Here is a 576716-nt window from a genome sequence, read left to right as displayed (position 1 = left end):
TTGCCTAGTTTAAAGCCAATGTGGTGGCCATCGTTCAATGGTACAAAATTGATACACTATGGACATACAACAAAAGGTAATTGTGGGTCTATAGTCATCAGAAGTTGTGAAAAGCCAGCCACCAGCCTATTCCTAGCTCGACAGAAGTCCTCAATGATGAAGAATACTTCTCAGGTATTAAAAATTCCCATCAGATTTCTTTCGATGCCGCCCTTGTCATCATGTGGGACTCCTTACACCAAGGAGAGTATTATTGCATCCCTTGATGGAAAAACGGATGCCCCACTGTTATGTAGGGTGTGTAAGGGTAATCTGACAAGGATACCTGAAAAGCAGTGCGTGTGGAAAATTAAAGTGATGGTGAGAAAACTAAAATTGGAGAGTATAGAGATAGAACAATTTATTAAGTATCTCTCATGCTTCCAAGGCTAAAAATCAGTGTGGAAATATAGTAGTTTTCAACAAATAGCTACTATCTAATTTCAAAGGTCGACATGTTTCAGCGGTAAGAGGACTTGGTGTCCGCTGCCTTCTTCAGGACCAATACGTCGCTACTGCATAATGTGAATAATCAAATAGTCACCCAAGTGAATAAATTCCATAAATGCCACTATGGACAACCACAACCATATTCCATAATGGTCTACTGATTTAGAGCAAGAGGCCACGTGGGATTCTGCGCACTGCAGATAAAATGAGCGGCAAGCAATCCATAAAAACCACCTGGAGAGTTGTAGTATCCTCTTAGGAAACAGAATAAAAATAGAGAAGCAAAGAAAAGAGGAACTATAAAAGGAGAAGAATTTTAAACTAAAGGACAGGACAACTGGCCCAACACTTAAGCACACTGGTGGTGTAGGAAGCTGGCTCTGTTTATACTATACCAAGGTGAGGTATAGGGTGCGCAGGGTCCAGTGGAACCAAAGGGTAGGCAGAGGTAAAAGTTGGTAATGCCTTACTCTCTATTTGTGGTAGTGTGGGTGAGCAGTAAGGCTTTATCAGAGGGTAGTATTAAGCATTTATTGTACACACTAAGACAAGAAATGTCACACACTCAGACCAATTTGCTTGTGTAAAAATATTATATAGTTAGATTTTAATAGAACCAAGTCATGCCTGGTACAGGTAAGTATAATAATACTCAGGGCCGGACTGGGAACCAAAACCGGCCCTAGCAAAGTGCTCGGCCAGCCCCCTCCCACCCCCCCAGGGGGGGTTGGGGGTGTGACCGCGCTCTTTGCCTGGGCCGGTTTTTGGGCGATTTTGTTACAGGGACGTTTTGCTTATGCTGCAAAAACGGCCATGTAACAAAAACGGCCCCCAGGGGCCCAAAACCGGCCCCCACACTTGCAGCGCACCGGGGGATTGCCGTTTGCCCGCAGCGGCCAGTCCGGGCCTGATAATACTTTGCAATATTTAAGCAGTGAAATACAAGTTGAATGCACTTTAAATGCAGTTGGTTGGTTTATAAGTCAGCCGTCAAAATTACTTTTCAGTTACTTTGTAGATTACACTGTACGTTACTTCTTGGAATACTTTTTAAGTAACTTTTGCTACTCCGTGTATGGGTGAGCAAATCTTGTGCTCACTGGAGACAAAGTCTGGTTTGGGAAGGCAGGGCAGGTCCTCTGGATTCTTGGGAGCTGCTGGCTGCAGGACACACTGGGTTTTGGGGGACGGGTGTGTGTGTGTGGAGGTGGTTTTCCCTGGTCACAGTGCCCCTGGTACCTTTTACAAGGGACTTGCATGGCCATAGAGTTGCCAATTGGGTTCTGTAACAGATTAGGTAAATAACATAGGCCCTGGGTACCTGGCTGGCAGGAACCCAGGACACACTCAGTCAAAGTACATCAACATAAGGCAAAGGGGGGGGGGACAACCATACTAAAAAGGGGCACTTTCCCACAGGTGGATGTACACATGATCTGAAAATGTAATTGTTCACAGGGCAAGAGTCAATTTCTGATGTGGATTGAACGATTACTCCTTGCAATTTAGTCATGGATGGAAGCAGTGTGTGAAAAACACAATAACACTCAGGCAGACATATATATAACTACATCTGAAGAGGATTTCCTGATGATAATGGGCATAACAAGCCTATATACGAGTATTGATCATGCAGAAGAAATGAGCGCTGTGGAGTTCTTCCTAAAAAGCAGAGCTTTTAAATATAGCAACACAACAGGATGCTGATGTGACTTATTGATTTTTGTCTTGTTAACAACATTGAACAGGATAGCATTTCAGGTAAATACATGGGAAGGCCATGAGCACCTGCTTTCCCCTCATCTTTTCGTGGGCTTGTGGGAGAAACAGGCGGCTTGGTTGGAACCAATAAACCCTGGCCCGACAAAGTGACAATGTGGGGAAGATACAATGAGGATCTCTTTTTAATTTTTAAAGGAAACATAACAGCACAGGAGTATATAGCTAAATTGAATGCTAATACACACAATCTATATTTCACCAGCTGTATAAGCCCACAAGAGTTCATCTTCATGGACATAAGGGTTTTATACAGGAACATAGAATTTGTACAGCACTACACAGGCAACAAACCACAGGAAATTCTCTCCTGCATGCACTTAGCAACCAGACACTAAAATTCAAGTGGAGTATACCCCATGGGAAACTCTTGTGCATAAAACAAAATTGTACAAGGGGAACTGAGTTTAACCTAGCAGTCAATGACACAGCTAAAAGCTTTAGATCCAGAGGGTACCCCAAGAAAAATTCTAGAATTGGCCAAATCAAAGGTTTATTTCATCAAGAGAGAGGAGCTACTACATGATGACCAGAAGGAGGATGAGTTCTCCAAAATAAGATTAATTACTGATCTATCTGAACTCTCACGCAGCCACAGTTGTAGGGCTGGGAGGTGGCAGGGGTGCTGACAGTTGGAGATTGCTATCGAGATGGGGTGCTGCTCCCGTTAGAGGACTTCCTGGAATATCATGACTTACCGCAGGGACAGTTCTTGAATTACTATAAGATACGGGGCGCTGGAAGAGCTGTGGGGCGGAGGCACGACAGAACCAGCCACTCATGCGGCCTTCAGACAATGGTGACTTTGGGCTCGGCGGTACACCTAGTAAAATGGCTCTACCTAGCTATAATGGAAATGACTCACCGGCCTTTGCCTCGAGTACAATAGAGATGGGAGGGCACCCTAAATAGGCAACTGACTGTGAAGGAGTGGAAGAAGGTCCTAGAATGCCCAAAAAGGTGAATGCAGCCTTTAAGCTCCTGCAATTTAACATTCTCCATAGAACATACCTTACCCCACACAGGCTGAATGTAGTGTATAGTAGGGATGATCAGGCCTGCGCCAGAAGCTTTTTAGTCGATGCCAATTTTGATCATATGATATGATCATACCCTGGGCTTACAGAGTACTGGACTAGGATAGTAGACACTGTCAATAGGGTCTTAGGGCTTAATTTGGTGTGCTCCCCAGAGGTATGCCTTCTGGCTTGTTCCCGATACCCAAATCCAAAAGAATGGGTCATAGGTTTATAGACCTGGCTTTCCTCTTGGCTAAGAGATGGATAGCCCTTCAGAGGAAGGCAAAGCTGAATCCCTTTGTTATAGATTGGGAAAAGGATGCTTCCTGTTGGGCCAGAGCAGAGGAGAAGGCCTTGAAGGCCTTGATCAGAGAGGATAAGATTATGAAGAGGCGCAAGGCTTTGGCTGAGTCCTAGGCTGATATACTGAGAGGTTGGGGCACACCTAAGACACCAGATCAAGAGTACCAAATGAGCACGGCTGACTCTGAGGGGCCAGGAGAAGCGCATAACCACTAATCACTTGATGACTATCACAGAACTTGTGCATGACTTTGGGCCCCGGGTAACAGGTTAGGTTTGCCCCCTATATCTAGCCGCTATGTGGATATCTCCTCGTATATGCAGTGGCTGGTCACTGCCCCTGTTTGTTTGGGACTCGCTTGGCGTTCCCCTCTTCTTCCCCCCTCCCTCTGGAGGCCCCCAACCCCATAGTAGCGCTAAGCACATTCTCTTTGATACCAGTATTGATAGAAGACCCTTGGTAGTTGTACAGTTGTTAATTGTGCCCCGAGTTTGTGGATGCACTGAGTACGTTTTCCTTTCCTTTTTGCCTTTCCTTTTCTCTTATATATAGTTTTTTAGTTGCTGTATGGGAGTTAAGTATGCACTCTGGATATCTGTATCTGTAATAGATGGTGTTGATAACAAACCCAACCACTCCGTGGTGCGCACTTTGCCATAGCTAGGGTTTAATGTATCACTACCATAGAGCTCGAAGAGATGGTCTCACTGAAGAAACTAATTATGGACTCACTGATGTAGAGAAATAATATCTTAACTCAGTGGTATATTAATGCTGTGAAATGGAGAGGGCTGTCAGTGAATGCTTTAAAGATGATACTCTTGCTATGGAGGTGAGACTATATTGAATGGGTTAATGTTATTTTTACAAATGCAAATAAAACAGATAATAAAAAAAAATACTGATCTATCTGAAAACACATATATCTCTAGAATCCTGTGGAAAAACTGGTACATTCTGATGTCTGATAACATCCTAAGTCCAGCCATATCTAGTCACCCACTTGAGACGTACAGAAGAAGCACTACACTTAATGATTTTCTGGTGCACAACTGACTATATGGTGTACTATCTGATGTCCATGTGAGAAATAATATATATGCAGCACAATACACCACAAAAAAGATGCATCCTAGAGCATATGTGCGCGGTCACCAATAAGGATGCCACATACTCTGTAGCAAGGTTCTATAAGGAACCCCATAATAACAACAGAGACCTCATTTGCTATTTCTGTCTAGGAAGGGTGCCCTCGAGATAACGGGAGCGGAAACCAAATTATGAAATTAAGAACATTCGAGTCAAAATACATTATTATTGATTTGCAAACGGAGATACCTAGAGGTCTCAATAGTGATAAGGAACTGGCAACCACCACCTTGGTGATGAAATACCCTAGCACCATACACACACCCACTAAACAGCCAGGAACTTTGAGGAATGCATTTCACATTGGAATATAATTGATAGCCCATCCAGGGCGTAATCTATTTGTCGGTAGAGGATGTGATACATACAGAGATTAGTCAGTCAATTTTAAGTTCAGTTTATTATGATATTTCAGACTTTTTCCATATAACTGACGTTAATCATGACATATGCGGTTAGCCTATCCGAGACGGAATTATAATTCTGTGGATCTGTCATATTTGTTATTCATGTGATGTAATGAAGATGCAAGATTCATAAACAAATGGCATTGGATTATTTGACATTTAGGTATCTCTCTATATAGTGAGATTCAGGTGTGTATATTTGTGCATAACCGAGAGTGTTAAAGCTTGCCGTCATTCATAAATACAATGTAAGCAGGAGAAAATGGTCCATTTAATATTGCAGCAAAAAACGATATACAAGGCACAGAAATGTTATAGTCCTCTTATGTTGATTTGCAATTCTCCAATGAAAGTAAGTTGAAGAAAGTAAATCATGGCCACTTCACAAAGACACAAACATTGAGAAAGGCATGTAGCTGAAACGCGTTTGTTTGTTGGATTCTAATAAAATTTGATACATTTTTGGACCTTGCGAATGCCCCTTGTATTTTTCTGACGTTGTTACTAAATGCCATGAGCCAACTCTGACGACCACAGGTACTCATCCTGAAGTTCGCTGGTACTTATGGAATAAGTGTGATTATATATATATATATATATATATATATATATATATATATATATATATTGTAATCCAAAGTGCCCTGAAGCGTTTAGAAGGTCACACAACAGCGTCTCGCTATGCAGCTCCTAAATGCAGCCTGCCTTTTCTGCTTACATAATTTGTAGTTGCCAACGCGTTTCGAGGAACAACCTCTTCTTCTCGGGCTGCCAGTGATGAAAGCAATTGAGCCTCGCACTCTTTTTTTCTTAACAGCTTTATTTAATTTACGTCCCTGCCCCCAGTGGGCGTGTGCTCAATGGAAGTCTCTGGTGTATGCTGGGATACATAGTTCATTAGTGCGAGCATTAATGTTCTTATTTAAGTAAATTCAATTTTTCATTACTCATTTCATGGCACATTTCAATCCTATAGTAGGTTAGAAGCATTTTCGGCAGACGTTCTCAGCATATTCAGGCGCTGTGCTAATGCAGTTTAGATTAGTGCCAAACCACAGCCTCACCCTTCTGGTATTCGGACTAAGCCTCCAGTTTTCGCGGTGATGGTGCTCCTTCTCACGGCCAGGCTGCCGTGTCAATGTTTTGTAATCCAAAGTGCCCTGAAGCGTTTAGAAGGTCACACAACAGCGTCTCGCTATGCAGCTCCTAAATGCAGCCTGCCTTTTCTGCTTACATAATTTGTAGTTGCCAACGCGTTTCGAGGAACAACCTCTTCTTCTCGGGCTGCCAGTGATGAAAGCAATTGAGCCTCGCACTCTTTTTTTCTTAACAGCTTTATTTAATTTACGTCCCTGCCCCCAGTGGGCGTGTGCTCAATGGAAGTCTCTGGTGTATGCTGGGATACATAGTTCATTAGTGCGAGCATTAATGTTCTTATTTAAGTAAATTCAATTTTTCATTACTCATTTCATGGCACATTTCAATCCTATAGTAGGTTAGAAGCATTTTCGGCAGACGTTCTCAGCATATTCAGGCGCGCTGTGCTAATGCAGTTTAGATTAGTGCCAAACCACAGCCTCACCCTTCTGGTATTCGGACTAAGCCTCCAGTTTTCGCGGTGATGGTGCTCCTTCTCACGGCCAGGCTGCCGTGTCAATGTTTTGTAATCCAAAGTGCCCTGAAGTGTTTAGAAGGTCACACAACAGCGTCTCGCTATGCAGCTCCTAAATGCAGCCTGCCTTTTCTGCTTACATAATTTGTAGTTGCCAACGCGTTTCGAGGAACAACCTCTTCTTCTCGGGCTGCCAGTGATGAAAGCAATTGAGCCTCGCACTCTTTTTTTCTTAACAGCTTTATTTAATTTACGTCCCTGCCCCCAGTGGGCGTGTGCTCAATGGAAGTCTCTGGTGTATGCTGGGATACATAGTTCATTAGTGCGAGCATTAATGTTCTTATTTAAGTAAATTCAATTTTTCATTACTCATTTCATGGCACATTTCAATCCTATAGTAGGTTAGAAGCATTTTCGGCAGACGTTCTCAGCATATTCAGGCGCTGTGCTAATGCAGTTTAGATTAGTGCCAAACCACAGCCTCACCCTTCTGGTATTCGGACTAAGCCTCCAGTTTTCGCGGTGATGGTGCTCCTTCTCACGGCCAGGCTGCCGTGTCAATGTTTTGTAATCCAAAGTGCCCTGAAGCGTTTAGAAGGTCACACAACAGCGTCTCGCTATGCAGCTCCTAAATGCAGCCTGCCTTTTCTGCTTACATAATTTGTAGTTGCCAACGCGTTTCGAGGAACAACCTCTTCTTCTCGGGCTGCCAGTGATGAAAGCAATTGAGCCTCGCACTCTTTTTTTCTTAACAGCTTTATTTAATTTACGTCCCTGCCCCCAGTGGGCGTGTGCTCAATGGAAGTCTCTGGTGTATGCTGGGATACATAGTTCATTAGTGCGAGCATTAATGTTCTTATTTAAGTAAATTCAATTTTTCATTACTCATTTCATGGCACATTTCAATCCTATAGTAGGTTAGAAGCATTTTCGGCAGACGTTCTCAGCATATTCAGGCGCTGTGCTAATGCAGTTTAGATTAGTGCCAAACCACAGCCTCACCCTTCTGGTATTCGGACTAAGCCTCCAGTTTTCGCGGTGATGGTGCTCCTTCTCACGGCCAGGCTGCCGTGTCAATGTTTTGTAATCCAAAGTGCCCTGAAGCGTTTAGAAGGTCACACAACAGCGTCTCGCTATGCAGCTCCTAAATGCAGCCTGCCTTTTCTGCTTACATAATTTGTAGTTGCCAACGCGTTTCGAGGAACAACCTCTTCTTCTCGGGCTGCCAGTGATGAAAGCAATTGAGCCTCGCACTCTTTTTTTCTTAACAGCTTTATTTAATTTACGTCCCTGCCCCCAGTGGGCGTGTGCTCAATGGAAGTCTCTGGTGTATGCTGGGATACATAGTTCATTAGTGCGAGCATTAATGTTCTTATTTAAGTAAATTCAATTTTTCATTACTCATTTCATGGCACATTTCAATCCTATAGTAGGTTAGAAGCATTTTCGGCAGACGTTCTCAGCATATTCAGGCGCTGTGCTAATGCAGTTTAGATTAGTGCCAAACCACAGCCTCACCCTTCTGGTATTCGGACTAAGCCTCCAGTTTTCGCGGTGATGGTGCTCCTTCTCACGGCCAGGCTGCCGTGTCAATGTTTTGTAATCCAAAGTGCCCTGAAGCGTTTAGAAGGTCACACAACAGCGTCTCGCTATGCAGCTCCTAAATGCAGCCTGCCTTTTCTGCTTACATAATTTGTAGTTGCCAACGCGTTTCGAGGAACAACCTCTTCTTCTCGGGCTGCCAGTGATGAAAGCAATTGAGCCTCGCACTCTTTTTTTCTTAACAGCTTTATTTAATTTACGTCCCTGCCCCCAGTGGGCGTGTGCTCAATGGAAGTCTCTGGTGTATGCTGGGATACATAGTTCATTAGTGCGAGCATTAATGTTCTTATTTAAGTAAATTCAATTTTTCATTACTCATTTCATGGCACATTTCAATCCTATAGTAGGTTAGAAGCATTTTCGGCAGACGTTCTCAGCATATTCAGGCGCTGTGCTAATCATACATCTCCTCCGTTCTGGATTCAATATGACAGGACACAGCGGGGCTTTGTATGACCGGTTTCGGCGGCTTGCCTTTTTCAAATGCTTATCAGTCCAAACAACATTTTCCCATGTTTTTATCTTCTTATTAGGCTCCTCCTTACCAAGTGGTGGATGGCCCTCCCACACCTCGTGCCTTCCACTTGCGAATAGCAGTGGACTACCAGTCCCATAATGCCGCAAGGTGATGCCTTGGTGCGGTGAGTTTGGGAAATGATGCAAATTAAAATGGTCTTCGTGCCCCTTACTTTCTTCCACCAACCTCTATTTTTCGAACAGTCCTTAGAGGCGCAATTCGAGTGACAGCGTCTCTCACCCTTTTACAGGTTCGTTGTTTCACGGTCATCCAGTGACTTCTTAGAGGGTGCGATGGAGGGCCAGGAAAATACTCCGCTACCACGGCTACAATCAGAAAACTTCCCATATATATATTCACTGAAAAAACCATAGGTTTCACACCAGTTATAGTTAGCTGGACATTTTACTCATACAAAGCCATTGAAATTCCCCCGTTATAGTTAGTTGGTACTCACTATAACTCACGCGCCCGCAATCCACTGCTGATGATGTCACATATTACATCATTCATGACATGGTCAGTGACATCACTGATGACATCTCAAATGACATCACTGATGACATCATCCATGTGACAATCAAATACACCTCATCACACACTAGTATAATCTTTCATCACTCACTGTAAAATAGAAAGTGTCATATTTGAAACCATTGACACACCAATAGAAATTTCTAAACACCCACTCAGTTATTCATAGAACTATGCACACATCTAATCACTTACCTATAGATTCAGTGTTATATGCAGTGAATAATCAACAGAACACTATCAAATATACGTATACGCCTATTTCAACATTACACACCAGCACACATTGTATTCACTTATAAAGACATCCTTCTGACTTATTCAAACAATTGATTATACTTATATTTACTCACCTACACACTTATACAAACACCACTTCATCTATTTATATAGATAGTTACTCACACTTAGTGTGTTATAAAATCACTATTACAAGTATACAGTTATCCATATAGTGACTCATACAATCACTACGTCTTAGGCACACTTAATTAGATATAACTGTCACATACACTGCCTTTTTTCAAGTTTAATGGAGATGTACCATTGAGAGAAATATTTCATCACCACCACACCCATAAACATATACACTCACTGAAACAACTGTTATAACATGTAGTCTTAACCTCATATACCTACTGAATGAACTATTCACACATTTTTGGGCAATCACCCCCCCCCCCACCAAACCACATAGACATTCATTTACCCATACAAATACTCAGTTAAGAAACCAATAACAAATATAGTCTTTAACATAGCAATTAAGACAAAGCAATAAAGACTTTCACAGAGTTTAGTAACTACACATTATATATAGTGAGACTCTACAAATTAGTCAAGGAAACAATCAATGACACTGTTACTAAATCCACCATCCACACATTTATATTTATATATCCACTCATTCTTCAATGCAAAGTAGTGTATTTATAATACATATTTAAATATCAAAGCAAACCACATTCACTGGATGATGTCATCAGTGATGTCATCAGTGATGTCATTTGAGATGTCATCAGTGATGTCATCAGTGATGTCACTGACCATGTCATGAATGATGTAATATGTGACATCATCAGCAGTGGATTGCGGGCGCGCGAGTTATAGTGAGTACAACTAACTATAACGGGGGAATTTCAATGGTTTTGTCTGAGTAAAATGTCCAGCTAACTATAACTGGTGTGAAACCTACGGTTTTTTCAGTGAATTTCAAAGGTTTTTTAAAGGCTAATTCCTAACTATAATTAACAAACTACATAGAAGGGGGTCTGAGGGCTGGTTTTCCGACTCTTACTAGATGCATGCCCCTAACAATAACCTGATTCAACACAAGAAAATATCTAGGAGTCTCAAAGTGAAATCAAATCACAAGAACCTGTTGTCGTGACAAACAAGAGAAAAAGGTGGCAGCTACATTGACCAATAGCCCCACGTGATATAATGACACCACATTCACGTGAAGCACATACTCTAGGTGAGAATTTTCCATCAGTTGTCTACCTGTTCCGCCACTTTTACATCATTTGGGTTCTCCTTACCCAGGAGTCAGTGCAGTGTGAAGGCAGATTTAACAAAATATCTGCTGAGCAGATATTTTGTTAAATCTGCCTTCACACTTTTCGCTTTTAGAGTTAGGGGGCTGAGAGATAACATTAAAGTCTTTCTTCTACTCAGTCTCATCTAATTTTATATTCTCACTAATCACTTTTTTGCGCTGCTTTTTCAGTTGTCCTATTACACTCTTTCCGACCACCAGATAAGAACGGTGGGTCTTCTTACCTTTATTCCATTTTGTGTGACTGCGATTGCACTGACTCCTGGGTAAGAAAATAAGAATGCCCTGAAGAAGTTCTGTTGTACAGAACGAAACGCGTCGGCTGGCTGTGGTACATAAACTTAAGGAAAATAAAAGCATTTGAATATACACCAAGATTCAGCGCTTCAATAAGGACTCTAAGTGATATGATTTGATTGGACTTGTTGTGCAAGTGGTGCTTTGCCAAACTTTGGAATATTCTCTACTACTCTCTACTACTCACTCTCTACTACTCCACTACTCTCTAATACTCACTTTCTACTACTCATTCTCTACTACTCTCTCTCTACTACTCACTCCCTACTACTCACTATCTACTACTCTCTACTACTCACTCTCTACTACTCTCTACTACTCACTCTCTACTACTACTCTCTCTCTACTACTCACTCTTAACTACTTACTCTCTACTACTCTCTACTACTCATTCTATACTTCTTACTCTCTACTACTCTCTACTACTCACTATCTACTACTCTCTCTCTACTACTCACTCTCTACTACTCTCTACTGTTCACTCTCTACTACTCTCTCTCTACTACTCTCTACTACTCACTCTACTACTCACTCTCTACTATTCTCTCTCTCTGCTACTCACTCTACTACTCCCTCTCTACTACTCACTCTCTACTACTCACTCTCTACTACTCACTCTCTACTACTCACTCTTTACTACTCTCTACTACTCACTCTCTACTGCTCTCTACTACTCACTCTACTACTTACTCTCTACTACTCACTCTCTACTACTCACTCTCTACTACTCACTCTACTATTCACTCTACTACTCTCTACTACTCACTCTCTACTCTCTATTACTCACTCTCTACTCTCTACCTCCTTCTCTCTACTTCTCTCTCTACTAGTCTCTACCTCTCTACCTCTCTACCTCTACACCTCTACCTCTCTACCTCTCTCTACACGCACACATATACACATATATATATGCATATGCATTTATATATATGCATGTGTATATATGCATATATACATACATATATAAACATATAATCTGCATATCTATATAAATACAAATATAAATGCATGCATACATATACATATATGCATACATATGCATGTTATTTACATGAAAGTTTGAAAAACACTAATAAAAGCAAATCTAAAAAGCCACCTCATTACAAACAGAATGGCTTTAACTTAAACGAGGGCGAGATCTATTGCATTTTCAATGCTTGTTTACTTTGGTTCCATCAAGAAGGCATTCAGATGTGTCATACATTTGCGATACATTCTGAATGTTAGCACTCTAGTTGCTCATTAGATCACTGTAGTAAAGCTACTGCTCACCAGGGAAGTCTGCTGCTGGTATTCAAAGTGCATGTTTCAGTCTGCATGTCAGAAATGTTTTAATGAAATAGAAGAGGATTTGAGAAGTCAAAATGTGCCCTAATTTTTCTTTCTTCAGCACTAATCATAATTTCTATGGCAAAATGAACCCCCTCATTTTGTTCCTTTGCAAATTAAATGTTTTAAGTGTTACCACTTTATTCCAATCAAGATGACTTCAGGTGTGCCATACTTGTGTCAAAAGTAAGACTGTTAGTGCTCTAGTTGTTCTTTAGAACACTCTGGGACATTCTGTCATTGGGCTATACTTGGGCTACATCTGGGGGATATTTGTGCTACATTTGGCCTCTTTTGTCTCTGGTGGCCATCTTGGGAGACTTATTTGTTATGAAGTTTCCTAATTTCCTCATTTACTACAGTCTCCTCTGTAGGAAATACTTTCAGTTTTCAATTTGATTCCATCAAGAAGGCATTCAGATGTGACACACATTTGCCATAAATTCAGAATGTTAGCACGCTAGGTGCTTATTAGATCACTGTAGTAAAGCTACTGCTCACCAGGGAAGTCTGCTGCTGGTATTGAAAGTGCATGTTTCAGTCTGCATGTCAGAATTGTTTAATGAAATAGAAGAGGATTTGAGAAGTCACTCAAAATGTGCCCTAATTTGTCTTTCTGAAGCACTAATCATACTTTCTATGGCAAAATGAACCCCTCATTTTGTTCCTTTTTAAATTAAATGTTTTCAGACTTACCACTTCATTCCAATCAATCAAGATGGCTTCTGGTGTATATACATAATCACACTTATTCCACCAGTACCAGCGAACTTCAGGATGAGTGCCTGTGGTCGTGAGAGTTGGCTCATGGCATTTAGTAACAACGTCAGAAAAATACCAGGGGCATTCACAAGGTCCAAAGATGTATCCAATTGTATTATATGTATATATATATATATATATATACACTTGCAACTTGCCTCGTCGCAGGGGGAGCACTCTCAAGCTGGTGCCACCAACGGGACCAAGGCAGTGTCCCGTATATTATTCACACAAAGTTCAGATATATATATATTCCAGCACGAAACAACTTCATCAAGTTGCACAAATGGTCAGCACGCTGGTTTCCGATTTACCAAAATTCTTTATTGCAAACCCCCCCTCACCCAGGCAAAAAAATTATATATATATATATATATATATATATATATATATATATATATATATATATATATATATATATATATATATTACCTACTGGCGGTCGCCAGTAGGTATATATAGTTAGGATTTTTTTCCTATGGGATTTTTGAAAATTCTATGTCGAATAACTTTGGCGTTTGAGGACGGAATTGGCTGAAATTTTCAGGAAAATGGAACATTTTGTTTCTGAGCAGCCACTGAAAATTTGGGGGGGTTCCATCAAGGGGGGGGCCAAGAAAAAAGGGGGGTCCCAAAACGCGTTTTTCCCATGCAATTGTCCATAGGGCGGTTGGACTCACTTTTAGCTCGAACGGCTGAATGGATTCCCACGAAACTTGGCAAAATTGTAGATATTGTTTGTCCGATGTGCCTTTGCTAGGTCTCAATATATGTGGTCCAGTGGATTTTGATAAATTAATGTTCAAAAAAATATATATATCTGTAACAGCGCTCCGGTTAGCGCCCCGGTTCGCGTACCTGACGCGTAACGGAACTTCGCGAAGCTGATTGGCTCTCCGGTGTCTGTCAACATTCTAAACGGTCCGGAGCGGCCGCCATCTTGTCTCTCGGTAGGATCGAGAGACAAGAGGTGAAGAAAAACGAAGGGGGAAATTAATGAAAGGGGGCAAGGTAGACTCTTCCTGACCCCCTAGGATTGATGAGGGGGCTATTAAAGGGTCCCGCGGGGCAAAAAATAAAAAAATAAAAATTTCCGTTTTTTCGCGGTAGAGGCGCTACCCGGTACGCGTACCGGGTAGCTAACCGGTAGCGTAACGGGAGTCCGCCATCTTGTGTTTCGGTCGAATTTAATCACAAGATGGAGGAAAAACAATGTGAGAAATGGGTATAAGGGGGCACGGGAGACGTATCCTGACCCCCTAGGTTTTCTGAGGGTGGCTGAGGAGGCCCATATATGCGAAAAAAAAACACATTTTTTTTCGAATTTTCGCGCGGTTAGCGTCCGGTTCGCGTACCGGGTAGCGTTCCGGATAGCGTAACAAGGGGAAAACCAAGGGAAACAGTAAAATAATATATTTAGAGTGCTTTGAGGTAGGGTAGCTCTCAATAGAGCTGTTGTGTTGTGTGGGTGATGAAAGTACCAACGTGTAGGTACCAATGAAGAGTCTAAAATTCAATGTACACCGCCTCCTCTGTAGATGTCTTGCATGTTCTAATATGGAATCCATAACATAGTCTGTCAGGAAAGCAGAAACAGATCCTTTGAGCACTCCCTGAGCACATAGTAATATTAAAATGTTGAATCTTTAACCATTAGTCTGACTTTTTTAAATAATTACTCTACTATTATATCTTATATTTGGAAAAAAAAATAATGTCTCAAACAATTTTTAATTTATAAATAACATTTTATTTATGTTAAATTTAAAAATTGTTGGAAATTTCGAGTAAAAGTTCATCTGGAATTTCTTCATCTTTATTTTCATGAATTGTCTCTTTTTTATCAAAATTGTCCATGAATTCTAAAAGTTGTTTGTCCACAGCCTCATTATAAAAATCATCTATGTCCTGTTGAATTTCTGATTGAAGTTTGGCTTTCTGAGCTTCTTTATCCATAATTGCTGTTAAGGTAGCATAAAAAGAGAGAGAGAAATAGAGTTTAAGTTAGAAACTTCTACATTTTTATTTTTTAATTAACGTGTACAACATAGTTCTGAGTTTTTAACAGTGAATTTATGTTTGAACAGTGTATGGTACAAGGCAGGAAGTAGAAATATAAAGTACAGCATGTGATGGACTCTAACTCAAACCATGACTACAACAGAGAAGCCTAAGTCAATCCATAACTATAACTGAGGAACAGTAAATAACTAACAGAAAACGTTTTAATAAAAATAACTTTAGGTGCACAACATATTTCCCCTTAGAAACTCTAACTCAAACCATGTCTAACTCAAACCATGACTACAACAGAGAAGCCTAAGTCAATCTATAACTATAACTGAGGGACAGTAAATAACTAACAGAATACGTTTTTATAAAATTAACTTTAGGTGCACAACATATCTCCTCATAGAAACTATTAACTCACCTTTACAAAAGTGTCTAAGGTTTTGCCAGGAAATGCTCTTTAAATGTGCCTCAGGGAGTTCCAGTCAAAATGGCTGTCATTCCCTCTTATTTTTCATATATATTCATGTACCAAACCAATCAAATGACAGCACATAAAAATACAACTTGAAAGTTATGTTATCATTGGTTGAAAATGTCAACTCTTTCCAATGTGTTTTTGTCATGTAATTTACCTAAGGATATTTAGACAGGGCTAGAACCTGAATGGCTCGATGGAATTCATTCAAATTTGGGGAAATGGTAGGGACTGGTATGCATTAGGAACTATTTCAAATTTGGTGAAAGTGTCTGCAGTGCTTTCTTTGTAAATTAACTTCCCACCTTTTTTTTAACTGCGTTTGCCGTTGCGCGCCCTGGTTCGCGGACCGGGAAGCTAACCGATAGCGTAACGGGAGTCCGCCATCTTGTGTTTCGGATGAATTTAGACACAAGATGGAGGATAAAGAATGTTGGGAAAGGGTATAAGGGGGCACGGGATACGTATCCTGACCCCCTAGGTTTACTAAGGGTGGCTAAGGAGGCTCATATATGTTGAAAAAGAAATTTTTTTTTTATTTTTCGCAAGGTTAGCTGCCGGTACGCGAACCGGATAGCGAACCGGGAAGCGAACAAAAGTGAAAATTAGTGAAAAAAGGTACATTTGAAATTTTTAAAGAGTAATCATAGTTAAGGTAGCTCTGAAAAGAGCTTTTGGGTTCTGTGTAAGTTCTAGGTACCTATAAGTAGGTACCAATACATAGTCTTAAATTCAGGATGAAAATTCTGTTCCCCTCATCTGAGAAGTGAACTCCATCTCCTCTGTAGATATCTTGCATGTAGTAACGCAAGTTATTGTTGTAGATGGAGCCCATTCCATGGTCTCTCATGTAAGCTGAAACAGACTTATTTACATGCTTCCTCGATTTCTCAATTTGTGGACAAAATTGGTTGGACCACCTCCATTTCTGTCTTTGGCATATATTTGAATATACCAAGGCAGTTTGAGGAAAAAGTGCCATCAATTGCTCAAAGGTGTCCTTTAAAAGCATTTCCAGACCTACCCCAGTCAAAGTGCCCAAGCCATTTCCTCCACAGTGCACAATTAACAGGTCAGGGTTTGGCAAATGCAAAAAGGTTTTCACCAATGGTATCAATTGGTGACATCTTAATCCTCTGTGGCCAATCCAGTTGATTTCCACATTTTGTAAATTGAGGTTGTGTAAATTTCTGTTATCAGCATACCTTTGAGCCCAGTGGATGTAACTATGTCCAACAATCCAGACAGAAAACATGGTGAGAGGAGGTTCTGCTGCAGTCAGATGAAGTGTGGGAATGAAATGGCAGTTGAAACAGTAGGAGTTTGTAATGAAAAAAACTGTGGAGTTTCAGTGCTAATGATTCAGTAGCAGTGATTGGTGGATTTTGATTGCTGAAAACAGAAAGTTAGGGTGCATGGATGAGTTCTTTGAAAGATGTAATTTGAGTGGTCAAGAAAAAATCATTTTATGAAAGATTGCACTGGATATGTAGGTGTACTGAGAGTTCAGAGTTCAATTGAAACATTGTTGTGTGAACTTGTAAACATGAGAGGTCTTTCAGGAGGTGGTTGCTATGGAAAAAAGGCAGAAAGGGCAGAGGGGGGAAAAGTGTTGATTTGAAAAAAGTGAGGGAAGAGTTTTGATTGGGTGACATGAGAGATATGTGTGATGAATTACAGCATTTCTGTGCCTTTGTTGGTTGCAGCCTCTGGAGTGCATACCCTTTGCTCTGCTAAAGAAAAATTGGTGTGTGTCTGAGACTGTTTTGAAACTCAAAAAGTATTTGCTAAGGTGAGAAAAGATTCATTTAGTTTAGATAGAGAATAGTATGCTTTAGGGAGAAAATTATGAAGAAAGTTGTGTATTTAAAATGTTGCTTTGTGTCAAGTGTTTTACAAATAGATTTTGTTTCTTTGAGTTTCATAGCCATGTTAAAAGTGACGCAAAAGTGGTGCAAGGGCCTTAAAAAAACGCTTTGATGTGTGTTAGGGCATTTTAAGTCACTTCTCCATGAATCTGGGTGAATAATTTGCTTACTTAATGTGTTTAAAAACGTTTCTTGAAGTCAATTAGGTTTCTTGATATGTGCTGCTAGAGTCGCTTTGATGTGTGTTAGGGCATTTTAAGTCACTTCCCCATGAATCTGGGTGAATAATTTGCTTACTTAATGTGTTTAAAAACGTTTCTTGAAGTCAATTAGGTTTCTTGATATGTGCTGCTAGAGTTTCATAGCCAGCATGGGGCATATTTAGAAGGACTTTGAGCCACTTTCACGTTATTTTCCTCATGTTAAAGGTGACGCTAAAGTGATGAAAGGGCCTTGTAAATACACTCTCATGTTTGAGCCATTTTCATGTTATTTTCCCTATGTTAAAAGTGACGCAAAAGTGGTGCAAGGGCCTTGTAAAATATGCCCTCATGTGTGTTAGGGCATTTTAAGTCACTTCACCATGAATCTGGGTGAATAATTTGCTTACTTGATGTGTTTAAGAACGTTTCTTGAAATCATTTAGGTTTCTTGATATGTACTGCTAGAGTTTCATAGCCTGCTTGGGGCATATTTACAAGGCCTTTGAGTCACTTTCACGTCATTTTCCCCATGTTAATAGTGACGCAAAAGTGGTGCAAGGGCCTAGTAAATACGCCCCCATGTCTGTTAGGGCATTTTAAGTCACTTCACCATGAATCTGGGTGAATAATTTGGTTACTTGATGTGTTTAAGAACGTTTCTTGAAATCATTTAGGTTACTTGATATGTACTGATAGAGTTTCATAGTCAGCATGGGCTATATTTACAAGGCCTTTGAGCCACGTTCATGTTATTTTCCCCATGATAAAAGTGACTTTAAAGGTGGTGCAAGGTCCTTGTAAATACGCCCTCATGAGTGCTTTGCAAATTTAAGTCATTTCCCCATGGTGCAAGGTCCTTGTAAATACGCCCCCATGTGTGCTTGGCAAATTTAAGTACTGACAGGGTGTGCTTGTACATAGGAGCTGTGTTGTGTTTTCAAATTATGACCAGAAAATCGATTTAAAAAAAAAATGCTTTTTACATTTATGAGAAGGTCAAAATGGTGTCTGCTTCTTTAAATAAATATTTCACTTTCCACCATGAATATGGGAGAATAATTTGCTTGTTTGCCGGTTTAAAAACACGTTTCTTGAAGTCATTAAGGTTTCACAATATGTTCTGCAAGAGTTTCATAGTCAACATGGGGGCAAATTTACAAAGCTTATGAGCTACATTCACGTCATTTTCCCCATGTTAAAAGTGACTTTAAAGGTGGTGCAAGGTCCTTGTAAATACGCCCTCATGAGTGCTTTGCAAATTTAAGTCATTTCCCCGTGGTGCAAGGTCCTTGTAAAAACGCCCCCATGTGTGCTTGGCAAATTTAAGTACTGACAGGATGTGCTTGTACATAGGAGCTGTGTTGTGTTTTCAAATTATGATCAGAAAATCGTTTTTTAAAAAAAAGAAATCCTTTTTACATTTATGAGAAGGACAAAAAGGTGTCTGCTTCTTTAAATGAATATTTCACTTCCCACCATGAATATGGGAAAATAATTTGCTTGTTTGTCGGTTTAAAAACTCGTTTCTTGAAGTCATTTAGGTTTCACAATATGTTCTGCAAGAGTTTCATAGTCAACATGGGGGCAAATTTCCAAAGCTTATGAGCTACATTCACGTCATTTTCCCCATGTTAAAAGGGACTTTAAAGGTGGTGCAAGGTCCTTGTAAATAAGCCCTCATGAGTGCTTGGTAAATTTAAGTCATTTCTCCGTGGTGCAAGGCTCTTGTAAATACGCCCGCATGTGTGCTTGGCAAATTTAAGTACTGACAGGGTGTACTTGTACATAGGAGTTGTGCTGTGTTTTCAAACTATGACATGAAAATGGTTCATAAAGAAAAGGAATGCTTTTTATATTTATGACAATGACAAAAAGGTGTCTGCTTCTTTAAATAAATATATCACTTCTCACCATCAATCTGGGAGAATAATTTGCTTGTTTGTCGGTTAAAAAATCGTTACTTTAAGACATTTAGGTTTCACAATATGTAATGCTAGAGTTTCATAGTCACTATGATGATAATGATATACATTTAGAACTGTGTAGGAGCCATGGAGAAACTGAGGCTTCTGTAAGTGTCAAGGGAGGTGAGTAATGTACATTGCTCTGTTGCATACAGTCCTCATCTTCTGCGTACTCTTGGATATGCTAGACTACATCTGTACAATGAGATACCTAAGCTGAGGAAATACAGGTGATGTGATTGTGAAATGAGCAAAAATATTTGCACGTTTTTCAATTATATCACCTGTGTTTCCTAACATTACGAATCACATTGTGCAGATGAGGTTTAGGCCTGTCCAGGGAGACAGAGGAGGTCTGGCCTTTGTTCAAGAGTGCAGTGGACATGACTCACTTCGTTGGTAGGCCTGCACATGTATTATCTCCTCTGTACTCTTCAACAAGCCTAAATTTCATCTGCAACCCTGAGTAGGCCTCACCTCAAACAAACTTCTGGATAGGCCACACCTTATCGGCATCCTGAACCAACCATTTAAAATGTTAGGGGCAGATTTATGATGGCCGTGCGCCTCTTTTGCGCCGCCGTTGCGTCACTTTTGTGACGCAGCAGCGGTGCAAAAGATGCACCATGTTGCAAGATAGGCCTCACTTCATCTGCAACAAGATACCGTCAGTTTAAAATGTATACATTTAGGACTGTGTAGGGGGCATGGAGAAGCTGAGGCTTCTGTAAGTGTCAAAGTTGTTGCATACAGTGCTCACCTTCTGCGTACTCTTTGATATGCTAGACTACATCTGCACAATGAGATACCTAAGCAAAGGAAACACAGGTGATGTGATTGTGAAATGAGCAAAAAAATGTGCACGTTTTTCAATTACATCACCTGTGTTTCCTAACATTACGAATCACATTGTGCAGATGAGGTTTAGGCCTGTCCAGGGAGACAGAGGAGGTCTGGCCTTTGTTCAAGAGTACAGTGGACATGACTCACTTCATTGGTAGGCCTGCACATGTATTATCTCCTCTGTACTCTTCAACAAGCCTAAATTTAATCTGCAACCCTGAGCAGGCCTCACCTCAAACAAACCTCTGGATAGGCCACACCTTATCGGCATCCTGAACCAATCATTTAAAATGTTAGGGGCAGATTTATGATGGCCGTGCGCCTCTTTTGCGCCGCCGTTGCGTCACTTTTGTGACGCAGCAGCAGCGCAAAAGATGCGCTATGTTGCGACATATTTACAACTTGATGCATCTAGGCAGATGTGTCACGCTGTAAAGTCCTGCGCCACATGAAACCTGCGTCAGGTTTCATGTGGGCGTTTTGTTGCAGGGTGGGCGTTCACTTGCATGAAAGCTCTGTAAAACTAACACAGTGAAATTTACAAGATTTCACTGAGTCAGCTTTATGGCATTGCTGAATTAAATCCTTACGCCTGTTTGAAACAGGCATAAGGAGTGATGCACCATGCAATGTGTGGCTTGCCCCTGTGCATTGCAGTAGTCATGTCGCGCTTGCGACGTGATTCCTGCAATGCGCCGCTTTTGCGGCACAGATGCGTGACGCATCTGTGCTCTTTTTGCCCCATGGTGCTCCGCATTGTAAATGCGGCACACCATGGGTGGCAGAGCAGCGGCGCACGTTAACTGGTGCATCCCTGGGGATGCGCCAGTTAACATAAATCTGCCCCTTTACATTTAAGTATGAGCAGGGGACACAGAGTCGGTGAGGCTTATCCAAGGTTAAGAAGAGATGAGTCCTGTTCACTGAAAACTTGGACATAGGCCTCACCTCCTCAGCATCACTGGACATGGCTAAATAATATCTGCAAAATGTTACTCTTGTTAAACAATTTTACTATTATAGTCTCTGAGATTTGTCTCTTACTCTGCAACATCTCATTGTTGTTCTCTTCCTTTAAAGATAACGACAACATCAACCATGAGTGATAATGAGCAATCTGTTGATCTCGATCTTATCATTGAACTTGTCATTGAAACGTCAGTGGAAGTAGATCCCTTGGATGATTTATATACTGTGGATGATGAAGAATATGATGAGGATGCTGATTTGTCAGATTTGTATGACATAGGTTGGGCAGCTGACCTGCTCGAGCCTATTGAACTGTAAAGACTTTTAAAAATAAAATGAAGTTACTGGAAATAAAAAGTAACCATGTTAACCGTTTTATTTAAAATTAAATACAACTTCAAAAACAGCTTGTGTGAAGTGTCTTTAATAAAATAGTGAAATATGCTAATAAAATTAGTTCAGATTCACATATAAAAGAGCACAGGTCAAATGTAGAAGCATTCCATTTCTTTGCTACTATTTCTGAGTTTTAAATTTGTCAATGCACTAAAAATTATTGTATGTAGAATTGACAACTAGTGTGTTAATTTTTTGACGACTGTTATTGATTTACTGTTTAGTAATAGTGGTTAATAACATTTTTTATTATATTTTACCACAGATTCAACTGCAGATCATTTCAAAATTAAAACATGCCTTCGAGGCAAAGGAGGAGAAAGGCTACAAAACGTCAAACACAGCAGCTTACTACATGCTTGCAGCAGTCCTCTACAATAAAAACTCGTCAAGTCACCAAAAAAGCTCCGGGTAAGACAACGAAATCTTTCCTAAGAAACATTTCCAGAAAAAAAAGTATCACTACAGAACATGTTTTAGTCCAGAAGAAGAGAGTCAATTTAAACAGGAAGGAAAGGCCCCTTAATAAAGTTAGTGGTAGAGCAGGAGAAAACTCTGTGAGTGCCAGTAGAAGGCACAATCAATTTAGGGACATTCGTACACGAATGTTCCGCAACAGGATAATTGTAAATTTAATGAAAAATGTCAAGAAAGGTCAACAAAAACTGGCTTTTTATAAGAAAAAATAAATGTTGAGAAAATTATTGATCAGGCTTTGGAAATGAAGCGAAAGTTATTTATTTTGGTAATCAATAGAATTAGGAAACTAAACAAGGCAATTTATGAATTCAAAACAAATAGTAGATGGAAGAGAATAGTTAATCGTACAAATTTTTGTGAAGTATTTTCAGGAGAATGGATGCATAGTTCAAGTTGTGAGGCATTTTTCAATGAGTAGAGTTACTTCCAGGACAATGATTTGGTGCATGCAGTTGACACCAGTGGTCGAGCATATGAGGTGAAAGACGGTTGTCCAGTTGAAAAAGAAAAACTTGTGTCAACAGAGGCAGAAGAGGTGTTAGGTGATGAAGTTTTAGGGTCCAGTGTACACCTGGAAGTGTAGTAGTATTTGCAGTGTGCGACAGGATTCCATCAATTTGCTTTGTGATTTTGTACGGACATTTAATAAGAAAAGTTTAAAACAGAAAATGAAGTTGTTGCAGGAATTAGATCCATGCAGAGTGAGAGAAGTGACAGGTTTACATGGTCATTCACTGGCTTGTCTTTCCAGGAGAGTATGCCAGAGTGTTTTTCATCATTTCAGGATGCTAGCAGTCCATCATAATAAAGTGAGGAAATTAGTGAGAATGTTGTATTTTGCTAAGAGCCCAGCAATTAAGCTTAAACAATTAAGCAGTGCTCTTTTGCATGGTTCTGAAGTAGATGTGAAGAATATTTGTGAAGAAATTGAGTTTTGTTACTTTGCAAGTAAAAAGGAGAATGTTGAAATTGACCCAGAAGAAGAAGGTAATGTGGAAGAGAGTGTACAGATTTCCAGTACAGATAATTTTCAGAAGGAAATTGCCACGTTTCAGGTGAAATCAAGTGAGAGGCCTAATTTCACTTGTGTGTGTTGTCGACGCACTTATTATAAGAATCAGAATAAGTTAGTGGATTTATATGCAAAAAGTGAAAGGGAAAATAATAGTGAATGGAAGGATTTCGCAACATACTTGATGGTAGAAAATTGTTTTGATTTGGGATCGGATCAACGTGTGTGTACTTATTGTTGTAACAAATTAAATGAAAACCGGATGCCTGCTAGAGCGGTTCATAATAATCTGGAATTGGTTGACATTCCTTCTGAATTGAAGGATTTAAATACTTATGAATCTATTTTGATTCAAAGTGTCCATCCCTTTCAGGCGGATGTATGTCATTACATCGCATTCTGATACCACGCATACCATTACAACGCGGGTATTACAACGTGATGACAATGACATCGCATGCCATTACATCGCATACTTTTACCACGAGTATGCTTTTACCACGCATGCCATTACAACGCAAAGGCATGCGTGGTAAAGCTATACTTATGGTAAAAGTATGCAAGGTAAGTTACATCTCTATCCCTACACCTACACAACAAACTACTCCCACCCTTACACTACCCTAACCCCAAAACACTACTACAGTACTACACTACCCACACTACTCCCACCCTTACACTACCCTAAACCCTAAAACACTACTACGCTACCCACACTACTCCCACCCCTACACTACCCTAAACCCTAAAACACTACTACGCTACCCACACTACTCCCACCCCTACACTACCCTAAACCCTAAAACACTACTACGCTATCCACACTACTCCCACTCCTACACTACCCTAAACCCTAAAACACTACTACGCTACCCACACTACTCCCACCCTTACACTACCCTAAATCCTAAAACACTACTACGCTACCCACACTAATCCCACCCCTACACTACCCTAAACCCTAAAACACTACTCCGCTACCCACACTACTCCCACCCCTACACTACCCTAAACCCTAAAACACTACGCTACCCACACTACTCCCACCCTTACACTACCCTAAATCCTAAAACACTACTACGCTATCCACACTAATCCCACCCCTACACTACCCTAAACCCTAAAACACTACTCCGCTACCCACACTACTCCCACCCCTACCCTAAACCCTAAAACACTACTACGCTACCCACACTACTCCCACCCCTACACTACCCTAAACCCTAAAACACTACTACGCTACCCACACTACTCCCACCCCTACACTACCCTAAACCCTAAAACACTACTACGCTACCCACACTACTCCCACCCCTACACTACCCTAAACCCTAAAACACTACTACGCTACCCACACTACTCCCACCCCTACACTACCCTAAACCCTAAAACACTACTACGCTACCCACACTACTCCCACTCCTACACTACCCTAAACCCTAAAACACTACTACGCTACCCACACTACTCCCACCCTTACACTACCCTAAACCCTAAAACACTACTACGCTACCCACACTACTCCCACCCCTACACTACCCTAAACCCTAAAACACTACTACGCTACCCACACTACTCCCACCCCTACACTACCCTAAACCCTAAAACACTACTACTCTACCCACACTACTCCCACCCTTACACTACCCTAAACCCTAAAACACTACTACGCTACCCACACTACTCCCACCCTTACACTACCCTAAACCCTAAAATACTACTACGCTACCCACACTACTCCCACCATTACACTACCCTAAACCCTAAAACACTACTACGCTACCCACACTACTCCCACCCTTACACTACCCTAAACCCTAAAACACTACTACGCTACCCACACTACTCCCACCCTTACACTAGCCTAAACCCTAAAACACTACTACGCTACCCACACTACTCCCACCCCTACACTACCCTAAACCCTAATACACTACAATAAACATACACTACAACACTACACTACCCTAAAACCTAAATCACTACACTACATAAACACTACACTACCCTCCCTAATACACTACACTAAATAAACACAACACCACAACACACACTAAAACGTTTTAAAAAAACACAAACAAACATTATCACAGCTTTACAGGTAAATCGCAACTCTTGAAAATGATAACCAACTTGCAGAAATTGGTGGAGATATGATTCCACATATTTTAAAATTGATGTTATAGTATTTGCACGCCGTAGAGCTGGTATTGCATCTTCCAATTAGCAAGCGGAAGTCCCGCTGCCCTTGTAATTAGAGCCTCCATTCTGTTTCGGGGCCACATTTTGACAACCGAAATAAAGTGCCTTTTTTATTCACACTATTTTACCCAATTTCGAGTGTTTTAGATGCCGCCGCCGCCGCAATTACACATTACATTGTATGCGTTGTAAAAGCGCATGCGATGTAATGGTATATACGATGTAATGGTATGCGTGGTTTTACCACGCGTTGTAACATCACATGCGTTATAATACATGCGATGTAAAAGCAACGCGTGGTAAAACCCGCGTTGTAATGGTTGTTCCCCCTTTCAGGCTATTGTACGAATGGAGCCAAAGACAGGGAAATTGCCTCCATCAGATTTACAGAGAGGATTAAAGGGAAGAGTTGTTTATTTGCCTCTAGATTTGAAGAAAAACATTAATACAATTGGAGTAGAGAAAGTGGAAGAGGAACCTCTGGTTATCTTAGTTAATGGGGTTCCGACAAAGAGTAAGAAAATCTGGCAAGATTTAGTGGATGTTAGGAAAGTCAAAAAGGCAACATTGTATTTGATGAAAAACAATAAGTACTACAAGAATGTATGTGTTGCAGAAGAGGAAGTAAGTGAAGAAGAGGACAGCGATTTGTGTGCTGGACAAATTGAGAAAGTAGAAGCCTCTAAAAATGAAGAAATATATGAACATTATAGTGTTCATCCTTTGCATTCCAAGGAAGTCATGGGGAATGCTTTTGAGTTGTTTCAAATGAAACAAGCCAAAGGGAGTCCCATTAGTGTTTGGGAGGAAAGTTTGGAAGCTCGGTGTTTCCCACAGCTATTTCCAACAGGTCAAGGAGGAAGATATGATGAGCGACCTGATCAAATTCCTGCTTCTGAATACCGGACTTTACGATTGTATGCAGAAGATCCTAGGTTTCGTCAATGCATTCCCTATTTGTTTTATCTACTGTTTGAAAGTGATCTGTCTGGACTGTCATATGCAGTGAACCACATCTTGAAAAGTGGTGTACAGATGCAAAATATCTCGGCAAGGGACTTTATGGATAAAGTCAATGTGCAAGACAGTATTTTGGATTCTCACCTGATTAATCTCATGGCATGTCAGCGTGGTACTAATGAGTACTGGTACCGTCGTCATGGTGATTTAAAATGTATGCTGAGGAACTTAGGAACTCCCACATGGTTCCTCACTCTCAGCTGTGCCGAGTATGGCTGGGAAGACTTACTTGAATTTCTACGAGAGGTAAATGGAAACATTGAAAATATTGAATTCAAGACACCCGGAGAACTGTGCTCTTTGGATCCAGTGAATGTATGCTGGTACTTCAATCATAGATTTGAAGCTATGATGTCTTTCATCATGAACAAGAAAAATCCACCTCTTGGAGAGGTGTTGGATTTCTTCTGGAGAAAGGAGTATCAAGCAAGAGGTGCTCCTCATATACATATGCTGCTATGGATCAAAGATTCACCCAAATTTGGAACAGATCCGGATGACTTAGTGATGAGTTTCATAGAACAGTATTCTACATGTGCTGTTCCAAAGACAAAGGAAGACAAAAGCCTAAGAGAACAAGTTTTACGCTTTCAAAGCCATCGTTGTGGAAAGTACTGTCGTCGTAAATTCAGAAACAAGGACAAGTTCTACACAAAATGTCGTTTCAGCTTTCCACGACCGGTGATTTCTAAAGGAAGAGTGAACAGTTTGATGTCTTCGCTGCGACATAATGTGACGAGGAAATCATCCAAAAATACATACAATTTGAAAAGAAACGAAGAGTCCAAGTACATCAACGACTACAACCCAGTGATTTTGTCCATGTGGAATGCTAACATGGATATACAGTTTGTGGCTGATAACTGTATGGCTGTGGCTCGGTATGTGACATCTTACAACACAAAAAAAGAAAAGACAGAATTGAAGGATATGTGGGAGGACATTTCCCATGAAAAGAGCCTCAGTAAGAAGTTGTACAGTTTCAGTCTGAAGATGTTGTCGCATCGAGAAATCGGAGCTTACGAATGTTCTGACCGGTTATCTTCAGCAAGTCTCTATGCCAAATCTAGGAGTATCATTTGGGCGAGTCTTGCTACAACGCGTAATCGAGTTCTGAAACCTGTACGGGAAATTGAGTATTTGGCGGAAAAGGAGCCAAACAGTACAGATATTTTGAAGACCAACATGTTGGATACATATTATCCAAATAGAAGCAGTCATCTCGAGAATGTTTGTCTGTATGAGGTTCTACAAAATTACATATTCAAGAGGAACATCAAAGAAGATATTGATAAAGGAGTGTATGCTGTAATTGGAAGTGAGGGATGTCTGGTCAAGCAAAGAAAATGCCAATTGGTAAATCATCGAAAATTGAGTGGCGAATCTCCTGAAAGAAAAGAGTTTTTCTATTTAGCTCTTTTGCAACTTTTCAAGCCTTGGCGTGCAGAAGAGGAACTGCTTGGAGATTTCCTCTGTTACGAAGACTCTTTCAATGCAGCCAAGGAGACCATAGAATGTCCTGTTTTTCCAAAATATCTAGAAATGTTGAATGCGGAAATCGAGCAGGAAGCAACAATTGCAGCCGAGATTGCTAGAGACAGTTCTCAGGACAGTCAGAGTTCTGTTTCATTGAGTCCGGATCCACTAGGAGGACCAGTTATCGAAAATGAAGCTGCCACTGCCATGATTGAAGTGGAAAGAGCCATGGCACATGCTCAGGAGGATGCGGTTAACTTAGAAGATTTGGAAAGACAACTCAACGTTGAGCAGAGGAAAATATATGACGAAGTTACCAACCAAATTGATCATGGATTAAGTCATGAGAAGAAAGAGTGCTCATGTACGTCGTTGAAGCCTGTCCGACTGTACGTGAATGGAGAAGCAGGAACTGGAAAAAGTTTCCTCATTAAAGCAATTTCATGTTATTTGCAGAAAAGGACTGAGTCATCGCTGTCTTGTGTTGTCACCGCTCCAACTGGACTGGCAGCACATAACATTAAAGGTATTACTTTGCATCGTCTACTGATGCTGCCAGTGGAGCATGATAACAAATTACAATACCACAAGTTATCTGGAGATGCTTGTTGTGAAGTTTCAAGAGTCTTGAGAAAAATGAAACTTCTTATCATTGACGAAGTAAGCATGGTTTCCAATGTCATGCTTGCCTTTGTGCATTTGAGAATGCAAGAAGTTCTTAAAACAGAGTATGATGTGTTATTTGGTGGCAAACACATCATTGTTTTCGGTGATCTTCTGCAGCTGACACCAGTGAAAGGACAACCAGTGTTTAAACTACTTACACATGAAGATACCAGGAAGTGTCTAGGGAGCATTGGCAACGTTAATATATGGTTAAACTTCAATTATGCTGAACTGCGTGAAAATATGCGTCAAGCGAAGGATGAAGATTATAAGAATATTCTACAAGATGTTAGAATCGAAAAAGTGACCGAGCATGGGAAAGAAGCTTTACATGCACGATTACTGTCAAATTTGTATCCAGAAGAAGACGTTCTGCCAGAGAATATTTTTCGGAAAATTACTGAGAAGAAATCTGGAATATGTTTGATGCCAACTCTTGCAGAATGTGCCATCTTCAACAACAAAATGTTGAATTTAGAAAACCAAGAGATTGTGAAACTGGAAGCTATTGACAGAATAAAGCATATGGGAGCAACAAATATTTTCTCTGAGAATTTGAAATCTAAATTGGATTCATTAGAGAAGACTATATCTAAAACTGCTGGTTTTGAAAAGACTCTGAATGTGTGCTTAAATTGCCGTATCATTTTGAGAAGGAATTTACATGTTGAAAGAGGTCTGGTAAATGGATCAATGGGTAATGTTGTTGATTTTGAGAAATACAGAAATAGAGATGGAATTGAATTTTTAAAAATTTAATTTGATGGCATTGAGGAAGTACAGCTAATTGGTCGTTGCTCTGCTAGGTTTTTGCTTGTAAAAGACTTATATGTTCGCCGTAAGCAGTTTCCTGTGTGCTTGGCATATGCGGTGACAATCCATAAATCGCAAGGTTTAAGTGTAGACAGTGCATTGGTGAAAATTGGCAGTTCTGTGTTCAAGGAGGGTATGGCATATGTGGAATTGTCATGAGTCAGAACTTTATCGGGATTGTACTTGATTGAGTGTGATGTCACAAACATTTGTGCGGATCTAGATTGTGTTAAGGAATACAATAGGTTAAGAAGAGAGTATGCGCCACATTTGCCTCAATATCCTTGTGATCGTGGGCGGTCAGCGGACTGGTAAAGCAGGCGAGGAGGCCGGATATAGTGGGCGATAGCGATTTATTAGGGTTTGTTTATACAAGGTTTATACGGAGACAGTAGGAGAGTCCGGTCCAAATCACGGGAAGAGGTGTCCGTCTTCTTCTTTCTTGTCTGGGCGGGATGAGGGTCCAAGGAAATGCTGGGTCTTTGGTGTAGCTGCCTCGTTGGGGTCGGAGAACACCTCGGAGGACAAACAAGAGACAAGAGGGAGCCGTTAGCTGTGCTTGGATTCGAGATCCTGTACCTTCACCGTTAACCCGGGAGTGTGAGGATACGAAGGGGAAGTGAGGGCGGTACGGGTATGGATCAGGGAAAGGAAAGAAATAGAAGTGCACAGGGATGTGGGGAGAGGGGTGCTCTTTGTACAGTGTGAAGTGCGTATTTACAACCTGTGTAGTGCTTACTTGTGACGTGCCTAGGATAGCGGGAACAATTTACACTGGGAGGGCTTTATAACTATTTACACGGGCACCTAGCGTGCTCAAGGGAGTAACTGGTACTCACGCGCTCCGCCGTAACTCTCCTCCGAGTTACGGCCGCTCTCCAGCCTCCTCCGTGGGACTCCACCACTCTTCGGACCACTCCTCGCGTTCTCCGTTCCCGTCTTCTCCGTCCGTCACCGGTCCAGCCGAATTCTCCTGCCACAATCCTTCGACAACGCTCGTGTCTTCTCTTCCGGCTTTTCTGTATCCGACAGTCGGTGGAGAGGCGGGCCTTCCGGGGTCACGGTGTATCCCTTCCGGTTCTTCGACGCCTCTGATTGGTTCCTGTACAGGAGAGAGGGGCGGGATGCCTGTCGTCAGGGACGCTGTTGTTGGGGGCTCTACGCGTCTACCTGAACGGGCTATGGTGTGAGGCGGTAATAGGGGAGCTAGATAGTCTCGGTTATGGGGATCTCGGGTCTCGAGATCACAATCCTTTGTTTGAGAAACGTGTGGTAGGCCAGAAACGAAGAAATGTGACCAATAGTAGGGAGGTTGTACCAAAAAGACGAAAAGTCGATGAACCCGAAATTATAAGCAGAAAGAAAATGGATTCTGTTGAAGATGTTGTTGGTTTTCAATTTGAAAATAGTTCTGGTGTCAACTGCTATGCTAATGTAGTGGTTAATGTTGTCTTTTCTCTAGAAACTTTAAAAGAACAGATTGTGATCAATTCGGATCAAAGTTTTTGCTGTTTATTGAATTCTGTGTTAGAGAAATGTAGCACTGATAGAACAAAAATAGAAAGTGTGTCTGAAATTCGAAATCTGTTAGACAAATGTTCAGGTCAAACGCAATTCTCTCAAAATATTCAGCAAGATTGTCAGGAGTTTTTAATGTATATGCTTGATGTATTGCAAGATGAAGGTGTAGATGTAGATCATCTGTTTGGCCTTTCTTATCTATGGCGATTCAGAAAAGGGGGTGGTGATGAACAGAGTGTCTGAATTAAGCAGACCACTCTTACCCAGTCCAAAGATCAGGGCTTGATCCATCACCGTTATTTAGCTCACTGCCACATCCCAGCTCAGAACCTGGCTATATGCAAATTAGTCTGTCCCTGGCCCAGTGCATCATGGGAACAGGGCAGACCAAACTACCAAGCCAATTCTTCACCAGAAAGGATACAAGCTTCCGGGGACCGGTTTCTGGCATTTCAGCCTCATCGGCCCGGCTTGCTTGAATCCTGATGGAGCAGTGAGCAAGGGACTCATGTCTGAGTATACCCTGCCACACCTATAGTGGCCAAAAACAATTCAGAAAAGGGGGTGGTGATGAACAGAGTGTCTGAATTAAGCAGACCACTCTTACCCAGTCCAAAGATCAGGGCTTGATCCATCACCGTTATTTAGCTCACTGCCCCATCCCAGCTCAGAACCTGGCTATATGCAAATTAGTCTGTCCCTGGCCCAGTGCATCATGGGAACAGGGCAGACCAAACTACCAAGCCAATTCTTCACCAGAAAGGATACAAGCTTCCGGGGACCGGTTTCTGGCATTTCAGCCTCGTCGGCCCGGCTTGCTTGAATCCTGATGGAGCAGTGAGCAAGGGACTCATGTCTGAGTATACCCTGCCACACCTGTAGTGGCCAAAAACGATTCAGAAAAGGGGGTGGTGATGAACAGAGTGTCTGAATTAAGCAGACCACTCTTACCCAGTCCAAAGATCAGGGCTTGATCCATCACCGTTATTTAGCTCACTGCCCCATCCCAGCTCAGAACCTGGCTATATGCAAATTAGTCTGTCCCTGGCCCAGTGCATCATGGGAACAGGGCAGACCAAGCTACCAAGCCAATTCTTCACCAGAAAGGATACAAGCTTCCGGGGACCGGTTTCTGGCATTTCAGCCTCGTCGGCCCGGCTTGCTTGAATCCTGATGGAGCAGTGAGCAAGGGACTCATGTCTGAGTATACCCTGCCACACCTATAGTGGCCAAAAACGATTCAAAAAAGGGTGTGGTGATGAACAGAGTGTCTGAATTAAGCAGACCACTCTTACCCAGTCCAAAGATCAGGGCTTGATCCATCACCGTTATTTAGCTCACTGCCCCATCCCAGCTCAGAACCTGGCTATATGCAAATTAGTCTGTCCCTGGCCCAGTGCATCATGGGAGGAGTTCTGATTTCTGATTGGTTATGTTTTATGGGTTTTTTAAACACAATCATTTTGATTGTGTTTTTTTCCCCCACTGTTATATGATGAATACCTTCAACTCACTGTTTTTAGTGAAATTTGATATATTCTGAGAACAGCAAAAATAAACCATTTAACATGTATAATTAATTCTGTACTTTGTATAGTGAATTTTAATTTGTACTCATCTTGTCTCATGCTCACTCATCTTTTACTACTTTCTATCAATCCTCTTTACATACTCACATTGCCTTTTGTTTTATTCTCTTTCACCCTTGTTCTCTAATTAAAATTATCTTTCAACCTTTGTTTCTCTATTCCAACTCTGCTTTTTTCTTTTCTCCCGTGCACCATTTTCCAGCTTTTAGACCTTCTGCTTCGCTTGTCTTTTCCATCTTTCCTCCCTTTGTTTTCTAAATTAAATATTTTTGGGTTCTCCTTTTTTGGTGCAATCAGTTAGTATAACTTACCCTCACTCATTTATCTTTCTTTGTTGCCTCAATCAGTCTGTATCTGACACTCTTTCCTTCACTTCCTCTGTCTCCTCTCTCCCTCACTCTCTTTTCCTTATTCACCCTTTCCTTATATAGTTTACCTTACTCACTTTCTTTTAGTAGCTTACACAACTTCAATTTAGTTTTCTCTTCTATCCTTCTTTTCTGTCACTGAAAGTATCTTCCTTTTTTTTCTCTTAGTAATTTACTCAATTACAATTTATTTTTGTCTCTGACTGTCTATCATTGTTTCTTTCTCTTTTTTTTCTGCATGTTTATCTCTAACTTTATTTCTTTGTAAAATTGGATGATTTTCAATCTTTTCCCTTGTCTTTTCTAATTTTTAAATACATGTTTTAATATTTTTCAAATTTTTGTTCTTTCTTTCACAGATTGAAAGTATAAAAATAACAAGTGACTAAGTTAACGACAATTATAAGGTAAGTGTTTTGTACTCTTTTCGTTACATTTCTATCACATTTAACTTCTATTAGTTCCACTGCTTCATTTCTTTAACCCTCAGTTTCCTGTCTTTGCTACTTCCCTCATTCCTTTTTCTATTACTTACTTACTCTACTCCTTCCACTCCTTTTCTCAGTCCCTCTGTTCTCATAGTTCCTCACTCCTGTTCACTCACTCCGTCTCCATTACTCTCACTCTCACTGTCTCTGACTCATCACTCTTTCACTACTTGTTCATTATGCTTTCTCCCTGTAGTTCAAGCACACTATGTTATTTACATTTCTTTGCTGTTCCAATTATTCCTTTTCTGTCACTTCTTCTTTTCTGCTTTCTGTTTTTTCTCTCTGTTATTCCACATGTTTTAACCTTAGTCACTGTCATACATCTTGTTTTATTCCTATTTACTTTCGCTCACTGTTTTCTTAACACTTTCCCTCAGGGTTGTTCTTTTAGTCCGGTTCTATCCCTACCTCTCATTCCACATCGTTTACTGTTTTTCTTCTTAATTTGAACATTCACTCACATTCTCTAAGAAACTCTTGTTTATTATTCTTCTACTCTCCTTTTTTTCTTTCACTTCCTTATCTATTTAGTTTTTCTCAATTATACCCTCTTACATCTTTTCTTTGGTAAATAGATCTATTAAACAGTATCTCTGTGTTACTCCCTCTAGCTGTCTTTCTTTTAACATTACTCTCTGTTTCCTTCCCTTATACTCACTCTTCTTTTTATTTTTTTATTTTTTTTTCTGTTTCGCTTCCGGTTCGCGTACCGGGGCGCGAACCGGGAAGCGAATCAAAAGAAATAGAGGTTGCCAGAGTGCTAAACATTCTAGCAATTTTTTATAAATGGGAGGTAGTTCTGAAAAGAACTTTTTTTATTGTTTTTGTTGTTTTATATATTTTTTTTATTTTTCTGAACATTTTTTTACTTTTTTTGTATTTTTTGAACGGTTTTATATTTTTTTTGTTTTTTTGGGGGGGAAACGAAAATCATTCATTATAAAGGGCTCAACAGGAGCAACAACAAAAAAAGATAATTTACTTTCTGGGGCATTTTGGACATTTATGATTTTCAATAGCTCTGTTGATTAAAGTTATGCTACTCTCCCTATAGCAAATTAATTTGCCGCAAAAAATGCAGACTTGCTTCACGACCCCGAACTTCAACTGAATGTTTGGGACCGTCTCCCTCGCCTCTGGTCCCGTCACTGCCTGTTCAGTTGATGTACTGGCCACAGGAGGGGGGTTTTCCTGCAGGTCACGTACCTGCGCAGCACTATAATTTATAGGGTGCCACCTCTCCATGTGCCGATGCATGGTGTAATTGCCAAAGCTGTACTTTTTGTCAGTCCCTCTGGACAGAGTTTTGCCACAGATGAGACATGTGACATAGCGGGCATTTACTTTTTTTTGGCCCCGGGGAAATGTATAGAATTGCCAGATGTAGCTATTCTTCACATGGGACCTCCTTGGCTCTTCGGGCAAAAACTGTCTCGTCCCTTGCTCCTCTTCCTCTTCTTCCTCTTCTTCCTCCTCTTGATTAAGGATGACCTGAGGAGGTGGTCCTTCCTTCCTAGGAGGTGGTGGTGGTGGTGGTGGTGGGGGTGCACCAGCTGCAGCTACTAATGAAGCCATTTCTTATCAATCAAAATAGGTCTTCCTCTCACAAAGTTGAAAGTCAGAGTGAGAAAAAAGGTGGGGGCTTTCATAATTTGGGAACAAAAATGTTCTAAACCAATGAAAAGTGTTATTTTTAGGTCACATGACCTAGCCTTACATCATTAGGAAACCAAAAGTGAAATTAACCAATGAAAAGTTTTATTAACAAGTCACATGATCTGTTACGCTTACGTTACGCGCTGCGCGCCGCGCCCCGGATCGCTTCCGGGGTGCTGCGCTTCGCGCCTCGGTTCGCGCTCCGGAGCACTTCCGGGTGCGCTAACGCGGCGTGTCATAAGACGCATTACGCGACAACGCGATACGTCGCGCTTACGCGACGCGTCACGATGTTGTTTTCTAATGCGGCAGTTGCGCAAACGGAACGTTTACCGGTTCGCGGACCGGGTCGCGGCACCAAATTGAGCTAACGGGAAGCTACCCGATGCGCGGACAGGCAGCGAAACAAAAAAATTTTTTTTTAAAAAATATATACATAAAAAATTTGTATTAAAAACATATAAAATATATTTTTCGATTTAAAGAAGAATACATTTTAAAGCTTTTTATATTTGCTATTAAAAAACCATTGAAATTCACTGAAAAAACCATAGGTTATAGACCATATATAGTTAGGAATTAGCATTTACAAAACCTTGAAAATTCACTGAAAAAACCATAGGTTATACACCATATATAGTTAGGATTTAGCATTTACAAAACCTTATTTTACTCACACAAAACCATTGAAATTCGCATATATAGTTAGTTGCACTAACTATATATCGCGCACCCGCAATCCACTGCTGATCATGTCACATATTACATCATTCATGACATGGTCAGTGACATCACTGATGACATCACTGATGACATCTCAAATGACATCACTGATGACATCTCAAATGACATTATCCAGTGACTGTATGTTTCTGTAAAGTTAAAATATGTCTTACATATTGAAGAATGAGTGGATTTATAAGTGTCTGGATGAAGGATTTAGTAGGTGCATGACTGACTGTATGAATGAGTGATTAAATGTGTCTCACTGAGTGCATGGGTTAGTGACTAAACTGTCTTAATTTGTGCATCATTATATCTGTTGTTCTGTAAACTGCTGCATGTGTTGATCAGTAGCTATATGAGTAACTATATGGGTTATTGATTGGTTGCCCATGTATGTGTATGGGAGACTGAGTGTGTGTGTGGGTGTCTGGGAGGTGTATGACTCTGTGCATAGATGTGTGAACAGTTGATTCACTAGATGTATGGGTTCAAAAGTGCATGTGGAAACAGCTGTATGGGCGGTTGACTGTGTGCATGAGTGTATTGGTGAGTGAATGGATATCTCAGTGCTACATGTCAAAGTAAGTACATATGTAAAACACAGTACATGTGAGAGTTGACATATATAAATAACTGTGCATAAGAGCCAGTGAATGTGTGAGTGGCTGTATGGATCATTGTGAACTTGTATCCGGGATTGTATAAGAGAGTAAATATGTGTTAGTATATGTTTGAATAAGTAAGGTGTGTATAACTGTATAGTTGAGAAAATGGAGGTGTGATTGATTCTTTGCATGACTGACTAGGTGTGTGTGTAACTTCATGGATGAGTGACAGTCTGTGAGTGTCTGTTTACACTGAGTGTATCTAAGGTTATATTAGAGTCTGAAGAGGTTCATCGTATTATCACATGAATGATGTCATCAGTGATGTGATCAGTAATGTCAAATGAGATGTCATCAGTGATGTCATCAGTGATGTCATTTGAGATGTCATCAGTGATGTCATCAGTGATGTAATTTGAGATGTCATCAGTGATGTCATCAGTGATGTCACTGACCATGTCATGAATGATGTAATATGTGACATGATCAGCAGTGGATTGCGGGTGCGCGATATATAGTTAGTGCAACTAACTATATATGCGAATTTCAATGGTTTTGTGTGAGTAAAATAAGGTTTTGTAAATGCTAATTCCTAACGATATATGGTGTACAACCTATGTTTTTTTAGTGAATATATATATATATATATATATATATATATATATATATATATATATATATATATACTAAAACTACTTCTTGCAAGAGAGCTGGGGCCACACAGGAGGAAACCTTTAGGAAGCACTTTATTCATCACGGCGAATGCATTTCGGCTTCTCATCAGCCTTCCTCAGCGCCCAAGTGTCCAGGAGGCTTATCAGCAAGCTGTTGGTAAGTCCTGCCTCCTTTTAGTAGTTGGTCCGCTCACCTGTGTTGGCTCACATTTATTAAGGTGAACTACAAGACCCAGAATCCTTTGTTGTGGATCCTTGTCGGTGGTGCGCAGGGGTAAAATTCATGCCAAGTGGTTGTGCGGGGGGGTGCAGGGAAAAGTGCGTGCAAATAAAACCAAGATTTTTCCTGCTTGTAATTTCTTGTACAAAGCGTCTCCTCTGGTCCCCCAACCGCTTTAGACCCAGAGTCCAGGATTCCTTGTAGCGGGGGCAGCAGTGGCAGTGCACACCGCCCTGCATGAGGTTAATAACCTCACTACCGTGTTATCTTGTCCTGAAATGCGCGACGGGCCCAGACCATCCAACCTCTTGGAAAACAATATATATTTGGTGAAGTTTATTGACATTGTAGGAGGAGAATTTCCAATGGGAAATGTTACAGATCATGTTCCACTCATTGTGTGTAGTTGGACTTGCCACTAAATATCATGGAATGTACAATGACTATAATGTGACAAAATGTAGGTTAAAAAGGGTTATGATGCTGGAGATTTAACACTCTAGTGTTATGTGGGCCAATGAAAACAAGGAAGGACTGGATGAATAAGTAATGGCTGCCATGATAGAAATACAGGCCCAGTTGAAGGTGTTTAGTCGAAACGCGTCAGCCGCATTATTTTTTTTGTTCTCTTTTCACACTCCTGTATGATGGTTGTTGGAGGCTTGCAATAAATCATACAATTATTTTGCACCATCAAGTGCCATGGATTTCTCTGTGTAAGTGTGCTGTTGTATCATGAGCTGAGGAAGAGACTGAGTGGAAGGACATGTGTGTATGTATATATATATAATGAGGAGTGCGTGTTTGCGCCTGGTGTATCTGATGACGCTAGTCAGAACGCCCCTCGCTATCTCGACGTATTGGGTAGAATGGAAAGCAGTATTGTACTGCACAAAGGGACACTGGCAATTTTCTGAAGCCATCGTTAGCCACTTATGACTTGGTAAGCATTCATGACTGTCTAGCGCATCTGCTGACTAATATCAGGACATTATTATGTGTTCACGCGGAGATCACTGCACCTCAAGTGTGTGTGATGTACTGGTAGCTACATAATTATGCGGATCCCGAATACGCACTGAGGGGCACATTGAAAGAGACACTGATTCGGAGTGGCCTAATGGGAAGACTGCTGAGTTAAAGCCATGATTTATGGTGGAAATCCTTGTTAAGTTGAACAGTGGGAAAATAATTACCTTGAGATATTACATCTTGAATCATGAGGCACAGGCCATTACAACTCGGTTGGTTTCATAAATATGCGTTTTTGTGGCTACATGGAACCAAACTCTATCTCGGTAATGTGACAGTCCTCTTTTTATGGCTACTCCACTCCTCCAATGAATAGAAAGTGCTGGTTTTAAATCGCTGTGCCAGTCTCTTCTTTTGCACCCTACATTGAGGAAGGCATACAAGCCAAAACGCGTCTGTAAGGTGCAATTCAATAAATAGAGTGGTACTAACTAACGCTTGAGTCTTGTGGTGTGACAATGAATTTCTTTGCGGTAAGCCCGAGCAGTGTCTGAGCCCGTCTTGTATGGGAAACGGGTTTTGGAGAGAATATATATATGTATATATTACCTACTGGCGATCGCCAGTAGGTAGTTATAGTTAGGACTTATTTTCCATAGGAAATCCGCAACATTCTATTCCCAATAACTTTGGCGCCGTTAGACGAATCTTTGCGAAATTCTTAAAACTCGTGGGGCGCTCCGGTCTGCTCCGATCCTGAAAGTTTCACGGTGATTCGTCAAGCGGGGGCCGGGAAAAAAAAGGGGGGGTCCCAAAACGCATTTTTCCAATGCAATTTCCCATAGGACCTTTAGCCACAGCTACAGCCCGAACTGCTGAACGGAATTACACCAAATTCGGCAAAGATGTAGTCCTCGGTTCAGACTTGTGCCTTTTGCTTAAACGGTGTCAATCTGTTCAGTAGTTCCTGAGAAAATTACAGTTAAAAACATATAAATATATCTATGGGCACGGAGGATCCGCGGACTATGAGCGCACCATGAGTGTATCATAAGCGCACCCTTCGATCACGCGCTGAATGCTAATTGGCTGTCAAGGGGTTGTCAACATTCGAAACCAGGAACTGTTGGTAACCATTTTGTGCCTCGGTAGAAGCGAGGCTGAAGAAGTCAGTGGAATATGTGTGGAAAACGTAGGAAGGGGGCAGGGTAGAAACACTTTAACCCTCTAGACCTGCTTAGGGGTCCCAGAAGGACCCCCAGGGCCCACAAAGACCCGGCAGGTGCGTGTAGGGTGTGCGGACTCTGCCATAAATAAAATAAAACTGAGCTTTTTTATAATTAGCCCCCGGGGGGGCTAAATACCGGGGGCAAAATTATAAAATTTTATGGGGGGCCCAGAGGGGACCCCCAGCCCCGGGGATTGCCACCCCCCGGGGCTAAAAAAGAAAAATGGTGGGGGGAGGGGTCCAAGTTCCCCAAAGCTGTGTGGACCACCACCCCCAGGGCTTTATGTATTGTGGTAGGGGGACTGCGTGGCCCCCCTCCTGGAGCACTCGAGGGTCCGTCACCCCCCGGGGCTAAAAAAAAAAATGGTTGGGCGGGCTGCAAGGTCTCCTCTTGTGGGAGGGCCAGCACCTGCAGTGTCCCGGGGTGTCCATCCCATCCCATAGCAAGGAAATCCGTTCTCTCTTTCAAAATCTAAATCAGATTGCTTTTTCACATGGGGAGTTGCATGTTAGTAGCTCCCCATGTGGAAAAGCAATGCCGGCTCCCAAACGCGTAGAAGGCGCTGGAGTCGTGCACCCTACAGATTATGAGTCATGCATCCAGCGCATGCACACCAGAGGGCAGCACTGAGCGCTGCGCTGGGTGCGCAACTTCTAATTTTACCGTAAAAAAATAGCCCCTATCAGTAATTTCTAATATCCCCGGGGACCTTATCCCCCATATCTTATAAAAAATGTTGCGGACCGTGGAAGGAGCCACAATGCCCCCACGGTCCCGCTGGCTCCCTGCGTCTTTCGGGAGCCGGCATTGCTTTTACACATGGGGAGATGCTAACTTGCATGTGGAAAAGCAATCTGGTTTGGATTTTGAAAGTGAGAACAGATTTATCTGCTCTGTCTTTCAAAATCCAAACCAAGGGGCATCTTATCAAGCAGGGCGATAAACATTATAGCCGTTTTAATGGGCTTGATAATATGGCCTTGTGAATTCCAATAGAAACCCATGTTCTGGTGTGAACATGGGGTTCTATTGGAAAGTGGTGCAAGGGTGTTGTAAATCTGGTTTGGATTTTGAAAGAGAGAGCAGGGTGCATCTGTAGGGTAAGTGCAGATTAGTGTAGGGGTAACAATTAGTATTCTAAGTCCATGGGGTGCATCTGTAGGGTAAGTGCAGGTTAGTGTAGGGGTAACAATTACTATTGCAAATCCAGGGGTTACATCTGTGGGGTATTTGCTGGATAGCGTATGAGTAACAATTACTATGAAAAAGAAAGGAGTTAAAGGAGAAGGAGTCATGCACTTTCATGGTTAACCTGGACGAACAGAAAGTGACGAGAGATGATTTCTGACGTGTTTTGCCTTGAGAGCCTGGTTAATCATTAAATGGGGTCGGGCAGATAAGTGCGTACTTATTCTGCAAGAAGCCTTACGGGGTCTTGCGAAAACAAGTCATCCTCAATAATCTGCATCACACTACACTTGTTATGCAAATGTTGCACATGTTCTTTTTAACTTTGCAAGTGAAGTAAGGAGTGGCAGACAGTGGTGAAACGTAAGTCATGTGATTGATCGCTAATGCAGCGATAATGTTAACTCCGTGACTGATAATTTTCCTGTTAATTTTTTAAAGATTGTTGATTATACTTCACCTCGTAAGCTTTATTTAATCAAACACGCGTGTGTTTTATTCCAAAGCGTTCTTTTAAACTACCTTTTTTTATTGTTATTATTTATTGTAAGCAACAATTGCCTCCCCCCGGCGTGTACTTGCAAGGTCATCTGATTTACTCGTATGTTAAAAACAGAAACTTTCTACACCTTTTATTCATTGGTTGTGAAGCATTGTAAGAAGACGTATTACCGACCAATCCCTTTCCTTGCGCAGATTTTCAAAAACATTTGATTGGCTGTTGTGTGGTTAACTCTCCCTTCCTGATCCTAATGTTGATTGGCTTGTTTTTTCTATGTGACGTTACGATACCCTCACCATGTACGTAGCCCATTTTATGGCACACTTTATTTTACAATGCGTTTCAAAAACTAGTTGTGGTAGGGTGTTTTTAACTTAAACTGTGTACTCTGCCTAAGAGTTTGTTGACTGTAAAGGTATTTAAAAATATTATTCTATTTTCTATTCTATCATAATTGTGCTGACTTTTCTCCTTTAGCGTGGAGTACTTTGTCCTTTCATTATATGTATAATTCTTAAAACCATCCTTGAAAGAAAAATGCACAAGTTTTAAAAATATTTTTATTGAGTCTTTTATATTCATCACATGGGTGAAATGCAAAATCTTTTTTTTCTTTCATTGGTATCACGCGTTGGACCACATTATTTTTATTTTATCATAAGCACTCAATCCTTATGTTTACATTATATAAGTGTTGCCCCATCATCTTTATTTTAATGTTAGGGCTTTTTTATACTTTCAGATAAAGTAGAAAAGAAGTGCTACGACAAACACTACTTCATCTTTCTTTTTTTATGTACACTTCATGTCATTATTACATTTTACAATCATATTTAAAAATTGAAAGCATTATTGATTAATATTTGAAGACACAATTATATATATATATATATTTTATAAAAAGTGCTTGCGAAGATAATCCTCCTGTTCTTCACGAGTGAAAATTGGTAAAAGTACTACTCAATATAAATACTTTTAACCCATTTTCACTCTAGAAGATAGAGTGTACTCCTTTATTCCAAAGTATTTCTTTTTTGCGTTGGTAGTTTATTTATTCTACATTTTTTAATCATTAAGAAATACTTGCGTACTAAAAAAAATATTATATAATTATTCTTTCAAATTCTCTGTTGAAAGTCATCCAACTCCACTTGAAGAATCATAAAGTTGAATGTAAATTAAAATATGCATTAACAATATGATCCTTCTGTGGAAATGAAAGATAAACTAAAGATGATACCATCGCTCCTAATCATTACCTTGCACGTAGTAATTCCTTAATTAACCTATATTTCTTGTAATGGTTCTATTGTCAACTCGTTATTATATTCCATTTAAACTTAAACATACTACATTCTATAATCATTTAAATATTTTTGCTTTCTTTTTAAAAAATAACAAACATATACCCATTCACATAATTTACCTCTCTTCGATTTTCTTTTCTTCCTCCGTCGAAATTCATCCAACTCCTCTGGAGGGGACATAATGTTTTATGCATTTTTATGTATACATTAACAATATGTTCCCTCTGAGGAAATGAAAGATATTCTCAAGATGCTTCCGCAGCCCCGAATCATTACCTTGCTCATAGTTTCTTCGCCCGTATTGATTCTCTGAAACAAAACTAATCATCCCACGGGCGTGGTTTATATACTTTTCGGTTACTTAATACTCTATGGGATCAATTTATTGCTCCTCCCACTTATAACTCACGTTTTTCAGTTGACAGGTTTTCTCATTTCCACTGTTTTAGTACGTCACGTGTTTATGTAAATATGCCTCTTTCCATACTTTTTAACTTTCGTATAATTTCTAAAATGCTTTATTTAAACTCATTTTTCTTATTAAAGCATTTCTATATTTTAATACGAGTATTAACATTCATTCCCCCTTTTTTCCGACTTATTATTGTAGTAACTTCCCTTTTTCTAAACTTTTTTTTATTATTCTTCATTACCCTAAACCCCTATTTTCCCTGCATCCCGTGCCAGAGATACTCTCTATTAAACTTCGAGTATTCTAATTTATATCCGGGTATTAATTTATTTAATTCCATTACTTTTAATACATTTATTTATCTAATATTTTTAATCTTTCTTTATACACTGCCTGGATACTGTTATTTGTCTAGAATCACACTGTGAATTAGTGTCCATTTGGGAAAATTGAGAGAGAATGATTTGGTTGGTTGATGTGTTTGCAGACACATAAGTACATGTACTGTTGCAGTGAGTTAGGGTTTAGGGCATGTAGTGCTTGAAACTCCTATGCACTATGCATGTAGTAGTCTAACGAACTTCACATTTGTGTTTCAGGCCTACAATTCCCCAGTTAGTATCCTTACGCTCCAGCAAACACTCTGTGACTGCTTTTGCAATCCCCTAGTGACTCTTTCAGTAGCATGCAGTAATCCTGTCAGTGAAGTCAAAGGGATACTGTTCTTTGTCTAGAATCACACTGTGAGTCAGTGTTCATTTGGGAAAATTGAGAGAGAATGATTTGGTTGGTTGATGTGTTTGTAGTCACATAAGTACATGTACTCTTGCAGTAAGCCAGGCTTTAGGGCAAGCAGTGCTTCAAATTCCTATGCATTATGCATGTAGTGGTGTAACCACTTTCACATTTGAGCTTCAGGCCTACAATTCCCCAGCCACTATCCATATACTCCAGCAAACACAGTGTGACTGCTGTTGCAATCCCATAGTGACTCTTTAAGTACCATGTAGTAATTCATTCACTAAAGTAAAAGTCAACCAATTAAGATTTCACCCAGTGTCTTTCCTTATATTACTGTAATCATTCAGTCAGTAACATGTACTCATGCAGTGAGCCAGGCTTTAGGGAATGGAGTGCTTCAAAGTGCTATGCATTATGCATGTAGTGGTGTAATGACCTTCACATTTGAGCTTCAGGACTACAATTCCCCACTCACTATCCATACCAGGGGTCTCCAACAGTAGCTCGGGAGCTGCTGGTAGCTCACCAGCACCCTGAAAGTAGCTCTCAGAGGTGAAGCCAAACCAAGCTAATCTCAGATATTCTGTGTATATTAAAGAAGGCAGACCGTTTTGCATGTGCGACCCCTCAACAAAATTTAAAAAAAAGAAAATATGAAAACATTTTAAAAATATAAAAAAATATATATATATTACATTTTTTTTAAATATATTAAAAATGTGTAATGTAATCTAAAAAATAAGATATCTAAAAATAATTAGATTAAAAAAAGTTAGTAAATCAATATCAAAGAAATAAATATAACAATTGATTCATTTAAAAATTGTCATTGAAAAAATCTTTCAAAATCACTGAAAAAAACATAGGTTTCAGGCAGGTTATATTAAGGAATTATCTTTTAAAAAACCTTAAAAATTTAGTGAAAAAACCATAGGTTTCAGGCAGCTTATAGTTAGGAATGATCATTTAAAAAACCTTAGAAATTCACTGAAAAAAACATAGGTTTCAGGGGTGTTATAGTTAGCTGGACATTTCACTCATACAAAACCATTGAAATTCCACCGTTATAGTTAGTTCAGCTAACTATAACTCGCGCGCCAGCAATGCACTGCTGATGACGTCACATATTACATCACTCATGACATGGTCAGTGACATCACTCATGACATCACTGATGACATTTCAAATGACATCACTGATGACATTACTAATGACATCATCCTTGTGATAGAGTGGCAGACCTCCTCTCACCCTAATATAACCTTTGATACACACACTCAAATATAGAAACTAAGATTTTCCAAACAATGGACATACCAATACCACTTTCAACACACCTATTTAGTAATTCAAAGATCTACACACACATCCACTCATTCACCAACAGTCCTATACAGACACTCATACATGTACTCATTCATCATATGTACTCATACACCTAAACATCCTGTTACACAGACACTCATCCATAGAGTTCATCACAGACATAGTCACACATGTAAACAAAGTATCAAACATCCATTAAATTGCATATACAGTTATACACACGCCACCACACTTACTGGTACAGAAACTTACACATACTTATTCTCTTAAGCAATCATTTATAGAAACACAGACTAATTTTTACAGGAACTCTACCAATCTCTCACTCTCACATATACTCACTTATATACACCAAAACTCACATATACTAGTTTAAAACATATGTAGTTACTCAGTCACATTCTCTGAGCCAGTCATTCACTCACGAACACACCCATACACACATTCATCCACCTATGCAGTCCTGCATACATACTGTCTCAACACACACAAACAGTGACATACTCATTCATGCATCTATGCACTAAGTAATACCCCCCACTGAACCATACAGACACTCAGACACTCATACTGATACTCGAAAACCCAACTAATAACCTATATAGACACTCATGTAGCTACTCACCAACCCATGCAGCCACTTATACACAAAGTGAGAGACTGATACAGATATTTACATATTTAAACATTACTCACTAACCCATGTATTCACTAAGATACACTTAATCAGTCAGCTATACAATCAATTTTACAAAAACAAAATCATCCATTTAGACACTTATATACCCACTTATTCTTCCATCGACCTTGAGATATACATATATAAAACATATTTAAATTTCAGAAAAACACACATTCACTTGATGATGTCATCAGTGATGTAATTTGAGATGCCATCAGTGATGTCATGAGTGATGTCACTGACCATGTAATATGTGACGTCATCAGCAGTGCATTGGGGGTGCGCGAGTTATAGTTAGCTGAACTAACTAAACGGTGGAATTTCTTTTTTTTTTAAACTCTTTTTATTATGTATAAAAAATAAACAAACAAGGCAATAAAAGCAGTACAGCTGGATATGTGTTCTAGGGGGAGGGAACGTGCGTTACAGTTAATACAAATCATCAGTGCAAGGGGGAGGAGCAGGGGGGAAATCAGAGTCATAATACATTGTAGCATAAACAACATTAGGAATGTCGGGTCAGGGGGAAAGAGGAACATCTGTAATATCAGCGAGGGGAGGTGTGCATATATCCCCCCGGTAGGAGTTCCATTGGCCCCAGAGTTTGCCCCACTTCTTTGATCTGCCGCGTGCCACATACACCGTCTTCTCTCTAAACATACACCAGTCCATGTTCTCCTTCCATGCCAGGACCGTGGGCGGTCTCTGGAAACCCCATAACTGCGCAATGTCTCTCTTGGCCACCATATTCCCAAGGGTCGCCCACTGAGTCTGCGCCACATCATAATCAGTCGGTTCCCAAACATTCAACAGACAACGCCTAGCTTCAGGCAACAGCGCAACACCCGTGACCTACACCATCACAGCATGCACTCGATTCCAAAATACTACCACTTCCGGGCACTCCCAAATTATATGGAGGAAAGTACCAATTAAACCGCAGCCACGCTTACACAACCCATCCACAGAATAACCCATACGAATCAGGCGGGGGCCGGTCACGTAAACCCGATGCAGGATCTTAAGTTGTACGAGTCGGAGACGGGCCGGAATCGCGACCTCCTTAGGTGAGGATATCGCCGATTGCCAGTCCTCGTCATCTAACTCTAGACCGTCACTGGTCCAGACCTCTCTGAGTTGTGCCAGCAGGTCAACTCGTTCGTTAATCAATTTCTTATATATCAGAGAAATAGTGCTGTCGGGAACGTGTCCGTCCAGCACCCGATCCTCGAGCGGGGACGATTCCGGGATAACAGTACCTTCAGGAAAAACCGAACGCAACGCGTGGCGAATCTACACATAGCGGAAGAATTTCTTGTCACTCAGCTCATATTCTACCTTCAACTCCTCAAAAGTCTTAATCCTACCCTTGGCCCAGAGATCACTCACCCTGGAAATACCGATCATATCCCACTTTTCAAAACCTTTCGTCTTCCATAGGCTGCCCAGTCTTTCAGACGCATAGAGGGAGTCGCCCGGGTCAGTCGATCCCTCCACCCCATTGCCGCAGTTGCACAATGCCACACTCGCACCGCTATCTTAGTGGGTCCCGAAAGTTTCCCTCCATCCGATTTGGAATACAACGCCATTTTATAGTCTCCACCCGGTAGCAACCACTTATCCATCTCGAACGCAGGATTTAACGCAGGACCATACATTCCATGGTTGATCGCTCCCAGCTGAGAGGCCCAATAGTATCGCCTAATATCCGGAAGTGCGATACCGCCATCATACCAGGGGAGCGTCAATTTGGCGAGGGCAATCCGCGAACGCCCATCCCATATCAACCGCCTCTGCAAACTCTCCACCTCCCGGAAATAGCTCGCCGGGATGACATCAAACGTGTTCTGAAGCGCGTATAAAAACCGCGGCAAGGACATCATTTTCAAAAGAGCTGCGCGCCCGAGATGGGACAATGGCAGTCTGCGCCAGGCCACAACGTCAGATTATAACCGTTGGAGCGGAGAAAGCAGATTACGATCATAACGGACCCCGGGGTCCAATGTGATAAAGATCCCCAAATATTTAAATCCCATCTGTGTCACCTGTATGGGGCAGCCGCGCGGCAAAGAGGGAGTGTCGCCCGAAAGTACGTAGACGCAAGACTTGGTCCAATTAATCACAAAGCCTGAGTTCCTCCCGAACGAGTTCAATACATCAAACAGTACAATGAACGACTTTCGAGGCGACGTGAGATACAACAAGATGTCGTCTGCATAGAGTGATATTCGATCCTCAAAGTCAGGGATCCACTGAATACCCCTCATCGATGGCTCCCACCTCAGCCATGCAGCCAGGGGTTCCAAGGCAAGGGAAAAAAGAAGCGGGGACAACGGACACCCCTACCGCGTGCCCCTCCCAAGAACAAAAGACGGAGAAACCCGACCATTCATCACAATCTGAGCCAACGGATCCACATACAGAAGCTTCACCCAGCCAATGAAACCAGGACCAAAACTAAACTTTGCAAGGGCAGCCCAGAGATACGGCCATTCCACTGTACCAAAGGCCATCGTAGCATCCAAGGAAGCCAAGATGGCCGGTTCACGCAGTGACGCTGCTCTCGCGAGAACGCCATGTAAGCGCCGCAAATTCGATGCTGTATTACGATGTGGAATGAAACCAGATTGATCCGGATGGATCAGGTCACTGATAACTGTTATCAAGCGGTTTGCCAGCAATTTTGCGAGGATCTTGGGCTCCGCATTTAGAAGCGAAATAGGCCTATAAGAGGCACAGCGATCCCGCGGCTTCCCTTCCTTGTGAATCACCACAATGGTCGCAAGTCGCTGATCATGGGGGAGGGAGCCGATGTATCGCGATTCCAGGAACATATCACGAAGATACGGTGCCATTTTGTCAGGATGCAGCTGGTAAAGCTCGATGGGGAGACAAACAAATCTCCTGAGGCGGAAAGCCGGGAGCGCTGTAGAATTGTTGAAATTGCTTTTTAAATCTGTGAATTATTGTGTTTTTAACTTACTTGCACTGAAGCCAGGCTTTGAACCTCTAAACCCCCGAACAGCCGATTTTGACGCTGTCACGGGGAATCCTTCCTCTCGGCCGCCATCCCCAGCGAGGGACTTAGCCCCGCCCACTTCACTGGCCACGCCCCCTTCCCCCAGGCTAAAAGGGCGCGCTGAGTGCTAGCGCTGCCACACAAACAAATCTCCTGAGGCGGAAAGCCGGGAGCGCTGTAGAATTGTTGAAATTGCTTTTTAAATCTGTGAATTATTGTGTTTTTAACTTACTTGCATTGAAGCCAGGCTTTGAACCTCTAAACCCCCGAACAGCCGATTTTGATTCTGTCACGGGGAATCCTTCCTCTCGGCCGCCATCCCCAGCGAGGGACTTAGCCCCGCCCACTTCGCTGGCCACGCCCCCTCCCCCCAGGCTAAAAGGGCGCGCTGAGTGCTAGCGCTGCCACACAAACAAATCTCCTGAGGCGGAAAGCCGGGAGCGCTGTAGAATTGTTGAAATTGCTTTTTAAATCTGTGAATTATTGTGTTTTTAACTTACTTGCACTGAAGCCAGGCTTTGAACCTCTAAACCCCCGAACAGCCGATTTTGACGCTGTCACGGGGGATCCTTCCTCTCGGCCGCCATCTCCAGCGAGGGACTTAGCCCCGCCCACTTCGCTGGCCACACCCCCCCTTTTCTTCCCCCACTGCCCTTAATGCCTCTATAAAATCATGTGCTTTGGCCGGAAGCGCAGCGGGCGGGCGCAGCGGGCGGGCGCAGCGGGCGGGCGCGACGATTGCGCGCCGAAGGCGCGCCTAAGGCAAGCCCGTCTGCGCCCGTCCGCGACCGACCGGGGCTAGGGGCTCGTCACTCTGCCCAATTCATCACTTACACTTCTTCCCAACTCCGTTCTCTTCATGGCCCGTGGCCTCTGCCCGCCTCTACTTGTACCACCATATCTTCACTAGATCTATCCCCTGTTTCTTCGCTTCCCCGCCCTCTCGTTCCCCTCACTCCCCTCCAGTTTCCCAGAGAGGAAGCCAGCTCAGGCGCTCCTAGGACCCTCTCGGCCTACTATCTTAATACCCGCTCAGCAGTGGCCCATTCACACGAATTGTCGGTACTGTTGGATCTTCACGCTCCTGATCTTCTTTTCCTAACCGAGACTTGGTTTAGTGATGATTCTCTCCCCACCCTATTGGCCACTCTCCCCGCTCCTTACTATGCGTTACGAGCAGACCGTTCCACCGGCGGGACCGGGGGCGGCGTGGCGGTTATTACCCGAACCGACCTCCCTTTCCAACTTCTATCCTTGCCAGATATCGCCACGACAGAGTACCTTGTCATTAGAACTACATCGACCACTCCCCCTCTTACCTGCTTTCTCACTTACCGACCTCCTCAGTCACCTTTACTTTTCCTCTCCGATTTTCAAGAGATACTTGCCACACTCACGGTTAATAACTCTTTCATTTTATTATTGGGAGACTTTAACTTCTGGCCTTCAGATCCAGCGGAATGTCCATCTTCTAAACAGTTCTCAGATACCCTTCAATCTCTTAATTTTGTGCCGCACGTTCATTTTCCCACCCATGTCAAAGGACACATCTTAGATCAGATCTGGTCCCTGAACTGCCCGGTAGGCTCCCTGTCCATCTTTCCCTGCACCTGGTCTGACCATCACTTGATTTCGTTTACCCTCCCCATCAACTCTACTGTTAGGCCCCCGCACCCAAAGAATGTTTGGGTCCGCTCATGGAGCCGAGTGGACCCGGAGAATTTATCCGCATTATTAACCTCTTCCTATCCTACCCTACAAGGTCTATCCACTCTTTCCCAGGCCTCTGCTATCGAACACTGGCTCCTCTCAGGCTGTGATTCCATTGCCCCGCTGAAGCGGGTGACATCAAAGCGTGAGAAGGATGCCAACTTGTGGTTCAGCGATGATCTTAAAACCACCAAACTGGCGGTGCGCCGAGCCGAGCCGAGCGTGCCTGGAGGAGGAAATATTGCCCCATACTTAAATATGAGTTTACCGCTCTCCTGGCCCAATATAAAAAGGCCATCTTGGTGGCAAAAACGACCTATTTCTCCTCTAAAATTCTCACAGCTGAGAATCGGCCGAGGGAATTCTTCTCGATAGTCCACAACTTGGCATTCTCTGACAGGACATCTCTTAAGCCCTCCCCCTCCCAGGACCTCTGTCACTCCCTAAATAATTTTTTTATTGAGAAGATTGCAACTATTAAAGCCAACATTCCCTTACCCTCCCCGATTTTCGTTTACCCGCAGTGTCCCCCACCTAAGGGACAACTTGATGCCCTTCCCCTTTTCACTAAGGAATTTTTGACCTCGAATATTCCTTTGGTCAAATCCGGCTCCCCACTGGATATTTGCCCCGCCCACATTCTTCGCCATATTTACACAACTTGTCCAGACCCCCCTCTTCATTTCCTTCACAGTTCTCTTTCCCAGGGAGTTGTACCCAACTCACTGAAGGCAGCTGTTATCGTCCCCATTTTAAAGAAGCCTGGCGCAGACCCCTCGGTCCCCGCCAATTACCGCCCCATCTCTCTCCTACCATTTCTGGCTAAGGTGCTCGAACGCCATGTCACCAAGTCTTTGAGCACGTTTGTGGAGGAGTATGGGGTTCTGGCTCCCCGCCAGGCCGGCTTCCGCCCCGCACACTCTACGGAGTCCGTAGTTCTCTCGGTCCTTGACAACCTCAGGGAGGGAACGGATACCAACCAGGCCCAAGCTTTAGTACTCCTCGATCTCTCAGCCGCCTTTGACACGGTTGATCATGCCATCTTACTCTCCCGTGTCGGGGCGGCGGGGATCGGAGGTACCGCCCTGGTATGGTTGTCCTCCTTCCTGAGGGACCGCACCCAGGCGGTTCGCCTGGGTGATTTTTCTGCGGACTTCCGGAAAGTTCAGTGCGGGGTCCCCCAAGGCTCTTCCCTCTCACCCCTTCTGTTTAACCTTTACATCGCCCCCCTTATTTTTTCGTTACAGCAAATGGAGGTCAGCGTGTACAATTATGCGGATGACCTCCAACTTGTTTTCAACCTGTCTTCTTCCTCTGCTTCCATTTCAAACTTTCAGTCCATTATGATTTTTATCCGGGACTGGATGAATTACAACCACCTGAAACTTAACCCAGATAAGACCGAGTTGGTGTTGACGGGTGGTTGCTCCAGTCCCTGGTCTTCTCTTTTTTGGCCCCCTTCCCTAGGTTCTCCCCCGGCCCCTTCTACCTCAGTCAAAACTTTAGGTATTAAACTCAATTCCCAGCTCACTCTTCACTCCCAGGTTAGTTCTGTGGTGTCCTCTTCCTTTTTGTCACTACGCACCATCCGCAAGGTATTCCCGTTTTTTCTCTTTTGATGCCTTGAAACTGATCATCCTGGCGATGGTCATTTCCCGCCTGGATTAGACAACGCCCTGTATGCAGGTATTCCTGCATATTGTCTAAAACGCTTGCAGCTGATCCAGAACCAGGCGGCACGGTTGGTGTTCAATCTCCCAAAATCTCATCACGTAACACCCCTTCTCAAATCCTTGCACTGGCTCCCTGTCCGTGAACGCGTCCAGTTTAAGCTCGCTTCTATCACCTTTCAAGCACGACTGGGCGCGACTCCGGCTTTCATCACTTCTGAGATCGTTCCGTATGTACCAACTAGGGATCTACGATCATCCTCACAATCTTTGTTAGTAGTCCCCCGTTTCCGGAGGAAGAAATGGGGAGGATCAAAGTTCGCGACCCTTGCCCCAGCCATGTGGAATTCCTTGCCTTTAGAGCTTAGATCTCTAACTCATTACCCTCAATTCCGGAAGAAACTCAAAGCCCACTTATTCGCTAAGTCTTTTAATTAGGTTGGTTCTTGTTTTTGCTCTCTTTTTGTTATTTTCTGTTCCCCCTCTGGGGATTTGTTTGCTGCAGCGCCATGAAACCGCTGGTGAAAGTGCGCTTTTATAAATATTTTAAACTCAAACTCAAACTCAAACTCATTAGGGCCCATAGCTTTTCCCGAACGGACAGAACGAATAACGAGTGCCACCTCATCAACCGAAAGTGCTGCGTCCATCAGGTCCCTATCTGAATCCGACAGGCAAGGCAACGCAATATCTCGTAACAGCAGATGAGAATCTTCCTCCAGTCTATCGGAGACTGGGGAATACACATTTCGAAAATGTTCAGCAAAACACTCAACAATCTCAACAGGGTCAGTCACTCGCAGGCCATCAGCTCTCTCAATCACAGGAACCACACGACTCGCCCTCTCCTTTCTGTCTAACCAAGCAATCAGTTTCCCAGCCTTGTCTCCTACGTCATATAGCCGTCCCTACTGCTCTCTACTCATGACTCTTGCAGCGTCCATATCCAATGCTCTATAATCAAGTTGTATGAGACTGAGGACATGAACCCTATCATGAGTAATACCCAATTCCAAATTCCCTTCCAACTCAGCTATTTCGATCTCGAGGCGGACCACCGCCTCATTTTTGCTTTTCTTGGCACCAGCGATTAACGATAGCGCCTGCCCACGGATGACCGTCTTGAAAGCCTCCCACAGTGAAACAGAAGAGGACACAGATCCCTCATTCTCAGCAAAATACAGATCCAGAGACTTAACCAACTCTGCCCGGGTTTTGGGGTTGCGAAGATACCAAGGATTAATCGGGGCCACTCGACCCTCAGCCCCTATCCTCATGTCTATCGGAAGCCACAATGGGGAGTGATCTGAGATACCTCGAGCCAGGTGTCTAACTTCCCTAACTGACGAGGCCTGTGCTGCCGGTATCAAGACATAGGCAAGTCTAGAGAGACTACCATGAGCACCAGAGTGGAAGGTGTATTGCGCCTGTCCCGGATGCAGTAGCCTCCAGCAATCTAGCAGTCCCAGCGTCTCCAGAAAGCCACTCAGCCAAGCTTGTGTAGCGGTCCTCCCTGCCAGAGACGACAGAATTGAAATCTCCACCCATCACCAGGACGCCATCTGGAAGTCCCAGAACTACTCTCCCCTAATCAGCGAAAGTCGTAGTCTGCAGACCAGGAGGGACGTATACAGAAAGCAATGAAACAGTCTTCCCCTCCCACCTACCAGTGAGAGCAGCATAGCGCCCCCTGTCATCGAGGATTATGTCATCTACCTCCAGGGGGAGGGAGTTCTTAACTAGAATACCCGCCCCTCTAGAACCAGTGGAGAATCCGGAGTGTGCAGCAAGACGATATCCTCGCCGATTCATAGCATGGCAAGTGTTTCCGACCAGGTGTGTCTCTTGCAGTAACACTACATCAGGGGAGAGGCGTCTCAGTAGTTGCAACACTACCCCACGTTTTATCCTATCCCCCAACCCGTTAACATTCCAACACAGTAACTTCAACCCCCTAGCCCCCATCCCAGGAGTGAATGCGGAACCCACCCCACAGCGAACACAACACCCAGATCCATAAGTAAAACAATACGTTGCCTTGAGAAAAAATAAAACATACCCAACCCCCCCTGCCCCCAATAAACCCGATACAACCCCCCCACCCTGCACCCCTGCGTTAGACTCAAAAGCCACCCCAACTTGCAGTGTGCCTGTCACCCTAACATTAACTAGTCTACAAAAAGAAACCCGGAGGAGGAAATAGTCCCACTCCCCCGCCACCCCTGGGTCTCCCACCACAAGTAACGTAAGTGTATAAGTCATCGAACCACAGCTGCAAGTTATGTACAATGTCCGGAAACCAGGAACCACTGCTCATTCTTGCTCCGACGGGCCACCTTCAGCTCCTCCAGAATGTTCAGAGCGATCACGCTGCGCAGGCAATGTATCAAGCCAGTCACTCGCTCTCTCAGGGTGGTCAAAGAAAAACGTCCGATCCTCGTATTCAACACGCAGCCGAGTTAGGAAGAGCATCGCGTATTTCATACCCATGTCCCTCAGTCGTCGCTTCACCCCCTGGAACTCCATCCTTTGCCTCTGAAGTCTGGGTAGAAGCTCACTGTAGTGTTTTCGAACTTCGTGTGGCCGCCCACCCGCTATGCCTGCAGGATAGCGTCTCTATCTCTGAAGTTGAAAATTCCGGCGATGATAGGCCGAGGAGGGGCACCCTGCTTCAGCTTCCCACCGGGCACTCTATGTGCACGTTCCACCGCAAAGAAGTTGCTCAGGCCTTTGGGGGCGAGATGATTTAGGATGAGGTCCTCGACAAGGAGGTCTGCAGCTGGTTCTTCCGATTTTTCAGGGACCCCAATAATACGTATATTATTGCGTCTGGCCCGACTTTCAAAATCCTCCAGCCGACGAGCAAAGAGATCATTGGAGGATCGTAGATTGCGAACCTCCGTCTGTAAATCGGACACATCAGTCGTAAGGCTGGAGGTCTTCAAATCTAGGGATTTGACCTTTTCGTTAGTCTTTGATAAATCCACCCTGATCAAATTGATGTCGATTGCCACAGTGTCAAGCTTTAGGGCCAGAGCCTCGTATTATTGTCCAATGGAGGTCTTCATACTGGCAATGGCGCCCATGACATCCTGTAGAGTCAAATCATCCGACTCGGCTAAGCCGTCACCTGCCTCCACGAGAGTCCTACTCGCACCACCGGGGGACCCTTTAGGATGGGTATAGCGATCCATAACATTCGATTGAATAGTACCCCCGGTGAACGGTCTTGGTCTTTCGCCTCTCGCCATCGGGTTTGCCCGCCATAGTAGGTGTTGCACCCCAGAGGGGCCTTTGAGACCTGGTAAAAATGGCTCCAAACGATTCACCCAACGAAATCTCCAAAAGCGAATTTCAGCAGGATATCACCACAACCATAAACACTCTGCCGTTGGCACACGATAAAGTTGCGGGGCCCGGCTGCACCCCGGGGCTAGAGTGGTCCTGAGATAGGAGGAGGCTGAGAGACCAAAAACGAAACCGAAAGTCATCTCCAAGGTTGTGAACAGAGCCACGCAGGCCGTTGTTGTTCAACTACTGCCTGGGCACCATAATGACTCGAGCCCGGGGTAGCTCCATGGAGCGGGCCACAAAAGTTCAAATTATCGTAGTTGCGGTTCCCGGAGTCCAACTCGATTTCTGAAAGTAGCTATTATATCAGCTGGGTTGCGTCTTCAATAACCCGTCTTCGTAATCAGGATAGAGATCAGGATAGATGCGGGAGGTGGTGAGGGTCCCGGGAGCCCTGTGCTCACGCGGCCATCTCGGATGCGCGCGAAGCTCCTCCCCCCAACGGTGGAATTTCAATGGTTTTGTACGAGCGAAATGTCCAGCTAACTATAACACCCCTGAAACCTATGTTTTTTCAGTGAATATATATATATATATATATATATATAGACATTTGAGGTGTCGCTAGTGTTGAGAGTGCTCTAACAGGAGCTGCTTTCCACCTAAACTTGAGAACTACCCAGAGTTCTCTCCTTCTTTTTTGCATTTCTTTTTTGCATATATATATAAATGAATGTTTAAGGAAGGAGCATGACCCACACGCTGCCGCCGGACCCACCACGGGAATCACTCGACTAACACGACGGCAGCGCTGGAAGGGATTTGGTCGGGGATGACTCCTCTACCAATCGTTCGTAGACAGTGGCACGATAATGAAGCAGTTCCACATTGAGCTCTATGCTTTCACAGGGAATCCTGCCTGATTTCCACTTGGAATATATGCTGTTACCCCATCGTCAATGCACAAAGGTGCTGAACAGTTTACTTCACTGACAGCGGCAAGAGGTATTTCCAGTACTTACCCTCATGACAAGGTGCATTTTGGGAACTGTATGCCTATATTGGTCAGGTGACTAGGAACGTTATATATTTGTAGTCACAGACACTTTGTCGACACTCCCACCCGTGAGCAAGGCCGGATGTGCCGAAACTAGTTGGGGACAATGGATTGATGGTGCTACAAGCTTGATTAAAATGCTTTCTGGATACTGAAAAGGGCCTCTTTTGTGTTGCTTCGTTGTACGGGATTGCCGGGCTTCTCCGTGCCCGGTGCAAGAGGCCGCCCTGCATGGTCGGGGGCTCCCCATTCGGAGGTGGTTTTGTGAATATATATATATATATATATAAACATATTTTTATACTTTAAAGAAACACACATTCATTGGATGATGTCATCAGTAATGTCATTTGAGATGTCATCATTGATGTCACTGAGTATGTCATGAGTGATGTAATATGTGATGACATCAGCAGTGCATTGCGGGGGTGCGAGTTATAGTTAGATCTACTAACTATAACAGCCGAATTTCTATGGTTTTGCATTAGTGAAATCTCCAACTTACTATAACGTCCCTGAAACCTATGTTTTTTTTCTGCGAATATATATATGTACATGTACATGAATGGTTTCATAATTTGTTTTATAATGAGATCCTGGCGGACAGCTAAAAGGTGATTCTCACTAGAAATATTGCAGTGCAAATCTTCTCCCCATGGAGTTTGTCAGAGGCAGTAACTAACAACAATATAATTCCTTACAAAAGTAATCTTTGACATTTCATGTAACAAAATACCTATCTGTAGGCTTTAATACAGGGAAATGTCAATCTACCCATAAATGCCTATTGTCTTTAACATATGCTTTTCACACTCAATATGGAAGGCCTACAGCCTTTATCATAATCGTTCTCTATAAACAATCAGACCTATGCCGTTTATCATTGGTTTGCCACCAAAACCATGTCAGACCTACTCAGTTGATTCATAAGCCTTCCCACAAAGCAACCATCAGGAATACCATTATAGAATTACAAATATGTACAAAATACAATTGTCAAAACACTATAAAATCCCTACTAATAGAGCCTAATAAGGATTACCATGTTGCAAACAGTGTACCCCTATGGTTTGTTCAGGTGAGTCACCAATACCAAAACCCTTGCCTATTACAGTATTCTGTAAATCCATGTAACACCATTTCTGTGTTTAGAATAGTGTAATAAGAATCTACCTTTAAAAGCCTACTGCCTTTAAGATAAGGATTTTTACAATAAATAAATAAATGAAGCATACTTGCTGTGTCATAACTTTTCATTATAAAGAGATCAAAGCTAAGGAATCTGACATACCGTTTCCAGGTGAACCGATTAGGCTAGTGACAATGGCTTGACACTATTTACAACTGACTATGGAAGTTCGTATAAACTTGCAACCATCAGACATACATTTATACATTTATAAAACTACAAATATATACACAATTACAGTTGGCTAAACAATATACAATGCAACCCTGCTCAGTAGGCCCTAACCAGACTTATCACAGTGAGATTCTACTCAGAGTGTTTGCCAGAGTGGGTAACGAATACCAAAAGTCTTACCTATATAGTAATCTGTAAGATTACATGTAACCAAACACCTTTTCACAGTCTGTAACATAATGTGATAACAATCCATTGTTAGGGGCCTATTGGCTTTACCATTTGCTTTTCACAATACGTGATCCAGGTCTACTGCCTTTGTACTAACTCGTCATAATTAACAGCCAGACCTATGGCATACATTTTCCTGCACACCAATCAAGCCTTTAGCTATTAACATTGGCATGTCACCATAGCCAATTCAGGCCTACTGTACTGTAAGCTTCCCACAAAGCAATCAGTAGGCATGCAGTCAATAAAACTGCAAATATATATACAAAACAACAGTTTTCAAAGCAAAATACCATCACTCCTAATAGGGTTTATCAAAGATTCTCACAGTGCAAAACTTCTATCCTTGTGGTTTGTCAGAGGAGATAACCAACACAAACCTCCTTGCCTACTAACGAAAAGTGGGGTTCCCTGCAAAAATTGCATCTATAGACTTTAATTCAAAGTAACAACATTCCACTCTTAAATGCTTATTGACTTCAACATATTCATTCCACAATCAATATATTAGGCCTATTGCCTTTATTTTAACATTTTATCATAAACAATTGGGCATACAGCCTTTATCATTGTTAGCATAACCAACTCAAACTCATTGCATTGTGCAAGTTTTCCACATGGCAATCGTTTGGCACACAGTCATAAAAGTACAAATGTATACAAATGTATATTTGGAAAAGCAAACTACGATCTCTCCTAAGAGCCCAGCATGGACTATTGTAGTGCATATCTTCCGTCATCACAGTTTGAGTGGATCACCAACACAAACTTTTGCCTACTAAGGTAGTCTGTGAAATACCTACCTACACTCTTCAGTCTATTGGTGTTAACACTTTTAAGTTCATGACTGTCCTCCTCTCAACTACACTGCTGCCAGAAAAAAGCAAACTCCATACATTATCTAGTAATTTAATACAGTTTAATAGCCTTATAATGCTGTGTGTACCTGAAAGTTCCAGCTTAGGCAGCTGGATAAATAACCAAAATAATCACAGCTATGTGGGGGGGGCAAGTACTTTTCTGTGGAAGCACACAACTTCTGCCCAATCAAAACATGTGCACCCGGCTCCTATCATGTGGGTGGAGCCAAAGCTCTTCTGGCTATGAGTGTAACATTATTGTCTGGCGACAACTGCTCTGTCAAGCCAGATCATAAAAACAGGGCACTTCTAGTTGCGGTTCCCGGAGTCCAACTCGATTTCTGAAAGTAGCTATTATATCAGCTGGGTTGCGTCTTCAATAACCCGTCTTCGTAATCAGGATAGAGATCAGGATAGATGCGGGAGGTGGTGAGGGTCCCGGGAGCCCTGTGCTCACGCGGCCATCTCGGATGCGCGCGAAGCTCCTCCCCCCAACGGTGGAATTTCAATGGTTTTGTACGAGCGAAATGTCCAGCTAACTATAACACCCCTGAAACCTATGTTTTTTCAGTGAATATATATATATATATATATATATATAGACATTTGAGGTGTCGCTAGTGTTGAGAGTGCTCTAACAGGAGCTGCTTTCCACCTAAACTTGAGAACTACCCAGAGTTCTCTCCTTCTTTTTTGCATTTCTTTTTTGCATATATATATAAATGAATGTTTAAGGAAGGAGCATGACCCACACGCTGCCGCCGGACCCACCACGGGAATCACTCGACTAACACGACGGCAGCGCTGGAAGGGATTTGGTCGGGGATGACTCCTCTACCAATCGTTCGTAGACAGTGGCACGATAATGAAGCAGTTCCACATTGAGCTCTATGCTTTCACAGGGAATCCTGCCTGATTTCCACTTGGAATATATGCTGTTACCCCATCGTCAATGCACAAAGGTGCTGAACAGTTTACTTCACTGACAGCGGCAAGAGGTATTTCCAGTACTTACCCTCATGACAAGGTGCATTTTGGGAACTGTATGCCTATATCGGTCAGGTGACTAGGAACGTTATATATTTGTAGTCACAGACACTTTGTCGACACTCCCACCCGTGAGCAAGGCCGGATGTGCCGAAACTAGTTGGGGACAATGGATTGATGGTGCTACAAGCTTGATTAAAATGCTTTCTGGATACTGAAAAGGGCCTCTTTTGTGTTGCTTCGTTGTACGGGATTGCCGGGCTTCTCCGTGCCCGGTGCAAGAGGCCGCCCTGCATGGTCGGGGGCTCCCCATTCGGAGGTGGTTTTGTGAATATATATATATATATATATAAACATATTTTTATACTTTAAAGAAACACACATTCATTGGATGATGTCATCAGTAATGTCATTTGAGATGTCATCATTGATGTCACTGAGTATGTCATGAGTGATGTAATATGTGATGACATCAGCAGTGCATTGCGGGGGTGCGAGTTATAGTTAGATCTACTAACTATAACAGCCGAATTTCTATGGTTTTGCATTAGTGAAATCTCCAACTTACTATAACGTCCCTGAAACCTATGTTTTTTTTCTGCGAATATATATATGTACATGTACATGAATGGTTTCATAATTTGTTTTATAATGAGATCCTGGCGGACAGCTAAAAGGTGATTCTCACTAGAAATATTGCAGTGCAAATCTTCTCCCCATGGAGTTTGTCAGAGGCAGTAACTAACAACAATATAATTCCTTACAAAAGTAATCTTTGACATTTCATGTAACAAAATACCTATCTGTAGGCTTTAATACAGGGAAATGTCAATCTACCCATAAATGCCTATTGTCTTTAACATATGCTTTTCACACTCAATATGGAAGGCCTACAGCCTTTATCATAATCGTTCTCTATAAACAATCAGACCTATGCCGTTTATCATTGGTTTGCCACCAAAACCATGTCAGACCTACTCAGTTGATTCATAAGCCTTCCCACAAAGCAACCATCAGGAATACCATTATAGAATTACAAATATGTACAAAATACAATTGTCAAAACACTATAAAATCCCTACTAATAGAGCCTAATAAGGATTACCATGTTGCAAACAGTGTACCCCTATGGTTTGTTCAGGTGAGTCACCAATACCAAAACCCTTGCCTATTACAGTATTCTGTAAATCCATGTAACACCATTTCTGTGTTTAGAATAGTGTAATAAGAATCTACCTTTAAAAGCCTACTGCCTTTAAGATAAGGATTTTTACAATAAATAAATAAATGAAGCATACTTGCTGTGTCATAACTTTTCATTATAAAGAGATCAAAGCTAAGGAATCTGACATACCGTTTCCAGGTGAACCGATTAGGCTAGTGACAATGGCTTGACACTATTTACAACTGACTATGGAAGTTCGTATAAACTTGCAACCATCAGACATACATTTATACATTTATAAAACTACAAATATATACACAATTACAGTTGGCTAAACAATATACAATGCAACCCTGCTCAGTAGGCCCTAACCAGACTTATCACAGTGAGATTCTACTCAGAGTGTTTGCCAGAGTGGGTAACGAATACCAAAAGTCTTACCTATATAGTAATCTGTAAGATTACATGTAACCAAACACCTTTTCACAGTCTGTAACATAATGTGATAACAATCCATTGTTAGGGGCCTATTGGCTTTACCATTTGCTTTTCACAATACGTGATCCAGGTCTACTGCCTTTGTACTAACTCGTCATAATTAACAGCCAGACCTATGGCATACATTTTCCTGCACACCAATCAAGCCTTTAGCTATTAACATTGGCATGTCACCATAGCCAATTCAGGCCTACTGTACTGTAAGCTTCCCACAAAGCAATCAGTAGGCATGCAGTCAATAAAACTGCAAATATATATACAAAACAACAGTTTTCAAAGCAAAATACCATCACTCCTAATAGGGTTTATCAAAGATTCTCACAGTGCAAAACTTCTATCCTTGTGGTTTGTCAGAGGAGATAACCAACACAAACCTCCTTGCCTACTAACGAAAAGTGGGGTTCCCTGCAAAAATTGCATCTATAGACTTTAATTCAAAGTAACAACATTCCACTCTTAAATGCTTATTGACTTCAACATATTCATTCCACAATCAATATATTAGGCCTATTGCCTTTATTTTAACATTTTATCATAAACAATTGGGCATACAGCCTTTATCATTGTTAGCATAACCAACTCAAACTCATTGCATTGTGCAAGTTTTCCACATGGCAATCGTTTGGCACACAGTCATAAAAGTACAAATGTATACAAATGTATATTTGGAAAAGCAAACTACGATCTCTCCTAAGAGCCCAGCATGGACTATTGTAGTGCATATCTTCCGTCATCACAGTTTGAGTGGATCACCAACACAAACTTTTGCCTACTAAGGTAGTCTGTGAAATACCTACCTACACTCTTCAGTCTATTGGTGTTAACACTTTTAAGTTCATGACTGTCCTCCTCTCAACTACACTGCTGCCAGAAAAAAGCAAACTCCATACATTATCTAGTAATTTAATACAGTTTAATAGCCTTATAATGCTGTGTGTACCTGAAAGTTCCAGCTTAGGCAGCTGGATAAATAACCAAAATAATCACAGCTATGTGGGGGGGGCAAGTACTTTTCTGTGGAAGCACACAACTTCTGCCCAATCAAAACATGTGCACCCGGCTCCTATCATGTGGGTGGAGCCAAAGCTCTTCTGGCTATGAGTGTAACATTATTGTCTGGCGACAACTGCTCTGTCAAGCCAGATCATAAAAACAGGGCACTTCTAGGCCACACTTTGTACAGAAAAAGCTTTTTCAAAGTGCTCTGCTCCTACCTGTGCTCAATATCAATACAGTAAGGATTGTATTTAGCTCAAGAAAAGGGGTCTTGCTCAGCACAAGTGGACTTTCAGAAAGAGAGTTAGCATTTTAGGCACTTGTACCAATTATAGTGAGTACTACCCTGCCCAAAACTGCCAGGGAGAGCTTTGATAACAGCTAACTGATGTCCTAGTGAAGGGTCATGGAGCGGTGTAATTGTTTGCTCAGCAACCCACACAATTCATCTATGTATCTAAGTAAGTAAGTTTGGGTTTTATATAGCGTTCGATTGCCGAGGCGTCTTGGCGCTGAAGAAAACACAGGAGAGAGGTGGACCCCAAAAAGGTAGGAACAACTGCTAGACTGGAAAGAGGCAGGTTTTTTGTGAGCCCCTTTATTTAGACCGAACCGATTGTTTATAATATCTATAGGCAGCTTATTCCAGAGTTTGGGAGTTAGGGTAGTAGAGGCATCTGCCAACCCATCTAACCTTCCTCCATATTGGGACTTTAACCAGCAACTGATTGGCAGACCTTAATGGACACCTTGGAGAATACCATTGGAATAGATTGTGGCACACCATTGGACCGCCTCTGTACAAGGTCTTATGGACCAGGTATAGAGCCTTGAATTCAATGCACTGCTTCATAGGGAGCCAATGAAGATTCCTAATGGCCCCTAAGATGCGACTGAATTCAGGAATGCTGAGTAAGGTTCGGACTGCGGTGATTCTGCAGAGATTGTAGCTTAGTTAACTGCTGTTTATCAAACCCTAAATAGAGGGCGTTGCAGTAGTCAATAAGAGATATCACATATGCCCCCGTTGGCCACCAAGCGGAATTCCAAATTGGAGGGCCATTGACCAATCTACATTACTTCAGTCTTCTGAGTATTTAGTTTCAGATAGTTGGTGTGCATCCATTGTATGATATGATCAAGACAACTGTGAAACCTAGCCGACGGCACGTCATCCATTGAAGATATGGAGACTATAATTTGAGTGTCGTCGGGGTATGACACAAGTGAGAAACCAAATTTCTCTAACTAGTTTGGCCAATGAGGTCACATATATGTTAGAAAGTGTGGGTGAGGCATGTCCAAGATGGCGGCGTGACCGGTCGCAGATCTACGAGGCTCCCCGCCCGATCCCGCCTAAACGCACCTAATTACACAGCCTGATCTCCCTGCGACACGGGACATTATTGCGGAGGACGGCGGAACACGGAGACGATCCCACAGCTTTGATCATCTGGCTCGCGGGCTGCTTGGGAGGCTCTGGTAGCTGGGGGCACCTGATCCGAGTGTTGGAGGCTGCGGCCACGAGACTGCAGTCGGCCGTGGGCCTGTTCGCTGCCCCTACCTCCCCAAGTGATGAACTGACCTGAGCGCCTGGGAGCTTGCCGAGGACAGCTCACGCCGATATCGCCGTAGCTGAGGTCCGGACTGGCGCCCACTCCTGCTGCCTCGACCCGGCCGGTGCCGAGGCGCTGCCCGGCCGGGAGTCACGAAAATCGAGGTCCCGGCTTGGGGCCTTCTACATTCCCGGTCCCTGACTCTGGCGATACCCTGCAAGCCCACCCGCACAGTGCTGGAGCACAGTCCACCCTTCCGGCGCTGCATTGTCCCCGTGAGCTGCGCATTGGACGCACGAGAGAGGTGAGGAGAACCCGGGGGGCATGATCGAGCCCCCGGCGTGAGGGCCGACCAGAGGCCTGAGGGTCGGTCCGCACTACCTGCAGTTGGCCGTGTGCTTGCCTGCTGCCCCTGTCTCCCCCGACGATAAGATAGACTTGGTGCCCGGGAGTTTGACGAGGGGAGCCCACGCCGAGATGCAGCCCGGCCGGGAGTCACGAAAATCGAGGTCCCGGCTTGGGGCCTTCTACTCTCCTGGTCCCGGACTCTGGCGATACCCTGTTGGCACACCCGCACAGTGCTGGAGCACAGTCCACCCTTCCGGCGCTGCGGTGTCCCCGTGAGCTGTCCATTGGACGCACGAGAGAGGTGAGGGGAACCCGGGGGGCATGATCGAGCTCCCGGCATGAGGGCCGACCAGAGGCCTGAGGGCCGGTTCGCACTACCTGCAGTTGGCCGTGTGCTTGCCTGCTGCCCCTATCTCCCTCGACGATACGATAGACTAGGTGCCCGGGAGTTTGACGAGGGGAGCCCACGCCGACGTCGCCGACGCTGCGGCCCGGACCTGCGCCCACTCCTGTTGCCGCGGTCCGGCCGGGAGTCGCGAAAATCGAGACCCCGGCTCGGGGCCTTTTGCACTACTGGTCACGGTCTTTGGAGTCACCCAGTTAGCACACCCACACAATGCTGGAGCACAGTCTACCCCTCCGGCGCTGCAACGTCTCCGTGAGCCGCACATCAGACGTGCACGTGAGGTGAGGAGAACAGAGGAGAGGGCCACGGCGAGAGCTCGGGGGGCATGATCGGGCTCCTGGCGAGAGGGCCGACCAGGGGCCTAAAGGTCTGGTCACACTACTACCTGTGCTACCGATCGACGAGATCTGGGAGGCCCATTGCTATCTTGGACTGGGGGTCGCCCACACACCTGTCTGGCTACTACTGCCTTGCTGCCTCGTTGCTGACTGCCACCTACAGCACTCGGGGGGCACACTCGAGCCGCCGGTGGGGAGCTACCCGGAGGGACTCGCGGGCCGCACTACACTCACGCCCGAGACGCGGGTCTACAAACGCGCTTGGGGACCATTGGGTGCCCGGGCTCTGCTGCCCCTGCTCAGTGACGGTTATCACCGAGCTGGTCTTGACCTGCCAACGCCAGCCTCGTGGACACCGGAATACCCGCAGGAGAGCTGGACCGGGGACAGCACGACTCCTTTGGCCCCACCACCCCGATCACCGGCGCCCATCCCCGGCCCCTGACGTTCATTGCTCGTCAGTCTAGGGGGATCGCCTCGACATGGCGGGGCTGCGAGGGAAAAAAGGGAACCAGACACTTCCCAAACTGATGGCCAGGACCCAGCCCAAGCCCAGCAAAGACCCACCTTCCCCGGCGTCCACGAAAACCCCGATAGTGCAGGAGGAAGATCAGATGCCCATCACCAGATCCTTCCTTGAGACGCTATTTAACTCCCTCAGGGAAGACTTCAAGACCTTGAAGCAGGAAGTGGCGGGCGAGGTCCGGGAGCTTCGGCGAGACGTGGAAGACCTTGGGGAACGGGTAGTTGCCGTGGAGGACGCAGACCAAACCAGAAGCAACGAAATCGAACTACTTCAACAAGAGGTCCTGCGACTCACTGACCAGCAGCTGGATCTTCAGGCTCACGCAGAGGATCTTGAAAACCGTTCCCGTCGCAACAACATATGGGTTCGGGGGGTCCCTCAGAAAACGGAGGGGACTGACGTCACGGGGTACTTGCAAGACTTATTCAGAAACATTCTGGGGGAGCCGGCGGACTTTGTCATCCGTATCGCCAGAGCACACAGGGTTGGGCTGCCCCGGCGCGCTACTGCCCCGCCACCGTATATCGTAGCTTTCCTTCCTGATTTCCCGTTAAAGGAGCGAATTCTCCGGGAGGCCCGGCGGGCACAGCCCCTTCAATTTCGAGGTCACTCCATAGCCCTATATCAAGATCTGTCGGCCATCACTCTGCAGAAACTAAAGGACTTCAAGAGAGCGACGGACTACCTGCGACAACAAGAAGTCCCCTACTCCTGGGGGCACCCGTTCCGACTAATATTCAAATGGAATGGTAAGCTGCACCAACTGCGATCGCTTAAAGACACTTGCGCCCTCTTGGGTCTTGACCAGGACGATGATGAACCCACGGTGAAAGCATCGCAGGGGTCGTCCGGAGGGGGATGGCACCTGGTGGGTCGCAGGCGGTCCCCCCCGCACCGCTTGAAACCAGACGCCTCTACCATCTCACAGGAACTAGCTACGGCGATAGCGGAGGTGGCCAAGGATACCTCTCCCCCTGAATGATTTGTCCTTTCGTTCAGGAGACCATCCGGAGCACATACCTTTCCCGTGAGGTGGGGGGGACTCGGTGGGGAGCCGACATGGCCGCCGTTGGATATGACCCATGTACGAAACTTTACCACGGTCCTGAGGGAACTGACAGGACTGGGACTATACCTTCTCTTGTAGGGAATGGGCGAGGGGAGTGGGGATGGGTCTGGGAGGGGGACCGCAGTTGGGGCGTGGGGTTGGTCCTTTGGGGTGGGGGGGTGAGTTGAAGGCACGGGGAGGGTTTGTTTCGGGGGGGTCTGCGGGAGGGAGGGGGGAGTTCGGATTGGGCTTGGGGCGGTGGGTGGGACCCAGTGTGCCGGGGATCTGTTCGGGACTACTTTGCTCATCGCTTTATTGTGGGCCACACCCGGCAACACGGCCTCGCTCACATCAGGATCTTTGTGCTCTCCCACCATGGAGTCTAGTTTGAGGGTACTCACCCTTAATGTCAAGGGCCTAAACAACCCTATCAAACGCAGGGCCGTGATCTCCTATCTAGAAAACTCTGGGGCCGACATATGCTTATTGCAAGAAACACACCTCTTAACTAAAGATTGGCATAGGATGCGCTCGCGCGCTTTCCCTCATCAGTTCTTCTCCTCGCTGCCGACAAAGAAAGCGGGGGTGGCTATCCTGGTCTCTAGAGGCTTCCGTGGCAGTGTGGGAGACAGGGTAGGGGAGATTAAGGGCAGATTACTGGCACACACCTTCCTGGTTGGGGGTCAGCGCTTCACCATTGCTTCATTATACGCACCAAATTCCGGCCAGGAATCCTTCTTGAAATAGGCAGCCTCCGAGTCTCTGCAGCCCCTTAACTCGCCTCTGTTGATCGGGGGGACCTTAACCTGGTGATGGACTCACATATGGACAGATCTGGCCACCGATATGGGGACACGGGTGCCATAACGCCCGCTGGTAGAGCCTGGCTACAGGACGAGGGTTTGGTGGACTTATAGAGGTCCTTTCACCCCACCGCAACTCATTACACATTCTACTCCCATGTTCACCACACTTACGCCCGACTGGACCACTTCCTGGGCTCCTCTGAACTGCTCCCTATCCTTAAAGATATAACCATCACACCGGCGGCGCTTTCTAACCACGACGCTGTGGAGCTTACCCTACAGGTCCCTAGGTCCACCCGCCCGCCGGGCTCATGGCGGCTGCGCGAGACCCTATTACACCGACCGGAGGTCACCACACAGTTGCACGCACGCCTCACCGATTACATAGCCACTAACGACATCCCTAGCACTCCTGTGACTGCCCTGTGGGGGGCCTTGAAAGTTGTGGCCAGGGGCGAACTCATAGCCATCGCGGCAGCAGAGGCCAAAGATCGCAAGGAAAAGAGGGCCGAGCTCACAGCTCGGGTCTCCGAACTCGAGAGGGTCCACAGCTGTACTGGTGCCCCACGTGTTTGGAGACAATTGAAGTCCGCCAGGGCCCAGCTGGCCAGCCTGGATACTGACCGGGCCGAGTTCGCCGCCCTGCGCCTCCGCCACTCTTACTACATCGGGGGTAATAAAACGGGCCGTTTGCTTGCCAGCGCCCTTAGAGCGAAAACCCAGCGATCCCAGATCTCAACTTTAACTGACGACTCCGGTCGGGACATCTCCGACGAGCCCCACATTGCGAAAGCATTCAGAGCATTTTATGCCACTCTTTATAGGGCAGACTCTGTCTCGCCGGACGAGGTTGGTGACTACCTCGAGACTGCGAAGATCACGACGGAGCTCTCCCAAGCTAACGCGGACTCCCTGGATGCCCCTATCCGCCTGGACGAAGTCCTAGCTGCCATCTCCCGCTTACGCCATCTTAAATCCCCGGAACCGGATGGCTTTTCGTCCGGGTTCTATAAAAACTTTCGCCACTTACTAGCCCCAGTACTCACCCGACTCTTCAATTCTTTTGAGGGGCCGAGCTCCATTCCCCCAGACATGCTAGCGGCGGAGATCGTTGTACTGCCTAAACCGGGCAAGAAACCTACGAGCTGCTCCGCGTTTCGCCCCATATCCCTGCTTAACCTCGATCTGAAGATTTTCACTGGGATCTTAGCCGCGCGCTTGGGACCTTGCCTGCCAGGCATTCTGGAGCCGGACCAATCCGGCTTTGTCCCCAATCGCCAATGCAGCGAGAACACTAAACGCATTCTACACCTCATTGATAAAGCCCACTACCAGAACTCGGACTCCGTATTATTGGCCATAGACGCGGAGAAAGCGTTTGACACGTGTGGACTGGTCCTACCTACAACAAGTCCTGCGGCGCTATCGGGTGGGAGACCGCTTCTAGGCCTGGATTGCGAGCTGTTACCACCGCCCACAGGCCCGTGTCTGCATCGGAGGTCTACGCTCTGACCCCTTTGAGATTCAGCGAGGCATGCGGCAGGGGTGCCCCCTTTCACCCCTCCTATTTGCCCTCTACATAGAACCTCTAGCGCAAAAAATCCGTGATAACCCTACCATACACGGAATGACCTTTGGCCGGAAGCCCCACACCATAGGTTTATACGCAGATGACATCATTGCTGCCCTAGAGGGTCCGGACTGCTCTGTCCCCGCCTTTCTGATGGAATTGGATGCCTTTGGAGCCGTTTCTGGCTTCAAAATCAATAGAGGGAAGTCCCTCATACTACCATTAGGCAGGAACGCCCAGGCGCGCGCTACTCGGCCCGCGCACAGTGGGGGGCTTTGGTCAACAACGCAGCTTCCCTACCTAGGCGTCACCCTCACGACTGCCACGCTGGCCCTCAACTACACGACTTTGCCCTCTCGGATTCGATCCAACCTCGCACGCTGGGCCAAACAACCCCTTTCCCTACTGGGCCGCATCGCAGCTATTAAGATGACGACCCTGCCTAAAATCCTATACCTTTTTCAGACACTCCCAGTATTTCCCCCTGCAGGCACCATTCGGGCTCTGCAGTCCGATATCCAACACTTCATCTGGGGGGGTAAACGGGCGCGCATACACAAACACCTGGCATACAGAAGCCCAGATGAGGGAGGTTTGGGCATCCCCAATCTCTTGCAGTACTTTCAGGCGGCGCAGCTCCGCTATCTGGTGGAGTGGTTTAGGCCCGAATACGAAAAGCGCTGGCTGTTCCAGGACAGAGCCATGGCAGGTACTTCTCTTTGGAAAGTCCCATTTCTTCTCAGACAACACCGGCCACGCTACCTTCTGAAGTCCCCCATTACCCGTACTGTCCTGCAGGTCTGGAACACGGTGGTGGTCAAGAGGGGACTCACTACTTTTCCGTCACCTTTAACGCCAGTCCTGGATAACCCGGAGTTCCCGCCAGGCAACATCCCTGGGGCCTTTCCCCAATGGCGTACTATCAGTAACTTCTCGACCGATCATCTTTTCGACCTGGACGGCTTTCTCACCCTCACGGACATTACTCGGGGCTATGATGTTGTTTCCCTCCACTTATTTCAATATTTTTAGCTCCGTCACTGGCTAACCCACGCGCCGGCCGCACCCTTGGTCGGCAGACCCGTGGCTGGTGACGAAAGACACTGAAAAACACCTCATATCAGACCTCTACAAGATGCTCACTCCGTCCTCCCCCCAGGGCAAGTCGGCGGGCCAAAGGAGATGGGAGGAGGAACTGGGGAGGGCTCTGTCACCTCAGGAATGGCGATCTGTATACTATAGAGCTGCCCACACCACACACAACACAGCCTCTAGGGAGGCGGCGACGAAGCTGGCCATATACTGGCATCTCACGCCGGCCCGGCTCCACAAGGGTAACCCTGCGCATAGCGCGCTATGCTGGAGGGGATGCGGGGAACGGGGCACCTTGACGCACCTTCTCTGGGATTGTCGTGAGGTTCAGGACTACTGGAAATCTGTCTTAGATGAGATTGACTCCGCATTCGACACAGAAATCCCCAGGTTCCCAGCATACACCCTCCTGGGCCTACCCAACGCAATCACCTTTCCCCTAAAGTCCCAGAAGGGCCGTCAGATGGGGGTCGCTATACAAGCCGCCACACAACACATCCTGTCCCTGGGGGGCTCCACCACCAGGCCCTCCCATACAGGTTGGCTACATAAAATCTGGTTTGTCCTGGGTATGGAGCGCATCCACGCTACACTCACACATTCCACGGCTGCTCATCAGAAAATGTGGCTTCCGCTGCTTTCCCTTTTGTCTAAAGAATTCAATGAGATCACGTGCCCAAAGTAACTACGCATTCTGCGACTCACTGAGACTGTGAAGGTCCCTGCACACTCACCTGACTGATGACACTGTTCTGCACAGGCCTATGACACTACACGTCCCTTTGAATTGGCACACTGGGCGGGGTGGGAAGGGGAGTTGGGGGGAGGGGAGGGGGCTACCGTTGGGGGGTTTTCTTACCATAACTTCCTTTTCAGGCCGATCGGAATGTTTCAATTCCCTGCACTGTATAACGGACTCACTGCATGCAGGCAATCGCACAAAAGACTGCTGCACACCGCATAACTCCTTGCCTGCTTGCTGCACATGCCTGATGCGTACCTTATGCACTGTTTTGTATATTGTTGCTATTGAAACCAATAAAACAAATTTGAAATTAAAAAGTGTGGGTGAGAGCGCCAATTGTTGTGGGACTCCACAAGGGAGATGAAATATGTCCGACTTGAGGTTATCCCTGCAAACCTTGAGTTTGTCAAGAATGATGTAAGAAGACCCAGTGCATTGTCCTTATGTGCAAATATACACTATTGTACTATATTTATATACAAAGTGTGTTTAGACTTCAGTAACATGCGAGGTACATTTAAATGAATTAATAGTAAACAATATTTCTTTCACTAAGAGTTCACACATGTATTAGGTTGATTAATAAACTTATGTAGACATATTCATTTCATATTCCCATTTAAAAATGATTATTTGCTTTATGATGATTTATAATACTGTAACATGCATGCATTTGGATTCCTAAGTTAACTTAGCTTGACATTAGGCCCTTTATGAAATAGTTTGCTTTAATTTTACAAATTATGCAGTTTTCTCTTCATTACAGGTGCGATATCGTGCTTCTAGTTAGTTAGAGAAAGACATATTTTTATATAGTAGACTGCTGATAGTGAGGCCTGAGAGAAAAAGTTGACAACTAACATAGAAGGATGATCGTGAGAGAAGGCCTCCTGTTCACAGTGCACCGGGAGGATGCAACACTCAGGGTCAACAGATTTGTATCTAATTGATTAAACTTAGGAGGTATGTTGACTCCCCTCAAATGTTGTTCTGGAATTTGCTCCCATTGTTGGGAATGAGAGATGGATGTTCTGGAACCTGCCAGTTTTATTTGTAATTGATGTTTCATAGTTAGGCAGGATTCAGCCTGACTTTGAGAGGGTGTAGATCTCTCTGCTGGTCTTTTCTTTGAGTGTAAATCTTTATGCTAAACACGCCTTAATTTTTCCTTTACAATTCTACTGAAGATCGACCATGCGGACACCTTCTATGCTTCCCATTTAGAAATCATTTTTAGCTGCTCCGTCCTAGCTTATGTTTAGGCTAGAAAATGAACGTTTCTTTATGGAACACCTCATTGTTTCAGTCTGTTTCCTCTGCATAGTGGCTGTGACTATTTTGTATCTCATTTTATTACGACACAACTTACTAGACGGTTTTGGTTTTCAGACTGTATTGTAATATCTTCTAAATCTATTTCTACATTGCATATATATTGGTAGGATTCATTTTTAAAAATACTCATTCATGGTTGAGATACTTCATTGTGGCGTTGCATTGGTTTCACAGAGATAGAAATGTATTACTGATGCTAGCTCCCTCATAACACTTCAAGACTAACAAAGGTCCATACAACCAATGGGGGGATTTGTTTGATGATTTCACTATGAGATTGAGGTTCAGATATCCACGCTCCATCAGGTGGTAGCAGAGGATGGTAAGACCTTGAAAGTGAAGGGTAAGGAGCTAGGATAATGTTTTGATACATTCTGGAGTTGTCTAAGCCCAGTCCAAGCCCTTAAAGTCCATGACCCAGTTTGGAGGATCAGCGATATTCCATGGGTTCAGAAGGAGTTGCAGTATCTGAGGAGAGTGAGTATTATTAGGGTCGCGGATTGCAATTGTGCTTGCCAAGCTTGCGGTGTTGTGTTGAAATTGTATGTCACAGAGTGATGAAGTTTTAAGTTGTTGTGTATTGGTAGAAACACTTAAATGTTGAGCAGTTTAAGCTATCAGGCTCATCACAGTCCAATATCTCAGGATAGATACGAAGTTATTGTGGTGTCATTTGTCTGCTAAGTTTTGTGGTGTCGGTTGTGAGATACCATTGACTGCGAAATTGAGACACCGCCCTACAACTTTGTTGTGAGAGTACTAATAGTGATTGGTGCTGGTGGATCCTGTTGGGCAAAGAGGAAAATGCATTATGCATGGTGATTTCCTGCTAGCCAAAATTTAATCTGTGTGTGAGTGGGTTAGAAAGTGTTAATGACTTGACTAGACAGGGCGCGCTACTTAGTATCGCAGCGCCAAACAGAGACCACGCTTGAGACGCAATATCGTGTTGGCTAGAGCAGCACTTTTAAAAATACCCGTTTTGTATTTTATTAGCATTTTGGTTATTTCCCCCTGGTTTTAACTTTGGCCAATTTGAGTTCCACTTACCTGCACGATAAAACTGAAATAAAGCACCGCACTTTGCGGGTCCTTTTCCACCCCCTTTTCACCGGCGGCCATCTTAGGGGAAGTACGGGACGCTCGGCGGTGCCATCTTTGTTGACGCGCTAGTGCCTCACTCACAGGTATTTAGGGCGGGCAAATCAAGGGATCTGCCTTGACTAGACAGGGCGCGCTACTTAGTATCGCAGCGCCAAACAGAGACCACGCTTGAGACGCAATATCGTGTTGGCTAGAGCAGCACTTTTAAAAATACCCGTTTTGTATTTTATTAGCATTTTGGTTATTTCCCCCTGGTTTTAACTTTGGCCAATTTGAGTTCCACTTACCTGCACGATAAAACTGAAATAAAGCATCGCACTTTGCGGGTCCTTTTCCACCCCCTTTTCACCGGCGGCCATCTTAGGGGAAGTACGGGACGCTCGGCGGCGCCATCTTTGTTGACGCGCTAGTGCCTCACTCACAGGTATTTAGGGCGGGCAAATCAAGGGATCTGCCTTGACTAGACAGGGCGCGCTACTTAGTATCGCAGCGCCAAACAGAGACCACGCTTGAGACACAATATCGTGTTGGCTAGAGCAGCACTTTTAAAAATACCCGTTTTGTATTTTATTAGCATTTTGGTTATTTCCCCCTGGTTTTAACTTTGGCCAATTTGAGTTCCACTTACCTGCACGATAAAACTGAAATAAAGCACCGCACTTTGCGGGTCCTTTTCCACCCCCTTTTCACCGGCGGCCATCTTAGGGGAAGTACGGGACGCTCGGCGGCGCCATCTTTGTTGACGCGCTAGTGCCTCACTCACAGGTATTTAGGGCGGCCATGCTGACGCGCAGCGTTCACGCGCTGCGTGAGCACGCCGGAGTCACGCCAGAGTCCAGCCCGTCTGCGCCCGTCCGCGCACGATCGGGCGCGGGGGCACGGATTTCTGGTCGGCGGAGCATTTTTTCCTCGGAAGAATTGCATCAATTAGATAAGGGGGGACAGTCTCTAGACCCAGCCATTATAGCCTTACTGGACGCTATGTCCATTTTAAAACCAAGTACAGTGATACCAGATACTCAGTTACGCTCTTTAAAGTTGACCTGCCTAAATACACGGTCTTTACATAGACACAACTTGGAGATTTTCACCCTACTCCAAGATGAAGATATCGATGTCCTTACCCTCTCGGAGACCTGGCTCGGAGATAGCTCATTACCAGACATCATAGCAGCTGTCCCGAGTGAGTATGATATAGTATGGCACAATCGTGCTGATAATGCCCGAGGGGGGGGAGTAGCGATTATATTTAAGAAATTTTTAATCGTAACTAAAATACTGGCAGAAACTCTGGATTCAGCTGACACACTTGCAGTAAAGATTATGTTTGATAATCTGTGTCTAGTGATCTTTACAGTGTATCGTCCACCTAATTCAAACCCAGGTTTTAATGACCTGTTTATGGCTACTATATCGGACTTTTGTTCTCGATATAAAAATATAGTAGTAACCGGAGATTTTAATTTTCACTGGGATAAGGAAGTAAAGGAACCAGCAGCCCGCTTCCTGGAAACCACCATGTCCTCATTGGGTTTTCGACAGTTGGTAGAAACCCCCACACATATAAAAGGACATATCCTTGACCTTATTTGGACGCTAGATCCTAAAGTAGCACTTCTGAGGGTTTCACCCTGCATTTGGTCGGATCATCACTTAATCTACTGTGACGTACCCATTAATGCAAAGCCGATGCAATTGCCACCTAAAATGAGGAAGGTCCGTCAATGGAAGAAAGTTGACTTACAAACTTTGTCTTTCAAAATTGGTTTACCCAATCGCCCCTAATACTGACCTCGATCAGGAGTATAGGGACATTACTGGCAATCTGACCAGAGCAATTGATCAGATTGCACCAGAAAAGCAGCAAAGGGTAAAAGGAGTTGGAAAGGGAGCTCCGTGGTTTACATCTGACCTTAGGGAGCACACAAAGAAGCTCCGGAATGCAGAAAGAAACTGGCGGAGGAAAAAAGATGAGGAAAGTCGAGAGCAATACAAAACTTTGCTCAATATCCATAAAAAGCTCATCCTGGACACGAAAGCTAAATACTATGAAAATCGCATAAAGCAAGCTGAAAATGTCCAGAAGGAAACCTTTAAAATATTAACTGAACTGAGCAAAAAACCTGAAAATATGGAAGTAGCAATTAGCTGCGACACTTTCCAAAGCTACTTTCTAGAGAAGGTAGAAACTATCTTACAGGACATTGGGAATGGTACCGTGACTGAATCCATCAAGACACAGGCCGCCCAGACTCCCGCAGAAACCCATATTTAAAATTTTCCACGGATGGATGCGTTGAGTCTTGAGCAACTTATGAGTAAAGTTAAATCTGGCTCCCCGGCGGACCCCTGCCCCCTAGTGTATTTCGTTTAGCACGCCCTACCCTGGAAGATCACATCCTTTCCCTCCTGAACAATTCTTTAGATACAGGACGGCTACCAGTTAGCTTCAAGGAAGCTCGAGTGAAGCCGCTAGTGAAGAAATCAGGAGCAAACCCTAAGATTCTGAAAAATTATAGGCCTATCTCTCAACTCCCGTTCCTGTCAAAAATCCTTGAGCAACATGTGCTGAAGTCCCTGGCCTCGTTCCTGGAGTTACACCACTCTCTCCATGATCTGCAGGCGGGGTTTCGTGCACATCACAGCACCGAGTTGGTGATGCTCTCGGTGCTGGACGAGCTCAGAGGGATGGCTGACAGCAAGAAACCGAGCGCCCTGATACTTTTAGATCTATCGGCGGCGTTCGATACTGTCAGCCATACCCTGCTCTTGGATAGACTGGCTAATTTCGGGATTCGAGATGTGGCCTTTAGGTGGTTGGAATCTTTCCTAGTAGGGAGAACACAGAGGATTCAGCTGGGGGATAAGGTATCGGAGGTGGGAAATCTGACATGCGGGGTCCCCCAAGGCTCCGCATTGTCCCCACTCTTATTCAACCTATACCTGCAACCACTGATAAGCTCCTTGGCAAAGATGGGATGTCGCGAGTTTAACTACGCTGACGACACCCAACTATTATTGAGCATAGAGAACACAGCGCGGGCGCAGACTTATGCGCAGGATGTTCTAAGATTTACAGTGAGCTGGATGACTATGAACCTTTTGAAGATTAACCCTGAAAAAACAGAGGTTCTAGTTATATCATCTACATGTTCCCCATGGAGTGACTTGTACTGGCCTCAGGAACTAGGCCCAACTCCTAAACCAGTGGATAAGGTGAAAAGCTTGGGCATTAAGATTGACAGTGAACTGTCAATGTGTAGTCAGATTTCCTCCATAGTAGGGACCTGCAATGGTCTAATTAGACAATTGCGTAAATTAGTCCCTCTTCTATCCCAGTCCATGCTTCTTACTGTAGTCTCTGCCACGATAATTTCAAGGCTGGACTACGGAAATGCCCTTTATTTGGGCCTTCCAAAAATCCTGATCAGTAGATTGCAGGTGGTCCTAAATGACGCTGCACGTCTCATTTTTAAGCTTCCAAGAAGATCTCATGCTTCTCCACTGTTGCAGAGCCTCCATTGGTTACCTATTGGGCAAAGGTCTGTTTTCAAAAGTCTATGTATAGCCCATAAGGCAATCTACGGTCAGGCACCCGTTTACGTAAAGGAACGGTTGGAGGTATATAAACCGGAACGAAGACTAAGGTCCTCAGACGCACAGTTGTTGGTGTGCCCCCGGTTCAGGTTGGCCCCAAAGGTGGGAGATCCTTTTCTGCTTTGATACCAAAAATTTGGAACAAACTACCTGAGACCCTCCGTAAAGAAGGTAACCTCCTTCGCTTCAGAAAAATCCTAAAAACAATTTTGTTTAGGGATGCGCTGAGCTCAGTTTAAACATTATGTTGCTCTCCTCCTTTTGATAATGATGTAGTTGTTGCCCTTCGGTCATAAGCGCCTTGAGACCTGCCGGTGAGTTGGCGCTATAAAAGCCGGAATTAACAATAACAATAACAATAACAATTAATCCTGACTAATTCCAGTGTGTTTGAATACTTTACATTTCTTATTGGAGCAGACAAAGGTTTGTTTATTGTGCTTGCTTAAGTGTTGTAAGAGGTTACTTTCATGAAAATTTGCAAACGAGGAAGAACCACTGCAAAGAACGAGGATTGCGTCATCATACACCGTGCGAGGATTGAATAGTTGTTGTTGTAGGTGGCACGCTGCTATTGGTTGTTACATCATTGAGAGTCATGCTGCAATAGGCTAGGGCAGAAAGTGCTGTGTTGAAATTGGTTACCAGTGTCAGATAATAGTTAACTGGATAGGTACGGATTGCCGCTTCTCTGAAATAATAATACTTGTTCTTTGACTGTTAAAATCGTTATAAAAACAAAATGTTTCAGAGCTATTAGAGATATTATCAGAGGAGATGTGATGGTCCCCATTTGAGAAGATGAAAAAGTGCCCACGGAAGGCAATGCATGTCAATATATAGCTTTAAATGTGGGGCTGCACACATGCATTTGGTTTAATCAGTGGCATAAGATCTCAGAGAATGAAGGTGCATTGAAATTCCCTCGATATGATACATTTAATTTGAGAATTATTGATAATTTGAAAAGAGCATTGTATGAGATGAATCCACATCCGAGACCCGCACAATATGAAACACTCAATGCTTGGGAGTGTGCTGCCTGTGTGTCCAAATACCCCAGTTTCAAATGTGATAACTGTTCCTGTCATCAATGGTCCGCAATTCCTATGTATAACCCAGAGGCATCTAGAGGAATAACACATTCCTTGACAATACCTACTGGAGTCAATGCATATACCTGCTTTAGTCCCGAATAAGACAGCCCCACTGTAAAATGCCCCTGCGTCTTTGACACTGTGCATATTGGGACTCACTCTTCTAGAGTAGCCTGCCCGATATCTTGAAATTCTCCTATGTTCATTTTGAACTCACCACAGGGCATTTCAAGCAATAGCCCTAGAGGGGGAATAACTTTGAATACTCCCGGATCGCAAAATGATCTCAGTTCACAGGAAACAGATGATCTGGTCAGATTCTTTATTTAGCCCCTGGGAGGTTGTGAAATTTTGAGAGGGGGGAATCCAACTCCCAGAGAAAGAGAGACCTGTAAATGTGGTCAGGTTAAGGTTGGAATTAGAATAATTGATTTCAGGCAATCTTGATTTTCCCCACATAGACACCTATCAAGAGAATAAACTTGTGTATATTTGTAAAGACATTACACAACGTGCAGGTCAAGACCATAACAAACTTTCATAGCTAGCATGAGTGTATGTCATAGACCTTAACAAGACCAAGGGCCTAATTATGAGTTTGGCCATCCTTTGGACCGCCAATCTCACGGTGGAAGTGCGGTGGTGGTCAGACCACAATAGGACTACTGCAACCACCAGGGATCCGCATCCCTGGCGGTGGCGCGGAGGTCAGAGGCTCCGATATGCTTGGTGGTGCCACTGCAGCACCGCCAAGCATATCTGGAGTTTCCTCACCACCACAGTTTTCATTGCGTTGAGGCCGCCATTAGTACTGTGGGAGCATGGTGCAGGCGTGGCGGCACGCTCCCTCACCGCCAAATTCACAATCAAGCCCTATGTCCTTACAGGAGAGTTATCATGTGTGTTTTGATGATTAAGCCATAATGAATATGAGAGTATCAGAGATGATATTACAAATCAAATAAATTATTATTGTATTGGAAATGGAGTGATTTTGACAAGTGGGAAGGTAGATGGACCAAAATGAAAGAGCAAAAGAGATCAAAGGTAGTGCCTACTACAGGGAAAAAGGGAGAACCACCACCTAGTCCCCCTAATGGAGAGGGAACGCAGAGTTCTCCATTGAGAGAAGTGCCAGGTGAAGATTATCTACATGTGTCTTGGAGCAGGAGTTATCTTTCCTCATTTACAAAGGATTTACAAAAACTAAGAGGAACCCTGTTCAGTGGTACACCCAGATAGAAAGCTTTTTCCAAATTTCATAGGTGTTATTGGTTGATTTGCATACCTTTTTCAACATTGTGGTGCTAAATGATTTATGGGCTGAATGTAAAGTGGCTTTTCAGTGTCAGGGAAAAGAGCCTCACCTGAATCTGATATCTCATGCACCATCAGCAGAGGTGATAAAAATGTATCAACAGGTGATTACGTTTCTGAAAGGAAAGGTGCCTGAGAAAGATATTGATTGGGTAAAGACTGATCTGACCACACAGGAATCTAAAGAGACAGTGCATGATTATTATGAGAGACTGTTGCAAGTGTTAAAATAACACTTAGGGTAGAGGGGTTGGCCTAACGGCTAAGGCACTCGACCTCGGACCTGGGGATCTGGGTTCGAGTCTCGGTAACGACGCCAAAAACCTCCTGTGATTCTGGGCAAATCACTTAATCTCCCCGTGCCTAAATGTAACGTAACTGGTGCTATGTAAAGCGCTCTGATACCTGATTCGGTTCGGGTCTAGTTCGAGCTATATAAAACTCTGCAAAAAAACCCACAGCGGAATGGAGCACCCGGTTGGAAAGGTATGGGAGGTTTTGTGCCCAGGTTTGTGATGGGATTGAAACCTGAGGTTAGTATGATGATTCAGCAGCATTTGATTTGTTGGCAGAACAAGTCTATTGATGAAATATTGATGTATGCTGGATATTGCTGTGAGCTCTGGGCATGGATCAGTTTTAGATCAGGTGGCCATGTGTTGGCCACCCCATTTTTACACAGTTAACTTTTTAGGTCTCGCTTAGGCAGCACAAGACATGCTGTATTCCATTTGTTACTTTGTGTGCCCTTCTAAAAGGTTGGCTTCCATTTGGTTAATATGTCTTCTTTCCCCTCTTTTTTGGTATCTTGCTCACTCCCATGGAGCACAGCGCTATTTCTAGTAAGCTTTCACTTTTGACCATTTCAGTTTGTTTCAGTGCACTATTTTTTTAGTTGCTTTGTGGCCCTAACCTGAGTTCTCTTATTTTCAGTCGCTCCATTCTCCTGTTTATTGCCACATTTGCTGGGACAAATGTGATTCTGTTCCTGTTTACCGTCACATTTACCACATTTGACACGAGCGCTTGAGTTTGAGTCACTCTGTTCCTGGTTATTGTTACATTCGCTGTGACAAACGCCGCTTTGAGCACCGTTTCTGATTATCATCACATTTGCCAATTGTTTTTACATTATGTGTTTAGAGGGGACTTTCTGCACATTTGGTGGTCCTGCCTGGGTTTCACACTATTTTGGAAGGAGGTCTTCAGTGACATTAAAGAGGTGGTGGGTTTCCCTGTTCCTTCCTCCCCGTTGGTCACGATTTTGGGCATTAAACCCAGCACTCTGAAATCCATGACAAAGGCAGACTGGCACCTGATTCTCCATTTGTTGGGAGCGTCTAGACAGCCTATTGCCTTATATTGGAAGAAACCACATCCTCCCCCCATTGCCACTTGGTTTCTTCGGTTGTGGGATGGTTTAGCCTTAGAATTGCTTACAGCCCGCATTACCACGCAGACATACAATTTGATCACATCTGGCAGCCACTTATACACTATTTCACCAAGTCTAGACACTCGTGATTGGTTCCCCCCTGACTAGGAGCTCTGCAGCTGTTTGAAGACTCCCTGGAGCCTTTCTCTAGGGGTCAGAAGACGGAATCCCAAGAACGACTCACCTGAAACTACATACATGCCTTCTTACCCCCAAATTCACTTTGGTCCCCATCCTGGGCCCTAGATCCCTAAAGCACGTCCATCCTTTGCCCCCCCCCCCCTTGAGGGAAGTTCTTTCTGGTTGTTTCTCTTCCTTTTTTTTTAGGTCTCGCGCCTGCGATGCATATGGCGAAGCCATATGCCATTGCGCAGGCGCGATACTATTGTTGCCTGGTCTGCTTCCCAGGAGACAGGAGACTGTCACGCGCACGCTCAGAAAAGCGATCGGAGCCGGCCGCGCACGCGCGTTCCCAATCTCCTGTCTCTCTGGGAAGCACACAAGCAAGGCCAGCAAGCCCCGCCAAGGCATCACGAGCACGTCCCACGTGGGCGCCTACCACGAGGACAACCGCAGCAGCAGGGCAAGTGTATATGTGATGGTGACCTCAGTGGACGCTCGCCGTCTCCGGCAGCTGCTGCGCGTGGGGCCGGACGGCGGGCGCTGCTCCTGGACTGCCGGCCCTCGCTGGACTTCCTGTGCTCCAGCGCCGTGTTTTTATCATTTGCTTTCTGTTTGTTTATTTTATGGATTATTATATTTTAGTCTGCTTTCTTATTATTTTTCTGAAGCCTGTACAGCGTCGCACTGTCGATCGGAATAAAAACTGCGCACTCTAAATGTTAAACAGAATAGATTCTGTTTCCCTCTTTCAGTGAGCCCCTCACCTTCATGATGAGGGAGGCTTAGAATGTCAGTTGCGAGCGGAATGCGTCACGCGTAGCAACAAGCAGCCCCAATACACATCACAGACTGATCCCATCACCTCTCTGTGATTTCCAAGCCCAGAGTCCTTGCAGCTGCGGACGGCGCCCGGGCCTCATTTACAATCCCTTCACTTGCAAATCAGCTTCCATTTCCTCTGCGCTTCCCTCGAACACCTCCGATTGCTGACTCCCTCCCACCTGAGGCGGGATCTGTGCCGCTCACACAACTCACAGAATATACAATCTCTGCACGTTTTATATTACTGTATTACAGGTCTTCAAAAGCAGAAAATACACCCGATGGCGCGGAATGTATTTCGGGGGCCATACAGCAGGCTGCAACAAAGAGAATGCATTTTTATCGAAAACAACTGGAGTTTTCCATTTTGTATCTGTTCATGAACCATGGTCCCACTACAAGAATCGACAAGCATTGGTAAAGCCAATAGGTCTGACTTTAACGTGCCAACACATGTAAACATCGCGTTCACTAAAGCAGTTTACATGTGTTACATTCACAAATACTTTTAATAACATTTAACAAAGCCCGACACTGCACAAATTCAGAAAGGATCTCAAGACCTGGTTCTTCAGATGACCTACGGAGCTGCTCTTACCCCCCAAAGCCATTGCCCATCAGTGGCAAGTCAGAATATTTGTTTTCTAATATAAAATGTATACATTTGCCTTTTCAGGCTAATTAAGAACAAAATCACTTGTTTTGCTTAGCGGTCAAATCTATGCCAAGTGTTCTTTCTTTCTTCGACATGGATCAAGACATATTAGTTTCAGGCTAATTGTGTATTTTGTAGAAAAGGCTTATATTTTGAGTGAGAAACATTTAAGATTGTTATATATTTGGGATTGGCACTGAGTAGAAGCGATTCTCTTGATTGCATTATTTCAGCATTTTATACGAGAGTGAGAACAAACAATCACACTGAACCATAAAGTAATCAAAACCTTAAAAATCTGTTATTCACCATGTGATTTTTGAAGCAGTGTTCTTATCTGTAATTTAAATACTTTTTAGTGTACTGAAATGAATAGAATATCTGCACTTTCAGGGCAGAAACACAAACTTAAAAAATTGGTTTAGTGTCTAGTTTGAGCTTTGAGGCCCAGATTTTGGAACATGACTTCACAGGACTTTGGTTTTGGCACCGATGGGTAAAGCTCAGATTTTTAGTTTACCGGGGAATCTGAAAGGTCTCAACGGCTGACCCACCAAGATAAGTTCAAAGTCACTTTGGCTTTCGTAAAAAAGTCCTGTGCTTGCAATGAATCACAGAAAGACTTGAGAACATAAAATGCAGAAAAAACAAAAAATGATAGAAATCGCTTGGGAAAGCTCACATTCAAGCATCACAAACATTTTAAGTGCAATTTGCCATTTCATCTGACTAATGCTTCACCTTCTCATCAGTTAGAGAATATAATTCTACATTCTGTACAATTTTCTACTTTTCTAATATTTTTTTTTTCCCAATGCAAAAAGCGGAGAACAGGACATGTGAGTAAACAAACTCCAGATAGGTACTAATGAGTAGATGAGAGGCTCTTCTCGTGGGAAGAATGCAAACCAACCTTGAAAAGATACAATAATCTACACTAAAAAGGCTGACTTCACTAATTTTGCAATTCTTGAGGGGCTGTGCCAGCTTCAGAGTAAGGCTATGTTTACTTGAAGAGTTAATATAAATGTGCAGTGAATACCATTGAAATTGCATGACAATGCATTAAAAACAGATGTAAGTGTGCAATGATGCAAAGGCTTTAGTGGGCTTTAAGCCGGTATGAAACACACTTTCAATTGTTAATATATAAACAGCCAGGCATGTAGCATTTAATCAGCCAAAGGATCAAAGCATGTTGTTGTCAAAACTCATGGCACCGAAAGAAACAAATTATCAGGCCAATTTGACTCCCAAAAAGTGATTGGTGTCTACCTGAATCAGTTATCTCTTGTAGCTGAAAACTCCCACATTAGCCTTGTTTGACATCAAAAGTTTTGTCACTTAGAAACTGAGGATAAGTGGCACCGAAGCATCATTGGCTGCAATAACCAATCATTTGATTTCCTTAAGGCAAAAAAGCGTAAGCACTCAGCATCCCCCATCCAGCCCTCCCCCTTTATGTTTTACCCTTCAGATATCATCCACCCTATGTCAGCAGACTATATGCAAGTCCACTTATGCAAAAGTTTCGATAAGGATGTGAGGGCTCGCCTAATATCAGAATGCCCCCGTCCTGATCTGGCTCATAAGGTGGCGCTCACCCCGGACATAGATTCCTCCATGATCACCTTCCTGAAAAAGTACAAGAAGGACCCAAAGAAAGGGATTGACCGTGCCCTTCGGGCATGCCAGGATAAAGTACTAGACCTTAGCCAAAATTCTTGAGTTAGCCCTTGAGGCACAAGAGACGGGGGCAGCGATTAACCCCGAAGTCCTGGCTGGAGGGGTGCAAAGAGCCATATGTATGCTGGGTAATGTTAACCGCGCCTTGGCTTCCGAACGGCGCACGTCTGTCTTGCTTAGAATTGATCCTCAGTTGGTGTAGCTGGCCTCGTTGGTACTAGGGCCCCTGGCGGAAGGGCAACTTTTTGGCAAAAGTTTGTGAAGGACATCGCCAAATTTGTGAGCACCTTCGCTTCCCTGAATAAGTCACAGTCCTCCCTTAAGAGAGTGTTCCATCAGGTCTCTGGTAGGGCCGACCATGGCAGAGGACGCTCGACCGGCCGCTACGCCAACCCAAGTCCTCAGAGAGGCTTTGCACCCAGACGCAGAGGTTACACCCAGGAGCCCGAGCAGGCCGGCTTCTACCCCTCCAGGTCTCGAGGCTACAGGGGTCGCTTCAACAGAGGTGTTAACCGTGGATACAAAAACTTTGACTCCCAGTCTTCTGGTAAGTCCTGTGTGCCTGTCGATCCCCCTAGGGAGCAGGTTGTTGCATTTTATTGTCAATTGGACAAGTCTCACCAGAGGTGTGTGGATCCTTCAGACTGTTCAGGATTATCAGATAGAACTTCTGGATTTCCCTTGTCAGGTGTGTGCACGGCGCTGGTATACTTTTTACCTGTTGTATTTTATCTCTTTGTGTGGATGCGATCTGCGGGATAGCGATTTAGGCTTCCCTTTTTAAATTCACTCGGCAGTGCTTAAAACAGTGTAACTGGCTCACCTGATGTAAGGGGCATTACCGGGGGCTGTTCTCGTCCTATCTCCTTCCCGCCCGGTCCGACGCGGTGACTATCACCGCTGCGCGGAGGGCGAGGAAGGTAGAGACAGCACTTCCGGTGCGCGGGGGGCCGGGTAGCGGTCTAGTGTTCCTCTGACCTAGAGGCGGAGTCAGATAAAAGCAGGATGCTCTCTCGACCGTGCAGCGGACGCACTGGAGGCACGCCAAAGGCAAGCCCGTCTGCGCCCGTCCGCGGCCGTTCGGGAACCGGAGCCAGAACCCCTGGACAAATTGTAGCTATAACACAGTGGACCAGGGAACAGTTCCAGACACTTAGGCCTAACACCCCTGACCTATGCTGTCATAGCATGAAGGTGGAGGAGGATGTGTGCTGTAAAAATTGTCATTACACGCTCTCTGTGGTGGAGCAAGGAAAGCTGTAGGAAAATAGGCTGGCGTGTGGGCTACTGAATGCTAGATCTGTGCGGAAGCATAAGCTGGACGTTTTTGACCTCCTTACTGATAAAAAACTGGACCTCGTATTCCTCACGGAAACATGGCTGGATGCTGATGCGGAGCCAGACATGGTTGAGGCACTCCCTGCGGGGTACTTGATGGTCAGGCTGGACCGGGCCTCGGGTAAAGGGGGGGGAATTGCAATTGTTTTAAACAGCCGCTATGCTGTCAATTGGAACAGCTACCTGTAGCGGACAGCGAGACGGGTGCCTTTACTATTAGGATAAACCCGGGCACTACGGTAAAAGGACTCCTGGTCTATAGACCTCCAGGTCCCTACACCCAATTTATGGATAGTCTGGTGGAAGGTATTACGGAGGGTGCCCTTCAAAGGGATACATTTTTGTTGTTAGGAGATCTTAACATACATTTAGAGAACTCACTTGACAGAGGGGTGGCAGGCTTCTGTCAGGAATTGAAGTCACTTCAGCTTAACCTACAAGCTAGGGTCCCCACTCATCAGCAGGGCCATTTACTTGACCCCATATTCGCTGATTGGGGGGAAGTGGAAGTAAACTCTCCTATCCCCATCCCCTGGTCGGACCCCTTCTTCGAGCCCTTTGTGATGAGAACTCCTGAAGTTAGAGTTCAGGAACAGCCTCTATTAAATTACCCCAGTCGCAATTGGGCCAAATTCTCCCAGGCCAAGTTCAATGTTACACTGGCTAATGGAGGGAGGCCAGGAGGTATGGATGTAGAATCCGTGTGTAGGAATTTGGACAGATGCATCATAGATGCCTTGGATAGTACAGCCCCGCTATGTCTGAGTAACCGGAGGGGGCGTTTACAGAAATCGGCTCCATGGTACAACGATGATCTACATCACGCAAAGGCCGAATGTAAACATCTTGAGAGGCAGTGGAGGGTGGCCTTTCTGAACCAGGCAAAACTGGAATACATAGTTAAGCGAAGGGCCTACCATGGTCTGATTAGAAGGACAAAGGCAGCTTATTACCCAGGGAGAATTGGGGAGGCGGAAAATTCCAATAAGGAACTGTTTAATATCTATAGGGAAAACTCCGCTGCCAACTCTTCTACCATGCCCATGGAAAGCTCAGTGGAATCCTGCAATCGCATTGCGGGATTCTTTTCGGAGAAAGTGGCCACGATCTACTCCTCCTTTTCGGGGGAAATAATAAGGGGATCTGAGTTTGTGGAGGTGGAGCGGGAGGATGGGGGACTGGACACACTGGAGAACTTCACAACCCCCCCCCAAGGCACTACGACAGATCTGCAGCTCGATAAAGTCTGGATCCCCGAGGGATCCCGCTTCACCGAAACTGCTTACAGATAGCCTTGAGATCTTGGAGCCCTTTATTAGGTATCTGCTAGATGTATCCTTTAGGACACATATGGTGCCTGAAGGATGGAAGGAGGCGATAGTGTTACCCCTCTAGAAAAAGCCCAATATTAGCTATGAGAAAATGGAGAACCTCCGCCCTATCTCGCTGCTACCCTATATGGCCAAAGTGGCAGAGAAGGTCGTGAATTCCCAACTTATGACCCATGTGGAGGAAGTTAATCGGCTCCATTCTACGCAATTTGGGTTCAGACCCCGCCACTCTACGGAGTCAGCATTATTAATGGCTGTCGAGACCATCAGACAGGGGGCGGATGAGAGTCAGATCATGGCCCTTATCCTCTTAGACCTGAGTGCAGCTTTCGACACTGTTGCACATTTCAACTTGCTACAGTGTCTGAATAAGGGTGGGATCTCTGGGGCAGAGTTGAAATGGATTCAGTCTTTCCTGACCAATCGGGGTTTCCAGGTTAGGCAGGGTGATCACTATTCTAGAGTGATCAACCTGGATCAGGGCGTTCCGCAGGGTTTGGCCCTAAGCCCGACTCTATTTAATCTTTATGTCTCTCCTGTAGCTGCTATAGTTGAGGGCTACGGCATGCGCATTGTGTCCTATGCTGATGACACAATACAAATAATAGTGGAGGGTCAAAGGGTATGCAATTCCCAAGAGACGACTATGTGATGGAAGGAGTGATACTAGTTCACTAGACAGGGTACATCATTCATAGTTATTGAAAAATACCCATCAGTAGCTCTTCCTGGGCGCCCTTTTCATCATGTGGGTTCCTTCTAACCATGAAGGATAGGAAAAAAGTTTAGTCATGAATGACAACATGGGAACCAGTGATGGTATATCTGGGTCGCAGGGGGCTACTGAAAAGCAGTGCGAGGAAAAGTGAAATAGTGCAAAGGTGCAAGGTAGTGATATTTAAAATTAGATGGCTCTGAGGAAAGTACTTATTTATTGGAGACCTCAGAGTCTCTAAGACTTAAAAAGAGCGAAATTGGTAGTTTTAACTAATAGCTACCAACAGGTTGGTCGACATGTTTCAGCAGGAATTACGGATCACACTGGTATCCACTGCATTCTTCAGGACCTGTGTCGCTACTGCTAATGTTGTGTAAAGAAAATATGAAAAAAGGAAAAGGTATCACCTGGGTATTAGTGAAGGATCATTCTCCCAGCTGTGAAGTCCGAAGGAGAACAAACATAGTCGAAAACAAGCGAAAAACATATAATTAGTATATCTACGGTATCCAAAACGTTTACATGGTATACCATATCTATAAAGAGAATTTATGAAGCAATCCTCTTGGTAGTGCTTTAATTACTACATATAACTACAATACCTACATATGATATGTAGTAGGACTCCCACTTACCATATTGTGCAGGAGAGTACTGCCTCACCTCACCTGGCAAACAGCTCAGGTAATTGAAGCACCGCTCTAGTGGAAAGAAAGAGACATACAGAGACACGTCAGCGAGCAGCTGACTTCACACTTAATCACAACTTGTACTGGTGGTAATAGTAGGTCAAAAAAGCCAAAAAGCCCTGGCTTAGGCTTTGGCCGCAGTTGAACAAATGGCAAGGATCAGACCCTTGATGGCCTGAAAATGTGTTTAATGACAATTAAGACAGTGCAAAGACCAAGCATATCTGTTCCCAAAAAAATGAGGTAAGAGGTTCGCCTGCGCCTCATTTTGTAATTTCTCATGCATGTATCACTAAGTCATTAGAGAACTGCCACTAGTAGACATCGTGACAGGGTCCCTGCTTGTGAGGCTGTATTTTAATTTTAGCATGAACACTCCAGCAATTGTACTAAAGCGCATTTAGTTAGTAATACCATCGTCTGGGCGGTATCTAGTCAAAGTGTAAACACATAAATACATAAACAGAGCGCCGGTACAGAACACCCGCAATGACGCTTTTCAAACACTGCTCGCGTGTGGGTTTTAACCAGCAGCCCAGCGCGAGGGAGCAGACAAACATTGCTCGCGTGTGGGTTTTAACCAGCAGCCCAGCGCGAGGGAGCAGACAAATAATGCCCACACCAATCTATTGGATGCCCCTGCTTTAAACATATATATACATGTCTATGTTTCCGGTGCTTAAATAAATTAATAAACATGTGAGCTTTCATAACCTCTAATCTACTTGGGAGCGTCCATCCTCTCATTAGGACTACATATCCCAGAATCCTTGGTGGTCATGTGATGACATTTGACACGCCCAATTGAGGAAGTAAAACTGCAGTGTTTGTCTCCGCGCGTTACCTCCCCTTACAGCCAGAGGGACGCTGGAAGTACCGACGGACAGGTGAGAGACTCGCTCTTCTTGCCTGTCTGTCAGCATTCCTTGTAGCAGGATGCCACTGTGCGCGCTCGCCACTAGTGTGCGCGCTGTTTATCCATCGAGCGCTGCTGCCTTTGTAGAGATTAAACCTACAGCGCGGTAAGAGCTAATTGACTCGAGCGCTGCTGCCTTTGTGAAATTCAAACCCACAGCGCGGCAATAGACATCTGTTTTAAGGCGCACTAGGGCTCTACATCGTTTATGGGCATTATTTGTCTGCTCCCTCGCGCTGGGCTGCTGGTTAAAACCCACACGCGAGCAATGTTTGTCTGCTCCCTCGCGCTGGGCTGCTGGTTAAAACCCACACGCGAGCAGTGTTTGAAAAGCGTCATTGCGGGTGTTCTGTACCGGCGCTCTGTTTATGTATTTATGTGTTTACACTTTGACTAGATACCGCCCAGACGATGGTATTACTAACTAAATGCGCTTTAGTACAATTGCTGGAGTGTTCATGCTAAAATTAAAATACAGCCTCACAAGCAGGGACCCTGTCACGATGTCTACTAGTGGCAGTTCTCTAATGACTTAGTGATACATGCATGAGAAATTACAAAATGAGGCGCAGGCGAACCTCTTACCTCATTTTTTTGGGAACAGATATGCTTGGTCTTTGCACTGTCTTAATTGTCATTAAACACATTTTCAGGCCATCAAGGGTCTGATCCTTGCCATTTGTTCAACTGCGGCCAAAGCCTAAGCCAGGGCTTTTTGGCTTTTTTGACCTACTATTACCACCAGTACAAGTTGTGATTAAGTGTGAAGTCAGCTGCTCGCTGACGTGTCTCTGTATGTCTCTTTCTTTCCACTAGAGCGGTGCTTCAATTACCTGAGCTGTTTGCCAGGTGAGGTGAGGCAGTACTCTCCTGCACAATATGGTAAGTGGGAGTCCTACTACATATCATATGTAGGTATTGTAGTTATATGTAGTAATTAAAGCACTACCAAGAGGATTGCTTCATAAATTCTCTTTATAGATATGGTATACCATGTAAACGTTTTGGATACCGTAGATATACTAATTATATGTTTTTCGCTTATTTTCGACTATGTTTGTTCTCCTTCGGACTTCACAGCTGGGAGAATGATCCTTCACTAATACCCAGGTGATACCTTTTCCTTTTTTCATATTTTCTTTACACAACATTAGCAGTAGCGACACAGGTCCTGAAGAATGCAGTGGATACCAGTGTGATCCGTAATTCCTGCTGAAACATGTCGACCAACCTGTTGGTAGCTATTAGTTAAAACTACCAATTTCGCTCTTTTTAAGTCTTAGAGACTCTGAGGTCTCCAATAAATAAGTACTTTCCTCAGAGCCATCTAATTTTAAATATCACTACCTTGCACCTTTGCACTATTTCACTTTTCCTCGCACTGCTTTTCAGTAGCCCCCTGCGACCCAGATATACCATCACTGGTTCCCATGTTGTCATTCATGACTAAACTTTTTTCCTATCCTTCATGGTTAGAAGGAACCCACATGATGAAAAGGGCGCCCAGGAAGAGCAACTGATGGGTATTTTTCAATAACTATGAATGATGTACCCTGTCTAGTGAACTAGTATCACTCCTTCCATCACATAGTCGTCTCTTGGGAATTGCATACCCATTGACCCTCCACTATTATTTGTATTGTGTCTAGTTACTTTCGGGGAGTGTAGTGCTGAGTGGTCATTAAATATTTATCCCTGAGACCCAAACCCATTCTGATTTGTTTGATGCTATGCTGATGACACCCAGCTGGTCATCTCCCTGTCGCGTTCAACTGGTCTTGCTGCACCCAACTTCAGAGCGTGATTGCAGGAGCTTGCCTCTTGGATGTTTACCAACTGCCTGAGGCTGAATGGGAGCAAGACAGAGGTGCTCGTGGTGGTGGGGTGCCCGTCTGTGTGGTCTTCTGCATGGTGGCCCTCCTGCTTGGGACCAGTCCCAGCGCCTTGCCAACAAGCTAAGAATCTGGTCGTTTGGTTCGATTAGGACTTAACATTTGCGCCACAGATTAGTCTGGTGGTGGGGGTGTGCTTCGGGGTCCTGAAAGCTCTGCGGAAGGTGCTGGACCTTCTCCCGACGGATGCTAGATGGACGCTGGTGCACGCCCAGGTCACCTCACGAATGGACTATGGCAACCTCCTATATTTGGGTGCTACGGTTAGGAGCCTAGACCATCTGCAGGTGCTACAGAATGCCGCAGCCCGGTTGGTTCTGAGGCTCCCTAGAAGATCTGCCTCGAAGGACGCGCTGCAGGCACTGCACTGGCTCCCGGTCAGGAGAATAATTGAGTTTAAGGCCCTGTGCATGGTGCATGTGCCACCGTATTATGAGAGGCAAAGCACCAGGACCTCTACAGAGCCTTATTACACAGTATAGACCGGCTCGGCCACTGAGATCCACAGGTACTGGCCTGTTAAAGATCCCGAAAATTAAAAAATCCCGTATGGGGGGCAGGTCCTTCGGTTCCTTGCTGCAAAGAGCTGGAATAAACTCCCACTGGAGCTGCGCCTGGAACCATCTGAGGTGAGGTTCAGGGGAAAGCTCAAGACACATCTATTTGTGCAATAGTTAGGGCACCGTTGAGCATATTGGGGGCCTACTGTTTCCACTCACCACAGCGCGGGGACACGCCGGTGTGCGTAACCAGGCGCTTTATAAACTTCCCTATTATTATTAGGTGACTCCTCCTCGTCCTCTCCTTTTTTCCCTTCAAGAACAGATTTTTATAGACTCCGAACTGCAGGAGCTTTTGGCCAAACGGGCTACTGCCGTATGACCCTTCATCCCCGGAGGATTTTGCAGCAACGTCTTTTTGGTTCAAAAGAAGGGAGGAGGTCAGCGACTAGTCTTAAATCTAAGAGATTTCAACCCTTATGTAGTCTACAGGCATTTCAAGATTGAGGGTATCCATCTTCTGAGAGATCTCCTGCTGGAGAGGGACTGGATGTTCTGGCTGGACCTGAAGGATGCTTATTTCATGGTTTGCCAGTTTGCCCCTCACATCAAAAATTCTTGCAGTTTCAATGGTAAAGGGCAATGGTACCGCTATCGCACTCTGCCCTTCGGCCTGTCATCAGCCCCGTGGGTTTTCACCAAACTCCTGAAATCGGTGGTTTGCCACCTTAGGGAAATGGGAGTGTGCCTTATTGTTTACCTAGACGATATGTTACTCCTGGCGCAAGATCAGATTCTTCTCCTCACTCACTTGGAGTGGACGATGTCCCTATTACAGGATCTGGGCTTCGTCATAAACCTCAAGAAGTCAATGATAGTCCTGAGTCAGCAGATAGAATTCCTGGGCTTTCTAATAAATTCAGTCTCTGCCCAACTTCTCCTGCCTTTGAGCAAGATCAGGTCTATCAGAAGGGAAATCAAGTCCACTCTGGCCAAACAGATGATTTCTTTGAGAGTTCTGGCGAGAATTGTGAGCCTGTTGCCTTCCTCCATCCAAGCCATTTTTCCAGGCCCCCTGCATTTCCAGGCCCTTAAGCGCCTCAAGATTTATTACATTCAGAAGAAATTCCATTACGACCATCTCATTCCCTTGTCCCCAGACGCTCGAGAGGAGCTTTGTTGGTGGGTGAAACACATGACAGCCTGGAACGGTCGAGCAATCTTTGGCACAGCCCCAGATGTGATTGTCGAGTCCAATGCCAGCCGATGGGGCTGGGGCGCTCGATGTGGAGACTTTGCCACAGGCGTACGTTGGTCCGCAGTCGAGTTAAAGTTGCACATCAACTGCCTCGAACTGTTAGCAGGCTCATTTGAAATCAGGTCAATATCTCCTCTGAAGAGCTATTGTTGCATCCTCCTCTGGATGGACAATGTGTCAGCGGTGAGATATATCAATCGCCTAGGGGGAACGAAGTCCTGTATGCTGGTCAACATAGTGAAGGAATTTTGGCACTTCTGCCTGGATCACAAGATCACTGTCCTAGCCGAATGCCTACCGGGTAAGCTCAATCACGTAGCGGATTGGAACTCCAGCTTCCTCAGCGATTGTAGGCTTCATCCCACTCTGTTTGCGGAGATCATGAGTATGCGAGGCCCCTGCAAGATAAATCTATTTGCCTCTCGCCTCAATGTTCAGCTCCTTTTGTTCTTCAGTTGGAGACCGGACCCGATGGCGATGGGGACGGACGCGTTTCTTCACCATTGGGGGCCGCAGAGGAACTATGTGTTTCCTCCGTTTGCCTTGATACCGAGAGTGGTGGATACCTTTGTCCATCTACAATGTTGGTGACACCTTTGTGGAAGACTCAGTCGTGGTATCCCACACTATTGGAGTTGTCTGTGGATCTTCCGTTTCAACTTCCGATATTCCTGACGCTTCTCCAGGACCCAGTGGGGGCTTGTCACCCGCTGGTCCTGCAGAACCAACTACCTCTGATGGTGTGAACACTCTCAGGAGACATAAGAGCATTACAAGCCTTTCACAGGCAGCTGCCAGCTTCATACAACAAGCTTGGGCTCCACCACCCGGAAGCGATATTTAGCTTCCTGGAAGAGATGGGTGGGTTGGTGCCTACAACGGCAGGTGGATCCCGTGGGATCAGATGTAACTGAGATTTTGAACTTTCAGAGTGTGCGGAATCAGGCCTTGCCTACAGGTCGGTTAACAACTTCAGGTCCGTAATCTCAGAAGGCCACGATCATATTGACGGTAAACCTGTGGGGATGCATCCCCTGGTATGCAAGTTGCTTAAAGGTGTCAGGGTGGCTAATCCCCCTCGTCCCAGATATTCAACCCTATGGGATGTTTCTAAGGTCCTCTCCTTACTTGATTCTTGGCCGAATAATACAGATCTTTCCTTGAAACAGTTATCTGCCAAGCTCACCATGTTGCTATGTTTAATCTCCTGTCGCAGAGTGTCTGATGTACGAGCTTTGGATCTAGCAGGCAGAATGTTTTCTCCACAAGGTGTTTCTTTTATAATCATGAGACAGACAAAAACAATGTCACGTTCGGTGGAGTATCCTTCTTTCCCTCATAATAATAAATGATGTGTTTTGCAATGTTTGAAATGTTATGAGGAACGCACTCTTGCTCATAGGTCTGATTTGTTGGGTCACTTGTTAATCAATCAATCAATCATTGCATTTATATCGCGCACTACTCACCCGGAGGGTCTCAAGGCGCTTCGGGAGGGGGGGTCCGCTACTGCTCGAACAGCCAGGTCTTGAGCTGCTTCCTGAAGGCGAGGTGGTCTTGGGTCAGTGGAGGTGGGTCGGGAGGGAGTTCCAAGTCTTGGCGGCCAGGTGGGAGAAGGATCTTCCTCCTGTTGTGGCTCTTCGGATGCGGGGGACGGTGGCGAGCGCCTGGTTGGTCGATCGGTGGTGGCGTGTGGGAGCGTAGAAGTTGAGGCGGCTGTTGAGGTAGCTCGGGCCTTGGTCGTGTAGGGCTTTGTGTGCGTGGGTGAGGAGACGGAAGGTGATTCTCTTGTTGATGGGGAGCCAGTGCAGGTCTCTCAGATGTCCGGAGATGTGGCTGCGTCGGGGGAGGTCGAGGATGAGTCTGGCTGAGGCGTTCTGGATCCGCTGGAGTCTCTTCTGGAGTTTGGCGGTGGTTCCGGCGTAGAGGGCGTTGCCGTAGTCCAGGCGGCTGGTGACGAGGGCCTGGGTGACCGTCTTCCTGGTCTCGGTGGGGATCCACCGGAAGATCTTGCGTAGTATGCGCAGGATGTTGAAACAGGACGAGGAGACGGCGTTAATAGCAATTCAAAAGCCTTTCAAACCGGTCTCTGCTGCCACCTTAGCTAGGTGGGTCAGATGGGTAATGTCGGAAGCAGGTATTGATATTTAAGTGTATGGTGCCTATTCTGCGAGAGGAGCTATGGCCTCTAACGCTTACATGTTGGGATCTCGTTTGAGGATATCCTGAAAGCAGCTGACTGGTCTACAGATTCTATGTTTAAAGTGTTTTATTACAAGCCTATATCTCATGTTTCTTCTGTTGTTATTGATAAGCTTTGAACCAGCATAATCAGAAGCCTCCGGTCCTGCTATAGAATACAAACTTTTCCAGATAATGCGACAAGAATTTTAGATTCTATTAAGGACACGGAGGCGAGGATTATCCTACCCGTTGGAACAGTTATATCAACTGATAAGTTGTTTGATGGTTATGTTCATGACTGTATTAAATGCCCACCCTATGAGAATCAAGTTTGTGGGTCCCCCTTTTTTCAACCTTGTTTCTATTTTTAGGAAATTATTCTAACAGGAACTGAATGGCTACTCCGGATAGAGATGGATCACCCCCGTGTGAGAAGCAGTTGACCTCAGGACGCATGGATTATATTCTCCGTTGAGAATGAAAAAGAACTGTATGCCTCTTCGTTGAGAGTTGGGACTTTGTTTTTGGTTCGTACTTTTGGACTGATTTACGCAAAGAGAGAGGAAGCCAGGATGGTGCCTTTCTATTTTGTATACTTTGAGATGTTGCCATTGGCTGTAGTAAGGAGGAGTGGTTTAAAGCCTCATGGGATATGATGTTTTTTCATTGTGTAGTTTTACTTTTATTGGCTGTGTTGGCGGTCAGTAAAGAAATTGAAATAGCACAATCCTCGCCTCTGTGTCTGTCACGGGGCTACTGGACAGGAGCCAGACTTTAATACCTCTTCGTTTCCGCCCCGTGGACAGGATTCCTGCGGCCCCTTTAATGTGGCCTGGACTTTCCCAGAGGAGGACTCGTCAGCCGTGCCGTCACCGGCTTCTCGCCAACCAGAGAGCGAGGCAGAGGTAAAAGCCTGCCTCCAGGAAGACGACGGCGCGAAAGCCGGGCGAGGACTGAGGGAGGAGACGCCGAGCAGTTGTGAGAAGTTTGAGCGCCACATCGGGAATCCAGAAGACGGACAGCCCAGCGGAGAAAGAACGCCAGGAGGCCAACGTTTCCACGAGCCGCCCCGCCGCACTTCTGGAGAAGTGTGGCTAGACAAGGTACGGGGCCGGCTCAAGGGCTATTTGTCTCACGGGCGGATACGGGGGAGGGGAGGACTGAGGGAGGTTACGAGATTGACTTTCGTACTGTCTATCACCCCCGAGCACACGCAGCCTTTTCTTTCACGTCTAAGGGTCAATAAGTGTAGAAAGTCACAATTTGAGAGCAAAAGAATTGGGGAAATGGGTTTTAAGCACAATTGCACCTATCCTATGTACTGCCTTGTTCGTTCTTTTTTATGGTGCCGCGGATCGGAGATTCTATTCCCCTAAATCTCCTAGAACAAAGAATTGTTCCGACATACAATTTTTAGCAATACTGATCCAGTACACAAACCATTCTTTTGTAAACATGTACAGTAGTAATCAAAGTACATGAATCACAATGGAAAAACATTCAGTAGCAGAATCTTGGATGTTTTTAGAAGTTCAATCTTTATTTGGTTCTTCACAAATGTAGCCAACGCGTTTCGTCCTCCACAGCCTTCTTCAGGGCTAAACAACTGCTAGTATGAGTAAATAAATGCAACATTGCATATAGAGATTAAGGATTGTGGGATTTTACGATTATAGGGCGAGACAATTTAGGACGATCAAGATGGCGCCGATATAACGTAGGAAATGCTCGGCTTAAAAGCAAAGACATACACATACAATTGCAGGTGTATGCAATTGCACAATTAACGAACGTATAAAAGCGGCACTGTTCTTCGTTGTTTACACGCTACAACGGAAAACGCCACGCGATGGAGCCGGCTTAAACTACTTTTTCAAGTAAGTGATATGCTGCTAGAATGATTTCGTGATTCAAATGGGATAGATGTTCTTTTGACAGGAACATCGTTTTTATACTCTTAGTTTAATTTTGACTTCAGTTCATGTAACTTTGGGCACCTGGCAAAGGTTAACATGGCTAGCTTTAAAATATGGGATATCATTTTAGCCACTGCCCATAGCTATAAAAAGGGTTTGTGACTTCTTAATATGGCTGCCAAATGTATAGAGAGAAATACTATAATGGGGCAGAGCATGGAAGAGTGCTTTCTGGAGAGGACTTTGAGAGTTAAAACAATTGTAACAAACGATTTTTGTCTACCGATATGGCTCAAATAGTCGAAAACTAGAATGAGGAAGGAGATGAGAGAAATCTTGAGCTACCCATGTTTAACAGCTCGCAATATATTAAAAAGCATTTCCCTCAATTTTTGCATAGCCCTGTTTTAAAGAAAGTCTAAGCACTTTGGCTTAAAATAATAACATTTGTTACTTCAAATTTGAGTGTTAACTAGCTTTGACACCTGTGGTAGATAAAAATTTATTGATCAGCTTATAGTGATAGCATTCCTTTGCGCCATTTTATTTCCATTTAGATTTCTGCCACATTGGGCTATCTGACCCGAATGACCCTGTTTGTGAAATTGAAGTGCCTGTCACTTAAAAAGAGAAGGTATGCTTATATCTTTCATGTTACCATAACAACGCAATCGTTTTTTATGATATGTCAAAAAAATATTAAGGATTTCCTTTTCCTTTTTAGAAATGTAAAAAAAAACTGTCTCTTGACTGGATGGAAGAATATATTTATATTCAGTCCTAAGAAGAGTTCATTCTATTTGGAAGCCCACTTTTAGGCTTCATCTATTAATTGAGATTTAAAACTATGCAGGTACAGAATTGATCAGTTTATATCATCACAATATTTAAAACCCACCATGAAATGTTTTAGACAACAAGGTTGTTAGGCCCACAACTGGTTGTTTCTCTCTAGTCTAATTTTGACACTCCGGTCTAAAGTCGCCTAATAAGACAAGAAAGTAGCAGAATTTAGTAAAATAAGACACTAAAGGACTCATCGTGACGTAGATGTTTTTCTTTAAATATGTAAATTTTGAAACAAATGTATTGTAGAAATGGCATGTAATTAGATGTGTATAGGAGAACTGTCTAGAGCCCAATATTTGGACTCTCTGTTTTTCTTTTTAATAGGTCGAAATGTAATGTAATGTGTTTTAAATTGTAAAATAGTGTATACATTGTACATATAATAATTTTTGTGTATATATATATATATATATATATTATTTGTAGCCCTGAAGAAGTCCGTGGAGGACGAAACGCGTTGGCTACATTTGTGAAGAACCAAATAAAGATTGAACTTCTAAAAACATCCAAGATTCTGCTACTGAATGTTTTTCCATTGTGATTCATGAACTTTGATTACTACTGTACATGTTTACAAAATAATGGTTTGTGTGCTGGATCAGTATTGCTAAAAACTGTAGAAAGTCACAACTGGTATTAGACCCCGGTGAATCCCTCACTCCCGCTCCCCTCTCAATACGTTCCCCAGAATTGCCAGTAATCACCGGTCTTTTGTTTCTCTTTCCTTTACATGCCGGGAATAACCCTGCTGTACCCTGGAATCGTTCCCCGGAGCTTCCACACTTACAACGAGGACCTCGGGCTGCTGTGAAAAGACCGACTTAAAGAAATGTTTTCTCTCAAGAAGAGTCCCATTTCCGTTATGTTCCTTGGTTGTTTCTCCAGAGTCTAGGAGTATCTTTAGTTATGTGAATGGCATGTTGGATGGCTATCGATTAAACGAAGTACTAACTCCATATAATTTGCGTGCTGACTCCTTTAGAAGCCAACCCACACCTGCATGCCTGACAGTGTCCTTAATAGAATCTAAACTTTTTGTTGCGATAGCTGGAAAATTTTGTATTCCGAAGTCTTAAATTAAAACAATAGTTCCCACCTGCCAACAGGTGGTGCTGCCTGATTCAGTGATGTCTTTACACCACTCTAGAAGTGATAGAGCAGAACCGCATATAGGCACCAACCCTGGGCGCTGACGTCAGTTCCTTTCCTTCGACACAGGTCGGACGCTCCGCTGCTAACGTGTCAGTCTTCTGACTTTTCCAAATATCAAGGCAATGTGCCAGAGAAGTATCTCGCTCCCTCCACCCCCCAAATGATGAGATTCAAGCTTTGCTGTAACTGCAGGGAGCAGATGTTGGTCATGGACACTCACAACGCGTCTAGGGTGTCGGGGATCCAACCACAACTCAGCCATTTTAGAAGTGCTTCCTGGTGCATCGAAGGCGATCAAAGAGAAGGAAGCAGAGTTATACGCAGCTGAGCTCAAGAAGAGGCCTTGTACCAAGCCACGGTCTGGTTTCACTCACGTCCTTCCTATTCTGCCGAGTGGATCTAAGCACATCCCCAAAAAAGGGCTCAAGTTTGTGTGTGGCACACTCTCTCCTGCAATTTGCCTAGGTTGATCCGCATCTGAGGGGGATGGAAGAAAAACAATACAGAAACTCACTTTGGCGCACAGGGGTGGCACCTGCACGAGGCTCTTCTCTGTCACTCCCAGGCAGTGCAAGACTCCCAAAGGAGTCAGGGGAAGGGAGGCAGAAGCTATTGCTTCAAGACCTGCAGATCAAGCCTAGGAATATTCTAAAGGTCAGTAGTGTAGAGTTAGATATGAGTATTCACCAGAAAAGGTTTTATCAAAGGTAAGTACCTTGTTCTTCTTGAGCTACGTCTGCTACAGAGCAAGAGTAAGGACTTGCCTATGCTCCCTAGTGTCCTGCAACAAGGAAGATCAATTTTTAAAGCTATGTCAAGGGCATAAAGACCAGTGCCACAGGATACTTGATATAGTCAGTCTCATGCTGTACCTTCAATGTTATTCATTGCTACAGAACACATGGTTTGTTAACTTTGTGTTCACAGCAGATGCAGAAGGTAGCTGGAGCCATGCAGGGACCAATTGGAAATGTGACTGTCTTGATTGGTGTGTACTGACAGCAGCAATTTGGGAAGACGTAGAAGTACTGTAATAGTATTTCCTAGATGAATATGAAAAAAGAGCACCAGCCATAATCCTTGAGGGCAGGCTCATGTTGATAGTTAGTTTGAATCCTTATTTGATGGTGCAGACTCTGACAGCAGATAGTCTATACTACAATGCCATTTATGCTTTTATGTTTTAAGATTCAAATTAAGAGTGCAGAGCAAAATAATTCTAAATATGCCCTTTGATGGGGAACACCTCTTTGAACCCAATGGTCACAAGATACTGAAATATATTTAAAAACAAGAACACAACGGCAAGAGAAATAAGTCATACAGCAGACCACAAAGCAGAATACAACATATCCCCTGATATCATGGCAGTGTCCCCGGGGTGTACAATATCTCACATCTGATGTTTTGAGGAAAAATAGAGGCAAGATCCCCAAATGTTTGAGCCCCAACCTTAAAGTGACACATCATGTGTGCCACTTGACAATGTCACGCTTGTGGGTACACCACAGGTTCTTGCCAGAACACCAGGAACAAAGTGTCTGGAACTAGTGGTATATATATTTTATGTAAAGACCACAAACCAAAGTACTCAGCAAAACATTGAAATTCTATACCTCCACTCGTGTATAGAAAAGTGGCCCACAGAGTAGGTAGCATATCATAAAAGGGGAATTCAAAGTGTCCACTGTGTCTTAACAGAACAGACGACACCCTGCGAGCGAAACTGGCACTGCAGACGAGACGAGCCAGCTGATGCCATTCTACTACCAGAGATTGGCGACTTCTTGGAATCAGTCGACATTAGGGATGAACAAGTTTACATCCCAAAGCACAAGAAGCATCGCAAGTACCACTTCAGAGTGGCAGAGATTACGGGTCGATTGTTTTATTTTTCAGAATAAAAGCCACACCAAGAGCATTCAGGAAACGGTGGTCAATAGTGGCACCACATCTGAATCTAGAAGCCATACATGATCAGACCTGAACAATTGGTTGGCGAGTGGGAGTTATTTTGAGCAAAGGCAGGGAGCTTGAACCAGCAGATTCCACTAAGGTACCTGATTGACTCCACGGTCACATTTTAAAAGGTAGCCCTATTTCTACCTATTTCACCCTCCCCCCGCAACCACCCCGCCCACACTACTACCTCCACCTTCAAGAGTTGGTAATAAAGAATTCTAGATCTGAAAACCACACTCAACGTCCTGGCGACATCTGAAATAGTGGAATCCTTGTAAATAGAATAATCTTTTGCTAGATGTCTTATCTCTGACGTCTTGCATTCATCTTATGCATGTCTACATAAGAGACCCATCCAGGGGTGACTGACTCGTTGAGAGCGTCAGTGTCTGGGGACTGTCATAATCTAGTGGTTGTATTTCACAACACAGTGAGGTATCTGCAGTGGTGAAATAAACAAACCCCGTGTGGGCAGACATGGGTGCACCTGGCCTTTAGCTGACCTCCAGCAGCTAATTAATGTGCTAGAGTTGGAAGCCTCTCAATCAGAGATCAGAAAAAGGTTTTCAAACAGTTGCAGGGGACACCAAAGCAACGGTCTTCTTCAAAAACAGGATGGCAGAAGATCAGCTCTTACAAAGGCAGCATAGAAGATTTGGCAATGGCATTAATGAAGGTCAAATGTACTGCTTACCCGGCGGCATGAACATCATTGATGAATTGAAAAGAACTTGTGCATGAAAACTACACCTTCAGGAACTCGTTATCAACATGTGCTTATTGTGGCTATCCTCGTACCTATTTGCAACACAAGAGAACTGAAAAATTCCAAAGCCCACATGCAGTTGCCTATGTGACACTGAAGGCAACTGTAACTTAGTGGTATTTACGCTTCACGCATGGTGTATTATCGGCACACAAAGCTAGAAATGTGCCAGAATTGCTGCACACTGGCAACCCAGGCGTAAGAAATGACTCAGTGGCTGCAATACAAATTCCCCAACATCACAGGACACTTTGGCAAACTCAGCTACAATATGGAAGTTGTTATACTGCAACTTGGAGTAGCTCGGAGACAAAAACGTAGACAGCAAATGAACAAGAATGTATTTTCGCCCAACGCATATCCCTCATTAACCTCAGGGAGGAGTAGGTCACACAGTTTTACAGAGTGAGGAGGGAGTACATCATGGAATTGCTGGAGAAGATAGGGCCAAGCCTCCAGACAGCAACTACAAGGACCCATGCCATTCCAGCACATTAAATTGATGGCGGTGCTACACATGTTGGCATCAGGATCCTTCCAAACCACAGTGGCCAGATTGGCAGGCATCTCACTGGGAGCATGTTCTGCTTTTTTCCCATTTTTGTTGGATGCCACTATAAAACTCACACCTCAGTCTTCTCAAAAAGTACCCAAAAACAAAAGGATACCAAACAAAACCTCTACACCATTGCTGGATTCCCCAATTTGCTCGGTGCCTTTGTTTGCACATGTGCAATTTGTGCCCCATGCAGCAACATTGCACTTGTCCTGAAATCGCAAGCACAGCTATTCCATCAATGTGCAGGCGATAGTGGACCATCAGGGAATGTTCATTAATGTTCTGGCAAAATTCCCAGGAAGTGCACATGATGCGTACATCTTCCGCCACAGTACCATCAATGAGCTGTTTCAGAATGGCACATATGGGGATGGCCTACTCATTGGTAAGGAGGCACAAATATACTTAATACTAACTAAGAAGTTTTAACATTTGCCATAGGAGCTACCTCTGTCTTTGTATCTGGATCACGTGTCATGTGCACAACATGTAGGTCAATGATGTCCCATTGTGTCATTCCCTCACTAATCCCGTAATGGAAGTAGGAAAAATCCCACAGAAAGAAGTATTGTGTCCTCTCACAGTGTCTGAGTTGGCACTACCACATTTTATGCAATGTCAAACAAATCAAACCACAAATCATGTGGTCTACAATTAAAATCAACGTGAATAGAAAGGATACTTCTTAGCTAAGTATGACATGTGTGTATGTGCAATGGTGTGTCAAGTCTAGATTATTAGTGAAACGTCCACTAAAATAGTGGATGTGGAACACATCTTGTGTTCCTAAGCTAATGTGTCACACATGGGAGCTAATCTGTAGGCTGACCAAAGTATCAGGAGCAAAAATGGAAAAACTACTCCTAAATTCCATGTATGTCATGCAGTGAAAGTGTAGCATAAAATATTGGGGAAATGTCAAATCTAGGTACATTTGTGATACCAAAAGCACAAAGTGCACATATTTGTCAGGTATTCCAACATTCTAGGGGCAAACATACAGATAAGCCACATTGACAGATTTTAATAATGTGATGGAAGAACAATTTAGTGCCTTAAGTTGCCTACATTTCCTGCATCGCAATCCAGCAATGTCAAACTGACACATTCAATAAATAGGTTGTGAAAGATGTCATACGCTAAGAAATAAGCAAGGTGAAAGGCAACCAAGGTATCAGTGTTCTCATGATCCAAATCTGAACCCTCTCATGCTAAATTAATGATGTCAGAATAAAGGCATACAAGTACAGAATCACCTACAAGGCAAAACAACAGACATACATGTGAATACAGAAATTGTTGTGTTCTGATCTGTAGTATAAAGTAACAATATCTATATCATGTTGTCACATATGAAAAAAGGTCTCGATTGTGATACGTATCTGTCAATCTAAGTTTAGTAAAACAACTTGCCATACACGAGCCATTAGCTAATGCATAAATACATTAAATTTGAATATCCATGTCACATACTAAGCAAATAGCCATGCTAAAATAAGTTAACAAACTAATGGCTGTGCAAATGTCATGTAGGCAATCAAGGAAATCATAGGTGTTATAAGGGTAAATGTATGTGTGTGTGAAACATGATGGCACTGTCACTACCTACATAAAGCTAAATGTATGCCAGATAATCTAATCATACGTTTGATTCTTTGAATACATATTGAATGCAAATCTCATATAGCTGTTAATAGCACTATAAAGTACTTATAGTATTCTACTGCCTAAACATGAAACTTAGCATGTTGATGTGTTGTATGTTTAACAACATGGACATTATGTGCAATGAAACATATAAGTTGAACATTCCTGTGTAAACGAATGGTCAACAGTACCTATGTCATATCTGTTAAAAGTGAAAGAATTGTGCATGGATTTGCCTGTATACAGAGCACACATAGTTAGTTATGTCTAAGTAACAATGTACTAATTCATTGACTGTTGGTATATTCCATTTTTCAGCTGACCAAGGATCTGGTTTGCAGCCATGGCTCATAAATTAAAACTGCACTACAGGCTAGAATGGCAGGCTTAAACATGTTTTAAAGTTCTACTTTAATGGGTGGCACAACTGGCGCCGCATGCCACCAGTAGCAATACATTTATAGCCCTTGTGTACATGCAGTGGTGCCTTACTAGGGACCTACAAGTAAATTAAATGCAGCAATCTAGTGTAGGCTAATTTGATCATATTTAAGGGATAGAATACATGCACTTTAGCACTGGTTAGCAGTGGTAGGCTGCACAGATTCCTAATACCAGCAAACCTAATTCAGCAAAGCAGAGGGGTGTTAGACTTTGCATCTTTGGCGTGGTTTCCCCTGAATTTTTGCCTCTACCTCCGGTACTTTTGATACTGTGCTGGATTTGTTTTTGCTCGCTTAGATGTTTTGGGCACTTTGCCACTGTGTCACAGTGCACGTGTCAAGAAATGTAGTCCAAACTGTATGATGAGGTCCAAATAGGTTTTTGCTCCCTGTGTAAATTGTTGTTACAATTGGTTCCCCCTGATTGGCATATTTGATTTACTGGTAAGCCCCTAGTAAAGTGTCCTGAGTGTGCCAGGGCCTGTAAATCAAATGCTACTAGTGGGCCTGCAGCACTGATTGTGCCACCCACATAAGTAGCCCTGAAATGGTATCTCAGACCTGACACTGCAGTGTCTGTGTGCAGTTTGTTAACTACCGTGTCGAATTGGCAAGTGCACCCACCTGCCAGGCTCTAACCTTTTTTTCTTACATGAAAGGCACCCCTATGGTAGGCCCAAGGTAGTCCTATGGGCAGGGTGCTGTCCATGTGAAAGGTAGGGCATATACTGGTGTGTGTGACATGTCCCGATAGTGAAATACTGCCAATTTTGATTTTTACTATTGAAAGGCTATCTGCCCCATAGGATAGAATGGGAAATACTTTATAACATTGTACAAGTATAACTTCCCATTGGGACAAGATAGAGAAATAAAGTTTAGACTCTCTGAACTCAGAATTTAATAACACATCTTTTAGTAAAGATGGTTTTAAATTGTGTGTTTGAAATGCCACTTTTAGAAAGTAGGCCGTTTCTTTTTTAACCATTCTGTTTGCCTCTACCTGTTTGTGTATTGACTGTCTGGTTTTGGAGTGACAGGGGCTGGGTCTGTGCATTCACTGTAGGCAGCCACTGGGAGAGTTGAGGTGTGCCTGGCCCTTCCTGGATGACTCAAGAGCTGAGTTGAATAGACCTTGGCTGAATTTAGAGTAGTGGGAGGAGATTTCTTGCACCTGAATAGGGCCTGTCTCCCTTGCACAATGCTGTCTCCACCCCCTGTGGTCATACTGCACCAGTGAGGACAGAACTGGTTTGGACTGGGCTCAGAGACCCCTGCACAAAGAGAACAAAGACAATTCAGAGTAAAAATGTTAGACCTAAAACCCCAGTACTTTAGATCTTTTCTGGACTCAAGAGGAACATTTGCCAAGATGAAGAGCTAAAGAGCTGTGAGGAGCAGTACTGCCCCTTTGCTGTGCGCTGTGGCCGCAATTGCTGTTTCTGCCAAGCAGAGGACAAAGACTGGAACTTTTCTTCAAACCTGCTTAAAGAAGATCTCCAAGGGCCTGTGTGTGCCAGCCTCCTGTTCTAAAGTCTCAGGGACACAAAGACTTCACCCTCAGCTCCCCTGAACTCTGCTGCTGTAGCGTTCTGGCCTGCCAGGAGGTACCTGTTCCAGTTCTGGTCCTCTGGAGGTTGTTCCTGCTTTTGGGAGCTGAAAGAAACCTAAAGAACTGAAGAAATTGATGCATTGCTCTTCTTGCAGCTGTTTTTCTGACACAGCACCGCTGTGCGTTAAGAATTTTCATACATCGCCGTGCTGCTGCAGAACCGACTCAGCACCTGTCGCCACTTCAAAAACCAATGCATTGAGGGATCGTGGCTGAAGAAACCGACGCAGCAATCTCAGGCCCGGTTAGTACCTGGATGTGGGACTGCCTGGGATTATCACATGCTGTGGGCTTTTAATCTTACAATGAGTATGTGTTGTCCCATATTGTGTAGGTAGCTAATGCTTCTGTGCCTCTCCCTTCTTTGTCTACTTTCTGGCAGTTGATCCTCGCTGCTGTTTGCTGCTGCACTTATGGCCAGTGGGCCTGGTCCTACTGCTCAGTGGTCGGGTTGTCCCTGGTCCCTCACCTGCATCTGATGGTGTGGCGGATTTGGGTTTTGGGGTCTGAATAGAATGACATTGTGGAACATGGATTCCTGTCTTTCTTGGCGTAATGCTGTCCTTTGCAGTTCTTTGCAGTTGTGTCCCCGATGCAGTGTGGGTGAATTCATTGTTCCCAGTATGGCTTCCCTGAGGGCGGTCAATTCTAAGGTTGCTTTGCCTGCATGCCCTGATAAAGTTGGGGGTGGACACTGCTGTTACGAGTATTTATTTCCATTCCCAATTTTGCTTTTCGTATGCGACCTTTTCTAAGCATGCTATACGTCCTTGCTGTAGGATTCCACTCCTTGGCTGCGTTGATGGTCCAGGGGTAGTACTTCTCCTATATGGGCACTGCTGGATCTGCGGGTACAGCTCTTGTCTGCCACTTATTTTGATTCTTGGGGGTGGCTACCTCTGTGTCTGGGTCTTATGTGGTGGTTTGGCGCAGATGTGGTTGTGATCTTGGTAGGGAAAATCAGCCTTGAATGGGTTGTTGTTGAACTTCCATTTCACTGGGGTGTGGTTATTTGGTCCCCCCTTGGAGGATTTAGTTTAGTCATCTGCGGAGGATCATTGGCTTCTGACCCTGGTGGGGTTGGTCCGGCCTGGTTTCTTTACGTTCTTTGAGGTATTTTGGACCTGTTCGCCAGGGTACTTCTCACCTGCCCTTTCGTGGCAGGAGCATGGCTGGCCCTTTCGTGGCAGGAGCATGGCTGGGGTGCTTTTTCTACTGCCATTACCCAGTTCCGTTCCACTTATTCCCCCGCTGTCTCCACACCGAAGTTTTTTGAGTTACGCCTTGTCCTCAGGTCAGGGTGATAGGATAGGCCCTTTTGGAGGAGGTTCGCCGTCTCTTGGTCATGGGGGTCTTTGTTCCTGTGACTCCTTCGCAGACAGGTTTTGGTGTGTGTTTGTTTCTCTTTCTGGTTGTGGTGCATACGGGCGATCTCAGGCCTGTGTTGGTGCTAATGTGACTGTCTCGGTTCATTCCCCATGTCACATTCAAGATGGTATCTCGGGTAATCCGTCTACCTTTGATCAATCAGGGGGTTTTCTGGCATCCTTGTGTCTGCTGGGTGCTTATCTCCATATCCCAGTCCTTCTAGCTTTCTGGCATTTTTGGCACTTTTGTGTCCTATGTCGCCATTGCCAGCTCTTGTTGTTACCTTTTGGTCTTTGTTCCATATAAATCCCTGGGATTTTCCATAGGTGTTGGCCCCCCTGGTTTGTGTCCTGCATGGTCAGCGGTTTGAGTTATTTCCGTGTTAGGATGTTCTCTTGGTTTCTGCTACTTCTTTTCCTATGGAAGTGGGCCGTGTCCAGTTGGTTTGCCGGGTGCTAGGGGCCCGGCAGTTTTTGGTGCATCAGAATTTATCTTTCCTCATCCCGACTCAGGATCTGTCTCACATGTGATCCCGGTTCATGTCTCTTTTGAGGTGGGTGTTACTGCCCCCTTCCCGAATGTTCGCTCTAGTGTCTTGTATTCGTTGTTTTTTGTATATGTGTTTTCCCCTGTGAGCAGTTGGTTGTGGGTGCATGGGCTTCTGTCTGCTGCTCTGATGGTACTTCCTTGGGCCCGCCTGCATATGTACCCTGTGTTCATACATATTCTGTCACACTAGAGTCTGTGTGGTCTGTATTTTCTCCTGGGGGTTCCTGTCACTCCGCGGTTTGGGATGGTGCTGGGGTGGTGATTGGATGAGATGTTTCTGTCCCTCGGCAGCTGTTTCGGGTGGTTCTTACCCATGTTGTGTCACCCAATGCCAGTCTGTTGGGCTGGGGTGCTCCATGGGGGATTTTTTGTGTGCTAGGTCAGTGATTCAGTATTCTGGCGGCTTGCTCTTCCTCGTTCAGGTGGCTGATGTAGGTTCCCTTGGGTGTATTGCTGTTTGCTCTGCTCCTTGCTGGTTAGAGTGTGCAGGTCCAGTCAGACAACCTGGTTATCCTGCGTTACTTGCTTCATCAGGTAGGGTGCAGGGCGATGTCCCTCAGTTGTCCCAGTCGTGTTCTTTGCTCCTTGGCAGAGATGGATTTTCGGGGGTCTCTCTCTGCCTTTTTTCTGGCCTGAAGGGTGGATGTGCTGGCGGTCTGTCTTGATGGGGTGTTCCCTGCCATGGGATCCTTGACTTGACTTGGGAGGTGTTCCTGTGTTTGTGACGATGGTTTGGGTCTCCGGGGGTGAACTTGTTTGCCTACCCGGAGTTTGCCCCCGCCTTCCTTGTTTTTTTTACGGTTCGGCCTTGCCTAGAGGCTGGGTTTGTGGATATGATGTCCTTCCGTTGGCCTTGGGATCTTCTGTGTGACTTTAACCCTGCTCTCCTGATTCTGGCTGTATCGCGGATAATCGGGGTGGTCGAGGCTTTGGTGTTCTTGTGATTCCGGGGTGGAGGCAACACCCTTAGTTTTGCCCTGTTGGTGGATTTGGCGGTTCGCCCGTGTTGGGCGCTCCATTGTCATCCTTATCCGTTGTTGGTCCCCTGATTCTGTTCCTAGTACCCAGTCTATGCTTCTTTGTGCACGATTCTTGGGCAGCGGAGTCTGTTAGTTGGGGTTGTTCCCTGATGGTGGCAGGGCTGCTTCCGCTTTCTAGGCATCATTCTACTGTGCGTGCTTATGCCATGCTCTGGTTCTACTTTTCTTCTGGGTGTCAGCGGAAGGGGTTCCTTTTTGTAGAGGTGGATACTGTCTGTGTTCTGGTTTTCTTGTCGGTTGGCTTTGGCCTTGGTTGTCACATTATAGGCTCTGGGCTCAATGGCTGCTCTACAGGCTTTTCATTGTCCTCTTTTTTGTTGATGTTTGTTGGCCTCTCTGGCCTTGGGGTGACCGGGCCTGTGTGTATACCACTTCGGGTGATCTCCCGTTGGTTCTACCAGCGTCGCAGGTGTGTCTGTTTGGGCCTCTGGATTCTGTGATCTTGCACTTTTTGACCCTGTAGTGGCCATTGCCTTGGGCAGGCGCATTGGTGGTTTGGCTTCCTTCTTGAGGTCAGCCCCATTTTTTTGTGTTTTCTGGATGATAGGGTGGTGTTGAGTACGCACCCTTATTTTGTCCCTGAGGTGGCTTCTTTTTATCTTTTTTTGGCTGTTCGGCGGTGTTGGTCCTGCCTGTTTCCTTCCGCCTCGTTCTGAGGGGGAGTCTCTATTACCTCTTGGATGTGTGGCGGGCTTCATTGATGTACTTGTCCCGCACTGGACCGTTCTGTTGTGGTGCCAGTCTTTTTGTCTCCTTTGGTCAGGGATGGCTGGGTTTGCATCCCTCCGCTTCTACCCTTGTGTAGTACGAGGCTGGAGGCCATTCTGGTGGATTATGAGTCCCTCGATATGGTGGAGTCCTAAGTTCGGGTTCGTTCTACCCATTCGGTGTCGGTGTCTTTGGCCACTTTTAAGGGTGTTTCCATAGTGGACAGTTGTTTGGCTGCTACGTGGGCTCCCCTCTTGCCTTTGTGGTGCGTTATGGGCTTGAGATAGAGGTTAGTGCCTCTGTTTCTTTTGCTTCTTCAGCGCTGAGTGCTGTTGCCCCTTGATTCTTGTTTCTGTGATTCTGTTGTGTGTGTATTACACATGCTTTTGCAATCTCTTTTCTGGTTTGCTTGTCTTATTTTCCTTGAAACCGTTCCTTGCTTTGGTATCTGCTCATGTGTTCATTACTGTGACGTGGAAGAGGGATGAGAAGGTAATGCCCCGGTTACTTACCAGCAATTTTCATTAGTCTGAGTCCTAGTGTTTCTCGCCACAGTATAGTTTGCCATCCCTCCCAGCCCTGGTGTGGGGGCTTCATGTTTTTCTGTGGCTTTTTGTTGCAGGTTTTCCTAAGAGGTGGTCACTACTTTTATATGATTGGTGATTAGAGGAGGTGGCCATCTTGGAGGGATGGGAGGCTACTATGCTAGCTTTTGCTTGGAGTTTCTGTGGGAGGCTGATGCTCATGTGTAAATTACTGTAGCGAGGAAGACTAGGACTCGGAGTAATGAAGATTACCGGTGAGTAACCGGGACATTCCTAGTGAGAGCGTGAGGTGGTGTGAGACTCGGAAAGCAACAGAGGCTTTGAAGACCGCTGTCAAAGTCCAGGAATGTAGCATGTGTGTGCTGGGGTATCAAGGAACAGGTGGCATCGGAAGGAGAGGTTGGAAGCATGCATGAGGATAATATGTTTTGGATGTTGGAGATAAGGAGCTGGGTTTGAATGTTGGCTTGCACGGTGCCCAGGAACAAATCTTAAGACCCAGATTATTTTGCTGTTGTTGTTGAAGAGGGAGATGTGTGCTCTGTGGTTGCCGTGGGCATTACGAGTGAATAGAATGTGTGTAGGTCACAACTTTGAATGTAAGTGTGAGTTATGCATGTTCGATGTAGTGATTTGAATGGGTGGCAGTTGGATGGGTCAGTGGAGACTATTGAAATCTATTCCTTGTTGCTCTCTATGTTTGAACTTAAAGTATAACTCCAACACTCACCTGCATGGAGTGCTATTCTTTTCAACTCATTGGCAATCTGTGTACGCCTATTTGTTTGCTTTCAGACATCATGTCTGTATGAGAGAGAGAGAGAGAGCGAGAGATACTCAATCTGTGTGCATGGTTACCTGAATGACTGGAGGCCTCTCTCTGTACATATCCTGACCTGTATGTGTATGAATGTCTGTAGATGTGGAAACTGGCTATCAATGCTCTTTTATTTAGTGCTTAATGTTAACTATTTGTGTTGTAGATGGAGTGGGCCTTTCCATGTGGAGTGGAGGTGCAGAGAGGTGTTGGAAGAGCAATGCTAAGGAATGGGAGTGGCAGAGCGAGAAGGGGACCCATTATTTTTTCACAGGCCCACAAAAAAAGAACGTTGACACCCTAACCTATATATAGGATAAAGTATTTCCTACCTTACAGTGTAAGGCTATTGCAAATCTCGGATGAGTTCCATAATTATATAGAGTAATGAAACCAAAGGTCAAGTTCCTTTATAAGGTCTCCGAGATTACTTGGAATAACCTTTTAATGTTTGGCAGAGGATATTTTATTCCTTTTAGTACATGAACACACCATCACTCTTGCCACAAACCGCTTACATTCTGTGTGTCTTGCTCTTTCATAGCATAGATATACTGTGGTTGCAGACATGACGATTAAAAGAAAATGTGTAGTGCAAAATTAAAAACACCAAAAAATAGTAATTTGTTGCAAAACTTTATCAGTTTTATGTAAGGAAGATTTAAATAAAATGCAGTGCATCAATTAATCTTAAGCACCTTTTCATGTTATGCCACAGGAATGTGAAGGGTGGTTCTCAGAATGCTGTGAGCAGGGTGGAGTGTTATGGGGAGCCACGGATAAGCCACCTGAGTAAATCTTGGAAGACTACTTGCTGCGTTAGTGCAATCTGTGCTGTTGCTCAGCCCACATAGAAACATGGAGAGAGATTATACCTTTCCTGTAATTACCATAATGTATGCAGAAAAAATAAACATGCTGCCATAAATAGCTCTTGTGTGACCTACCTTTCACCTTGTGTGTTGGTGGTTCTGGGATTGAGATATCACAACTCAACTGCTACAAATAAATACAGTTGAGCATCTACACCATTTAATATACATGTGAATAGGAATGTCACTACTCTATCTTTATGTTTAAATTTGTTTTATTGTTCCTCTAATATTCAGCAAAAATCTTTTTTTTTCGACTCGGCTACAACATTCGGCCTTGCCGATCGTGGTGCAACATTTTACACAAAGAATGAAGAAAGATGATACATGAAAACCCCAGCTCCCAGCCCTCCCTCCCCTCCCCCCCCCCCCCTGCTGTCCTATTTCTGAATCTCCTCTAGTAATACTAGTTGACTCCTGGGTCTCCATGTATGACCGCTTGGTGGGAATCTCTGGTTAGTCTTAAGAGTCTAAGATACCGTGGGAAGGTTAGTTCAGTAAATCCTTGTGATAAGAGTGTTATAAATGGGGTGCCAGGCCTCTCGGAACGTGTCTCCTTCTGACCTAAGCGTCGAAGAGAGGCGCTCCACCCCTTGGAGGTCCCAAATGTGACGTAGCCAGGTTAATCTTGTTGGGGACTCTCTGTACCCCAAAGAGCTTCTATAGCTTGGTGTGCTGCTCTAAGCGCCAGGGTAATGTGCCTGCCTCTCCTTGATATAAGTGGGTGGGTTGGGGAGGCCCAAAAGTATATATGATGGAAATCTGGACAGCTGAGTCTTGAAGCACGTATCTAACTCTGTTAGAATATCTTCCCAAAATGGAGACAATTTCTGACAATCCCAGAGATTGTGTGTTAATGTTCCTACTGATGCGCCACATCTCCAGCATCTGTTTTCACATTCAAGATGGATTGTGTGCACCCTAGCTGGGGTCAAGTTCCAATGAGTGGTTGTTTTCACTGCTGTTTCAGTGCTGGATGAGTTGGGAGCTGAGTGTCTTGCCCTATAATAAATGTCCCTCCACTCCTGTAGGGTCAGTTCCCTCTCCCAACGTTGCTGTGCTGCGGATCTCGACTCTGTCTCAGGGCCCTGTAGTAGTTTGTATAAGTCTGTAACTAGCCGGAGTCTCTGCTAAGGAGCCATCTCTCGAAGGAGGTTAAATATCTCTGTGCCGCTCCTCTCGTCTCTGGGTTCATCACCCAGTGTCTAATTTGTGAATAGTGTAATCTCTCTTCTTCTGAAAACCCCCCGTTTGCTCTTAAAGTATTGAATGGGATAGGGCCATTCAGGGCTCGAGTTGGGGTACCACGCGGTAAACGGCGTCCCTCCACTTATTGTACCGGGAGCTCTATAACTGGAGCAAATTGAGCCACACATTCACACTTTGGCCTCTCTGGGGCGAGATTGGAGCTCATTCAGAACGCTGCTCACGCGCTGGCTTCTCTGATCCAATCGCATCTAAGGGTTGAGCGAGGGGAGGCAATGAGTCTGATGGTGCAAGCCACCTTTTGGGACGTCACTTCCCGTCGTGACGTCAGCGCCCCCCCCCCACTTCTTTTTTTAGGACTTGTGCCCTGGGGTCTTCTTTGTCGAATAGATGGCCTAATGATCTGCAGTCTGTTTTTTGTCCAGCCTCAAACTCTTTGTGATTCAGCCCTGGCGTGAAAGCCGGGTTCCCGACTATGGGGGTCAAGGGGGACGGAAACGTTGTGAAACACCTCTACGCCCCAATCACGTCTCAGACCCTAAATGTGGGAGCCTTGATTGCCGATAGATAGAGGCTTGGTGTGCGACTAGACCTCTCTCCAGGAAGGGGATCTTCCACAATGGTGAACCCGTCAGCGCTTTGTCCATAAACAGCCACACTTTCTCTGATTCCGAGCAAGACCATTCCACTATGTATCGGAGTTGGGCTGCTTGAAAGTATCTTTGTATAGATGAAATGAAATGAAATTTGTACTTGTAAAGCACACTTATACCCCAACTGGGGTGTCCTGGAGCTATACGCATACTGCTGTGGAACCCTTCCTGGCTTTTCCCTGTGAAATGTCCACTCCTGGGCACCCCCAAGGTGAAGCCAGGCATCCCAGGCATCCCAGCGCTGTTGGGGCCGTTGTGGAGATTAAGCAAGCTATTACCCAGAGTTGCAGAGTGGGACCCATGATTAGACTAGGCACCGAGGCGAGAATTATCAGGTCCGAGGAAATTGAGCCCAAGACCCACCGAGGCGGGAATTTAACCCTGGTCCCGGGCCAGACCTCTGCATCAGGGTCTGCCGCTCTAACCATTGAGCCACACTTCTCCACTTGGATGGTACTCCCAATCCTCCCTCCCTTAGTAGTCGCATGCTCAGCTCCCTTCGCATTTGGGCCGTTTATTGGCCCATACAAACCAGCATAAAGCCCCCTGCAGTTGTTTAAGGGCTCGTAGAGGTGGCTAGAGAGGTGTGGTTAGAAACACGTGAAAAATTCTTGGGAGAGCCGACATTTTTAGGACCGCGATTCGTCCCAACCATGACAAAGCATATGGGAGCCACCTGGCTAAGTCTGCTTTTGTCTTTCCTATTAAATCTTTGTAATTGATCTTGGTGATATCCTGTATTGTCGGATTTAGATGAATCCCCTCATAGGTGATGGAAGTTTGTCAAGTGATAGAGTGCGCTTGCTGAGGTGGTCTTGCGTTTCAGGGGAGGCTGTCAGATTAAATGCCTGTGAGTTGGATATACTGATGTAGAAGCCAGAGACTAGTCTGAAGTGTTCCACCATGGCTAAGAATGCCGGAAGAGACACCCCGGCCGGGACTGGCCAAGGAGACAATGACGTTTTCTGCATAGAGCAGAAATGCAATGGTCTTCGCCCCCAAAGTGGATACCTCTCACGTTTGGGTTGTCTCTCACCCTTTGAGCAAATGGCTTCATATATATCATATATGTTAATATATATTGTAAAAAGCAATGGGGAGAGGGGTCATCCCTGCCTAGTGCTGCGCCGAATTGGGAAATAGTCCGAAGTCCTGCCATTTACCCGGTTACTCTATCTTAGGGTGACCTGGTGCCCCCGTTTTGCCAGGACGGTCCCAGTTTTTAACCAGCTGTCCCAGCAAATTTCAAGAATGCGGTCCCACATGCCTCCAGTCACTCACGGGGAAGGGGGGGGGGGTCAGGGGCTTATCGCATGCGAACCTGAGTGCTTGCGCACTCCCACTCCCGATTGAGCGACACGCCGCATCCGACCATTGAAGGCTTCTCCGAGGACACAAGCAACAAAAGAGCCCTCAGTGCAACAAACCGGACCACTCAAAAGACCCCACCTGCCCCCGACATTACCGAGGCTGTACACCGGAGTTCCTCCCGGGCTGCAGGGCAGGGGCATGGCGCCGTCTGGGCTCCATCGGAAAGCAACGAATAACTACCACTGCGTTCAAACAATTGCGGCAAGCTACATCTAACCATCCATAGCCTCTCCGTGAACACCCACACCCGTCCTCACTCAAGTAACTGACACGGGCCCCCACAAGCGATCCCACATGCCCCTGGACCCTACCGATGCCCTGCACCGGAGAACGCTAGAAGGAGGCGAAGATCACACCCAATCAGAAACCAACTCACCGCGAGAGCAACCAAGCCGGCAACCGGCGGAGAAAACCACCTCGACGCCAGACCAGGCCTCTGGACGGAGCGACCAGAGGGCCCCCAAATGGCGACAGGGTGAGGGGACAAAGAGGCCGCCAGGTGGGCGGGAGAGGAATTTATACCTCTCACCCGCCCCCCAACACGGCCGGAAGTGACGACGGGACCCGGAAATGGTCACGGAACACTGGTCTGCCCCGTGTGCCATCTTGTGACACTAAGGGGGCCGCCCGCAGAAGTGGTCTTGCGTTTCAGGGGAGGCTGTCAGAATAAATGCCTGTGACTTGGATATATTGATGTAGAAGCCAGAGACTAGTCTGAAGTGTTCCACCATGGCTAAGAATGCCGGGAGAGACACCCCGGCCGGGACTGGCCAAGGAGGCAATGACGTTTTCTGCACTTCGCCCCCAAAGTGGATGCCTCTCACTTTGGGTTGTCTCTCACCCTTTGAGCAAATGGCTTCATAAATATCATATATGTTAATATATATTGTAAAAAGCAATGGGGAGAGGGGTCATCCCTGCCTAGTGCTGCGCCGAATTGGGAAATAGTCCGAAGTCCTGCTATTTACCCGGCGGGAGCTCAGGTAGGTACCAGTGGGTCAGCAGTGGGTAGGAAAAAAAGAAGCCAATCATGAACCAGGAGGAACGCAGGCGAGAAAGCCAGTGAAGAGGGGGAAGGGGGTCAGGGAGTTTGGAAGGGGAACAGAGCCGGAGGCCGTCCCTGCCAGGGGTCGCCACGCAGATATGTATCCATCCTCAGAGGATTATTATATTAAGGATATATATTGGCGTGGTGGGGGCCCTGGGGTTTGGTGGCCCTGTGCAGGTGCACAGCTTGACATGCCTAAGGCCGCCTCTGAAGCAGCGATAGTTAGCAGTTGTTTCAAGAAAGCAATTTAATTAACAGGCAAGCTACTGTGTTTGAAATGTACATTTTATGTATGTTCTTACTGCCTGTTCTGTAATTCTCTGCTGAGGAGCGCTCTCATCGCTTGAAGTAAAATTGCAGTCCTATTTTTTTGTGAAATGTTCCGGTTTTTGGCTTTAAAATTCTGGTCACCCTACTCTATCTTCATAATGAAATTAAAGACATGCTTTTATACAAAGAATGCAGGCTCCTAGTAACATTCCACTTTATCATCTTAAGCATTTAACTTTTCTTTTAGTTTACGTTTACATTTTTCAACATCTTCCAATCATCAAAGAACGGCGGCATCAGTAGCTCACGCCGAGGTCGGTCAGCTCTCTTCGCTTCGGTTTATAGTACAGTTTTGTGTCCAGCAGGAGGCAGCAGTACACCTCGCATCGGCAGAACACCTAGTTTGCCTTCGCGGAGCTCATGAGCAGTCAGAGGAGCGGTAGCTCGCCGGCGGGGTTAGGACCCGGGGGACGTGTCCCGCAGCAGAGGGAAGGAGATTTGAGGAATTAAAGAGTTACGGTATTTCTCGGTACAGCAAATAAACGACGAGGATTTTTACCACGACTGATATATTTTTCATTTCCGTGTCGAATCGAAGGAGCAGCACCGTCCTCCAGCGCCGCGAGCTCGACGACATGAAGGGCACCTACTTTAAGGACAACTTCTGGGTAAGAGTCTTGTGCGTCGGCGTGCACAGCACAGCACAGCACAGCACAGGTGGAAGGCAGCTCTCTCACACCGGTTCAAAGCCGGCCGACAGCGGTCTGCTGTGTGCTTTACTGGGTACAGGCAGGGCTCGCTTCCTTCCCCCTGCCTGCTCTCACAGGCAGGGCTGACACATTCCTGCAGCAGGTGTTAGCTACAGCCCAGGCGTTGTGCATGCGTGTGCAGTGTGATGGAGTGTCATGTTGTGTGTCTTTACACAGGGCTAACATCTTACTGTGGGCAGCTCAATGACGTACACGATGTTGGCAATGATTTCGATTTGGGTCCGTTCTGCCAATATACTATACAGCATTATAATAATGGTGTCAACGAAGCTCATTCTGGCATTGTTATAACATATGTTAATGCTGTCTAACGCGATGGTTCTCATTTTATCGGCTTTGTAATGTTGAAAGGAGGAGCTATCCGCGACTTGGCTCCTTGCCTCAGTGCAAGGATATAAACATTTTCACTTTCAAAGTTATGTGTGTGACAGCTGTGACTGCGAGGCAGCGTCACATGATTGCAGTCTGTCAGGGCCCTGGGCGGTCGGCAAATATATATTTATTGGTGTTCGTGTTCCAGTGGGAAGGTGTGACGCTTGGCACTGCCGGTGGCAGGTAAACTATTCCCCTCTCAGAGGAGGGATGTGCCATGGGCGTCCATGGCTGAAAGTTACCTCACTGGCTGATCTGTTCACAGACCCACCCATTCAGATTGCAATAACTTTATTGGGGAGCAGAAGCAGCCACAACGTGCACAATCCAATAACAAAAACAAAAGGGATGAAAAGAATACAATAAATACAATTTAAGACAAAATAGCAAGTAGTCTCATAATAAGAGTACAATAGAGTGCAGTGAAGCGCATACAGAATTGGCCATGCCAGATACAAAGAGATGATGCATAACTCGGAGCGCATTGTGCCTGTGAGCGCACAGCGGCTCTCAGAAAGGAGCCAACATAACGACACGCCTCATCTTCCGTCAATTGTTGTAAGAAATTCAACACTGGGCTAGACGGCCTCAAATTCCGCAAATTCATAAAAGGGATTAAAAATTGTTTAGTGTACTTTTGATAATGCACGCCAAAAAACTAAAGTGCAGCATTGTTTGTCCGGATCTATCGTCACAGGCAGAGGGACACATGCCTGTTCAAATCACCTACGAAATACAGCACTGCAGAAACCTGCTGTGGGCAGAGTTACACTGAACGTCACGAGGCATACCTACTACAATGCATACCTGGTTCAATGCATACCTACTGCAAGGCGTATCTACTACCAGCCATACCTAATGCATGGCATACCTACTGCAAGGCATATCTATTGCAAGGCACATTTGCTGCAAGGCATACCTACTGCAAGGCGTATCTACTACCAGCCATACCTAATGCATGGCATACCTACTGCAAGGCATATCTACTGCAAGGCACATTTGCTGCAAGGCATACCTACTGCAAGGCGTTACTACCAACACTCATACCTAAAGCATAGTATACCTACTACAAGGCATACATACTGCAAGGCATACATACTGCAAGGCATATCTACTACATGGCATAACTACTGCAAGACATACCTTCCTTCTACAACGCATATCTACTGCAAGACATACCTTCCTTCTACAACGCATATCTACTGCAAGGCATATCAATTGCAAAGCCTACCCACTGCAAGGCATACCCACTGCAAGGCATACCTACTGCAAGGCATACCTACTGCAAGGCATACCTACTGCACAGCATACCTACTGCAAGGCATACTTACTACCCGGCATACCAACTGCATTCTTTCATGCAGTACTGCTGAGCAGACTAGCCGTTTAGCATATAATTACCTACAACATTATATTGTTGAGTGGCTTCTATTTTTAAATAAAGAGATGCGTGTGTGCTTCCGGGTTAAGTAACACCATAATGTACATTACAAGGGCATACCTTTTCTAACATACACCGCTAGGTCACACAGTTCTTGACAGTTCACTGTGAGGGTGTATGATAGTAGAGCATGCAGTACTATTAAATGCATACTGTAGCATACAGCACATAGGCTAGCACATAAAACACTAGGGCAAGCTACACAGGCATACAGCACAAGGGTGCACACTATTTAGGCATTAAAGGGCATAGAGTACTAGGATATTCAGTACTGGGTCATGTACTACTGGGTCAAGCAGCAATAGCGTATACAATACTAGGATGTAAAGTACTGGGATATAGAGAACCTAAGCCTAACCTGCAAGACCATGCAGCACTAGAGTACACAAGAACTTGGGTATAAAGTGTAGGAAGCTGCCTCTGTATATACTATACCATAGTAAGGTCCAGTGTGCAGAGAGTCCTGTGACTCCCCAGAGGCTTTACAGAGGCTCAAGTAGATCATACCAATGCTCTCTTTTGTGGTAGTGTGGGTGAACAGTTAGGCTTATAAGAGGGCAGTGCTAAGCATTTGTTGTTCACACACATGCACGAAATGATTACACACACTCAATGACTAAATCCGAGACCAATAGTTTGTAAAAATATTACTTTTAGTATGTTTATTTTATAGAACGTAAGATACAATGTTTGCATTATCACTGTTTTACAATGTAAAAAGTGGACACTGTGCATTTTTCAATCAGTAGAATGTTATCCTATGGGAGGAAACGCAATCAGTAATATGCAGCTAAGTAATCGATTTACACTGTTGAGTTTTGGTTGAAGAATCAGTACAAGGCAAGGTTCAGGTTATTGACCTCACTGCAGCGGCACTGGGGTGGCAGGGTGCAGATGTCAGACTCTGATCGTGTACCAATGTTATCCAATGGAGAAAGGGGTTAAGATGAGTCTTCAGGGGTTAAGGTGAGCACAGGGGGGCCACAAGTCAACACCAAACGTACCCTCTCAGCGGTACAGGGGCGGCCGGGTGCAGAGTACCAGCACAGTGTCAGGTGCCCAATGAAAACAAATGGAGAATCTTGAAATCCGATAAAGGCTGCAGGCTCTGGCCCAGAGGCTGGACGAAAGAAACCTACAGCTGCACAGGTAAGTTGGGATGTGCTGTAGCATCAGGACAGCATCAGTAAATCTCCCCAAGGTCCAGGGACTGTGGATGCATGGGTGTCCTTTTGCGTCGGAAACCAGCTCATCCGTTCGGTTGTGGTTGGGGGGGTCATCGTGCAGAGGCTACAGGTATCGATGTGGAGTCCGGCAGGGGTCACCCCATAAGGGACTCTTGCTCGGGATCGCTAGGGAACCTTTTCTTTACCGGTGGGCCACTTGGACTTGGGCCATGGGCGTAGAGTGCAGAGGTGTTCCACAGGCAGAGCACTTTGTCTTTAACCCCTTGACCACGGCTAAAATTCCGCTGCGGTGCTGGGGAATTAATAAGTGGGCGGGGATCGGACGGCCCCCGGCCGTCCTCTGCACACTCCCACTGTGACGTCGGACGGCCTGGAGCCGTCCAACGCATGTAAGGAGTGTTTTTTCTTCTAAACAGGTCCGCTGTCCACTGGAGACTTAGGAGTCATTTTAGCAGGCACACAGTACTCCCAGGCTTCTGGAGGCTGGGCTGTGGGGCGAGTTTTTCTTTTGTAGCAGGGTCTTTGAGGGCTGCAGACAAGCCAGTAGGGTTGGGGCCAAGTCAGTTGGTGTCTTCAGTCTTCGCTGCTGAACGGCTCTTCTTTGTAGGTTGCTGGTAATCGTTAAATTATGGTTCTGAGATGCCTCTAAATACTAAATTTAGGAGCATTATAAAGGTTAGAAGGTAGTAGCTAGTAGGCTACTAACCTTTAGAGTGACTACACCCTTTGTATGTCCACTCACACTTGGGGAGGGGGCATACACCTCACCCTGTTGGCTTAATTCCTCCAAAACAATATGGATGATTTTGAAAGGAGTGGGTCACCTCAGCTCAAGGCACCTTAGGGGTGGTCCTGGCTGAGGGGGAACACACCTCTCTTGCTTATTAATTTTCACGTTGATCTTGCTGCCAAATGTTGAGCTTGGTGAGGGGGCGGGCATCTCCACTAGCTGGAAAGGCCTGGGTCAGTATAAGAAAAGCCAGGAAGCCTTTGAGGCTCACTGCAGTGCTATGCTGTTCCTGCTTGGGGGTTGGTATGAAGCACCTCCACCCAGAGCAGGCTTTGTTTCTGACCCACAAGAGCAAAAGGCTCTCACCTCGGGGTAGGAGATGGAGGGTCAAAAACATGTCTAGAGGCGGCAAGCTAGTGCAGAACAGTCAGGCACACACTAGTGGTTTGGTAGGTTTGCAGGGGGCACCCCTGAGGTGCACTCTGAGTGCATTTATTAATGAATCCAACATTGGCATCAGTGTGGGCTCATTAACCTGAGATGTTTGATACCAAAGATCTTGGAATTTGGTGAAGCCGTCATGGAGCTGTAGAACTCATATTTGATATTTGATATTTGAGGGGGTATTTCTAAAGCGCAACGTTCGCTCCGAAGGGAGCATCATGGCGCTGAAAATCCTGAAGGCCCAGTCTAGGAGGCAGTGGATGGCTTAGATGGCCGCTTTAGTGAAGTCGTCGGAAAGGTTAAAGATCCAAGTCTTTAGAAGTTTTCTGAAAGGCTTCTCAAGGGTTTGTTGTCTCAGGTATTTGGGCATGCTGTTCCAGGCTTTAATGGCCAGGAAACTTAAAGTTTTTCCACCTTTCGTCTTCAAGTTGTACCTGGCGGGGGACATGAGGTTGTCCTGGGCTGAACGGAGGGATCGACTAGGGTTGTAGTGGGGGAAACGTTTGGTTAGATATTTTGGACCAGTTGTGCTAAATGCCCGAAAGGCAATGGTAAGTATTTTAAAAAGTATTCTTTTGTGGAGAGGGAGCCAATGCAGGGAGCTTAGGGCTGCGGAAATAGATGATTTACGGGGCAATTTTAGGACAAGTCGGGCAGCCGAGTGAAGAACACTTTGGAGTTTGGTTAGTGTGGACTTTTTTGTCCCCGCCAAGAGGCCGTTACAGTAATCAAGGCGTGAGATTATGAGAGCCACTGTAACTGTTTTTCTGGCGTCGAGTGGAAGAAAGTCAAAAAACTTTCTTAGCGATTTTATTATTCCAAAGCATCTGCCGGCAACATTCCTGGCGTGCTGGTCGAATGATAAATCTGAGTCGAATAGTACACCGAGGTTCCTAGCTGTGGTTACGGTCTGGGGAGGTGCCACAGAGTCATCCGGCCACCAGAGGGCTGGGCAGAAGGAGGAGTTTTTGCCGATGGGGAGGATCTCTGTTTTGCTGGAGTTACATCTAAGATGGTTAGTGTTCATCCAGTGGAAGACCGCAGTTAAGCAGTTTTTGAGATTGAGCTCGGCATTGGTTGAGTTATCCTCTAGGGGTACTATCAGCTGCGTATCATCGGCATACGATGTTACCGGTATGCCGAATTATTCAATCAGTGATAGGAGTGGGATGAGGTAAATATTAAAGAGAAGGGGACTCAGGATGGACCCCTGAGGTACTCCGGAGGAGACCTTTTTCTCTTTGGAATGGAAGGGGCCGAGAGCGACAGTTTGAGACCTGTCGGTAAGGAATGATTTTATCCACGATAGAGCTGTTTCTGAAATCCCTATGTCCATCAATCTGTTGATTAGGATGGAATGGGATATGGTGTCGAACGCTGCTGTGAGGTCGAGAACAATAAGAATGGCTTTCTTCCTCTGGTCTTGCAGCGTTTTTATTGTATCTGACAATTCGATCAGAGCTGTTTCTGTTGAGTGTTTGGGGCGGAAGCCAGATTGTTGCGGGTGGAGTATATTATGAGCTTCCAGATAAAGCTTGAGTTCTCTGTAGACCAACTGCTCGGTTATTTTTCCCAGAGCCGGGAGAAGTGTGATTGGGCGAAGATTGGTCAGGTCCGACGGGGATTTGTTTGCCTTCTTCATGAGAGGTTTGACTATACCTTTTTTCCATAGGCTAGGGACAGAACCGGTGCTAAGCGACAAGTTGACTATGTCGTTAATAATGGGATTTACCACGTCAATGAGTTGGTGGAGAATCTTGGGAGGACAGGGGTCGGAAGGGGAACCAGACTTACATGTTAGAATAACTTCTCTGGTTTGAGCCAACGTGACCGGGGTGAAGTTTCTAAGGCTACCAGCTAGGGATTCTAGTTGATCAGGAGTAGAAGCCCCTTGAGATGTTTGTGAAGGGGGGAAATCAATTTGGATGGAGGCGATCTTTTCATCAAAGTAATCTGATATTTTGTCGCAAAAATATTGGGAAGGGGGGATTTCGGTTTGAAGTGATTTGGGCTGGGTGAACGATTTTACTATTGAGAACAAAGTTTTTTGTTTCTGACTGGCTTCTTTGATGGCGTTGACGTAAAAGATTCTTTTAGCAGATTTAATGTTGGAAAGGTAATTTTTCCTTAGTTAAATATAGGAGAGGCGGTCGTCATTGTCGTATGTTTTGCGCCATTTACGCTCCGCTTTCCTGCACAGTAGGTGAGCGGTAGCTAAGTCAGGGGTGAACCATGGGGCATTGGTTTTAGTTTTTTTATGAGTTCTACAGAGACAATTTATAGGGTTCCGGTTTTTAATTTCTTGTGAAATCCAATTATGGAAAAGGCTTGCGTCAAATTCGATGTTACCAGATAAAGCGGGGGACTGGGAATGGGAAATGGGGTTAAGAGTAAAGTTTTCTTGGACTTTTTTCCAGTTGACGGAGTTGTCACGATGAGATTTAATTTTGTTGACGGTTTGTGAGCGTACATTTATAATATGGAATGGGATCAGGCTATGATCTGTCCATATCTGGGGGAGAGGGGGTAGGGTAGTGAGTGGGGGGAAATTAGTGCAGACACCGTCGAGGGTATGTCCTAGTAAATGAGTGGGTGAAGTGACACTTTGTTGGAGATTGAAAATTTCGAGGGTCTGTAGAAAAGTGTTGGTTTGTGAGTCGGATAAAGACTCAAGGTGTAGATTAAAATCCCCGAGAAGAGTAAAGTGTAGGTAACGGACTAAGAAGTGTCCCAAAAAGTCGCTCAGAGAGTCTAGGAACTTGGAAGCATTTCCGGGTGGACGGTAGATCAAACCCCCTGAGAAGGAGAGGGATTGACTGAGTTTGATGGAGAAGCCAATGCTTTCTGTGTCTGTTAAAGGGTCTAAACTAAACGTATGGCAGGAAAAGGTGTTTTTCAGTATAATTGCAACTCCTCCGCCTCTACCTTTCAGTCTATCATGTCTAAAGAAGGAGAAGCCCTGGGGGAGGGCAATGGCTATGTCCGGGTTGCTGTCTTCCGTTAGCCAGGTTTCTGTAATCATAAGACAATCAAGATCATAGTCAAGGATGAGGTCATGAATGTCTTGGCTATGTTTACACATAGACCGGGCATTTATCAAACCACCTTTGAAGGGAGGCAAGGAGTCCCTGGGAGGGGGTAGGGGGGTGAGTGAGTGGGCTGGGTTTATAGTGGAGGACCAGCGGCAGTGCTTACAGCAGAACGAGCCGGAGAAATTTGATACATTTGATAAGTCCAGTTTGCAGGGGCAGTGGTTGGTCCCCCGTAGTCGGTGAAGATCGCTAGAAAGGTACCTGATGTGCGTGATAGTTTGGGCAGGGTTTCCAGCGCCTGTCGCGGTCTTGGCGCGGACGGGCGCAGACGGGCTTGCCTTAGGCGCGCCTTCGGCGCGCAAACGGCGCTCCCGCTGCGCTCGTCCGCTGCGCTTCCTGTGCATGCACATTTCTAGCAGAAAAAGGGGGCGTGGTCAGCGCGCACGCCTGGGCTGATGGCGGCCGCTTTAGAGAGTAAGAAGAAGGCGCGACAGCTTTCCAAATCAGCTGTGCGCTACAAGCAAAGGTTGCAAATTAAGGGAGCAGTATTTAAAAATACACAAATAAGTGACACCACACAAGATTCACAAGTTTTAAAAGCAATGTGCAAGAGAATTTCACTCGTACCACCAGCTCCCGGCTTCCGCCTCAGGACTGGGTCAGGAGGTTACTGTCAGACGCTAGTTTTCAGCGTGTTTATAGTCAGATCGGGGGCGTGGCCTAAAAAGGGGGCGTGGTCAGCGCGCACGCATGGGCTGATGGCGGCCGCTTTAGAGAGTAAGAAGAAGGCGCGACAGCTTTCCAAATCAGCTGTGCGCTACAAGCAAAGGTTGCAAATTAAGGGAGCAGTATTTAAAAATACACAAATAAGTGACACCACACAAGATTCACAAGTTTTAAAAGCAATGTGCAAGAGAATTTCACTCGTACCACCAGCTCCCGGCTTCCGCCTCAGGACTGGGTCAGGAAGTTACTGTCAGACGCTAGTTTTCAGCGTGTTTATAGTCAGATCGGGGGCGTGGCCTAAAAAGGGGGCGTGGTCAGCGCACACGCCTGGGCTGATGGCGGCCGCTTTAGAGAGTAAGAAGAAGGCGCGACAGCTTTCCAAATCAGCTGTGCGCTACAAGCAAAGGTTGCAAATTAAGGGAGCAGTATTTAAAAATACACAAATAAGTGACACCACACAAGATTCACAAGTTTTAAAAGCAATGTGCAAGAGAATTTCACTCGTACCACCAGCTCCCGGCTTCCGCCTCAGGACTGGGTCAGGAGGTTACTGTCAGAGGCTAGTTTTCAGCGTGTTTATAGTCAGATCGGGGGCGTGGCCTAAAAAGGGGGCGTGGTCAGCGCGCACGCCTGGGCTGATGGCGGCCGCTTTAGAGAGTAAGAAGAAGGCGCGACAGCTTTCCAAATCAGCTGTGCGCTACAAGCAAAGGTTGCAAATTAAGGGAGCAGTATTTAAAAATACACAAATAAGTGACACCACACAAGATTCACAAGTTTTAAAAGCAATGTGCAAGAGAATTTCACTCGTACCACCAGCTCCCGGCTTCCGCCTCAGGACTGGGTCAGGAGGTTACTGTCAGACGCTAGTTTTCAGCGTGTTTATAGTCAGATCGGGGGCGTGGCCTAAAAAGGGGGCGTGGTCAGCGCGCACGCCTGGGCTGATGGCGGCCGCTTTAGAGAGTAAGAAGAAGGCGCGACAGCTTTCCAAATCAGCTGTGCGCTACAAGCAAAGGTTGCAAATTAAGGGAGCAGTATTTAAAAATACACAAATAAGTGACACCACACAAGATTCACAAGTTTTAAAAGCAATGTGCAAGAGAATTTCACTCGTACCACCAGCTCCCGGCTTCCGCTTCAGGACTGGGTCAGGAGGTTACTGTCAGACGCTAGTTTTCAGCGTGTTTATAGTCAGATCGGGGGCGTGGCCTAAAAAGGGGGCGTGGTCAGCGCACACGCCTGGGCTGATGGCGGCCGCTTTAGAGAGTAAGAAGAAGGCGCGACAGCTTTCCAAATCAGCTGTGCGCTACAAGCAAAGGTTGCAAATTAAGGGAGCAGTATTTAAAAATACACAAATAAGTGACACCACACAAGATTCACAAGTTTTAAAAGCAATGTGCAAGAGAATTTCACTCGTACCACCAGCTCCCGGCTTCCGCCTCAGGACTGGGTCAGGAGGTTACTGTCAGACGCTAGTTTTCAGCGTGTTTATAGTCAGATCGGGGGCGTGGCCTAAACAGGGGGCGTGGTCAGCGCGCACGCCTGGGCTGATGGCGGCCGCTTTAGAGAGTAAAGCTTAGTGACAAGCTCCTAGCTCATGTACTCGGTATGGCTTCATTGTGCACTTATAATGACTAAGAATGGGCTTAGATGCTATAGGGGCATACCTGCTCATGCATTTATGCCCTAACATGGGGTTTAGTGCACCGTGTTTTAGGGCTGTTAAGGCCTGCCGTAGTGGTGACTTACCTAGGCCTCTTGCAGTGCTGTAAGGCCTGGCACACAGGTGATGTGTGCCAGGTCGACTCTTCTCTTTTATCTGCACCAAAACATACAGGCTGCAGTGGCAGTGTACGTGTGTGTTTGGTGAAGGTTCTGATGCGGTGGCATAATACATGCTGCAGCCTTTAGAGATCCTGTCTGCTCACAAGTCCCTTGGTAGAACTGGTACCTTTCACAAGGGACTTATATGTGTGCCAATTGTGGAAATAAAGGTCGTTTTGGGAAACAACACAGGCACTGGCAACCTGATTAGCAGGAACCAGTGCACATTCAGTCAAAAATGCATCGAAGTCGGGGGAAAAACTGAGGGGTAACCATGCCAAAAGGAGTACTTTCTTACATAAAGTAGGATAGCGCATTGTAAGGCATCAAGTGCGAGGCCATGCAGCACTAGAATGTACAATACTAGGGTATAAGGTACTGGGATATAGAGTACTAAGGCATAAAGTGAAAGTAAATGTAGCACTGGAGTAAACAGAGTTTACTAGAGTACATTAGGGCCCTCTGCACTGGAGTATACAACACTAGGGTATAAAGTACTGAGGTATACTGTACGAAGGCATGTAGTACTGCTGGATGCTGCACTAGAGTATACAGTGCTAGGGTATAAAGTACTGAGGTATACTGTACTAAGGCATATAACACTGCTGGATGCTGCACTAGAGTATACAGCGCTAGGGTATAAAGTATTGAGGTATACTGTACCAAGGCATGTAATACTGACGGATGCAGCACTATAGTACACAGCACTAGAGTATAAAGTACTGAGGTATACTGTACTAAGAAATAGCAGAACTGCTGGATGCCGGACTGAATGCAGCACTAGAGTATACAGTGCTAAGGTATAAAATACAGTGACATATAGGGCTAATGCATTCAGTACTACAACACACAACAGAAGCTATGATATTAGGAAATGCAGAATTGGAAATACAGCACTTATGCATACTGTGCTAGTGTGTACAGTGCTAGGAATACTCTTCCATCATTGCTCAAATTACTGGAACATCAACTGCCTGGTTCTACACAGCGTGCCAATGTTTCTCTTTGAAAAGTAATGCCAGGGCCGTAGCTTGGTCAGTAAGATTAGGGGAGATGTGAGCTGCAGATTTCCTAACAATCATTACACCGCGAGTAAGCTGCATTAGAGGGGCTTAAGGGGCAGTGGAAAGTGAGAAGAATGCAGATTGATAGGAGTACTAAGTGAAGGAAACACAATATTTTGTAAAGTAACCAACATTTGGAAGGCTTTCAAAACAGAGATGAGTGTGTGTGTGTTTGTCAGTATGTGCATACAAAAATCATAGGTCAGGGGAGAGGGGTTGGCCTAACGGCTAAGGCGCTCGACCTCGGACCTGGGGATCTGGGTTCGAGTCTCGGTAACGTCACCAAAAAACCTCCTGTGATTCTGGGCAAATCACTTAATCTCCCCGTGCCTAAAAAAAATGAAAGTGTGTCCTCATGTAACGTAACTGGTGCTATGTAAAGCGCTCTGATAACTGATCCGGTTCGGGTCTAGTTCGTGCTATATACAAAAAAAAATAGGTGAAATCGGACAGGCACCTCACCATACCCGACTAAAAGCACCTGTACCCAAATATTCATCAGATAACACATTTATAAGGTGGGTATAACACCCCCAAACACTCCCCCTGAAGCTATGTCCCTGAGTAATGGATATAGACTGTCGCATTTTGCTTATTGTATTCTCTTTCAAGCACCAAGAGGCCATGTTATGGCATACATTGCACTTTAAAAATGTTTATGAACTGCATAAATTTTTAAGTCTCATGATACAATTGCCTGAATTGTGGTTATTGAAAAAAACATGGTCTGAATGTACCCTATGTCTTCTATCAGTCTACGAACTGTGGTGCTGTGTAGCGGACAGGAGGGTATATATATCGAAAAATAATAAGGACCCCCTGTCGGATTGATGTAACAATTCCTAGGGTAGGGCACTATTCAAGTAAAATATATATCCCTAGGCAATTTTCAAATGTATAAACGTCATAGATCACTATGTCTGAATGCCTTTCTAATGCAACTAATTAAAAAAAATTAAGTGTAACAATCAAAACTACATTAATATCATAAAATTAAAAACATTATTTTATTAAAATACAAAAAAATATAAAAGTTCATAGCATGTATCAATCTATTGTTCCTTATCTCATGTGTACAGTTATATAAACGTCGATATTTCTTTATACATTTCTAAAAACAATTCTAAATACAATAACAATGTTCCTTGTGGCAAGTAGAATGAGAGTCTTCGACGCGCACTTCGACGCAAACTGCGTCTTCATCAGGAAGAGCCACACGATGACCTAAACGGCAGGGTCCCACAGATGAAGTCTGGCTCACTATCCTTGAGTGGCTAGGGACTTTTAGATCTTATTCAACACCGCGATCAGGAAGACTTCCCAGAGGTGATCCATAGATGTCCTTCCAGCATGCTTCCTCACCCTTAAGTAGCAGTGTCATGACCAAGAGTTACTCATAGGGAGGTGCTGAGAGGATTGTACAACAACCCAACATGGATATCCTATTGCAAGTAGAAGGATGGTATCAAAGCAATTCTGCAATTCTAGCGCTTCTGCGAAAAAAGTCACACTAAACCCTGAGTGTGAGTTGCACTGTACTGGTAGGCAAGGACGTAGCTTGGCCTGCACCAATGAGGGGTGGGGGTTGGGGGGTGTAAGTTTCAGATTTTTCAACAATCACGCTGGCACATAATGTTAAAATACATTATGCGACGAGAAGTGTGTATGAGAGGGACCTAAGCCCGGGGTAGTGGAAAAGGAGAGGAGTGTGGATTGTTACAAGTATTAAGTAAGACCAAACAAATTATTTTGTAAAATATTGAACATTTTATAGGACTTTCAAAACAGAGAGAGGGAGAGAGTGTGCACATTTTTGTCTGTGTGTATGTAAAAATTCCTTGTGAAATCTGACAGACACCTCAACATACCTGGCTGAAAGCCCCTGTACCCAACTGTTTATCAGAAACTACATTTATTAGGGAGGTGTAATATCCCAAACACCCCCCTGAAGCTACGCCCCTGCTGGTGGGAAACAAACTCCACATCTGTAATTACCAGTAATATGCGGTAAAACACCACTAATACTGTGCAATTACGAGTTAGATCCCTCCGAATAGAAAATAATTTTGTGGCCATGAAATTACCATACAGAACCCCACACTGTGTGCCCTGTTCTAACACTCCCATTAACCACCTGTTCTAAGCAGGTGGTATATACGTGTGGTGGCTTCTCTGCGGGGAGGGTGTGAGGTGTGCATGGTTAGGTGAGAGCAAAGTCGGGCTTTAGCATAAGCGACCTGGGCCCAGGGCGCCAATTTTAAGAGGGGCGCATGGACCTGTATGCATTAAAGTTAAGCCAACAGCAGCGCATTTCACATCTTGTTCCAGCCTTGTCTTGGTCCTTGCCTGTTTGTTTCTGTCTAATTTGCCAGTTTCAAGTGCTTTTAGACCTTCATTAGCATACGGCGGCGATGTTTTGAACCCCCCTGTAGCCCACTTCTGTGCCCTCCCTTCACCCTGATACCTGCAGGTACACATCAATGAGGCAACTAAGTTAAGGGTGATTTAGGTGAGCTGGGGAAGGTCCTGGGATGTTTGTGTTCAGGGGCAAGTCCCTGCTTATCCAGCCACTGACCAGTGAACATTAACCACTTCCGCGCTCATGACGAGCTGGTCCCTTTAGCGCGCATGCGGTTAAAGGGACCAGAGCGGGCTTTAGCACTGGTGGCACCTCCCCCCCCTCCCAAGATTTCCTCCTCAGAATCCCTCACTGCTACCCAGCAAAAGGGCCCCTCATCTCTCCATAGCCCCTCACGCTTACATTTCATTTGTTTTAAAGCGCTGGTAAAGGCTGGCTTTACTAATCCACTCAGCTATCCTCTTAAAATACAGATCTGTTCTTTGCAGCAGCCATATTACCCTTCTGCGCTACTTTATGGCACATCAAAACTGCCACTAGACAAAACTCTGATCTCGCTGTCTAGAAGGAGCAATAATCGCAAGTTATCTTGACATTTTTATTGCTGATTGAAATCTGGAGGCCCAAGGAACTCTGCATCAGCTGCTTTTAAATCGTAAGTTATTGCTAAAGACAGTGCCCTCACCCCTTTCCAGGTCAGCGCCCAGTGCAGCTGCACCACTTGCACTGCTCTAAAGGCGGGACAAAGGCGGGCCTGAACGGGACCAGCTGCTGCCTTCTCTCCGCCCATGGCCAGGGCGCTATCCTACCAAAGGCTGGCTCTGGGGTAGAGAATGGGAAAGATGCCCTGGCTGGGTGGAAGAATTGCATGCTTCTCCCTTGACGCACAAGAGGTTGGGGGAGGGGTTTGAGGGGGATGGAGGCAGAGCCTGGCTGCTGTTGCATACAAAGCCTCTAACTCGGGTCTAGTGTTACCGCATCCGGAGAAACCTGGTGCGTGAACAGCAGGCCAGAAATTCTGCCTGGACTGTGACGTAATCGGGGCATTCAGTGCAGGAAGGTTTCTCTCACGAGCTCCAGGACGTCACACAGGCTGTGCGCGAGCTCTTGGGGGCAGGTTTGGAACAGCTGTGAGCAGGGTAAATGAAGAGATTGGAAAGGCCGGATCATGGGTTGTACCTTTCCCGGATTTCTGCTGGTGCTTGCTCCAGTCATTCAATGACGGGTCTTGTAAAAATTACACCGATGGTAGGTTTTACTGCCGGTGTTTTTTTGGCGCCCTCTAGATGCCACTAGCAGTGTTGCACGCTTTCAGTCAATGATTCTGCACAGAGACGTCAAACTGGTTTCGTTAAGCTGCAGCACAACTCTAGTTTAAAACAGTAATAATCATAAATAATGCCTCTCACGGTCCTTCCGTACCACCCTAGCACAGGCCCCGAAAGCCGTACTCTCTACTGCTGGAGTCCCTCAGGCTGCCCCTGTTCCTCTGGACTCTTCCAGCTGCGGTGGGATAGTTCAGTCCAGGAATCGCTGTGGCGCAAATGACAACAGATCTGCTCTTGAGCCTGAAAAGCAGCGATGCTGGATCAGCAATTAATTCCCACCGGGTTTGTAGGGACAGCCTCACATATTTATAAATAAATCCCCCAGGCCTATTGTTGCATTTTGAAGACTGTCAGCACCAAACATACTCTTTCCATTGGCTGTTCTTCATTCCTTTTTCACCAGACTGACTCCCAAAATATCCAAGGATTCCTCTTAGGGGTTCTACAAGTTCTACCATTTATAAGATGGCTCAGAGTTTCACTTTCTGTTAAAATGATAAATCTTCTATATTTTACCCTAAGGGCAACTGTCAATCATGGTTGGGTGGACACCATTCACTGGGGTGAGAGCCAGTGTTCTCAGCTGGTCCCTCTGATTAAAAAGCAATGCAATCTGAGGCAATGAACTCCTCGATAGGTCTTGGAGAGTGAAACATGGCAGTCAAAATGTTTCCAGTGACGTTGGCATTAGCATGCACATGCTCCAATAGAACACTAGTAGATGAAAGTGTTTTTTCTTTGCTAAAATAAGAGAACATTTTTAACATATATATCAATAATCATTTAGATTCAGGTGTTTTATATCAAAATGTAAGCCCCTTTCATGAGTGTATGACGGTTCTGCCACCTGACAGATCTTGAAATCATACCTGGAAGCATATCTAGAGGAATTAAGGCTTCTCTCCGCTTCTGCTTTAAAGCGGCACCGTGTTTTGTCTGGTTCTTCCTACATGTGCAGAAGTCACCCTTCCGAAGGGCAATACAAGTTTGTGCGTGTGCACTTACTAGTAAGCCTGACCCATGGAGGGCCACATTTGTTGCTGGTGTGGTTGTACAGGGCTAAAGGGTCAATCCATTTACACTGAAACACAAGAGAGTTGTAGCACAAATACAGGCTGCAGGCCTCAGTGGAGGTTAAAAACAAGGGCAACCAGAGTGTGCTCTCACTAGCCAGATTGGATTCTTGGCACCTGCATGAAGCTGAACCTCAGAATTGGCACTGGAATTGACCAAGCGCGGTAGAGGATGACCTTTAAATGAATGTTATGAGGCAGGAGATTTCAAATTCTTGTTCGAGGATTAGCCCTCCAACAAAGTAAATACATGAGTTGACTACAAATGAGCCTGTCTCTTTAACTTGAAATCAAAAATGATCCATGGGCTCCCTTCGTAAACACGGGTGGTGGCCGCCAGACAACACGCATGGTGGCCTCCAGACAACACGCGTGGTGGCCTCCAGACAACACGTGTGGTGGCCTCCAGACAACACGCGTGGTGGCCTCCAGACAACACGCGTGGTGGCCTCCAGACAACACGCGTGGTGGCCTCCAGACAACACGCGTGGTGGCCTCCAGACAACACACGTGGTGGCCTCCAGACAACACGCATGGTGGCCTCCAGACAACATGACTGGTGGCCTTCAGACAACACGCAGGTGCGGGTTCCACAGCACAAGTAAAACACCCTGATAACTTTAGACTTGAGGCCAAATAAGATAATTTGGAATTCAGATAGAGGGAATAGAACGAAAGGTACAAAGAGACTTTGCTATTGCAAACCATGGAATTCTCCAAATCATAACATTTGTGACTACACACTGGCTTTTTTTTTTATATACTATACTCATATTGTGAACATTGGAATCGCGGAATGGGGATGTTAATGGGTCCCCTACTCTTAATTGCAAGTTACAATGTTATTTATCAGTGGTTTGAAGCTGCGGTTTTGAGTTTTAACCATGGATCTGTTTCAACACCTCAAAGGAGGTGGTAACTGCTTCGAAAACAGGAAGGTGTCTCCTTGGAACATCCTGTCGGGCAACCTCAGGGTAGGAGGCAGTGTTCCACAGGAGCACTTCCTGCTCCTTCACATGTATTTCCAAATGAGAAACACTTTTTTTTAAAAGCAGCACCAGTTCCTTTAATAAACACAGGGTACCTTAAAAAGCAAGCATTGGCAAAGCTTCTAGCTCTAGCCTTTTTAAAGCTGGCACTACCCAAGTCATTAGGCCAGGCTACAGCTGAAAATGCCTGGATGCTTCCAACCATGTAGGAGATTGATTGTTGTCGAGGGTTAAGAGCCCAGCATCAGCAGCTAGAGACTGCAAGATGGTAGTGCTGGAGCCAGGAGCAGAGGATTGAAGGATGCACAATGCAGCGCAAAGCTGTGAAAATAAAGCACAGCATGTATAATTATCAAAGGACTTGGCATGGAGTGTCACAGTTACGAACAAGAGCTAGGTGTAGGGGATGAGTTGTGATCCTTTATAAGGCCGGGGTCATCTTTACTAAAACAATAAGCATTGCCAATAGGGCCGGCTTTAAAGTGCAAATGCAAAGAAACACAAGCATGCATAATGCACATTTGTAAGTGCTTGGGTTGGCACGTGTTAGCACTTTACATCTATACGTTAAACATGCAGACATGTGATGGAACATCACTTTAAATGACCATTTTGTGCTTGGCGTGGCTGTTTCGCTCATGGGATAGCTGTTCTCCCCCTCTTACCTCGCACCACAAAGTTCAAGTATAGTGAGTTGCTACAATGTGAGGCCAATAGGAGGGCACGTTTTATTAATATAACATCAGATTGAACATGGTATGTTCTTCTGATTTGTAATCAGTACATTCAGTGACTCGTTTGATGAAGGACGGTGAAGTGTAAGTGTGCAGCGGGAACAGTATGTAGGCGATATGAGCAGATAAACAGCCATGGCTAGTGGGCCAGTGCTAGCTTTTGGATCTATCCCGGAGCGGGCTCTAGATAAACTGTTTCTCTCTGATTACATGGCTGGAAGAGCGAGTACCAGAGTTCTGCTGAAACAATGGGTTTGAAGTATCTGACCTAAAGAATGTCAATGACCTTCAGCAGCGTGGACCTGTTAAAAAAATAACCATTAGGCTGCTTAAGGATGTTTGCTTGTAATGAATTAACAAAATATGTGCTAATCATTTCGAGTACTTAAAAAAATGGCAACTGGATAACATTTCGTTGTGTGTTATGAAATCAGACTGACTCGGTGCATCAGAAAAATACTGAGTTTCAGACACGTCAATTAATCTCTGCTTACTCTTCTTACCATTTCATTATAAAAATAGTAACTCTTTATCTGTGTGCCTGGGAGAGAGTCATGAATACCTCCACTGGCCCCGTGCAGAGTCTACTGCCAAAGTACCTGTGCGCCCTGGGAACGTGTCATGAAGACCTGCACTGGCCCAGCGCAGAGCCGACTGCCACAGTATCTGTGCGCCCTGGGAACGTGTCATGAAGACCTGCACTGGCTCAGCGCAGAGTGCAACAGTATCTGTGCGCCCTGGGAACGTGTCATGAAGACCTGTACTGGCTCAGCGCAGAGTGCAACAGTATCTGTGCGCCCTGGGAGTGCATCGTGAAGACCTGCACTGGCCCAGCGCAGAGCCGACTGCCACAGGATCTGTGCGCCCTGGGAACGTGTCATGAAGACCTGCACTGGCTCAGCGCACAGCAGAGTGCAACAGTATCTGTGTGCCCTGGGAGCGTGTATAAAGAACTGCACTGGCTCAGCGCAGAGCAGAGTGCAACAGTATCTGTGCGCCCTGGGAGCGTGTCATGAAGACCTGCACTGGCTAAGGACAGAGCAGAGTGCTACAGTATCTGTGCGCCCTGGGAGCGTGTATGAAGACCTGCACTGGCTCAGCGCAGAGCAGAGTGAAACAGCATCTGTGCGCCCTGGGAGCGTGTCATGACGACCTGCACTGGCTAAGCACAGAGCAGAGTGCAACAGTATCTGTGCGCCCTGGGAGCGTGTATGAAGAACTGCACTGGCTCAGCGCAGAGCAGAGTGCAACAGTATCTGTGCGCCCTGGGAGCGTGTCATGAAGACCTGCACTGGCTAAGGACAGAGCATAGTGCTACAGTATCTGTGCGCCCTGGAGCGTTTATGAAGACCTGCACTGGCTCAGCGCAGAGCAGAGTGAAACAGTATCTGTGCGCCCTGGGAGCGTGTCATGACGACCTGCACTGGCTAAGCACAGAGCAGAGTGCAACAGTATCTGTGCGCCCTGGGAGTGCATCGTGAAGACCTGCACTGGCCCAGCGCAGAGCCGACTGCCACAGTATCTGTGCGCCCTGGGAGCGTGTCATGAAGACCTGCACTGGCTCAGCACAGTGCAGAGTGCAACAGTATCTGTGCGCCCTGTTAGTAGATTGTGCACTATATAGAATTATAAAGTAAATATGCAAACTAGTTGCTTAAATGTCTTTAAACACTAGAACGCTCCAAGTTTGCTGCCATGATCCTGCACGAGGAGTAAGAGGAGGCAGCCGCAGTGTTCTGTGCATGTCTGTTCACAGCAGAAAGAGTGTGGAGCTCAGCATGAAGCCTGCAAACACTGACTACTCCCTCAAACCTAAAGGGGGAGATTCCCATCTAGCATGTAAAGTTTATCTACTCTAGATGCGATCATGTGCGACCTGAGTCTCCCCAAAGTTGCAAGTAAACTCCAAAGACTGGGGGCAGTTCTGAAGCTGAAGGAGCCCGAGAGAGCGGAGACAGAGCGAGTGTGGTGAAAGACCTGTGCAGTGTGGGGAGTCCCTGAGCAGTGCTAGCTGAATGGGAGGGTGATGGCCATGTTGATCCTGCCTCATGCCAACAAGCTGAGCTTGCTCAGGTAGAATGTTGCGATGCTTGGCATATAAAGCTTAAAGAAATGAATGTGGGTTGACATTGGTACCGGCACTGTCATTGTCAATATTTTAGCAATTTATTGGGACGAAGCAGCACTGATGAGTTGCGCATGTCCCTAAATGCTGCTACGTCATACAGCTTTGTGGAGCCCATCCTGCCGCCAATAAAAAAATAAATGCGTAGAAAGACACTCACTAGGGTAAAAAAGTAAGAGGGAATGATGACATACACAGTGAGACAGTGAATGCCTGCTAAGCAACACTAGCCACTCATAAGGCATTCACTTTCCAGCCATGCACTGAAGCAGACTTCCGGTGCTGCGAGAGTCAGTGAATGGTGGCAGAAAGTTGAGTGGACAGTACTGGGGGCAGGGGGGTTAACCACACAGTGATGCGGTGGGATGATTTGAAACTTCTCAGTGCCGCTGAGAAGATGGAAGGTAGCCACATGTGGGCAGTGTTACTAAGAGAAGGAGAGGGGGTTGCTGCTAATGGGCTGCCAAGCTGGCCACCAGAGGGGCTGGCTAACAGAGGTCTGGTGGTGGGGTGGATTGTGCTGTTTGCCTCAGGTTTTTAGCTAAAATGAGCAGCAGGCACTTTTGTGAGTCTGCCTACATGTGCACCAGATGCTTGAGAAGCTAGGACGTCATCAGGAGCTACAGATGCAAATACAGCTGGGGTGGCACTCGGTACAGGAGTACAACAAAGATACCACTCCAGCCCGAATGCCATAAATTCTGGTTTGTTCTATGGGTGTTTGTGTGGTGCCAGGTAACTATCAGAGTCCTAACCTTGAATGGCAGGGCAGAAGTTGGAAGCCACGCAGCTGAGTGAAATGTCCTTCTTGAGATGCTACAGAGTCCACCCATCAAGGATGCCCTCATCATGTTGACATGGTGACCATCTCGAATGAGAGGATTCCCATTACCTACAGTAGATTTGCTAGATGATGATTGGAGGCAAACATGAGCATGCTAGTCTTTCTGCGAGACTCAGACACATGATTTCTTAGAACTCAACACACTATCTTTGGGACCGGTTTCAGGGCATCACCCTTCATCAGCCAGGCTAGCTTGAATCCAGTGGTGTAGTGAGCATGGGACCCACATCTGGGCAAACCCTTCCCACTTAGGGCGACATATGCACAAGAAACAATTGATGGACAGAACGTTAAACAATGCAAACTCTCACCCCCAGTCACAAGGATCTGGGTTTAAGCCATCATTCTTTTGCTCACCACACCACCCTAGTTTGGACCCAGCCATATGCAAATCAGTCTTGACCCTGTTACTTATGGGAACAGTCCAGCCCAAACTACCATGCCAGGTCCTCCCTGGACTGGAAACAACCGATTTCAGGGCATCAGCCTTCTTCAGCCAGGCCATACAAAATGTGTGGGTTTTTTAAGTTCCTGTATATTTGTTGAAATACAGACAAGCAGACTGCAAAAATGTCAAAAGGACCAGTTGAAAATACAAAATCACAACATGCCAAACAGCTGTTTTATATTGGAAAACGTTCATATAATATCAGAAAATCAACAACAGCGAAATTGCTGCAAATTCAGATTTTTTTGTTTTCTATAATTATAAAACCCTTCTTTTAGCTTTTAACAGATTGACATGTTCTATCCTATGTTTTGTTTAATTTTTAAATGGTAACTTTATTTCAAAATGTGCTAATAGATTGTTTCCTCTCAGTATCCTGACTCATACCCGATTACACCCTGGCACACTCTTTACCCACCCCACTCAAACCTCCCACCTGCTGTCACACAAATCTTTCTTTTCACTTGGAGTAGTCTGTGGTTGCATGTGGTGCTCTTTATTCTCAAATATGTTTCTTGAAAACGTGGGTGCTGCTAGAACTCTCTCTGAAGCAAGGAGGGTTCACTCGGATTCCCAGCCTGATTTTTGACCTTTTCCATTCTCTTTTTCTACTTTTTTTTTTTTAAAACAGATTTTATTTGTTGCATGATAGGAACACATCAAGTAATCCTCTGACACCCAGAGGCAATCACTAGAACAAGTTATCACGGGCTTTGACATGCAGACATTTCCATAAGCAATAGGCAGTCGAGTTAAGAAACAGAGAAATGCAGTATTGTACAACCCCCCGCCCTTCCCCACCTACCCTCAACTCCCCCCCTCCCTCCCACCCTCCCTCCCACCCGTGCCGCTGCTCACTCCGTCCGTGTCGTGCAAGGCGCATTGCAATGTCCGCCACACCAGAGGCCATTCGGCTGTTAGAGCAGTTGTGATACATCCTCCTCTGGAGGCGGGTCCAGGTCCAGGCCCCGATAGTCCGCCCACCGCTTCCATATTTTGTAGTGTTTGAGCGGGCACCCCCTTGCTACATACACAGGCTGTTCCAGGCCCATGCAAAAGTCCAGGCCGTTCTGCCAAGCAATGAAAGAAGGGGCACGGGGCGCCTTCCAAGATCTCGCAATGTCCCTTTTGGCCAAGGTCAGCCCCAACAGCAGCAAGTGGCGCTTATATCGATTACCCCCCACTCCAGCCAGCACATGAAGGAGAGCCAATTTAGGGTCTTTCTGTAACTCCCAGGCCAGAACCTCATTCAAACATTGAAACACTCTGTCCCAGAACCTCTGGAGAACCCTGCAGTCCCATACCGTGTGCAATAGCGTCCCCACCTTTGTGCTGCATCTAATACAATCGGGAGATGCTATCAATCCCACCCTCCACAAGCGCTGTCTAGTGTTGTAGGTGCGATGAAGGTACATGAATTGTATCAGTCGCAAGCGCGTGGAGATGGCCGCTCCCCTGGGTCCCTCCAACGCCTCCACCCAATCCTCCTCGTCTAGCTCCCCGACATACTGCTCCCACTGGGTCCTGAGATGGGCAAAGTCTGAAGCACTGTGTCGCACAAGGGTTTGGTATATGCGGGATATCTTTTTATCTGGCAGTGCTCCCATAAAGACTTTGGCTTCAATAGGACTAAATTCTGGTATGTCTTCCACTCCCTGGAGATACGGGGCCAGAGCGTGACGGAATTGGAGGTATCTATAGAATTGAGTGTGTGGCATTTCAAACTCCTCCCGCAACATGGCAAAGGACTTGAGCACACCCCCCGATATGACATCACCCAGTGTGGAGATGCCTATCGCATCCCAACCCCGGAAGCCCACCAGGGTCGCTAGTTGAGGTAGCCTACCATTTTGCCACAAGGGGGTCTCCAGCGTCAGGACATTCCACCAACCTACCCTGTGCAGTGCCCGTCGCCATATCTGAAAGACCACCTGCGTGACGGATGGCAGGGCTCTCCGAAGAGATGCAGAGTATAACAGCATGTGTAAGGAAGCAGAGCCCACGAGGGCTCGTTCTACCGCATAAGCAGGATCTCCCCTGTCCGCGTACCACCAGTCGTTTAGTACCAGAAGGTGGGATGCCTGGTAGTAGGACAAAATGTCCGACGTAGCAAGGCCTCCGGTATAAGTGGAGCGAAAGCAGGTCCGCAGCGCGACCCGCACCGCGCCCCCCTCCCACAGAAAGCCACTCAATGCCGCGTTCAGGCGCCGGAACCAAGATTGTGGAACCAATGCCGGGTGATTCTGTAATTGATATAACAGGCGCGGGAGCGCGACCATCTTAAAAATGGCAGCGCGGCCCTGAATGGAGAGCGGCATCCTGGCCCATGCTTTAAAATCTTCTCGTGTGCGTTCCCAGACAGGGGCAATATTACGCTCCATGGCCACGGATGCATCCTCCGTGAGGTACACCCCCAGATATTTCACTCCATCTACAGCTACTGGAATCCCGGCGGCCACTCACCAATGGGTTGCGGGCCCCCCAGAGTCCAGAGGGTGGACTTCCCGGGGTTCATGTAAAGCCCAGATGTTTCTCCAAAAATTTGGAGGATCCGCAGAATGCGAGGCCCCGATCGATCCAAGTCGGTGAGAAAAAAGAGCACATCATCGGCGTATAGGGCTATCCTATCCGCCACACCAGTCGACCACTGAAAACCCCTCAATTGGGCATCGATCCGCACCCACGCCGCGAGGGGTTCCATTGCGAGTGCAAAAAGGTACGGGGAGAGGGGGCACCCCTGCCTAGTTCCCCGCTGAATACTAAAAGAACGGGAGATTCCTCCGCCCACACGTACCGCTGCTGTTAGATCCGTGTACAGGAGCCGTATATATGCCAGGAAGCGGGGGCCCAAGTTCAGACGGCCCAAAAGGGCGAATAAATACGTCCAGCTCAGAGAGTCTCTTTTTCTACTTTTGATCATAGCTTGTCTTGAGGAGTCAACTTTAAAAAAAGTATTTGAGGGTTCTTTTTTTCCTCAACGATGCAATCAATCAGTCTTGCAAAGCGCTGCTCCACACCCCTGAGGTTATCTGAGTGTTGAGGTATGGGTGGTCTCATTCGAAAAAGCTAGGTCTTGAGTTCTCTTCTCAATTCTGCCAGGGAGGGAAATGTTCGTATGTGAAATGGCAGCAACGAGGTAGGAGAGGGCGCAGTCTCTGCTGCGGCGGATTGGGGGGTGGGGTGTGCATGCGAGGGCCTGGGAGGTGGAACGCAGGTGTATGGCGGGTTGGTGGAAGATCATGCGGTGTTTGATGTAGGCTTGTCACTGGTCGTGTAGAGGTCGGTAGGCGTGTGTTAGGAGCTTGAACTGGCATGTCTTCTAGACGGGGAGCCAGTGGAGGTTCCTGAGGTGGGGGTGACGTGGGTGCGTTTGGGGAGGTTGAGGATGAGTCTAGCTGCTGCGTTCTGTATCGTCTTGAGTCTCTTGAGGACTTGGGTGGTGATTACGTCTTAGAGAGCATTCCCGTAGTCTGGTCACTACGGGAATGTCTGGTCACAAGGGCTTGGGTGTCAGATTTCCTGGTATTGACGGGGATCCATTTGAAGATTTTCTGGAGCATGCGAAGGATGTGGAAGCACGAGGAGGTGACTGCATTGATTTGGCACTTCATGGTGAGTTTGGTTTCAAGGATTATGCTGAGGTTGTGGGCGTGGTATGTGGGTGTGGGGTTTGGTCCAAACTTGGAGGACCACCAGCTGCTGTCTCGAACCAGTATGTTTTATTATTACTATTATTATACTAATGTTTTCGTGTTGTTTCATCTTGAATATATATTGTATTTTAAATATAACCACAGAGTCCCCAGTTTAAATAATTTAGTCACGTGTCTTATCCCCTCTTAGTACTTTTTGGTGGTGTGATGCTAATGGTTATATTCAATTGACATATACAGTCTAATCATTGTCTTTTCTGTAACCAGGGGATTCGTTTTAATTTGTACTAGTCATATTGTAATCTTTGTCGATATATAGGCATTCCTGTATATGAATTTGCCTACCATCTTTACGGTGCTGCCATATAATAAATAATACCTTGATTTCCATATGCAAAAAAAATTCAGAAAGCCTTTTTGTCTCACGAACCGCTCTTGAATATATTTATGTGTGCCTTCGGGCATTAACTTACTCATTATCCAAATTACAGCCAAATGTTAGGTTCCGCGGGTAAAAAGCGTTCAGGTTACCTTTGAATGTCCTTCCTTTTTAAATCAAGCGATAAGGGAAGTCCAATATGGTCTAGACAAAGGAATTACAGTAACATACCTATTTTATGCAAAATCCAAATGCTATCTTATATTAGATCTATGTGCTTAATTCTCGTTTGACCTACGCTACTGGTAACTCGTATATGAAAGCCGACAAAACATGCTGTGCAGCGTGTTCCTCTTGTATTGCGACAATTACTTGGTTTGCATAAAAACAAATCGAAGACTGTTAATTATTGAATTGACTTCAGAATGATGTTAACCCCTTTGCTGCGGTGGCAATTCGGCCGCAGCGCTAGGGGGGAGGGGGGGCCGCGCGGCGCTCCCATGCTCGTGACGGAACCGCTCCGTCACGAGCCTCGGTCGCGCTGTGCTTGTGACGGAGCGGTTCCGTCACGGCCCCGCCCGCTCAATAGAACGCGCCGCGCAGGCACGCCGAGCGGGCCGTGACGGAACCGCTCTGTCACCAGCACAGCGCGACCGAGGCTGGTGACGGAGCGGTTCCGTCACCAGCATGGGAGGGGTTAATTAGTACGGTACATAAACAAGGTGAGTAACTGAAAAATGTTATATCTCACCTCCTTACTTTCCTTATTAGATTAGTGTAGACCCTACTGAATATCTGTATGTATGTTATCAGACTCATAAATATTGTATTGTCTGAATTGTTATTAGACTAGTCTAACTGTTTATATGCCAAGCCATGTAACTAATACGGCATCTCTTAGAAATCCATTGGGTCTGTAGTTGGAATGCACCTCAGCATGTCCACTTAGCAGTCCGACTTCCTGTCTACCACACCCAAAGCCAATATACTCTTTCTATCTTATAGAACAGATAATTTCCTTACAGTTACAGAAATTGCTTGCAATTATGCAAAGAAATATATAAAAGATGAGGGCTAATGACTGTCAATCTGACAATAATCACACTAGATGGGGGAGTTGCGTATGGCATGGCTTTCCTGGTAATACATACATTGCATACAAGCAAGGCCTGATTGTATGCCTACATGAGAGCGCTAACTCCTTAGAATACGTGTGGCAGGATTACGAAACAAATATTCGAAATGGTACGTGATCCCCATATCATTTTCAGACATTATTTCCAGGACTGCAAGTTAACATTAGTCGCAGGAACCATATAGAGAATCAATTTCCGTTCACTGAAAGGTGCAGGGCTATGTGCCATGATTAAGAGCTGCGAAGCCATCTGACCTCGCACAAATCAAGCTTGGAAGGATATACACATGGGAATATTTGCCTGCTTTACCTATGCTTCTGTAACATAAGCACCACTAGTGTTACACAGTGATGATACCAGAAACTGCACAGGCCTTACCCTCCACCCCTCCACGTAGAGACTCATTAGATTCTTCCAGTTGTACCTGTAAAAAGACTACTGCTAAAACACGCTTCCCATTTGATTTATATCTGTTACTGCCTAGATGTAAGCTGGGTTCTGTAATACACATCAGGTGAGCAATTCATCTTTGTAAGCGATTAGCTGACCTTTTGGCTTTGTCAATGCATATGCATCAACAACAAGAAAGAAAATGCTTGTTAAACAGCACCTGCAACAAGTGAAAAAGGGTAAAATGTCCAAGCCCAGCTGAATGACGCACGCAAATATGTCACCACTCAAACACATGTATGTGTCATGATGCTGTGGGGGCAATTTTTTTTTCTTCATTTACTGTTCCAAAATAGTGGACGTCAATCTTGAAGTGGTCAATTGTTTTAAATAGTGCACACAAAAAAAATGGTGGGCACGCAACAAGTTGCATATGCTGACCTCTGAAAATGGAAAAATAAAGATAATAAAAAAAATGGGATGGGGAAAGTTGGGAAGAACAGTGGGTAGGGCATGTCATTGCCACCAACTGGCAGGGAACCAAGCAATGGAGGAGCAATGGAGGAGTGGGGAGGGGAGTGCAAGAGTCAACACTGCTTGAGCATCAAGTAACAATAGAGTAGCTGGGAGGGGGGAAGGGAGAGGCCAGAGAGACAGATAAGCAGAGTGGTTTGAGGTGTGGTGATGGAAGCAATCAATAAGGTTGAGGGAGCAGCACAGAAAGTGAGAGGTAAGTAACACATGGGGAGAATGTAAGCAAATAAATGTGCTCCCATGGAATGTTTGAACAAAAAGAAAAAAAAGTAGTTCTCTGAAGATAGCAGTGGAAGGATACAAGTCATCCAGTCAAAAGGTTGGTAAAGAAGTTATGCTCCAAGGGAGGGACAAACACCAGAAGAGGAAGGAAAGATATTGAATAAGAAGCAGGTAAATGAGATTGGCAAGGGAGCCAAGTAATAAACAGTGGGTTTAACCAAAGCCCACAAACGTCCTTTCGACAACAGACAGCAGCTAAAAGATGTAGATACAACCTAAAACAATAACGCCAATAAATCGTCCACCACATTTTTTTTTTTAAATCTGAGTGCGTACTAAATATAGAAGTTATAGATTTTCGTTGTATGTAGTCTTATTTCCTCAATTTGTTGGAGGCTTTGGCCATGCTTTAAAAAGCCTCAAAACTGATTTTCGCTAGCCTGGGGATGTCAGCCTGTGGTTCTCCATTTAATTTTGTTCCCGAAATGAAGTACAAAAAATATTTAGAGGTAGTCTTATTGGTCAAGATTGTGGTGAACTTTCCACTCAGTATCTGTGGTCAAAAGCACTATGCATTATTTTTATGAGCTGCAAGAGATTGAAATAACTCCTGCTTGTGTGGGTTTGTGGTTTTGGACAAGTAAATGCTAACATTTCATGGAACGCCATATCTCCTGGAAAGCATATTTTGCTAAATCAACCCAGCTGTAATTTTGCAGTTTTCGAATGAGCTGGGTAGTTTTCCACTCCTTATGATCTATGGAGCTTTTCTTTGAATGTATTTTCTTTTTATATAAAGATTGGCCTCTGATCATTGTAAGAAGTGCAAAATTGCAAAACTGTGCTCTACAGAAAAAAACGAATTGTCTGTCGACAAACTTTCTTAGTGCACAGTCATAGCAAAAAACTCTTGTACCTCTGCACAGACTGAGTGCCTGTGAGAAGGGGATCTCCACATTATATTTCGTTTAACATAAGCAATTGCGTGACAACAGTGCTGATGCAATGAACTCTGGGACTTCCTGTTTTACATTGGACGCATCACCACTTCCTTGCACGAATACATTTACTTGCAGGATCAGCACAAGAGCTAGTCTGCATTTTACTGAATATTATTATTTATTCTATTCTATGCATCTCAAGCACGTGCTCAAAGCTTTGGAAGGAGAGGAATATTAGGTGTAGCTAAAGTTTTTTGTTGGCGAGGGAACTCTTAAACCCAGTCGGTTCCTTCAGTTAGCTGCCTTGTTTTGGATCCTGTTTTAACTTCTCCAAATTCTTCATAGTTTTTCTTTCCTTTTCTTATTTTTTTCAGATTGCGAACGTTATGAGAATACAGTTACTTTAAAAAAATGCAGAATTAAGCATTATGGGGGGATTTCGCAATGTCTTACTGTTGGCTAAAACGTAAGACTGAATAGATCCATTTTCAAGCATTTCCTGCTGAGCAAGTGATTGTGTTTGGGTCACAGGGAAGGCTAGAGGGTATCCCACTTACAATGCTTGACAAGCAATTAGTAATCAAAGCAATGATGGATGGAAGGCTTGAATTAATCTTAGCCACTGGTAATCACTTGGGCCCCATCCAAATCCATAGTTATTTTGCACACCATGCCACCTGAGTTTGGACCCAGCTAAATGCAAATCAGTCTTGACCGTGCTCCGATAGGATAGTCCAGCCTGAACTGCCAAGCGAGGTCATCCCTGAACCGAAACACAAGCAACACAGGACCAGTTTCACCCTAGTTATAGGCTCATCAGCTGGGTACACCTTGGTTCCAGTGACACAGTCTGCACAGGACCCACGTCTGGGCCTGCCCATCCAAATTAGGGCGTCATATTATGTATACAAAACATTAATGGATGATATGAAAATTGGATTTGTAAAGCGCTGCAGTTGCCCTGAGGCATCCAGGCGCTGGAAAACAGAAAGTGCCCTCACAAGGTTACTATTTGTTGAGCAGGAGAGTTTTTAGCTGTTTCCGGAAACTAGTTAAATTGGAAATCTTTCGCATCTGTGGAGGGAGGGTGTTCCATAGTTTGGATACATTGTACGAGAACGAGCGCCCTCCTGCTCTGGCTCTGAAAATCCTAGGAATTTTGGCCAATGATGCAATTGAGGAGCGAAGATTCTTATTGGGCTGGTAGGGAGAAATCAGGGAGCAGTTGATTTCTGGGCCCTTTTTCCAGAAAGTCCGGTGGGCGATACATAGAGCCTTAAACTTCACTCTGTCCCTAACAGGGAGCCAGTGTAGAGTCCTTAGGCCAGTTTTTATTGAGATCCTCCGTGGGACTCCCAATAGCGCCCGGGCTGCACAATTTTGAGTACGCTGAAGTTTTTGTAGGGTGTAGTCTGGTGCTCCGAGGTAAAGGGCATTATTAAAATCCAGCCGGGATTGAATAAGGCCCTGTATGATTATTTGTCTGGCCTCGAATGGGAGAAGGGGAAGGATTTTTTTAATCACCCTAAGGAGGCCAAAACAAATGGCTGACACCTTGGTGGCCTGTGTATTAAGGCTCAGCGACTTATCGAGCCATACCCCCAGGCTTTTGATGTTATCTCTGGGGGGTGGGGGCACACCCATAATTGGAGGCCATATCCGCTCCAAGGTGGAGGGGGCCGCCGGGCCCAGGAGCATGAGCTCAGTTTTGTCGTCGTTTAGTTTCAGACACGAGCTCATCATCCAGCTCTTTACATCCTCCAGGCAGGCCCCTAGATCTGGCGGAGACTGGAGACCGCTCTTCTGTGCAAGGGAGACCACCAGCTGGGTGTCGTCCGCATAGGAGATGATATTAACACCATGCGGACGAACAATCCCAGCCAGCGGCCTCATGTATGCATTGAAGAGCGTAGGGCTTAGGGATGAGCCCTGCGGAACTCCGCACCCCAGAGGCCTACTTGCTGAGAGGGATGTGCCGTCAAAGACCTGGAAGGTTCTGTCCGATAAAAAGGACTCAACCCAAGCCAGGGCATCCCCGGACACTCTTAGGTCGGCAAGGCGGTTCAACAAGATTTTATGATGTACCGTGTCAAACGCGGCACTCAGATCGAGGAGGATCACTGCCACTGACCCCCCTCGATCCAAGATCCGTCTTGCCTCCTCAGTTACGGCCAGTAGGGCGGTCTCTGTCCCATGTTTTGGGCGAAATCCCGTCTGGGAGGCGTCGAGGAGATGGTTTTCCTCGAGGAACAACGTCAGAGTGGTATTGACGTGTTTCTCTGGGATCTTGGACGCCCATGGGAGCAGAGAAATCGGGCGGTAGTTGCTCGGATTAGCTGGGTCAAGGGAGGTTTTTTTTAATAGTGCCCGCACCATTGCGTGTTTCCAGGTTGCGGGAACTGTCCCACTCAGTATGGAGGAGTTCAACAGTTCCAGGAGGGTGGGGAGAATAATTTTACTGGCCAGTCCCAACGATCCTGGAGGAGCAGGATCACACGGAGAGCCGGATTTTATTTGTTGTGCTAGATTCATTAGTGTGTCCATTGTTATCAAAGGAAAAGACTCCAGCCCCTTATCCCTGTTAGGAGCTGAATCCAGAGTTTGAGAGGGCGGGTCGGAGGGTGGGTTTGGGAAGAAGAGATAGATTTTATTCACTTTTTGAAAAAAGAATTCCACCAGATCATTACATTTGGACGATGAGCTGTTATTATCTGTAGCGGGTAGGGGAGGTTTTATCAGGGAGTTCACTATGCGGTATATTTCTTTCGGCTTTGATAGTTATTTTGAGATTATAATAGGCTGCTTGCGAAGATTTTATGGCCAATTTATAGTTCCTGATCATTTCCCTATAAATGGTTTTTTCCGCAGGGTTGTAGGATATGCGCCATTTCCTCTCTTGTCTCTTACAGAGACGTTTTTGATACCTGAGGTCTTCTGTATACCATGGGGCTGATTTACTTTGTCTCTTAGATCTAGATTGATATGACGGAAGAACTGAGTCAAGAGAGGTGGTTATCCACTCATCATATTTAGTGTTGTTTACCATTGGGTCATGGGAGAGAGTGGGTCTAGTGGTACTGAGAGCCTTCATCCAGTTGTCGATGGGGAGTTTTGACCAGTTTCGAGTTTTCCTAGAAGTAAATAAGGATGAGGGTGGTTTGCTCGTGGTCCAGGTGAAGGCTATCAGGAAATGATCCGACCATGGGAGGTTAGTGATGGTTCCTACTTTTAGTTGGTCACAGTTACTAAAAATCGGATCCAAGAGATGCCCCTTTTCATGTGTGGCAGAGGGGACAAGTTGCTCTAGTTGAATGGCAGCCAGGCTTGATTGTGTTTCTATAGCCGTAGGGTCCAGCAGGTTGTCAAAATGGAATGCTTAAATTACTCTCAGCCCCTGGAAATCACTCTGGTGATAACCCATCCATTGTTACTTTGCACATCACGTCACCTCACTTTGGACCCACTGAGGTGGCATGGAGAGCAAAAGAACGATGGGTTGGACGCGACCCGAGCGATTGCCAGTGGTTAGACTTATTGCAAGTAGCCTTCCATCACCTTTTGTGTGTTTCATGCATAGACAAGCAAGCACCTTCCAGAGACTCTAGAATACTCGCTGTGAATTGGTCTTAACTGGTGCGCAAGAGATTCTGGTTCATGACTGACAAATGTTCAAAGAGCAGCAAAATTTGTGGAATAGTCAAATGTCAAATGTCAAAGGTACTTGTAGAGCGCGAACAATCATCCTAGATAGGATATCACGGCGCTATCATGACAGAAGTGGGTGGTTGGCAAATAACAGGTCACAATTATAATTTAATCAGATTTAGGGAAAATAAATGTTTTTAATTGCCTTCTAAAGGACAAATAGCAGTCAGTTAATCTAAGCTCCATAGGCAACTCATTCCAGCTATTTGCCGCAAGGTGGGAGAACGCTCGTCCACCCATCCTAGCTGTTTTCACACGAGTATTTCTTGCTCTAGGTGCCGTGCGGGATCACAGGTTCCTGGAAGGAGCATAAAATCTGATTTTATTTTTTAGGATGTGAGGGCCAGTATTGTGTAAAGCTCTATGCGTTATGCACAGCAGCTTAAACGTGGCTCTCTGCCTCATTGGTAGCCAGTGAAGCTCACGCAGGCAGCTTTTGGCTGGATCATACTTTTTTTTATTACAGATTGCCTTCGCCGCAGCGTTCTGTACAATTTGTAGTTTAGAAAAGAGGTAGTCAGCCATTCCCACGAACAGAGAGTTCCCATAATCCAGCCTGCTCATTAATAAGGATTGGACCAGAATTTTCCTACACTCAATAGGGATCCATGGGAAAACTCGCCGGAGCATCTTGAGTATAGCAAAGCCTTTGCCACAGATTGTTGATACATGGGCCTTCATGCTCAAGGTGTTATCTAAAGTCACGCCTAAATTCTTGGCCGTTGTTGCTGGACTGGAAACGGTGCCCAGATCCGTGGGCCACCAGCTGTCGTCCCATAGCTGTGCATGTCTACCAAACAACAGAACTTCAGATTTATCTGCGTTTAGCTTAAGGCAATGATTGTGCATCCAGTTGGCTAGTTCAGTTAAACAGTTCAATAACCTATCCTTAGGGTCATCTTCTTCGTCCAAAGTGATCATCAGCTGGGTGTCGTCTGCGTAAGAACAGATCTCGACACCCCACTTTCTCCCTATCTCAGCAAGTGAAGAGACAAACACATTAAATAGGGTTGGACTCAATGAGGCCCCCTGTGGGACCCCATACTTGATATTCCGGGGAGGAGAAACAAAATCACCCATCCGTACTGGCTGTGTTCTGTCTTGCAGAAAAGACTGCAGCCACCCTAGTGCATTTTCCCGGATACCCTTGGCTGCAAGAATTTCTAGGAGTCGATGGTGTGGAACGGTATCAAATGCTGCCGAGAGATCCAATAAAATCAGGGTGTTGGAACTGGGTAGCCTGGCCTAGGGCAAGACATGCATTTCAGAGGCACAGTGTTAAGGTTGCAGACCACCCAAAAGTAAAACCACGCAATAGCACACAAAAGAAAACGCTACACCAAAAATGTAGGAAAATAAGTACTGCTTTATAAAAATAATATTCTCTTTGTTTTCAAGATATACAGCTTCGAACATTTCAGGCGACTTTAGAATCAGCAAAAATACTTTTCGAACTGTTAAGCAAATTGTTATTTAAACTACAGGATTCATCACATTTGTCAGGAAGTCAATAAAGGTACTTTCAAAGTATCAAATTACCACACTAACCAGTATTAGCAGTACATCTCATTAGCTCTGTGGTGCATTTATCATACTTTGCTTACTCAAATGCGTCCCTCATCACAACATTACTTTAACTAATGACTAGTTCAGCTTGGGTAACCAGTGTCATTTGAATGAACAACTTTACAATTCTCCTACTTATCTTATCCTAGGTGACATTGGTAAATAGCACTCAATTCTGCTTCCCTTAAAACCTGGCCAGGGGTTTCTCAAGGACGCTGTACTCAAGGGGGCCAGAACCTCAATGTATGGCACCAATGTATGGAGTAGAAGTCACTCCCCCATGTCTCATCCTCCTTACTTGTTACTGGAAGTTGTGATCGTCCTGCTCCAGGCTCGAGAGGGGAACAGCCAATGAAGGGGGTCAGGGATTTACTACTGAAGAGGCCCTCAGAGCTCGGGCCGGTTCCTCAGTGGGGCTCCCAAGCGGAGGCCAACCGGGGCAAATTGCTCAAGCTTCCCCAGCCCCTCTCGGGTCTCCCAACACTCCCTCCCTGCTCGCGCCCGGTTCACAGAGTGGCGCTCGAGCAGGAGGGAATCACAGATCACTCGACGCTCCCTTGGGACCTGTGGCGCCTTCCCTCAGCGTCGGACTTCCAGGACGCTTCCTCCTCGGGCATGCGCAGTAGCGCTAGGCTGGCGCCGCCTCAGTCTGCACTTGTTCAAAGAGCAGACACTTTACTCCTGGGCCTGCTCACTCTTCTGCCCCTCCTTCCGGGGAAAACAGCCACAACCAGGCATGCGCGAAGGCGCCAATTAGCAGTGTCTCACCGGGCTTTCCTCAGAACACCGGTTGTCACTCGGCCATACACGGAAGCGCGGAAAGCGCCCCTGGGGTCCCGCTCACGAGAGGAAGCCCAGCAAGGTTCCTCAGCCTCAGTGGATCCCGGGGTGGACCAGACTAATGCGCGAATGGTGCCCCAGGGGTTCCCAGTCACAATCCGGCGCCGATCTCTCCTGGTCACAGCTCACAGCAGATGAGAGGTAACTCTCGACGGGGGTAATTGGATGAGGGGACAGTCAATAAAAACCAGGGAAGTATGGTTTTGAGAGATGAATAACAGGTTGGGGGCCACCAGCATTAACCCTCCACTGTCTTAGGGAATCAGCAGAGTTCCTTCCACTGGACAGAGGACTGTGCTCCGCAGCACCACAGTCTCCTTCTCCTGTTCACACCCCACTAGGTTGAAGCTAGGGGTCAGTCAGGCGCCCAGGGTCTCCCTTAACCAGCTACAGCGGGGACAAGACAAGGATCCCAAAGGAGGAGTAGAGAAGTGGATTATCTAGGCTGCTTCCCAGTCTAGGAGGTCAACCCTCACACTAGCCTCTCCCCACCTTCCAAGATAGCCTATCCTCCAGCTGACTCTCACAGGTAGACAAAATGGCTGCCCCGCATTCCGCCTTTTATAGGCTGCCCTTCAATGGTCCAGAATGGACCAGAAGGTTCTAGAATGCCCTATGCTAGGCTATGGCCAAGTTCTAGGTGCGACAGTTGGGGCAGTTGGTGGCCACCATTTTAGGTGGTGCCAACTTTCCTGTCAGAACAGGCCTCAGGGCCTGAGGTAAAAGATTATGGGGGGAAAAAGAACACCTATCCCCTTGACCAACACCTAAAAAAATAGTAGACAGAAAAATAGTAAGGGTATGAGGGGCAACAAGGGGACAAAATAAATAATAATGAGGAGGGACTGCGCAAAAAATCCAGACAGGTCTAACACGCGTCCCCCCCAGCTGAAAGTGGGGAGAACTACCCAACCCCTTGGGAGTCCTCATCACTAAGGCGGAAATACCTGGAGAGACCGTCTGCATTGGCGTGGTCCACTCCAGGCCGATGTTCCACCCGGAAGTCCATTCCCTGTAGGGAGATGGACCACCTCAACAGCTTGGGATTTTCCCCCTTCATTTGCATCAGCCAACGAAGGGGGCGGTGGTCAGTCTGAACCAGGAAGTGCGAGCCAAAGAGGTATGGCCGCAGCTTCTTCAGAGCCCACACCACCGCAAAAGCTTCCCTCTCAATTGCACTCCACTTCTGTTCCCGGGGAAGCAGTCTCCTGGATAGGAAGACTACAGGCTGATCCAGGCCCTCTTCATTTAGTTGCGATAACACTGCCCCAATGCCATGTTCGGATGCATCTGTTTGAACAATGAACTCCTTGGAGAAATCGGGAGCCTTCAGGACCGGTGCTTCGCACATTGCCTGCTTCAACTTTTCAAAGGCTTGCTGACAAGCCTTTGTCCAAACTACCCGTCGAGGTTGTTTCCTAGAGGTAAGCTCTGTGAGGGGCGCTACAATAGTGCCATACCCCTTCACAAAGCGACGGTAGTAACCTGTGAGGCCCAGAAAAGCTCGGACCTCAGTTTGTGTCTTGGGGGGTTCCCAGGCCATGATTGCCTCAATTTTTGCCTGCAGGGGCTGCACTGACCCCCTACCCACCAAGTGTCCAAGGTACACAACCGACCCCTGCCCAATCTGGCATTTGCTGGCTTTGATGGTCAATCCAGCTTGTTTCAGCGCCTGGAGAACTGCTTGCAAATGTTGCAAGTGGTCCTCCCAACTGCTAATGAAGACAGCAATGTCATCCAGGTAAGCAGCCGAGAATCCCTCCATTCCAGAGAGGACCTGGTTCACCAGTCGCTGAAATGTGGCAGGAGCGTTCTTGAGACCAAAGGGCATCACACAGAACTGGAAGTGTCCCTCGGGCGTGGAAAAGGCTGACCTTTCCCTTGCTCCATCTGTCAAGGAGATCTGCCAGTACCCTGAAGTGAGGTCAAAGGTACTGAGGTATTGAGCAGCTCCTAGCCGGTCAATTAACTCATCCGCCCTGGGGATGGGATGAGCATCAGTTTTGGTAACTGAGTTCAGTCCTCGGTAATCCACACAGAACCTCAGTTCGGGTGTGGTACCCGGTGGGGCGGCTTTTGGGACTAGCACCACCGGACTGGACCAAGGGCTGCTGGACGGTTCTATCACTCCTAGCTCCAGCATCTTGGCAACTTCGCCATGGATGCTAGCCTTCACCTTGTCCGACAGCCTATAGGTCTTGGATTTCACTGGGGGGCTGTCTCCTGTGTCCACATCATGGGTACACAGGTGGGTTCTTCCTGGGACAAGGGAAAACAGTGAAGAGTACTGCCCCAATACCTGTCGGCAGTCCTCTCGTTGCTCAGGAGTGAGAGACGGGGAGAGAATCACTCCCTCCACCGACCCATCCTTCTCTTGACATGAAAAGAGGTCTGGGAGAGGCTCGCTGTCTGTTTCCTCAGCACCATCAGTCACCATCATCAGGATGACCTCTGGCCTCTCATGGTGGGGTTTGAGGCGATTGGCATGCAGCACCCGTAGGGGCTGCCTCGGGGTCTTAAGATCCACCAAGTAAGTGGCCTTACCCTTTTTCTCCAACACCTCAAAGGGGCCTGTCCACCGATCCTGAAGGGCACTTAGCTCTCCAGGTTCCATCACCCAGACTTTCTGGCCAGGCTCCAACTCCACCGGGTGAGCATTCTGATCATACCATTCCTTCATGACTGCCTGACTGGCCTCCAAGTTGTCAGCAGCCTGCTTCCACAACTTGGCCATCTGGCTTCTGAAGGCCAACATGTAGCTCACCACATCCTGGGGAGGTTTTCTGGGAGACTTCTCCCATCCTTCCTTCACCAGGCTGAGAGGCCCACGCACCGGGTGCCCATACAACAATTCGAACTGGCTGAAGCCCACTCCTTTCTGTGGCACCTCTCTGTAGGAGAACAGTAAGCAAGGTAGGAGGATGTCCCACTTCCTCCGTAAACTCTCTGGCAGACTTCTTATCATGCCCTTCAGGGTCTTATTGAACCTCTCAACCAGTCCATTGGACTGGGGGTGATAAGGAGTGGTGAACCGGTAGGTCACCCCACACTCCTTCCACATGGTCCGCATGTAAGCAGACAGGAAGTTAGTCCCCCTGTCAGACACAACCTCCTTCGGGAATCCTACCCTAGTGAAGATTCCCATCAGGGCCCTAGCTACCACAGGTGCAGTAACAGTCCTCAGAGGGATGGCCTCTGGGTACCGTGTGGCATGATCCACCAGAACCAGGATGAACCTGTGTCCAGCTGTGGTTGGTGGATCCAATGGCCCTACAATGTCGATGCCCACCCTTTCAAAGGGGGTGCTAACGACAGGAAGTGGTTCCAGAGGAGCCTTTAGCTTCACCCCTGTTTTCCCACTGGCCTGGCAGGATACACATGTCCTACAGTATGTGTTGGACGCCACTTTCATCTGAGGCCAGTAAAAGTGGAGGACAAGCCGTGCAAAGGTCTTGTCCTGGCGTAAGTGTCCTGCCAGTGGTATCGCATGAGCCAATTCCAGCAGAAAGGCTCGGTATTGCTGCGGGACCACCAAGGCCCTTGATGAACCAGGGAGAGGTACCTTGGGTTCACTGTAGAGGAGGCCACCCTCCCAGTAAATATGGTGGTGTCCCGTAGCATCACCTGCTGCCTGGGCTTCAGCCTGACGCCTCAGTCCCTCAAGGGTAGGGCACTCCCTCTGCCCCTTACAGAATTCTTCTCTGGTAGGACCTCCCTCCACATGCCATTCAGCAGGGATGGGTAAATCCTCCAGAGAGTCTACTTCCCCCTCCACGGACTCCTGGCCTACCACTGCAGGTGGCCGATCTGTCACATGGGGCGTGGAAGCCGAAGCAGGCTGTCCCTGTCTCCGTTTCTGACCCTTTTTGGCAGCGGGTTGGGCCATTGTTCCAGGCTCCAACCCAGGCGAACTCCCTCTCCGGGCAGTCGCAGACCGTGTGCTTACACAGGCCCAGTCAGGTGTACCCAGCATCGCAGAATGCGTCCGGTATTCCACCTCTCTCCAAGTGTTGTGCTCCATGTCATTCCCCAACAGACAATCAACTGGCACGGCAGGGCTTACGGCAACTCGAAGTGAACCTGCAACCCCTTCCCACTCAAAGGGAACCTCAGCCACTGGATAGTGGCCCATTCTGCCGTCAGCCATCGCGGCGGGGTGGAGTACATTAGGAACAACCTGCTCTGGAGACACCAGTTGACTTCTCACCATAGTCATACTGGCTCCTGTATCTCTCAGAGCCTCCCCTCTTTGGCCATTGATGGTAACCCATTGCCCATACTTGATAGTATTTGGGGGCACCTGGATCTTTGGCACCATCTCCCGCTCTCCCAGGGACACTAAGGTGACACCCGCCCACTCACCCCCCTTATCTAAGGGCAACTCCTCCCCGAGCGCTACACTAGCTACTCCCGGTGACTTTCCTCCGGTGGGAGGGGGTGGTCTTTTTGGGCATTTGACATCTCCCTTATAATGTCCAACACCACCGCATTCAAAACAGTGGAGAACCCTTGGCTGCTGGCTTTGGCCAGGATTAGGGTTTCTGGGCGGGTTTGCCCTAGGGGTGAAACCTGCTCCCTTACCTTGGAAATTATTTTGGGGACCTTTGGAGAACTCCTTCTTTATATCTCCTCCCTCTTTCTTCTGGGGAGCGCCCTGTCCGGCTTTTTGAGAATCCCCTCCAGTCCCCTTGGAGGACACCCGGGTACTTGCCCAAGTGTCCGCCTCCTCTGCAAGCTTCCGGGGATCGGTCAGCTTGCTGTCCACCAGGTGTTGGCGCAACTCGGGAAAGCATTTCTCGAGGAGGTGTTCTTTCAAAAATAGATTGTACAGCCCCTCATAATCTTTTACCTCGCTGCCCTTGACCCAACCCTCTAAAGCTTTCTTAGCGTAGTCTAGAAAGTCTACCCAATTCTGGTTACTCATTTTGTGACTTCCCCTGAATTTTTGTCGGTACCTTTCAGGGGTAAGTCCAAACTTTTTCACCAGTGCCACCTTCATGGCAGGGTAGTGGGTTTGCTCATTCTGCTCCAGAGCCAACAAAGTGTCTCTGCCAGCAGGTGGCATGTATTTGTACAACCCACCTCCCCAGTGAGTTTCTAGGATCCCATGAGCCCTTAAAGAAACTTCGTAGGCGGCTAACCATTTGGCAATGTCATCACCTGAGGTGTAACTAGCGATGACATCTTTAGGTAAGTAGGGTCTGGATTCCCTGGTGTCTACTTTCTTTTCGCTGCCACCATTGTCTGGAGTGGGAGGCCTTCGTATTAGGACCTGTAGGTCCATCTCCTTGAGGGTTCGCTCATGAGCTAACCTCCTTTCCTCCCTTTGCATATCCATCCTAGCTAACTCCAGCCTCATTCTCCTCTCCTCCCTCCTATCTTCTAGCTCGGCTTCAGTTAAACCCTTCTCTGAGACGCTACTGCCTGCCCTGGGAGGTGTCTTGGAACCTGTCAGTAGATTTCCCCCCTCCGCTTGGTACAGCATTGCAGTCTCAACGACAGTGTCCCTGTCACTCCCTTCTGACACTGGTACCTCCCCGGAATGAGCCTCCACCCATGCCCGTATGCTGGTCTGCAGCTCGCCTTTCTTGGCACCCTTGTTGGAAAACACACCTTGCTGCTGACACCAGTCCTTTAGTTGGGTCACAGTATAGTTATCCAGCTCTTCCACATTTATCTCCATTTTTGCTAGAGTATAAACTTTTCACACAGGAGGAAACCGAAAGTGTCCTAGGGTCAACCTCCACCCACCACCAGAAATAAATTTAGAAAAAACAAAAATGTAAATTAGGAGGGCCGCAAGGAGAAAACTCCTGGTGTAGGTTTAGTGTATTGCGTTGAATTACTAGTGAGTAGCTGCAACCAAGTCAGTAATCCCACCGCTAGGCACCAAATGTTGGAACTGGGTAGCCTGGCCTAGGGCAAGACATGCATTTCAGAGGCACAGTGTTAAGGTTGCAGACCACCCAAAAGTAAAACCACGCAATAGCACACAAAAGAAAACGCTACACCAAAAATGTAGGAAAATAAGTACTGCTTTATAAAAATAATATTCTCTTTGTTTTCAAGATATACAGCTTAGAACATTTCAGGCGACTTTAGAATCAGCAAAAATACTTTTCGAACTGTTAAGCAAATTGTTATTTAAACTACAGGATTCATCACATTTGTCAGGAAGTCAATAAAGGTACTTTCAAAGTATCAAATTACCACACTAACCAGTATTAGCAGTACATCTCATTAGCTCTGTGGTGCATTTATCATACTTTGCTTACTCAAATGCGTCCCTCATCACAACATTACTTTAACTAATGACAAGTTCAGCTTGGGTAACCAGTGTCATTTGAATGAACAACTTTACAATTCTCCTACTTATCTTATCCAAGGTGACATTGGTAAATAGCACTCAATTCTGCTTCCCTTAAAACCTGGCCAGGGGTTTCTCAAGGACGCTGTACTCAAGGGGGCCAGAACCTCAATGTATGGCACCAATGTATGGAGTAGAAGTCACTCCCCCATGTCTCATCCTCCTTACTTGTTACTGGAAGTTGTGATCGTCCTGCTCCAGGCTCGAGAGGGGAACAGCCAATGAAGGGGGTCAGGGATTTACTACTGAAGAGGCCCTCAGAGCTCGGGCCGGTTCCTCACTGGGGCTCCCAAGCGGAGGCCAACCGGGGCAAATTGCTCAAGCTTCCCCAGCCCCTCTCGGGTCTCCCAACACTCCCTCCCTGCTCGCGCCCGGTTCACAGAGTGGCGCTCGAGCAGGAGGGAATCACAGATCACTCGACGCTCCCTTGGGACCTGTGGCGCCTTCCCTCAGCGTCGGACTTCCAGGACGCTTCCTCCTCGGGCATGCGCAGTAGCGCTAGGCTGGCGCCGCCTCAGTCTGCACTTGTTCAAAGAGCAGACACTTTACTCCTGGGCCTGCTCACTCTTCTGCCCCTCCTTCCGGGGAAAACAGCCACAACCAGGCATGCGCGAAGGCGCCAATTAGCAGTGTCTCACCGGGCTTTCCTCAGAACACCGGTTGTCACTCGGCCATACACGGAAGCGCGGAAAGCGCCCCTGGGGTCCCGCTCACGAGAGGAAGCCCAGCAAGGTTCCTCAGCCTCAGTGGATCCCGGGGTGGACCAGACTAATGCGCGAATGGTGCCCCAGGGGTTCCCAGTCACAATCCGGCGCCGATCTCTCCTGGTCACAGCTCACAGCAGATGAGAGGTAACTCTCGACGGGGGTAATTGGATGAGGGGACAGTCAATAAAAACCAGGGAAGTATGGTTTTGAGAGATGAATAACAGGTTGGGGGCCACCAGCATTAACCCTCCACTGTCTTAGGGAATCAGCAGAGTTCCTTCCACTGGACAGAGGACTGTGCTCCGCAGCACCACAGTCTCCTTCTCCTGTTCACACCCCACTAGGTTGAAGCTAGGGGTCAGTCAGGCGCCCAGGGTCTCCCTTAACCAGCTACAGCGGGGACAAGACAAGGATCCCAAAGGAGGAGTAGAGAAGTGGATTATCTAGGCTGCTTCCCAGTCTAGGAGGTCAACCCTCACACTAGCCTCTCCCCACCTTCCAAGATAGCCTATCCTCCAGCTGACTCTCACAGGTAGACAAAATGGCTGCCCCGCATTCCGCCTTTTATAGGCTGCCCTTCAATGGTCCAGAATGGACCAGAAGGTTCTAGAATGCCCTATGCTAGGCTATGGCCAAGTTCTAGGTGCGACAGTTGGGGCAGTTGGTGGCCACCATTTTAGGTGGTGCCAACTTTCCTGTCAGAACAGGCCTCAGGGCCTGAGGTAAAAGATTATGGGGGGAAAAAGAACACCTATCCCCTTGACCAACACCTAAAAAAATAGTAGACAGAAAAATAGTAAGGGTATGAGGGGCAAAAAGGGGACAAAATAAATAATAATGAGGAGGGACTGCGCAAAAAATCCAGACAGGTCTAACACAGGGCGACTGTTTTTCCCTGATCTACCTTGGTTCTTATGTTGTCCATCACTGCCAGGAGTGTTGTCTCGGTGCAGTTATTAGCCCGAAACCCTGTTTGGGAAGTATCCAATAAGTCCTTAGTTTCTAAGAAATTGGATAGCTGCCTGTTGACTAATTTCTCCATCACTTTAGAAAGATATGGTAATTGAGAAATAGGCCGATAGTTTGCTGGATTGTTAATATCAGACTCTGCTTTTTTTAGTAGGGGCGTGACTATGGCGCTTTTCCAGGTCTTCGGGATTACATCAGAATTCAGCGAAGAATTAAAAACTTTGGTTACAGCCGGGCAAATTTTTGGTATTAATTGTGAGAAAATATGGTGCGGGCATGGGTCCAATGGAGAGCCTGATTTTACTTCCAACATAGCATTGGCCACCTCCTCCTCTGAGAATGGGCCAAATCTAGGACAGCTAGCCTGTGCTAGGGGTGGTACAAGGGTGTGTGGTTGTTTCGATTCAGTGTTGGAAAAGGAGGCATAGATCGTATCTATTTTTTCACAGAAGTATTCATTAATTTTATTACAGCCCTCTTGTGAGGGAATAAGATCCAGTGAAAGACTGGCAGGGCTGCAAAACTCCTTGACTATTTTAAATAGTTCTTTCGATGAATTTTTACTTTCTGTTATCCTCCATGAGAAATATTCTTTCTTTGCTTTCCTGATAGCTTTATTGTAAAGCGCAAGTTCTTTTTTGTATATGGCTCTCGTTTCTTGGGTTTTAGTAAGTCTCCATTTATGTTCACAAGATGTACATCTCCCTTTTAGAGATTTTAATTCCGGTCCATACCATTTCTCTGAAACTGTGCCTCTATGTTTGTGTTTAGAATGTGGAGCTGAGCAATGTTCCAGTGCGCTCCTGATGTTAATCTGTAGCTGTTCTATTTCATCATGAATGTTAGTTTTCCCTGCTGGTGCATAAGTAAAATATTGCTGGAATTTTTCTACCGAAATTTCTTCCAGCTCCTTGTGGGAGCTGCTGCTGAAACCAAAGGTTTGGAATGTTTGGTAGACATATTGATGGTGAAAGCGATCATAGAATGGTCAGTCCATATCATAGGTTTAATCTCATCAATATCGATAGTTCCTATATTGGAAAACAAGAGATCCAAAATGTGTCCTGCCCTATGTGTTGGCTGATTAATTCTCTGTGTCAGCTCTAGAATTTCCATGTCCTCCACTAGCTGTTTAGTTAAGGGGTTATTACTACTATCAAAATGTACATTGAAGTCCCCTATCAGCAGAATATTCTTATTTTTAAAACAGACGGGCAAAATTTGGGAAAAGAGTTGGGCGCTGAAGTCTAATGTGCTGGCAGGGGGATTATAAATTATCACTCCACCAAATAAGATATTGGTGTTTATGGATACAGAATAGGCCATTGCTTCATGGCTGTTAGCCTGTGTGATCAATTCTTGTCTGCAGGTGAGGGGTTCCCTAAATAGCAAAGCTACTCCTCCGCCTCTTTTCTTCATTCTATTCAAATTAAGTATTTTGTACTCCGCTGGAAGGGCTATCGCGATATCTGGGGTACTGTGGGTGTCAAGCCAGGTCTCAGTTATAAAAGCCAGATCAGGTTTGTCGTTGGTCAAAATGTCCCATAGCTCCGTCGCGTGTTTGGGTAGGGATCTAGCATTGAGGTAAATGCATTTAAGAGCCAGGTTTGGGGTATCTGTCGGACTGATTTCTGTCCCTGTGTCACTTTCCCATCCGCAATTCCGACAACAAAAAGGGCTCATAGTATTAAGTGGGCCCATTCGGGCCCATTCTGAGATATTTCTTACCCCTAAGCAGTTGAGACTCCTGAGCTCGCTGCTGGAGTACGAGGTAATGCGGCTAGTACCCACTGTAGGTAATAGGACAGGGGGAGTGGCCCCTGGTCCCGGCGTGGCGCCTCGCCGGCGCCGGCGCCCCCGCTGCGCCCGTCCGCTGCGCCTCCTGTATAAGGGCGCCATTTTATCCTACCGAGGGCAGGAGTGCGGGAGGGGCTTAGCGCTAGTATGCTAGCTCTCCAACCTTCTCCTCACCCAAAATGGCGGCCCCGAGTAGCGGCTACAATCGGGTCAGTGACAAAGTGCAAATGCCTTTAAAACCGTGATATCGTTTTAAAATTTGCTAACAATGTTTAAGTGCAGGTCCCGGCTTTCCGCCTCAGGACACTGTATAATTTATGAAAACGACAATTTTTCAAAGTGCGCTGGATTTCTGTGCAAATTACAATTGTACAAGTTCAGAGGACAGAGTTTAAAAACAATTAAAATGTAATTAAAATGCCTTCAAGCGCTCGGTTTCGCCATCCACACACATGCTAAAATAGTTTTAGCATGGGTTAGTTTGAATAGGTTGGTTTACACTACACATGCATTAGAGGTGGGCGAGCCACTAAAAGCTTGAGCCATGCTCTAGCCGGAAGCCTGGCTCTGGCTTAGCGCTAGGTTGTGTTGGAACCTCAAGCCCATTAGGAGCCGAACATTCATGCAGCATCTGCCTGCCAACCTCCCTCTACCCAGGACGCGGTGTTATGGCCAAAGCTGCCGAATTTGAAACTGGGGGACCAGGTTTGAGTCTCGGCATTCCCTCAACATCCTAAGATTCTGGGCAAATCACTTAATCTCCCGGGGGCCTATAAAAATTAATGTGCCCTTATCTAATGCATCTGGTGCTCATGTGAAGTGCTCCATTACCTTCTGATCGAGTTACGCTATATTAGAAACCGCTGAAAAATGCACAATGAGGTAAAAACAAAGTGTTAATATAAAAAAGAGAGACATACTCATTAGATAGCCGATTTGCACAACGTGTAATCAGAAAACCTGGCTAAATCGTGGCTTCTCTGCTCAAATTATGTAATTGTAGGCAAATATTTCATGTAATCCTACCTTGTACAATGGTACAGAAAGGGTAATTATACATTTCAAAACACAGCAGATCTTTGGTCAGTATTGTTATGTTCTGTAGTCCAATGTGTGCTCTGACTTTTGTAGAAACGTTCCTCTTTGTGAAGGTAGATAATTTCCTGCTTTTTAAGCTAGATATGTAACTAATTTGTCAAATGTAAGGCCAAAAACCTTCTTACACCTAAGCCTTTCTTATGAAATGCCAATGTATGCCACGTGACACGCCCCAGTTTATTTCTTTCAGTTTTTGGACAGCATGCACTTGTTCTGTTTCAATCATTGTAAAGTGAACCACCCATCTGCGGCAGGCTGTAATGATTTAAATATTCAAATACCCCGTTACCAGGGAATGCATTATGCAGACATTGTTGCAAAACAACACAGACAGTGTTTGCAATCTGATAACAAGATGTGAATTGCAAAACAACCAAGAAAAGATCCAGAAAAAGGAGAACTAGCACTCAGCCAGAGAGTTTCCTCATGCTCTTATCAAAATTGTTAGCAACTACTTTCAGACCAGAAACCACACCATGTTGTAGATCCATAGATGGGTGTTCAGCTCTTTCGTATTACTATGTCCTACATACATTCTTGTCAATACTAGGCCTCAATAAATGGCATTTCTTTTAGATTTTTTGGTGTGTGATCCCATGGAATTGCAATTAAATGGCATGCCATGTCCTGTCCTCTTCTGTCCCATGTCTTGTGCCCCTATATTGTGATGTTACTGCTCGCTGTGTCATGACATTTTTGGTGTGGGAAAATATTTGAGTGAATGTTCTGCCAAGTTTCAGTTGGCGAGATTAATATGCATATGGACATTGTTTGGGACAGTATATAGCGCCTGCTGCATTGAGACTCTATATTTACCTGGTTCCTGTGAGTTAATGAAAGACACGTGGAATATGAACTTAACACTGATGATGAGGAGGCGGCGGCGGTAAGGTACACCAAGGACAGGGTATGTGAGCTTCAAGGAACCTCAAGAAGTAGACACAAGAAGCATACCCTACTATACCCGCTCAAGGCTCCCCCTGCACAGGTGATAAGCAGGCATTCCTTCTGAGCAGAAGACAGTCTCATTTCAGGTGCTTTGATGTGCCATAGCTATTCTTCTGTGCTTTAGAACCACACTGCCTGCCTAACACAATTGAACTGTAATCTGCTATGTGCAGGTCCTACTCTTACCCTGATAACTTCAGCAAGGCTCTCATGGGGACTGATGTGATGTTGCCACTGGTGATGGAGAATCAGAGACACCTGTTTGTAGGGGGGGGGCTGCATTCTTTATTGTCTTCTCTCACACAGTAGACCACAAGAGCCCCACACGTGCTCAAAGTGTGTTCTCGAGCATGTCTTCCCTGATGGTTCCCCTCAAGGCTTTCATCCCTTTCCTTCTGTGATTGCACATCTTCCTCTCTTCTCATGTTTCTTTGGTGCTAGTTTTGATGCGGCCGCAGTCTTGTCTTTTTCTTGCTGCTCGCATACCTGTTTTCTGTTGGTACATTGCAGTAAACCCAAGTGTGTGTATTTTCCATCCCTGCAATATGCTTTGAATGTGTCCCTTTTGGGACACGCCAAGAGGTGCTCGGATGAGCAGACTTGGCAACAGAAGATTTTTTTTTTTACTAATGATGGTGTGGTGTTGAGTTTTATATGGATTCAAATAGAAGTAATGTTCATGGTGTTCCCTCCTGCTTACTAGCATTTGAGGACAGTGGTGTAATGCTGAGCGGCAGCTTGTTGTAAGCCTGGAGGATGGTCAGCGTGACGTAATGCTGGAGGATGGTCAGCAGGAAGTAATGCTGGAGGATGGTCAGTGGGAAGTAATGCTGGGGGGTGGTCAGCGTGATGTAATGCTGGGGGGTGGTCAGCGTGACGTAATGCTGGGGGGTGGTCAGTGTGAGGTAATGCTGGGGGGTGGTCAGCGTGACATAATGCTGGGGGATGGTCAGCGTGACGTAAGGCTGGGGGATGGTCAGCAGGAAGTAATGCTGGGGGATGGTCAGCAGGAAGTAATGCTGGGGGATGGTCAGCGTGAGGTAATGCTGGGGGATGGTCAGTGTGAGGTAATGCTGGGGGATGGTCAGTGTGAGGTAATGCTGGGGGGTGGTCAGTGTGAGGTAATGCTGGGGGGTGGTCAGTGTGAGGTAATGCTGGGGGGTGGTCAGTGTGAGGTAATGCTGGGGGGTGGTCAGTGTGAGGTAATGCTGGGGGGTGGTCTGTGAGGTAATGCTGGGGGGTGGTCAGTGTGAGGTAATGCTGGGGGGTGGTCAGCGTGAGGTAATGCTGGGGGGTGGTCAGCGTGAGGTAATGCTGGGGGGTGGTCAGCGTGAGGTAATGCTGGGGGATGGTCAGCGTGAGGTAATGCTGGGGGATGGTCAGCGTGACGTAATGCTGGGGGATGGTCAGCGTGACGTAATGCTGGGGGATGGTCAGCGTGACGTAATGCTGGGGGATGGTCAGCGTGACGTAATGCTGGGGGATGGTCAGCATGACGTAATGCTGGGGGATGGTCAGCGTGACGTAATGCTGGGGGATGGTCAGCGTGACGTAATGCTGGGGGATGGTCAGCGTGACGTAATGCTGGGGGATGGTCAGCGTGACGTAATGCTGGGGGATGGTCAGCGTGACGTAATGCTGGGGGATGGTCAGCATGAGGTAATGCTGGGCGGTGGTCAGCGTGAGGTAATGCTGGAGGATGGTCAGCGGGAAGTAATGCTGGGGGGTGGTCAGCGTGACGTAATGCTGGGGGGTGGTCAGCGTGACGTAATGCTGGGGGATGGTCAGCGTGAGGTAATGCTGGAGGATGGTCAGCGGGAAGTAATGCTGGGGGGTGGTCAGCGGGAAGTAAAGCTGGAGGATGGTCAGCGGGTAGTAATGCTGGAGGATGGTCAGCGGGAAGTAATGCTGGGGGTGGTCAGCGGGAAGTAATGCTGGGGGGTGGTCAGCGGGAAGTAATGCTGGGGGTGGTCAGCGGGACGTAATGCTGGGGGATGGTCAGCGTGAGGTAATGCTGGGGGGTGGTCAGCGTGAGGTAATGCTGGGGGGTGGTCAGCGTGACGTAATGCTGGGGGGTGGTCAGCGTGACGTAATGCTGGGGGGTGGTCAGCATGACGTAATGCTGGGGGGTGGTCAGCGTGACGTAATGCTGGGGGGTGGTCAGCGTGACGTAATGCTGGGGGGTGGTCAGCGTGACGTAATGCTGGGGGGTGGTCAGCGTGACGTAGTGCTGGGGGGTGGTCAGCATGACGTAATGCTGGAGTATGGTCTGCGGGACGTAATGCTGGCGGATGATCAGCTTGATTTAATGCTTGAAGATGGTCAGCTTTAACATGCAGCGATAGATCGATGAATATGTGGTAGGAACTGTTTTTGTTTTTAAGTAGAGACTTTGTCATTCTAAGGTGTGATTTGGTCAAATTTTTCAGCGGGTTCTCATCAGCTGCTCAGTTCAGACAGTCTCTTGCTTGAAACCCAGTCTTCACCATAACCGCCTCTTGAATCAGTTCTCCAGCTCTGCTCCCAGAGTCTGGAATGCTACTCCACCTTTACTATGGACCATTGCCTCTCTGTACATGTTCAATGTTCAATCAAGAAAAATGTTTCCTTCTTGATCATTACTCATGCCCTCCTCCATCTCATTTTCTGTCTCTCCGCCCTTCTGTTCTTTTGGAACCTGTAGGGTTTCTGGCGCCTTATGATGCTGTTTAGAACCATAGCTTCTTGCAGTTGTTTTCTCCTTTGTTGACAGTCCTACTCTATTGTTTTCATATTTGTGAACTCACCTCTTTGTTGCTCATCTTCTTGTTTCCCATTTGGTTTGGAACACCCTATTCTTTGTTATGAACTCGTCATTCCATATTTTGTAATTTGTCTTTGTATACTCCTTTCCTTATACAGTTTGTATTTTATCTCCAATCCCTTTGTAAAGTGCTCTGATGCTCGCGGGCCCTGTACGTACTATGTCAACATTGTAAATAAATAAATAAATAGTAAATGATTGTATCCTGGTAACATGGGTCTGATTGTAAGCAGCAAGGTCTAGCTTTTTAGAGATATTTGTTTTAATATTGTGTAGTTTTGCGAGTACAGAAACTTTTACATAGTTATAAGTTACTACGGAACAGTTATGAAGCAATTTTAAAATAAGGATTGTTTCAATGTTAATGGCCATTTCGTTTTTGTTTTAAGTTTTTCAGTTGTGCAAGTGCCTTTTTTTTTCAAGCACTGTGTTTATTTTACATCAAACGACATATGCATGGACAATATTCCTCGCCTCTGGGTTTAATACTAATTCTTTGTGTTACGTTTGGTGTGTATTTACATTTCGTTTTACTTATACTACTTTTGCACTTAGTTTGTTCGTGCGTGGTGCTCTTGTGGTGTTTCAAAGTGTGATGTGAGTCCACCTCTCGGTATTGATGGTGACAAAGGATGCATTGAGTGATGGAACTGGTGTTTGATTTACATTCTTGAAAAGGGTAATGTCATGAGCTGAGTGGTTGGCCACGAATCGATGTACAGCCGCCATTATGTTACGTTCCCGGTATGCCTCAGTGGAAACATGATGGGGAGATGCAAATTGTAGTGGTAGGTGTGCATTGTTTATTTTTGGATTACATATGGCATGAGCTAGTCTTTGGCTGTGCTGCTGTACTGGATTTCTGCATGCAGGTAGTTCTGTATTTGGTGGTGAGCACTTTGTCAATCCTTCAATGTGTTTGTTAGGCTTGTGAGTAATAGTTTTTAGGTTCTGCGGAATGTGTGAATTTGTGAATGCTGAGTGTTCATTTGTAGTGTGACTGATATGCTTTTGTCGTTGCTGGCTGATGGTTTAGTCTTTTATTTGTCCTTGTCTGTCATCTACTGTCCCATGTCTTAAGTCCCAGAGCTGTGATGGGACTGTCCTATGGAATGTATGATATTGGAGTATTTTGGAATGTGAGGGTTCTGGTAGCTGCCAATTGTTGAGGCTAAATTGGAGAGTTGGTATAGCTTTGTGCAACACTGCTCTTAGAGGGCTGTTTACTGTATGTAACTGACTCCGGTGAACTTAACTAAATAAACTTTACTTATGTACTTTACAACAGGTGGACTATGGACTTGACAGGCCACGCCGAGGACATTTTTAGTGTATTAGACGAAAAGTTAATGTTTTTTTTAGTTGCTTTATTGATATAATAAACAAAGTAAAACATCAGTACAGGGTCATATAGCTAACTGAAATAGTAGCAAAAGCTGTATATGACTACAATGCAAACAAAACCCTCGAAAGGGAAAAACTGTACATAGAGTAAATGCAATTTGACATTTTGAATTTAAAGAGAGAAAGAAAAAGAAGAAGAAAAAGAAGGGGGGAAGAGGAGGGACGGGAAATGCATCAGAAGTTAAAACAATTATGAATAATATTGGGAAACGTTAAACATTATGAAGTGATAAAAGATAACATCGGTACCATAAAAACAAGTGAAATCATGTAGCCGACCTAGAAAGAAAAGAGGTTAGTGGTGACCACAACAAGTCTTTTTTGATCAATAGTGGTAATGGAGTGGCGTGAGCACGATCAAGCCTGTGATGGTGACAAAGCGATACCAAAGGGGATGATGGACGGAGCGTTTGAGCAAATTAAACACTCACCCCCAGTGAACTGATCTGTCCAGCCCGAACTGCCAAGCCATGTCTTCCCTGGACCGGACACAAGCATCAGGGGACCGGTTTCTGGCTAATCAGCCGTCCTCAGCCAGGCTAGGTTGAATCCAGTGGCAAAGTGAGCAAGGGACCCACGTCTGGACATACCCTGCCAGCTTAGGGCGAACAAAGCGATACCAAAGGGGATGATGGATGTAGCGTTTGAGCAAATGAAACATTCGCTCCCAGTCAACTGATCTGGGTTTAATCCATCATCATTCTTTAGCTCACTCCACCACCCCAGTTCAGACATGGCCATATGCAAATCAGTCTGACCCTGTGCCTCATGGGATCAGTCCAGCCCGTACTGCCAAGCCATGTCTTCCCTGGACCGGAAACAAGCATCCTGGGACCGGTTTCTGGCTAATCAGCCGTCATCAGCCAGACTAGCTTGAATCCAGGGCAAAGCGAGCAAGGGACCCACGTCTGGACATACCCTGCCAACTTAGGGCGAACAAAGCGATACCAAAGGGGATGATGGACGGAGCGTTTGAGCAAATCAAACACTCACCCCCAGTCAACTGATCTGGGTTTAATCCATCATCATTCTTTAGCTCACTCCACCACCCCAGTTCAGACATGGCCATATGCAAATCAGTCTGACCCTGTGCCTCATGGGAACAGTCCAGCTTGAACTGCCAAGCCATGTGATGGTGACAAAGCACGTTCCACCAAGCTTGATATGAAATTTTTGAGGTGTCCTTCCAATTGGTGGTGATAATCTGAAAGGAAATAGCTAAAAATACATCTATAAATTTACCCACAATACTCTGGACATCCCAGATAGACGAAGAACTACCCAAAAACACATGTACAATATCAAAAGAAAAGTTTGTAGATAGTATTTCATTCAATTTCAACCTTCACCCAGGGGAGGGACCGAAGTCGGGATTGTTATAACCAACCCTCATCAGGAGCCAAAAGAATACTTACCCCGGAGGAGAGTTGCAGAAAGTCTCTGGTTGCTTCAGGAGCATGAGTGCAAGTGAGAGACTCAGCATTCGTTGAGTGCAGCCGGGTGGGCTATGTGGGCTGGCTTACCTGAGCTCTGCTGCAGTCACTGTGAGTTCCTGCAGGGGAGACGCACGTCGGAACTTCAAACACTCTTCACCTGCCTGTGGCAGTAAGACTTCATGCATACCTTTTAGCCCTGGGGGAACTTGCTGCTATTTGAAACGCAATAGCGCTGGAACACTATTGACTTTAACTCACAATTGTAGTGGACTCTTTAGACTTCTAGTGGGGCATAACCTGGATGCTACCAATAGTGAATTGGGAATAACCACAATTGCTAATAGCAGTGAGTGGGACAGGGCACTGCTAGAGAAACACCCGATCCCCTACCTTAAGAATGGGCTGTGTACATTTGTTGTGGATGTATTTTTCCATTGTGTGAGTTGCGGCAGAAAATGAAATACTTCTCTTTTTATGAAAGTGAGTATTAGGCTTGACAAAGATTTGTTGCTGCGTGCATGTTGAGCTGAGAGCCAGTGTTCACTGTCCTGTAGCCACCTCCCTGCAATCCCCCCCCCCCACCTCGGCGAACCCTTGGACTGCCCGCACTACACCTACCCTAAGAGCCAAGTACAGAAGGGGTACTTTGCCCAGCTACTCAAAGTCCATAATAAGTCGGGCTCCTGGACATCAGGAGTAAAAGGCCTCAACTCCCACAGTTGGGCCATGTAGCCCCTGTATGCCGCGTGGCCCTCTGACTGTGGCTTTGAAACGGTAGTCAAGCTTTATGTCACTCCTTTTTACTCCAACCAACTTTGGTTTAATTTAAACCCACAGATTCTGCTAACTTCATAAGACAAATAGAGGTATTTTCATGTATTCAGTTGGGATAGACTCATTGAAGATCTTACAATTCCACAGAACAATTTATAATGTTGTTCATTGCTAAATGAACATCTGTTTTCTCTATTGTAGTGAAATACTTGACATGACCATTGCTATGAGCATGGTGCAATGATGTTTGATTTGCTTCTATTTTCTCCAGCCTAACACCTTCTTCTTCCCCTCTGACACTAGTTACACTCCATCATCTGGAGTCCCATATTGTTGCATATAACCCTATCTACCTTAGACAGTGCTCAAGAACTCCATGACTACCCAGGTGGACACTTCTTCCATGCATTTCACTTATGTTTATCGTGAATGATAATTAGATGACACAATGGCGTAGTACTGAACATTACCGAATAATCTATAAGGCCTAGGAATGTCCAAAGCAAGTTTGATCAATCGATGATCTGGTGCTTTGAAGGTGTTTTGAGGAGGGGACGCCATTCTTAGGGCACTTGTGCCCTACAGTGCAAGAAACACAACTGCATTTGAAATTCTTGATCTGTCCAGTGCAGGCTATCAAATATCCACCCTAAATCTGTATTTCATGGGTCCATTCTAATGTGAGTCTTGGGTGCCAGTTACACCATCTTCTCGGTCAATTTTGAACAATCCACCAGCATTTTTAACCTATGTCCAACTGCCTCATTTAAAGTTACTTTCTCAGAAACATTCCAATGAGAAAAAATAGCTCCCTAGGTATTATGTTTTTTCAATGTTTATTTGTATAGTACAACAAATACAGCCGAAGACAAGTAGTTCAGTATGCTGACCATATTACAATCTATCCTGTTTAACTTTTCAGCTTTTTACATGGTAAAACTAATAGTTTGCATTACATGAGGAGCAGGTATGATATGTCAAGATAATGCAAGCATGACATAAGGGAATACAGGTACACATAGTATGCATTTGTAGCCGGCACCGTTAGTCATTTTTCTCAGCTGGGTAGGTACGCCGTGGTGTCCAGACGTCCTCGGTGGTGGGATCTCCCTTGTAGTAGTGTCCCATATGTTTCTGAATTTATAGAGCATATAGTCAGGTCACAGAGCCAGTGAGCACAGCTTGATGTGGTCCTCCCTTTCCAGTAAGACAGAAGTTGCGAGCATGTATTCCTACTTTTCCAATTTTTCAAATCACTCCCATCAATGGGTATTTTTTTACTTGATAGTAGAAAGTAGTACAGTACAGGTTAGCTTGAGTGAACACAGTTCTTTTTATTGGTGTTTTCACTGGATTTTATCCATTTCCACTCATTTTTTAAAATATTCATTGTGCGTGTTTTCTTAAGGAACAGAAAGGCAGAACAGCCGACACGTGTTTCGCCCTGTGTGGCGAGTAAGGCCAGGGCTTTCTCAACACATTGACCGAAGGATTTCTCGATCAAGTTAGCAGTTGAAAAAGATGAAATAGACAAAAAAAAATTTGAAAGCATGAAAACGGGCACTGGGTGCTGAAACTCACAAACAGATGTGACTTAATTTTAGAAATATGAGGGGAAAACAACATTGCTTCAAATTTGACTGACTGCTGATGATGTTGCCCATATTAAGTGGAAATGAATTAATTAATCATGATGTACTGCTGCTTTGAAAAAGCCCTGGCCTTACTCGCCACACAGGGCGAAACATGTGCCAGCTGTCCTGCCTTTCTGTTCCTTAAGAAAACACTCACAATGAATATTTAAAAAAATTAGTGGAAATGGATAAAATCAAGTGAAAACACCAATAAAAAGAACTGTGTTCACTCAAGCTAACCTGTACTGTACTACTTTCTACTATCAAGTAAAAAAATACCCATTGATGGGAGTGATTTGAAAAATTGGAAAAGGAGGGATACATGCTCGCCACTTCTGTCTTACCTATGTTCTCTAGAGACAGGGGAGGTCCAGAGCCTTGAGCAAACTTTCCTCCAAAGATACTTTTGGGATTCAAGTCCAGTCTCGGGATTCCTGGACCTCACTTTCCTTTTTCATTAACCCTCCCTTTCCAGTACTTGGCAAGCCCTACTTTTGCCCATTAGTAGAACTATAGCAGCAATTTCCTGCAGGGCTTGGGGAATTGTTTTACATATCGCGGCAGGGTCAAAAGTGGAGTCATCTCCAGTACTGCAGCAGTGATCTGCTGCAGGTCATTGACATGTTGCTGCCACCATTAATATATTGGTGGACAGGACCTGGACATGTGGAGAAAATCAGCATCTGAGGCCCCACACCTCCAACAGTTCAAGACAGCGTCAATCATATAGCATAACATAGTGAGGGGAGTAGTAGGAACGGTGTATTTATTTCAGCTGAAGGGTTCTAAATTTACTATGGAGGGAAACTATAGCCATTGTGCTTCTGTGGCGTTGAGTCCCAGGTCGCACTCCCACGTAGCTTTCATATCCAGGCAGAGTAGTTCATACGTGGGATGAGTTTGTGGGGGCGGGAGCTAGTTATTATCATGGAGAACGAGTCCTACTCTGGGGGTTCATCTGGGAACAAAGTGTATAGCTCTTTCTAGGAGTTGCAAATCCGCTGATATGTTAGCGTGTGCCTTGGTTTGATGGGGGCGTTTTTCAGATAACCTCTGATTGTCAGAAAGTGGCTATTTATTGAAGATCACCAAGATGACCGAGTCCTCTGGCATAGTCTTTGCCAGGCCAGCAGGAGGTGCGGCGAGTATTGGTCTCCTGTACCTGTTAGATCCAATATCCTGGCCCAAACCCAACCCATACGCCTCACTGTTTTGATTTGGGCAGAGGGTCAACATGGCTTTAGCAGTATGCTGCTGTGACGTGGGAAGGGGCGGCCAGCCCAGCCACCAAGTCACTGTATGTTGTGCTTGTCTGGTGGGATGTAACTGATAGTGTGCAAATCGGGCTTGCGCCACAAGATAACACATTTTGACATTGGGTGTAACCCTGGGCGTAGTAGCGCTACGCATAGCTACGCGAACTGCGTAGTGCGGTAGGGAAAATGCTGTTCGCACTGATTGCACAGAGCCGGATGCTTGTCCGCACTGTGCAATCATTGCAAACGGCATCTTGCACAGTGCAAACGGTTGTTTTCTGCTGCTCGAGTAGATTTGTACTCGAGCGGCAGCTTTCTCAATGCGGACTGGTAGTTTGTCACCGCGAGCGGTCGCGAGCATCCGCGACCACTCGCAATGAGAAACCTGACCTGCCTGCGTTGGGAATCTCACCGGGAGGTTTATTTTCCACGCTCGAATCAGCAACTTGATGTCGCTGATCGTGAACGAGAAAAAAGTCTTGCCGGGATGTTGATTTTGCTCGCTCGCGGTCGCCAACTTGACGTTGAGGACCGTGAGCAAGCAAAAAATGCCTGCTCCACGCTTTTGCACTGTGCTACGTGCAATTCGCGTAGCGAGTAGTAAGGCAAACTACGCACGCTAGGCGAGCGTAGCGTAGTACTACGCTCAGGCCTAGTTGGGTGCCCCAGACACTCTCATGGTAATCATTATGTCTGCAGTGCAGTTGTGGGTTGTCTGCCCTTCCAGAGTGATTTAATCATCATAGAACTGAGTCAATGAAAGAAAGCATGAGTTAGCGTGATAGGAACTTTTTTGGAACAGGTAGAGCAATTTAGGTAATACTACCATTTTCATGATGGCTGTTCCGCTTGAGGGCTCCATCATTCACAAGCCCAAGCCAGGCAACAACATGCTTGTCACCATCTTCCACAACCACTACCTCCTCAGAAAACAGAGGCGGTGACAAGAGAAACTGTAGTGACGTATAACAGTGGCTCAAACTTCTTTGCAAATGTCTGAGGTTTGTGGTGGCTCTTGGGGAGGGTAGGTCACTCTGTTGGTTTTGATATTATTCAGCAAGCGGTTTGTGGTCACGTAGACCACAACTCGGTGCCACATACTTGCAGGCTCTTGGGGTTGTATCTGTATAGGTATCAGACGCTTCCTGCCTGTTGTAGATTTGTTGTCAGCTGTAGAGACAAGTGTTTTTTTGTAGTGCTGATTGGCTGTATTTTATTTTCTGAAATGCAGGAGTCACCAGACGTGCATTTGAGATATTTAAACTAATAGTGACTAAGAGAGCTCTGTGGTCTTTATGGTTCATAATTGAGCTGATTTTATATTATTAATATGATTTTTTTATTCACTGTGAATTGTGACATTTTAAGATATTTAATTGAATGAATATTATCTGTATGTAATGTGTACATATTTGTGTTTTATAGCACATAATTGTTAACCAATCGCATCATTTGACTGTATTATACTATTAGCAGAATAAAAGTTTCCTTACTGTAAAATTACAAGCCTGTGAGTTCCTGCTAGTGAGTTTGTAACTCGATATGTTGCGAGTCTGTGAGTTGACCCGGCACCCTCTAGGCAGATGCTGTGTTCTGTTTACCATTTCTTGCACCGCAACTCTGATTGTCTCTTCGAGGTACTGTGATATTTCTTTCGCGATCTTACACACACACATACCTCCCTCTACAGCAGCGTCTGCAAACAATGAGGTATCTTAGCACCTTCTTAACATGGAATTTAACCGCCACAAAGCTTCACTTCCCAACACAATGAGCAGTGGCCACTTCCTGCCTGCAGACCTTCTTTCAATGATGTCTCCACCAACGGAGAAAACAAACCTGAGCTGCTGGGTATGTGGCAGGACTTCCGGTAATATTATCCCAAAAGGCCCCATTGCCCTAGATCCTGTGAGCTGGTCTGGCTATACAAGTCCAATTGACGAATTCTCTAAATGTACAGAATTATATTATACCCAACCTATATCTTACGGAACAGTTTTGCATTTCCTCCTGTTACCTCTCCCTCTTCTTATCGCCCTCACCCATTTGTACACCCAGGTACTATTCTCCCTGCAGATGGACACAAGACCACTGTTGGGTTAAAAACGAAATGTGGCTTGTTCGATCACATAACACCTGGATCTGAAGAGTATCAGGAAACTATTGACTGCTTGTAACTTGAACACTGAACATGTGGGTGTAGAATATTGAGTTAACACTGGTCAAATGATAAACAGCATTATAACATCAGTCTTGTACATTTTTATCTTTAAACTGCACTTTAGACAGTGTCACTAAATAACCGGAGAGGCACCATTGCTGAAGCCAATGACCACCCTGTCGAAATGTAAACACGTCAATGTGAGCAAGTCTGGGGTAATGCTGAAACGTAGAGACTACCAACAGTTCACCCTTTACCACAAGCTAGCCACCAACCAATATACAAAGTCATTTTACAGCCTTCTTTAATCCACAGAAGACGCCATTATCTTCTGATTTCCGTCTTTCCCAATTACTTTATTTCAGGGCCACTAACGTAAAGCGGTCCTTGGGCGGGGAATTGCCACTCGGCATAGCCAATATTTGGTTATGGAAATGAAGGGAAAATGGGGGCTAGATGGATGGGGCATCTTGTCATTTAACCTCCATAGGCCCCAATGCCATGCTTCGCGTGGGTGTGCCCTCACTAAGACCTGCAAAATTAGCCAATTAAATAAGAGAATCTGATAGACGAGTGGTAGTGGCGCATTCCTCGTGGCCGACATACTCTTGACCTTAGCGCCATCTTACCAGCACTTACTGGGGATTTTGCTCATACTAGTTCTGGGAGCCTATTGGGTGATATCACCTCATCGCACCTCTCCTCTTCCCTACTCTTCTTTTTAATAGTACTCTCTCTGGAGTGAAAAAAAGGTACAATTTATTTTTTAATAAATAAAAGATTTCTGGCTGGCATTACCACTTGGGCAGCAAGGCAAGAAAGAAAACCAACTGCCTTGAAGAGGATAAGCTACCATATATTGAGATGTAGACAACCAGACAAGTGTCAAAAAGAACATGTGTTCTGATTAGGAACCCACAACAAATATGGCTCGATTCAATCAGAGGCTGAATCTCTAAATACGACTGACTGTGTCCATACGTATGGACTTATTGGCTCGTTTCAGATCCCTGTTTGACTTAAAAAGGGTATTAATAGGGCCCTTGAGTTCGCATTGATTTCCTCAGCAGACTGAAACAAATGTGGAATGCGCAATTCTGACAATGTTTTTTCAATGTAGGCAATCCTGGGAATTTTCCCCCATGATCCGGATTAATAAAATTGTTTAAAACTGAATGAGAAAATGTTGTATCTGGGTAACACCAGATTTTTAGCCAAAGTAACAATGGCACTAAATTGACCAAACTCTCTAAATAGGGTAACCCAACCTCTGAATCGGTTATAATGTTTGCAGTACTACTAGGTACCGCCAACAACCTAGCAAGAAATTTGTTCTCACCAATCTGTAAGGGGTAGCAGTCTTCATACCAACAGACTCCAGCTCCATACATACCCATACAGAGCCATTTGGACTTATAAACAGAGATAAGTTTGTGAACTGGCTTTTGATTAAGTCACTTAGCAAATTCAAAAACAGCGTCAACCATATTTCCATCTTGAGTCTTATCTGGGTCAGGAGTTTATCCTGCTATAATTCGAATCCAGAAAAATCCTAAAATATTATCAATTTGGGACTTTAGTAATTGGGATCTCATCAATGACAAACCTGCGAGAGCGGGTACTTTTAGAGAAACGAGTCATTACAAAAGATTTTATGTGGTTAACAGCCTAATTTTAAATCCCCCATAAACTCATTAAAGGAGTTCAGCAATATCTGGAGCTCATTTGCAGTTGAGATAAGAATACCGCATCATCTCTGTAGAGTAGGGCACATACCGTTCGAGTCCCCACCCTCTGTAGGTCCTTCCCTTTATCTTGTAAAAATTGGTCAAGTGCATTGATATAAAAAAGAAAAAGGGCTAAAACGCACCTTGTCTGACCCCATTATGAACCTTAAAACAGGATATAAATTCCCCAAGGAGGCCATAGCATACTAGGCCTAGGGTAGTCCAATGTAGAAGCTTAAGATTGTCAATCAGGGAGTTTTCCACCCTGGCTATTGCCATTTGGTCCCACAACCTACCCCACCAAATCAAAAGCACTGGAAAGGTCACTGAAGTAAAAATGTACAGAGCCATTCGTGGCCTTAACGTACTTTCCAGAGATCACGAGTAGATTGAGGGACTGCTACACTATACCCACACCATGTCTAAGACCAAACTCGCCGTCCGAGAAAAACACACTCTTCTGCCCAGTCTTCCACTTTCTGAAGGATCACACTTCCCAAGATCTTGACCAAGGAGTCCAAAAGAAAACAATTGACGATAACATGAGGGTTCTCCTCGGTCTCCTTCCTTAAAAAGGGATACTATAGTTGGTTTTCTCCAAGAACGAGGTATTTCAGCCGCAAATATGCCTCGAATTTTTTTTTAACAAAGGGACCCAGAGCAATATATATTTTGTCTAAAAGTATCAACAGGCACCCAATCGGGGCCAGGAGCTTTGCCAGGTGCACTCTTCATGATAGCCAAGGATACATAACATCAATGGAAATAGAACACGAGTTACTTCCATTGATTTAAAAGGTGGGGGGTGGATCCTCATCTGGGAGGGAGTTTGAGGAATCTGCTGTTAACTGAGTAGCTTCATTAGCCCCAAAAATGTTTGAGTAGTGGCACAACTAGACATCAGACAGAACGTGGCTACCAAACCTAAAACTTTTGTCTTCTTGAATATTCGAATGGTTATTCACCTCCAAGACAGCTTTAGAGTTTTTAAACTGGGCAGCTATTTGCAAATCCTCCCAGGCCTTTTTCCTAATCTCTCTCTTCCTGATGTCAAGAATTGACTTATAGGATTCCCTAAAGTTTGTCTAATATCTGCATTTCTAGGATGAAACTTAATTGCCAACGTAAGGTTCTTGTGTGTGACTGAGCAAGCGTGATTGAACCATCTACGAAGAGGGGGTTGAGTGGAGGTCCACTTGATGGTAGGAAGGTTAAACATGGCCTTACAGAGGGCATCAAAACTGCCCAACACTATGTGCGGTTCGGCAGTATTAGAGACAGTCCATCACATTGTCTCTTTTCTCAGAGACTAAATCAGCCAAACAGGTTTCTTCGTCCTTGTTCTACCATTTAATCCAGACCCCCTGATTCACACTACATTGTAAATTAGCAGTACTCACTGAAGCAGGCGATTCCCTAGCTGGACAGATTACAAATGATGGTCCCTCATATTAGATGACACGTTCTTAGTTTCTAATACTGTAGGAGATACGGAGGAATAAAATAGAATACAGTCAATAATGGATACCCCACCCTTGCCACTAATAGTTGACAGAGCCAGTGAATTCTGGTCATACAAGTCTAAATTAAACAATAAGTTATGTTTGAGGACAATTTGATTCAGTGACTTCCCATAAGGATTGTGAATGAAGTGAGAAGATTCTCCCCCTGCCAATCATTTAGGCCACAAACTTGTTCACCCGGCAGGTCCTCAAACCACAAAATGGATACCCTTTCTGAACGTTTCTCTAACATTTAGGAAATGAAATGTTCCAGTTCCCGGATCAGCTCAACCGGGTGATTTGAAAAGAATTTGTAATAGAAATTAATCAGAAAAAGAATCCGACAAACTCACAAACAAAAGTTGATACCATGGAGAAGACCGCAATTCAGCGACTCCAATATCAGACCGCTTAAGAGAAACAAGAACTCCTAGGCCACCCTTGGGTCGACCTGATGACAAAGGAATAGTTGTCACACAAACGACTGGAAGCCGTTTACGTAGAAATCAATTTGTAGTCCAAATTTCTTGGCAACACGCCACTTCAAATACATTTACAGTTCTCATCCAGTCTAGGTCATCTAGTTTCTTTCAAATGCCGGTCACATTCCAAGAGAGAAATTGCAAAGAGCTAGGGCCAGTTGACCTTGGTGGTAAACAAACAGTAGGGGACGGGACTCCTCCAATGAGAGCTGGTTCTAACTTCAACTCGGTGTTAGAAATACTCTCTGACAATTAAGTGATTCAGCCGGTATCAGGAAGACCAGATAACAGAGTAAATCAGTTTTCATCGACCAAAGGGACCTGGTACTGGTAGACGGCACAACTCCTAAACCACTTGCTCCTTTCAATGAACCTAGTAAGAATGTAGGGCGATAAAAGAAACCAAGGGGAGGTTCACGGATCTTTGATTGTGTTGGAGTCAACTAATCTAAATGATGGAGCAAGGAGCTGACCAACCACTTGTTTCTAAATTGAACAACATGCAATCTCCTGGAGTAGTTTTGGGGACAAGACCAGCAACCCAACTAACCCTTCGCACAGTAAGAATTTCTTCCATCAGGTCATGGCCCCAGACAGATTTAGAAATGAGCGAATGGGCAACTCTCTTTTTAAGTGATTGCCAGTCATTATGAAAATCTTCACTTAGTGGAGTTACACCTGTAAGGACTATGACAGAATGCATGCAATCAGGTGGTAATTGCAAGCTGTCCCTGTGTCTATGACCAGAGCTGCAGGACCCCTTGGCCTCTGTTACTGGTACTGATATCTCTCTCAAGAACCTGGTGCAGAGTTAGAATTAGAATTGTCTGTTAGTTGGACTGGAGCTATTTTCAATTATTTGACGGGGCAAACAAGGAGCTTGTGGAATATTCACCAAAAAGCACCAAAATATTTTCAGTCTTTAATATTGTGTTAGCATATTATTTTGTGTGTGCATGTGTGTATAAATTAGCCCCTATATGTTTTTAGCCATTTTTCTAGGAATGTTTTGGGTGACGCAGAATTTTATTTTTGGTGACATTGGCTTGTGGGCATAGAAACCTGATGGCAAGGTAGGTTTCTGTGACTTGGGAAGTTTACTGATTGTTGTGCAGGCATGATTTGATAGGCAGTAACAATTGTGATGGTGCAGGGCTTGATGAAGACTGCAGCAGCAGCATGGTTATCAAACAGTAAAACCAAAACCAAATATCCCCATGGGAAACTGTAATGTTACCAACAAACCACTCACTCACTATACACAAGGATCTTCATAATAATCACTCAAGGCTGCAAAAGGGTTCTTCAATTGAACGCGTACCACAACAGTAGGTAGGAAAACACCATGTACACTTAAGAATAGATTCTAGAAATCCAGTGATCAATTCACCATCATGTAAGTTACAACATGTTATACAGTAACATGTTAAAAGACGGCACAAAAAAACCATACTTAAAACATTTACATTAAAAATATGAAAAGGGGAGAGAAGTATAGGACAACAAACACTTGTCTATTTCGCTAATACCAATCTGCTCAAAACATTATGCCCAATACATGATATGCTGAAAGAGTAAACATCTATTGTATCGAGAAATTACAGCAAATTTGGTACCGGTCTCTCCCTTTTTCATATCTTTAATTTTAATGGTTGAATGCATGTATTCCTCTCAGGCATACATACACCCAGTACATTGTCGGGCTGGGCTATCTGCGGGCCGGAAAAGCAGGCGAGGAGGCCGTAGGTAGTGTGCTATACTGTAGGTTTATTTTTATACAGTGAGCCAGAATCAGTGTCCCAAACACAAGAAAGGAAAACAAGGAGAGGTCCGGGTTCGCCGTCTGCTCCGGGTCCTGGGCGCAGTCCTGGGGCGGGGATTCTCCGACGTCAGCTCCGATGCAGAGGAGATCCACGGAGGGCAGTAAGAGAAAGAAACACAGGACCGTTAGTCTCCTCCTTATGTTCCCAAGTTAAACCGAACACCGTCACCCGGGTCGTGAGGGGGCGGGAAGAGAAAAGAGACCGTGAGGAAAGGAGAGAGGAGGGAGGCCGGAACACAAGGGGGTTGTAGAAAGGGTGTCGGGAAGGGAGGTGTGGGAACAGGGACAGGCGGGGCCACTACAAACAGTGCGAGTGCTATACAAGATATGTTACAGTGCAGGGGACGTGCTGCTAAAGAGAAGGGTATATTTACAGGGTGTTACTAGGACTCCTAAGGAGTTTGGGGTAAGGAAGGCTGAAGACACTCACCCGGTCCGCCGTAACTCTCCAAGTGAGTTACAGCCGCTCTTCAGCCACCTCCTGTGGGCTCCACCACTCTTCGGTCCACACCTCTTCGTCACCCGTCTGCTCTCCTACTCCAGCTCCGGTCTGAATCTCCTGCCACAAAACTCTGACGGGGTGTTCTGCTCGGATCCCGCTTTTATCCTGTGCTGACTCTGCCTCCGGGGCGGGACTTCCTGGGTCGGCGGGATATACTTCCTCAGGTCCCGTGGTTCTGGTTGGTCCCTGTGGAAGAAAGAAGGGCGGAGTCCCGTGTGTTATGGCCGGAATGCCGAGTTCTGTCCTCGCCCCATGACAGGGGGAGCGCTGTTGTAGTCCCGGTGGCGGAGATGATTGAGGTAGGTGCGGGGATGTGCAGCGCTCCTGGGGGGGTCGCGGGGCCGCCACCTCACATACATGTACTGTGCACACATGCAATACACAGTACTGCTCTATCCCTGTACTGTACCCTTCTAAGGCACACACACAACAACACAGAGTCCCTACTCCTGCACTCTGCATCACTCTACATCTACCTGGTGTAGGCCAAGGATTAGTTAAGTACATAGCAAAGGCACTTTTAAAAGACGAGTGAGCCTGTAGGCCTCACTCCAGTGACACAGGGTAAAAGGGTCCTGTTCACCACTACTGATCACTACATGGTATGCTGCCACTACTGCGCTTGTATTGCTTAACTTCTGCTGAAGGGGGTAGCAATCTAACACTATGAGGGTAGTGCTTTGAGAGTTCCTCCTGGTCTAACAGGACCAAAATCTGTGAGACATGTCAATGTCATGGAGCACATGCATGATCTGTGTTCACCTATGGGTAAATAAATCAACATCAGGGGTCCAGACAACAGTATGGTTGGGCACTCTGGGCACTGGTACAAGTTTCTTACCAATCAGAGGATGTTTCCATCCTAACAGCTTGGCAATGCTTAATTTGTGAAAAACATAAGTGTTAGGGCCCCGTCAGAAGGCAACTACAGCTTGCACCACCCATTGCCCCTGCCATTGCTGCCATTGCTGCCAATGACTGTCCCTACTCAGCTACTAACCATCACATTCCTGTAAGTGCGACAGTTCAGACCATACCAACCCACCCAAAGCTATAATAATGGTTTTGATTGCATATATTAGTATTTTTTAATGTATATTGAATTAATAACAAGCATTTACAATGCAATAGGTCTCGGGTTAGTTAAGTTTGAGCTATTGGCATTGCTAAATAGTGCAACACCAACTGCAACAAAAGTCTATAAATTGTACGCCAATAAAATGTGTGTAGCAATGGCGGCATGCTGCGCTTTATATTAATATTTTTAAAAGTAAAGTGTGCCATACTGCTATTGCTACATGGTTAATTGTGGATGCGTTAACAATTGATGTGTGCACTGATGGCTGGTAGTGTGTGTGTGTGTCTGTAGAAATTGTGCACTGATGGCGGGTGGTGTGTGTGCCTGGTGGAAGTGTTCACTGCGAGCTGGTGGTGTGTGTGCCAGGTGGAAGCGTGCACTGATGGCTGGTGGTGTGTGTGCCTGATGAAAGCGTGCAGTGACGGCTGGTGGTGTGTGTCTGATGAATGCGTGCACTGACAGCTGGTGGTGTGTGTGTGCTTGGTGAAAGCGTGCACTGATGGCTGGTGGTGTATGTGCCCGGTGAAAGCGTGCATTGATGACTGATGGTCTGTGTTTGGTGAAAGTGTGCACTGAAGGTGTGGCGTTGTGTGTGGTTGTGTGTGTGGTTGTGGTTGTGTGTGTGTGTTGTGTGTGTGTTGTGTGTGTTGTGTTTGTGTGTGTGTGGTTGTGGTTGTGTGTGTCGTGTTTGTGGTTATGTGTGTGGTAGTGTGTATGTGTGTGTGGTTGTGTGTATGGTTGTGTGTGTGTGTGGTTGTGTGGTTGTGTGGCACCTCCTTGCCCTCACCTGGGTCCTGCAGCTCCCGCCAGCCTCTTCACCAGAGGGCAGTGGTCCTTTCAGCCCCCCCCACACACACACATGCACACCCATGTACGTGCACTTGTGAGGTGCTAGTGCCCAGGTAATGGGTGTGTTCCTGTCCACCCCGCACCTCCCTGCCAGTCTATGACATGAGGCCAGCGGTCCTCTCAGCCTCCCACCACACACAAACACACACACACACAAGTGCGTGTGTGTGCATTGGCCCGTGAGGTGCTAGTGCACAGGTAATGGGTGTGTTCCTGTCCACCCTGCGCCTCCCTGCCAGTGTATGACATGGGGCCAGCGGTCCTCTCAGCCTCCCACCACACACACACACACAGACCCAAGTGCGTGCATGCGTGTGCATTGGCCCGTGAGGTGCTAGTGCACACGTAATGGGTGTGTTCCTGCTCATCCCGGTTGTCACTGGCGCCGTGCGCGTGAGAAATGATTGCAATAGACTAGAGATTCCAGCTTCCAAGAAGCCTTCAGCTGTCACGACAAGAAGCGGCCATATTGGAAAATTAAATTGCTATATTTACGACAGGAATTGCAGAGAAAAAAATGGTTTATATACATAAATACTTAATTGTAATATTTAATTCACTTTTATTATTTCCTTTTTATAATTATGTAGATTTTTTAAATTTCAAAAGTATAAATATTCACGGAGTTTATAGAACAGTTAGCCCATTATTATACATGTTTAAATTATATCTGTATATGAAAAGGTCTGAATGAGCAAAACTTGTATTCTGCTTTCTCGTACATGGAGATTCCCCGCTTGTTCTAACAACGGCAGGCATTTCAGCGTCTAAAGAGCTGCGCGCAGCTTGCTCGCCCTTCTTTTATGTCTATGCTGTTGAAGTCCCTCGAATGAGTGAATCTGTGGATGCGGGCACCAGTGCACGCTGTAGGCTGCGGACATGCCTCCAAAGGGGAAAGGTGGTACCAGAAGCAGCAAAGGTACTGTGAATAAACAGTCATGTAATCCTCTGTTAACTACTGTATTTTAAGGTTGAACAATAAATACATTTTGGTTAATTCACTTGCTCCGTTCACGAGTTGCGGGGGCGCGCGCGCAGCTGTGGACGGCGGCTGCGTGCGAGCACTGGCACGCGCTACCATCATGAGCTGAGGGCGAGAAGCTCTAGTTACAGGGCGAGGAGAGCGCGCACGTATGGCCGCGTGAGAGGCAGGGGCGGCACGCGACGCGACTGAGGCAAGCCTGGTGTGTTCGGTTGAGAGAGGGTGCCCCCCTTAGGCACTTGGTAACTTGTTGGGGGCCTGTAGACTGTGCACCTGCCCGTCCTTGTGCAGGAAGTCTGCCCAGTGCTGAGCGCGAAGACACGCCGAGACGAGGTAGGTGGGGGGGGGCTCTGTGTGTGCGTGCGTGTATGCGCGGCGGGGGGGAGGGGGGGTTCTGTATGTGTGAGTGTGTGTATGCGCGGCGGGGGGGTCTGTATGTGTGTGTATGCGTGCATGTGAGTCTGCTTCTCAGGAGCCATGGGAGACAGGAAACGCGCGCGACCGGATCCCAGTTCCAAGGTTGCGCGTGCACCTCGCTTGTCTCCTGTCTCCCTTGACTCCGTAAAAGCGAGAATGATTACAATAGAGTCTCGGAACGACAGATTGCTTCGCAATCTGTTCGCAGTTCCGAGACCCTAAAAAACTGTTGATGTGCTCATCTCCAAATTATACAAACACCGCCACCATGTGGCGGGACCGTCATAGGAGACTATGTTGACAATTAAGTGCCCGTATCGAAACCAGTGGCTCAAATTAACCCCTTCCGTGCGGCCGCGATTTCCCCCGTGTGCGGCCGCGGAACGAACAGGGCGGGCCGTGACGAACCCCAGCCGTCATCCGCACACGAGCACCGTGGAGCGTGACGGCTGGGGTTCGTCATCAGCATGGAAGGGGTTAAAGACTGAGGCTTGGTAAACATTCTTCGCAGTATAATTAAGGTGTCAATTGTATATGTTTTTAAGCACAAACCAAGTGACAAAACTCATCAATACCAGCCAGGGTAATGTGTTCTTATGCAATTTAAATTTAAAAGTGGATTTAAATTGTCAGGTTTTATCGGGCGTATTGTTCCTCTTAGAAAATCTGAAATAACCGCATAAATCATCTACTTTAATGCTTGGAAAATAAATATTGTTATCTCATTGGAATGCCGATAGTTCTATTAAACAAAGTGGCTTTCCAGTGAGCTGTAAATTCTAGTACAGGCTTGCTTCGGTCAACATTTCTATACACTAATCCATAGAGTTTCTCTCCTTCGTATTCCTCTGCTCGGGATATGTGGTTTGATATTTGTGAGTGAGAAATACAGAGACTGTGGTTGATTGAAAAGAATAGAGTCTTACCCCTGCCCCCTTACATGCTCATGCTATAAGTAATACTCTGATACAGTGGTATCTGGAGCTGCAGAATGAAGTAGGGGGATGCCTCCATGCTGCTATCTCTCCCCCTGCCTCGCCAAATGAGATAAAGCAGCTTACAGAGCAAAGGGAGAGGGGAAGCGGATGCTTCCTCCCCATTCTTCCATGTCCCTTGAGGTCCATTCATATAAGCTACTACCAGGGCCATACAGATTTAGTGGCCGATTAGGATGGCGTCCGTCCGCCACCCCCGAGGCAAGGGCAGCGGCGTTCCCTCCATGCCAATTAGGATGTGACCGCCACCCTGGCGGTCACATCCTGTATCTTTAACATTGCGGCGGGTGCGGCTTCAATGTTAAAAATGCATGCATTGCATTTGCATGCACAGAGCGGCAGGCACCGCGCTGTGCCTGCCGCTTTGTGCATGCAAATGCAGGGGGGTACCATAGGTACCCCCATGTGCACCCCCTTCACCCTGAGGGCCCCCCAGAAGCCAAGGTCCACATGCTTTTCCACAGCGGGAAAAACCGCTGCAGAAAAGCATGTTTACACACGCTTCCTAATTTGGCTGGCGGTGTCTTGCAGACACCGCCACCAAATAGCAGGCTACACCCCGCGTATCAGCGGCGGACGGACCTGCCGTCCGCCGCTGATCCTACCGCCATCCTGATCTGGCGGGTGGTGTTTACAGGGACCGCGGCGGTGAATCCGCATCCTCCGGGCCGGTGGTGACTTCCACCGGCCCGGAGGATGCGGATTCACCGCCATCCTAATCGACCCCTTAATTCGGACATGCTGCCTTAGAGAGTTATGTTCTAATAACTTCATAGCCCACCGTAAGGAAAGTATTCCAGTCAATAAGGTACTGCTGCATATTATCATGATGATGTTCAGAAACACAACTATGGTCCTGATTATACCCAGACTTACTTAGGGTAATACCAGTCTCACTCAGAGCTTTGTCTCTGCTCTGAATCACTCATAGCTCGGTGCATGATTATGGCCCGACTTACTCAGAGGTCAGCTTCTGTTAATGCTGAGATTTACTGATACCTCTACTCCTGATAACGCAGGTCTCACCCAAAGGTCTACTCAAGACAGTAGTCTGTTGGAGCCCTGCTGCTGATGATATCAAGACTGTGTCAGAGCCCTTCTCCTGATGACATGAAGACTGTGTCAGAGCCCTTCTCCTGATGATATCAAGACTGTGTCAGAGCTCTGCTCCTGATGATATCAAGACTGTGTCAGAGCTCTGCTCCTGATGATATCAAGACGGTGTCAGAGCCCTGATCCTGATGATATCAAGACTGTGTCAGAGCCATGCTCCAGATGATATCAAGACTGTGTCAGAACCATGCTCCTGATGATATCAAGACTGTGTCAGAGCCCTGCTCCAGATGATATCAAGACTGTGTCAAAGCCATGATCCTGATGATATCAAGACTGTGTCAGAGCCATGCTCCAGATGATATCAAGACTGTGTCAGAGCCCTGCTCCAGATGATATCAAGACTGTGTCAGAGCCCTGCTCCAGATGATATCAAGACTGTGTCAGAGCCCTGCTCCTGATGATATCAAGACTGTGTCAGAGCCCTGCTCCTGATGATATCAAGACTGTGTCAGAGCCCTGCTCCTGATGATATCAAGACTGTGTCAGAGCCCTGCTCCTGATGATATCAAGACTGTGTCAGAGCCCTGCTCCTGATGATATCAAGACTGTGTCAGAACCCTGCTCCTGATGATATCAAGACTGTGTCAGAGCTCTGCTCCAGATGATATCAAGACTGTGTCAGATCCCTGCTCCTGATGATATCAAGACTGTGTCAGAACCCTGCTCCTGATGATATCAAGACTGTGTCAGAGCCCTGCTCCTGATGATATCAAGACTGTGTCAGAGCTCTGCTCCTGATGATATCAAGACGGTGTCAGAGCCCTGCTCCTGATGATATCAAGACTGTGTCAGAACCCTGCTCCTGATGATATCAAGACTGTGTCAGAGCTCTGCTCCTGATGATATCAAGACGGTGTCAGAGCTCTGCTCCTGATGATATCAAGACTGTGTCAGAGCCATGCTCCAGATGATATCAAGACTGTGTCAGAACCATGCTCCTGATGATATCAAGACTGTGTCAGAGCCCTGCTCCAGATGATATCAAGACTGTGTCAGAACCCTGCTCCTGATGATATCAAGACTGTGTCAGAGCCCTGCTCCTGATGATATCAAGACTGTGTCAAAGCCATGATCCTGATGATATCAAGACTGTGTCAAAGCCATGATCCTGATGATATCAAGACTGTGTCAGAGCCATGCTCCAGATGATATCAAGACTGTGTCAGAGCCCTGCTCCAGATGATATCAAGACTGTGTCAAAGCCATGATCCTGATGATATCAAGACTGTGTCAGAGCCATGCTCCAGATGATATCAAGACTGTGTCAGAGCCCTGCTCCAGATGATATCAAGACTGTGTCAAAGCCATGATCCTGATGATATCAAGACTGTGTCAGAGCCCTGCTCCTGATGATATCAAGACTGTGTCAGAGCCCTGCTCCTGATGATATCAAGACTGTGTCAGAGCCCTGCTCCAGATGATATCAAGACTGTGTCAGAGCCATGATCCTGATGATATCAAGACTGTGTCAGAGCCCTGCTCCTGATGATATCAAGACTGTGTCAGAGCCCTGCTCCTGATGATATCAAGACTGTGTCAGAGCCCTGCTCCAGATGATATCAAGACTGTGTCAAAGCCATGATCCTGATGATATCAAGACTTTGTCAGAGCCATGCTCCAGATGATATCAAGACTGTGTCAGAGCCCTGTCCAGATGATATCAAGACTGTGTCAGAGCCCTGCTCCTGATGATATCAAGACTGTGTCAGAGCCCTGCTCCAGATGATATCAAGACTGTGTCAGAGCCCTGCTCCAGATGATATCAAGACTGTGTCAGAGCCCTGCTCCTGATGATATCAAGACTGTGTCAGATCTCTGCTCCTGATGATATCAAGACTGTGTCAGAGCCCTGCTCCTGATGATATCAAGACTGTGTCAGAGCCATGATCCTGATGATATCAAGACTGTGTCAGAGCCCTGCTCCTGATGATATCAAGACTGTGTCAAAGCCATGATCCTGATGATATCAAGACTGTGTCAAAGCCATGATCCTGATGATATCAAGACTGTGTCAGAGCCATGCTCCAGATGATATCAAGACTGTGTCAGAGCCCTGCTCCAGATGATATCAAGACTGTGTCAAAGCCATGATCCTGATGATATCAAGACTGTGTCAGAGCCCTGCTCCAGATGATATCAAGACTGTGTCAGAGCCCTGCTCCAGATGATATCAAGACTGTGTCAGAGCCCTGCTCCTGATGATATCAAGACTGTGTCAGAGCCCTGCTCCTGATGATATCAAGACTGTGTCAGAGCTCTGCTCCTGATGATATCAAGACGGTGTCAGAGCCCTGATCCTGATGATATCAAGACTGTGTCAGAGCCCTGCTCCTGATGATATCAAGACTGTGTCAGAGCCCTGCTCCTGATGATATCAAGACTGTGTCAGAGCCCTGCTCCTGATGATATCAAGACTGTGTCAGAGCCCTGCTCCTGATGATATCAAGACTGTGTCAGAACCCTGCTCCTGATGATATCAAGACTGTGTCAGAGCTCTGCTCCAGATGATATCAAGACTGTGTCAGATCCCTGCTCCAGATGATATCAAGACTGTGTCAGATCCCTGCTCCTGATGATATCAAGACTTTGTCAGAACCCTGCTCCTGATGATATCAAGACTGTGTCAGAGCCCTGCTCCTGATGATATCAAGACTGTGTCAGAGCCCTGCTCCTGATGATATCAAGACGGTGTCAGAGCCCTGCTCCTGATGATATCAAGACTGTGTCAGAACCCTGCTCCTGATGATATCAAGACTGTGTCAGAGCTCTGCTCCTGATGATATCAAGACGGTGTCAGAGCCATGATCCTGATGATATCAAGACTGTGTCAGAGCCATGCTCCAGATGATATCAAGACTGTGTCAGAACCATGCTCCTGATGATATCAAGACTGTGTCAGAGCCCTGCTCCAGATGATATCAAGACTGTGTCAGAACCCTGCTCCTGATGATATCAAGACTGTGTCAGAGCCCTGCTCCTGATGATATCAAGACTGTGTCAAAGCCATGATCCTGATGATATCAAGACTGTGTCAAAGCCATGATCCTGATGATATCAAGACTGTGTCAGAGCCATGCTCCAGATGATATCAAGACTGTGTCAGAGCCCTGCTCCAGATGATATCAAGACTGTGTCAAAGCCATGATCCTGATGATATCAAGACTGTGTCAGAGCCATGCTCCAGATGATATCAGGACTGTGTCAGAGCCCTGCTCCAGATGATATCAAGACTGTGTCAAAGCCATGATCCTGATGATATCAAGACTGTGTCAGAGCCCTGCTCCTGGTGATATCAAGACTGTGTCAGAGCCCTGCTCCTGATGATATCAAGACTGTGTCAGAGCCCTGCTCCAGATGATATCAAGACTGTGTCAGAGCCATGATCCTGATGATATCAAGACTGTGTCAGAGCCCTGCTCCTGATGATATCAAGACTGTGTCAGAGCCCTGCTCCTGATGATATCAAGACTGTGTCAGAGCCCTGCTCCAGATGATATCAAGACTGTGTCAAAGCCATGATCCTGATGATATCAAGACTGTGTCAGAGCCATGCTCCAGATGATATCAAGACTGTGTCAGAGCCCTGCTCCAGATGATATCAAGACTGTGTCAGAGCCCTGCTCCTGATGATATCAAGACTGTGTCAGAGCCCTGCTCCAGATGATATCAAGACTGTGTCAGAGCCCTGCTCCAGATGATATCAAGACTGTGTCAGAGCCCTGCTCCTGATGATATCAAGACTGTGTCAGATCTCTGCTCCTGATGATATCAAGACTGTGTCAGAGCCCTGCTCCTGATGATATCAAGACTGTGTCAGAGCCATGATCCTGATGATATCAAGACTGTGTCAGAGCCCTGCTCCTGATGATATCAAGACTGTGTTAAAGCCATGATCCTGATTATATCAAGACTGTGTCAAAGCCATGATCCTGATGATATCAAGACTGTGTCAAAGCCATGATCCTGATGATATCAAGACTGTGTCAGAGCCATGCTCCAGATGATATCAAGACTGTGTCAGAGCCCTGCTCCAGATGATATCAAGACTGTGTCAAAGCCATGATCCTGATGATATCAAGACTGTGTCAGAGCCCTGCTCCAGATGATATCAAGACTGTGTCAGAGCCCTGCTCCAGATGATATCAAGACTGTGTCAGAGCCCTGCTCCTGATGATATCAAGACTGTGTCAGAGCCCTGCTCCTGATGATATCAAGACTGTGTCAGAGCTCTGCTCCTGATGATATCAAGACGGTGTCAGAGCCCTGATCCTGATGATATCAAGACTGTGTCAGAGCCATGATCCTGATGATATCAAGACTGTGTCAGAGCCATGATCCTGATGATATCAAGACTGTGTCAGAGCCCTGCTCTAGACTGTGTCAGAGCTCTGCTCCTGATGATATCAAGACGGTGTCAGAGCCCTGATCCTGATGATATCAAGACTGTGTCAGAGCCATGATCCTGATGATATCAAGACTGTGTCAGAGCCATGATCCTGATGATATCAAGACTGTGTCAGAGCCATGCTCCAGATGATATCAAGACTGTGTCAGAACCCTGCTCCTGATGATATCAAGACTGTGTCAGAACCCTGCTCCTGATGATATCAAGACTGTGTCAGAGCCCTGCTCCTGATGATATCAAGACTGTGTCAAAGCCATGATCCTGATGATATCAAGACTGTGTCAGAGCCATGCTCCAGATGATATCAAGACTGTGTCAGAACCATGCTCCTGATGATATCAAGACTGTGTCAGAGCCCTGCTCCAGATGATATCAAGACTGTGTCAGAGCCCTGCTCCTGATGATATCAAGACTGTGTCAGAGCCATGCTCCAGATGATATCAAGACTGTGTCAGAGCCATGCTCCAGATGATATCAAGACTGTGTCAGAACCATGCTCCTGATGATATCAAGACTGTGTCAGAGCCCTGCTCCTGATGATATCAAGACTGTGTCAGAGCCCTGCTCCAGATGATATCAAGACTGTGTCAGAGCCCTGCTCCTGATGATATCAAGACTGTGTCAGAGCCCTGCTCCGGATGATGACCCGAATCAGTGAGAGATTGTTCCAGATATCGCAGTCACCTCAATTCAATCATGTCATGCTCGTTTTTAGACCTCCCTCAAGATGTTTTAATTCGCTTGGGGGAGACTCATTCATTCACAGTTTTGTTCCTGATAATACTCAGAGCTATCTCTGAGACTCTTTCAATGCAGGGGAGAAGATGACCAGAGCTGCTAACCTTAGATCTAGGGACCTGGGAGCATGTCTCGCTGTGGGCTCAACATCCTGTGATTTTGGACAAATCACTTCATCTCCCTATGCCTAAAAGAAATAAGGTGACCTTGTGTAATGTAACTGTTTCTCATGTAAAGGGTTGCAATACCTTTGGGTTGAGTTCGTCCTGTATAAAACGGCAACAAAAAAAAGAAACACACTGGCCTATCATTCTGCGATATGCTGAGTAATAGTGGTGTTAGGTGAGGAAAGATAAGTGAATTTTGTAAGATGGCAAGAAAAGAAGGAATATGAAAACATCGTTTGGAATTCATCTAAGAGGCTCTTTAAATTTAGTTTTTATCTTTTTCACACGTTCAGATACAGAGGTCAAATGTCCTTCTAGTCTTCTGACAAATTGATGCTTATTCTTTTATCATGGAGACTGGTGCTTATGTTGCTTTCTCGTACTGCAAAGCGTGAGGATTTTGTAAAGTGAACTATGTGACAATCTTGCTGGGGTGAAAGGAAGGGATGTAGTATGTTGTTTTCTTCTACTACATAACAAAATAAAAATACTTACAAATGAACTGTACAAATATTTCAAAATAAATAAGCAGCTAGGAAAGCACAAATGAAACACTTTTTTTCTAATTCTTAAATGTGACGGAAGAGAAGATTTTAATAGGATCAAAGCAAATCAAGACACATTACTTGGTGACGCGCAAATTACAATACTCGCTGAAAACCAATGTCCACAGGTTATCGTTTGTGTGCTGTATAATTTTAGCAGTAAAATGGCATGTCTGTGCAAATTTAGTAATCATTTAAATGGAAATGTGCTGTCTGTAAATGACAGTGGCTACCACATCATGGTTTATTAATATATTTGTGACAGTGTACTCCCAAACACAACATCAGTTACATACCACATTCTTACCGCTCCCCTGCTGAATAGGCATGACTCATTCGTGACATTTGTTCTTTGTATGTTGCTTGGATTTTTCAGAATCCCTATGAGTTCACTGAGGTAACATTGATGGAGCGATACCAAATGGGATGATGGACGGAGCGCTTGAGCAAATCAGACACTCACCCCCAGTCAACTGATCTGGGTTTAATTCATCATCGTTCTTTAGCTCACTTTTCCACCCCAGTTCAGACATGGCCATATGCAAATCAGTCTGACCCTGTGCCTCATGGTAACAGTCCAGCCCAAACTGCCAAGCCATGTCTTCCCTGGACCAGAAACAAGCATCATGGGACCGGTTTCTGGTTAATCAGCCGTCTTCAGCCAGGCTAGCTTGAATCCAGTGGCAAAGTAAGCAAGGGACCCACGTCCGGGCTTACCCTGCCAACTTAGGGCGAACAAAGCGATACCAACATTGATTGTAAGCACTGTTCCAGCACCACTGCACCCATGAATGCCTCATCCTTGTTTACCTGCAGCACAGACGCGTTCTCACTCCCCAATCATTCCAAACTTGGCACGGGCATCTAAATACACCACCCTGCTCATCACATAGCTGCAAGTGCCAGCTTTTGCATTTTATACCATGTTCGCTTTTTCAATTTCGCCCCACAGCTGTGGATGACAGAGTAACAGGAATAGCATGCACACAGGCTAAGTTAGGCTAATCACATATGACCATTCTCTACAGTATTTCTTCCAACGTAAGACTGACTTCTAGCTTGAAATCATCACTTAAGAGCTCGAAGCAGAAAACATGCCAGAACTATGGATGCTCATACTTCAACTGCATTTCTTGCATTTATATTTACTGTAAGACCAAGAGATGCATTCAGTTACTCCTGTGGTATCATAGGTTATCTGGCCTGAAGATTATGTACCCAAAAATGTCTACCTTAAATTGGTCTGTCTGTTTCATTGTTGGTAGTAATAGTCGGATGTTAGGCTAGTGAAGTTGGTGATTTGTAAGGAGCCTGGGAGGACAACTCCATGGGTGCTGAGATCAGACATCACAAGAGAGGTTACTCTGAAACTGTCCTGCTGTGTTGGTGGGGGGGGGGGGGAATCAGCAGCAGCACCATTGACTTATTATCTGCTGGTTATCACACAAGACCACTATGGTGTACAGATCCCGCTACATATCTCGATTTCTTATTTGAGGCTGACTGTGTTTTTTTGAGGTTCATACTTACCTACCATACAAATTATATTGGCTACTCAGTTGGACATTCAAGAGCCCTGACGAAATTTCCTCTGGCAATTGGGAACGAAACGCATTGGCTGTGTGCCAGTTTTAAGATTAACCAAATAAAGAAGTATTTTGGTACCAAACTTGGCTGGATTGATTGACTCCGCAACGAGTGCATCTTCCATTTTTCTTGAACATTTATTATCTATAGGGGAAAGGCAGCCAGCCTCTCTGTCACCCCTGTTTAGACATGTGCAATCAGACGTCACAGGAGGAAGCAGCCTCTCTCCGACCTGTTTCTTATTGCTCCACTTCACAGTGACTTCACTGTCTGTAGTGTGACAGTCTGGCCTCTCGGGGGAAAGTAGAGTCTCTATGACCCTGCTGTTACCTGCTGCACTCCGCAGTAGCCCCATGATGCTTCTGAGGACCAGGCCTCGAAGAGAACCTCTTGTTGTGGCAGGGTCTGCTTGTTACGTCTGTGTGTATCCACCCAAAATCAAACATATTGAAACTTGAAACACATGAATGTTGTTGGGTATCTTTTCTCCATCTACGATGGGAGGTCCCGTCAGCTGGCATCTGCACCCCACAAACCAATGACGGAATTATATACCTAGAAAGCGGGAACGTTTCTAGTATTATGTTCAGTAAATACCCTGTAGGGCTTACTACAGGTTCCCGTAACATTAACTGTCCAATCCTAGCCAAGTGTTACAAATATGCAACCTATGGCTGCGTAGCCTGTATGCGATATCTGGATATCATAAGTACCAGCATGAATGTGTATTGTCTTCACTTTCATTGACTCAAGCAGAACTAAATGCAGCATTCACCCACACTCCGCTGACCACACTTGAGGTCCCATCCATGACACCAGAGTCTATCCGTTGCGTCTAACCTTTCCAGACATTCTTCCAACCAGGCCTGCATGCTCCGGTGTGCAGGTGATCAGACATACTGGATGCTGTCTGCAGCCCTTTGGACAAGGCTTATCCCGGCTTGCGAAGCAAGGAAAGTGTGCTGTTGGGCAATAGAGGTTCACTATAAAAAATGACAAGCAAAATAACATTTGTTATATGTACAGTGGGCTTATCGCTCTAGGTCTGCATCCAAGCACTGTCAATCACTTCAAACAATGAACATGCATAAGTGAATCAGTTTGAATTGTATTGAAATTCTTCTTGAAAGTGTTAAAAAGACATTGCAAGTGCAAGAATTCTACTTTTGTCACAAACTGAGCATATACAAGTGTAATACTTACATTATACAAGTCCCCATTTACCTTGAGCATCTAACCCTGCTTTTATATTACAACTTTATTAGAATTCACTTATCAGTATTCTGCGACAGAACAAAGAGCCCTGAAGTTTTGGCTGACTAATATTTTATCTGTCACTTAAAATATGGCCATCTAAGTCTTCCATTATATTTAGCCTGTTATATCATCAAGGCTTGAATCATACTTTGTGCTAGCGTAGAACATGTTTTTGCCGTGAGAGCCTAGTGGGAGTTTTTAATCCACAATTCTATACCTTGTTGGAGAACATCCTACAGGTTGATTCTTTCTTGATTAAGAATTTCCACCAGAACGAGTTTTGCTACCAGACAACTCTAAACAACTCCTTTCAAACTATTGCTTCCAGTTTGGCATGATTTTGCCATTCCAAAAAGACAGAGGTGAATGTGATTAACTGATGTAAAAGTTTGCCTAGCCTTTAAGATAACACATCCATGATAAATCTGCTTGGCATGCTGCTGTTCATGTCCACAGTCCAAACAAAGTTAAAGAGCAGAAGAGCGTATGGTTCAGGGTTGAAGTCAAGTCTAAACTCAACGAGTGATAGAGGTAACTCGTTATTGTACTGTTACATCATGCTGTAGTGTCTTTTTTACAGAGGAGAGACTTCAACGCAACTTCAAAAATTGCTGCAGCAGCAGAGGAGTCCTGGTGGATAAGGGGATGTTGTTCCAGATCCTAGTTGCATAGATCAAGAGGCCTGCTGCCCATTGTTTACCTTTTTTGTCTGCAGTCTGATGGTTTCCAGGCTGCAGTGTACAGTGTCACAAGAGCCACCAGAGACAGTGACATTGTCTGCAAGATAAGTCATAACTTTTAAAAATGAAAAAAGAACAATTGATGGACAGAATGCTGAAACAATGTCAAATATTCAGCCCCAGTACAGAGATCTGGGACTAAATCCATTGTTTGTTTTCAAACCATGCCATTCCAGTTTAGACCCAGCAATATGCAAATCAGTCTTGACCATGTTCCACATGGGAACGGTCCAGCCTGAACTGCCAGGCCAGGTCCTCCCTCAACCGGAAACAAGCTTCCTAGTACCGGTTTCAGGGTATCACCCCTCATCAGTCGGGCTAACTTGACTCCAGTGGCATGGAGAGCACGGGACCCACATGTGAGGTCATAAGCAGTGTATTGCGAGGGTGTAAGTTGCAGTTAGCTGTGCTAACTATAACTTATAACTGCTAAATTTCACTGATTTTGTACGAGTGAAATCTGAGTTTAACTATAACGTCCCTGTAACCTTTGTTTTTTTTCAGTTAATTTCTAAGGTTTTTAAAAAAAAATATTTCCTAACTATAACATCCTTGTAACCTTTGTTTTTTCAGTGAATATCTAAGGTTTTTTTAATGTTGTTTCCTAGCTATAACGTTCCTGTAACCTTTGTTTTTTTAACTGAATATATATATACACACACACACATATATATTTATGCGTTTTTGTTTCATGGAAAACAGGCTAGATAACAGTTAAAGCTCTTTATAGACCAGACCTAAAAACGAACAGCAACCGGTTAAATTTCCACATTTCACAAACGTAAACAGGTGGTGACATGACTAATTATTGCAAGACCACAAAGGAAGACCACCACATGCTATTTCTTGAAGGCTTCAGTTTTTGCTGTATTTTTTGCTGAATCAGGAGAGGAGATTGGAGGTTGTAGACAAAATAGTTTTATAGGGAACCCGTACCATGTGATTTTGTAATGGCTTACAGGAAAACTAGGCCACTCCAGTTTATTATATAACGCTTAAGGGCTCACTTAGAGTTGGCTTGTAATAGAAAACCCTTCAATTTATTCAGGAATTGTTAAATCTGGAGTTTCTGTCAATATATATTGCTCCAAAGTAGGAAACTTCTATGCTCTGTTATTGTTAGTATGGTCACCATACACACACCTAGTGCCCTTTTAGGCCCCAGTCTCAGAGCTCTCAAGTTTCCCAGTTCCATGCGTGAGTAGCTCATCCAGTCCAGGATTCTTTGTTGCATGCAAGGTCTTAAAGTCCTGTTTAACACTCTGAAAAAAATGTGTACTACAAATCTCAGAATTGAATGAAAATACTTGAAAATGATTGGGTACTTACGCATGGAACGGGGAAGCTTGAGAGATACGTACTTATCACCGCTACAAGACCTGGAATATAGGGAGATCAAATATATGTCCACAAGTAGCAAAGCTTGAATTCAATCTTTCATACTTACCTGTTATACCATAACACCTCCTTGATATTGTTATCCTGCCCAGAATTAACCCTGGGCATAGTGGGGCTATGCGAAGCGCCACAAAGTTTAAACCAAACTTCGCACACTCCGCGTAGCTCTGCTACGCGCCACCCGCCTCCCACCTGCCCTTTTAACAATTATTAATCAAGCTTAGAAAACGTTACAAATTATTAGAACGCCTTACCTGAGCTGCGGCGTCCCCGGGCTGGCCTCTTCCTCCATTGCGTCTTCTTGATGACAGCTGCGCGGGCGCCCGCGCATTCGTAGTTATCATCAAGAAGTTGTGGTGGAGGAAGAGGGCAGCCCGGGGACGCTGCAGCTCAGGTAAGGCGTTTTTATTCACTTTATATCCTTTTTTTAAGCTTTTATAATAATTGTTAATAGGGCAGGTGGGAGGCGGGGGCTGGTCAACTCCACCCCGCCGCGGAGTGTGCAGAGTTTTGCCTACTCTGCCTACTTCACGGAGCGCGGAGTAGGTAAAACTCCTCACACTCCGCGGGTGGAGCGGAGCTCTCTGCCCACCCTTACCCAGAATACCATTTCTAAATGAATATTCACCCTGGGCCCAATTAACAACTTCTTTTGTCTACTTGAAATGCACAAAAACGCATCTGATAATTATCGGATGCGTTAAATACAGCCAAACACGTAATTCCGGCCTGTGCATATAAAGGGGTTTATGCACTGGTCTGAATTAACTGGCCACTCTTTATCAGGGTCACTGTGTATGGTGTGTGATTGGAAGACTGTTGTCTTAGTTTTGAGCCTGTGTAGGAAGTATTTCCATGTTGTGCAAGATGACCACCAATGTGCAGTTCTGGTGTTATGGGACACAGCGCTTTGCGATGAGTTGAAGGAGTGTGTGAGATAGACATGCAGTTTACGGTTTCAACTATGCTGGCAGTAAGACCGGCAGCCGGACATTACGATTTGGCTGTACTTCCTTGCCCCCAGTCATGGCCTTGTCTGAGGAGTGACCCAGGGCTTTAAGTGGGCTGGGTCTCAACGGTGCTGAGGACCGGCAGGTTTTTTGAAGGAGGCCTCGAAACGGGTCTCTATCGGGCTCTGTTTTGTGCCCTGGCACAGGCGGTCCGTTTTTTTCCGGACTGCAGTGACACTAGTGGAGAAGTTACGGCATGACGTCATGCCAGGTGAGCGTTGTAGGGGAAAGGAAATCCTTTAAAGAGAATCATTTTCTCTCTGGATTTCCCTTCTCTTTTTTGAAACTCGGGAGCAGCAACATTGTTGTGGTGTCACCAGGGCTTTAAGTGGAAGCTTTTTTAATATTATATACAAGTCGTAGTTGCTGCTTATTTATCTTATGCAACTAACAACCATTGACAAAGCCAATTGTCCCGACTTGTTGTAGGTATGATGTTCCTTGTATCATATATCTGGATGAAGTGACAAAAACGGCAAAATACAGACTTTTAGCTTATGTGTTTTAAGCCACGCCCTTAATTACACTGGCCATGCCCCTTTGAGAGACCCCCAGTTTTTCCATCCCACTTAAAGCCCTGGAGCCACCAATCTGTTACTGTGACTTGATCTCTGTTCACAGGGACTGCAGTACCACAATGCCTTCTTTTAATAAAGAGTGAGCAGTGTTGGCTCCATCAAGTTATTGGGTGCTGCAGCAGGCATCGACCTCCAGGGTGGGTATTTCTTTCTTGGCAGACTCAATCCAGCGTCTATGGAGAAAGTAACAAAGGTGCCCACGATGCAAAGCACCCTCCGCAGTGTAAAACTGGTGTTCCATTACTTGGCAAAAAAAATCATAACTAGTTTCTCCCATGAGCGCCTGCGGAGCTGTGCCTATTTTTTTTTTTTTTACAGTTTTATATAGCACAAACTTGACCCGGTATCGGGTATCAGAGCACTTTACAATAGCATCAGTTACGTTACATAAGGATACACATTCATTTTTGTTAGGCACGGGGAGATTAAGTGATTTGCCCAGAATCAGAGGATGTTCAGCGTCATTGCAGAGACTCAAACCCGGTTCCCCAGATTCGAGGTCAACCGCCCTAGCCGTTATGCCTAATCCTCTCCCCTCCTCTCTCTATGCTTTGCTATGTTGCTCTTTCCATAAATGAGCTTCCTTCATAGAGCCATTAACCTTGAAATTCAATTTTACCAGGACAGTGTCATAAACCCAGTGGACCAGCATATCAAGACTTTGTATTTAGATACATTTGCACTTCGTACGTCTGGGTTCAATTTCTAATCCTACTTCAAGAATGCTGCTGCTGCTTTGTTCATTAAATCTGCATTCACCGGTTACATTTTGTTCAAGAAGTTATTACTTTTCCAGCTCATGGGAGAGGAATGGTTCAAAGCGCTGAATCTAGTTGCAATATAATCTGAAACCCTTCATTTAAATCCTCTTTCTGGCAGCATCTCCAGGTTCTGTGTTTTTTGGAAACGTTGTGGAGGTTTCTGTCCAGTAAGTTTGCATCCAACAACTTACTGAAGCTAAAACAGGCGTGCAAATACATATCATTTTTGACAGCGGCCTCTGCAGCTGTTTTTAACGTCTATTGTTAAAGGATAAGAAATAAATTCAAGATACCCTCCACAAATACACGTGCAATCATGAATGCCACCTAATTATACTCTACTCAATACCACATAACTACAGCCCATGTTTAACCACTATGCCACTTAGTGTTATATAAATACATCCATATAAATACACTCCACACTATGCCACATAATACCCATCAGCATAATTTTACTCACATTGCCACACAGTTCCACACAAGTCAGCTCCACACATTTCCATTCCACACTACATAATTCAATAACAACCACATAATTCAAATCAACACATGTATCCAATCCTCACCACAAAATTCCACAGCATGCCACAAAATTCAACAGCATACCACATAATTAAACTCACGCCACAACACAAAATACCAATCCACATATTTACAATACGACACTCAATCCCACTCTACATAATTCCCTCTCAATACCACATAATTACTAGCCACATAGTTCCAGTGCACACCATGCCACATAATTCACTGCACAAATCCAATCTACACCACACAATTCCTCACCACGCAATTCCACAACTAACAATTTCAATCCAACCCACATAATTCAACTTCACACCACATACATCTACTCCATAAACATAAGTAAACGACATTGTCATTTACAACGCCATTAGCTCTAATTTTCACAAATGCGAGACTGATTGCGTTCTATATTGGTTGCGGCACACATGCCAACAGACCCTATTTCGTTTCCCCCGCTCACCCCTTAGATGCGATTGCATCTGCGAAGCCAGCGCGGGTGCAGCGTGCTGTGAGCTGCGATCTCATCCGTGAGAGGCCAAAGAGTGAAGTCCAGTTGTTTGGCACGGGGGACGGCGTCTACCCAGTTAAAATAAGTGGGTGTACGCCGTTCACCCGCGTGGTACCCCAGACTCGTGTCCTGGTGGGGGCACTCACCACTGTTTTGTACGCAAAAAGGATTATTTTGGCTGTCTCCCACCTGAAATTAGAAGTCAATTGGGTAAAAAAATCTCCCACTTTCCTTTTGTAAAATGTTGGCGTGTATGCATTAGGGTCATCCTCTCGGCGATTTTTTGGGCAAGACAGGGGTCATGCATGGCAGAGGAAAGCTGAGTCTGCCCAGTTGGACTGTGATGCAACCCTCCTTTATATCATTGTCAATAAGGTGCCAAGTGAAGGTCACGTTATATAGCAAATTGATGGAACTATTTCCGAGTCCCCTGTGGGCCAGCATCACTTGCTACGCAGCGCCCAGAGGCTCACGAAGCCAGGAGAGCAAGGTGCAGAAAAAGGAAGGCCCAGACGAGGACACCAAACTCGCGCGCGCTCTCCTTTCCGCTCTTACTGCAGTCCGTGCGTGCTGACGCAGCCGCACTGCTGGCTCGCGCGCGCCCATTGGCTCACCTCTCCTCAGGCACTGCCAAGCCGGTGACGCGGTTGGATCTTCCTGTCGTTAAGTCACATATTTATGGTTTACCGTATTACACAACCTTTTTCTTAGACGTGACACACAAAGTCGAGAAGACTGGAAAAGGGAAACGTGCGGGCGCGTCGTGGATTTTCCTGCTTGACTGCTCCTTAAACTGTACTCCACCCTGTGCTGTTGGCACAGGACATCAGGGCCTAATTTAAGAAAAATGTTCAGAGCACGTCCATGCCGTGTTTGCTGCTGCCGGGTGGTAATTTTGCACCAACTCCCTATTGAAAGGAGTTAAATCAGGCTCTGTGAGTTATGCCTGTAGAAATATTTTAAAAAAAAAGTAGCAATGCATTTTTTTAAAAAAAATTCTTTGCCAAAAGAATCGTGAAAACAGGAAGTAAACGTTTCAGGTCACAAAGTCAAAATGCAGCCAATCAGCAGTCCGCGGTAACTGCTGCACGACTCTCTCTACATGTGTTACTTCATTGCCGGCCTCGTGTTCAGGAATGTCCCGGATGTGTCCTCTCCCACACACCTTTCATTCACTTCTACACGAAAAGGACAGTGCCTATGCTCCCTTGAGGTGCACTGCGTGAACCCACAATCATTTCAAGCGGTCAGCAGGGACTTAGTTAAGAACAAGCATTTACAATGCAATGGTTTTGCCTTTGTTAAAGTTAGAGCTATTGGCATTGCTCTTGACATTATTTTTATTTATGTTTTTTTTAAACATAAATAAATGGCATTGTCATTTACAATGCCACTAGCTTTATCTCTAGCAAATGACACAAACAAACACACACAGAGCCCCCCCACACACATCCACACAGAGCCCCCCCGCACACACAGCCACACAGAGCCCCCCGCACACACAGCCACACAGAGCCCCCCACACACACAGCCACACAGAGCCCCCCACACACACAGCCACACAGAGCCCCCCACACACACAGCCACACAGAGCCCCCCACACACACAGCCACACAAAGCCCCCCACACACACAGCCACACAGAGCCTTCCACACACACCCACACAGAGCCTTCCACACACACCCACACAGCACAAGCAGGCAACAGGGGCACACGGAGGCACAAGCAGGCAACAGGGGCACACGGAGGCACAAGCAGGCAACAGGGGCACGAAAACGAAAACGGAGGCACAAGCAGGCAACAGGGGCACACGGAGGCACAAGCAGGCAACAGGGGCACACGGAGGCACAAGCAGGCAACAGGGGCACACGGAGGCACAAGCAGGCGACAGGGGCACACAGAGGCACAAGTAGGCGACAGGGGCACACAGAGGCACAAGCAGGCGACAGGGGCACGAAAACTGAGGCACAAGCAGGCGACAGGGGCACGAAAACTGAGGCACAAGCAGGCAACAGGGGCACACGGAGGCACAAGCAGGCAACAGGGTCACGAAAACGAGCACAAGCAGGCAAAAGGGTCACAAGCAGGAATTGTAATTTAGACGGGGCTGAAGTGGAGAATGGTCAGTAGGGAAGTAGTGCGGCTGGTGCAGTGGTACCAGGCTGAAAGGTGAGAGGGGCTGTCTGCACCCCAGTTTGGACAGTTTCCACTACCTAACAGGGATTGGTGGGAGGGGGCGTACTTCTTGCTTGCTTTAGGGCTGTTACTTCGGGGACGCAGTGCACGCTCTTGCCTGCTGCCTGCTGCTGCCGGGACACGACAACAGGCAGGGAGAGGACAGGCTGGGAGAGGGCAGGGAGGGGACAGGCTGGGAGAGGGCAGGCTGGGAGAGGGCAGAGAGGGGACACGCTGGGAGAGGGCAGGTTGGGAGAGGGCAGGCTGGAAGTGGACAAGCTGGGAGAGGACAGGCTGGGAAAGGTCATGGAAGGGACAGGCTGGGAGAGGGCAGGCTGGAAGAGGACAGGCTGGGAAAGTGCAGGGAGGGGACAGGCTGGGAGAGGGCAGGCTGGGAGAGGGCAGGCTGGGAGAGGGCAGGCTGGGAGAGGGCAGGCTGGGAGAGGGCAGGCTGGGAGAGGGCAGGCTGGGAGGGGGCAGGCTGCGAGAGGGCAGGCTGCGAGAGGGCAGGCTGCGAGAGGGCAGGCTGCGAGAAAGTCCGGAAGAAGGAAAAGGTGTCATTGCACCTCAAGCCCTCACAGGGGATGCAGAAAATCATTCTTTGGATAGGTAACAAATAATGAAGCCAAAAGGATGGGCCAACCCACTCATCCATCACTACCATGCCTTACACAGAATCGTGCCAAGGGTGCACACTGGTGATCTGTGCATTTCACGATCAGGTTCCACCCCCTTCCTCGCTGACACTCTTAATCACAGAGATGTCACATGCACTAGGAACACTTACTCAGGCTGCCTCCGCCGGCTGCTCCTGCGCTGTGCGAGGCCTCGCGGGGCCCCCCGGCCGGCACTGGGGCGCCCCCGGGGCCGGCTCCGGGCGGAGTGCACCCGCTTTGCCTCTCAAAATGCCCCGGGTTAGAGAAATAGTCCCGCAGACGCGGCAGCTCGCGGCCGCTCTCCAGCAGCTCAGTGTGCAGCTCCAGCGCCGTCAGCACCAGCTGTTCCCGTAGGAGTTGAGCGGCCAGCACATCCAGCGGCACCGAGCGCGGCTCCGCTGCAGGGCCCGTGGGAGGGGCCGGTACCGGGGGTCCAGCTGGTGACAGAGCAGGCTCCGAGCCGCCTGACGGGGACAAGAGGTCTGCCGCGGTCTCATCTTCCTCTTCCGAGTCGCTCAGGAAGGGGTTAACTGAGGCCCCGGGAGCGCCAGCCATGGCGAGGCACCGGGCTCTACTTGACGACCTCGCCCGACACCAGCGCAGACCGGGAGCGGTGACAGCTGAGCAACAGCGCATGCGCAGCCCTAGGACAGCCAGGCCAACCCACGGTACCTGTCAACAGAGACAGAAAAGAAGGACTAAACCTGACATCTGCAAGGGGAGCCTGCGCACGAGCTCTCTCGTGACACCCCTTTTCTTTGTTTATGACATTTCTTCTCACGTGACCTGCTCTATGTTCTGGGGAGCGGACATAAAATCCAGATGGGAGAGGCTGCGTTGGTGGTCATTCGTGAGAAAAGCGGACTTCGCCTCTGTCTTATATTTGCTGCTGCGCACTCTCAATATAAGGTTCCCCATATGCAGGCGAAAATCTAGAGTGGGTGCAAGTTACCCAGGGATATAAGAAACGGGGAATGGAGTCAAAGCATCTAACCACGCCCAAACGGTGTTGAATCGGCCAGCTACACCTAACATGGCGGGACATTAGGTCCGACGTGTGGATATATGCGGCCTAGTGTTTGATTTTGTGAATCTCCCCTGCGCTTAGTGATAAGTAAATACACAGCAAAATAAACGTAGCATTAGTTTGGAATCTGAAACGATTTCTTCTGGCGGACGAAGTTATAATAGTTTATGCACCAATTTTAGCAGTGGTTAGAATACAGAGGTTCAAAATATTCTTTGTTGAGCAAATAACTGAAATAACAAGCGGGAGGGGGCGGGAAAGGGGGAGGAGAGACGCTGACGACGGCCGGCCGGAGCACGAAGGCGGGCACCAGGAAACAAGCGGGAGGGGGAGCAAGGGAGGTGCCGGCAATGCCGGAACAGACTCGGGGGCGTTCCCGGCGTCGCGTGACGTCGGCAAAAGCCAAAGAATGTCGGGAACGCCCCCGTGTCTGGTCCGGCATTGACGGACAGGCCCCTCGTCCAATGGCAAGGCTCCATTTACGGAGCCAGCCAATGAATGAGGAGGGCCGACCCAAAGCACACTACAATTCTCATCAGGTTTTCGCCTGCGCGAAAAAGATGCGCAGAGCGCATCTTTTTGGCGAGGCAAAACCTAAAAAACGAGCTTGCTTCACGTTGGTACAATCAGTGTTGCGGCCGCGAAGTAAAAAAAAAAAATCTGAGCAGAACTGGTTAAACCGTTAGGGCTAAAGTTAATCTCCCATTCATCGTGGCAGAGAGTTGTTGCATTTCGCATGAAGATAGACATTTTCCAAGTTAATTTTACCCCTAGTCAAAAGAACCACAAAGTCAGTAAAATGAAATATTAATAAAAACAAAACAAAATAATTCCAGCGTCAAATCGTGAAATATATCAGTGACCGAACCATAACATCAGGCAACTACCACAACAATCATTGGTAAATGCATTAGGTTTCGCCAATGTGATTAATAATAAGCTATTTTTTGTTGTACGATGTAGCTTGCTGAGTCAATATACGATTCAGAAAATCTGTTAAAGTGTTATGACTTGTTTATGTACAAAAGGGCAATATATTGTGTTGTTACTAGTGGTATTGTGCAGGTAAGTAATAGGAAAATTATGAAAAATGAAATGAAAGGGAAATAATAGAATTCTTTGATGTAATAGCAATATTATGTGTTTAGAGGAGTTCTGACAACTTTTGGACCAGGTGCCACTGCACCTGCTGTACCATTCAAATCATGCCCCTAGTGCCTGCAAGATAACCGCATTTGTGACTGCCTGTTTAGTAGTAAAATATAGCAATGTTTGGTGTTTAGAGCAGTAATGACGTGTTTTGGCCCTGGTGCCACTGTACCTGCTGCACCATTCACATCATGACCCTGTTGCCTGTAAGGTAACTGCACTTGTGACTGCCTGTTTAGTAGTGACATATTGCAGTACTCAGTGTTTAGAGGGGTTCCTAGAGCTTTGGGCCCCAGTGTCACTGCACCTGCTGCACCATTGAGTTTATGGCCCTAGATCCTGTAAGGTCATTGCACTTGTGACAGCTTATTTAACTGTTAAATATATACAATATCTGTTGTTTAGTGGGGTCCCTAGAGATTTTGGCCCCCGTGCTATTGCACCTGCTGCCCCATTCAAATCAAGCTCCTTTCAACGGCAAGATAGCTGCAATTGTGTATGCCTGTACAGTAGTTAAATATAGCAGCATTAGGTGTTTAGAGGAGTACTGACAGCTTTTGGGCCTGATGCCACTGCACCTGCTGCACTATTTAAATCATCATTCTGTTGTCTGCAAGGTAACTGCACTTGTGACTGCCTGTTTAGTACTAAAATATAGCAATATTAGGTGTTTAGTGGGGTGCCTAGAGGTTTGGTTCTGGTGCTACTGCACCTGCTGCACCATTCACATCATTATCATATTGCATGCTTTATAAATGCACTTGAGACTGTCTTGTTTAGTAGTAACATTTTGCCATAACCCAGGTTTAGTGTGCCCCCTCGAGCTTTTGATACTAGTGCCACTGCAACTGTTGCACCATTCAAATCAAGTCCCTTTTATCTGCAACTTGAATGCAATTGTGACTGCCTGTTTAGTAGTCAACTATAGCAATATTAGGTGTTTAGAGGAGTTCTGACAACTTCTGGGCCCCGTGCTACTGCACCTGCTGCACCATTCAAATCATAACCCATTGTCTACCAGGTATCTGCACTTTTGGTTGCCTGTTTAGGAGTAAAATATAGCAATATTAGGTATTTAGTGGGGTGCCTGGAACTTTTGGTTACGGTGCCACTGCACCTGCTGCACTATTAAAATCATGACCTCAGTGCTTGCTAGATAACAGCACATATGACTGTCTGTTTAGTAGTGTAGTATAGCAATATTAGGTGTTTAGAGGAGTTCTGACAACTTTTGGGCCTGCTGCCATCGTACCTGCTGCACCATTTTTTATATAATGGCCCTGATGCTGCACGATAACTGCTCTTGTGATTGCCTGTTTAGTAGCAACATATAGCAATATTTGGTATTTAGTAGAGTTCTGACAACTTTTGGCTCTTGTGTCACTGCACATACTGCGCCATTTAAATAAAGTCCCTTTCAACTGCAAAGTAACTGCAATTGTGACTGAATGTTTAGTAGTAAAATATAGCAATATTAGGTGTTTAGAGGAGTTCTGACAACTTGTGGACCTGGTGCCACTGCACCTGCTGCACCATTCAAATCATGATCCTGATGTCTGCAAGGTAACTGCACTTGTGACTGCCTGTTTAATTAATTTTTTTTGCAATATTTTGCAATATTCTGGGTTTAGTAGGGTCCCTAGAGCTTTTGGCCCCTGTGCCACTGCAACTGCTGCACCATTCAAATCAATTCGCTTTTAACTGCAAGGTAACTGCAATTGTGACTGCCTGTTTAGTAGTCAAATATAACAATATTATGTGTTAAGAAGCATTTTGACAACTTTTGGAGCCGGTGCTACTGCACCATTCAAGTCATGACCCTTTTGTGTGCAAGGTAACTGCACTTGAGGCTGCCTGTTAATTAGTCAAATATAGCATCGCTCGTCTATATTAACTTTATTTTTAATGTGCAATGTTTATTACAACATTTAGAATTCGTTTATAATGACCAAATAGATTAAGTTGAAAAAATCAATCCGATAATGCCTACAAAAGAACTGAGGCATGATTAGGAGATGCCATAAACGTTCTAAGGCTAAAGCATCTGCTTTATACAACTGAGTTATAAAAAACAAGCATTCCAGCATACTGTTAGAAGCTGTATTCCTTTTACGTGGGAAGAGATCTTATCTTGTAAGTGAATGGAGCTTAAACAGTGTGAGCCCCCTTTTAAGATATTTTAAATACAAGAGATTTTACAAGCACAGCGCATGCGCTATGCAGGCGAAACCTAAACAATCCTAAAAAAGCAATGAGGACAATGTATGAAGGAGAAACACTGACTTAGGAGTCTCTAACAGCCTGAAAAAGCCTTTGCTCCTGTTTTTATTTCTTGCAATTCACAAAGTTTTGTATGATTGAAACATCTGAAACGATTTAACGAAAATGTGTAGAGCACAAATGTTTTTTTTGCACGTTACGCCATCAGAAATACATACAACACAAAATAATTTGTTGTAAAATGCACAGGAGCAATACAAATATCAATAGTGCACATGACCAGTGAGTTACACAACAGAAATTTGACATTCAATGTCACCTTCTTGGACCATATATTCAAGCCCAACCCACATGCCATGTCAAACTTTTCTCCTCACCCCTTTACTCAGCTGTCTGCGTAGCACTTGCATTGGATGGAAAAGAAGCGGAAGTCAGAATCACTGTGATTCTCCAAACCTCCTTTGATGCCTTCTCTGAACCAGACTGTATATGCATGTAATAAGGGAGGTTCAGACTTTACTACCTTGTTCATCCTGATTAGCCTTTTCCAGGTTCAGGGCTAGTGGTTGATTGTTTCCCTATTGGTGGGCTTGTCAGACATTGTGATTTAAGGCAGAGTACGTACTAAAGCCTCTCCCATATCCTTCTCCGCCGCTATCCTTCCTCGACACTCATGGTCCTCAGGATCTTACCTGAACTGCTGCTGTCTTGCCGTTTGCTCCAATGTATGGGCTAGAGGTTGGTCCACTGACTCTCTAGCTGTACGCTGCTTTTCTGCCCACAGGAACCAACCTTGTCACTGGCGTCCACATTCCTGTGAAGTTTACGAAGGTATGACTAAGCGGCACACATCTTTGTATCCTGCTACTCGATCCTCCCAACACTTACTCCTGGCTGTTTGCACCACCTGAGTAACCTAACGGCGTTGAGGCAGACGATTTACTAGACCCCCATCATATGAGAGACTACATTTTATAAATGAGATTGTTTTGAAGCTTACCTTTGAGGAACTAGTTGACTTTAATACCGGATGAGCCCATACTCTCAGAAATAAAATAAAACTTTCCATAAGAAATCGGTTGATCCTGTGCCTAAATTAATTTTAATCTCAGAGAATAGCTGTGTAAATAATAACGACGTGCAGTATATGTCAGAAAGCAACCATTATTCATTGTTACCACCCGGATAAACTGCCATGTATGAATAAACATGAAAAAGAACCATGGTTCCTTCCTGTCCTCTAAACAAGTGAAAATTTCGCAAGAATCCGTACAGTAATTAATTGAACCAACGGAAAAGACAAATCTAAAGGTGTATGCAGTGAGTAGTTACAGCACCTAACCTTGAATACTTGATGAGAACACAGTCCGGCAGTAGTGTTCTGAGGGCATCTCCACCAACGTTGGATACTATCTTTGAAGATTTATGTTTCACAATGGTTTGTTCTGTCAATTGCGAATGACGGTCACCTGACGAAGGCCACAGGCCGAAACGCGCGTAGTTCTATTCCTCCGCTTTTGCCAATCTCAAAAATACATCGACCGAATATTTCGTAGTATACCTTTTTCTGTCACTTTTTAGTTTTTTGTGTATATGTTTTGCATATGTCTGTATATTTTTCTGTATGAAATGACTTGTGAAGAATATATCAAAAGATTTTTATAAACAAAAATGAAATGAAAAATAACCTAAAATATTTAAAACAAGAAAAAAGATGATAAAATAAAAACAACAAGGTTTATAAAAATGTTGAATTTGTGGTCATATATTGTTTGTGATCAAAAATATGTAGCTGTTTGAGTGTTGAATACCTATAGCCAAATATAAGGGCCGTAGATATGTTAGTTTGCTAGAATGTCCTTTTCCCTATTTGCCATTTTTTCCCTATGATTAGCAAACTAGGGCCAGATGTAGGTAATTCTATTTTACCACTTCTTAAATACCGAATCATACCGATTCGGTATTTAAGAAGTGGTAAAATAGAGGGGGGGGATGTAGGTAATACAGACTCGGTAAATACCGAATTGTTAAGATTCGGTATTTACCGATTCTGTAAATACCGATTCGGTAATGCCCATTGATTCCTATGGGCATTGAAGCCCATACGAATCAATGGGCATTACCGAATCGGTATTTACAGAATCGGTAAATACCGATTTCAGCAAGGGTGCAGGGGGTGTTACTTTGACACCCTCTAGCACCCCAAATACAGGCATGTGTGCCATGTGGCACACAGACATGCCCTAAGGGCATGTCTGTCTGTCACATGGCATAGGTGTGCATGCACACATGTGCATGTACACCTGGATTCGGTATTTTACCACCCAATTGGATTGGGTGGTAAAATACCGAATCTGAAAGGCCTTTGGGACTCGGAAGAGTCCCACCTACATCTGGAAGTTACCGAATCGGTAAAAATACGGATTCGGTATTTTACAGATTCGGTAAATTTACCGATTTGGTAAATTTACTGAATCTGTAAAATGATGCCCCTACATCTCAATCACCAAATACTGGTCGGTAACGGCCGAATTCGGCCGTTACCGACCGGTATTTGGGCTCCTAGATCTGGCCCTAAGTAATTTATAGGGGTCCCCTGTTTTACAAAAGTTGCACCACCTGAGTAAACCCTTGAGCGTGGATTAGAGTTATCTCAATCGTCTTGTTTTACTTTCTGACTTTGGTAACACACCCCCACTGCTACAGACCATACAGAACGATGCAGCCAGACTCCTCCTGGATCTCCCTAGACAAACTCAAATCACCCCGTACCTCAGGGATCTCCACTGGCTCCCTGTACAGGAAAGATGCCAGTTTAAGCTCCTAACCCACTCATACAATGCCCTACACAACCTCGGACCCGCCAACTTGAACCACCACCTGAACTTCCATCATCCCATCAGACACCTCCTGACGTAGCAGATGTGGAGGTCGCTTCTTCTCCTGCCTTCTTCTCCTGCCTAGCAGCGAAGACATGGAAAAAGCTACCCTTTAATCACCAGACCCACCCCATCTCTTTCAGAGTTCTGAAAGTCCCTGAACGAACACACGTAGGTCTGTGTTTAATAGAATAGGCTTCCAAGAGCGGTCACTCTTGGAAGCCTATTCTATTGAACACAGACCTACAATTACTCTTGGAAGCCTATTCTATTGAACACAGACCTACACGTTCCTTTGACCAGAATCCGAATATACCTCGGTTCCCGGTCACAGCATTAACAGCTATTGAGTACTGGATAAGAGGTGGACAGTTTCGCCATCCTATATTTTTTGGATTAAAAAGACCAATCATTACCTTTATTAATTCTGAAGGGTTATTCATCTATATATCTAAAGTCCTGAATATGGTCTAGCAGACGTAGACATCATTAGACCGAAACGTTGACAGCTGCACTAATTCCTTGTTTTATTGTATAAAAGGGCAATATTTTCTGTTTAAATTGTTCAGATTGCCTGGAAATCATTTGTGAAAAGGTGTTCGCAATTGCAAGTAAGAAGGATATTTAATCTCATATGACTGTAACTTCCGGTTGCATTGTGCGTTTAATGATTTTGTCCCCTCTACAATTTAGAATTTTTGATAAACATGAAATCATTTTTTGAATAAATATACCTGTGTCTTAAATCTTGTTTGAAATATCTGTTCATATGTAAACAATTTGAATTGCTCTTAAAAGTAATTGAATTACGAGCTATGTTATACAGCTTGCCAAAATTGAATATACCAATTGATGCAAATATATATTTCTGTAAGTCCCCTGTAGGCGCACTTACCTGCCAATATTGAACTCCCCAGCTGTCAAGGGTTGATTGGGTTTCCCATTTGTTTGTAACATACTTATGCAGGTTTCACAGTCAGTGCTGTAGGCCCAGTAGAAGAATTTAATTTACACACCCTCAGTACATTTAGTACCACTTTACTAACGACTTACAAGTAAAATAAATGTGCCAATTGGGTGCAAGCCAATTTCACCATGTCTAAAGGAGAGAGTGCAAGCAGTGTAGCACTGGTTAGCAGTGGAAATGTGTACAGAGTCCTAAAAGCTAACAAAACTGTGTAGAGAAAACAGGAGGGACTAAAGCAAAAGGTTTGCAGAGAGGGTCAAGTCCAACACTGACTCACATATTTAATATGTCCATTTTGTATTTTATTTCAAAACTATGTGAAAATGATAAGAGGTGCTTAGTTCCTGCCATTCTGAAGCATACGTATGTGGCCTACAGATGGTATTTCAGACAATACTGAGAGCAAGCTGTCAGGCATGCACGCTTCTACTACTTGATACCACAGTGTGTTATGAAAAGTAAAATAATTTAGATATCACCACTAACAGAGTAAAGATGATTGAATCTGGGGTTAAAATAGGGATGTCACTCTCTTTAAAAGTTAGCAACATGTCAGTATGTATAACTCATGGTTGTCTTAGTCACTACTACAGTACGAGCAAAACAGTTTGGTAAAGGGAAACATCTGGACTCTCTGCATTTGACAGACAACTGCTTCTTTGAAAGGGTCTTGAAAATTGTCCAAGCATCCACACCATCTGGTTTGAGGTTTGATTTGGAGTTCTTGGTAATCTCAGTTAATTTAAGACAGGATCCTGTTTTGCAGTTTCTTAAAAATTGAACAATTATTTGTAAATCTCATTGCCACCTAAATAAATTGATTAGAGTATAGATCTGGTATTCTGGTGAGTTACCTTTGGTGAATTTTGGGCTTTGTGATTCCCAGCTACCTGCTCATGAAGTAATCATGAAAAGATTCCTTGAAGGGGTCGAACTTGCATGCTTAACGGACGAGGGCAGGGAACTTTTGGTGGGGGGCATCAGTAGGGAGGAGATCGTGGCGGCCATCTTCAAGTTACCCTACTACAAGGCCTCGGGGATGATAGCTTCCCAGCGGAATTCTACAAGTGGTCTGGGGAGGTGGTAATCGATATCCTCCATGCAGCTTTCCGGGAGGCGGAGCGGGAAGCCTCTCTGGAGCCTTCTCCAATAGGGCAGTGATTGAGGTCCTGCCCAAACCCGGGTAGGACCCTTTGCTATGTGGCAGTTACCGCCCCATGTTCCTCAAGAATGGGGATATTAAAATCCTCACCAGCACACTTGCAGCACGCCTGAGCAAGGTTATTCCCTCCCTCATGCACCACACACAAGTTGGCTTTGTCCCGGGGCGATCCTCTAGGAATCATCTCTGTAGTCTGGCTCACACCTTTGGTGCCGCTAAAGACCTCCCAGAGGATGCGGTGGCCTTCTCCCTAAACACCAAAAAGGCATTCAACAGTATTGAATGGGAATACCCCTTCGCCACTAAGAGAAGGTTTGACCTAGGGGATCAATTCATCCACAAGATGTGACTGCTGTGTGACTGTCCTGTGGCCCAGAAGGTTGGATATCTTCCAGATCTGGAAGGGTACCCGGCAGGGCTGCCCTCTCTCCCCCCTCCTGTTCCTCCAGGCCATGAAACCCCTGGCCTCTGTCATCCGCCACTCACCACTTATAGTGGGCGTACGCATCATGGGGGGCCTTTCCAAAGTGTACCTATATGCCGATGACGTCATGCTCACCATTGTTGATCTCCGCCTCTCTCTACTGGTAGTCATTAACGACTTCACTGCCCTGTCCGTATATAAGGTGAACTGGGACACACGTAAGGCCCTCCCACTTTTAGCAGGCACCACGAAAACGGCAATCCACGGATACCCTTTTAGCTGGAAACCCTCCCAGCTCAAATACTTGGGCATACTGGTCAATAGCGGTCTAGCAGGGATAGTCATGGACAACCTGACTCCCCTGATCACGCAGATAATTGGTCCCTTCTGGGATTTTCCATGTGGGGCAGGGTGCAGGCGGTAAGGATGGTCACACTGCCACTCTTTACTTACACATTAGGCATGCTTCCTGATGTGATGCCTCTAGTAACCTTACACATCATTGACTCCTGGATACGGACGTTTGTGTGGGGTTCAACTTGACCGTGTCCAAGCTCATGGCACGGCCCCCCTACAGTGGCCTGGGTCTCCCGTATGTGGAGCACTACGTTTTGGCCCTTCATCTCTCCCAGCTTGCCTACCTGCTCCCGGGCACCCTTGACCCACCGCAGTGGGTCCTCACGGAGCGCTCGCTATTTTCATGCGGTAACGGTCTTGGTCTTCTCTATCGAGACTTCTCCCTCCCACTCATCTCTACTGCACCATGTCTTGCAGGCCACACACAAAGCTGGGCACCGTGCCCATTGCCTACTTTAAGTGGATCGCTGGTTGCACATCAAAGTGCCACTGTGGGGCAACGATAGCATTCGCGTCGACAGCCAGACCCTCTAATGGCCACAGTGGAAGGACGCGAGCATTCAAACTCTGTGTCAGGGGCTGCTGGACGGTGACCTGAAATCTTTTGACTGAGAGGAATTTGGTTTACAACCACGACAGGCCTGGCAGTACCTACAGCTATAGCGCTGCCTGAGGAGCTGTCTTGGCCCCGACCATAGTGTTTGCAACCCTTACCGGTGGTGGAGTATTTGTCCATGTGGGGCCGGCATAGGGGAGTGATGTCGGGGCTTTACAGCATGCTCGCGAGCCAGATTTTCTCCCAACCCCTTGCAAGCAGCCACCGTACTAAGTGACAGGACTGCCTGCAGATCTCTATTGAGGAAGAGGAATGAGCTGACGTTCTGGAAGCCCTGAACAGAGGCGCCTGGGGAGCCAGGGTAAAATTCTGCCTATTTAAGACTAGACAGTGGCAGTGATACAGACTGCATTGCATGAGAACGCTATCTACGGAATGCAGGATCAAGCAGAGGTGCTTGCACAGACATGGACCACCTTCTGCATGATGGGCCATGAAGTGGGTCATGTCATCACTGCCCCCTCCCCTCTCTCCACTAACCATGCGGAATGTCGCGGTCAGTTCACAGAGGAGTCAGGCTGCTAATCCCTATCGCCCCCTTCAGTGACCATAGGTCAGATCTTCCCGATTACGGCACCCACCCCTCCCCTCCCAAGTAGACACCCCTGCCATCCCTACCCCCTCTCCTCTTCTTTCCCCCTTCCCTCCCCCCTTCGCCGCATCACCCACTCCCTCTTCTCCCTCTTTTTTCTCCCCATCCTCACTTTCCCCCCTCCCTAGCAATCCCCATCCCCCACCCTCTCTTGTGATGTCCCCCTCCCCTCATGGCCCATAACCCTCTCTCTCCCCCGTCCTCTTAGTCTTTGCTTCCCCCATCATCCACTCCCTCCCCACCGGACACATAGGCAGGCAGACCCCCTATCTCATCATGGGCAGCCACCCCCATGCACTCACGACCCCCCTCACAAACCCTCCCCAGGGACCTCACCCATCCCACCATGGTGGTAGCTTATGGCTCTTCCCGGAACAACCCGTAGGACCCCTCCGCACCAACAGCGTACCCCACTTTTTCACATACTCATCATTACGGAACGAAACCCGCGATCTTCCCCACTACACAACCTGGAGGACGGCTCCCTCCCCCAACCCTACTGCTCCCTCCCTTATGTGAAGGCTCGCTTAGATCCTCATCCCCTCTTTTTGTGGACCCAAGGCCTTTACCCCTGCCAGGGGGACGGCTCACTGCTCGCCGCTTAGCACCCACGGCTCAGGGTCCGGCGCCCAGCACCAGGTTGATTGTTTAACTATACTGCATCTGCTGCTGATGTTATGTATCATTCCTTTGGTTCACCTTCCTCCCCATCTCCCTTGACACCCCCCCCCCCCTTCTGTCCCACCTCCCTCTCCCATTGATGCACCAACTAATGTTCCATGTTTCCTCCATTGCTACATTGTTCCCATGATGTAAACTTTTGTCTAGAAAATCAATAAAAAATGAAGACACACGTTGCTGCTGGATCGGTCACATCCTTCCCAAGCCCACGTCAAACACCACCAGGCAAGCCCTGTCCTGGAACACTCAAGAGGAAAGGAAAATAAGAAGGCCAAGAAACACCTGGCGCCGAAGCCTCCAGGCTGACTACAATGAGAAGGGTGACACCAGGAGTCAGATTGAAAAAAAAGGCCAGGACAGTGATAGCTGGAGATTCCTGGTTGATGGCGTATACCCCAGGAGGGGTAGTAGTCATAAGTAAGTAAGCAAGTAGGGTGCAGGAACTCATATGTTACATCCAGCAGAATCCAGTCCATATATTCGTTTAAACTTGAAATTATAGCAAAGTGAGAGGTGGTGCTTAGGAAGTAGAAATGACCTCAGAACAGGATCAAGAAGTACAGTCCATCCGGGGGGAAGGATCATGAGAGGCAGTGCCGGTATCAAGCATCAACAAGGCCTGTTAGTGATTTGCAGTAGTACTGACTGAGTCCTGCTCACATTAGTTTATCACCTGCCTCTGTGTCCCTTCTCTTTGAGATTGTTGACCTTTTTGGTTCCTACTTATTTTTTCCTTGTGTTATTGAATTGCCTGTCCTGGTAGTTGTAAGACACTTCTTTTAATCTTGCTAATGTACCCATTTTTTTTATAAAACATCGGTTTGAAATTCACCTTTTCTGAGAGGTCACCCCTGAATTTCTGCCTTTTGCTGAACCCTATGTTTTTGTTGGCTTTAGAACTGTGTGTATTTTACCCCTTCTAACCATTAGTAAAATGCATGTGCTCCCCATAAGCATGGCTGAATTGGTCGATTAGTAGTTGGTTATAGCCTCTACAGTATTTGTTGTTTACTTTAACATGCAATTTAGGCCATAGATCCAAGGATGGACAATCTCCTAAACGCAGACACATTTAATTTCATTTTCATATAAAGGGAATAACAAGAGCCTACATACGCCTGCTGCAGCAAAGTTTTACAGGAGTGTATAGTGGTCTATGAATGAGCTCGTTTTCAGAAGCTGTTTATATTATCCAGTAATGACAGCTCACTCATAATTTTGTTGACATGTTTCTTAAAAACTTGAAATGACTTTGGGTGCTCCCAAAGCCCATCTATTTGTGGGTTCTCCATTGCTGGACTACAAATAATCTCTGTAAGGGTCACTACCTTGTGTCGATGAGTAACACTGCCCAAAGCCTTAGGTCTAGTGAGTCAACCTTATCTCCCACTCCGCCACCCACCTATTCAGATCAACAACTAAAAGCCCTGCAGACACTCTCTGTCCTCTCTGTAGTGATGGAATATTTCTTTTGCACATCTGCTAAATAATTGATCTACATCAGCGGCAGGGTGGCTGGCGAGCATTGAATTATTTTATTTTGCCTTTACCACTGTTTGTTTTTATTTTTTACGGCCTGACAAGCCCCAGCTGAAATGTGTTTTTGTCAGCATTTGTGAGGGAGCGACATCAGATCTAATGGATGTTAACATGTCTCTTTCATGTCCATGCTTAGCACAAAGACTTGGAGGCCCATTAGGATCACGGGCGGATCCGCCCATGATCCGACCCCGCCCGCCACCCATTTGAACGGGCGGGAAAGGGTTTAATATAGTGGCGGTTTCTGTTAGATACCGCCAGCCATATTAAGATGGGTGTCGAAAGGCATGCGGGAATTGACCGCGGGGGCCTGTTGCGGGCACCCCAGGTACTCTGCGGGTTGGGGGGTGCACATGGGGGGTACCTATGGTACCCCCCAGCAGTTCCATGCACAACATGGCAGGCACCGCACGGTGCCTTCCATGTTGTGCATGGAAGTGCACAACATGCCTTCCTGGCATTGTGGCGGGCGGTGCTGAATGCACCGCCTGCCACAATGTCAGGAATGCAGGATGCACCCGCCACTGAGGTGGGCACATCCTAATTGCCCCCTCGGGACCCCCGCCCTTATGGCGGTCCCTTTTACAGTGAGGATTTGTCCGCCCGCCATGCTAATGATGCCCTTGGTGTTCTTCAAACTTGTTGACTAAACTGAAAGTAACTCAGGCTGTTGTTAATAGAATTAACAGCACTCAGTTTACCACCTCTGGAGATGGAAGAACCCAGTTAGCAATGGGAACCTAATTCATGACTCTGTGCTCTCGCATGCTGCATCATTCAGCCATACTGCTGGTCGCATTCTTCAACACCAAAAAGTGCTGTCCAAACTTTGAAATCTACCTGTTTATGTTCATCACTAGCGTATAGAATGATTTCTGTAATGTGTTGAAGTTTTTGTGCATTTCATATTTTGTTTATTATTAACAACGTGCAGAACTTTGATTTATTCTCGGAATCACATGTGCACACTGATATGATGCTACTACAGTTTAAACTAATTTCCTATGGCATACGGAAGTGTGTGTTCTTGGCTTTTGCTACCTAGGCCTCACTTTAGGTCTACACACCATCTTGTTCAAAATGGAGGTTTCCTCCTGCAGGTACACTGTTTATTATTTCTGCAGCACATTGTGTTTGGTTATTTCCAGTGACGTCGTTCTTGCTGTTCTCGATTAAAACTTTCCAGCATAGCCACAATAATGTTTCTTTTCCCAAGGACCTTCTGCTAGCTCACTGTACACTCTTTATTCATAATATGTTGTTGTCCATGGTACTGGTTTGTCCTGCCACCTCCGGATGACGTTAGCATAGAATGGGCAGAATCAATATTCCTGTAGTGGGATAAAGCTCAGATGCTAAGGCAATATGTTTTATAAAGCTGTGTTCTGATTTGCTAAGAATGTAATTATTTTTCTCACACGATGATGATCTTGCTGAACATGATGATTTTCTATGTGGATAAAATGTTTATAACCACCTGAATTTAGGGGTGTGCAAGAGAACGTTCTGGAGCTTTCCAATGCTACTGGGCATGCTTTCTGTTTCTCTATTGAATTTGCTGCTCACTTGGGATTTAGGATTATTTCTGATGTTCACACTATTTTGAGAGCTATTTTATTGCCTTCATACTTTTTGCATTTATTATCACTGCGCCACATCTATGGAATGTTTGTTATAAATCTTAACATTTTTATTCCTGATCTAAAACTCAGTCATTGAGTGGGCCCTTACTTAATTGACTGCATTTTGAAATGCTGTGGGTTGCTGTTTCTCGGGGACACATTGCCTCATGAAATTAAGGTTTAACACCATCTTTGATTCATCAACCTTTGGACGTTATACTGAGGTAATATTATGGGGTGCACAATTTTAGGGGTTTCTTGTGCCCACAAATGCAACAATTTCAGTTATAGGGCTGAAAATCTTAAAACAATGCATCATAGACATGAAGAGAAGAAAAAAGGGAGTGTTGCTGGGAGAAAACAGACACACCCAGAGGTTGGACAGTCCAGTGCTGGATAAAGCATACACACTTATCATGTGCCATAACTCTCTTAGCAAGGAGTGCCATTCCAAAGCTTATGGAGAGATTTTGTGTATTTCTTTGCAGAGGCACACTGATGCTGTTCCTGTATTCCTTGCAGCTCTAGATAGCTCTTACCATGTTAGTCAAAAGAGGAACCAAGTGCAGATATCCTCCTCTTTGAATGTAATTTCATTTTCTGTGTGAGTGTTCTTTTTCACGTAATACTGCTTGCGCGCGAAGAAGAACAAAGTATTTATTTCCTCCTCTTTGGATTTAATTTCATTTTCTGTGTGAGTGTTCTTTTTCACGGAACACTGCTTGTGCCAGAATGTTTGTTTTATGTGATGGCTGGGACATGTTATGTTATGTTAACATCATCTGTATCGCACACAACTACTCCAAATGAGTGCCCAGCTAAGTGGTTAAATTGAGAACAGGGCTAACTAAAGAGAAATGTCTTCAGTCTCTTCCTAAAGATCTTAGGATCCTGAAGAGCACATAACTCCACTGGGGTTGGTTTGAGGTATAGCAGCCATACATGTAAGGGAGCTACCATCTATCCTTCGTCGACTGAACCTAGGCACGCATGCCATGTGCTTTGTTGAAGAGCGTAACTGCCTAGCACAGGCGTAGAACCTAAATCTAAAGTGTGGCTTAGGCCTGTATCGGGGCTGTCCACAGGGATAAGTTACACTTCTGAGTAATAACTCGTATAACTTTACCCTTACACTTTTGAGCAACTTTAATACTTTTTAATACTTTTGATTGTTCATAAAATTGGAATGTAAAGTTACACAAAAGTGTAGAGTTACATGTCTCAACCCCCCGAATAGGGGAGTGGACCCAAATGTATGAGTATTAGAAATGGGGTTTCTGGTTGCCTATGGTATGCACCTAAGCCAGGCAACAGCTACCACTCTAGTCAGGGCAAGTAAGTTACACACCAAAGATAATCTGTGCTCACCTACGGTAGCTTGGCATAGGGCAGTCAGGCTTATCCCCAAATGTGATGTTTAAAGCGTTTGCGCAGCACAGTGACACAATTAACACACCACAAAAGAGACCCCACAGGAGCTTATATAAAAATATATATAGTATATTGCACTTATAAACCTAGACCGAAACGACAAAAATAATGAATTCTGTGCATATTTTGCAGATTTGTAATGCACTGTAGGAAATCCCAAGGGCAGCAGCAGCACTCACCACGCGCTGAGTGAAAGTAAAGATGCTAGGGATAACTGAGGAGAAACTATAAAGCGCTTGCTAAGCGCTATTACTGCAGGGGCCAGGGGCAGGAACCAACACCCCTGGAGAACACTTAGAGCACCGAGCAAGGCACAGGCAGGTAGGCCAGCACAAGGGCGATTTGCAAAGTAGGCTGAAAATCAGCACAGCAAAGCAAGTGGCCCCAAGGACGGTTTCTCCTGGTAGCGTACAATGCCCTTGCAGAACGGAGTGAGGGAGCAGCTTGCAGCAGGTCAACAAGCAGAAAAGCAATCCAGTGAGTCCTTTGTGCAACACAGGCAGTTCTTCTGACAGTTTCAGTTTCAGTTCCAAAAGTGCTCTAAAAACATGGGGTCAGAGCCCTGGTACTTATAATCAAAATATCTTTGTTTAAGGGGCAACTTCAAAGAAACCTTTTCAAATGTAACACAACCCATTTGAAACCAGTTGTGGTTCCAGACATCAGTTGGGGGGTAAACAAGCCCATTTGTGAGGTCAGGACACAGCCTATACAAATGCAAGTGTGCCCCGCCTCCCTCTCTCCCAGCCCCGGAAGATTATCAGTATTCAGATGCCTCTATTGTCACAGCCAGCCTTTCTTGTGTTGTGGCTGTCTGGAAAGTATGCACAAAGTGTAACTGTCGCTCTGCCCTAGACAGGGATTGGAGTCAGGCTTCAAATCACACAGAGTTATAAGCACAGAGAAAGTCTCACTTTCTAAAGCTCACCATTGCTAAAAAAAGTAATAAAGAAATCCACCTACAGCAGTAAGTATGATTTTTCACTATCATTCTAAATATACCAAACATGGCAGCCTACTCCTTTCATGTCAGGAATGATCACCTAACTTATATAAGGGAATTCCCAATGCTAGTGTATGCGTGGAGTAAAAGGAACACATGATGGATGGAATGCAGAACAATGCAAACACTCACCCCCCACACACAAAGATTTGGGTTTAATCCAACGTCTGTTTTCTCGCCACACCACCCCAGTTTGAACCCAGCCATATGCAAATCAGTCATGACCATGTTCCTCATGGGAACAGTCCAGCCCGAACTGACAAGCCAGATCCTACCTGGACCAGAAACAAGCCCCCTGGGACCGGTTTTGGGGCATCACCCCTCATCAGGCAGGCTAGCTTGACTCCAGTGGCATGGTGAGCAAAAGAACAATGGATTAACTCAGATCTTTGTGACTGGGGGGTGAATGTTTGCATTGTTCAACATTCCGTCCATAATTTGTTCCTTTTGCTAGTGTGTGAAAAGGGCAGGACTCACAGTAGTGAGTAGTGAGTAGTGAGAAGCAAATTGGGGTGTTTGTTACTACCATGCTACACAATAAAGGCACATGTCCTACCTGGTACTTACACAGCACCCTGCCCATAGGTCTTCCTAGGGCCTACCTTAGGGGTGACCTATATATAGTAAAAGGGGAGTTTAAGACTTGGCAGTACTTTTCCAGGCCAAGTTAAAATGCAGTAAACCGCATGCAGACCCTGCAGGGGCAGGCTTGAGACAAGTTTGAAAGGCTACTTTTGGGAGTGGCGCATGCAGCGCTGCAGGCCCACTAGTAGCATTTAATTTGCAGGCCCTGGGTATATGGAAACCACTGTACAAGGGACTAAATTAAATATGGCAAACAGTTGTAAACCAATCATACTATGTTGTAGGGGTAAGAGCATATGCACTTAAACACTGATTAGCAGTGGTAAAGTGTCCAAAGCCCTAAAGTGAACAAAAATAGGGCCAGAAAAATACGAAGAAGAAGGCAAAATGTTTGGGATAGCCTTGCAAAAAGGGCCAGGTCAAACAATGAGTGTACGTTACTATTAAATAAAACAAATATTAGTAACTCCAGCCTCACACATAGCCAACCAGTGGTGCAGCAACACCCTCTGATAGAAAATAATAGAGGCAGGGACTTAATTGTAAACCCTGTATGATACAATGTTAAATTACATAATTTTTAAAAAAATACTTATAATTTAATGTAGAAAACATTTATAAATATGGTAAATGTTTTTAATAAAATAATTAAGGAACATGTTTGTATTTAAAATTAATATAGCAATATATTTTATTAAATGTAATTGCAATATGTTTAATTAATTGTGTACATCACTTTCAATAATTATTAGTGCTTAGTAAAACATGTATTTTCTACATTAGGTGGGAATTTATTTTTAATGTAAACTTCAGAAAAAATTATGTAATATGTCATTAATAAATATATTTTTATTTAAAAATTAAGTTAATAGAGCTGTCACATTTTTATTTAGTTCTACATCTTAAAAAATATATATAATTTATTTACATGATAATTTTTAAAATAAAAATAATTTTACTGATGTTTTTCTATGTTTAGTTAGATTTTTACTTTTTCATATATTTTACCATGTGGAGATCTCTACCCCAACTGTGGAGAATCCATATGGTAAAGTATGGGAAAAAAGAAACAAGTTTATCAAAGTTGAAAAAAAGCTTGTATGCCATACCATGTTTGTATCACAGGACAAAATATCTAGGTAACAATATTTAGCTGTAAAATACAATGTAAATGTAGTTTAAAATCACAGCATAGACAGTTTCAGATGGTACAAAGCTGTCTTTTTTAACTCTCCACAGAGAAAACAAAGCAAGCATGACTTTTCCTTGTTTTTTCATACTTGCTGTATGCAGCAACATAGAAGATGAGTCAAGAGTTAAACTGCTCATACTGCCCAAGGTGGGACCTCTACAGACTCTTGTGGTAATCTACGATTGATACTGGCACAGTTCAGTAATTACAATGGGAGAACTTAGATGATGCATGTCTAAGGGAAATAGGCCTTCTTTTGCACTAGTACCTGTCTTTGCTTGTCCGGACTCTGCATGTGTTTTTGGCAAAAGGCTTTGTTTTTGCCTTTCCGCGTGCAGCCTGGTCCTCCACCACATATAACATGGGATGGGCCACTTCTGCCATTTTTTTATTTTTATTTTTTGGGAGTTTTATATAGTGCAAACTCGACCCGAAGATATTGGAGCGCTTTACATGAGCACCAGTTACACTACGTATTCATTTTGTCATGGACTGTGAGTGACAGCATTTTTCCTGATCACGTGTGCGCATCTACCTTAAAAGAAGTGCTCTTCAGGGGCCAGGCTTGTGGTCCAATACTTTACTTTGCCAATGTTTTTTCCTTTACATTTGTTATCCATACTTTTTAAATCATCTTTGTGTGCTTTAACTGTGTCTCCAGGTTGCGCTAGTATAAAGACTAGTGTCAATAGGAATCATGTATTCCTGTGTTAGATATTAAAACTAAAAAGAGTTATGCAGCTATTGTAAGTATACTTGTCTGTTATGAAATCTAAAATTTGTTGGAAGCATATGGCAACCAGGTTCAGATGGTGGCATATTTTCTTGTCTTTTATTTCATTTTATTTTGTGGCGTAGGCCAGGGGTGGGGAAATCCTATCGCCCGACGCCCGAACCAAGCAGATTTTTATAATGGGCAAGAAGATTTATTGTCTGTTTTGTCCGACGGACAAGTAGACATTAAATCACTAAAAATATGTGAGCTGTGGGCACTCGGGGGCTTTTGCAGAAAGCTTTTGGAGGACATTGAATGACTGGCAGCCCATGACTGGCCTCTATCTAGCCAGTGATTGGCTGGGGGAGTCTTGCGCTAAACGTCAGTACGTCAGTGTTCTAGCGCAGATTCCACACTGGTGCAGTCCACCTGCTCTTGGAACTCAAGGGCAGGTCCCGAGGCAGGAAACACTTTTTCCACTGCCAGGTCCCAGCGCTGTGGGTCGAGGGGTCAGGTGGCGTCTCTGCCACTGATTGCTACGTGGCTCTTAATCTTTGGTGCGCTGCGGCGCACTTCCTGGAATCGAGAGCAACAAGTTTGCGTCTCGGACACACTGTATGCCTCCCCAGCAGGAGAGTCAGTCTGATAATGGGTTTTGCAGCAGTCCGAGCCTTAATAAAAGTATGTTAACTGTGGTTCTGCGTGAAGTGGCCTGGATTCAGTGCGCGTGGGGGCAGGGTCAAATGTGTCACATGTTAACAATCTACAATAAGGCAGGAATCTCTCCTTTTGCAATCTAGCAATGGAACCAGTGCAGCGTTGTTAGGAGTGAAAAAACGATGAAAGGAAGTTTACTAAAGAGAGACATTGACCTTTACTTTGTCTCTGCTTTTATGGACGAGGTCGCATTTGGGGGCACAGAGCAAATGATAATACTTTAAACACCTGGCAGGCTTACAGAAAATGCAGCCTTGCAAGATTATGCGATTCCTGTTAATAGAATTTTTTTTTTAAATTGCATTGTTTTCCTGGTGTTAAACAAATTAAGCTAAAGTTGAATAAAGGAAACACCACATAATGCAGAAAGTATATTCGTAATCCAGGCAATGATGTGCGTGCAGCGCATTTCACACTGTTGACTGAGATGTGGGCCTCTCTTGGCGTCTCAAACGTTGCAATGTCCTCAATTTTGCCTAAGATGAGGTCTCCTTTACCAATAACCTCCCCCACAGTCTTTATTGTCTTTTCCTTATTCCGTTACCTCTCCCTTTGCTCCACAGTTTCTCGCTTAATCAGTGCCCACAATTTATCTTTTAATCTTGCCTCTGCTACAGAGGAAAAGCCTCACGTCCGTGTCAATTTTATTGGCTTAATCCTGTCAAGAAATGGGTTATTCTCCACATTTCTGTTAGCCTGTACCTTTATTTGGTTGCATTTCTCAACTCCTGTACCTACTGTAAACCGCCCCCACCATGCACAGTACTCTGGCAGTTTGTGTTAAATAAGCAGAGCCACTGTAATGAAGCGGCAGGGGATGTCTAATTTATGTGGCATGGAAGGTCTAAATTACGCGGCAGGGTTGACTATTGTGGCTACAAAAATGAGAAATATATAGCATAATGCAGAACACTTTCGTTGATAGTATTACTTCATTATTTTAACATCTGTACATGTTAAAACTGTATAAATGTTTTGCCTCATTACTTTCAGATTAAGATCCAAACACAGCAATAGCAATGTAAAAGAGACCAGTCACTACTTGTGGAGGGCTTTTCACTTTGTGGCAGGACATGTTACCCCCTTTTTAGTAACATTTGATCTGTTTGAGATAGTATCAACATTTGTTTGTTAAAATATGCTGTTTAGGCAGCATGTGTTGGATTACATGGCACATTATGTGGGAAACCCCTCAGCTGTAGACTCTCGCAATTAGAGTGGCTCTGTATATAAATCACACAGGACCTGTCACCTGTGGGGGACCATCTTTCCTTTGCAACTATATAAATTGGCAAAAATTGCAGAAACGAGCTCAATATAAAGCAGAAATTACCAAAATATAAATCTTTAGGTCTCACAATCACGTTTTATTCACAACTGGGTGAAAATATACAATGTTCCAACCTCAGAATTTTAAGCAACCGCTGTAGTGTTGCATGTTGGTTGCAGTTACGTCAGTAGTAAAAACAAGCCCATACAAGATCTAAGGAAAAGTGACTCTTCCGCTTGTGTGAATATTCGTCCTATGTTGCCAAAGGGTGTTTTCCTGTGTGACGGTCTTTGTGCCTTCTTTATGCATTTGCCCATTTTTAAATATCCAAGTATCATCAGCTCAGCTTCTGAAATAAAGTAACTGATTGCCCAAGTTGCTGCACTGTAAAACCGTATCTTTCACCAGGCTCCCCAATACTCATATCAGCATCCTGCAACAGAATTACAGGACTTCCCGGAAGACAACACGCACATTTGGGTGGGCAGTGGGGGGGGGGGGGGGGGGGGCTGGGGACATTCGAAGGAGAGAGACAAGTGGCAGAGAACTTGGATTTTAAAGAAAAAAATGAGTAGTTTATAAATCTCAGTGAGACACACTTGCACATCTATTGCTGATCTGCACCCCTTCATGTTAGGTAAGCTTACTCTGCTGTTTCCATTACTTACCAGTGCTGTGCACAAGAGAACCCTGCACTGCTAATGCCAGTGTCGCATATGCTCCTTGTGTGGTAGAAGAATGTGGAAATGTAGTAGTGAATGCACAATAATATAATCACACCCCACCTGCCCAGGAGTGTAAAAAGCGAAATTGATTAACTGCCCATTACTTCCTCTTGTGTTTTCATAATTGAGGATACTGCTTCAGTGAACTAAACACCTCTGCAATGTGATTTGTGCTGCCCCATGAACAGTTCATAAGCTCTGCCGAGAAGTGGTTATTCCCCTCCACACGTTTATCAGAGCATGATCACATGTGATTATCTTTGAAACTGGACAGCTATGAGTTGGCCCTAGGATGGAGAACACCCTTTTGCCCTACAGGTTCATATTCCGACACAGTCTATGCCAAATACACTTCAAGAAATTTAGTAAATTACCAGCCTGTACTCTGCCTTTCGGTACTATTTCTTTACATTGGAAAATTTGTCACATTCATACAGAGTAATAATTGGGTGCAGTGCACACTGACACATCTGCACACATGCTGTACATCCAGCCAGTGCAACAGTTGAATTTAAGGGTGTATGACCATACACTGCATAATTTGACTTGCATTTGAAGTTTATATTGCATAGAATGTTGCACTGATTGCAGTGCAGGTTCTCTCCGTGCAGACCCACCTCAGTGATATATGGAATAGGTGGGGCAAGCAGATATCTTCCCAGGACAAGTAGATTTCTGCAACATTTTGTCCATTGGCCAAGTAGATTTTTTAAAAATTTCCACACCCCTGAAGGCTTCCAATAAAAATATAACTATCGAACCAGTTTTTCTTTGTGCCAAAAAGGGAACAGCATTGGCAACAAGTATCCGCAAAGTCAAAAGGTTAGATAACTGCATTGAAGGGCATTGTCTTTTGGTTTTGCCAATGTTTGTTTCTTAGCCTGCTCAACGTCCCCCTACCCCCGTTCCTGCCGTGCTATGTAATCCAGTGGTGCAGGACAGATGTTGATCTAAGCAGTGCCTGCAGCCTCAAAGGCATCTGTACCTGCAAGCAGTATTGATGCAACTATACAAGGAACAAAGTTGAAAACATTGTTTCACAAAGGGAAGCAACAAGCTAAGTAGCAGTGCAATCAGATGAAGGAAAAACAAACAGCAATCCTGAGAACATGCCTGGAGCTCAGGGCTCCAAGGTCGCATCACTATTATCACTTACTTACGTCGGTCCAGGCCCTCGATGCTTGGTCCGTTCTATTGTACTCAGTAACTCGGCGAAAATGATTGTAATGTGGGTTGCGTTATACCAGTTTCATGTCATTGTGGAGAAGCGAAGTAATGGTGCTCGGAGGTTACATTTCACAAATGTTTTAGTCGCTTTATAATTCATTCCATCCATAACACCACGAAGTTCGGTTTGGGAGGTTGGGCAATAGAGTTATGTGCAGAGATACTAAAGTGTTTGGATACTACATACTCCATGGAGTTATGTACTTGTATCAGCTAAGTTACATTTAACACTACCCTTTCTACAGCGGGAACTAACCCTTTAAAGGCAAGCAGTATCGACTCCTTTCTTTTAGATGCTTTAACAGTAGACTTGCGTTTTTTTGTAATAACTGATTTTCTATGTGTGTTCATGCTTGTTTATGGCCTTGTTTCTACTATTCTTTTCTTGTATATTAATGTTTCCGTATTGCATGAAAGACTGACTTGACAGGGAGAGACTGAATGTAATTGCCACTGAGTTGGAAGAAAACGACTCAACTGTTTTTTTTAAAACTTTGTATAAAAGTAACAATAATTTTTAATATATGCTGAGGCTTTGGCCCAATCCTGAAACCCTGGCTGTTTTTTTTCTGTGCAAACTGTTGTATAGGTCTCGATCGTCCATAGTATAATTTTCCCTGTCATTTAAATATATTATACCCATTCCTGCAGAGGATGTGTGTTTTAAATTGTGTTAAAGGTAGAGGGGTGAAACACTACTAAAGCAGCAACCACAATTCTTGTCAGGGTGAAACGCAAGCAAATCACAAATTAAGCTGTGCTTAACCCCCTGGCAGCTTGGCACAAAAGCAGTCAGGGTCAGCCTAGAGGCAATGTGTAAAGTACTTATGCAGCACTTCAAGCAATAATAAAGTTAAAACACAATGAAAGAAAAATCTCACAACAATGTAGAAAAATAGAGTAAAATATAATACATTATTTGAGACCAAAATGACAACAATCTAATCAGTAGAACCAGTGATATGCAATTTTAAAGATCTAAGTGAAAACAGTGGTTAGAAGCACAAAGTGCCAACTATGGGTTTCAGGTCGCGCCGGACCTGGACAAAGTTACTAGTACAGGCTGATTGTGATGGAGCACTGGCCAGATTCTGTGACCATGTTAGGACCACTGAACAAGGTACCTTAAATACGGGTTTGCGTTGCCAAATCCCACAACGATGATGCGTCTTTCAGTGGTTGGTCTGAGGAGGCTGAGTTGCAATGTGGAGTCCTGCATCACCGCGATGCAAAGTGTTGAGAGTTCTGCGAGTAGGTTTTTAGAGTGTTCAGAAATGTGGCGCTCAACTTGTTACGGTAGGGTAATAATAAAGGAGTTCTCAAAAGGGTATTTTGGTTGGTGCTTCTTGGCCAGAGGAAAACCTTAACCTCTGTAAAGAAAATGAAGGGCAAGGAGCCTCCTTCTCTGTGAATTGCGCAAGAGTCCAGAGCACACAGTAAGCGTAAACAGACTGGTTCGTCTGAGAGTAGCAGAAGTAGGGATAGACCAGACAAAGCGTATAGTTTCATATGGCTATGACTCTTCAGGGCTGTTGTGAATTGACCGAGGACGTGGTCGGGGAACTGGTGATAATTCCAAGTCCTGATACATTCAGACCGGCACCGGCAACCTGAGTGGTGCCGCCCGCTTAAGTCTTAGACCACCCGATTAGGACCGGGTTGGAATTATCACCGGTTCCCCGACCACGTCCTCGGTCAATTCACAACAGCCCTGAAGAGTCATAGCCATATGTTGTGACGAAACACGTGTCGGCTGGACCTGTGTTTGACAGTGATTCCCAGGTTGGGAACACTGTGGGTGAATAAAACCTTTTGAAACTATACGCTTTGTCTGGTCTATCCCTACTTCTGCTACTCTCAGACGAACCAGTCTGTTTACACTTACTGTGTGCTCTGGACTCTTGCGCAAACTGCGATGCAAAGTCCTGTGTTGAGGTTGGCGTCATGCAGCTGCAGTTCTGCGAAGCTGCGGGCACCGATGAAATGCCCTGCATCATCCTTGAGGATGCCCTTAATGAAGGGCCTGCAATGCAAAGCCCTGCGTCGATGATGCGTCATGCAGCAGTGGTTCAGGGTATGGTGCAGTGCGAGATCCTGTTTCCGGGGTGCGTTGCGCAATTGCAGTACTGATGTGACTGAGAGGAGATGCGTCGCACTGCATCGGTTCTTCTCACAAAGACCACTGTTTGACTAGTAGAGCAAGTTCAGGCGTACTTCCAAGTGTACAGGACTGGGGTGGCACCACTTGGGGAGTGACAGGAGTGACAAGACTTACAGCAGGTAGAGTCCTGGTGCTGGGTTCAAGGTGGTTGGAGCCTTTTCTGTCCCCGAGGCTCCGAGCAGCAAGCCAACCCGCTAGCCCTTGTAGTCACTCCGTTGTTTCCGGGTTCAAGATGCAAGCCCAGTCCATCTCACTCCGGTAGCAGTCCTTCTTGCAGAGAATCACAGCAGTTCTTCTGTGTCTTCCACGGTCCAGAGGTGAACTAAGTAGTTGGGTCTGAGGGTCCAATATTTAACAACACAAAAGTGCAAAGAATGGGATACCCCTCTGACCTTCGTATACTCACTGTAAACCCGATGTAAATCTTATTCAATAATGATTAGGGATGGTAAATAAAAACAGGAACTTTTCCTTTCCTCCTTCGCCCTAAAGAATAAGGTACAAATTTGATGATTATGCAGTGATCTAAAAAAGAATGGGGTTTAGCCTGACCCTTTTAAAAGTGTTGGAAAAAGAAGGGTACACGTTTATGCGGCCACAGTTCCTAATAACTGTAAAGATATCAGAGTTGAAGGGAACATCCAGAGATAGTAAAACATAGTCCTGCTGACTTCAATAGAACCTTTAGAGGTATTAACTGTAATAGGGTGTTCTCTAAATATAGTACATTGTGTTATTACTTAGGAACCCAAATCACAATCATAAAAACTTTCACCTCGTATTTTCGAGGGTTGCAAGTATGTTTGTGCCTTCACTTATTGAGCTGTAATTTTTAGAATTATGCATATTTACTAACCAAACCAGATCAAAAACTGAGTACCATTAAATTGGGTAATAGTAAATTACTGATATCTATAAGATAGAGATAGCAGAAACTCAGTCTGAAGCGCTATATGAAAAGAAAATTATTAATATTATTATAAAAATAATGATATATATCAACAAATATCCAGATATTGATCAGTTGCTTTGGTCACTACCATATTGAGGGAGACCCAGAGTGACTGTCTTCATTTCATGGCCTTGGTGTCCTTCTGCTTAGTAAGTCGTTTTTCCTTGCTGTTCACTCACTGGTTGTGGTACAGAGCATCATTCTGTCGGAGTGTGTAGAGTTCAGTTTTATGTTATGGATGTAGGCAGTCCTGCTATAGATAGCGAGTGTTTTCAAGAATGATGCTATTAGATTACTTGAGTGTATGTGGATAATGTGGGGTGGCGATGTCTTTAAATGGTATGTGGGATGCCTAGTTCTACATGTAGGTATGTGGGGTGACTGGGTCGGTATGTGTACATGTGAAGTGGCTAGATTTGGGTGTGGGAATGATCACTCTATGTGGGTACATTGGATGGTTGGTCATGTACTTGGTAATGTGCTATTCATGAGGCTCCAGGTCATAGGGTGACCAGGTCATCCCAGGTCATTACAGGTACTGGTTGTGTTCTTGAACTCACACCTAATCCAAAACTATCGTCTAATGCATTAGGATGCTTTAGTCTTGCTTTGCTGTCATTCAACTAAATTGACATATCTAAAAACGATGATTCCTAGGTGAAAGTTGGAAAGGTGTTCACCCTAGAATGGTCAGCCTATATTTGAATACCTAAGATGCTTGTACGTTTATCTGTCTTTGTGGGGTGGCTGGATCTGTATTTGAATATATGTGATATTTGGCTTTCTTATATATATGTGAGATGGCTTTATTTTACATGGAATGGTATGTGTCTAGATGTGGAGATTTTGGATGACTGAGCCTGTATGTGGATGCCTGTTTTACATGGCCGCATAGTAACAGGCTGTTGGAACATTGTGAGTGGTATGTTTTAGCTGATGTGGTTTTTGTGTCTCTGTGAACCACTGCAGGGATCTTTTAAATGGTGGTGCCTTCTGTCAGAGAAGACCAGAGAGCATGTACTTTTTCAGCAGCTGTATAATATTTGTTTATGCAGAAGCTAGAGTGAGGAGAGCTTTTAATCGGTTGTGTAGAGCATGGAAGCTGCAATGCTTGTCCAGCTGGCAGGGTCTGTGATATTTACTTTCACCGGGTTGTGTGGAATTTGACCTGCAGTGTTGAAGACAAACTTTTCATAAAGTCTTTCTCTATTTTGGTGAGTGTGCTGTGTGCACGATTTATAGCTGGTAGGGGAGTCACTAAAGTTCTGATAGATTTGAGCTGCAGAGGTCAGTGCAGTGAGTGATTGTGTTTTACTGTTGTGTTAAGGTATGTTATGGGTATTTACAGAGCGTCTGCTTCTAGTGGGACAGTTTCCTGGCACTGAGGAGCAGCAATGGCGTGGACCGGACCAGGGTCGAAACTAGGTGACGAGCCATATCTTCAGTTTCTTGCAAAATTCAAGAAGTGAGGAGAAGCCTCTGCTATGCTGAGGTACTTTGTTCCAGGCTTTGGAAGGGAGGTAGGAGAAGGCACTCGGGTATTACTCTAGGTTAGTAGTATAGTTAAGGATCCACTTTCTGGAATTTCTTGATCAGGGGACTCTGAATAGAACAGTGTAAGGATGTTCGGTGCTCCAAGCAGATTAGCGGTTCACTGTTGAAGCATTCCCTACGCACTAAGAAAAAGACTGTTGACCATTTCCAGGCTGTTTGATGTTGCCCGGTGGTGACCGTCAACTGCTCCTGTTTTAATTTGCTTTAGGATTCAGGGTGAACAATATAAGGTATGAAGCTGTACCCTTACAATAAATTCTCTGGAAAATTTCCGACGTATATACATTGACTGCTCCCCTCAACTCCGGGTGTCCCCATTACTTCATGTCATGACTGTTTGCAGTCCTGAATGATTTACTCACAAATAATTGCTTTCAGGAGTCTGAGTCTATTTAATTCCACTGAAGCGAAGTATCACTACGACACCCAGAATGCATTACGTCGTCACATGAAAGCCCAGGGCCCACAACAGTGTCTCTGATGACCAGGAGTGACTTGGTCACCCTGAAGGCACATTGTCTGCCACTGACAAGGAAACTTCAGACTCTTCTGTTCCTGAGATCTAACTGCAAAACAACCACCAGCAGCTCCTACCATCACCCTCCCACCCCCACACAATCTTGCTTTATACCCCACACTCCCACTCAATTAGCTGCAGTGCTTGGCAGTCTCCTGCTACATTTGTGCTACAGGTTGTTGATGCTGTGCGTGGAATGTCACTACCTCAGGTAGAGTGCCATTGGTGGTACCCTGTCTCTGTAGCATGTAGGATGCCCTCTTCTGCTTGAAGGGGGAATGCAGCATCGATGCAGCTGACATAGGTAGCCCTTAATAACCGTGAGGGTAAAAGTGACACTGGCATTGTTTCTTAGTTAGGGAAACGGCCTGATTCACAAAGGGCCTCTGCACTCGTAGCAGAGACTGCCCCGGACTTGGGGCCGAATCGCCACAATGAGAATACTCATTGCGGAGATTCCACCCTGAGTGCGGAGACTCCCCCACGACTGCAGCGCCTCCGCCACGAGTGAGGTGGTACTTTCTAAATCGGGCCCAAAATTTTTTTTTTTTGTACTTAGCGAGGACAAAATTTCACCTTTAAGTTTAATTTGTGTGAAGCCTGGCTGTGCGCCTGCACTTGCTTTTTGTTTCCTCTCTGATTTTGTTGCTTTGAGGGTTCAGTAAGCCCTGCCTCTCTCTGAGGTGTCTTATCATCCCCTCTGTGCTCTGTTCCAACTATGTTATTTGAGATAACCCCTTTTGTCCTCGGATTTCATTGACTGTGAAAAGCGCATGGCTCCTGAATGTAAACACCTCTTCATTTATTGCACATGAAAAGTGGCCTTATCGGATCGGGCCATATTTACAAAAGCATTTTTGTGGTTGGAAACGGTCTGATTCACAGAATCGAGCTGTTACTGTTTGCAAAAATGCTTTTAAAAAAAATATATATACAGAGCACAAACTGAGATTGGATAACTTGTTATCGAATTGTAATTTGGGTTTTGTGATTCAGTATTTGGAAGGGGCGTGTTGAGGGCGTCCCTTCCTAATACTGAATCGCAGTGTTGTGTACGAATGTTTGGGGACTGAAATGCACTCGCAAAACACTTGAAATTTACCACCATCTCAAAATTGGGGGTAACCCATTCGCAAATGGACCACTGTCTGCCCTTAGATTGCTTTCCTTAAAAGCAATCACAGACATGGGAGTCTGCTGACCCCAGCAGGCCACCATCCTGTGTCAACAGTGAATCCAAGGGGTCACAAATTGTGACTTACCTCATTAATATTCATGAGTTAGGTATATTTTTGACCCACTACAAATAGCTAATGAAACTGAAAAGAGTTTCATACTTTAGGAATAGCGATTTCTTAATTGTGATTCGCAAAGAATAAATAGCTAGTCCTATTTTTTTACATCGGGCCCTAAAGTGCAAGTACTATCCTACATCATGTGTAACAGCTGCTGTTCTTACAACAAAGATCAGGCTGGCCAACTCCAAGTAAATTAAAGAAGTTGAGGGTGAAATGCCTACATAAAGTTGGCTCTGTTTTCAGAGAGGCTACGAAATATCTCACGGTGTCTGTTTTTGTGGGCATAACATTTATGATAAATGTTTCAAGTTTCTAGATTATGACGACTGTGTCTTGAGTTTTTCTTTGCACAATACACATCCCGAGGTGTCTGTTTTCTTCTGACAAATGCACAAGGGCAGCAACCCAAAATCATTATTCCCTTGCTGCCCAGATTTTAGTGGAGTTACCTGCATGATTTATTTATTTATTTAATTAATTAATTTATTTTAAAACATTTATTAAGCGCACTGTCACCTTGCAGGCATCCTGGCGCTGACTGGTTCAAAACGGACGTTGGCAGCTGGAGCGTGAATTTTAGAGAGTTACATTGGGAAACAGCCATGTTTTAATCTTTCTCCTGAACGGAAGAAGTTCAGAGATTTGCCTGATCTCGAGCGGGAGCGAATTCCAGAGTTTGCCAGCAGCCACCTCAAAGGATCTGCCTCCAGCTCTGACCTTCCTAAATCTTGGTACCTTCACCAACTTGGCCGTAGAAGATCGAAGCTGTCTAGTTGGAGCGTACCAAACAAATTTCGATTGCAGGGAGGCAGGACCTGTTCCATGGAGAGCCCTAAAAACTAGGCAGAGGGCCTTAAAATGTATCCTCTGCCTCATAGGTAGCCAATGTAGCTTCACAAGGGCAGACAACCCATGTGCTCTTCTCGGAAGCCCCAGAGCCAACCTAGCCGCCGCTGATTGGACCCTTTGGAGCCTATCCAACAAAAACTCAGAGGACCCCAACAGGAGGGCGTTGCAGTAATCCAGCCTGCTGAGAATTGTACACCTTATCACTTGAGCTCGCGCTTGAGATGGTAGAAGTGGCAAGACTTTCCTCAAGGAACGTAAGATGGCAAAACAGCAGGCAGTTGTCTTGATGCATGTCTTGAGCATGATGCTCATCGTGTTCCAAGCACAGTTACCAGTATGGTGCTCATAGCATTCCATGCACTGTTACCTGCAGAGTGCACATAGCGTTCCAAGCACTGTTACCTACATATTGCTCATATCGTTCCAAGCACAGTTACCTGCATGGTGCGCATAGTCTTCCAAGCACAGTTACCTGCTTGGTGCACATAGCGTTCCAAGCACAGTTAACCGCATGGTACCCATAGCATTTCAAGCAGAGTTACCTGCATAGTGTGCATAGTGTTCCAAGCACAGTTACCTGCATAGTGCGCATAGTGTTCCAAGCACAGTTACCTGCATGGTGCGCATACCATTGCTATCACAGTTACTTGCATGGTACCCATACCATTCCAGGCACATTTGCCTGCATGAAACCCATAGCATTCCAGGCACATTTACCTGCATGGTACCCATACCATTCCAGGCACATTTACCTGCATGAAACCCATAGCATTCCAGGCACATGTACCTGCATGAAACCCATAGCATTCCAGGCACATTTACCTGCATGAAACCCATAGCATTCCAGGCACATTTACCTGGATGAAACCCATAGCATTCCAGGCACAATTACCTGCATGAAACCCATAGCATTCCAGGCACATTTACCTGAGTGAAACCCATAGCATTCCAGGCACAATTACCTGCATGAAACCCATAGCATACCAGGCACAATTACCTGCATGGTACCCATAGCGTTCCAAGCACAGTTACCTGCATGGTACCCATAGCGTTCCAAGCACAGTTACATGCATGGTACCCATAGTGTTCCAACCTCAGTTACCTGCATGGTACCCATACCGTTCCAACCACAGTTACCTGCATGGTACCCATACCGTTCCAGTTACCTGCTTGGTGGTCATAATGTTTTTTTAGAACTACAATGTTGCATTGATAAAACACGTTGTCCATGGTCATCTACACTCCCTAGCTATGTCATCCTTTACCACCTGTTCCCACCACAAGCCCCAGTGCAGCTTTAGTCCAATTAGGTCATATAGGCAAAGACTCTCTTGTCCCAGAGAGGCAGCATTGTTTATTTGTTTACTTTTGCCCCATGAAGAACTAGCAGCCTCTTGGGGCAGTATAAGTCTTGGTTGTCCTTGGGTAAACAGTTCATTAATTGTACTGATGCTTTCATGAGAATTTGATCCCTCTTTTTAATCCTCTAAGCTAGTCAGAGCGGCCCCCCTCGGTCTCCTAAGGTGCGCTTTGTACTCCTGCTCATGCCAATAATGGTCCTGCTCTCATACTGTTTACTAATATGAACATTATGGGAGCAGCATCTGGATTGGCTCTGGGAACGCATAGGTAGGCTGGCCTCTAGTCCCAATTCCTTGCCACATGATGCAGCACAGGGGTGGGAGGGACAGAACGTTGCCAATCAATGTATAACTTTATTTTGAAGCTATAAAGTGATTGGCAATTTCTGTCCCTTGCTCAGTCTTCCCTTTGTGCTTGGCACACTTTAGAAGTTACTGTTTACCAATTTGCTGCAGCACCGGAGCACTCACGCGCATGCCTTTGATGTGGAGGCCTGGACTTGCCGGCTTAAATCGGTAAGTAAACTGAATTGATTGAGGAACATGTTTGCTTTAATGTCAAAAACTGTATTAGAAAAGGGTAAGCATTTTGTCTGAAATACCAGGAAAATAATCCACCAACGCTCATTCATTAAATATGGAAGTCATCTGGAAATGCATGGAAATGCAGATCAAACACACTTTAACTTTGCTGCTGAACAGCAATTCAGTTTTGACTGCATTGAGTCCATGCTAATGTTCTGTGACGCGCATGTGCACGTCTTCGCGTCTAACCTATATGTCTGCCATCCCCCATGTTCCATGAGAGCACAAGGAAGAATAACCAATGAACATTGCTAGCTGCAGACCACCCAGTGTTAGGTGGTGCGCCCGCCAGAGAATGCAAAAACATCTCTAACAACCGTTGCTGTCATGCACAAAACACTTCATACTATGAAGACACCAAGGCATTCTCAACGTACTATTACTATACCTACCGCATTGATAATAACAATTTCAAATTAAACTAGAAACATCGGCATAGACTGCATACATTACTGTAGAGCGGTGTATGCTGTGTAGCTGGCTTAATTTTCACTTCTGTGTAACACATTTCTCACACTTCAGTGAAGGAATGTTTGTGTCACTTTCTCGTTTGCTGCAGTAGCCACAGGTAAACTGTTGAAAATAATCCAGTGCTTTGAGCTATACACATTCCAGTTAGTGCGTCTAAGGATGCATTTGAATAAAAGGATTTGATAGCTACCTTCCAGTTGTACATTTATGAGCAGCATCAATGGCAGAACTATGGTACTGGAATCTTGTTTGTAAATCTTGGCATACGAGGGTACCCATACCAACATGCTGGCATCGGCATGATGAATGTAATGGGGAACTTTCAAGGAACAGTTTGAAAAAAATGAAGTGAATTTCTGGCAATTACTATGGCCCGTCCCTTTCAAACATTACTAGCCACCATTGATGGGCATAAACACAGGCATTGAGATTATGCATTACGGGTTACAGACAGTACTTTAATTTCCGGGCAGTTGGTCGCTCTGTCTGTGCCACAGACAATTTAGCATGCCTTTTATTGAAAATCATATTAGGCTCCACCCACTCCTGCTGTTGCTCAGGGTACACAGACTAATACGCAGGATTTGTTGAACCCGACGAATAGTTCATCACTGCTTGGTTTTGGACGGGGCTGTCTCTAATCCTTGATTCAAAATGTTATGCAGCAAACTGGAGATTTCACACTTATTTGATGAGCTGGAAACATTCACTCCGGTGTTAAAACACAGGTGGACTTCTTTATTTGAAGAAGAGAGGCTAACTCTAGCCAGGCACAAACACAGTGTTGGCCAGTTTATCAATGTATTTTCCAACCCATGGTAGTTAACCATATCTAGTCAATATTGTAGACTCTCAACACAGTTTATCCTTACCAGATTTAGATAGACCTCACCTGGTTCATCCCATGGTCACCTTTCCTAGATGTAATGGTTAGGCAACAGAACTACCTAGTTTTCCATGTGACAGTTTGTCAACACACGGCTCATGGCTCTTGACGTGTTTTTTGTTGTTTTCATGGTGCACCTAGAAATTACTATATTACGCCTTTATTAAGAGAATACGGTTGCAGACAATGTATTCGTGCACTGGCACTGTCTTTTTTGCAGCAACTACAGTTAGATGAGGTCTGTTTTAAAGTTTGCACCTACATATATGATGTCTTATTTGGTATAGCTTATCAATGCTATTGCCGCTGCCTTCGCCTGACACACCACCTGATACTATATGCGCCCTCCCTGCCTATATTAGGTACCCCGAGAAGGCAATGAGAGGTATCTAACGCGGAGCTCATACAATGGGAGGAGGTGGGCATCCTAACTGTGGGAGCGTTATTTAATGATGGGCAGCTTATCTCCTTTGAAGACCTGGCAGAAAACACTGGCCTACCACGCGGGCAGTTTCTACTGCATGCCGCGGTGACTCGTACGCTCACCACGCCATGGGGAACCACACTCCGGGAACCACACTCCAGGAACCAGATACGCATCTTACCATACAATATTTGCACGAACTTGGAACTGGCCGCCATCTCACCAAATGGTTTGCCGAATCACTACGAGCCCACACTGCACCACCACTGCTATCTCCGCGTGCCCATTGGGTTGCGGACCTTCATCGGCAGGTCACGGACTGTGAATGGAGCCACATACTTGAGAGCCCCGTGCAAATTCCCTGCAACACACGCTTTAGGCTCATCCAGTACCATATCCTCCACAGAGCTTACCTTACATCTGCCAAAATCAATAGAATTTATAATGGTACAGATGCCAAGTGTGCCTGATGTAACGAATTGGGGGCCGATCTTATACATATCCTGTGGTCCTGCAATATTATACAATCATACTGGGCCAAATTTGTTAGGAGACTGGCATCGTACACAGAGCGGACACTGGACGGGAATTGGGAGGTGTGCATCCTGGATCTTTATCTTAGGTCTAAGAAACACAAAGTGACATCCAGGTACATTGACCTAGGCCTCATAGTAGCTAAACGATTACGTAGACGCAGCTGGAAATCTCCTGATCCCTCCCGTAGCCAGGGCTTGGTATCGTTCCCTCTTATGTTGGGTACAGGCAGAGAGTGTTGCACTTTGCCGCAAAGATGCAATAGGGATACGTAAGTAACCATTGGCGCCAGCATGAGATGCAATACTGTTAGATTTTCACGCAGCAGAGCAAGATCAAGCCGCAACACCTGACAGGGCAGTACACACACATGACGATAATGTCCCACTGATGTCACCCACCTAGACCCATTAGTACATGGATGCAGCATACTTAGTCATTGCTACTCCTAGAACTCTTAACTCGTACAGTGACCACGCAGACGGCAATTTTTATGCCTACTCTAGGATTTATCACTAAACCGGAAGTTCTTTAATGGACTTGACTTACATCCTTCCCTTTATTTAAATCATGTAATTTAGACTAATGGAGTATATTACTGTTAAACATACGTCCATAAGTAAGTACTAGTTGAGACCTCGTTGCCTAATGTATCCTATTGTTTCCCTTCCCCCTACCCACCACCCCATTTATCTTTGTTTTTTCTCCTTCGCAATATATTGGAATATGTATTATCTTACATAGTAGCAGAGGTATAACCTTTTTCTTTTATATGTAAGTGCATACTGTTTACAACCCTGCTGTACACTGTATTGGACACCTGTGTCAGAAGATAACAGATGTGTATACGGGCTGTTTATAAACTGTTTTGTTTATCAAACTTTCATGAAACTAAAAAACACAAATGTAATAAAAAAATGATGTCTTATTTGTTAGAAAGAACTTTGCGTATATCATTGGCGCTGTTTGACAAATCTTCACAAAATTATCCAAAAATGTGCGCTGGTGATTCTTGTGTCAATGCAACATTTAATAATTCAAGTTGATCTGTCGAGCGGGGGCTGAGAAATGGGGGGCGAGGCAAAAAAAGTTATGTTTCCCATATTAATTCCCATAGAGATTTTAGATGTGATTACAGCCCTCCCTGCTAGAGGGAATTACCCCAAATTTAGCAGAAAGGTAGCTCTTGGTCCAGAAAACATGCTTTTTGTCATTTGATGTAAATTAGTTCAGTAGTTTTGGAGATATTAAAGGAAAACCAAATTTCTATATCTTGGCGGAGCCTAAGCACAGATCTCATGGTGGGATCTGATTGCCTGCCAAAACTAGCAGTGCTCGCAGCCATCTTGGGACCAATATACATGATAGCACCCCACTGAAATGCGCTGTCGCGAGTGGCAGGTTTTGAGGGTCACAAAAAAGGAGAACATATAAAGGGTGGTAACATAGTTTAGTTATAATATAAATCATTTGTTGATGGTACCCTACTACTGTTCGGAATTGTGGTGTGTTCTAAGGTGATTTTACCCTGTGAAAAAGCCTTTTGTTGGGATTTCATGAACCATGGTTGAGAGAAAACTGTTTTCTCGTGGAAGGTGCTTCAGAAGCTAAAATGAGAGCATATTTTCTGTACATTCACACTATCTTTCTTAGCCATATGAGAATAAAGTTTGACATTCTCAGTAAATTATGTACTTCCAACAGGAACAGCCTGTCAGTTGATTCCCTTGTGTTCTACTGCAGCCTTCAAGAGTGTTCTAAACAACAACTAGAGTGCTGGCAGAATCAAATTGCTAAAACCTAAAACATTTAATTTAGAAAGGAACAAAATGAGGGGGCTCATAGAAATGATGGTTAGTGCAGTAGAAAGAAAAAATAGGATACATGCAGACTGCCACTTAGCTCCCTGGTGATCAGCAGCTTTATTACAGTGTTCAAATGGGCAACCAGAGAGCTAACATTCTGTATTCATGCCCAAACTGTGGCACATCTGAACGCCATCTTGGTGGCATCAAAGTGGAAAACTCAAAGCATTTTCTACTGAGGATACTGCAGTAAATGAGGAAATTAGGGAGCTTCATAACAAATAAGTCTCTCAAGATAGCCATCAGAGAAAAAAGAGCCAGACTATAGCACAAATACCACCTAATGTAGCCCAAGTATTGCCCACTGACAGAAGTGTACAAAGCACTAAATTCTTTAGTTTTTTTGCAGTTTTATATAGCTCAGACGTGACCCGAAGGTATTTGAATGCTTTACGTGAGCATCAGTTACATTACACAAGGACACATTCATTTTGTTTTTTGGCATGAGGAGATTACGTGATTTGCCCTGAATCACAGGATGTAGATCTGACGCGGAAACTCAAACCTGGTTCCCCAGTTGCAAAGTCTGCAGCTCTGGCAGTACTGCCATATCCTCTCTTTTAAATGCAACATATAATCAAATTATCAATACGATAAAAAAAATAAAGATAACAAATTATTAAAAATGCTTTGTCGCTAATTGAGAACTCAGAAAATATATCCTCATTTTAGTCATGAAAGGGGGTGCAGAGGCAACAAGTTGTCCAAGCTGGGCAGGCGGGAGGGGCAGTGGCAGCACGATGGACCATAAAAGGCAAGGGAATGGGGGGCAGGGGCAACAAACCAAACATGCAGTAAAGGCAAGAGAGGTAGTGGCAATATAAAAGATCATGAGGGCAAAAGAAAGATGCAGTGGCAGTACAACCATACATGCCAACAGACTTGATTCAGGCAGGAGACTCCCAATGCTTTTGAGCCTAAATGGGCTTTATTTGTCTCCTACCTAAAATCTCCTCTTTTTCAGTGTAAATTAATGGGGAAAAACAATTCCCCTGTTTTTTTCAGTCAAAATCTCTTTCTTACTAATATCAACATGTTGGCAAGTAAGGTACATTGGATCATTGTGAGCAGGAGGAATGGGGTAGGGACCAAGAGTAGGATAACAGAGGGCAGGAGGGAGATGGGCAGCGGCACTAAACTGACCTTACATGGCAGGCGTCAGGGGTTGCTGCACCACAGTACACAACACAGGGCAAGCGAGACAGTAGTGCATTACAACGGACCATGGAAAGCAATTGGGAGAGGACAGTGCCAAGCCCAACAGATAGTAGAGGGGAAATAGTCAAGGGCAGAAAGCTAGCCATTTTGGACAGACAGGAGAGATTGTTGCAGCATAATGGACCATGAAGGGCAGGAAGGAGTGGGCAGGGGCACGACAATGGACCAGACAAGGCAGGAGAGAGGGGATAGGGGTCTGCACAAGGAAAACTGAGGGCAAGGGTGAAAGGGAGCAGGGCAAGAGCTGCAAGCTGACCATGGAGGGCAGGCGGGATAGGCACTGGAAGCGCAACACACCTTGGAGGGCAACCGTGAGACCACACCGAGGCAAGGGAGGGAAGGTGGGAGGTGGACAGGCGGAGCAAACTAACCACACAGGGCAGGTGGGAGGGGCTGTGGCAGCCGAGAGGACCAAGCATAGCAAGCATGAGGGTTAGTGGCAGCACAACAGCCATGGTGGGCAAAAGGGAAGTGGCAGGGGCATGCACAAAGGTCCATAGAGGGCAGAAGGGAGGGGTAGAGGGCAGAAAAAGGGGCTTAACAACTGATCATGCAGGGAAGGCTGGAGGAGTGGTTGCAGCACAACAGAGCATGGAGAGCAGAAGGGAGTGCCAGCAAAATAGACCATGGAGGACATGAGGGAGCGGGTAGGGGCATGGAACTTGGACAGGCTGGGGGGAGGTGGCAGGGACAGGTGGCAGCCATCTGACCATGCGAGGCAGGTGTTGGGGGCAGAGGCAGCTCAACAGAAAACTCAGAGTAGATTGGAGGGGCAGTGGCAGTGGGTGGGTGTGTGAGTGGCTGTATAGGCAAGTGAGTCGGTGTGTTAGTGGCTCTATCAATGAGTGAGTGGGTGTGTGAGTGGCTGTGCTGGTGAGTGAGTGGCTGTATGGGTCTGTGAGTGTATATGTGAGTGGCTGCATCTGTGACTAAGTGGCTGTATGGTTGAGTCACTGTATGGGTGAGTGACTGTATGGGTGACTGAGTAGCTGTTTGAGTGGGTGTTTGGTTAACTGATTGGTTGTGTGAGCGTATTGGAGAGTGAGTGTCTATGTGAGTGAGTACACTTGTGAGTGCTTGCGTGAGTTTGTGAGTGGATGTCTGAGTGATTGTATGGGTGAGAGAGTGGCTCTGTTGAGAGGCTGTGTGGGTGAGTCACTGGGTGTGTGAGTGGGTGTATGGGCGAATAAGTGGGTGTGTGAGTAGCTGTATAGGTGAGTGATTGGCTGTGTGAGTTCTTGATTTCAGTGGGGTCGGAAGATGGCTTCTGTGAGTGACTGTATGTGTGAGTGGCTGTGTGAGAGGTGTATCTGAAGTGAGTGGCAGTGTTAGTGGCTATATGGGTGAGTTAATGGGTATGTGAGTGGCTCTATGGATTGATGAGTGAGAGGGTGTATGGGTGGGTGTGTGAGTGGTTCTGTGGATGATGTCATATGGGATTGTTAGGATACTGTCTTCGTCAAGTAGAGCACTTTTGTGTTTATTTCCAACTTGATTCCTTTGATATTTTTACTATCTCAAATCTTTTGCACCTGTGGTTTGATGTAAATTACAAATGGCAATGGAGACAGAGGGCACCCATTCCTTGCACCACAATAGATGCATGTTGGTTTTTTTTAATGACAGATTTTATTGAAAGATTGCACACATTTCGCAGAGCTCTGCACACCAGAGACATCTGCAGGACAAATAAACCACATCAATTTAGATGCAAGCGACTTTTCTTTTCTTTGAAATACATATATAAACAATGCAATATTAACCACCCCCCCTCCTACCGCCCCATGCATGTTGATTTTGACAAATTTTCATTTACCGTCTTGTGGCTCTAGCTGACGCATATTCCACTAAGACCAAGCCTATCGCTTCTTCTTGTAAGCCCATTTGTAACTGTTCTCTTCCTCCTGAATGCCCAGTCAACCATATTAAAGGCTTTTGGCATCCAGAGAGAGCAACACCATTCACCCCCTCTGCTTTTCAGAGATATCCATCAAGGAGAGGACTATATATCCGTCAGAGAAAGGACTATCTATATATCATTCCTGTTTTTCTCCTTTTTATGAAACCCTCTTGGTCTGGGTGTATGAGTTTGATCAATATCCTCTCCAGTGTGGTTGTGAGATTCCCCACTAATGGTCTGTTCTCACTGTTTAGTAACACAGTTAGGCTCCTTGTTGTGTTTTAACAGACGTGTGATAATAATGTCTCATATGCTCAGAGAGTGTTTAGTATCGATATTAGTGGTTCTAATATGTCAATGACCCAATTCTTGTAGAAGCTGGTAGAAAATCTGCCTGGAACCAGAGTTTCACCAAACTTGAGTTTTTAAATGGATGATAGAATTACTTCTTTAGTTATCGGTTGGTCTAAGCTGTCTCTTCCTCTCCTGGGCCATCAATATCAGGAGGGGGTCCTAATCTGGATAGGCCCTCCTCTCTATCGATCTTTGTTCCTCATTAATGTGTACTTTTGGGTAGAATCTTGTTTCACATCTTCTGATGTCCTTCCATCAACTTCCACTCTGTGGAATCCCTGATGCTTGGAACTCCTTTCCACTCCTGACATATTCACAACACACCTATTTTCCTTTGTGATCTTGGATCTCTGTTATGTGATTGCAAGTTTTTGCCACCTTTGAGTTTGTAAGTTAGTAACGTTCCTATTTTGTTGTCCACTCCCTTGTAATATATGTATCATAGCCGGGTAAGGGGGTATTCTGCTTTTCCTATTTCTAGGAGCCTGATCTAGCATTGTAATGCCACTCCTTTATGCCAGGTGTGCTGAAAATGGGTTTCTTTTGTTGTTCTAGTAATAATAATCCTTTTCTCAAATCTTCCTTGTATGCTTCTCATTCTCTGACAATATTTACAATTCCTGCTTTTTGATTGCCCCTGATTACTTACTACCTTTAATACATCCTATCCCAGCTTTATGCACACTTCTACTGTCTTGTAATGTGTTAGATGGGACCTGATGTGCTAACTAATTTTCTGGGTGATTACTGTGTTCTTGAGACCATACGCATTAATGTTATAGCTTGTGTTCCTACTTCTAGTATTCTTGGTCAGTTACTTTAGTGTAACAGTCATTGTACAATGGTCCGTTAGGGTAAGGGGTCCTTGCTCCGCTTAATGTACTGTTCCTAGTAGGCATTTGTCTAGAAAAGTATAATTTAAGCTAGCGCAGGATTTATGGTACTATTATTAATTTGATTAGTCCTGTTCTAGAAAATGTTTGTATCTCCAGCTTTCATTTGTGCCAAGGTTCATCACTCAATCAATCTATCAATCAATCTATCAATCAGTTAATAAAGTGCTGCTCCTCACCCCTGAGGTTATCTGGGCACTGAGGCTCCAATAACCCCCTCCTCCTGACCGATGTGACACGTCCATCCATTCCTATGGATATTGCTCTCCTTGAGGGCGTCCAGGCCAGATTTAGATTTCCGCCTGATACAAGCAAGTCTGCGCTTTCTTAGTCACCCTCTGAAATGTGCATGCCACAACAGGGCAACCCATTAATCCCTCAGGAGACTGAGATATACCCTGCAAACACAAATGCTCCAAAATCAATCTTATATATGTCAGCAAATCATTCAATCTATGCATCAATGGAAAGATGACAGATGCATCCTTCCTATGACAAGTATGCTGCAGGTTAAGACCCAATGCAGCAAATTAACACTATCTCTCTTATGAATAAATGGTGAGAATAGTTATTATACTTTTTCGGAACTAAAAATTGAAAAGAAAAGAAAGGGGATCAATAGTAGTATAGATATGTGTATATAGGACCAAAACCATAACCAACACTATGTAACATAGACATGTGTTAGATAAAGGTAGCTTTGTGTCCATGAAGTCCAATATCTAATCTTTAATTGGTACGTTGAAATGTCCAAAGTGCTGTGGAATAGACATTTTGGTCTCTAGTACCATGTGTACTAAAGACTATGTTCAGGGTGATACTACATTTGCAGGATGACAGTAGTCAGTCACTATAAAAAATAATCAATCAAGAGAGACAGTACACAAAAATGTGCATGGTATATATGCACAGAGGCAATGTTGTAAATCTCTATGATCAAGAAACAAGTACATTCAGTCCTGTGTCTGGCTGCGCTCCATCATCGTCGGTCTGAACTTGTGATTTGGACCCAGTCGACTGCGACCCAAAATAAAAAGCAACTGTCGCTTCTTACTTCTGAGTGCAACTTTTCTCTAAAACCTTTGAAACTGCATATTTCTGGTTCTATTGCTTGAATTTCTGTTGTTTTGGTGTCAAAAAGTTTATTCAAATGTACTCTATTTTCGTGAATTGCTGTGTGGTTTTTCTTGTGTTGGGTTTTCACTTGTTGAAAATGGCCCTCTCTGAAGGTCACCAAAACCTTTGCCTTCCTCCTCCTCCTATTTTTCTAACCTTCTTTTTGTTGGGCTTTGGACTCTGAGCACTTTACCACTGCTGACCAGTGCTAAAGTGCATGTGCTTCTCCCATAGAAATGGTAAACATTGGGCTGACATTATATAGGCCCTGGACCCAAACCAAGAAGAAATGTGTAGGAGGCAGAAGAGGCGGGGACCAGCAGCTTGTTGCTGACGTCATCTGAGTCCTGTGGGTAGAGATGATAGAGGCATTCACTGTCCCAGCAGCTGTGACGTACTCGACACCTTGGACAAGATTAAGGATAGGGGAGCTTTGCAACACAAAGGAACATCAGCTGCAAGCTGCAATACAAAACTCCCTTCAGCGCATTAGCTGGCAGCAGGAGGAAGAACCGCTGCAGGGAGTGTGCCGCGATGTCACCTCTGTTCAGCTTGTTGGCGGTGTAATGGTGTTTACATTACGCTTTTTGATAGTAAACAGCTTGTCTGAGGCCCGGATGCGCTTCACGGCAAGACTGTAGGGAGTGTGTGCTGCCGAGCAGGAAATTAACAAAACAAGTAGTGAACAAGAGTAACCTATATGGCCCATCATGAAATAATGCATGTAGCCTCGGCAGCATCCAGGGCATGACTAAACCAACAAATGGAGAGACAAATGTAAGCTATAAACCAATGAAAACAAAGGCTTTTTAAAAAGCACAAGAAGTAGCCAATCAAAAGTGATGGGTGTGCTGAGTGTCCATACACTGGATACAGCATGCCTCTAAGAGCAGTGCTGATAGGCTCGCCCTAAGAACAGGTGCCCGTGGTAGCCAAAACCTGTTCTTTCATGGTAAGCAACTGATCTAGGTAAACATCCAAGTTTTTGACAGACAAAGTAGGAATTGGCACGGAGCCTATTTCTGAAGGCCACCATGCAGGGGTCCAAAGCTGTTAGGCCCTTCCAAACAGTATAATCTCGGTTTTACTGGTATTCAGCTGGAGACAGTTTTCTGTCATCCTGGCCGCAATGGCTTGCACCCCGGCTGAAAAACATACTTTCACACTATTCAATTCTTTATCAATGGAGATTAGAAGCTGTGTGTTTTCAGCATATAAGAGAGGCTTGAATCCAAATGCTCTGGTGGTTTTGGCAAGGTGGGCCACATAGATGTTAAATAGTGTGGGGCTAAGACAGGAGCCCTGTCTAGTTCTATGGTGCGTGATTTATAAGAAGCTAGAATGAATGTATAGATTCTGTCAGATAAAAAATCAGCGAACCACTGTAGAGCATGCCGTGGATTCCTATCGCTTGCAGCCTCTGGAGCAACCTAGGATAAGACACAGTATCAAATGCTGCAGTCAAGTCCAACAGCGTAAGCAAAGATGGAGTGTTAACACCTAGAGAATATCTTATAAGATCAGTGACCGCTATAAGAGTTGTCTCAGTGCTGTGCATAGGTCTGATCCCAGATAGCGATGGGTCCAAGACCTTGTTTCATTCTAGGTACTCCCTGAGTTAATTGTTTATTTGTCCTTCGAACATCTAGCTCAGTAAGGGAAGCAGATAAATTGGTCGAGAGATGGTGAGGTCCATAGATGGTAAATTGGCCTTCTTTTGAATGGGTATGATCTGTGCTGCTTTCCAAGCTAAGGGGATTTTCCCAGTGCTGATAGATACATTTAGCAAAGTGCAATTAGCAGGGGCGAGCTGTTTGGACAGTGCAGCAGAGATCTTGACAGGCGCGATGTCTAAAGGAGACCCTGATTAGGCAGATGCCAATGGTTTCCGAATAGAATCAGGCCGGAGTAGTTTGAAATTTTCCAAGGTGAAAGCAGTGTTGTAAGGTGGTAGACTGAAGTTAGATTCCAGGCTTTCTTGCTCACCTGGTCTGATGAAATGTTTGTAAATCAGATTTATTTTCTCTTCAAAGTGATTAGCAAGAGAATCACATAGAGCGTGTGAATGCTGCATGTCTGATGAACAAGAATGAGGGTTTATGAAAGTATTTAGTTGATATTTACTTGCAGTTCATAAATTGTAATCCTTCTAATATAGCACAGTGAGTTATGAAGGGCATGTGACTCCTACACCTGGTAGCCCTCACTGTCTTTTATAACACATCCTGTACATTGATTTACAACCATATGATTTATAGTCAAAATATAATGTGTACATGTGAAGTAAAGCGTTCTGACACCTGCAGTGGGAAGAATAGCACTATAAAAGAAACAAAACAAAATAGTGGTAATTGAATTGTTTGTCATATAAATACTGGTACATACCAGCACATCTGATATTCTTACAGTGCATGCATATCTCTTATATGCAGGGACTGAACAAAGTCCAAAGTATGCCTCTCTTAAGTGCCTGTAAAGTGATAAGATGTGAGGCTTTGCTTCCTGTCCATTGCTTCTTGGTGTGAGGCCCCGATAGTTCCCAGCTAGGATACTCCAACAAAAGGAGGCCTGATGGCCTCTTAACTTCTGCCTTTGTTTTGGGCCCAGTTGGAATTAAAAAAAAAAAATCCCTCTTGCCTGCACGTTGCTGCTCGGCACGAAAGTAGGGCAATGTGCAGGCACTGCTGAATGTGTCCCGGTGTTACACCGGTTTACACTAGGTCAAATTTACCATATTTCTGTGGGAGCCAACCTCTTGGCTGGGTAGAAGATGTCTACCCTGTGAAAAACGTGGGTAGGAAGCGCCTACCCATGTGTATGTCTATGTCTATGTACTGTTTCTTGTAGAGCGCATAGATCACCCAGGGGTCTCATAGCGCTTTCCCTCGTGTACCCTCGTGTGGTGCCCTGCATTGGGCCTTATTTAGAGACTTGCAGATGGGTTACTCTGTCAAAACGCGGCTCGTCCACAGTATTACAAGTGCCAAAGGCAATAATGCGCTCGTTTGTGACAAAGTAACATTCTGGCCAAATTCTAGCCATTGTAGCCTTGGTATGAGAACAGCCCTGACTGGCCACTGTCTGTGTTGTGTTGTTATGCCTGGTGCGTACAAGGGAGGGGCTTACTGGCGGTAAGATTCTTATTTCCCAGGTTCGTTGTATGGAGCTGGCGTTCATGTATATGCTCAGTGGACTCTTGTCTAGGTGGACTGTATTAGACATTCGCTGTAGGATAGTAGGTAGTGGGAACCAGTTATTGGAAAATGACGGCAGGGAACTGAGCTAAAATGAGGGCAGAAGTAGAACAGGGGATCACACCCCTTCATCTGAGGAAGTGTTGGAGGGAAAGTTAGGATCCTCCATTTTGAATCCTAGTGTGACCTTTCTATACAGCCTCCCAGATATTAACAGATTGTCAAATATGTCATTCTTTAATTTTCTAATTAATATTCTCATTGTATTTCAAGTTTCATGAAAAATAGACAAACCTTCAAAACCAAAATAAACTTCCCACGTGGGATTACAGTAGTGCTCAAATCATTTCAGCCTTTATTAATACACACAGTTTCAATGCACATCAAATTGTACCATGGTGTTTTACCCTTTCCCCCAATTTCAGGTGATGACACTGCCCCTACGCAATATGGACATAGCAATTTCTCTTGGATAACAGGGGATTGCAGTCATTTCTATTACCCTTCATTAGGGACCTGTGTGGCCTCGCCTTGCAAACTACGTCATTCTTTATCCATGCTGCTAGTATTGGTTCTTTGCCTTTCCCATTGCACGTTCCGAGATTTTGTGAACAATAAAGGTTTGCAAATATTAGAACTAAACACAACCATTGTACAGTGCACTTCTCCAGGGACCCTGGTTTCATTATTACACTACACTGTACTATCAATCTAGTAACATTACTGGTCCTAGCACTGTCTCATTTTACTACATTTTATTACATTTTGCTTTAGTGATGTTGTTTTTAGCATTGTAATTTGTGTATCCCATTGATCTTACTTGTTTATACTAGAGATATATATATTGAAGATATGATTTATTGTTAAACGCCTGAACTTGCCTGGGCATTTATTCTGTATTGTTGCTTTGAAAACCATGTTGCACTATACTTAGATGCACCTCATCACCCTCTGTTGAGTTAAGCCCTGGGCAGCTTGCCCCTTTATAGCAAGCGAATCAAGGATGCTTCATTGAGCCCCACTTTCGGTTTCTGACTTGGTCTCCTGCGTGCTGGTGACCAGGAGCGCTTATCTTTACTCCTGGTGGAGAGCGCAGTGACCCCTGTCACTGAAAAGCTCAGTGAACCTGACATGACAGATAAATAGATGCAACAGACAAATGCCTGGGGGTGCCAGTGCCAGTCAACTCCACATCTTCTGCCCATCTCATTTGCAGTTGAGTGGCACATCAAAGTCTATCAGACAATCCTTTAGGAAAGATCTAAAGATCTGGCTGTTTGCCTCAATATAGTCCTTGTAATGCTGGCTGCACCACTTCCACATACACCAGCGCCAAGACGTCTCGGCATTCAAGCGCTTTATAAACATATATCCTATCCTATCCTAAAGCCACAGTAACATCTTTTTGATGGCTTGTTGGACGGAGTAAGCCTGTGGATTCTATGGTTTTTTCTAGGACAGTTTTGCTTGACAACGAAGATAGTAGGTTGAGTGGGACCCTGATAGGAAGCTTGAGAGCTCTAAATCGTCTTCATGAATCTAATCCAGATGGAAAGGGTGGGCTCACAGAAGTGCATGCCAGCACCGCACGATGTGGTGGGTGTGGAAGGAATTGTATCGTAAGTTGGAGGAGTTTTCTGTATAGGAGTTGCCACAATCCAAGTGTATTAGACTGTTCCCATCATTCGATATTTGATTATTTTAATCGAAGAGGACCATCAATTAAAACTCAGATGTTTTTGCTCACAGAGTCCTGACATCACCAGCACCGCGGGTTACGACTGTATCATCCACTACTCGAATGAAGGCAGGAAGAACTGCAAAGAATTTGAAGATTTCCTGAAAGAAAGGTATGTACTATTCTTATACAATCATTGTCTCCAGGGCCAGACTGGCCATAGCAGGCACCGGGCATTTCCCCGGTGGGCCACCAGGGTTGGGGCCCGGTTTTGGGGCCCTAAGGGGCTGATTTTGTTACAAGGCCGTTTCTGCAGCATAGCTGCAATATCGGCCGCTGTAAAAAAATCAGCAGAAACCAGGCCTGGTAAACAGCTCGGCCGCACCCCCAAACCACAGGGCCAGGGACCGGTTTTGGGTCTTGTTTGATTGTCTTAGATGATTCTTTTTACTTGTCTCTTTTTTGAGGGTTTGTTTGTCGAATTGAAGCCTGTTTTCATGTACTCCCTTACTCCACGGTGCACTTATTGGCGGCGGCGGCTCCTCCACCAGGGCGTAGGAGCACTGCCTTACTGCATTTTGAGCAGCGGAAATAGGAAAAACAAAATGATAATAACACTACGTTATTATAATTTTATTTTTCCGTTGTGAGGCAGGTTTTTGGGGTGGGCCATGGCTGTCATCACAACCAGCCAGGGAGGAGTGATGGGCACTTAAGTACGCATGGCGGTTTGGCCGGCCGTCTTGGGCCGGCCAAACCGTCATGCACACTTTGCATGGTCCTCACCAGGCTGTAATACACAGCCTGGTAAGGAACATGCACAGGCTCTCACTGCCTGTCTGAGCGTCCAGCCACGGCGCTCAGACCAATCACAATGCTGCATTGCAGCATTGCGATTTGCTATGGGGAGCCTGGGTGTGCTTCCTATACCAAGCAGGAACAGGAGAGGATAACGCGAGGCGAGGTGGTGGTCCAGCAGCAAGGTAAGTAACGTTGTACATTTTGTTTTCCTATTCACCCCCTCTGCCCCTGCCTCACGCGTGATACTTGGTGGCAGCCGCCACTGATTATTAGCTGAGTTATTAACAAAGATGAGCCTTGAGGAGTGACACGTGTACTTCTAATTCATGTAATAAACCTTCTTTCCAGCTCGACTACTTGCCCACAACATCCTCAGTATAAGGATCACGTCCACTTTTGATGTACAGCACCACCACACTTCTAGCATTTTTGTCCATAGGATCATGGACAGGTTAATCCTAGAGCTCAAAACATGATGACGGGTCATGTTCATGTGAGTCCATGAATAGCCTTTATAATGAGTATATACATAATGTGCCTTGTAAATATACTCAGGATTGGTAGTCTAGTTGTATTTTTAAATGGTATGGAAACTGACGAGGGCACTAACACAGAGCACAATATAAATTGTCTAGACACATAGGACTCTATGGTCCAGTTGAAGACTAAGTATAGTCGAAACGCGTAGGCCGTCCTGTTGCTATTGCACATGGTTTTTTAAAGAATAAATAATTGAAACTTACAGCTGCTGTGGTGCCGTGACTTCTGTGGATAGATGTGGAAACCAGAAGATTCGAAGTAATATATATATATATATATATATATATATATATATATATATATATATGTGTGTGTGTGTATTCTCACTGGAGGAGAATTCATAATGGGTACAGTAGGTCGTTGGTTCCATCTGTAGAGCACCTGCCTATAATTATCCTACTCATAACAGATTTACAAATCGGACTTGGGCTAGGTTTGAAATACTATTCTGCATTTATTTATTGTATTTTTTGTATAGTGCTGGCTTGTGACCAATGCTAGTGTCAAGGAAAAATTTGGAGAGGAAATAAAGTGTTGATTTGGAAGCAAGAAATAAATAGATAAGCCTGAATTATGTAACTAACCCAATACCATTGAGATGTTTTACATTTTAGTTAGACAATATCTAATACTAGTATTGAAAAATATCTAATACTAGTATTAACTAAATATACAAAGCTTTACACAAACTGAATTTTCGACTGGCATTAATTAACTGACTAGTTAACTAATAGGTCACATTATATTCAAACTCATATTTCTGGAAATTAAACCCTTGACCTCCTACACAGTACTCATGGATTTTCATGGTATTCAAATAAGGCATAGAAAATGTCTATACTGTTTAAAGGACTCCCTGGAGATCCTGGACTGGCAAAAGACTTGGATCCAGTCTCAAATGTGCAACCTGCAGAACAATATAACCTGAAACCTATAGAAATACTCATTATATATTTCTGCCGTGCCTTACTTACCCATATAAGCAAGGACTGACAAATCTTGACCGGACGCCATTTGAATGCAGAGTAGTCTCCAAGAGACTATCTAGAAAAGCATTGTCTATGACCTATAAAATGCTGATGAATAATGCACCATGCACCCTAAATAAATGCTAAACCTGGTGAATGGCTGACCTAGGAATAGTGGAGGTGTCCGATTGGGAAGAGGCCTTCAGTACCTAAAGAGGTAACCATACCATCAGGATTCAGACTGCTACAATGAAAAATATTACACCACCAGTGGTTAATTTGAGGGAGTGTTTGCCGGTGCTTGGCACCAGCACTTATGGCAGATCACCACATGGTGGAGCTTTTTGCCTATTATTGAGGTGAGCCCATCAACAAAGTATATAATAATAAAATATACAATAAAAATTAATAATCCCAGCCATCCAGGCCATTCTAGTAGCTTTGGGTGGTCTGGAATAGTCACACTTGTAGGGGTGTGATTTTTAGTAGTTGTATTGAAAATGGTATTGGCAGCGTTGGCAGGGCCTGTGAGTGGTGCAAGCTGCATTGGCCTCTTGAGCTAGGTCCTGGCAATTTTTCACAAATGAACCACCGTACACCATGTGTAGTATGTTAAAAAGGTTGGGAATATGGAATCTGATGTTCTTGAGAGGGTGTGGCCGCCTGAGAGACTTTTACTACATCATATGGTTAAGTCTGACATTGACACAATTCTGAGAGGGGGGCATTCATATGATTATAGTTCTAGAATCCACAGGATCACATATGCAAAAGTAGAGCAGTTGGAAATATGGTCTGATGAGAATTTATAGAGAAATAAATTCAACTTGGGACTCATGATTGCACTCAGTGATGTGGCCAGACTTAAGACAACATAGAGGTACCACAATTGGAGAAATGGAGGCTCAATATGGATTGGGTATCCTAGCAGACAAATGTGGAGAAAAATTAAAAGCCATTGTTATTTGCAATATCAATACATCTAAGTCACATAAATATAACACATATTGCATTACAAATGCTATAGGTGTCACATTTGCGAAAGTTATAACTATTGGGATTGTAAATGACCAAGCTATTAATTTCGCTTTTTTCAAAACCAACACATAAATAACAAATTTGTCATTTACAATACCAATAGCTCAAAATGTTCCTAATGCGAGACCTATTACATTGCAAATGCTTGTTTAGTCTGGTAGCAAAGTATTTTGGAATCAAGACTGAGGGACACTTTGTGCCAGGAACACACAGGTCGGTCAAGGGTAGAGTATGCCTATGTAGAACCTATTGAGACAACCAGGACGAGGACTGGAATGGAGAAATTATTACTCAGGCATGATAAAGATGAGATAGGATAGTCTGAAGTGCACTGCCCTGCCCTCATTTTTCCCTCACTGCCCCCCAACAACATCCCCAAAATAAAATTGTAGAACTTCTGTGACAGTAAATAATGTCCCCTCCTCCCAACCCCACCATGAGGACACTAAAAGACCTCCTAAGGGCAGGCATGGAAGTGGATTGAATCCTTCCTAGCCAATAGATCACAGCAAGTTTGGCTGCCTCCGTTTTCATATACTCCTAGAAGTCTGAATACGGGCGTTCCCCAGGGCTCTACATTGAGCCTGCTTTTGTTCAATGTTTATATGACGCCCTTGGTCTACTTGGCAGAGGAGCTGGGTGCTAAGGTCATAGCTTATGCTGACAACACCCAGCTCCTCTTTGCGTGGAACAAAATGGACTCCTCTCCGACCTCTGCAAAGAACTGCCTCGCTGAGGTCTTTAAGTGGCTAGCAAAGGCCCAACTGAAGTGCAATGAGGAGAAATCGGAAGTACTTCTCTATGGTTCTTTCCCCTCGCAGTTCAGAGAGGATATTTGGCCGGTGGGCTACCCTTTGCACAGCTCTTCCGGATGTCCAGCAAAAATTCTGGGGGTTTGGTTTCGGCAAGATCTGAGATTTCGGCCGCAGATCAATAAACTGGCGGGGGTGTGCTTTTGCGCACTGAAACGCATAAAGAAGTTTCTGCCTCTTTTACCTAAAAGGGCTAAGGAAATGGTGACCCGTGCGGTCATTCTGTCAAGAGTAGACTATGCCAATGCCTTGTACATTGGTCTCCCGGCTTATCAGTTAAAAAAGCTCCAGATTGTCCAGAATGTGACGGCTAGGGCCTTGTTGGGTATGCCGGGTAGATCCAGTGCCAGTCAGAACCTTTGCGAGCTGCATTGGCTCCCGGTGGAGCAGCAGGTACCGTTTAAGCCTTTGACATTAGTCCACGGGGCCCTTTATAAGGTAGGGCCTCAATATCTTAGGAGATGGTTTTCGTTTTATGAACCGTCGCGCTATCTTCGTTCTACAGGACAATGGCTTGCTGTTGTTCCCAGGTTCCGCCAGACCAGGCTAGGCAGTAGTTCCCTTTCTGTTAAAGCGGCCATGGCTTGGAATGCCCTGCCTCTGGAATTACGAAACATTGAGAGCCAAGGGTATTAAAAAAAAACAGTTAAAAACCTTGCTATTTAAGTAATCTTATGTTTGGTTATTTCCTTCCCTTTTCTACCATTTGGCTTTCGCGCCGGGACACTTAACATAACCTAACTAAGCTTACTGGGAGAAAAAATTGACTTCATGCATTGGCGCTAAGTTTATTGTGTTCAACTACAATTAAAAAATCTAATTGTTTTTGTAGAAGACTGTACTCATGCTTAAGAGAGACAGACATTTGTATAGAATGCCCACAATGTGGAAAGGATTTCTTCAAATATTGCTATTTTATTGCCATCATATAGTGCACGTTTAAAAAATACATTTCATTTCGAATAAGTTGCATGTACTTAAGTTTTTAAGTAGGAATTATTAAGCAACCAAAAAACACAAACTTAGGGAAGTGGCAGTTTCAGAAATAGCTTAATGCTGTTGATTGCAATCTTATTGAACTTTTTTCTACTGGACGTGGTCTTATACTACAGGGATGCAGGTTGGCACAGCTCACCTCTTGTGTGATTATAATTCCACATTATAGGAAGTATGTGCGACTGTTGTGTCATGGAAGTCCAGAATATAGCCAGGAACTCTCCCGGTATAGCTAGGTTGGGCAGTGTTATGCCAGGGATAGCCAGAATGTCGTGAATGCTGCAAATCTAAATCCTGATCAGGGAACACATTGGCTCCCCAAACAGAAACAGTCCATTCAAACTCCTCACCCTCACATTCAAGGCACTACACAACTCAGGACCCACCACATCACTCTGGGGACACCACCACATCACTCTGGGGACACCACCACATCACTCTGGGATACCACCACATCACTCGGGGACACCACCACATCACTCTTGGACACCACCACATCACTCTGGGACACCACCACATCACTCTGGGACACCACCACACCACTCAGCCCAACCACATCATCACTCAGCACCATAACAGCACTGGCCTTGCTTGCTACCAACAAGCATTGACATAGACAATAGGACTCGCATTAGGAAAGTGTAAGCTATTGGCTTTGTGAATAATAATGCTATTAATTTATATATTTTCAAAACCAATATGTATTAAAAAATGTTGTCATTTACAATACCAATAGCTCACACTTTCCTAATTCGAGACCTATTGCATTGCAAATGCTTGTTTAAATGTAACAGCTTCCCCATGATAACTTCGGTATAGAACTGATTTTAAAATGGGCACGAAGCTTAAGTTAAACGTTGAGCCTCGAAGAACAGTTCTAGCTTTGATCTTTGTTAGAGCACAACATGCTGGTGCGGTTCACATCCCACCTTTCCCCCCAGTCAGTGCTTTCACTATTCCGAGCTGTCGTCCTTGGCCTCTGGCCCGCCAGGCAGTGCTTCGGAGGGGTGCGTTGGCCTCGCTGAACCCCTTTCTTCTGCCATCTCAGTGCCCGGTTGCCCTTCGCTGCGAAAGTCATGTATGTGCCACTGGCAATCCTGGGCGCCTCCGCGCCGGTCTCCGGCTCATCACCCTTTTTAGGCACTGCACCTCCCTAGGACTTGCACCAGGCAACTCAGATTTCCAGCCTAGCTGACTGGAAGTATAGACACCCGTCACACTATGGATGCATTGCGTACCACCTATGCGATTATGAGAAGGTTGGAACAAGCGCCCGAGCCCAGACCCCAGGCATCCAAAATAGCCACCTTCTCACTACAATGCCCCCACCTCTCCATCTGCAACCAGAGCAACACAAACAGCGTGAGGAGCTCAGAGCAGGCTGCACACTGCAGCTGCTTTAGAGCAAGATACACAGCTCTACACAAATGAGCTGAACTGATGGGGCCCCCCTTCCCGTACTGAAGACTGGGGGCCCCCAGCACCGCGGGGACTGCAGGGGTGTTTGTTACGCCCCTGGGGCTTATTGGAACAGCCAGATCCTGAGGGCCATTTGGAAATCCAGAAGTGAGGTTATAGTCCAGAGGTGTGTGGGGATCCTCTTCCAGGTCCTTGCTGCGATGTGGGAGAAGGAGCATACCCATCTCTTTTTTGGTATGGCTTGCTTTGGTGTTACATCTCTGGTCACAGGTTAGATATTAACAAAATATAACCCATCCACATAGAAGTGGCACAATAATTTCACCATGAGCACAGGAAACTCGGGCTTTTACTAATGCTATTGAGGATTTTGCAATGTAGGTAGACCAGCTCAAACCTCTCTCATTGCGCAAAAGAGAATTGCTTGTGGGCCAATAGTGGTTACACCAGTGAATTAACTGTTTACACCAGTGGTTCTTAACCTGTGGTCTGGGGACCCCTGGGGGTTTGTGAGGCCTGCTCATGGGTTCCGCGGCTGCGTTACAAAATTAAATATATTAAAATAATTCATCAAAATGAATAATGTACTTACAAATAAAGAAATACAATTGAAAATGTGTTTTTGGCTATCTTTTATTGTGAATTAAACAAAATATATATTTTTTGATACTCAATTTTGTTGGTTTTCGAACAAAAGAACACAGGTGAATTATTAAAACACAGCACATTACAGCGATGACCGCAGCCACACTATGTCCTTTTGTATGCTTTGCAGTCCATGATCCCATGAGGCCACATACAATATACAGAGTTAATGGAGTAGACCGTGCTTATTCTTTCTGGCCCAACCATTTGCCCCAAACCTTGCGATGTTTAGCCGGGCATCCTCTGGCTTCGTACAGAGGTTTCTCCTGCGTCGGACACCAGTCCACTCCCCTGCGCCACTTCGTTATGCTAGGTGGGGCAGGGCTTTTCCAATTGGCAGCTATATCTCTTTTTGACACCACCATGGCCGTGCTGAGGAAGAGTTTGTCAGCTCTGGACCCATCTAACCCATCTGTGACCCCAGGAGTGTGTTATGTGGATTGTGTGGGTCCTCCCATCCCAGGACCTCTGTGAGTTCCCTCTCTAATGTCTCCCAATATTGCGTTAGGAGGGGGCAGGCCCACACCATGTGGTAGAAGTCTGCCTGATCTTGGTCGCAGAGAGTACAGGGCGGAGTCGGTCTCAAGCCAGCGCTATGAAGACGTTTTGCGGTCAGATAGGCAGGTACTACAGTTGGACAACGGCGGAGCCTGGCTGAGGTGGTGATAGTTTTAGCTGTCATCAAGGCCTCCGTCCAATACTCTTCCTCTAGGGGACCCACCCACCCCCCCCTTGAATCATTGATTCCCGAGCCGGCCCAGACTGGTTGGAGTGTTGTTAGTTAGGGAGGGGTAGATGCGTGAACCCCTTCTTCCCGAGATTAACCATCATGGTTTGTGCTTCTGGGGACTGTATTCTGGAAATGTTGTGGCATTTGGTATGTGTGTGTGGAAAATATTGATATTTAAGCATTTATTTGATGCATGCTTCTTTTTATATGTTTTATGTTTTGTTTGAAGTTTAAATTCTAAAAACAATTGCATAGGCCAGGGGTCTCCAGCTTCCAATAATGAATCAGCGGTGGTCTACAGAAGTCACACCACAGTGCAAAGTGTCCTAGAAGCAGCAGAAGACCGTACTTCGCAGATTGTCGCTTGTGCTAAGTTGTACAACCTGAACCTTCAGAGTGAAGCTAGATCGCAAAATTTCACATGTGGGCTACAGGTATGCAGACCGTGCCAGAATAATGCCAAGAAGTTCCATAATATGGCAATGATGGGTCACTCTGTTGTCAAGGATAGCCGGAATGTAGCCAGAGAAGACCACACTATGTCTCTGTGAGCTGCACAAATGGTTTTGCCTCAGAAAAGTGCTCATTTAATTTTCTAGTGGTTCCCGAAGAGATCTGGTACTCTGCAAGTTTAGTCGCCACATTTCACAGACCATGCAGGCATCGGGGAGAGAGAGGCCATGACAGGCAGTGGGATTCTGGATCCAGGGAGGCACCCCACCCGGGTCTGACTGAGGCGTCTGATGAAATGTAGTTGAAATATCCACGCATTTTCACTCCCTTTACTGAATAATTCATTGATTTCTCATAAACTCCCCCACTCCACATATAAGGTAATTATATAGCATTCACTTAGCACCAGATTACTACAAAACTCTAGAGAAATGTTACATTAGAGAGCATTGAAAGTGATACCAAAACATGTATTACAGTATATGCAGTGACATACAAACAGGAAAGACAGTTTCCAAAATACCCGATTCTAGTCCTGCCTGCGCTTTTACCCTGTGGGGTTCCGACAAAGACCCGTGGGAAATCCCAGCTCTCAGTTTGTGATTCTTTGCATACACAGAGCTCGTGTTGTTTTTGCTTCCCAGTAACAAATGGTACAGGTATTTGACTCCCCGTACCATTTAAATGAGTGCACACCGCGTTCTGTGATCGATAGCTGTATTTGCCAGCCCCAGGGCATGAGTAAACATCTTCCTCGTGAGCCACTTTGCCTGGCGTGTGTGTTACTTCCTCATGTTTTAATCTGATTAAAACGTACCCTGGTGTATTTCCTCTTATTCAAATTAGTTCAGCTTTCTCACCCATCGCTTTACTATTTTAGGAACTGTTACAAAGTAGCATTGTACCAAAATATGCTTTGTAATATATTTAGAATACTGACACAATCACCTCAGCATGTCGTGGGGGCTATTAACAAGTACTGGTTCAACAGTGATGAGTCTGACATGCAAATGATGTTGCTTTCTGCACCAAAAGCAGCTGTATCCAGCTGTGGCCTGGGCCTGTCGAATGCAGACTGTATCCCACCTTTTAACTACCTGGCGCAGTAAACATTAACATTCTTATCATTCTGACACTAGTTGCACTGGTGTTGGAATTTAACGAGACACTCATAACCGAGGCCACAGAATATATGTTCTGCTGTGACAGCAGTTGTGTCTACCAAGCCTAGAGGCGCGATACCATAATTCCAGTTGACGGACTTTATTACAGCTGATAACTTCCGGGTGTGATTTAATCCGACAAACTCATATTTCCGACCCCATTGCAAACAGATGTTTTTACTGTTTGCACCGGTGGCATAATTTATAGAGGCCCTCGTAAACGAGGACAAAGTCATAAATGTAAATTAATTTCATGTTCCTTAAAACATCTCCATATTGCATGTTAATTTTTCAGTAGTTCAGTTTTGTCTGGTTCAATAACATGGGCTGTGTGAAGAATGAGAGCATGTATGTTGTAAAAATACTAGATGTGGCAACTATGGAAAGAGGAAGCTGTCGAAAAATTTAGAAATGCCAAGAATAAGATCAGATATGGTCATTTCTGCTTTTCATGGTTGCATCATTAGTCAATATTGCATTTTGCGTGTTAATCACTTTTTCAGTTTGTTCTGTACGTGTACAAAGGTGGCAGCATGTTTTACCTCTTTAAACATGACGTATCTAGGAATAATCTGCAGAGTTTAACACTTGTGTCAACAGAGCAGCTCAGTGAATTTTGTAATGTGTGTTGTGTATGCATCGAATTGTTATTAATTTAAAATGTAACTGCAGTGTTTGATAATTTTCATAAGTATTAATTTATCATGCTTAGTGGGCACAAGGGGGATTTTAATTATAGCAATAACAAAGTTCTAGATATTGTGAGAAAGTCACCCTTTTTGCCCTGATCCCCCCCATTTTTTGGCTCATACTGGTGGATACTGACTCTGTGCCCTGGGCTCTGCTGACCAGGCCCAGGGACAGTGCTCTAATTGAGAAGGTATATGGTAATTAGGCATGATTACAAATGACAATGACATATCCCTGTAAGTCCCTAGTATATAATAAGGCAAGGGGGATGCAAACTACCTATAAGACCCTATTAATATAATAGGCAGGCAGGTTTAGAGGCCCAGTATATTTCCTTCACTATAGTGTGCACTGCTGTGTTGTTTGCTATCCTTTTTAGAGGCAACCCTGCTTTGCAAAATGTCTTTAAAATATATGCAGATTCGACTTTGGAATTAAAGTTACTTCCAAAGTGGTAATTAACCTTATTTTTACATATAAGTCTCCCCATAAGGTCTCCCATAGGTGCCTAAGGGGTATTATAAAACATGCTGTATATGCCTTGGTGAGGGAGAAACTGCCAATTTCATTTTTCCACATTGTAGATTATTAGCTCCATAGGCTAACATTGGAATATTTTATTTATGTATAAATATTGATAGGCAGGAGCTAAAGAAATGTCCCTTAAGGACTTAGAAGATTGGTAATGATAAACTCAATAACATGACACTGTTGAATTTATCATAAGTAGTACAGAAGATAAGCCAGAGGACTTTCTTTTCTGTGAGCCAAAATCCAGTCTTCTAGCAGCCAGCCTTCTAGCAGCCTCTCCTCCTGATTGGTCAGCCTTAATAGGCTTAGCCAAGCTGCTTTGATGAGGTGATAAGTGGCCTGCGTAGAGCATAGGTTATCTAGTAGGGGTAGCTCTGCAGCTGCAAAGCGCAGGTCATAAAGGAGACTGGCTAAATCAAACTAGGTTTCAAAGAGAGAAGGACAGTAAGGAATGCCAGCCCGGCCTACCCTCTTTTCCTGTATTTTTCCAGCCAGATGACAGGACCAGAAATGGAATATTCAGAAGGCCTGGAGGGAGAGTGTTAAGGGAAATGAGCAACACCAGTATGTTGGCTCAGCCAGGTCTTACTCTCTTGGAGAAGAATTCTTCATCTGGAATTTTAAAGTGCAGTTCTTTGTGGGACAAGAATATGCCATAATCTGGAAGCTGTCATGATTTTGGGTGGCACTCGGCACCTCATTGGACAGGGGTGCCCCCCTGCTTGTCAAAGCAGATCATTGAATAAATATGTGAGAGCTGAGTAGCAACTCAGATTTGCTGCTTGAAACTGCAAGGATAAGGACTGCCCTGTCGGAATCCTGGTCTGTAATGTAATGTAATGTAAATTGATACTTGTATAGCGCACTACTCACCCGCAAGGGTCTCAAGGCGCTTGTACGAATACCGCTGTGGAACCCATCCTGGCTTTCCCTGTGAGGTGTCCACTCCTGGGCACCCCCAATGTGGAGGCCAGGCATCCTTAGCGTTGTGGGGGCCGTTGTGGAGATTAAGCAAGCTATTGCCCAGAGTTGCAGAGTGGGACTCCATGATTGGAATAGGCACGAGGCGAGAATTATCAGGTCCGTGGAATTTTTGAGCCCAAGTCCCGCCGAGGCGGGGAATTGAACCCTGGTCCCGGGCTAGACCTCTGCATCAGGGTCTGCCGCTCTAACCATTGAGCCACACTTCTCTGCACCCCTAATGATTGCAATCTGGAGGACTGCTCTTGCTGCACACTTGGAACTACAGCCCTGAGGTCTTTGCCTTGCTTCAAAAGGATTAAGGAGTGGACTAGTTAGAAAGCAACAGGTTAACAGAGCTTTTCTGCACCAATTTCCTCATGAAGTCTCCAGCCTGGAGTGCATTCGGAGGACTTTTAAGGATTTGATCAGGTGCATTGTGGGAATTTTAGTCCCATACTTCTAAGGACCATCCTTGGATTTGTGTTTTGGACACTCCTGGGGAACTTCTGGAAGAAGTTCCAGAAGTTTGGCACAAACTTTGGAAAAAGCTCCATAAGGGGACCGACTTGAAGTCAAGAGTCAAACTGGCTACCTTCCACCATGACCTGGCCTAGATTTCAGGTTTTTCCCACTGAAAGCTCCGGAGGTCCAGATTTCCAGGATTTAACCAGGGTATCGCAGAGAAGCAATCTGCCGACTTTGTATATAAATCGGCCTACTGGAGGAGACCGCACAACGACAAGAGAAAATTCTCTAGAAAAGTTTGTAAGCCTCCCTCCTAGTGTATCCGACCAGGGCTCCATCGTGGTCAGCCTCAAACTTTAGCTTTGCCATACTCAAGCGCGACCAGAAGTCTCAAGTTGGTGCTATGAGTTTTTAAGCACCAGGCGGCATGGCCAGGCTGAGCACCAAGATGGCTGCTTGACCAAAAAGCTCCGTAGCGGCTGTTTAATAAACTCAGCCATGCTCTGCCCTGTCGGTGTAATAGCAGCACCTGGCCATACCCGTCGATGCCTGCCAACCCCTGAAACATCCTGGGCCTTCGGCGGTGAGGATCTCAGACTTCTAACCCACGCAAGGCCCTTCGCTGGCTGTGGCCTGATGCAGCCCTTGGAGACCCTGTGGCTGCAGAGGTCGTGGGCGAGCCTGAGTGTGGGGCTGTGGCAGAGCGGATGCGTGAAAATCGAGGCAGGAGCAGAGGAGACGTCGGGTTGTGCGGAGGTGCGATAGACATCCTGTTGCCTCGCATGCCCGAATTATTCAACAACCTGTGGCAGTGAGTCTCTTCTCCCCCTATTGCTGCCTCATCGCCCGACTCCCTGGCTCAGCTGATCACCACAAATATCAGCCTGATTTACCAGCGTAGAGGGCCGCTGTCGTTAGGCCTCGGGCCTCGGAGTGCTGAAAGGCCCCATGTGGGGTGCACCCTCCACCGGGGCCTCATTGATTGCTGCTCCCTAGGTATGGTGCAAAGCCATACAGACCGTTAAGTGAATGGGAAGAGTTACAATAGAGGATTCCTATCCATGTTCACATTTTGGGCAGACCTGTATGTCAGACTGAAAACGATATTTGGAGCTGACATCTGTGGTTTAAGCACACTCTCTACTAACCCTGATTGCTACGGGGGGATATCACTCCACTCAAGTGCATGAATCTTTGTTGCTGGCTCTCCTCTATGACCGCTCTCCTCAACGTGCGCTGTTTCCCACTCATCAGCGGCACTATCACCACTCCAATATTGCCGCACACCATAGGCCGTGGCGACCCTAAACAGCAACAACTCACCTTCGAGGCTGCGATGACCCCCAGGGGCGAAGACAGCAAACTTCCTCCACATGGGGACCCCCCAGGTCCCACAGACCCTCCCGAGTCTGATCCCCCCTCCACAGATGGTGTTATGGCTATCATGGCTGAACTGTGAGCCGGATTCAAGGCCATAGATGATTTGATACATTGGCAGCCTGTTTGGACTGTATGCATGGCCACATTTAGCAGCATGAGACTCGTATTGATGCTGCAGAACATTGCATTTCTGAAGTGGAGGATACACAGTCGGCTGTGGTTAACCGCCTAGAACGCACTGAACGAATTTTCAAGGCAACAGCGGCTAAGACGGAGGATTTGGAGGCCATATCGTGCTGCAACAATATAAGTATTGCTGGGGTGGCTGAGTCCACCAACACGGGCCCCATGGAAGCATACGTGGAACGATTTCTTATGGAGCTTTTTGGTCTGGAAACTTTCTCCTCAACATTTGCAATTGAGCGGGTTCACAGAGCACTTGCCCCTAGATCAGCCCCTGGCGCTCTGCCGCAACTCATTATAGCCCAGCTCCTGAACTACCACGATCGAGACACTGCTTGCGCATGGCTCCGATAAGCGAGAAATTCACTTTCCGGACCTGTTGCATTCCTTTTTTCCTGATTTCACTCCATTAGTTCAGGAGGCCCGTTGCAAATTTCAGGACATAAAACGGGTCCTGTGGTGGGCGAACTTTTGGTATGCCATGCTTTACCCGGTGCGTTTACACTTTAAGCTCAACGGGAAGACCCACATTTTTGATTTGCCAAAAGAAGCTATGGATTTTTGGAAGCACCATAAGCCAAATTCGAACTCGCCCTCTGGGAAATGATTATCTGCCTTCCAGTCCCCTCGCCCTGCGAACTGTTGAAGCCAGATGCTCAGATAACTGCTACATTGGGCTCGAACTCACTGCTACCTGTCAGATGCCCAGACAAGATCTCTTTTGTCTGTAAAACTCTTCTTTTCAATATTGGCTGGGCATGTTTTGCAGTAATAGCTATTTTAACCTATAGCGGCCTCCTTTGTGCATTGTCACCCCCCTAGGAGATCTCCTACTGTTTGGTTGGGACAAATGGGATTCACTGGATACAGGTTGGGTGGATATCCGATGTGGGTGGTGGGTAGAGAGTAGGGAGTTATTTTGTGTTATATATGTTATATCCAGTATAAAACAAACATTGTTTTAAGGAGTTACTAGCAAAAGCCACCCGAACTCTGAGTGCAGCATTACTTTAATATGTTACACGAATACCATCCTTCCCGTCCCGCGACTTCCTGTCCACTGATTTCCACACCATGTCAGCCACCCCAGAATTCATAGGGGGACACGGGCTTGATGAACCCCGAGTTCTCACACACTGCGCTTCAAGGATTAAATTAAAAAAACACAGCCCGCTCTCCTGCAGCGACAACCAGGACACCAGCCCCCCCCCCCGCAGGGCCCTGACCACGCCATCGGCCTGCACCTCTGCAGTGCACAGCCCAAATCTACGATTTTCCCTCTAACTTTGCACTATGCTATCATCCCACATTTTCTTTTAAATTAATGTTCTTGTAGTCACTATGATGTGTTGCAGCGCCTACTCTCATATGACGTTTTCTTCGACAGATTTCATTATTGTAGGTTGTCACTTGCTATATGTGTCACCAAATGGAAATTGCTTCTCCAGTGTTTTTATATCACTTTTAGGAACGCGGTTATGGTTCCCAGACTACTAACCGGTGGGATGTGGTCCGTTCACCTTGAGGAGGTCTGCCAGAGACACCCGGTGTGGAAAATCTCCGTTTAGCAGTACAGGAACCAATAAGCGCTTCCTCGGGCTCAGGATTGGGAAGGATTTAAGCTCTAGTCTTTACTTTGAATAAAGCTGCACTGTCACTTTCGTTTTCTCCGACTCGCCCCCCTTGATCCTCGGGAGCGGGTAAACAACGGGGCCCTCGAGGGCCACACTTGGCTGGCGGAACGGGCACAGTCAGTAAAAAACTTACGTGGTCTGGACCGTCCGTAGCAGTCATTGGGCACTGACTGGCACACAACACAACTGGTCAGCAGGCAGGAGCACACAACGACGACGGACGAACTGGTCACTCACGGGCTGACTCTACACACGGCACCTTCCTACTGCAGCAGCCAATCTTGGCGCAGCGTTAACAGCAACACTGCGCCAGGATTGGCTACGAGCAGGATCCTATTCTGCCTATTTAGAGACCGGGGCCCCGGGTCCCTGCATGACAGTGCCTGTCCTATAGAGGGGGGGGAGGGAAGGTCTACCACTGTGCGCATGCGCGGGCAAGTCTAAATTGTGTGTACTCCACGACCACAGCGCCTCTACCGGCCTGGTCGCCCCCACGCTCATCCTGCCTCCCGCTCCAGCACCTACCTGCTCCTGTGCCTACCTGCTGCCGCCTGCTCCCTCCTCCCTCCTCCAGCGCCCCAGCCGCCGCAGGGCCGCCCGCACCCGTTTTTCCCGCCGCTGCCAGCCCGCGGCCCCGCCCCCCGCCAGCCGATTGGCTAACCCGCTCCCGCCTCCCCGCAGACCCTCCCTACCGGCACCCTTCTTATGACGCCCCCAGAGCGACCGCGCAGCGGGAGCACCGATTGAGCGCCGAAGGTGCGCCAAAGGTAAGACCGTCTACGCCCGTCCGCGCCTGGACCGCGCCCAGTGCCAGGACCCCTGGCCCCCGCAGCCACCAGCCCTCCCGCCGGACCTACGCCGCCACCGACCTCTACGCACTCAACGCCGGCAGACTCCCGGGCTGCTACCGAGCCACCCCGAGACGCACCCGCGGACCCTTCTGCTGCAACGCCTGCAAGTTCGCCTGCATCAGGACCTGCACCACTCCAGCAGTGCCCAAGACCTCGACGAACATCAGCAACAGCCACCTGAATTGCATCCTGCTCAACACCCGCTCGGTCCACAGACACGCCGTCGAGCTCTGGAACCTGCTCGACACCACAGCCCCAGACGTCGCCTTCCTCACGGAAACCTGGATGAACGCCTCCTCAACGCCCGACATCGCCATCGCCATCCCGGACGGCTACAAGATCATCCGGAGGGACCGCGTCAACCAGACAGGAGGAGGCATCGCCATCATCCACAAGACCTCCATCCGCATCATGACCAACACCGACGACACCCTCGCACCCGCCGAGCACCTGCACTTTGTGGTAAATAAATAAATAATTACCGGTACTATTTTTGACAATAATCAATAAACGGTTAGCTCAATAAATAAGAGTCAAGATACGAGGTAGCTAGAGTATACAGGCTTTAATTAAGCATAAAGGACAAGAACAGGACAGCCTGTACGGGATCTGGGGAAGATGCGCATCTGGGAAGGAAGGACTGGAATAGGATAACTTTTAATAACAGTACATTAGTATATATAGTTAAACAAAATACATGGCATTCAATACAGTAGGCGTAGCAGTAGGCGGAGTTTGTAGCAGTCGCGAAAGATAAGGCAGAACTGATGCAACAAGAAGGCGTGTACAGGGCGTATACATAGACATGTGATGCAAACGTAACTGAATATGTCATAAACGGGGCGGAAACATGGAGGGGGCTACCTGAGCAGCTGGGACCTCTAACCTAGTGGTGCGCGCAAACTGACAATGACGTGTTACTAGGGAGAACTGGGGGCTATGACTTCTGCGCTAGAAGAGGAGACTAAAGTCTGGAGTGTCAGAGCGACCTGTACCTAAAGCCTATCTAGTATCTAGTGTTTAGAGAACATGTTGATAGAATCCAAAAGTTAGCAGAGCAAAGGCTAACAGACATTAAGACTGGTGCATACATAATCCTATATGTAGTGTGTGTGCGGGGAATATTCTATGAATATTAATACAGTATTTCTCTTACATGGAGACATAAAGGCTAGACCATGACGGAAACTATTGGTGCGATTCAGTAGCTTAGGAATGCAGAAAAGGAGGGCTGGACTGATAACTAGAAACATAACATACTCTTGGCAGACTCGGAGGCAGAGCCAGGCCGAGCCGGGCACTGCGAGGCATGAAAGTAAACTAAGGGTCAGGGATACAGGTGGGGGCTGTATCGCTCCTCGGAGAGGGTTCAGGAAACAGGAGCTGAATCTGAGTCCGGGCCCTTTTGAGGCCTAGAAACGGGGATAATTCAATGAATTAACATGCACACTGTGAAACGTGGCAACGTAGCTTTACATAGGCCTGATATTCGTTGTATTCACGAGAACTGGAAACTGGCATACTAGAGATGGACACAACTGTAATTGCGTCTTTAATCGATCATAGGGGAATACATGCATATCGATCATGCACATATGACATAACATGGGGAACACGTAGGCACATACCACGTGACCACCTCGACCTCGTTGAGTACGGTCGCTCCCTCCTGCCCTCGCTGACTCCTGCCCTGAGCTGCCTGGTATCGTACACATCGCGCTGCTGAGCTTCCTAGACGCTGCTGTTAACTTTCTCTGTTACCTGCATAGCGCTGCTGCCCTCGTTTAGCGCTAGAACGTGCCTGCCTGCTTGTGATAAACTGTGCCTGCATTTACTGATTATTTTGAACTACCTTTGCTGAAACCTGCATTTGCTAACCATTTATCAGCGTTTTTAGCTCATACCTCTGCTCCTTCCTCAAACCGGGTCAAAAATCGCGTTATAGCCGCCATTTGCTTCTGTTGTTGTTGTTCTGCCCTGAGACCGCCCCCTCCACCACGCAACCGCCTCCCATCCGATCCTCCCTCCCACTTTGCTTGTAAGCTCACCCCTGTCCACCAAAGCGCTGTGACCACCTCGACCTCGTTGAGTACGGTCGCTCCCTCCTGCCCTCGCTGACTCCTGCCCTGAGCTGCCTGGTATCGTACACATCGCGCTGCTGAGCTTCCTAGACGCTGCTGTTAACTTTCTCTGTTACCTGCATAGCGCTGCTGCCCTCGTTTAGCGCTAGAACGTGCCTGCCTGCTTGTGATAAACTGTGCCTGCATTTACTGATTATTTTGAACTACCTTTGCTGAAACCTGCATTTGCTAACCATTTATCAGCGTTTTTAGCTCATACCTCTGCTCCTTCCTCAAACCGGGTCAAAAATCGCGTTATAGCCGCCATTTGCTTCTGTTGTTGTTGTTCTGCCCTGAGACCGCCCCCTCCACCACGCAACCGCCTCCCATCCGATCCTCCCTCGCCCCTCCCCCCTCCACAACCTCTTATGACAGTTGCTCCCGCGTGCAGCGTTCACGCGCAGCGATCGCGCCCCAGTTGCGCCGAAGGTGCGCCAAAGGTAAGCCCGTCTACGCCCGTCCGCGCCTGGACCGCGCCCAGCGCCAGAGCCCCTGGTCCTCGTAATGTCCACCCCTCCCGCATTACTTACGATGCCACCACCCTCCTAGCCCTTAACCCCGGCCGCACCCCCAACTGCGTCCAAGCCGCTCCTGGACACACCCATGGACCCTTCTCCTGCTACTCCTGCAAGTTCGACAGCACCAAGAACAACTCCTCAGCTACGAACACACAACAGACACCTGACCCCAACCACCTTAATTGCATCCTGCTCAACACCCGCTCGGTCCACAAGCACGCCATTGACCTCTGGAATCTACTAGACACCATCTCTCCGGACGTCGCCTTCCTAACAGAAACATGGATGAACGCCTCCTCAGCCCCAGACATCACCATTGCCATCCCGGAAGGCTACAAGATCATCCGCAAGGACCGCACCGATCACACAGGAGGAGGCATCGCTATCGCCCATAAGAAATCCATCCGCATCTCAACCAGTTCAGACACCAATCTCGCCAACACTGAACACCTTCACTTCCAGATCCACATCGACCCCAAGTCCACACTCAGAGGCACCCTCCTTTACAGGCCACCAGGACCCCGCGCACAATTTAGTGAAGACATCACGGACTTCATCACCCCACACGCGCTCCCCTCCGAGGAATACATCCTTCTGGGAGACCTCAACTTTCACCTTGAAAAGAACAACGACCGCAACACCACCATCATCTTGGACAACCTCGCCAACCTCGGACTCAAACAACTTGTCACCACTCCCACCCACATCGCTGGTCACACACTCGACCCTATCTTCACCTCCAGCAATCATGTCTCCTTCAGCCACTCCACAGCTCTCCTCTGGACTGACCACAGCTGCGTTCACTTTACCTACAACAAGCCCACATCCAACAACCACCCCCAACCCACTCTGCAAAGAAACTGGAACAAAATCACCTTCGACCAGATCTCCTCATCGCTTCTTCTAAACCCCCCAGCCCACTCTTCAAACCCCGACCAAGCAGCCACCAACCTCACCCAATGGTTATCCAACAGCGCCGACATCCTAGCACCACTGAAAAAACGACAAATCAAACTAGGCAGCAAGAAGGCCTCCTGGTTCAACGATGATCTTAAGAAATCCAAGAAACTCTGTCGCTCCCTTGAGAAGGCCTGGAAAAAAGACCCAACCACCAACACCAAGGACGCCTTCAAAAACGCCACCCGCATACACCACCGACTGATCCGGAATGCCAAGAAAGCCGCCTTCAAGGACCGACTAGATAACAACGCCCACAACAGCAAGGAATTATTCAACATCGTCAAGGAATTCACCAACCCCTCAGCCAACTCCAACGACATCACCCCCTCTCAAGCCCTCTGCGATTCCCTAGCCTCATTCTTCCACAACAAAATTGCTGACATCCACAACAGCTTCGACAACCGACCCAAAGACCAACCCACCCATCCCCCTGCAGAACCCCCTCCCCCCCTGAACATCCTCAATAACTGGAAGCCAATCTCCACTGAGGACACCATCCGTCTGATGAACTCCATCCACTCAGGATCCCCCACAGACCCATGCCCTCACCACATCTTTAACAAAGCAGACTCCATTATAGCACCGCACCTCCGAGATGTCATCAACTGCTCCCTCAACTCTGCAACCTTCCCGGAAAGCTGGAAACATGCCGAACTCAGCGCCCTCCTGAAGAAACCCACAGCTGACCCCACCGAACTCAAAAACTACCGCCCTATCTCACTCCTTCCATTCCCGGCCAAAGTCATCGAGAAAGCGGTCAACAACCAGCTCGCTGCATTCCTCGAAACCAACAAATCCCTCGACCCCTCACAGTCCGGCTTCCGAGCCAAGCACAGCACTGAAACCGCCCTCATCGCAGCAACAGACGACATTCGAACTCTACTGGACAATGGAGACACAGTCGCCCTCATCCTCCTCGACCTCTCCGCAGCCTTCGACACGGTCTGCCATAGCACCCTTCTACAACGCCTCAGAAATATCGGAATCCAAGGAAAAGCACTGGAATGGATCACCTCGTTCCTCACCGGAAGAACCCAGAGAGTGCGCCTCCCACCATTCAAGTCAGAGGCCACTGAAGTCATCTGCGGTGTACCACAAGGATCTTCACTCAGCCCCACCCTCTTCAACGTATACATGAGCCCCCTCGCGGCCATCGCACGCCAACATAACCTCAACATCATCTCCTACGCTGATGACACTCAACTAATCCTCTCACTCACCAAAGACCCTAACACCGCCAAAACCAACCTACATGAAGGAATGAAAGAAGTAGCCGAATGGATGAAGCATAGCCGTCTGAAACTGAACTCAGACAAAACAGAAGTCCTCATCCTAGGCACCTCCCCTTCCGCCTGGGATGACTCTTGGTGGCCAGAGGCCCTTGGAAAAGCACCCATCCCGACGGACCACGCACGGAACCTGGGCGTCATCCTGGATTCCTCACTCTCGATGAACAGACAAGTCAACGCCGTCTCTTCATCTTGCTTCAACATTCTTCGCATGCTCAAAAAAACATTTCGTTGGATCCCCACCGAAACGAGAAAAACAGTCACCCACGCTCTGGTCACGAGCCGTCTGGACTACGGAAACACCCTCTACGCCGGTACCACCGCAAAACTCCAGAAAAAACTCCAACGCATCCAGAATGCTTCAGCCAGGCTTATACTAGACATCCCGCGTAAAGATCACATCTCTGGACACCTGAAAAACCTCCACTGGCTCCCCGTCAATAAAAGGATTACTTTCCGGCTCCTAACCCACGCACACAAAGCGCTCTACGAAATCGGACCCGAATGCCTCAACACAAGACTGTCCTTCTACACCCCCTCCCGCCAGCTACGATCCGCCAACCAAGCCCTTGCCACTGTACCTCGCATCAACAAAACCACCATGGGAGGTAGATCCTTCTCCTATCTGGCAGCTAAGACCTGGAACTCACTTCCCACTCACCTTCGCCTTACTCAGAACCACCTAGCATTCAGAAAGCAACTTAAAACGTGGATATTTGACAAGTAACTCCCCACCCTTCTCCAAGCGCCTTGAGACCCTTTGGGTATGTAGCGCGCTATATAAATTTATTGACTTGACTTGACTTGACATACAACATGGCAAAATTTACTTTTCCACAACTTCCAGATCCACATCAACCCCAGGACCACCCTCAGAGGCACCCTCATCTACAGACCCCCGGGACCACGCACACAATTCAGCGAGGACATCGCCGACTTCGTCAGCCCGCATGCCCTCCCCTCCGCTGACTACATCCTCCTCGGGGACCTCAACTTCCACCTGGAGAACAACAACGACCGCAACACCACCACCCTGCTGGACAACCTCGCCAACCTCGGACTCAAGCAACTGGTGACCACCCCCACCCACTACGCCGGACACACTCTCGACCCCGTCTTCTCCTCCAGCAAGGACATCGCCTTCAGCCATGCCACCGGACTCCATTGGACGGACCACAGCTGCGTCCACTTCAGCTTCAAAAGCACCACGATCCACCACCACCAGCAACAGGTTGCACGCAGAAGCTGGAACAAGATCACAGCCGATCAACTCGCAACTTCCCTGAGCAGGAACCCACCCGCCAGCGCAGCGAACCCCAGCCAAGCGGCCACCAACCTCACGAGGTGGATCAGCTACTGCGCAGACGACCTCGCCCCTCTGAGGACCCCGCCTAACAGACCCGGCAGCAAAAAAGCCCCATGGTTCACCGACGAACTCAAGAACTCGAAGAAGAACTGCAGAGCCCTTGCGAAAGCCTGGCGCAGAGAACCAACATCGGACAACATGACTACCCTCAAGCTCGCCACCCGAAAACACCACCAACTGATCCACACCGCCAAGAAAACTGCATTCAAGGAACGACTGGACAACAACGCACACAACAGCAAGGAACTCTTCAACATCGTCAAAGAGCTCTCCAACCCCAACGCCGGAAACAACGACATCACCCCTTCGCAAGACCTCTGCAACTCCCTCGCCTCATACTTCCACGACAAGATCACAGACATACACAACAGCTTCAGCACTCAACCGACGCTCGCCACGACCGAACCACCGCCCCCCACCACCACCCTCCGCGCCTGGACCCCGATCAGCACCAAAGACACCATGCGCACGATGAACACCATCCACTCCGGATCTCCGACAGACCCCTGCCCTCACCACGTCTTCAACAAGGCCGACGCTGTCATCGCACCCCACCTGCGGGACATCATCAACACCTCCTTCGACACCGCTACCTTCCCGGAGAGCTGGAAGCACGCCGAACTCAGCGCCCTACTAAAGAAGCCATCAGCCGACCCCTCCGACCTCAAGAACTACCGACCCATCTCGCTGCTCCCGTTCCCCGCAAAAGTCATCGAGAAGACCGTCAACAAGCAGCTGGCCGCCTTCCTCGAGACGAACGGATCCCTCGACCTCTCGCAGTCTGGCTTCAGGACCAACCACAGCACCGAGACCGCCCTGATCGCAGCCACCGATGACAACCGAGCCCTGCTCGACAACGGAGAAACAGCGGCCCTCATCCTCCTAGACCTCTCCGCGGCCTTCGACACCGTCTGCCACCGTACCCTAGTACAGCGCCTCAGCAACGTCGGAATCCGGGAGAAGGCGCTGCAGTGGACCATCTCCTTCCTCGACGGAAGGACACAGAGAGTCCGCCTCCCACCGTTCAGATCAGAAGCCACCGAAGTCATCTGCGGCGTTCCTCAAGGCTCCTCGCTCAGCCCAACCCTCTTCAACGTCTACATGAGTCCCCTCGCAGCCATCGCACGACAGCACAACCTCAACATCATCTCCTACGCCGACGACACCCAGCTGATCCTCTCCCTCACCAACGACCCCGCCACCGCCAGAGCCAACCTACACGAAGGGATGAAGGAGGTAGCCGAATGGATGAAGAACAGCCGCATGAAACTGAACTCGGACAAGACGGAAGTCCTCATCCTGGGATCCTCACCCTCCGCCTGGGACGACTCCTGGTGGCCCCCCGCCCTGGGCAGCGCACCCAAACCAACAGACCACGCACGCAACCTGGGCTTCATCCTGGACTCATCCCTCTCCATGACCAGACAAGTCAAGGCCGTCTCCTCGTCATGCTTCAACATCCTACGCATGCTACGCAAGATCTTCCGGTGGATCCCCACCGAGACCAGGAAGACGGTCACCCAGGCCCTCGTCACCAGCCGACTGGACTACGGCAACGCCCTCTACGCCGGAACCACCGCCAAACTCCAGAAGAGACTCCAGCGGATCCAGAACGCCTCAGCAAGGCTCATCCTGGACATCCCCCGTCGCAACCACATCTCCGGACACCTGCGAGACCTGCACTGGCTCCCGGTCAACAAGAGAATCACCTTCCGTCTCCTCACCCACGCACACAAAGCCCTGCACAACCAAGGACCAGGATACCTCAACAGCCGCCTCAATTTCTACGCTCCCAAACGCCAGCTCCGATCGACCGGCCACGCTCTCGCCGCCGTCCCCCGCATCCGAAGAGTCACCACAGGGGGAAGGTCCTTCTCCTACCTCGCCGCCAAGACCTGGAACTCCCTCCCGACCCACCTCCGCCTGACCCAGGACCACCTCGCCTTCAGGAAGCAGCTCAAGACCTGGCTGTTCGAGCAGTAGCGGACCCCCCCTCCCCAAGCGCCTTGAGACCCTCCGGGTGAGTAGCGCGCTTTACAAATGCTTTGATTGATTGATTGATTGATTGATTCCACATGCGTACTAGTACTAGTCTCACTCTCTCCGACACACTGCTCTGCCTGTCACTCTGCCGCAGCCCCGCCCCCACCCACCACGGCCCACTTCCATATACGATGCCCGATTCTGTCAGGCTAGTCCCGGCCGGTAGCGCACAGTGCGCTCAGATATTTAATCAGACAGATGCCTTTTATAAAACCCTTAAATGCATGTATTGGCAGACAGTGCGGTCGTCCATGGCTAGTGGGGCAACGCCCCAACGCCCCCAATGGACGCACCGCCACTGTTTAGAGATTTGTTAAGGTTAGCCCATCATACCTGTCAAAATGGATGTAAATCTAATGTTCTGAAGTTTTTGCATTTTAATAATTATGTAAATGTTGATTTTATCATTTTTTAATTTTGTTTCATATTTTAATAAATACGGCCGGAGAGTCTCGGGCTCGAGGCTCCCCGTCTTCCAAAGAAAATTCTTTGTTAGAAGTTTGAATATGTAACGGTGTTCTGCATGTTATGGCGGGAGGTGGCCGGCAGTCACAGACCATGAGCCAATGAGGGCCAGGAATGCACATCATCTGGTGCCTAACCTTTGAGGGCTCATCCCATAGCTGAACTTCATAGTTTGACCCCATAGTTCAGGAAAAGAACTCGCATCCAGACTGAGGCATTACCAGGCACGCCTCTAGTTGCTCAAGATTAAAATTGCCCTTGGGAATAAAACTGCAGAGTCGCTTTCTTTCCGGTCCGTGTTGCAAGGATTCCCTGGGTATTGCCATGAATCCCCCATGCGCTCTTTCTTGGTGTTGCTTTTTGTCCCAGAGTCGTTTGGATCACCCTGTTACTCTGCCAAGCCTCAGGGGTTTCAACAGCTGGGGCTGAGGCCCCCACCACTGGTGTTATCCTTATATGACTTGTATCATTTTGTGCTGCATTTGCCGCGCACCTTATGACACCGCCAGCTCAGGGGTGGGTGGGTGGTTGACGTGCGACAGCTGAACCTGGTGCAGAGCAGGTATGATGCAGAGGGACAAGGAGGAAGCTCTCCGTGGCAGGCAGGCTTTAATAGTCCAGAGGCTTCGTTGCGCCTCCTGATGACATCACCCGATGACCCTCCATCACCACTTCCTGTGCCAAACCAAGGCTCCCTCTCGTAGCGCAACTAAGGGCGCCCCTCCTCTAGTTGCGGGGGGCGCCTGCTCATAGTAGGCGCACACGTACTACTCACCTCACATATTCTCTCACTGCCATGCTCAAGAACAGAGATTAGAGCCAGTTTGTGGTTTCCACGGCATATCCTTTTTTATTCCTCGGAACATTTAAAATTGCTTGTAAGCCAAGCCAGTTAATGGACAGATATACACCAATAAAACATTCATTTCATAGATATCAAAAGCAAGATGGAAGATGCACAGGTCAAATATCATATTCCACATTCCAAGAACGCCCAGCACACATTGCCATGAGATCCGCGGTGCGCAGTTTGCCAGCAGGCCCCACCTGGCAGGAGCCCCCTCCCCAGGTTCCACCCAAGGCATTCATGCACCCTTCCTAAAGGGAATTTACAGGAAAATCATTGGGACAACTTCACCACATCTCCATCTCCTCCAATCCCACAGAAGAACCATAAACCTAAAACAGGGCACCGCATAGCGCATCGGCCCACCGGGTCTGAACACTGGTGTAATCCCCAAAGTTCCAAAACCTGGCATCGAGGGGTAGAGCAGGAGAGTCCATGGACCACCAACAGGTCATCCAACAGGTCAGCACCCTCTTGTGTACACCCCATTATAATCTGCCAAGGACATCGCCACATGGTGAGAAGCTGACTGGCGCTCTCACCCTTGCCCTGGACAACACTGTCTCGAGTCTGCCATAGGCCCCAGAAACATCTGACAGTATCCCTTGTCACTTTGGTCATCAAGCAGGGGCATCATCAGGAATCATCCCAAAGTCATGTGAAAAATTACCTGGGCCAACAATGCTATACATAAATACTCTTGGCAGAAACAGCTGATCCTGGTCCACAGCAGAGCAGGCGTGATGCAGAAGGACAAGGAGGAATCTCTCCTTGGCAGGCAGGCTTTAATAGTCCAGAGGATTTGTTGCGCCTCCTGATGACGTCACCGGATGACCCTCCGTCACCACTTCCTGTGCCAGACCAGTTTAGCCGGATCTGGTGGCTCAGTGGACTAAAGCAGCCACTGCAGGGGCCTGTGTTCGACCTCATGGTCACAGGTTCATATCCCGGCGGGTCCACTCAGCCTTTCATCCATCTCAGGGGATGTACGTTGTTACAGCGCATGCTTTTACTACGCATGCCTTTACAACGCAGGTTTTTCAACGCAAGTCGTTACAACGACTTGCGTTGGGGGCGCTGGATAGTGAATAGTTTAATTTACCATTCCAACTCCAGTCCCCGTGGATAGTAGGGAAGGTGTTGGATAGTAAATTAAACTATTACCTATCCTAGAGCGCCCCCCAGCGCAATTCGTTGTAACGACTTGCGTTGAAAAACCTGCGTTGTAAAGGCACTGCGTGGTAAAAGTTGCGTCGTAAAGGATGTTTCCCATCTCAGGTCGATAAAATGTAAATGTATGTAAATGTAAATGTATAGGCATTTATATAGCGCACTACTTACCCGTAGGGTCCCAAGGCGCTTCAACCGCTGCGAAACCCTTCCTGGCTTCCCTGAGAGATGGTCCCTTAATGGGTATCTCCAGGGTGAGACCAGGCATCCCCGGCGGTCTGGTGGGGCCGTTAGTGAAGATGAGGCAAGCTAATGCCCAGAGTTGCCGAGTGTGAACGCTGATCAGAGTGGGCACCGAGGCGAGATAATTATCGAGTCCGCTGACCCTGGTCCAGAAACCTGCCGCGCCGGGAATCGAACCCTGGTCCCGGGCCGTCCTCTGCTCTCGGGTCTGCCGCCTCTAACCAGTGAGCCACACTACTTCACCATTCACTACTTGAGTACCATTGAGTTGGGTAACAATAAACATCTGTTATTCAGCACCAGGACACCTACGGGTAATCGTGCGCTTTACAAATACACCTGTTATGTTATGTTTATGTTATGGCGCAACTAAGGGGCCCCTCCTCTAGTTACGGGGGGCGCCTGCTCAAACACCCTTCAGCAGCTGATAACCCAATTTTACCCCACAGGTCCTCATTTTTCCTATTTTAAAGAGCAGTAAGGGGTGTTCACCCTTTCAAGATGTTGGTAATCTGCAGGTTGAGTAGATCTCTGCAGGGGGCACGGTAACTTAAAATAACTGTCCACAAGGAAGCATTTGCTTCCATTTCCTACTGAAACTCATTGAGCCTAATTCATTTGTAAATGTGTTCTGAATATCTCTCTTCTGAAATTTCAGCTCATTCTATAAGTCACAGCCGAGTAGCTTTGTGGCAACTCTACCGTTTTCACTACTGAAATCTCAGTGCTGGTATACCGGTGCATTCTGCAAATCAGGTTAGAGGTGCTTTAAGAGAGCTTACGTAGTAGAACAGAGGTGCAGAAAGGCGCCCTGTGAAAGAGAGTACCAGTATATCAGTGCATGGTGCATATCTGAGCAGTGGTGCATCAGGAGGGCTCTGAGCATGTCTCAGTACTGAGATATCATTGCTTGTTGTTGGTCATAGAAGAGCTGCATTATGAGAGCTTTGTGGATTGGAGCACTAGTAAATAAATAGTATATCAGTGCATGATGTAAGTCTAGTGACTGGTGCATAATGAGGGCCCTGTTCATAGTATATTATGGGGATATTGTTGCTTGATTGTGGTCATAGACGAGGTGCATTTGGAGAGCTCTGTGGATGTCTCAAGGTGCGTGGTGCTGGTTGGCAGATGTATGCATCATGAGAGCCATGGTAATGACTATACTGGAATTTCAGGCTCTGTTGTCAGTTGTGCTGCACTCTGACTGAGTGCCATGTTTTTTATAATGTGGCCTGAAGTTCCACATTGGTTACACCAAGACTGATGTTACATTTAGGAGTATCTTCCTTTCTTTCTTCCACTGGCACACCTAACACCCCATGCATGCAAATACTCTCGATTTAAATGGAAGCCACTTTTGTGATCTACAGATGGTTATTTAATCCTTCTTCTGCTCAAAACGTTCTTTGAACCAACTCAAGTTAAATGGAAAAATCACGTGTTTGGCTCTGAATCTCCTTCTAGTGTGTTGCTAAAGTTTGGTTTGTATGCAGACTAACCCTCTACTCTCCCAATACACTTGCATTAACCCTCATGCCCGATGTCTTGCTTATTGGGGTACGTCAGAGTGCACGCTAGGTAGGAAATGTCATACTTACACAGCTATAATTCCACAGCTTTGAACATTCTATTGTACTTTAAAGTGACTCTGTTACCTGTGTGCCAAAGCGGGCCTAGCTCTGTTAGTTGAAAATCAAAGTGGCACAGTAAATGCTGCTCTATTCGCTGCACTTATAAACTGCACAGTAGGATAACATTTCACTATCTGTCCGTAGTTGGTGGGTGTGGATTACTTTTACAAGATTGGGTGATAGATTGTCCACTATTAATCCCACTTAACCATTGCATAAACATGAATTTGTTTGGAAACCTTTTGATTGTTATATATTTCAAAATATGTTCGAACAAAATGATAAACTATTTTGTTTACATTCATTTATTTATATACATGACATAATTCATTTATATACATTTATCTTTTACCTCATCATATTACACCGAATATGTATATTTTATTACACTTGCTATCTTAAAATGTGATATTAACATCCGTAATATTTTTGACAGTTGGTTGTATTAATTTATATGTCAATAAAATATTTTGAACAAAATAAACTCCACAGTATGTTAACAGATCACGCTATGACTGAACTGAATATGGTAGTACCTCAGCAGGTGATGTGTGCTTTTGAACAAGGGCGCAGGTATTGACAGGATGTCATACAATAACTTGGGCCTTTACTTCCAACAGGGCAGTCATCGAAGAGAAATACGGCAAGGACTTGGTGAACCTAACAAAAAAGAAGCCTTGTGGACAAAGTGAGTTTAAGTAAGTTCTTTTTTGGCATTACATTTCTTCTCTAAATGTGTATACTTAGGTCAGTTTCAGAAGACTGATACTTGAATGATGCAGTGGCCCTGCGCAAACTGAAATCTGAAGATCTTTATTCGTGTGTCCAATCGCGAAGTTTCTGAGTCACTCCTGGGGGAATTAGTAGGAAGGCATTGACACCAGCCCGGATCCATCATTGAGATCCCTGGACCAAGTTGGTGAAGAAACCAAGTGCTGTGATGATCTTCTTTCTATGACATTGACCATCCTTAAGGCCCACCGATTATACCCCATTCTAAATGCAAATAGCCTCCCCTATCCCTATCCTTATATAATCATTCAAATGGCTGGTTGTAATCTGTAACTATTTCATTATGAATTGAACTGTAGGCAACAATATGCTAAATTTATAAATTGTGATATAGGATGATCAAGCTTGTATTTATGAATTGCTGTGTTTTAATTGCACGAAGATCTACATTTTTATCTATGTATTTTAAAACCCCTGCTGTGTAATATTTACATATGTACTTTTATGGTCAACGACTGAATAAACTTTTAATAAATAAGGATGCAGTCAGTCAGTATTTATACAGGTGCATTTCCGGAATCTTCTTAAGTAAATCGGTCACCGGAGCAAAGCGATTAACATTGATCATGTGTGCCTTTGCGGTTGATACTCCTTGAAATTCTTTGTACTAAACAACTTAAATAAAATGAAAAAGTAGCTTTTTTACAAGAGATAATACAGATGGGACTGTCAGGCAAAAGTGCACTGAATGGGACCGTGAACGAAAAAGAAAAGAAACAAGACACAGCAAAGCAATATTTTGACTTTATTTTCTGCAAACATGCATTAGACATTAAAAGTTTAATAATATTAAACCATAAACATCTCAAAGTCTAAAGGTGCCATGCATATGACTGAATTTGAATGAATATGAAATACATGTTATTGTGTGAATATTTAAAACCATTGTAACAACATAAAGTACATACCACAATTATTATGCAAAAAATATAAAGTTTAAAAAAAACTCAGATTAGCCTAATCTTATAAAACTCTATGAAAAAGTACCAAAATAGCAAATAATCAGTCAAATAAAATAAGGGTAACAGTCTTTTTGCAAGCTCAAATTATTTAAATGTACAGTCACTACAGTTCACAGATTTTGAAAAGCGTTGAATGTTTGTACCACGCAAGTAGTTAATCCTTGCTCTGTCGCATTCTCTAAATATGTTAAAAAAAATAATAAATTACTCTTGCATAAATAAATTTAAAAAACATGAAATCAAAGAAGAGATTGCCCGACAAGCTCAAACACCAAAATGAACTACATTTTAGGCAGATGTACACGTGCACAGTCAAACTCCTGTCATTGGTAATGAGATCCGCACAGAAATACATGAATATTTCACTCGGAATGAGTGCTCGTGCACTCCCTATCCACGTTGTGGGAGGCATTCAAGGCAGTCATTCGTGGCGCCAGCATTGCCAAACATGCAGGAATACTAAAGACACTGCATTCTTCCTTGACCCAAATGGAAACCAACATTCGCAAATTAGAACTCCTTTACTTTGAGGCTGGAGATCTCAGGATGCTGGCAGGGATTAGAATTTTTTTATGGAAGATCATGAGGTGTCAGTCAGGGAAACACACTATTTAGATAGAGAGGTCACTGCCAAACACTGTGGAGAGGGAGAAAGGTCCGGGAAGACACTAGCGGTACTTCTCCGTAAGCTCTGGGCCAGACACCACACCACAAAGGTCAGAGACAAACAAGACTCCACTCACATGAGACTGGACGAGATATACAGGTATGACACAGATCTCTTGCAGAAAATCGCCCCCAGATGCTGACGCCTTCAATGCACTCTTTGGCGCAATTCAACCCCTATGACTGGAGAAGACGCCCTGCCAATTCCTTGATGCCCCTCTCATGGTGGAGTACATAACTCAAGTCATTCAAAGTCTGCCTGGTGACAAAGCACCCAGACAGGATGGCCTCACCGCATCCTTCTATAAGGAATATACATCGCTCTTTGCCCTACACATATTGGCAATGTACTAAGAATCCTTATCAGGGGCACATTGTCACTCTCCTTGCGCAAAGTAGTCATTGTTACTGTATAGAAGCCCGGAAAGCTGGCTGACAGCTGTGACTCCTACTGACCGCTATTGATGATTAACATCGATAATAAAATATTGGCAACATTTATTACAAATCACCTATTTACCCTCCTGCCAGATATAGTCCTGCCTGACCAGTCAGGCAGGACAATAGACATTTGTTTTATTTCTGTGAAGTTCCATTTTTTAATATGTATTTATGTTTAAAAAATTGTTCACATGTTGGGTTCCACTGTTTAGACATAAACTTGCGTTGTCTACGGTGAACTTTTCTAAGAACACTTACCTTCCCGGTGTGAAGGAACCCAAATGATGAGGATCGACAACTGATGGGTATTTTTCAACACAGGAAAGATACTCACTTTGGGATAGTGTCACTTTACTTATCTTCTTTGTTGGGGCGTCCTTTTGTTTTCAGACATTTAATCGGAGCTAACTCATTCACTTGACCCACTGCTACTTTTTTCTGTGTACTAAACTGTGATGTCTATTTGACTTTTCGCTTTTATTGTCCCTAAAGCTACTCCCTGTTGTGTGATCTTTCTGACAGCATATTGTAATAGAGGAAACATCTTTTTGCATGCCTCGTTGTCCTGCTTGTCACACCCTCTCACACTGCCATCTCTTACGATGAGTCAAGTGTACCGATGCTTTTGACGTTTTGCAACATCGGGAAACCCTTTTATTAGTGACAGCCTCTTTCTTGGCATGTCGTCTCAGAAAGTCATGTGTCTGCTACGAACAGCATATGGCATGTAGTCACTCTTTAAGCTGCCTTACTTACCACATATCAAATCTGTCACTACTCTGGCCTGCTCCTCTGCCTGCCAAGATTCATCGGTATTATTTGATTGTAACTATGTATTTATTGGTCTTCGATATTGTCGTGACCATGAATGCCCAAAGCAGATTCTTGAGAGTGCGGGCCAAGACATGTGTTCAGGGTCACTGCTGGGTATGTAAATGAGGTACATTTAGTTTGATGGTATGTAAATGTATGCTCTGTAGATTTCCCTTACACTTTATGAACCAGCAGAAGAAAAATGGAAAAGGACTTCCCTACAAGCTCAGTATTGTATCTCTTTGTAAGTCTTGTCGTTCAACTTGACACAAACAGATGTCACCCTTAAATTTAAATCGTGGTCTCAAATAAGTATTTATTCTTCACATGAAATTTATATTCGGGCCCCACTAATTTGTTTTTACTGGTATAAAGTGCTTATGGCACACACTGCTGCTACGCTCAAACGTGCAGCCACAAATAACTCGATTAAATAAAATGCCTTTTACAACTGATTTATTTGACAGGTGGAGTTCAGCCTCTTGCGTTTCTGAAAAATATGTATATTGGAAAATGCAGTATGGTTTTAATGCCCATAATGCCTTGTATTAATGCACACTGATTGCTTAAGCGTATGTCAAAAATATAATACTGATGTATCGCTTTGACCTACCACAATGAACACAACGATGGAGATTCCAGACATGTCACAACATTAGGCTAGGTTGCATACTACAACCAGGTAAACCATAGCATTTTTAACAGCCTTCTGTTTCAATGTTGAGATTTAACATGGTCTCATTTTTCTTTAGTAAAGTGAGGCCAGTCAAATCTAGATTCACGCTACCTTTCTAAAAAGTATAGATATTGAGGGATTCAGGTTCATCTGCTGTAAATTGTACTTACCCATGATGCCGTAGTAGTCTCTGTATATTATGTACAGCTACCATTGAGACGGTAGTATGTGAGAAATGAAAGAATGCTTTTGAGGGTCTAGTTTAAGAAACAACTTTGTAAATCTCTCCATAGTTATTACATCTTAGTTATCCAGTATTAGGGTATCCTTCATAGATTCACATGCCTGAATCATTCTCCGTCGTCGGGATGGGAGTCCCCGGTACATAAATAAAGTAATGTCTCATAGACATATATACATAGTAATGGACCAGAGGCCTCTCATTAGTAACATATCCATGTCCTTTTGTGAAAAGGACCAAACTTTGGCGAAGAGCCAATCAGCTATCACCACCCTCTGGAACCTTCCTGGAAGGAGCTCTAGTCCCTCTGATTTTTTACCGCACGTCGTGCTAAGGGAGTCTCCACTGAGCTCTGCTCAGCTTTCCTTAGTTTCTGGATTTCCAGTAATACAATGCAACCTGAGGTAACATCTGAGAGAACCAACCAGGAGGAACAAAAAAGATGTGGGGTAAAGGTCACTGAATGAACTAGCACAAAAGCGGACAAGTGACGCAATGAGAAGTGCTGCCAGGCCTGTTAGGCGCCATTCCTGGACCTATATACTAGTCTGCCTCTGCTGACCTGGAAGACCCGCCCTCTGACCTCCTTGATGCTTCACCATGTACCGAACCACGTAACCTTTCTTTGCTTCAAAGCCAAATGAAAGCTTCGGTTTTTTAATAAACTTAATTCAGATTTAAGGTGAGAAAAATTGTACTGGAATTTCTATGCCAATTCTAAAAAAAAGAAACACATTGTTTGGTCCCTGCTCTTGTACCTTTGCCCCCTGCACACTCGGCACCAAATTCAGTTGCTCAAAAGTCTGCATTTTGCACAGCAGTGTTCTAAACTTTGTTGCAAACATTAAAGGACAAACATGTATTTTCTTTCTACGAAGTTACATTTCTTTAATATGTATTTATCTATCAGCTATCACCACCCTCTGGAACCTTCCTGGAAGGAGCTCTAGTCTCTCTGATTTTTTACCGCACGTCGTGCTAATGGAGTCGCCACTGAGCTCTGCTCAGCTTTCCTTAGTTTCTGGATTTCCAGTAATTTTTTCTTCAAAATACCTTCATCTGTGTGAAGTTTTCGGGTTACCTATGGCTGATACTCCTAAAAAAGGACTTTTTAGGTCCTGTGCTTCATGTGGTAAAAAGAGACTTCATGTGGATGACCAGCACAAGGACTGTCTCTATTGCCTCTACCCGGATCATTCTTCAAAGGACTGTAAGGTATGTCGTATCTTTTCTACAAAGACCCTCAAGGACAGGGAGGGACGCCCCTTAATTTGGCTGCAGAGGCTAAAAGATAAAAACCAAGCAGTATCTTCTGAAGAGAGTGAATGTTCCTTCAGGACTTCACATTCCTCACAAAAGAGACGTAGGATGGCCTCTCCAGGTCCATCATCGCAGCCACCTCAAAAGAAGACGCATAAAAAGCCTTCAGAGGCGCATGCCAAGGTTTTACCGGCGAAGGTTTCTCCTCAGGAGACTGTTCCAACCTTCAAGAAACCGGTTTCTACCTCGTCGACTTTGCCTATTACCTCATCGACGACGACCATATCTACTTCTGTGGCATCTTCTGCATTATCCACGTCGACCACTTCATCGTCGCTGGCCGGCAGGTCTATCTTGTCGACGATTAAAATAAAGAAATCGTCGTCGATGTCAAAACCGTCGACTTCCATACGATCGCCGTCGACGAGCACGCCCACATCGACGAAGACTACCTCGTCGACATCTACTTCGTTGTCGACGAAGGCTCCGTTGACGACGACGAAGATACCACCGACGACAAAATCATCGATGCGACCATTGTCGACGACAGCATCGACGATGATACCGCAGTCGACGCCACAACCGTCGACGACGACTCCGTCGACGATACCACCTGTGACACCCGTCGACGTCCCACTGTCGATGACCACTCCGTCGACGGGCTCGTCGGCGACAGCTGAACCTACCTTGCAAAGTGCCTATGTACACCTTAAAATGACAAAACGCACGCTGACACCGGCCTTGACTTCTCCAAGCAGAGTCCAGCCTTTACCATCTGCCCACCTCCTGAAGGAGGAAGACTCTGATGACGGCAGTATGTTCAGGACTGCTACCAGCCCATCTGAACTTCATGTCAAATATCACGAAAGCTCGGACTATGATGAACATGAGCTTGAGGACCAGGTGGATTACCATGAGGAGTACCATCCCCTTCAACCTCCTATGGTTTGCCTGCCAGCGACTCTGGTTTCTGACCTCCAATTCCCAATTTCTGATTACAAACAAAGGTTTTAATCTTCGGTTACGCCTCCACCTCCTCCAGTCGTCTCTCCACCACCTAGACCTCGGCCTTCACCTCTGGTAATACAGCCTGACCCTTCCACTTCACAACCTCCACCTTCCTCGGATGATGATGAGGAGGAACAACATGAAGAAGGGGAACTTCAAGATTCTCAATCAACACACCATAAATGGGACGATTATGTAATTCCCTGTCCGGCATCCCCTGAGGATATCGGGGGCTTCCACAATATCCTTGAGAGAGCGGCTCAGCGTTTCAAAATACCTATGCCTTCTCACCAACAAGACTGTTTCCTTTATGACTTTAAGGAACCGTTCAAGAAGTCCATCAGGTCTATACCTATCATCAACTACATTTGGGACCAGGGTGTTAAGATTATGCAAAACCCTTCTTCTTTACCCCCGGTGCTGCCTAGGCTGGACAAGAAATATAGGGCTCCGGACACCGCTCTAGCTTGCCTGACCGGCCACCCCAAACCTGACTCTGTTATCACACAGCGGAAATCTAAAAATCCTTCTGCAACGCTAACTGCCCCTCCAGATAAAGACGGGAGATGGCTAGATAATATTGGGAAACGTGTCTCATCTATGTCCGCGTTAACAGTGCGCGCTTCCAATTCTTTGGCACTGTTAGGACATTATAACCGACAAATGTTGGCAGACAGTGCCCCATATCTTGGATCCTTGCCGGAGGAGGCAAAAAAGATCCTACTAGAAGGTGAACGCTCGGCCTCTGAGATCATCGATTGTGGACACCAGGGTTGGCTGAAAGCAACAGCATTGCGTCCGGAGATACAAACTAAATTCCTTGACATGCCTTATGACGGCCAGCTTCTCTTCGTCACACACATTGATGATGCTCTTCAGGGCATTAAAAATTATACTGATACGGCTAGGGCTTTGGGTACCTTTCAGTTAAAAAACCCTCCCTTTTGTGGCTCAAGAGGGAGAGGACAATCTTCTACGAGAGGAGATTATCAACACTACCGTTCCTCTTACTCTTCCAGTCAACAATATCGACCGCAATACCAGCAGCGTCAACAACAACAACAACAACACTAAGTCCTCCTTTTGAGGGAAAGGAGGTTGGCAAAAGGACGCAGCTAGATGACAATGACTTCTCTCTGCCACAGGTCTCCACTTCCTTTCCACCATTCAGGGTTGGTAGAAGAATTTCTAATTTCCTACACAAATGGAAAAAGATAACTACAGATCGATGGGTCCTGCAACTAGTTCAGTTTGGACACTCACTGGAGTTCATAGAATTTCCTCCCCAGACACCTCCTCGTCCAATGCTCCACAAGAATTTGCAGCTTCTGATCTTGGAGCTCTCACTAATGCTCTGGAAGGGAGCTATAGAAAGAGTTCCTCCTGGTCAACAGGGCAAGGGGTTCTACTCCCGTTTTTTCCTGGTCCGAAAAAAGGAGAAAAAATGGAGACCTATACTGGACTTGAGGAGTCTCAGAAAATATCTAGAGAAACAGTTGTTTTGCATGGTTTCTATTCAAGAGGTGCTACAACTTCTCAACGCAAACGACTACATGGTGTCTTTAGACTTTCAGGACGCCTATTTTCACGTCCCAATCCTCCGGAATCACAAAAATTTCCTCAGGTTCGCTGTGGCGAGCAGACACTACCAATTTCGGGTCCTGCCTTCCAGCCTAAAATCAGCGCCGTGCATCTTTACGAAATGTCTGTCTCCAGTGGCTGCTTATCTCTGGCAACGACATCACCAAGTCTTCTCGTACTTGGACATCTGGCTTGTCAAGGCACCTTTACTAGCAGGCGTGAACAGGTCCTCCAACGCCTGTCTTCAGCTTTTCAACCACTTAGGTCTCACTCTCAATCGGGACAAGTCTGTCCTTCAACCTTCCCAGGGTATAACTTTCCTGGGCGCTATTCTCGACACAACCCAGAGAGAACTAATTTCTTTGGCAACTCGCATACAATCCAAAAAGTCCCTTTTCAAATCTCTGCTTGGGATGATGTCTTCCTGCATCCTGTTAGTTCCTCACTGTCGCCTTCACATGCGCCCTCTCCAAGAAGCGCTGTCGGCTCAATGGCTCCAGTGTACAGGATCGTTCGACGATGTCATCCGCATTACCTCTCACATGGTCAAAGCTCTACAGTGGTGAATTCACCCTCAAAACCTTTTGCTAGGCTTGCCTTTCTTGCTTCCAGCTTCCCACATATCATTACAACAGATGCGTCCCTGGAAGGTTGGGGAGCGTTCCTCCAGGAGCTCTGGATAAGCGGACAGTGGTCCCCTTCCGAGCGGAAGCTACACATAAATCTCCAAGAGCTGCGAGCTGTCTACCTAGCCGTTCTGGCTTTCCTCCCACGGATCAAAAATTATCTAGTGCTCGTGCGGACAGACAATACCACGACAATGCACTATCTAAACAAACAGGGTGGGACCCGTTCCCTGACGTTATCTCACGAATCGCAGAAAATCTGGCACTGGTTGCTTTTTCACCACATTTCCCTTCGTGCAGAGTATGTCCCAGGAATGGACAATGTCCTCGCAGACTCACTGAGCAGACAGCGAACAGTTTGCCACAAGTGGGAGTTGGATCAGCAGATTCTCAATCGCATTTTCTCCCAATGGGGCACTCCTCTCCTGGACCTTTTCGCAACCAAACAGAACGCCAAATGTCAACACTACGCAAGCTGGCGTCCCCAGAAGGGGTCTCTAGAGAATGCCTTTTCGATCGCATGGTTCAACGTCTTTGCGTACGCATTTCCTCCAATTCCCCTGATTCCCAGGGTCCTCAGGAAGTTGAAGGCGGAACATTGCACTCTTATCTTGATAGCTCCAGCATGGTCGCGCAGTGAAGACTTTACCTCCCACCTTTGCAACTTAACACAGTTCTTGCTCAGCTTATGAAACATCCCTTTGAGCCAATACATAGAGCTGATCTTAAATATCTTTCCTGGAAAACGGCACTTCTACTGGCTCTTACTTCGACGAGGCGAGTGAGTGAGCTTCAGGCATTCTCAATTCAGGACCCTTTCCTCCAGTTCAAACACGACAGAATGATCCTGAGGACCAATCCTAAATTTATACCCAAGGTCCCATCGGACTTTCACCTTAATGAGCCCATAGTCTTGCGCTCTTTCCTTCCAAATCCTTAAACGGCAGCAGAGAGGACTCTCCACTCCCTCGATCTCAAACTCTGCCTTAAATTCTACATTGACAAAACGAAGACATTTCGCAAATCTAACCAACTCTTCGTCGCTTTTACTCGACCTAGGAAAGGTCTTCCATTAATTAAGCACAGTATTTCTCGGTGGATCTCTGCAGCTATTATCTTCTGTCACCAGCAAGCAGGGCAACCCTGGCATTCTAAGGTTCGGGCTCATTCCACTGGAGTTATCTTGACTTCCATGGCGCTCTTTGCTGGAGTGCCCATTACAGACATTTGCAGAGCGGCAACATGGAAAACGCAGCATACGTTCAGCAGGCATTACTGCTTGGATACAGAACTCATGAAAGATGCAGCAGTGGGACAAGCTGTGCTCCATCATCTATTTCACTAGAGGTGAGCCTCCTCTCTTCATCCCACCTTCCTCTTGTATACACGCACATTTCTCTCTGATATTGCATTTTGGTACCTTTTGCATTTCACACTGATATGTTATTATCTGGTGATCTTTCATATTCTACCATTCAAAATGTACTTATCATTGCTTGCTACTCTGATTCAGGCATGTGAATCTATGAAAGATACCCTAATACTGGATAAGGAATGCGTTTCTTACCTGTATCTGCAGTTATCCAGTATTGGTATCTCTCATAGATTCACATGCAACCCACTCACCTCCCCTGGAAGGGCTCACTTTAGTTCTCTCAGTAATACATCTACTTAGCACTGTGCTTACGAAAATCCGAGGGACTAGAGCTCCTTCCAGGAAGGTTCCAGATGGTGGTGATAGCTGATTGGCTCTTCGCCAAAGTTTGATCCTTTTCACAAAAGGACATGGATATGTTACTAATGAGAGGCCTCTGGCCCATTACTATGTAGATATGTCTATCAGCATGTATGCTGAAACTCCCCACCTACTGTCGCTGCAATAAAAGGCCTCTTCTGCATTCCAATCCAGGTATTTTAAATGTCCAGTTATATCAGACACGGTGGATACAATTCTATAAAATCTGGCATCAGAAACCTTTCCGTGGAAGCATAGGTGGACTCAATAGTTTCCCTAACTTTTTATCATCTGTAGTATTGAGGAGAATGTATCATTTATTCCACGCTTCCTTCATATTCAAGGTGGTCATTTTGTTTATCTTTGCTCGCACAGGTGACTTTAAAGAAGTTTACTTGGTATGCCAATGTGTCTCCGTGTTGCTGTACTTCGGACGCGTGCTCATATACCCCAAAGCTGCTGTCGCATGCACGGACTTCTGATGCAACAAAGGATTCATTTGAACGTCCTGTACGTTGCACACAAATCTTTAAAGGAACAAGCCTAAATGGTTGCATTCCACCTTACAGACCGCAAATGTCAGTCCCTATCGCTCTACAGAATTGTCTTTGCGTTCTCTCGCCCAGCACAATCGTGATTTACTGCTCTTCGGGCTCAGACCTAGTAGTGTTTATAACTGATTGAGTGGGGGGCAGTCTGATTCCTCGTACCCCTATTGCTCCCATTGTGAATGCTATGTTCAAGTTACGCCAAGTCAACACACTGTTTTACATCCTGGGGATACTAAACAATCAAACTGTGCCACACCATATGAGCCCAGACCAACCAAACTGCTTTGCTTACCAACCATGCTGCGCATTGCCTACTTTAATATGCTTATTTATTCCCTTATTCCCACAACCAATGGATGCGTCTTACTATCATACATTGTTGGATATGTAACACTGCATGTCTATTTGTGGAAGTAATTGACCACGCTGCACCACTTCTTGGGGCATTAACCTACCCCATTATCTTGCAACCTGGAGATGCTAATTTACCACAATGTTTGCTAGAGGCACTAACCGACCCTGTAGGGAAGAGATATGGTTTAGTTGGTAAGTTGCTCCGGTTGGAACATTGGGACCAGGAGATCTAATCCCAGCTTCGATAGCTGAGAGAAAATCGGCTGATCCTGGGCAAATGACTTTATTAATGTCAAATACTTCATTGCTTTGCATTTGGGGGTATCAAAGTGTCAATGTTGTTCACTGGGCTTACTGTTGGCTAAGTGCAGACTGGAATGCAGGTGGGGTAGGGAGCGAGCTCCCAAGTTTAAGGAATGACTTCATATACTTTAGAGACCTACTTACGACCTATGCTGATCTCCTGCCTACGTCATCCCATCCTAGAGACATTTGAGAGCCACTAATCGAGTACCTAAAAGACACTACTGAATAATGTCAATAATGGCCGTGTATACCTACGCATGCATACTGGGGTGTGAGCTGTCCTATAAGACAAGATGGGCGTGGGGCAGACCAAACCCCCCCACACTGCTTGGTATTCCATGTATTGATAAACATAGTACTCAAGTATAGATGTACTGTGTTCCATCAAGTAGAAATCAATGTTAACTTATGACTAGGATTTACAGTATGTGTCATATACTGAACCCTGGGTCAATGCATAACCAGCAGATGACTGTATCTATGCATATTACGATTTGACCTCTATATTCTTCTATCAATATGGAATGAGCAATGTCTCTCCATTGTTATTTCTTTCCAGGGTGTATGTTTGATTGAAAATGCAATAAATACAAACATTAAAAAGTGTCAAAGTTATTAGCTCTCTGGTCACTGGCGCAGATGATGAGAGGACCTCTTTTTTCTTCGTGACAAAGGTTTGATAGTGACCCTGATGATAGAAAGCATTCTCTAAACCTCAGTCTACTCCACAAAACTACTGGGAGCATTGATGAGGGGTGTGGTGTCAGTGCTGATTCAGAATAAGTTGCTCACTTCCAAGGATAGGGCCTACCTCATCAAGTATGCCCACTCTGTAAGATCTGACATTAATTATAAAATTATGCATGACTGCTCTTGTTGCTAATAAGTGCCTGTCTGTATTCGGAAGATTACAATTGTGGATAGAAAGTAAGAAGAATAAACCGTTATTACTATTAATCAATGGTAGCTTTCACATCGCTAGTAACACCCGATTCAAACTAATTCACTTTAACTTCTTGCATTGCTCATACCTCACATCAGAAAGATTACCAAAATATTTCCGAGTTGATCACCAGCTTTTATTAGGTGTGGTATCCCCAGAGCCATGTTTCAACACGTGACCTGGACGTTTCAACGCGTGATCTGGACGTTTCAACATGTGACCTGGATGTGCCGCCTTGCACCGGCATATAGCCTGCTGGGGCTAATACCGCTCCCAGAGAAGGGGAGAATTAGATTCTGCTATGCCTCTCTGGGATTAGTGCTGGGTAACCGTAGACAGATCAGCAATACATTGACTATCCCCTATTTATATATCCTATCAAAAAGATTTGAGGGAATGGGCCCTGGAAGACGAAAGAAGAGTGAGGGGAGTGTGCACTAAAGAAAAAGTGAAGGATGACCTCCAGAAGTGGGTGACATGCTGGATGGGCTGATAGAGCCTACAGCGGAGGCAGATACCGAGTAAGGAGAGACATCAATGTAGTCGAGTCACCTAGCGTGACATATATGGTAGAGTGTGTGGCTGTTTTAGACGGCAGGGAGGAGGACACAAGTACAACCAAAATATCTTCCAATCCGTTCCTTGGGATAGACAACACCAAAGTTGGAGAATACTGCTTTCCTGTGATACATGTGTGCTATTGTGTTGGGGTGGGGAGTGGTTTGGTTGACTTTATGGCATGTAATGTTTGTAGTCGCCTTTGATTGCTGTTGCCTGTAATCGGGCATGTATCTCAATAAAGATATGTTTAAATAAAAATTCAATGGTAACTTTGTATTGTTTATATTCTAGTACACTGAAGAGGTCCCTTGATGTCTTCAAGCAACGTAAGTTACTTATTTTGATTACTAATAACAATGTATATGCTGTGGTATTTGCATACTCAGAATCATAGGTTTCTATATTAATACCATATATTAAGTGTGTCTTGCACTAGCCCATAAGGGACAGAACCATGCCCACTTTTCTGGATATCAGAAAGAATTGGAAAGATTTTGTTCAGCGGTTATCTTGGATAGATATGACACTTTGTTGACCAACGTTGAACACGTTTGCCATAAATGCTTCCACTAACATTATGATCAATGCTGGAGTGTAAGGAAGACCAGGGCAGATGGATGCATGGGACAGGCTCATGATACATGATGTACTTGGAATGATGTGTGTGGTAGATAATGATCATACAGGGATTGCAGTTGGTGGAATGTTGGAACTGGATCTGCTGATTTGGTCACTGGGTTACACTCGCACTGAAAATATTGGTTAAAAAACACTTAATTGGAAGTTCAGTGAGACCAGATGCAAACATAAAAGGGTAAAATGCGATCCCGGATAATTTTAGGGAAGCTGAAAAAGAAGCAGCAGTCTTAAAGCTCCATCTTTAACTTAATTCAGACACGTATTAGTGTCAACCTAAGCTAACATTACAAATATCCTCAAAACCAACCAAACTTGTCAACATTATTACAAGCATTTGTTCTTAATTCCAATATACTGCCGAGCCTAAACAATGTGGTTCAGTGCGCCTTTAACTATACAGATAAAAAAATTATTTATACTTATTTGTGCTGGGGTAGTTTTACAATATGCATTCTATACAATATGTCTGTGCTGGTGTGTAGTTTTACAATATAAATGCTTTACAACACATAAGTGCTCGTGTGTAGTTTTATAATACACATGCTATGCAGGACCTCTGTGCATGCCAGTAGTTTTACAATACACACATTATACAACACGTCGGTGCAGGCATATAGTTTTACAATATACATGCTATACATTACATTTTACAATGAGAAAGAAAGAGAAACAGGCTTTTTCCTTAACAACATCAGCAATGTATCTGCTTTCATAAGTCACTCAGCCAGCACTCATAATTATTTCAGCAGATCCGAATAATTAATACCTCAGATCACCACAAATGTTGGTACTTTTCAAATGCCAGGAATGAACTTGAGGGGAAGGAGTCTGAGGAGGGTGGCCTGAGTGGTATACATTGGGAGTTGGTCCCCTCCCCCACGGTCCAAGAGTAGTGAGTGGGATGCTAACGGACTGAAAAGGCTAAGGAGGGTGGGAAGATTCAAACAAAGAAGCGAATACAGTATCCAAGAATCCTGACTGTGCTGGGAGGTGATTACCATTGACAAATAAGTACTGATGCAAAAGGAAATGTACTGGAGCATCCCTCGGGAGGCTGTTAACCCTAATCTCTATAAGGATCGCAAAGAATGTAAAATGTTTCCCCTCAAAATGTGAATGTTTGCAAATTTGTAAAATAGACCTTTACGAAAATTCAACAGACATTGATTTTTTGATTGTGGTGAATGTATATGTCCATAGGAAAGATAGTATTTATAATGCAATCCAACTGAGTTATTTTTTTAGATGATGTGTAAGAATGCATGTATGTTTATCCAAAGGGCTTGATGTTTATAGTGAGTGATTTGAATGTAAGAATTATCCCAGATAATGGTTGGAATTACTTTGATGAGCTTTTTAAGATACTCAATATCAAATTGGCAGTTTTTCCTGCTAGTAGTTGTCTAAAGATGGATAAAAAGTGGGCAGAATTGATGCAAAAGTTAGGTCTAATTTGCTTAAATGGCTACTTTCTAATTGACTCTCCAGCCGCCCAAACCTTTCATATTGGATCTCAGAAATGGCCAATAGATTATGTGTTTGTCACACTATGGAATTTTCAGTTAATGTCAGATTTTAGTATCTTAATTGCAGACGGTAGTGATCACCTTCCAATACATGCACAATGTCAACTGATGTTCCTTAGGGAAAAATAAGGTGGTGGTTACGGATATATTACCAAGAAGTCTAAAAACATAGATTAGAAGAATAAGAGTTGGATATGCCAGCTAAAATACAATTAGAATTGATTGGTGTTGCAAAAAAGCCAAAACCTCAGAAGGAATTATCTGATTCTCCAAAATAAGGAAAAAAGTATATTGTATAAAAGTGGAGCGTAGGAAGATCAGAAAGGTGACCACAATTTTATAGAAAGCAGAGCTCAATCAGTTAAATTTGCTCTCTTTAACTCCAGCGCAACAAAAAAAGGTAAATTTAATAATATAAAGTGGTAAGATTTACTATTCTAGCTCTGAACTCTAAAACATTGGGGAAAGTGCATAAATTGGGAGGGCGAAGGGCGATGAAGTTTAGCATTCTAAATATTTGGGAAAGCAGATACATTTGGGGTGGGGGTTACATGTATGATTCTTACTCTTACAATCATCATTTACATTTTAGAAAAGGATGAGGTGGTGTTGAAATAAAATATATTTATGAAAACATTATTTAAATAGGGTTAACATACATTATACTTTTATTTAAAGACATTTTTCACATATAATATACTTGTATTTTAAAACATACACCTTGAGAATATGACATACTAAACTAAATGAACCACAATCTTAAAAATAAAAGTATTATAACACATAAAATAATGTCATTTTTTTAAATTATAAGATGTGAATACACCAAATCTACGGACCCCAATGTTCCAAAAACAAAACAATAACATTAATGCACTACTAACCCAGTGTCCAGTAAATCTTTTAGTATGTAACTTAAAGAAAGTTACACTACCCAAAATATATGAACCCTTATTGACGGCCGTCCTTAAGTCATGTCTTGGAGTGCCAAAGAAGGTACACCATGAAAGGTCCCATGTATTCTTATGTCTAACCTGCATGTGTATCAATAGAGGTATATCTGCTTTCTACCATATACAGCTTCCTTCTACCTTCTACCTGTCAGGGTGGCCTTGCCACAGTAAAGCGCCACTCTTCTTTTAGCAAGCAGTAATAACAGGGCAGTGTACTTCCTGACATTGTATTTGACATATTCCAACAGAGCAATGAGTTAAGTGGCTAGAATAGTGCTTCAATCATATCCATCACAGCCTCCATTATCTCAGACTAGTAACCTGCTGGGCATAGCCAAGCCAGGTGCAGGAAGTAGGCCTTCTGATGCACTTTGTAGAGTCTTCGTGGTAAGGTCCATACAAAAGCAATGGGGTGTACAATGTTCTACAAAGAGATTTGGCACTGATCAGCCTCCATTTGTAATTTGGTGAAATAGAAGCGGTCATGGAGCAGCAGATCTTCCGCTGCTCGACACTAAGTAACATCTGTAAGTCAGTAGATAACTTCCCTTTAGCCCTGGGTCATCCACTGGAGCTTCCCTTAGGATTGTGGAGTATAATCAGGATATCAGTTTTCTGGAAGAAAGGAGCGTCCATCACTTGTGGCAGTGATGCAAATGTAGAAAGGGAGAGGGAAATGCAGGGTTAATCTCCTTCAGCATTTATAGTATTTATAGTGTACTAAAGGAAAATATCTAGTAGGGTGTGGTCGCACATTTCTCGTATGTTGGCAGCATACACAAAAAGATCCATGGGGTATAAATCCAGAATGCAAAGCTTTAAATGTGTTAGTTGTTTGACTGCCTTTGGTTTGCACATAAAGGACAGTCTAGAGTTCAGAGCAGGTGGAATTCTGGGTGCAAATAGCTATTTCAGGCAAGCTCTACACCTGATCCTGTCCCAGGGCCAGCAAGTGCGTTAAAAGACTAAATAGTGTTCATCTCACTCCTGGGACGTTTGACAAACTTGTAGAGTACAGTGTTAGGTGGAACTGGATTAGCTATGTCAATTTTGGTTGAATCATACAATTAGAAAGGCAAGGAATGATACCAGAAGTGCCCCTAGCGGGCGCCTGAGCTCACAGATAATCCAGCTCATAAACTGGTGAAGCTAGCCCCCGCTGATGAAAGGGGAGAGTAGGCATGTCCCATTTTAATTGTGGTTATTTGCCAGTCCAAGCAAGTCTGATCATGCAGGAGCACTATTGGTTAAAGAAATATTGTGTAAGAGGAATAGATATATTCATAAACTGGTATAGAAGCCTCAGGAGGACAGACGTTTTCACCACAGCCAATTTGTACGCCAGAGACAGTGGTAGTTTAATCCATTTCGTAATCTGGTCTTCCAGGTTAGCAGCAGCTTTATCATTATTTTCCCCCAAAGTAGTTTCAATATCTCTGCTAATGCAGATTCTAAGGTATTTGACAGATTTGGTGCACAATTTCAAAAGAAATTCAAGGAGACACTCAACAAAGTGAGAAGAAAGACAACAGTTTTAGTCCAGTTAAGAGATGCTATGAATTTGAATGACAGAATTCCCAAATTATGGGTAGGTTATTAAGAGCATGGTCTCAGACAAATAACATTACATCATTGATGGAAAGTGACACAGTGAGCCACTTTGGAGTGAAGCTGAGACCTCTCTTTGAATGGCTTGATCTTAGCCTAGCGGCAATAGGTTCCATTGTGATCACAAATATTATGGGGGGAGAGCGGCCTCCCTGTCTAGTACCTCTGGACATTCAGAAAGGTGCTTAAACCAGCCCATTCTGTCAAATGCACACTACAGGGACCTTTTGAAAAAGTTGCCCCCTAAACTAATCCTTTCTATTAATAGAAAATTAACATCCATTCAAAAGAATCAAACACTTTGGAGGCGTCAGGAAATGCAGCAACTGCAATGGTCTAATGTGTGGATGAGGGAGAAAACAGTGTGAAGGTTATGGGACGCAGACTTCCAAGGTATGAGTCCAGATGGGTTTGGTGTAATCAACCTAGGGAGCAGAGAAAGGAATTCTGTTAGCTATCAGTTTTTCTAGGATTTTATTGTCAATGTTAATCATTGAGATTGAGCAGTATAAATCACAGTTTTTAGGCAGTTTGTTGGACTTATGGATTGTGGCAATCGGGGTCTATCGAAATGAGGGTGGAGGGTCCATATATATTTCACATTCCAAATATGGTGCTAATGTCGGAGCGTATTCCTTGTAGATCAACACTGGTATCTATCTGCCCCAGGGACCTGGCCATTTGAATGACACGGAAGATTTGGATGTTCTCCTCAGTGGAAAAGGGCACATCTAAGTAAAGACAATGAACATCATCCAACCTTGCAAGTTCAATCATATCAAGGAATTGAAATTGTTTGGCACTAGTAAAAGCTGTTTTGGTACGATACAGATCAGCATCAAAGTTAACAAATTCTTGTCAAATGGCAGCCTCATATTAGAGAGTCTTTTTTGCGTTGAATTTTAAGATGTCTGAGCTAGACCAATTTCAAATAAATCATAAACAAATATTCAAAATATTTATAATTAAATAATTAATGTTAAATGTTTCAAATAAAACATTACTGACTGTGGTTCTCAAAATAGCCCACAACCCCCCCAAAAATTGAAAGACGCCAACAAATAAACAAAAGCAAAACGTATCAAACCAATTACTGAATTGTAAAAATACATTATTAAACATCAAAATAACACTATTAAAAAACTATACATAATACCTACCAGACTACTACTAAACATTATATTAAACATCAATATGATCGACAAAAGTAAAAAGCAGATATACCCTCGTTATTATATCCCTCGTTATTATATCCCTCAATATTTTAGCTAGCACAATATTTTAACCACAATATAATAGTCAAACGATAGTTTGCAGTCAATATTCAGGCACCATACCAAAACAATGATACAGCCTGTATATGCATCATTCGCACCAGATGCCAAATACATCTAACACCCCTATGATTTCCTGCATGCAGTGTAGAAGGCTACATGAACCAACTAAATTAATCAGAGCTAAAGAACAGGGTGAGGCTCAAACACTACTGAGGATACCATTGTACTGGTAGCTCCTGGGAGCACTGAATTAACAGAGGATTAGACTGTTACTTTTAAGTTTCCTGAAAAATGAGCAAATAAGGATGGTTTGATAGTTCTGCTTCCCATTTCCCTATTTTTAATCTCAGAGAGATCACCTGCTAGAAGCAGGTGCATTCTATGGGAGAAAAACACCCGAACTTGTAATTCTGATGGGTCAGTAACAAGACTTACTGGTCCCATCAGAATGAAAAGGACACTTGAAACGAGGCCCTTTATATTCCTTTATCAGCTGCCAGCAAGAGGTTTGAAGGGATACATGAAATGTTATTTCTCGTACTTATCCCTTAAAGGACACAGAGAAATTCCTTAGTGCTGTCAATGAGTAACAGTTGGACCTAAACATTCGGTCATTAGAAGTCAATTCACAAAATTCATTAAACCTTTTCTGTGAAGAGTTGTCTTACTCCTGTGAAATTGCTGCTGAATTTTCAAGCCTGATTCAAAAACCTCATTCAGTGTAGTGCTGTGTTGTATAACAGTCTTAGGTATGACTTGCTCATGAGTTTCCAAGAGTAATTTCAATCTATAAAAAGTCTTAGCAGTGTTTTTAGTTAAACACAACCATAGAAAATGCTTTGTGAATTGGGCTTGAGTTTAATGAGAAAAAATGTGCAGATAAGCAGGTGAAGGTGTTTCAAGCTATCCCATAAGAAGTAAAAAATTATCAAATATGATATGTTCAGAATGTGTAACAATGTATTGCAGTGTTCCATGCCTTTTTCAGCAAAAGATTTTGTCAGACCGATTTTCTTCACCAGGACAGTGAGGTTTTTAAATTGAGATTCATGATGGCATATGCAGTTTTTCTTTCTCACATTACTACTATTGTCCTTCTAAATTGCTTTTCTGTGCTGTTTCTGGCTTTAGAGATAGAGAATGTGGGACAGTGTCACCTACAGCTGGCTAATATTTTACGGGACGAGGCTAGAAAAATGGAAGAGTTTAGGGAAAAGCAGAAGCAAAACCGGAAAAGGGTGAGTATCTGCAACAACTCAATCATCCTCAAAAGCACATTCACAGAAAAGACACACGAAGAATATGGTTATTATTTTAAAGCTGTGTGGGGAGCTGAATGGATGGTTTGTTTTCATTAGAGATTGTGCTTGAACACTAGATGATCGTGGTTGGATTACAACTCCATCTCTTTAGGTCTTGTAGAATGTAATCTATACTTTAACATATTCAAGCTTGGCAAAAATGATTGTAATTAATCTGTATTAAAATTGACTTGGAAGGAAAAATAATTAGAGGCAATTTTCATATGAGACACAACATAAAAATACAAACTGAAGATCAGCATTAGAGAAATTAACCCGTTTATTTTTATTTATTTTATTTATTTTACAAAGTTTTATATAGCATGAACTTGAGCTGAAGATATGGGGTATCAGAGCACCATACAAAAAACACCAGTTGAATTACATGAGAACACATTAATTTCTTTAGTTAGGCAAAGGGAGATTAAGTGATTTGCCCAGAATCACAGGATGTTCAGCGTCATTGCCGAGACTCGAACCCGGTTCCCTAGCTTCGAGGTCGACCGCCCTAGCCGTTGGGCCAACTTCTCTTCCCTGATCATCAACTAGGGATACAGCAACAGCTGGGAGTGGACACTGAACGGCCGCTGTTGGAGCAATTGTAAAAATGCATGTATGTGACAGGTACACACACATCTACCATCCTCGGGCACCCTCCCACAGTCCCCTCATACAAGCAGCACGCGTGTCTGTAGCGCTTCTGGGCCTGGGGAGAGGGAATGGAATGAGAAAGGTGTTAGACGGGGCTTTGGAGGGTCCAGGAATCCAGGGACATGGAAGCCCTTCTCAAGCAGGGTAGAGTATAATAGCCCTAAGCGAGTGGTACAGACCATGGCCACCTGCATCAATGGTATATACAGAACACATTGTGCAAGTTCGAAAAGCTGTTTCGACTTGCAAAATGGGTTTTGAGATTCATTCTGAATCACATTTAAGAGGTGGCGTCCCTCTTCATTGCGAATCACACCTCAAAGAAGACGAGGTAACTGATTCACAAAGAGAAGGTGACTTTATGAATTCAATCAGAATTTATTTTGGGGTTGGGGGAGCAGACAGGGTCTAGAGCACAACTCCCCTCCTCCTGATATTTTCCTAAAAGAGGAATCTTTATTTATTGAAAAACAGCACTGTTTCCTTTAGGCAAATGCATGGACAGAGGTCGGATGTGCTCTGCAGGCCTTTGGATAAAAAGAGATATGAAAAGGTGAATTGTTTTTATAGAAAGAAATTGATCGACACAATCTGGAAGAGACTATTGTAGTTACTTGTTCTTTAACTAAGCCATTGTTTTTAAATGTACCCAGGCAATGAGAATTTAAAAAACATTGGGCTAATATAATTGTGAAACGTGATTGTAAGAAGAGGTTATCTCCATGTCCTTAGACATAAAAAAGAATAGTCTTGATTGTCTGCAGTATTAGGATTAGGAAATTCAAAAAGACCTTGCAAAGTGCTTGTAAGTACCAAAAAAAGCAACAAAGTGTGTGGACATAGTTATGCCTAGTTAGTATGATCTGGTAGCATTTTTGATTCAGTCTAAAAAGGTTGTAGATTATGTAATTTAGATGATAGAGAACCTAAGATAAGTCAGAATAGAGGGTAAACAAAAACTCTACATAGAGGTTGCAGTAGAATTCTCAATCCAATAATTGGAAAAACTGTTAATGAAAACAAAGGACACTGGAACAGCTGAGCTAGATTGTATGTCAATGTGTTGAAGAACAAGGTACTTTGATAGTCTTCTAAGGGAAACACAATTTTTTGATTTTCCTGGGAAACATGATACCACATTTGAAGTAGTGGGCAGTATTAATCTCTATAGATTTCAAGAGAGGTTATGTACAAACCTTTGACACCTCATTGTCAACACATTTTGTGTAATGGGTGAAAGAGAACATCTCTTTGTTCTAGTCTAGATTCAAGAAGAAATTATCTAGAGTTTAACTCTGGATGCCAGTGCTTGCATTATATCTAATATATATTAAATCTAAGGTAAGCTTTGGTCCAAATTGTTAAAGTGCGGTGTTCTCCCCAACACAGCTTAGTCTCATCCATGCGCTCTGTTGTGATACATGGGATTAAGCTAGTATTAATCAAACCACCAGCGATTGAAGGAAGCTATGGGAAATGCATGGGGCTAAGAAGAGGTGCGTAATACGAAACTCTAAAGATTCCCCTCTGTGTCTTTCATTGTCTAGAGTTCTATGCAGGGGGCAGTAGGATTAGGATAACCTTTACAATATAAAATAATATGGGCTTTGATAATATTTGTAAAACTTTTATAACCATTGTTTGGGGGTCAACACCAATGCATCAAAACAGCATTATCGGATATTCCAAAATACCATCTTTGATATTATTGACAGGGTTGAGCTTGGCGTTATTCATATTTCTGCATTTATCAGCAACTTTTGATACTCTGGATCATACAGTGCTGCTACACAGGGATAAAAGCTGATTACTATGTCAGAATTAGCTAGCAACTGGTTTAAGTCATTCCTTGGTGCTGGACATCAGCGCTCCAGTGTTCAGAGTGAATACACCAGCACTAAATGTAGTAAAAAGTAGGGGGTGAGCCCACAAAAAGTGACTTTCCTCACAGGTACGTTGATCCTGGGCTGAAGATTCAGGTTTCTCCCGCCTTGAGCTTTTCCTGCCAAAACCAATGGCTTTACTGATAACAAAGGCTATCTGACCTCGTGAAGCGCTCTTTGGCTTCCCTGTTGCCCATACTTTTTCAGTTTCTACTTGAGACTTCTAGAAGTTGTCAACAACCTAAATAAATTTGACTCGCACATGTAGGTTAATAATACGGTGCTAGATATGAAAATAAAAAACAGCTTCAAACTCACCACCAAAATTTGAGCTTTTATCTTTCAAGTAGACTAATGGATTAAAAGTAGTAGCCTAGCCTTGAAAGGCTTGAAAACTGACATTGTAATTTATGAATTTTAAAGTTTTTAGATAAAATTGCATCAAAAAGCACAAAACACCAACTGTAGATATCTGGTCATGCTGGACCGGGACAAAATCACAAATTCATGCCGACTGCAAGGGTGCATGTGCCATCTTTAGGGATCCAGTTAGGTCTGCTGAACAAAGTACCTTAAGTCCTGGTTTGCAGAGCGTTGTGTGGATCTTCGTCGAAGATGCGTCATGCAGCCAAAGTGATGCATCGGTTCCGAGATACAGTGAGGCTGCGATGCGAGGGCCTGCGTAAGATCCGAAGAGCTGTGGGGCAGTGAAGCAGAAACCAGCATAGTCAAAAAGAGATGCGAGGACCTGCGCTGAAGATGTGTCACGCAGAGGCAGTTCTGAAAGAGTCGCAGTGGCGATGTGGGTATTTGCAATGGGTCTAAGCCACACAGCAGTGGAGATGCGTTGGTTCTGCTAGGGTTGTGCCACACAGCAGAGGAGATGCATCCATTCCGCTGGATCCACAGAGACTTATAAAGCATCTTGAACCAACTTCCAAGGGTTCAGGACTGTGGTGGCAACACTTGGTACGATAGAGTCACAGTTGGCAGAGTTCAGGTGTCGATGCAAGGTGGTGGAAAGCCTGTTCTGTCCCGAGGCATCAGAACAGGAGTCCAGCCAACTAACCCTCGGAGTCACTCTGGGTTCAAGAGATGCAGGTCCAATCCGTCTCACCCAGGCAAGAATGCAGCATGCAGAATGTCAGCAAAGCAGGAGTCAGTCCAGCAGAGTGGCAGTCCTTCAGCAGCATAGCAGTCCATCTGCCTGGCAGAGTTTCCATAGGTCCAGCATTGTACTGAAATGGTGGTGTTTGAGGTCCTTTTATGCAAAGTTATGGCTTTGAAGTGGGGAGAAACTTCTAGAAGCATACCTTTGAAGTGCGCAGATGCCCTGCCTTCCCATTCCTGGCTCCAGACCAACTAAAAGGGGTATGAAGCCCTTTGTGTGGAGACAGGACATGGCCTATTCAGGTGTAAGTGAGGTTGGCCCAGCTCCTCCCTCCCAAACAGCCAGTGATGGCCCATCTAGTCACGTCACTCCTAAGTTAACATTGTGTGTAACCTTTTAGGAGGAAAAAAATCCAACTGCCAACTACACCCAGTCATGTGACCAGAGTAAGGCTGCAGGCACCAAATGACTAAGGCAAGAAAATGCCAACTTTCTAAAAGTGGCATTTTCAGTATTGTAATTTAAAATGCAACTTTACCATAAGTTAGGGTTTTAAATTAGGATTCCAGGGACACTAAACATGAACTAGCGATCTCTTCCCATTTGGAAATTACACTTATAAAATGTAATGCAGCAACTCCAATGTTATCCTACGGAAGAGATAGGCCTTGCAGTAGTGAAAAACAAATGTAAGTGTTTTCTACTATCAGGACATGCAAAACTTGAAAATGCACGTCCACCTTTTTAAATGCACTTTACCCTGCCCTTGGGGCTGTCTGGGGTCTACCTTAGGAGTGACTTATCTATACTAAAAAGGAAGGTTTGGGCCAAGTATAAGGTTTATTTTGCGAGGTTGACATGGCAGTTTTAAACTGCACACATAAACTATGCAGTGGCAAGCATGAGGCCTGTTTAAAGCTATGTCAGTCAGTGCAATCAGTGCTGTAGGCTCACTAGTAGCATTTAATTTACAGGCCCTGGGCACATGTGGTGCACTTTACTAGGGACTTACAAGTAAATTAAATATGCCAATTGGGTATAAGCCAATGTAACCATGTTTTAAACAAGAGAGCACAAGCACTGTAGCACTGGATATCACTGGTAAAGTGCACAGAGTCACTAGGCCAACACAATCAAATTCAGCAACAATAGGAGGGAGAAGGCAAAATGTTTGGGGGTGACCCTGCAGAATGGGCCAGATCCAACACCCCCACATGCCAGAACAGAGTCTTAGGGTTTCAGGGTAATTAGTTTGCTGTTTTTCAAAACAAGCTCACACTTTGGAAGTTTGTTTTTGAAAAATAAAAAAGGTTAGCTGAGTGGCTGCGTGAAATATGATGGCTGCTTAACAACAGACATGCAATGCCTTCAGACATGGTAGTGGCTTGTCTGAAGGCTTATAGATCTCTACCACCCAGGCAGAGATCTCTAAATATTGCAACTGGTGACCTCCACCACACTTGCAGACAGTGGGCTGCTCTCCAGTCTCTAAACAAGGCCCTCTTTCCTTCCACAGCACTGAAAATGTTCAATGAGTGTTTTATCATCTTCCATAAAAACACAAAAGTGGTAGGTCCTTGCATTAGGGATGTCTGTGGACATCGAAAAAGTCTTTAATCAGCTTGAGTGGGAGTACCTGTATGCAGTGATGCACAACATGGGCTGGGCAAAAGTTTTATTACCTAGACCAGACTTCTGTATTCGGAACCAATGGCGACAGTTAAATAAAAGGGTATAATCTTGGACGCCTACAGAGTGGACAGGGGCATGAGGCTGTCCTTTATCCCCATTGCAGTTTGCTATTGCTGTGGAGCCTTTGGTGTGTAGTGCAAGGCAAGGCACCTATTATGAGGGTAAAACACTCTGAGGTGATGTACACCACATGGCACTCAATGGAGATGATATGCTCCTTTTCTTCAATTATCATCGAGTTGACACCCGTAGAGCCTCACCACATTCTTAAGGAATATGGGGCTATATCGAGCTTGTGTGTCAACTGGCAAAAAAAGGAATGTGTTCCTGCTACAGCGCATGCCTAAGGCAATCCTACCCCTGCTTTGAATAAGTGGAACCCACATTGACTGCTATATGCACACTGCTACCTCCCTTCATGTCAACCATTAGTTGTGGATTTTAGCTTACATTTCAAGTCCAGGTTCTGCTTCCTTGCCCGTTATTTAGGGATCAATGCCGTAGCTATACATACTTTTTGCTTCTAGGCTCTGTTATTATTTTTGAATATTTCACTTGGAAGCCATCTTGAATTTTCAGAGCACAGGCGTTTGGCTAAGCAGAATCTTGGCACATCTTCATGGGCACCGGCTGTTCTTCATTTTGGTGCTCCCTTTTTTACAAGAAAGTTGATGACTAGACCAAGATTTCAGTTTACTTGCTTCTAGACTTTATACCACAGCTCCTTTATGGGAGCAGACGATATACACATGGATTTGCAGACTTTTCTCCAAAGACAAACACCAACACACTCTGGACACTAATGTTTGTCCCGCAGTGATTTCCTTTTTTTTTAACAGGGTGTGGCACACCCGTTCCCCCTCTGCCCTCGTCACTGAGCCCACAGGCATTTCGCCACTTACAAATGCAGCACTGTTTAATTAAACGCTGCAGTGCAAGCACCAAAATGTCTGTCTGCATATTAAACACGTGCCAAAGTACCTGCTTACCATACCCATGGTGTTCTTCTGATATATGTGTAAATAACTTAGTTAAATGTAAATACATTTGGGTTCAAACACAGGTCATCATCATCATCAATACCATTCCTGTGTTATGTTATGGTATGGAGTTTTCTCGGGCACAGCTTATCACTTGTGAGGGTATCCGGACCTAGAGCAGGAGTGCAGGTTTGGAGGTGCTCCTAGGTCTTTGGCCTTTTGCAGACGTTCAGGAGTGGAGTGGTGGTCTGGATATGTGGAGGGAGTTTGTTCAAGCGTTTTGGCTACAATAAAGGCGAAAGTGCGACCTCTTGTCTTGCTTCTGTGTATTCGGGGGATTCGTGCGAAGTAGAGAGAAGTGGAACGTAGGTGTATGGAGGGTTGGTATAGTTGGAGTCGGTCGTTGAGGTAGGCTGGTCCTGTATTTTGTGCAGGGCTTATAGGCATGGGTGAGGAGCTTGAATTTGCTGCGTTTCTGGATGGGTAGCCAGTGCAGTTCTGCGAGGTAGCGTGTGAAGAGTGCCCTTCTGGGGATGTCTAGGATGAGTCTGGCGGTGGTGTTCTGGATGGTTTGTAGTCTTTGAGTGAGGTAGCTTGAGACATATAGTGCGTTGCCATAGTCGAGTCTGCTGGTGATGAGGGCTTGGGTGACCATGTGTCTAGTGTGCGTTGGGAGCCATTTGAAGATATTGCTAAGAATTCTGAGAATGTGGCAGGAGAATGAGGTCACGGCTCATTGGGAACTTTTCTTCAAGGATGATGCTGAGATGTCTGGCATTATCTGTGGGGGGTGGGCGTAAGACCCAAGTAGGGTGGCCACCAAGTTGGGCCACATGGAAGTTATTATTTCCGAAGATCATGACCTTTGTTTTATCCGTGTTGAGTTTGATGCAGTTCTCTTGCATCCAGTTTGCTACGTCGGTCATGCAGGCGGGAAATAATTCCTGATGGTGGTGTTCTTGTCGGTAAGGGAGAGGATGAGCTGAGTGTCATTGGTTATGGACACAATAATGTTGTGGGTTCTTATGATGCGGGCAGGAGGAGCCACGTAAACATTGAACAGTGTAGGGCTGACTGAGAAACCCTGGGAACACCACAGATGAGCTTCTTAGGTTTAGAGGTGAAAGTGGAGATTCCGACCCTTGGTGTTCTGTTGAAGAGGAAGGAAGATATCCAACTGAGGGCGAGTCGTTGGACTCCTGATTCCTGAAGCCTGGCAAGGAGGATGCTGTGGGAGACGACGGTGTTGAACGCTGCGTAGAGGCTGAGCAGGAGGAGTGCGCTGGTTTCTCCTCTGTCCATGATTAGGCAGATGTTAACTACTTTTGCTAGCAGGGCGGTCTCCATGCTGTAGTTGCTGCCGAATCCTGATTGACTGGTGTCCAAGTGGTGGTGCTGTTCAGGGTGGGCAGAGAGCTGATTGTTGATCTCTTTTTACAGGACTTTGTCTGGGAAAGGGAGTGAGAGGGCCTGTAATTGCTAAGGTCTTTAAGATTGGCCAACGGTTTATTCAGCAGAGCGATGACCTCCGCGTGTTTCCATCTGTCCGGGAAATGTCCGCTGAGGATGGAGGAGTTGATGATGGTGGTGAGGTTGGTACTCATTAATGTGCTTCCCAGGTTGTACATAGGGTGAGTGCAGTGGATGATATGTATGATTCCGTTTGTGCCCTCTGTGGTGAGTGGGCTCCAGATTGTTAGGAGGTGGGTGCTCTAGGTGATATGGAGAGGTTGCATTGTGATTTCCTCAATAGAATATGGGTCTGTGGGAGGCTGATCGTGTTGGTGGCGGCCTTCGGGTTGGTGAACTCCTTGCAGTGTGGAAGAGTTCTTTGTCTGTGTTGGAGCAGAATTCAAAGTCTGGTTACGAGAGCCACTTTTCTGGCTTCTTTGATCTTTGCTTGGTAGCTTATGAGGAAGGATGTGTAGGTTTCTCTGCTAGTCCTCCATCTTCTTTCCAACTACTCGCAGTGCCACTTGGAGTCTCTGAGGTCCTCGTGTACCAGCATGCTTGAGAGCGAGTTATAATGTATCTGTGTCTGTTCTTTCTAAATCAGTGGTCTTACCCTTTAGATATATAGATAGGATTTTACTCCATATTGGTGACTTACTAAGGTGTACAGGTATGTAACAATTGGTGTAATGAGCTTGAAAGATTCTTTCCAGGGGCCACCATAGCACTTACTCGGAAACTCAGTGGTGTCCATCATATATAAAGGCAATATCGTCACTAGAGGTCAAAGAAAATTGTCAATAAAATCAATATACAATACTTTTGTATAAGGTTTATCACAGACATTGATGTTCTTTAAGGGAATAATGTAATTGTACAGTGAATAAGTCCTTAACAGCTATTGTGCAATTTTGTTCTGCTAGGAGACATTCTGTGCTAAATATGCTATTGGGTCATTTGGCCTGTGTCAGGGTTTTTTTGAGACACAATGGTACCCATGACTAAATCGGAGGCATCCACTTCTACAATAAATGGTTAGTTTGTATCGGTATGAGCCAATACCAGGCTGAATGCAACCTTGTAACTGGGGCTGTTTTCGATCAAAAATGATTGATAAAGTGACTGCAGAAATGTATAAACCCCCAAGAAACTATGAATGTCCTTTTCATTGTGGAGTATTATCCAGTCAATCAGTGCTTGATACTTGGAAAGTCAAGATACCACCAAAGAGTTTAATGTTGATAGTATGGAATTTACATTTACTTAACTGGGAAAACAGCCCATGTTGACGTAGAGTAGAAACAGCTATTTTGAAATTAATTACATGTACTTCATAGGAGGTAGAATAAATCACCCTATGGTCTATATAGATGATAATAGACCAGTGCAGATACTCACAAAGGATGTCATTAATAAACAAATTGGAAGGCTGCCGGGGCATTGCAGAGGTGAAATGGTATCATGAAAATAAACTAATAATCCATATCTTTTTCTGAATTATGTCTTCTATTTATCACCGGATCTTATCCTGATGAGATGGTAGGCTTCTCGTAAATCCAACTTGGTATAACTGGAAGTAGATCTTCCCTAGTCCAGAAGTACTGGTATGCATGGAGACAGTATCTGCCTCTAACGTGATAATATTCAGTGATCGATAATCAGTGCATGTTTGTGATTCCCTTTTGGTCTTTGGGACAAAAACATCAGAGATGCTGCAGGTGACTTGAATGGTAGGATTAATCCATTTTGCAGATGCTTATTTTGATAAGTATTGAGATCAGGCTGCAGTCGCTATGTATTCAGTTTGAAGTCAAGATGCTTGATGTAAGTGCCTTAGTTCTTCAAGATCCACAGCAAGCAGAGTTTAAGGTTAATGGATATTGTTTTGAGCATGTCAGTTTGTTTCTAAGGGAATTTGAACTTGATTCCATGAATGCATCAATGTATTGTTTCTTAATTTTGCCTGTTTCTTCTGTCACTTCTGCCTTGTGTAAGTTTAACATCGGTCCCCAACATTGAGGAATTTAGCACAAGAATAAAATATAGACAGAGTCAATCTATATTTTTAGAAAGACATGTCCAGCCGGACAGTGGTCTTTCAGAGATTTTACTCAGAGTTTATGTATTAAGATCACATAGAGATACCTTCCAACAATCAACCAGTGTGGACCACAAGCCTGTGTCCAGTACTAACAGAGCAGGTACAAAGGGTTGATGTAGACAGCAGAGAAGGGCTTTGTAAGGCGAAAACACATTACTCTATCAACAGTACAATTGTACAGAGTATAACAGTCATGCACTTGACATTCAGTAGTAATCACAATTAGGTTCCAGTGCATTTAAGGTCGACGGCGTTTCGGACCCCTATTAAATCTCAGGGACCATCATAAGGACAAATACACTGAAAAGCCTTAGGGTAATTAAGCCTCTAAATGCCTAAAAGGGGGGAAAAGGAGATATTCAAAATAAGTACAAGAACAACGTTAGCATGATAAGGAACATAGTAAGGAAACAGTGACTTGAGTGTGACCAGTGAGCGGCACAGTACCGGTCAATTATATCAAGTGAACTATGGTGATCGGTGCATGAATATTTAAGACCGTGATCAGCGCGGAGGTACAGTAAGTACGGCAGTGAAGGTGTCCAGTGAAGGCGGAAATGCAGTCAAGTCCGTCGTGGCTCACAACAATACCGCAGTGACTGAATTGGAATTATCTCGCAGTAAGGGAGTGACGACTGGTGACAGGAGAGCAGGCGGTATCTAAAACGAGATGCGTGATAGTAAACAGTTAAACGAAGTGGACGGCGGGAGTCAAAAATGGGACCAATTCTCACCGGGGCACCTCAAGGTATAGAGGCTTGCTCCTCGGGAAGCAGAATGGCACACGATCACCCTGAAAACTAATTCCTCCGCCTTTTCAGGGTGATCGTGTGCCATTCTGCTTCCCGAGGAGCAAGCCTCTATACCTTGAGGTGCCCCGGTGAGAATTGGTCCCATTTTTGACTCCCGCCGTCCACTTCGTTTAACTGTTTACTATCACGCATCTCGTTTTAGATACCGCCTGCTCTCCTGTCACCAGTCGTCACTCCCTTACTGCGAGATAATTCCAATTCAGTCACTGCGGTATTGTTGTGAGCCACGACGGACTTGACTGCATTTCCGCCTTCACTGGACACCTTCACTGCCGTACTTACTGTACCTCCGCGCTGATCACGGTCTTAAATATTCATGCACCGATCACCATAGTTCACTTGATATAATTGACCGGTACTGTGCCGCTCACTGGTCACACTCAAGTCACTGTTTCCTTACTATAATCCTTATCATGCTAACGTTGTTCTTGTACTTATTTTGAATATCTCCTTTTCCCCCCTTTTAGGCATTTAGAGGCTTAATTACCCTAAGGCTTTTCATTGTATTTGTCCTGATGATGGTCCCTGAGATTTAATAGGGGTCCGAAACGCCGTCGACCTTAAATGCACTGGAACCTAATTGTGATTACTACTGAATGTCAAGTGCATGACTGTTATACTCTGTACAATTGTACTGTTGATAGAGTAATGTGTTTTCGCCTTACAAAGCCCTTCTCTGCTGTCTACATCAACCCTTTGTACCTGCTCTGTTAGTACTGGACACAGGCTTGTGGTCCACACTGGTTGATTGTTGGAAGGTATCTCTATGTGATCTTAATACATAAACTCTGAGTAAAATCTCTGAAAGACCACTGTCCGGCTGGACATGTCTTTCTAAAAATATAGATTGACTCTGTCTATATTTTATTCTTGTGCTAAATTCCTCAATGTTGGGGACCGATGTTGTTGTATAAAAGTATGCTCCCCATGGTCCCTGCTGACTTATTTTGGGGTCCCTTGTTGTCGTTAAATTAATTGTGTAAGTTTAAAGCAGTGCATCTTTTTACAAGTCATGTACATTGAAATGTATGCCTCCACAATGTCTCTCTTTCTTTGACCGTTTGGGGGGAATAAAAACCATGTGCTGATGTACAGCGAATGAGCTGAGCTTTTCTCATACTTCTGACAGTCTTTCAGAGGATTACTTCGCTTGAATTCTCTGTGAAGGATGTATCTGTTTTCTCTCTTTACAATAAATAGTGCCTTTTACAACCCCCACTCTTTAGCTGGATTTCATAGGTATGGCACAATCCCCAACTTAAGTTTTCTTTCACGATTGTAACTACTATACCACCTTGTACTGCCAGGACTATAGACTGGAAGGCTTAATAGTTTATTTTCTTCATAAATCAAGTCACTTCCCAGGGAAATAGCCTCTTGTAAGATGGGTTGTTGCCAACCTCGATAATGTTACACAACTATAGAATAGACTTCCAGAATACATATGTGCCACCATTAGAGAGTCTGAATGGCTAAGGGGAGTGAGGCACTTGTTATAGAAAGCATGCATCAAGTCTGTCAAATATGCACGAGAAGTCAGGCCATGACAACACAGCACAGAGGCCTGGAACCATCTTCAACCATTTTCAATCTACCTTTAAACTGTTCCAACCTCTCTTTTACATGTTGTCAAGCTGTTTTTATGATTTTATTAAGATCACCATTATTTCATTTTGGCCCCTGAGAAGCTCCCCTGCTCTCCTCCTCTCCATCCCCCTTTCATCTCTGAGTTTAGGAAATAAAAAGTCCTTTTTGTCCCACTTATGCTGTTAGCACTGTTAGCACTCTTCAGTTATATACTCCTCTGCTGTCACTACACAACTCATCTATCACATTGGTGCAATATTCCTGGCCATTCTGCTTGGATATTCAGTCTCAGCCAGGAACTCACCAGAGGCAAAGGTGTAGATTTGAGAAGTCGGCTCATTCTTGGTGTCCGCGCTCAGTGCGGCAGTGCATCATTGATTTTTGTGCTTAGTGCATGGGAAGGTATCTCTCTCTTTACCGTTGAAACTGTGTCAGCGTTTCCATGCCCGGAAGGGTGTTCTGCGGTTTGCATGAGGCACTGACCTTGAACAGTGGGAGTTGGCGCACGGAAACATGCATAGGAAGAAGGATGTCAAAAAGGTTTTCTTCTTAGGATGCCTCCTTCCCATGCAAGATGCCTTATCTCTAAAGATAAAGGTATAGCCAGCCATGTATATGACCCTTCACGAGATGGTGGCTTTTCCGGTGATTATTGCTTGAATTCCTTGATCCCCTAATCCAGTATGGAGATACTCTATTTTATGTGATTTCTTCTCCTTTGTATACCATATATAAGGAGGAACTGATTAGATGGATGCTACACAACACTATTAATTCCCTATTTTTCTTGGCATTCATCTCCCACATGTTACCAATTTTGTTCCTGTTCATCTTCAATGAAGAACTTCCAAGATAGCCAAGGATTTATTTTTCTGCCCTTTTTAGGTCTCGCCCTGGAACAGGGACGGAGACTTATAGTCGGCTGATGCCGGGGAATGAGGGACACAAAACTGGCACGATTTTTAGCAGTCGGATTTGGCTGCGCGAACGCGCACGTTCCGTCCTGCGCCGCCCTCCCAGCCTACTGCGCATGCGCCGCCCTCCCAGCCTACCGCGCATGCATGCATGCACACAGACACAGACACACACACACACACACACACGTCGCAGACAGACACTCGCTCACACACACACCCCCTCCCCCACAGTCACACACACGCACTCCAAGACACATACACACACGCACGCACACACATACACACACATACACAGGCCGCCCCCCCCCGCGCCTACATGCTCCTCTCCCTCCGCCCGCCCGCCGCTCAGCAACGCACTCACCGGCTTCCTCTCCTCAGCTGCAAGGCCCGGCAGCAGGACTCTTCTTCCCTCCTTCGGCACCGGGGCGCAGGGTAGGCTCCTGCCTGCTCCGGTGCTCCCTGCTCCCAACACGGCTCCAATTGCGGCTCTTCCGTGGGAGGCGGGGTAGGCTCCCGCCCTCCTACTTCCTGTTTCCGGGTGTCGCGCCGGCCTGCCTGACTTCCTGGTCGCAGGCCGGCAGAGTAACGAGGATGTTTTGCGGTATGTATTTATTTATTTAATTATGCATTTTTATATAGCGCAGACTTTACCCGAAGGCGGTATTTATTTATTTATGTATTTATGCATTTTTATATAGCGCGGACTTTACCCGAAGGCGGTATTTCTTTATTCATGTATTTATGCATTTTTATATAGCGCGGACTTTACCCGAAGGCGGTAATGCTTGCCTTAGCGTAATGGTGTTCCTTCTTAATTTATTGGTGGTGTCCCTGTTAGAATTATTCCCACTTTTAGTCTAGCAATGCTTGGCATGATGTTGGCATCTTTGGCATTATTGAGCCCATCCCTGGTATAATGGGACCACAACGTATTGTGGGCATTCTTGACCCAATTGTGCTTCTCTTCACCAGCGGTGATGGTCATCCCTGGCATGCGATGGGTGTTCATGGAATTGGATGTTGATATGTAGACATGTAAAGCCAGACTCTGTCCATGGGGCAGTAATATTCATGAGTACTTGATGACATGGAGATCAAAGATACAACTAAAACTGAAAAGCCATTATTTTGAGAGACTGTCATATTTGTTTTTGGGAATCAGAAATATTTATTAAAATGAAATGCTTGTAATAACAAGCCAATGCATGATTACCAGCTGTGATCGTGTTTTCAAAATGTTTGTAAAGTTGATATTAAAGTGATAATTCATGCTAATTTCTGTAGTCTTATTTACATCTTGTTTACAATTATACTATACTACTAATGTATGTTTACTAGCCATAACTGTACTGTTATATGTTACATTTTAATTACAGTGTTTGCCTTTTACAATCATTTTCTTACAAACTACCTCGTAAAACAAAAATATTTATGGCTAAAATATTTTGCACTGTTTGCACAATATATTTGTGATGTTTACACTTACCTATTTGAAATTAAAATGTACAAATGGACATTTAGTCAATTACCATTAAAAAGTTTAATTTTTTTGCTAAGATATTCTTGTAATCTTTTATGCAAACAAATTTAAATACTGCATAAATAATTTTAACAACAAATACTTTATATGTAGCTTTTTATGTACATAAGAAAACTATAGCATAAAGCAAAAAACATTGCCATTTACAATAATAATAGCTCAAACTTAAATAATGCGAGACCTATTGCATTGCAAATGCTTGTTAGTTTTATCCTCCAAACTGGAATCTCTTAAGGAGACACAGAACATCTTTCAGTAAGTGCAGGGTGTCACCATGGTTACTGACGCGAATTACCCATTTCCTTGAGCGGACAAGAAGGAAACTTGCGTATCTTTCAGCCCTTGACATAAAAAATGCGTTTCCGCCTCCTTTCCCTTGGCCATCATCTGAGTCATACTGGCCACTTTTATGTTTTGTCGGACAAGGCTAAGCCATCACTTACCATTTTCGAATCGAGAGTCCTTGTTGGTCCACCACTGAGATGGAGTTGCAAAATTCCCGGCTTTAGTGGAAACATAGCATTCTCAAACTGTTCCGGTCGAAGGACCTTTCGTTTCTGCCGTAGAGGATTCTGGTAGCTGTCCTCGGTGTATCTCGTGTAGGCCCTGAAACCGGAGGAATACAGAGTGTTTTTTGGGTGAAAGTCAATATCCTTTCAAAGGAGGTTACTAAGATGATTTTATGTATTTTTTTCTTTTTCTCTGATTACTTAACTATATCTTATGTTTAGGAAAATGATTTTGTAGTGATACATTTGTTTTAGTGCTGCCCACAACTATATCCCCACCAAACCAGCTGTACTTGTCTTTTGGCTGTGTCTTTGATCTGGCCTGATTAGCCCTGAAAAAAAGGTTTATTTTTCCCGATTGAAATGGCACATTAAAACTGCTCCACAGGCTGCAGTGGCAGAATAGAAACATGTTTTAAAGTGCTTCTTTAGCGGGTGGCACAATGAGTGCTGCAGGCTTGGTAGCATTTAGTTTACAGGCCCAGGGTTGATCTAATAGCATCTACTAAAGAATTGTAAGTAAATGTAGTGTGCCAATCATGTGTAGGCAAATTGAACTATGTTTTAGGGAGAGATCACAAGCACTTTCCCACTGAATTAGAAGGGGTGAAGTGCACAGTCATATGCCAACAAAAATGAATTCAGCGAAGTAAGGGAGTGAAGAGGGTGACCCTGCGAAGAGAGTGAGGTCCAACACACTGATTCTATGCTCTGCAGGTCTTTGTTAAGTCCCATCCTACACTGCGCAGCTACGTGAGAGGGCCTACAGAAGAACTGATCTGAGAAATGGGGCAGGTTGGAGAACAGTCCTGGGTAAAAAAGATACAGAGGAACTGGAAAAGTAGCCTGCCTCAGTAAATTGCAAAATGTTTTCTCTGACCAAAAAAAGCTGAGAAAAAGCACTGAACTGAGGGATGCCAATGAGTGTGTCAATGAGTGGGCCTCAGTTTGCCTAGGGGGCTCTTCTGGCTCACTGATATACAAATAATATACGTCGACCAGCTCAAAATGTGCACCCTTTTCCCTTTGTTCAAAATAGTCTTGAACGGTACTGGGATTACATCCACATAGTGCTGTTTTATTGGTGCTGAATTGGAAGGAATAATACACCAATTCAAATGTAAAATACGAACTGATTTTTGTATTATTTTTTCAGACAGAGAACGCAATGGATGTTGTTCACAAACAGAAGCAGACGCAGTATAAAAAAACAATGGATGTAAGTAATTCTTTGCAATAGCTAAGTCATAATTTTGTCCTTATTGCTTTCAGTGTTAGTGAACCTTTTTTTATAAGAAAAGTGAGGTCCCAGTGTGAGTGAGGCTGGAGGTGCTTCATTTTGAGAGTGACTGTGGGTGTGTAACTGTGTACTATCATGGTCCTTGCAGCATGACAGATGTTTTGCCACTCCTATGATTGTCAGTAGCAAGAATGTCAATTACTGCTTTAACGAGCATAGCGGTGAAGTAATAACAATTTCTATTCTCCAGTACATTTTAGATGTATACTTTAGCAAGCAGTGGGGTCTCAGTGGCCATCTTTTACTCCTCACCCTGCTGCCTCTCATAAGACATCGTGCAGCCTTCTAGAAAAGTAAATGTAGCATGTTTCAGGTAGTCTGACCTCACTGTGGCCCAAATAGAGAGACCAATTTAATTTGAGAGAGGACTGTATTATCAGTCAATCTGACTGGCTGTTCTCTGACTATTTGCAAGCATTCATCCCATCACCTTTTGGGCGTTTCATTGCCAGAAGTATGCCTGGAATGCACCCATTCAAGGAGTACTTCTGTGGGTGGAGGTTTACTACTTTTTCAGTAAACTGGTCACTATATATATATATATATATATATATATATATATATATATATATATATATCACCAACAGACCACTCCGGTTGAAGAGATCAGAGGCCACAGCAGGTAACTTGTGGAGGAATATTTATTGAGACAAATTGCAGAGCGTAATGCATTTTGGCGAATGTGCCTTCCTCAGACGCTGTAGCAAAATCAGGATACCACCAAGCCCCTCCTTTTGTACTTCTGCGGTCCTCCCCCGATAGGGAAGTCAGCTGACCCCACCAAATTGCCTGCAGCTGTAGTCAGATCGCTGAGAACGTTCAGTAAACACAAATTTATCCCTTAAGGTAAAAGAGTTTGTATTATGAGGTCCTATCCACACACTAAACCATGGGTCATTCAGTTGCAGTCATACGTTCTGATGATCTATAGTGAAAACTTCACAAACCAGTGGTTTGTCGGCAAAAATTAAAATCAAATATATATATATGTAACCATATGTATATATGAAGTAGTTTATTAAAACAACGGGTTTAAAAAACCACATATTTCAATACACAATAATTTATACCACAAATCAATAAACAAACATAATAAAAATGATGATCTGACGACAACATACAATAATGCAGGAGAAATTACAACTAAAAAGACAATAAAATCTGTCTTATGTACAGTTAATTTATACACAGTTGGTTCAACAAAGGTTTGGTGACATTTCCTGATTCCCTCATGGGTGTTGACCACTTATAAATTTAACTTCCAAGTGGTGTGTATTGAAATATGTGTTTTTAAACCCGTTGTTTTAATAAACTACTTCATATATACATATGGTTACATATATATATATTTGATTTTAATTTTTGCCGACAACCCACTGGTTTGTGAAGTTTTCACTATAGATCATCAGAACGTATGACTGCAACTGAATGACCCATGGTTTAGTGTGTGGATAGGACCTCATAATACAAACTCTTTTACCTTAAGGGATAAATTTGTGTTTACTGAACGTATACTGATGCTCCATTCCCTTTGGGTTAACTAAGGAGCACCTCTCATTTTTTTTGAGAGATCGCTGAGAACAACAGCTCCCATCATGCAACAGTCAAGTACCCTGGCGTAGTCCTGGCACAATGCGCACTGGAATACCTGGCAAAAAGGGGGGGATGTTGTACTTCTGGGCAGCACCTGTGAATACAGTCAAGTTCCTCCTCGGGTCCCCAACGTTCTGCCTCAGTGCACCAGTGTCAGGTAGGGCCATAAAGCGTGGATATAATAATCCTGCCTTCACGCGCAGTCACAAGCTTCTCCTGGCAGTGGCCACTTGCCCAGCCTGGTGTCCGAGGCGGTCCTGCGGCATCCGATCCCTCGGAAAATGAAGAACGTGTTGCCACTTGAGTCAGCAAAGCCGCAGCACACTTGAAGAACGGGGCCCCTTACACGAGCTGCTGACAGGCACGTGAAAACATCACCAACAGACCACTCCGGTTGAAGAGATCAGAGGCCACAGCAGGGAACTTGTGGAGGAATCTTTATTGAGACAAATTGCAGAGCATAATGCATTTCAGCCAATGTGCCTTCCTCAGACGCTGTAGCAAAATCAGGATACCACCAAGCCCCTCCTTTTGTACTTCTGCGGTCCTCCCCCGATAGGGAAGTCAGCTGACCCCACCAAATATATATATATGAGATCCTGATCAAAAAATTAGAAAGTTAAAAACTCTTAATGAAATGAGAACAACAAGCAAAACTGAAAAAGACATAGCAGACCCGACTCAGGGCCCCCCGGCCGACTCAGGGCCCCCCGGTCCCAACTACTAAATTAAGAATGCACTTGAGGGGAGTCACATCCCTAACTTGCATACTGAAACTATGCCCCTGCTGGTCCCACCTGGGCTTGGTTGCTTCACCCAGAGAACTTGTGACTAGAGTCACGAACAACACAAGGACCTGGAATCCATGCACTAAATCACTTACTTTAACCCCTCCCACGCTGGTGACGGAACCGCTCCGTCACGCTCCTCGGGTGGGCTGTGCTGGTGACGGCCACGGCCCACTCGCCGCGCCTGCGCGGCGCTGATTTCGCGCCTGCACGGCGCGTTCTATTAAGCGGGCGGGGCCGTGACGGAACCGTTCCGTCACAAGCACAGCTCACCCGAGGGGCGTGATGGAGCGGTTCCGGCACCAGCGTCAGAGCGCCGCCCCTTAGCACTGCGGCGGAATAGCCGCCGCAGCGAAAGGGTTAAATATATTTCCACTGCTAGCACTCTTCTTCGTCTCTGCTACAAAAAGCCTTGATGGTACAGTTGTCAAATCGGTCCAAGTCAGCAGGGCTCCATGTTTCTAGTCCTTGCCTTTCAGAAGTAATATTATCAAGTGGCAGAAGGCGCCATGTACTAAGCCTGAGTCACAACCAGAGGATGGGGTACAGGCAAATTAATAGGGTGAGTCAAACAAGAGCCAAGTCTTGGGTCTGGCTTGGATCTAAGAGTCTGTGCGCGAACCAAGCCATGAAAACATATGGCATGTAAATCGTGCAACAAACATAACGTTACAGTCTCTTTAAAATTCTCAAAGAGTGTTTCTTTAACTCGCGGAAGTATTTCCTTTTATTATATCAGATTATATCACTGCATAGACAGATATTCATGAAAGGTTTTGAAATATTCATGGCTCACCCCAAGAAAGTGCCATTAGTGAACTAAGAAGCAAGTCAGTAGTCATGTAAACCTTAAACATGTCCTAGATTCGTATCATAGATGGTGCAACATTATAGTACATAAAAGCAAACATAAGAGGTGCTTGTAAAGTTCAAATCCTGAACTCACATATTTAAAAGTGCATTCATGTGGGATAATAAAGAAAAACAAGGCTCTGGTATACGTTTGCTTAGGATCACACAATTTGGACAAGCAGGGAAGCCGATATTGATTCCAGTTAATCTGGTTTCACATTTTGAAATTCAGCCACCAGATGGGCATCTCTCTCTCTCTCTCTCTCTCGTTTCACATCATTGGTCTCCGTTTTGTCTTTTAAAACCGAAACAGATATAGCAGAACCGACGGAAGGTCCTCAGACCCAACAACAAAGCCTGATGCTACACCCGTGATTGGCAACCAATCAGATAGTCTATAGATTCAGCAGCCTTAGCAGCCTTTCTAGATTAGTTTAGCCACAGAGGATAACCATAATTTCTGAAGGCACGAAGAAAGTTGGCCAAAAACCAAGACTGCAATCAGGGGCGGCTCTAGGCTCATGGAGTGTAGGTAGGGGCCCCCGGAAGAGGGGGTCCGGGTGGGGCGGAGCCCCCCCAGAGCTCAGGAAGGTGTTTGGAAGTGGACAGAGCCAGAGGCCGCCAAATCCCTGCCAGGGGCCACCACGCAAATATGTATCCATCCTCAGAGGATTATTATATTAAGGATATATATTGGCGTGGTGGCCCCTGGGGTTTGGTGGCCCTGTGCAGATGCACAGCTTGCACATGCCTAAGGCTGCCCCTGCTGCAATGGTATGATTTCCACCTTGCAAGAGCCCGGAAGAACAGAAACTGGGAGATCACCTTCAGAATCAGGGCTACAGCCATTTCGCCTTCCCTTTAGCATGCAATCCATTAAACATTTATTGGAGGCATTTTAATGGTCTAGACCTCGCCACTAGTGAATTACATCTCAAAAAAGAGCTTAAAAGTGTGGGTTTTTGGGTATGGGCAGCAAGTCGGGTACCATTTGGCTGTCTTCTGGTAGGTGGAATAAGCAGGGTTCTTGATTCAGTCATTTTTGTGTTCTCAGTTACGCATCAAAACTTGCCCTGGGTGTCTTGTGAATCTCCTACGGAGTTAAGTTTATTGTGGGAGCTGGAGAAGGGAATTGAGTGGTGGTATTTAAAAGTGAATTGCTTTGAATGCAGTATAAGAGATTTTGTAGTTGATTCAGTATGAAATGGAAGAAGAAAGTTGTTGTTTTAGAAATCTGTGGTAGCAGCATAGTAGGATTTTGGAGCACAATGAATTCTAGTTATTTAATGTATGTAACTAGAGCATTTCAAGTGCCCATAAAGGAGTAGCTTTTTAGCCACACCTCGACAGGTACCCAAACGTCTTTGCTCTATGAGGGAGAAATCAAATTTTGCCTTCATTAAGTTTTAACCCCTTCGACGCTGATGACGAGCTCCGCTCGTCATGAGGTACACCTCTCGTACGCTCATGACGAGCTGAGCTCGTCATGAACCGCGGGTTTTTGAAAAAGCCAGCGCGCAGCGGGAAAATGCGACGCACGCATGCGGTAAAGGAGAAAGAGCTCACCCAATATATCCGCTTCTCCATGAAGGTTGAAAATGTCCTGATTTGTTCCTCTGGGTGGATGTGATCTGTACATACAATGATAAGAATGGAGTTTACTTCTTCAATATCACCTGTTTTTAGCTCTCTATGTTGGCAGTCCGCGTCTTCGTCTTGTTCCTCATGAATGTTCTCTCTCCTTACAATCAATGTAGGCTAAACGCTCATATGAACAGAGATGTCGAGAAAAAGAAGATGCTGACCAAGCACTAAATCGGAATGCAAACATTGTAAATCAGAAGCAGCAAGATAAGGTATGTTGTGCTAGCAAAGGCACTGTCCTCATCTTTATCAAACCACGCTTCTCTTAACTTTCCCCTGACTTGATATGTAACACCCGGGAAGTTCTGGCACGACGCCAATCTATAGAATCTTACCAGATCGCATATACTTGGTCTAACAGGCTGAAGCACATGCTTTGGAAATTGTGTGAGCATTGCTGTTATCAACACCAGCCTATTACGATTTCAAAGATGGCATCACCCCCTTTACTTTATTTGTTTTTTTCTTTATGAACAAATGTATTTAAGATGTTTCCTGTCGCTACAGATATCTTCACTTAGAGTGGTCCCCTGTACAAAAAGCTGCACAATAGACCTATATATCTCCGAGTTTGACATGTCATGTACCTTAATGGTTAGGTAGATGCAGGTTCTGGTTTTGATCTAGTGAGCTTTCTCCTTGGGGGAAAAATAGGGTGCTCTGCTGAGGAACTATAGTAGTAATGCATATCATTTATTCTGATTGAGGACCCCAAACAAGCGGATTTTGTCTGCCTAGTCTTACCTGATCACTGCATCACCTAGTCTGTTAGCATTCATAATACTGGTTGAACAGTTACGTTTTCTAGATTTTCTTGCAGACTAGTAAGAGCGCTCTTTTACGGATTGGTTAAGGACTTTCCACAGACCCGGGCTATTGAACTACTTGGGATGTGGGCCACTGTGCACTTCCTCTGGCAGCTCAGTCTGTTGGGTGATCAAAGATTTCTCCTCTTTATACAGCCAGTGTCAATGTTGACATGAACCAGCATCCTTTTTCAGAACTTATATTTCAGTGTATATAAATTGGAAAATAATCCTGTTGTGTACAAGCCTTCATAAATTTACTTTCAGTGCCAATTTAATGTATCATACAATGTCTGAAGAGATCTAATCTTACACCTGCTTCCTAACTAATAGTACTTTGCCAGTGTTTTGGGAAGGCCAAAGCAAATCAAATTTCTTTAACCTAGAGGTGAATAACCAAAACTTTGGTCAGTTCCACTCAGAGGTTTGTTTAGAGAATTGGTAAAACTGGCAAGTAGGGAAAGTTGGACTTTGTTCCCTTCTGACAACTGCACTTACTTGAGCAGTGAGAAATATGCCAGATTCACGTGTAGTTTTAACACTATGCTGGATCTGTCTCGAGGGATGGCGCACAGTGGAATGGAATTGTACCATCCTTTGCATCTTCTAATAACCTTAGGGACTAATTTAAAATTAGGCAGGCAGCTCAACCTGCCAGTGGGAGGAGGCCATTACCTCCATCACCCTGCTGGACTACCACCCACCATATTTAGTGCTTGACTTATGGTTTAGTAGACAGGATACTTTTTTTCAACCACAACTACCTGGCCTGCTAAACCTTCCATCTGCCCACCTCATTGAGATGGATGGGTCTTAAGTATTCTGGTGACAAAGCCCTCAATGGCTCTGTTTATGGAATACTTCCTCTCACTGCCCAACAGATTAGGGGCCATTGGAGGAAGAACATTACACTGACTTCCCTATTTAGCATGGATGGTGTAATGTCTTTTTTTCCTGTGATTACCGCCAGGAAAAAACACGCAGTGAGGAACAGAAAAAAGCAATAATGAGCTATAACCCTGGGAAAAAACTTCTAGGGTGTGGGGGTCGTTTGTTGTTTTTCAGAAACAAACTCCTACTTTGGGAGTTTGTTCCTGAAAAACAAGAAAGAGACAAAAGTTTGGTGGATGGATGTCACAACCAATGGTGGCCAACCATAAAACTTTCAGTACATGGAAAGGAATTGCCATGATGGTGGTTCTCTTCAATGTACAAAGATGACCGATTTGGTCGGCAGAGTACTGTTAAGATTGCAGAGGAAATTTTCTCTGCCATCCCGACAGGCACTACTCCATCCACCAAATGGGTGTTGATGAGAATGGAATGGTTTATTGTGCTGAAACGTGCTGAGAGGTGCACCAGTATCAAGAGGCAGAAGTTGTATTGATCCATCATCGGGGAATCAGCTATGATTTGTATGTCGGAATGGTAATTGTGCAGCAGGAGTTTGGCTTTGATGTGGTCTATAAATTTTACCTAGACTGCTTTTTCAGTGTTGAACCAGCCGTTGGTGAGGTTATCAGGATCTAGAGTAGGTTTCTTCAGGAGTGGGAGGATGTGGTCTGTCTTAAGAGCGTGTGGGAAGAGGCCTTGAGTGAGGGAGGCATGGAGTGTAGTGGTAAAAAAGATGGTGAGTGATGTTGAGAAGATGAGTTGGAGAACTTGAGCTTTGAAATTTTAATCTTTAGAGTTTGTTGTTTGAGTTACATTCGGTGCCACATTGAGTGTATTGATTAGGACGGGTGCCTCTTGTTTTTCATGCCTGATTTGTTTGTTCAAATTGAAGTCACTAAGGAGGGTGGTGTAAGCGTGTTGAATTGATAAAATCATGAGGAGGTCTGATAAGTCAACTATGAAGACCCTTTCCTGTCCAGGAGACTTGTAAATGAGGTGGAATGTTTCAAGCTGAGTGGCGGAGAGTGAGAAAAAGCCTGGAGTTCAGCTTAAGGTGTATGACAGGGAGACTTTCTGGGTGACATAGGCTTTATCCCTTCCTACGTGCATGGTTAGGATTTGCAAGGATGTGATTGTGAGCGAAGTTTTTCTGATGACGAGTGCATCAATATTGTGATAGGCGATGGGTTGTGCGAAGACTTGAATGTGGTTAATCAGCATGAGTTAAAGTGGGTGTTTGGCACGTTGAGGGTGTATTGTTAGTGTGATGTGTAGTATATCTATGCTTTGTGAGAATGCAGTGTGACTGTGTGGTCTGGGTATGATTCTTGGGATGGGTAGTGAGGGTGCTGGGCAAGAGACATGATGAAGTCTTACCTTCTAGGAATTTGCGGCAGTAAAGCAGGGGGTCTGGCCAAAGGTCCTTCCTGACTCTAAAAGGCCCAAACAGTTGAGCAGGTGAAGATACAAGAATGCAGAGGCCAAACTATGCAATACTAGTAGGAACATGTGATTAATCATATCTGGTTGCACTGCAGTAGTAACAGAATACTCCCAAACAATTCTAGGACGACCACACCCAGGAAACCCTGGATATGAGCTACAGACGTGTGAACAATATCGCCAACAGACTGCACAGTGCCACAACTTACCTAAAAAAGTACCTAGCTCACCAGTTCGTCTGGCCAATGGAACTGACACTTAAAATACAACTTTCATAGTCATAATCAAAAATTATAGTTTAACATCAGTGAGAACTTCAAAGGGAGACCCTTGAAGGGCTTTCACAAACAATGGTAAATCACAAGTGGGGCAGTCAGTCTAATTAATGGTCTGGGTATAGAAAATCCCTTAAGGATCTTGAATTCTATAATCTTTCTTTCCTAAAGAATCCCAAAGAATTACACAAATCTCTTATTGTGGCCCATTGCACCCTTAGGTTAACACTGTCAGATTATTTTACAACCCATCATGTAGAAATTGAAGAATACAAAAATATTTTGCAATTAACTGGAGAAAAAGATCTTATATGACACCACAAGTGAAAATTCTTTCACTGCCTAGAATAACCCTTAAAAGCAGATCCGCATCTAGATCTTTGAATGGCCTCCGCTAAATGGACTGAGACCTTTCTATTCTGAAGCCCATTTCTGTCAACCTCCATACAGAGAATGCTAGAAGTTGAAGAGGAAACTGACAAAAAAGGAAGATAGATACATACTGTAGCAGATTAAACAGATCTCTGCTTAGCCAAAATAGACTTACCACTATTATCTGAGCTGCGGCCTCCTGAATTTTTAGAAAAGGTGTCGTTCAGTGGAAAAGTGGAACATGCATATAATAGAAGTGGTTGGCAAGATATAAACAGGGGATCCACTGCCTATTGGTCTGGTTTAGGAAACCAACAACAGAATCTTGTAAGGTGTGTTGTTGGGAGAAACTAACAGATCTACAAAAGATTGGGCCCTGGGCAAGGAAGATACAGGGACAAACGAACAATGAAACCGAAAAAACAGAAACATTGGAAACTATACTAACATGGACACTAGAACATTGGGCATTTGGGGCAGTGTAATGCTTACACATACCATGAGGCATAATCGGAGACTTGAATTGAGATGTATACACACATCAGCAGTGCCAGTGAAGATTACATTTATACACACACGTATAATATATACGATTGAAGCAAGCAGGTGACGCAGGTCTCTTACCTTAAAGTACAGAACTCAACAACGCGACGACCGACTCCTGCCTGCAGCAGCCCTGCCCACGTGGCCCGTTCCGAGACGGTAGTGACTGACTGCTGCCTCACGTATGGCGCGTGTGCGCATGCTGAGTGCGTCACACTGAGCGGGTGCTGGCCATAAAATCATGTCCAGGGCCGTCATTGGTAGCGCTTTCGCGCGCTACCAGATTGACGGCCCTGGGACCCACTGTCACCCGCATCATGGCAAGGCCGGCGTCACGTCACCACCACACAATAAGGCACCACCCACACCACCACCAAGCCAGGTGGTGGGGTGCGTGCAGGCGTCACGGTCAGGTTTGCGTGCGTGCGCAGACAGTGTTCAGTTCCCCCCTCTTTCCCTGCCTTAGTTACTGCCTGCAGCCTGGCCCCTACGCGAGCGCGACAAGAGTGCTGTGCGCACTGCGCAGCGCTTTTCCCCATGATTATTTATTATTCCCGCAACTGTGGGGCCGGCGGCGGGGCCCCCCTGAGCGCGAGGCCCTGGGCAGCTGCCCATACCGCCCATGGCTAGTACCGGCCATGGCGATAGGTTCATTCAGAAATGCATGAAAAAGGGTAACTGGAGTGTTTTGTCCTGTTGCATAGATTCTGGACTTCAACTGATCTTCTAGAAATGGACAAAGATGAGGTGGGGACGCCAGAACTGTAGCACTTGTGAAGGGGAGCTCAAATCCCCTCAAGACATTGCCGCCAAGGCAGGGCTATTTAACATCGTGCTCATAAGCGCTTAAAGACCCTGGGGGACACTAGAAAGGCAGCACTTGCAAACAGATCTCAATACCCCACACAACATTGGCGCCAAGCCCAAGAGGGGCTAATTAACATCACGCTCATAGCACTTGAAGAACCGCGGGCGTGTTATGTGTGCAGAATGCACCCGGCCCATGCCCAGGCGAAGACCAGGCCAAGAGCGGGCTCGTCCTCGTCCGTCATCGATTAGAAGAGGCTGGGCCATCCCACTTGGTCTGTAGACTTAACAACAGTGCACAGTGAATTCTCATTAGTCACTAAACTGCACTTTGTGTCTCCTGCCTGGGCCCAATCAGGGGAAATATGGGCAAATGCAAGCTACCTGGGGATAGAGACAATGCCAATCCGAAACCATCTGGAGGCACTACGATTGACTAATTTCTAGCCCGAACTGTTAGAGTAATTACTACAAAAATTGATTTTGTAATTGATTATCCATAGATATTGGACAGGGCTCTAGCTGTTCCCTAACGGGCCAGCCAAGCAGTGGCGGCTGGTGACATTTGAAAGTGGTGAGACGTAAAATTATTACCGCGGCGGGCGAGCGTAGAGTGCAAGCCTGAACAACCTACAGGGGGTTCGAGGGATTCCGGGGGGTTCTACTCCTAGAAAATGTTGAAAAAACGGTGGATAAATGGTGCATTTTCAAGCAGGAAGCAGGAAGGTTAATAAAGCAATACAATTGCCCATATTTCCTAAATTAATTTTCTGTTTTCATGCAAGAAACGACGTAAAGAGAAAAAGGTGCCACAGTGACTTCATTACAACATTCTGAATCTGTGTTAGGTGATACCCTTGCATAGCAGGAAGTCCACAATACAGACCGTGACTATAGTGAAAGCACAATTAAATGTTAAACCTATTACATGCAACTTTCGAGCCACGTCTCTTGTCAATGAATAGTGAGGTGTGCATGTAGTTAAAGCACACATTTACAAAGTATTTACACATTCATACACTTGTATTACATAGATATAAAATTCATAAATAAAAATTTCAAGAATCCACCACAAGGGCCAGGGAAGACATGCACATGGACTCAGAATCAACAGCTTTAAGTAGTAATGTCACGTGTGACGCAATGCTTAATTAGGGACAACTGAATTATGCGGCAAGGAAGGGACAAAATATGTGGAATCCTGTAAAGTTTTAGGCTCAATCCAAGGGGTATCCGATTAAAAGGTGATTTGTATTAATAGCGCTCGCGTCAAAATGCAGCACGCTTTTCTCTGAGAAGCCAGAGTTTGCTGATGTTTGGAATGAGTAAAAGAACTATACACACCCATGGAGGCATGAAATCCACTAAGTGTGGAAAGAATGTGAGTCCTGTAATCGGTCACCCACCCAGGAATACCCCACTTACCTGTCTTTCATTACCATAGTTTCCTTCCTTCAGATTTAGCTGTAAACCATCTCTCCTTGTATAGAGCGGCATCTTTATTCACAGTTTGCCAGCAATATCAAGTCTACAATATCAGCGGTCTATGCACAGCGCCCCCTTCGTTATTGTAAGATTTGATGGTAGTTGGTACTTTCGAACAAAGGGCTGGTATGAAAGGTGTGCTGACTGCTGAGTACCTGTATTTGCCCCGGGTTTATCAGGCGCCCTTGCTGTGAGGGCCTCTTTTCGGATTGTGAGACCTAAGGTATTTATTTTAGACTGAAGGTCTCTTTAACCCCTTCACTGCGGCGGCTATTCCGCCGCAGTGCTAAGGGGGCGGGGCGGAAGAGCGGCGGGCGCATGCTGGTGATGGAACCGCTCCGTCACCAGCGTCGGTTGCGCTGTGCTTATGACGGAGCGGTTCCGTCATGGCCCGCCCCGCTCAATAGAACGCTCAGCGCAGGCGTGCCGAGCGGGCCATGACGGAACCGCTCCGTCATCAGCACAGCGCGACCGCGGCTGATGACGGAGCGGTTCCGTCATCAGCAGGGGAGGGGTTAAGCAAGGGTGTAGTTTCGCCACAAAGATTCTGACTGGCTGCCAGAGTCTTCTGAATGGCCTAAACACAGGGATCTATTACAAGCTTTGGCACACAAAGGGGCTTATTTACAAGCCCATTGTACAACAGGCACATCACTTTTTTGATACACCAGTTGGACAACGGGCTTGTCCATATTTACAAGGCCACGTAAAGTCACCCTGTTTGACTTTTCATGGCCTTTTAGATATGACCCCCTTTCATGCATTACTCTGCAGGAAAGGGGAGTTCCATGGATGTTCCTACGCATCATCTATTTGTGAAAAAACAGGGGCCCCTGCCTTAAAGGATAAACCCTAGCAAGGAAACTAAACTTGTTTAGAAAGAAGAAATTAGCACCGGGTTATGTGCACATATTTACATCACACTAGTGAACGCTAAAAAATAAAGTCAATGCCTAATTGAATTTTGTATGAAAATATTTTTATTTTATTTTATTATAATTATGAACTTTATTCCCATATTCGAAGTAATTGATATCAGGCTGAAAAATTATTTACATGTGTATAATACAAATTAGTGCTTTACAATTCAAAACAAATTCCAGATAAATTATTTCAAATAATACAGTATATCCCTACTTGTCAGACAATTTCTTCTCCAATACTGAAGGTCCAACAGACAGTTGGGGGAATAGACCAAATCAATATGGAAAGAGAATAAACACCTTCTCAGAATCATCAGGCTCAGATGGAGAAGGCACTTATTTTGATGGTAGCCATCAGCAAACTAGACCAAATGCGAGGTACCAAAATAGGCCATCTTTTTTAGGGCAGCGCCAGAGGAGAGGCAACTGGAGGCCACATTACCAACCCCGCTTCCAACATGCTCCACAACAGGATTTCAGTCAATTCCCGGGACATCAGCCCATGATGCCCAATCAATATTTAGAAACGAGAAACAACCGGTATTGGAGAAATTAGAATTATTACCCATATTCAATCTGAGCAAGAAAAACTTAACAACAGATACCATCTCAGTGTTATCAAAAGGTCTCACCTTTGCTCCCCATTCTGGGTTGAACAAATTTGACCTATTTAGAGACTTACAAAGTTTTTTGCGCAAGATCAGATTAAAATTCTTCTTTTCAGGGCAAGAATGTATCATGGACGAAGTGAACCTATCCGGGTTAAACCCTAAATCACAGTTCACACCATCCGTTGATCAATTGCCACCCTAGGTTGCTATCTTTGAAAAAGTTATAAGTGATAAATTCACTAATATAACTAATTTCACCCCTAAACACAATTCAATTTGACATCTGAACAATACAAAGCTATGACAGATATCAAACAAGACAACATCACAGTGAAGGCATGTGATAAGGGGGGAGGGATTGTAGTATACGATACATCTGGCTACATCGCTAAAATGGAGGAAATGCTAAATGATATAAGATTTTATGCCCCCATAACAAGAGATACGACCGCCCAAACTAAAAATAAGATAAAGAAATTGACAGATAAGGCCCTGAGGGAAGAAGAAATCTGTAAAAAAGAGTGGGAATACTTAAATGTAAAGAATCCGAGACTTGCCAGCATCTATGGCATTCCTAAGGTGCACAAAATGCAACCGATCCGCCCCTTAGGCCCATAGTCACGACCATTGGCTTGCCCATATTTACAAGGCTACGTAAAGTCACCCTGTTTGACTTTTCATGGCCTTTTAGATATGACCCCCTTTCATGCATTACTCTGCAGGAAAGGGGAGTTCCATGGATGTTCCTACGCATCATCCATGGAACCTGAAGCATCCCAGGCTTACAAAAAATTTTGTGAAGCTTGAAATGCATAAGACTCTTACGCCTATGGTGCAGCGAGGTGAAATACTTTAATTTCTCCTTGTATTTTCCTTTTTATGTGTGTGCTGCATTCTTCAGCATGCATAGAAAGAGGAAAATGCAATAAATTACTGTTTTTGTGCAGGAAAGTCTCTCTTCCGGTACAAAAGTAATCATCTCAGCAGCGCAGACATCTTTGCGAAATGCCATTGCAGCGTTGTGATTGGCTTAGGGAAGGGGAGGGAGGCTGCCTGTTTCCTGTTCCTGCCAGAGGCAGGAGAGCAGGAGCCGGAGCCATAGCTGAGGAAACACGGGACCCGGCAGGCGGACAGGTACTGTTTTCTTATTAATTATTCAATTTACCCCCTCCCCCTGCACCCCCTCGCCCCCCACCCATGATTAATGCCAGCTGCGACTGGTTCTCAGGTAGTGATGTACGGCTGTAATTGTGGGGCAGGGGACCCCTCATATGCCTAAGCCCAGTGCCACTGCACCTGATGCACTATAGATATCTACGCCAAGGGAGGGGTGGCCATTTGCTTTGATGCACTATAGCAGCAAAACATATTATGAATGGAGACAGCAGCCAGTGACTGCCATTCACAATGCCTGGCCCTTCACGCCCAAGCTGGCTGCACAGGGTAACTCACTAAGAACGTGGCTGCTATTTTCAGGGGCATCCCATCCGTTTAATTCAGCTCTTTGTTGTTTCAGTAACATTTGGAGGAAATTTAATACAGTCATCCTTGCACAGTTTCCTAATTGAAACTTAGATTCTCAGCCAAGAGCATATCCTGTGGAAATATCAAACACTCTATTGTGTATTGTTTATCCTACAAGCAGCTTCTATAAATGCTGTTCTTGGTTTCTAAAGAGGCAGCGTCAGTGTGTTTGCCTTTATTTTATTTTTGTTACCACAGTCAGAAAGTATCACCTGAAAGCGCTCAGCTTACATTTACTTTGCATAGTGTGATGAACCCTGCCTATCCTCTCTCTGACCCGCTCAATGTGTAACCATCCACCGACTGACCATTGATTCAGTTACTCACTCTTTGCCCATCCACCCACTTACCAATTATCCATTCATTCTATCATCCTCCTTTCAGACCTCTATCCATCCACTGAATCACTCTCCTCCATATAACCGAGCCACTCGCTCATCCACTGACTCAGCATTTATCCAACAATCTGTTCATCTGCTCATCAGTTCTTTCATACACCCACTCACATAGTCTGTCCACCCACTCATTTATCAATCCACCCCCACTCATTCATCATCTATCATATAATCCACCATCAATGTGCTCATCTGTCTAGTCGCCCACCATCTACCAACCAATCAACATCCACCTTCTTACTCACCTTATCAGTCACAATTATCTACTTGCACACCAATCACCTACTTACCCACGGTGGACCTGCTCAGCCACCATCTACGTACTCATTAATTTGATCCTCCATCCACCTACCCACACAGTCATCTGGCATCCACCAAATCACACCACCATCTTCCTATGCCTACAATCAAACACCTACCTATTCACAGCTTATCACCTCTTCCTATACAGATCTCCTAGCAACATTCGTCTAGCCTTGCACCCATTTTATCCTCCTATTCACTTACAAACTACCTGCACGAATATTAATCCACCAAGCTATCCACCACTCATCAAGCCATCTACCCACTTATCCATGATATAGCTACCCATTCACCGACATATCCTCCATCCACCTGCTCACTCATTCATAACCTGCAGTACGTCGATCCACCTATTCACTACACCATCTTTAGGAAAGCTCGATGGGGCGGCCAAAGTTTTGTGGCTAGTAGCACAAAAATCTGGAATTTCCTTCCCCTTAATCTAAAAGATTTACAAAATCTTCTTCAATTTAGAAAGGCTTTGAAAACATGGCTTCGCAATCGCTAGCCATGTCCTATGTCCTATATCCTTTCAGTTACCTGGCTCCTTTCCAAGGCTACGCCAAGACACCCTTGGGTAATCGAGCACTATATAACATAAATTAACATAACTACTCGCCCATCTAGCCATTTAACCACATATTCATCCAACCTCCAAACTCATCCATCTATCTCTGCACCCAGCTACTCGATTATTCACCTACTTATCCATTAATCTACCCAGTTGGTTAGTCACTCATCCAAACACCTAGCCATTCATCCATTCATTTAGCAAAGCACTTACTATCTCATCTTTCCACCTGCCAATCCATTCACCCACCTACTTATCCATACACCTGACCATCACTCCATGTGTTGATCAGCATATTCAGCCATACACCAACCATATACTCGCCATTCGGCCTACGCATCCAACCATCCACACATCCAACTACTCACACATCCATCACCTTACATTGGCCACTCGTATCCAGGATTGTTTACTTGTCATTGGTTCCCAGAATATCTGTCTTGCTGCCCCTGTTCCATATCTGCTATCTAGAAAATTGTTCACAGTTGCCTTACCCTATACTTCTCTTTTTGACGTATGACATTTTAGTTGCCACATTACAGGAAATAATGAAAAGTGTTTGAAATGGAAGGATGTAGAGTCACTTGCACAGACTGTGACACACGACTCTAAAAAATGAGAGACCTATTGAATTGTAAATGCTTGTTTCCTATAATGAGGCGCAACCACCCCAAAAGTGATGTATGGGACGAGGAAATAGGCAAAGGGTTTTTCTGCATTTTCAGTCACATTTTTTGAGCTGGACAGATTTACCTACTGTCATTTCACCTAGGTGCAAGTTAGGGGTGTACGAAATTATCGTAATTTGGTGTTTCGAAATTGCGAAAAAGTTATGCAAAATTACATGTAATTGTCCAAAATGCAATCTGCTACATTTTAATGCAACATACATCCTCTCGTCGGTTTTTGGTGCAAGGATCCATTTCAACAAACTAAAAGCAGGCACTCGTGTTGTTACCGTACAGAGTGGCGTAATTATAGGAATTTCGAACAAGCATAGTGTGAAATTACGCAAATGACGTCGACATATTTTAAATATCACCTAGGCCTGGTGTAAATCTGATATTGCACCTTGCAGTGACATTGAGCAAATTACTGCCCAGTTTCGAGTTTCAGATGTCAGAATAAGGATGGGCTAACCTCTGGAATTATAGTATCCTTACTGTAGATTTTCTCTTTTACCAAGCTCTTTTTTTAGCCAAACTGTACCTGCTATAATACTCCGAATATCAGGATTGGGAGCAAACTGGTAGAGGAAGGAAACTGCACACACTCGTACACCACTTTGCTGTAAGAAGTAACAAGGAACCACACAAAAGGATAACGAATGAAACAGGGGAAGGATTCAGTTTATTCCCTCCTCAATTTGCTTTATAGATCCAAACGTATCCTTACCCTGCTCCATTCAATGTCAAGTTGTGACCGGGCGTCTGAGGTCACACACGTCAGCGTGACAGGGCGCGTCACGTAGTAGTGCCACACCCTGCGTCTGCAGACAATGAATGTGATTCTTCACTGGACTGGCACAAGGGCAGGGCTCATCAGCCGTGATGATGCTAACCTACAGACATGTATTCATTACAAACACAGAACGTGCATTTCCAGTTCTAAACTGTGACCTGTATTAATAGGTTTATACGCCTCACGCACACCCTCCATTGCCTTGAACTTTGTAAACCCTTTGGCACGTAAAGCAGTCCTGGCATCTTGGTGAGCCCGCGAGTGGGCAAGCTGAAGGTCCTTCACATTAATGCAAGGTGGAATTCACCGAGGTTTTCTTGGAATACCCCTGGCAACAAGCAACAGTGGGAAGGTTCTGAGAGTCCTCTGTGAAATGTTCGTGAATACCTAAAAGTCAGAACTATGCACCCATGTGAAGTAGAAAACCAAGGTGCTATGGTTTGTTCATAAATTTGTTGGCTGGCGCGTCTCTTTGCCATTGTCAGTGTGGCTGTGCGCAACTCGAGCTGTGAGCTTGTCTCTAACCTTCTGGCCGGAGAAGAGCGCAGGGCAGGAGATCCTGTCCAGGTCAACATTGAACGCAGTATAATTAAGAACGATGCTGCATCAGATGAGACCCCGCAGAGCTGCTGCGACTCACCTTAAACGGAGGTGAGCAGCTCGGACTTCAGGTCTCAGTTGCCCAATATTTGCTGCTGCAAAGGACACAGGTAGCAGAACCACATGTCAAAATGCAGATAAGGTGTGTGATCCAGTGGCATGTGAGCAAATACATTGCAGAGGGCCACAGGTGAAGGCACTGAGATCACCTGTTCCAAGTCAGAGTCTTAAAAATGTAGGACCTGATTATGATCTTGGCAAATAGGAGACTCCATCACAAACTAAATGTGACGGATATCTCGTCCGTCATATTACAATTCCATTATATCCAATGGAGCTTGAAATGGGTTTGTGTGATATCCGCACATTTCTGACCAAGTATCCCATCCGCCAAAATCGCAGTCAGGGCCTTAATCTCATTAGATTAATAATCTCAGTCATTTCTGGCATTTGTCTGTAATATCAACTAGTACTGACAGGGTTCGGGATAGGTCCAGTAATAAAGATATGCTGGAAAAGGAGACGTATAAACTTAAAGAGGTTGATGTAATGAACCCACAATTATTGAGGTCTCATACCGTAAAAAATCAGATATCAATTATGTCATCCGAAGCAACTGACCTTCAGCGAGCTCCAATTTGTAGAAACGCAGCATTACAAGATTATACGAATACCAAATATGTCGTAACACTTCCAGTTATGGTGTTTCTAATGAGCACGACGGTCTCCATAGTCATGCTGTGGGCTGGCAAACAACTAAATTGGATGAACAGATTAAGTCACTCGAAGAAACTGCGTAATCTATCATCCAGCCAGAAAGAATACAGTTGCTAGTTGAAGTCTCTAGTTTCTGACTAGAGGACTTAGAGTTAGATGGTAGAGTGCTTGAAGTTAGTAAAGGGGAAGAGATATGCAAAACTGCAAATTTTCAACCTGTTCTAAATTAAAATAAGAGAATGCACATAAATGAAATATAGAACATAGGGACTTTGGTTGTATGTAGCTCGTTAAGGCTAGTCATAGTCTTACTGTTTTCCAGTGTTATTTAGTGAATAATGAGGAAAGATTAAGTGGATAATAACTCATTTGGCACATGTTTGCATAATACTGACACCTAAATTAATCAGGATAAATGGGACAACTTTTAATTCAACAAGACGTGTTTCATCCAAAAGCGTGGCCTTGCTCACATGTATAGATTGAAGTTGTAAACCGGTGCATGAATAGTCAGACATAAACATAAACAAAGGACTCCCAAGTGCGCAACCACACAAGTGCAATCGTGGATGTCATCATGAAGGATTAGCAGCCAGTCATTAAGAAATTAACATAAATCCATATCAAGGCTGTGGTCATACATAAAGGAAAGCATCGTCAAAACATACATAGGAAGTGCCTGTGAATGTGCGTGTGGCACGGCCTGTGGAAAAATCATCCCAGAGCGGGAGCCACGAAGAGCCTGCTGTGGGATTAAGAATAGTGGTATATGTAGTCCGACACCCGGTGAGCATGTCGAATATCAACAGTGTTACCCAGGTAGCGTACCGTAAGTTGAGTTGCCGTCAAGAAATGCAGACTCAGCTGTACTAGAAAATCGGGATGAGTAAAAAGTGATGTAGCCTCCCACAGTTATCGGAGAACAAAACTGAACGCATTCGAAGACGGAATGTTTGGTTTGTGTCTGCGCAGTGGTGCCTGGGAGAGTGAGTCCCTTTCAGATTTAGTGAAAAACCATGACACCCATGAGGCTGTCCCAAATTGGCCATCTAATGGGAAAAATGCCTACAAGCAGATGCGGTCAAAATGAGTATAGTATGCCATCGAAGGTGAAGAGGACCATGCAATGTGTCATTAACCGGCAACATTGTCCATGGGGTGCAGAGCGCGGAGTCACACATAGGGAACCCATGTGGATCCCACCCAAAGTGTGCTGACAGTTAGACCATAGAAAGAGGGCCAGGAGGATCACCCAGCTGTGTGCGCACTGATAGTGATGTTGTAGAACATCAGGTAGGTTGGATGGTGTGAAAGGGCGCCCATGTGGGCCTGTGGAAATGTATTCCATAGATAGGTCAGGTTGCCCGAGTGGGCTGCATATCATGAAACACACCAATGGCACAGTTCGAGTGGACATGGAACACGCTGGACTAGTGTGACAATAAATGTCACAGCCAGGTGGTATTCAAAGCAGTAGGGCCTAGTGTGCTGTGGCAGGGGTGGCCTGCATCGCATATATAAAACATATAACATCGTGGTACCATACTAGTGAAAGTGAAATACATACATAAGCCATGATACCCAAGTAGACTGACACGTCATAAAATGCATTATTGCCAAAACTGAAGTTCACAATGGGTTAAATTGAAAAGGGTGTCAGTAACTAGCATTGTGGCAGAAGCCAACAGCACATGCTTAGCATTGTGGCACCGTACAGGGACAAAAACAATGCAATTGCCAAGTCACATGGTATATAGATGGCTACTGAGCAGCATCTATACAATTTCCTTTCCTCCTGTGAAAAACCATAGCATGGACAGATTAAAAAGATGTAGGTACATCACAGTAATAAATACATTGTCAGAAGAGCACATTGCGCAAGGCGATTGGGCAAAAGCACAAAAATCAGAGAAATCAATATCAATGGTTAATCATTGTACAGGTGTACACTAAGTTCCTCATCCTGATTGAGTTCCCCTGGGCACATGGTATCGAGCTCGATGATAAGTTGGGACTCTCTTTTCCTCATTCTGAGGTTGTGGTCACTCCTCTGGGATTGGGGGGATCTGTTCAATGACATAAAAAGTGATGTTGTTACAGTCACTGAAGTGTTTTTTGCGGAAATGCCTGGAAACAGGATATTTAGATTTGTTGTGGTCAATAGCCCTGAGGTGTTCTGTAATTCTCTTCCTGGCAGGAAAAATGGTGCTGCCAGTATATTGCAACGAGTAATGGCATTCCAGGATGCATATGCCATATTGGGAACTACAAGTGAGGAATTGTTTGATAACGCCATTGAACAGATCACACCCAATACCAGAGGGGGCGACCGCATGTGTATCCCATGTTAGCTCTGTCAGCTAAGGCCTTGATTACAAGTGTGCCCGTTTTTGTTGCTGGGATACTGGGGGTGCCCAGAATCTCTGATTCTGGTGGGTATGTGTAATGAAGTAATAGTCACCAAAGATAGATACTTCAATTGGTATGTTTATTGGTCACAACTGCAGCAGATCCCAGGTAACTGTCTCACATAGAATTCCTCAGACAGGCAAAGCATAATACATTCCAGATTCTCATGACATAGATGATGATGTAATGCAGCCAGATCACCACAACATCTCCATTCTTTACACAAAAGTGAATAATTTAAACAAAACAATTATGTGGATAAATAACACAACAACAATGAAATATTACATAACATGAAAAACCTAAAACAAAAGTAAAGAAATTGTTGTTAAGAACATATAGTTAAAAGGAGACATTAATCACGACACCTCAAGGGTCTGACTATATTTCTCCTACCGGTCCTACGTACAGATAATGGATAGGAGTTAGACCTTGGAACAGCAACATGGATATCAGGAGAAGAAACTGAAGGGGGAACAGTTCCGAAAGATGTCTTAGATAAAGCACTGGAATCATGTAAAGAAACATCATAACCCTGAGAAAGAACATCATGCATATGTACCTTGACTACTCTTCCCTTATTCCACCATTCATTTCTACTAGTTCTCACAGAATTCTTTGTCACCACCTCAATCCTGACCGGAGGTTTGAATTTCGATAAACCCTTAGGAACATGATTAGGATCCTTAATGCAGACCCAATCACCTACCTTAAACTTGTCCTCCACAGGTTTTACACTGTGGATAGTATCATAATGACTTTTCATTTTATTTTGATATTCTTCCACTTTGGGTCTCACAACTTTGTCCATATTTAGCATATGATCATTTTTGTTCTGAAATTCTCTCAACCAAGCTGGACAAAGTCTTGAGGCAGGAGGCCGTCCTCGTAAGACCTCGAATGGTGAGATACCAGAAACCACATTTGGACAGCATCTATGAGACCACAACATTTCTTCAACAGCCTTGCAAATATCAAACTTGTTTTGGATTCCCCATTGAATACATTCAACTAAAGTGCGGTTCATTTTTTCTACTAGACCATTGGCCTGAGGATGATACAAGGCCACACACCTATGTTTGATCGCATTATTGTCAAGAAAACCTCTCATCTCTTTAGAGACAAACTGGACACCATTGTCCGAAACAATCTCTTTAGGGAATCCTTCTCTTAAAAATACGTTTTTCAAAAACTTAATGACACTGAGGGTATTAGGTTCCTCTACAAATTTTACCTCCCACCATTTACTGTAATAATCAACCACAACAATGGCAAACTTCAATTTTCTTGGGAGTGTGCCAAAAGGACCAATGAAGTCCATAGCTAATTTCGACCAAACTGTGCTTGGTAGATCAACAGGCTGTAAAGGAACCGCTTCAGTTTTTAATCACAGTATGCTCCCATCAAAATCCAGCGACTTTGAATTTTTTCTCTGGGTTGTAGAATAACTACACGAACCCGGAGCTACCAGGTCCTTTTCTAGCCAGTTTTTCCTGACTCTGGGAAGAAAATTGATAATAATTTCAACCTCAGCAGGTGGAAAGTGTCAGCAGGAGGGGTGTGGGATGGAGTGCAGGGTGTGAGGGGGGATGGGATCAGGGCTGGCTTCAGCCTATGGACGAGTTTGCTGACCAAATAATTCTGGGTTAGACTTGTGGTTTGTGAAATTCCACCCTGACGTATAGCGCTGGGTGATATCTCGCCTATCGTTATATAGCCTTATAGCCCGCCGTAGAGGGCTATACCGGCTATTAAAAGCCCTCTCCAGCGCCTTTAACAAGGAGAGGGACTTTAATAGTCGGTATAGCCCTGCTACGAAGGGCTATAAGGCTATTAGAACATTCTGCCACAAAAGGGCAGAATGTTCTAACAATAAAAAAACAAAGCCTTATGGGAGCGTTAGGGGATTGGAATCCCCTCAGGCTCCTTGAAGCCTTTGTTCACAGCCAGAGCTGTGAACAAAGAAACATTGGAATGTTGGAGCTCCAGGCTCATACCAGCCATTATAAGCCCGGAGCACTCCATTGTTTTCAATGGAGCACCGAACATTCCAATGTTCTAATTAGGGCTTAGCTATTTGAGGAGTTGCTGCATCCCTCAATGGGATTACCCAGATTTATGTAGCTTCTTGTTTTTAGGCCTGTGAAGATAATCTTTTTTTATTTTATACTGTTTTATCATGTAAACTTAATAATTGTAATATATATATTTAACCTATCGGAATTAATTTGTTTTTGAGTATATATTGTAAATAATTGGTTTACAAATATGCTTTAACTAAAATACAATACTGATAAGCTGAACTGAGTTTAAATGATTGAACCTTTCCTGGGAGGACCTTATCAAGGGTATCCCAGGTCTCTTGCACCGTATTGTTGTATGTCATCAATCAGCTTCCATTTACAAGAGAGTGCACTTTAAGATTGCTGTCCATTGTAAAGAAATCCTACTATATGACTAGACCCATATGCCATGTTAACAAACATATGTATGGCTTATCAATAATACCACAGCTTTCCTCAAACCTGCCATTTTCGAATGTTCTACATATCTGTTGCCCCATATGGGAGGTAGGGACTTCTCAGTCCAAGCCTGCCTGGCGGTGATCTCTATGTTTTCAAGAGTGTATGGCTGTGGCGGTGGCTACCTGCAGAGAACTGATGCTTTGCCAAGTGGGCACCATGGTTAAAGTGCCTGCTCTGGAAACCTTTTTTATGTTGAGAAAATAAACTCACAAAGCAAGCATTTGATTTCTGCCCACCAAAAATAAATGCCATGGGGTGCAGGAACTTTTCTCACTGTTGTTGACAAGGGGAGGGATAACGACGGACTGTATCCCGCCTCAATAGGATGGGCGACAGTCACTGTGATTTGGCACCTCCTTAGAATAGCTACACTCTTAGAATTAGAAGGGTTTGAGCTACCCTTTTGTACCAAAGAAGCCATAGTATTCCTCCCACCCCCGCAAACCCTTCAAAGTAGCTATGAAAACTTTGAGGTTGGGAGGTTTCCATTGCGGCCTACTTGAGCATCTGTAATCACAATCCCATGGTTCAACAATTGTTGAATTTGGATGCCCCAGAGGGAGGAGCATACCTGACCGGAGCCAAGACAGAACTGTTTGGGGGACCATGTCCCACGGTCTGCGCTATCAACCCCCATGTCACTAATGTAGAGCGGGGGTCTCTGGTTAAGTTATGAAGCCATGTTGTTGTTTCAGTTCCTTTCTGCTCTCTCAGACTAATTGCTATTTTTCCTCTCTACTTTCAGCTGTTTGCTAAACTCGCTCAGGCAAAGGTGGCGGCAGAAGATGCTGGTGAGTTATATTACCACACTTGATACCTCATGCCTTACAGTGTGGGTTGACCCATGGGAACCTTCTCCATGCTACTTTTTTTAATCTCATCAAGCTTTTGCCAGCCGTGCTCATCAGACAGGCAATGTTTGTGCTACTATGGGTAACACCCAACTAGCAGGGTCTGGGACAAAATGAACAGATATACTCAACAGCTGCCTAGTGGGTGTATTTGAGTGGATGAAGGTTAATGGGTAGTGTGATTTTAAGAACAAAATGTTGACCTTCTTCTGCTCATGAAAGGACAAATACTAATCAGATAGACCGGAACACACTCTAGAATCGGCTGCAAACCTGAACGAAAGGTTCAATGAGAGACGTTCAAGTTTATTACTGTATTAACCCCTTCCCCGCTCATGACGAGCTGAGCTCGTCATGAGTTGTGCCGCTCGCACGCTCATGACGAGCTGAGCTTGTCATGTAACGTGGCTTTTTAAAAAAAGCCGCACAGCGCGAAAAAAGCCGCAGCACGCATGCGGTTAATCATAACATGACTACAATAAATATACATTCAATAAGAAAAAAAAAATACTAACTTACAATATAAAGCTAATTTTTGGTCGTAGCAGCATGATCAATAAACACTGGGTAAACTGCCAATAGAAAGTAACACATTGATTAATTAAATCCTTAAAATGCTGTACGCTAAACCTAAAAATATTGTTAATACATTATTAAAAGAAGAAATTTGATTGGTGAACCAGAATTCAATTGCTTATTTAGTAGGCCTAATATTTGGCTAGTTAAATATTTTCGAAGATATCGTTTCCACAGGTTTAACAATTTAGGAACGTTATAAATTATATACTCGATTGAGTTTGTTGACTCATACGCGACACTTTCCATCGTTGTTTTGATGAGGATTCCAATTTTTTTTCCAACTGAACCAAAGGAATATAGAGTAGTTCGAATCTCAAGTATTTCCTCTTTTTTTAGTCCTCTAAATCAGAGTCAAGATAGGGTTGTTTTTTAATTTAAATATGAATTGTAAAGTACATCACTGTGTTTATAATTTAATAATGATTCAAGATCAACGAGAGTGTGGTGTGTGTAAATTACAATATCCGGCATTAGCATCACTTCTCGAATCTTAGATAAAAGAATGGGCATGATGAGCTTGCGATGTGGAATCTTGACCCCGCCCAGGCAGCCGCGTTTCCACTTTTTGTGCATGGAAGCCCCATTAAAAACTTCAATGAAGTAAACTTAATTTTAGCTAAGATCCATCCCTAACACCATCTTTATCTGTGAATCTGGGCAACACATAAAACCTGCACAGATACGCCTGCATTACCTGCCATTTAGAAGGTGAATCTGATGTACAATACTAAATTTAAGCCCTCATGATTTTCCTGAAAATGACGATAGGGACCCAAGTAAACGTTTGTGTGCAAATCGAAATTCCAAATTGTGCCGAAAAATCTGCACATCTGAGACACTCCATGACACCTGTCACCAGTGAAAAGCATGTGGAATTTATCCAGGAAACAGTGCTAGAAATGATTGGAAATTCTGTAGAAATCGGTACACAAACACCAATTTACATAGTTATTTCACACTCTTAGTGTTGGCAAATGTAATGGTGTGCAAATACTCACCCAAATCTACTAAGAAGAGTTCCAGATGTTTTCTAGAAGAGATTGGGAGAACGCGATCCTGACGATAACTCTCTTTGTGGGATTTTAGGGATGTTATGATCCCTTACAGATATAATGGTTTGGTTGTTTTACTCTTCCTAGGAGCCAGATGTTGTAGTTCTATAAATGATTGGCATTGACTGTTTCTACTGTTTTAGACCTTCTGCACGGCAATGCTTGTATCCCTTTATTTATCTATTTAGTATCACTATGGCACTTTTAAAGAATAAAAATAATAAATGTTGCAACAAAAAAAAGAAGAGATTGAAAGGCTAGTAATGTATATACAGTAGACACGTGCAACAAAATCAATTCACACGGGTAAGGTGTTTTTCAGCAGCCACATTTATTCAAGATATGGTTTGCAAGTTAAGATTGAGCAGGTCCTTGTCTTACTTCCAAAAGACTGTAAACAGCTGTATACATTTTAGGAAATGCACACCAACTATCTTTGATTTTGATTTCCTCATCAGTTTTTTTAAGGTCCATAGATTAAGTGCTCCAAGAGCATCTAGAAAAGCTAAAATCTTAGCTTAGCCTTTGAGTAAAGACTACTTTTTCTGATTTTGAAACAAGGACCCTTCAGCAGGTTTCGGGTGAAGACCCTTTTCATGCTTTTTATGTCAAAACTCCTTTAATGTTTGGCAGGAAGGAGCCAGCCACACTATAAATGAATATACCCAACACCTGTGAAATGCACTGAAATCTCCTTGAATGAGTCCTCCAGCTGGATTTCGTGAACCAGTAAAACGTATTTTGACCAGAATTAGTGACAAAATTGCTCACCCACAGTTGCTGTGCTTGACAGGACTATGTGTGAGGGGAAACAAAGGTATTCACAACGCAAAAGGCCAGGCTGAACTGAGCAGTGATAGTGATTCTCACCCTGTGTGCTCTAAGCGTAAGTTCAGTGAACCTCATTGGACTAACTGCACCCACAAACCTGCACCGGAGCAGATTGGTGTTTGATATCGGTGACAACAATACTCTATCACATGGCATGCATGAAGGTCAATCTCTTTGTTAATAGGATAGCTGCTGGCTCAGGCATCTTGGATCCTGTGCTGCTCCAGGCTTCAAAGACATTCTGCTTGCTACAGATCCTGAAATCCTATGAAGAACTAATGTCAACAGTTGCCTAACATCTTGCATTTACCCCATCAATTCGTCAGATCGCCAAAAAAAGGACCCTGTAGATCCAAGCAGCTTCCCACAGCACATTCCTAAGGATGCTGATACAAATAAAAGCATTCATTTAGATCTTGAACTTCATAAAAGAGAACACACTATTCTCTCGCCACCAAACTGGCTTTGGCCTTGTTAGAGGCACAGAATCCACTTTGACGTCCATCTGCGGTGTTTTGAAGATCACTGTCAACATAAATGGAGTGGGCCCCTTATACATCAGTCTCTGTCAGCCACCATTAACACAATCCATCATACCTCACTCTTGAGATTAGAGATTAGAAATGAGGCAGTCCGCCTTGTCGGGATCTGTTCCTACTTCTCTAATAGATAAAGCATTATCTTGCTCCCCTTTCAGATCAGCATGTTAAACGCAAATGCAAAAGGCTAGAGAGGAAATGGCGTCTGGGATACACTGACCCAGACAAAATCTTGTATAGGAAATCCATTAGGGACTACAAGACAGAAATAAAGAAAGTACAAACTCAGTACTATACACAAAAAATCTCCGAAGCCAGCTCCAATTCTAAGGAGATCTATCGGATTGTAAAAAGCCTCACTAAAATTCCCCAGCCCCCGGTAAATAGTGATGACCTACAAGTCCGATGCAATGAGTTAGCTGACTTCTTTTATAACAAAGTGGATCTTATCTACTCATCCTTTTCAACCATTCTCCCAAATGCTTCTGCTGACATCCTGGAGCATCCCAAGCAGGATATACCAGACAATTTGGCACCTGTGCTGGTTGAGTTCCCTCTGCTATACTCAGACCTTCTGGCCACTTTAATGGCGCAGGTTAAATCAGGCTCTCCTAGTGACCCCGCTCCCCCGAGTTCCTTAAAGGCAGTGAGCCATATTATTCCTCCTGTCATAGTGGAGGTACTTAATGCCTCAATTTCCACCAATACGGTTCCACCAGCATGGAAAGAGGCGAGAGTGAGGGCTCTTGTGAAGAAACCCAATATGGACATGAACAACTTCAACAACTATCGTCCCATTTCCCTGCTCCCCTGGGTCAGCAAGATACTGGAAAAATATATCAACAACCTTTTAACTAATTTTCTAGAAAATAATCAACTGCTTGACCCATCACAAACCGGTTTCCGTCCCAAAAATGGGACGGAATCAGCTTTGTTGTCAGTCCTGGAGGAAACTAGAGGCATCCTGGATCGGGGAGGATCGGTGGAGGTCATCCTCCTCGATCTGAGTGCCGCTTTTGACACTGTGAATCATGAAATCCTATTGCAGCGTCTCCATGATATCGGGATTCAAGGGGGAGCGTTGAAATGGCTCAGGTCATTCCTGACCGATAGAACCTTCCAGGTCTTTGAGGGAAATACCATTTCCACTAGCAGACCGCTGGGCTGTGGAGTCCCGCAGGCCTCCTCGCTCAGCCCGACGTTGTTTAACGTCTATATGAAGCCGCTGGCGTGTATCGTCCGCCCATATGGTATTAAGATCGTTACCTACGCGGACGATACCCAGCTGGTGTTTTCCCTGACGCGGGCTGAGGGCCCTGCAGCCACGGTAGATCTGGCTGGTTGCCTGAGCGAAGTGAACAGCTGGATGACCCTGTCTTGTCTCAAACTCAATGGGGACAAGACAGAGGTTATGATGCTGGGACGCTCGACCCCTTCTTCACTGGGCTCCATCTGGCCGGCCTGCCTGGGTCCCCCCCCCAGTCCCAAAGGATGCCATTAAGAGCTTGGGCATCTGGCTGGACAGGTCCCTAACGCTAGACCACCAGGCTGTTAAGCTGTCTGCTACCTGTTTTGGCATTATCAGAATGCTGAGGAAGATCCTCCCCCTGTTACCATTCCAGGCCAAACAAATTGTTGTACAGGGATTGATCCACTCTAGGTTGGACTTCGGAAACGCACTTTATCTTGGAGCCCCTAATTTCCCATTGCGGAAACTGCAAGTGATTCAAAACTGTGCAGTCCGGACCCTACTTCAAATCCCCCGTAGGTCTTCTGCTAATCCTGGATTTAAAAAAAATTGCATTGGCTCCCTGTTAGGGACAGGATTACTTTCAAATCCCTTTGTATCGCCCATCAGTCATTCTGGGCAACTGGCCCACTGATCAATCGTCCCTTAATCACCCCCTATCTCCCTAGCAGACAGCTGCGTTCTGCCAGCGCGTTTCTTGCTATTGTGCCCAAAGTTAACCGGGCTAGATCGGGAGGCCGGTCTTTTACCCTCAATGCTGCTAGGCTGTGGAACAGCCTACCCCCTCAATTAAGGTCCAATCCAGGTCTGACCTCCTTTAGGAAGCATCTTAAAACTCTTTTATTCAATAAATAAGTTTTCTCCCCTTTTTTATGTCACTCGCCCTGCTGCTTAGAACACCCCGCAATCTCAGCGCTTGGACGCCTCCGGGCAACTATTTTACGCTATATAAAACGCATTTTCATTTCATTTCATTTCATGTTTCGACACCAACTGGTGCCTACATCTGGGCTCAAAAATCTGAATGGTCTCCACACTTCAAAACTAGACTGCATTCTGTCCAACAACTGTTCTTTTTGCATTTGTCACCCGAGTGGGACGGGTATGCCCAGACATGGGTTCTGTGCTCTCCATGCCACTGGAGTCAAGCTATCCTGGCTGATGAGGGCTGAAAGCCCAAAACCAATCCTAGGATGCTTGTTTCCAGTCCATGGAGGACCTGGCCTGGCAGTTTGGGCTGAACTGTTCCTATTGGGCGCAGGGTCAAGACTGATTTGCATATGGCTGATTCCAAACTGCAATGGCATGTGAGCAAAAAAACAATGGATTTAGGTCCAGATCTCTGTACTGCGGTGAATGTATGACATTGTTCTGCATTCTGTCCATCAACTGTTCTTTTTGCATTTTTCAATTTGAAATGCCTCTACATAGGTAACACAAAAAGCCACAGCTGCAATGGCCTTGGCACGAAAGTAATATTAGTAATATTTCTCCCCACATGATTTATCTCTCAAAAATCAGCATAAAATATATTTTGGAAATGTAGCCATTTTTCTCAAAACATCAGCTTATGAGTTCTGAAAATACACACATTTTTGTCTTGAATCCACAATTTTGGCATACATTCAAAAATTCTGCTAACCAATAGCTCCTAATTTAGTAGGCTGGGATGCACACAGGCGAGCTACTAACAGATATATGGAGAGCTACTAGTAGCTCACAAGCTACTTGTTGGAGAAGCCTGTGATCCTCCGAGTATTAATGGATATGAGTTTATGGTATCACTATGGTTGTTTCACAAAATAAACGTTTCACTGCAAGTGTTTACCAAAGGCCACTCCTAACTCCATCTCTTTTGCTAGGCGACAGCTGGCTAAAAGTTCTCAAGATTTCTACACTGCAGAAATGTGCATGGCTTTTGGGATAGAGTAGTGGATATAAGTCCTGAAATCTCTGGTTGGGTGTCACTCAGTGTGTCTACTGGACTTCTGAAGTAAAGCCGCGTGCAGTCTTCTAATTTGTGAATGAAATGCTGTATCACAATGAGATGGAAATACAAGTTGGCACCCACACGCTATACTTGGCTGTGTGACATGAGGAAATGTTCTACCGCAGAGTGGAATCTGAGAATGTAAAATAAAGCAGGACAGGAAACAGAGAGACCCACTTTTATGTCTGGGACACATTCCTGGAAATGCTGGATACCTCGCCAGACCTGATGCCGTTTTGAACTTTGGCGGAGTCCCAAGTTTTTATGTATCAGCCTGGTAAATTATGCCCAGGCAGGTCTGGTGGCTCAGTGGACTAATGCGTCAACTGCAGGGAGTTGTTTTTGACCTCATGGTCACAGGTTCAAATCCTGAAGGGTCCACTCAGCCTTTCATCCATATGAGCTCGATAAAATGAGACCCATTGAAAGATGAGACCCATTGAGTTGGGTAACAATGAACATCTGTTATTCAGCGCCATGATGCCAATGGGCGAATGAGTGCTTTACAAATACACATTATGTTGGGGAGATGCTATATTTGCTACATCTGATGTAACACCTGGATCTTCAACCAGTTTGTGAATAATGCATAGATAACATTGTCAATGGGCTGATCGTTAAGCTACACGTGCCTTATTAGGTTATGTGACGTTTTCTACTTCCTGATGTCTAATGTTTTTGTTAGCTGGAGCATTATAGTAAATATTAATAAATATAATATACAAAAGGTTCTTTTTCTTGAATTTTAGGCATGAGCCCTCCAATTGATAGTGAGGTAAAGCTCCTGTAAATAATGTTCGAGTCTAGGCTAAATTAAGTGTTTTTAAGTCAAAGCTTCATTAAGGGAAAGTGAGTTAAGGCCTTATAGACAGGTATTGATCTGGGTGAAAATGTTCACTGAAAACAATACAGGTTGAATAACCTATAGAAATGATTTTGGCTAAAAAGCCAATTTGTGTAGTTAATGTTTTCTCTAGCTAAAAAACAATACATTTATACAGGCCTATGTAAAAGTCAAGACTCCATTGACAGGGTCTCAGCCAAAACTCGTTCTATAGGTTTTTAGTCAAGGCGTGGGACCGGGTTCCTTATTTTGCCACTTACACAGCAGCTCAATGTGTGGCGTGAGCAGGAGCAGAAAGCCAAAACCTGCATGATAAGCGAGAGATCAGATATCCCACACCTGGTAGCACCGTGATGATGAAGATACCGATGAAAAAGGGAATACGTTGGAGGAACTATGGAAGAAAATGGTGATTTTGTTGAGAACCGTTGTGCTCGGACCTGCCTGGCCAAACGCAATGGCCTTGTGATATTGACAGTGGCGGCCGCCATATACAAAAGGTAGAAGTGCGGGGGGAAGAATAAAATAATTGAAAACTTAACTTAAATTCACGGTCACGCCGGGTGCTCTTCCTCTTCGGTGTCTCAGCGGGCACTGGGGCTGCACCAGACTCCCTGTCCAATCCCCGCGCTGCTCTGCAACGCAGGGATTTGCCTGAGCGGATTGAAAAGATGCTCCGCTCAGGTCAGGGAGTCTGTGGGTTTGTGGGTTTTGGTCGGCTGAGACGGCCGGCCAAACACACATGAGCACTTAGGGAGTGCACGTAGCACTCCTCCTCCAATGCCTCGGCCCGCCCCTCCCTGCACACGCTGGCTGAGCCAGTGGCTTAAACATCAAACGATAATCAAATATCGTTTTATTTTTTAGCTGCTGGCTCTGCCAGTGGGGCGACGCCCCTCTGCCATTTCGGAGGAGTCGCCCCTGGATATTGAAGCGGGCGTCTTAGAGGGACTTTGGAAAGGTCCACAGCTCTGGCTGCTGGACTGTACTCATAAGGTTACCAAGATCTAGGGTACCCCCAGGGGCCTGCAGGAGGGCCATGTTACACATTGGTCAGGTGGAGATTGACACAGCAGCTGTTGAACTTGAGAGGCCATAAAGCAGGAAAGAGGCTGCTCATGCAGAATCCAGAGTAGACAATCCAAGAGAGGGCAGCAAAGGCTGCAGCTGATGAAAACATTGGTACAGCAGAGAGATCAGCAAACAACTTGATAATGCTCAGGAACAGCCATGAATATTGTGTCTCTGTTTCAGTGACAGAAGAAAAAGAAATTGGGTTGACACAACAAATTGGTATCTGCGACGGACACAGATTATGGGGCTACCACGAAACAAAAAATACTACAGGTTAATAGTTGTGGGTTAGTGCTTTGATACAACAAGAAGTTCCAAATACTTTTGCTCCGGAGCAGCCAAGACCTAACATGACACAAATAGTGGGAGATTGTGTGCAAGTGATTAATCCAGTGGCTGATTTTCTAAAAATTATTGCAGGAATTGTGTCACAGAAGTGAAGCAAACTGGCGCAAACTGCTGATTTGGGATTTACTTTCCAGCGCAAAAGCGCACTTGTGCTGAAAAGTAGCCCTAAAGTAGCACTTTGCATCAAAGGGGTGTTCCGTCGGTGATAAATGGGCGTTCCATTGCAGCCACCCATGGATTTTGACGCAACGCTCTATCTGCGTAAGAACACTATACAGGGCTTTGCACTAAAATGTACAGTCTCTGAGGCAGGCGTTAAAAAAGAGATTTGATTTAATTTATCCTATCTTTTTTCCAAAATTGCATCTGTGCTGTGCTTTACAGCACACATCCAATGTGGGAAAAGTTTTAAACTATGTCTAAGTCCCTGATTACAAGTTGTTTATTAAAATTCTTTGCTGTGCGTACGCTCCCGTTAAATAACGCAACAGTCGTTTAATTTCAGCAGGTCGAACCTGCCGAAATTTAACAAGGGAAAACATACGGTATTTACCATATCATGCTGATTTTGGTGCGATAAACACCAAAATCTGCATGTTATTCCCCATATACTCATAATAGGTGTTATTTATCGCACCCGATAAATATCGTACCCAATGATATCATTATTTATCAGAGACGATAAATAACACCTCACCTCGTAATCAGGCCCATAGAATGGTATTTTGTATAAATCCTATGCTAGACACAGCCGTGGCCCTTGCAGGTAAGTGCGGTGTGGCAGTGGAGCTTTGTGAGGGGTGATTTCAACAGGTGACGAGGAGGGAAAATTAATATTTATTACATTTTGCCTCGTGGTCGACAGTCGAATCCCCCCCAACACGGCCTCACCGCTCTTACCTGCATGGGCCGCGGCTGGCTAGACATCACAAACGTAGCCTTGGGTAAGGGTGCGTGCGTGGTGCAAAGCAGGCTCCAAGAATGCCGGCTCTGGGAGCGAGAAATAGCATCATATCAACTTAGGTTGTTGCACAGCATAGTGAGAAATGTTAGTAAATTTACTCCCTAGTGTTTGTTGGGAAAAGTTTGCCTAAGTACAGGAAAATAGTTCTTAAAGAGGTGCAGGGTAGTACAGTTCTCGTACTGGGTAATTAATGGTGGAATGAGGGCTAATCAACACAGAACAAGGCAAGTAGCATCAAAGGCCACACTTTTTCCCTGCACAAATTTCGCCAGGTAAAACATGGTAGAATGTGTGCCAGGAAATACTACAACATTCTGATCCTAATTCACAAGAAAACAGTAGTAAACCTGCTCCCTGGGTTTCGAAAACGAGTGTCCCAGAAAATTCTCTTATGTGTAGTAACTCCTGTCACAGCACATATCGGAATTATGAGTTCCGCAGCAAATACCGCACAACCCCAGTTTTTCCCTGATACTTTCAGGTGGTCAAACCTTCTGCTATTTACCGATGAGGAAACTGGCCAGTAAATACAAAGACGTGGATTTGGGCGCAGTAAGCTCCAAATTGTGTATGGTATTCCCCATTTTCAGGACAAAACTTGTAATTGACATTAATTAACAGGTGAAATAAATAATGGGCCCAAAGGTATGATTTATTGATACAATGATTTACCCAACCGTAGTGGGGCACTCATAATCGAGGTCACTAATAATCCTACGAATGGGTGCAGCGGTACAACTTTTTGGGAATACACAAACATTTTCAGTAATCTACCTGGAAAGCTATGCCAGGGGCAGCCTTGCAGAAGTGCTGTTGGGCACTGTGTGGGACAGATTGTTATATTGTGTGGTATGCTTGACTTAAACCTATAAATACACATATGTATCGTTATTTGGCTGTAGAGACCTAACAAAAAAATGAATAGTGTGTATTATTACTAACAATACACACGCTACAGTTTTGATCAACATGGTATTCCTGCTGTAGGCTCTTCGCATTGGATGCTTTAAAATAATGTTTTGTTGTTGTTACAGACAAGGCTTACCTACTAAATATAAGCGTGCTGGACAAAATCAGAGAAGACTGGCAGAATGAGCACGTGAAAGCCTGCGTGGTACAGTATTTAGTTTACTTTTTATATTCTCCTGATCACTACCCTGAAAATAGTTCTCAAAATAGTTATGCATTTGAGAAATTAAAACGTTACCCTTCTTTTAAGGGCGGAAGCTTCCCACGCATTCCTTGCAGGGCCACTAAGTAACACCTTGATATTGTGTTGTATTTATATATTTGCAATTATACATAGTACAGAGCGGTCTGGCAGTATGATGTACAATAAAATGCACAGGTAAACTGGACAATCAGCCAGATTCATGAAAGACAATTCGGCTCGCAAAGGGCCAGATTCTGCGAATCTGGCCCTTTGCGAGCGCAATTTTTGCATTTGGGATTCATCATCCCAAATGCAAAAATCGCTATTAGCGAAATCGCATATTTGCGAGGAATTGCATTTAAGGAATCTCTATTTGAGATTCCTTAAATGCACTTCATTAACCATTTTTAAATTGCGAATTCGCAATTTTTGGTCGCTATTTACCACGGAGTCTGACTTCGTGGTAAATAGCGAAAAAATAGGAAAAAGCACTTTAGTGCATTTTTTTCAATTGCATGTTACACACACACATGTCCTTTGGACATGTGTGTGCACAACACCTGTGTAAATTTGCATTTCAGGGGTGCTACAGGGTGCCCTTTGGACACCCCTGGCACCCTTGAATTCGCATCCTTATTTGCGATTAGCAATTAGCTAATCGCAAATAAGGATGCGAATTCAAGGAATAACTCCATCGCAAATAAGGAAGCTGTAGGAATCGCAATAAATATTGCGATTCCTACATGAATCCCGTTTTGCGTGTCTGTAATAGCGATTCCTTATGAATCGCTATTAAAGACTCGCAAAACGGGTCTTTGATGAATCTAGATGAATATACACTACAAGGAATGAGTGTTATCATAAGGACATTGGCTGTCACGGGACAGTTCATTGTGTTACACAATACTGGCAAACAGTAAGTATAGTAGAGTTTGGGTTTATCTTCTACAGTCTAACATCCATAAGGTAATACATTGGTCTCAGTACTGACTTTCTCCTGAGCCATCGAAATCTTGAACCCCTTTTGAGGTTGGGTGCTCCACTCTCAACAGGTAGGGATGGTAGAAAAGTGGATGCTTGGCTCACTCACATGCAAGGGTTTCATCCTATTGCTGGCGGGAAGACATTTCCGATTCTGTGAACACACACAGAGAAAGTGTGCTTCAGGGGTCTTTATTTTTTAAATGACAGCTCCAGATTTAGAGAATCTGTGCTTCGGAGAAAACAGGAGGCTCCTGAGATGACTAATTTGTCAGCCAGGTAGTAACAACCCTGCACCCCCATGCATAGCCTTGTGACTATGCAGGACATCTTGGATATGTTCCCTGTCTCTAGAAGAAGACATCTTAAAGTGATCATGATTTGGGTTAATGGATCTTATCTTCTGGTTGTTGACACTAGTTAAGCTGCAGCATTGAGTACAGCTTTATGAAGAGCCTGGTGGGTTCCAGAAATGCCAGTTATTAGAGAGTTTCCATAGTGAAGCCTCAGATTAGCAAGTGACATACTGTTTTGATGTCATCTGCTTGGATATACGTCTTTATTCCTCTGAAGAGTCTGCTGTTGCACTCCTCTCAATATAGCGTTAACGCAACGCAAATTCAGGTGTTTGTAAAGAATAAAGCCAAATGCAACGCTGGGATATGGTATAGTAACATTGACTTGTGCATGGCAGTGGAGAGGGTTGTAGCACTGACATAGGATGCCCTAAATAGTTTGAGAAGGCAATGGGTCTATGGAAGGACTGTCATTGTGTGGATTTGGATTTCAACAAACTTGAAGTGATGCATTACTATGAAACCACATTGAGACGAGACACAAGATACATTTTCAAACAACTATATGTTGTGTTTATCTTGCAGAAATGGAATTGCTATGTCAAATATTTTGATAACCTGCCTGTATTACAAAGCTCAGTTTAACTGGAAAACCTGTATTATGCGTATTTAAGTTTGTATTATTCTTCTTCGACGATTACTGTTCTAAACAGCTAAAATCAATAAAAGTTTGTGTTAAAAAAGAATACAGCCCAGAATTTAGTAGCCTCCTGAATAGATGGCTTTTGGTCGAACAGGTTTGTTGCACTAAGCAAGGATTGCACCAGAGTGGAGCAGTGTGGAGATGAGAGAAAAAGGAACTTAGATACTGGAGTGATAGCCATATGTCCACATCCCCAAGGGTGATTGCAGGATTAGCTGCGCCCTCTGGCAAGGAGACTTTCAAATATAGCTGTATGTGGTCAACATAGAGTTACAAAACGCATTGGACTGACTCAGTAGAGCACTGAGGAGGTCCATGTGCATAATGGTACGTGCTGGGTAGAGGATGGAACCCTGAGGTGCTCCTCGTTGAAGACGCTAGGCGCTATAAAGAGAGTTCAACAGTTTGACTGCATTACATTACATTATAGCATTTAGAGTATGTAGTATTGCCCTACAAACTATGAATTAGAATGTGCCTAGGGTGCAACACATGGTATTAAAACCACAGTGGACGTTTGTATAAAATTACTGCTGGGACTGTGGATCTCATTAAGTGTCATAAAGTGGCAGCACATTTCTTCCTCCATGGAGGCTGTTCGCAATTATCTTTTCTATTTGAGAGGGGAGTAGTAAAAAAGGATTGGGTCAGTAAGGCTGTTGCACATTTTGTAAACCATAGTTAAGTTGTTTATATTGTTTGCTTGTGTTTTTATATGAAAAAATGTTTTTGATTTAAAGTTGTGGGCAATGCTTCCACTGTTGCTTTGGGCAGATCCGCAGTTCTTTTGTCGCTCTGCCGCTCTTCCTGTATGAACTACAGAATTTTCTTTTTGAGACCCTGAATACATTTTTCATACAAATTAAATCCATCTTAACGAGCTTTTTGTGGAATCAAGGGTTTCCTTGGATAGCTGTAGCAAAATGTTTTAAATCTACTGATGAGGGTGGAGTGGCTGATATTATGTGCTACTGTAGAGCGTCCCAGTTACTCATTATCGTTGAATGGTGGTCTGACACACAAGGGGCCCAGCCTTCGCATCTGAGACTTGAGCAATGCATGTGGACCAAATATTGCATCTACTTTATGGAACAGTGTTGGATCCCATACTCCGCTCGGCCTCCAGATTGATATTTAAGATCTGGAACGTCACATGCAAATAATTGGGATGGCGACAGTGACTCGTTATTGAAATGTCTCTGTGGGACAGGAAATCGCTGGACCAGGTGGCAGCATTTAAGGGATTCCAGCAATGGACATAATAGGGCTCTCTTTGCTGGGAGATGTGATGTTGGATATTGTGTTGAAATCATTTGAAGACCCACAAAATTATTTTGATCTCCATCGGAATCAATTTTACCATTACCTCCAGCTCTGTCATGCGATCACTGATAACTCCCACAGTTCCATCACCGAATTTGAGGCCACTATGTTACATATCCAACAGTGGATGGACCAGAACCATCGTAAGTTAAACCCTGGGAAGACGGAACTTGTTCTCACTGGGGACAGCCTTAAATTTTGGGGTCCTCATTACTGGCCTTCAGAGTTAGGTCCTACCCCCTCCCCCTCCCCCTCCCACTCAGCCAAAACATTAGGAGTTACCCTCAACCATGATCTGTCACTTAAAACCCAGGTCGGTATGGTTGTTTCCAAATGTTTCTTTCAAATAAGGAAGATCAAAAAGATACATTGGTTCTTCACACAGGAAGCCCTGATCCCAGTGGTGGTCGCCACTGTCTTGTCTCTCCTGGACTATGCAAACTCTGTGTACTTGAGCATGCCTATCTATCTGTTTAAACGGTTACAGATGGCCCAAAACCAGGCAGCCAGATTGATCCAGCATCAACCTAGGTGCCGTCTGCCAATCCTTTGCTGAGGACACTTCACTGGCTCCCAATCCCCCAACGTTGTGCCTTCAAGGTGGGCTGCCTCATCTTTAAATCTTTGCATGGTAGCAACCCCAAATTTATTAACACCTTAATATCTAGACACACCCCGTCCCGGAACCTCCGCTCTGCTCACCTCACACTTCTTACCATCCCTGCATTCAGACGAGTCCGTCAGGGCGGCTGTAGATTTGCCACTCTTGCTCCTAGACTGTGGAACACTTTCCCATTGGAGATACGTTCCTGTACTGAACTAATGCAATTTAGGAAATCCCTTAAAACGTGGCTATTTGCACAAGCCTATAACTAAAGTACAACTAAAGCTGTCCGTTAACAATCTCTGAGCCTTTACAGCGCCATGAAACCATCCGGTGTACGTGCACTCTATAAATGATTTTTAACATTAACATTAACATCACTTCTATGTGGCATAATTAGGGGAAATTCCTGACCTTAGTATCCTGAAGGTGAAACTGTTGACAGGGCGGCTGACTCCGGATCACGGTGCTCACGGTTCGATTCCCGGCACTGATGGCAGCCCAGCACCCTGCTTAATTTCCGCGGTGGCCTCCAGCGCCTTGAGACTCTTAGGAGTGATTAGTTTTCGCTAAACAAATACCGGGTGGGTTATTATTTATTTGACAGGAGACCTGACAGACCCTAACATAACTCAAATCTTTTTTTTTTTTTTTACTTATTTTTTTATTAAAAACCACTTTCACTTTATCACGTACAAAAGCCATGTACATACACTTTGGGCCCAGGTAGGCAGAGTTCAATTTGTGATATCCATAGATCATATCATAACTTAAATCTACCGCTCTCTGATTAATTAGACTGTAGACTCCTTTGATGGGCTGAGTGATGTCAGGCTTGGGAAATGGATCTGGGTCCACTTTTGAGGAGGACTGGAGGGAGGCGAGGGAGGGTGTCCCCATAAGAGTCTTCCATTGGTTCGTGGGATCAACTGATTCAACTAAAGTATCTGCACCAAGTGCACCTTAAACGACAGAGGACATTTGGCGTAAAATCCTTATTGATGGACCTTAGAAGCAGCTCACATGTTGGTGACCCAATGCACATTTTATGAGGTTGCAGAGTGGTCACCCCCTGGAAAGCTTTGCGGCCTCCTCATTAGAGCATTGTGTGAAAAGGTAGAGCCGATGTCGACCAAGAACCCTTCAGTATTTGCCCGGCGTTAGCCGCCTCTCATACCATTCGAGATTACCAATCAAAAAGGCAGGCGCTGGACACGGAAGGCAGGAAACAGGAGTTTATTCCGACGGAGCAGAACACGTCAAATCAGACAACAGGGTATCTTCTTGAGGTGCTCTAACCGCATCTCACAGGTTTATGGCTTTATTACATACACTGCATCCGTAATGTTTCTTTGAAGGACAGAAAAGACATCCTCGGAATCCCCGGTCCAGGCCCGTTCCCACACACATCTACAGTAGAGTTCCCACCCCGATCTCAGCATGTGGTGGTTATCGCGCAGCTGGACATTCCGCTGGGAACGGGGATGTGTGTGATCAGTCGGATCTTCGGGGTGCGAAAGCATTGATTAATCCCTGCTCCTTTGATGTGAGGCGAGGTCCTACTGTAGGGGGCAATAAACTGCATCTGTTGGGCTAGGTGATGGCCTGGGATCAGGCCGGACAATCGGGCAGGGAGGAAGAGGTTATCAAAAAGGGCCTGTCCTTTGAATGAGATAAAAGAGCGAGGGGGTTCAGCACGGGATGTGGCTCGGAGACAGGGTCGCGCTAGAGGTGTGTTTATGGCCCAAGCAGGAGAGACCGGGGGTTGTAGGGGCGCGGGGGAATGCTTGCGAGGCCGGTGAGTGAGGGGGGGAGAGACTCGCAGGCTATTGGCAGTGGGCAGAGAGGCCACGACACACAAAATGGCTGCCACTTACGTGCATGATGGGGCCTAAAAGGGACAAGATGGCGTGGCCACTGTTTCACGATTTTCACTTTACTTTCAACAGGGGCTGGGGGTGAACATAAATGAACGCCGCTTATATATACCTAATTTTAGTCATTTTCCACAGTCCCCAGTTTTTATCATAAGTTAGTTCATTTCTGTTCATGTCACAGGGGAGGATCTGCAAGCTGACATTAGTTATACAATTCGCTTTGGTAGCCCATATGCATTACAGGCAGATGGAAAATAATTCTGCTATCAATGCAGACAGAATCATACATAACCATATGTAGTCAATGTGGTGGGCGGGGAGACAGTGCATACAAAATTACATTAGCTGCGTCATACGTTAGACCTTGGAGGCGGGGACATTATTTTTTTATTTTATTATTTTTTTTTTTTGGTTAAAGACTTTTATTGAGCAATCAAATAAAAATTACAGAGACGGGCCCACAACCACACGGGCTGGCCGCTAATAGCAACGCACAACATAAGAAGCAAACGATCACTTTCGAGGCCAGGCACAAAGCATATACCAATTATTGCTCAAAACATAGGACAGAACATAGTAATTTTCTGTATTAATCATAAAAACAACGAACTCTAAACAAGGCGAATGCACATTAATCAAGTCAGCCCAAAAGGCGGAGGGGAGAGACACTACTCAGGGAGACAAAAGCAAATCAATGGAACTCGGCAAGGCCGGGGGGGGGGGGGGGGGCAGCGGGGAGGGCAGGAAAATCCTAAAATAACAGGAAAGAATTTTCGGGAACGTCAGCCTAGGGAGATAGGGTAACATCGGGAGTGTCAACCAAGGGAGGGGTACAAATATCTCCACGATATGCATTCCACTGACCCCAAATCTTCGTCCACGCCCTGGGTCTGCCCCTAGCCACATAGACGGTCTTCTCTCGGAACATGGACCAGTCCATGTTATCCTCCCACACCGAGACTTCGGGCGGTCTGGATGCGCCCCAGAGTTGGGGACATTACTTTAGACGATGTAGGAGATTCGTCCGAATACAAACATGATGTCATACAAAAAAATGTTCTGGCAGGATAAGGGCTATTATCACTTGCGGTCTGGACTCCATGGGGGTAAAAAACTAGACAGCATGTTCACGTGCATAACTGGTGTTCTACAATCATCAAGATACAGAGTTAACGCCTTCTTAGTTATCCATGTACAGTTGAAAGTGACCGATGTAAGGTTTCAAAAGCTCAATTGGGTGGTAGTCAATACAAAGCGGTTGGGAGAGGAATTCAACTTAATACAAGGGACAGTCAAGGGGTGGCAATGTTCCAAAAAAGGGGTTCGTCTTTCCAGTGTCTTATTACAGCGAGCCATCACTGGTAGGCTCTCATTGTTTTTCTTCTTTCGTTGGCACTGTTGAGCACCGGCGGTGGAGCTATGCGTCCAGCTCGGATTCAGATTTCGCGTTGCAGGGTGTGGCCACTCTTTGCTCTCGGACCACAGTCCTGTTTGTCCTGTTACCTAACTAATCTACCATAGGTACTTTTTAGTTGGGGTACCCGTATTCCGTTCTTCTTTCGGGACAAACCCTATTCTATCTTTCGTGCTGTGTTTCTTCTTTAAGTCAAGTTCAAAAACTCCATATGGAGAAGGGGTGATGGGGGCGTGCTTTGGGAGGCCGAGGGAAAAGAGGGTGGAGTGGGATCAGGTCTGAAACGGACCAAGGAGGGCAGAAATTTCAAGCAAGTGGGCCCATCAATCGGGCACAATGGGCTGGGACTTTTGGCACGAGCTTATCAACATGCAGGGGCTTCTGGACAGCCCTTCTTTCCTTCACTTTCCACGTTGAGAATGGTGCCTTGTCCCGCAACTCTTTGCTCTGTGGCTCCACCTTGGTCGAGGTCATAGATATTCCCCGATCTGCAGCCAGGCTGTGCGTCACGTCCGGCCCCTCTCCTCCGACGACCGCATGTTATCTTTAAATGAGTACAAAAAACAACAAGTCTTAAAGAACTGGCAGGGGAAGATGTTTACACACTTTAATTTCTCTCCCAACCCCAAGTAGTTGGGGAAACGTTTATTGGTCACGATAGGGTGGATGCTTAGTAACCCTTACATCGGTGTATGCTGTTAACTCATGCATCATGGCTGTGGTGCAGGTCTGCAAGTATCTTTCTATTTTCAAACATCATGTCTGTCTGGTGTCTATTCCTGTTATATTCGCGAGCGTGGCAAGAAGTCTGATATCCAACAATTACATGGTTCATCGAATTCAAACCGGCTCCTCCAGTAGAGACGTGTTATTTCTAAAACAAATCCTGTTGAGCTATATTTTTCTTCAAGGTCTGCTAATTCATAAAAAGTGTGAAGGGCTTATTATCATGGGCTTACAGCTACCTTTTCCAGGGAAGGACATACGTTAACCATTTTTTTTCTTTTCTGACAGCAACGGCTAACTTTTATCAGTTTTTGGACGATTTATCTTTAAAAAACAAGGTCATCAGCTACAGTCTTTAAGATTTTCTGGGACGGCTGGTTACAGAACTGGGACCATTCTGGAAAAAACGGGGACGTTTCGGACATTCTACTTTTGTGCAATGGGCGGTGGTAATCCAAATGATGAGGGTGGTGTTACTAAAGCACTAAAACAAAAGCCACTGACATATAGTTCCCCTTTAAGGGTCAGATTTGGGGACATTAGTCGTCTTACCTGTCCTTTCTTTCTCAGCCAATTAAGTTCCATCATTTTACAGAAAGGAGAGGTAGTAATATGGCAAAATACGATCGTTTTGTTTCTGTCAATTTGTTCAAACACTGTCGTGTCTAAAGCCAATTATACCTGTGCCGGTGAGGTACAGTGTCGTCATTTATTCAAAAGGGAGCCCTCAGAGGGAGAGAGCGTCGTGTGCACCAAATAGGCTATTAGTACACGTACAACATAAAGAGAGAGAGAGAGAGAGAGAGACGTGTATAATAATAGGTTATTCAGTGCACACACATATAGAACAGTACGGGTCGGTTTCACGTATAAAACACAAGCTGAGGGAAAACCTAAATTCATAGTTTACGTACACACAAATACCAGATAGGGTGCGACAGTACATACATCAAGTACGGAAACCTAAGACAGAACACAGAGCTATTTTGGGCAAAAGAACTTTGTCATGCATGTTGCGTATTCTCAGTATTCCCTTTAATTCATCCTGGGGGGTCGAGCTCTTTGTTCTCCTTCCATCCTAATAGTAGACAATTTTTGTTGGTAACCTCGCTTCAAAAATACTTACTCCTTTTTTTAATTGGTCGGACACTAGTCCAGTCGTGCTTATACTCACGGTGGGGTCTTCCAACATCTAGCAAATGATGATCCAAGCTGAGGTAAAGGAGGGGTGTCAGTCGGACGTGCGATGGTACAATTCTGACTTTTCTATGAGGGTGGAAGGAGAAGGGGTAAATCTAAAAAAATAACAATCTCCCTAATATCTGGGCTGAGGGGGATTCTGGATGAACCCCAACCCGGGGTACTCTTAACTTTTCTTATTTAGTCAGCACATAAATTGACTCACTGGTGCGTATTATTTTGGGTGTACATTTGGGATATCGGTTGGGGTTGGGTTCGTCGTACTGAAATAAGCCTTCAAGTTTCTGGTGTAGGCCACTCTCCCATTCGCTAGCTCCAGAGAGAGTCGTTCCTAAGTAAGGAAAGTGCTATATTTTTTTTTTATTCGTCTTTCACATGCAGGTACCATGTTCGGGCTTAATTTTCCTATCCCATTAACCGTTCGATCAACGCCTCAATCATACAAAAAGCATTCTTTTACTGACCCAGACGTGTGCCACACATACGCATTCATACCGTACAAATCAGGGCCCATGCGCACATTCATACCATACAATTTTTCACGCTCCCAGAGATAGTTCCTACATATAATGTACCGTCTCACAGAGCTAGCCTATTTTCTTCGCGTGGAACACGGTGCGGTTTTAGGTCTTCTCCATACTTCAGCTGAAATTCCAATGTAACCTGCAAAAAGGAAAAAGAGGGGGGGGCAGCGTTCAAAGCACATCAGCGCGCATAAACACGAAAATGTTTTTACCTACCACGTACTTGACTTCTCTCTCTGGGATGCAGTCCCTTATGTCTCGGCATTGAAGCCCAGAGGAACTGGTAGTGCGGCAAAGATAACCAATGGTAGTCTGTTCATTACATAGATCGCCCGAGGGCGGTAGTACAGACCGCGTGTAGGAGAGGGTCAAAGGCCAGGGGTATTCAGTATAAGGTGGGGGGGGTGACGGATTCCTGTTTTCATTCGAGGAAAAGAAAAGGTTTACGGTGGTATAGGGTCGTTCCTGTTCGCAGAGCATGGTATTTAAAAAAACAACCCTATCAATCTAAATGACTGTTACGATGCTAGTTCCATATATTTTTCTTTTAAAACCTTGATTGTAAAAATGTCGGCATTCAAATACGGGCCTCCAACCATACAGGCCGGCCACAGGGCAGACGGGAAACGCATGTGGTAAGGAGAGTTTACACTGTAGTATAGGAGTACGTAACAAGCGAGCCATTTAATTGAAAAAAACTAAACGTGACAAACGGTTGCAGGATCAGTGAAGGTTGATTTTATAATTGAAAGTATAACAGGATCAGTTACAATAAAATCGTTCATACGCATACCATGGGCGAGTATCATGAGTAACATTACTTCGGAGCTTTTAATAATACAATAATCAATAGTAAAAAAACCCGACATCAATAGGGTTGTCCGCATGCCCAGTCAGTACACTTCCCCGCCCGCCATGTGCACAAAGACCGCATACATCCCCCATAACATCAAGGTTAAGTAACTAGAATCGTCATAAGGAGTTGCAAGTCACGCCCCTACTGGCGCCATTTTGGTCGAGGCCAGGCGGGTCCAGAGTATAGTTCAAATGCCTCCAATAACTAGCGGCCGGACCAGAATCCCTTTCGGCAGTTCAAAAAATTCCGTTAACACCAGCAGAAGGGACAGGCGGCATGAACCGCGACTTAAAGGCGAGGAAGGCAAAATCTTCCCTACCGGGTCACGCTGAGGTCCCACCGGAACTGATCGAGTTGGCAGTCTACAGTGTCTCTTAGTAATCCGGACAAAGGCTGGTGTCAGCATGAGAGCACCACCATCTTGTGACAACGTTGTGGCCACTCCGGAGAGCGGGACCGCAGGCGTATCCCTCCACAGATGCGTTGAATCAGTCTTTCCTATGGCACCAGATGTGGATAAGGCGGCGGTCACCCGGGGCAGCGGCATATCCATGGGGGATAGTCGAGCAACAGTGGCGGTTGCCCCCACCGGAAGCCCGCGGGAGTCGAGGGCCAACAACTCTCGTAGAATCTTTAAAACTGAGAGGACGTCTTCAAGAGTGGGGCTCATGCCCGAGCAGGCAAGCATCCGAGTTCCATGGTAGCCCAGAGCCATCCTAGTGGTCCAGGCCCAAATCCGGGGTGCCGGCCGCCATCTTGAGAGCCCCCCCCTCCCGCAGATGTCCTTCACCACAGCCACCGGAGCGGGTCCCCCGGCCAGTCAACCGCGGGGGCTCGTTGAGTGGAACGCTAATGGCAGTCTTAGTGCGGGAGAGGAGCCTCCACCTGGGGGGGCGGGGGAGAGGGGGCCGTCCGCGCCGCCTCTCCGCGGGCGCCCCACGCCATCTGCGGGCGCCCCGCGCCATCTCCTGGCGCAGATATAAAAAATCGCTGGACCAGGCAACAAAGGGGGGAGCCATCAGCAAGGCATCCCCCGCACACAACTTGCTGGACATCACCTCTGGACGATCCGGGGACGGGCCTCGGCGCGTTGGGTTGCCTCCAGCCTATTCGCACAACGGGCCGCCACCGACGCTGCCTCGCCGGCTGATGGCTTTTGTAGACTTTCTATAGCCCAAAGCCAACTAAAAAGTAGCCCAAAGTAGCCCAACAGGAACAGCGTCAAGCAGACGGCGAATGCATTTGGGATTGATGTTGCAGCCGGCTGCCATGTAAATAGTTGTATAATAAAACGTTTTAACATGTTACTTTGCTGGAGTGTTGTATATATTTATAATATTTGCATAGGGTTTGTCGTTATTTGGGCGGGGTGGGCGGCGGAGCCGAGCTGTCTTGCCGCCATCATGGCGTCGAGCTCGGTTCTTCTCACTAGTTTCATATTTCTCATGAGGGGTTGTTCCTAATGTTTCTATTTTAGCGGGGTCAAAAAGATCCCATCAGTGGCCTACTGATTTTGCTCGATTCCTTTTGTTTTTCCTAACGATTTTTATGTTATAGTTTGCTAGCATGATACAGCGACTAATCCGTATTTTTATATATATGTCCTTTTTATTAGGGGTGTCCTCTGGTGGAGCCGGATGATCTACCTCTAATAACGGTCCGGGCTGAACCAACTACTGAACAATGGGGAGAAGATAGGCATGACGGGTTACAATGGGGACAAAAGTCTGCACTACCTATCCTTCACTACTTTGCGGAGACTAGGCAGAATATTTCTATTCTACAGTATTCGCAAATAGGGAATACCCAAAGAGAGAACCAATTCCAAACAGTCAATGTTCGGACAACCAATCAATCAAATGAGGGATAAAAATAGGCACGACGGATTACAACGGGGGCAAAAGCCTGCGTTACCTACCCTTCACTATCTGCAAAGACTAAACAGAGTATTGCGACTCTGTGCTTGTTTGCAAATAGAGAATGATCCAAAGAGAACCAATTCCAAAACAGTAAATGCTTGGATAACAATCAATCAAATGGAGAGGGAAGCAGGCACGACGGATTACAACGGGGGCAAAGGTCTGCGTTACCTACCCTTCACTATCTGCAAAGACTAAACAGAGTATTGCGACTCTGTGCTTGTTTGCAAATAGAGAATCTCTCAGAAACAATCAAATGAGTAATACTAGTATTTTCAAACAATCAAACAATCAATTCGCAATTTGTCGTGTTACACGACCTTACCCGGACCGCATGGACAGTTTCTCGTCTTCCGCTTCCAGCACCTGATCGTCCTCTATTCTCCGTAATTGCTGTGGCACTCCTGATGGTTCCCAGTCAGGACCGTAGATCACTCGACAGAGGTCTGCTCGGAACCAGTGAAGTTCGGATGATCGGCTGCCAGACGAGGGTCTATCGGGCAGGTGCACTTCCCGATCGTTGCAGTCGTTCACTCTGTCGTTGGGACCTCTCCCACTGGATCCACGTGTCGCTGATGGGCCCCACGTTTGGGACGCCAATTGTGAAAAGGTAGAGCCGATGTCGACCAAGAACCCTTCAGTATTTGCCCGGCGTTAGCCGCCTCTCATACCATTCGAGATTACCAAACAAAAAGGCAGAGCTGGAGACGGAAGGCAGGAAACAGGAGTTTATTCCGACGGAGCAGAACACGTCAAATCAGACAACAGGGTATCTTCTTGAGGTGCTCTAACCGCATCTCTGAGGCCTGGCCTCTTATACACAGGTTTATGGCTTTATTACATACACTGCATCCGTAATGTTTCTTTGAAGGACAGAAAAGACATTCTCGGAATCCCCGGTCCAGGCCCGTTCCCACACACATCTACAGTAGAGTTCCCACCCCGATCTCAGCATGTGGTGGTTATCGCGCAGCTGGACATTCCGCTGGGAACGGGGATGTGTGTGATCAGTCGGATCTTCGGGGTGCGAAAGCATTGATTAATCCCCGCTCCTTTGATGTGAGGCGAGGTCCTACTGTAGGGGGCAATAAACTGCATCTGTTGGGCTAGGTGATGGCCTGGGATCAGGCCGGACAATCGGGCAGGGAGGAAGAGGTTATCAAACAGGGCCTGTCCTTTGAATGAGATAAAAGAGCGAGGGGGTTCAGCACGGGATGTGGCTCGGAGACAGGGTCGCGCTAGAGGTGTGTTTATGGCCCAAGCAGGAGAGACCGGGGGCTGTAGGGGCGCGGGGGAATGCTTGCGAGGGCGGTGAGTGAGGGGGGAGAGACGCGCAGGCTATTGGCAGTGGGCAGACAGGCCACGACACACAAAATGGCTGCCACTTACGTGCATGATGGGGCCTAAAAGGGACAAGATGGCGTGGCCACTGTTTCACGATTTTCACTTTACTTTCAACAGGGGCTAGGGGTGAACATAAATGAATGCCGCTTATATATACCTAATTTTTGTCATTTTCCACAATTGTGGGCTTCTCATATGAATGCAAAGGGTGTATGAACAACATTAATACTCAGTAAAAACTGAGCTAATAATACAGCTATGCCTGTTCCAACCATAACTTCCATATTCTAAATATACATTGTAGATCAGGCAGAAATATACAATTTCAGTCCGTTTTTCTAAACTTCCTAAATTATTCTACCACAGTAATACCGTACAAAAAGCATTATTCTATTTAAACAACAAGGAAAATAATGAATTTACCCGTCTATGGACCATATTGTCATGTGTGCTACACTCATATGTCTCAAACACACGTGGCTTGCATGAGTTTAGAGATCCTTGGTTCGTGCACTGCAATGTCAAACTAAGTCGCGACATTTATACCAGTGAGATAGGAACCACATCATGTTGGCATCTGTGTGTGTGGCACTAGGATAATGAGAGTCACTGGTGACAGATCAAGAACTGGTATGTTTTGCGTAAATAATTAAAGTTATAAGCTCTCATTTAACAAATGCATGCATTCAAGTACTAACTTGCTTAGTTGAACTAATTTAACCAACAATAAAACTCTGCAGTAACACTCTTGAAAACATGACTTGTCCGAGGTAAGTCCAGGATTGGCACCCTAGGTGCACTGCTTACACGGAGAAATCAAACCCTAATCACACTGCTGACATTGCTAGACCAGAGCTGACAGTAATGTAAATTTGTCGCCTTGCAGTTTCTAGAAACACAGGAGTCCGAGCGGAGAAACTACTTTCGAAATGCAGTCTGGACCCACTTGAACCAACTTTCCCAACAGTGTGTGACCAGCGATGTGGTAAGTACCTACTTTCTAATGCATTGCTTCTCACGGTTAAAATAATTAATTTCTAGTAAATTTGATGAATAAATATGTCAATCAAAATGACATTTCCAGGAACTAAAACCAGAGGCAAACACATTAAGGAGTTTACTAAAAGTTACCAGTGACACAAGAACTTTCATTATCCATAACCATTATCAAGACCATCTGCGTTGTTGTTACGCTCCATTGTCGTAGAACACCTGGATCCAGGACCAGACATCATCATGAGCGTGATTATCTTTAGGCGTGACCTGGGGAACCAGCGTAACCACCCCTGACATACCACCCTTGCACAGTCCTAGCCTGCTGATCCCAACCATACTTTGCATTCTGGTGTTTGCATGGGCATCTATAGCAGTCAGCATACTGTGCATTATAGTAGCTGAGCTATGGACTAGAAAGAAGGCTGCACGTTGGCAAATGATAGCCTGCATCAGCAGCCCAGTGACAGGTGTACAAATTGTGGAAAGGGTTATGAAGACCAGGGATAGCGATGCCGATGTATGCCTCTCCTTGAATTTATCTAGTGAGATTTTTCTGGCGGCAAATTTGAAAGCCCAACATTATTACACGTTATACGATCTCTACTATATCCCTGAAAAATTATATCGCCGGGGTAAAAGGTAGGATAATAAGTGTCCTAGATGTAAGCAAGGACCCGCGGATAAGATACTTATGTTCTATAGCTGCAATCAATTAAACACAGTAATAAAACAAATGGAATCTTTCTTGACAGCAGCCGTAGAGTGTCCTATTAAAATATCTGTTACCCTAATGTTATTAGGATGTGATGAAAGTTTACAATGTGGTTATCATGCGAGCAAATTTGTCTTTATTGCAATAGGGGTAATGAGACTTCTTATTTCCACCCATTGGAAAGACGCATATCCCCTCGGTTTCAAGCATGGTTCGGCCGCTTATTGGCTATATATCATCTGGAAAAATAACTTTATAAATGTTAAGGCAGGGGTGCTCGAAAGCGTGGCAGAGTAATCTGGGCTCCTTTGAAAAGATGGATTGCCGACCAAACCAGTATAAAGGAGTATAGGATATAAAAAGATGCCCTGAAGATTAGCCCGATAATAATGGTCTGTTGGCTCCCTCTCTCATTTGTTTTCTTTTTCTTCTTTTCTATTTATCTACGCGGGGACTATCTATCTTTGGTTTTTTTATGTGACTCAATGTATATATCAAACTATATGTAAATTTAAACCGTTGCATAGATTAGATAGTACAGGATGTATATGTATGATATAGTGATGACATTGATTTTTCTAATCCTCTTCAATAATAAAAAAAAGAAAAGAAAATTGTGGAAGTGGTTTCTTGGTGAAGAAATCAACATAATATATTTCTTGGCAGTGTGTTTTTTTATATATAAGTAAGATCTGTTACTATAGCCTGTCGTATGAAGCCCATTCTGTATCCACACAGAATTGCAGGCTTTACAAGTGAAATCACACAGGTACAGTGTACCATTTCTAAATAGTAGGAAAAGGGGTCATGAAATGAATGGCCCTGCTTCCCTGTAATTTCTAATTACATGTTTTGGCGTACGCCATTCTCAAGGTGCTAGGGGTCTTAGGAGTGGTATCAATTTGCAAAATGGAAGCTTTCAATGCAGTTCAGTATTTCTGGCTACTCTGTCCTTGCCGACTTCAGTGCCAAGAGGACAGTAATGGTAAGCATATGTTCCATAAATTCTAAATAAAGATTCATCGCAAGTTAAATTAAATTTGCAATCATACCTGATTTGCACAAATTTCCTTTAGTTTAAATGTCCAACCTAACCTTCCGCAAATTCTGCATATTTCTGTTTCAACAGCTTAGTGTCCTCAGTTTCACTCATTTGATATGATCAATGACTGCTTTAGAAAACATGTCCAGTGTAGAATATTCTTGTTCATTATTGCTAGAAAGGCAGTACTTAATGACTGTAAGACACAACAGCTTGTGTGACTTGTTCACAACAGCATCTACAGAAGAACAAATGTAGACATGGTTGTCAATATTTCCCCCCCAAAGTGAATCTGTTTCCAGCATTGTCTTCTGGCTATTAACCATGTAGCTTTCCACTCAGGATTAGATCATTTAATATTCATTTACTTTATTGTATTGGTATAGCACAGGTATAGCCTCGAGTGGAAGCTGAGGGCTTTACATAGCCATGAAATTGCCAATCACATTCTCAAACTTACTCCAGTCTGATCTGTATGTGCTAAAGGCAGCGCTTAGACACCCTAGGGGATTTGTCATGCTTTATAAATTCTTCATCATCATCATAAGCAGCAGGGTCTTGTCATGTAATTATGGTTGGTGTATCAAAGGCCAAAGTATACAACTCAGTAAACACAGAGGAACATCAGTGCCTCAGCCAACGCGTTAGAAAATATATACATTTAGGCCAAGTGGAGAAGGTTTGGGGAGAGGAGGAAGAGGCAGTGGAAGCTGACTTGTAGACTTATAAATGTGGAGTCCTGCAGACCCTTGAACAAGGTGTTCTCTCCGTCGTTGTTTGATAAGACTCGAGTTTGCTCAATGGAGTGTAGTTTGCGGACTACCTTCTACAGGATGGCGAGGGAGCAGAAGGATCTTCAGTTTCAGGGTAATCGTATGGCCATATATTCTGACTTCACAATCGGCTCTTGCGCACGGAGTTTCTTCCAGCTAAATGTGGCTTGATGAAAGCAGGAATAACATATACTGCCATGCATCCGCCTAAGCTGCACCTTATTGTTGGCAAAAAGCTACACTTACTCACAGATCCGAAACAAGCTCTGAAAGGTTGCCACCGCCAAGCCCTGCGCTCAGTGCTATGAGGTGTGGACAGTGGGGAAAGCCCCACTAGCCTTCTCAGTGACAATGACTGATAAGACACATTGCATGAATGTTGTCCCGATCCAGGGATGAGCTACTCTCTTCTATCTCATGCTCCCTATTCCAATATTGACCTTCTGGATTATTGTAGTTTAAGACAGAGCGATAGATGCCAACATCCAGTGTCTTAGGAACCGGATGCCACCTGGAAAACCTTGTGGTACCGTTGTGGGTCGTCAGCATACTTGCCCACTAAAAGCTCCAGGTAGGGATCTAAAATCATTTGTGCCAGAATGGAGCCTGGGAAAACAGGACAAGCATAGTGGGTATTTGAAAGAGTCCATAAGATTGGATTTTATGGCTCGTGGGCTGTTTCGGATATGCTGACGTGGGAGGAAAGGGTGTAAAGGAAGACTTGGTAATCAAAAGCGTTGAAGGCTTACCAATGCGAGCCAATAGGAAAGAGTCTCCTTTATACACAATTTGAATAAAGTGTCACTGTTTCAGTGCTGCAGTGGGGACAGAACTATGATTGATAGTAAACTGCCAAGTTAGATATTTAAGAACTGTGGTATTTGAATAATGCGTGTTTAACTCGTGTATTTGAAGCGTTGTACTTGAATTCTAATTGGACAGTGGGCACATTTAACATACGCTGAATTCCTATCTCGTATATTTCCATTAATGCAGATGTATGAAGAAGTTCGAAAATCCTTAGAAATGTGCAGTATTCAGAAGGACATTGAACATTTTGTGGAAAACAAGAAAACTGGAGATACACCCCCAGGTAACCGTTTAACATGTATGATTTAATATGTATTTCCATTTCACCTCAGATGTAATGAAAAGTGAGTGGCTGATCTGCCATCTGAATATGTAAGATTTCTAAAGTATGATTGGAAATGTTATCTGAAATTAGACTGTAGTAAAACAGTAATGTATTACGGGGTCAAGGAGTACTGTAATGTGGGAAGGATCAACTGGAGGACAGCAATCAAGGTGCACTTTAGTGAAAGTTTGACTAAAACATTCATACAGGGGCATAGCTTAGTCAATGAGATTTCCCAACTAAAAACAGTATGTTGTCGGGTGGAGGGATGACCAAGGTTTTGGATACACTGTTCCAATGAGGAACATGTTTAATAATGATTTACATTAGGTGGACCCCTGTCTGAGTTCCTGAAAAGAATAAAATAATAACAAGTTAAAACATTTTAGTCAAACAAGGACGATGAGAAAAAATCAACTAAGGCTTTGGAGACCCTACTTGCAGGGTGCTAGAACCCAACTCTCAAGCTAAGAATGCATTTATTTGGGAGGTACTACACCAAACAGCCAAGCTACACCGCCACAGTCATTCTAGCATGCAGGGGAGAAAAGGCTGCCTGGCTTTTGACATCCTTAGAAGAATGGGTTGTCACTTCCCCTGGGACTCCCAAGGAACTCAGTCTTTTCATCGCTATAGCTCAGGGACTGTGGGCCAACACCACCAACAGACAGCCCATATCAAGCACAGAAGGTTACCAGGAATGCTTAAGGCTAGGTTTTCTTGCTAAAGGAACTCCCATGCTTGAGAATCTAATGAATAGTTTCAGCGTGATAATGGTCATGCAAAATGTTTGTGGAGAGATTCAAAAGTTATCCACAGGGTGGTTGAAACAGAGATAGTTGCCCAAATATCCTCAAGCCTTGTTATACATGTAAACATTGAGACTAACTAGAGATATTAACCTAGCGATGTCTACAGTAGGTTGTTGCTTGAATATTAATTTACCTTAAATAATTGAGAAGACAAGACGTTTGGAAAAAGAGGAACAAGTTGGTTTAGTTAAACATTGCATTCGTGAGAGCCTGGACGAATGCTTGTACTCAAAATCTCTCGATGTACTAAGTTTTGACCGTCAATTTATACAGTTCATGAGGTACAATAAAACAAATTTTCTACATTCCAAAAATGCATCTTAATTGTAAATCAACAAACGCGGGCATCTGATAAGAACACAGACAGCTCTCGACCTCGGGGAGAGCTAGTGTGGGCCGGTGTGTATGTGTCCAGATGCCCAGCATGAGGAGCGTGTGATCACTACGTGCGGTGTGCCTGTTGTGTCCTGAATGGTTAAATGTGCCTATCTACATGTGGTACATAGCTTTGCGGTATTTCTGGGTAAAGCAAGTCTTTGGCCACACAGGATTTATTAGGGCCAATTATCCCCGACTTGTTTGTGTACAACTATCTGTGGAATCACAAAGGTTTTCCTTGGATTCATGTTTATCCTTGGTTTATGGGGGACCCCACCTGTGACATGTTACTTGATAGGCATGGGTATGGGTAGCAGGACCTGCCTGACCACGTACCTCTGACTTGGGGTTGATAGATACGTCAGCTTGGGTGAATCCGATAGTAATGATGTGAGTTCATTGGAACTCCTAAAAACAATATGACAGCCACTGGTATAATTTTTATCTACATTATTAGCATTACGCATTCAGTTGTTATTGTGTACATTGATAGTGTTCATACTGATATTAACAAGGTTATGTTTGCTCTGGTCTGAAAGTACATTGACATTGTTCTTTTCGCATCAATTATATCGTTTGAGATCATGGCACACATTGGTATCATATTATTGCTGATGGCACTGCTTTGCGGGCATTGACATTGCATTGATGGGCATTGTGCGGGTACACGCTGTGACATACGTTCACATTGCATTTACGGATATTTTTGTTGTTGCGCCTGCACTTATCATGACATTCATTGAAATTGTATTCACCCATTCCGACAAGGTACCTGGATAAAATGAAAGCACTGCTCATACGAGACACATCTATGTTTGCTGCACATTTCACTTCACATTAACCCAACAATTCCACAATAAGGATGCCCAACGCTTGCCAACAACTCAAACATCTGGGAATACAGATTCTGAGAGTATTATTTTAGAAGATTGTCCTCACACTAGACACAGTTGCACACGCAGACACTATAGCTCCTCTAGATGTGTTCCTATATTACAGATTATACATAGTTACATCACCTTCCCGCAGCAACCAGAGGAGTTGAATCAATTCTGATTAGCTCGTAACTGCCTCTGGGCCTAAACAACTTGTCTTAAAACGTTATAACATGACCGTGACTGCAGGGGTTTTGGAGCCCCCTAAGTCTAAGATGAAATGAAAAACAGATTTGGGCATACAATTAACTACAGCCCTTTGGAGATATTTCTTCCCCAGATAAAAAAAAGTCTCTTAATGGCAAACATAGAGCAATTCATTATAAAGTTTGACATAGGAACTATTGCACGCCTAGGAATTTAAGTATGCTGTGTTAAAGGGCAGACTCCTTATGTGCTGGTTGCCGGAAGCTAATTACATCTGGAGTGGGCATGCCCTCATGTGGCCGAATACTGGTCACTAATCTTTTGTGATCTATTAAAAATGCTGGCAATGGAAATACAAGCCAACCCACTATGAGCACATCTGGGTTACACCTTTACAATCCATAATCCAAAATGTAAATACACAGCATCTGGCATTATTATTAGCCAACAGAAGAATCACTCTGTGCAGGGATAGGGCGTCCTTCCCAAAAATTCCCACATAGCACAAAGATTTACTATATTTTAACCATAAAAGAAGCAAACAGTATGCAATCTTCTGCCAGCTTCATCCAGACTCAAATATACATGGGCCCTCCCTGAACCTTATGATCAAATTTGACACCACTTAACAAGAGTACAGTACACCAGCTATATATAGACCATCAGAATATATTCAACTAAAGATGAAAGCAAGAGATCCATGACACAAATAATGGATTCTTTGATGTTAATAGGGATGGTATTACAAGATATATGACTAATATTAAATCGGCAAAAGACCACAAGGTAGACCCTATGCTTGTCTAGTCAAGAACTTCATATATTTACGAACACACATTACAATTGTTGATGCTCGGCTGCTATTATTTTCAGGTTCATGTTACAATATGAAATGCTACATTTATTCAAAAAGAGACTTAAAGTTCTGAATTTCAGGGTGTTCTATTATATTTGCAAAGCCACACGCATGCTTTGCTGCTATCCGTCCTTTGCCACGCTTAGCCCATAGTAGTAGATTTTCTCAAGGTTGGTTTTTCATCTGCAGGCCTCAATCTTTGCAGATGCTAATTACACTCACAGATTAACTTCGGTATATAACATTGATGATGGTACGACCCTAAGACAGGAGTATCAAGCATGTGACTTCCTAACAATTTGTTGCTAGTAGCATCCTAAAATGTTGTTTGCTAGTAGTTCCATCCCTAAGTTTAATTTTGTTTAGTAGAGCACATCACAAACATGTTTCTGATGAAGAAGAGCATGTGGAGCCTTCTATATTCTGTTCTTCAGCTGGCTACTCTAACATTTGTTCTCCAAGGCATGCTATGACAGAAGTACGTATGATCTAGACTACAGGTTGAATGCAGCCTCTGTAGAAGTACATAGTGGGCATTTAAGAGAAACCACAAGCTTCCTGCTGAAGTCTCTGATAGTCAGCAAAAAATCAGTAGATGGGAGACAGTAGGATTATCCAACTCCTTTTCATGTTTCTGTTAAAAGACGATCAAGAATATGCAGAGGAACAGACAAGAGAGTGCCACTGCTAGAGACCGATTAATAACAACCTTTAGGATGTGTTTCTGTATTTTCCTGGTTCTGTTTATTATCATCGAATGATTTAACATCTACATGAGTTCCTGGAGCATCTAGTGGGCCAAGGCTCAGCTAGTCACAACCAAGTAAACTGCGCACATTCTGCTAACAGTTTCTCGGCTGATGAGCCAATAACAAGGGCAAAACTGGGCCCAGGTTACTTGTGTTGAGATTCAGGGAGGACCTGGCTTGGCAGTTCGGGCTGGACTGCCCCCACTGGATCAGGGTCAAGACTGATTTGCATATAGCTGAGCCCTAACTGAGGTGTCATGGTGTACAAAATAATGATTGACTGGAGTGCGGTCCGAGTAGTTACCAGTGGCTGCTATTAATTTAAGCATCCCATTCCTCACTTTTTTGAATACTTCCTTCTGCTAACTGCTGCATGATGAAGTGTGCACATTAGGAGCATTATAGGAAATAGCACATCATCCTAGCCACTGCATTATGGAAACTGAAATGTGGTAAGTGGGCATTGTGAAATGTAAATGGGTCTACTGCTGCCACTGTTAAAGGGCGAAAAGGGTGTTGATTTGAGAATTACAGAAAATTGTAACATGGTAGATGGGTATTATAGTCAACTGCAAAGTCTGCTAGGTGGGGAAATCTAGAAACCTTCAATATGTGCTAATCGTGGCACTATGTTACTGGACCACTCAGGGGGGTGATAAGTGTGCATAGTGGGAGAGTTAAAGGAGCATGTAGAGAAGAGAATGTTCACTCATGTTTTATTAAACCTCCTACTTTAAAAGTTGTACCAACATTAGTCTATAGTGACCCTGATTACTGCAGTAATGCCTCATGGCCTGGTTACTAAACTGGTGAATTTGAAACGCGGGCCTGGATTCCAGTATTTGAATGGAAGTAGTTGATGGTGGGTGAATCTCTGTGCCTGAAACTGTTAATACATATAAAACTTAATTCACTGTAAATATGTGAAATACAATGGTATTGTGCAGTTCGAATGAGCAGAACCTGCAACTGATGTACATGATCCTATATCATTTCTATTTCTACCAGTATGAGCTTGTGCTATATAAATACCAGAATATATATACATTTAAAACCCACAAGGTTTTGAGAATGTTCCAAACATTTATTGGAGGAGTTCCCCAAATCCTCTTTTGAATAACATTATTTAAATCCTAACAAGTTAGCAATGTTACAATCAAAAAGTGTAACTTGTAGCTATGTTTCTCAAAACATCCCTGGAGGAGACCACATTTTCCCAAGTTACTCATTTAATCTTTTTTCAAACACACCTTTTGACATTAGATGTTTTCAGAATTGCTTTGGAGGAGAACACCAGGCAGGGATTTTGCGGCCTCTGGCTCTGTTCCACTTCCAGACACCCTGCCCCCCCCCCCTCTTCACTGCCCTCCAGGCCTGCGTTCCTCCGGGTTCCTGATTTGGCTTCTTTTTTTCCCTACCCACTGCTAGCCCGCTGGTACAGGCTTATATAACATTGCAAGCAAAATGAAGAGAATTCGAGTACACAAATCTGGTTATTCGAAACGAAAGAGAAAAGCGGCTCAGCAGGCTTTCGTAGCGTCACAGGAAGGAGCAATCTGGCTCCTCCTCCTAAATGTTATCGTTCTGAGACGAATTCAGAAGGGTAGGAGCAGCCAGAGGTACTAGTCATCTAACGCCTTTTCTGGACGTTTTATTAAAACACCTTCCTGAGCTCCAGGGGGCTCTGCCCTGCCCGGACCCCCTCTTCCGGCGACCCCTACCTACGCTCCCTGCCCAGGGCCGCCATGAGCCTAGAGCCGTCGCTGTGTAGAACTGTTTAAATTGCCTGACTTGCCATGTATCAAGTACACAACACATTGCTTTACACAGGAACACAGTACCAGAAAGTCTGGGAGAAGAGAAGAACACATTAGCTCCATAATGACTCTAAGGCAATACATGTTGCTTGAGTAACATGTGGCTGGAATGTGGAAAGAAAAACAGCAGTACCTTTTTTTTGAAGATTTGCCCTTTACAGAAACTTCCAAGGTGCTGCATGTCTGAGTAAGATGAAGTCAAGTCAGAACAAAGACTCAGCTCCCCACGCCACAAAGGAGGAGGCAGTCCAAGCACCAACGCACTATGCAGGGAACAAGAAGATGCTGGCCAGGAAGGAAAATCACTATGAAAAAAAACTGGAAAGTGTACCTGAATGCTTTGTGCTGCATGACGACAATGTAGGCAATAACTTTATTGCGATGCACACAAGAAACAAACGTGGTTGGCAGAGGGTAAAATTTCACTGGAAGCTGCACTTAATCTGTGGGCGGGCGCCAATCAAAAGATGGTGGCACGCACTGGTGACGCCGCGCCGGATGGCTCCCGTCATCACCATACACCACGACGTCCCGCAGCAGTGACAAAGAACATGTCAGGGATGATGAAAGCACAGCTGAAGAATGCGCTGACTTGAAGGTAAGGTCGCGCGTGCTGTAAACTTTGGCTTAAATTGAAAAGTTAAGTAGCGGTTCAACTGACAACACTGTTGAAGTGATAACAGTGGCAAAAAAATGAAAATAAAGCATTTATAAAAGGTAGACTTCACAATGCGCTCCTTACTCTTGCATGGAATCATGACTAATGAGTCACAGGGTAGAGACGGTTGAAGTGCCAAGAATAAGCGCCCACAGGGAGGCAAAGTACAAAAAGAAAATGGTAAAGTACTGAGAGCCAACTCAGAGCCAACGTCCCAAACACCGGTATCAAGTCCCTCACACGCAAATGAAAGCTACGGGATGAACCACTAACTCAATTGACCCAGAAATACCAAAAGTCGAAGCAGCAATGTAGAGGGGAACGATGGTGCACAGAAATGGCAGTAAATGAAGCAGGAGGTGCTGGTATGTTTCTTCAAAGAAAAGTGGCACATCAGGCTGCAAGCAATATACTAAAGGCACACAGGTGACTTAGAAGAGTAATAACTGGTACACAGCTGAAGGCACATAGTTGACTAGTGAATAGGAACAGGAACACAGTTGAAGGCACCAGCTGACTTAGAAGAGCAGGAACTGGTACATAGTAGGTTTAGAAAAGCAGGATCTGGTACACAGCTGTAAGCACACAGGTAAGTAGAAGTGCAGGAACTAGCACACAGCTGAAATCACACAGTAGACTTAAAAGAGCAGGAACTGGCATGTTAAAGTTGGTAGGGCAACTGATAGAAAGGTCACTGGTGGGGCTCAGGGTGCCAGTAAGCTTATAAAGATATAGCTTAAGGTTTCAAGAGCTTCTTGTAGTTAACTTGTAGTTTCTTAAGAATCAGAAATCTGTAATCCATGAAAAGGTACACGTAGATTCTTTCCAGATCGTCGCCAAATGTAATGAGTAAATAAGTCCATTTAGCCGAGGTGTAGATCAATTAAGAACGTTTATTGTAGATCTTTAGGTAAGACCCACCAATAGCAGCTCCCTTGCTGCTCAGCCCATACTCCCAACTGGCACTCTTCCACCATGCATCCCCAATATTCATTACCTCACATGCACCAGCATTCCATACCACATCCACTCCAGCTGAGCAGCAAAGCAGAGAAGCAGGAAAGATGCATAGCACTGACTACTAGATACCACAAAATCTCATTGTATGCCGATGACATATTGCTATATGCCACCGCCCCCGTTTTACTGTCTGTAGTTTACTCCACATATTTCAATTGTTTGGCAGCTACTCCGGGTATCACATTAACTGGGATAAACCCCTCCTATTCCTCCTGGCGGGAATGATTCCAAACCTCCCGACTAGCAGACAATCCCTATTAATAAAGAAATGTTTGAATACCTTGGCATACTAATATCAAGGAACTTTGATGAGTTCCTGGCAGATAATCTACTCCCACAGCTGGCCAGGTTGCGAAGGAATGTGGCACATTGGAGACAAATGCTGGTGTCCTTGATGGGAAGGGTCGTCCTGTTTAAAATATGACACTGCCACGTGTGTTATATGTCATACAGAACACTCTCTACAGAATACCGGTCGACTATTTACACAAAGTGGACAGTGAATTACGAAAGCTCTTATGGGATAGAGGTAGTTCCTCATAAACTACAGAGAGGAGTCTTCAACGGGGATGGCGATCCCCTACATTAAAAATTAATACTGGGCTGCCTAACTGGTTACAATTAATGACTGGGTGTTTGCGGGACGTTAAGAATCGGACTATAGAGTAGATCGCCACTTGATGGAATGTCGAGGATACCCTGCGGTGCTGTATCGCAAAAAGTTGAAACAACAGTTGTTGCCACACACACAAGTAGTCGTCGGTGCATGGTGGAAGGCCAATAAATTTCTTGGTGATGGAGAGGACTCAAATATGGGACAGTGAACTCCTAAAGGAAGTCGGTAATCGGAAGGGATTCCATAAATGGGACATCCTTGGGATATACCTACTAGGGGATGTTTGGAGGGGACAAGCCATAATATCTTTTGAGGATTTACAAGCGAAATTCCAGATGTCTGTCTCTGAAAAGTTCCTTTATTTGCTGTTGGGAAATGCGTTGTGGGCTCTCATCCTCGAGTGCGTACAACTGCCGGAGTACACACCCCTGGGGGATAGACTTTTGCTAGACCCATTGCCAGATAAAGCCACCTCTTTGATATATAGAAAGATTATGAACACACCGGCCCCACTAAGCGCCTTGCAGGAGGCATGAGAGGCAGATGTGGGAATGCTGGAGGATGACTATTGGGTGGAGGTAATACAGAGTCTCAGGGAGGTTGCTATAAGGGCACGCGGTCACCTAATACAGCTCTGTATCATTCATAGATCCTACTCCTTGTTATGCATCGGCTGGGCTGCTGTACCACTGACCAACGTGCTAGGGGCTGGCAGGAAGTGGGCTTCTTCTTCCACATACTGTGGCCTGTTAAAAAATCGTGGGGAGAGATAGCACAGGTTATGTCTGAGGTCGTAGGCCAGACCATTCCACTTGAGACTAGATGGCATATACTATGTGTGAGAGGTGAAGAAACATGGATGAAATATCTTAAGCTATGGCTGTTGGTTGCGGCCATGCTAGCGAAAAGGAATATAGCCAGGGCCTGCAGAGCGGTCGGACCCCGCGGGCAGCAGATTGGAAAACAGATCTTGATAGGTGCTGTGCATCCAAAAAGGTGGTATTCTAGAGCTGGGGTTGCCCACAGAAATGGGAAAGAGTCTGTGGCCAGCGGGTGGAGTACAGGGACGGATGTATGACATTACAACGCATGCTTTTACCATGCATGCCTTTACAATGCAGTTTTTACAACGCATAGCGCTTTGGGGTGCTGGATAGTGAATAGTTTAATTTACTATTCCAACTCCAGTCCCCGTGGATAGTAGGGAAGGTGTTGGATAGTAAATTAAATCTATTCCCTATCCTAGAGCGCCCCCCAGCGCAATGCGTTGTAATGACATGCGTTGTAATAGTTGCGTCGTAAAGGCACTGCGTGGTATAAGTTACGTTGTAAAGGATGTTTCCCACAGGGGCTATTGAGGATTCTTCTTGATAAAGAATAATGTGGGTAGGCCGGCGAACTATGGGATTTGCTATACTAGGTAGAGTTATTGAGCTGAAAATAATGATATTGCTTTTACATCTGAACATAATGTACTCAGCAAGCATGTCAAGGTGGGATCTCCTGTACTCAGTGTCTTTCAGTCTCAATGTATGATCGTTTCTGTGCTGCTGAGCATATGTTTATTAAAAAAAATAATTAAATACAGAACAAGGGTGAAACTTAAAGGCTAAAGGAGTTGGACAAACAAAAGAATAGTGGGGAAAGCCATTAAATCAGGAGCAGAAAAAGAATGGACAGGAAAGAAAGCCATCCAATCCTGACCCAAAAGGCACTCTACCTGGTAATATATACCACAGTAGACTGTGGCTACAATTGTCTGTAGAGCAACTGTAAAAAGGATGTTATCATTCTGTACTTCATTATTGCTGTGTATCATCACCAATTGTAAGCAAATTTGTTCTTTCTGTACACTGCTTGTTTTCTGAAAATTAATAAAATCCTTTGAAATAAAAAGGATGTTATAAAAAAATGTTTTAAATATATTTTATTTATGGTACTTCAGTTTTGGATTGCGCTGTAGATCTTTACGTGAAAAATATGAGATATTGTCAATAAGTAAATACAGTGGCATAGTTACACAGTGGACGATAGACGTGTGAGGCAGTGTTTACGTACATGTTGTTACAAGCAATATGGTGCTGGTAGTGTCAGCTTAGGATGGACTGGATCTCTCCGTTACTGTACAGAGGGCTCTAGTTTACTGCTCTAGATTTTTTTTACAAAGGTGTGTGGATCCCTGCTTCTGGGGAGTTCTAGATTATAGGATGTGGATCCATGGGGGAACAAAATAGTTATTTGACATGTAATGAAATCCATGAATGTTAAGTGGCAAAGACAAGGGGAAAAACACATGATTTAGATGTGATTATTGCAACAATCAACAACATCTTTTAAGATTTTAAACATGCTTTACATATATTTATTTTATATTTTTAACATGATGCATTTACCACCAGAAAATTGCATGTTCACTTAAACATAGCAGAACATACTGTCAAAACATTACACATTTGAGTACAATACAGTATTAGCTCTTTTAATACTAATAAGTATTACAGTACGTATTGTGTTAATATATGTATTTGTGTTGTGTTTTTTAGCCCCAATACTATATGAAAACTTCTACAATGCACAAAAAAATATAGTACCAGGAAGAAATAACGCACCAGCTGGATTAAGGTAAATATTGTCTGCCAAATCACACATTCTCTCTACCCAATTAGGTTCCAAGCAATAAAGTTTCAAAGTGTAAAGTAAAGTACGAAGAGCGGTACTGTGGACATGGGTGTTTTTGTTCAGTGCTTCAGTCTGCTTATGTTATTGAGCTGATTTAATTTAAAAATGTTTTCTTTTAGGCGAGGACCTTTGCCACCACCAGGAAAATCACCATGTAAGTTGAGCAAAACGAATATGTTTTGGATTACTATGTTGTTTTTATGCTATTTGTAAAAATAATAAGTTCATGTGCACTGTTAAAGTTCTAAATGTTTCTGGATTTCAGTTACGGTAAGAACAGTTGTAGAATTGAAAAAGTTGAACGTAAAAAATTCATACGGGTGGAGAATCATTATCTTCTTAGTTTTAACTCCGAGTGAGCAGAAATAAATTAAGTTATTAACCAGTACAACCAGCACACACACAATCCTTGGTGGTTTCACCAAAATCTTTTATTTCAGAATGTTTCCGCCCAGGTGCAGTGTTGGAAAACTCATTTTCATGAGATAAAATATTTCTCTCCAATTATGACTACGTAACAGAAACAATTTTCCTTTCATTAAAATAACCACAATTTATCATAAAATTTGAATATAAAATCCCACTAGAAAATCCAATTGTTTAAAACCTTTTTTTAATGTTCTCACTTTAAAAAGAGAATAATGATCATTGTCACATTAAGAGAGCCACCAATTTTCCAGCATGTATCACATTTGCAAGTGATCTTTCACATTTCGCTAGTAGCCCCACGCTCCACGCTCTCGAGGCCAACGGCATAGCAACTTGTGGTGCTGCATCTGGACCCGCGGGCGTGATGGGGCACTCACCACATGGCGCTGCTCATCCTTGTGTGGCTTTGTTCTTGGGTTCCACCTGGTTTCTCCGCAGTAGCAGTTACGCAGCTGTAGCAATTCCTGCCCTTTATGCACACTGCAGCAGGGTAGCTGGGCTCGAAGTTAGAGATATGCTCTCTGGGGACGGAACAATAATTTCTTTAGTAGTGTGCACGTCTTATGGGTAATTTTAGCCTCATTGAGAATTCTGAGCCCTCTTGCTAACATATAACAAGTCTGATTGGCGGCTCTATATAATGGGTAGGGTTATGTTCTTCACTACTCCTTTGTTGGAGTAAATTGGATTCTGGCTTCCTGATCCCTGGTTCTTCTTGGGTTTCTCCCCTTCTTGATTAACCGTTCAGCCTACGCTGCTATCTATTGTCATCCTGTATTCTTTTTCGATTGCTTCTATACTTTTGTATTCTATTTTCATACCTTAATATTTTCATGAGGTCTTCTCTAGGATAATGAACTAACTACACATATTTTTCCTTTTCTTTCCTTTCTGACTTAGTGAAGGTGTACCTTGCACTAGACTGCGTCTGAGGCATAGCCTGTAAAATGTGACAAAATTGTATTTCTCAATAGAAGGCATCGGTAACGTATGTAAGAAAAAGTAAGAGAGAAGAATACGAATTTTAATCTGGATTCAGAACCCTTGATTCCTGGTAACTAGGGTGGAGAAGTATCTGCCTGGCCTGGTATATCGTCCCACTAAGTCTCAGGAATTGAAGAATGAGGATCTAAGGAGTGTTATATATGCCAACCTATGTCCTACCGAAGACTGAGGGACCTTGAATTTGTCCGCCTCCACCTCTGCGCCTGAAAGTAGCCGGTATCCTTTCCTTGTCCCCAGGGTCTCGACTCTGATTCGTGCCCTTTAGGAGAAAGTGCTCGGCATTGCATCATTCAAAGGCAGTCCACATCAAGGATGCTTAAGCACTTCCACTTGATGTCAAGGACTTTGCCATTAGACAGGACCTCTCTTTCACTTGCATTAGAGGCAAGATTGCCATTCCAAGACATGAGTCATATGGTTTATCAGATGTTCAAACCTATTTCTCCTTCTCCAGGCATCAGAGATTCACAGTCAAACACCTCTTCTTCCTGATACAACACCATGTACTCCAGCAGAGGAACATCTGCCTACTGCTGTGTCTTGCACCTGTCACCTCTATAACACAAGAAGAGAGACTTATGAAGAAGTCTCATAAAATACACCAGACTAATGAATCCTCAAGCCATCAACACAAAAGATGAAGGAATAAGAGAACAAGATATGATAACTGAAATAAGTGCCCGACAGAAGTGTGAACAAAGACTATGTTGTATAGAGATGTCTTACTGCCTTCCAGACTAGCCGACATCCATTCTCAGAAATAGCAGTATGTTTCTCCCATGTCTAGTAAACCATCACTAAGGTTGGTTAGGAATCAAATTGAGTGCTCTTTGCCGTCATTCGCTTTACTCAATCTAGTCAAAAACCTAACCCATGGATGATGTGGTTGCTTTCCACAAGCCCTCTAAAAGACAAGCAAGAAAGTTAAACATTGAAACTTACACTGCTGCAGTTCAATCTTATCATAAAGGGGGTGGTGATGGACAGAGTATCTGAATTAAGCAGAACACTCCTACCCAGTCAAAAGATCAGGGCTTGATCCATCACCGTTTTTTAGCTCACTGCACCATCCCAGCTCAGAACCTGGCTACATGCAAATTAGTCTGACCCTGGCCCAGTGCATCATGGGAACAGGGCAGACCAAACTACCAAGCCAATTCTTTACTGGAAAATGAGCGAAATAACGGTGATGGATCAAGCCCTGATCTTTGGACTGGGTAAGAGTGGTCTGCTTAATTCAGACACTCTGTTCATCACCACCCACCCCCCCCCTTTTCTGAGCAGTTCAATCTTAAGCTATTGTTCAAACTGCAACCAAAGAAGTCTACAAAAGCTATCAACCCTGTAGTTGCAGGACTAACTCAGCCTGTTTTGGAAAAAAGAAGAAACTTCGGAAATCAGGAAAATTCTCCAACAGATATTATAGTTGAACCAGTGGCTACGGCTAAATATAATGCCCGGGATTCAACTTCTCCAGTGGTAAGGAAAAGAATGGATGTTTTGGACATAAATGCATGCGAGATGTCAACATTCATGCCTAGATCTCAAAGCTGCACAGTCCATATTAGTCAATATAGACATTCACCATGCCAATCTTTGGAACAATATAAAAAAATTCTCCCCATAGATAAGAGAATTTACAAGAGATTATCAAGGAAAGGAAACTCAGTGCTTCGAAGGACATAACTGATTGACATTCTGTTGACTACTGCCAAAGCCTATGCATGAGGCAAGCTTCTAGACTGTCTGCCCATCCTGACTCCATAAGATGATTAAAAAAATACTCAAACTTACAATCTTTGATTCCAATCTATTTGACTATCAAGCAGACATGGAAATTCAGAGAATGAATCTGACACATAAACTCTCAGGTCAGTAGGGTAGAAGAAGAGAACTGGCTTCCCAAAAGTCAATTTTAAGGGGTTTGGATAAGATCAGTATTAGTGTGTTCAAGCACAACTTCAAGAAAAACAGAAGTATAATCGACCTTCCACTGCCAGGAGCCTAATAAGGGAATAATAAATCAACAACGGTCATCAGCCCCTGGTGTTTCAGGGTAATGACTCTCCCATCTTGCCTCCCCCACTGAACACTGCCATAGGAAGGGGTAAGTACAACTACCTCATGTGTATTTATAAAGCACATGTTCACCCAAGAGTATCTGGCGCTGAATACCAGATGTTTATTGTTACCCACCTCAATGGCACTCAATTTATCGACCTCAGAAGGATGAAAGGCTTAGTGGACCAGCCAGGATTTCAACCTAAGACCATGAGGTTGAACACAGGTCCTTATAGTGAACGCATTAGTCCATTAAGCCACCGGAATCGGCTTTGTATGACAGCGCTTTACCAAGGAGAGATTGGTTCTACATATTGTGCAGAACTGAAAAAAAATCAGGTTTTTAGCTTCTGTACCAGATAGTTCTCCAACTGATTGAAACCTGAACTACAGTGTACTGAAAGGAGGAAGTCTAAAACAGAGTTTCCCATTTCTACTGGTACTCAGTTCCCATATAGACCAAAGATAACATTGGTGATTCATTTCAGAAAGTGACTGTGCAAAAAAAATAAACTAGGGATCTTTGAAGCAAGGGCGAAAAGGAGCACAGTATAAGGGTGGGCTGTGTCTACATTGTGGTGATCCTGTACTCCTGGTTGTGCCTACACTATGTGTCTCTAAAGAGTTTGAGTAAACTGTAAGCATTTGAGAGCGAGAAACGAGGATGTGCACTTGCTTACTTATCTTCCACGAGTGGTCGCGACAACCAGTTGTTTGTCTTGCCTGTCATTTTGATTATTAGGAAAGAAAGATAATTTTTGTGCCAGCATGAAGGGATTTACTGAACATGACTGGGCCCTAAAGAATAATCCCTGGAAGGCTGTAATAGAGACAACGATCATTCTTGTTGTCATGGTCATTGTTATGCTTTCAGTGATTATTGATCTCCTGTTCAGGGGATGTTTCTTGTCAGCTTGTACCTGAACTGTGACTAACTCTTTTCTGGGTCTCAGTACTATGCATGCACTGTAGTCTTTGTCATGCCCCCTCCTATGGAATGTGAGTGTACCACACTCTTTGAGGCATGTTGCTAATGTGTCTTTTGTGTCCTGTAATCGTCATCATCTTCATTCAAGAATGCTAAGAATTGCTAAGGCTTTTTTTCAGCCCTGCCTGACTTTTCTTCCTATTTGGGACCCTTTTAGGGAGAAACTTCTCACATGTGTAGTACAGACAGGAAGGTACCTCCTTGTCCATTGGAAGGAGTAGTCCTTTACGCAGGCAAGCATGATGTCTCTTGAGAGTCCGTCACAGCATCCAGTCACTGACAGGAGATGGGTGTCAGAAACTGTTTCATATCTACTTGCTGTACCACTGAGCTGTCCTCTTAGCTTTGATGTCCCTCTTTTCTGTATTATCACATTTCTAAGGGGGGCGGACAACATAACGTCAAATCTCTCACCCCACTCCCTCACAAGGGGGGAGACGTGGCACTCCCTGGACGTCTACCTGAACTCACATAAACCACCCTAGGATGAACGCACCCAGCCTCTCCACCACATACTAGGTAGTATGGCGGACAACAACCGCGATACCCAGCCTGTCCGCTCTTCCTTCCTCTCTTTTCCTTTCTTCTTTTATCTTCTTCCTGCGAGGGCTGTACATAAGACGGCCAAGTTTCAATGCACGCCTAGATCATGCTTTGCCTAGCTATTGAACACGCGACCTTTCATGTCAAGATATGCCCACTGTAACCTCCACGGCGCATAACGACACCAGTATTGCCTTCACTGTATATGTACTGTGTATATAAAAGAAATTCTCAAATAAAATCTTTTGAAATCAAAAAAAAAAAAAAAGTGAAATCGATTCTTCTTCAGAATGACAGCAATGCATTACTTCAAAGAGCGATGGGGCATATAATCCAGGCAAGCTCACATGATCTTGCATTTGCTCGTTCTGAGGTAGCATTTTACCAGCATGTTTATATCTTCTGGGTCTGCAAAAGAAAACAGGCAGATGGTTTAGCAAACCTCTTCTAGGGCAGTTCAAATTGGTGATAAATAACAAGGTCATCTTTAATGACTTTTATACTTAGGGTCTGATTGACGAAGGCACTTACATGTAGTAAATTTACAAGTGGGGAGTCTCCGCACTCGTGGTGGAATCTCTACATGGCGCACCCTCTGCAGTGCGACTAGTGAGTGCAAAGATTCCGCTGCAAGTGCAGAAACTACGCCACAAGAGCGGACACTCCACACTTATACTTTACTACACATAAGCACCTTCGTCCATCAGTCCCATAGTACTTAGAAACTTACCACAGGGCAAACGCCTTATGCCCAAGCTTTGTATCCTAGTGTCCATTAGTGAAGGCTCATTCACTAGACGAATCAAGGACAATTATCTAACTTTACTCCAATCCATCTACTGCCTAAGGTGATCTTCAAATGTAAGAAATACAAAGCCAGTAAGAGTTCTGTTGCACTAGGGTGGACCTGAAAATAGTGGTATCAAGACCCTCTCTTGCTATTTGTAAGTCTAAGCAGGAGGCCGGAAGTACAATTCAGGGTGTCAGGCAAAATACTTCACCTCAGACTTCTATTGCTGAGCTTGACTACCTTGCTTCTGAGTCCATTCAGTAGGGTCATCTGAAACGTAGACAAATGTAGGAACTTCCTGTAGGATGTAAACACCCTTCTATGGGATCATTTTACTTTTCCAAGCAGATGTTGTTCTGCGTATGGGGTTTGGAAAATGGAACTTGCCTCAAAGAAATAGTATGGCTCTATCATATTTAGCTTACTACCATTACCAGTTAGTAGAAATGACATTTTTAGGCATCTCATATTCATATTTCTTGGGATTAAATGTTTACTAGAAGGTATCAGAAAGTTGCATTCCTCCAGTAAGGAGACCATAAACCCTCTATTGGAGTTGAATATTTGTCTTTCTAAATTAATGGGTCCTCTTTCCAAACCAATGCACGAGGGGGGCCATCAACTTTTGTCTTGGAAGTTAGCATTCTTATTGGCTGTCACGTCAGCTACGGTAAGCAAACATCAGGTTCTTTGCACCAAAAAACCTCAAACAAACTTTCATTGCAACAGTATTTTTATTTGGTTTCATCCAGACTTCTTTCCTAAGGTCATTTCTGATTTTCATTTCATTCAGTCAATTTTCCTGCATGCTTCTTTCCATTTATGATCTATCCTGCAGAGATTTCTCTACATAATTACACATTTAAAATAGTTCACTGTTATTACATAGATAAGACAGAGGATATATGCTAAGCTAAGCAGATATTTGTCAGTTTTGGAACAAAACGTACCAGGCTACCAGAAAGCTAACAAGCCTTTTCCCAACAAGACTAAAGCTCACTTGACCAGGAGAAATTTACAACTGCTTCTTTGATGAGGAACATCATTAGCCATAATTAATTCAAAACAAAAAAAACTGTGATTTGATTCTAAATTCAGCATGTTATTGTGGGGGGCAGGTTTCCCTGTAGAAAACCTTTGCTTAGCAATCCTCTATCATTCTCTTTGATTTTGTTCTTTGCCGAGTGCTATTCTGCACTACAATTAGGAATATCAGAGAGAATCCCTTGATAGGGAAAGAAAATCTAACTGTTTTTGCTTCTAATTCTGCATCATGTGTCATGTGCATTTTGTTGGTGTCCCACGATCCTCCATTGATATCAAGAGATTGGGGTGATCCTTACTCAGTTCGAACTTCAAAAATAGACTGTTCCACAGACTGTGCAGGGCATTTGGGAAATGTTACAGCTTCTGGCGTTATTAAAGGAACAGGACTAACTTTTGCATAGAGGGTTTTCCATTTATTACCAGACTAAGCATCTTTAGTGATTTCAGTCTGATGTACCTTATTTAGTTACATGAAAAAAAGATGCAAATTAGGACAGCGGTAAGGTATTTAAAACCTCCACGAGGACGCCCCGTAAATGGAGAGCTGCCGTCACAGCTTAAACCTTTCCAATGCAAATATACCATTTTCATACAGAAACAGGAAGGGATATTTATTGATTTAGATGAAAATCATATATGGCATTATAGAGCAGTGATAGGCATGTAAGAAGAACCACATTGCTTTGACTATTTTCTGCGAAACCTGATTTACAAGTATGCTTATTTTATTGTTTGCAGGTAACTCTGACTATGATACTGTTAATGAGTACAGTAAAATACAACACTATGACAACTGTAAGTATTTTGTTAGTTTGCTGAACACGCAATCCTTTCTCCTACCCATGATGGTGATAGTCACATAAACCTCCGTCACCTCTCACCTGTATAGTGCATGGAATATTCTGATCTTGCGAGGGTGATAAGTATGATATGGGGGAATTGCTCTCTCTGCATTCAACTGTGTACCACCAAATTAGATCATGCTCTGCAGCAACCGAAAATATTTGTTGTCTACAACAATTCTGGAAATATGAAAAGAGTAGTGTGAATCTCTTACCAGGTCTGTGTGGGTTTATGGAAACTAGTTGGCTCTCTTGGTAAAACATCCTAAATTAAATGAAAGGTTACAGAATTTCTAAAATTTAGAGTGGCAGGATTACATTATTTGGTTTCAAATGCTGCAATCTTGAGGGCTCTTACTAGATGGAGATACACATTTTGTTGTGTTATTTATGTTGAATCTTTCACCAGCACTGTTATGTTGTAATTCTGGCCTTGAGTGGGATTTGAAAGTAAATCTAATGAGACCTAGGACTTTTTGAACTTAGATTCTTTTGTGTCGGCATCACTGAAAGCCCGTAAATGAGACTACCGGAAAGAGGTTATATCTCAGGTTGTAAACACAGTCATTTTGTATTAGGTTAAAACAGTAAGATTGTGTTTAAGGCCATGCAAAGCTCACTGATTGAGACGTGTGGTTTACCATGATGTCTTAGAGGTAATTACCACATTTCCTTATTAAAATTGCTTACAGCCTGTAGACTTTACAGTGTGTGTCAAGTGTGAAGGGATACAAGAATGCCAAGTCAGACGGCCTGACTCTGACAACGCTGTCCTCACCTAGCTTACCTAGACTTTTGCTCAGGGACATAACACAGGCCCCTGCACCCTTGAGGGGGACCTCACTCCTTCAACTCCCACCAGCCCAATGCCAATGAATATCTGCGAGTCCTGCAAGACTTGGGGGGCCCTTTTCACTCTCAGCGATGGGTCATTATTTTGCTTTACACCACTTCTTATGCTGTTCTTTAAGGTTGTGTCCTTAAGTTGGTTATATTTGATGTCACATATTTCAGAAACTATCCACACTCTCCACACAATTAATTGCCTCCCTGTCACCTCATCCTTGCAATGCGGCCAGCTACCCCTTCCTATATTTACCCCACTCGAAGTGTTCTGAGCCCACCAAAGGGTGGTTAGTAAAGCTTTATAGGGCAACTTGACCAAAATGTGTGGCTCTTGGTTGTAGGCTAGCAGGGTTCCTGGCTTGCGCCTCATGTTACTACGATCCAACACTGGAATGGGAAGATAACAGCTGCAGTGTTGAGAAGAACCATTTGCGCTCAGCCCGGTACCCTGGTTGACCTAGAGTGAGACATTCCAAGGCTCCTCACATAAGGATGCAGACAAGATCTAGTCTCCTTTCGGAGCCTTATTGAGATGTGACAGCACGGTAGGAAAGGCAGTGCTGGAAGAGAAGGAACCAATAGAGCACCCTGGCCCAGGATGGAACAGAGACCGCCAGCGGGAGAGAGTGGCAGTATCTGAGAGCTATGTCGCGGGTGCCACGCGCCCTAGTAGCCACAAAAAAACAGGAATGAATAAGAGACCTAAATAGAAATGGAATAAAAGAGTAACGTGAGGTACTAGTTTAGCAATATATTTTGATTAAAAGCACCATACACAAGAAGACCACCAAAATGTTATGGCGAAAAAAGCAGATTGCATAGTGAGAGCAAAGTGCCACCTCTAACAATGCCATAGGGAACCTATGAAGGACGTCCTGGATGTTAGCTTTTGCAGCCTTCCTCACACCTACAGAAATCCACAGCACCATACAGTCACTCTCTCCTCCAGTGTGATGTAGTGTTGTTGTGTGTTTTTCCTGCCCCTGGCACGTCTGAGATGAATTCATTGCTTTGTCCTTTCCCATCTCAGAATTAAGGTTCACTCCCCTTTTGACTTGCCCCAGGAGCATGTCTTTATTATATGATGGTAAATTGGACACCTTAAATTAGGCCACGTCTTAGCTCTCAGATTAATACACACAAATGGGATTATATATCGATACCAAAGAGTTTTCTAAAGAAACTAAAGTAAAAATGTAGTTCAATGAAGAATTTTAATGTACTTGGTGATGAACACTTACACCTTCGTAGTTTAACCCCCCCATTAGGTAGAGGGGACCTATTGGTGTCTTTTTAAGAACCAAACACTCTGATACACATGTTCAGACTACAATAAATGTTAAATCAAAGACGGGGACGGAAGATCAGGTTATTTAAAGAGGTCGTCCTCCTATGCTCCTCCAAGTACACCTGTATAACACGGAAGGAGATCGTTCTTCTATTCAGCCGGTGCACTAGGGGTTGCTACCTGGCCGGGAATCAAGTTGCTGGAAGATCTGAATCTCAGATCATAATGCCCTCACACACCTGTTAGGGTGCCATGCTTCATCATGGGGTGCTCCTTGTCAGACCAGCTCCGCAATGTCTGGTTGCCCTGGTTGCCTCTTTGGTGGAGTTCTTCAGATCTGTGGACGCCGTATGTGGTAGGTGCACACGGGCAAAATGCAGTGAATAGTGATGTGTAAAAGGTGACTTAGAATAGTCACCGGAACCTAGAAACTTTTAATTTAATATGGGTACAGGACTAAATAAAAGCAGTGGCGCTATCTAGAGGTCCTACGGTACCAGGATAGCTTATGTGTGCATGGTCAACATGTTTTGTGCCATAGGAGCTCAAACATCGGCGGCACTTGAATATCCAGACGCAGGGGATGTTGCAAAGGTGAGACAGCATTGCCTGTTCCTTTGTCACCTTTTACACATCACTATTCACTGCATTTTGCCCACGTGCACCCACCACATACGGCGTCCTCAGATCTGAAGAACTCCGCCAAAGAAGCCACCGGCTGAATAGAGGAACGATCTCCTTCCCGTGTTATACAGACTACAACAAAGACAAGCTGCCACCTCAGATAAGGGCCACTATACAGTTAGATGAAACCTTGAAAGACTGTAGAGTGGTGACTTCTATTGTGATTTCTCTTTTTGTCTTTGTAGAACAAAGACTACATGTCGAGTCTCTTGGAGAAGAACAAGGAATGGCCGTCTCTTCCAGTCACATGGAGCAGATGACTGACCTCTCTGCAAATTGTAAATGCTTAAAGGATCAGTGTCGATGTATGGTGTTACCCTGAATCTATTACAAAACTACTATGTGTTGATGACACCGAAACGCGAATAGGCTTTTGTAACCTCAGAGGACCCTTCTTCAGATGGGACTTAACAGAAACACGGAATCGACATCTCTTCTACTATACAAAAAAAAACCAGACGATTTATTTAATTTTTAGTTTTTGCAGTTTTGTATTCATGTTTAAAGGTTTTTAAATAGATTCATGAGATTCTTCTGACTAAGCTTGCCAACGCCCTTTTTGTGATTTATGTGATGTTCTCTCCTTTCTCATTATTCCCTACCTTCCCCTTTAAGGCATGTCATCTTCCCCTTCATTCCATATTCTCAGAATGTATTGATTTATAAGGTTCTTTATCTGAGAGTTACTTGTGGCTGTTCCTGGATGAGGTTTTATTAAACCCACTCTGCTTAATCAAATCGACTTCATTGTTATACTATTATTGAATTATACAATATTATACTGGCGACGATCGGAAACGACCTCAACAGGACAACACAACAAGCTTCCTGACCTGCTTGACCTGCTTTCTCCTCCAGCGGCTGATTCTTCGTGTTTGAAGTGAAGCGAAGTCTTCCCAGCGGCGGAATTAAAGGATTAATGGTGGTGAGGAGAGCGGGAGGTGTTTAATTAAGAAATGTGGATCTGGGAAAGTCTAATTTAAAAGAGTTTGCGCGTAATAAGAAATAATCGTTAACGCTCGCGTTTTGCTCGCGCTCCGCTCTTAAATGACTGACGTCGGCATGCGTTTCAAACGCGTGCGTTTCATCTAGCGGAAAGGACGCGCTACGCATTGACGTATCATCAGATCCGACGACGCTGCGTTTCTTGAAAGCTGAGCTGCGTTCCAGTAGAACGTACTTTGTCATTACCACATAATGATGGATTCAGGAAGTCTACTCTGAAACAAAATAGAACGTCTTTTGTTTAACGCGTTCTGTTCATGAAAGAAAGCATTTACAAGTGAAATAATTGAAGCAATAGAGAACGTCCTTTGTCTAACTCGTTCTATTTCTGAAACAAGCATTGGCAAACAAAGCAATTGAACTCTCTGAACTCTCTGTTACCTAGAATAAAAAGAAAAACCTGATATTTAGAATTAAAAAAAAAAAAGGAGATATACTTGAAGAATAAAATGCAAAATGTAACGCAACCAGCATTTTTCCTCACAAGTCCAGGAGAGCCTAACGTAAAGTGGAAAAAATGGAAAAAGATATTTGCAAATTATGCAAGAGTCTGCGGAACCAACTTGAGTGCTGAAAGGAAACACTCACTTCTTCTGCATTGTCTGGGGGGTGAAGGACAAGATGTCCTAGAACACTTGCCAGACTTGTCAGCTGCTGAACAAAGAAATTTAAATGAATACGAGATAGCCATACTCCAACTTGATAGACATTATTTACCAAGACTTAGTACCATCATGGAAAGATACCATTTTGGCTTACGTGGACAAAAGAAGGATGAAACTGTAGAAGATTACGTATCTTCATTGCGAAAACTTGCTTCGTCATGCAACTTTGGTCAGACACTTGATGAACGCATACGTGATCAATTTGTTTTAAAATGCGCACATGACGATATAAGAAAGGAGCTATGGCTGAAAGATGAGCCTCCACTAGAGGAAGTTTTAACAATTGCAAAACAAGTAGAACACATGACGAGATGTGTTAGTGAACTTAAAAAAGAGAAAGAACAACCATCTACATCTGAGAATAAAGATGAAGTAAAAGTTGATGAGACTGTGTATCAGCTAAAAAAAGTAGAAAATGTTGTAAATGATGAAAAAAATGTTAGATCAACTAATCCTTCTTTCTCTTACTCCAGTGGCAAATTTTCTTGTTTTAGGTGTGGTCAGATCAATCATTTGGCTAATTCACCTATGTGTCCCGCTTTAAAAGTGACTTGTAATTTGTGTAATAAGAAGGGTCATTTTGCAAAATTCTGCAGGAGCAAAACCTATAATAGTGACAAAAGAAGGTGGCCTCAACCTCATGTAAGATCAATTTGTTTTGAAGTAAAGGATGACAAATCAGATCATCCTTCTCATTTAGTTAGTGTAGAAGGGTCTATGATAAATTTAAAATTTGATTCCTGCTCTAAAATAACTATAATTGATGAAAAAATGTATAATGAACTGTTTAAAGGCAAAGTTAAGCTGTTTAAATGTGATATTCTTCCATTGGGGTATAGCGAAAAACCAATTGTGATGGTGGGCTATTTCATGGCTGAAATTGAACTTGGTTCAAAGATCACTGTTGGCAAAGTTTATGTATCTAAAAAAGGAGATGCACTTCTAGGTTGGTTGCATCAAGGTTATTTGGGAGTGACACTTGATCCAAATGCCTCTCCCCAAGTGAGAATCCAAGAGGTATCTTACCCTATACGTGACAATAAGAGTGATGAAAGTTTGTCTTTATCGTTGGCAAAACAATTTCCAGATGTTTTTAAAGAGGAATTAGGGTGTTTGCGTGGTTACAAACATCATATTAAATTAAAATGCAATGCCCTTCCCATTGTAGCCAAGGTAAGGAGGATTCCCCTTGTAGAACAAGTGAAAGTCCAAGAGGAACTTGACAAACTTGTGAAAAATAATATTATAGAACCTGTGGAGGCAACAGAGTGGCTTGCCCCAGTGGTGATTGCAAAGAAACCTACTGGTGAAATTCGTCTTTGCATTGACCTTAGAGCTCTAAATAAGGAAGTAGTTGTTGACAGGTTTCCACTTCCCAACATAGATGAGATAGTCAGCACTTTGGAAGGTGCAAAGTATTTCACCACACTCGACCTAGCCTCCGCATATCATCAGGTAGAGCTTGATACATATTCACAAGACCTGACTGCATTCATTACACCCATGGGTACGTTTAAATTTAAGAGAATGCCTTTTGGCCTTGTCTCGGCTGCCTCTGTCTTCCAACGGATTATGTCAAAGATCTTGAGAGGTGTATCAGGTGTTAAGTGCTATCAGGATGATTTACTAATTTATGGAAGTAGTATCCTGGAGCATGATGGTCGTGTGTCAGATGTTTTAAAACGTTTGAATGGTGCTGGTATGACCTTAAAAAGAAACAAATGCAAATTCAGAGTTCAAGAAGTTAATTATCTAGGTCACTGTATCACTGGTGATGGTGTCTTCCCAAAGAAAGAACTTGTTGAGTCTATAGACAAAGTGAAAGATCCCACTTGTAAAGAGGAACTTCTTTCATTTCTAGGCATGGTGGAATTTTATGGGAAATTCATTCCGAATTTTGCTGACAAAACTCATAATTTGAGAAAACTCACGGCTAAGAATGTTGTGTTTGACTGGTCATGCGAATGTAAAACTGAATTTGAGAGTATCAAGAAAGAGCTGAAGAAGGCTCCTTCCCTGCATGCTTTTGTTCCAGGTCTACCCACCATTATGTTTACAGACGCTAGTGATAAAGGTCTGGGTGCCGTTTTGGTTCAGAAGAAAGATGGGAAAGACTATCTTATTTGTTGTTCTTCACGTTGCCTTAGAGGATCAGAGTATAACTACTCAGTGATTGAGAAAGAGTCCCTTGCAATTTTCTGGGCTTTGAGAAAGTTTAAGAATCTTGTTTGGGGAACAAAAGTGTGCGTGTTATCTGACCATAAACCTTTGAAAGAAGTCTTTTCCAAGAAAGGCCTTGATGCCATTTCCTCAAGAATCAGGAAATGGATTGTTTCCTTGCAGGAATTTGAGTTTGAGGTAGAATACATACCTGGGATTGCCAACAGGTCGGCTGATTGTCTATCTAGATTAGTTGACAGTGATAATGCTGATCTTGATGATATAACGGAACCTGATGAGTGCATCAAGGTGTGTGAAGTCACTGATGGTGCAATTGATGAAAAAGAATGGAGGTTGGAGTTGGGAAAAGATGAAGAAGTATGCAATGTTATTCTTTCTTTGGTGAATAGATCTCATTTGTCCAAACCTTGGTCTTTAGTTTCAGATGAACTCTCTGTAATTGATGGTCTGTTGACCCGTGGCACCAAACTGGTTCCTCCCTGTACTCTTAGAAGCAAGTTACTAGCTCTTGCCCATTGTGGTCACTTGGGCATTGTGAAAACTAAAGAATTCCTACGTATGCAGTTTTGGTGGCCTGGCATGGATCTTGAAATTGAAAGAATGGTCCGTGAGTGTCCTGAGTGTTGTTCAAGCGACAAGATCTTGAAAACAAAACAAATGCCCATGGTTAAGAGGACATTGCCTGGTCATCCTTGGGAGGAGGTTGCTATTGACATTCTGGGCCCTTTATCTGGCGTTTCAGACACTCCTTACCTCATTGTGTTAATAGATCTCTACTCAAGGTGGATTGAAGTATCTGCTGTTAGAGAAATTACCTCTAATTCCATCATTAACTTCTTGGAACCCCTATTTTGTAAGGAGGGCTTTCCTAACAGCATTTTGTCTGATAATGGTCCCCAGTTTTGTTCCTCGGTTTTTGTTGATTTTTTAAAAAAATGTGGTATTACTCAAAAGAAGTGTTCGCTATATCATCCAGAGACTAATGGTGCAGTAGAGAGGGTCAATAAAACGCTTAAAGAATCAATTCAGCTTGCCCGTGCTTCAGGTTTGAATTGGAAAGCGACTCTCCAGGACAGGATTAATACGTATCGTTTTGTCCCTCATTCCTCTACTGGGAGGTCTCCATTTGAACTGTTCAAAGGGAGAATTCCTAATACCTTATTATGTCCTGGTTGGATGTCTTTAAATAAAGGTCTGGTGAATAATGACATAGGGGATTGGAGGACAAGAGAACTTTCCAAGCAAGATGCACGTAAGACTTACTTTGATAAAAAGAAAAGTGTAAACTCTCAAGTAGTCAAAGTTGGCGATATGGTAAAAATAAAGACTCCGGTTGGACGTAGACCATGGTCTAAGTATACCGATGTTAGAACTGTTATCAAAGTTTTTAGAAATGCTGTAAAGACTGAAGATGGAAGAATTTGGAACAAAAGTCGTGTTGTGTTAGTTAATCCTAATCTGTATGTTGATTCCACCCATAATGGTATGGGTTTGTACAATAATTCTTTCCTTCCTTCAAATTCTTCATTTGACAGGTCTTCATCTTTCTCGCCAAGAAGTCAAAGAATTCGTAGTGCTCCATATTACTTGAAAGATTATGTTTAGATCAATGTTTTTTTTGCTTATGCTGTTTAACTTGTTTTTTGAAGGGAGTGGTGTGATGTTCCTTCTTTTCTTGTTGTAAAGGAAGGGAGATGTGTGATGTTCTCTCCTTTCTCATTATTCCCTACCTTCCCCTTTAAGGCATGTCATCTTCCCCTTCATTCCATATTCTCAGAATGTATTGATTTATAAGGTTCTTTATCTGAGAGTTACTTGTGGCTGTTCCTGGATGAGGTTTTATTAAACCCACTCTGCTTAATCAAATCGACTTCATTGTTATACTATTATTGAATTATACAATATTATAATTTATACATCACCTCCTCAGCGAGAGAAGAAACAACATATACAAATACCACTTCGGAATGCCATTAATGGTCAGTTATTTTGCTTATAAGAAGTGCTGCGCAACATAGAAACTGTGCCTTGCAACCAAGGAGAGCATTGCGCTGGTCACGCATTACAAAATCCCTTATTTTTTTCTCCTTTTTAATCAATTCAGCTGTTTTATTGATGAGCAGGCCAGAATTCTCACTCACAGAGGCAAATATCTGTGCATCAGCCAACATCTTTTAAACTATCCTACTGAACTATCCACTCCATCCAAACCCTTCTGCATTTTCCCTCTTCCCACGCTCTTGGTGATATAAAAGAATAGATTTTTTTAAATTAATTCGATCCATATGTGTTCCATAGTTCCCTGAGGTTTAAAAACTGTATACCTTATTCTATAACATAAATAAATCCCATTCGGTGGTCCAGAACTGCACATAATTGCATCCACTTTTTCCTGATCCTGTTCCCAATTGAAGATTTCCGTCCTACTTGGTACATAATAATGGATTCTTTGCAAGCCCTCGCTTCAAGGAATAAGATTATTTGGTTCTTCAGCCGGCTCCCCATCACCGCTCCTTAACTCAGTCAGTGACAGCCATTCCGTACATTGCACTGATACCCACTGATGATCATTAGGCTCTTCACCCGGCTCCCCATCACCATCATAATGCAGCATAACTCAGTCAGTGACAGAAATTCCACACATTGCACTGATACCCATTGAAGATCATTGGGCTCTTCGCCCGGCTTCCCATTACCGGACCGTAATTCAGCAACAGTCATTCTGTAAATTGACCAAATACCAATCAAGGATAATTGGGCTCTTCTCCCAGCTCCCAATCACTGATGCTAACTCAGTCGGTGACAGTCATCCCGTATTATTGCTCAAACACATATTGAAGACATCTGTGTCTCGCTGATGATGATGGAACCTTGATTTCTTCAATACATGTTAAAGTTGATAACCTGAATGTATCATATGTTCATACATGAATAGAGGCACACTGGTTTCACATGCATTTGTACATACATGTGAGCATGTGTAGTGTTTATCCTAGAATGTTATTGTTGTGGGAAGTACGCCCACACCTGGCTTATAATACTGCCCATAATGGGTCATTGTTTTAGAATTTCAGAGGGCGTGTTTCTCATGCCAAATCCACTTAGTTATTCCAAGTACTTTGTAATTTAGGAATTACCTTTTGTTCATTTTTTATGTGTTTGTACATATCAGGAATAGTTAACTGCCAGCATGCTGTAGACATTTAGAGTAATCTGAAATGAAATGGCCACAGCTAAGCTGAGAAATTCTCTGATTTCAAAAAATGTGTGGAGTCTAATAAACAGCATCTATGTCTATCAAATGTGTATCTTGGCTTTAATTTGCATTCTTCTCTTTCTAGTCTTCATAGCCAATGTATACTTACCAGTTTCTATTTTATTTCACATGTGCATGTTTCAATAGCCCAGGTTCTCCTGTCCCAATTCAATTCTCATATGCATGTGCTAAACATTTCCTCCCATTTGTGTCTAATCACTTGTTTCTCTGTAAGTGAGTAGGAGAGCAAGTGAGACACTATAGCTAGTCGGTCCTGGGCTCATGGTAACTAAGGTTGTAGGTTGACTCAGTCAGAGACAAACAGAAGGGAAGGCAGACATTGTGAATTAGAGGATTGTCCATGCCCACGAGATGCTCTGGTGAGGAATGGCCGCCACATTTCCAGCGCACTGATGACTCCACCTCGCAAACGGGATCTATGAGCATTTAAAGCAGAGTGAAGCAAGTGAGGTCGGTGCGAAAAAGGATCAAACGACTCCGGCAGTGCCTGGGAAGGTTTTCTCAAGTGAACAAGCCAAGCGAGCGGTGAAGCAGCGAGAGCGATTGAGGAAAAGACTGTCGCGGTGAGAGTGCAAGAAGTACTACAGAGGCTGCACTCAGCTGGAGAAAGTTAGCTCACCTCAGTCTGACGTGTGTGAGCGGCTGCTGCAGGTGGAGACGGTTTGGTCGTTGCAGCGGGTCCCGGGCAGAGCGGTTTCTGGAGCTGGAGTGGAGGTGCTCCACGCTGCTGGCGGAGAGGCCGGTGGCAGTGGAGAGGCTCTGGAGGGATAGAGAGTCTACAGTGTGGGCGTATGACCGCCGGAGCCTAGAGGCAAGGTGCCAGTGAGTGGCCAATATTGGCAAGATAGTTCGTGAAAGTATGCCCACTGGATTATTGAGCGTGTGAGCAAGCAGTATACTGCAAGCGACGGGGGTAGCGATCGTAGAGGACCACGTACATGGGCGCCAGGGTCGGTATTGAGAGGCAAAGGGGCTAAAGCCTCGCCGCGGTGATGAGTGGTCGTTCCATAACGGTCTTGGCGGGCAGCAGTTAACTAGCGCTGCATATGTACAGAGTGGCAACACAGGCTGAGTGCAATTGTGGATGTAGGCAACATTGATAGACTGATTGACGCTTTCTTTTCATTGTTGCTACAGTGACTTTTAAACTTTCCATTACTTTGTTTTTGTGCTGCTGCCTGGGAGATTTGAGCCTCGGGACCCTCCTCTACCTTCCCCAGCCCTAATCGCGATCCGCCGACTGCCTGGACTGCACTACCCAGAGGGCAGCGCGGTCTCGCGAGAGGAGCCGCATCATCGGGGAGCCTACAACATTCGCCGGATGTAAATCGCATTAAATACTGATATTATAATTAAGTATGGGCAAGAGGAAAATGCCACGCCCTCAGCCCAGTGTAGGAAAAACAGTCCCCAGTGACTCTCAACAGACGCTATTGAGCTATTTGACAGGGGCAATGGGGGCCCTAGATAAGCAAATTTCTTCAGTAGAAGAGTCACTGGAGGCCAGAACATCCTGTCCAAATTCTGATTCCGAAAGGTCTAAAGTTTCGGATACAACGGGGCAAAATGTAATGCATGAGATTGATTTAAATGGCTGTGTCCAACTGATTTCCGAAGAGATTACAGTGAGTGACTCGGACTCTACACCTCAACCTACTTTGAAAAAACACAAGAATCCTGCCACAGTAGATAAGATATTAGTGGTACACAAAACAGCGGAAGAGGACAAAAAATTATCCAAGCCTAGTGCACCAGCTATAAAGAAGCAGAGTCAACAAGGGAAAAAAGGATAGGTTTGAGAAAAGACAACAGTAAAATCAAAGAGAATGGTAATGGTATTGGCAGGCCTGATATGCAAAGTAACGATTTAATGAGATTATTGGCCCTAGTTGAAAGCTTAGACCTTTATGTACGTGACTCCATACATCAATTGGGCTAAAGATTAACTATCATTGAAGATCTTATCACTAACAATGGGAAACAAGGTGGTGGCATAGTCCAGGGAACGGTGAAGAGGGAACTAATCACCCAGGGTGGGCAACTAGTTACTCCTGCAGCAAGTATTTTAAAAAGAAAGGCAAAAGAGTTGTTAATGGAAGGAGGGTCAAACTGTAAAGAGGCGACAATTGTCCCTTCTTTACAGATTAGTATGAGTAACCCCCCTCCCAGCGTAGTCCCCAAAGATAAGAGTTGGGGCATTACTAGATCCAAAGAAATCACACGGTTGGACCGCCCTGTGGGCCCCCCACAATTTTATCAAAACTTGGAGCTTAATCTCCCAGACCAAATCTGGGGTTTTCCTGAACCTGATCAACAACTGGAACTACCACGAGAAACAACTCCCCATATTATTATTTGGGCAAACGTTCCAACAAAGCCCCTATCTGAATTTGAATCTTGGGAGTCACTAAGAAATAAAGCACTTTATTGGCTGGGAAGAAGGACAGGCCTAACAGAACAACTTTTTGCTGAATTTAAAATGGCGAGAAGGGTTCAGTGGGTTGGGAACCGTGAAGAAATATTCCTTGGCGACTTTATTGTTCTGACATTTAAGTCCCTTATGCTTGTTAGAAAAATTATTTGGTCAGGAGGTAATAACTCCCTAAAGGCAGATGGGATAAAGATACTACCCCTTGGCTTCTTCTATCCACCCTATCCAAGAGAAAGGGGAGCATATAATCTTAGAAATGGTGAACAAGCCCAAGGTTGCTTTTATAACGTCCCAACTTTCAACAGCTACCACATGTTATCTGGACTAAAGGAATTAGACTGACTGATCAGTTTAAGGCCCAAAGAACAGGGAACGCAGAAAGATCATATATATCTTGGCTTGCCTCCAATGGAACATCCTTTAACTCACTCCCTACAGCATCATTACACGACTAATAGCAGTATTCCTGTTTATCCTATCCCTCACTATTCTACTGTAATAGAGAGCTCGGGCCAGTTGTTGATTGTAACACCGCATTGAACCAGGGTTATACAGGTAATATGCCAGATCGGGATCTCCCTGAAGTGGTAACAGAATTGAGTATCGCCCAGGCAAGAATTCCGGGGGCAGCCGGACTTAACATTGTTTTCTGGAACGTAGCTGGTCTGCGCTCCAAAATTGTTAACGATGAATGGCTTGGTTTCGCTCTGAATTCTAACATACTGTGTCTCCAAGAGACGTGGGCTGTATCATCCATTCACATTAATGGATTTAAAACCTATTTTTTACTTGCGATTCCCTCTCTATCAGGGAGAGCTAAAGGAGGTCTGACTATATTTAGCTCCAATCTTTTGGAGATTGGGGAAATGGCTCCCTTGAAACTAGAGCTTAATTTTCAAATAATAACCCTAGACATAAATAATTTCGACATCCTTGTGTTAGTTACTTTTTATAATAACTTAAAAAAGGTTCAGCTAATAGCTACTCTGAAAGAGATGTGCTACATTCTAATGGAGTTTAAGAATAGGAATACTAAAAGAAGACTCTCCATAGTATGGGGGGGGTGATTTTAATTTATCCCCGTGTGGGCAAAACAATAATTTAACTTGTGGCCTGCAAGATGGGAATGTTAATAACCTAACTCATTTTCCTCATACAACAAGTGGAGAGTGTCTGAATGAGACATTATTCATCCTGGAACTTGGTTTGGCAAACAAATGAGTGACCCCCCGGTTCCACTCACTCAGACTTTTAATTGTAGAGGAGCTTCTTCTTCTATAGATTTTATATTTGTCTCAAGTAATGCTGCGTCCCGCCTCTTGAGTTTTAAAACACATGACAACGCTACCAATGACCATTTTCCGAATAGTGTTACATTGTCTCTTCCCACTAATCGAGAAAAGACTAACTGAGCGAGAACATTCAGCCCAAAAAATTTGATTTTGGATAGTTTAAATGGATACTCGCTCAAGTGGGATCGAACTGACCCTCTTAAGATAACAACAGAGGTAGTGAAGAATTCTTTTAAGGCAATAGAAAAATGCCTAGACACTACTTCCTCCCACCAAGAGGTTTTAGATAGCTTTGCGCTGTAAAGGAAGCCCTATTTATTTATTCGAAAAAGAACAAGAGGGAAACCAAGGGTTGGTATAATAAAGCTTGCTCTAAAGCATATTCTAACTTAAAATCCGCCCTTTGTAAAACAGTAAGGGATAAACAAGAAACGATCCTCCTAAGAAAGATATATAATCACGCAATAAAGACAAGAAAAGCTTAATTAAAACAAGAAGTATGGGTTGATTTACATAAGAGCTGCGTGATGAAGGATAGTACTGCTATCTGGAAGATAATTAAATCTCCTTTTCTATCAGAACCTTGAAACAGTCATAGATGAATTATCATAGGTGGAAAATTTTTCATATATATTTGGACTTACATCGACAGAAGAGAATGACCCTTATGACCTAGAGAGGACAGGTTCCCACAAAAAAGCCACAATCTACCCTATTGCACTTGACTTTACCCAGGTGGAAGTGGAACTTGCCTTAATGGCAAGTAAAGGGGGAAAGGCGCCAGGCCCCGATGGGGTTCCAGTAGATCATTTTAAATACAATATGGATCTCTGGACACCAATATTGGTTCGGGTATTGGAAGCCTCATGTTCAATCGGGCTTGTTGAATCGTGGTCGGACTCAATCCTGGTCCCGATATTTAAAAAGGGAGATCGCTTAAGCCCATCGTGCTATCGTCCCATATCATTATTAGACTCTTTGGGCAAAGTAGCGGGACGTATCATTCTTGATCGATTACAACAATGGGCTGACAATAACAAAATATTGTCAGACCTCCAATTCGGGTTCAGGGAGGGTCTGGGTACCACTGAGCAAGCCCTCAACTTGACCCCTCTAATGGGTAAATAAGTGAACGTAAAGGGAGGAAATTTGTATACGGCTGACGTAGATTTAACATCAGCCTTCGACTGCGTAAGCCACTCGAAACTGTGGAGTATTCTAATTGAGATGGGAATTGAGCCCTCCTTGGTTAATTTTTAACGTGAACTATATTCAAACTCCACGGCCAGGGTCAGGTTTGGATTAGGAGGGGAACTGACGGAGCCAATCAGAGTAGAGAAGGGTGTAAGGCAGGGCTGTGTCCTGGCGCCCTTCCTCTTCACACTCTACACTAATGGCCTGAAAGGAGCCATGTTGGAAGGGTGCCAGGACCTGACCTTACTGCATGGACACCCGATACCCGCTCTATTATACGCGGCCGATGCCGTAATTATTGCACACACACCCCCTGGAGCTCCAACGCGCACTCAACAGATATAACAGTTATATGACTAATTTAGATTTACGAATGAACATTAAAAAAATATTCATAATGAATTCAGGGCCTAGAAATAAGAAAAGGAGAGACATCTATATTGAAAACACGAAGGTTGAGAATACCAACACCTACCCCTATCTGGGAATCCTACTAGACGGCAAATGTACTTGGAGAAAAACAATTGAGGCTAGAAAGTTGCTATTTATAAGGGCCACCTCTGCATTAGTTAGTTTTGCACAAAGATTGGGAAAAAGGCCTCCGGTAGAGATGATCAAAACCTATCGGGCCAAATGCATCAGCACCGCGATATATGGAGCTGGGGTGTGGGGTTATGGACAGGTGGAAGCCCTCCAAAAAGTGGAGAACAGTTTTTTTTAGGTTTCTCCTCGTGGTTCCGCGGGGTACATTAACCTTTAGCTGTCACTTAGAATTAGGTTTATCATATATCACTGATATTGTAAAATTGCAACTGATTCTATTATGGCACCGTCTTTGGTCTTCTCCAAAGACAGTTTTTCATCAAAGTGTACTGAATGACTGCCTCTCACTGGAACACTCACATAAGATTGGTTGGCTTTCGTACGTTGAAAAGTTTTTGTATGACGGCTTAGAAAGATTTCATCATACGCCCCCCCCCCGCCACCCCACCCACCCCCGCATTGCAGAGATATCGAGAAAAGGGCTGAAAAAGTTATGTTTGTCTCATTTGGAAGAACTGCCCCTGGTTACCGAGGCGAAAAAAAGCTCAGTCCAACACTCAATATTGATCCAATCCACCATGTCTATTCAGCCGTATTTAACTTGCGATTTGAGTGGCTTTGAAAGATACTTGTTGACCCGTTTCAGGATGAATATTTTCCATCGCCTGGTAACTTTTCCCAGGATTAACGATTGGTCGCAGCTCTTAACAACTTGCCCTTGCGATGAAGTATCGATTCAATCAACAATCCATGTGGTCCTTTTTTGTGAATTCTATAAAGAACCAAGAAAGCGATGGATAATACCGTTTAAAAAAAATCTGGGTTTACGACAATGTCGTCCTGCTTTCATTGTGCTGCAACTTATGAAGACGGAATGCCTGGTCAAAAATATTGTTAATTTTCTGAAGTTTTGCATCAGACATAGGACGAACCTGTAATAAGATTAATGATGCACTTGTTCTTTTGAGGCCATACTGTCTTCTTATTTTATCCTTCAATGACCATATGTATGAAATATTAGTGATGGTATACTTGTCAAGTAAATTTTGTAGTTTTTAATATTTTAATACGTTTTTTAACTGTGAACTTTTATGATTTTCTAAAACATGGAAATCAAATAAAGGAATTTTGATTTGATTTGACTCAGTCCCTATGCACGAAGTTCCCATAAGCCTACGCATAGTTCTGTTATTGGGCAGAATTCCAGCAACAACATATGACTCATTGATGTGCTATCAAACTATAAAAAAGAAAACATTACATGCTGTACATGTATGAGCTCTAAATGCAGCAGAAGTGTATAAATGAAAAATGCACTCAGATACATGAATATATCAAATGAAATGGTGGTACATAAACAGAGACTGCAGAAATTAAGTCAGCCATTATCTTTATATTGTTTATGTATTTCGAGTGATAACAAGTGTGATAACAAGTGACAGTAGAGCACAGTGATATAGGTATTTAGAGAATCTACGAACTGAGTGAGTAGAATTGGACTGAAATTCAATTGTAATTGGCCACTCCTGTGTTTCATTACTAGGATGTTACCCTTGCCTCTAAAGCCTTCTTTGGAGCATCACTGTCGTTCTTTTAATACATCATTGCTTTAGAATTGTTTACCCTCAACCTTCTCCCACTGTTCACTCTGGCAGGAAGGATTCTATTCCCTGACTGCTGTGCAGACAGTTGCTGGGGAAGAAGTCCTGTGTAGGCTGCGCCCTACCATGCTCCTGTGCTTTTCTTGGAAAAAAGCCTTAAACTACTACTTCTGTGTGGTTTCCAACTTTACAAATTGGCGACGAGGATGGGGTTTAATAAAGTGCTTAAAAGTGCCATTCAAATTGCTGGTAAGAAGGGGGAAGATTGGGAGACTCATGTTTTCAAAGCCATTTGGCCTTACAGAACTAATATTTATGATGCTTTAAAAATGTCACCTTTTGAGATTATGAGAGGCCGCATTGCTAGAACAAAATGTAATCCTGATTGGTTGCATAAAAATCCATGTTTAGATATCTGTATGAACAAAGTTAAAAACAACATTCTTGAGAAACATCTACAATATAAACTACATTTTGATAACAAATTTGGTGCTGGTTCAGTAGATATTAAAGCTGGTATGTGGGTTAAGGTTAAAAAACCATGGAAGGTTCGTAAAGGCAAATCTCAATTTTCTGAACCCAAGCTGATCAGAAAAGTTTTACGTAATGCTGTCCTTTTGAATGATGGCAAAGTATGGAATATTAGAAGAATTGCAGTATACAGAGGTACAAATGACTCAAAGAATGATTTAATTGTTCCTCCTTCTTATCCTTCTTGTAATGCATCTGGAGTTGAGCATCAATCTTTTCAAAAGGAGGATCATGATGGTGTTATCGTGTCAGAATGTATCACCTCTCCAGAATCTGAATTAAACCAAAGTAGTTCTTCTTCTGGTAATGATAAAGATATTAATTCTTCCATTGTAACATCTAGCAATAGTATTCCGTCAGAATCTGAAATTGTAAATAGGAATGTGGTAACTCTTGATGGAATTGATTTGAACAACAATACAGAAGTGTGTAAGAAACCTAAATGGTTAGATGATTTTGTATGTAGATCTTTTATTGTTTTTTTTTTGTTCTCCTTTAAGGAGAAAGATGTGTCATGTTCTTTTAATACATCATTGCTTTAGAATTGTTTACCCTCAACCTTCTCCCACTGTTCACTCTGGCAGGATTCTATTCCCTGGCTGCTGTGCAGACAGTTGCTGGGGAAGAAGAAAAGTGTAGGCTGCGCCCTACCTTGATCCTGTGCTTTTCTTGGAATAAAGCCTTAAACTACTACTTCTGTGTGGTTTCCAACTTTACAATCACTCAACAGGCAAACTAACACGCTGACATTTACTTGTTTGTTATAAGAAATCAAGCACATATGTGTGACACTTTGTGAAATGTTTTAGTTTTTATAAATACATTGTATAATACAGTGACTTCCAAATTGATTTGAAGCTCCATGCTTCTGAGACTGCTAAAACGCCAAATGTAGAATATGTCTTTGGACAGAATTTAGCTGGAAAATAGAATTTATCACCTCAGGATGTTGCTCTGACGCTGCTGAGACTGGACCTGGGATCCCCAGGGCTGGAGTCAGCAGGTCTAGCCGCTGCGCCACATCCTGACCACTCCTGCGTTTTGTGTCAGGGAGCTCTTTCCTTCTCCCCCACCATGATTGATGAAACAGCTCTTTATTCATTACATAAGCGAAACTCATGCATTACCAGTGCTTGTTTAACACAGCAATAATGCTTCTCTGTTTGCTTTAGGGGCCATAGCCTTGAGAGCATTAATATGATGATATTGCTGTACTTTCATCTAGTATTTGTTGCTTTTCAAGTTTATATTTCGAAGAGGCAAAATACCAGGTTAATGTTTCTCTGCCTTAGCATGACAACACCGGCCTGGTTTGTATAATAGTGGTCAAGAGGCAACCCTATTTTGACTTGAGCAAATAAGCATTCCAGGAACGCCGCGTGCCTCAACTCTGCCAAGGTATGCATTGTTCATTGTTAAAAGTAATATAAAGGGTGACTGCTTCATAACATGTTTACAAACAGCAGTGTCAACTGCCGCATCATTTACCTGTCAAGCAGTCCTTGCAGAACTTGGAAGTGCAGTGAACAATCCACCTGTAATAGGGTCAAAGGTAGCCAGGAAGTACCTGAAACTTCCGTTTCTGCACGAGAAAGGACGACTGGTAGAAAAGGGAGCAACCGTCTTCGCGGTTTCCTAAAAGGACATGACGTCAGAGCTGGAAGGACTCCATTGGCGATTACACAGACTAACAATGAGGGCAAGTGGTAAAGAGGCTGCCTTGGAACAATTGTGCTTGTGTGGAGCCAAACGTCCTTCGTGTGAACAGCCTGTAGTTCTAAGATAAAAATAACCGCCGGTTCCATGGAAAAGGGAAGTAGCTGTGCCTGCTAAAGTCATTTACTCAGAGTAGAATGCACAACCCTAACAAACTCTCACTGCTTCTCGCTGATTCATTCTTCCTTCTCTGCTATTTGTGGGTGTTTTTACCACTGTTTTATAATTCTGCAAAAACTTACATAATCTGTAAAATGCAATTTCCGACAATGGCGAGGCTTAAAAAGACTCTGCGCCCCCTACACCCCCTTCGAAGGCATCAAGAAAATACGAACAAGATTAGTGCCAATATCGGCCCACTGACCATCCCTCCCGCAGCAACATACATGCAGCATAAATAAGCAGACACAACAACTTTTTTGTTGGGAAAAAAGAGCTGCAGGTTTATTAGCATAACAATATGCCAACAAGGTGGGTTATCTTACAGGCGATCCAAATGCAAGCCGCCCCTCGCGGCCTACCACCTGATGGGCCAAACTTGCATCGTGGCCTTAGCCAATCGATGCTTATCGGTTGTGGTGAGGGGTAGCCACTCCCACTTCTGGTGAACCATCGGTCCACCCTCTTGCTCACACCCCCCCCACGAGGGGCGGAGCATTCAAGCGACCCCCGGTTGTACAGGTTTCCAACCGCCCGTAGGATAACGGAGCGCCGTCGCAACCCAGGGTCCACCGCACAGATTTCCTGGGGATATTAGGCCTCAGCATCCTTTGTGCTCCTGAAGAGGGTACCCCTGAGTACCTTTCCGCCTCTGGATCGCCCTGTTACTTCCGCCTGCAACACAAATAAAAAGAATTAGAACATATTCCCCCCCCCCAACTCTGAAGACGCCGGGTAAGCGGTAGGGAGGGAAACAGCGTCAGGGTGAGGGGGCAAAGAGGCCTCCATGGGGGCGTGGGAGGACTTTATACTTCTCCCTGCCCCCGCCTCGGCCGGAAGTGACGAGTGGGACCCACTGGGGTCCGGAGACACTAGGGTGCTTCGTGTGCCATCTTGTGGCACTAAGGGGGCTGCCCTCTTATGAGGGTCCCCTGCGGGGACGAGTCGGTCGGCCCGCATAGTGCCAATATCGGCCCACTGATCATCCCTCCCGCAGCAACATACATGCAGCATAAATAAGCAGACACGACAACTTTTTTATTGTGAAGAAAGAGCTGCAGGTTTATTAGCATAACAATATGCCAACAAGGTGGGTTATCTTACAGGCGATCCAAAGGCAAGCCGCCCCTCGCGGCCTACCACCGGATGGGCCAAACTTGCATCGTGGCCTTAGCCAATCGATGCTTAGCGGTTGTGGTGAGGGGTAGCCACTCCCACTTCCGATGAACCATCGGTCTACCCTCTTGCTCATGCCCCCCCCCTACAAGGGGCGGAGCGTTCAAGTGACCCCCGGTTGTACAGGTTTCCAACCGCCCGTAGGATAACGGGGCGCCGTCGCACCCCAGGGTCCACCGCACAGACTTCCTGGGGATATTAGGCCTCAGCATCCTTTGTGCTCCTGAAGAGGGTACCCCTGAGTACCTTTCCGCCTCTGGATCTCCCTGTAACTCCGCCACAGCCCTGGGTGTGGCGACCGTCGCCCACCAAAGGCCGGCATTCCTACTTACATCATGCTATTTCTAGGGCCACTCCCATAACCAACAGAATCGGGCCATGTTTATACTTGTGAATCCACCTGTGCCCTGATACCTACACCAAAGATGGTGTCGAACTGCACAATTGTGTGCCACACGTTTCACTTCAGTCTTTTTTGGTGTACCCCCTGGGACCCATCCGTGTTAACGAAAATGCTGTGTCATGTGCTGCAGCCCTGTAAAGCACTTGCCCAAGCACAAAGACACCATCCAGCCTGATGCCCCCCATAGCTCTAGCGAGGAGTTTCTTGGCCCAGACTCCCCAGTCTGAGTTTCTAACCTTTATATCCTCTACATGCTCCAGATAGCGTGAGAGGCTATCCCAGTCCTGGAAAGGCCATCCCATGCGGATTCCCCCTCCCTTTGGTGACTAACCTGCGTAGAGATATGTGACCAGAGTACTGGTGTCCTTGCATACGTGAGAGGAAGGGGGGTCATGAGATAACTTGCCCTTTCTTGCGCAGGTGAGCGCTGAACACTCCTTCTTCCAACTTTATAGCCAAGTATGTTCTGACCCCAAGGTTCCCTCAGTGTCTTGCACCCCAACCCATGACTATCTGGCAGCTTCTGCCAATGCCTGGCAATAGGGCTGGAGTTTTGTCTGTCCAGGATGGTCTCGAGGATCCATCTCTTGGTGCATGCCTGCACCCTTGATCTTCTCACCATATTTTGGACAAGCCCCCTGCCAGGCCGCGGCTTAGCTAAGCCCCTGCCGAACTCGTCTGCCTGTGCGAGCAGAACACATCGCCCCGTTTGGGCACTCGTTGGACCCAAGGTGGCTAATAGCAAGCGCCTTATCCAAATGCCTCTACCATGTTGTGCAGCTTGGGACACTATTACTTTCTCACCACGCACTTCCCTGCATGCAAATACTGCCTAAGATCTCCCCACCTTAAAACCTGGATAACCACTAACTAAATACTGTCTCAGGTCAAACGATTACCACTGCACCTAGCCCAGGGCCCTCCACTGCGTGTAATCCCCTGCAGTTCGAAAAGACTGCTGTTGTTACCTGCCCACATTAAGACCCTACAAGTAAAAGCCCAGCCAAAACACTTGCCGGCCCTCTTGCAAAGACACAACCCTATCTGGCCGAGATGCGCCAACAAGTGTCAAATTATTCTGTGCACCAGAATTAAAACAAGCCGTTAAAGCCAAAGGCAAAAGACTCCATAGATCTTGACTTACTCTGTGCCTGTTGTAGTGGTCCTTTCTGAAAAAAACCAGGCAGTGTTACTTAGTGGCAATCGAGGGACGGTGCTGCGCACCATACACAACCACCCTTGCAAATTGAGCACCGGTGAACTTGTTACTGAAAATAGCAGAGGCGGTCCCTATCCGCCCCTCCGGAAGTCCAGACTTGACTTTCTCACCTAGGTGGGTTAAACCTTTACCAATCTGACGTATGTTTTTCCTGCAACCAAGCATGCGAAGTAGAACTGAAGGGGCCCCTCCCCCCTGTGCGACACAGATGTATTTGCTCTGACAAGATATAATTTTATTATCTGTAGTGTGTCCCGGTGTATATTCGCACAGCAAATGAAAGGTGTTCAACAATAGATAATAAAAATCAAGATAATAGCTTATAAAACCGTTCTACAAGCTGCACTTATAAAATTGTGCTCCTATGAACCCTATCCAGTGTATACCTACCCATCGCCTGCTAGTCACATGTGCTTGAGATAATCATACCACTTGTAACCTGAGTTTACCCCTTAGTACATGCCCAAGGTACTATACCATCTAGTACTATGGTGCGACACGGTCGCCCCTTTATTACCAAACTCTGACGGCCCTAACTGTTCTTCCAGAGTGGTGCCTGTGTACTTGATCCGAATGTCCTGTCAGATAGAAAAAGGTTGCAACCAATCCTGGACGTGCTGACCCAGGGCCCCACACCCTGGCCCGTGTGTTCTTCCCCTGTACCTGCCCCGCGCCCTGGCAGGCCAGCCAAAGGCGTGGTTTGGCCTACATAGGACGAAACCTGTGTGTATCTGGAAGAGAAAACAGATCCAGGAAAACAGCCCAAAAAAAAACCCAGCATTGACACGTAAGCAAATTGCTAACTCGCTTGCCAGGATCCGAGTCCCTAACTTGGGCACCAGTTGCTGTCCAAACTGTCCAAAAGAACACACTCCATCTTTGCACGGGAGATGCATGAATAGCCCCGACTCCCCACATGTTTAACGGAAAACACATTTTGATTATGGCACATGGGGTTCAAAATTTTGTTTCCAAAAGAACACATCAGTTATTGTCCAGGGAATAAACCAATTGGCCAGACTCAGTCATTTGCAAGAGAAAACACCCAATTAATCCACAGGGTATACCTGATATGCTCAGACTCACCAGTTCCCACAATTGCATTACCCCCGCGGGGTGGAAACAAGCGCATGTCCCCCTCCTGCAGCCACAAAGTACCAGGGTTGATAAAGTCAGGGCAGGCCCTGCTTCCCATGTGGGGTGACCTATACAACCCATAAAAAAAACTATCAGCTGCAGTCCCATCCCAGATTACCCCACCTGCTGTCCATAAGTGACCCTTAGTGTAGCCAACCATGCCCCTGAATGCTTAATAACCCCCGGGATTGCTACCCCTCCACCGCTGAGAGAGAAAGGGGCATGCCTGTATCATAGAGGTACTGGTGGACGATGTAACAAGCCGTTCTAGAGGTAGCCATGCCCTTACATACATATGCATGACATTTGCGTGCTGAAAGCAGCCGAGAGCATGCCCAAGTAACTGCCCCTTGATAGAGACTTGGGGAGGCAGGGAACATACCCCTATGGTTGCCCTACACTCGGCTCAGCTGTCCCCACAGCCCCACACCCCCCCAGTGTAAAATGCAGTGTGTTATACTTCCGGTAACCCCCCAAGTGAGTAGGGTCGTTCAACGTGGTTCCTGCATTTTAGACAATACAAATCTGAAAAACCCTGCCCCCCGTCTTCTACCAATGGAAATCACTGCAAAGGGACAGGGGCCAACAATGGCGCCACGCTACCAAGCCCGCCTGTTAGTACGAGAACTAGTGACCACAAAACATTCTCGTAAGGAGATGGTGGAGGCACAGGCTAAGATCAATGCTCTAAAGCTAAACTTGTCATGCCCTATAAGTGTAAGACCTTTCATACTTGAGAATTCAATTCTCTTTGACTATGGAAGTGTCCTCCTAGTGGTTCCTATTGTTTAAGAGTCTGCCATTAAGATGTCAAACCTTCTCCCTGTGTTAGGTACTCTATTGCAACACGCAGACTACTCTTTACTCTTGTACCACACTGTTAGTTACCTCTTGCATGGCTAAAGTTGCGTAACTTTGCCCAAGAGCCGCCCTTGCCTACGTAATGTTTGTCCTAGTGTTTGAGCGCCCACCATTTCTTGCAGTATTACTCCCCTACTATTGTAACTTGCATACATGTCACATTTCCTCCTGTAAAGCAACGTTTGCAACTCCTTATTGTTTGCACACAATTATCACTTGGTACATGTAACTTATCTACTGCATGAAATGTGGCCACTTGTAGTGCTCTCAAGTAAAATATGTAAACATAATTGTTGCATAACATAACATGTACTGTTGTATAGCGCACATGTCACCCGAAAGTCTTAAGGCGCTGACTAAGCGCTGTATCTTGTTAACCAACTCAAAGGTACTCAACTATCGACCTCGGATGGTTGAAGCTGGGTAGACCCACCGGGGTTAGTACTGATGACCATGGGGTCGGACACTTAAGATCTGTTCCTAATGTGAAGCGCACTGACGCCATCGAGGAAGGTCCGCGCTATATGAGGATAGATAAATTGTGTACATGCTTGTCAATTGCAGCGGGATGCGGCGCGTCCGTACAAGACTCGCTGTGGCCGCTTACACTGGCCCAGTCCAACTCCCGGCACTGCGGTAGAAAGCTCCCGTCCCGTGTCACCCCCGGTGAGCATTACGCGCGAAACCCCCCACAAGGGACATACTAATAAATAAATCGAAGAGGCCAACGAGGGGACCGTGCAGGTGCCATAGCCCCCTAAACTCTCTTGCCCTACGCTCCCTCCCCTTGCATTCGTAAATTTTGAAGAGATTGAAATGTTGCCTTTGTCCTTATAAACCGCGTCACGCGCCCCAAAAAAAACCCTGTATTAATCATCTGGAGGTGGATTTTACTGCCTGCCCATATCAGACATCAAAATTTCAATCTCTTCAAAATTTACGAATATTAAATAATTAAATAACCACTCGCGTCATTAAACGCATGTAAATGCCATTTTATTGCCAACTGCGCTCAGATTATGTTTAGAGGTCGGAAAGTGTTCGGATAATAATTGTAAGCCAATGAGTTGAACAACGCGATATTGTGTTCTCAACAACTTTATTATACACGCCGATCACATACTCCCAAGATGGCCGCGGACGACACACGGTCTAGTGCCTGTGTTGCGGACCCGGAAATACCAGCAGTTAAAACATCCCCCGCTGAACCTGCTTTAAGATGCGGTCCGGAGGGGTAACGATTAGGTAATCTGATGCGGTTTCACTGATATGGAAGTAAGTACATTTCTTTATTTAACGGCGTGAAGGTCCCCACCTTCTCACTCAACCTCGGCATTTTCGATGAGGGCATAATAGACGTGGGTTAATCCATGTTCCCATCTTGATTTCTCAAACGGCAGCAGAATTTCCATAAGGTGATCGTGCCCCCTACCAGAGACCATGAAGTGCTAATAGGCACAAAAACATGTAAATATGCAGTTTTCTCATAACGATATCTATGTTTTGTGTGTCAACCGTCCTTAGTCACATTAAGTCCTGTGTTGTTTATATGTGTGAATTCACAATCACCTTTTTTTTATATCTTTTGAATCACGCACTGGACCTGAAAGCCTGCACGCACCAATATGGGGCAAACCAAACACCATATACTCTGAGGTGCGGCATGAAGGTAAAATGTGTAACCCCCATTCTCTTTTAGAAGGGGATTTTCGCCACTAACTATGTGTCATTATCTTTACAGAAACAGCAAAACAGTACAAACGTATGTATGACACGCATGTTTTAGATTTATCAGCGTTACATGTTGTTTATTTAATTTAAGATATACTTATACCCCAATTAGGGGCTTATAGGAGTGGCATATATAGGGCTGGTCCCTGTATGGTCCTGAAGAAAAGCTAGGGGTAGCTTGAAACATGTCGACCGAACACTGATATAATCCTTAATATTGGTTATAATAAAGTGTCACACCCCGTTTTAATATACCAACCAAGGAGCAAATAATAAAATAATATAATAAAATTGTTGAGGCCCACTAGCACGGTATTTTTAATTCACTCACACCCACTCCACCACAATTTCACTTGCACCACACATAGTCCTTCACAACCAAGTGCTCCTACGTAGTTCGCAAGTCGTAGCACGCCCCTTTTTGTAGAGAACTGGGATGGCCCCAATGATGAAGCATGTCACCGTGGGGAAACCCCGGTGAGTGAGGGGACTCTAGAAAGAAATTTTTCTTTCTTATTGGTTTTTACTGACCAAAGTTGATCAGTGACCATAACTCAAGCTAGGTCTCTGAACCCAGAAAATTGAGTTCCTACTTTCATGCCACAAGAGTACAACAGAACTTGCGCATATCAAGTTACAGTTTTCAATGCCCTAACGGCATAACGTACACGAATAATTACTCGCATCCCACATTTGATTCATTACAACCCGCAAGCTCCCAACAAGAGTATTTCAAAGACAACCACGTGCACAGAGGCGCGCGTGTCACACCCTCCCCACTTCATAAGTAAACACTGCCATACACGCAAGCGCACTAGGATGCCTAGATACCTCGCGCGCTCGTGTGTATGTAACAGAAGGTTGACACATTCTTTTCAGGGCCCTCATTGCAGTTGGGAGCTCTCGAAGTAATTAAAAATATGAAATGCTCTGTTCTTTTATAAATACTTTGTAAGCTTCTGAGGCAGAGAAGACCTCACACAAAGAGTAAACTAAAAATGCCCATCTTGGTCAACCATATAAGGGCTTTGTTACAAATGGGGTTTCTGACTGGCTATGGTATGCACCTCAGCCAGGCAGAACACACTACTCTAGTCAGGGCAAGTAAGTTACACACCAAAGATAGCCTGTGCTCACCCTCCAATATGAAACATCTATTGCAAGGCAGGCATTACAAAGTAGTGCCTTTACAACGCAGTCAGTAACAGGACTTCGATGTTACCACGAGTTCCATTACAATGCAAGTCATTACAACGACTTGCTTTAGGGAATGCCGTGTTGGCCTGGTGTTGGATTGTAAGTCCACACCTTCCCTATTGATACACCAACTGGAGTTGGAATAGTAATTTAAACTATTCCAAAGTCCAGCTCTTCCCTAAAGCAAGTCGTTGTAATGATTTGCGCTGTAATGGAACTTGTGGGAACGACACAGTCGTGGTATTGACTATGTTGTTAAGCCACTCTTGGTTTTAGTATTCGTTGTAACAGATGATATTCCCCTTTAATAGCTTGGCACAGATCACTCAGGCTTATCATCCGAGGCAATGTGTAAAGCGTTTGTGTAACACACTCACACCAGCAACACAATGAATATGCCACAAAAGAGACTCAACACAGAATTATATAAAAATATATGGCATATATTGTGCATATAACATAGACCAAAACAACATAATCATGAAAGCCTCTATATTATGCAATTACTGTAATAGTACTTGTTATCCTGTCAAAGCAAGAAACAAAACAACATACAGTATAATATCAGGGCAGGAAATGCAACAGGTTGTGAAATAAAAGCATAAATTATCACATGAGTGCAAAAGCGCAAATCAGGTTATGAGAAGGCACATGAATGACCAAATGTCACCAGACAACCATAAATACTTGACAGGTAATGCAAACTGTTTAGGGTAAATTTTCAAATATTACAGTGAATACATAGCCACAGTGCATCTGCGCCCCTATGAGTGTCACAAGTTTCAGGGAAAATTGTCACCAAACGTAGGTTACAGGAACCCTTTCCACTCCATTGATTATAGGGAAACAACAACAGCAAGATCAAGACCTTATCCGATTTACCAGTGCCTCCAAGGTATGTGCAGGAGAGGGGGCACACACACACTGCAGAATCCCACCGGGTGGCCTCTCTCTGTCCTCCCTGCCATCATGATAACAAAGATAGGTAGCTACTCTACCCTGAAACAAGGCAAAATAATGGCTGGGAATTCACGGTGTGACCCACCGGCATTGGTGTGGGAAATCTTCAGTATTTTCCCTGGGCCTCACCGGCCTCCCTGGTAAAGGCAGAACCACCTGCTAAGGAACAAATGACAGCTGCAGGATTCCCCTGGGGCCCAACTCACGCTCTGCAGTTCTGCCTCCCCGCAGGCACCGGGTGGGATTAGAGCAGCCCCCGCGTCCCTGGGGACCCATTCGCTATCTCAGACGATGGCAGGTAGCACTGGAGAGATCTTCTAGAATGGCGACTTCCCCGCCACTGGGGGATTTCGAATGGCTGGTGGCTGTCACTTCTTGGGAGGGAAGCTGGGGACCCAGAATGGCACTGCTAACGCGGGATTACTGGTTACTAGTTACCTTACCAAATCCCAAACTATGTCGACTGAATCGTTGGTACCTGTCGTTGAGTAAAAGGTAATCTTACAATAAATCAATCAATTTAAGAACTTACACCACTCTAAATGACCACTGACCAAATTTTAAGTTTCAAAGATTTAATATAAAGTCAAAGATAACTGAAGATACAAACTCCTCAAAATGAGATTAAGAAGATAAATCGGTATCACTATGAACATGAACTTTTTGAATAGTCTGAGTCTGAAAAACAGAATAATAAGTACAAGCTCAAAAACCATAAGGGTTGCAAAAATGGATACAAGTTGCAACCTCAAAGTCATTACAGAAAAGAAAATTAAGGTTAGTCTGTCCCTACACTATCCTAAGTGACATCCCTACTTAGCAAGATCTTTACCCCTCTAGGTGTCAGCCGTGGTGACTTCCTAAGAAGATCACGCACTTCTCTTTGTCTCTTCTCTGATAATGGGTCTCTCCTGATCAGCCTATCTGCCTACCCATCCGCTTCCTTAGGCTCCCAAAATCATCTGCTCTGCTCTCCTCCCGGGTCACTTTCCCTAATACCAAATCACATTTCCAACAGAAACGCCCCTTGGGACGCCCCTCACGTGGTATCTCTGTGCGCGGCAAACTCCATGATGGTACTCTTGAAGACCCTCGTTAAAGTTGACCTTGGTTCCCAGGCTTCTTCTTCCAATGCGCCGATACCCCCTAAATTCCTGGAAACTCCTACAGGCCTGCGCAAGGCGCCACTGAACAAAGTCCCTTTCATTCGAGCTGATTAGGACCCTCGCACCTGCATGCAGCTCGTCCTGCAGTGGGCCTCAAATTCCAGACTCCACCATATCTTAAGTCGTAAAACACTCTCAAAGCTCTGTGCTGGACACCTCACGACCTCTTCTCTAACGAGCACATGGCAATTTAAACGACATGACATTATCTGCTCTGGCCTACTTGATTTACATGCAGCAGGTCCCTGCACTCTTAAAACGTTAACTTGATTTAAACAGCAAACATTCTTAACTAGCATACGTTTCTAAAATAACACATCTATAAAGCATATACTTTTAACCCTAAGTTCAATAGTACATTTAGAAGAACCATGTCAACCTTATCTCACATTATTTTAGCAGCACGTTCAGGTTTGCTGTGAATTGCCCTAAGGCCTACACATTATACTGGATTTCGAAGTTACATTTAATTCGGACATGATTCTTTTAACATGAGAACATGAGGTTTTCACATATATTCACACATTTCTACATTAATCTCACACCGTTATGATTATAGTTACTCTCTTAACATTCTATACATTTCGCTACTGAATATAAAACACTCTGTATATCTTCACTCCTAGATATAAAACACTTGTGTGCAAAACATGTTTAAACTAACTACGTGCTTGTAAATATGGCGTACTTATACATTTTTTTCCAAACTTGTGCTCTCTCAGTCCCCCCTTTGATGACCTTCAGGGGTCATCACCATCAAGACACTAAAAATGTAGAACCCTTCAAAGTGAAGTCATGGCTGTGCCACTTCTTTTCATACTCTCTAATGCTTTCAGACTCTTATATTGAGTGTCCTGCATCGCTGTCAACTCTTCCTCCTGTTTCCTCATAGTTCTCTGCAACCTATTTGCTCTATAACATTGATACAAGCGCACCAATCCCCACAAAGTGATTACGCAAATCACTATTATGATGATGGGTTTCAGTATGTACCAAACGATACCCTTTCCTAAGTTGGCAAACCAACTTCCAACTTTACCCATTCCATGACCTACTTTCTCCCACACATTTACCTTTGCCAGGTCCTCAATTTCGTAGTGTATGGCAGTGATATTTTGTATATACTTCTCTAGAGGCTTTGAATTGTCTGGAATGTAAGTACAGCATTCCTGGACCTTCAAGGCCTTACAGACTCCTCCCTCTTTTGCTAACAGAACGTCTAAAGCAAGTCGGTTCTGAAGAACCATTGCCCTAATCGATTGCATCTCCCCTTCTATCAGCATCAATGATCTTGCAGTACTGGCAGATAGCCTATCTACGACTGTAGCTAACCTCCTGATCTTAATGTCATTCAATATCAGTCCCAAGAAAGGGAATGCAGCACCTAGTACATCTCCAACTACTTCTGCTGCACCCAGCCCTCGCTTCCATCTAGTCGGTATTTCTTTCTTTGGCGTGTCTAAATTCTCAACATGATATATTTTAGAGAAGACAACAGCCAGATAGCATGATCCGTACCAATTATCTGGTAACTTCACATAGGCATTTCTTCCACATACAAAATATACATTTGGTATTGCTTGCATCCCTTTCAAAAAGTCCTTAGAGTAATACTCCAATTGAAAAGCATGTTCACAATTGACTTGACCTACATAAAAGTTTTCATAATAGGAGTAACTCCTGTGAATGCACAGTTTCCCCCGTTTCTCCTTATCCAAAGCAATTGGACCAATACTACCTTTTCTTTGATGTGCCCTTTCCTCCTTGGTCCAATCTGTTTCCCATTGTCCTGATGCCTTCAAAATCTTCTGCCTCCTGTATCTAGTATCTACCTGTGCTATAAACTTTTTCTCAACTTCTGATATTTGACAAGTCAGATTGTTTCTTCGAGCATGTGAAGTATCTAACGTTTTCCATGGAATAAACCATTTGTGTAATCTGTCTTCGCTTTTGTAGTAGTCCCATTTGTTCAAATGCTTGAAATTCGGAACCTCTGGCAATGTCGAGTCGAAATTCGAGAAGTAATACTCGAATCCTTCTCGTCCATAAAACATGCTCAACAATAAACTGCACAATATTCCATATGTCAACGGAAGATGATGGTATCTGATACCCTCCTCCACTGAAGCTGGTAATTGCATACAAACGTAACAATCCTTCACTTCCATGGCATCAACATATTCATAAAGCAATTTAGCATAAGCATTTGATTTGTAATTTCCCTGTGACTCATCTGTGTGAAGCCTTTTTATTTCTGCATCTAACAATGCTTTGTCTTTCTCATTGATGTTTCCCTTCTCCTTAATAATGGTAGTTTTCGGTGTTGATACTCCCTTATCCTCCTTGACTGCGGTTTCATCCCCTTCGTGTCCCACTAGGAATGAAACAGTTACCACTAAAATTATAAGAGAAACCACTACTCCTAAAAGTGTAACAGCTATACATTTTGCCCTGCGGTTCGGGTTGCCAGCCTCCATGTTCTCAAACAGTGTCTCTTTGGACGTTCTTCTCGCATCAACTTCTTCCCCGTTTTCAAACAAAGTCTTTTTCTCTTGCAATGTCTCTCTTTTGAACACTTGGAAGCTTGACAATTTGTTTCCGCAAAACAGTTCAAAGTCCAGTAGAAAATAGACCACCCTAGCCCTTCTCCATCCGCTAAAAGGAAACCCCTACCATTTTTTCTTCTTCCACTCGGCGCTAGGTTATCTTGCAACAATTTTACAATTTCTTTTCAAAAGTCTTATTTTCATCTGAAGTTATGTATGACTCAAGGAGGGACACTACGTCTTCACAAATGTCCATCCGAAGTAACATTCCCTCAGGTTCTGGGCAGTTCGTACCACAACATGGAAAGTCATCTTTTTCTAGGATTATTCTCCTTATTTCGCTCAAGACAAGTGGACGGACGAAATTGAGAGTTAGCGTTTTTTCAATTTCTACTCCTGGTACTATCAGTTCTACATCCACAATTACAAAGGGGTCCGTTCTAATCAAGATCACTTTCTTCACCTTTCCAGTTCTGCGCCCCTTTGAAGACATTCGTAATATGGTATTAATCCACAACAATAAGCGCTCCTAGCATTTCCACTACTCGCTCAAGCATTTCCAAACGAAGAAGAGTTCCCTCCAATATTGGATATCGTGAACAGCAAACTGGAAACTCAACTGTCTCTAAAATCAATTTTCTTATTCCACTCAGGAGAGCAGGATGAACGATGTTGAGTGTCAGCAACCTTTCGGTCTCCGCTCCTGGCAGTAGAAATCTTATTTGCACTGTGATGATCGGGTCAGTTCTGATCAGTTCCACTTCCCTGATCCTCCCTGTTCTGTGTCTCCCAGACATCTGCAACGAGGTAGGTCCAGTCGGGAGTAGAGTATCTTCTGCTAGGCACTCGCACCCTGCTTGATCTTCTAAGACCCTCCTCGGCTTGATCCTGGATATCTTCTTCTGGATCTGAGTCTTCGGATATAGGAGCAAGCGTTTCTTCTTGGGCCGACCTCAAACTTAGCCTTCTTCTCCTTGCTGGCCAAGTGGCAGCTCCAAGCCTTATTCTCCTATTCCTTGTCCTCTCACTTGGTTCTTGGTCGCTCTGATACGGATCTGAGTCTGAGTCGTATTCACTTCTGCTCTCTCCTTCAGTTGCGTCTTCTGTCTCACTGCCGTCCTGCCTTCGCTCTTCTTCTGAATCCGTTGCGTTCCCAACTTCTTCCGACACCCCCTCAGCTGCCTCAATCCCTTCTTGCAACTCTTCTTCCACTTCCGGGCTTTCGTCTGGGATGGGAGCTGTTCCTTCTAGAGGTGCTGGAACTCTTCGAGTATGGGAAGCATGGATCCAATTTGGCAGCCCCCCGCACTTCACCGCGGTGTTCGTTATCAGGATTACCTGAAAGGGCCCACGCCAGCGAACATCTAGGCAGTTCTTCCGGACGTGTTTTTTAACTAAGACCCAGTCCCCTGGGTTCAGATCATGACACAGGTTCCTCGATGCTGGAACTTCAGCCGCATGCACCTGAAGGGACACAGAATGGATGGCGTCAGACAGTCCTTTACAATAATCCAAGATCAGATCATCTGTAATATTCAATAGGGCAGTAGTTGGAACTGTAGGAAGTCTCATGGCCCACCCCATCAGGATCTCGTGGGGAGAAAGACCTGTCCTCCTGTCAGGGGTGCTGCGCATGCTCATGAGCACTAAAGGAAGAGCATCTGGCCAACTCAAAGATGTGGATGCCACTACTTTAGCCAATCTATTCTTCAAAGTGCCATTCACTTGTTCCACAATTCCTGAAGCTTCTGGTCGATAACTACAATGCAGCTTTTGATCGATATTCAGTGTGGAGCACAACATCTTCACTATTTCGCTGTTAAAATGTTTTCCTCTGTCCGATTCCAAAGAGGCAGGCACCCCGAAGCGCGGTATCAACTCCCTGAGCAACAATTTAGCCACTGTGAGTGTATCGCACCTACGTGTAGGGTACGCTTCAACCCATCTGGAAAATACACATACAATCACCAACACATACCTAAGGCGATTGACCCTTGGCATTTCGATGAAATCTAATTGCATTCTATTGAAAGGCCCCCCCGACCTCCCAATGTGACTCAGTGTGACTGGTGTTCGTTTGCCTACGTTCAGTTGTTGGCAGGTAACACATCGCTTGCATACTGATTCTGCTGCTATTCTAAATTTAGGGCAATACCAAGTTTGCTTAAACACTCTCATCATAGCATCCCTTCCTAGATGTACTGGACCATGTATTTCTCTCGCCATGGGATTAGCTAATTCTTCAGGTAACACAGCTCTCCCATCGGCTGAAACCCAAAAATCCATTTCACTTCGCACACAACCTGCTGTTTCCCATGCCCTTTTCTCAGTTTCTGGTGCATTTTCCTGCATTATTCTTAAATCCTCCCAAGTGTCTACAGTTTCTAACATCATGCTTAATTCCGTCCTTTCTTCTGCACCTTCTATTTCCACCTTTGAGAAAGAATAATTTTGTTCCGCACAATAACGTGCGACCTCATCAGCGTACCTATTGCCTTGTGACACAAAATCTGTATTCTTAGTATGAGCTACACACTTTACTATTGCGATGTCAACCGGACCTTGCAATGCTTCTAACAACAGCCGCACAAATTCTCCATTTCGAATGGGCGAACCAGAGGAGGTCATGTAACCCCTCTGAGACCACAACTGCCCGAAATCATGAACCACACCGAAACCATATTGGCTGTCCGTGTAGATGGTGACTCTCTTTCCCTTTCCTGCCATGCAGGCACGAGTTAGGGCAATAATTTCTGCTACCTGTGCGGAATGTACTCCTTCCAGGCAAGCGGCTTCCACCACTCCAGTAATGGTGCAAACAGCATAAGCTGCTCTCAACCGACCAGTATCGTCTCTTAAACATGAGCCATCAACAAAATAAATTTCATCAGGGTCAGACAACGGCTCATCCACAATATCTGGTCTGGGTTTCGTGCATAGTTCAGTCACATCAAGGCAATCGTGGTCTTCACATCCTTCGCCTTCTATCACAGTGGGTAATGGCATCAAAGTAGCAGGATTCAAGACAGAGCATCTCCTGAGGGTCACGTTCTCTGCGGCAAGTATAACTTGCTCGTAGCGCGTGAGCCTACTATTGGTCAGATGCTGCGTCTTCGTCCTGGTCATTAACAATTCAACTGAATGTGGTACATACACCACTACTGGATGTCCCATCACAATACTCTCGCTCCTTTCAATGCTGACACCCGTTGCAGCAACGGATTTGAGACATCCGGGCAACGCTGCGGCTACTGGATCTAATGTAGCCGAAAAATATGCAACTGGTCTACGGGCATTTCCGTGGGTCTGTGCCAAGACTGACAAAGCACATCCCTCTCTCTCACAACAATAGAGTGAAAATGACTTCTCGTAATCGGGCATTCCCAAAGCTGGGGCACGACACAAATCGTCTCTCAGCTGTAAAAATGCCACCAAACATTCTTCATCCCATGGTACCGGATCACTCACCTCCTTGTGCGTCAGTTTCTGTAAGGGCTTTGCTTTCAGTGAAAAGTTAACTATCCACTGTCGGCAGTAACCCACCATTCCTAGGAACATTCTAACTTCTCTCTGTGTTGTAGGCGCATTCATTTTCATTATCGCCTCAATCCTCTCTGGGGACACCTTACGTTTCCCTTTTTCTAACCTGTGCCCTAGATACTGTACTTCTGTCAGACAATACTGCAACTTGCTCGGAGATACCTTATGTCCATTTTCAGCTAAATGGTTCAGTAAGGCAATTGAGTCTGCTTTACAAGCTTCCTCTGTCTCTGACGCAACAAGTAGGTCATCTATGTACTGTACCAGAACCGAGTTCTGCGGCAGTACTAGATTTTCGAGATTCTTCTTCAACAACTGGTTGAAGATGGATGGGCTGTCTGTGAATCCTTGTGGGATTCGACACCATGTTAAAACGCGATCTTCCATTTTAAAAGCGAAAAGGTACCTGCTCTCTTCATCCAATGGGATTGAAAAGAAAGCCTGGCAAAGATCTATCACTGTGAACCATTCTGCTTGACATGGTATTTGAAACAGTATCACTGATGGATTCGGTACCACGGGACAACATGAAACAACTATGTTGTTAATTTTTCGTAAATCCTGAACTATCCTAAACTTCCCGCTAGGTTTCTGCAAACCCATAATCGGGGAGTTACAAGGACTACCCACGATTTCTTTCAGTATTCCCTGTTGTATCATTGACTCGATCACAGGCTTTATTCCTGCAATCGTTTCTTGTGACAATTTGTATTGAGGCGTTCTTGTAAACTCAACATTTGGTTTTACCAATATTTTTACCGGCTCTACCCCCTTAATCAATCCTATTTCCTCTCCTGTGAAATCCCATACTTCCGACGCCACTGCATCTCGTAGATCTTGGGGAAGATCTTCTATTGTCAGAGTAGGATATAGTTCTACACAGGATTTTGAATTTGCCACCTTAAAAGTAGCATCCTCGTCGGTAGTCTGTACCTCCACTCCTTGCGGGGTGCAGTATATGGTGCAGTTCAATTTGCACAACAAATCCCTTCCTAACAGACATACCGGACTCGAGTCACAAACCACAAACTGATGTTCGTTCATATGGTTTCCTATCTTCACAGACACTGGTTCTGTCAAAGGACTGGTCATTCTTTTATTTGCGACTCCTACCACCTGAATTGTTTCCCCTGACATTGGCAAGTCCGGAACCACCGCTGATCTCAGAGTCGAACGAGTAGCCCCAGTATCCACTAAGAACGTAGTGGGACACCCTGCCACTTCTGCCTCAACAAATGGCCCTCTCTGATCCACTTCTAGGACTGCCCCGAGGGTACAGTCCTCTTCACTGCTCACCCGTTGTCCTGTCAATGGATCAATGTAATAACACTTTTCTTCCTCGATAAACAGAGGCATTTGTTTAAAGACCTTTCCCCCAGCTGCTATCTTCGGTGGCTGTGGGAATTGGGCCCGTGGAGCCGACGTCCCCCCTTTGGCCACCTTACTACTTGGGACTGTCACCTTTTGCACTGGGACTTCTTGGACCTGCTCTTCTACTTCTAGCTCTCCATTTTCAGGGTTAAAGGGACACTCGCGTCGCCAATGCCCCACCTGGTGACACTGATGGCACTTTGTCGTTTTCTTTAAAGTGGCAAAGTCTATCCTAGGTCTCTGCCCTTCCTCATTGTCCTTATTCTGACCGTTTGGCTTTCGTCCCATCCCCTGTTTCTGCTGGCCACCCTTCCCAGCGGACTGCATTTGCACCACCATCAATTTCTCCTTTAGATTCTTGGCTTTAGAATCTATCTCGTCACTGCAGTACCTCGCATAACGTAAAATCTCATCTAGTGGTTTGTTCTGCCAACAGATTAAATGTTGCTGTATCATCAAACAAATATCAGGTCTCAACCCCAAGACAAACTTTGACACAAACTGTCCTATATCTTTGGGATCCATTACATCAAGTCCACTGTATTGCTTGAATGTTTTCAGCAACCTCTCATAAAACTCATGCACGGTCTCCTTCGGTTCTTGCCTTGTTCGATCTATCTTTACCCAATCTATATCCTGAGGTGGTACCTTATCTTTCAGCCAAGCTATTACCCTTTCATACTTTCGCATGACAATCTCAGATGGTCCATTTGTTCGAGCATCCCTCAATGGTTCAGCATTTGGCCATTCGACACTAGTCTTACAAGGGGTCCACAGATCAGATGGGACCACGATGTCAAACAACGTGTTCAAATCAATCCACAATACCTTCGAAATTTTAACAAACCTCTCTACCTGCTTATACCATTCTACTGGATTGTCCCGCAACTTCGGAAATGAGTTGGTAAATGCAGCTAAGTCTCCTCTACTCCAGGGCACATGTACATAATTTCCATTTGATATTTCTCGCAAAGGGAATGCCTCCATATGCATTACCCTTCCCTCGGGGGTCATCACATTTGCACTTCGTCTAACCGTGCCCTTCTTCGACCACCTTTCTTCCCATTTATCCAGTTCCCTCCACACTCTTATCCCTGATACCAGCTCTCTTATGTGTGTTTTTAATCCAGTAGTTCTCTTCTCATCTAAATCCTGGTCTGCGTACTGTAATCTGTGGTTACTCTGCAATGCCCTTGTCCTAGACAAATCCACGGCATATCTATCTGCCAAATCAGTCAGTTTCTCATGAAACGCTCTAGCTTTCCTAGTAATATCCTTTGCCATGAACAATAACTCATCCTGTTCATACAATTCTATCCTTTCCAAAGGCAATGTTCCATCTATTATCTCATCAACATCTGATTTTAAACTGGTAACATCAAGCCTTTTTGCCTTAATTTCAGCTTTCAAGACACTCAATTTAGCTCCTCCATCCGCATCTCTCCCATCCCAGCTCCGAGATCTACGTTTAGGTATTGGTGAGTTATAGGGAGTCCTCCCCTGTTCCCATCTCTCTAAGTCCCATGCCTTTCCATCTTCTCGGGGTGGGTGGTGAAACACTCCTTCACGCCTTATAGCCCCTCTCTCCCCATCCTGGCTGGTTTCACGGGATGCAGGGTAAGATGTTCCATTACTCCCTCTTTCCTCCCTACTTCCCTGTGATTCCTGATTATTCGAGGCGTGGCGGGACCTATCGCTGTTCTCCTTTCTCCAATGTTGAACGTCTTCCCCGAGTGTATGATGAAGGCACCTAAACCTATTCTGAAAAGCCCGTACCGCCTCATCTCCTCCTTTCCCCCAGAGACGGGACATTTCCTCACATTCTACTATCCTAGTATTTTGTTCCGGCTGTTCTCCCTGATTTGTAGGACATGCATCCCCTCTATTCTCTTGACTTTGGCCTTCCCGTCCCTGACTGCTTTCGCTGGCCCCACAATGAGATACAGTCCCGTTACCCCTGCTTTCCCACTCTGGTTCCGTTCTTGTCCTGTTACTCGGAGATACTATGGACCCGTCCCATTCCCTCAAATCAGCTCTTAACTCTGAATAGGATCTTGGCCGCGGTCCCCTTAGATCCATTGGTCCTCTCGGACCTCCCTGTTCTGAATTGGGACCGACAGTTGTGTCTAATGGGGTATTCCATGTTACCGATCCTGGCAATTGCTTCCATGCATTTGTCACATTATTCCTCCTTTCCATCTCAATCCTTTCTCTATCCAATTGCCTTTGTTGTTCCCCTCTATCTCTCTCAGGGTTATAGATCGAAACTATGGGTCCTATGGTAACAGGCACTTGAAGAGCGTCTGGTAATCCCACAGACTCAGCCCTTTCGGTGGTTGGCGTTTTCTGCACTACAAACCTTCCCACTACACTCTGTACAGTGTTGTTTGGAGGTGTTTCTCCGCCTTTGATAGGTGTCCATTCCGATATAGGGAGTGGTGTATATCCCTCTATGTCATTCCCATCTTCCCTTGCGAGCCCTCTATCTTCTATCAACCCCACTCTCGGAGGTGGTCTATCCATTAACAATCTGTTTATCAGATTGTCCTCCGACTCGCTTTCCTCGTCTTCTTCCATGAGGTTTCCTCCTCCTCCTGCCACCTCCCTCATCGGATACATTTTTTCCACCTCAATAGCCTGTACCCTCCAACGCTTTTCCTCCTCATCCCATTTGGAATCTCGCACTGCCCTTACCGATCGCGTCAGCCTTTGTTGACGCCTGTTCAAATTTCGGTCGTGTGCAGCCTTAATCCATGCATTAAGAGCCTCAAACTGTGTTGGTCTGGGCGAGGGTTTCAATGAGGACATGGTTGCTTTTAGCCGATGTAACACCTCTAACTTAAACGTCCCGTACCTCGGGAACTGCATTTCCTCATTCCCTTCCGTAAGCTTATTCCAAGCCCCAATCCATAATATCGTATGCAGCCCCACATTCGTTGCCATATAATGAGCTGGCGTACCCTCTGGCGGAGCCTCTTCCCCATAATAATGTTCACTTCGTTTACGTTTAAAAATCCCTTTCAAACACTTAAAACACTTCATGATTTCTCATTTCTCTGCGTTTGTTTACTTCCTGATGACACTCCACCAATCTCAGCGCCGTTCTCACTAACTGGCCTATCCGTACGCGACTTTCCTCCGACGTCACTCTAGCCGCCCAACCAGAGCGCGGCTCTAGCTAACGTCACACCAACCGCTCAATCACAGCGCGACTCTAGCCGACGTCACCCGTCCCCCTTCTCAGCAGTTCCCCTCCTTTCTCAGCTCGTCTCCTCGGTCATGCACGCGTCCCATTCATACTCTGAAAAATGATTACTTCCGTCCAAGCGATCACCTTTCTTGACTGTACGCCCACAGTCTTTCTGTAGTTGTCACCTTAACTTGGCGAAATGTCTTTCCGTTTACTTCCAGACAATCGCCTTCTCCGATAGGTTACTCACACACAGTAACTTTCGACCAGCGTCCGTTACTCATACACTCACTCTTACACTCCCCCTATCTTGGATCCACGGCGGTCAATGGTACCTCGTGACCTCCGTACTATGGTCGACAACTACCCTGGATGTTCGATACACCCAAAACCACTTAAGCTCTGGCCTGAACTTAAGATTTCACCAGTTCACCCGTTTACCAGGTTACCAGCTTACCAGGTTGCGCGCGCTCACAACCTTCTCTCATTCACACTACAGGCATTCAACTCCGCAAGACATTACAATACAAATACAACACAAAACACCGCAATCTGTTCACGCATGACCCTTTTTATACTCACTCTCCGATACTGCTGCTTTTCTCGCACCGTCTGCACCTTTCGGCACACGATTCTTCCGCTGCTCGTCTCTCGACGTCTCGGGCCTTGGGGCAAACTAACCTCTCTAGATTACCTTCCTCAAGAAGATAACCATCCTCACTCTGCTACCAACTGCTAACGCGGGATTACTGGTTACTAGTTACCTTACCAAATCCCAAACTATGTCGACTGAATCGTTGGTACCTGTCGTTGAGTAAAAGGTAATCTTACAATAAATCAATCAATTTAAGAACTTACACCACTCTAAATGACCACTGACCAAATTTTAAGTTTCAAAGATTTAATATAAAGTCAAAGATAACTGAAGATACAAACTCCTCAAAATGAGATTAAGAAGATAAATCGGTATCACTATGAACATGAACTTTTTGAATAGTCTGAGTCTGAAAAACAGAATAATAAGTACAAGCTCAAAAACCATAAGGGTTGCAAAAATGGATACAAGTTGCAACCTCAAAGTCATTACAGAAAAGAAAATTAAGGTTAGTCTGTCCCTACACTATCCTAAGTGACATCCCTACTTAGCAAGATCTTTACCCCTCTAGGTGTCAGCCGTGGTGACTTCCTAAGAAGATCACGCACTTCTCTTTGTCTCTTCTCTGATAATGGGTCTCTCCTGATCAGCCTATCTGCCTACCCATCCGCTTCCTTAGGCTCCCAAAATCATCTGCTCTGCTCTCCTCCCGGGTCACTATCCCTAATACCAAATCACATTTCCAACAGAAACGCCCCTTGGGACGCCCCTCACGTGGTATCTCTGTGCGCGGCAAACTCCATGATGGTACTCTTGAAGACCCTCGTTAAAGTTGACCTTGGTTCCCAGGCTTCTTCTTCCAATGCGCCGATACCCCCTAAATTCCTGGAAACTCCTACAGGCCTGCGCAAGGCGCCACTGAACAAAGTCCCTTTCATTCGAGCTGATTAGGACCCTCGCACCTGCATGCAGCTCGTCCTGCAGTGGGCCTCAAATTCCAGACTCCACCATATCTTAAGTCGTAAAACACTCTCAAAGCTCTGTGCTGGACACCTCACGACCTCTTCTCTAACGAGCACATGGCAATTTAAACGACATGACATTATCTGCTCTGGCCTACTTGATTTACATGCAGCAGGTCCCTGCACTCTTAAAACGTTAACTTGATTTAAACAGCAAACATTCTTAACTAGCATACGTTTCTAAAATAACACATCTATAAAGCATATACTTTTAACCCTAAGTTCAATAGTACATTTAGAAGAACCATGTCAACCTTATCTCACATTATTTTAGCAGCACGTTCAGGTTTGCTGTGAATTGCCCTAAGGCCTACACATTATACTGGATTTCGAAGTTACATTTAATTCGGACATGATTCTTTTAACATGAGAACATGAGGTTTTCACATATATTCACACATTTCTACATTAATCTCACACTGTTCTAATTATAGTTACTCTACTTAACATTCTATACATTTCGCTACTGAATATAAAACACTCTGTATATCTTCACTCCTAGATATAAAACACTCGTGTGCAAAACATGTTTAAACTAACTACGTGCTTGTAAATATGGCGTACTTATACATTTTTTTCCAAACTTGTGCTCTCTCAGCACTTCCCCCTAACACTGTGTGTTGCGACCCCCTCACTGAGGGACCGTATGGGGAAAATGCATACAGCACTTCCGTTGTCTTAGAAGGAAGAGCACACATCGCACGCTATTCAACACCTGATCCAGTGCTTACCATGCACTAGTTCTGTCAGGGGAATGAAGTGCCCAACACGCGCTGGGGGAAAACCAAGGAGCGAGTCATCAGCAATGTCTTCACCGATTTCAGTGCTCATCATGCGCTGCTGGGAAAGGTTCAGGTGGCCGGATTTAGCGTCCCACTGCCAGTTCTGGACTGCCCATTCCAGACCCCACGAGAGCAGGGAGGTGGCAGCCACCAGTCCCTGGAGAACACTGGGGCACACAGCTGGCCGTAGGCCAGCACAAGGATCCTAGTAGCAAGGTGGCAGTCCTCTCCACCTAGCAGGCAGAATGTTAGCACTTTAAAGCAAGTAAGTCCAGTGGCGGTTCCTACTGGCAGTGTGTTGATGTAGAGTCTGCAGCGGCTGGTTACAAGTCCCATGCACTGTCTACCATCATGGGGGCAGAGCCCCTGTACCTACACTCAAAATGTCTTTGATCTAGGGGGCACTTCGAAGGAAACCTTGGAAGTGGAAAACACTCCCTTTCAAGCCCATCCCTGGCACCAAACATCAGTAGATGGTAAATGAGCCCTATGTGTGAGGGCAGGACACAGCCTATACAAATGTATGTGCGCCCGCCTCCCTCTCTCCCAGCCCAGGCAGAGCATCAATATGCATACGCATGCAGATGTGACCCTTCCTCTGTGATGGCTGTCTGGAAAGTATGCACAAGGTGTAGCTGTCACCCAGGCCTAGACATGGCTTTAAGTCAGTCTCCAAAGCACGAAGAATCATGAGCACAGAGAAATGCCCATTTTCTAAATGTGAGTCTCCTATTGGAGAGTGATTCAGGTCAGGACTGTAGAGGCCGGAATAAAAATAAAATATCAACGGCAGTAGGCCTCCCAGACAATGGATTTGAGTTTTGTTTGCGAATAAGAATCTACATAAGTCTTACTATTCGGGTTCAAGGGATGAACTTTTTTCCTTGTGTTAGTTTTTCAATAAGGTATGATGCCCTTACTCGTTTTTCAAACTAACTATTTCAATAAACACTCTAGTGCCAGGGGTTTGCTTAATTTGATCTTTATCTTTTCGATTTTATATACACATTTTCACATATACATGAGGTATCTACATACTGCAACGTGACAATACAAAATAATTTGTGTGTAACAACATTTAGGACAATGTGTGGCACTGTAACTTACACATATGATACCTTTACATAGGGTGACATATAGTTTTACAATACATATATACAACATATATTTACAAGTTCTTTGCACCTCAGGACTTATGAATCCTAAGTATGGCCAGGCTTCTATTGATGTGGCTTGTGTCCTTCTACTATTAGTTGTGGGGACCTAATTCCCTTAGGTCCTCTCTATTTTGTTTACATATTGTTATGTTATGTTATGTTATGTTATACCTTCTTGTATAGCGCTCGACTCACCATGAGGCATCTCGGCGCTTACTCAGAACGTACTCCGGAGGGGAAAGAAACCAGAGAGGTAGGAGCCACTAATACAGAAAGGCCTTTAAATGTTTTCTAAAGATTTGATAGGAAGGAATTACACGTAAGGAGATAGGAAGGCTATTCCAATACTTGGGAGCCAAATAAGAAAAAGCCCTGCCCCCTGACCTGTGGAGTCTGATTCGAGGGACCTGTAGTAGCCGCTGCGAGCTAGATCGCAGATAGCGGTTCGGGATATGTTTTACCAGCTTGTTCTGCAGGTAGACAAGGCCCTGACCCTGGAGGGCATTGAAGGTCAAGTAGCAAACCTTGAAAATAGATCTCTGCCTTATGGGCAGCCAGTGCAGTTTTTTCAGCAGAGGCAGCGAGGGGGATCTCGCCGGCATGTTCAATACCAGCCATGCCGCCGTATTCTGGATCACCTGCAATTTTTTCAGGGAAGTTGCTCAAACTTCTGCCAAAAGGGCATTGCCGTATTCTAAACGGCTAATGACCATTGCTTGGGTCAGGGTTCTTCGGTGCTCCAGTGGGATAAAAGGAAAAATCTTCCTCAAGAGTCTTAGCCTATAGTAACAGGACCCAGAAATGGTCGCTACGTGATCCTGCATGGAAAGAGAGTGGTTAATCTTGATACCCAAGTTGCTCACACACTCCTTAGGTGTGGGGGGGCACCTAGTTGTATAGGCCACCACTCCTTGGACCAGACTGCCGCGGCCTTCCCCAGCAGCATGACTTATGTCTTCACAGGGTTCAACTGGAGAAAGTTATTGGTCATCCAGTTAGAGATTTCCCAAATACCCTTGGAAAAACAGAGTCTATCCGCCTCCTGAATTGGGCCGATGTTGAACAGCAGCTCGGTGTCATCGACGTACGAAATAGTTTCAAAACCCAGGGCTTCCACAACCTTAGCCAGAGGTGCCATATAGATGTTAAAAAGGGTAGGGCTAAGGCAGGAGCCCTGGGGAACGCCCTTGTCCAATGGAGTTTTCTCTGCCTGATAGGGGCCCATGATGACCGTTTGGGATCTATCCATTAAGAAGTTCTGAAGCCACCTGAGGGCCGAACCCTGAATCCCAATAGCTCTTAACCTCTCCGCCAGCCTGGCATATTGACACTATTGTATGGCCCTTGGGAGGCCAGAGCTTTTATTGTTAAGCTGGTTACGTGTCCTATGTTACCTTTTTTCTTGTAGTGCCTCCTGTGCACTGATATTAGCTCCAAATTTGATGCCTATCTTCTCCTTTCCATTACGTGCGTCGGAAGCAGCACAAACGGAATGGAAAGGAGAAGATAGGCGTCAAGTCCGGACAAACAAAGGATCAATTCCAAGTCACAGAAGCCGCATGAAAAGGCGCACAGCCTACTGCACCTGCCATGGAAGACAGCCTTCTATACAAAGAAAAGAACACACCTTAATGATCCTAACCCTACATAAGTAGGAATACGTGTCCCACAAGAACGTTTGCCCTGAAGAAGACCTTCCACACTACTACAACCCAGGTCCACCCCATAAGGTCAAAACATGTCGGCGTATCCTACCCAGAGGCCAAGAGCTAGCACGTACATCTAATATCAGTGCACAGAAGGCACTACAAGGAAAGCGTAACATAGGACGCTTAACCAGCTTAACAACTAAAGCTCTGATCTCCCAAGGGCCATAGAATAGTGTCAATATGTGAACAAAAGAGAGAGAGGACCCAAGTGAATCAGGTCCCCACAACAAACAGTGGAAGGACACAAGTCACATCAATAGAAGCCTGGACATACTTAGGATTTATCCTCAAAAGTCCTGAGGTGCAAAGAATTTGTAAATACATGTTGTATATATGTTTTGTAGAACTATATGTCACCCTGTGTAAAGACATCATATGTGTAAGTTACAGTGCCACACATTTTCCTAAATGCTGTTACACACAAATTATTTTGTATTTTCACAGTGCAGGATGTAAATACCACATGTATATGTGAAAATGTGTATATAAAATCAAAAAGATAAAAATCAAATTAGGCAAACCCCCCGCAGAGAGTGTTTATTGAAATAGTTGGTTTGAAAAATGAGTATGGGGCATCATACCTTATTAAAAAAACTAACACAAGGAAAAAAGTTCATCACTTGAACCCGAATAGGAAGGCTTATGTGGGTTCTTATTCGCAAACACAACTCAAATACATGTTCTGGGAGGCATACTGCTGTTGACACTTTCGAAAAGTGGTACTTCTAAAATAGTAATGCAAATTCCAAATACACCAGTTAGCAGGATTTATCACTACCATTCTAAACATGGCAACTCTACTTTCAGATCCGGAATTACCATTTAAACATACATAAGGGTATTCCCAATGCTAGCCTATGAGAGGAGTAGGCCTCACAGTAGTGAGAAACAAAATAGGCTGTTTGTCACTACCAGGAAATGCTACACAATATAGGCACATGTACTACCTTTAACTTACAGAGTACCTTGCCCACATGGCTACCTAGGGCCTACCTTACGGGTGACCTATATGAAGTAAAAGGGGAGTTTAAGGCTTGGCAGTAGTTTTAATTGCCACGTTAAAGAGGCAATAAACTGTGCAGGAATGCCCTGCTGTGGCAGGACTGAGAGACACGTTTGAAAGGCTACTTCTGTGGGTGGCGCAAGCAGCGTTGCAGGCCTACTAGTTGCATTTAATTTACAGACCCTGGTTAAATGATAAACCACCTTGCAAGGGACTTGTATGTACATCAAATAATCCAAACAGGTGTAAACCAATCCTACCATGGCTAAGAGGAGAGAGCAGATGCATTTTAGCACTGATTAGCAGTGGTAAAGTGCCCAGAGTCCTAAGGCCAACAAAAAGTAGGTCAGAAAAATAGGAGGAATAAGGCAAAAAGTCTGTGGATATCCCTGTAAAAAGGGCCAGGCCCAACAAGCGTTAAAGAGAGTTTTGCCAATTCTATTGATGACTCACGCAATAGAGTACTCCCAATTAGTGTCATACTACATCCCAGAGAGATACATTGCAAAAAAAACCCAGCTGTGATCAGATGGATTCTTAATTCCAGTCCCAACTGTATACATAAACACACTGTGTCCTGATAGGCTGAGTAGAGTGGTGTGCTTGTAAATTTATTTTGACTTTACATTTTTTTATCCACCTGTAAAATATTTTTTTCAGAGAAGTCCCTTTTCCTACAGCCCTGAAAATGTGTCTCGGCAGAGGGTATCCCAAACACAATTTGGACATTTCAGCAAGTTTAGGCCTTAGTTACTAGTTTTTGCACAGTACAGACGTAACCCTCAATAGTGAAACCGGATCCCTTCATATTTGCAGAAAACAAGTGTAAGTGATTGGTAAGGTTTCTATAAACCATATGTAGTTTATTGTGCGTGCTGGATGAGACACAGACATATGCTAGGGGTACTTTAGGGCAGTCTTGAGCAGTAAAGGGGGAAGCTGTGTATATCCATTTTGACGAAGATCTGTTATTTTGGAACATTACCAAAAATGGCACACTAAATGGTGAACTTTTCTTAAATTTGGGGATGGTGAATAGAGACCATTCCTCTTAAATCAGAGCTTCCGCCAGATAAAGTCAGTTTGGTTGCCAGGTGGTTTGGAGTGTCTGCATGTGTGAATGCCTGTCTTACAGGTGTCTTGTGTCTCAGTCAGTTTGGTTGCCAGGTGGTTTGGAGTGTCTGCATGTGTGAATGCCTGTCTTATAGGTGTCTTGTGTCTCAGTCAGTTTAGTTGCCAGGTGGTTTGGAGTGTCTGCATGTGTGAATGCCTGTCTTATAGGTGTCTTGTGTCTCAGTCAGTTTGGTTGCCAGGTGGTTTAGAATGTCTGCATGTGTGAATGCCTGTCTTATAGGTGTCTTGTGTCTCAGTCAGTTTGGTTGCCAGGTGGTTTGGAGTGTCTGCATGTGTGAATGCCTGTCTTATAGGTGTCTTGTGTCTCAGTCAGTTTGGTTGCCAGGTGGTTTGGAGTGTCTGCATGTGTGAATGCCTGTCTTATAGGTGTCTTGTGTCTCAGTCAGTTTGGTTGCCAGGTGGTTTGGAGTGTCTGCATGTGTGAATGCCTGTCTTATAGGTGGCTTGTGTTTCAGTCAGTTTGGTTGCCAGGTGGTTTGGAGTGTCTGCATGTGTGAATGCCTGTCTTACAGGTGTCTTGTGTCTCAGTCAGTTTGGTTGCCAGGTGGTTTGGAGTGTCTGCATGTGTGAATGCCTGTCTTATAGGTGTCTTGTGTCTCAGTCAGTTTGGTTGCCAGGTGGTTTGGAGTGTCTGCATGTGTGAATGCCTGTCTTATAGGTGGCTTGTGTTTCAGTCAGTTTGGTTGCCAGGTGGTTTGGAGTGTCTGCATGTGTGAATGCCTGTCTTACAGGTGTCTTGTGTCTCAGTCAGTTTGGTTGCCAGGTGGTTTGGAGTGGCTGCATGTGTGAATGCCTGTCTTGCAGGTGTCTTGTGTCTCAGTCAGTTTGGTTGTCAGGTGGTTTGGAGTGTCTGCATGTGTGAATGCCTGTCTTACAGGTGTCTTGTGTCTCAGTCAGTTTAGTTGCCAGGTGGTTTGGAGTGTCTGCATGTGTGAATGCCTGTCTTATAGGTGTCTTGTGTCTCAGTCAGTTTGGTTGCCAGGTGGTTTGGAGTGTCTGCATGTGTGAATGCCTGTCTTATAGGTGTCTTGTGTCTCAGTCAGTTTAGTTGCCAGGTGGTTTGGAGTGTCTGCATGTGTGAATGCCTGTCTTATAGGTGGCTTGTGTTTCAGTCAGTTTGGTTGCCAGGTGGTTTCGAGTGTCTGCATGTGTGAATGCCTGTCTTATAGGTGTCTTGTGTCTCAGTCAGTTTGGTTGCCAGGTGGTTTGGAGTGTCTGCATGTGTGAATGCCTGTCTTATAGGTGTCTTGTGTCTCAGTCAGTTTGGTTGCCAGGTGGTTTGGAGTGTCTGCATGTGTGAATGCCTGTCTTACAGGTGTCTTGTGTCTCAGTCAGTTTGGTTGCCAGGTGGTTTGGAGTGTCTGCATGTGTGAATGCCTGTCTTACAGGTGTCTTGTGTCTCTTGAGGCAGCAAGGATTTATAGCTGTCGAATGTCCTTGTTCTGGGTCTAGTCCAGCAGAGAAGTGGAGAAGGAGTAGAGGAGGGCTTCTATTGGTTCAAGCAGCATCTTGGGGGATAAAGACTGCGGTATTCGAGTCTTGATATGGCCGTGACGTCACACATCACATCAATTCCCTGTGCGATTGCTCTCGTTTCTTCTGTCCTTAGTATTTTAACCTGCACCATCTCTATGAGAATAAAGATTGACGGTATTCTCCTCATTGGGCAATTGTTGAAGACAGTTGATGTTGTCTGTCATGGAGGATGAGGAGTTACTTGTATTTTTCTGAATGGAAGTTATTTCTACGCATGTTCTTTGCTCTCTTTTCATTGATACATTTTCAGACCCTCCTCGCAGCAAGCTGTGCACCCTGCAGTGTGCAGGTATTTGAATGTTGTTTTGGGGTTGGAGCAGTTGGAGTTCCCCTGCTATTTATAGCAAGGAAATTCCGTTCCTTTTAGTTGAAGGTTGGACGATGTAATGTGTCATCTTTAATGTAATGCACAATGAATGAGTCATTATATTTGCGCGTAACTCCCTAAAGAACTGGGATGAGTGGCATAGCTAAGCAGTGCAGAGATGTCATTAAAATACGTTTAAAATGCTCTCATAGAGAGATGGAGGTGGTCCACCACAATATTATTAGTACCTTAGGGGGTGGGAACATGACCCAAGCCCCCTCTTCCTCTGGTTTTCCATCGCATTCTTGCCCTGGCTTACTAGCTACAACACGTGGAGTACTTTTACTTTTCAATATTCTTTTATTGTTTGTAAGAAAATTAATAACATGTGATTATTAAAATAATGCAATTAAATATTTGGGCGTGCTGCAAAAAACACACACAACATTGTAGTCCCATGTTTTTCTTGAATTTCACTTCACAACCCTCAGTGCCCCCTACCTGTACTCATAAATTGCACGTTTAAGGAAAGAAAACAAGAAAAGAATATGGATGCCGTACAAAAAAAGTGGTTGCCTGGCGCAGTGAATGAGGTGCAAAACTTATATAAAACTGCCCAATACAAGCAAAAAAATATGAGGAGAAAAAATGACGTGCAGTTTCGACGCACAACCGAAGACATTAACCACAAAAAAGTATCACTATACGATTTAGAGAATATCCAACCAAGGTTTATTAATTGCATCTGGAAGAGAAAAGACTGATATTTTGAATGATCTTTTAATCACTCTAGAAATGAAAGGCATTAGAACAACCTGTGAACATCCAGAAAATGTCAACTTTGTGAAGTTAACTATCCTCAGGTTGTCCTGCCCCATTGCTAGGAACAACACATTTTTTTCCCACTCCTGAGCCCCAGCTTCTGCCTCCAGGAAGTCTACAATGCTGGCAGAATATCTGAAATCATAACTGGACTTTGGGACTTAATCCTGATTTTTTGAATGGTGATTTGTGAATTGAGACCCTAGCTTGAACTTTTTTACAGGCATAAATGTGATTTCAATGATGGTCTTCGAAAGACATTACTTGGAGCGAAGGATTACTAGCATCAGTGAGAAAAAAAACCTATTAAACTGAAACTAAGCAACAATATCTAAAATATGTGGATTAGTAATCAAGATCTCTGTCGGGATGACAGAAACAACAATATTAGGATAACGTTTGGATTTTTAGGTATCCCTCAAATGCGTGACATGCACCATAAGTTAAATAGGTTCTTCTTAGGACAGTGGTGGAATGTATTCTAATTTATTGAAGAGTTGCATACTGTGTAGGAAGGTTCCAATAGGTATAGAGGGCACCGAGAGGCATAGGAGTGCTTTACATATCAGCAGCCACAGTGGCACAATGGTCGTATAAGCACAAGAGTTACAAGGTGGAGTGAACAGGGGCAGATGGAGACGATTGGGGGGAGGGAAAGGAGGGAACATGGAAGGGTAAGCAAGAGATGCCCGTACATCAAACTGGGCCCCACAATAGAGGGGAAAAGAAGGGAACAGAGGAACAGGGAAGGGAGGGAGAGGAGGGATCAGATGGGATTAGGATGGAGCCGAAGAGGGTAATTAGACAGAAAGGGCTGTAGTTGTGTGGAGAAGAAAGGGGAGACCAAATGTACACAAGCAAACAAATAATCTCTTTTAAACACAAGGAAACTATAGACATGCGGTAACTCAATACAAAAATGATTAAAGACACAGATTCCTCTTACAACGTATGTGATTTAGATTCTAGAGGGAAATGAATACCCATGCTTACATTTGTTTCTATGTTTATTCAATGCCAATAAAAACTTTTGTCACCCAGTAGAATAAATTATGTGGAATATCCGCGCTATTAAACTTGTTATCATAGAATTATTTTACTAAAGTGCGAAAGTCAGCAATGATATCAGCACGTTACACTCTACTTTGGTAAAATCACTGTTTACTTTGCCACAGATTCCATGTTGGCATTTTAGAGGTGTGAGGGGAGGGGATAGGGAGGTGGGGGGAGGCATCATCTCTCCCTCGAGGCTCTGCCTCCAGTGAGTCATTGCCACGCGACACACGATATGTAGCACATTATTGTTAGCATAACTGCACATATGCTATATATAGGTGCAATACTGGAACAAAGGTAGGCGATAAGGCTGGTAGCTGGTTGAAGTCAGTAAGATAAAGGAAACTGAGAGGTGAACAGTGAGAGGAGGGAATGCGAAAACCAAAGTCTATGTAAAACCAAGGTCTGTGTAAAACCAAGGTCTGTGTAATCTGATTCCACGCTTCAGAACCCTGGAAAGGAAGGTGAACCACCCGCACCGATCAGTGTCAGTGTCAGACTCTTAACACAGTAATTGAACAAGAAATGTTTCTTTGTTAACGAAACATCCTTGAACTTACTCCTTATATTTTGGTAGGAGACCAATAGTTGAGAGTGGATCAATAATAAAATATATATTTAGAAACAGTTGAGTGACAGAATGATGTGAAATTAGATTAGGAAATAAGTAAAAGAATGTAACAATGTTTTCAGGTCAGTCCCTGAAATAGGAGGGTTGGTGAGACAGGTACTGGGTTCACTGAAGAGGGTTTCACACATAGTACTGGAGATCGCTGTCTTGGAGAAGGGTGTAAAGGACTTGGGATAGCACAGAGAGCGCTCTCACTGCTGGAGTTAACACTGCCCTCTGGTGGTAAGTGCTGAATTCTGCCTCAGTTGTGCACAGCACACCTTACGAATATTGTCGTCTTGTTGCTTTTGTGTTCACGAGGAGCATTTCCCACCACAGGATGCAGCGTTTTCCAGAGCGGGTGGGGCATGTTGGATGCTAGGGTTATGCTGTACCATCAGTAGTGGGGGGGTGGCGGGGGGGAGGGCTGAATGGTGAAGTGGGCATCGTCATTACCATAAACCATGCCCTACTAGAGGTGGCATGTTGTGCAAGAGGAGAAGTTTGGTATTATAGCTATGGCATGGTGAGTTGACCTGTTGACTGCTTTCAGAGTGTTTGTTTTGACTGACTGGCTAGCTGGTGTGGGGGCCTGCTTCCCAGCTCTGCCAGGTGTGCCCCCATCTGTGCTGACTTCACCTTTCCCTGCTTCTTGGCTACTAACTCCCTCATTGGCCACCTCGTGCAGCTCATCGTGACCATCCCCCCTCTACTGTACTGACCGGGAGCACCGGGGTCTACCTTTTGGGGTGGTCAGATGGCTGAGGGGGGGCAGGTCCCCCTTGGTGGGACTGGAGGGGCTGGATTGGGTCTGCAGGACTATTCCACGTTAGTGTTTCCTGATGCAGACCTCATGTACCTGAACTAAACTTTTCGGCAAATTTGGGACATCCTGATGTGACAATGGTAGATGTGCACAATGATCCTGGTGGCGAGATTTATGCTTCCTCTAGGAAGTTTGGGCAAAGTCGCAGGGGCCCATCACCCGCTCCATTGCCACCTGTGACTGCATGGTGGGATCCATAACATCGTAGACTTGCAGACAGAGGAGATACGGCGCATTCCTGCCCTTTTATTTTGACGCATGGCAGCGCAGCAGGAAGGCTTGCTGTGTTGATTTGCGTAAAAATGTAGTAATTGAGTGTCCCCTTCCCTGCTGGTCCGCTCACCTCAATGAACAAAGATTACCAACTCGCCTCTGTTTGCAAAAGGCTGACTTTAAAGTAGGCCAGACCCTTGTGCTGGCCATTTACACTCCAGCTGGCCTCAAATGATAATTCTCTATAGGGAGGGCACTGTCTGCTTGGTGCCGCCAGGGCACTTTTGGAAGGACTGATGCCCGCCTGTGGCAGGGATATGGATGACGTGGCCAGCTGAAAGTCCTGTTTATACTATGTAAGTACCTCTGGCCTTCCAGCTTAACTGCTGCCTGACCTTTGCGCTCTGGGGAGCCCCGCCCTCTGACAAGACTCCGCACTCCTGTTTGTCTGCTCTGGAGCTGACAGCAATCCTACATAATTGAAGGTTAATGACTCTCAATCTGGAGGAACCGGTGACTAACTCCAAAGGAACCTTGTAAAGAATTGCAACTGCACTTCAAATGACAGACATGATGCTTGTAGTACCAAGCAGCAGAGTTCTGTACATGGCAAGTTCTACATTAGTAGTGAGAGCCAGAAGGGCGGAAAGTGACAGGCCTACGTGTGGGGGGTGGAGGGGGCGGGGGGGAGATGGGGGGGAGTGGACAAGAGGAATTTGAAAGGAAAATGCAAGGTATGGTGGGGTTGTAATGTTGATAGAGTTGTAGATGATACAAGCAATTTGGAAAATGCCGCATGCTGACAGTGGGAATCCCCTAAGATAGTGTTCTTCAAACTTATTAATATGTGTCCCTCTCCCCGATGTGAAAAATAAATCAATCCTCAGGCACCGTCCAGAATGACATTCTTGTTTTCATAATTATTCTATAAAATTGGCCGTGCTTACATTTGTCTAATATTTAAACATTGCGGTAAAGTTCAGTTAACCCTTTTAAAAATGCAATCAAATATACGATTGCAAGCATACTTTTCTGGTCAGCTTGGCCTTCCTAAGGTGTGACAGTATCCACAGTGTGATTCTTCAGCGGAAATGGAGGGGGCGGGGGTTGAGGATTATTTTGGAGTCTGTTCTCCTTACTGCCCCTCATTCAAACAAAGCACTGTTGTCAGGGTGATACTTGTCTTGGCTAATGCCTGGCGCCCCATTGGGATCAATGAAGGCCCTCCAGGGGGTATCCGGCCACCCTAGCTTGAAGACCTCTGCTCTAAAAATTGAAATGATTCTATCAAATTTGCAAATACCCATGATACGAGGGATTGCCGCACGATGATCTTAAGTGGAGTCAGGTGGGATGCTAGTCAGGACAGCATTGTCAAGATAGAGGTTGGATGAGACCAGCGCCTGTACATCTGTCCTGAAAGTCAGTTTCTGGAAGGAATGACTTCGCTTTGGCGTCAAGGTCAGCCAGTTCAGGCAAAGTTTGTTTAATGTGGAGTGTGGGATTTGAAGTTGTGGTGGAGCAAATTTGGCATTCTAAGCACTTTAAAGAATTTGTTGATTCGAGAAGTGAAAGCATCTAGATTAATATTCAAGAGCCAGTCTTGAACTCTTTATTACTTGCTCTCTTTAGGGATGAGTACTGATGGACCTGGCCCTCTCGGCATGTTCACCCCAATTTTTTTCCTGTATCCTCCACTTTTTTGTTGAATTTATTTCTGCTGGCCTTAGGACTCTGTGCACATTACACCCGCATACAAAGTTCTAAAGTGCTTTTGCTCTCTCCTTAAAACAAGGTAGAATTGGCTTAAACCCAATTGCCCTATTCAATATACTTATAAGTCCCTAGCAAAAGGGTACTACATGTACCCAGGGACTGTAAATTAAATGCTACTCAGGGCCTGCAGCATTGATTGTGCCACCCACTTAAGTAGCCCTTTAAACATGTATCAGACCTGGCAAAATAAACCTCTTGCCAGGTCAAAATCTTCTATTTTAATACATATAAATCACCCCTAGATTAGGCCCTAAACAGACCTTAAGGCAGGGCCAAATGTATCAAAAAATAGAACATGTAATTGTAAGTTTAATATGTCCTGATAAAAAAAATCAAATTTGTTCTTCGCCACTGCCAGATCCACCTCTCCCATGGTACAAGATTGGGTTTACCTTATTACATTTGATAAGCTGTAATTTTTAAATGGGGAAGGATACTAGTTCATGTTTGGTGCCTTTAAAATTGTAAGGAAAACTTCTCTTTTATGGTAAAGTCAGATTTTAAATTACAATTTTGAAAATGACACTTTGAAAAAGTTGCCATTTTCCTGCCTCAGTCATTTAGTGCCTGTAACTTGTCTCTGGGTAACATGACTGGGTGTAGCTGACAGTTGGGCTTTGTGTAATCTTCCTAGAGAGCCACACACAATAAAGAGCTTATGTGTGCTTGAACGGGCCATCGCTGGTTGGATTGGAGGGCAGAGCTGACACTTCAATAGGCAAAGTACTGCAACCACATAAAAAGGGCTGCATACCCCCTGTAGTTAGTTGGGGCCAGAACAAGGAAGGCAGGATGCTTGGGGGGCTTTAAAGGGAAACCACTAGAAGCGACTTCCCCACTTCAACGGCACAACTGGGTATAAATACTGGACCTCAAACACCAACTGTTTAGTACACTTATTAACCTGTGTGTACTCTGCCAGGAAGAAGGACTGCTGTACTGCTGAAGGACTGCCACTCTGCTGAACTGCTGCCCTACTGGACTACTGCCTTGCTGGACTGCTGTCTAGCTGTGTTTACCTGCTGTCTGATGCCCTCTTGCCCAGGTGAGAATGACTGGACCTTCATTTTTTTTAACCCAGAATCCTTGAGTGACTCCAAGGGCTAGTTGGTTGGCACCTGATCTGAAGCCTCTGGGACACAACAGGCTTCCGACCCTTTGCACCTGCACCTGGGCTCTGCTGTCTGTGAGACTATCCTACCAAGTGGGGCCACCCTAGTTCTGAACCCTTGGAAGTGGGCCTAAGTTGCTCTGCCAGCCTCTGTGAATCCAGCAGAACCCACACATGTCCTCTGCAACCCAGAGAAGAACTAACACATCACCGCTGCTTGGAACTTGGAGCTTGGTTTGGAAGCATCGCAAAGGCCCGTATCTCAACCTTTCACCACCGTCGAAACGCTGATGTGTAATGCATCTTCGGTGCAGGTCCTCGCATCACTCAATGATAATGCTGGTCTCTGCATCTCAGCCATGCAGCCCCTCAGAATGACTCATTGCCCCGACTGTGCAATGCATTCTTGATGTCTGACTTTGCATCGCAAGTACTTATCGAAGGGATCCTCGTTGACGACGCAGGACCTCACACTGTAGCCTCACCGCGTCTCAAAACTGCTGCATCGCTTTGGCTGCCCAACACATCTTCGATGCGGATCCTCGCAAAACTTCGCAAACCAGGATTTAAGGTACGCTAGCCCACTTTCCATCTCTGTCAGCCTGAACTTGTGAATTTGTCCCAGTCACACGTGACCAGATATACACAGATGTCCCTTTATGACTTTAGGCGCTATTTTCACTAAGGGCCCGATGTAGGTGGCTATTTACCGACCGGTAACGGCCAATTTCGGCCGTTACCGACCGGTAAATGAGTATTTGTGATGTAGGGGCCCTATTTTACCGAATCGGTAAAATACCGAATCGGTATTTTTACCGATTCGGTAACTTCCTGATGTAGGTGGGACTCTTCTGAGTCCCAAAGGCCTTACAGATTCGGTATTTTACCACCCAATCCAATTGGGTGGTAAAATACCGAATCCAGGTGTGCATGCACATTTGTGCATGCACACCTGGATTCGGGGCATGTCTGTCTGTCACATGGCACACATGCCTGTATTTGGGGTGCTAGAGGGTGTCAAAGTGACACCCCCTGCACCCTTGCAGGAATCGGTATTTACCGATTCGGTAATTACCGAATCGGTATTTCCCATTGATTCCTATGGGCTTCACAGCCCATAGGAATCAATAGGAAATACCGATTCGGTATTTACCGAACCGGTAAATACAGAATTTTAAAGATTCGGTATTTCTATTTTTGAAATTACCTACATCTCCTACCTTCATATTTACCGATTCATAAATACCAAATCGGTAAAATTCGGTATTTATGAATCGGTAAATACGATTTTCCTACATCTGGCCCTATATTCTTTAAAATTTAATATCTCCATTTCTACTGATCGGATTATTGTGATTTTGGTCTTCCATTGTTCATTAAAATACTCTATTTCTCTAAAACTAGTGTGGGATCCTATTGTGGTGTGTTTTCACTGTGTTACTGTTTGAAGTGTTGCTCTAATTACTTAGTGTGCATTACATGATACATTCATGCTAAAACCTTTACCCCAGGATTTAGTGTAATTCATTGGGTGGAAACTACTGGGTTGCAACTCATTTCCCAGGACTCTGTGTCTGAACTTTGAGATTCCAACTGTTACCGGGTTGGGTTACTTTCTTAGTAAAAGACACGTGCTGGAACAGAGATTTGACTTCATGACATATATAACATTTGACCTAATAATATCATCTATTACCCTTTGAAGTCGGCGATAACACCTCTTTCACCCTGTAGATGACCTTTGCCTGTCAGCTGTTACTTCAAATAACTCACAGTGCAATGACCGCAATAGGAAATGGAAAGCTCATGGAAACTGCCAATAGTATCTGTGTTTTAGTAGTATCCAGTAACATAAGGAATGAGAATCAGTGTATCTACGCGAGTAGGTGTCCTATGAAGTCTAGTAGCATGCACTCGTTTGGCCTGGGGTGGGGCTTGGAGGCGGGGAAGAGAGCCACACATTTGAGACAATAGTATACCTTTTTGGATGTTGTTCGCATTTGGCTCATGGATAATTTGTTGTCATAAGGTATTGTGGCAAGAATGGAGGTACATCACTTTGTTGCCAAACAGTGGGTGGGAAGCCTGAGAAATGGCAGTACAGTACTAGGTTAACAACTGGGTGGGGAGGCCAGGGAAAAGATTGGCTTGGTTACAACCTTACTGACAATGAATAGCAGATTTATCTTTTTAAATAACCTGCTTGACCCAACCTAAGGAGGAAAACTTGCCCAATCTAAAGTGGCAAGAAGACTTCCCAAACTTAACTGAGACAGAGTAAAATTCTGCATGCCCAGGAGACTTCTAATGAATTAGATGTAATTGCGCTGTTCTCTTTGCCCTCTGTAGAAATGTCAAACCACTGATTGTGTAGAAGGTCTTGCTGTTGCCTGTCTGGGAGAATTCCAGTGGCACAGAGAGAACTAAAATGTATTGTGACCCTGAAAGCAGAGTTGGATGGAAGATGAAGCATCAACCATTATGCATGATGCAATTTCCAAAGTATACCTTAGACATTGCATACATCTATCAAGAGGTGTAATGGGGGACTGGCTGAAAGGTACAACGTCTCTGTAGTGTTTACAATGATCAAAGACCACTCAACACTGGAGTGCTAATCCTTATTTGCTGTTTAGCACTCCAGACTTTCTCCATCTCATTCCTTCTAATCTTACACCTAAAGAAAAAGCCACATTTTCTGGCAACTTCCCGTACTCGAGTCAATATCACAGTTGACCCTTCCAGTTTCTGTATTGTAGAGGCATCAAAACCTGGCTTTACAAACCTGATCTCCACCAGACCACAAGCTTACACAATAAATCTGAATCGCTCAATTGCCTGGAGCCTCACATGATGCAAGCCTTGATGCCAAACTCACTTCAGAATATCTTACCTCAGTCAAAGGAACAAACTTGGAGGAATCACCATTCAATTGCTTGAATTAAAGTTCCAAATTGTGCCACAATTAACAACAAAACGTAATACCATCTTGAATAAATGAACATGCAAGTGTTTCACCATGAACCCTTTCTAGTCATAATTCTCAGTGATGGGGATACTCAAGCCATTGATGTCTGCCAACCACTTCCCTCATTTGTTAACCCAGTTATAAGGAAACAGGCCTTTTTCAGGTTTCCCCACACCTTTTGCTCCGATGTGGACTATTAGTTGCTGGTTTTTCGACTCTGAGAGTGCACTGAGGCCCGCTAACCAGACCCTAGTGCCAGTGTTCTGACCCATTACAAAAGTTATGTCGAATTGGATGTCCCCAATTGGCAAGTACTGACTTACTTATAGGTCCCTAGTATATGGCACCCCGGGTGCCAGGGGCATGTAAGGCAGTGTGTCCATCCAGGGCTGCAGTACTGTTTGTGCCACGCTGAGAATGACAAATGACAAAATGGCTACCAGCTTGCCACTGCTGAGAGAGAGCAGCGTGTTCACTGCTAGTTCGACTATGCCATTAAAACGAATGGGAAAGCCTCTCCATTTCTTAACAACATATGTAAGTCTCCCTTGGGGGAAGGCCTATTGTGCCCTATGGCAAGGATCTGTATATTAATAAGAAAAAACACATACGTTTATGTTTGTCTTAGCAGCAAAATCCTTATAGTTGTTTTGTTGAGGAAAGTTAGTAGACCTGTTGGCTAACACAGAGTTACCGGCTGGCATTCCAGCCTGGCTAACTTCTAAATGGGCTATCTAACTGGGTACTGTAAGGTATCAAATTACTTGTGGCATTAAATTCGACTTGATGCCCAAGTCAAGATTTATGTCACTTTTAAAGTTAAGCAACTTTTAGAAAGTTGCCACTCTGTGACCCAGCTGGTCCAGTGGTTTTGCACAAGCCCTGGCCAACAGACAGCTTACTGCCCACCTGGGGAGACATGTGAATGAATTCTGGGCTCATGAACCAAGGTAGTTGCCGCAGAGTGAGATGTAACCTCCTCTCCCAGGAAGGCTGCTCAGAGTGTTAGCCCAAAAGGCGGGCTTTAAAGGGTAAGCCGTCTTTGAAGGGTCGCCTGTGACAACACACCCGAGCAGGATGCCTTTTGTTCCTGTAGGCAAATTGGAGAGTGGGACAGAGAAGGAAAACTCATCCCCAAACCGGTTTTCCCATGGGCGTGAGGCCCTTAGGTAGCCACACATCTTGGATTGGCCAACAAGCTCCTCACAGTCGAGAAAAAGTTCAAACATCTTGAAAGTGTCAAGAATATTGCACTCTGGGATAGCTGAATGTCTGAAATTGCCGGAACTTTGTCACCAAAGAGGAGGGGAACTACTAGACCATTGATAGTGACCACATTGTCCTCTTGGGGCACTTTCCTGGGATCAAATGAGCATCTGTGGCACCCTAAACCTCAGTTCACAGTGGATTTGGAGGGAGGACTGACAGAGTAGTGTCCTGCTGCCTTTAAAGCTGCATGAAGAGAGGCTACACAGACAGATGGCCTACCCCTTGTAGCTCCTGGCTCAGGGAAACGTTTTTCATCAGCCCCAGATCTTAACAGTCACTCCAAGGGTCAGTTGACAGGCCCACTGGAACAGCACCAGGGACATCAAAGCTGAGAAACCCCACACCGGCAAAGCAGTAGCCACTCCTGAGGGATCGCCGCTGACTGCTGCCGGGCACCCCAAGAGACGAATCTGAGATAGCCAAAAGTTGCACTCACATCTTCCAGACCAGGAAGGGCTATCAGAGAATGGATTAGTTGCTGAAGAGGGATACTAGCTTCCACCAAGGATATTCGCTTTGTCATGAGATCGGTAGCCCAGACACAACTGGCCTTCTACTGTTGCAAAGAGGACATTGTGGGTTTCCAAGTGCTATGCCAAAGTCGCCTCAACCCCACCGTGGACAAAGAGCTCAAATGCACTTTACCCCTGACTACCACACAGCTCCAGGAGCATCATTGTGCATCTTTTCTGCCTGCACCCAAGCATCTGGCCCACTCTATCTTTGTCTATGGCGAACATTTCCTAAAGGCTGGAAATGAACTGGAAAAGGCTTTGGTGGTCAGTGAACCCTCCGAAGGTACGCTACTGGACTCCTTGACCTATACTCTTTCGGATTTGGTCGCCCAAGCTAGGCCGGTGTCGCCGAACTACCTGTTTCAAACTATTCAAAAGTTTGCAAAGTTTTTGTTGCCCATTGCTTATTTGCAGTTGGATTTAAAAGTATATATTTCTTCAAAAATCTGTATCTCTGGAACCCTGTGGTGGACTTAGATCAAACTTTTCAGGCCATATTGTATATTTTACAAATATTCATGGGCCAAAATCAGTATGATATGATTCAGAACAAAAGAGAACTGTAACAACTGTAAAAAACAATGCTGTGCTTAAACTGAGTAATGATACATAATGAGTATGAATGTCAAACAGCAAATGCTCTGACAAAACAATCAATTACTTAACTGTTGATAAGAAAAGCAGGCTATTCTTTTTTTAAATTTATTTTAAATAATACAAATTTACAAATGTACTTGAAATTAGAATTTGTCCAATTTTGTGGCACAAAATAACAAAAATAAACACACTGCTAAAAAAAACTTCAGTAAAATAAAGCAAAGAAGTTCAAAATGAACTTGAGCCATTAATAAACGTAGAACAAAAATAAATTGAGTCTGCACCTTTCTACACAATTGTGACAACTGGAATTTTCAATTGCAAACAACAAAACATGAAGCACTAGATTAATGGGAATGAGGGAACCGATTTTTTAATTTAAAAAATCTTTAAGTTTCAACCTTGAGTAGCCAATTATTAGAATGGACTTCAAATGCTTATCAGATAAATTTGCTCCATATTTGGATTTGACATACTTCATTTTTTAAAGTGTTCTCACAGGTATGAAAAACCAGTACCAAATCACCTCACAATTGAAAACTGCTCAGGCTGCAAAGATGTATAAATTGTATCATATTTCATCTTTATACTTGTGTTTTAGCATGTCATCTGATTGGAGATCAATAATTTCCAACTGAAACTGACTGGAGAGTGTTTCAACAATGCAGTCAAATAGATTTTGAAACAGCTTTGTTTCATCTGTTTTTCCATCAAGATCAGAAAATCATTCCTGAAATTGTTTTTGCAAGTCCTTAATGATTTCTGTTGCAAATGAAGAAGGAAATTATGCTTCACTTTCTTCACGTAATTTTTCACAACATGGGAAATTAACCAAATTATGAACTTTCACCAGTCCTTTGAATAGCATCAGATTTGTCCTGAAGGCCTTGACATGTGCAAATCGATCACAAATTAAATTGTTTTTATCTTGCAACTTCAAATGCAATTGATTCATATGGTCTGTCAAGTCTGCAAAAAATGCCAATTTCCAAAGCCAATCAATGTGTGATAAAAGTGGTTTGGGCCGATTCTTCTCTGTGAGAAATGAATTGATTTGCTTTCAAAGAACAGTGATATAATTTTTGCACAACTAAGCCATCGAACTGCTATATAATAAGACAAGCCAACAAACGCAGCATCAGTTTCTTTCAGAAAATCACAAAACTGACAATGATTAAGCCCATGAAATCGAATGAAATTCACTGTTGAATCAACAGGTTGCAAAACACAAGACATATCCACATATTTTCCACACAATCCTTGTTGATGAGAATGAGAATCCACCAACCTCGAAAACTTTTGTGATTGGTCCAACAAAACCTTTCTTCACTCAAGACATGTCCTTTCCTCCATCAGTTGTGATGCATTGCAGTTTATTCTATTACAGGTTACATTCTAACACAGCTGTTTACAATTCATTGAAGATGTCTTCTCGAGTTACTGTACTGAGCATGCTATGCACTGATGCTAATTCTTGTGTGATATTAAATTCACTGTCGATGCCATAGCTGAATACTAGGAGATGAGATGTATCATACACATCAGTTGATTCATCAAGTGCGAGAGAATACAACTGAAAATGTCTCCCCTTGTCTGCAATTTGATTAACTATATTGCTTCCTATATCCTCAATTGTATGAGTACCAGTATTTGGTGCATGGCTGAACCAATTTGCTTTTTGCTTCCAACGCTTCCATCATACACTCGTTGATGAGTTCTCCATTGGTGAATGGCTTTCCTCTTTCAGCCAATGCATGAGCTACTTTGAAACTGGCCCTGTTTAAAGCTTCATGTTCTATTCTCTTCTGCGTAAAAAATGCTTGTTGGGAAGGCAAACTTTCCGAATGCTGTGTTCCTGTGAATTGGAAACAACTTTGTTCATGTTTGGTGTCATAGTGCCATTGCACATTGTACTCCTTCAAAACTGCAACAGTTTAGCTGCATACGAGACACACAACTTTATCACCTCCTTGTACAAAATTTCCCATTCTTCATTGAAGAGGCGGCACTCTGTCCAGTTTTCTTTTCTTTTTTCCTTCCATAACAGAAGGAGATATCTGAATAATGACAAGACGTGCACAATAACTGCAATGACTAAAGCACAGCAAAAAATAGTTTATATAACAGAAGAAAATGAGTAGGATTTGTGCAAAGATGATAGTTACTCAGAAATATGATACAAGATTCAGGACTCGACATGGGCCATTTATATAGGGTGAAGGTAAGCGGCAGAAAGGCACACAGTCTCTGCTGCGTTCGTTGCGGAAACCCGGTTTGTTATGATTTGTTTACACATGTGCGAAAATGATGCTACTTCCTCACAGCGATTGTTTTATGGCTTGATTGTAAAGTCAATGTGGGGAAACCGGATTTGTTTATCAGCTGGGGTGAGGATCTTAAAGGATATGGTCTAGGTGACTGAAAATGAGGGTTTGCCAGGCTGACCCCACACTGGTCATATGAAAAGTAGTGTGGAGGACACAACTGCACGTGTTAACTGTCTGACCGTGTGGTTGCGAAAAACATATTTCAAGTTGCAATGGGCCGGATAACATTTTGTAGCGGTACAGATGTGGCCCACGGGTCAAAGTTTGGAGACGCCTGATTTAGATGAGTAACGACTCTGAAAATTCATAAACATATGCTCTATTTTTATAAATTGTTGTCATGTCTCCTTCTTGTTGTTTGACTTTATTCCATTTTTTGGTGCTCTTAAATGCATTATGCTAAGTTCCTTTGTCAAGCCCATCTGCTCGAAGCCACAGCTACACATTGTTGACCAAAGGTAAAACAAACGAGCCTCACTGGACCTAAGATAGGTTTTGCGAGTGTTTCACACAATAAGGCCCATAGCCATGTCATATAATACACCCAAGTCCTCACACCAGGTTTTCGACCAACTGCAGACCGTACCTATAAGGGTCTAGAGCAACAAGGCTCTCGAATGTACACTTGCCACTGTTTTGCCTGTAAAAGACTGCACCACATACATAGAGTTGCCCCACCAGGGCTGCTCATCAGGGTTAATCTGAGAAAATATACCTCTCGGATTAACAAGCAGCTTCCAGATATGGAAGAGGCACTCAAACTGCATTTATGTGCAACCTGAGAGGATCTCAAGAACACTATAGATTCCAACAGAGTGAATGACCTTCTCTTACTTGACGTCGCTGCAGCTTCCGATACTTTGGAACAACAACTCTTGCTTGAGACTGAAATATACTGGAGGGCTCAGCCTAAACTGGATTCACAGAGAGAACACAGATTATCCCAGTACTAACATTTTTACAAAAATGTTTGCCTTCTAAAATGCTTAAAGATGGCACCTTTTCTCTTTAACCTATATTTGGCAGCCCTCAGCTATTTCATAACACACCAACATTATCCCTATGAATCTTATAAAACTGCCAGACCTTGTGGTATATGAATTTATCAAATGTCTGCTGGCAGTAGATACATGAATGTTACAAAATCCCTGGAAGTAAATCCCTCAAAAGCCGAGATCTTTAAATGTCGAATATAGAAGACTTCTGACCCAACCACAGGATGGCCTAAAGATATTGGACCTCCCTCAATACATAAGCAGAGGTGAAGCACTTGGGTGTGATTGTTAGCTCGAAAGTGTTACTTTAAAGTCAGATCAACAAGGTGATGAAAAGTACCCTGTGCATTAAGAGGACATTACAAGGCATCTTTCTCTACCTAGGGTGACCCAATAGGGTTCCGGTCTCAGAAGCCCTAGTACTGTCCAGGCCCGGCTCCAGGAATTTTTAATTGGGTGGGCCAAGGACGCATTTGGGTGGGCCACTGCGGGCTCGATTTGTCGCATATATGTCTAGGCAGGCCTGCTTCAGGGCCCTCCTTTACCTCTTCTTAGTCTTACAAGGCCCAGTAAAACTCACTCTTTTCCAAATCTCTTTTTAATGTTATCACTCACAAAAAGCCTGTGCCGATTGTTGTGGAGGGCCAGGTCGGGCGGCGCCATCTTTGGTGAGGCCCGGTCCCCGGCTGGTCGGGAGTTAGCGGTCCAGCTCGGGGAGGGGCTTGGGCGTTAAATAGATCCTAACTCTGTGGGCCCTCGCGACTGATCAAGGTGGTGGCAGCACCTTGCGACATCGTTGGGGAAAGGCGGGCAGACTGCGAGAGTTCCTCTTCTGCCCACTCGCTCTCTGCAGCATTTCTCATTAGCGTGTTTTAAAAAACCTGAATTTTACATTCAATTGATTAATAATTGTGATGTATGCTTTTTAATTAACTGCACCGTTTTTAACATCCTCTGTGCTGCTTCCTGGTTCCCCTGTGCCCTGTTCCACCGCGGCTTGCCTGTGCCGATTGTTGTGGAGGGCCAGGTCGGGCGGCGCCATCTTTGGTGAGGCCCGGTCCCCGGCTGGTCGGGAGTTAGCGGTCCAGCTCGGGGAGGGGCTTGGGCGTTAAATAACGATGCCACTTAGAGCGCGCAGCGGTCTCGCGCAGCGGGCGCGCCGTCTGCGCGCCGAAGGAGCGCCAAAGGAGGGCCCGTCTGTGCCTCGGACGGGCCCAGGGCCGGCCATTCTGCCCCCCTTCACCATGGTCGCCCTAGGCCTGATAGGATCGTCTACTCTCGTGATGATCTTTTGAGGTGGGTGCGGCCCGCCGGCGGTGATCGCTGCCTGCGAGGGGGACTTAACGGCACTTCTTTGAAGTGCCCGAGCTGTGGTTTCCTTCCTCAGCTTTTTTTACCCCCAAGCACCGCCGGTGACATGGGCCATACATCAATTAGGGCCGGGCTAATCAATGCCAGATCTGTGGTGAAGCACGTAGCTGATATCTTTGAACTACTAGCGGACAATCAGCTCGAGCTTCTCTTTATCACAGAAACGTGGCTTACTGACTCGTGTGCCCCAGTTGTTGAGCTCGCTGTTCCCAGAGGCTTTAAGATTGCTAGAGCGGATAGGCCCTTGGGCAGAGGGGGTGGATTAGCTGTAATTTATAAAGAAGGATGGCACTTTACTTCTGAGCAACTAGCAGTGGGCGTGGACAATCAGATTCTCCATTTCTCTCTCATCATTAGTCCCCATTTTACTTTGGAGGATCACTAATCTATAGGCCTCCGGGCCACACTAGTTATTTTTTTGATACTTTGGAGGAGTTTATAGTGCCACGGGCCTTGAGCTTTCCAAAGTTCCTTCAGGTCGGCGACTTCAACATCCATGTAGATGTCACTGACTCTACTGAAGCACGCCGACTGGGGGAAATTTTTGAATTAGCACAGCTTAAACAATGGGTGATCTCTCCAACTCATGCGAAAGGTCATCTTCTAGACCTAGTGTGCTCTAACTTTCCCATTAAAGACCTCAATGTAGAAGTGGTTACGTGGTCGGATCACAACCTTGTTAGATTTTCATGGGAGGTGGACAACGGAGGTAGACTTGTTTCTACATTGCCCGTCGCTCACCCCCAGAAAATCAACTTGGCCACGTTCAGCCAGGAGCTCTCAAAAACCTATCCGAGGCTCACCCCTGACATTGGTAAGGCGGTTGGTGGCTTTAACGGGCGGGTGCTGCAGGCGGCTAATGTGTCCACCAGGCATGCCACTGTGTCCAGATGCCGGCATACTCCCTCTCAGCCCTGGTTCTCTCCTGAGCTGAGGCAGATGAAACTGGGGTGTAAAAAGCTGGAGCGCATCTGGAGGTGCAGGTATAGCTTGGAGGCAAAGGCCGACCTGCGCCTAGCCCAAAAAAATTACTATGCAGCTATCAAAATAGCCAAAGGGAACTATTTCGCAGGGAGAATAGCCAAAGCGGAAAATAATAGTAGAGAAATTTTCTCTATAGTTAAAAGTTTTGTATCTCCGGTTGCTGAAGCCACTATATTCCCGTCCTCTGAACAATGGTGTGAAGATCTGTCGGATCTTTTTATAAATAAAATAGCAAAAAATCAGCATGGCCTGCTTTCCGCAATACCTGAGGCGAGTTCAGTGGATGGCCTTTCTATCTGGCCAAGTCATTGTGAAACCGAACAGCTTTTAAATTTCTCAATGGCTGCGAAAGACGATGTTTTGCTTCTCCTCAAGTCTCTCAAATCGGGCTCTCTCTCTGATCCCTGCCCTGCTCGGGTACTTTCAGAGGTGGCGAGTATTGTTTGCACGGATGTTGCTGAGATAGTGAAGCTTTTCCAATCCTCGGCAGTGGTCCCTGCAAAATGGAAACAGGCAAAGCTGTTGCCGCTTCTGAAGAAGCCTGGGCTGGATGCTACTGTTCCTCGAACTATCGGCCTATATCTCTCTTGCCAGCATTGGCTAAAATATGCGAAAAAGTGGTTTTCCGCCAATTGGAGAGTTTTGTGGAGAAATCTAATGCCTTGCATCCGTCCCAGTCCGGATTCAGGGCGGCCTATAGCACAGAGACAGCTCTGGTGGAGATGGCGGAGTCGATTCGGGAATGTTTGGACGGGGGCGGCAGAGCGGTCCTAATTTTGTTGGACCTCTCTGCCGCGTTCGACACCGTCCTCCATGGGCTCCTCCTTGCCAGGCTATCCGCAATTGGCATTGGTGGCAAGGCCCTGGCCTGGTTGTCTTCTTTTCTTTCAGACAGGACCCAACAGGTCTGGATGCCACCTTATGCCTCGGAGCCTAAACCACTACTTACGGGGGTGCCACAGGGATCTACCCTTAGTCCCCTACTGTTCAACATTTACATCTCCCCTCTGGTGTATCTTGCGGAACAGTACGGGGCTAAGATTATAGGGTACGCTGATGACACACAGCTGCTCTTTACCTGGCCAGACGAACATCTGGACACCTCAAAGGTCCAGCTTTGTTTGTCTTCTGTTTTTCGGTGGTTAACCTTGGCTCAGCTGAAATGCAATGAGGATAAATCAGAGGTCCTCTTTTATGGCACCTTCCCCCTTAGTTTTAAAAACTCCCTGTGGCCTCCGAATTTTCCTAGCCCTAAGGTGATGGGAGGCCCGGCATAAAATCTCGGTATATGGTTCGGAGAGGATCTACGGTTTGAGGACCATATAAAGAAATTATCCGGGACTTGTTTTGCTACCTTGAGACTGTTACGGCGATTTTTTCCATTACTCCCTAGAGAGGCCAAGGAGACTGTTGCCCGGGCACTTATTCTAGCAAGGTTGGACTATGCAAATGCTCTGTTTAGTGGCATTCCGGCGTACTTGGTTAAACGCCTGTCGGTTATCCAGAATGCCACTGTCCGTCTCCTTTTTAATGTTCCAAGATGGAAGAGCGTTCGCTCTCATATGTCCATTCTTCATTGGTTGCCTGTGCCCCAGCGCATTCTCTTCAAAGCCCTGGTGCTCTCCTTCAGAGCCACTCATGATCAAGGACCTGCTTATTTGAAGAGAAGATTTGCTCTCTATGCTCCCACAAGAGCTCTTAGGTCGTCCTCTCTGTTTAGAATGATCCTTCCTCGCTTTAAGCGAACTAGATTAGGAGGCCAGTCTATTGCGGTAGTGGCAGCACGAGCTTGGAACGCTCTTCCCCTTCACTTGCGATCCATCCAGTGTGTTGCCCTCTTCAAAAAAAGTTTGAAAACTTATCTTTTCAGAAGTGTGTCTTAAACTGACTCTTGTTGTTTCTTCTCTGCTCTTCCCCTCGCGCCAGGATACTCCCAAGTAACAGAGCGCGTTATAAAATGATTTATACATTTATACAAAAAGTGTTTTTTCTATGTAATGTTCCTTTGATGGGAAGAGGAGGTTTCTGAGGTGGGAGTATCAGGCAAGTGACACTTCTCTGGCTCCCTCTGTGTGAGCCTTCAGGGAGAATCCCTCTTCATTACTACCTCCACCTGACCACGGACTCTTCAACGCACTCCCTTACAAGCTTGATTAGCCACTATTCCTCTCCAGTGCACCTTATCTCAAAGATGACCTTGGCCCCGCCCCATGTCAGGCACCATCTCCCGGTAAAAACATTAGTAAAATCACCTTCATACTTAAAACATTGAATAGAGCAATAAATATAATTAGCACGCACTTTAAAGTATGTTCCACAGTGGCCCTTATGGCCCGACTGCTAATTAAATAAACAAAAACAGAAAGGCCATGACAGGGCCGGCTTCAGCGCTGATGCAAAAGTCTTTTTTGGCGCTGCACCAAAAACCTCTTTCTCCATAAATACCTTTACTACCACCTTCCAACAGTGTACCTCATCCGTCCATGCCCCCCTATTGACCTCTTCCTCGGATTCCCTCACTGCCACACGCCACAAGTGCCCCTCATCTCCCCATAGCCCCTCCCCTTTATGGCCTCCTTCTCGGATTCCATCACTGCCACCCTCCCCCAGTGCCCCTCGTCTCTCTGTAGCCCCTCCCCCTCATGACCTCCTCATCAGACTCCCTCAATACCACCATCCACCGGTGCCCCTCATATCTCCCTAGCTCCCCCTCCACCCCATGACCTCCTCTTCGGATTCCCTCACTGCCACCCTCCACCAGCGCCCCTCATCTCTCTGTAACCCATCCCCCTCATGACCTCCTCCTTAGACTCCCTCACTACCACCCTCTACCAGTGCCCCTCATCTCTCCCTAGCTTCCCCCTCCACCCCATGACCTCTTCCTCGGATTCCCTCACTGTCATCCTCCAACAGTGCCCCTCATCGCTCCATAGCCCCTCCCACTACCTTCTCCTCGGATTCCCTCACTGGCACCCTCCACCAGCGCCCCTCATGTTTACGTATCCCCTCTCTCATATGCATTTAATTTGTTGTATAACGCTGCTCATATCAATGTAGTGTGTGTCAGTACTTTACACCACGCACACACTTACAGAGACAATGAATCATGCAAGTATGTAAATCAGTCTACAGGGAATGTCACATAAGCCAATGAGGATTACAAGGTGTAGGAATCATAGGTCATCCATTCTGGTGTAGTATATTTTAAGAGGGTTTGGTCTGGGGAAACACAACCTTAGGATTTAAAGAGTATTCCATGGGGGTCAGCTTTACTGATAAAAATGTATATCTGCCCAAAAACTCATTTTAGAACATTAGAATAATGAAAAGACTAGGGAAGTTCTAACTATATCACAAAACAAAAAAAGCGAAGTTCTAATTATACCATTCATGTTTGTTTGCAGCTCTTTGGTGGCAGTTCATTGTTCACTGCCTTTTGTTAGGATTGTAACTTCTGAAGTAACACAAGGATCTCTGTGACAAAGGCAGTAACCCACTGAGCTATCCACATAAAATACAGTGCGTCTGCATTTAAAAAATACTAACAGACAAACGATTGCTCTAAAGCACGATCATTAATCACCATCTTTATCTGGACATTGCCATTTTGTATTGTTTTATTGTTGACCAGCATCGGCTATGATGAAATGATAAAAACTGTTTAAATGAAGCACATACGAATAAACAGACCACTTTTCCGCTGTGCTGCATAGAAAAAGAAATATCAACGCAGCAGGACAGTAGGCAAAGGTTACCAAAGGTTACCGTTGTCAAAGAAAGGATTTGTCCCCTTTCACCATGCAGAGATGAAGGGGTGAAAAAAGTAAACAAAGCCTAATTAACATGTTAATGGTCTTTTAAAGACCTGTTAAGTACTTTGGTGCGGCTGCTATAATCTTAAACTGTCTGTGTGCGCCCGGGAAGCTGTCTCCCCGGGCTGACACACACGACCTGCGCGTTGCGCCTGCCTTCAAGCCCTCACTGCGAGGGCCAAGGCTCCTGTTTGGGTGGGCCAGGCTCATCTTTGGGTGTGCCGGGCCCACCCGGCCCACCCGCTAGAACCGGGCCTGGTACTGTCACACCTGAACTATGACAACAGGCTGTACATTGGGCTCAAAGTGTCTAAGCAGCAAACTTCAACAAATATCGAATGTCTCTGCCAGACAAGTTCTTACCCTGAACAGACATGACTATTACACACCTGCTCCCTCGGCCTGTACTGATGGCCATTCTTTTGTTTGTAATTAAAAAAATAAAAATTACAGAGTTTTATATAGCATGAAGTTGACTGAGGGTATCACTTTACACGAGCACCAGTTGAGTTACATGAGGACACATTAATTTTTGTTAGTTTCGGGGAGATTTGGGGGCAGATGTATCAAGATACCATTTAGCGAATCTCAAATAGCGATTTTTAAGGAATCGCTATTTGAGAAGTGCAAAATGGTATGTATGTAGAAATTCGCTATTTTTTAGCGATTTCTTAAAATTCCTTAATTGCGATTAGCAAATTGCTAATCGCAATTAAGGAATAATTTCCCATTCATTTCTATGGGCCAGGAGGCCCATAGGAGTGAATGTGAAATTATTCTCAATTTGCGATTAGCAATTTGCTAATCGCAAATTGAGAATAATTTCAAGGGTGCAAGGGTGTCTTAAGGACACCCTGCTGCATCCCTGAATTTGACATGTGTGCGCATATGGCACACATACATGCCCTAAGGGCATGTATGAGCGTCATATGGCACCTTTAGAATTTTAAAAAAGTGCATTTTGAAAAGAATTCGCAATTATCACCAACTACAAGTTGGTGGTAATTTGCAAATTCTTAGTCAAAAATCGCAACACTGAAATGCTTAATACATTTCAAATAAGAAATCGCAATTTGCCATTTCTTAAAAGCCTCGCAATATTAAGGAATCGCTAAATTTGCGATTCGTTAATATTGCGAGGCTTTTTGCATGATACATTCCAAATCCCGTTTTTTTTGTCGCAAACGCTGCTATTTTCCGAATCGCAGCGTTTGCGACAAAAAAACCGGATGATACATCTGCCCCTAAGTGATTTGCTCAGAATCACAGGATATTGCGCGTCCTTGCCGACTAGAACCCGGTTCTCCAGATTTGAGGTCGACCGTCCTAGCCGTTAGGCCAACTCCTCTCCCCAAAGATTATCCTTCGAAGCTCCCTGCATCACCCACGTGGCATTCCAAAACACTGGACCATTTTTTTCTTCCATCCAAATCCAAACTTCACACCAAAGGAGGAACCTTAGAGAATGGCTCTGCAGCTGTTCATCCTACCAATATCGGTGGAAGTTCCGTCTTTGCACAAACATGCAATTGAAGAAGCACCCGCTTGGAATTCAAAAATGTAATAAACACGTGGCTTTTGCACAAATATGAGCCGATCTCTCACAGTTATCTAGAATTTCTGGCCAGGTTACATCCTAAACTGAGCCGGTGAGACACCTATATGGCTAGCAGCAGAGCCAGTGATGCTGACAGGGGCGGCTCTAGGCTCATGGCGACCCTGGGCAGGGAGCGTAGGTAGGGGGCCCCCGGAGTAACGCAGGCCAGTGAAGAGGGGGGGTCAGGGTGTTTGGCAGTGGAACAGAGCCAGAGGCCGCCACGCAAATATGTATCCATCCTCAGAGAATTATTTTATTAAGGATATATATTGGCGTGGTGGCCCCTGGGCTTTGCGGCCCTGTGCAGGTGCACAGCTTGCACATGCCTAAGGCCGCCCCTGGTGCTGGCCGCCCCTGGTGCTGGAATGGACATTGCCACTCCTTTTAACACAGAGCAAAGTATTACCAGGGTTTACTCAATGTCCATTCCTAGAGAGTTAAGACCAACGTGCCATTGGACGAGACAGAAACTATCGGAGGATTCATGTTTCTTTCCCACTACCATGTGCAGTCAAATATGGCCCTCTAACCTAGGGCTATGGAGATGCTATGTACAGCAACCTCTATTTATTATTATTATTATTATTATTATTATTATTATGCGTTCTTATATAGCGCTCGACGCTTGCCTTGGGAACCCGTCCTGGCTTTTTCCCTGTGAGATACCCGTAATGGGCATCCCCAAGGTGGAAGCCAGGCATCTCGCCACAGGGAGGGGGGGCGTAGTGGAGATTAAGCAGGCTAATGCCCAGAGCTGCAGAGTGTGACCCGTGATTCGAGAAGGCACCGAAACGAGAATTATCGAGTCCGTGGATATTTAGGGCTCAAGACCCTGCCGCGTCGGGAATTGAACCCTGGTCCCGGGTCTGACCTCTGCTTCAGGGTCTGCCTCCTCTAACCAGTGAGCCACACTTCTCCAACAATCTTTACTAAAGATGGAATGTACTGCATGGACTATGGAAGTTCTATTGATAAATACAAATAAAGTACAATAACGCCCTGCCCAACCAATCAAATTATCCCAGCAGCTGAAAGCAGTTTGATTTCACTGGGCATCTGGTATGCTTCAAATTGAATGTTTTTCAAAACTAGAAATTGGCACGCCGGTCTTCTTTGTTTTGTTTTTATATGAATTTTCCTGGTTTTCCTCGCCAAGCTAGTGGAAGCTTTCCTCTGCCAACGGTTTTACTGCAGCAAAATGTCCTTTTGTTTGTCAGGCCCTAGGTCTCTTTTGTAGAACAATGCTGCCACCTTGAGGACACACCTTTACCTTTAAAAAAAATGTTAAACAGTTTATGTCTGCTAAAGTGCAAATCTTCATACATTGTGTTTGCACCAGCCACCAAGAAATATATTGTTATATTGATTTGTTGTCTAGATATTTACTGTCTTTTAAATATGATTTTGCGGCACCGTGTGCTCCTGGGATTTGCGTTTGGACGGAAGTGCCCGGCAAACTTCGTTCTGATCTGCAAGATGTTGTGTTTGTCCTTCTCTCTGTGACTGTCATACCCATTTCTGAATCATTCTGGAGACATTCTAAGAAACTATCACTCCGCCTCAAACCTGTGAAGTAATAATAGGTTCGTTGGTATCTAGTATAAAATCTCAAACCAGCTGTATTTCGGCTGTAAAACCTAATCAAAGATACAAAACAAAAACACACCTCAAAAGTCCAAATTCATTTTAGAAGAGGCGATGTATTTTTTTTTTTTTACCAGTTTTCAGCGTTCTATGCACCGTGATGATTGTTCAGTATATAGTCTATTTTTCGTCTGCAAACATTCTTCCATAAGCGATTGAAGTTTCTTGTAAGTATTGACCAAATTAAATAGGTTCAAGATTCCGCTTTCACAGTTCTCATGTCTGCAAGAATGAGTGTATTGTCTTGTATTGTTGTTACCATGTTACAATCGCCTGGTCATGTTTTGTTTCTTCATTTAGGCATTTTATGTTCCTTTGAATGCCCCTGTTTTTGAGAGCCAGGGTGTCCACCCCTCTGTAATCGTGAAGCAGTATTTACTTGTGGTGGAAAAATACAAAACAGGAAGTAGAAATTCCAGACCGGTGGCAGGAGACCTGCTGTGGTCAGCCTCATACTCCTTTCCAAAGGAATTCAGAGGCACTGGGGGTCACTCCAGCTTGTGGAAGATTCTCCTGTTCAGCTCCTTTCCTGATGTCCCCCCTGCAGCTATTCTTCACTCACCTACAATCTTGGATTTCAGTGAGGGTCGAAGCAATCATCCCCTACCGGGAGTATAAACACATAACATGCGCACCTAAGATTAAGTATTTATAAAGTTATTTGTTTGTACATTAAAATAGAAGTGTAGACCCATCTTCAATGCTCAGCCGCTAGACTTGACTGTAGTACCTCGCGCTCTTGATAATGTTGCTGGCATCACCATTATCAACTGCAGTCTGCAGCCATGTTAGCTTAAGGTGGACCACGGCATACAGGCATGGCTGGAGTGGCCAGCCGGGCAACCGGGCAATCCCCGCGAGGCCGCAGCCCCAGGAGGCTGGTTTCGATACTTGAAGACCGGTTTCGGCCTCCAGGAGTGGTGGTGCACCTTATGCGATCCCTGCAGCAACTTGAAAGAGTTCTAGCGCGCTTTAGCACGTCTGCACCTGGGGGCTGGATTTATCATTTTTCCCAGGGCTGCTTTAAGTTCCCATTCGGGCCCCACATACAGGAAGTAATTGTGCCTTGGTCAATGTTACCTTGGACAATAGCAGATGGAAGCACAAGAAACCTGCCATGTGCGAAAATGCACAGACCCGATTAGTGGACCTCTCCTTAAATACTGACATGAGCAGAACTGATCTTCTAGGGGTGCCCTCACTACTGCAAGGGACTCAATAGAAAACCCTGACAAGACTCAGAACCGTAACCTCTAGATCAGGCATCCCACACCGATGTGGGCTGATCTCAATTGCAAGACACTCCTAGAAAGACAAGCTCTACACTAATGAATCCATGGTATTTTATACCAGTGTACTAATACCCTAGTGGGTCATTGGGGCACCCAGATAAAAAAAAGCTTAATAAGTAACAACGAGGGGAGCATTTATTTATTTTTTAAACAATTTTTATTAGATTTTATTGTAAAGACAATGTGTCCTACAGAGAAAGCAATGGCAGGAAGGTAGCAAAACAAATTTAAAACACAAAGGTATAAAGTGACATTACTCATTATTAATCATCCTCTGGTCATTTAAATAGACAGCTACAAAGGTACTAATAAACAACTACCTTGGTGTGTTATTTTATTCTAGCCTGAATGTACGATGTCCTGCATATGCCTGTTTCTCTTAGAATTTGATCGGGCCCACAGAGTTCCAGCCCGTATTACATCAAGTCAAATGGGACCTAGGCCAATTGTATGTAAACCTCTCAGGTACCAGCACGTCGAGCAATCCTGGCCTTCATGCGCTAAAACAATCACATTCTATGTAAAGCTAACAAAATATTTATTTCCCAGGACTATAGCAAAGAGACGGGGGACATAAGAAAAGGCTTTCTTGCTCTCAGACCAAGGTTATGTGACTTAAACTATCAGTATGGCTTTGTAGGCCCAGCGAGATTCAGAGTCCTGATAGAAGGTGTTCCGCAAATATTTACGGACTCGACGCATCTGAAGAAATTTCTAGATGGCCCGGGCGACTCCTCAATGGATACAGCGGCATTGAGTGCCCATGGTGTGGGCACTTAACGTCCATCGCATCGCTGTCAATGCGTTCCAAGTCTTATGTCAATATCATATCTCACTAGCAGGCCTGTCAATTGATCTTTCTCTGTCCATAGCCATTCAGTGACCATTGTTACATTTGGCATTTTTGTCTAAAGTTAGGTCTACCTTGGGTTCAGGACCATATACCGATCCACTCACAGTTCTTTTGACAGTTGTAAGACGCAGTTGTGTTATGCTCCACGATGTGCTCCACTGTGTGGTGAAACGCAGTAAGTTGCAGTCTCAGAGGTAGTATGGTTAGATCCAATTTCTGTTAGCATTCTTCTACCTTACAGGCTGCGTATTCTATTTCTCATTAATGTTCGCTAACCGTTATGTAATAACCGCAGGCTAAGCTCCTGGATTCTGTTAGCACTGGTTGTTTTCAGATTTAATTGCGAATAAGCAGGGTGATTCTATATTTGCCATGGGCGAGAGTTGTTGCTTTTTTCTCCCTTGTCACCATGTCCTTGGATTACTTTTGGGGTGGGGGGAGGGATCAGGGAGAGGGGGGTTTGGAAAGGGGCCCTGATTGCATTGTTGTTGTTTGTTTTCTTTTTGATTCTCTCTTATTTTTTTAGACTGATTTCAATCTTAAATAGCTACTCTTTGTACTTCAGTGACAGTGTCCGATTCGTGTACCTTTCAATACATGATGAAACATCACGTTTATACTACACTATTGCCTTCGCTTTCATTCAATATGCGCCTAATTCTTGGCTCATTCGCCCATTACAGTATATGTACCTGGTAACTAGAGCAACATATGGCACACTCAGCATGACTCGTTGTTAGACATACTCCCTCTAATCTCATTGCTCACAAAAACAAAACTATTAAAATTGTCTCGCTGAACGTTAAGGGCATACATCACCCGATCAAACAAAAAGGTGACATAATACTACTACAAGAAACAAAAATTGACTTGTCACAGTTTAATTCTATGAAGAACAGAACGTACAGTGAGGCAATTGGTTCTGATGCTCTAGGGAAAAGAAACAGGGTTTTGACTTTAATTGCAAAAAAGGCTAATATTGACGTGTTACAGAGCACTGCAGACGCCAAAGGTAGATGGGTTTCAACAAAACTTTCAAAAGATAACAGGGAATTTTATGTCACTAATGTCTATGCCCCTAATAAGGACAACCTGGTTTTCTGGAAAGAGTTGTGCGATCACATTAACACGATACCGGACAATGTAACACACATCTTGGGTGGTGACCTTAATCTCCCTCTAGACCCTCTGTTGGATAGGGACTCTCGATGCTCCTTTCATTCGAACAATTCGCATAAAGCACTCCTTAATCTTTGCACCCGTTTCAACATGATAGACTCATGGAGACTATTGAATCCCACAGGGAGAGACTACACTTTCTATTCACCTCCCCACAACTCATACTCACGTATAGATTACATTCTCACTTCCGGTCACTCCTCTGCCGATATCCAGGAAACTTGAATTGAGCCGCGTGTGATCTTTGACCACTCTTGCATCACGATGACACTAGCAGTGCAAAATGAGATTAAAAAAACAAACCTATGGAGATTCAACAATGCGGTATTAAAAAAAGATGCGAATAGACTCACTATTGAATCGGCCATACAAGATTACCTTGTAAACAATAAAAAGGGGGACACTGCTGATCTCACAAGGTGGGAGGCCCTTAAGAGCACCGTTAGAGGTGTAATAATTAAGATACGTACAGCCATGAATAGAGACGCCAATAATAATCTGACACGTCTAGAACAGGAGATATCAGCACTAGAAAAGAGACATATAGGGGCCGATTAGGATGGCGGACGGACTTGCGTCCGTCCGCCACCCCTGAGTAGGAGGGACCGTCCGCATGGGCAGCGGCGGTCCCTCCATGGCAATTAGGATGTGACCGCCACCCTGGCGGTCACATCCTGTATGTTTTACATTGCGGCGGGTGCTGCTTGAAGCAGCACCCGCTGCAATGTAAAAAACGAAAGCTGTGCATTTGCATGCACAAAGCGGCAGGCACCGCACGGTGCCTGCCGCTTCGTGCACGCAAAGGCAGGGGGGTACCATAGGTACCCCCCATGTGCACCCCCCACGCAACCTTCACCCAGGGGGCCCGCAACGGGCCCCCAAAGTGATTGTCCGTATGCTTTTCCACGGCGGAAAAGCCGCCGCGGAAAAGCATTACTTTCCCTACATCCTAATATGGCTGGCGGTGTCTGATAGACACCGCCTGCCATGTTAGTGCTTTTCCGCCGTGGTCGCCTTCCGACCGCGGCGGAAAAGCGGCGGACAGATTGTGAGACCCACCAGCCATCCTGATTTGGCGGTGGGTCTTGCAGGCCTCCTCGGCGGATTTCCCGCATACTCCGGGCCGGCGGTGGCTTCCGCCGGCCCGGAGTATGCGGAAAATCCGCCATCATAATGACCCCCATAATCTCCAAAAACCCTCTCACCCTCGGCGTCATAATGAATAAAAAATATGAGTACAACAAAATAGTAAGTGAAAGAGCAGGTATTTGGCTAAAGAATCAAAAGAACTTTAGGCTATGTAATTCCAACAAAGCTGGTAAGAGCCTTGCATCTTACCTGAAATTTAAATTGCAACAAACAGCTATCAAAAGTTTAACTGACCAATCGGGGACGTCAGACTCAGATCTCGTTAAAATTGCTGACATCTTTAAGGATTTTTACAACACCTTATATAGCAAAAACTAAGATCTCGACAATTCAAAAATAGGAGAGTACTTAGAAAAATGCTCACTTCCTTCACTTTCGCAGCAAGACCAATCAGAACTTAACCTCCCCATATCCGCTGAGGAAATTGGAAACGCAATTAAAACTCTCAAAACTGGGAAAGCCCCCAGACCGGACGGGTTTAGCGCTATGTTTTATAAGAGCTTCTCCTCAATCCTGACCGAGCCCCTCAAAGACCTGTATGAAGACTTCACTAACAGTGGTCAAGTCAATAGCACCCCTTCAGAGGCTATTATAGCAGTAATTCCAAAGGATGGAAAGGATCCGTCATCCCCGAAGAATTACAGACCGATCTCGCTAATTAATTTCAATTGCAAGATCTACGCTATGATATTAGCTAAGAGGATTCAGAGAGTCCTGCCCAAACTCATTCACCCTTCACAGGTAGGGTTCCTAAAAAACAGACTGTCTAGCGATAACACACGCACCCTGGCACACATAATAGAAAGGGCAAAGCTGACCGACTCACCAACCGTTGCAGTCACCTTAGATGCCGAGAAGGCCTTTGATAAGGTTGACTGGACCTACTTGGAGGCCGCTTTAAACAAATTCAATTTGGGAACTGACTTAATCCGATGGTGATGGCTCTGTACTCTAGCCCTTCAGCCAGAGTAAGAGCAGGCGGTTGCCTTTCGTCCTCATTTAAACTGGAGCAAGGTACGAGACAGGGATGGCCCCTTTCTCCCTCCCTTGTCCTGCTCGCTATCGAACCCTTCCTCTACCACCTCAGGAATAGTGACCAAATCAAAGGTATTGGCTTTGATGGCTACATAGTCAAAATAACGGCCTACACGGATGATGTATTAGTTATATCTGAAGATGCAGAGACCGCAATCTCGGCCCTGATATCCTCAATAGCGGATTTTGCCATAGTGTCAGGCTACAAGCTAAATAGAGATAAAACGGAGGTAAAACTCCTAAATAGTTTAGGGGACAAAAGCATTATGGGTAACTCAGGCTTGTTTTGGCAACCTAAAAGCTTTAAATATCTTGGTCTGGAATTTGAAAAAGATCTAATCAGCACCCTCAAAATAAATGAGCATGCCCTCCACAAAAAGATATTATCCCTTCTGGACGGCTGGTCCCCAAAATTCTTGTCATGGTGGGGCAGAGCAGAAAAGTCGAAAATGATGATTACCCCCGTGACAATTTTCTTATATGTATGCTGCCTATGCTGTTGTCGGACAAATTCTTAAAAAAGGTGTACAAACTTTTCAATACTTTTTTATGGCAGGGCAAAAAACCAAGGATCTCTCTACGGAAACTCCAACTGCCGAAAGATAAGGGAGGCATAGGGCTGCCAAACTTCAGGTGCTATCAGACTGCATATTTGTGCAAACAAGGGTCAAATTGGTTTCTGCCTCAATCGGAATATACTCCTGTGTGGGTGCATATTGACAAGGCGGTCATTAACAATTTGCCTTTATCAGCATTAATGACGACAGATATCTCTGCCTTTCCCCAGTCTAGATACATACTGCTCAACACTAAGAGGGCCCTCCTAAACTTGGAGAGACACTGTAAAGTCAAGGTCAAACTAATCAGATCCAACCTAGCCTCTTTATGCCATAATCCATGCTTTAAAGTTGATAGTAAATCCCTCTACTGGGAACACTGGTAAAAAAGCGGGGTGAATTTAGTTAAAGATCTATTTGTGGGCTCCTCGCCTCTACCTTTCTCCACTATACAGTCCCAGTTTGGTCTTCAACCTATTGACCTCTATAGGTTTTTACGCCTCAAATCATTAATTTCTGCTCGTGCCTTCTCTCCGTACGATCCTACAATATGCAGTAAAATGTATCAACTCATGAAAATGGGTCACATGGTCTCAAAGATATACAAAATCCTCTCCCCAAATTCTCAAAAGGCCCATAAGAGGAGTGAAGTATCCTGGGAAAAAGAATTTTGCCACGGTACGGCGGTTTTAATGAGTGGGCGGGGCCGTGTTGGCCAATGGACGTGCGCAGCACTACGGAGGTAGTGCTTGCGACGGCTGTTGGTCGACGGAAGCATGGAAGGGGTTAATATCTCCTGCCTCGCCGAGTGTTAAGCCACCGTGTGGGAGCTGTGTTATCTGAAGGGCGAAGCAAGACATGCCCCTATTCCGCACTCAGCACTGAGGCTGGGTGGGAAAGGCCCGGTGCGCATTTCTCACAGTCAGACCAAGTGTCCATGATTGAGTGGGGCCTCTATGATTGTACGCTCCTGTGAGGATCCCTCTTCTGACCACTGCCTGCCCTCACAGCTGCAACATCTGCACGTCCGAGACTGCAGTCGCCAACTTGATTTGCTTGTTGGCAACACCAGCTGTTCTCTTCCGATGATTCCATGCCAGGTGTGCTTTTTCACAAGTCTCTGGCGGCCCGAGCATCTTAAGATGGTCTCCGCATTTAGCAGCATTTCTAGTGCCACCAATGATGCCGTAAGTTGCTTCAACGGGAGCTCACAGCTCTTATGGGGTCCATTCTCTGGCCATGCCCTGGAAACACAGTATTAACAATCAGACGTCCTCTCACTTCTCAAAGCCCCATTCTGGCCAATATTATAGCCCCTGCACTCATTCCTTATTTCACCTAAGTAGTAAACTCTTCTCCCAGCCAAGGCCTGGTACCTGAATGCCTGAAAAAAGGCCAAGTCATCCCTCTGTTGTGTTGGGTCTGTACATTAGGCAGAATAACAGTTGAGGAGTCAGCTATGGTTCTGTACTGGTGCGTGACTGATTTCTCAGCCACACCCGTGCGCTTTTATTAGGTGGGCGAACGGTACACCGGATTAGAGCAAAAAAACGCATGTAGGTCGGTAACAACAACTAGACCACCCTGCTCTACATATCGAGGTGTGATACATTACATTCCTCCCCACTTACAATAAAACAAAACAGCAACACTCTAGAACAGGGGTTGTATTCACAAGAAACAAATTGGAAACAGTTAACCAGATTTAGACAGTGTGTCCTTCTTCAAGAATGGCTCACAGTTCTATCAAGCCACCACACAGGAAATTTTTCAAACGGGTGGAGGGCACAGGATTGTCTCTCAGGTAGTATCTAGGATGGTCACCTCAGCCTGCGGAGTTCTGGGAAGCAGATGTTGTTGAGGGGTTGTCCTCAGTGGTTCTGTCAGAGGTGATCGGGCTCAGCCTTGCTCCGTCAGGACTGCCAGGGCCTTACGCTCTGGCCTGAGCAGGGGTTGATGGGGGCACCCAAACATTGTTGTCTGGCGAGTTAGTAGAACACTTAAGTGAGGTGTTTTCCTCCCTGATATCTCCTTTGGATCTTTTGAAGAACGAGATGTTACAGGTGGATTCTTCATCTCATTGACAAGCAGTGACCATGGTGCCTCTCTGCTTGATGACGTCCCAAGGATGACACTTGAATGGCAGTCTGAATTGGCTTCTTGTATATCGGTCCTCTTGGAGACCTCCTTCTTGATGCAAGCTCTGACCCTGTCAGTTACACTATAAATCTTTTGTTTTACTGGAACACTGTCTCCAGTGTCCACATCATGGAAGCACCCCTGAGTAACACCGGGGGTCAGGGAGAAGAGGTCAGAAAACTGCCCCAACAGTTGGCGGCAGTCAGTCTGCTGTTCAGGGGTCAGAGCTGTAGAGAGGTTCACACCATCCACTGACTCATCTTGCTCCTTTGCAGACAGGAGGTCAGGAAGAGGCTCAGTCTCCTCTTCCATTCCAGCATCTGTTGTTAGGAGCATGCCCACTTTGGACCTCTCCAAGTGGGGCTTCAGGCGGTTCACATGCAGGACCCGCAAAGTGTTCCCTGGAGACTGCAATTCCACCGAGTAGGTGACGTTACTCTTGCGTGCCACCACCTCAAATGGTCCGGTCCACTTATTCTGGAGTGCACAAGGCTCCACTGGGGCCATGACCCAAAACTTCTGTCCAGGCTGAAACTCGATCACAGTGGCATTTTGATCATACCAGCGTTTCATTTCCTCCTGGCTGGCTTCCAGGTTAGCCTGAGCGAGTTGCCTGAAGCGCTTAGTCTGGTTTCGGAAGGCCAGCATGTAGGGGGAGGTTTACTGGGAGCTTTCTCCAAGTCTTCTTTCACCAGACTCAGAGTTCCTCTTACAGGATGCCCATACAGGTTCTCAAAGGGACTGAACCCTAAAGACTTCTGCGGTGCCTCGCTGTAAGCAAACAGCAGGCATGGTAAAAGGACGTCCCACTTAAGCCTCATGAGTTCACCAAAACCCATAATCATGCCCTTTAGGGTCCGGTTGAATCTTTCAACCAGCCCATTACCTTGGGGGTGGTAAGGAGTGGTGACCTTCTACGTTACTCCGCACTCCTGCCACAGGGACTTCATATACTTGGATATGAAGTTGATACAGCAGTCGGACTCCACCTCTCTGGGGAATCCCACATGGGAGAAAATCCCCATCAACGCACGACCTACCACGGGGGTGGTCACAGTCCTGAGAGGGATGGCTTCTGGGTACCGAGTGGCATGGTCCACCAAGACCAGGATAAACCATGGCTCTCTTGGGATCCAGAGGCCCCACAATGTCAATATCCACCCTCTCAAAGGGGGTGCTGACCACAGGGAAAGGTTGGAGAGGAGCCTTACACTTCCTCCCACTCTTACCACTTGCTTGGCAAGTCTGGCATGAACTACAGTGAGCATCAGAATGCTTGCTCATTTGGGGCTAGTAAAAGTGGGTGAAAAGCATCTCAAAAGGTCTTGTCTTGCCCCAAACGCCCTGCCAAAGGCACATCATGAGCCAGACCCATTTGAATGGCTCTGAAGCGCTGGGGTACCACCAGCACATAAGATGACCCAGGCACGCAACCTTAGGCTCGCTATACAGGAGACCATTCTCCCAGTGTATCCAGTGTGACCCGGACTGATCATCAGCCTGTTGCTGCAAACCAATGAGAGAAGGTCAGGTCTGCTGCTCCTAGCAGAACTCCTCTCTGGTGGGCCCTCCTTCTTGCTGCCAATGGGTCAGCTCAGGCAGGTCCCCCAGTTCAGCCACTTGTTCCCCTGTAGGCTCCAGGGCATCCCCCTCAGGGTCCTCAGTACCTCCTTCTGGACCATGGGAACTTCGGGGGCCAGTTTCCCACACTCCCTGCCTCTTCTCTTCCCAAAAGGCACCTGGGCCACTCTTTCAGGTTCCAGATCCTCCAGAATGCCCTTACAAGCTGCCATTGACTGAGTGGTCACACACGCCCTCTCAGGCAGATAGAACATTTCTAAATGAGACCTCTGCTCTACCTTCACCCATGGGGAGCTCTCCAAATCATTGCCTAGCAGACAGTCAACAGGCATGGCTGGCCTCACAGATGCGTTCAAGGTACCTGAGACCCCCCCACTCAAAGGGAACCTGTGCCATCTTGCAGAGGCACTCTGAAATCTCAACAGCAACTACTGGGTAGAATGCGTTGGGGACCACCTGCTCTTCAGACACCAGCCGACAACTGACAGTGTCACACTGGCTCCGGTGTCTCTCAGAGCCTCCACACTATGGCCATTGATGGTCACCCACTGCCTGTAGTTTTTAGTGCTATGAGGCCGGTGAGTCCTTGAGACCATCTCACTGTCTCCTAAAGAGACCAGGGACATCTCTATGGGACCCAGCCACCTTGGGAACCCAACTCCTCCCCCAAGGCTACACTAGCCAGTTCCCGGGGCAGTGCACCAGTGGGTGCAGTGATAACCAGTTTGGGACACTTAGGATCCCCCCAGAAGTGGCCCACCTGACCACAACTCAATCAGGTCTTGGGACCCCTGTCAACAGGCTTACCTGTCGGGACCCATGGTTTCTTCTCAGTGGAAGGCTGGGAACCCTTACCTTGGTTCCCTTGGGGATTACTTTGAGGCCATTTTTGGAACTCCTTTTTTTTACCCTTGTCCCTCCCACTCTTCTGCTGGGGACCCTGCCCACCTTTGGTGGAGTCTTCCACAGGCCCTTTGTGGACCCTGGGACTGACCCAGCGGACTGCCTCCACAGCAAACATCCTGGGGTCAGTCAGCTTAGTATCAATCAGGTGCTGGCGTAGCTCTGGAAAACAACTACTGGACAAGTGCCCCCATGCAACCAAATCATAGAGCCCCTGCAAATCAGTTACCTTCCTACCCTTCACCTATCCATCCAGTGCTCTGCAAAAACAAGATGCATATTCCACCCAAGTACTTGACTCCAGCTTCTTGCAGTTCCTAAATTTCTGCCTATAAAGCCCTAGGGTCAACCCATAGCTGGCTATTAAGGCTTCCTTCGTGGGGGCATTGGACATCTCATCCTCAATGAGCAAACCTAATAAGGTATCTCACCCTGCACCTATGAAGTGGCCCCACAACCCTGCTGCCCAATCTCTCTCAGGGACCCGGTGGAAATTCATTGCTATTTCATAGGCCTTAAACCACTGCCCAATGTCCTCATGCTTCATGAAATCTTTGATAGCATCTTTGGGAATGTATACTTTTCCTTCCCCAGGCACTGATGGTGTGCTGCCACCAGAGGGAGAGATCTCTAGGCTCTTCGCCTTCAACTCCAGCTCCCTCAACACTCTCTCATGCTCTAAAAGCATCTTCTTCTCTTCCATGGCCTATTTCTTGCCCTCCAACCACTTATTCTCTAAGACACCCTGGCTCCTCACTTGAGCATAGCAAGCTCCATTTCATGCACTCTGCTTCTCTACCTGTCTGCCAACTCCTCTGGAGACACACCCTTTGAAGACACACTGCTGCCTTCCCTGGGAGGCACCCCCTCCAGTTAGGCCCACTAGCCCATTTTGTTTTGTAAACCTTTTTATTGAGGTTTTCTGATGCAGACAGAGAATACATGCATTGACAACAACATTTGCAATTTTCCGTCCATCAATTACATTAAACTGCCAGTATGGTGATCAAGTGGGTGTAGTGAGTGTTTGGGTGTGTGCTGCCTGCCAAACGTGGCATAAGTGTATGTGTGTGCATTGAATCTGTTGTGGTGCTCTGCCCACTAGCCCATCATGCTGCCCTTCTAAATTCTCCCCCTCCACCATAGCCTCCTCTGTCTGCCCACTGGCATTCCTTGCTTCCAACCTGGCCCTCAGCACCTTTTGGAATTCCTCCTTTCTGGTGGGGCCACTCACAGAGATTTAAAAGTTTTTACAGATGGCTTTAATCTGTGGCACAGTGAAGATATTAACCCTCTCCTCTTCAAATTCAATATCCACAGATACAAGTGATGCTGCTTTACTCATGGAAAAAATTGGCAGTTCTCAAGATGCAAAAAAGTCCAAGGAAAAACTATACAAAATGTATGTGGTTGCGTAATGGTCTGCACTCACTAGTAGTGTACACCAAACACTGTATGTAAATCACAACTGCAAGTCCAGGATCCTCACCGCTGCCCACCAATGTTAGAAATGGGGGTCTCTAGTTGACAGAGGTAGGTACCTTTGTCAAAATAGGGACCCTTGCTTCTAGTCAGGGTAAGGTGGATACACTCCTAAAATAACCCCTGCTCACTCCCTTGGTAGCTTGGCACGAGCCAACAAGCTTATCTCAGAGGCAGTGTGTAAAGCATTTGTGAACACATACAGTAACACAGTGAAAACACTACAAATGGACACCACACCAGTTTAGAAAAAAAGTAATCTAAACCAAAACAAGAGCAAAAGATAAAAATCCACAATACAGTATCAAAAAATATCCTTAAAAATATGTTATTCACTCAAATAAAGGTTCTAGCAACAAAAAACTCCACCTGGAGTTGTTACGACATCGTGGCAGATGAAAATCCCAAAGAAGGGCGCCAACCGTGAGGTGTGCGGTGTCTGGCCCATAGTCAAGCAGACCCACAAAGAACAGTACCTTGGAATTGCTGAAAGCACAGAAATTGCATGGTGTTGGGGAGGTGATGCTTCGTTGGCGCCTGCGGGGTCGGTTCCTTACGACCCCAGGGGAGGTGATGCCTCTGTTCCTTACTGCAGCGCAGGGATGGTGAGACGTCGATTCCTTACTGTGTCGGGGAGGTGATGTCACGTATGGGGCCGAGGCATCAGTTCCTTATGACGGTTTGATGTCGATGGATTCGGGAGTCACCCAGGTCGAGGATCCACTCCGGGTTATAAAACACTGGTGTTGATGTTATGTTATGTTATGTTACATCTGCTTATATAGCGCGGCGGCTGCCCCAGCGAAGGGGCGTCCCGGCGCTTGACTAGACAGGAGAGTACACAACATACAGACAGGTTATCAGGTCAGTTTAGCAGAACAGGTGGGTTTTTAATGCCTTTCTAAAGGTAAGAAGGTCATTTATACTCCGAATCCGCAGAGGTAGTGTGTTCCATAGTTTGGCAGCCATGTATTGAAAGGAACGCCCTCCTGTGCGGGCTAGCCTAAAACGGGGAATTGTGACCAGGTTTTTTCCTTCGGATCTGAGCGCTCTATTGGGAGTATACTGCGTCATAAGATGACATAGCATGGGAGGTAGAGATTTTTTTTGGATCTTAAAGGCCAAGCACAGGGCCTTAAAAGCGATTCTCTTTTCCACCGGCAACCAGTGCAGTTTTACCAGGGTCTTGGTTGCAGACTCGAATCGGGGTAGCCCTGTTAGGGCCCGCGCTGCCGCGTTTTGGACGCGCTGAAAACGTTTTTTTCCGCTTGATTGGCTCCCAGGAGTAAGGAGTTAGCATAATCTAAGCGGGAAAGAATTGTGGCTTGGATGATTACCTGACGTGTGGAGGGGTCGAAGAATTTTAGTATCGGTCGTAAATTGCGCAGGATACCGAAGCTTGTGGCAGCTACTTTTTTTGTGTGGCTAGTAAAACTCAAAGTTGAGTCGAACCACACCCCCAGGTTTTTTACCTCTGTATTGGGGTTGGGGGGGGGGCCAAGATTGTCTGGCCACCAGTCTTTTCCCCAGGTTTCGGTATTTTTTCCTACTATTAACACCTCCGTTTTACCGGCGTTGAGTTGTAGGTAATTGGCCGTCAGCCACTCAGTTACTGCAGTGAGGCCATGTTTAAAATTCGGTGCTCCTGATCCGTTGTCATCACTCAATGTTACCACTAGCTGAGTGTCGTCAGCGTATGATACGATGGAAAGGTCCCACCTTTTGGCGACCTCAGCTAGTGGTTGAACATATAGGTTAAAGAGTGTTGGGCTAAGCGCTGAACCCTGAGGTACTCCCTGCCTTATGTTGCACTTTTTAGAGACAAAAGGAGGAGTAGCTACCTGGAAAGATCTGTCTGATAGAAATGCTTTAAACCAAGCCAGAGCTGTGTTCTTCACTCCTGCTGCCTCCAGTCTGTACAGAAGCACCTCATGAGAGACCGTATCAAAGGCAGCGCTGAGATCGAGCAGGATCAGCGCTGCCGTTTGACCGGAATCTCTGATGGATCTGAGATGTTCTGTGACACTAAGAAGTGCCGTCTCCGTGCTGTGGTCTGCACGGAAACCATGCTGGGAGGCGTCCAAGATATTGTTGGCATGGAGGTGTGCCGTAAGGGTGGTATTCACGTGGGATTCCACAATCTTGGCAGGCCATGGCAGTAAGGATATGGGCCTATAGTTATCAGGTTTTGTCGGATCTAAGTGAGGTTTTTTAATTATGGGATTAACCCATGCCTGCTTCCATTCTAAGGGGATTTCTGATGTTGCCAGTGAAGTATTAATGATGTCTTTTAGTGGATCAAGTACTGTGGTGCCTGCTTTCCTGAATTGCTCGGGCTTTAAAGGGTCGAGGGGAGAGCCTGACTTAATTTTTTGACAGAGTCCGACAAAAACCTCCTGATTTAGCTCCGGGATGCTGGTAAGTTCGGATATAATTTCTATTTTAGAGGGGGTGAGCACAGGCTTTGCGGGAAAGACATTGTAGATTTTTTCAATTTTATCCACAAAGTGCAGAGCCAATTTATCGCAGAACACCTGTGATGTAGAGATGTTAGCTTCTGCTTTTTTTGTGCTCAGATCTTTTAGAATTTTAAAGATTATCTTGGAAGGATTGGAACTTACATTGATTTCATTGGCATAAAAGGTTGCACGGGTTTTACAGATCTGTCTATGATATTTTTTCTGAATTATATTATATTGAGCTTTTAGCTCGGAGTCATAGTGTTTCCTCCATTTTCGCTCTGCTTTTTTACAGCTTTTTTTCAAAGCTAATAGCTCTTCGTCAAACCAAGGGCTTGACTCCTTGGCCCGTGTTTGAACCCAGGAGGTAGGAATCAGTATATCCAGGGCCTGGGTTATCCAGTTACAGTAGTTTTCGTAACATAGGTTAGAGTTGTCAGAGTGGGATAGCGGTAGTTCTTTGAGCAAGTTGGCAAAGTCTTCTATCCGTAGTTTCCTCCACGGCCTCTTATACATCTTGGGTGTTGGCCTTGGCTGGGATTTAGCCTGATTGGGGATGGACATAATGGTCAGCAAGTGATCCGTCCATGTCATAGGTATAGGCAAGGACACCACGGCCTCTTCTATGGTAGTAAAAATGGGATCTAGAAGATGGCCTCCAGTGTGCGTAGCTCCCTGGACCATCTGTCTAAGTTGAAACCCTTCTAAGTCGGCAAGTAGATTAGCTATTTTTGTCTCATTACTGCAGTCAAAGTGTATGTTCAGGTCTCCGAGAATGTTAAAATTCGCTGTTCCGGCAGCCAATGAACAAACTGTCTCTAATAGAGTTTTTACAAAATTGCTTTCATTTCCTGGCGGCCTGTAAATTAGAATGCCTGAAAAGGATAGATGAGGGTTTATCTTAATAGTATAGCGAGCGCTCTCGCAGCCTGCAATTTGTAGCTTAGTGAAAGTACATTCAAAATGGGATCTGGTCATTGCCGCTATCCCGCCTCCTCTGGTCTGTCTGTTTAGAGAGTGGATAGTATAGCCTGTGGGAGTGGCCAAGTTAGCTACCGATGTTATTTCATCTTGCATCCAAGTTTCAGTAATGAACAAAATGTCAAGAGATTGGTCGACAACTAAATCGTGTACTTGTAAGTAATGTTTACCAAGAGATCTTACATTCAGTTGTGCAACTCTTACCGAGTCACGCGCTGGTGTCGACAGAGGGGTTTGAGGGGGGGATATGTATGGGAGCAAATATCCACACACACATCGAGTGGCACTTTGCACCAGATGTGGGTTGATTTTTGTGCAGGTCAGGTGTATAGTGTTAAAGCCCATCAGCTGCGCCGGAGTGTAGGCACGCTGGGTTACCTCCGTTTGGCCAGGGTCCCTGGCGAGTGGCGACATCCTGGCGCAGACGGGCTTCTCTTAGGCGCGTCTTCGGCGCGCCCTTCGTGCGCCCGCTGCGCTCGTCCGCTGCGCTCCCTCGCCCTTGCCGGTAAAAATACTGCCGGCTGTCTAGGTTGGGGCGGAGCAACTAGGCCGCTCACCCAACCAAGATGGCGGTTCAGGTTGGGACAATCAGGAAGTGAGTGAGTGGCTCAGAAAGAACGGGCTGTCCCCGGAGTCTCCCTCCACATCAAACAGTCAGCTGCTGACTGGCGGTGGAACGAGGAGTCTGCGGGTGCCGAGTCAGCTCAGAGGTAGGGTGTATGCAGTAATAAATCACAGCATGTAACACAACACAACACAAGTATAATTAAATCTATACAAATGTGTAAATAAGATTAAAAAGGTTCGCCCAGTGAGAGAGCTCTAATTCAGCCCCTGGGACGATTTCAGTGCAATTTAAAAGATTTAAAAAATTACAAAGCTGTAAATCTGGCCGGAGAGCGAAAGTATGTCCAGCGTCTCCGCCTAGTCTTCCATCAATGCGCTCCCTTGCCCTTGCCGGTAAAAATACTGCCGGCTGTCGAGGTTGGGGCGGAGCAACTAGGCCGCTCACCCAACCAAGATGGCGGTTCAGGTTGGGACAATCAGGAAGTGAGTGAGTGGCTCAGAAAGAACGGGCTGTCCCCGGAGTCTCCCTCCACATCAAACAGTCAGCTGCTGACTGGCGGTGGAACGAGGAGTCTGCGGGTGCCGAGTCAGCTCAGAGGTAGGGTGTATGCAGTAATAAATCACAGCATGTAACACAACACAACACAAGTATAATTAAATCTATACAAATGTGTAAATAAGATTAAAAAGGTTCGCCCAGTGAGAGAGCTCTAATTCAGCCCCTGGGACGATTTCAGTGCAATTTAAAAGATTAAAAAAATTACAAAGCTGTAAATCTGGCCGGAGAGCGAAAGTATGTCCAGCGTCTCCGCCTAGTCTTCCATCTGATGAAGTCGGAGCCGCGGTGCGAGTTGGGACGGTGCATCGTGAACATCACGAGCGGTGTCCTTGGCTCCGGTACAGCCAGCGGCCTCGATGATGACTTCAGAGTCGCTGTGGCACAGTGTTGGCAGGCATCGGGCCTACTGTGCAAGTCGGGCAGTGCGTTGTGCCCTTCAAGAGCGGTGCCCATGGCTTCGGTGCAGGTTACGGCGTCGCTCGCCGGCTTCAGTGTTTCAATTTCCTTCTGTAGCAGCTGACACAGACAGAAGGGATGAAGTCTTTGTGTCCCTGAGACTTCAGAACAGGAGGCACGCTCAGTTTCAAGCCCTTGGAGAACTTCTTCTTCAAGCAGGTGACAAAGCAAACAGCAAAGTCCTTTTTCTCCTTTCCTTGGTAGCAAGCATCCACTACAGGCCAACCCCAGAAAGCAAACTGCACAGGGGCAGTATTCCTCCTCAGCTTATCTGGCTCTTCTACTTGGCAAAGGTTCCTCTTGATTTCCCAGAAGTGATCTAAAGTTCTGGGGTCTGGGCCCCAATATTTATACCACAAAATCATTTGTTCTCTGAAGGCTGTATCCAGCCAAAACCAGTTCTGCCTTGGTGCAGCTTCGTGGCAGGAGGTGGAGACAGCATTGTTGTAGGCAGACCAGGCCCATTCAAGTGAAAAGGAAATCTCCTCCCCCTACTCTAACTTCAGCCCGGGTCTATTCAGCCCAGCCCTGACTCATCGGACTTCTGAAGCCACTGCCCCTCTCCAGCCCCTGTCATCCAAAAGCCAGACATGCAATGCACAAACATAGCCGAGGCAAACTGGATGGTTAGGTAAGAAAATACCTACTTTCTAAAAGTGGTATCTTCAAAGACAGAATGCAAAAATCACCCTCACCAAAAGATGCACTTTAACATTCTGCGTTCAGGCACACTAAACTTTACTTTTCCATCTTGTTCCTAGGGTCAGTTATGTTTATAAGATGTTATAAACAAACTCCCCATTCTGTCCTATGGGAGCAGATAGCCTTGCAATAGTGAAAAAGATAAATTGCATTATTTCACTACCAGGACATGCCACACACATCAGGGCATGTCCTACCTTTCATATACAGTGCACCCTGCCCACAGGGGTACCTTGGGCCTACCTTAGGGGTGAGAAATATGTAGAAAAGTGAAGGTTTAGGGACTGGAAAGTGTGTGCACTTGCCAGGTCGACATGGCAGTCCCAGACTGCACATAGGCTGTGTAATGGCAGGCCTGAGTCACATTTTACCTGCTGCCTCTGTGGGTGGCACAATCAATGCTGCAAGCCCACCAGTAGCATTTGATATACAGGCCCTGGGCACACATAGTGCACTGTACTAGGGCCTGACAAGTAAATCAAATAGGCCAATCATGGGGGCGCTAGTGATCCTGAAGCAAGATGGCCGCACGTTAGTGCAGCTCTGCTGGTCAGGGCCAATATCCGCTTAAAATCCTGCATTTCTCCTAGCCATCCAAGCACGAGAGACGGCGATTCCGCATCCTCTGCACTTACTGCACATGTAATTGTGCGTGTTGGTGTGATTCCCTGTAATTACTGCTGTTCGACCCGGCGGCAACATGGCGGCCGTCACAGACTACTGAATACCTGTGAGACACCGGAAGTATTGCAGCAGCGTCTGGACGTGTATACCGGGTGTTGGGACAGACTGCCCCAGAAGAGCTACTATCACGCTTAGAGGGATGCGCTGAAAAAATTCGGAAGTGAGCGCTGCAGCGACTTTGAGGGCCTGGAGCCGCGCGCCCTGGAGCTCCGGGAGCGAGTGGAGGTGCTGCTGGTGCACTACGAGCGGGCCGACTGGTGGTGAAGCGGTGTGCTGGGTTCGCCCTGGTGCTCGCTCCGGTTCCTGACATACAGCGCGGAGTGTGTGAAATAACGCCCTTGGCTGCCTGCCCATCCCCGCTGCCCAGGTGCGGAGACATGTCTTATGTGAAGGGGAGCTGCGGGTCGCACCAGTGAGTAATAACGGCAGTGTACTTTGGAACAGAGTGGCGGGACGGCTGTTGGATATATCCTGCCACCATTGGATATATGACACTTGGGTATTACGCAGTGCACGTTAGTCTGGACGACTGCCAAGCAAATATTTAAAACGTTGTCTAAGTAACTGTGGCTGCCATTTTGTAACTGTGACATCGCCTCTGTGACAGTGATATTGGACGAACTGCACAAAAGCTGGGAGAAGAGGGCGGCTGGTAGTTAAAAGAGAGTACACAGGCATCTGCATACCCTGCTAGGGATGATGAGGTCTTTGGGCATTGCAGCTGATACCGATACTGAACAAGAGCAGTGAAATCACTCGCTTTGCTTAGACCATCGGCATACAGTACACCTGCTAAGATCAAGTTGAAAATCTAGAGTGCAATCAATGTACAGTTGATGGGGGACGGCAGACTCTGGCTTCCGGACGCATTGAGTGTAGATGCTAGCGGTGCAGAGTGCGACTGGGCAAGTTGTGTAACTGTGAAGTGGTGGAACAGTGCAGTTGTATTGCGAAGTGTGCACGCTGTTCTAGATGTGACAACAATTACATTTTTGACAGCTGTACTTGCGGGGATCTCCGTTGGGGCCTCCCCCTCTGCCGCCCAGGAATAGTGGTGTGCATTGTGATCAGACACAGCCCTCGTGGTTGAAGATGGGCAAACCAGAAAAGCAACAACAGACCAAGCTCTCCTTTAAATCTAAAAGACTAAGGAAGTCACAGATGCAGGCTGCTTCTGATACTGAGACTGCACTGCGATCTGGCAGCACTACCAAACTAGAGCACATGATGCTGGCTATGCAACAAAGTCTGCAAACAATCGATAGTATAATCGATAACTTAAATCTGCACATGGATAATATGACTGCTAAGCTGGACAAGCATGGCATGCGATTAACGGAGGCGGAGCAAGGCATCTCCAACACGGAGGACAAGATGGAGAATATGACAGACTCCTGTAGCCAGATGGAAAAATTACTAGAGGTCATCAAAGCTACGAACGAAGACCTAGAGGCCTGGCGCAATAACCTCCGCATTACAGGTGTGCCAGAGACCACAAATACAGGTAAAATAGAGCTATACGTGGAGGAGGTGCTTAAAACCATGCTGGGAGCGGAACATTTTTCGAACATGCTGGTAGTGGAAAGAGCGCATCGCTCTCTTGTGCCTAAGCCCATCCCAGGGGCACCGCCACGTCCCATCATTGCCAGGCTCCTTAACTATCGGGATAGGGACATTGCATTTCGCCTGGCGTGAGCACAAGGCAAAACCGCGTACTAGGGGGTGAAGGTTGCACTGTTTCCAGATTTCACAACGGTAGTACAGCAGGCGCAATTCCAACAAGTGAAGAAAAAGCTACAGGCGCAGTAGCTGCAATACGCAATGTTGTACACAGCGCGTCTAAGGATACAGCATGGGAGCAAAGCCAGGATCTTCACATCCCCCAGAGACGCAATGCAATTTCTGTGGCAGCTGGAGCAACAAGAATCTTCTAGAATAGCTGGCAATGATGCAGATAATGAAGATTAACGCACTTCCCTGTCCATCTGTTGAGACTGGTAATGTTGTTTATATTTCTTTAACCTTACGCAAGTTATGTTATGTTAAATCGTTTTTGTAAGGCACGCAGCTACCCAACAAGGGTTTTCCGGCGCCAGCCAGACAGGAAGAACACAATGAAATTATTGGTTGAATAGCCACGTTTTTAAGTTCTTGCGAAAGCTTGCGAAATTTGTTTCAAGCCGCCGGAGAGATGTGGGCAGAGTATTCCACACAGTAGGACCGATAAAGGAAAAAGAACAACCTCCCATCCGTGAGAGACTAATCCTGGGCACCACAAATTTTCCCTGAGTTGTTGACCGCAGTTGACGTGAAGGATAGTAGGGTTGGGCCAGGGACTGCAGATACTGGGGGCAGTGCCAGATTTGATCTTAAATAAATAACTAAGGGCCCTATGTAGGTAAGTTCATTTTACCGGTTCTTAAATACCGATTCATACCGAATCGGTATTTATGAATCGGAAAACTGTATGTAGCTAAAAAATCGGTAAAAAATACTGAATCGGTAACAATCGGAATCCACACTCGTTAAATACCGATTCGGTAATCTCCGAATCGGCAATCTCCCAATCGGTATCACCTATTCAACCCTATGGGCCTCCAGGCCCATAGGAATGAATAGGAGATACCGAATCGGTAAAATCCGATCTCGAAAATTCGAATAGAAGACATGTGAGCCAGTGAACCAATCAGGGACACCCACCACACCCCACAACAAAGCAACTGAGAAATCAACCAATCAGATGCAAGTACCACACCCCAGTACCTGGAGGTGGCCACACCCATGCAGGTGCAGAGCTACAGAACTGTTTAGAGAGCTGGAGGGGAGACAGAGGAGCAGGCTGCACTGAGCCCAGCAGAGCATCACCATGGAGTCCCAGGAAGGCCAGAAGGATGGAGGTGACAGAAAAAGGAAGCTAAAATTCAGCACAACTGAGCTCCAGGTGCTGGTGGAGGAGGTAGTGCAGCATTACAGCCAGCTTTTTGGGAGACAGTCCCTGCAAGTAGCAGAGTCTGTCAAAAGAAACACCTGGCTGGCGATCCAGAGCAAAGTAAATGCCCTAGGGGTCACACATCGTGAAATTGAAGACATCAAAAAAAGGTGGTATGATCTGAGGATCACCACCAAAAAGAAGATTGCAACCCAGAGGAAAGAATCCTCAGCCACAGGTGGAGGGAAGAGCCGTGCACCAAGCCTCACTGAACTGGAGCAGCTGGTGGAATCCACCATGGAGCCGGAATGCATACACGGGATTGGGGATGCTGACAGCTCAGCCAGAGCTGCAAGAAAGAAAGGTAAGATGCATGGACATGAATCCCCACCCATTCCCTGGCCCCTTCCCCAATGTGGGTGACTGAATCACAATCCAGAACACATGTCAGTACTCACCAGCAATGCATCATGGTAGTCGTAGTCATAGGGACATACATCAAAGCAGCCAACACAGAATTCAGCATGCCATGCCACACTTCCCATACACAAGCAGTTGAGGCTTAGGAAATTGTGTGATAGGAATGTGTGTAATGAAGACACACAGGTGATCATTGTCCATGTCTACCCACAGGAGAGTCATCGCGCAGTGCAGCGCAGGGAGGGGAGGCGAGTGCACCAGCAACGGCTGCGAGGGAGAAGCCTTCTGACACATCAGGACCCAGCACTGTCCCTGAGGACACTTCCACAGCGCAGGCACCCACAGCATTGGAAGAAGACACCACAGCACAGCCACTGTCACCCCTGCTGTTTGGGACACAGCCTCCGGAAACACCAACCTCAGGGTCCTCTGTGCATGCGAGGCCAAGGAGGCAGGATGTTCCACCACTCAGGATCCTAGTAAGCTCTGATGAAGAAGAGGTGGAGGTTCACACACCTAGCACTCCACCACTGGCTGGCAACGCAGGGCGACATGGGTCATCAGGATCTGTGCGTGCAAGTGTCCGTGGTCGTAGGGCACGTGAGCAAGACGAGGGGCAGGATGTGCAGGGGGTCTTTGCTGGTTTGGAAAGCACTATGGTGAAGATCCAGCGCATGCAGGCCAAAGGGATCATGGCTGTGCAGACAGGTGCGCATCCTGAACAGCAGGATGTCAAACATTGATCGGGGGATATGCTCCATGGCCCTAGGAATGAAGTCCATGGGAAAAGGAATGGAGCCCATGGCAGAGGGGGTGAGGGAAATGGGTGTGCGCATGGGTTCCCTCTGTGACATGCTAGAGAGTGACCAGACAGAAAGGCGCAGGACTAGGCACGAACTCAAGCAGCTGAATAAGTCCATCAACCGTCTGGCAACTGCAACCACCCTGCTATGCCGCCGGTCAGTGAACATGCAGACTGACATTGTGCACTGCTGCAGTGACTTGTCCAGGGACATGGGGAGAGTGACCTCTGCTATGGAGGTACTGATGACACAGTAGACAGCCACTGCTGGTAACGCGTGTGTCAGGGACACAGAGGAGTCCACAAGCAGGAGTGGATCCAGCACGCCTGTACAGGAGGTTCATCGGAGCAGCAGGCTCCATGCAGATGACCCTGGCACCACTGCGCAAGTTGACCCCCTGCCCCGTTGCTCCCACAACATATTGCGTAAGCTCAAACATTAACAAATAATCATGAACATAGGACAGGTCACAGTGATGTGAACTTTGGCCACCCAGTGTGAAAAGTGGATTTTATTTGGTTCATGTGGTCTGGTATATGTGAAGTGCAGTAGTGCATATTAAACTGAGTGCTTCAGGAACTAAACATGCCTGTGTCTCCTCACTCTATTAGAAATATCTGGTTGTCATTTCTGCGCGTCTCAGTCTCCCATCTGTTGCTGGCGCTGCTCCTGCTGCATTGTGATCGGCTTGTTCTGTCCCATCATCTATGTCCTCATGATATGTGATTTCTACCTCTGTGCCCTCCTTGGTGGCAAGATTGTGCAGCATGGCACAGGTCGCAATAATCTTGCAACAGATCATTGGCGTGTACTGCCGTGCACCTCCACTCTTATGGAGGCACCTAGATCTGCGTTTAAGCAGTCCAAAAGTGTGTTCCACCACGCAACGTGTTCTTCTGTGTGCCACCATGTAACGCCTTTCACTCCTGGTGGATGGATTCAGGTAGGGGGTGAGGACAAATGAACGCAGGGCATATGCACTGTCACCTGGGTGGAAAAGGAAATAATGATTAGTCACATACTCATGATTGCTCCTTCTGCATTGACTATCAGGGTGTCTCACAGTTATTTACCTAGCAGGTATCCATCCCCAAAATCACCAGCATCAAGGCGTCTGTATATCCCACGATTCTGGAATATGTAGGAGTCGTGGGTACTCCCTGGAAATTTGGCAACAATGTCCGTAATTATGTTTGCAGCGTTGCAGATCACCTGCACATTGATTGAATGCGTAGACTTCCGGTTTCTATAAATGTGTTCTGTTGCTGCTGGTGGGCATAGTGGGATGTGCGTGCCATCGATACAGCCTATGATGTGCGGGAAGTGTGCGAGTTGGTAGAAATCGGTTTTGGACTTTGCTAGTTCAGCAGGTGTGTCCGGGAACTCAATGTAGTGTCCCATCCTCTGCATCATGGCGTCCAGGAATTTCCTGAAAAAATGTGACAGGCAGCTCTGGGACACCCCACCTGCCACAGCAATCACATTCTGGTAGCTCCCAGAAGCCAAAAGGTGTAGGCAGCACAGCACCTTCACATGGGGTGGGATGGCATGTGCTCTTGGGTGTTCCAGATATGGGTGGAGGTCCCTGATCAAGTCCAGGATGGTTCTGGGGGGTAGTCTGTACCTTTGCAGGATCTCAGCTTCAGTCATTTGGAAGAGGGTGATCCTCTGCCGATACACCCGCTCCTCCCTTAGCCAGACCCTCTCTCCTGCTGCCTGTATCCGTAGCCGCCTTGTCATTATGTAGAAAGCCGCCATTGTGGTTGCACTGTTGCATTTTGGGGCCTTCTTTTATATCCTGCACCTGGTTTCCACCTGCTTTCAATCCATGGTAAATACCGACTCTTAAATACCGATTTTCATGGTATTCGGTATTTTTTGGGTTTCCTACATCTCGATATGCCATTTTTACCATTTCTTATTTACCGATTCGGTAAATAAGAATTCGGTATATTCCGATTCGGAAAATACCCATTTCTTATTTTCTGACTCGGTAAATAAGAATTCGGTATATTCCGATTCGTGAAATACAGATTCGGTATTTTACCGACTGGTTTTTACCGATTCGGACACTTTTTTTCCACATACATCTCGAAATTCTTATTCCGGTCGGTAAGGGCCAAAATTACCAAATTTCGGCCGTTACCGACCGGTATTTGGCTACCTACATCCGGCCCTTAGTGCCTTAAACTTAATACGACTTTCCACCTTCAGCCAGTGGAGATGGCGTAAGTAGCCAGTGATGGAGGTGAATTTGGGACTTTGGCATAATAATCTCGCTGCCGTGTTTTGCACCACCTGTAGCTTCCGCACTATATCATTATTGGCCCCAAGATAGAGGACGTTGCCGTAGTCCATTCTTGAGGTCACGAGTGCTTGGACCACTGTTTTCTGGGTAGAGCAAGGAAGCATCCAAACCACTTTTTTTAACCATTTTAATATAGTGAAGCAGGAGGCTGCCACCTTTACAGCTTGCTGTCTCATGTACAGCTGATCGTCAACAATAAAGCCCAGGTTACGGGCTTGTTGAGTGGGCTGGGGGGTATTGCCTAAATCAGTGGGCCAGTGACGGAGGTTCCAAAGTTCTTTGTTATTCCCAAAAACAAGAACTTCAGTCTTTTCACCATTAAGTTTAAGCATGTTTGTTTGTGTGGCAGGGTATGCTCAGACGTGAGTCCCTTGCTCACTTTGCCACTGGATTCAAGCAAGCCGGGCTGAAGACGGCTGTAATGCCAGAAACCGGTCCTCGGAAGCTTGTTTCCAGTCCAGGGAAGGCATGGCTTGGCAGTTCGGGCTGGACTGTTCCCATGAGGCACAGGGTCAGACTGATTTGCATATAGCCATGTCTGAACCGGGGTGGCAGAGTGGGCTAAAGAACGGTGATGGATCAAACCCAGATCTTTTGGGTGGCAGAGTGGGCTAAAGAACGGTGATGGATCAAACCCAGATCTTTTGACTGGGTATGAGTGTTTGATTGGTTCAGATGCTTCGTCCATCACCACCCCCTTTTGTACCGCTTTGGCCGCCATAAGTGTGGCAGTGTATGCTCAGACGTGAGTCCCTTGCTCACTTTGCCACTGGATTCAAGCAACCTGGGCTGAAGACGGCTGTAATGCCAGAAACCGGTCCTCGGAAGCTTGTTTCCGGTCCAGGGAAGGCATGGCTTGGCAGTTCGGGCTGGACAGTTCCCATGAGGCACAGGGTCAGACTGATTTGCATATAGCCATGTCTGAACTGGGGTGGCAGAGTGGGCTAAAGAACGGTGATGGATCAAACCCAGATCTTTTGACTGGGTGTGAGTGTTTGATTGGTTCAGATGCTCCGTCCATCACCACCCCCTTTTGTACCGCTTTGGCCGCCATAAGTGTGGCAGGGTATGCTCAGACGTGAGTCCCTTGCTCACTTTACCACTGGATTCAAGCAAGCCGGGCTGAAGACGGCTGTAATGCCAGAAACCGGTCCTCGGAAGCTTGGTTCCGGTCCAGGGAAGGCATGGCTTGGCAGTTCGGGCTGGACTGTTCCCATGAGGCACAGGGTCAGACTGATTTGCATATAGCCATGTCTTAACTGGGGTGGCAGAGTGGGCTAAAGAACGGTGATGGATCAAACCCAGATCTTTTGACTTGGTGTGAGTGTTTGATTGGTTCAGATGCTCCGTCCATCACCACCCCCTTTTGTACCGCTTTGGCCGCCATAAGTGTGGCAGGGTATGCTCAGATGTGAGTCCCTTGCACACTTTGCCACTGGATTCAAGCAAGCCGGGCTGAAGACGGCTGTAATGCCAGAAACCGGTCCTCGGAAGCTTGTGTCCGGTCCAGGGAAGGCATGGCTTGGCAGTTCGGGCTGGACTGTTCCCATGAGGCACAGGGTCAGACTGATTTGCATGAAGCCATGACTGAACTGGGGTGGCAGAGTGGGCTAAAAAACGGTGATGGATCAAACCCAGATCTTTTGACTGGGTGTGAGTGTTTGATTGGTTCAGATGCTCCGTCCATCACCACCCCCTTTTGTACCACCATTAAGTTTAAGCATGTTTGTTTGGATCCATGCAGCAACTTTCTTTAAGCCCTGTTGTAGAGCGGATGGGCCGGATTCCTTCTCAGTGGAAAGATAGAAAATGATCTGGGTATCGTCCGCGTAGGAGAATAGAGATAGCCCAGCTTCTTCTACAATGGTTGCCAATGGTTTGACATAAATATTGAAAAATAGTGGGCTAAGAATGGATCCCTGTCGGGCTCCACACTCAGAAGAGTAATTTTTTGAAGTGGCAGCATCAGAAAATATTTGATAAGTGCGATTGGTTAAGAAAGATACCAGCCATTTCAGGGCTGTCCCTGAGACGCCGAGGGCTTGAAGGGAATGTATTAGCACGGTGTGAGACACCGTGTCGAAAGCAGCGCTTAGATCGAGTAATATATGTGCTGCTGTGTCTCCCCTGTCCAAACGGTATCTCAGCATTTCCGTCACGCCCAACTGAGTAGTCTCTGTTGAGAAACCGGCTCTAAAACCGGACTGGGAATCATGCAGGAATTTGGACGATTCAGTAAACTGTGACAGCTGGTCATTTATATGCTTTTCCAGAATTTTTGAAAAAATTGGGAGAAGGGAAATAGGCCTAAAATTGGAAAGCTGGGCAGGGTCAGCGTTAGCTTTCTTCAGGAGTAGAAGAATCATAGAATGCTTCCACGCAGCGGGAACGTTTGCCTCCTGTATGGAGGCATTAAGTAGATTCATAACTAATTCAAGGGCAGGCATATCAAGTTGTTGCAGTACCGTGGGGGGTAGAATGTCCCTGGGTGAGCCTGATTTAATGCTACCCAGATATTTAATGAAGAACTAATATCTAGTAGTGCCCAAGATTCTAATTTGTTAATAGAGTCGGTGCTGTTTGCCACCTCTCGTTCAGGGTTTTGTTCCATTGTTATGTCTGTTGGAGAGCTACCTAACATGGAGTGGATGTTTTTAACTTTGTTCACAAAGAAGTTGGCCAGGTCGTTGCATTGTGCCTCATCCAAAGCCGGGGGCATGGGTTGAGTATCTGATCCTGATTTTTTTTTTTACCATCGAGAACAGTGTACGTGGGCAGTTTTGTGCATTAGAGATGGTTTGTGTGACATAATTTGCACATGTTTCTTTGCAAAGTGCATGGTATTTTTTTAGGGCATTTTTATATTTTATTTTGGACTCAGTGGTATAGTTTCTTCTCCAGTGTCTTTCTAAGTTTTTACATTTACTCTTTTCTTCTTTTAGTAGCTCCGTGAACCAGGGTGCAGGAGGGCGGTGATTGTATGCTTTTTTCTTAGAATTTAGGAGACAGTGGTCAAGTGCTTTCGTGAACCATCCTTGGATCGTATCGAGAGAGGAGGTAGAAACATGGGGGATAGAAGGAGCACTGTTGGAAAGATGCTCATTTAGGGCTTTCATGTCCAGTTTACTCCAGTTTCTGGATTTCTGCTGTGGGCCAGAGATCATTATGGTTGAGTTGGTAGGCACAGTGCAGTGAAATTTAATGTTCAGACTAGCATAGAGGGAGGGGTGGAAGACATTGAATATCGGGAAGATTGGAAAAAATAGGATCTAATAAATGGCCTGCCTTGTGAGTCGAACGTGTATTAGATAGCGGCAAATTCATTGCTGCAAGATCTGAAATCAGCATGCTGTTGGTGGAGCAAGATGGATTTTCCAAGTGTATGTTAAGGTCCCCCAAGACCATGAAATTGGCTGCCTTAAAAAGATGAGGAGAGATTAGTTCAGGAAAGGAAGCCGCCCAGGAAGTGGGCACTCCATGGGGTCGATAAACGAGCACGCCAGACAGAGTAAAATGCGGGGTCAACACGAGTTTAAAAAGGCCTGCTTCACAGCCCTTAAAAGCGAGTTCATCTAATTTACTTGAATAGGATTTTTAAAATATTATATCTATGCCACCCGCTATCTTTGTTTCCCTATCAACTCTAGCTATAGAGTAGTTGGGGGGAGGGCCAGGGCTACATCTCGACCTGAACTTCGTTGCAGCCACGTTTCAGTTAGAAACATAGCATCCGGCTGTTCACTGCTTAGAAAATCGAGCATGTCCAGTTTATGTTTGGCAAGAGACCGACAGTTAATATTCCAAAAAGTGAAATTTGAGCCGGTGAGTTTACCCCAAGTGGAGGGGAGGTGTGAGGGAGGGTCATTAACACTGTGCTCTCTGTTAAGACATAATTTGTCAAATTGAAAACTGCAGTACTTGCATTTGGAGGACTCATCCAAAAGATCAAGCGACTTACAGTTGGTTTGAGGGAGGCCACTGTAGTTTTCTAGCTGTGCAGACGTATATCTTATTGGGGCAGAACCTTTTAAGGAGTTTTGGCCAGGGATTTGGGCACCTGGTCCCGTTCGGGCGCGGAGGGTAATATTTCCCGACGTCGAAAGACACCACTGCACCCAGCGCCGCAAGGCCCCCTGTGCCTAACTCCTGGGTGCCTACCTATCCTCCAAGACCCCAACTTACCTCTCGAAGTGTTGGTTGCCCCTGAAGAATCTCCGTCTCCGAGCCGGCAGCCTTTTTCCACTTTCCAAGATCTCCATTGATTAACATTCAGCGCCCGATGGCTCAAAAGCACCCTGCACCCAGCCGCCTGAGTGCCCCTGGCAGTGCAACCTTTGCTCTATTCTACTTCCCCATTTGCCCTGAGCAAGTGACCATGAGCCCAGCTCCCACAGCCAACCGAAGGCCCCCTGCCTCTCATTGGATAACAATGGGCCTAACTACCTCTGCACCCGGCTGCCCCTGTGCCGCTGAGGGTGTATCAACGGTACCTACCTGACCCTGGGAGACCCCTGAGTCTATGCCCAGAACCTTAACTCTGCCAGTCGAGTACTTACCTAAAAGCCGATAACTCACTTTTCTTCCATAGGCTAACATTGACTGGTTTCACTCAGAATTTCATCGAAGTGTGGAGTTTTGGAACTTTAAAATATTCACCTAAAACCAGCCGAACAACGAATTCTGATTTACTCACCTGTTATCAGGAGAGACCTCAGTGCTGCATCTTTTAGCCCAGCACCAACCCTGCAAAGTAATTTTTACCGTACTTACCAGTAACCTGAATTTTCTTCCATAGGAAACCATTTTCTGTGAAATTTCCTCTGTGTGGATTTTTGCAAACTACAAATATTCTTTAAAAATCGTACCGACTACCAAAACGTAATTACTTACCTGTTTTAGATAGAAGTACCAGTGCTAAACATAGTAGTCCAGTACTGGATTACAAAAGTAACGTGAACATATTTTACATGCAAATTGATTTTCCTTCCATAGGATAACATTGGTAATTTCAACTGAAAAAGTTTGAAAGTGTCAACTTTTAAAATACAATAATATTCCTTAAAAATCACTACTGTAACCAAAACACTTTTACTTAACTGTTTACAGGACCTGTCCCAGGACTGAATTTAGGATCCGGTCTGGTGGTTAGAAAAGTAATCTACAAAGTAGTTTATTGCATTTAACTGAAAAATTCCCATTGAGCTCAATGTTGCATTGTGTTTAAAATTGTGTTGCCTATTACAACAAACTGTAACTATTGCATTCAAAAAGTCTAATGCCTATTTGAAAAGTATTTAAGTAAAGTAACTCATTCTGAGAAAGTATATTTTGATACCTTGTTTGTTCTAAAATAAAACCAATATACCTTTGATACAAAACAATTGGCCTAGAGTTCAGTTCTTGAGAGTGTGAGACCATTTGCTAACTGGGTGTGTACAACAAATGCTTTACACTGTCCTCTGATACTGCCTTACTGCTCGACCAAGCTACCACTTTAGAGAGTAAGGTTATATCTAACTTTAGCCTCTGCAAAACCTCTGGGGATTGGGGACTCTATACACACTGTACCTTACTTTGGTTTAGTGTATATAGAGCCACTTTCCTACACCTCTGCTGCCCATACCAAAAGTAACAAAAAATAAAGTACCTTTCTAAAGGAGGATATCCTCTCTAAATAAATAGTCAAAGCACTGATTAGAGCCAAAGAATACCACAGGACCTCCTGCTCTGAGTAAGGGGAGGGAAATAAGGAAGGAAGGATCAGATCTTGGACAATTTGAAAGTGAGAGGGGACCTTGGGTAGAAAGTCAGGGTCTGGTTACAGCACAACTTTATCCGGAAATATTTGGAGAAATGGTACATGAAAAAGAAGAGCCTTGATTTGCCCTAAAGATATAACCACTAAGAAAAATACCTTTAATATATCTGAACACTTCAGTGGCCTTCTCCCAGACTTCATAAAGCTCAGTAGACATTCTAACAGCATGAGAGCAGCGTCCGGATTCATCAAGGGGATTAGGCTGAGGCTCCAGGAGGACTCAGGCTGAATGCATTCTAGAAGACAACATGGAGGTCCAAGAAACGTGAGTAACTAAATTTTTTATTCTATTGGTTCCTTTTTGGCCCATTTACAGATACTGTGAGAAACTCGCATTGCCTTCAGCCACAACTCCAGAGACCTCAGTCACAGGACATTAGAAACAAAAATCTGTTAGCAAGCCATTATTGAAAGCTTTGGCATTGAGACTAAAGGCATTGTGATTTATTACAGTAATGCCCTATCCTGGCCATTCTCTATGCGGATGATACCACGCTTATGGCCCACACTCCATTAGGACTACATCGATTACTTTCCATCTTTGCTACGTATGTGCAGGTTTTAGGTTTACACATTAATAAAAGTAAAACATTTGTTATGAAGTGTGGGAGAAGGCTGCTGAAGTGTTGAGATATAATGATCAGCAGACAAAAATTGACATGAAATTGGTGTCCCTGTAAAAATCCCTATCAGGGCCCTAGCCACTGTAGGTGTAGTCACGGATCTCAGAGAGATTGTGTCTGGGTATCTGGTGGTGTGGTTCACCAAAACCTGGATAAACCTGTTGTCCAAGGCAGTTTTGGGGTCTAGTGTCCCAACAAAGTAGATGCCCACTGTTACAAAGGTGTGTGACAACGACAGTTAAGGGATCCAGGGGAGCCCTAACCAGATCCTGTGGCAGCAGGTGGGTGCTAGGCAGTATGCAGAATAGATACTGATGTTTACAGTCAATATTTCACATAAAGTCTTAAGATAATTTCATTTGATTTGAATTTATTATATTTTGCATTTCTATTTTGTATTACTTTTTGCATTTTATTGAGTGCAAACTTAACCCAAGGGCACTAGAACACTTCCATTAGCTCCAGATTTCATTCCACAGTTTTTGTTTAATACAGGTACATTTTGTGATTTGTTCAAGAGTACAGTTGTAGCTGAGACTCGAACATGGTTCTCCAGTTAGTTAACAGTTCTGTCCATAAGGTCACCTTTCCTGCCCAGATACTAGTTGTTCATTTTCTAAACTTGATTCTCAAAAGTTGCAATAGCGATCCATCAAAAGTAATCACAAACCCAGTCTCTGGATGAGTTATATTTTTAAAGATGGCCAGATTTAGAGGAGGGGGGTTTATAATTAAACCCCAAAAATGCACGACTTTACACAAATCGATAAAGTTGGCCAACCTAGATGACAGCCATGTTCGGAACGTGATTCTTACACACCTCGCAGGTTATGAATGCAGTGGTATCTTAAGAGTGGACTGCTTTTACACACAGTGTTCGAAAAAACAAACACAGTGCCTGTAACATTCTACATGCTGCGCAAGCTGGACCCGACCGTTAGCCTGGAAGGGCTTCCACACTTTGTATCACTCTCTGGCCAGGCTTGGCCAGAGAGCTTAAATAAAAGGGCAGAGGTCGCATGGGTCTTCTGGCCCACACCAGCATACTGTGTGGTAGCATACTTATTGAGCTCCTGGTGTAAGGCCTCTAGCACACTGTGGAGCATCGTAACACTGACGATGAGGGTGGGTATCTCTCACAGCCCAAAACCCTGCACGCTCGTTCCCTCTCATCTCCCAACCGATGCCCAGAACCAGGGGCTGCTCAGTGCGAGAGAGAATATCCTGGCGAAGACCGTCGCAGGCAGACGCGCCTGCAGACTGCAGCCATCATCTGACACCGACCCAGACAGGTGCGACCCAGCAGAGCGAGCTGTTGCTACCGCTGCAATGGAAGAGGTACTGCTGTCTCGCCCACCAACCTACTTCAGCCCTTCGCCTTCTCTACCGCAGGTCGGCATAGTGCCCACCACGCAGCACGCCCAAATCAATGCGCTACATCCATTCAGTGAACTGATAGATCCAGCCACTGCATCCCCCAGATGGACAATATAGATCAGCCGCCTAAATAACTACTTCACAGCGAAGCGAGAAATGGATGGTGCAGTAAAAAAGTCTCTAGTATTACACTTCACAGGAGCGGAGATAAGTTGTTTGCGTTCGTACCTGCCAAACACAGGAGCACCAAACGACTATGATGAAGCAGTCAGGGCTCCAAATGCGCACTTCGATCCTCAACTAAACCATGATTATGAAAGATTCAAACTCGGCAGAGGTAAGGAGAATCAATGGACGTGTTCCCCTGCGCGGCTAAGAGAACTGGCCAGCACATGTATGGCCGATGACCAAAACAAAGAAGTCAGAGCACAAGTCATCCAGGAATGCCGAAACAAGAATCTCCGGACCCTCATCTTACGACAGTCAGGTATCACCCTCGAAGAAATTCTTATTATGGCACGATCGTATGACCTATCTGACGCCTGATGACAGTGATTGATATCGCCATTACCCAACAAGCAGAGAGACCCGCATCTATCAAGACCGAACAGGCAGACACAGTGTGCACACAAAACAGAGGGACCGGAGGGCGTTGGTCAAACAAGAGAGTGCAAGGGTCGCAATATGGTGAATGCGAAAGGGAAGAGCACCCTGAGGATAAATGTCCTACACAAGGTCGGACTTGCTCGAAATGTGGCTCCCCCAACCACTCTGCTGTAGCGTGCCCAGGGGGCCCAAGGAATAGAAGAGCCCGTGGGAGAAGACCACCCTCCAAGGCGGTTAAACATCTTCCGCTCGAAGAGCCTGAAAACCCGAGGACATCAAGGACACCAGTACGGCAGAGGCAGTACCAAGAGGACTCATCCACGGACAACGAGGGCGAATACTACCTCATTTAATTCGTCAGTGATCTCAAGCGGAAGCAACGTCCCTAGCCCACATGTGCCCTCGAAATTGCTGGATCCCAAGTCACCATGCTAATTAACACAGGAGCGTCTGTAAACGTGATGGGGTGTCAACAATACAAACGATTGAATCCATAACCCACGTTGACTCCGTTGCATGTCAGAATTCTCACATATGGCCGTCAAACACCGCTACCCCTCAAAGGCAAGATGACGGTGTAGGTGAAGTCAGAAAACTATGAGATTACCACAAAGTTCCACGTAGTGGACAGAGAAGCCGACATCCTAGTAGGTTGTCACACAGCCGAAGATCTCGGCCTTGTCATGTTTGCCAACGCAGTCAAAGCCCTGCAGACAGAGTATGTCTTAGAACTATTCCCACAGCTTTTCAAAGGACTGGGAAGCATGAAACGACCACCGGTCAAGCTCCACATGGACAAAGCAGTGAAACCAGTTGCTCTGCGACACAGACGCATACCGTTTCACCTTCGGCCACTGGTTGAACGGGAACTCCATTACCTGAACGACAAGGAGTGATAGAGAAGGTCACTGGACCAACACCCTAGGTCTCACCAATGGTAATAGCTGAAAAGCCAAAGCAGCCAGGAAAAATCAGACTATGCATAGACATTGGCCTGCCTAACCAGGTCATCAAACTTGAAAGGCACTTGACGCCAACAGTTGATGACATCCTGGCCGTCCTAAACGGGCTCCTATTGTTCTCCAAGCTGGACTTCAAAGCAGTGTACCAACAGTTGAGGATAGCAGAGGAGAGCCGGTATATCACGACCGTCTCGACCTATATAGGCCGGTGCCGCTACAAAAGGCGGAACTTTGGGATCTCATCAGCGGTGGGGATATTTCAGAATGCTGTCCGAGAAATACTCTCAGGACTTCAAGGTATATTGAATGTCAGTGTTCGACTTGGCATCTTTTGGCGTGTTTCCCCCGAGTTTTTTGCTTTCTGCCCTCCCGGTTTTTGCTGGTATAACGTTTCTGCGTGCTTTTCGCACTGCTGATCAGTGGTAAAGCGCTGGTGCTCCTGTGGTAAATTGTGTTATGACTGGATGTGGGACTTACTTGTCAGTCCCCAGTAAAGGGCACTGCGGTTGCCGGGGCTTGTGAGTCCACCGCTACTAGTGGGCCAGCTGCATGGATTGTGCTATCCAAGTACGTAGCCCGAGAAAGATATAAATGAAGGAAGTTTGGTATGCCTGAACTCCTTTAGCAAAGGTGCCCTTTTCATTCTGAGTTCATAAAGGCCACTTTAGAAAGTGGGTATTATTTTGCTCGGTCATCGCGTGTTCCTCTGCTGGAATGTGGGTTGCCTGTCTGGTTTTTGGACGACAGATGGCTAGGGAGCAAGGAGGCTCCTGATAGTCTAGGTAGGTCAGGAAAGGGCTAAAGAGACCTGGGTTACGATGGGGGAAGAGGGAGGAGATTTCCTTGCACCTCAAAGAGCTTGACGACCTCGCGCCACTAAAGAACCCTCCCAGCAGACCCAGAAGCAAGAAGGCATCCTGGTTCACCGACGACCTCAAGGACTCCAAGAAGACCTGCCGCACCCACGAGAAAGCCTGGCTCCTCGACCGGACCACCGACAACATGACCGCCCTCAAACACGCTACCCGCAAGCACCACCAGCTCATCCGCACCACCAAGAAGAAATCCCTGAAGGAACGACTGGACAACAACGCCCACGACAGCAAAGGGCTCTTCACTATCGTCAAGGAGTTCTCCAACCCCAGCACCGGCACCAACGACATCACTCCGTCACAAGACCTCTGCGACTCCCTCGCCTCGTTCTTCCACCGCAAGATTGCCGACATCCACAACAGCTCCGGCGCCCCACCCACGCACCCAACCGTCGAACCAACGCCCCCCACCGGCTCCCTTCGCACCTGGACCACGGTGACCACCGAAGACACAGCCCGCACGATGAACACCATCCACTCCGGATCACCGACCGACCCCTGCCCACACCACGTCTTCAACAAGGCCGACTCCACCATCGCACCCCAACTCCGGAACATCATCAACGCCTCCTTCAACACCGCCACCTTCCCGGAGAGCTGGAAGCACGCCCAGATCAGCGCCCTCCTGAAGAAACCTACAGCGGACCCCACCAATCTCAAAAACTTCCGCCCCATCTCGCTCCTCCCTTTTCCTGCTAAAGTCATCGAGAAGATCGTCAACAGACAGCTGACCGCCTTCCTCGAGACGAACGGATCCCTCGACCCCTCGCAGTCCGGCTTCAGAGCCAACCACAGCACCGAGACCGCCCTCATCGCAGCCACCGACGACATCCGGACCCTGCTCGACAAGGGGGAAACAGTGGCCCTCATCCTCCTGGACCTCTCCGCTGCGTTCGACACGGTCTGCCACCGCACCCTAGTCCAGCGCCTCAGCAACATCGGTATCCAAGAGAAGGCACTGGAGTGGATCATCTCGTTCCTCGCCGGAAGAACACAAAGAGTCCGCCTCCCCCCGTTTCGCTCCGAGGCCACCGAAGTCATCTGCGGCGTCCCGCAAGGATCTTCACTCAGCCCCACCCTCTTCAACATCTACATGAAACCTCTCGCAGCCATCGCACGCCAGCACAACCTCAACATCATCTCTTACGCCGACGACACCCAGCTGATCCTCTACCTCACCAGAGACCGCGACACCGCCAGAACCTGCCTACACGAAGGGATGAAAGACGTCGCCGAGTGGATGAAGGACAGCCGCCTGAAACTGAACTCGGACAAGACGGAAGTCCTCATCCTGGGATCTTCGCCCTCCACCTGGGACGACTCCTGGTGGCCCCCAGCCCTGGGCACCGCACCCAAGCCAACCGACCACGCACGCAACCTGGGCTTCATCCTGGACCCCTCCCTCTCGATGACCAGACAAGTCAACGCCGTCTCCTCATCGTGCTTCAACACCCTGCGTATGCTTCGCAAGATCTTCCGCTGGATCCCGACCGAGACCAGGAAGACTGTCACCCAGGCACACGTCACCAGCCGACTGGACTACGGAAACGCCCTCTACGCCGGAACCACAGCCAAGCTACAGAAAAGACTCCAGCGCATCCAGAACGCCTCCGCCCGACTCATCCTGGATGTCCCCCGACGCAGCCACATCTCCAGCCACCTGAGGAACCTGCACTGGCTCCCCGTCGACAAGAGGATCACGTTCCGGCTCCTCACCCACGCACACAAGTCTCTCCACGACCTGGGCCCCAAGTACCTCAACGACCGCCTGACTTTCTACACGCCCACCCGCCAGCTACGGTCCACCAGCCTCGCCCTCGCAGCCGTACCACGCATCCGAAGAGCCACCGCCGGAGGAAGATCCTTCTCTTACCTGGCTGCCAAGACTTGGAACTCCCTCCCCATCCACCTTCGGCTGACCCAGGACCATCTCGCATTCAGGAAACAACTCAAGACCTGGCTGTTCGAGCAGTAGCATACCCCTCCCCCCAAGCGCCTTGAGACCCTCCCGGGTGAGTAGTGCGCTATACAAATGGCATGATTGATTGATTGGCCTGCCTCTGACAAAGCAGTCGCCACCTCCTGCCAGGAATTCACGCCAAAGAAGGCCAAACTGGTTCTGGCGGGACACTGACACCCTCTGCCTGGCAGATCAAAGGATTTTTGTGCACAAATATTAGGTCCCAGATCCCTGAACTTTAGAACTCATCTAGATCAAGAAGACTGCACAGAAGAAGAGCCGGAGAAACTGCTGAAAGGAACAACTGCTTTGCTGCGTGCTTTGCTGGGCTGGCTGCTTTTGGGCAGTAAAAGGCCTGGACTGGACTTTCTGCAACTGAATTGGTGAGACTCTCCAAGGGTTTGAGGTAGAGCTTGCCCCCTGTTCACGAAGTCTCAGGAACAGGAAAGACTTCAGGTTCTTCGACCCGCAGCACTGGGGACTGTGTGTTTTGCGCTGCAGCCCGAAGAATGCCACCCGACACCATCTACGATGACCCGGCCGAACCCGTCTCCTGAAGGCACCGCAGAGGGCACCGCCACAACGCGGCCCTGGTCTCATCCACGACGCCTGCTGATGCCATCACCGAGCCGCTGCTCGCACCGCGACCTGTGCGCACAGCACTCCGCACCACCTTGCTTCACGCCAAAGCTTTGGCACCGCAGAGGGGACCGCCGTCCACTCCGGAACACGACCCTGGTCTCACCGACGACGTCTGCTGACGCCATCACCGAGCCGCAGCTCGCACCGCGACGTGTGAACCCTCACTCTGACACGCCTCGCTACACGACGACGAGTGGCCTTCCTGACGCCTCCACTTCCCACCGAAATCGACACCTCTGCCTGCACCGTGGTTCGGGGGCATTGCTCGTAAAGTTACACGATGCACCGCCCTCATCCCACACCGCAGCCTTGGCCTACCAACACCGGCGGCATTGACTCCAGTTCGGCAGCCGACGACAACACTTCAGCAACCACAACGCCGCTGCTCGCACCGTGACCTGCTAGCACCGTGACGAGCAGCGCCTCCACCTTGCACCGTGACCCTGGTCTCACCGACAACGCCATATGACACCGCCATCAAGCCACTGCTCGCACCACGACCTGGGGGCACCACAGTCCACACCTATGAGCTTCACACTGCAGCACCCAATGCCCGTTGGCGGCAGCGCTCCGGATCCCATCAGAAAGGAGCTCGACCTGCAACACGAGTGACTTCAAGAGCCCCATTGCCCTACATCTCTGAAAGGTACTGTTTGCGGGCCTTCCTGACACTGTACTTGGCCTATGACCCTGTGGTCAGCCAGAACTGTTATTGGATTTGTTGTTCACGATGCCGTGATAGCCCCGGACGGATATCAAGAAACTATTTTTAAAGCATATTTTGATAAGTGAACAATTTGAAGGTCAGTATTGTGGATTTTTATGGTATGTGGTCTTGTCTTAAATATCTAAAAATGTGATATTTTTCTAAACTGGTGTGGTGTCCTTCTGTAGTGTGTACACTGTTTTACTGTTGGTTATGTGCAAATGTTTTACACACTACCTCTAAGATAAGCCAGGCTGCTCGTGCCAAGCTACCAAGGGGGTGAGCAGGGGTTATGTTAGAAGTGTAACTCCCTTATTTAGCCTGACTAGAGTGGTGGTTTCTGCCTCGCTTTGGCGCAAGTCTCAGCTAGCCAGAAAGCGGCTGGGGAAATTCTGGAAGGTGCAGGATGATCTAAGCACCGCAGCTGGTGGCGTAGTATTGAGAAGATCCCGGATTGTCATCCCCAGGAGCCTCCAGGAACTGGCTTTAACCCTGGCTCATGAAGGACACCAAAGGACCGTGAGGATGAAATCGCGAATGAGGGAAAACATGTGTTTCCCTGGACTTAAAGGCGCCCTGGATGCACTCGTAAGAAATTGCAGACCAAGCCAGCTCACCAGAAGCCACGAACCGCCCACACCAGTGATAACGGAAGACCCGGCGACATCCCCATGGTCGCTGGTAAGTCTCGACTTCGGGAGTTTTCCTGATGGAAGGGTAATAGCTGTGCTGATGGACAACTATTCAAAACACCCCTTTGTTGAAGTGATTGCGTCCACATCATTCGCACACCTCCAGCAAATCCTCGAAAAGACATTTGCACTTTTTGGGTTGCCCCACAAAATCAAGACAGACAATTGGCCCCCATTCCAAGGAGGAGAGTTGAAGAATCTACTTGGAATTCACCATCGTCGAATCACCCCACAATGGCCACAAGCCAATGGTGAAGTAGAACGCTTCATGAGGATGCTCAATAAGATTCTCCGAATAGCAGTAGCTGAGCAAGCCGATCCAGAGACAGCGCTTCAAAGATTCCTGTGGGAATATTGTAGCACCCCACGACGCGGAGATCACCCTGGTCCCTGATGCTAGCTGGACACTGCTGAGACACAAATCCGGAACAACTAGGTCCCCGAACCATATGACCTGGCCAATGCTCAAGCACGGTGAACAGCAAACAACGAACGAGCCAGCGGGAAGGTGTAGAGCCAGGACCCGCGTAATTGTCCCAGGGAGCACAGTCCTAGTCCGGAACCGTCTTGGTGAGGAAAATTCAGAACAGCATATCAGCCTGAACCGTGGACGGTTCTAGAACTTAATGGCACTGCCCTAAAAGCCCGACAAGGAGAAGAAACAATCACCAGAAACATATCCTGGTTCAAGGAAGTACAATGTGGAAACAAACAAGGACCCCCTGAAAAGGATGGACTTCCTGGGTCAGGGTAAAGCAATATGAAGCAAGAGTAAAAACCCAGGCAAGATATAATATCTGGCAAAGAATAATACAGACAGGAAAACACAACGAACTATGATAGCAAAAATGATTTAATTTAAATTGCTAAGAAATGCATTAGTACATTTTTCTTGTGATAAAAAGTATTTAAAAAATATTAAAAAATGGGAATTTTTCATTCAAATCGATACACAGAATTCAGGGAATCTTGGAACATTGTTTCTTCCCAGAATTTGAAGAAGAAGCTGATTTTCGTCTACGCATTTCGTCATGTACAACGTGTCTTCATCAGGACAATGTCAGCATTTTTCTTTAGTGTAAAAACTGAAAGATGATGTTGTAAGGACCGGGATACGATGTTTAAAAGAACCCTTTATTTCTGATTTTTTTTAAAAACCGTGAGTTGAGATTTCACACTAGGGGGCAGACAGCAACGTCATCAGCATTCAAGGCTTGTTTGGGATTCTTCTCTTGCCTACACGTCTATTTCCAGCGCTTCTCTGTAATCCCTGGATTATAGCGTGGGATACCTTCGAACTTGAGTAGCTTCGAATCTTAAATCTGTGATGAATAGATGCGGCGCCCGTCGCATAGTTTGAAGTCTTTCTATGTGGTGTTAAAATAAGTTTAAAAGCATCTCCGGCTACCTGGAAGAATAAAGAGCAGTGTATGATATTAGATCTACGGCTGCTTGCTGTCTCCGTTATGAAAGGCTGGCTGAAGGATGGAGTTCGTGCTCTAGACTACCTGTCAATGTGGTAAGTCTGTTATGCTAGCAGCGTGAGTTTTTTTGTCTGTTTGTCGGATTGTTCAGCAGATGCAAAAAACGGATATATGTTTCCAAATATCTCATGGAAGCTCTGCAATGGCGGAGCGCCTGACGTCTGGTCGTTGGTAGCTCGTAAATTCGAAAAGAAGTACAATGCTCAGGCACTAATCGAGTGGTAACAGACATGAAGAGTATGAGGGAGCGGTGGCTGTGAACACTCCATCACGCTATGACGGAGGACCACCCGCCGCACATTTGTCGCAAACTGCAGCCACAGACCTGTGATGGACGCTACCGGAAGTACCTCGCCACCTTGCAACCCAGCAGAGAGTCAAGGGTCCCGCCAGCAGAAGTATAACTTGAGACCCAATCCCCAACCAAGTCAAAGACTAAAAAACGTTATGTGCTGAACCAATTATTTGCTCGAACACTAACTTGGGAAGGGATGTAACAGTCTAGATGTTGCGCAAGCTGACTGTCAGCCCGGAAGGCCTTTCACACTTTGTATCACTCTCTGGCCAGGCGTGGCCAGAGAGCTTAAATAAACGGGCAGAGGTTGCACAGGACTTACGGCCCACACCAGCATACTGTGTGGCCGCATAATTATTGAGCTCCTGGTGCAAGGCCTCTAGCACACTGCGGAGCATCGTAATAGTGCCCTCCGCTCATTGACTCCTTGGTCTGCTCCGTGGCTGTCTGATTTGATCTGACAATTGTGCTTTTGGATACTGAGGCTCAAGGTCTTAAGTGGGATGAAAAAAGTGGGGTGTCCCTGAAAGGGGTGGAGCCTATAAAAGGACGTGGCTTAAACTTATTCACTAAAATTTGCCAAGTGCCACCCTACCCACATATTTGCATGGAATCACAACTGAAACCGGCAAATGTGACAACTACTCTGTGCACTTTGCAGACACGTACTCTGAACACATTTTTTGTCCCTCAGGCAATGATAGAAACTCACACTACCATCAGCCACAACTCACTTTTCGTCCGGTTTTTGGCCGGGCCGGACGACATTGGGGGCGGTCGTTTTGCCGCGGTTACCAATAAGGCACCCAGCGAGGTTATAATTCACAACGTGGGAAGTATCAAGACTCCAATTCTTCCGCCAACTTCTATCCCACACGTGGATCCTGCAACTACAACAAAAAATGCTGCTATGGAGGTAACCAGGAGGTCAACGTGATGCCGCTGCTTCAGGTGAGCCTGATTCCTTTTTCAGAGGTTCAATTGGGGGGCCGAATCCAGTATTTCTCAACAAATGGCAAGAGATCTTGCAGGATGCGTGGATCCTGGATTCGGTGCAGGGTTACAAAATAGAGTTTTTTCATTCCCCCTCTCAGACTCTTCCTCTGGGTCAGATGCTTTTTTCCCATCAAGATCAGATGTTCATTTCCAGCGAGATCGAGTCTCTGCTTCAGAAAGGGGCCATAGTGCAGACAATTCGTCATCCTCAGGGCTTTGTCAGCAACGTCTTCCTGGTTCAGAAGAAGGGGGGTGGATCCAGGCTTGTTTTAAATCTCAGGGAGTTCAATGGATGGGTTGTATATTGTCACTTCAAGACGGAGGGGATCCATCTTCTTCGCTATCTTCTTCAGGAAGGGGACTGGATGGTCTGCCTGGATCTGAAAGATGCTTATCTGTCAGTGCCCATTTACAGGCCACATCGATGTTTTCTTCAATTCTAATGGCAGGGAATCTGGTACGAATACAAGGTCCTTCTTTTCGGCCTCTCGTCAGCACCTTCGTGCTTCACAAAGCTTCTGAGGCCTGTAGTCGAGGTACTGCGAGCCCAGGGCATTCACCTCATAATTTATCTGGATGACATCCTCATTAGGGGCCAGTGTCCTCGCCTACTAATGCAGCATCATACCTGGACCATAGATCTCTTGCAGAATCTGGGCTTCTTGGTCAACCCTCCAAAATCAGTGTTGATTCCATCTTAGTCTATCTAGTTACTTGGTTATCTAGTCAACTACGTCACTTGTCAACTCCTCTTACCCAATCAGAAAATCAGATCGATCAAGAGAGAGTTGAGGTTGATTTTGAACAAGCAGACTGTGCCCTTGAGGTCTGTAGCCCGGGTCTTCGGGTTGTTAGCGTCATCTATACAAACGATCTTCCCGGGTCCCATTCATTACCGAGCACCTCAACGTCTCAAGATTCAACATCTCCAGAAAGGCCTCAAGTATTCCGATCAGATTCCTCTCTCAGAGGAGGCGAGGTGGGAGATGTTATGGTGGCTAGAACATATGGAGTCGTGGAACGGTCGAGCCCTATTCGGCACCACTCAGGAAGTGATGATCGAATTCGATGTCAGTTGGTGGGATTGGGGAGCCCGGTGCGGTCAAGTATCCACGGGCAGCCATTGGTCTCCAGAGGAATTGAATCTCCACATCAATTGCCTGGAACTTCTGGCGGGCTCCTTTGCGATTCGGTGTATCTCGCCCCGTCAGACAAATTGTTGCATTCTTCTCCGCATGGACAACGTGTTGGTGGTTCGCTATGTGAACAAATTGGGCAGGACCCGGTCCCGACTCCTAGCGGAAATTGCAAAGGACTTTTGGTATTTTTGCCTTCAGAACAAACTGTTTGTAGTGGCGGAGTAACTTCCAGGGTGCAGCAACCAGGTTGCCGATTGGAATTCCCGACATCTCCGGGATTTCAGAGATTGGAGGCTTCACCCTCGAGTATTCCTATTGATGGACAAGATGTGGGGCCTTGTCAGATTGATCTGTTTGCATCCAGACTCAACAAACAGATTCCGATGTTCTTCAGCTGGCGTCCGGATCCTGAGGCTCTAGCCACGGATGCTTTTCTGCAAGTGTGGCCTCCAGCGCTTTGTTATGTGTTCCCTTAGTTTAAAATGATTCCAAGAGTCCTGGCCCGAACCAAATGTTATCAGTCGGTACTGATTCTGATCACTCCTCTGTGGAGGGCTCAAGCGTGGTTCCCAGTACTTCTGGCAATGGTGTGTGCTGTTCCGGTCCTCTTCCCCAGCGGTGGAATCTGTTGTTGGACCCAAATCTCCTCATCCATTGATAACATCAGGTCAACTCAGGCTGGTCGCTTGGCGAATTTCGGGGATCGCTGGAAAGTCCCAGGCGTTTCGAGAGACGCTACCAGATTTATCAGCGAGGCTTGGTCACCCAACACACACAAGCATTATGCTACAGCATGGAAACAATGGTGTGATTGGTGCTCTCGACGGGAGGAGGATCCCTCTGCAGCAGATGTGTCTTTGGTAGTGAACTTTCTTGCCTCCTTACCCGCTTCAGGCCTTGCTTATCGCACTGTACATAATTTCCGGTCGGCCACCTCGGCGGGTCACGTGGCCATTGAGGGCAAACCCCTTGGTGAACATCCATTAGTTTGTAAACTACTCAGAGGTATCCGGTTGGTGAAACCACCATGTTCTAAATACTCAGAGCTTTGGGATGTCTCCATCGTCTTACGTTTCTTAGATTCCTGACCTGTAAATCAGTGTTTGTCTCGTAAACAGCTTTCTGCCAAGCTCGCTATGCTACTTTGTCTAGTATCTTGCAAACAAGTTTCTGATGTTCGCGCTCTAGATTTAGCGGGTCGCAGATTCACTCCAGAGGGTGTTACTTTTACGGTCACCAGACGCACTAAATGTAACACCTCCTCCATCACTTATCCTGCATTTCCTGCCAATCTAAAATTGTGTGTGGTACAATGTATCCGAGATTATGAGGTGAGTACTACAGGTTTTCGCCAGGATATGGTGGGTCAATTGTTGATTGCTCTGCAGAAACCTTTTAGCCCAGTGACCCCAGCTACACTAGCAAGATGTGTGCGTTGGCTCATGGGCGAAGCTGGTATTAATGCTTCCAAATTTGGTGCTCATTCTGCTCGTGGTGCTATGGCATCCAAGGCTTTTTCTGTGGGAGTCAGTTTACTGGACATTATGAATGCAGCTGACTGGTCCTCTGACTCTACATTTAAAACTTTTTATTATGAACCTATTGTAAATGTTGAATCTGTTGTGGTGGCGCAGCTTTGAACAAGCATAATCGGAGCCTCTGGTCCTGACATAGAATTCAAAATTTGCGAACATTCGTGACAAGAATTTTCAATTCTATCAAGGACACGGAGGCGAGGATTATCCCAACCATAATTCAGTACTGCAATGTCTGATTTGAATTGTTTATATGCTGCAATGTATATTTATTCTGTTTCTTGCCCTTCCCTTCTGATTACATCTCTTCCTGGAAGTGTGGTATTATGGCTTTATCTTTCAATTTCAGGTTCTGATCTCAAGTAAAGTTTGCTGTCTTTCACCTTTGAGGAGGGTACTCGTTGTCTCCAAGAGGATGCTGTTTCGTTGAAGCTGACCAAGTTTTTCGTTGCTGCCTGTTGGCCTGTGGTTTTCCTTATGAAAAATTGATTCGTCTTTCCGGTTGTTGCCAGATGTCAGACTGTATTTATTCTTGGACTTAACTGCTATTTCACACAAAGAAAGAGGATGTAGTATTCTCTTATGCTCCTTATATAGGGGTCTACTCTATGGTTGTCATGTGATACCTTTTAAAGAATGGTTGGACCAATATAAGATTAAAAATAGATTTATTTAAGATACAAAGCAGCAACCCTCAACAGCTGCCATACACAGCCAACTGCTCAGTCTATTTGACCATCTCCACAGGATTCCAAGTGGTCACAAAGGCAGTTGCTCAGATACAGTAACTATGGCAGTGCTTACATCACTAAAAGATTACATAGGAAAAACATGTACTAGATAATTACAAAATATGAAAAGAATACAACATATCCTCTTTCCTAAAAACAAAAATAGAACATTAGTTACATATATAATCTTGTAATTTACATGGAGGTTTGGTTACACGTTTACTAAACCTCATTTCAGAGTTTGAATCATCCTTGCTGGAAATATTTGCTTTGTTGGAAACTACTGACTGCCTACACTCCTCAGAGGAATTGTATTTTAACCAGTCTTGTATTTCTGTATTATTACATTTGGTTACATGATTGGTGTTCCACTATTTTCCATCAGACAGCTTCAAGAAATCGCCTTTGATGACAAGTATCTCCTTAGGATCAGACAAATTAGAACTACCCTTACAATGAATGGAGTTAGGTTTCACTCTCACATACATGCCGGCTCCAATCTAGAACTCTTGACTAACTTGTCATTGTGCCTCTGCACATACGAATCTTGATAATTTTCTACCTTCATTCTCATAGCACTTTCATCTACCACTCTCCTTCCACTCCTACCCATCCAAGCAGGCACAGCAATGGAACATGGTACTCTGCCCTTCAATAAACTAAAAGGAGTTTCACTGGTTACAGAATGTGGAGTTGTTCTATAATTCTATAACATGTTTTTCACTTCACTCTTCCAACATCCATTGTTTTATATAACCATCTGGATGCACTCACCAATCACACGATTAAAGCGTTCTATTAAACCATTTCCCCTGGGATGATATACAGGAGTTTTGCAATGTTTAATGCCCCATTTCTTGAGAAAATTGACAAATTCTTTAGATGTAAATTGAGAACTATTTTCAGTTAAAATCTCAGCTGGACATCCCTCTCTGTGGAATAATTCTTCACAAAATTCTATTACATTGCTGGACTTTATTTCACGAACAAATGTTAATTCCGGCCATTTGGAAACATAATCCATTAAAACTATAGTGTTCTTGTTGCCTACTCCCAAAATTTCAAATGGATCACAAATGTCCATGGCTACTCTTTCCCATGCTTGTTCAGGAAATTTTACATGGTGAATGGGGCTTTTTTGGATAACATGAGAATTGTCACTGTGTGAACAATCTAAATAATCTCTTACAAACTTTCAAGCTGTCTATCCATTCCTGGCCACCAGAACTCTTTTCTAGCCTTCCTTTTCATGGCAGTCATGCCTCCATGAACTTCATGTAGACGTTCCATTAATCTAGATCTCAATGAAATGGGAACTACCAACCTGTCACACCTTCTTAATATACCATTAACTACCGATAATTCCTCCCACACTTCCTTGTATTGCATAGTGTCTTCTTGAAGTTTCCATCCATCACTGAAAGTCAAGTTCTCTATTACCTTTTTCAGATTCTCCAATGGCTTGACATACATTGGAAAGCTCAGCCACAACCCAATACATCCACTTCAGAATTGGTTTCTTCATCTTCAGTTTTGTCAACTGGAAGACGAGACAAACAATCAGCATTGATGTTTCTTACACCCGGAACATACTTCAAACGAAAATTAAATTCTTGTAATCGATAGATCCACTTTGCTGTGCGTGGTGTGGCCCTACCAGCTCCAGAAGTGGAAAAAATATCAATTAAAGGTTTGTGGTCCGTGTGTATCTCAAAACTTGTTCCCCACACAAAATTTCTGAAATGTTGCACACCCCACCAACATGATAGGGCCTCTTTCTCGATTGTAGAGTATGTGCTCTCAGCACCCTTGAGTGTTCGAGAAGCAAAAGCTATTACGCGTTCTTTGCCTTCATGTATTTGCATCAATACTGCACCCAGACCATATCCACTTGCATCAGTTACTATAATGCTTTTGTCATTAGGATTGAATGGTTTCAAAGAAATTGCATTTACAACTGCTTTTTTTACATTTTCAAAAGCATTTTGACAATTTCCAGACCATGCAAAAGTTACATTTTTCTTCATTAGTTCCCCAAGAGGAAAAACACAAGTGGAAAAGTTAGGTATAAACCTTGAGTAGTACTCAGCTAGACCAAGGAACGATCTTAACTGATCCTTGTTTTGTGGCACAGGGGCTTTCTCTAAATCTTCCACAAGTTTGAACTTGGTTTGACTCCTTCTGATGATAAGGAATGACCTAAATATTTTACTTCTGTTTTACAGAATTTACATTTCTCTAAACTTATAGTCAAACCAGCGTGTTCTAATTTGCTTAGAGCAATTTCTAATAAACTATCATGCTCAAATTTATCCTTTTCCCACACCAAATATCATCTTGGAAAACAAGAACGTTCGGTATATCCTTCACAATACTTTGCATAATCTCCGGAAAACTGCCGAATCAGAAGCAAGACCGCAGGGCATTCGGATAAATTGAAATGCACCCTCTGGTGTAATAAAAGATGTCAAATCCTTGGATTCAGGTTGTAACAATATCTGATGGTAAGCACTTGACAAATCCAAAGTGGAAAAGAATTTGCCATTGTCAATGCTCGATAACATTTCATTGATATGGGGTAACGGGAAACGATCAACCCATATACATTGATTCAAATCTCTCAAATCCACACACTTGCCGATATTTCCGTTAGGTTTTCGTGCAATAACTATGGGACTTAACCACTCTGACGCTTCTATTGGCTCAATTATGTTTTCTTTACACAATCTATTTAGTTCTTCTTTAAGAGGACCTCTTAATGCCAATGGAACGTTCCTTACCTTGTGCACCTTAGGAATGGTTCCTTCCTTTAATATGATACGATGTCTGAATTTTTTCAGACAACCCAAATCTTTCTTAAATAGATTTGGAAATTTTGTTGTACAAACATCACTACTTCGAGTTTCTGTAAGCAGTACTTGGGAAGGATGATTAGAATTAAGAATGATGTCCAATTTTTTCTGCTCCTTCCATCCCAGAAGTGATTTTCCTCTTTCAACAACATAGATTTCCCTTTCCTGAAATGTAATCTTGGTTGAAAAATACCCTATTACAGGTAGTTTCTGCCCACAATACCCTATCGGATTGACATCAGTAGTTTGTAAAGTTATAGAACCTAATGCTGTCCAAATCTGTTTATCAACAATTGTAAAGGGAGAACACAAATCTGCCCACATAGGAATTGTTGTGTCCTTTATACATACATCACATTTAGGGGGTTTGTAATCAACATCAGATGTTACACCTACATCATTAACATCCTCAATTACATATATCTCAACGTCACTGTCATCAGATTCAATTGTAGGTTCATTGTAAATAACATTCACATTAGATTTGTAGAATGAGATTGAAATTATAATGCAAATAGATGCTAAAAGGCTCACCGTTGCACAACTATAGCGATGAATTTCCAGTCATGTATGCAGAATAAGTTATTGTTTCCGAAATTGTATGTTGTCTCCAAGGCTCCGTTTCATGGAAGAAAAATTAAAATGGAGGAACGTACAGCGTGACCTCGTAACTGACGTGGGTCGCTTAACGTCGCTCTTAGACTTCTGGGAACAAAGCTCCACAAGATCCTGAAAGAAGAACGAAGGCGATGCGCAGAATACAGAACGATGTTGGCATGCGCTGCTGTGATCCTTTGAATGGACACACGCGGTGTCAGCATGCGCTGCTGTGATCTTTTGAATGGAGGCATGCGGTTGCACTACAACGTTAGGTGAGTGGTATTTGTTAGTCGATCACGATGTCACAAAAATGTGTACAGGGCACTTCACAATTTAAAATATGCAGTCACTTCCATAATCAGGTAAACTTCCACAATTATCAATATTCAAAGAATGCGTAACTGCACGTTCACCCTTAAGTAAGCAGTCACTTCTATAGTACGTTTCCACTCGGTGTGCTCCTTCAAACTACGAGATAATTACTTTTAATTATCTCGCTGCGCATCTCACTTTCTCCATAGCTCGTACTTCACGGAAAATAAGCAATAATAACATGGATAACTGTGGATACCTTTAATTACGTCGCTTGTGTTTGGTAGCAGATTCCTTGTCTTCATCTAAATCGTCTTAGAAAGCCAGACTTCTCCACAAGGACACGCCAAACAGTATAAGTGGACAGTAACCTTGAAGGTACTTCGTTGAGGGTCTTCGATGTTTTATTTGCGAAAAAAAACTATTCAGCTGCACAAAAAAAATATGGTGTCTTCTTCTTCTCTTAATAATCAGGATCCCATCCTCGTCGCCATTTTTAAAGAATGGTTGGACCAACATAAGTTTAAAAAGAGATTTATTTAAGATACAATGCAGCAACCCTCAACAGCTGCCAAACACAGCCAACTGCTCAGTCTATCTGACCATCTCCACAGGATTCCAAGTGGTCACAAAGGCAGTTGCTCAGATACAGTAACTATGGCAGTGCTTACATCACTAAAAGATTACATAGGAAAAACATGTACTAGATAATTACAAAATATGAAAAGAATACAACAATACCAACTAAGGTTTATGGGTATTGCAGTGTTTATTTTGTTTTTACTTTCTGATTGGCTGCTGAGAAATTTTCAGTAACGAAAATGAGAAGCATAATCCTCGCCTCCGTGTCCTTAATAGAATTCAAAATTCTTGTCACAAATGTTTGCTAATTTGAAAAGTAAGGCATGTAAAATATAGCGACGAACAACATAGATTACCCAACGTTTTTTACACTCATTGCAGTCAATCAGTTTTTTTGCATGAAAGGTTAAGAACATGAATACAGGGCCCTAAGGACCGGTTTTAATGTTCCTTTTAGATTACTACCGGGTCTAGGATTCTGAGGAACGCACGCTCTTTCCAACAGCCCTGTGGAGTCTTGGCCTTTATTACTCCATATTAATTTAGCAGGGCCGGCCCTAGGCATGTGCAAAGTGTGCACCTGCACAGGGCCGCCAAACCCCAGGGGCCGCCACAACGACGAGGATCGGATCGGAAGGATCTGATAATCGTGGCAGTGGCGGCCCCCTGGCAGGATTTGGCGGCCTCCGGCTCCGACCCCGGCTAGCAATGGCAGCGTTGTTCAGTTGTTGTTAGTTTCACTTTGCCCAGCGACGGGGTCCCAGGGCCGTCAATCTTAGCCCTACCAATGACCGTATGACGTGACGGCCCTGGGACAGCCTCCGCGGCGCGCGCTGTGCGCAGTGCGGAACTGCACACCTGCTGCCGCTCTGACGTGTCACGGTGGGTCACGCTCCCGCGCCACTGCCAGGGAGAGTGCGTGAGCGGTGGTGCCACTGACTGTGCATCGTCATCGTGTCTGGAGTGTGACTGTGAGAATAAAGAACAATTACGCGGCCACCGACGATCATCAGAGAACACCTATCCTGTGTCCGACTCCGAGTCTCCGGATTGCCAGGTAACTGCAGTTTCATTGTTGAACATTAAAAGAAGGCGACTTCAGGCAGGATAGAATTGGTGCTCACTAGGCAGGTCTTACTTTCGTTCTTGGATCTGACTATGTTGGCAGCACAAACTTCATATCTACAGAAGTTGGATTTGTCCTTGTGGATCCTGGCTTGTTTGGCTCATTTATTGTTAAAATTACTTTCACCTCATGAATTGTCCCTCAATGGACATAAAAGATTAACCATTGGTGTTGGCAGCAAGGTAAGCAGGGCCGGCCCTAGGCTGGGGACTGCGTGGTAATGGCATTTTGTTTGCTTTGATACTTGCACAAGTGCCACCAATGCACCATTGCCTTTGCCTACGAACGTAACGTTTGTTCTTGTGCTCGAGTGTCTACCATATATTGCTGTATTATACCTCCTCTAATTATACTTTGTTTTCTCTCGAGCGGAGCAAGCTTCACTTTAAAATAGTTTATTGCAGGGGATTAGACTGTAGACACCTAGATCTTTGTTTACCCAACAATTTCCAAAGCATTGTAGCTGTAAGATAACTTTGGTGGTGAATACACTTGCTGGCGACTGGCGAGATCTGTGTGCAGTCTAGTTACAGGCCGGCCTCAGTCACTCATACAAAGTATAAAGAGACAGAGTTAAATGTGATGTCCCAGCTGCAAAGTGAAGCATGCACCATGCAGGTCTCAGATTTGTATTTTACGTAGGAAGCTCAGCGAGTTACTGCTTTCATCATTGCAGACATTCTTTAGTGAGATAGGTCTCAGGTTAAATACCACCTTGTAATATACCTGCTTAATGAATTATGAACCATCTTTAAGGAATTGCGTGGATGGTAACTGCAAGGTATAAGTTTAGAAACAGTGCTTTTTGCTCAGTATTTCATTATTCAAATTTTTCCCAAAAGCGTTCCTTTAGTAATAAAGAAGCATTAGTAGTAATTGTCACTTTTTCCTCCTGTAATGCACCGTGTGCAACCTCATGTATTTTGTTTGCTCACAATTGTCACTTTTACCAATTGTAACTTAACGTTTGCTTTTGTAATTTGTTCACTTGTAATTTTCTCCTCATGTTTCATTACTGTTCCTAGCAGCGCGCGTGCCATAATTTTCGCTTTTTTTTTCCAAACATGAAGTTTTTTTTTTCAAGGGCCAACAACAATTAAAAGAATGATTTGAGCGGAAAGCTAGGGCTTATGGCAAGTGTAACAATGTGTGTGAATTATATGAGTGCACAAACCATAGATTGGTTAAAAACAACAAGAAAATGGCGCCTTGTTAGAACACCGCTGCTGGCATAGTTCCTTCGCCAAAACACATAACATTTCAGAGCCAACTGGATTAGGTCCTTTTTGGGGGGGGGAAGGCAGAGCAGATTTTTTTGTAAGGACGAAAGGCTTCCTATCTTGGATCTCACTGGACGTGCTCCTTGTTGTTTTTGAAGCCCGCTGGGGTATTGGTACAGTGCCCTCTCACCAGTCTAAGGGAGACAGGCAGCTAGCTGGTGGCAGCTATGACTAGTGAGTGGAACAGGGGGGCTTATTTACAAGCCCCTTGCGCGACCAGTGCGTCACTTTTAATATGGGAAAATGTGGCGCACCGGCGGCGCAAGGGGCTTGTAAATAAAATAAGCCCCAGGGTTTTTACTGGTATCCTTGGTCCATGCGGTAAGTCGTGAGGGGGTGACACCATGAGTTACCCGCACCGGGTGACACTAACCCTAGTGACGCCACTGTATATAATCATAGAAATCATAACCATATTTAGACTTGGCCCATGCAGTCCAAATACGGCATGGCTACTTCCACTAGTTCCGAAAATACGTAACGATTTCTTGGAAAAACTAGTCTTCAGCAGTCAGGGACTTCCCCTTGCTTGAATATTGATTTATCCAAGAACTCATGGAGTTTTCAAAGAACTGCGAGTCTTTAATGACGTTATTATGTCCAACGTTACGTCAAACTCGGCACCTTCAAGGTATAAATATGCCCACACTTGCCCTAGCAAACACACAGTGCTTTGGAGCAGTTCGACTATCTACTTGCTCGACGCAGCTCCGAGCTCGCTACAGTAAGTGCAGAAGGAAGCCGACCCTGCTAGCTGGCACACACTAATAAGTCTAGTATATTCGATAGACACCTAGTCGACTTAAGTCCTACGTCAATTCTATAGTATATGCTATTCCAATGCGCAGAGCCTATTGGGAATATAGGAACTACACAACAACGTGACCTATCAGAGTCCTAATTTCTTTAGGAAATATCCTTTGATTTGGTAATTTGTGGTTTAAATGAAAATGACACATCAAAATCTTTCACCAGCCGCCATTGCTGATTGCCTTCTTTTTTTCCCTACCCACTGTCAGCCCGGCCCATTGTATTGCAAGCAAAATGAAGAGAATTCGAGTACACGAATCTGGTTCTTCGAAACGAAAGAGAAAGGTGGCTCAGCAGGCTTTCGTAGTGTCACAGGAAGGAGCAATCCTGAACTTTCTCACCCAAGGAAAACCTAAAGATGGAGAATCCTCTGGCCAGAGTACTGCTGATGCACTAGGTAAAAGAGGCGCTGACAACCATAAACAACAACAAAAAAATGATGATAATATCCATGAGCAGAATGATACTCACGAGCAGACCAATGAAAATGAACAAGGTGACTCTGACATTGATGAAAACATGCAGCAATTACCAACTCAGAATGAGGATCCTGACAATAGACCCTCAGACAGAGAAACTGAAACATCATTCATCGGTCCATCAACATCTGGCATTCTGGAGGAGGTTCAGAGTTTACAGACGGATGATGCTGGTAGTGAAAAGGAAGCCAAAGAGCAAGACCATGTTACAGACCTGTGTTCTGAATATGATTTATGTGATTGGAGTGATCCTGCTTCGTGGCCGAACTCTCTTACTGACGCGCAACGTGTTCTTCTTGTTGAAAGGGGTCCCTCCAGAGACCCAGATTCTAAAACAAAGTATCCAAGTGATGAGCACTCAAAAAGTAAACGTCGTTTTTCTGTTACCATGTTCTCACGGAAATTAAGGAATGGTGAAATTATAGATAGGCGCTGGCTTGTCTATTCAAAAAAAATAATGCAATATTCTGTTTCTGCTGTAAATTGTTTTCTGACGCAGGGATTCAATTTACTAATAATGGAAATGACGACTGGGCACACATGCACAGTTGTCTGTCTGATCATGAATCCTCTTCAAAACATATGTGCACCGTCAGTGCCTGGGTTGAATTAGAAAGAAGTTTAAAACAAGGACAGACAATAGATAAAGAACAGCAGAAGTTACTGCAAGTGGAAAGTGATAGTTGGGGCAAGGTCTTGGAAAGGATCATATCCATTAATCATTTTCTAGCAGAACGAAGTTTGGCTTTTCCTGGTACAACTGATACTTTGTTCAAACAGAACAATGGCAATTTTCTAGGTCTTGTTGAGCTGCTAGCCAAGTATGACCCATATACGCAAGAGCATGTGCGTAGAATTAAATGCGCTGAAATCCATGCCCATTACTTGGGCAAGAATATTCCAAATGAAATCATTAATCTTATGGGAGCTTCAGTTTTGGACAACATTATTGCAAAAATACAGAAGAGTAAATATTTTTCTGTCATTTTGGATTGCACACCTGATGCAAGTCATCAGGAGCAAATGACGATGGTCCTTCGAATTGTGAATGTGGAAACAATGCCAGTCGAAATAAGTGAATTTTTCGTTGGATACTTGCCTGTTGAAAGCAGCACAGGTGCTGGTCTCACAGAAGCATGTTTGCAAAAACTGCAGGAATTGCAATTGCCGTTTCAAAATTGCAGAGGTCAAGGGTATGATAATGGGGCAAATATGAGAGGCTGCAAGAGTGGTGTTCAGAAACGTTTACTTGACATGAATCCTAGAGCATTCTATGTTTCATGCGGTTGCCATAGCTTGAATTTAGTATTTAGTGATATGGCGAAATCATCCACTCACGCTGTGACTCTTTTTGGAATCTTGCATCAAATTTACATACTGTTTTCTGCCTCAACACAGAGATGGCAAATACTAATTAAGCACATTAAAGATCTGACAGTAAAGCCCATATCCGAAACTCGATGGAAATGCCGTATTGATAGCGTCAAGGCTGTCCGTTTCCAAGTGGCCGCCGTTTATGATGCCGTGGTTGAAGTATCAGAGGAAGCGAATGACCCAAAGGCCAGAACTGAGGCAGCCGGGTTGGCTAAGCAATTAAGGAGTTATGCATTTCTAGTATCGCTGGCGATTTGGTATGACCTTTTGCAGCAAATAAATCTTGTTAGCAAAATCATGCAAAGTAAGGATATGCAACTTGACATTGCATTGAAATGCCTTGAAAAGACTGTCCAGTTTCTGGAAACTTATAAGGAGAGTGGTTTGACATCTGCACAAGTTTCAGCTAAGGAGTTGGCGGAAGAACTGGAGATGAGCTCAGATGAGATAAGTTTTCCTGCATCTACAAGTTTGCGAAGAAGAACGATTAGGAGACAATTTCAATACGAGAGTCGTGATGAGGGAATCTTAGAACCAAAAGAGAAATATCGCATTGAGTTCTTCAACGTCTTGATGGATCAAGCAATTATGTCCATGACTGAAAGGTTCACTCATATGAAACATCACTATGATTTCTTTGGATTCCTTCACGACTGGGGGAAAAATGCTAGCATGAACGATAATGAATTGATGAAAAGATGTGCAGATTTAAGCATCGTGTTAACCGACAGTTCTGACTCAGATGTTGATCCCGGAGATTTATATACCAAGCTTCGAATGTTCTCCTCCTTGGTGGCAAATAATGCAACAGCTTTGGAAACATTACAATTCATTTATGAAAACAAACTGCACACTGCAGTTCCAAATCTTTCAGTGGCTTTACGCATTGCGTTGACAATCCCAGTTACAGTGGCTTCAGGGGAAAGAACTTTCTCAAAACTGAAATTGATAAAAAATTGTTTGATGACATCAATGACTCAAGAGAGACTGAATCATTTGGCCCTGTTATCAATTGAACATGACATTACTAGATCTCTGGATTACGGACAGCTTATCAGGGAATTTGCAGCACAGAAGGCTCGTAAAGTTGACTTCCTTTCATAAAGAAGTACGCAAGATGTTTTCCATGGTTTTAATCAGACTCGCTATGTTGCTATTCAGCAAGTATGCAGAAATTTAAAAAACAGGTGGTAAGATAACGAAAGAAGGAAAAGGGAAAAGTGGAAACAATATAGAAGAGATAGCAAACAGTAAAACACAAAAAGTAAAAAAGTGAAAGAAAAAGTAAAAAAACAACCTAAAAAAAAAAAAAAGAAAAAAAAGCTGGGTATTGCTGCTACCTCCACGTGGTGCCTGGTGGAAACAGCGAAAGCTGGCAAAACGCAGCAGCAAATTTCGACAAAAGTTAAACACTTGTTGTGTCACGAGGTGGCTATGCAGTGTCTGCAACGGACGTGGCCATCCGCCAAGCGTAAGACATCATATTCGATATGGCATCGATATTACTGTTTCCAGGCAAAGAGCCACCGATTATTTCTCTGTGGGGGGTTGTGGGGATCCGGTGCCCCTGTCATGGCCCTGGCACTGCAGCTGTCTGTGCGCCCACTCCCTCATGTCGTGTGTCACAATGCCCTCCTCCTCCTAAATTGTATCGTTCTGAGACGAATTCGGAAGGGTAGGCGCAGCCGCAGGTACTGGTCAATCATCTAACGACTTTTCTGGACGTATTATTAAAACACCTTCCTGAGCTCCGCCCCGTCCGGACCCCCTCTTCCGGGGCCCCCACCTACGCTCCCTGCACAGGGCCACCATGAGCCTAGAGCCGGCCCTGAATTTAGATTTGTTTTGTCACAATTTTGTTTTCTAGTCGATCTGTGACGCATTTTCACAGGTGAACTAGTGCCCAGGGTCCAGGCCCACTCATTGGTGCTTTAAGTGTTCGCATATACAAACGAGGAACTCCCTCGCCTGGCACAAGGCCACGTGAATCAAAAGTTAAACATATTTCGGCTGTCAAATGTTTCTACCAATTGGCAGACAACTCAAAGGGTTATTGCTCTAGCGGAAGCTAGACCGTAGCTCAAACGAAGAAAAGGTTGATATTTCGTGCTTTCACTTTCTATTCGGAGCAAATTCTTGAGTCCGTCGTCGCTTTCTCCCAAATGTTTGGGCGAGCCCTTTGGATTGGGTAGCACCTACGCATGTGACAGCTACGTCACGCAAACATCGTTTCAGCAAACAAATGTCTTGCGGAAGCGGCACTGTCACTTGAGCACCTCTGGGTTTGTTTTGACAGCTCCGCTGGCTTCTTAAAGGGATCCAGGATGGCGGAGGCTGTCAGGCCTCGCAAGCCGAAGGCTAAAGGTGGGAGCGCCAGCCGCGGGGCCAGAGACAAGGTGAGAAAACATCAGTCGCATGACAGCCACCCCAGGACTGCCTCGAACACTCCCTGACTCCTTCCAGCCCTCTGACAGCTATATGGGACCGGCGGCCCCGTTATATAAAAAATATGTGAAGGATAGTATACATTGATATCTTTGTCAGGACCTATTTCCTAAACAGGACTTTTACATTTGTTGATTTACTTCACACGCGCATATTCATCAGCCGGATTTTTGACAGCACTGTTAACTACTTGTATAGCTTTTCATATCCTTGCAAAACAAGAACAAATGACACTGGTTCGTTCGTCCATTTGTATGTTTATGTTTATTATGTAGAATATAGGTGGCGAGTATATGGAGTACTCTTGGTTTTACTTATTACATTGCTCCTCTCCTGGTGTAGCTGGGAATAACAATGTAGACTGATTGAAGAGTTATCGGAAGAATCGTAAACCATTTACACCTATTTTGTTTTTTCGTCTTTAGGAATAGGTAGGGGATGGGGAATCATATAGCCTACGAAGCCGTTTAGGTGTTTTTTTAACGCTCATCCGCGGCTGCTTCGAGCATTCATCATCACCAGCACACTCCTAACTTGTTAGTCAGAATTCTTCTCATTCTTGCACTTAGTGCCAAAAGGAGTTTACATTTAATCAGTCAGAAGCAGCTGACAGAACTTGTGCTATGTTTAGACTGCTATCCTTCTTCCGAAAACTCAACACTGCGTAATGTAAACATGCCAGCCTTAAAATCCATACTTTGAAAGGATACCCCAAAAATACACAGGGAAGCGGGGAAAGCAAACGCTAAAAAATGAAGGGGAAAATAGTTTTGTGTGATTTGAGATACTCCATGGGTAATTATTGCAGTTCTGGGCTGGATCCCCACAGCGTATGGTGACAAGCAGCCTCAAAACAGTCTTTTACCGCATGTATCTCTGTAATGCAGCCTGTAGGAGTAAATATGATAGTGTGCAAATGCATTGGGGATCGTTAAGTTTTGGCAGTTTGAGGCTAACATTTACGGAAGATATTGTTTTTTAAGGCTGTATATTAATAAGTAATTTGAAGGAATAATTAATGTCCAGGCCTTCACTTCCTCAACCAACTGAAAGAACTATGTGTAGCTGTGCTGGAATTGAAAACAATTTACTCTGGGAACCCGTACCTTGGAGCTCAAAGTGTGGCAGAATAAAGAGGGGAGCTAGAAACGCAGAGTCTGACAGCCAAGGTATACATTTTTTTTAGAAAAAATATGCTGCATAGAAATTGACAAGGACATGAGATAGTAACTCTGCTCTAGATTACTTACTTGGCCACAAAGAGACTGCATTTTAAAATATCTTCCAAGATTAAGACAACTGCTGCAAAGATCATTCAGTGCCCAGCAATTCTGATGGGATTATAATAGCGGAAAGCGGTTAACACGGTTCTGGGAGAGTTCTGTGTTTTGTCCAGTCCAGTCACAGTTTTGACTCATAAAGCAGAATTGAGGGTCAAAGTGCTTGCTTCAAAGCCCAAAACGATTCAAAAAAGGGGGGTGGTGATGGACAGAGTATCTGAATTAAGCAGAACACTCCTACCCAGTCAAAAGATCAGGGCTTGATCCATCACCGTTTTTTAGCTCACTGCACCATCCCAGCTCAGAACCTGGCTACATGCAAATTAGTCTGACCCTGGCCCAGTGCATCATGGGAACAGGGCAGACCAAACTACCAAGCCAATTCTTTACTGGAAAGGAAACAAGCTTCCGGGGACCGGTTTCTGGCATTACAGCCGTCTTCGGCCCGGCTTGCTTGAATCCTGATGGTGCAGTGAGCAAGGGACTCACATCTGAGCATACCCTTCCACACTTGTGGTGGCCAAAACGATTCAAAAAGGGGGGTGGTGATGGACAGAGTATCTGAATTAAGCAGAACACTCCTACCCAGTCAAAAGATCAGGGCTTGATCCATCACAGTTTTTTAGCTCACTGCACCATCCCAGCTCAGAACCTGGCTACATGCAAATTAGTCTGACCCTGGCCCAGTGCATCATGGGAACAGGGCAGACCAAACTACCAAGCCAATTCTTTACTGGAAAGGAAACAAGCTTCCGGGTCCCCGGTGGCTTGTCTCCTTTCTGGTGAAGAATTGGTTGGTAGTTTGGTCTGCCCTGTTCCCATGATGCACTGGGCCAGGGACAGACTAATTTGCATATAGCCAGGTTCTGAGCTGGGATGGGGCAGTGAGATAAATAACGGTGATGGATCAAGCCCTGATCTTTGGACTGGGTAAGAGTGGTCTGCTTAATTCAGACACTCTGTTCATCACCACCCCCTTTTCTGAATCGTTTTTGGCCACTATAGGTGTGGCAGGGTATACTCAGACATGAGTCCCTTTCTCACTGCTCCATCAGGATTCAAGCAAGCCGGGCCGAAGAGGCTGAAATGCCAGAAACCGGTCCCCGGTAGCTTGTCTCCTTTCTGGTGAAGAATTGGCTTGGTAGTTTGGTCTGCCCTGTTCCCATGATGCACTGGGCCAGGGACAGACTAATTTGCATGTAGCCAGGTTCTGAGCTGGGATGGGGCAGTGAGATAAATAACGGTGATGGATCAAGCCCTGATCTTTGGACTGGGTAAGAGTGGTCTGCTTAATTCAGACACTCTGTTCATCACCACCCCCTTTTCTGAATCGTTTTTGGCCACTATAGGTGTGGCAGGGTATACTCAGACATGAGTCCCTTTCTCACTGCTCCATCAGGATTCAAGCAAGCCGGGCCGAAGAGGCTGAAATGCCAGAAACCGGTCCCCGGTAGCTTGTCTCCTTTCTGGTGAAGAATTGGCTTGGTAGTTTGGTCTGCCCTGTTCCCATGATGCACTGGGCCAGGGGACAGACTAATTTGCATATAGCCAGGTTCTGAGCTGGGATGGGGCAGTGAGATAAATAACGGTGATGGATCAAGCCCTGATCTTTGGACTGGGTAAGAGTGGTCTGCTTAATTCAGACACTCTGTTCATCACCACCCCCTTTTCTGCTTCAAAGCCCATCATGTAACATTCAGATTACATATTTGTGTTTTATTTAGATGGGTAACTGAGCCACTACTTTTGACACTGAGATACCTTTTTCACTTCCAGTTCATGAGTTGCAATCCTTTCATATAGCACAGTGCTCTATCTACAGGCATCAAAGCGATGGAAACAAACTGTAAGTTATGGGTTTAGACCCGGATTGTTTTTTCTCAATCTGTTCTTATTCTTAGATTGAAAAGAAGTGTTCAGTTGGCAATTGGTAAAGGCTTATTGCTACAAACAACCACAAGCAATGTGTTTCTCCTGACTATTCACTCTTAACATATAATGTCTACAAGTATAGATAATGTATGATTTCAACACCGTATAACGTTAATTGTTTTATGTTATATTTCTTGTACATTGATTTACGTAGCGTATTCTTTATTGTGCCTCTAAGTGTGATGAAAAGAGCTCCGACACCCTACACTTGGATGATTAGCGCTATAAGAGAAATATAAAAAAGTTGGTGTCATTGAATCAATAATTGTGTAAATACTGATATAGACGGATACATCTTGAATTCTTACAGTGCAAGGACATATCTTACTTAACGAATAGAACAAATCTCGATGAAAAAGCTCAAACTGGCCAAGGACAAAGGGGGCCTCTCCGTACCCATCTTCAGAAATGATCAAACAGCCTTTCTATGCAAGTAGGGTGCAAATTGGTTCATTGATAACCCATCATATGAACCACCCTGGGCGGCGATAGAAAAGTCCCTCATACAGAATATCTCTCTCGCCGCATTAGCCACGATGGACATAACCTATCTACTGCTCTCTAGAAACATTATACAGAACACCAAAAGAGCCATCCTGCTCATTGACTCACGTCTGGAGGTCAAGATGCAACACTCCTACTTATCCTCCCTACGGTATAATCATACACTCAAAATTGAGGGTTCCTCATTTTTCCTATACGCACTGGTCACATAAGGGCATTAACTTAGTACAAGACATCTTCGAAGATAGTTCTCCTCTACCATTCTCAGCCTTGCAAAATCGATTTAATCTTGTTGATCTAGATTTTTACAAATTCCTGCAGCTTAAAGTAGGACTTACCAAAAAGAATCTCTCGGGTGCTAATCCTTCTCTCACTACCCTCCTGAACCACCTATCCAAGGTAGGACACCTGGTTTCTAGCATATACAAAATTCTCTTACCGAACCAAAACAATATCTTGTAATCAACGGAAATGGGGAGCTCAAGCCATCAAGATAGACATTGCTTTTAATTGGACCGCCATCAACAAGTTCCCTTTTTCACATAAAATCTGACCTACCCCATCACAAACTAAATATATGATAATAAATAGGACCTACTAGACCCCCGCAAGACTCTTTAAGGTCGGTCTTACAAAAGATCCCAACTGTTGGTGCTGCGGCAAGCAAGAGGGCGTCCCTCCCTCACATGCTATTCAAATGCCCCCTCCTCCAAGACTTTTGGGATACAGTTTTTGACTGCATTACACATACCCTAAATATTCTTCCCACAAGAGATTTCTCATACATTATTCTGGACCCCTTGGATCCCCAACTCAAGAAAGACAACAATCTTTTTTTACTGGACTTAATGCTCACTCTAGCCTGCAAACGAATTCTAAACAACTGAAATAACTTTAAAGTGTTCTATTTTTCTATGTGGCAAAAGTAGTTAACTTTTCTCAGAGGCGCCAATAACATTGCTCTCCAAATTTCCCTGTGGAGATCTTCGCGTTGCTCAATTTGGAATGCGCTAGACACAAGTGCCTTTACTTATAAACCCCCTGTTGATCTCTCCTACAGGTAAATTTGCCTCCCCTTCAATGTTCTCCTTTCACGCCGGATAAAACTCGTCCACGCAACTCATTCTATACCAGGCCCTATAGCCACCTGTGTCACCATCTTCCCTTATGCATGTGAGACAAAATCATTTTATTCCCACCTGTGCATACTGATGTGTCATAGAAGTCAAGGTATATCATTCAGTTTGTATCTATCTCTCAAGGACATCAAAAAGGCTTTGTAAAACATGTATGAACTTAATTGTAGTTCCAACTATTTGAAATGTAAAGCTCTTCTAAGAATCCATTGTGGTATTTATGAATCCATTGTGGTATTTATGTCTATCTGCTTATGTATTAACTCATATGCAAAGTACCGATCTACTCCTACTGTTTACTGTTTACTGTATCATCTTATGCACAGCCTCCACCCCTTCCCCTTGTTGTAGCCTGCCTTTCTCACTGTATATTTATTCAGTTGACCACTGTCCATCTCTGCTTGTAAAACTTAATAAAAACATTGAACTTAAAAAAACCTGCCTCCAAATAATAGTTTCTCTTAAGCACTCGTGAAGTGATAACATATTGTGCACCTTTGTTTCCCTCCATTGCTTTAGCGTCTTCGCGTTAGGCTCCAGATAGCTCCCATCTAGTATTACACTCAAACAAAAGGAGGGTTAATGCCCCCTTAAATCAGGCCCTTGTTTTGAGCCCAGCTGAAAGTGTAAATAAGAAAGCTCCCTGCATGTTGTTGCTCCGTACAGAATGAAGACAGCGTGTGAGCGGTGCTGTAATTTGTCACAAAATGAAACTAGGACAAATTCAGAATGTTTCCCAGGGCCTGCTGGATCCCAGATCTGGCCCAGAACCACCTGCTGGAGCCGTAATCCGACGCAGTTACCTTACTTTCCAGCACTGGTCTGTAGAGAGTATCTCTGTTATGTCCCATGTTCTGATTTAACTATGTTGTTGTGACACAGTAGGAAATAACTCCTAGTTCAGTGGAGAGGACTATCATAGAATTTTGATGCTGAGTTTTTGCATTTTGTTAACTGTCTCAATTGCACTGTTAGTCTAATAACTATGAGTCCAGGGTTTGTGGCACTGTTTAACCGTTCACTGACCACCTAAACTTTACAGTGGTGCTCTGACAAATGGGATGTGCTTCGATAGTGGTGGCTACACACAGGGTATTTGCATTGATAATGAAGGCAATGGTTACTTGGACGTAGCACACTTAGTTTTCTAGAATAGCTTGCTTGGATATAAAACGTTGTGTGGTTTTAAAAGGCTCTCTTGCATGGTAATATCAAAGCCGTTTGGGGAACACAATGCAAAGGCTAATCGGAATATGCATGGAGGAGTGCTAATCTCAGTCACTAATAATTGCTCAGGGATTCAGTCCAGTCCATCAGTTTTCACGGACTGTGCCACACTAGTCTGACACCAGCCATGTGCAAACAAAAGCGAGAATCCCACTGTTACAGCTTACTATTTAGGGCGAGGCATGGCAACTATTAATAAGCTTTTTCTTGCTGGTCACCATAGTAGCAACAACTTCAAGTACTTTTATAACTTTGAAATGTAAAACATTGCAGTGTACAGTAAAAATGCTTGAACCCATATACCCACAATTTTTGGTTGCTTATAATCATCCGATGAACACCCTCCTATTTTAATAAATGCTGAGTAATTATATTGACTGTATGAAAAGCATTTCCTTTGGGATGGTTCAACTCACTGGATTATTTTAGGACTGTAAGTTTATTGTTGTTTTGCCAAATATGATTGAGTTGATCCAGGAAATAGGCTTTTGCCCACATGTGTTTTTGTTTGGTTATTTTAATACACAGCGATCACTATCAAATAGGGTTGTAGTAACACTTGTTTTTAACAGCACTTTGAAATAGCCGATGTACGTTATTTAGCACCTATACAAAGAAGCATTGACAAAGTCAATAGGTCTCGCTTTCGGGGAGCTATTGGCAAATTATTTTAGATATGGCAGTTGTTTAGCAATGTTGCTGCTATTCGGTGTTGATACAAGTTAGTGTGGTGGTTTGAGGTGGAGTGGGCTGGAATGGGAGTGATTGGGGCAGATTTGAATGGGTTAGAGTGTGGTAGATTAGCATAGAGTTGGTTAGATTGGTGTAGAGTGTTGTAGATTGGGGAAGCTTGTATTGAAGTTGGGGTGATTGGAGTTGGATAGATTGGGGTAGAGTGGAGTTTGTTAAATTGAAATAGAGTGGAGTGTATTAGATTTGGGTAGAGTGGAGTGGGGTCGATTGTGATAGCTTGGAGAGGGTAGATTGGGTTAGAGGGGAATGGGGTAGAGTGGAGTGTGGTAGATCAAAGTAGTATGGGGTGGGGTAGATTGGGGTAGAGTGGAGTGGGTTAGAGTGTGGTTGATTGAGGTGTGATAGAGTGGGGTAACAGTTGACAGATTTTAGTGGAGTCAAGTGGGGTAGAATGGAGGGGGGTAAATTGGCGTGGGGTAGCGTGTAGTGTAGATTGTATTGAAGTGGTGTATATTGTGGTAGAGTTAAGTGGGGTAGATAGTGTTGTGGTGGATTGAGGTAGATTGGTGTAGAGTGTGGTATGGTATTTTGGGGTGGTTTGGGGTGGGTTCGATTGGTGTAGAGCAGAGTGGTGTAGATTGGGTTAGAGTGGGGAAGATTGTAGTGTTGTAGATTGTAGTGGGGTGGGTTAGGGTAGAGTAGAGTGGGGTATATTGGGATAGAGTCAAATGAGGTAGAGTGTTGTTCAGTGGGTGGGTTAGTTTGGGGTTGAGGAGAGTGTGACAGAGAGAGGTAAATTGGAGTGGAGTGGAGTACATTGGCATGGAGCAGCATGGAGTGGGGTAGAGCTGTGTAGGTTGTATTGTAGTAGTGTAGATTGTGGTAGAGGTAAATGGGGTAGATAGTGTTGCAGATTGGGTTAGTGTGGAGTGCAGTAGATTGTAGTGTTGATTATAGTGGAGTGGGGTAGAGTGGGGTAGGTAAGAGTGGAGTGGGGTAGTTTGGGATGGAGCCAAGTGAGGTAGTGTTGTTTAGTGAGGTGGAGTAGATTGGGGTTGAGGGAAGTGGGACAGGGTGGGATAGAGAGGGGTAGATTGGAGTGAGGTGGAATGGGATAGATTGGAGTGGGGTAAGTTAGGCTAGGTTATAGTGTGTGAGTGTGGTAGAGTCGAGTAGCCTAGGATGGAGTGTTGTAAAGTGGGGTGAGAGTGAGTGGGGTAGATTGGAGTGCATGTTGTGTTTTTAATTTTATATTTATTGTAGAGTGAATCACTTTTACAATTCTTTTCCAAAAAGGCATGTATTCAATTTTGCACAAATGTGTACATCATATGTTTACATTTTAAAAAAATATAATAAACCAACACCTAATTTGTTATTAAAGCAAGCGTTTATAAAAATGTATTTGTTTAAATGTTTATTTTTTATTTACGTTGTTTTTTGTAGTATATCGTTTACAAAAGTAGATTATATTTATTGTAGTTACATGGGGCCTAATTGCGATGTCGTAGCGGTCTGGAAATGCTCGACCATAAGTCGGCTGTTCCCACCTCACATTTGGATGCAACCAACATCCATTTTGCTATGACAGCTAGTGCGGCATGTGGAAAAGGGCCGCAGCACAAGCTGCCATAGCAAAATGGATGTTTGGAATTTCCCTACAATGTGTGGTAGGCACCTCATGGTGCATGCCACATGTTGCAGAGATGTTTAGGGGGGCACAGGCCCCATAGGGGAAAGCCAGGATGACCAAGTCACTTTCCGACTTCCTTTTCATGGCAAGCGGACCACCATGCAATGGCAGGTGAAAAGTGCCATCATAATCCCGACGGCAGAGCCGAGCCTGGCTCGGCCGTCTTTAGGGGATTATGGTGCCCTCCGATGCACAAACGTGCTCCTAGAGCACGTTGGAAGCGTATCGGAATCCCCCCGCCCACCAGGTTTCACTCAGACTGCCGTCATCCAAATACGGCTGTGGGGCTGAAACCTACAATGTTGGGCAGAAAGCCTCTGACCGCCGGTTAAAGGCTTTCTGCCCGACATAAGCATCAGCAGTCGGAGGCTTTCCGCCCGACATTGTAAATTAGGCCCATAGTTGTGCATTCTAATATTATTTTCAAAAATATATCCATTACAAAATATAACTTCACATGCAATCGGCAGTTTGCTTATAATTTAATCTGTCAAATTGTCAGTAAGTTGATTGAGAAACCAATCCATGATGAGGTCATTACTGATGTTCATTGATTGAAAGTTTTCAGAGTCTGTCACTTGTGTGGTTAAATTGACTTTTTCTTGCTTTGCTTGTAGATATTTTTAGTCGTACCTGAGTTGGTTGTGCTTTGTTGAGTTCAATATTGTTTCTTAGTTCTACTCATGTACAGTAACATGAGTTCATTTAATGTAATTTTCAATAGTATATTTAACATTATTTGCTTCTCTCCATGGTGTTATTTTTGTATAGTCTGTTCAGTATTTCACTGTTATGAATTTTAAAACGGTTTCTTGTCCAGCTATTAATCCAACTTTTAGTGTTTCTTCCTTTGACAAAGAAAATAAAATACATTTTTATTGCATAGCTGTTTTCTGACTGAGTGATTGAATGGCATCTACATGTGTTAGTTATTAGTACTAAAGGTAGTAGTTGAGAGGGAGACAAGTAGTTTGACTAAGTTGAAGGGGAGGACTAAAGAGAGAAAGAGTAAGTGAACACAGTTCATTCTGAGCGAAGAAGGTAAAGTGATAATAAAGCCAAGTAATGGTAAGCCTTGTTTTTATTTTTATCGATTGTTATTTAAGGTGCTAAATTAATTAAGAATGAATGATTTAAATTATGTCTCGGTTTGATTATATTTGGAAAATAGTTCAGGATTTAATGACGGTGCTTACCTTTATAACAGTTCCTGATATTGTTATAAGTGTTTTTTTGCATCTGTCATTTTGATTGTTTTGATTGTATGTTGGTTTCAGTAAATATCCAGCTTGTTGTAGAATTGTTTCTTGTATGGAGATTGGTGGTATCCATGTTACTTTAGTTTAGTTTGTAATGAAATTGTTGGTTTTGACGAGATAATTTCGGAGTATTGCATAACTTTCTTTTGTCTGGCTGTAATAGTTTCTGTTGTAGCATGTTGCTTCAATACTTCCTGTAGAGAATGTTGACATCAGCTAATAGAGTACTTTGCAATCCAGTTTAGCATTTTTATAGTATTGTTTTTCAATGTTTTGCTTCAATTGGTATTTGATGCGATTTGTTGCCGTCACTTGTGTTGAGTATGTCTGTGATGCAAAGCATCTGATATCAAAGAAAGCAAACATGTATTTTTAAATGTAATTAAAAAAAAAAATAATGTTTGGGAAGCTTTGTGGTCACTTTGCTAATATTATGTAGTTTTGTATGGTTTCATTTGAATATAGGTGATCTAAGATTGGATTGTAATTGGTTGTGTAGTTGTGTATTTATTTATTAATTGAGATCATTTTGTTTCTTGAAATCTCTCAATATAGAAGTCTGCTGACATTTTTTGTTTATATCAATGTTGAAGTCACCAAGAATGATATGTGTATAGTTGAAGTAAAAGTTAATAATGTTTGAAAGTATTTGGACAACTGTTTGTATTGGTGTTTGTTTGTATAATGCCACAATTAAGTAATATCTGTGCTACATACGCAATGTAAAATGTATATCAATTCCTTTTTGATTTCTATCATTTGGTATTAGGTGCATTTTTTGGTAGTAAATGGCCATACACTGTTGAGTATGTTTGTTATGTACTTATCACGCGCGATGAAAAAAGCACTCTGTTTATGTTTGGCTGCTAAACTGTGTTAACTTTCCTATTTTGCACTTTTTTAAAAACAATTACAATTTTTACTAAGTTCTTGGTTTTAAAGGTTACGATCCATTGTAGGAGTATCTCGCACTGTTTGCACTTACGGTCTGGCTCTGCCCCTCCCCGGTCCAACGCGGGAGAATCCAGTTTGTTGTGGAGGGAGGAGGCATTTCGGGCGGCAGGGGAGGGTGGCGCTAGAGCAGCCCTGCCTTCCCATAAAACCCGGATGCTGCCAGGGCGCGAAGCGGACGCGCGATGGTAAAAGCACTCTGTTTATGTTTGGCTGCTAAACTGTGTTAACTTGCCTATTTTGCACTTTTTTAAAACAATTACAATTTTGACTAAGTTCTTGGTTTTAAAGGTTACGATCCATTGTAGGAGTATCTCGCACTGTTTGCACTTACGGTCTGGCTCTGCCCCTCGTCGGTCCACCGCGGGAGAATCCGTTGTGGAGGGAGGAGGCATTTCCGGCGGCAGGGGAGGGTGGCGCTAGAGCGGCCCTGCCTTCCCTTAAAACCCAGATGCCACCCAGGGCACGAAGCGGAGGCGCGCAGAAGGCGCGCCAAAGGCAAGCCCGTCTGCGCCCGTCCGCAACCGGGTGGGGCCATGGGCACCAATCCTGCCGGTTTCATTCCAGCCATCTGTTACAATGCCCAACAACTTCGACTGCTATGCCCTAGACTGGGGGAGGGGTGCAATCACAGTATTAGCCTGGAAACCCGGGACAAATCTTGCCCCAACTGTTCCTACACACTGAACTGTATACCGTACCACAGAGAGAGGGGACAAACGTTAAATTTCTCCCTAATCAACTGTAGATCATTAAGGAAACACCGGGTGGAAATACACGGCCATCTGGTGGATAAACAGGTGGATGTTCTATTTCTCACCGAGACATGGCTCGATGACACCTCTGCTCCCGAAATCCTAGATGCCCTCCTGCATGGCTACGAACTCAGCAGAATCGATAGAAAGACGGGCAGAGGTGGGGGGATTGCCATTGTATGTAAACATGGGATCCAGTGTACTTTAGAGGAGGTGGCGGTCGCAGACAGCGAATCTGGTCTCTTCACGATCTCAGCATCTGAGCACCACATTCTCAAGGGACTCCTGGTGTATCGACCACCAGGACCAGGGGCCCGTTTTGCGGCTAGCCTGATAGAGAATGTAACCCAACCTGCTCTTAGATACAACAGGTTCCTGCTGCTGGGTGACTTGAACCTCCACTTTGACGAGATCACCAACATGGAGGCGCAAGAAGTCAGGCAGGAACTAGCGGCACTCCAACTCCTTTTGCAATTTGATATACCCACACATTGGCAGGGACATCTCCTGGATCCGATATTCGCCAACTGGGAGTTGTCGCACATTGAGCCCCCCAAACATGTGGTTTGGTCTGACCACTTCCTTATTTCCTTTAAGACAGGAACACACGTAATTGCCAGCCGTAGCATGCAGGGAACTATGATTAGAAGTAGGAAGTGGGTAAACTTCTCCACCGAGGCATTAAATAAGGCCCTTAGGCAAGGGGCACCTCCTGGAGGTCGGGGAATTGAGGAAGCATGCACAGCACTTGATAAGCGAATTACGGAGACACTGGACAGCACGGCACCCTGGTCTAACACTCAAGTCAAGTCAAGTCAAAAATTTATATAGCGCACTACTCACCCAGAGGGTCTCAAGGCGCTTGAGGGAGGGGGGTTCGCTACTTGGGTGGGGAGCGAATTCCAGGTCTTGGCCGCTAAGTAGGAGAATGATCTTCCTCCCATGGTGGCTTTTCGGATGCGTGGAATCGCGGCGAGGGCTTGATTGGACGATCGTAGTTGGCGGGTGGGGGTGTAAAAGGTCAGGCGCGTGTTGAGGTATCTGGGTCCTAGGTCATAGAGGGCCTGGTGTGCATGGGTGAGGAGACGGAACGTTATTCTCTTGTTGATGGGGAGCCAGTGAAGGTCTCTCAGGTGACCGGATATGTGATTGTGGCGGGGTATGTCTAGGATGATTCGGGCGGAGGTGTTTTGAATGCGTTGGAGTTTTTTCTGTAATTTGGCTGTGGTTCCGGCATAGAGGGTGTTTCCGTAGTCCAGTCGGCTTGTGACGAGTGCTTGGGTGACCGTCTTTCTTGTTTCGGTGGGGATCCACCGGAAAATCTTTCGGAGCATGCGTAAGATGTTAAAGCATGATGATGAGATGGCGTTGACTTGTCTGGTCATAGAGAGGGAGGAGTCTAGGATGAATCCCAGGTTGCGAGCATGGTCCGTTGGTTTGGGTGTGCTGCCCAGGGCCGGCGGCCACCATGAGTTGTCCCATGCAGAGGGGGATGATCCTAGCATGAGGACTTCCGTCTTGTCTGGATTCAGTTTTAAACGGCTGTTCTTCATCCACTCCGCTACGTCTTTCATCCCTTCGTGTAAGTTGGTTTTGGAGGTGTTTGGGTCTTTGGTGAGGGAGAGGATCAGCTGTGTGTCGTCAGCGTATGAGATGATGTTGAGGTGGTGTTGGCGTGCGATGATCGCGAGGGGGCTCATGTAGACGTTGAAGAGGGTGGGGCTGAGTGATGATCCTTGTGGTACGCCGCAGATGACTTCGGTGGCCTCTGATCTGAAAGGGGGGAGGCGGACTCTCTGGGTTCTTCCGGCGAGGAACGAGATGATCCAATCCAATGCTTTTCCTTGTATCCCGACGTTGCTGAGGCGTTGTACAAGGGTGCTATGACAGACCGTGTCAAACGCTGCGGAGAGGTCCAGGAGGATGAGGGCAACTGTTTCCCCGTTGTCGAGTAGTGTTCGGATGTCGTCTGTTGCTGCGATGAGGGCGGTCTCGGTGCTGTGTTGGGCTCGGAAGCCGGACTGTGAGGGGTCAAGGGAGCCGTTAGATTCGAGGAAGGCGGCGAGCTGACTGTAGAAGGTTTTCTCTATGACTTTGGCAGGGAATGGGAGGAGCGAGATGGGGCGGCAGTTCTTAAGTTCAGTGGGGTCTGCTGTAGGTTTTTTCAGGAGGGCGCTGAGTTCGGCATGTTTCCAGCTTTCCGGGAAGGTAGCGGTGTTTAGGGAGCAGTTGATGATATCTCGGAGTTGGGGTGCGATGATGGAGTCGGCCTTGTTGAAGATGTGGTGGGGGCATGGGTCGGTTGGCGATCCGGAGTGGATGGAGTTCATCAAGCGGATGGTGTCTTCGGTGTTTATCGGGTTCCAGGCGCTGAGGGTGGTGGTGGGGGGCTTCAGTTCGGAGGTAAGGGGAGTGGGCTGGTCGCCGAAGCTGTTATGTATGTCAGTGATTTTGCTGTGGAAGAACGATGCTAGAGAGTCGCAGAGGTCTTGAGAGGGAGTGATGTCGTTGGTGCCGGCGCTGGGATTGGTAAGCTCTTTGACTATGTTGAAGAGTTCCTTGCTGTTGTGGGCGTTGTTGTCGAGTCGATCCTTGAATGCTGATTTCTTGGTGGATCGGATCAGCTGGTGGTGTTTGCGGGTGGCGTCCTTGAGGGCGGTCATGTTGTCTGTGGTTGGGTTTCTTCGCCAGGCTTTCTCGAGGGATCGGCAGTTCTTTTTGGAGTTCTTGAGGTCGTCGTTGAACCAGGGGGCTTTTTTTCTTCCTGGCTTGTTGTGATGGTTTTTCAAGGGTGCTAATTCGTCAGCGCAGTGGGTGATCCATTGTGCCAGATTGATGGCTGCTTGATTTGGGTCCGATGATCTGGCGGGAGGATTTTGGTTTAGCAATATGGTGAGCTGGTCGGTGGTGATTTTGTTCCAGTTTCTGCGGGAGACTTGTTGTGGGTGGTGGTGGGTCGTGGTCTTTCTGAAGTTGAAGTGGACGCAGCTGTGGTCCGTCCGGTGGAGTTCTGTGGCGTGATTGAAGGAGACGTGCTTACTGGAGGAGAAGATTGCGTCGAGCGTGTGTCCGGCGTAGTGGGTGGGGGTGTTTACCAGTTGTTTGAGTCCGAGATTGGCGAGGTTGTCCAGAAGGGTGTTGCTATCGTTGTCCATTTCCAGGTGGAAGTTGAGGTCTCCTAGGAGAATGTAGTCCTCGGAGAGGAGGGCGTGTGGGCTGATAAAGTCAGCGATGTCTTCGCTGAATTGTGTGCGGGATCCTGGGGGTCTGTAAATGAGGGTGCCTCTAAGTGTGGTCTTGGGGTCGGTGTGTATCTGGAAGTGAAGGTGTTCGGCTGCTTTGAGGGTGTCGTCGGAGCTGGTCGAGATGCGGATGGTGTTCTTGTGGACGATGGCGATGCCTCCTCCTGTTTGGTTGATGCGGTCTTTTCGGACGACCTTGTAACCGTCCGGGATGGCTATGGCGATGTCGGGCGCTGATGAGGCGTTCATCCAGGTTTCTGTAAGAAAGGCGACGTCCAGTGTTATGGTGTCGAGTAGGTTCCATAGATCAATGGTGTGTCTGTGGGCCGACCGGGTGTTGAGCAGGATGCACTTCAGGTGGTTGTTGTTTGAGCTCAGTTTGGCGTTAGTGGTTGTAGTGTTGGTCCTGATGCAGCAGAACTTGCAGGATTGGCAGGGGAAGGGTCGGGTCCATGGGTACGTCCTGGGGCGGCTTGGTGGCAGTCGGGGAGTCGGCCGGTGTTGAGTGCAGAGAGGGTTGCGGCATCGTACGTTAGGCGGGTGGAGAGGTTTTTGCGGGGGCCAGGGGGTCTGGCGCTGGGCGCGGTCCAGGCGCGGACGGGCGTAGACGGGCTTACCTTTGGCGCGCCTTCGGCGCGCATAGGGTGGCCCGCTGCGCGTGAATGCATCTGTCATAAGTGGAGAGCGGAGGGGGCGGAGCGAGGGTGGAGCAGCTGGGAGGCGGGAGCGGGGAGGCGATGTCCAGGGAAAGCTTGAGGGAACGGGGGTGGGGCCGCGGGGGAGCAGCGGCAGGGTGCTAGGACCAAATGGCACGGTCCAAAATGTCCAAAGTGTAGTGGGGGGATCGGGGGCACAACCAGGCACAATGCAAGGCAGAACAAATAAATAGCTACAAAATACGATACCAATATCTATACAAATACGATACCAGGCACAGCAATATGACCACAGGTGATCTCGGGGGCACAATCAGCAAGCAAGCAGCAGGGCTGAGGGCAATATCCGTCTCCAGGCGAAATCGGGGGCACAATCAGGCGCAAAAGGGTCCAGGGAGCGAGTGGAGCGACCGTGGCTGACTGGGTCAGGACGGTCACAGCACTTCCGCTCGCGGGACTATCTATTTGTTGGTAGTGGGAGGGAGGAGCAGCTGGGAGGCGGGAGCGGGGAGGCGATGTCCAGGGAAAGCTTGAGGGAACGGGGGTGGGGCCGCGGGGGAGCAGCGGCAGGGTGCTAGGACCAAATGGCACCGTCCAAAATGTCCAAAATGTAGTGGGGGGATCGGGGGCACAACCAGGCACAATGCAAGGCAGAACAAATAAATAGCTACAAAATACGATACCAATATCTATACAAATACGATACCAGGCACAGCAATATGACCACAGGCGATCTCGGGGGCACAATCAGCAAGCAAGCAGCAGGGCTGAGGGCAATATCCGTCTCCAGGCGAGATCGGGGGCACAATCAGGCGCAAAAGGGTCCAGGGAGCGAGTGGAGCGACCGTGGCTGACTGGGTCAGGACGGTCACAGCGCTTCCGCTCGCGGGACTATCTATTTGTTGGTAGTGGGAGGGAGGAGCAGCTGGGAGGCGGGAGCGGGGAGGCGATGTCCAGGGAAAGCTTGAGGGAACGGGGGTGGGGCCGCGGGGAGCAGTGGCAGGGTGCTAGGACCAAATGGCACGGTCCAAAATGTCCAAAATGTAGTGGGGGGCACAACCAGGCACAATGCAAGGCAGAACAAATAAATAGCTACAAAATACGATACCAATATCTATACAAATACGATACCAGGCACAGCAATATGACCACAGGCGATCTCAGGGGCAAAATCAGCAAGCAAGCAGCAGGGCAGAGGGCAATATCCATCTCCAGGCGAGATCGGGGGCACAATCCGGCGCAAAAGGGTCCAGGGAGCGAGTGGAGCGACCGTGGCTGACTGGGTCAGGACGGTCACCTAGGAGGCTGTCCAAATCTGCCCCATGGTTCGGAACAGAACTGAGGGACAAGAAAACAAATTGAAAAGTTTTGAGAGGCAATGGAGGAGAGGGTACGCCGAGGGAGACAAGGAAGCCTATAAAAACATGCTGAGAGAATATCATGCATTAATTAGAAAAACACGCAAAACCTATTTTTGTAGCAAGATAGAGGGAGCGGACAACTCTGCTAAGGAGTTATTTTCCATCCATAAAGAGATTTCCAATCTCGAGAGCTCGACGGCCCCGGTGAGTGGGTCATTGGAGTCGTGCAATAAAATAGCTCAATTCTTCTCACAAAAAGTAGAGCGGATCTACTCCTCATTCCCGGTCTCGGCCAGAGAAGGCCCCTCGGGAGGTGATATGGCCACCACGGTAGCCAGCAAGGACTGCCTCAAAACCTTTACTGCTCCTTCTCGCGAGGCCATCTGCGCCATAGCAGGCAGTATCAGGTCAGGCTCCCCCCAAGACACTGCGAGGAAGCGTGGAGATGCTGGAGCCCTATATTAGCTATCTGCTAGAGCTCTCCTTCAAAGAAGGGAGGGTCCCTAAAGCTTGGAAGGAGGCCGTGGTACTTCCCTTGAAAAAAAAACCTAACATTGGCATGGCACAAATGGAGAACCTGCGTCCTATCTCTCTCCTACCCTATATGGCCAAAATTGCGGAGAAGGCGGTCAATGCGCAGCTGGCAGCCCACATTGAGGCCAACAAACTGCTTCATGCCACCCAGTCGGGTTTCCGTGCATTTCACTCCACTGAGTCAGCACTACTGCGAGCCACTGAAACCCTGCGGAAACACGCTGATGATGGCCACACGGCGGCACTGATTCTACTTGACCTCAGCGCCGCATTTGACACCGTGGCCCACCACACACTACTACAGTGTCTCAGGAGGGGAGGAGTAGTTGAGAGGGCATGGAAATGGCTGGAGTCTTTTCTGCGGGACCGTATCTTCCAGGTTGCACAGGGTGCTTTTCGATCTGATCCTGTCGGCTTGAAGCAGGGGGTACCCCAAGGGTCCAGCCTAAGCCCTACCCTCTTCAATCTTTGCATTACTCCTGTGGCCAAGATAGTGGAAAAGTATGGGCTACAAGTTGTGACATATGAAGATGACATGCAATTGGTGGTGGCCCTGTCCCAGCCGAAAGAACAGGCAGCGGACAACTTTCGCTATTGTCTGCAGGAACTGGCGGTATGGATGGCCGACAACTGTCTTAAATTAAACGGAAATAAGACAGAGGTCTTAATTGTGGGCAAAGACCAATCAGTGTGGACTTCGGCATGGTGGCCAACTGAACTGGGTCCCCTGCCTCAACCCAGTAACCAAGTAAGAAATCTGGGGATGTGGATCGATTACCACACCAAACGCGTGGCAGGCACAAGCTTCGCCACAATGAGGGTCCTGAAGAAGACTCTGGACTATCTGCCCATGACTGCGAGGAAGACCATGGTACATGCACTGATTACACCCAGGCTGGACTATGGTAATGTCCTATACCTGGGAGCCAATGTCAGATGCTTACAAAGGCTGCAAAACGTGCAGAACGCGGCTGCACGCCTAGTCTTGATGCTGCCTAGGAGAGCCGCCTCTAAGAGAGCGCTGAGTACCCTGCACTGGCTCCCAATTACAGAACGTGTGGCTTTTAAAACACTTTGCATTGGCCACTGGATTCTGCAAGGGAAAGGCCCCTCCTTCCTCCACAACCTGCTTGCACCACACCATCCAGCCCGGCACTTAAGATCCAGCGGGACGGGTAGGGTGGAGGTGCCCAAGTTTAGGAGAGTCCGAATGGGAGGCCACTCCTTCCGGGTCCTGGCAGCCCAGTACTGGAACAAACTTCCCCTGGAACTACGGCTGTAGAAATCTGAGCTCAAGTTCCGGAAAAAAATTCAAACATTCCTGTTCCCCAAAGAGCAGGGCTAGGCTTGCTAGGGCAGGCTTAGGGGCCACTTTCTGCAGCAGTTCACTCACCAAAGAGCAGTCCGCAGCGCGGGGACACACTAGTACAGTGTAACCAGGCGCTATATAATCTTATATAACATAACATCATAAAATGTATGATTATAATCTGGTATTGTAAAAGTATTATTATTTGAGACTCCTGTTCATTTCCACTAGACATAATGTCAGCATCATGCTATTATTATCTAATCCTATTAATTTTAAATTATCTTACATTGTGAAATATAATTTTAATATGCGAGTTGTGTGTGTCTATTGGGTAACAGAAATTTGTAAAGGCATGTTGTTTCTTACTCTTGTCATTTCTTCTTCTACTTCACGATGTATGATTTTTTTCCTGTAATGTTTGAAGGTGTATGTTATTGATTTAGCTCTACTTAAGGCAACATAATGTAAATTATATATTTTGCTACTGTTAAAGTGTTTGTAGAGTGGTTCTATAGTAACACCTTCAGTTCTGTGTATTGTTCGAGCTGCTGCTTGTTTTATTGGAAATTGTTAGCATATAATAGTAATACATTTCTTTGTGTATTGGCATTGTCGTGAAATAGGCTGTATGGGTGTCTAACCTCTAGAAACCAATGTGTGATATAAGTGTTGGCTATGTTGCCTTGTCATTTTCCGAACTGTATGAATATCAAAAGCAATCCAAACAATAGTGAGTGTATTGTTAATATTTTCTATTAGCTGAACTATTCCTGATGCTCCATTAGTTAATCAATCATTGACTGAAACGTTGCAAGAAAGATAATGCTAGGGTGTGATAAAGCCCTACAGGTTTGCTTAGATCTTCCGGTAATTTTTCTAATATTATTAGTTTGACTTTGTCTGGAATTTGGAAAACAACTGCGTCATTGGCTGTTGTTGTAAAGTATGGGTATGCTTTTATATGTTCCATTAAAACTGCATTGTGAATTTGATTTACTTCATCGTTACTTGACATTATATATGGTATAGTTTGGATGATGTCGCACTGTAGTTTGATTTCTCTTTGTTTAATGGTTTAAATACCTTCTTTTGTTTGTTTTTCTTCTCGTTATCTGTTTAGTAATTCAGAAACTGGAAGGTTATTTAGTTGTCTCATATAGTGTATGCTGCCCCTAAGTTCGTACTTAGTGGTCTATTAGAGTCTCTTAAATTTACAAATATGCTTGTGACAAATACAGGTTTTAATTGGTAAAAATCTCCAATAGCTACAATTGAAAATCCTTCAAATGGCTGATTGGAAGCCTTGATCTCTTTTAATCTATTATGTAATAAAATTGAACACCGTCCATTGATATTTCTTTTTTTCCCATTGACATTTCAACAATTATCAATACTCTGAGATGCATTAGTTACTTTTATAGAATTTGTTTCGTTAATCTGAGAGGGGCTTATAGGCAAAACTTTGTGATATAGGTATTCTGAATGTGCTGATCATTGTTCATTAATATTATGTGCTACTTTTATAGTTGGAACAGTGAGCAATATGTAAATATTTTCTGGATTTTCACGAGTTTCTGTATTGTAATAGCATACCAGAATTTGATAAAAACAGAGTAATTAGAAAGCTTTTTCCAACACCAGCAGTACAAAATATATGGCAAGGTGTGCCTTTTAAAAAACATTATTTAAAAAAAAAATCATTATTTCCAATGTAGCATCTTTATTTTCAATGTTCTCTTCCGGTATTTACATAAAGTGCATACATGAGATCGAAATTCATACATTTAAATGATACACAAATTTGATACATCCTTGCAGAGTTAGTCATGAATAATAATATACTGACATTCATGTTATCTAATGTCCTGACCCCCATTAAAATTAATTAATTACACTCCTTCCATATACTATTCAATTTAACTACTGAGCCCACCCATTTTGCATATAAAGTTTCCCACCTTAAAATTCTTTGCATTTTGATTAAACATTGGGAAATTGTTGGTATAGATACTGACTTCCAGTTGGCAAAAATGAATGATCTTGCAACCAAAGTGGCAATGAAAATAAATTGACATTGAGCCCAAGTAAGTTCATCTCAAACCTCTACTCGCTCTAAAAGGGCAGCAGAGGCCTCATGAGGAAAATCAACTGGCAGCCTTCTTCCAATTTCTAAAAGATTGCTTTTCCGAAAATTCATTAAATTGGTGCACGTAAATACCACATGTAGCCAATCCCCACGTGCATGCTGACACCTAAAACATCCAGGGTCGACTGCTGGATTAATTGTTATGGAGTTTGGCCGGCGTAAAATAAATCATCAATTTACTAAATAATGCCATCCTCCTTAAATTATCAGCTTTTACCGCTTTACATCACATTTTATTAAAACCTTGCCATTGATGGAAATTGAGGCGACACCCAATGGACTCAATAATTCTTTCTAGGTGGTTTAACAGCATTCGCTTGTTCTGTGTAGACTTCAACAATTTATTCCAATTATATACTTTAATTTATATTGCTGGATAATAGCAGTTGAAGCTCCTATTCGTTGAAAATAATTGAGCATGCCTCTGAATTCCTTTCTGCGTTTTGCTGAGAGGACAGACATATCAGAGAAAATTTTAAAGGAAAAGTTATTGACCGCCTGGTACACTTTATCACGGATAGCACATGCTAAAATCTTCTCCATTATTCGAAAGTCCCCAAAGCTCGCAGTGATCGTTCTCGGGTATTTAGCATTGGGATATTGAACAGCTGGCACGCGATGCGCACACAAGATGGTAAGATCGGTCTTTTGAGCTGGGACCTCTGGACAGACATACTTAGCGATGAGATCCAAAATTACTACAGAAACTGATTGTCTGTTCTTGCGGCCCTCCGGAATCCCGCTATACGTAGATTACATCTTTGAGCTTGGATCTCTGCATTGTCAACCTTGATTTGTAGATTGGTCAGTTTGGTTTGTAATTTGAATACTTGATTAGATTGACAGGGAAAGCTGTCTTCAAGATCAGATATGCGTTGTTCAGCCTCAACAACTCGTGATGTCAGCTGCTGGACGTAAGATTGAATTGAGCTCAATTGTGATTCAGTCCTTTTTCTGAGCTTCTTCTTGGGAGAGTTTCATGTTTTTTAATTGTGTCAAAATTTGATGCAGCAAGGTTTCTGTGGAGTCTTCTGGTTCAGCCTTATTATTTGTATCTAACAGAACTGGAGCAGACTGCGAAATAGACGGGTCTGTAAATTTGGGCCACCTGCTATGCCCTGAGCCACAGAGCTTGTGCTTAGCTTAGGCATAGTGAGACTTAATAACTTGGACTGGCTCTTCGTATTAAGTCCTGAAAAGAGTGGATAGGCTGTATGCTGTCTATCAGCTAAGGGACCTTCTGCTGAAGATAATCCAGGTGTTGCCGATAAGATTTTATCCAGACTAGAGGGAGAAGCAGGAGAAGGTGAGCCAGGTGAAGACATTAAAGCTTTATTCGCGTCACTCGAATTCTTCGCAGGAGATGGGTCCCATGTTGTGTTTACTTCCTTAAATCCCTGCTGGGTCCCTTTTATAGGCCAGGACCCTACTGAATATCAGATCTCCCTAGGTCTACTGCCTTAATAGTAGAATCCTTCCTAGGCTCACCTCTGAATAATCTGAATACAATCTCTTTGGGGGGGTGGGCTATTATGCCGGGTTTTTAAACCCTTTCACGAGTTTGCCATGAAGCGAGGTTTCACAGTTGAATCCCAGGAGATTTTTTTCATTCTTATTTTATTCTTGTTTATCGTGGCGGAAAATGGAGACTTGTAATTTGTGCAAAGGGCGCAAGCTGCCCCAAACCTATTTGGGCGGCCTCCACTCCCCCCCACCTAGCCACTTCTAATAGGGTGGTGTAATGCCTCCCTCTTTCTTAATCCGCCCCAAAGTACTTATCAGTTAGATATATTAAATGTTGCTGGCTTTAGGGAGTAGCAAAACGTCATATAAATCCGATAGATTAATAGTTAAACTCCCCATTGACTTCCTTGGCCCAAAGACCTCTGCTTCCTGAAGATGACAAGTCCTCCGCCTCCCTCCGCAGATCCTCCTTTCCTACTAAAATCATGTTAGCGGGGGCGAGATGATAAACGTCCTCCTCACATGTTCTAATAAGCTCCCTTCCAAGTGTAATCCGCCAAAAAGTGTGGCTGCCTCAGTAGCTGCTGCCATGAATCTGCTTTGAGGTCCCAGCTCCAAACGCTGTTCGCCGATGTAAGCCGCGTCCATTTCCACTACGGCTTCTGCGTAGCCACCGCGCAGCTGGCAGTCACTCAGCCCTTCCCACCTTCAGTCGGGGAGCATGATGGGAGCTCACGTGACCATGTGGCTTTTTTTTTTTCAACCAATGTAAATGATGGAAAACAGAGTTTATTTGTTCTGTTGTTAAATTATGCATTATGTTATAGTACTGTTCATCATGTAAAACACAGTTTGTGATGATTTCTTTTGTAGTCCAGCTTCTTACACCTAAATCTAAAGATTGGTCATAACTATATTGTTGCTCTGAATTAATGTTAATACGGACTGCTTTACTAATCCGTGCCAGAGCAAGAAAGTAACTTAACACTAAAGAATGTTAAATGTATACATTTTTTAAATGTTGATGTGCTAAAAATACTGACCTGAAAGCAGTGTTAGCTGGTTGCTGCTTTAAAATATTTCACATGGATTACATTAGAATAAAAAGGCTCAGTATATCAGTAGTCACTTTAGGATAAACAGTAAAGGCTTTTTATTCTATACTTTAATAAAGGTAACAAGTGAAAGTGCATAAAAATGCCATCTATTTTTTTAAAAGGCATATTTGTTTGTAAAATGATAATGTTGCTTAGTGGCATCCAGGCATACAGCATGTGACCGAACTGCTTGTATGATAAAACTGTGAGACTAGTGCTACGTACTAGTCTGTGCTTTAAATACACACATACTTTATATGTTAGTTAAGAAGAGATACTGCATATTCAGTAAAGGTACTGAAATCTGGATGCTGCTTTAAAGGTTTTCTAAGGACTACATTGTATAGAAAGTCCATTGGAAATCCCTTTATGTTTGCTCTACAAGAGCGATTTCATACATAAGATGCAGAATAGCACTTTGTACTGAAGTTTGTTGAGAAAGGTAAAGGTATTGCAGCCGATCAGGACATGTAAATATAAAAATTAAAGTAATTTCTGTTATAGGTTCAGTGAGTTTAATAAATTTACTCAGAATCACATGCATTTAAACGGTCTACTTTGCTAATATGTGCCATAGAAAGCAACTCAGACCAATATGAAATGTGGAAAAATACAAAAGATGAAACTGCTGATTCTAAAATAGAATCAGCAGGATGCTGCTTTAAAGTGCTTTGTATGGATTACATTGTAGCACTTTGAATATTCCATGGCATGTAATGAAAGCCAATAGAACAAATTAGAGTTGGTGATAATTATGTGAATACGAAAATAGGTAAAAAAAATAAATAATTTAAACATATGAACTCTTTATAATTTCTGTCATTGAAAGTCCTTAACTTCAAAGAATGTGAAATGTGGAAAAAGAAAACATTTTGTTGTGACAAAAATGCTGAATTGAAAACCGTAAAAGACACACAATTGACGGACAGAAAGCAGAACAAATCAAAACATTCACCCCAGTCAAAAGATCTGGGTTAAATCCATTATTCTTTTGCTCACTATGCCACCCCAGTTTAGCAATCGCCATATGTAAATCAGCCTTGACCTTGTCAGCTGGGTGTTGGTTCAAAGCGATTAGCATGTATTACATCGTATCTGCTTGAATAGTTTGTGCTGTCTAGAATAAAGTCATGTTGATCAACATTCTGATTAGTCAAAATTGCTGATATGAAGAGAGCTAGAAAAACAAACACATGTAGTCACATGGAATGCTTTACTAATCTATGCCAGTACAAGAAACTATCATAAACAAATGTTGAATGTATACATTTTAAAAATACAGATGTGCTAAAAATGCAGATGCGAAAGTAGTGGTTACTGCATTGAAACGCTGTGTACAAATTACATTATAAAAGGGCAGTACATCAATAACCAAGTTAGGAGAAACATTAATATCTCTTTCCTCGACAGCTTCAAAAAGGCAACATATGAATGTACATAAAAATCCTAAATTATTTTTGGATAAAGGCACTCATGTTTCAAAGCATGTAACCAGACTACTTGTATGATAATACTGTGGGACTCGGGTTTTGGAGTAGTCAGTGATTTAAACACACATACCTTGTATGTGCAGAGATAAAGCACAGCTACTTAACATGTGCAGTCAATAGTGCATATAGAGAAGAAATACCATTATAAAGAGGATGGCTGTAGGACTGTAGAGAAGCATTGGGTTAAGTACATTTTTTTTAGAGGCATATACTTGAGGTCTGTTGATCAAAACAAAATGTAGCATGAGCATGTTTGGAATGTTTTAAGAAATACTGCATTGTCTTTTTTCATTGCTCAAGTGAATTTGAGGTGAAAGTATTGTAGGATTTTATCGGAATAATAGTTACGTAAGACCATATTTATGTTTTTAAGTGTTGTAAGAAGATTAGGGGGCCGATTATGATGTTGGACGGAAAGCTTCCGCCTGACACTGACTTGGAATCGGGCCCGACCGACTTGCGGTCGGCTGTACCGACTGCTAGATTATGATGCGACCGAACACTGTTCGGTTGGAGTCCCATTGTTTCCTATAGGAGCTCGTGGTCTGCCAGACAACCATCCGTAGCACAGGCTCCTATTGGGAAATGGGGTGTTTGTGGTAAACTCTGCACCCTGTCGCAGGCACCCCATGGTGCCCGCCACACAATGCAGGATTTTATAAGGGTGTCCCTTAGGTACCCAATCAGCCATCCAGCGAACCAAAGGGGCCCTGCCACGGGCCCCCAAAGTCAGTTTTTGACTGACTTTCTGTGTCGGACAGGCCAATGCGGAAAGGTTGCTGAAAATCGACATTGTAATCTGGAGGGTGTAAACGCTGTCTATAGGGGGGTACGATGCGGTTCCAACCGACACAAATACTCTGCGAGTGGTTTGGAACTGATTCGGAATGATCGCACGGTTTACAATCTGGCCGCAAACATCGTAATTGGCCGGTCAGAATGTAAACTGATGAGTCGGTCGGAAGGGTTCCGACGCGGTAAAGGAGATTCCGACTGTCCCCCCCCCCAACATCGTAATCAGCCTCTTAGTGATTTGCTTAAAATCACATATTGCTAAGCAGGTGCCGAACCGCAAACTCAAATCCTTATTTTTAAACTGAGCAGCTCGGAGAGTAAGTCTTTATCCTATCCCTATTTATGTTGCAGACAAGAAAGGATGTGTTGGTGAAGTTTTTATTACATTTTACATATTTTATTAGTATATATGAATTGATAATTATGTTAGTTGTGTCAAAAAAAATAATGTAAGTAGTGAGCTAATTATTATTATTGGTTAACTGCAGCTATTATCTATGTGAGTGGATCCTCTTTACAAAAGTCAATATGTTGCCTAGGCAGTAATGGTGCTGTCACGTTGATGTTGCTTCAAAGGTATTAAATGGATTATAGTATAATAGAAGCAAGCTATATAAGAAAGCAACGTAGGCGAAACAGCAAGCAATTTTTGGCTTCACAGCAGTAATTTTATCTAGACGGCCCTGGAAAAATTGTTTAAAGTGATGAATGTAGTGTGTATGATCTGACTATGTATATCTATTAGTTATGTTTTGTGGGAGCTGGAAGGCGATAACAAATGTGCTCAAAATAATAGTGCGATAACGGTTAGTCAGTTACTGACCTCGCTGTAAATCTTTGTTTACAATGTAGCAATAAATAAAGTGTGTAGTTTATTGCCTTATTAAAGTATACTGTGCAGCTAGTAACTGTGCGACTGAAGCCTCTTTGCAAAAGTAAATATTTATTTATTTATTTTTGACATTTATAGAGCGCGCTGCTACCAAACGGTGTCCTGGCCCTGTAATGATAGCTCCCCTAGCTAAACCTCCTGTTTATTTTGTAAACAACCACATTTTCAAACTTCTACGAAAGGTCATCAGGTCCGTGGACAATCGGAGGGCCACCGGGAGGGCATTCCAGGCCAGGGCGGCCCCTCAAATGAAACTTCTGCCCCCCAGCACACTTTCCTAATGCGGGGGTCTTAATCAGCCCAAGAGCGGCTGACCTGAGGAGTCTACCTGGTCTGTACCAATGGAAATGTTGCCCAACAAAAGGTGGGCCAATTCCATGGACTGCCTTAAAGACAATACACATGGTTTTAAATAGGATCCGCTTCCGCACTGGTAGCCAATGTAGCTTCACCAGTTCCTGCGAAATGGAGGCGAACTTAGGTAGGCCTGTAAGAAGGCGGGCTGCTACATTCTGCAGAATCTGTAGCTTGTTGAGCACTCCTTGCTGGGCTTCGAGGAGTAGACTATTACAGTAGTCAAGTCGTGACAGCACAAGGGCCGTCACCACTGTTTTTTTGCAGTCAGCTGGTAGGAAAAGGAGGACCTTCCGAAGGTTTTTCAGCGTCCAGTGGATGGATGAGGATAGGGCGTTTACGTGAGGTCTGAAAGAGAGTCTATCGTCTATCACGACCCCCAAGTTCTTAACCTTGCTAACCGGGATGGGGGGAATCCCCAGATCTTCCGCCCACCACCGCGGGCTCCAGAAGTTGACTGTGGAGCCAAACAATATCACTTCGGTTTTGGCCGAGTTAAGCTTTAGGCAGTTCCTGGCCATCCAGGTACTTACTGCTGTCATGCATTCCTGAAACTTACCGGCCACGTCATCCTCTCTCCATGGAAGCAGAGACACCAAAATATGTGTGTCATCTGCATAAGATGTTAGTTCAAATCCATAGGAGCGGATAACCGGGGCCAAGGAAGATACGTAGATATTAAACAGGGTGGGGCTAAGCGAGGATCCCTGAGGAACCCCGCAAGGTGGTTGGAAAGATTTTGACTCAAATTCCCCCAGTGCCACCACATGGACCCTGTTGGTCAGGAAAGAAATATATAGTATACGCCACAGTGGGGCTGGCAACAGGGTGGTGCTTTGAAAGCGCTTCCCATGGATTACGTTATTGCAAAGTCCTTCTCAAGTGCTTTAGGATGAACAGCAATTGAATTTTAGACACCACAAGAACATTTTGATCCAGATGGCGCTGATCAGCTTTTTTAAAAGATCTTTGTGTAATCCAAAAAAGTAATATCCTTAATCACCATATAGTGTTACATTTATTATAATAATGGGTTTTCAAAGTACATGGAGTTTAATGGATGTTCTAAAGACCCGAGAAGCATTTGCAATGTAATAGGTCTTGCATTTAAAAGAGTTTGAACTATTGGCATTGTAAATGTTAATGCCTTTTATTTATGTGTTGTTTTTAACCCGTTGCGTGCTTATGACCGAACCACGCCGTCATTAGCACACGCTGCCCGTGACTCATGACGACGTGGTTCCGTCATGAGCACCGCAGCGCCCACCCCTAGCCCCGCCCATACAGCGGCGAAATTCGCGCCACGGCGAAGGCGATAAAACAGATAAATAAAAGGCATTGTCATTTACAATGTCAATTGATTAAACTCTCTCAAATGTGCGACCTATTGCATTGCCTATACGTTTGTGCAATCAAAATAAAAAAATGCTTGCAGGCAGGACAAAGCTATTTGGGAAAATAGTGCTTGGAGGCTGTAATTAAAGCCTACAGAGTAACAACACGCGTAGCGGGGTTGTCTCAATGAGAGCTTACCAAATGAGACAAGGCGGTTGTAAGGAGGGACTACTAAACCTATTGACCAATGAACAGCCATAATTTACAGTGGACAATGACAAAAGTCAATTAAAAAATATGGGTGGAGAGTGGGCTTCAAGTCCCCACCTGAATACAGCATGTCGCGCAGAGCAGTGCATGCGCTGCCCAGGCTCACCTAAAAATCAGAGAATTATGCAACATATGTTGAACTACCTCACTACTGAGTTAAATTCATACTGATGAAAAAAGCCACAGCTGCAGAATCACGTTTCAGCAGTTTCCCTGGGTTTTACCTTGCACCAACTACTAATCTGGAATCAAACTGTTTGCAAAATAAATCTAGCGTCAAAGGTCCTCGTTTGAAACATGATTATCTCTCAAAACATACCATCTCTAATTGCATCTGTCAAAAAAGAGAAGTATGAAGGATGGTTACCCAGCATTAGCTTTTCAGATCACAAAAATATTGATAGGGGGTTCAAGCCATTTATTTTTTCAAACACCTCCTAAATTCAAGCATGAACCAATAAAAAAAAAGACATGTATTGATGGGATGGTTGGAGTGAATATGAGAGTTGCTTGATACGTAGGTACATGGGTGTGTGCATGAGTCAATTGAAGCATGAATGAGTAATGCGGCAATGGGGGGGTATGAGAAGCCAGGTGGGCCAGAGGATTAATCGATGGGGTCCCAGATGTACAAGTGGGTAGATGAGAGAGAAAATGGTTGTGAATCCTTTAGTTGACTGATTAATGGGTAGGTTGGTGAGCAGGTGTACGAGTAGATTATTGAATGATTAGGTATGTGTATGAGTGATTGTTGTGGACAAGTGGGGAAACAAATATGAAAGTAGGATAAATATGTGAGTGGTGGGATGGATGGTTGAGTAAACAGTTGAACAATTGAGAGGTAGATGGAAGGTGGATAAATAATCTGATGCCTGTTTTAGCAGGTGTATGCATGAATTCATAGGTAGATGAATTGGTGGATGCAGAGTGAATGTGTGAATAGTCATAGGAGTGCGTGAATAGATGTATATAATGTGAATGAGTGTATGGATGGATGACAGTAGTTCAATGGGCTGATGGATGCAATGCGATGGGAAGGTGAATGGATGTATACCAAGGTGAACTGTGGATGGGTAGGTGGATGGGAAGGGGTGTATGTCCCGGTAAACGGGTGGATCAGTAAGAGTGCATATTGTTGGTGGATGAGTGAATAGCGTTTCATGGGTCAAGGAGGCAGTCTATTAGATGATGTAGCAAGTGAATGGATTAGTATGGAAGAGATGAGGATGATGTATTGTTAGGTAAATTGATTAATATCTGTAGGCAAATGAGTGAATAGGTGTTTGGTGGATGAGTGAGTAGATAGCTAAGGTGTTAAATGGATGGATGAATAAGGAGGTGGATGCACAAGTAGGTGAAGAGGGAATTAGTTGGCAAACATAAAAATTAATGGTGACAAAGCATGTGGATGATGGAAGATTGGATGGATAGAAAAAAGTTGGAAGCAGGGAAAGTTAATTGCATTGGTGAGTGGTGCGTTTTACCCTCCCACTTCTAAAAAGTTACTGTGGTGAGTGTGTGAATAGGTGGATAAACTGTGAGTAGGTAGATTAATAGTGAGTTGACGGGTAGTTGGATCAATTGGCGGTGAGTGGACTAACTGAAGGTGAGGATGAGTGAGGAGGAGGATGAATAGGTGGGTAAGCTGGTGCGCTGTGCATGAATGTGTAGCTAGGTGGATAATTGTGCAAGTGATGGATGAATGTGCAAGTGGAGAAACGCAGTAATGATGTGCGAGTTTGACTTTATTTAAAATGTGTGTTATGGACATTGTGACTACAGGATGAGTAAATTGATAACAATGATTAGGCAAATGTATGATTAGTTGGTGGATAATTTGGTGAATAAGCAGGTTTATGGACAGCTAGACAGATGAGGAATGAGTGAGCCTGCAGAAGTATTGATGGATACTTAAGGTGGTTGAAAGAGTGGGAGGCAAAATAATGTAGTCTGGAGGATGAATGAGTATGTAGGTGGATGGGAGACTAGGTAGATGGTAGGGGTCAGGTGGATTATTCACTTGCTGGTGATTAAATATAAGAGGATGAGCAAATTAATAAATGGCGAGTAGATTGCTAAGTGAGTCAGCAGATGCAGCAATGGGCAAGTAGGTGAGTGGATGGTGGGTGAGTAGGTGTATGGTGAGCACAGATGTACAGACCAGTGAGTAGAAGGATATGTTTATGTGTGGATGAATGAGTAAGTGGAGGGGGATGGGTATGTTGTGAGTAAGAGTAGGTAAGCGGATGAGAGTAAAAGTGGATGATTATCTGTACAGCTAAGTAGCTGGATGGTGGACGAGTAGCTTGGTAGATAGTTAAGCCAGGTTAACAGTGGAGGAGCCTACTGGTGATGCCAGATGAGTAAGCGAGTGATGGCAGATGAGTAGATAGACGGCTGAAAGAACAATTAGGTGGATACATGTGTGATCATGTAGAAGAATGAGCTTGTGAATGGGTTAGTTGGTGAATGGTGGAAGAGTAGGTAGGTAGTAGGGAAGTAATGGTCAGAACGACAGCGGTTCAGTGGATGGATGAGTTTGATTGTGTGAGAAAAGACTGAGTAGGTGCACCAAAGGTGAGTGACTGAGCAGGTTAATTAATGGTTAGCGTGAAAATAGGTTGATCATTGGGGCACCTGTATACAGAGGCTAACTAAGCCACTGCGGCACACAATGTACATGCAGATTACAGAACAATAGGAGTACTTATTTGGTAAATAAATGATATGTGGTTACGAACAAGGTCTTTAAGACAGCACATCAAGAGAAAAAAGACAACACAAAAGAGGGCCGGACGTTCCTCAATCATTAGAGAGAATCGGAATGTCATTATGCCAATGCCAGAACAGACTGCAGAAAAATAATACATTTAATATATAAGCAGATCTTAATGTGTGCTCACACAAACAAATATTTATTTAAGAGGAGGACATTGCTCTCTCGATTTTACAGTAATGGGACCAGTGGCACAATACAAAACCATGCGTCTCCTCTGCAGAATATGAGGAGGGGCCCACAGCGTCTCATATCTCACCAATATTCATAGGCCTTCAAAGCCATGGTGGCTCCTTGAATGTTGGGGGCTTCTTGCACCACACCTTTGAATATATGGATTAAATGTATAAGCTTTTCCGGGACTGCTCTTCCCTTCCTAATTGTTAAGAATGCGCTGCATGTTCCAACCATATGTGTCCCCCTTAAAGCATAAGAACCTTCTAAAAAGTGTTTACAAAACGTGTTTGTAAATCATGTGTAAATTCCACACTTGTAGCTGGAACTTTCTATCCGGAAAATGATGGCTCTGCAAGGGGTTTAACACAGTACAGACGGGTGCTGCAGAAAATAGTGTTCAAGCACATTCTCGTAGTTGTTCACTGCTGCACGCATGAATTAATATTGCTATGAGTACTGCAGGGTGGCATGCTGATGCGACACACCAGACTGAGTGGCTCGAACAATATCTTATAGGCTGAAAGGCTACTCTGTGCCCTGATGTTCCAGGCTTTAAGAGTTGCACAATCCCCCTCCTCTGCTGCATTCATATTGCAAGTTATTGGACAATAGCCTTTAGATGACTGTTTTACTTTTCAGCAACAGAAGATAGTTGCCACAGAAGCATCCCTTGCAGTGATGCCGTTTCCCACCTCCCACTGCTGCTGGTGTGAGCTTTATAAACGTGATCTTGCATTCAGTTGTACAGCAAGGGGGCATTAATCTTCATGCAAGCAATGTGGATTAGTTCATTGACCAAACAGATGGGTGATAAAAAAGAAAACAGCGACAATGGAGATCAGAGGAACCCTTACAGAAATAGGACCCAGTGCCAATGCACCTCTTGCACCAAAGCTATGTCCGGTTATTACTAGAAGATAAATATCTGCCCAGAAATAATGCAGAAATACTAGATCTCTAATCGGCAATAGGTGCTTCTGCTTTTCAAACGGAACACATATGTTGTACATGAAACATCTTAAACATGTGTAATGTAAAAATGTCCCTTTTGAAAATATATTGTCCGTACATAAATATTATTTATTGGATAAGCCGCTTAGCAATTAATGCTCACGTATATGCACGGTCAGTAAGGCACAGTACAACGCAATAAACAAGGAGAGGCACCCTCTTTGAGCTGCGCAGCAGACACACAACAACATGGAGATTTTTTTTAAGTAATTCAGAGAAAATAAAAAGTGGAGGTGGAATGGACAAGGCACAGTCCCAGTAGAGCTGGAGAGTGAGGAAGAGTGGTGAGTGAGGAAGCAACATATTTGCAAGCTTTCTTAAGGACTTTTCCTTTACTGAAGTAGTCCTCAAAGGAACAAATAAACTGCTACCGCGTAAGGGAACTGTAGTTGGCTGGTGCTCTAGAGTACAATACGGAAATGATGTACCGGAGTGCCAACCAATTAGGATGCACCAAAGAAGGCCTGCAGACTCGAACCAATGTTAAGCAGCAGGCAACATTTCCCTCTATAGATAGATTACAGCAGGTCTTGCAGACAGCGCATGTGTGCTGATGCTCAACCTAAAAAACGCAGCCTACAAACCGATGCAGTTGCATGGAATTCTTTAATAGTAGCGACCTGGCCTGAAGCATGCAACTGAACTGCTTGTGCATAGGAAAACAGGACCGTAGTCCTAGACACAGTGGATCCTTGCTGACTATTAAAGTAACTTTTCATTTGTTATTATTTATTACATATTTGAGAATGTTTTAGAATGTTGCTTCCATATCAAAGTACAGGTCCTAAAAGTATGTGGTCTCACTTGTTAAGTGTGTGTTAATGGACGAATGGTCCTGTAGTACGAAAATAAGTTAATGCAATGTGCCATGGAGACAGTGTCTTAAAGGGCGTACCTTTTAATGGTAACCTTAATTACAAATGTAATATTTTTTTAACATCTCTGAGGCAAATAGGTTGCTATGCCTGCTTGTCTACTAGTATTCTTTTATTTTTCTTAATTACATTTATAAATCGTATGTAAAGCTGTAGTAGAAGTTCTAAAGAATTATGTTTTAAATCTATGTGTATTGTTAAATGTACTATCCATACTAATATTATAAAGAGAGAGCCCAAACCTTTGAGGCGGGTAATCTCAGTAACCACAGCACCAATCACAACACCCAATACAGCGTTGGAAAGGGCAGTTGCAGCAGAAGGACATAGGCTATGCAGACGGCCACCATATTTTTATTTTTTTTCAGAGTTTTATATAGCGCGAACTTGACCCGAACTGAATCAGGTATCAGAGTGCTTTACATAGCACCAGTTACGTTACATGAGGACACACATTCATTTTTGTTAGGCATGGGGAGATTAAGTGATTTGCCCAGAATCACAGGATGTTTGGCGTCGTTACCAAGACTGGAACCCAGATCCCCAGGTCCGAGGTCGAGCGCCTTCGCCGTTAGGCAAACTCCTCTATACATTTACAAGGTAAAAGAACCGTGCCAGCAAAGTAGTCCCTTGTGGGCGTGTCTGCGTTGTGCTGTGGGCGTGGGCTGGGGGCGTGACTAACGCTGGGGACGTGTGGTGCGGCCATCACATCGTGGGCTGTTGGCGTGTGCTGGGGGCGTGACAAACGCTGGGGGTGTGACAAACGGTGGGGGCGTGTGTCCGCCCTTCATGCCATGTGAGTCGTACATACAAACGCCAATTACGTCGCTGCGCAGCATCAAGGGGCACGCTGGGGGCGTGATACGCTGGGGGTGTGAGAAACACTGGGGGCGTGTGTCCGGCCTTCATGCCATGTGAACGCAATCGCGCCGCATCAAGGGGCACGCTGGGGGCGTGAAAAACGCTGGGGGCGTGTGCTATGTTCCGCCCTTCATGCCATGTGGGTCGTACATTAATCAGAAGATCGTCTCTGCTGTGGCGGTGTGCTGGGGGCGTGACAAACGCGTTCACCTGGAGGCCTGTTAAGTAACGTTACTGCAGCCTTTCCTGCGCGCTGTTACTGAACTCTCTCATTTGCTACCATCAACCAGGGCTCTAGCCGGGCTCAGGCGGTGAATCAGTACACTAATTACACGCGCCTGATAACATCAACCAGGGCTGCAGCTGGGCCTCAGCGGGGGAACACGCGCCTGCTAACATCAAACAGGCCTGCATCTGGGCTTCAAGCGGGGGAACACGCAAATGAGCGTGTCTGCGGGGACAATTACTGCAGCCTCTCCTACTCGCTGTCACTCAACTCTCTCATTAAACGGATTTACCCGTGGCTGATAACTCTCTCATTCAACGACATTACACGCGCCTGCTAACATCAACCAGGGCTGTAGCCAGGCTCAGGCGGCAGGTCACTACACCAATTACACGCGCCTGCTAACATCAACCAGGGCTGCAGCTGGGCCTTCTCCGTCCCTATTCCAATGAAACCAAAAATGTTGTCTACCGCGAGATTTAAAAATAAATTGCCCTTGCCAAATACACACATTACACACATTCTATTTCATACCCGGACAACGTCTGGACGGGCTGCTAGTTTTGTAATAAAGACATAATTAATTGCAAAGTACTTATGGTAGTCAGTTTCTTCATTTTGGTATTAAACTGTGCCATACAATGGGCAATTCGTTTTTATTAAAGTGCAAAATATATTGCATACACATATTGCATACACATTAGCAGTGCTTTCATCTGGATGCTGCTTTAAATGCTTCCATGGATTATATTGCCACAGAGGCAGAATACATCTGAAAGCAGTACAGAATCATTTGTATCCAAACGGCACTGAATAGCATTTTGCCAACCTGAAAATAGTGTCAGCTAGCTGCTGCTTTAAATTGCTTTGCATGGATTATTTTGTAACCAATTGATTAGTCCTTGCCATGTAAAATAGTCCTGTAGAGCAATATGCCCGCCACACAGGAGGAAACTACTAATCTGGCCGGCGGCCTCACCACAGGTTTGGATGCGCAGATGCAGGTTGGACCAGGTACTGCACTGCCAAGCTTGTAATCCCCCCAAAGTGTTGCCAAAAGTTCTTGGGCCCAAAAAAGTTACCAGAAGCACAAGTACAGCAGCGCCAGTAGCCGAGGAACACAAAGCAAATGAAATTTTGCTGATCTGAAAATACTGTCAGCTGGCTGCTGATTTAAATCACTTTGGATGGATTACATTGTATCCGCTCAAAAAGTTTGTGCCATGTAGAAAGTGACATTAAACAAAATGGCGATTCGGAAAACAAGGGGAGATGAAGAAAGCTAAGACACCAAACGCATATTGCTATTAATCCGTGCAATTGAAAGAAAGTGAGGTACAACAAAGTGAAATATGTACATTAGAAATGCCAAAGTAATGCTGATACAAACTTATAACTAAGTGAAATGTATGTGTAAACATAAATGGCGATACAGTGCCAATGTGAAAAGCAATATCGTTCTAAATAAATCCCGACCTGAAACGCTAAAAACAAAGTGATACTAAAACGTTTGTGGCACAAAAAAAAAGTTAGCAGAAGTATGACACCAGTAGCAGAGGAACACAAATTAAATGAAATTAATTAGTACTTTGTCCGTGATCCGGAAAAGTAAAAGGCAGTGGTGTGGTGGCCATTTAGGATGCAGCTACAGTGACTGGAAATCAAGCCTGCAAATGATTATTGATGGTGGGGCTGCAATCTCTTTACTGCATGCAATACACCTTGCAGCAACAGCGAAGGCGCAAAGGCGAGACCTGAAAAGGAATGTATTTAACATTTTAATATTTCAGTCGTATCTTGCACTTCCTATTGTCATGAGCATGACACCCTTGGTTTGATGCGATGCACAATTGGAGTCTGAACTAAGCAGGACAGGTTGACTCCTAAGTCGAGGTGTATTGTAGTCTCTCTGGCTCACAATAGTATTATAACAAATCTCACTAAACAAGTTAAATCTCGGTTTTAGGCTATTTTAGATATTAGGAGACTATTAGTTGGCAAAAGCTACTGGTGATAGGTGTTTGGTATGATATTTACACAATAGTGCCAGCTTTCATTTCTTGAGTCAATACACTGCTGCAGCCTTACATCACAAATTGGATATGGTAGGTACAGATGCAACTGTTACTTACATTAAAGACATTTTAAAGATATGTGTTACTCTAAGCAGAACCTTACACTAATGTAAATTTATGATATTTGAAAAAACAGGCTCAGTATATGTCTAAGAAGTCAGATGTTAATAGTGAAGATGAGATCAATGGGAGATTAGAGCTGTCTATTTAATAACCAGTTGAGTGGGTTGTTGAATTTGTTGTGCCAGAGGTACTGAGGTACGGCAATAGATTGCCTAATGTGATCATGCTTTTAGGTCCATTCTGTTGGGTCATGTAAGCCTCCATGTTGGTTGGGCACAGCCAGATGGTGACATTTTCTGTTTGGTATGCGCCTTCAAGAGTAGATGTTACTACTGATTTGGGGCTCAGTGTGAAGCTCGATGGAGAGCAGGAGGCAATGAGAACTGTCAAGGGTGAAATAAGTAACCTCTGAAACTGAAGGTTATAGAGACATATTAATGCCTGTTACATCGAAGGAAAATAAAGCAATTAACTTTTTGTTTTGTCTGACTCTTTACCTAAGCTGATTGTTTTCAGAGTATGTTCTTCAAGATAGTTTGAGAGCAAGGATGTGATGGTAATGACAATGAAAATGTGCAGACATGGTGTGAAGGAAAAAAGAGAGAAAGTGCGTATTTGAATGCTTAGGTAGGTTGCATGATGCTTGTCAATTTTTAAGCAAGTTTACACCTTATTGAGAATGGATGTCTGCTCAGCATGAGATAATAGATGTGGAGACTAGGTTGAATAGTATCACAAAAGCGGTTAAGAGGTCAGTGAATTTAGAGTTCCCTAAGGCAGCATTGCACCTGATTTGAAAAACAAATCGAACCATTTCCAAGAAAGCAGAGTGAGGACTCCTGCCTCGCTGGTTACAACATGTGCATCATGCAGTTTAGGAATGGAATATGAGGCATTGTAGCATGTCTGGAGCCTTGAAATTCTTCATAATTACTCGGAGAAGAAACCTGATTTTTTGTTACAGAGCATTTCCTGAATCCTGTTTACTGTATTTCCCTGCTTATCTTCTTTCGTTCATAAATGCCCCACAGAGAAATTATGTCTATTATGTCCAGTGCCCAAGTGTTCCATTGTACTTGCTCCAAAATATCTCCTCCACAGACTTCACCTCATCCAGAACTTAGATGCACATCTGATCCCCATCACAACCAATTAACTTTTTTCTCACTTTATCTGGCAATACTGTTCTGGCTTTTGGTGCTGTAGTTGGCTCTTTTTAATTCACTATGATTCTGCCACAGTGCCTTTCACAACAGAGGCCCAGTGTTTATCAGTCGTATTTTCTCCTGTTACTTTTCGCAAGATTTGCATTTTCAACGATCATTGCAAAAGCCTGTATTGTCTTCTCCTGAATTTTGCTGGCAGGACACTCTCTAATATTGTGCTACAGAGGTTCAGTTCATTCATTCACGTAAATCTAATTACAGAAAAGGTCATGTACAGTTTTGATATAGCTTTATCACACATCTGATTATGCATCAATCAAACGTCTGCCATTCCAGCTTCCTTTGGTTTTCATCACTCTCTCCTATGGCTGTGTTTTCCTTCTGTAGCTTTCATAGGTTCATGCTAACAATATAGGTGAAAACGGGTCCTAGTCAAATGGTAAAGCAGCAGCTAAACATTTTTCCTTTTTGATCTGGCATTAAAGTTTGTATATTTACATGTGGTTGGATAAACTTTCAAGTATATTTGCTCACAGTTAGATGCCTTTGCTGTGTTATATTTATTATCATGTGTTCTCCAAAAGTCTTAGTTTTTTGTGCACTTTTAAAAAGTGTCAACCCAGTTTATTAAGGTCTACACACAGAGCTAAATTTTTGAAATGTAATAGTACCATTAATACTGTTGCAGCATTTCTCAACATGCTTTTTACTACTTACCAATTCTAAAATCTACATTTGTATTTTTGATTCTTAGGAAAAAAAGAAATCGACCATTCAGGTACGAAAAGAAGAGTGTGCTACTGTGGACTTTGATAAAGACAGCCTGAAGATAGCAAACGATCCTCCTCAACCATTTTCTAGTGCGGAAACACAGATAGCATCTGAGTTTACAGAAATCCAGTTGACTGATGAAACAAATGTCCCCAGTGAAATAAACTGTGATGTGCATCATCTATCTTCTCCACTTATGGATACTGTGGATGCTGGATGCGCAGCTGTAAAGGATGATGCTAATGGTAACGTGGTGCTTGTACAGACTCAACTCCAGGAAAGCAGGATAAGTGATGAAAGGGCATATCTCGGAACTGAAGAAAATGGACCCCTTTTAGAAAAGAATGGATTATCCTTATGCAATGAAACTTCAAACAACACCTGCATCCAACAAGAAACTCTAAGTGTATTTGACCAAAAAACATTAGATGTACTGGCCGCTTCAAAACCTGCACTCCTTTCATCACTGGAGCTTGAGCCGAGGACTTCACAGCATTGCTATGAGGTTAATGAACTGCTTGTGCATTTAGAGGTCAAGCCAATATACCCAGAACTTCCCCCTAAATTTATAGACGGGCAAGAAGCAATTCTACCAACCAAGCCTCTGATACATTATGAACATTTGTATCCGGAAATTCCGACTGTGCCAGAGTTGCTGCCATTTACAAAGGAACAGTTGAAGCTGATTGAGCCATGTTCTTGGTTGGAGAATGTGGACTCATACTTGGAAGAATTTGAGCATATTGCATATCAGGATAGACATGACTTCTATGAACTTCTCATGAACTACTGGCGATGTAGGAAGCAGTTGCTGCTTGCTGAAACTGAGCTACAAGGCATGACTTCAGACTTGGAGAACCTTTCAAGCAGACTGTGGACCTTTATAGACGAACATTTGACACTACAGGTAGTTTGTTTGCATGCAACAGTTTCCCAAGAAGTGCAGCCATGAGCAAACAACTTTGATCTTGTAAACCATTTAGTGGCGTACTTCATAAGGGTTACATAATGGATTGGGAAGTTTGGATATGTGTAGTATGAATTTCATTGCAATATTTTCTAATACACCTTGTCCGTCTGCCTTAACTGTGGTCATATCAAATGGACCATATTCAGCCCCTTCTAAAACCTAATTGAGAATTTCCTCCTAGTGACAATTTCTTTAAATATTAAATTACCACATTTTGCATCATGGTGGTATCTTGAATAAAGCTGCGGCTCAAAACAGTTCTGTAATGCAGTTTTGGCATTTGGTTAATTGCAAGACTTTAACTGCATAGTCCTCTGGATCAAATTCTATATTTATTTGAAATGGTGTACATTCTTTCACTTTGACATAAAAGGAGTTGCCCGACTAATATCCAGAATTAGAACGTTTCCCATATGATCTGCAATGTCCTTCCTTCTGTTAGACTGGGCTTTAGGTTTACCTGGCAAAGGCCTATTAGATATTTTTAACAACAGGTTATGGTTGGAGACACTATCTTTCAAGCTTTGATCTGTTTAGAGGAAGCCAGTACTGTGAGAACAGCTTCATAAGTTACAAAATGTATTTTTTAGATTTTGAAAATCCTTTATTTTCTCAAAATAATACATTAGAACCTTTGGTTTTTGCTGGTCTACAAGGATTCAAGAAGAAAGTTGGTAACACAATTTTTTTGGTTGATGTGAAAGTTCAAGAGACCTTTTGGTACAAAGAAGTGTGAGTTCTTAGATGCACTTTATTACAATATACAGAATTTGAAGCTAACTCAGTCTCTTTGCAGCAGTCATTGCCACTAAAAAAGGCAACTTCTGTCATAAATATTTGAGGTTTTCTGCATTGCCTTGAGAGTTGCCTCAATAATTTTTATAAATTCATATTCAACTCTCAGAGAATGGATGATTTCCTGATGGAGAGAATCACCTTTGCAAGACCCTCTAGGAAATCTTTAATCATGGAATCATGGAAGAAGACATTTTTAAAGGATGATTTTGATAAGCCATGATGGTTCCCAAATATACTTTTTACGGTTAAAATCTCCAGATCTCTATTTGACAAATTGAAATAAGTCAGTACTCTTTCCTCTTGGTAAATTTGTAACTCCACCTGTTTATATAGCAGATATCACTTTTCCACTTGAAGGCATAATATGAACTTATGGAAGGACGCTTGGCTTCTTTAATAATTAGCATGCCATTAGTTCGAGTGATCTAATTGAAAGTAGACGGGCCTGAAGCCTTGAATCTCAGCATTGGCAGGCTGGGATGAAGGCTGTTGCCTGAGAACCTGGACCTAAGATGTGAGCCGCACAGAAGTCTCCTCTGTGCCTGGATAAACAGAGGAAGCAGAGCCAAATGCCCCTGTGCAAGAGTTTTGCGAAGGTGTAAGAATTATCTCGGTCATACATTGGTTGTGTTTGGCAAAATTAAGGAGACTGAAGAAAAGTTGCAAATAATGGTTCTTGACAAGTTTTTGTAATGAGATTTTCCATTGTGATGGAGCTCTATGTAATTGAAGGCATATATTTGGCTTTTCACGTTTGTTTTGGTGGTGAATACACTGATATGTAGTAAGCCCTAGGCTATAATGGTATCTTGCATTACTTCACCATTTAAAACATTCAATCTTCAAAAAAGTGTCTATTGAGCTTGTCTGATTTCTATATTTAAGTCCTTGTAAGTGGCCTGCCCTGATGCTGCTGTGTCTCAATATTTCCCAGTGCTGGTTTGTATTTCACACAAAAGTACTTAAAATCTCATTTGCGTCTCTTCCTTGTAGACATTTTTGTAATGGTCTCATGTTCAGCTTTGTTTTCATGCAATTAGTTTACAAAGATCCCTGGATGTTGACACTTGGTGTGAATGGAATGCCGTCTGCCCCCCCCCCCCAAGAAAATATTCATGTGACCTCCGTGTCTAAGACTGCTACTAGATATTGAGTCAATTCAATTCAAATATTCTTTATTCAGTTAGTATTACACAAATATAAAAGATATCATGAAAAATAATGAATACAGAGACGTATCAAAAATGAATAATTAATTCAGGTACAATCTGAATGCATATCAGGTAAGGATTTCCTAATCCTCATAGCACAAAGTGTTTTGTGCAGACATTCCAAAGACATAGGCATACTCTATTTCCTTTGACTATTATGGATGTGCCACCATAAAATTAATTGTACTTAAATGAAAATGAGTTCAAATGTAACATTGAAGGCAATTTAAAACATATTTAGGATAAAACTGAAGGCCTTGACATGAGGGAGTTAATGTGTGTGCTGCTACCGAGCTCTAACAATTTCTTGCTATTCCCCGGCCTCACTTGCCAATCCTTTCAAATTCTGCTTAGTTTCAAATTTTGAAATTTTTATAATTGCAGGAAGATACTTTCTTCTGTAAGGCCTGAGTGAGTCCTTACGATTTATAGTTTGATCTAATAACTTCTAGCTTAGCAATTGTATGGAAGAAATTAAGGAACAAGAAATCATTCATAGGATCCCTGTTTAGAGAAGGTTCAGATTTTGTCCAAATTGAATGACAGAGCTGCATTGGTTCTAATAGTAAGCTAATAGTATCTTCAATATAAGGAAAACCCAGTTCAATATGCAAATGTTTTTGTTGTTGTTGTATAAGCTTTATTTCTACAGCTGTTGTCAAAAAAGCTATAAATACAAAATTTTAAATAAAAGAATATAAAATGAGTCAGTTCATGCAAAAGCATATTACAGACAAGTATGTACAATCAATCCATCCTAATAGCCTGCTGGAACCAGGGTACATCATGCTATTCAGCAAGTCAATAATAGAGCTATCGATAATCCACCATGGTAGAATAAAAATATACATGAATTACAGACTAAAATAAGTAGGGAGAAGCTCTAGGATGAATTCTGTTACCGTACAACTTCAGTTGGGCCCGATTTACAATCCCCTCTCCGGGAAGCATTATGGGAAGACTAAGAACAATAAAGTGCATGTGCAAGGTGTATAAATAAGACATGGGTTACCATCATAAGAGCCCTACATCAGTTGCATGTTGTCCTCATGCTATGAGGGACTGCTGTGTTCCTGTCTATTTTTTTCGCCTTATAAGCCATGCATGGCTTAGGAACTTGGCCACACTGCAGGCAAAGATCGGTCTAGACTCTGACCTAAGAATACACAGGGCATCGCGATGGACCCGTGTACTCAGTTGCCAGCAAATCTGATTTAGCCACTTCTCCCTCGGCGTGGAGTATGCCTGGCATGCGAACATAACATGGGCAACACTTTCTCCTGGACCTTGCAGCATGGACAGTCCTTTGGGTTTGGATAACGTGTATGCCAGTTAGCTGTAGTGTCACAGACAAGGAGTTTTCCAAACCTGAAATGAATATATAAGTTCCTGTCACGTGGGACTTGGATTGTATCTAAAAAGGGCTCTAAATATCTGTCCTGCTTGTGGAGATAAAATTATGCAGTTAGTCTCACCAAATTTGATTGGCTAGATTCTTGTTGGTCCACCCATTCACGGACCCTATGGCTGACATCATTTTCGTGGTGTTTGAAATCCATCCCACTTAACTACTAATGTCTAGCCTGATAACCTCAGATAGGGCTTCCGCATAAGGCAGAACTCAGGGTTTCAGCAAGGAAAGATCTACCTCACAAGAGCGAGGGAGAGGTGTCACCTGCCAAATGATGATAATAGAGCGTGATAACGTCTCAAGAATGATAAAACACAGCAAGACTAAAAAAAATAACCAAAGGGAGAATGTGATACAAAATTAACAAAAAGAACAATAATACAAATAAAGCTAAATTTATTAGAGATACAATAAATGTACTGAGTGTAATAGATAACAAAATGTATCAATAAATCAAATAAGAATGCATATCAAAATCATATGATGTGCTGAACAAAAGGAATCCTAAAACAACCACAATTTTCTGATATTTTACACTATTGTCAAATCATCAAACAAATCAAAATATTCCGTCCCCACAAACAGAGATATCAGACAGTAAAAAGCAAATCTCAGACACATACATGAAGAAACTCCCATTCATCTTGCTACTCACTCAGTCAAACCAACTCACATCCAGCATTTACACAATAATTATATATACATGTATACAACAAAACAAGGGCAGAGACCACAACCAAATTATATGAGTGGGCAATAAAGTCTGAACATTTACTGGAAGTCCTTTGCCTAATGCAAGCCCAGAAGAGCTGCAGCAGAAGCCTTGCTACATCACCAATAGATCGTCTGCCCATACGAAGCAGAAGAGAGGGGGAACATATCTGGGCAGCATCACCAGATCCCTAAGGAATTTGTGCTCAGATGTGCAGAGGTCGTGGGACTTCTCAAATCCCCACAACTCCTCACTGTACAATGGCAAATGAATGCTGGGGTAGCATGAGAGATAACTAAGAGACTTCTGAGAACTATATTCTCTGCCCTGTGTAATACTCAACAGTCAGCACAACCCCAGATACTAGACCCATAGATAGCAGCCAAAATGCTTTTACAGATGTACATTTTGGGCATCTCTCTAATTTGCCTAGATCCTAGTTTTGAAGCAAATCAGAAGACACACATAACTGTCTTCTTTATCTGCTGAGTCGAGGAGTATTTTGGATTCCCATTTCCCTGATTATCAAATAGTACCCCCAGATAACAAAATGTGGATACTTTAGGGATTCAAATGTTTTTAACAACATACTGTCTGGGTTTAGAAACTCCCTTCCTCCTCAAATCATGACAAAAGTCTTTTTTTGAATTAACTTTTAAATTTAGTTCTTCTATATGGAATGTAAATGAGTTTGACAGTGAGTGAAGCCCATTCGCAGTACACGCCAATGGACCTGAGCCGTCTGTGTACAATAAGGCAGTTATTGGTTGAATGCATATCTTAGTTAAATCCGTGTAGATTGCAGGAGGGCTTATTCAAGGCAAGGCCATGTATATACTATGTAAATATGAAAGAGACCAGAACTCAGCCTTGCCTTACTCCCTTCTGCTCCGGAAAGGGCCTAGTGCATTCACCTTTTCATCCATACAGAACTCTAGAAGTAACATTCTGATATAGATGTCTCAACAGATGAATTATTTGAGGATCAATGCCTATTGGATACATAATCTGCCACAATTTAGTTTGGTTACACAATATAAAGCACTTCTGAGGTACATAAAGGACAGGAAGAGAAAGCCTTTATTAGCCTTAGTGTAATTTCCCACAAACAATTGCAAATTAAAGCTTTGCCCAAATCTTCCCTGAAATCATACTGTAAATCAGAGATAATAGAGCCATTCTCTGCACAGTTTTCTAACCTCTCCAGCAGTACTCTTCCCAATTGATTTTCAACTATCAAGCAAAGAAATTGACCTGTTACACTAGGGGTCGGATCTATCCCCCTTCTTAAAAACGGGGTCAATAGTTGTTTTAGACCAAGGAGAAGGGAGCCCGCCCTTACTAACTACATACACCAGATTGGTTAAAAGTGGAGCACAGTGTGCACAATTAACAAACAAATTAGTTGTAACCCCCATCAGGCCCTATTGTTTTGCCCATAAGGCTCTTACTCAATGCCAATTAAATGTAATCATTGAAACAGATTACATTAAACGCGTTTAATGCAGGAATAGTTAGATCATGCATTGTAACTCCCTCATCTGAGAAGATTTTGCTATAATGGTCTATCCATTGGTCTTCGGAAACAGCCTGATCAAGAGAAGGATACTTTTCCTCTCTAAAACATGGAGAGTTGCACACGGACCAAAACTGACTTGAGCCTTATAGATCATGAGTTCTGACCAAGTTATCCCAGGCCTCTTCCCGAATTATAGATATACACATGTTTGGGGTTTGCTTACACTGGGATCTGTAGTGAGCAATTGCAATACGGTCTACAGGGTAACTTTTCAATACCTTCTTTAAATTTGGGGTGCCTTCCTACATGCATCCTCAAATAAATCCTTAGCACAAATTTCTCTTAAGAGTATTATTTTTGGTTAATTTCAAATCAGTAGTGGAGCAAATAGCTTCAAATGACTTAACTACCTCTCTTGGTCTACTGTTGGATACTAAGCAGATCCTTATTCTGAGAAATATATTTATTGTAATTACTCCCAGACTATTTAAAATGAACGTCATTTAATCTAGTACCACTTAGGTTGCTTACTGTGAACAGGTCAACCTTTGCCGAGGTGCCCAAACTGAATTTTACTTCAACTATATTGTGGTGGCTTAAATATGTAGGGGTAACCTCAACCCCTCTCAGATGCTATGTCCTGTGAGATTAGTAGGTGGTTGATGTCACTCATGGCTCCTGTTCCTGTACAGGTGGGCAAAATCTCTTGAGAATTTGGGTGAAAATCGCTCAAAAACCTCAGGTAAATGAAGAAAATAGATCATTCAGAGTCCCTCTATGGAGAGAGAGTGAAACGTGTGTTTGACCTACCCCACCCCCCATATCATCCACAAATTCTGCTTTTGAATCGTAAGTACACAGTTGAGAATTGGATCGCCTACCCAGGCAAGGTTAATGTAGTGATTAATAGTAATGACATATTCCAGAGCATCCACCGCTCCTGAGCTATTTACAAAAAAAACTGTTATTATAATGGAAACTTAATAGTAAATCTGTTCCTGTGGTAATTTCTAAGCAAATCAGATGGAAATAAAGGGTGTAATTAACAAACCACCTACGTTTTACAGTAGAAGATAGGTACCAACATCTGTAGTCCCCCTTTTGCTCGGTCAGATCAAGAGGGTTGAGCGGGAGTGGCATACATAGTAAACCTATTCACATGAAGCATATTTAAGATCCTCATCTCCTGAAGGCAAATAATATCATATCTTGTGATATAGGACATCCAATCAGCATTACTTTACTTGTTAGATATCCCTGCCACGTTCCAAGTTGGCATCTTAATAATACCCCCATGTTGAATCTCGTCATGGGTCCGAGGTGAATTTAGACTTAAAACTGTGTCCATACCTATTACTTGGTAAGTGTCCTTATAAATCCCTTTCAAAAATATCATGAGAAAGAACACTAGGATCTGAGCATAACCCATGAAGTCATTCTAGGCTATTGATGGACATTAGTTGGTCAAAACAGTTATAGGTTTTTACATTATATGTCTTTCGACCGTGGGCTACTTTAATGGTTGTCCTCGAGAGCTAAAATCTTCAGGCCTATACAAGTAGCCCAAGAGAACAGCTGTGATACAACTACATTGTAAGCTATGATGCTATATTTTTTGAAAAATAAAGTGCATAAAATCAGGGTTCTTAAAATTAACAACAGTGCAATCACAAGCACATGATTGTTTTGAATTTTCAACCCAATTTACCCTCAAACGGTTAGAATCTCTTCAAAAAGTCGGACAGTGTTACCCACCCTATGCGAAAACATTTTTATTTTTTAATCCTGCCCCAGTGCCAGTGTGATTAAGAGGGAGGCTCTGGGCATTCTATCATGTTAGGATGTTTGGGGATGTCTGCCGGTGTAGATGTAAGGTGTGATTATAAGTATGGGAGCCCTCCTCTCTTCATTTTTGGGTTAGGATCTGTGTTCGGCAAGTTTTCTAAAAATGGCATATTCCTAGGAAAATTTGACCGGTTCCCATAGAAATCTTACTACCCCGTGCCCTACAATTGACTTGAAATATATTTATTTGTCCAGCCCTCCTTCCCCCTTCAGTTGGAAGCATATGTACTGTAGGACAATTTAGTGGTGTTATAGACCCATCAGGTACGGAAAAAGAAGGGCCTACAATAGCATCAGGCAGGTGATAGAAGGTTCAGAAGGTTTAAATGTCTACTTTTTCGCATTAACTTAGTTAAAGGTTGTGTACAAGTCCTGTGGCATCCTGAGTTTAGAGGACACATTCTGTTGACAATTATCCAAGTAGGCATTCCTTTCTACTGGAGAAAGGCTGGTACTGACAGCGATCTTTTGTAATCCTGGATCTCCGACATTGTGTTAATGATTCGCATGTGAAAGATCAATGGGTCACAACCATTCCGCCCTAGCATAAGTGAGAGAAGATCTGAGGAGTAGTCAGCATCCTCCAGTTCTCCTTTTATCAATTGGCTTCCTTTTCTGCTGTCCAAAGCTATTGGATTTACCGTTGTGGTTTTTTGTTCTCCTTTGGAATAAGGAGTAGCAAGAGTTGATGTCTTTGGTGTTTTCGCAATTTGGAACATTCTTGACCTTTACTGCTTGACTTTATGTTGGGTGGGTGCGTTGTATTTGAGTGGGTGGCAGCAAATGGTATCCATACTGCACAATGTTGTGCGCCCAATTATTTTTCTACCATTTACAACACTTGGAGAGGACTGAAAATACTGTCACCTGTCAGGGTCCTGGGAGGTGGAGGAAAGCTGGGTGAGATGACTGGGGACGATTTGTTATTATAATGTGTCTCTGCTGCAGTCACATATGGCAGCTGCTTTCCTCTCCGCTGCAATTTCTGCTGTTGTTTCTAGTGGGGGTATAACCAGGCTCAAGGCCATCCAGTTGGACTTTGGGGAACTACTTTCTTTTTTCCAGGGCCATCGACCTTCGGGGTCTAAAACAACGTTTTAATTTCAGATCTCCTGATTAACAAAATATACAAAGGCAAGGTAGTCCAAAAAAGGAAGATTATAGATTTTCTCTTGGAATTATGCCGTCAGCGATGTGTAGTGTTCAGTATGCATTTGCCCTTTAAATACATTTGCCTACTTTCTGTTCTATAGAGTTTATTCTCTTCTTTCTTAGGTGGTGAGTATTGTACTTCATTTTCAGTGCTGAGGCAATACCGAACTTGGCGCTGGTAGTCATGCAAAAATAGAGCATGTGAAGGCAAAGACCTTTTCTATTTTTTAGTTTTATTATTGGTCATATAGTAATTGTTAAACAACAGACAGAGAACTTGGGGTCTTAAATTCAGGAATAAGGTGCAAAAAATCCTAATCCAATTGCAAATCCAGTCAATACAATGGTATATAACAGATCACTATATGTTCTGTGTAAAACAAGAGTACATACTTATGCCACCAAAGCAAGATCACTAGTGGTTGTCAGTGAGACTCAAAGATCAGGATCAAGGATTCCCATCAAAAATCTCTTAAAGATCTATATTCTAATATGGTCATCCAAAACAACTGGGGTGCTATGTCCCTAGATAATTGGGACCGTGTCCACACTCAATCGTTAGAAAGTTCTCAGTGAGTGAAACCCACACACACCATGTTGACCATGAGTTAGATAACAAAGTATGGGAATACGTGCAGTGCAAGCAAAATAATGTGGTGATGATAAAATAGAGTGGAGAAAACAGGAATCTATCATTTTATTTGAATGGTTGTATTCACTCTCTAGTTAAAAACAAGAACAGTGCAAATGACGGGACAGTCATAAACAATATCGACTATCTTATAAAGGGGCCAACATGTTTCAGCCAATCGGAAACGGGGTTCCATAGGCTTTCTTCAGGGCCTCTGTTCTTAAAGATTTGCTACACACTAGTGAGAGTAGTTAATATGGTGAGAGTTGTTTGGAGGAGGTACACTTTGTTCGAGTAGCTTTGGGTCCCATTTCATACACTTTACACTTCTCTCCATTAGAGCGTGGCCTCCGTTATCCTGAGCAGGGTCCAGGAGAGGTGAGGCTTTACCCCTGGACAATTCTGGGTGAGTGATGAATTATTATAACTAGCAATAAAATAAAATTAAAGGGTACAACTATGTGTTCTGGGTTGAGATCCTTATGGTTGTCGTTTACTTCCTTTAGGTGTGAGACTACTCCAGTTTCGACACAGAGCAAGTTGACTATGGACTAAACATGTCCACTCATATCCTTTTTGATTCACTTCACATTTTGTATAGTTTCATTTACATTCACGTCGCGGTAGCAAATCTTTAAGAACAGAGGCCCTGAAGAAAGCCTATGGAACCCCGTTTCCGATTGGCTGAAACATGTTGGCCCCTTTATAAGATAGTCGATATTTGTTTATGACTGTCCCGTCATTTGCACTGTTCTTGTTTTTAACTAGAGGGTGAATACAACCATTCAAATAAAATTATAGATTCCTGTTTTCTCCACTCTATTTTATCATTACCACATTATTTTGCTTGCACTGCCTGTATTCCCATACTTTGTTATCTAACTCACGGTCAACATGGTGTGTGTGGGTTTGACTCACTGAGAACTTTCTAACGATTGAGTGTGGACACGGTCCCAATTATCTAGGGACATACCACCCCAGTTGTTTTGGATGACCACATGAGAATATAGATCTTTAAGAGATTTTTGATGGGAATCCTTGATCCTGATCTTTGAGTATCACTGACAACCACTAGTGATCTTGCTTTGGTGGCATAAGTATGTACTCTTGATTTATACAGCACATATAGTGATCTGTTATTTACCATTGTATTGACTGTATCTGCAATTGGATTAGGATTTATTGCACCTTATTCCTGAATTTAAGACCCCTAGTTCTCTGTCTGTTGTTTAACGTATTATGTGGGGGATATGAACTATGGCAGGTCTTTAAATATCCCTCGGCTCCCTCTCTCTCTCTCTGTGGTGTTGTTGTTCTTATAGTAATTGTGTCATGAAGATGTGCTTGGTAGGTGCCAGGCGACATTTTACAAATAAACGTGCTAGTCTTACTTGTTGCTTTGGAAGTAGGGGCTCAGATAAAATCAAAGTTTTGTAGAAGGTAGAACAGCCATGATGTGGAGTTTTCTTGTAGAAAAGCAACAAGTGATAAGCATAGTGTCTCCTTCAAGTGCTTCATTCCTCACCCTTAGTGGTGTTCTCTATTTATCTTGTCTAGGCCTGTTGTTCCACGAGTATTTTCAGAAAAGTAATTTTGTTTATGAAGAGAAGGTATATCGATTCTTTGCCTGTTGTCCCTTTCGGTTGTGGAGTGGCAGGTAGTGTAAAGACAGATGGTGGAAGCTCAGTCACTTTTTGTGATACTTGTGCTGTTTTAGAGGTGCCTGGCCAAGTGCTGGGCTTCTTCTGACAGTGTGCAATCATTCTTGGGACTAGGAATTAGGATGAGCTCCTCAGCAGAGGAATTCTGACAAAATGACTTGGAGATGGCCTTCTAGTATCAGATGCTCAATGCTCGAGTCATAAGCACCAGTGGCAAAAACCCTGATGAACCTCAAAATTGAGTAAAGATTTCAGTGACACATAGTGTCTTGATATCATGTTCGACTGGAAGTGGGTTGCTGCAGAGTTTGGTCAAGGGCCTTTCAGGCAGGTCAAGCATTGTCACAAGAACAGAAGATAAGGAATCATGCTCCCAAATCCTTTTCGACAAAGTGAAACCACAAAATGTCTTGCCTCGCCCCCCAACCCCGATCTATACCTCATCTGTCCCTGAGTTCTTAATGGAGAGAAAGTATGGAAGCTAGATCACATAAACAGAGCTGAAATAGTTACAGTGGGCTCATAGAAGTGAATAACACCCCAACCAACAAGCATTGGCAAAGTCAGTGAGTCTCGCCTCACTGATCTATTGGCTTTGCCAATGCTTTTTGCAATGCTGTGCAGCATTGTGAAAAGCAACATGCTTTTTGTTGATACTGTGTACCGTCTGTGAAAAGAAGCCTACTGTAAGTGTTTGTTAGTTCACAATAGGTCTGTTGCACCCAGACATTTTTCGCTGTCTGGTAGGCTCAACCAAAAAAGGGAGAACATCACTCTCCAAGCTTCACAAAAGAAGGATGAAATATCAAGATAATGAGCAAAAATGTAAAGTGAATGAAAAACACAGAATCAGATTTGCCAGTCAATCAATTAATCAATCAATCAATCAATCAGTTATATCTTTATTGGGAAACAAAAGTATCCATAACAGTACATTTTAAAATCACCAAAAATATTAAAACTGAAATTTCAGAAAAAGCACAATTAAATTAAGAAAAAGTTATGTTGTTAGATTATAATATTCCTATAAGACAATTCTAATAAGTGTCCTTTGGCAAGCGTGCCCGGATTGCAATTTTAAGAAATGTGCCTACATAAAAAATACTCTCGTCATCATTGAGTTGGAGCAACTTACGATATGCTACTCTAAAATCCCTGATGGAAAACTTCTTAACTAGGGGAAGTAAAATGCTCTTACCTGTAGTTTGAGTAAAAGTCACGGAAGAATAGGAAATGTCAATTTGCCAGTCAAGAATAGAGAAAATATTAAAAGACGCTGTGGGAAATCAGGAAATAGAGCACTTTCTGGAATTCTTATTGGCGAAGTCACTTGTCAAATCTCCCCTACAGACAACTTTAGAGCAGATGGATGGATTACACCACACAGATTACACCACACACCACACAATATACACACATGCCTAGATAATGGTTCAGAAAAGGATTTTTGGACAGCCTCTTTCAGCCGTTTGCTACTGCGTTTGAGCTGGCAGTAGGCACTAGCTAATAGGGTTGTCTATCAGCATTGGCATCAGCCTATGTCATTTTGTGAATATGATTACACAGATGCTATCCTTGCCAGATACGGGACACTGAGCTTCAAACTTGGTTAAAAAAAGAGTGGCTAATCTGAACCTGAAAGAAATGTACCTGAACTGCTAGATGTTTCACTTTCAGAGGAACCGAAGGATGTCCTTGTCCTTTGAGTGGATCAGGATAGAAAAATAGACAATCTTTAGTTCCAAGCCCATACATCAGCATTGAATTCACCTTCTTATACTGTTGTCCATCCTCAGACATTTGTGTTTCTTTTTCATCAAGAAAATGTGGTCACAAATCTTGGGTAGTGGGCATCAAGTTGTTATAATAAAATAGTGTGTGTGTGGCAAATCCTGATTAGGATTGGGTTGAAGATCTGTATAGTTACCCCGAACAATTTGAACAAGTTTGTGTTTGCCACCATTCATTAAGATATGCAGCAATTCATCCTGTTCATCCAAGAGTAAAAGGAAGTGAACATGCCACAATCTGCTCATTAGGAAAGAGAGGATCCTGTGGAAGCCTCCAAGCAAGAGGATCATTCCAAGGACATGCAGATCGTGAGCATTTACTGCATTCTTGTAGAATGGCACTGTTGGCTGTGTTCTCCCAAGATCTGAGAGTAATTTCCAGTTTCTGTTCCACACATTCCATGCATTGTTGGTTGCTACAAACCCGCTTCTTACATATTTGTATTGTTACATGAGATTTCTAGTGTGAGGTTTTAGCAATGTGTTTGTTAGTAATTATTTATAGCACTCTTGATTAATTGGAACAATTATTTTTTTTCGGCATTTTTAAAATGTGATATTCCCACCGTATAATATAAACTCAAAAGACGCCTGTACAATTCTCAGAGCGGTTTGTGTAACACAATTCTTTAAGAAATTGTGCATATCACACAAAATCCTCTTAATGCAAACACAGAATATAGCACATCTTCATTATATGACGTCACACAGCATATCTTCACATTGTTCTAATACCTTTTTTTTTTTAAATTTTCAAAAACCTTTATTGACAAAATAGCATAGACATATTACAAACTTGCATCAAATCAGAGCACCGTATACAGAGCAACGCTTGAGGATATAAAGATAGGCCAATAACACAGACTGGCAGAGTACAACGGCTATGTAGACATTACTAATGAACATCAGGACAGTGAGCAACAGTGGCTATACATCAGGCAAATTGTGGGAGAGGGAGTGGGCCGGACTGGAGAGGAAATAGAGACAGGGCACCTCCACCGGCGGCCGCCGCGGGCAGAGTGCTGGCAGGGAGCACAGGAGTGGCAGTCTGGCTTTGGGGGGTGTGAGCATGAAGGTATGACACTAGGGGGCCCCATGTGTCCAGTGGACGAGACCTGGCTGGAATAAGGTCCCAGAATTCAGATAGAAGGGTCTGGCATCGCGATGCATCCTCGAGCCATTGGGCGAACTTAGGTGCAGGTTTGCGCCCCCAGCACATAGACACCCTACGCCGCACGAGGACAAGCAGCATAGCAATCAAGCGACAGGAGGCGTCTGGGCAATATTTGACAAAGCCTAAGAGGCAAAGCGAAGGGTCGGGCCGATGAGGAGGTGATCTCGGAGATAGCGGTACAGACCTCGTGCCAATAGTCCGAGTCCTTGGGGCATAACCAGGCGAGATGGGAAAAATCCGCTGCAGGAGCAGAACAGCGCAGGCATCTATCGCTGGAGGCGAGTCCCAGCTTGTGTAGCTGGACGGGGGTGTGGTAAAGCCTGTGCAAATATTGAAAATGAATTAGGTGCAGGCGATAGTTCGGGGATAGTCGCTTCTTCTGGTTGCAACAGTAAAGCCTGTAAGCTTGGGACCTGTCAACACCAAGATCTTCGCCCCATGCCACATGAGTGCGATCAGTGGAGTTGGAGGTGGCGGCCAGAGTGAAGGCATAGAGTTTGGTAACCAACTTCTGAGGAGAAGGAGACGAAACAGAAAGTCAAGAGTGGTCATCGAGGGGGGAGGCAAGGGGAACGGAGGATGCAGCGCCCTGCAGATAGACCAGAATTGTCAGCAGAGAATAGAATGTGTTCCCCGGGTGGAGATCTGCCAATGTAGTCAGCCCCAGGAGAGTGGCGTGTTTATTTATACCGGAGGGCTGAAGAGAAGAAAAAGCCTGATGCCGAACGATTGGCATCTTATATGCTGAGAGCGCCGGAGCGCCAGACAGACGGCTTAGACCATCCCAGGCCCAGCGCAAGGTCTCGACCGTGTCTATTTCTGTGCGTCGGGTTTGCTGGGGACGAACAGGATGGTGGCGAGCGGCCACGGGGCAGCTAGGTCAGCCTCAACCGCCACGTGCGGCTGGAAGGGAGTAGGATGAATCCAGAAGTGCAAAAAACGGCCTGAGCACACAATGCATAAAGTTTAAAGTACGACATCGGAAGGGTAAGAGTATACCTGCACTGAAGCGCTGACTTCTCACGCGCTGACACAGGGGAAAACGCCCACACCGCCAGCGCGGGCCCAAGGAGGAGCCACACCCTCTGCGAGGCCACGCCCATAACACTCACTACAAATGTGCAGGCCATATCAGCGCAGCGGACGAGCGCAGCGGGAGCGCCGTTTGCGCGCCGGAGACGCGCCTAAGGCAATCCCGTCTGCGCCCATCTGCGCACAGCCGGGCCTAGGGCCAGAACCCCTGTCGGATAAAACTGCCCCTAAGATAACCTACTCTCGTCGGGACCTCCTAAGTCTCAGACCCCCCATCGCCTCCTCTTGTGAGTTTGTTCACGATCTAGAGGGACCATTTATCAGCTGCACTTACTGCCACCCAGTCCTACTCAAACTCCCCATCCAACCCTACAAACCCCCAGCCCTCAAACTTGCGTCTCTGAACTGTCGTTCTCTCCCTAAACATGCGACGCTTATCAACCATCTTATAGAAGACCATGAGATCGACGTTCTATTTCTGACGGAAACGTGGCTTTCCACACACTCGGCATCAGACATGGTTCTAGCCACCCCTCCGGGCTTCCTCATTCAGTCCCTACCTCGCCCTTTAGGCAGAGGTGGTGGGGTCGCCATTATTCACCGGGACTATCTCCCCTGCAAATTCAACGACGCGCAGGTTTCCGACTCTGAAAGCCTACAGTTCACAATTAAGTTAGACCCGACTAACTCTCTCACAGGCATCCTACTGTACCGCCCCCCCGGTCACCCTGGTTCCTTTTCTAACGCTCTCCTGGACACGGTAGCAACTCAGGCCCACTCCATCACCAACTTCATGATACTAGGAGACCTGAACATTCATTTCGATGACCCTTTAGATACTGGGGCAGCCGACTTGATCACCGATCTAGCGGCTCTCGACCTCCACCTCCTAAACTCCGGAGCTACACACAACAAAGGTCACTTGCTGGACCCGGTGTTTACAAGCACCCCCACCATGCAATTCAACGAGTCCCTCCCCCTCCCCTGGACGGACCACTTTTTAGTCTCTTTCCAACTACTAGGACCTTTCAGGAAATCTCAAAAACCTTCCTCTTACACCAGGGACAGGGCCTGGTCCAAGCTCCCCACCGAAGACTGGGCCAGGACCCTAGAGTCAACTATCCCCGCCCATGCAGAAGACCCGGCTATCGCCGATAGTAAATTCAGAGACTGGATTACTACCTCCCTGGATTCCGTACTCCCATTTAGAACCCGGGAGGACAAAAACGGGAAACCAGGTTCCGCCCCGTGGTATACCCCGGAACTTCGATTACTACGTAAAAAATGCAAGACAGCCGAACGGCTATGGAGGAAAGACTGGCAGCACGCCAGCAAGGAAGCCTACCAGAACTCTGTTAGATTTTACAAAACCTCCATTAAGCACTCTAAAGCCTCCCACTACGACACTCGGATAAGAGAATCTACCAACTTAGCTAGGGAATCCTTCCTAATCGTAAAAGAGCTACTGAAAGTACCAACCACTCCTTCCTCCAACGCCCCCCCTGTTGACCGAAGCAACGAATTAGCCACCTATTTTAATGACAAAATTGCCCGAATCTTAACATCCCTTCCCCCCCCCTGTCCCTCTAGTCACACGGACAATGAATCACCCTCCAGCCAACCAGGAAGCAGCATGCGCCCCCAACTAGCTACATTTAGGGCAGTAACCTGCAACGAGGTAGATGCAACCTTGGCCAAAATGAAAAGCGGATCACCTCTGGATCCAGCACCAATTAGATTCCTCAAAACCGTAGCCCCTGTCATAATTCCCACGATCACAGAGCTTATTAACAGCTCGCTTGCCCAAGGATCTGTCCCCGATAGCTGGAAGAGCGCAGTCGTGAAAGCACTCCTTAAAAAACCCCAGCTAGACCCAGCAGACATGGCAAACTACCGGCCAATCTCACTCCTCCCTGGCATCAGCAAGGTAGCTGAGAAATTGGTCAACGGACAATTGTCTCAGTTTCTCGAGGCAAATAACATCTTACGGCAATCCCAAACTGGGTTTCGCCCGGGTCATGGCACGGACACCGCCCTTCTGACCGTTATCGAGGAGGCAAGGCGCATTTTGGATTCAGGAGGGTCAGTGGCACTGATCCTCCTGGATCTTAGTGCAGCC

At 44.8% G+C, this 576716-nt stretch overlaps 2 protein-coding genes across 2 annotated transcripts in view; both read left to right on the top strand.

Moving 5' to 3' along the window:
* The first annotated feature begins 117023 nt into the window (after positions 1–117023).
* PSTPIP2 (proline-serine-threonine phosphatase interacting protein 2) lies at positions 117024–392600 on the top strand. The gene is made up of 15 exons (XM_078674746.1): positions 117024–117267; positions 251316–251416; positions 280782–280859; positions 293969–294003; positions 300812–300918; positions 317373–317435; positions 322507–322605; positions 341803–341848; positions 352413–352492; positions 367185–367283; positions 370818–370914; positions 381488–381566; positions 381743–381777; positions 389225–389281; positions 392332–392600. Coding segments are annotated over exons 1-15 (1011 nt in total). The 5' UTR covers positions 117024–117234; the 3' UTR covers positions 392334–392600.
* Positions 392601–520087: 127487 nt separating this feature from the next.
* The window catches only part of EPG5 (ectopic P-granules 5 autophagy tethering factor), a 582198-nt gene continuing 525569 nt past the window's right edge, over positions 520088–576716 (top strand). Inside the window, exons 1-2 of the mRNA XM_078674745.1 lie at positions 520088–520263; positions 558675–559598. Of these exons, the coding sequence (XP_078530871.1) occupies positions 520192–520263; positions 558675–559598 (996 nt within the window). The 5' untranslated portion in view covers positions 520088–520191. The remainder of the gene's footprint in view (positions 520264–558674; positions 559599–576716) is intronic.

The sequence above is a fragment of the Lissotriton helveticus genome, chromosome 2_1, assembly GCF_964261635.1.
Source record: "Lissotriton helveticus chromosome 2_1, aLisHel1.1, whole genome shotgun sequence".
Lineage (NCBI taxonomy): Eukaryota > Metazoa > Chordata > Amphibia > Caudata > Salamandridae > Lissotriton > Lissotriton helveticus.
The sequence above is the reverse complement of the archived record's forward strand: the minus strand, read 5'-3'. Positions and strand labels throughout refer to the sequence as shown.

What these genes read in the sequence shown, in the direction of transcription:
- PSTPIP2 (XM_078674746.1), top strand. Translation starts at nt 117,235, where the DNA reads ATGAAGGGCACCTACTTTAAGGACAACTTCTGG. An exon ending in CCTTGATGTCTTCAAGCAAC is followed by an intron (nt 294,004 to 300,811) that starts GTAAGTTACTTA and finishes TTCTGGCTTTAG; the next exon opens with AGATAGAGAATGTGGGACAG. An exon ending in AGAAGCAAAACCGGAAAAGG is followed by an intron (nt 300,919 to 317,372) that starts GTGAGTATCTGC and finishes TTATTTTTTCAG; the next exon opens with ACAGAGAACGCAATGGATGT.